Source organism: Neovison vison, chromosome 9, assembly GCF_020171115.1.
Source record: "Neovison vison isolate M4711 chromosome 9, ASM_NN_V1, whole genome shotgun sequence".
Lineage (NCBI taxonomy): Eukaryota > Metazoa > Chordata > Mammalia > Carnivora > Mustelidae > Neogale > Neogale vison.
Genome location: NC_058099.1, coordinates 35,478,213 through 36,021,379, shown reverse-complemented (window position 1 = coordinate 36,021,379; position 543,167 = coordinate 35,478,213). Strand labels below are relative to the sequence as shown.

Genomic DNA, 543,167 nt, shown 5'->3' with positions numbered 1-543,167 from the left:
ATCTAAAGCATCCCACCAATACTACTTCCAGAGTAATATTTATAAATAGCAAATTTGATGGGCGCCTGGGTGGCTCAGTGGGTTAAAGCCTCTGCCTTCGGCTCAAGTCCTGATCCCAGAGTCCTGGGATCCAGCCCTGTGGCCCGCTGACTCTGCTCAGCAAGGAGCCTGCTTCCCTTCCCCCCCACACTCTCTCTCTCTGCCTACTTGTGATCTCTGTCAAATAAATAAATAAACTCTTTAAATAAATAAATAGCAAACTTGATCATGTCAAACCCCGACTTTGTACCCCTTAGTGGCTTTCTGTGCCTTCTAGATAAAGTTAAAATTTGGACATTTTATTATTGGGCCCTCTCTAGCCTTGCCTTCTACTACTCCCCCACCTGTATTCACTCCAGCCATGCCACATCTGGTCTTCATGTCATCAAACATGTTATTCTCATATCCTAAAATGTTTTCCCTCACTCCCTTCTTCGTGTAGCAAAGTCCTAGGCACCCTTCAAAACAATAGTTGGAACTAGATAGAGGTGATGGTTGAAAACCATTATGAATGTACTAATGCCACTGAATTGTGTACTTTGAAATGGTGAATTATATGTTATGTGCATTTCCCCTCAATTTTTTAAAAAGATTTTTAAAAATCTATTTATTTGACAGAGATCTCAAGTAGGCAGAGAGGCAGGCAGAGGGAGAGAAGGGGAAGCAGGCTCCCTGCTGAGCAGAGAGCCCAATGTGGGACTCAATCCCAGGAACCTGAGATCATGACCTGAGCCAAAGACAGAGGCTTAACCCACTTAGCCACCCAGGGACCTGATTTTTCTTTTCTTTTTTTTTTTTTTTGAAAGATCAGGTTAGGCAGTCTCTTCCAAAAGCTTACCCGAATTCCCTCAGTGTGACTTATCTACCTTTCCTCTGTATTTACTTGCTTCCCTGTTAATAACTCTCTCAGTGACACTATCACAGGGCATTGGAATCATTGATATACTTGTCTATTCACAGCATATAATAGGACTTCAATAAATGTCTGTCAAAGAATGAACAAATGAAACATATGTGCTTCTCTGCCTGGTTTTCTTCTTTCCTGAACAGCATCACCACCCACTGACTCAAATCAGAAAACTAAAGTCTTTCTGGACTCCTCCCTTTCCTTCTTCTAATCCTGTCCATTCTTTTTTTTTTTTTTAAGATTTTATTTATTTATTTGACAGACAGAGATCACAAGTAGGCAGAGAGGCAGGTGGTGGGGGAGGGAAGCAGGCTCCCCGCTGAGCAGACAGCCCCATGTGGGGCTCCATTCCAGGACCCTGGGATCATGACTAGAGCTGAAGGCAGAGGCCCTAACCCACTGAGCCACCCAGGCGCCCCTCCTACTTTTCATTTGTCCTAAACTTGCCTCTTACCCTGTCCTTTTTTTTTTTTAGATTTTATTTTTATTTATTTATTTGAGAGAGAGAGAATTAGAGAGAGAACATGAGAAGGGAGAGGTCAGAGGGAGAAGCAGACTCCCTGCTGAGCAGGGAGCCGGAAGTAGGACTTGATCCTGGAACTCCAGGATCATGACCTAAGCTAAAGGCAGTCACCCCACAAGCTGAGCCACCCAGGAACCCCTTACCCTGTCCTTTCAAAATGAATCTTATCCTTTGGTATCTAGTGCTCAGTTATACTTTAGGGGTCTCTTTTTATGAAACATGGCCACTCATGGTCTGGTCTCCCTTATAAGGCATTTGTAAGAAAATAATTTGGACCTAAAGTATCCTCCAATGTTCCTGAACAATCAGCATCCTCTCCCAGTGGTTTATGTGCATCTTGGGAGATATGAGTCTCCATCTCTGCTGAGGATCCAAGATAGCACATGCCATATTGCACACTGAGGGGTGAGATGGCCATGCAAGACTTGGAGAAGGGGAGTGTGAAAAGCAACTTTTAATCACCTCACCCACCTTGAGAAAAGGTCCGGAGATTCAGACATTGATAAGGGATCTATGGAGAGAATTGCTAGGGGGCTTTGAGTCTACCCTCAGTTCAGTTCAAGTTGGGAGGGTTTTAAGTAAATTATTTGGAGAGACTGATATGATAAATGTGTTTGGGGGGTACAGAGAATGCACACCTAACTCATACCTGGAAAATCTAAAAAGCAGGAGCACAATCAGCTATCTGTTTTATGACAGAGCTAGAAGCGGTGGCTGCTGGTGGCCGCAGTGAGATTGGCCTATACTCCCTACACTGCGTTTTTCAGGACCAAGGGATGAATGGAAACTCCCCATAGACCACCTACTTATGGGCCATCTAACAGACCTAGTTAGCTAGTTTCTTTATTCTGCCAGAGAGAGCATCTGAAAAGCTGAGGAGATCTCAGCAGAAGGAAGCAATAGATCTGCTGTCAAATGCTTAGAGATTTCTGATTCAATAAAAGGTCACCAGAGGGTGGGATTGATTGCCTGTGAAGGGGCATGAGGTAAATTAGCTGTATCTAGATTTTGGAAGTGTTTACATGGGTGTATATATTTGTCAAAACTCATCAAACTGTACACTTAGTATCTGTGAATTTTATTGTATGTAAATTATACTTCAATAAAGTTGCTTTTTAATTCTTAGAGTTTTGGGTTTTTTTAAAAGATTCATGTATTTATTTTAGAGGGAGAGTTAAGTACGAGCAGGGGGATGGACAGAGGGAGAGAGGCAGACTACCCCCCTGATGTGGAGGGCAACGATCCCATGAACAGAAACCAATACTCTGACCCTCAACCAACTGAGCCACCCAGAAACCCCTAATTCTTTGAGATTTCTAAAGGAGTCATAAGTGACCAACTAGAGCTGAATTCACCCACGTTATAGTAACTAACGTTAAAGTAGGTATAGGAGAAATATCTCCACCCATAGAGAGGGTCTGTCTGAAGAACCTACAAAAGGGCTCCTTGAGAAAGAGTCAGTTTTAGACACCCGCCAAGCACTAAAACTAGTTTGTGGTAGCATTAGTCAAGGAAAAAACCTTCCTCATCTCTTCCCCCTCCACCCTGCTCAAACTCTGAAGAAGAAGGTTATCAAGTGGGGGAAGGGAGAAAAAACAGACATCTACTCTTCTTCACACCTTTTCCCAAGTAAACATGGGCATCTATATTAGGGCCAAGCTCAGAGACAGGAAAAAAATGTAATTTTAAAGTCTGAAGTTTAAAAAACTATTTCATCATCTGAACATTTTAATTATGAAAGTAAAACAAATTGGCAAGTACTGGTTGCTACCTGAAAAATGGCCAGAAAATTCATGAGTGGGTTTAAAGAGTGGAAGACAAAATAAAATCATTTTATAGTCATCCCTATCCCACAAATCCCATTCTTTCAAGGTTCCAGCTTCTCTCTCTCCCTGTCTCCCTCTCTCCTGCTCTCCCATTGTCTCTCTGATCACATTCATCCATCCATACAACAGATATTTCTTGAGCATCTGCCATAATCTGAGTACTGTTCTAGATGTGGAGATACAGTGAAAGCCAAAAATCAAGAAGGTAGTTCTACTGTCATGGATTTTACATTCTAGTAGGAGAGACAATAACAGACAAGATCATTCTTATAGGGGCACCTGGGTGGCTCAGTGGGTTAAAGCCTCTGCCTTCAGCTCAGGTCATGATCCCAGGGTCCTGGGATCTAGCCCCGTGTGGGGCTCTCTGCTCAGCAGGGAGCCTGCTTCCCTTCCTCTCTCTCTGCCTGCCTCTCTGCCTAATTGTGATCTCTGTCTGTCAAATAAACAAATAAGATCTTAAAAAAAAAAAAGATCATTTTGATAATAAGTACTATGAAGATACTTTAACAATGAGGGACTGTGGAGAGGAAGGGGGAAGCTACTTTATAATTTATAGTCAGAAAAGCCCTTTCTGTGAGGAAAGTAGCATGTGAAATGAGACCTAAATGACTAGAAGGATCTAGCCTTTCAGAAACCTGATGTAAAGGCCTTGTAGGCAAAGTAAATAGCTAGTTTAAAGTCCTAAAAGGAGCAAGCTTTGTGTGTATCAAAACGAAGCCAATGCAGACAAAACATGGTGAGCGAAGAGAAGGACATTTAGATAGATATGATGGGAAACAGCGGAGGACTTTAAAAAAGCCAGCTTGAAAGATTGCTCAGGCTATTCTATGGACAATAGGGGTTCAAAGTGACATCAGGAAGAGTAGGAGGCAATTGTAATTGTCTAGACATGGCATGGTGGTGTCTTGGACTAGGATAGAAGCACTGGAGAAATAAGTGGTTGAATAGAGGATATATTTTGAAGGTGGAATCAAAGGACTTCATGGTTTGGCTACCAAAGATGCAAACACTGGTTTATCCAATGATCCTGTGGATTTACTCAGTGGCTTCTTCTCTGATAATCAGGGTACTAAATTCATAGATTACTGACACTTCCCACACAGCTCCTGATGAAGGGGTAATTTAGGTGGTCATGCTTGGTGCCAGTTGACTCCACTACCCCTAGACACAACTGGCCAAGAGTGGATCTATAACACACTGTAGTTTCTGTCTCTCTAGAAATTAGAATTAGAACTCTGAGAAACTAAGTCAGTGATGAGGACAGAAGCTAAAAGGTCACATATTTTCAGGCAGCGGGGCCTCCATTTTAAGTCCTATTCTATAACCTAAATCTATCTTCTCTTTTCTAACCCCTCAGCCACTGTTCTAATTTAGAGTTTCTCACTTCTTGTCAGAATTACCAGAGTTTCCTAACTGGTCTCTTTACCTTCTTCTATTTCAATATCCACACTCCTACTAGAGTGAGATTTCTAAAGTGCAAGTCTGTTTGAGTATTGGTAATAATGCAGAATGTTTCTGCCCATGACAAAGCAAATGATTCCTGTTCCTGATGATGCAAATTAATTTTGCCTAGTAGAAAATACACATTTATGAAAGTCAAATATCTCATCTGAACCAGTTTTAGTATCTTACTGGCCCCCTCATTAATTAGTGAGTTTTAATATGTGTTTATGTTTGTATAAGACTCACAATTTTACCTTTTTAAAATTATTCCTTAACAGGGGCGCCTGGATGGCTCAGTAGGTTAAGCGTCTGCCTTCGACTCAGGTCATGATCTCAGGCTCTTTAGGATCAAGCCCCCATCTGGCTCTGCTCAGCAAGGAGCCTGCTTCCTCCTTCCTCTCTCTCTGCCTGCCTCTCTGCCTACTTCTGATCTCTCTCTCCATCAAATAAATAAATAAAATCTTTTAAAAAAATTATACCTTAACATAAATAACAGGAAGTAATCTATGTTTGCTGAAGACAAAAATGAGACTATATGAAAGGACAGAAAGATGTGCCATGAGCCCAAGGCAGGAATCAAGCTGACCTTCAGAAGAGAACCCACTGCTAGAAGGTCACCCAAGAACTTGGGGAGTAGTCTCTTCATGTCTAGACTTGGCTCCTCTCTTTGCAACAGATTGATCCTTCTCAGCAAACTGGCTTTCTTTGCTACTTAGGCCATTTAGCAAGTAAAAGATAGTCACAGCTCTCAGATTTCCATTGTAAGCCCAGCCATGAGTAAGGGTGTAGTTCTCCCCCAATTATAAGGAATAATAATCTCAGGGAAGAGATTCCAATTGGCCTATTTTGGGTTAAGTCCCTACCCTGGACCACTTTAACTGTCCAAGCTTTTCATTAATCTCCCTACTGGTAGACCTAGCCCTCTCCACTTCACCCCAGAATTTTATTTCTAAAATTCAAATGTGATTTGTCATTCCTCCCACTGCATAAAGCCCTTCAGTGTCTTTCCACTGCTTACAGGATAAGCCCCAACTGTTTAGTATATCATAGGAGGCTCTTCATCACATGCCTGACCATCTCTGCTGTGCTCTCTCCATGGTACCCCACATTTCAATCATATCAGTTATTTTGCCCCTCTGTTTCTTTGTACATCCTGATTCCCAACCCTTTACCTCTCACCCATTCTTCAAAACTCAGCTCACACCACTTCTGTGAAGCCTGAGGATGCATTACACAGCATGACATTTAGCTGCTTTCTTGACTTTGACCTAACAACTCTGAGTGGTACAGTCTTCGTCTCTAACTCTTCCATGGGGCATGGAAACCAGTGAACTTCTAGTAACTATCTACTGAATGACTGCCTGCCTTCCCCCTCCACCTCGCTTTGGGTGGAAGGAGACAGCAGAATTCCCAATGTCCCCATACATCCGGCCTGCCATGAGAAGAGCATGCGTTCTCTTGAAGAAAAAAATTTTCATGACACTTGTTAAAGATGATAAAGTAGACCTTAAGGGGATCACAATTGGTATGGGACCACTGCAGTGGGGTCTTATAGTGCTCTAGGGATTTAGCTCAACTCAAACACCCTCAAAGACAGTGGGGATTGATGGGGTTTTAGAATATGGTGAGGTTCGGTGGGCTGAGGTCCGGACCCAACGACCAAGAAAGAATTCCTGAGACGTCTTTGGTGCAAAATGGTGGTTCATTAAAGCAGGAGGACAGGACCTGTGGGCAGAAGGAGCTGCTGTCCCAGGATCTTGGGGAGGGGCTGATTATATACTCAGGGGTTGGGGGACATAAGGAAAAGGGAGGTTTCAAAAGAACTTTCATATGCTAAAGAGGACCTACCTACAAGATACCTACAAAATACCAGGGGTCTTGCCGCTATCAAGTTAAGATTGTTTTCCCCTCTAGCAAGGTATTAACATTTAGTTGGGAAATCTCTGAAGAATGTCACAAGTATCCCACCCAGAAGTTGGGGGGTGGGGGTAGGTTTCAAGGGGTCAACCTGTGCTTTGTCTTCAGCTAGCCCTCTGATCCCTCATCAGGGATTTCTAGCCAAGAAGCACGGTAGTGGGCAGTGGATGCAAAACTGCAGTCTTTAGTCTGCGCAGGCAGCTATAATGAAATACCACCTCATAAGCAACAGACATTTATTTCTCACAGTTCTGGAGGCTAGAAATCCAAGATCAGAGTACCAGTGAGTAGGGGGCAGGTGGGGCTGGGTAGGGAGAGATAGATAGGGGACTCTGTGATCAGGCTCACAGAAATCCCCAAAATGTGGAGTTTTAGGGAAACCAGAGATAAAGGAACAAACTGGACCACCTGCCCTAGGTGTGAGGGATGGGTGTCATTTTTTATGACAATCACCTGAGACCAACAAAGAATAACCAGACCCTAAAAAGGAAGTAAGCCATTTGAAGGTGTCATCACTAGTCCTTGCTCAATGGTGATATCAGTAGAATGTTTAAAGGATTTAAATTCTCCGGTTAGCTTTCTATAGAAAACCAACCCTGGCAACCCTGTTCGGACCTCTCTCACTCTTGAGAGCTTTTTCGGTATCTTCACTTAATAAAGTTCTATCCATTTACTCACTCTCCATTGTCGCAGAGATTCATTCTTCCACTCCTGGGACAAGAACCCAGCTCTGCCGCTTCATCAGCAAGGATGGGTGAGAGCTCCCTTCTGGGCAGCAGACTTCCCCTTGTAACCTCACCTGGAGAATTTGACTTGGGACCTCTGAGAGATCTTCCGTAAGAGCACTAATCCAATTCACATGAGCTCCAATCTCACTTCATAAAGTCCCCACCCACCTACTAATACCATAGCGTTTAGGAGTATTTCCATGTGTGGATTTCTAAAAGACACATTCAAACCACAGACAGTCTTAATAATTATTGCTAAAGGCAGGCCAAGGTGTTAAGATATGGAGGGTGGTCAGATACCAAAGGTGGGGGATTCTCACTAAATTAGGATTCTTGCTCAAATTGGATTCTCCAGGGAAGCCCAAGGTCAGGCCTAGTCCAGCAGGGAATTCAGAAGAGCCTAAGGTTTTGGTCAAAAGAGAGAATCTTTGTCAGTTCCGGGTTTTACCAGGACTTCTTAATCCTGGCGATGCATGGAATACTTTTAAAAATATTAAAACAATCTGAGGGGTCTGAAGTGGCGGGGGGGTGGGTGGGAGGTTGGGGTACCAGGTGGTGGGTATTATAGAGGGCACGGATTGCATGGAGCACTGGGTGTGGTGAAAAAATAACGAATACTGTTTTTCTAAAAATAAATAAATTAAAAAAAATACCCATATTAAAAAAAATTAAAAAAAAAATATTAAAGCCTGGGCGCCACCCAAGGACCACTACACTCCCACCCCAGAGATCCTGATTCAGCCCGTCTCTGCCAAGGTCAAGCCTTGGTTTTGTTGCTGTATTTCGAGTTTCTGTTTTCCCTAAGAGGTTCTGCTGGGGTGTCAGGGTTGAGAACTGCTGCTTTACGACAAGGTGGGACAGAAATATACCTATCTTTAATGCCGCTAGGCCGGCGCCTACGGTCCCTTGAGCTCTCGGTACCGCAGCCTCACTTGCGGGGCACCACCCCAAAGGGGCGGGGCAGGGGCCGCAGAAGGCGGGGCTGCGGCCGAAGCCTCGCCGCTCCAGTCGCCGGAAAGCACTGCGCGTGACTCGCGGCACCCATCGCAGTGAGCCGCTTGGGAGGTAGGCAAGCACGGCCGGCCCAGAGGACCGAACCAACGCGCCGTCCGGAGGGGCGGTTGGAGGGAAAGCCAGATTGGACCATCGGCTCCGCGGCTGCAGGGGGGGCCGGACATTACCAACCCGGCCGGAGAGAAGGGGGGCGCCGGCCTGTCCCAGCTGCAGCACGACCCCAGGAGGGCACGAGACGCGGCCGCCGGCGCCGCAGCCGCCGCCAGCACCCTCGCCGCCGGCACCGTAGGCTCACGCTGAGGCGAGAAACGAGGTAGGGACGCCTCTTTGGGGTTGGCGGGGTCCGGAAGACCCACTGCTCTCACGTTCCAAAGGATCCCTTAGGAGAAAGCCCTCCGTGCCCCCGCCCTTCCCCTCAGCCCGGCCGGTGGCCCTTCATCCCCACCCTCCTGGTCCGCTCCCACCCTCTGGACCGACCTCCTCCTGACCTTACAGCTCTACCATCCGCTGAACCCTCAAGCACCAAGGACCAAACATCCCTTTGGGCGTCACCTCAGATCCAGCCCAACCGTCTCCTCAGAGTGTCCCTGCGGTGACACCCCTCAGCTGACTCGCGCCCAGCTGTATCGTTGTATCCACATCTCCTTTGCGGGCCCTGGGAGAGCGCCGAGGCCCAGCAGCCAGCCCCGCGACCGTGGCGGGGGCTTCCGCACAGCCAGTCCCAGCCAGGCCGTCGGTGCCCTCCGCCCCTTTGGCCCCTGGTTCTGGAGTTGATATCTGCCTGAGCCAGGCTAAGATCTTTCTCTCGCTCTCACCTTAAGAAAACGTTTGGCCTGACATTTTGCCGGTTCCCCACCCATGCACTTACCTGCTGCAAAGGGCATGGTGATCCCGTGCCGGAGCTGGTTTGGGACTGTCAGGCTGGCATAGCAGACGCCAGGGGACTGGCCTGGGGGCAAAAACCATACAGTATTCTTTTGTATCCCCAGCGCCCCAGCACAGTACCTGACATGTTTGCACCCACTAATATTTGACGGGTGGATAAATGAATGAATGACCCCAGTGTAGAAGGTGTGAGGCAGAGTGCTTTGGTGGGAAAGGTGTCTCTAGTTAATATGGGGGGGGGGTATCTGAAGGGTTACTTGTGATGCTCATGTGGCAAGCCTACAATGGAGTATGTTCAGTCTTATAATTCACACATCTAACTTCATTCAGGTAGGATCTTCGGTGTATCAGCTGTTTTCCACTAATGTTCTAAAAAGGGGGCGGGGGTGCTGCAGAAATTCTTATTGGTAGGTGCCTTAGAGGCTGCCCAGATAATCTTGAAAGAGCTTTGCCCAAGTGACCTGCTCCTCTTGCCCTAGAGGCTAACTACTCCCTCTGGGGAAGAATTCTGGAGGTCAGCCACAGCCTTTAATGCTGACTCAGTGTAGCCAGTCAGCTGGTGTTCAGGACAGGTTGAGGAATGAAAGTCCTCATTGATTTTACTCTTTAGCTCCTGGAACCCCCACCCACACCCCTCAGAGACTGGAGTGGTAGACCTCCCAGGCAGGCCTACTGTGATAGATAGCAAAGATTCCTAAATACTGCTGTAGTATGATGATCAGGCCATATTGAGCCATTTATATCTCAGTAGACCAGAGTCAGAGAGGGATTACCACTATGTGAACAGTGTCAATAATAAATGAGAATGTGAACCTTTTTAAAGATGCGTTCTCAAAGAATAGCCTGAAATCTGTTTTTGTTGATTCTTAGGAGGATAACCTGAACAGATTCAGATTCCTGAAGGTGGGACAGGGTTCAAAGACCCTGTTTTAGCTCAGGTTCTGTGGGGAAGTAGGTGATACTGCAGTCATGAAACAATGGCTGGGAAGCTGTAGGCGCTGATAAGCTGACAAGTAGTTGCTTGACCAGTAGTGGCCTTCTTTTAACTGGGGTTCAGAGTATTAGTAAGTACAAATAATGATTGGAGTTTCTTAGGAGGCAGTGGTATGGCTTTGTGGAAGGAAGAGAGATCCCACCACTATTCCTGTATTCTGTTACCTGTGCCCCTCCTGCTATAAGTGCCATAGGATACTTAACCACCTTTGTTTCTCTTCCACTTTGAGCCAGGGCAAAATCTGATTTCCCCTGATTTTAAGTGCTGAAAGTCGCTTTTCCAGGCCAGGGCAGCCTAACGGGAAGCTGAGTATGTTCTCACCCATTTCTAGCTTTGATTTATCCTTCTTCACTTTTTTTTTTTTCCCTCCACCCTCTGATCTGTCTTTATAAAGTAAGTCCTGGACCATAGATACCCAAACCAGGGAGGGGCTCCTGAGATGGAGTCTACATGAGCATTGCATGTGGAGACCAATACGTTTTTTTGGTGGGGGAAGTGGGACCAATTTTTAAGGAGCTTTTTTTTTTTTTTAAGATTTTATTTATTCATTTGACAGAGATTACAAGTAGGCAGAGAGGCAGGCAGAGAGAGTGGAAGGGAAGCAGGCTCCCTGCTGAGCAGAGAGCCTGATGCGGGACTTGATCCCAGGACCCTGAGATCATGACCTGAGCCGAAGGCAGCGGCTTAACCCACTGAGCCACCCAGGCGCCCCTTAATGAGCTTTTTTACTTTAACCTGTCTAGACTCCCTTTCAAGTTGGACCTCAGGGAGCCCTGAACACTCTGGGTTATTTTACTGATTTTCTTTTCAACTTCTAGTATTTCATTGTGTTGCCAGATAAAATACAAGATGCCAAGTTAAATTTGAATTTCAGATGAACGATAGGGTGTCCTGTATTTTTGTTTGCTAAATCTGGCAACCCTAGTTCATGGGAAGGCTTATGCGTTCTAATTTTCTCTCTGCAAACTTAGGACAATAACTCACCCTTCTCTTCTGTTACTCATACACAATGACTGAGCACCCTAGTAAAAGTCACTTGACTGGAGTGGCTTATGACACATTAGGGTAAGGGCAAGCTCTGTGAAGGTAGTCTGATTGATCAGTGTTTGGGTTACCCAGAAAACACCCACTCAGACACTGGCATACAATATTATAGTACCTGTCAAAGAATCTGTCATGCAAAATGAACATATTTTGAGTGGCCAGATATCAACATAGCTCTGAGAGTGATGGCCAGGAATGGAGATGAGAGTGGGATGGGGGTGAGTAGATTCTAACAAAAAAGTACAACACGTAGCAGAACCTCCTGTACCACCTTCACTCTTTTTTTCCAACTGTGGTGACATATGTGTAACATAAAGTCTACCATTCTAACCATTCTTTTTTAAATCTTTTTTTATCGTAATTATACTTTTGAATAGCCATTTCCTATATCCCCCATTCCCTCACCCACCTCCATTCTGGTAACCATAAGTTTGTTCTCCCTAGTTAAGAGTCTGGGGGCTCCTGGGTGGTTCACTCAGTTAAGCATCCAACTCATATTTGGGCTCAGGTGGCGATGAGATTGAACCCTGTGTGAGGCCCCATGCTGGACATGGAGTAGGCTTAAGATTCTCTCTCTTCCGGGGCACCTGAGTGGCTCGGTGGGTTAAGGCCTCTGCCTTCGGCTCAGGTCATGATCTCAGGGTCCTGGAATCGAGCCCCACGTCGGGCTCTCTGCTCGGCACAGAGCCTGCTTCCCCCCCCCTCTGTCTGCCTCTCTGCCTACTTGTGATCTCTCTCTCTGTCAAATAAATAAATAAAATCTTTAAAAAAAAAAAAAGATTCTCTCTCTTCCTCTCCCTCTGCCCCTCCCCACTCTCTTAAAAAAAAAAAAAAGTCTGTTTCTTGGTTTGTCTCTCTTTCTTCCCCCTTTGCTTATTTGTTTCATTTCTTAACTTCCACATGTGATTGACATCATATGATATTTATCTTTCTCTGACTGATTTATTTTGCTTAGTGTTGTACTCTCTAACTCTATCCTTGTTGTAAATGACAAGATTTCATTCTTTTTTATGACTGAATAATATCCTGTAATATATATTTTCTGTATTTTACACACACACACACACACACATGCCCCATGTCTTCTTTGTCCATTCATCTATCGATGGACACTTATGCTGCTTCCATAGTTTGGCTACTGTAAATAATGCTGCAATAAACATAGGATTGCATGCATCCCTTCAAATTAGTGTTTTTGCTTTTTTCTGGGGGTGGGGGAGAATACCCAGTAGTACAATTACTGGATCATAGGGTAGTTCTATTTTTACTTTTTTGAGGAAACTCCATACTGTTTTCCTTAGTGGTTGCACCAGTTTGCATTCCCTCCAGGAGGGCAGAGGGGGTACCTTTTTCTCCACATCCTTGCCAACATTTGTTTCTTGTGTTGTTGATTTTAGCCATTCTGATGGGTGTGAGCAGTGTCTCATTGTAGTTTTGGTTTGCATTTCCCTGATGGTGAGTGATGTTGAGCATCTTTTCATGTGTCTTTTGGCCATCTGGATGTCTTCTTTGGAGAAATTTTAACCATTCTGAAGTGTACAGTTCAGTGGCATTCAGTATATTCACATTGTTATCCATACATCACCTCCATCCATCTCCAAAAGTTTTTCATCTTCTCAAACTGAAACTCCATACCTATTGAACAGTAACTCTCATTCCCTCTTCCCCAGAGCCCCTGTTAACTACCATTCTGCTTTCTTTCCTCTAAGAATTTGACTACTCTAGATTATTGTATGAATTTGACCACTGTAAGTTAAATCATATTTATCTGCAACTGGTTTATTTCATTTCACATAATGTCTTCAGGGTTCATCCATTTTGCAGCTCGTATCTGAATTTCCTTCCTTTTTAAGGAAAAGGCAGGGAGAGAGAAAGCACAAGGTGCGGGGGAGGCAGAGGGAAAAGCAGACTCCCCTGAGCTGGGAGCCCAGCATGGGGCTTGATCCCAAGACCTGGAGATCATAACCTGAGCCAAAGGCAGACTCTTAACTGTCTGAGCCACCCAGGTGCCCCATCTTTGCCCATTTTTTAATTGGGTTACATATCTTTTTATTATTGAGTTATGTGAGTTCTTCATATATTCTGGATAGAAGTCCCTTATCAGATATATGATAGACAAATATCTCCCCTTCTGTGGGTTGCCTTTTCACTCTGTTGATTGACCTTTGATGCACAAAGGTTTAAATTTTGGTGAAAACCAGTTTGTTTTTCTTTTTGTTGCCTGTGGTTTTGGTGCAATGTTGGCAATAAAAGATCATTGCCAAATTCAGTGTCATGAAGTTTTCCCCCTATGTTTTTTTCTAAGTTTTTTATAGTTTTATGTCTGTGGTTAAGTCTTTGATCCATTTTGAGTTAATTTTTGTATATAGTGTAAGACAAAAGCCCAGCTTTATTCTTTGCGCTCTGGATATCAGTTTTCCCAACACTGTTTATTGAAAAGACTGTCCTTTCCTCCATTGAATGAATAGTCTTGGCATTCTTGTCAAAAATCATCAACCAGATTTGCCAGAGTTTTTTTCTGGGCTCTGTATCCAATTCCATTGGTCTGTATTTCTGTATTTATACCAATACCACACTCTTTTGGTTACTGTAGCTTTTTAGAAAGTATTGAAATTAGGAAAGAGAAGCCTTCTGGCTTTATTCTTCCGTTTCAAGATTGTTTTGCTATTCAGGAACCCTTGAGATTACATATGAATTTTAGGATGGATTTCTTCATCGCTGCAAAAAATATTGTTAGGATTTTGAAAATGACTGCATTGAATCTGCAGGTTGCTTTGGGTAGTACTGACTTTTTTTTTAGTTAATGTGGAAAGAACACTTAAAAATATATTGTTGGCTATAGGTACATTGTTGTACTGCAGATCTCTAGAGCTTACTCATCTTGCTTGACTGGAACTTTATATCCATTGAACAGCAATTCCCCATTTCCCTGTCCTCCAGCCCCTGGCAACCACCATTTCACTCTTTGATTCATTAATTTGCCTATTGTAGATACCTCATATAAGTGACATCAGGAAGTGTTTTTCTTTCTGTGCTTAGCTTATTTCATTTAGCATAATGTCTATTTATGTTGTCACATATTGCAGGTTTTGACATCTTAACTATATTAAGTCTTAACAATCCATGAACACAGGTTATCTTTTCATTTATATGTGTTTTCATTTCATAGTTTTTAGTGTCCCAAGTCTTTTACCTCTTTGGTTAAGCTTATTCCTGAGTATTTTGTTCTTTTTGATGTTATTGTAAATGAAATTGTTCTCTTAATTTTCTTTTCATATTTTTCTTTGCTGGTGTATGGAAACACAACAGATTTTTATGTCCTGCAGCTCTGCTGGATTAATTTATTAGTTCTAACAATTTTGTGGGGTATTTTTAGGGTTTTTTACTTGTAAGATCAGGTCGTCTGCAAACAGAGACTCAGATGCCTTTAATTTCTTTTTCTTGCCTATTGACTAGAAAGGGGTTTGATAATTTGGTATGCAAGTCCTTAACACAAACAAAATTGCATTTTAGCCTAGTATATTAATTAGTGTTCATAGTGAATCATTAATAAAAAGTTGAAAAAAAAAGTTATAACCTATATATTGTATGTGAAACAAAGTATATAAATAAGAGTGTAGCTTTATTTTTTAAAGGATTTTATTTATTTGTTTGAGAGAGAGCGAGCGTGAGCGAGCGTGAGCTGGGGGAGGAGCAGAGCGAGAGGGACAAGGGGACTGCTCTGAGCATGGAACCTGATACAGGACTCCATTCGATGAGCCTGAGATGATCTGAGCTGAAATCAAGAGTCAGGCACTTAACCAACTGACCCACCCAGATGCCCCAGTAAAAGTGTACTTTCTTTTTTTTTAAGATTTCATTTCTTTTTTTTTTTTTTTAAGATTTTATTTATTTCTTAGAGTTAGCTAGAGAGAGGGAGAAACAGGCTTCCTGCTGAGCAGGGAGCCCGATTTGGGGGCTGGATCCCGGGACCCCCAGACCATGACCTGAGCTGAAGGCAGATGCCCAATGACTGAGCCATCCAAGTACCCCTAAAAGTGTACTTTTAAAGGAATTTACCAAGGGGCACCTGGGTGGCTTAGCTGTTAAGCCGCTGCCTTTGGCTCAGATCATGATTCTTGGGTCCTGGAATCTAGTCCAGACCAACATCAGGTTCCCTGTTCATGGAAAGTCTGCTTCTCCCTCTCCCACTCCCCCTGCTTGTATTCCCTCTCTCGCTCTCTGTCAAATAAATAAAATCTTTAAAAAGAAAAAAAGGGAATTTACCAAAATACCTAATATTTTTAAAAAATTTTGATGCTTCAGGAAGAAATCCTCTGTTCTCTAGAATTCTTTAATAGAATTTAATAGGTTTAATAGGATAGTCTTTTTTTTCTTCCAGTAAGTTAAGACATTGAGCTTTGAAATAGTCTGCTGTGTTTTTTATTTGTGTGAGGTCCTGTAGTCAAAGACAGTGTATTGATAACTGGATAGAGAGGAAAACAGGGCCAGCCAACTTCTGATTACACTTTAGTTATCTTAGGATCCAAAGTCTATACTTAACTTGCTTATCTTAGTATCCTAAAATCTATATTTAACTTGTTTATCTGTTTTTATACTTTTGTACTTTCTTTTCTTATACAGCTCTTTTTAAAAAGAAAATGTAGCCTTATATTTAGTGTACTCAGAGAGAAATGGAAAATTATTTTTATCCATGCTCAGGTAAAGAGAACAGGAGAGCAGAGTATTCCTAACATCAAAATAGATAGGGTTCAGGTGACCCTAAGGAAAAAAGCAAAAACTCGAGAAAGTTGGGGATCTACTGCTGATCCCATTCATTATGGAGTTCTCTTACAAAATATTATTTACTTGTTTTTTAAAGTGTTGTATTCTATTTAAGGATACAGGCACCTGGGTGGCTCAGTTGGTTAAGCCTCTGTCTTTGGTTCAGGTCATGATCTGGGGTCCTGGTATCAAGCCCCACTTCGGGCTTTCTGCTCAGTAGGGAGTCTACTCCCTCTCCCCACTGCTTGTGCATTCTCTCTCTTTCTCTCAAATAAATAATCTTTAAAAAAAAAAAAAGATACAGCTGCATAGCTAGAGTTTTTCTGTAAGGCTAATCTTTTCCTTTCAATATCCTCCAAAGCATAATGATTTCAACTTTTTTTTTTTAAGATTTTTTAAAATTTATTTATTCATGAGAGAGAGAGGAAGAGGCAGAGGGAGAAGCAGACTCCCTGCTGAGCAGGGAGCCTGATGTGGGGCTGGCCATCCAGGTGCCCCTGATTTAAACTTTTCTGTCTCACTTATTATATATTGCTGTATAACAAACCACCCCAAAACTTAGTGGCTTGAAACAGTGATTATGCCTCACAATTTGGTGAGTTGGCTAGGTGGGTTTTTTGCAGTTCCAAAAGAGGAGTTCTAGAAATGTTTATATATATATATTTGATATATATATAATTTTTTAATTTTTATTTTAAGTGGGCTCCACACCCAACATGGGGCATTAACTCAAGATCCTGGGATCAACAGTTACATACTCTACTAACTGAGCCAGCCAGGTGCCCCCAACTTTTTTTTTTTTTAACATACATACTTTTTAAAATTTTTATAGGAGCTCTAGATTTTTTTTTTTTTAAAGTAGGCTCCACACCCATCATGGAGCCTGGTGAAGGTGTTGAACTCACAACCCTGATATCAAGACCCAAGCCGAGATCAGGAGTTGGATGCCTAAGCAACTGAGCCACCCAGGCATCCCAGGAGTTCTAGAAATATTTTGTATAGGAGCACTACTGTAATGAAGTAAGTCTTTCAAAGTGACTACTTTGAAGCTTACCTCTTGGTTGTAAAAGAGCTAGTCTACTTCTTTAAAATATTATTCTCTTTTCTTTATACTTAAAGCTATAGTTAACTTCTTAGATAATGTAGTGTTTGTTTTGGTTTATAGGCTGGTTTATATAAAGTGTTTTGCTTGACATCAACACAGCAACCTACAACATCATTAGTTTATTCATCCCTAATGACAGTGATCAGAGAAGGGAGGCCTGGAAGCAGAACCACGTGCCTGATTATGCATTTGTGAGTCCTTTCTACCAACTAAGTGGTAGTAATAGATAATTAACAAAGGTCATTGATCTCATGAGAACAAAAGACAGCTATGGCTTTGTGTCAGTTGGGAAGATCTGTAGTAGAGAATCTCAAACTTCTTTTAGAGGGACTTCTTTGTTCAAGTTTATTCCACAAGAAAGTGGACACAAAAAGATAAAATCCAAGCTGTTTTGGCTGACAACAGGCAAGGAGTTGGGGAAATAGAGTCTAACCTAGTCGTCTCTCCCTCCTTTCCTCTTCATCTCCTTCATCTTCCTGTCTCACAGCCCCATGAGGGAGCTCTGTAAAGCACAGTTTGAAAGCCACTGACAAAGATGTTTCTCCTGCTGAGTCATGATTCCAAAGTAGAAAGAGGTTCACATAAATGATTGAATTTGAGATCCCGTCTTCAGTTGACTACCCACTAGTAGCCAGTCATGGTTTGAAAAAAATATAACTGAAATGTGTTTTGCAAAAATATAACCAAGTGAGTCCCAAATTCCTATGTAAAACTGATAGCCTTGGAACACCTGGGAAGCTAAGTCCGTTAAGTATCTGCCTTCAGGGGCCCCGGGAGGCTCAGTGGGTTAAAGCCTCTGCCTTCGGCTCAGGTCATGATCCCAGGGTCCTGGGATCGAGCCCCTCATCAGGCTCTCTGCTCAGCGAGGAACCTGCTTCCCCCCCCCCAAGCCTCTCTGCCTACTTGTGATCTCCGTCAAATAAATAAATAAAATCTTTAAAAAAAAAAAGGTATCTGCCTTCAGCTCAGGGGATCGTGTGCTCTCTCTCCCCCTTGCTTTCCCTCTCTCTCTTTCAAACAAATAAAATCTTTAAAAAAATTTGATAGTCTTAATTTAACAAACTTCATGGAACTAGGCATGAATTACAGATACCTTTTGCCCTTTCATCTAAGACCTGTGCTAATTTGTTGACCCTTTTTAGCCCAGAGCCAAGAAGAATTTTTCTACCCATACATTTGGTTTATAGTAAATAAAAGGTTTTGTGTTTAGACTATTTTATAATAATGTATATGCTTTAAAAATGTATACGTTCAACATTGGGGAGCTCTGTACCTCCTTCCTTTTGAGTACCCTCGGCCTCTTTGCCCAATTTCCTCTAGACATGTGCTTTTCAAACTTGAGGGTGCATAAAAATCACCTAGATCACCCCTGAAATTCTGATTCAATAAGTCTGGCTTGGAGCCCAAGTATTTGCCTTTCTTTTTCTTTTTCATTTTCTTTTCTTTTCTTGTTAAGATTTTATTTATTTGTCAGAGAGAGAGCATAAGCAGAGGGAGAAGCAGGCTCTCTGCTGAGCAAGGAGCCCAGTATAGGATTCCATCCCAGGACCCTGGGATCATGACCTGAGCCACCAGATGTCACAGTATTTACCTTTCTTTTTTTTTTTTTTTTAAGATTTATTTATTTATTTGACAGACAGAGATCACAAGTAGGCAGAGAGGCAGGCAGAGAGAGAGAGAGAGGAGGAAGCAGGCTCCCCACTGAGCAGAGAGCCCAATGCGGGGCTCGATCCCAGGACCCTGAGATCATGACCTGAGCTGAAGGCAGAGGCTTTAACCCACTGAGCCACCCAGGAACCCCAGTATTTACCTTTCTAATAAATTCCCAGATGAAGATGATCCTACTGCTCCAATGACCACACTTTGAGCAGGACTACTATTAGATCTACACTCTGATCTCCGCCTTTTAATCAGTGGTTTTCAGAGTTGATCAATATAAAAACTTTCATTAGAGGGTAGGAGGTGCAGGGGGAGAGCCCCATGTACAGGACCCAAGAATTGAAGGCAAAAGTGCCACTGTCTAAGAGTGTTATTTGGAGCATATCATTTCCACACTGGATTTTATTCCTTTAGAGATAAGGATTATAAATCTCTCACTCATTTAAGATTAAGGGATTGTGGAGAATCATTCTAAGGAAATGCTATTAGCTGCCCAGACTTTAACCTAGAAAATATTTAAACTTAAGTGTCTTTTTATGGAGAAAGGTGAAATGAAAGGTACTATGACATTTTCTCTTTGAAACTTAAAGCAAAATTTGGGTATTTTTGTTTAAAGATATTTTCTGGAAAATATTTTGCATTTTTTTCTTTTTTAATAATGGTGTTTCTTTTTTTTTTTTTAAAGATTTTATTTATTTATTTGACAGAGATCACAAGTAGGCAGAGAGGCAGGCAAAGAAAGAGAGGGAAGCAGGCTCCCTGCTGAGCAGAGAGTCCAATGTGGGGCTCGAACCTAGGACCCTGAGATCATGACCTGAGCTGAAGGCAGAGGCTTAACCCACTGAGCCACCCAGGGGCCCCATGTATTTTTTTTTTCTTATTATAGATGAATATGCTCACTGTGGATAATCTAAAAAATAAAGACAAGTATAAAATGAAAATATACTACTGAACAGTTCTGACAGCCACATTTTTTAAATTGAGATATAATTGACATACAACATTTGATTTAGTTTCAAGTATACAACATAATGATTCAATATTTCCATAAATTGCAAATGACCACCACAAAAAGTCTAGGTAACAACCATCACCATACATAATTAGAAAAATTTTTTTCTTGTGATGAGAACTTTTAAGATTTACTCTCTTAGCAACTTTTGAATATGCAGTATAGTATTAACGATAGTCTCCATGCTGTATATTATATCCCCAGGTCCTTTCTCTTATAACTGGAAATCTATACCTTTTTACTCCCTTACCCATTTCTCCCTCCCTCTGACAGTGACCAGTCTGTTCTCTGAATCTAAGAGCTTGGTTTTTTGTTTTGTTTATATTTTTCATGTAAATGAAATCATATGGTATTATCTTTCTCTGTTTGACTTATTTCACTAAGCATAGTGCCCTCGAGGTCCACCCATGTTGTCACAATTGGCAAGATTCCTTCTTTCTTAATGGCTGAATAAGAGGAACTCTCTACATTTGTTCTGACTGAAGTCTTTACCCTCACCCACAGAAATATTTCTTTTACTCCTTTAAGAATCTACTCATATGACATCCTTTCTGAAACCTTTCCTAATCACCCCTTGCAAACTTAGGTATGATTTCCACTGTGCTGCCATTGGCCTTGTCTGGGGCTCCATTATAACAGTTAACACCTAATGGTAAACTCTGAGTGCAGGAATAGTCTTTGAATCCAGGATCTCTCAAGATTTCTGAAAGATCCTGGTCTCATCCAGTTTTTGATTTTTTTTTTTTTTAAAGATTTTTATTTATTTATTTATTTGACAGACAGAGATCACAAGTAGGCAGAGGGGCAGGCAGAGAGGAGGGGAAGCAGGCTCCCTGCTGAACAGAGAGCCCGATGCGGGGCTCGATCCCAGGACCCTGGGATCACGACCTGAGCCAAAGGCAGAGGCTTTAACCCACTGAGCCACCCAGGCGCCCTCCAGTTTTTGATTTAAAAAAAAAAATGTTTTTAAGTAGTCTGTATACCCAACATGGGGCTCAAACTCACAACCTTGAGATCAAGAGTCACATGCTCTACCAAGTGAACCAGCCAGGTGCCCCTAGTTTTTGAAGTTCTTTGTATATTAAAAATGACAGGGGCACCTGGGTGGTTCTGTAGTTAAGTGTCCAACTCTTGGTCTCAGCTCAGATCTTGATCTTAGGGTCATGATTTCAAGCCTCACAAATTTTTTTTTAAAAATGACTGAAATCCAAAAGAGGATTATAATAATTTTGGCATATTTTAAATATTTATATAAACAAACTCTGTGTAGGATAAGAATCACATGATCATTTCAATAGATGCAGAAAAACCGTTTGACAACTTCATGATAAAAACACTTAACAGGGGCACCTGGGTGGCTCAGTGGGTTAAGCCTCTGCCTTCAGCTCAGGTCATGATCTCAGGGTCCTGGGATCAAGCCCCACCTCAAGCCCTGAGCAGGGAGCCTGCTTCCCCTTCTCTCCCTGCCTGCCTCTCTGCCTACTTGTGATCTCTGTCAAATAAATAAATAAAATCTTGAAAACAAAACAAACAAACAAACAAACAAAAAAAAAACACTCAACAAACCAGGAATAGAAGAGAACACCCTCAGGCTGATAAAGGGCATCTACAAAAAACCCCACACCAGCTTTGTACTTAATGGAAAAAGAAAACTAAAAGCTTTTTTTTTCTTCTTCTTTTTAAAAAGATTTTATGTATTTATTAGAGAAAGAATATGAGAGGGGAGAGGGTCAGAGGGAGAAGTAGACTCCCCACTGAGCAGGGAGCCCGATGCCATACTCAATCCTGAGACTCCAGGATCATGACATGAGCTCTGAAGTCAGTTGCTTAACCAACTGAGCCACCCAGGCACCTAACTAAAAGCTTTATGAGATCAGGAACAGGAGAAGGATATCTGTTCTTGCCATTTCAACATTATACTGGAGGTTTTAGCCAGCACATTTAAGGAAAAAAAAAAAAAAGAACTAAAAGGTATCCAGATTACAAAAGAAAAAGTAGAACTATTCTGTTAGCGAATGAAATGATCTTGTATATAGAAAGTCCTGAAGAATCCACAAAAAAACTATTTTAACTAATAAATGAGTTCAGTAAGACTATAGGATATAAAATCAATGGGTATAGGGTTTCTTTTTTTTTTTTTTTAAGATTTTATTTATTTATTTGATAGACAGAGATGACAAGTAGGCAGAGAGGCAGGCAGAGAGACAGGAGGAAGCAGGCTCTCCACGGAGCAGAGAGCCCGATGCGGGGCTCGATCCCAGGACCCTGGGATCATGACCTGAGCCGAAGGCAGAGGCTTTAACCCACTGAGCCGCCCAGGTATAGGGTTTCTTTTAGAGGTGATGAAAATACTGCAAAATTAGATTGTGGTGATGGTTGCACAACCCTGTAAATACACTAAACCCCACTGATTGTACATTTTAAAAATGTACAGTAAAGCTATTTTGCTTTATGTGTAAATACCTAATTTACACATAAAATTCATTTGTATATAAGGATAAAAGGCTAAGTTTGAGGCCCTGTGTGAATGTCAGACTTGAGCCAAAGATCTTTCTGTTCCCTAGGGACATATACTCATGTCCCAAACATAATGTCTGACAAATAATATAATATAAGCTCAATAAATATTTGTGTGATGAATGAATTATGGTAACTGAACTGACTTAAAGCCTAGTTCAGCAAATCTATATTCCTAAGGTTTTTTTGCTTTTACCAAAGATCCATGATATTAACATCCACAGAAATTCTAGCCTGGCCCCAGGATAAGTTTGGTTTTAGCCCTATAAAACAAGTTGTTGTTTTTTTTTAAGATTATATTTATTTATTTGACAGACAGAGATCACAAGTAGGCAGAGAGGCAGGCAGAAAGAGAAAGGGAAGCAGGCTTCCCGCTGAGCAGAGAACCTGATGGGGGCTCCATCCCAGGACCCTGGGACCATGACCTGAGCTGAAGGCAGAGGCTTTAACCCAGTGAGCCACTCAACTGCCCCTAAAACAAGTTTTAAAGAAGATAGAATGGTCAGTTAATACTGGTAGGCCAGATAAAGACCTTATAAAAAGAAGATCTATAAATCAAGCTGGCATTAGGTGAGGGGGAAGTAGGAATTTTTTAAAAATACTTAAAAACAAAAATAAAACAGTAATAATAAAATAAATTTAAACATGTAATCCTATCTGCCTATCTTTTCTGTTTACATGCATATATAAAGTTTGTAGGGATGTAATTATAACATAAAATTATTTTGTACTCTACTTTCTTTTAACTAACATTATTTCCTAAGCATTTTTCCATGTTGCTATTGAGGCCCTATAGTTTATGACATAGTGTATTCCATTCACTTGCTGCAGCATCCTCAGTGGTAGCCCTTTAATTTCATTCACATAACCATTCTCTTTTTTTTTTTTTTTAAGATTTTATTTATTTATCCAACAGACAGATCACAAGTAGGCAGAGAGGCAGGCAGAGAGAGAGAAAGGGAAGCAGGCTCCCTGCTGAGCAGAGAGCCCGATGCGGGGCTCGATCCCAGGACCCTGAGATTATGACCTGAGCCGAAGGCAGGGGCTTAACCCACCGAGCCAACCAGGCACCCCCATAACCATTCTCTTAAAAACATATTCATCTAGGGGTGCCTGGGTGGCTCATGATCTGCCTTCGGCTCAGATTATGATCTCGGGAGTCCTGGGATCGAGCCCCGTGTTGAGCCTGCTTCCCTTCTTCTCTCTCTGCCTGCCTCTCTGCCTACTTGTGATCTCTGTCTGTCAGATAAATAAATAAAATCTTTAAAATATATATATATATATATATATATATATATATATATATACACATCTAGGGCCGCCTGGGTGGCTCAGTCGTTAAGTGTCTGTTTTTGGCTCAGGTAATGATTCCAGATCGAGCCCCGCATCAGGCTCCCTGCTTGGCGGGAAGCCTGCTTCTCCCTCTCTTACTCCCTCTGCTTGTGTTCCCTCTCTCGCTATGTCTCTATCAAATAAATAAATAAAATATTTTTTAATATTTATTTATATATAATATATATATAAATATATATACATATGTATATATTTATTTATCTAGTAAAACCCTTACCCTGAAAGAACATAATCCTTCACCTTACTCTGTCATACTCAAACAGCCTCACATTGCCGGAGAAAATTGTACAACCCAGCAAATTTAATATCACCTTAAATTCATCATTACCAAACTTACAGTGACCAGCAATCTTACTAGATTTTTCTTTTTTTTTTTAAAGAAGAAAAAGAAAGAAAAAAATCAATTCTTCTCAGAAATTTGAAAGCATTGCTCCATTGCTTGCTAATTAGATTCCATTATTGTTCAGCTCAATGCCACTCTGATTCCTGATATTTGTATATAACTTTCCATGCCCAGTGTGGAGCCCAACATGGAGCTTGAACTCACGACCCCAAGATCAAGACCTGAGCTGAGATCAGGAGTTGGACATTTAACTGACTGAGCCATCCATGTGCCCCAGAAGAATTTATTTCTAGCCTAGGACTTTACGTACAACCAAATTGCCATCTGTGAAAGCTTTTGTGTATGTGTGGAAGTTTATATATTGTCAGATACTTATTTCCAAAATGTTCCTTCTGTGTATCATTTTTTAGGATGCTACTAAAGAATATGCTCCAGCAAAATAAGAGCGTAAACAAGAAAAAAAATATGGGATCTAGAACCTAGGGCAACTAATATAAGAGAGAGGCAAAGGAAATTCCTAGGATGCCGATAAAGGGAAGCCCAGTATGATAGTGGTGTCATAAACACAGAAAATAGTCCCTTCAGAATGCATCAGGAGAATAGAAAGTTCCAGGAGGGGGGCGCCTGGGTGTCTCAGTGGGTAAAGCCTCTGCCTAACCCTAACCCGAGACCTGGGATCGAGCCCCAAATCTTGCTCTCTGCTCAGCAGGAAGCCTGCTTCCCCCGCCCTCTCTCTGCCTACTTGTGATCTCTGTCCGTCAAATAAATAAAATTTAAAAAAAAAAAAAAAAGAAAGAAAGTTCCAGGAGGATCTTCTAGAGGAAAAAACAACAACAAAAACTGTATTTGACATGGGGAGGGATTTTTTGAGAGGGATTTTTACTGTTCTGCTAGACAGTTTGGGAAGAATTAGGGGCAAATGTATGGAAAACTAAACCAAAAGAGAGACAAGTATTATAAATTATATAGTAATAGTGAGGGTCCACAGGCTACCAAGTCACAGTAAACACTGGATATTAATCTAATTAGAAATTGTGAGGAAAGTGGGTGTGAAATTGCTAAGTTTTTGTCTTATACGAGGAAGTAAAAAGATAATGTTTACCGAGAAACTAAAGGAATGCCTGGGTGGCTCAGTCCTGAGCTCCTGCCTTTGGCTCAGGTCATGATTCCCAGGGTCCTGAGATCAAGTCCCGAGGCTCCTTGCTTGGTGGCGAGCCTGCTTGTCCCTCCCTGAAGCTTCCCCTGCTTGTGGTTGTTCTCTCTTTCTGTGAAAAATAAATAAAATCTTAAAAAAAAAAAAAAAGTTAAAACCAAGAAACTAAATAAGCACATTATTTATAAACATAGACATAAATGCCCACTGAGACAGCTGAAAGATTTGAAAGTAGTGGTCTCAAGAATGACACAGAGATGGGAAGGTTGGGGCTGAAGATTGTTATTTTTCATTATAAATGTGATAATACTATTTAGCTTTGTAAGCATGTGCATTTATCAGTTTTAATAAAATAAATACTAATTTTTTAGAAGTCCTTTGACCACACATCATTCTCTTGGTACTGTCCTATTTCTCTACTCTCTAATTCTTCACTGTAACAGCCAACCTTCATTGACCATCTATGCTATTGCCACTACTCCATTTTTCATTTTTGTAAAGAAATTTTATTTTATTTATTTATTTATTTGACATAGAGAGGGAGAGACACAGTGAGAACTGGAACACAAGCAGGGGGAGTGGGAAAGGGAGAAGCAGGCCTCCCACCGAGCAGGGAGCCCGATGCAGGGCTCCATCCCAGGACCCTGGAATCATGACCTGAGCTGAAGGAAGATGTTCAACAGCGGAGTTACCCAGGTACCTCTCTCTCTCTCTTTTTTTTTTTTTTTTTAAAGAGAATGCGTGCACAGGGTTTGGAGGGGGGTGGTAGGCAGAGGGAGAGGGAAAGAGAGAATCTCAAAAGCAGGCTCCATGCCCAGCACAGAGCCCAATATGGGTCTCAATCTCACAACCCTGAGATCAATACCTGACCCAAAATCAAGAGTCAGATGCTTAACTAACCAAGCCACCCAAGTAACCCCTCCATTTACTTTTGAACCCTCTTCTAACTTCATTTCCTACCACTCCTATGAAATGATTTATGTCAAGATCACCAGTGAACTCCAGGTTGTCAAATACAATGAACACTTTCAGCCACAGTGACTTCCTTTCAGTTTTTCTAAGATACCATCCATTTTGTTCCTTGGGGCCTTTCACACATGTCATTCCCTCCACCTGGAATTTTTTTCCCCCCACTTCTTAACCCTTTTAACTTCCTTTCAACTCACCTTTTAAGGATCACCTTAAACATCATTTCACCAGAGATGCCTTCCCTGACCTCTTCACCAGTGCCTTAATTAGTCTTAATCAAGTCCTCTTAATACTCTGTACTTCTTTTCATGAGATTTATCACACTTTGTAATTATATTTTTATTTGTGTGATTGTCTGTCTTCCTTTCTTAGCTTGTAAGCTCAGTGAGGGCAGGGGTAATATCTCTTGTTCACCATTGTATTCCTAGCAATAGTCTCAATTCCTGGCCCATGTAATCTTTATCCAAAGATTGAATATAGTCCTTGAAAATGGTTTTGAAGGAAGACCTAGAATTAGAGTAATAATTGTAGGAATTAGAAGAGAGGAAGGACCAGAAAGACGTTTAACACAGAAGCTATAGGGCTTAAGGAGAGTCACTTGGTGTACATGTCTAAAAATAATTAGATCTTTTAAGGAGACTCTTGTCAGCCCATGCACCATGTTCGGCTGACTCTGAGCAGTTCAGGTGGTCCAGGGCCTGAATTCACTGTGTTCACTGGTTAGGAAATTCTTGATTCACAGATAAGTTGCAAACTCACTCTAACCTTCTTTCTTTGTATTCCTTTGGGATGTTTCCTGGGACAGAACCACTTTACCACTTAGAAAATAAAGAATAGAGTCATAAAGAAAGGTTGAAGAATTTAGGATGGTATGCCTATTGAAAAGAAAAACGTGGGTATGAATGTGGCAAGGTTTCTGTTGTAAATTAGTAAATTGAACAGTAGAACTGTCTCGAAAAGGCAATAGGAGGTACTGGATTCAAGAAGAGATTCCTGGTTAACATTTATTATAGTTGCCATTTACCAAGCCCTTAGTAAATATCAGTCACTGTACAAGATACTTTCTGTATCTTCTTTCCTTTTTTAAATTTTATTTATTTATTTGACAGAGACATACCAAGAGAGGGAACACAATCAGGGGGAGTGGGAGAGGGAGAAGCAGGCTTCTCATTGAGCAGGAAGCCTGATGTAGGGCTCTATCCCAGGACCCTGGGATCATGACCTAAGCTGAAGGCCGGCCAATGCTTAACCACTGAGCCATCCAGGTGGCCCCTGTATCTTGTTTCTCAAGCCCACTGCCACCCTATAAGAGAGATATTCACATTTTATAGGGTGAAGAAACACAGGCTGAGGAGGATCCAATAACTTGCCCCTTGCTACAGAATTAGTTCTTAAGAATAGGATTACCTGCTGACATTTTAATAATTCTCTCTGTTGACCAGAAGGAAAAGAAATGAATGGCTTCTAGCTGGAAATCAAGGTTCTATTTCTTCACTGTAAATAGATAGTAACTTGTTAGCTGAAGTGAGTTCCTATGTTTAAATAAAAGTGTGTGAAGTAAACAGGGACTGAACTCCAACAAAATGAATGTCAGTAAAATGCCAGCAGATTATATTGATATATAATTGCAGATTATATTGATAGATTCTAGTGACACCTTCAAAGACTGGAATTTTCAGTTCAAATACAGATCATTTCAGTTGCCAAGTCAGTGTAAACTGATCCCTGATTAACAAATATGTTAATTGGCCTCCCTGCACAGAACTGGCTTTTATGCTATCTTTCCTTTGAATGTAGCATATTCCAGAGGCCTACTTTATAGTTTTTATGGTCATAGTTACTCAATTATTTGTTCAATCTCCCCAGGTGAACTATAAGCTCCAAGAAGGAAGGCACTGGGTCTGTTATGTTCACATATTGCAGCACTTCACAGGTATTCAGTCAGTGTTTATTGACTGATTCAATCCAGTCCTTGTGCAAGACTTTGGCATCTGAGGTTCTTCAAGCCAATAGCAAATTCCTCCATACATCTGCCTAAAGTAGGGAAGGAAGCCCTTCCAAAGCCCTGTTGGTGTGCTTCTAGGTCAGGCTATTAGATTTCCCAGACCCAGCCTCTTTTGAGTGAGCCCCAAAGACTTGATTCTATTTGGGCTATAATTTTGGCAGTGGGGCTTGTCCTTGTTCTGAGATTTTTAACTACAAACGGATCAGGCTATTTCCAGGAGAACTCAGTGGGCCCACACTTGAGGGGCAGTGGGAGTTCAGTTACTGCTTTCCTTGCTGGAACCTCCCTATCTCTGCCCAGAGATGTCTCCAGTATACGCTGGCCAGTCAGGAAATTCCAAACCCTTTTCCTGAAACTCTAAATAGCTTGAGGAATCTCTACAGCTGGAGTTGGAAAAGCTCCCAGCAGAGAGAGCTGGGTCTTACGTAACTTTATAGACTGCCCATTTTTAGGAAAAAACAAACTGTTCCTCAGCTAGTGTTGGACTCTCTGAGACACATCCTGCATTCCTTCCTAGATGCTCAGCAGCCCCACTGGGGGCAGCTCATAGAACAGAGTTGAAGACCAGTGAGGTTAAGTGGGGAGAGATGAAGAAAGAGGAGGGGGTGTGGTGTCGTTGTGGCTGGAACATACAGTTCTGGTTCTCTTGCTTCAGCTCCTGCTAGCAGTAGAGAGAGTGCCCAGCTGGGTGTGAGGGGAACTCCCGGAGAGGAATTATACCTAGGCATACTTGCCCTGCACATTCCAGAAGGCAGCCTGCCGCTATACTTGCTTGATCCTCTTAGTACCTCACACCCCAAAAAGATCTAGAACTAGTATGTAAATATGACTACCACTGTAATGACCAAATTCTGCTCTAGGAAAAAAATGTCTAGTTTAGTTTGGTGAACTCCTTAGTTAAAGTCAGTGAACACTTTAAGGCACATATAAGGCTCTATAGTAGGTTAAGTGACTACTGAGATGAGCAAGACAGTCTCTATCCTTAACTTGCAACCAAGGAGGAAAGAGGAAATGTATATGCTAGTTATAATACACTTCTTTGCTTTATAGTTCTTTTTACTTCATGTGATTCTTGTGTTCTTAACTCTTACAAAGGTAACCATCAAGTTTATGTCTACCTGTGAACTAACGTCCTAGGTAATTCAAGCTAAAGAAAAATACAAGAAAATTTCCCCTCTTCAGATGTGACCAGTTATTTTACCAAATTACTCATGAAAGAGGCAGGCACAAGTTTTAAGAATATTCTCATCTTAGTTGTTTTTATTTCCATAATTTTTTCAAGCTAATGTAAGGCATTTTAGAACTTTGAATATAACCTAAATCTTTCAAAATAAGATAGCTTTCTCAATGAATTGTAATTTGCCCTAGAACATGCCTGTAGTTTTTGCTTCTTCCCTGAAATAGGTATTAGGCATTTCATAAGTACTTGTTGATAAAAGTGTCTGTCCTCTTTTAGGCTGTAAATGGGTGGTCCTTCATGTCTCCTATGATGATATGGTCCAGGAGGCCCAGACCTTCCAGCCTATACGGATCCTAATTGGCCTAAAAGATTCATCAACCCATTTACTGCTAGAAAACTCAAACTACTGATAAAAAGAACTAAATGTGTATTTTTTTTAATTAAAATTGGCTTACACCATGAATTGTACCTTATAAATTACATTATTAAAAAACTAGATCATGCATAGGGGAAGGCAAGGAAAAATAAGACAAAATCAGAGAGGGAGACAAACCATAGGAGACTCTTAGCTATAGGAAACAAACTGAGGGTTGTAGAGGAGATGTCAGTGGGGTGATGGCGTAACTGGTTGATGGGCATTAAGGAGGGCACCAGATAGAATGAGCGCTGAGTATTATATAAAGCTGATGAATATGTATATAGTTTTGTCTCAATACTATTCTAAACAATGTTTTTTAATGCTTTGTAGTCTGTTCCATTATGGACTACCTCATAATTTAACCAATACACTAATGAAAGAGAATTTAGAATATCTTTTAAATTTTTGCTTCTATAAATGGTGCTTCAGTGAACATCCTTATGTATATATCTTCATGTACTTTTATCATGCTATTTCTTTTAGATTTATTTCCTAGAAGTAGACTAAAGAGAATACTTATTTCAAATTCTGTTACATGTTGCTTAGCTACCCTCTTTGAGAATTTCATTCATTCATTCAAAGGGAAGTAGAATTTTAGTTGGAAAACATTATACCCAGCTGAATATCAGTCTTCTATTAATTTGAAGGAGAGAGAATAGATGTTTTATTGGCAACTAACAACCTGGGGCTTGGGAAGGTGGGAACTACAGTTCAGCCAAATTGATTACAAGGTAATGTTGATTTTTACGCAAAGATACACATATACCACTATTGAAAAGTGATTTATTTGGCAACTAGGCAGAGATTTAACATAGTATGTTAGTTCAGATAAGGCCCCAGCTTAAATGTGAATATAGCTGTATTGATGTAACCTGAATCACTATCACACAAAATTGTCATGCTTGTAATTTTAAGTACCTTGTCATTCATTAATATTCAGACCTTAAGAAAGAACTGGCCAGGATCCCTGGCTGCCTTATTCAGAGGACCATGAGACTCTTGGTCTTGGGGTTGTAAGTTTAAGCCCCATATTGGGTATAGAGATTACTTAAAATATTTTAAGAAAAAGAAAAGAACAGACCAACAGATTGCTGCTTTTAGAACAAAATCTAAACAAGACCCAAATAAAAACATTTGCTGATTGTTGTTCTCCACCAAGGATATTAGTAGTGTATGACAGTGGAAAAAGCAAGGGCTTTGGAGTGAGTCTAACAAGAATTCCAAGCCCAACTCCCCTACTTCCTAGCTCTGTGATCTTGGATAAAGTTATCTCAACAAGAGCTTTAGTTTCCTCAACTGCAGAGAAGAGATAATAATAGCTACTTTGTTGGGGCACCTGGGTGGCTCAGTCTGTTAAGCATCCGCCTTTGGCTTAGGTCATGATCTCAGGGTCCTGGAGTTGACTGGGCTCCCTGCTCACAGGGAGCCTGCTTCTCCCTCTCCTCCCGGCTCATGCTTTCTCTCTTGCTCGCTGTCTCTCTGTCTCTCAAATAAGTAAATGAAATCTTTAGGAAAAAAATAAATAATAATAGCTACTTTTCAGGCTCATTGTGCAGATTAGATATAAGTATTAGTCTTTAGCTGTAAGTCATTTACTTCTTTCTAATCCATGGTTTGTGGAGAGGTAAAACTCCCAATATTCCTGACGCTATGTACACTGTTCTTAGGTTGCCTCTATAGCAGTTAGAGCCAGTTTTATAAAGTCTGTGTTTGTGGGCGCCTGGGTGGCTCAGTGGGTTAAGCCTCTGCCTTTGGTTCGGGTCATGATCTCAGGGTTTTGGGATGAGGCCTGCATCGGGCTCTCTGCTCAGCAGGAAGCCTGCTTCCTCCTCTCTCTCTGCCTGCCTCTCTGCCTACTTGTGACCTCTCTCTCTGTGTCAAATAAATAAATTTAAGAAATCTTGGGGGAAAAAAAAACCAAACACAAACCTATGTTTGTGATAGAGCATAGATTCACAGTCGGCCCTAAGTTGTTGCTCAAAATAAACTATTCCCTCCCTGCCACCATACCTCTCATCCATATTTACCATGCCCAAACTCTTCTGACTGTTAATAGTTTCCTTGCTGTCCACAACCATACCACATACAGAAGTAGAAGGGATGGGGAGAAGAGAGAGACTTGGGACCTGAGCCAATTCAAGTGTGGGTTTGGAACCTGGGAGCAGGGGGAAAACAAACAAACAAACGACAAAGGCCTTCCAGAGGCATGGTATAGTATTTTTTTTTCCAATTTATTTATTTTCAGAAAAACATTATTCATTATTTTTTCACCACACCCAGTGCTCCATGCAAGCCATGCCCTCTATAATACCCACCACCTGGTACCCCAATCTCCCACCCCCCCGCCACTTAAAACCCCTCAGATTGTTTTTCAGAGTCCATAGTCTCTCATGGTTCACCTCCCCTTCCAATTTACCCAAATTCCCTTCTCCTCTCTAATGCCCCTTGTCCTCCATGCTATTTGTTATGCTCCACAAATAAGTGAAACCATATGATAATTGACTCTCTCTGCTTGACTTATTTCACTCAGCAGTCCCGTCCATGTTGCTACAAAAGTTGGGTATTCATCCTTTCTGATGGAGGCATAATACTCCATAGTGTATATGGACCACATCTTCCTTATCCATTCATCTGTTGAAGGGCATCTTGGTTCTTTCCATAGTTTGGCGACCGTGGCCATTGCTGCTATAAACATTGGGGTACAGATGGCCCTTCTTTTCACGACATCTGTGTCTTTGGGGTAAATACCCAGAAGTGCAATTGCAGGGTCATAGGGAAGGCATGGTATAGTATTTTAAGCAGAAATAGAAAGATAAGACTGTAAGACTGTTTATGGCTTAGTCTGCACTCCAGAATGATAATGCAATATGCTAAATTCCACAGATGTTTTTTAAGTGCTTTATATGAGGGGAATTAGCCCGTCTGTTAGCTCCAATACAAATAACCCTAGAATTCTTCCTTCACATTCTTCAGTGGCTCCTTAGAGGGGAGTTGCCTCCGAAAGCCCCGCAGGAAGAAGAAAGCGGATCTCTAGGCAGGCCCAGCAGAGGCAGAATTCTAAGATCCAGACCTTGATTCGAGAGGCCTTTAAGGTCTAGAGTCAGCAAACTATGGCCCACGCCAGGGTGATTTAATAGTGGCCCACAAACTGAAAATGGTTTGTACATTTTAAAGAGTTGTTAAACACACACACACACACACACACACACACACAGCCCATGAAGCCTAAATATTTCCTCTTTGGCCCTTTACATATTTACCTATTGAGTGTGCTGTAAGGAGGGTGGGTCTGACAAGAGGCTGCAGGATATCAGAACATCTCTTTTGAATCGCAGTGTGGACACTTGCAGAAAAAGAGGTGTCAGCATCAGTGAATAATAGATTTCTGTTTCTCTTCTCCATGAACTCTGGAGACCTGGCAAACTAACCCCATAGTGAGGGATTGCTGGGCTAGAAAGAGTGAAGGCTTGTGTTGGGTGTAGAACACAGTGTTGCCTTTGTTCTAACAGAGCAGTGGAATACATCCTTTCATTAACGTTGCTTTCTCAGGCCTTTAGCTAAATCCAGTTGGTAAGTCCTGCTGCTAAATGCTGTATCAATAGGATACAAGCCTCAGATCAGTGGCCTGGGCTCAGGGGTTAGGGAGAATTAGATGTGTAGATGAAGCAAATTGTTGAGTGGAGGTGTTCTTTCTGCTTGCATGTTTTTACTTTCTTTGTTACACATTAGTGAAAAGTAATACCTTATGTCTAGGTAAGCAGATTTCTAACTATTTCAGCTGTTCCTCAAACCAGAAGGCCTGAGGAAAGGAACTGTACTTCCCAACACGACCCCCATGACCTAGAAGGAAAAACCTGAAAGGCCAGGGCTCCAGACCTATATGCATGAATGACAATTATATTTCTAGAATACTTTGGTGCTCGGGGCCCCTGAGTGGCTAGCGTCTGCCTTCGGCTCAAGTCATGATCCCAGGGTCCTAGGATTAAGCAGGCTCCCTGCTTAGCGGGAAGCCATTTTCTCCCTATCCCTTTGCTGTTCCCCCTGCTTGTGCTCGCTCGCTCTCTCTTTTTCTCTCTCTTTGTCAAATAAATAAAATCTTAAAAAAAAAAATCCTTTGGTCCAAAAAATTTACAGCATTCACATTTATTGCTACTTACTGTTTTAATTTTTCAAATATTTTTCCTTGCTACAACACTAGAAGATGAATACGGTTAGCTCCTTTACCTTTGAGAGGACTGGTACCCTGCCCCCAGATGACCAGAAAATCAGAAAAAGCCAAGAATGAAAGCAGTGTTCCTGTCCTTGGGCATCCTGCCACTATCCTAGGCATGGGTAGCTTTCAGATGGAACTGAGAGCAAATCCTATATCTCTAGTGATCAGATCTGGTTGTTTCTGAGGCTGCATTGTTGTTCTGATGACCAGGTAGATTAAGCCTTGAATAACAGGAAAAAAATGTATTGAATGAGTGGCTCACCAGCCTACCTTCTTGCCAGCACCCTGGCTCCTGAAGATAATGATTGTTGTGTCACTGATGATGATTATGAGTCAGACACAGGCAAGAAGATGATGGAGTCACTGTTACTGTGCACTTGACTGCTTGGCTGCTTTCTTTGCACTTCAGCATTCCTACCTGATGTGTGGTACATTTTTATCATTCCACAGCAGTCTGCTGTGCACATGGCCCCTTAGTAGGTTATTTACATCAGCTGTCCAGCTGTCAGCCTTTTCGCATCCCTGTCTGCCTAATAGGACAAGATGAAATCTGTGTTAGAAGCTGCCTTCCAGGGAGACAAGTGGGATAGCCACAGAGAGCCAGAGACTGTAGTCAAACTGCAAGGTCCCTGAGACCCCAATCTGTAGGCCTTGAGGGATAAAGAAGCCTTTAGGAAAGATGTTCTGGGCATTGGCTCCAGGCCAGAAAGATGAGGGCTGGTTTCTTGGTGCTTCTATCCTGTTGTGCCATGTGTAGGAAGAGCTCTGGCCAAATAAATTTTCAAGGGATTTGATTTACCTGCTAAAAAATCTACACAAATCAGTTAAAGACCAGCCTAACCATTCTTTGTTTCAGATATATTTTTCTTAAAATGTCAGCACTAATCTGGGACTTGTAACTGATAAGTCTGAGCTTCTGGTTAGTTGAGTCACAGTCTTTTCTTGATTTATTCAGATGGTTTGAGTGCAGCTAGTTTGTATTGTGTGTATATATGTACACCCTTCCAAAATGGTGTATTAGGTCCCTTGGATGGGGCCTACCTGGCTCCAGAGAATGCGATGAAGAACACTTCTCAGTCGAAGTCCTCCTAGTCCCAGAGATTTAGGACCAGACAGCTGGACATGGTAACAGTTCTGTTTGCTTCCTTTCCCCTTCCCTGTCTCTGTGGATTCTGAACTGTTTTCAACAAGGCTTGCTTCCCTCAGAATTCAGTTTAGCATCCTGGAGAAGCCTGAGGCCAGTCTTGTAGCAGGAAGCTGTCCTAGATTTGGGCAGTAACCAGTAGAACTTGATACTGACGCCAGAGTGTAAAAATAAACACCTCCTACAGTGCTGTCTTAATCCATTGGCATCAGAGTTGCTATTATTAACCCATAGGCCTCATAGGCAGCTGTGATGGGCAGACAACAGCCTGGACAGACCTATCTTGCCAGCTTGGGATCAGACTGTTTCTTTTCTACATCTACTGGGATCTGATCTGGGGCCCTTGGAGAAGCACCATCAGTCTGGGAGCATGCCCCACAACAGGTAATACTAGAGATGGATTAGTATCTTTGGTTTAGGAGAGTCTTGGGCTCCCAGGGCCAGCCTACCAGTCTAGAGTATAATCGGCACAGGCTGACTGATTCATTCCTAGCGCAGGGGAGGGAAAAAAGAAACATGACTCTTTCCATTTCCTTTGGATCTTTTTAAGAGATTTTGCCTACCAGTTCTCTGGACCTGGAGGCTTTAGGTTTTCTGGGAAATTGGGAAAGAAGAGAGGAAAAGATTCCAGTGATCATCTGCCAAAAATATAATAATAATGGTGACTGTGATTGAGCGCTTACCCTTTACATGCAGTATCTTATTTAATTCTACCTCAAGCCTTTGAACGAAGACACGACAATTTTACAAATGAGGAAGCTGAAGTTTAGTGAAGTTGAGTAACTTCCCAAAGTCCATAGCTAGCAACCAGTGAGTTACTAGTAACACCAAAATCCATGCTCTAAATCATTAGAGAACCTAGGTTCCTGAATACTCAGGATTCAGGCCACACCCTAGTCACCTGCTTTTAAAATTTAAGTATGCATCAATTACTCTCCTTTTAGTTTGTTTTTTTTTTTTAAGATTTTTATTTATTTATTTGACAGACAGAGAGGGGAAGCAGGCTACCCACCCAGGAGAGAGCCTGATGTGGGACTCGATCCCAGGACCCTGAGATCATGACCTGATGTGAAGGCAGAGATTTAACCCACTGAGCCACCCAGGCGCCCCTCTCCTTTTAGTCTTAAAACTAAAGCAAATACAGTATCTGATACACAGAAATGGTCTTTGCCACCACCTGCTAATGAGGCAGCCCCAGTGTTCTCACCAAGCATGGCGAACTGGACTCAGACTATTTTCTTTCTTTCTTTTTTTTTTTTTTTTTTTTTTTTTTTTTTAGATTTTATTTATTTATTTCACAGAGAGAGAGATCACAAGCAGAGAGAGAGGGAGAAGCAGGCTCCCCGCTGAGCAGAGAGCCCGATGCAGGACTTGATCTCCGGACCCCGAGATCATGATCTGAGCTGAAGGCAGAGGCTTAACCCACTGAGCCACCCAGGCACCCCTACACTCAGACTATTTTCTAAAGCCTGTCAGAAGATAAGTCAACTCTGGGAAAAGGATTTGACTCTGGCCGAGAATTCTCAGGGACTAGGCCCCCTCCACTAAGAAAAAACCCAGACTGGAGCCCAGTTCCCTAAGGCTTTGATGGCTTCTAGCGGTCACACTGAGGGAAGAGTGTGTTTAGATGATAATATTTCGTTGAAGGGCGGATAGACTTCTTTTTCTTCTTCTCTTATCTCCCCCACCCTGTCTCCACAAGTGGCTTGTGTAATTCAATCTAGATTCTTCTCATAGTCCACTGTGCACTTGTGGCCCTTTATTTACAGCTTTTGAAAGACTGACTGAACAGCAGCCTACCAGCCTGCGTGCCTCAGTCCACTGCCTTGGGGGAGGGGAAGCAGAGAGCACTCCGGCCTTGCTTCCTGGAGCCTAGGAGCCAAAAGGAACAGCCAAAATAAAAACAAGGGATTGATCACATTGGGCCTTTTTTGTCCTAGCTAATGTGCTCCTGCAGATCACACTTGAGAGCTTTCGTCCTAGCAGAGCATCCTAAGCCAGGCCTTTGACTCTCCATCTCTGGCACACTATGCCAGGTTTTGGTGGTTTTCTCCTCACTTGTGGCTCACCTACACCCAGCATTGGAAGGCTTAATCTTTCCCATCTTCATCTTCATTCCCTCAGTTGAAGAACTTGGTCTGTCAAGGTAGGAACTAAATCTTTCCTAATTCTCTATAGTCTTCTTTCTCCCTAATCTATATCTTCAGAAGGGAAAATTGGGATTTAGCAAATTCTCAATCTCTAGAGACTCCTAACTGTAGCAATGAGAAACCAGGCACCTGGAGGTATAGGTGTGTTTATTTTTGTTGAAAGGCAGGAGGGTGAGTGGAAGTACATCAATTATCACCCTGCATAGGAACCTTTCCTTGGGCCTCAAGTTTTAATTTGGCTTAGTTTGTAATTAAATATGAAAGGACCTTAAAAAGTCATGTGATTCAGCTTTGTGCCTCTAAACAGGTGCTATATGTTGAACTAATGAAGGAATCAAATAATTGACCTACTGGGGAAAGTTATACACTTGCTGGCTGGATGAGCAGAAGAGAAGATTTTTTTTTTTTTCTAGGTATAACCTCTTTTGAGTAAAGAGGGACTCTGGAACAAAGCTAGGTTTATTATTACCAAATTTTAATGGAATAAAGGAAAGCAACTCTTTATAGCTCAATGAGGGTTAGAGGCTTTTAGTTTATTCTTTTCCTGCATATAATTTCCAGTGCTGTAGTCTCCATTCATTGAATTGGGGCCTTGGGAGCTTCGGACACAGCTGAATCTGAAAGGTAAAAGGCTTGGGGCCTAATAGAGGTTCCACCCCTGGATGTTCTGCCAATGGTTTTGATTACACTTAAGGTGCCTGCATTTTTCCAGTCCATAAGTGAGGAGATAGACTTGGGGAAAAGAAGATCTACCCATACCAGGTAGTCCTAGGAAAGAGCCCATTCTATAGCCAGGCCTTTTCTATAGTGTTTATATTGGACTTTAGGGAGTGGACTTGGAGCTGAACCTTTCTGTAACATAATTTGAGAAGCTGAAAGCAAAACAAGCCCTGTGCTTGGAAAGAGGATTCTATATTAGGGAGTCCTGAGAAGGAAGCAGCTGGGTGTGTCTAGGACAACCCTGCAGGCCTTTTCCAGCACACTCCCAGCATGCTGGCTGGCCTCATTTGGAGTCCAAAATAACATAATACCAGTTCAGCTAGCCTCCTCAGCTAGCAGCAGCAACATGTAACCAGGAAGAAAGACAAATGAGCTCTGAGCATTGGCTGCTATTTCATTTGTGGAATCAGACTGCTGATGCCATAACCAGGTGCTCTCAGGCCTCCAACAGTCTGTTTATTCTTTCCTAGTAGCTCAGTGTGGACACCCACAGGAATCACTATCACACCAATTCTTAAATCTCTGAATTCTTTTGGTGGCATCTCTTACACATTTCAAAGAGAAGTACTTACCTTACAGCAAATTCAGTCTCCATCAAATCTCATGGCCTATAAAGACCTAGAAGCTTGGTAGGCATGGAGGGTAGTTATATAAAACTGATTTTCCTGAATTAATGCAGAAGTTCATTTCTGTACTCAGAAGTAAGACTGTTATTAATGCAGCTAATTGACGTTGTTTTCCAGGCCTATTTTATTTGGGAGCCATGAAGAAAGAGAGAAGAGATGGTCTCTGTCAGTTAATCATTTATTTCACATTCCATTTCCCTGGCCCAACAAAGCATGTTGATCAGTCTTGCCTTTGTCTTGAGGTTTTCAGAATTTCTTCCTCCAAGCCCTAGGGTCCCCCGGAAGTGCCTTTGGGGACCCCACAGTGGAGAGAGAGATTTGGAGTATATACAGCTTTAGGCCTCTCCTGCTTCAACCAGAGTAGCTCTGTTTCATGTATGAGGGCTGAAAAAGTTTGAAACCACTGCCATAACCCTTGTCTCACATACTGAAATGTCCTTCTTGCTTCTCTAGCCCTCTGGAGAGGCATGTTGACAATAATTTTAACAAAATTATAAGCCCCTCAAGTTGGGCTCTTAACATAATGCTTATACACAGTAGGATGTTTGTGGTTTGTTTGCTTGCTTGCTTCCTTAACTAACTCCCGAGATGGTATTAATTAATGGCCTTGGGATGCTTCTAGATCAGGGAGAAGTATACAGTAGTCATCGATAGTTTTACTTTCCGTGGTTTCAGTTAACCCATGCATGTTCAACCATGGTCCTTCTGGAAGCAGATGATCCTCCTCCTCCTGACAGTTGTCAAAGGGTCAGTAGCTGAAAGCACCATCACAGTGCCTGTGTCTTTCATCTCACTTCATCTTATCACAGAGGCATTTTACCATCTTCCATCAATACAAGAAGGGTAAGTGTAGCACAGTAAGATACATTGAGAGAGACCTTATTCACTTAACTTTTATTATAGGATATTAAAATTGTTCTATTTTATTATGGGTTATTGTTGTTAATCTCTTGATATGCCTGATTTACAAATTAAAATTCCATAGGTATGTATAAGGAAAAAGCATGATATATATAGGGTTTGGTGCTATGCACGGTTTCAGGCATTCACAAGGTGTCTTAGAACAGAACCCCTGCAGATAAAGGGGGACTACTATATAATATGTCATTAGTTTATTTGATTTGTTATGATTTGACCACTTCTGACCTTTCCTACTGGAATCAGTCATGCAATTTCTGGTGAAAACATGGCTAAAGTTGTTACCTAACATAAGTTTGTTTGTTGCTGGTGTAGAGGATAGCTGACGAGGTCACAAGCAAAAGTACTTCCTGTTGATTTCCAAAGAAGAGTGTCCTGAGGTAGGCAGAGTAATTATTGGGAAAGACTTGGGGCAGAGGTCTAGTAAGATCATGGTCTTATCTATTTTTAAATACTGCTTGCTTTCACTAAAAATTACCTGCCTAGATAGTTTCCAGAACTGTTCAGTGTCTTGACTGTGGAAAATGCAGATCTTTTTCTTTACTGAGGTGCATTTAGAACAACATCCAAGCTGCTTGTCTGCAGCCTCCAGTATACATCTAAATATCTTTTTGGGTTTGTTTGTTTGTTTTGCTTTATTTTGTTTATAATTAACATATGTTTTATGAAAGTCATATATACATTTAGTTTTTTAAAAAAACAGATAATAAAAAAGGACATTTAGTGGAAAGAGTGGCAAAACCCAAATAGTTTGCAAGTTTAGTTAATAGTAATGTGTTCAATGTTAATTTCTTTGTTTTAATAAATGTATGAGGATTATGTAAAATAGTAACAGGGAACTGGTTGAAGGACATACAGGAACTCTTTGAACAATCTTAGATACTTCAAAAATTATTTCAAAATAGTGAATTTGGGGGCACCTGGTGGCTCAGTCAGTTAAGCATCCAACTCTTCATTTCAGCTCAGGTCTTGATTGCAGGGTTGTGAGTTCAAGCCCCACGTTGAGCTCTCTGCTAGGCCTGGAGCCTACTATAAAAAATAAAAATTAAATAAAATAAATAGTTAATTTTCTAAAATTGAAAACTATTCCAAAATAAATAATTTTAAAGAGTTTATACACAGCAATAAAGGTCTTCACAATGAAAAAAAAAAAACAAATCATGCCAGATATGAGACAATCTGATCATCAAAATCAATACCAACAATAGGTTACAACCCATTCAATTTTTTTTTTTTTAAAGATTTTATTTATTTATTTGAGAGAGACAGTGAGAGAGAGCATGAGCGAGGAGAAGGTCAGAGAGCGAAGCAGACTCCCCATGGAGCTGGGAGCCTGATGTGGGACTCGATCCCGGGACTCCAGGATCACGCCCTGAGCCGAAGGCAGTCGCCCAACCAACTGCGCCACCCAGGCGTCCCCCCATTCAATTTTTTAAAAAGCCCAAGATTCTATACGATACCAAAGGGAGGGAGGGAGGGAAAGAGGGGAGAAAAGATGGAAGCGAGGGAAGGAGAGAGGGAGGAAAGAAAAAAAGAAATTTTTCTTGTATTAGAATGCCAACTAATAAATGTAGAAAGAGTAATAGCTGATTCAAGCAAAAATCATCAATGGATGTTAGCCTTTAAAAAAATTTTTTAAAAGATTTTATTTATTGAGAGGGAGAGAGAGACAGAAGGATCAGGGAGGGTAGTGTGCAGAGGGAGAGGGAGAAGCAGGCTTCCTGCTGAGCAGGGAACCAGACATATGGCTGATCCCAGGACCCTGAGATCATGACTTAAGCCAAAGGCAGATGCTTAACTGACCCACCCAGGTGCCCCAGATGCTAGCATTTTTTAAGAGCAGTACCAGTGCTTTACATTTCCATAAAACACTTACAGTTTATAGAGCACTTTCACACACTGTGTTTTGAGTAAGCTACTGTTCATATCTGTAGCTGGGGGTGTAATGTGTCTCCTTTAACCTTCACATTCTTTTTTTGCACCTTGTGACACCTGCCCTCCCCCCGCATTAAAATAGCCTGGGCAGGAATAGGAATGGTTAGTAGCCAGTGGTTATATTCATTTACGTTTTATTTTTACCACCCCTAGATCTCTGCTATTTGATTATCTTTGAGATTTTATCCTGTATTTAAAACATTTCACACGTAGACACATAGCTTGTATTCTGTATCTGACATTTTTAATACCTGAAGTGCTTGCAGTTTAAATCTGTTATTTGTTGTTTTCTCTGTTATTCATTCGTGGTGTTTTGCTTCCATGTATATTTGTGATCTTTTTTTTTTTTTAAAGATTTTATTTATTTATTTGACAGAGAGAGATCACAAGTAGGCAGAGAGGCAGGCAGAGAGAGAGAGAGGAGGAAGCAGGCTCTCCACTGAGCAGAGAGCCCGATGCGGGACTCGATCCCAGGACCCTGAGACCATGACCTGAGCCGAAGACGGAGGCTTAACCCACTGAGCCACCCAGGTGCCCCTGTTTGTGATCTTTGATATAAATTTTTGTTTGCTCTTTAATTTTGAGAATCCTATCTAGTTAAGGTGGGGTAGTTTCCTCCAGTGAAAATTTGTATCTGCTTCTTCCCCAGAATTGGGGGGAGGGGAACCACCAGCCCTGAATCACTTGGACATACTTCAAAGGTCTCAGCTTAATGTGGGAGTCTCAGGTTTGACCCCCCACCTTTATTGGTCCAGAGCTTGTCATTTTGAACACAATTAGAATGCTTTGGGAATTGGCCCACAAGGAACCCTGGCCCTCCTCCTTATTTACTCCATAGCTCGTGATTTTTTCCTCCTTTAAGGAGTAGCCTGGGAGATTTCTTCTATTTACTGTGAGCCCTGAAATGTTTTCAAAGTTATATGTTCTACTGGATCTAGGTTTTTTTTTCAGTAGAAAGGACTCCCTTAATACCTTGTTCACCATATTCAAGGAGAAGTCTCTTTGTATCTTTTGATATCATACGTTTTTTAATTAGCTTTTAAGCCTTTTTCTATACAGCCGCCATAAATACCAATCCTATTTGGATATTTAGGATATTTTTAATTTTTTGCTGCAGTGAACATCATTGTAGAAATGAAGGTAAATCAGGGGTTGAGGATATTGAGAAGAAGTATAACTTATTGTGGGCAAGGGTTCCAAATTCAAATGCTTTATAGGATCCTGGCAAATAATGCAGATGAATAAAACGAACCAATGAAGCTGCAAAAGACCATAAGGAGTGGTGGGAACATGTCAACCTGAAGGGCACATGCCTACCTTATGAAGGCAGCTGCTTCTCAACTCCAGTCAGTGGTTACCATCTAGAAATGAGAGCCTGGTATGGTCAGTTCACATTCTTCGAGCGAGACAAACTGGAAATCCACATCATGATGATGATGATGATGATGATGATGATGATGATGATTTTTTTTTTTTTTTAAGAAATCTCCAAAATGTTTATGGGGGCATTTTGACTGCAAGCCACATAAAACTTATTGACACAAAAGATCTGACTTTGCAGTGTATGTTCTAGGATCATAACGGAATAAATGGTAGGAAAATGCTTACTGAAGACACAGCTGCTTAGTCATCTTTCCATCCTCAGTATGAAAATTGAGAGATATGAGAGGTTAAGAGTTTAAGATCTTGGCATTGAGATTTTTTTTTAATAAGGCTCAGCCTTTTGTTTTTCAATCTATCTTCCTCCCTTCCCTCCCCTCCTGTCCTTTCTCCTCCCCTCAGCTCAAGGTTGCAGGGAGAGCCAAAGGAAATAGGAAGAGAGCATTCCAGATATCTTCCCAGTGGAAAGCCAAAACTCAGAATTCTTAATAAATTTGGCATGTGAGGGAACATGATTGAATAAGTAGGAAGGAACTTTGAATGTAGCATTAAGGAATTGGGATTATCCTGTAGGCAATAGGGAGCCTTGAAAACTTCTTAGTAATAAGGTGACATATTGAAGACAGTGCTTTGAGGAGGTTAATCTTGTGTTATCATATAGGATAGCTGGAAGGAAGAAGCCAGAATGAAAGCCATAAAACTAGTAGAAAGACTATATAATAATTCAGAGGAGAGATTAGTGCAGATCTGAATTAGAACAATAGGAGTAGGGGTGGGAACTTGAGAGGCAATATAATGAGTGGTTAAGAACACTGACTTTAGAATCAGACAGATCTGTATCTGAATCCCAGATCAGATATTTACTGTGTTACCTTGGGAAAATGATTTAACATCCCTGAGCCTCATTTCTCATCCATAAAATAGAAATAATAATACTTAGCTTAAAGAGTGGTTATATAGATTAATGAGATGATGTAAGTGCTTAGCATAATAGTTGAAATATAGTGGAAGTACAATTAATTATTAGATCCATGCCTAAAACACTGGAAAAAGGACTCAGCATGACTTGGTTGATTGTCTGAATATAAAGAGAGAGTCCAGATGACTCTTGGTGTTTTCAAGCTTGTGTTACTGATCAAAGAAAGCTGATTTAAAATAGAAAAATCAGGGGCACCTGGGTTTCTCAGTGGGTTAAGCCTCTGCCTTCGGCTCGGGTCATGATCTCAGGGTCCTGGGATCAAGCCCCGCATCGGGCTCTCTGCTCAGCAGGGAGCCTGCTAACCTCTCTCTCTCTGCCTGCCTCACTGCCTACTTGTGACCTTTGTCAAATAAGTAGATAATTAAAAAAAAAAATAGAAAAATCAGTTTGACTTTAGATATGTGGAATTTGAGGTAATGGTAAGAAGTGTATAGTAGGCTATTAGAGATTTGATTCTAGAAATTCTGGTAGAATGTAAGATTTAGAAATCAGCAGCATAATGGGAAGGGCCAAACACTTCTCAAGTTGGAAAGACTTCACCTCTGAGCCTTGCTATAAATCTACGTTTTTTTCCACTGTTATTTTTAAAATTTTACAATTTGAATAAAGTTAACTATAAATCTACATTTATATGTGTGACAGGTATTTTTTTATTTTTTTAATTTAAATTCAGTTAACTAACATATAATGTATTATTTATTTCAGAGGTAGAGGTCAGTGATTCATCAGTCTTATATAGTACCCAGTATTCATTACATCATGTGCCCTCCTTAATGTCCAACATCACTAGTTAACCCGTCCTCCCATCCACCACCCCTCCAGCAGCCCTCAGTTTTTCCTATGATTAAGAGTCTCTCTCTCTCTCTCTCTTGTTTTGTTTTTTAAGATTTTATTTATTTCTTTGACAAAGAGAGACACAACCAGAGAGGGAGCACAAGCAGAGAAAGTAGGAGAGGGAGAAGCAGGCTCCCCACTGAGCAGGAAGCCTGATGTGGGGCTCTCCTGGGATCATGACCTGAGCCAAAGGCAGACACTCGATTACTGAGCCACCCAGGCGCCACAGATTAGGAGTCTCTTATGGTTTGTCTCCCTCTCTGATTTCATCTTGTTTTATTTTTTCCTCTCTTCCCCTTTGATCCTCTGTTTTGTTTCTTAAATTCCACATATGAGTGAGATAGTATAATTGTCTTTCTCTGACTGACTTATTTTGCTTAGCATAATACCCTCTAGTTCCATCCAGATCATTGCAAATGGCAAGATTTCATAATTTTTTTAATGTCTGAGTATTCCATTATACACACACACACACACACACACACACACCATGTCTTTATCCATTCATCTGTCTGTGGACATCTGTCCTCTTTCCATATTTTGCCTATTATGGACATAGCTGCTATAAACATTGGAGGGCAGGTGCCCCTTTGGATCACAACATTTGTATCCATGGGGTAAATACCCAGTAGTGCAACTGCCGGGTTGTAGGGTAGTTCTATTTTCAACTTTTTGCAGAACCTCCATACTGTTTTCCAGAATGGCTCTACCAGCTTGCATTCCCACTAGTAAGATAAGACGGTTCCCCCTTGTTTACATCCTTGTCAACATCTGTAGTTTCCTGACTTGTTAATTTTATCCATTCTGACTTCTGTGAGGTTATATCTCATTGTGGTTTTGATTTGTATTTCCCTGATGCTGAGTGATGTTGAGCATTTTTTTCATGGGTCTGTTGGCCATTTGTATGTCTTCTTTGGAGAAATATCTGTTCATGTCTTCTGCCCATTTCTTGATTAGAGTTTAATAAGTTCTTTAGAGACTTTGGATACTAGCCCTTTATCTGATAAGTCATTTGCCAGTAATTTCTCCCATTCTGTCATGTGTCTTTGGTTTTGTTGACTGTTTCCTTTGCTGGACATAAGCTTTTTATCTTGATGAAATCTCAGTAGTTCATTTTTGCCTTTGTTCCCCTTGCCTTTGGAGAGGTGTCTAGCAAGAAGTTGCTGTTGCTGCCTTTGTTCTCCTCTAGGCTTTTGATGGATTCCTGTCTTACATTTAGGTCTTTAATCCATTTTTGAGTCTGTTTTTGTGTATGGCATAAAGAAATTCATTCTTCTGCATATGGCTGTCCAATATTCCCAACACCATTTGTTGAAGAGACTGCCTTTGTTCTATTGGATATTCTTTCCTGCTTTGTCAAAGATTAGTTGGCCATAGAGTTGAGGGTCCATTTTGGGGTTCTATATTCTGTTCCATTGATCTTTGTACATATTTTTGTGCCAGTACCATACTGTCTTAATGATTACAGCTTTGTAATAGACCTTGAAGTCTGGAATTGTGATGCCTCCAGCTTTGGTTTTCTTTTTCAACATTCCTTTGGTTATTTGGGATCTTTTCCAAATAAATTTTAGTTTGCTTGTTTCATCTCTGTGAAAAATGCTGGTGGTATTTTGATAGGGATGGAACTGAATGTATAGATTGACTTGGGTAGCATAGACATTTTAACAATATTTGTTCTTCCTATCCATGAGTTAGTTCTTTGTGTCCTCCTCACTTTCTTTCATTTATTTGTGTCTTCCTCAATTTCTTTCATAAGTGTTCTATAGTTTTCAGAGTACAGATCCTTTACCTTTTTGCTTAGGTTTATTCCTAGGTATCTTACGGTTTTTGGTGCAGTTGTAAATGGGATCAATTCTTTGATTTTTTTCTTTCTTCTGTCTCATTGCTGGTGTATAGAAATGCATCTGACTTCTCTGCATTTATTTTATATCCTGTGACTTTGCCAAATTCCTGTATCAGTTTTAGCAAAATTTTGGTGGTGTCTTTTAGATTTTCTACACAGAGTATCATGTCATCTGTGAAGCATTAAAATTTGACCTCTTTTTTGCCAATCTGGATGCCTTTTATTTCTTTTTCTTGTCTGATTGCTGAAGCTATGACTTCCAGTACTTGTTGAACAACAGTGGGAAGAGTCAACATCCTTGTCATTTTCCTGATCTTGGGGGAAAAGCTCTCAGTTTTTCCACATTGAGGATGACATTTGGTGTGGGTCTTTCCTATATGGCTTTTATGATATTGAGGTATGTTCCCTCTGTTCTTGCACAATGGAGAGTTTTTATCAGGAAAAACTGTATTATATGCTGTATTTTGTCAAATGCCTTTTCTGTGTCTATTGAGAGGATTATATGGTTCTTGTCCTTTCTTTTATTAATGTGGTATATCGCATTGATTGATGATTGATTGATTTGCAAATGTTGAACCACCCCTGCAGCCCAGGAATAAATCCCACTTGGTATGGTGAATAATCCTTTTAATGTATTATTGGATCCTATTAGCTAGTATCTTGGTAAGAATTTTTGCTTCTCTGTTTATCAGGGATATTGGTCTGTAGTTCTTCATTTTGGTGGGTCTTTGTCTGGTTTGGGGATCAAGGTAATGCTGGCCTCATAGGATGAGTTTGGAAGTTTTCTTTCCATTTCTATCTTCTGGAACAGTTTAAGAAGAATAGGTGTTAATAATTCTTCAAATGTTTGGTAGAATTCCCCTGGGAAGCCATCTGACCCTGGACTCCTGTATGTTGGGAGATTTTTGATTACTGATTCAATTTCTTTGCTAATTATGAGTCTGTTCAGCTTTTCTGCTTCCTCTTGTTTCAGTTTTGGTAGTGTATATGTCTCTAGGAATGCGTCCATTTTTTCCAGATTGCCTAAATTATTGGTATATAGTTGGTCATAATATGTTCTTAAAAAGGTTTGTATTTCTTCAATATTGGTTTTGATCTCTCCTCTTTCATTCTTTTCTTTTTAGTAAGTCTGGCAAGGGGTTTGTCAATCTTATTTATTCTTTCAAAGAACCAGCTCCTAGTTTTGTTGATATGCACAACTGTTCTTTGGCTTCTGTTTCATTGATATCTGCTCTAATCTTTATTATTTCTCTTCTTCTGCTGGGTTTAGGCTTTATTTGCTATTCTTTACCAGCTTCTTTAGGTTTAAGATTAGGTTGTGTACTTGAGACCTTTCTTGTTTCTTGAAAAAGGCTTGTATTGCTATATACTTCCATCCTAGGACTGTCTTTGCTGCATCCTAAAGGTTTTGAACAGTTGTATACTCATTTTCATTTGTTTCCATGAATTTTTAAAATTCTTCTTTAATTTCCTAGTTCACCTGTCCATTCTTTAGTAGGATGCTCTTTCACCTCCATGTATTTGAGACCTTTCCAGATTGATTGAGTTCCAGTTTCAAAGTATTGTGGTCTAAAAATGTGCAGGGAATAATCCCAATCTTTTGGTACTGGTTGATACTTGATTTGTGACCCAGTATGTGATCTATTCTGGAGAATGTTCCACGTGCACTTGAGAAGAATGTGTATTCTGTTGCTTTAGGATGGAATACTCTGAATATATCTGTGAAGTCCATCTGGCCCAGTTGTCATTCAAAGCCCTTGTTTCCTTGTTGATCTGCTTAGATGATCTGTCCATTGCAGTGAGTGTGGTATTAAAGTCCCTTCCTATTATTGTATTATTATCAATGCTTTTTTTATTAAACAATGAAGAAAGACTGATAAAAGAAGAGGCGCTAGGAAGTTTGGTGTTTTCAGAAGCCAAAGGGAGAAGAGGGTTTCAAAAGGAGAAGATAGCTAAGTATCAGAAAATTTAAGTAATGTAAGTTCAAAATTAAACTAGTTCAGATAGTCCAAGTATTATAAGAAGATAGACTTCTGGTGGTTAAGAAATGGTTAAGGAGAAGCTAAAGTTAATATAGTCTATTTTTAAAGAACTTTTGTGTTTTGTTTTTAAGATTTTATTTATTTATTTATTTGACACAGAGAGAGAGATCACAAGCAGGCAGAGAGGCAGACAGAGAGACGGGGGGAAGCAGGCTCCCAGCCAAGCAGAGAGCCTGATGCGGGGCTTGATCCCAGGATCTCGAGATCATGACCTGAGCCAAAGGCAGAGGCTTAACCCACTGAGCCACCCAGGTGCCCTGAACTTCTGTGTTTAAAAAAAAAAAAAAAAAGAAGAAAGAAAGAGGGAATTGTCTGAAGTCCTTGGGTTGACATGCCAGCAATACTGGAGGTGCCGCTTTCTGTACACCTGAAATTCCACCATCCCCACCCAGTTACAGAGACTTCAAAAACTTCTGTCTCTGTGGAGCTGACCAACACTATTCACTGGGCTGCTGCTTTTTGTTTTTAACAGTTTTATTGAGATATAATGGAGGTACATGTTTCATCATTTGAAGTATACAATTTAGTTGTTTTTAGCATATTCACAGAGTTGAGCAACAATCACCATAATCTAATTTTAGAACATTTGCATTATCCCACAAAGAAACCCCATACCTATTAATAATCAATCTCTATTTTCCCCTTCCCAAGTCCACTAACCTACTTTTTGTCTCCATTGATTTGCCTAATCTGGACATTTCATATAAATGCGGTCAAACCATGTGACCTTTTGTATTTGGCTTCTTTCATTTAGCATAATGTTTTCAAGGTTCATCTGTGTTATAGTGTGTTTGAGTATTTCATTCCTTTTTTTGTTGTGTTGAATAATACTCTATTTTATGAACATACTGCATTTTATTTATCCATCTATTGAAGGGCACTGAGGTTGTTTGCACTTTTTGGCTATCATGAATACTACTGTGAACATTCATATATACAAGCTTTTTTTTTTAAAGATTTTTATTTATTTGACTGAGAGAGAGATCACAAGTAGGCAGAGAGAGAAGGGGAAGCAGGCTCCCTGCTGAGCAGAGAGCCCCATTCGGGGCTCGATCCCAGGACCCTGAAATCATGACCTGAGCCGAAAGCAGAGCCTTAACCCACTGAGCCACCCAGGCATCCCCATATACAAGCTTCTGTGTGAATATATGTTTTCATTTCTTATCTAGTATAAGTATATATCTAGGAGTAGAATTTCTGGGTCATATGGTAACTCTATATTTAAGATTTCAAGGAACTTCCAGACTGTTTTCCAAAGTGATTACACCATTTTACAATCCTCCCAGCGATGTATGAGGGTTCTGATTTCTCTACATCATCAACACTTGTTATTATCTGTCTTTTAGATTTTAGCCATTCTAGTAGGGTGAAGTGGTATCTCATTTTAGTTTTGGCTTGCACTTCCCTGATAACAAATGATGTTGGGATTCTTCTAATGTGTTTGTTGACCATTTTTATGTCTTCTTTGAAGAAATATCTATTCAGATCCTTTGCCCATTTTTTAATTGAGTTATATGTCTTTTTATTCTTGAGTTGTGAGAGTTCTTCATATATTCTGGATAGAAATCCCTTATCAGAAATTTGATTTGCAAGTATTTTCTCTCATCCTGTGTTTTTGTTTTGTTTTGTTTTTCATTATCTTGATTATGTCCTTTGAAGATTTTTTTTTTTTTATTTGACAGAGAGAGATCACAAGCAGGCAGAGAGGCAGGCAGAGAGAGAGAGAGGAGGAAGCAGGCTCCCTGCCGAGCAGAGAGCCCGATGCGGGACTCGATCCCAGGACCCTGAGATCATGACCCGAGCCGAAGGCAGCGGCTTAACCCACTGAGCCACCCAGAAGCACAAAAGCTTTAAATTCTCACAAAGTCCACTTTATCTATGTTTTCTTTTGTCACTTGTACTTTTGGTATTGTGTCTAAGAATATATTGCCTAACTCAAGATTATGAAGAGTTATTCCTTTTTTAAGCTTTCTTTTTTTTTTTTTTAAGATTTTATTTATTCATTTGACAGAGATCACAAGTAGGCAGAGAGGCAGGCAGCGGGGGAAGGGGGAAGCAGGCTCCCCACTGAGCAGGGAACCCAATTCAGGGCTCGATCCCAGGACCCTGGGATCCTGACCTGAGCCGAAGGCAGAGGCTTTAACCTAAGCTTTCTTTTAATAGACAACCCCCGCAACGTGAATAGCAGGGTCTTCTAAGCCTTTTGAGTCAGATCTCAAGGCACATTTCTTTTACACTACTCTTGTCCAGCAAGATTTGGACTAACCACCTTGTATCTGCCAACCACTGTGCTAGGTTTGTGGGAAACAGAACAAAAATGATTCTGTCCTACACACTGGATATCGGGCGAAGATGAATTTAATTGGGGCACCTGGGTGGCTCAGTGGGTTAAAGCCTCTGCCTTCAGCTCAGGTTGTAATCTCAGGGTCCTGGGATCGAGCCCCGAATCAGGCTCTCTGGTCAGCAGGGAGCCTGCTTCCCCCTCTCTCTCTGACTGCCTCTCTGCCTACTTGTGATCTCTCTCTGCCAAATAAATAAATAAAATTTTTAAAAAAGATGACCTGAGCCGAAGGCAGCGGCTTAACCCACTGAGCCACCCAGGCGCCCCTAAAAAAGATGAATTTAACTTGGATTTTGCAGTCAAAAGAGACATTAAAGTAGATATGAAAAAAGAACATTAAACATATCAAAGGACAAATGATTTATTTAATAAAACTGTTCATGGACTGAGAGACTATGGACTCTGAAAAACAATCTGAGGGGTTTGAAGTGGTGGGGGGGTGGGAGGTTGGGGTACCAGGTGGTGGGTATTATAGAGGGCACAGCTTGCATGGAGCACTGGGTGTGGTGAAAAAATAATGAATACTGTTTTTCTGAAAATAAATAAATTGAAAAAAAAAAAATAATAGCATACTCAGGCCTCACCCCAGACCAATTAAATTATGTGGGGACTGGGCATCAATATTTTTTTAAGTTCCTCATGGGATTTTGATGTGCAGCATTGGTTGAGAACTTCTGGACTAGAAAAGGAGTTTTTTCCTAGGGCTTTTACCCAAGAGAACTAGCATATTGACTGTCTACCATGTGCAGGAGACTGGTTGATATTTATATGTATTTTTTGCTCATAACTTTGCTTTCCCTAACCCCATTACAGATCAATAAATAAATTCTTATTAAGGAACTTGCTTGAAATCATGCAGCTAAAAAATAAAAATTTGAGATTTCTTAAAATTGAAATTTTAACCTAAGTCTTAAGAACTCCAGAGCCAGTATTCTAGTGGAAAGATAGTAACAAGTAGGAGAATAAATGTGAACTAAAAACTACGCAAATTACATATTAATAAAGGCTTGGCAATAAATTTTTGAAACAAACAAAAAAAAACTGTTCATGGACTGATACTACTTTTTGATGAAGTTTGTATCAGTATACAATGAAATGAGAAAAATTATGACAATATGCTTTCTCTTATGCAATGATTATAGTTGATGTGAAGTTTTATTATTTTTTTTTAAATGGTGCTATGTGGCAGTGTAAGAAATTAGCAATCCCATATAGATCTACTGGTTTTTGTGGGATTCTTTTCTTGTCTGTAAAACCAACAACCTGTAGCCACAGGTTCAGAAGACAGGAAGATCATTTCTGGCAGTGAAGACTTGATGAAGGAACTGATTTGAGCCTTGTAGAATTTGGATAATTCTGAATACAGGCAACTATAATAGGTAGGAGAATGTGAATAAGGGTGGCAGAGTGGAAATGAGATTATGAAACAGATTTGAAGGACTACATGATGGGGTGTCAGAAGTAAGTTTGTGTAGAGAGAGAGTAGGTAGATAGCCAAGATGGAGGATCTTGAAAGCCAAAATGAGTTAGAACTTGATTCTCTGAGTCATGGGAAACCATTAAAAGGGGCAAGAGGAGTGACGTATTGAAGAAAGATGGTACTTTAAAGAGATGAATCTGGCGGTTGTGGAAGGTAAATTGCAAGTGAGAATACTAATTAGGAGCCAGTTGAAGTTTATAGTGTGACAAAATTTTTTTGTTGTTGCTAACCAGAAAATAATTTGATCTTTCATCAAAAGCACTACAGATTTTTAGGGGCACCTGGGTGGCTCAGTGGGTTAAGCCTCTGCCTTCAGCTCAGGTCATGATCCCAGGGTCCTGGGATCGAGCCCCACATTGGGCTCTCTGCTCAGTGGGGAACCTGCTTCCCTTCCTCTCTCTCTGCCTGCCTCTCTGCCTACTTGTGATCTGTCTGTCAAATAAATAAATAAATAAATAATCTTAAAAAGAAAAAAAAGCATAGCTTTTTAGCAATAGTGGGTAGAAAGTAGGTGATGATATGGTGAAATAAGCCAAGCATTGAAAATTTGAAAGCTACCAACATTTCCTAAATAGTGGCTCTCCAGTGTGATACATGGCTTAGCCTCACAGAAATTTCAGGGAACAAGATCCTGGACCTAGAAATCTTACAGTAAGAAGCTAGAAGTCCAAGCACTTGGTCATGGAGAAATGACTTTGTCCTACCCTAAAGCTGCTTATCCAGCCCACTTTGAGGTGTCTGTCTGGGGAGAGGGAAGTAAAGCTATACTTTAGAGATATTATAGGTTCTGTTCCAGATCACCGCGATAAAATGAATGTTGCAAAAAAGCAAGGGAAATGAATATTTTGGTTTCCCAGTGCATATGAAAGTTATGTTTTTACTATACTATAGTCTGCAATAGCATTATGTCTTTTAAAATGTACACACCTTAATTAAAAAATACTTTATTGCTGGGGCACCTGGGTGGCTCAGTTGGTTAAGCAACTGCCTTTGGCTCGGTCATGATTCTGGAGTCCTGGGATCAAGTCCTGCATTGGGCTCCCTGCTCATTGGGGAGTCTGCTTCTCCCTCTCACCTCTCCACTCTCGTGTTCTCTTGCTCTCTCTCATTCTCTCTCTCTCTCTCAAATAAATAAATAAAATCTTTTTAAAAAATACTTTATTGCTAAAAATGTCAGCCATCATCTGAAATTTCAGTAAGTTGGAATCTTTTTGCTGGTGGAAAGTCTTGCCCTCGATATTGAGGGCTGCTGACTGATCATGGTGATGGATACTGAAGGCTGGGGGGGCTGTGGAAGTTCTTAAACTAAGACAACTAAAGGGGCATCAGGGTGACTCAGTCCATTAAGCATCTGACTTTGGCTCAGGTTGTCATCTCAGGCTCCTGGCATCAAACCCCACATCAGGCTCCCTGGTTAGCTGTAGGAATCTGCTTGTCTCTCTGCCCACCCACCCCCAACTTGTGCTCTTGCGTGGGTGTTCTCTCTTTTCTCTCTCTCTCTCAAATAAATAAATAAAATCTTAAAAAAAAAAATAGGACAGTGAAGTTTACTGCACCAATTGACTCTTCCTTTCACAAGCAATTTCTCAGTAGCATTTGATGCTGTCTGATAGTGTTTTACCCACAGTAGAACCTCTTTTGAAATTGGAGTCCATTCTCTCAAACTTTGCCACTGCTTTATTAACTAAGTTTATGTAATTTCTAAATTCTTTTAGTGTCATTTCAGCAGAATTCACAACATCTCCACCAGGAGTAGTTTCCATCTCAAGAAACCACTTTCTTTGCTCATCGATAAGGAGCAACTCCTCATCTGTTAAAATTTTATCCTGAGATTATAGTAATTCAGACACATCTTTAGGCTCCACTTCTCATTCTAGTTCTCTTGCTATTTCCATCATATCTTCACTTACTTCCTTCACTAAAGTGTTGAACCTCCTCAAAGTCCTCCTTTAGGTTTGGAATCAGCTTCTTCCAAACTCCTGTTAAATGTTGATATTTTGACCTCTTCCTGTAAATTACCAGTGTTTTTAATGGCATCGGGAATGGTGAATCCTTTCCAGAAGCTTTTCAATTAACTTTGCCCAGATCAATCAAAGAAATCACCACCTATGGCAGTTTTAGCCTGATGAAATAAATTTCTTAAACAGTAAGACTTGAGGGTGCCTGGGTGGCTCAGTCAGTTAAGCATCTGCCTTTGGCTCAAGTCATGAACCCACGGAACTGGGATTGAGTTCCACATAGGGCTCCCTGCCCTGTGGGGGGACTGCTTCTCCCTCTGCCTCTCTTTTTCTTTCTCTCATGAAAAAATAAAATCTGCAATAAAATAAAATTTAAAATTTAAGAATTAAAAAATAAAATAAGGCTTGAAAGTTAAAATGACTCCTCAATCCATGGGCTGCAGGGTGGATATTTTGTTAGCAGGCTTGTACATCTCCATCAGAGCTCTTGGGTGACCAAGTGCCTGGTCAATGAGCGGTAATATTTCAAAAGGAATCTTTTTTCTGAGCAGGAGGTCTCAACAATAGGCTTAAAATTAAGTTCAGCAAGCCATGTTGTAAACAGATGTGCTGTCATCCAGACTTTTTTCCGTTTACAGAGCACAGGCAGAGCAGATTCAGCAGAATTCTTAAGGGCCTAGGATTTTCAGAATAGTATGTCAACCCGGTTTCAATCTAAAGTCACCAGCTAGCTGCCTTAGCCCTGAGCAAGAGAGTCAACCGGTCCTTTTACAGTTTGAAGCCAGGCATTGACTTCTTTCTCCTTTCTAACTCTGAAAGTTCTAGAAGGCATCTTCTTCCAGTAGAAGGCTATTTCGTCTTCATCAAAAACCCGTGGCTTAGTGGAGCCACCTTCATGAACGATCTTAGCTGGATCTTCCAGACCTTGCTGCAGCTTCTGCATCAGCACCTGCTGCCTCACCTCGCGCTTTGATGTTACAGAGACGGCTTCATTCCTTAAACCTCAGGAAGCAACCCCTGCTAGCTTCCAGCTTTCTCCTGAAGCTTCTTCACCTCTCCCAGCCATCACAGAACTGAAGAGTTAGGGCCTTGCTCTGGATGAGACTTTGGCTTAAGGGACTGTTGTGGCTGGTCTGATCTTGTATCCAGACCACTGAAACTTTCTCCATAGCAACAATAAGTCTCTTGCTTTCTAATGATTCATATGAAAAGTGCTACTCATGCTACAGCAGAGTAGCACTTTTAATTTCCTTCCAGAAATTTCTTTTGCATTTACAACTTAGATAAGCATTTGGCACAGTGACCTACCTTTTGGCCTATCTCAGCTTTCAAAACGCCTTCCTCACTAGCTTAATCATTTCTAGCTTTTAATTTAAAGTAAAAGTTGTACAACTCGGGACGCCTGGGTGGCACAGTTGGTTGGACGACTGCCTCCGGCTCAGGGCGTGATCCTGGAGTCCCGGGATCGAGTCCCACATCAGGCTCCCAGCTCCATGGGGAGTCTGCTTCACTCTCTGACCTTCTCCTCGCTCATGCTCTCTCTCACTGTCTCTCTCTCAAATAAATAAAATAAAATAAAAATCTTTAAAAAATAATTAAAAAAAAAAAGTTGTACAACTCTTCCTTTCACTTGAAAACCATGAAGCCATCTCAGGGTTTTTAATTGGCCTAATTCCAGTATTGTGTCTCAGGCTCAGGGAAGAGGGAGGCCCACAGGGAAGGGGAGATACAGGTGAGTAGCCAGTGAATAGAGCACTCAGAACACATACAACATTTATGAAGTTCGCTATCTTATATGGGTATGATTCATGGCACCCCAAAATAATTAACAACAGCTTTATATCAAGGATCACTGATCACAAGTCACCATAACAAATATAATAATAATGAAAAAGTTTGAAATACTGTGAGAATTCTAAAATATGACACGGCAACACAAATTGAGTAAATGATGTTAATGGCACCAAGAGCCTTGCTCCACAGAGTGTTGCCACAGACTTTCGATTTGTTTTAAAAAAAAAAATAGTAGTATTGAAAACATAGCAAAACAAAGTTCGGTAAAAGGAGGTATGCTTGTACAGTCTGCCACTTTCAGCTTCCCTGTGAGGATCACTAATGGTTAGTTTTAGGAAGCAGACTCCCTTTCTCCTTCTCTTCCTCACTCTTTCTGCTTTATAGGATCATGGTGCCATGTCCCCTCAAAAAGATCAAGGTTGCAGGTAGGTTTTGGGGTTCTCACCCGCTTCTATTCTCTCTACAACTCTGTACCTCCCAGCATATCGTCAGTGGCCTCATGGGTCTCACAGGGAATAGAAGAAGCAATAAGGGAGAGAAACTACATCTCTTCTGTATCCTGAGTGGTGGCTGCTGTGGTCCCGGCCAGTGGACACCAGGCTTCTTTCTAGGGACCTGAAATCCAAGGGCTTGGCTGTGGAATGCAGATACTGGTCAACACTGGGAGGAGACCTAGACAGGGCTAGTACTTGGGGGCCAAGCCCAGCTTGCAACTATCTCTGTGTTCAAGGGTGGCAGCAGGGAGTAGTGGCATGAAGTGGACAGTGTTGTTGCTTGCTATACAGTTGGCTCTGGCTGTGACTTCTCCACTGTTCACTGATCCCCACAGAACTGCCCCAGAACCCGAGGAAGGTGGAGCTTACAAGAAGTGAAGGGCTCTGTAGGTCTACAGGTAGAACTGAGATGTTTCTGTGGCTAAGGGGAGACCACTCCCTTTCCTTAGCCTTCCTTTCCCTAGGAAAAGAAGCTTCCTGGCCCCTCACCCTGGCCAAATGGATTCTGCCTCATCACAGGCCCAGCGGACCCCACTCGGCACATGTCCAAAAGCTAATGTAGGTGAAAGGGAAAGGTTCTATTCCGGCCACACTAACAGGCCCTCTGAAAATCCAGGGAACTGAATTGGACCCTTGTTAGGAAGGGGCCTGTTGCCAGCTTGGTCCTCAGTCTCATTACCACCCAGTGTATAGAAGAAGCCTGCTTGTAGCCCAGTCTCCCTTTTTTTCTGAGACAGACCTCATTTCTCTGAAGAGGCACACCCTAAATTGCCTAGTGCTAAGTCCAGCTGGGATCCACAAGGACTCTGCCTGCTGGTAGATTGATGACAGGTCCTTACAACCTCCCTTCAAGGTTCAGGAACCCCCTCCCAGACTGGCTGCCCCACCCTGAGGCTAGTCTGGAATCTTAGTGAAAGGAAAAAGCTGGAAAACAAGGAGTCATTCAGAGTGGGTTGAAGAGAGGCGGGAGAGGTTTCTGGCTAAGATCTAAAAGGAGAGGCATAAAGAAAGGAAGCTCTAAGCCTCTGCCCAGACTTTCCCTGAGACTCCTAAGGACAAGAGAGAAGCTAGGTAGGCCCGGCTCTCTCCCTAATTTTCTTCGCTGCCTTTAGAGTTCTCAGCCTTCCAGCACTGCCCGCCCTCTGTGGCTGACTCCTTTCCCTCCCCTCCCCACTCCCTGGCTAAAGGGCCCACAGGGACTGACAGGGAGGGAGGCTGAGTGGCTGTACTGTGGGCATGCCTGCTCCTTTCCCTTCCCCCTTCCCTTAGCAGCAACGTCACCGCAGCACCAGTGGCAGCGGCGGCAGCAGCAGTGAGGATCCTGGGGCTGGGATTGCGCAGGCTCCCTGCATTAGCAACGATGCCATTGTATTAGCAGAAATCAGATCTTAGGAAATCGGTTCAGTTCCCTCTGTGTGGTCCTGTGGAACAATGCCTCAGCTGGAACTGTCAAGGTAGAGCTTGGTTGGAGTGCAAAAGGAACAGAAGCCTCCGGGTACAGCTCAAGGCTCCTTACAGAGGTATGGCTCAGCAGAGCTGGGGGAGGGGCAGGGCAGAGACGCTAGGATAACCGATCAGCACATTTGGGCCCTGGTTTCTGAGGGTTGGCTTTGTCTTTCCGAAAGAGAGAGAGCGAGTGAGCGAGAAAGACGGGGAGAGCATGAGAGCAAACATTAGCTGAGCTCATCCTTGCATATATTTGTGCTGTGGTGCAGAGGCTTGGGCTAATGCTGTTTTGTCAAGAAGCAGATCCCCTCCTTCCTCTCTGGGCGTTTCTAATGAAGTACTATAGTGTGGGCCAGGGTGGAGGGGTTCAGATCTAAGAACAAAGGCTTAATGGGAGGAGACACCCCCAAACCTATTATAAGTTTATGATGGAGAAAATGCAGGGATTTGAGCAGCTTTCAAGAGGAGGGGCTGGGAAACATCCAGCCCATTCCTTTTCCTCCATACAAAAACATACATACCTATGGACACACATATCTTCTGGTACCATGGAAGCCAATAGGCTCTCGGTAAGGATGGAATAAGAAAGAATGTTGACCAAGAGGCTCCACAGTCTACTGGGGGCGTGCAGGGAGGTGGTCACTGTTATGCTGAGGGCACCTGACTTGTTACAATCGGTCTCCTTATACAGACCTAGATTCCTAACAGGAAGGGACCTGACCATAAACTGATACTCCCAAATGCACCCTCTACCTCTCCTCCCTCAGTCCTGCCACAGAGGGGACCCAGACAGGAAGAAGGTTATCCGTCCTACTGATGCTCCTCATGGGACCTAAGGTCAAGGTCAGATTATTAGAGATTAGCAACTGAGTACCACTGTCATCCCAGTCCTCCTTCAGAAGGCCAAAAAAAAGAGGGAAGGCGTTCAATGACTGGCAGAGAGATGCTGATGACCAAAAACAGAGGAAACCTTTCTTCTGGAGTGTAGAACATTTTCCTGCCCAGAGTTACCTTATTGCTGAGCAGGTAGAGTTCCTTAAATTCCCATTTCCATTCACCACCTTGGTGGATGATTCAAAAATATGCTAATAGGAGTCAGTAGTTCCACTTTGTGCAAATATGTGGTTGGGGAATACACTGGGAAGTTGTGGGAGGTTGTTAGTTCCCAGGAAGCATCTAGGAATGTGAACTACAGAACAGGAAAAGGGGGCCTTGGGACCTATGAAGGGGGCAGGGAGATGAGGACCAAGAGCTGCAATAGAAGGTGAATTGAAGACTGTTTAGTAACACTCATATTACTGGGGCAGTAATATTGAAAGGGACAATGAGTTTAGAGAATAGAGAAGTGGGTAAACACAAATTATGTAAGTGGAGGCTAGAGTGTGGGCCCATACAGGAAAGGTAGGAAGCAGCCTGGCAGGGTAAATGCCAAGACTTTAGGAAGAGGGTGTGGCCCTGATCATTTTCTTTGGGAGGGAGTTGTAGTAGAAAGAATTAAGAATTGGGCAGACCTGAGTTTGTGTCCCATCTCAGCTGTGTAATTATGAGCAGACTACTTAACTCTTGCTATGCTTCAGTTTTCTCATATGTAAAATGGAAGTGATCATGCCTACTTTAAAATATTAGAGTGGTGGGGCACCTGGGTGGCTAAGTTGGCTAAGCATCTGACTCTTGATTTCTCCTCAGGTTATGATCTCAGGGTCATTGAGTCCCACATCGGGTTCTGTGCCCAGCGGGGAGTCTGAGATTCTCTCTCTCCCTTTGCCCCTCCCCACCCATCCCTCTCCCCCTAAAATAAATAAATAAATCTTTAAAAAGTTATAGGGGAACTAGAGATGACATATGTAAATCACCTGGCATGCAAGAGATCAATGAATGATCACTAATAAATAGTATTGTTACGATAGGCCGGGAGACACCAATTTGGGATGGGAGCCAGGAAAAGGGCTCTCATGGAAAGCTTACCCTGGTTCTAGAGAGCTAGACTTCCTCACTTGATGCTGGCTGAACCCACCACTGTCTGTCTAGTAATCATAGCTAGAGGGCCCATCTTCTGAGAGCTTTCTTCCACTTTCTTCCTATTCTGGATTCTCTGTTCCTTCTGCATCTTCATCTTCCATGTCTCTCCACTTAATCAGGGTACAGAATGAGTCTGGAACCCCCATTGTTTTCTCTTTTACTTTATTAGAGCTCATGGGCCGCAGTATTAAACTTGTATTATTATAGAACAAGTTATTCCCAAGAAAGAAGTCTAAGAGGTAGTGCTCTGTGGTGTTTGAAATAAAGTCACATGTACAGTATACTCTCATTACATTCTTAACTGATCAAAAGGTAAGATTCCTGAGTCCTGTCTTAATCTGTCATTTATTCATTGAGTGATCTTGGACAAGTCCTTTTGTTTTCCTGATTGTTGCTTTCCTCATTTTTTAAAATGAAAGTGGCTCTGCCTACTTTGGTGAGTTGTTGTGAGGATCAGTGAGACAACATATTTGGGAGTGGGGGGCAGAGGCATGAGTACAAAATCGCATAGGATGTCTGCAGAACTTCACCTTAGTTGGCTGACCTAGAGTTGTCTGTGAAGGAACTCTTGGCAGGCATTTCCCTTGGTTGTGTGGAGATCAGGGAGGAATAAGACCTTCTCTAAGATACAAAAATATAAAATGAATCCACCAGTGATGTAGTTTTATAGCTAAAATAGGATTCAACACAACCTAAATATAAAAGCTAAAATTATACAGCTTTCAGGGGGGAAAAAAGGAAAAATTTTCTTCATGATCTTGGGATAGGCAAAGACATTTTAGATAAGACATGAAAAGCTTTAACCATAAAAGAAAAAAAAAAGATAAATGTGATTTTATATAATTAAAAACTTCCCATTAATTGAAAAGCAACATTAAGAAAACAAATGTAAGACAAGCTAAGAGAAAATATTCTCAAGATATGTCTGACGGGAGTGCCTAGGCGGCTCATTCCTTAGGCATCTGCCTTGGCTCAGGTCATGATCCTAGGATCCCTCGATCAAGTCTCACATCAGGTCCCTGCTGGCAGGAAGCCTGCTTGTCCCTCTCCCACTCCCCCTGCTTATGTTCCCTCTTTTACTGTCTCTGTCAAATAAATACATAAAATCTTAAAAAAAAAAAAAAAAGACCTATCTGACAAAAGAAATTTTAAAACTCCTGCAACTCAATTATAAAAAGATAAACAAGTCACGTTTATGAGTCCACAAATAACCAAGCACTTACCACGTTCTGAGCACTATGTATAGGTTCTGGGGACACGGAGTTGACTTTATTCCAGTTTCTAACCTCAGGGAATGAACTCTAGTTTGGGAGACGGACACATAAACAACATTGTAATACAGCTCTCTGTATCTTCCAGCCAAAGGTTCTTCATCATCTTCTGTATCCATTTATTCTCTCTCCCTGGTTTAGAGGGTCAGCCTTCTAGACTCTGTGTCATTATGTTTTTCTATTTTGAAGCATGTATGACTCAGTAATAGTTTTGTGAATCAAATCAAAAGTTCTTATGTGTGTACGTTTTATTTGTGAATGCTACTTGAAAATAGTGCTGGGGGCGGGGGATTGGTTGCTATTCACTGAAGATCAAATGATGGCTGTAGAGCCCATAGGTTTTCCTGAAAGTACTCCTATTCGTACAAGATAGTTTTCTATGCTTCTTTTAGTCTAGGCGTCATATGATAGCCTAGACTTTGGGGAAACTTAATACTCTATATAAGGGGAAGCTGCCCTCTCTAAGCCCTGAACCCACTGTATCTGTGTTGTTTAAAGAAAACAAAATGAGGCATCTGGGTGGTTCAGTTGGTTAAGCATCTGACTCTTGATTTCAGCTCAGGTCACGATCTCAGGGTTGTAAGATCAAGCACCATTGCCAGGTTCCGTGCTGGGTGTGGAGCCTGCTTGAGAGTCTCTCCCACACCTCTCCCCCCAAATCTAAAAGAGAGAGAGAAAACAAAACTGTTTAAATTATGTACATAATAGATATTTATTATATACAAATTAGAAAATACAGATGACTAGGATTTCTGGAGGGATGGTGGGTAGGGGGTTGAGGAAGTGGATGATGGGCATTAAAGAAGGCATATAATATAATAAGCACTCGGTATTATATGCTGGTGAATCACCGAACTCTGCCTTTGAAACTAATAATACACTACATGTTAATTAACTGAATTTAAATAAAAATTTAAAAAAGAAAATATAGATGAAACAGTAAAATTAAAAATAATCCGACATTGCTCGATGGAGTTAAGCACTATTAATATTTTGTTGTATATGCCTTCAAATTTTCTCTCATGCATATTGATACGGTCTGAATATTTGTGTCCCCTAAAATTCATATGTTGAATCCTAACCCTCAAAGGTAGTGGTAGTAGGAGATAGGGCCTTGGGAGGTGATAGCTCATGAGGACAAAGCCCTCATGAGTGGGATTAGTGCTCTTACAAAACAGGCTCCAAAGAGCTCCCTTGTCCCTTACACAATATAAGGATACAGCTAGAAGGTGCCAGCTATGAACAAGGAAGAGGGCAGAATGCAGCCTTTCTGGCACCTTGATCCTGGACTTCCCAGGCTCTAAGACTGTGAGAAATAAATTTCTCTGTTTATAAGCCACATAGCCTGAGATGTTTTGTCATAGCAGCCTGAACAGACTAAGACACGTAATAGACATGTATTTATTTACAAAAATGGTGTCATACTCTGCATGCTGTTTGTAATCTGCAGTTTTACTTAACATTTTCCCAAGTCAGTAATCATATTAACATATTATTTTAATGATACTCTGCTCTGTACTTTTTTCTGGATTGTTGTTACTGGAATTTTAGGTTGTTTGCAACTTTCTGTTATCCTTGTAGCATATATATTTGAACCCAAGTTTTATTGGTGAAGGAAGAAAAGAGATGGGGAGTAGTGAAGGGAATATTATCTCATGTACTTCATAGCTAAATTTCCTAAAAATCCTCTTTATTCCTCTCAACAAAATCCCATACTTGAAGGCCAGCTTTCTTTCTTTTGTCTTTCTCAGTTTGTCTCTGCAAATGCCTAATCCCCTCCATTGCTCAACACCCATTCCCTTCCTCATCTCCCCTTTCCTCTTCTCATAAATCCTAATATTTTTTCTATTTTTAAAAAATGTTTAAAATAAAAGCTTTGTTAAGGTATAATTCACATACCATAAAAATCTATAGATTTGATTTTACTGACAGACTTTCATAATTATCACCACTGTCTGATTTCAGAACATTTTCATCACCCCAGAAAGAACTTCCGTACCCATTAGAAGTCAATCCCCATTCCCCAGTCCCTGGCAACCACTAATCTATTTTCTGTTTCCCTGGATTTGCCTATTCTGGACATTTCGTATAAATGGAATCATACAACACCATACAAAGAAGCCTTTTATGACTGGCTTCTTTCACTTACCTTTTTGAGGTTCATTCAGATTGTAGCATTGATCACTACTTGATTCCTTTTATTGCTAAATAATATTCTATTGCATGCATATATCAAATTTTTTTAAAAGATTTTATTTATTTATTTGACAGAGAGAGACACAGCGAGAGAGGGAACACAAGTCGGGGGAGTGAGAGAGGAAGAAGCAGGCTTCCCACTGAGCAGGGAGCCCGATGTGGGGCTCAATCCCAGAACCCTAGGATCAAGCCCTGAGCCGAAGGCAGACGCTTAATGGCTGAGCCATCCAGGCGCCCCTATATCAAATTATTTTTTAACATCGGGGGTTTTTTGCAGCTTTATCTATCTATCTACACTGGGGCTCCTGGCTGGCTTAGTTGGTGGAGTGCACAACTCTTGATCTCAGGGTTGTTGGTTCTATCCCCACCTTGGGTCAAAAGATTACTTAAAAATAGAATCTTGGGCGCCTGGGTGGCTCAGTGGGTTAAGCTGCTGCCTTCGGCTCAGGTCATGATCTCAGGGTCCTGGGATCGAGTCCCACATCAGGCTCTCTGCTCAGCAGGGGGCCTGCTTCCCTTCCTCTCTCTCTGCCTGCTTCTCTGCCTACTTGTAATCTCTGTCTGTCAAATAAATAAATAAAATCTTTAAAAAAAAAATAGAATCTTAAAAAAAAAGAAAAGAAAAGAAACCAAATTTAAAAAATAAAGTACGGAAGCTCTACACCCAGTGTGGGGCTTGAAGTCTAGACCCTGAGATCAAGAATCACGTGTTTTACCAACTGAGCAAGCCAGGTGCCTCTGTTTCACATTATGTTTATCCATTCATCTGTTAATGGATAATGGCTTGCTACAACTTTTTTGGCTACTGTGAATGCTGCTGTGAATATTAATATGCAAACTTTTGTGTGAACATGTGTTTTCCTTTCTCTTGGATATATACACAGGAGTAGAATTGCTGGGTCATGTGGTAACTCTATGTTTAACATTTTAAGGAACTGTCAGACTGATTTTCCAAAGTGGCTGTACCATTTTACAATGCCTCAAACAAGGTTGAGTTTCCAATATCTCCACATCCTCACCAACATTTGTTACTATCCTTTATCTTAGAGGTGGTGGAGATGAAATGGTATCTATGTGGTTTTCATTTCTATAATGACTAATGATGTTGAGCATCTTTCCATGTGTTTATTGGCCATTTCTAAGTTTTCTGTGGAGAAATGTCTATTGAAGTTCTTTGTCCAGTTTTTAATTGGGTTATATGTCTATTGTTGAGTTATAAGAGTCCTTCATATATTTTGATCAGTAATCTCTTTGCAAATATTTTCTACCATTTTGTGGATTGTCTTTTCTTGATGGTATCCTCTGAAGCATGAAGGTTTTTAAATTTTATGAAGTCCACCTTATCTATCATATCTGAGAAACCATCACCCAATCCAAGATAACAAATATTATTTCCATGTTTTCTTGTAGAACTCAAACCTCATAGCTCAGTTTAGCCTCTCTGGTTTCTACTTTTCTCCAGATGAACTCATTACCCCCAATCAACTCCCAAAGGGTTGGAAGTCCAACAAAGAAGTCTTCCACTCAGAAAGTAAAGGTGGGGGGTGGCGGGGAGAAAGGATCAACACTCGCTTTTTATTATTGATGTAATTTAATTTATAAATTTTTAAAACTGTATTCCTCACATACGTATTGATCAGCCACTTGAATTTTTTCATTTATGTTTTGCCTGTTCATGTCCTTGAGCATGTGTGACTTACCCAGATCTTTTCTATACTCCACATGAAGAGCTGTGATCCTGTAATCTAAATGAGTTAAATTTTTAAAAATTGGTGTTAAGCATTCAACTAAATGACGGAAAACTTAGGCATTGAGGAATTAGATTCACAGTGGGTGGAAGGAAAATGACAGGAATAAAAAAGGAAGGAAGAGAAATGAATGAATTAGCAAAAAATAGATAGGAGGAGTCTAAGCAAGCAACGACTGTTAGGACTTGAACTTGGTAGCACAGGAGACTAGAATTTGAGGAAGCCATTTGGCCACAGTCCAGCCAGCAGACCAGAGAATCTCTGAATGGACTGTGTGTGCTTGGGACCAGGAGACTTTGAACAGGAGAGAACTTTACCTGTTAGAGGAAAAAGTGGGAAGAGAATACTTTCTAGGGGACCCTGATAGTGAAAGTTCTGGACTGAAACTGGGCAGAATTTGGGCACTTCAGAAGATCTGTATCCTGAGCCGGACAAGAGTGTATTATGCCTATGACGTTTGCTAGGCCTTCTGTGTGCCTGAGTGATACAAAAGTGATAGAAATAGACACCCATCCCCTCAGTGAGAAGGTTGGCTTCACCCATACTTGTAGTCACTCTAATGCCCAACTCGGTCTCTGTATTCAAGACGCTCCAGGACAGGGGTGCGTGGCTGGCTCAGTCAGTGGAGCATGTGACTCCTGATCTCAGGGTTGTGAGTGCCAGCCCCACATTCACTGCAGAGATTACTTAAAAATAAAATCTTGAGGGGTGCATGGGTGGCTCAGTCATTAAGTGTCTACCTTCAGCTCCAGTCATGATCCCAGGGCCTTGGGACAGAGCCCCTTGTCAGGATCCCTGCTCATCCGGAGGCCTGCTTCTCCCTCTCCCGCTCCCCACTGCTTGTGTTCCTCTCTCACTGTGTCTCTGTCAAATAAATAAATTAAATCTTTAAAAAAATAAAGTCTTGAAAAAGTAAAAAAAAGTAGAAGCTCCAGGACAGTAGGAGGGAAAGTGAGGATCGCTAGCCCACAGCCAGCAGAGAGGGACAAGCATTCTGGGGCTCAAAGGAGAAAATGAAGTGACATGGGGGCAAACCATACAGAATATTTAAAAAACAGTTTTCTTGCAAAATTAATAGCTTATTGCCATGAGTACATGATGTAGTTCGTATTCATGATTTTACCCCTGTCTGAGAGCTGGCAAACTGTAGCTGGGTTTATGGCATCTCTCTGTCCCCCTCAGGGCTGAGCATCCTAGATGATTTTTCTAAGTTAGGTACTATTCATGCTTTTTTTGTAGTTGGGACTTAATCATCATCGTTTATTGCTAAGAACATGTCTTTGAAAGAAAAGGAGAAATTACCGTTCTTGAGATCCCCAGACCTTCATAGGTGGCATGAAAAGGGGTTTGCCCTTTGTCACGAGTGGATGCATGGCCGATGTGGAATGGAGCAGGCACTCAGGAGCTGGACCTGTGCCATGTGGAAAGTCCGGCAGGGTGGCCTTACTCTGTCGGGCTGTGCTCTCAAGCTCCACCTTGACTCTGAGTCTTTTCTCCTCTTGGGCTCTTCTCCATCTGAAAATGCTATGGGGAAGGGCATGTCCCTGACTTCCAGGGAGGTGACATTAGGTTCCCTTTCTTTCCCTCTCTCTCCAGGTGCCAAGCTCTCCTGATGAAATGTGTTCTGCCCAACTGGGCTCCGGGGGCAGTGTCTGGTGCTGTTGATGCCCTTGTTCGAAATTTCCAGAATGGATAGTCCCCCAAAGCTGGCTGGAGAGACCCTCATCGTCCACCACATCCCGCTGGTGCACTGTCAGGTCCCAGACAGGCAGTGCTGTGGAGGGGCAAGTGGAGGTAGTGGGAGCACCAGATCCAATCCTTTCTGCCCCCCTGACCTGGGCATCACCCAGCCTGATCAAGACCTAGGACAAGCTGACTCGCTGCTATACAACAGTCTGCACTCTGCTGCAGGGGGATCCGCACGGCCTGCAGACAGCACGAAGAGTAGGGTTCGGGATGGCAGAGGCCCTGGGGCCCCTAAACGGCACAATCCTTTCCTGCTGCAGGAGGGTGCGGCTGAGCCAGGACTTAGTGATCTGTATGACGACAGCATTGGTGATAGTGCCACCCAGCAGTCCTTCCACCTGCATGGGGCTGGTCAGCCCACCTTCCATCTGTCCCCTTTCCAGCTGCCACCACCTGGCCCCAGAGTGGGCAGGCCATGGGGGGCAACACGTAGTCGGGCTGGAGTAGTGGAGGGACAGGAACAGGAGCCGGTGGCCACCTTGGAGAGCCAGCACTGCAGCCCTAGCCACTGCTGCCGGCCAGACCTGGAAGCAGAGACCATGGAGCTGGATGAGTGTGGGGGACCTGGGGGGAGTGGCAGTGGGGGTGGAGCCAGTGATACCTCTGGCTTTTCCTTCGATCAGGAATGGAAGCTCAGTTCAGATGAGTCCCCAAGGAACCCAGGATGCTCAGGCTCGGGGCCTCAGCACTGCCGCTGCAGTAGCACCTCCAGTCAGTCCGAGGCGGCTGACCAGTCCATGGGCTACGTGAGTGACTCCTCCTGCAACAGCTCAGACGGTGTGCTGGTCACCTTCAGCACCCTCTACAACAAGATGCATGGCAACTCCCGTGCCAATCTCAACTCCGCCCCACAGTCTTGCAGCAACTCTTCTTTCTGTAGCCACTCAGACCCTGGCGCCTTCTACCTGGACCTGCAGCCCTCCCCAGCTGAGTCGAAGATGTCTTGTGAGTCCCACCACCCTGACAGCGGAGGAAGGGAAGGGAGCTATGGCTGTCCTCATGCCTCCTCTCCTGAGCTCGATGCCAACTGCAACTCCTACCGCCCACACTGTGAGCCCTGCCCAGGTGTGGCTGACCTCACAGCCTGCTTCCAGAGCCAGGCCCGTCTTGTTGTGGCCACCCAGAATTACTATAAACTTGTCACCTGTGACCTCTCCTCCCAGTCATCTCCAAGCCCAGCTGGCTCTTCCATCACCAGCTGCTCTGAAGAACACACCAAGATAAGCCCTGCACCAGGCACTGGCACAGACCCTGGCCCTAGCCAGCCCTCTGAGTATTACCTATTCCAGAGGCCAGAAGTCCAGACAGAGGAACAAGGAGTGGTGGGTTCCTCGGTGGAAGCAGCAGCTCCTGTGGGCCCCGGTGTGATCGAGGGGCAAGTGTATACAAACACTTCACCCCCCAACCTTAGCACTGGACGCCAGCGCTCTCGGAGCTGTGATCGCAGCCTCGCGCGCAGCCCTCCTGTCCGCCTGGGCTCACTGGAACGCATGTTGAGTTGCCCAGTGCGCCTGAGTGAGGGTCCCGCGGCCCTCGCTGGGCCTGGCTCCCCACCTCGGCGAGTCACCTCCTTTGCTGAGCTCGCCAAGGGCCGGAAGAAAGCTGCAGGCTCTGGCTCCCCGCCACTTCGAGTGAGCATTGGGGACTCCTCCCAGGAGTTCTCACCCATCCCAGAAGCCCAACAAGATAGGGTGGGCCCACTGGACGAGGGCACTCGCTGTAGCCACAGCCTACCACCCATGCCCTCAGGGCCCAGCATGGACATAATTGGCCCAGAGTCCTGGTCCACCCAGGTCTGTCAGGGCCCCCAGTCCAGTGAGATGCCACCTGCTAGCCTCAGAGCTGCTGGGCAAGGACCTCTGGCCCAGCTGATGGATCCAGGGCCTGCTCTCTCAGGGAGCCCAGCCAACAGCCATACCCAGAAGGATGCAAGAGCTAGAGCTGACGGTAAGGAACCTAGAGGCTGGAGAATACCAGGATATGTATGCATGGCCTCCTCAGTGATAGGGCCCTAGCAACCACCTTATCCATAACCACTAAAGGCTCCTCAGACTAGATCCATCATCTTTCCAGTCCAGGTCATGTCCTACAGTTGTAATGGAGGGAAGGATAAAAAATAACACTGAAATGTCAGAGATTGATATATTGGGAAAGGAAGTATGCAGAAGATTGTGATAGTAAGCCTTGATGACTGGAAAGATGATGGTACATGGATAGGGACCACAGACACTGATGTAAAAGTGGATTTCCTGGATAAAGGAGAAAGTCCCAAGTTCAGTTTGGGACATTTAGGAATTTACAGTGCCTAAGAGATATGTCCCATAGGCAAACCACACTGGGTGTCAGTGAGGTTCGTTCTTTGGTCAGTGATTCTTGCTGCTCTTCAAAGAGCCTGAATCCAGACATTTCACCTTTAAGCATCCTGGGCCTGCTCTTTCCCTATTTATTTTATTACATTTAAATAGTTGTTATATAAATGCTCTGTGTTAAATGTTGGTGATAGAGAGATGTGAGGGATAGTCTCTAGCCTCAAGGAATTCTGACTATGGATGAAAACAGAAAAGGTAACATCATTAATACACAGAGATGGGGTGAGGTGCACGGCCTGGGTGGCTTAGTTGGTTAAGCAGCCAACTCTTGATGTCAGCTGAGGTCTCAATTTCCGAATCGTGAGTTCAAGCCCTGTGTTGGAGCCTACTTAAGAACAAAAACCAGAGATAAAGGTGTACAGTACTGGGCATCTCTAGACAGACTAAAATGTCAGAGAAAGACTGCTAACAGAATTTATATTTAAAGCCAGTCTAGAAAGAGGATGAGGAATAGGCTTTGTAGAGACTTGTGCGAGGAATATTCTGGGTTCATACAGTTGTCTGTGTGAAACCACAAAGGTGAAGAATAACTTGATGCTTACAAAAACTCTAAATAATTTGGTATAGCCAAATAATTTGGTAGGGTGTGGAGGGAACTGTTGAAGGATTTTAATCAGGGAAGTGGCATTTTGGTTGTTTTTAATAGCTTAATGGGATGGTCTTTGCATTTTAGAAAGATCACTGGTTGTTTGGGTGAAAGGTGGATTGGAAAAGATGCCCTGGGGATCAGGAGACCACCAAGATCAAAATCATCAGAATAATCGAGGTAGCTGAAGCTTCAAGTAGATGAGAACCCCCAGGGAGAATGTGTGGAGTTGTAAAGGGAATAAGGACAGAGAGCCCTGAGGATATAATGATTTAAGGGTGAGCAGAGCAACACTCAAACGTTCTGAGAAGAATTAGGAAGATCAGGGGAGAGTAAAGCCACAGGGACTAGAGGAGGTGAAAGTTTCAAAAAAGAGTTGGGTTCAACAAAGTTTTGAAGAGAAATTGCTAACATTAAGGCTGAAGAATCCTGAAAACAACATTTGAGAGTAGTGAGGGGGGAAGCAGATCTCAGAGGGTTTGGAAAAAGAGATAAAGCAGGGAAAGGGAGATAAAGGGGCATGTGCTATGCTGTGGGCTCGGTTAGGGTCCTTTGGCTTCTCGAAGGGAGTGGGTTAAAGAACCATTAATGGTGTCATCTCTGCTGTTGGGGAGATCATAGCCTGAGAAGACTTAACACTCTTAAAAAGACACAGAGAAGCTGCCTTTGGGGTGGAGGATGAAAGGAGAGGCCCTAAGGAGGAGGGGGTTCTCAAACAGCAGAGATTGGCCAGAGTCTCACTCCCTTCTTAGACTTCACTACCTGGTGGGTGCCACTCGGCCCAGGGGATGCTGTGGCTGGCATTCTGAAGGCAAGAACAGTCAGTCAGAGATGGGAGAGGCATTTTAAAGTGTTGTGTGTGTGGTTTTTTTTTTTAATCATTGGATAAGACTTTTCATATAGAGATGCTGTTCTGTTGCATAAGTCTCCAGTGACCTCCCATAGGGCTCCTCTCTCAATTCTGTATGGTTTGTTTTTTTTTAAATTAAAGAGTGAATGACAATTCAATGAATTCATGAATGACAAAAGAAGCTGAGATCTCTTTGACATCCTGAGCAGCAGAATCAAGATTCAAAAAGATCTTACCAAATCTGGAAAGAACAAAACAAAAAAGCAGGGGCTAATGTGAAGTTTGATAGGTAAGCTGGACTTGACTTGTGATATTTAATTGGTTGCACATTCAGAATGAGTCAGCAGTTTGGAAGGTCTTCCACACAGTTCAAATGACTGTCTTCACTGATAGACTCCAGAAGGGAGAAGCTGATAGTCCTCTATTCCTCTGAACAGTTAGCGCTCACCTACAAGTTCTGGGTACTTCATTTTAAGAAGGAACTGAAGGACTGTGGTTGTGTCACCTACAGAACAGCAAACTTGGGTGAATGTGGTCTCTGATTTTCTCAGGGGCTGTCCCACAGGAAAGCGAGAAACCTTAGTCTCTGTATTCCCTGGGGACAAAACTGAGACCCACTCCCCAGGTCAGACCCCTCCTTCTTCCCTTATCTCATTCCTCTGCCTCAAACCCAATCCTGGGGACCTGGGGAGGATTTTTTTTTTTTTAAGAGTAGAAATAAACAATCTAATTCAAACATACTTTATATAGCAGGCATAATAAAGCTACTGTTGGGAAGGCCTAATCTGAAAGCCAGGGTCAGTTTAGCCTTGAAATTTGATATTTAAATAAATGGAAAGGAAGGAGGCATTCCCAACAGGAAAGGCTGTGTACTTAAAGATGGGAATGGGGTGGGAAGAGCGGTGTCTATGGCAGTTGTGTGAGTTTGAGTGGAACAATCTAATTGGTGGCAAGTGTGGATACCTATTTGAGAAGATTAGACTTCATTCTGTGGGCAGTAGGGCCACAGGGGATAAAACTGGTATTTTATGAAGAAATCTGACTTATGTAAGAAGATCTGGTTGCAGCAAGACTAGCCTGAACCAAGGGTGACCGTGGGTATTCATTCATTTAACAAGTATTTATTCAGTACCTACTATATACTGGGCTCTAGTCTAGGCACTGGGGATACATCAATGAACAACTCAAAAACCCTGCTTTTTTGGAGATCTTATGAGGAGTAATAGATAATAAACAAATAAGATAATTTCTAATAGGGATAAAATGCTGAAAAGAAAATACAACAGGATAATGAGACAGAGGGTGACTTCCCAGAGGGACTGGGGTGGTCACCACTGAGGTGGTGATATTTGAACTGATGCCTGAATGATGAGATGATTTCGGGTAGAACCAGCAGGTGCAAAAGACCTTGAGATGTTAATTAACTTGGCATGTTTAAGGGCAGAAGGAAGTGTGGCTGGAGCATAGTAATAAGCAAGGGAGAATGACAAAGGTTGTTCTCTAAGCACCGATTGGAGATGACAGGAGGGTATATTTTGAATATATTCCCTGGGAGTGATTCTGAAACCCCTCCCTGTTGGGGTTGTGATCACTATCCCCTTAAGAATCAATGAAGTAAATAAATGGGAAAAGATGAGGGATACCATTTCCTGTGTAGTGCAGTGTGATAAAGAGAACATTAGCCCCTGTGTCAGACTCCGGCTTAGGCAGAATTCTAGCTCTGGCACTTCCTAGTTGTGTAACCTTGGACAAATGACTTAGTCTCTCTAAATTTCCAATACCCTGAGCTGTCAGATAAGGATATTAATTCCTGTCTCATAGATTTGTTGAGCCAGAGTTGTCTAGTGAGCCACACCCAGGGTTTCTGGCTTCGTGGAAGCTTGTAGCACCACCTTGTGTCAATTCAAATGTTTATAGTGTGTGCAGTGTTTTATTAGAAGCACAACTCACACAAAGACAGGCTGTGCAGTATCCTGGAGTTTTGTGTTTAGTTTGGAGCCCTGTGTGTTGAGAGACGCTGACCTGAAGATTGGCTGAAAGAACGAGAGAGGACCAGTGTTGGGGACCACAGCTCTGTGTAGAGGGAGCAAATGTGGATCCTGAGGCTCCAGTGCCAGGATCATGAAAGAGTGGGAATGGGGTGGATGGAGGTGACAGGAGGTTGATTCCAGCTGCAAATGAAGAAATGTTATGGTTAGATTTGCTTAAAAATGAAATGAGTCGGCTTTAGTGGAGACTGGTGATGAGCAAAAGCTTGAAGTAAATAACATCTTACCTTGAATATCTGTGATCCTTACTCCCAACTCTTTAGGCTTAGAAACAAGGAAATGGTTGTTCTGCCCTTGACAGAAATGGAAGTCATGAGAGGAAAGGTGATAGATGAACTTACTTAAAATAGCAAAATTTTGATGGGGAGGGGGGCAGATGGAGAGTCTTTTTCTTTTTAAGATTTTATTTATTTTAAAGTGAGCAAGGCAGGGGAGGGGCAGAGGAAGAAGGAGAGAGTGAGAGAGAATCTCCAGCAGACTCCCCACTGAGAGCAGAGCCCAGCATGGGGCTTGATCTCACTACCCATGAGATCATGACTCATGAGATCATGACCTGAGCCAAAACCAAGAGTCAGAGGCTTAACCAGCTGTGCCACCCAGGCACCCCAGAGGGAGAGAAAGAATCTTAAGTAGGTTCCAAGCCCAACACAGAGCCTGAGATCATAATCTGAGCCGAAATCAAGAGTCAGATGCTTAACTGACTAAGCCACCCAGACACGCTTAAAATAGTACATTTTAAGTGAAAGCAGAATCCTCAAGCAGAATAATCCAAAGATTAAGGGGAAGGTGGGGGCTAAAGCTATGGGTTCAGGAGTCTTCTGTATGAATGTCTGAACTTGAACAATGCAGGGGAGAAAACGTAAAGGGAGATCTAAGGATGGAGCCTTAAGATACACCCACCCTTGAAGTCAAGAGTACAGAAGAGTTCAGCATCGTAAAAAAATAGAAAAAGTTTTATAAAAGATGGGAGGAGCACTGTCACATTCCCAAACTTGGATTGCCCTTACCCTGCATTCAATTCCTACAACCCATCCTTCCTGCCCATCTCTTCCCCTCTCCCCTGTGAGCATTATCTCTCTGCTTCTTTGCTTCCTCTCCTGGGGGTCCTAGGGTCTGTCTCTCTGATTCTTCCTTCATCACTGTTGCCACAGGGGGTGGTGCGGACAGCCGACCAGTCCTTCGCTACAGCAAGGAGCAGAGGCCAACCACGCTGCCCATCCAGCCCTTCGTGTTCCAGCACCACTTCCCAAAGCAGTTGGCCAAGGCCCGTGCCCTCCATAGCCTTTCCCAGCTCTACGGCCTCTCTGGCTGCAGCCGTGCACAGCAGCCTGCCCCACTGGCTGCCCCCACTGCTCAAGTCCCAGCCTTAGCTCCCTCAGGGGAGTCACAGGCACCTGCCAACAGAGGTGCCAGAAAATCTGGGCCTGAGCCAGAAACCTCACGTCCATCACCCCTGGGTAGCTACTCCCCCATCCGCAGTGCTGGCCCCTTTGGGCCCAGCACCGACTCTTCTGCTTCCACCTCGTGCTCCCCTCCTCCAGAGCAGGCCACAACCACAGAAAGCCCACCCCCATGGAGCCGCTCCTGTCCTCCTGTTGCCCGGCCTGCCACCTCCCAGCAGCCACAGAAGGAGGATCAGAAGCTACTGACCTTGGCTGAGTACCGTCTCCATGGAACAGGAAGCTTGCCTCCTCTGGGCTCCTGGAGATCTAGCCTCAGTCGAGCAGAAAGCCTAGCCCGGGGAGGTGGTGAGGGCAGCATGGCCTCCAGGCCCAATAACGGTATGAGCTTTACCCTCCACCGCAAGCATTTCTACCCCGCCCCCAACACCACCACCCCCGCTGCCTTTGAATGCTTTCTTATTCTCCGACCTGGGGTCAGGGGTCAAAATGTTTATATCTCCTTCCCCAGCTTCTGTGAATAATATCCAAGCACTCCCAGCCCTCATTTTATATGGCCACACTGGGTGGATGTGAAATGTTGTCTCCTGCTAACTCTTGCCCGTCTCTTCCGCTCATCTGTTCTGCTTTCAGCCAACCACCTATCCCCTCAAGCACTCAAGTGGCGGGAATACAGGAGGAAGAACCCACTAGGGCCACCTGGATTGTCAGGGAGCCTAGACCGAAGGCCACAGGATGCTCGGCTGGCCCGAAGGAACCCCATCTTTGAGTTCCCTGGCTCCTTCAGTGCTGCTGGCCATCTGAACTGCCGGCTGAATGGTGTGTGGGCCAGGTCCCCAGGATGCGCAGGGCAGGCCCTAACGCAGCTGGGCAGGGCTGGGGAAGGGGGCAGTCCCACAGGAACATGTCCCAGAGAGTATGAGGCACAGAACGGAGCTACAACTCTTGGAAGGATGTTGCTTGAGATTGAGTTTTCTCTTCTTTCCAGGTCAAATAGTGAAGCCATTACCACTGACCTGCCCTGACTTCCAAGATCCCTTTTCCTTGACTGAGAAGCCTCCAGCTGAATTTTGTCTGTCCCCAGATGGCAACTCAGAGGCCATTTCCATTGACCTGCTTCAGAAAAAAGGTGAATATGACCCCCAGGTCAAGCCAGGAATTCTGTTGTCAGTACCTTTTTGTGCCTATTGCCCTACTGTCTAGTCCTCCAGAATATTTCCCTATTTAGATAGGGAAAGTGCTAGAAAGGAATCAGCACAGGAACTGGGGCAAGAGGCTGAAGTCTGTGCATTGTGTAAGGCAAGTGTGCATGAGTGCACAAGGATCATTTATCAGATGCTTAAGAATCAGGCTTTGGTCTCTTACCTCAGGGAGCTAAGGAGAGTGAGGGAGATTGCCGTATCATAAATGACCACGAGCTTTAATGGGAGTATAAGTACCACAGGGCCTAACAGGTTGGGTAGGCATGATGGTAACATCTACTAAGATATTCAGCAAATAAGGGACCACTAGACTAAGAGAGAGCTGTTTCAGTGAGATGATGGGGAAAGAATTGAGCATAATTGTGGGCTGAAGGGAAGCCTGTGGGAAGGGAGAAGGATGAAGCTGAAGTCCCCTGTAGAGGCAGAGTGGGGAGTTCAAAGCTGGGAAAAGGGAAGAACCTTGAGCAAGGTAGAGATTGAGGGGGGCAGGAAGGAAGATAGAACGTAGTTATGTCTTTTGAATGGATCGTGAAGTTGAATTGATGACCAGTGGCCTCTATTCTCCTGGTAAAGTCAAACCAAGAGTTTGAGAAGAGGGTAAAAATTTGGCAATGTGAGAGCATAGCAGACACACCGCAAGGCAGCGTGTCAAAGAGGTACCCTTGTCGGTCACTGTTGTGAGTGGCCCTGGACTTTCTCCAACAGCCACTAGCCTGGTTTCTTATAGCAAAGAAGATGGATAGTTAGTTTGATCCAGGACTGGAGCAAGAGGCTCTTGAAGATGCAATCACTGGGATGGGCCCACTGGCAGTGAAAACAGTACAAGGCTTGAGAACTGGGCAAAAACAGGAAGGGGCCGGGCCATGTGCAGGGACAGAGAGAGACAGTGGACGCCCCTCTCTGTCTCCATTGAGGGCTCAGTTTCAGCTGAGTTCCGAGGGACTTGCTTAGGAACCTGTCACATGGAGTTCTCACTTGCAGGGCTGGTGAAGGCGGTTAACACTGCCGTGGACCTCATCGTGGCCCATTTTGGCACAAGCCGGGATCCTGGGGTGAAGGTAGGCAAAAAACTGGCAAGCTGAGCTCTACCCTGCTGACCCTCACCCATTCTATGCTGCCGCCTTCTGCTCTCCTGCACCTAGAACTCAGAATCGGGTACTTTGGGCTGGGGACCACAAGAGAAGCACGCTGAGGCCTAAGAGAGTCAGAGAAGACCAAGGTCGGGCTTCAAACGATTCCTTCTTCTTCTCTACTGCATCCACAGGCAAAGCTGGGGAACAGTTCTGTGAGCCCCAATGTGGGCCACCTGGTTCTGAAGTACTTGTGCCCTGCAGTCCAGGCTGTGCTGGAGGATGGGCTCAAGGCCTTTGTGCTAGATGTCATCATTGGGCAACGCAAGAACATGCCATGGAGCGTGGTTGAGGCTTCCACACAGCTAGGTAAGTGCTGGGTGGCAAGATGACCCCAGGCGAAGATTCAGATTCAGGAGACTGGGAATGTGACTGCTAACTCTGGCTTCCCCTCAGGCCCGTCCACCAAGGTCCTGCATGGCCTCTACAACAAGGTCAGCCAGTTCCCAGAACTCACCAGTCACACCATGCGTTTCAACGCCTTCATTCTCGGCCTGCTGAAGTGAGTGTGTGGGGAAGCAAGAGCGGCAAACCACAGCCATCACCCCTGGGCTCTGCCACGTCTGTGGAACCAAATCCCTAGACTGAGAGAGGCAAGGGAATTTGCAGGCTCTGTGGCCAGGGCCCAGGCTCACTTTCTCCCAATCTAGCTTCAGCCTCTCTCAGTGTGTCCCTGGTTTCCCACCATACCCATAGCCCTCTGGCACTGCTCACCAAAATGGTCTTTTGCTTTTATAAATTCATAATCTGGATTATTTGGAAATTAATGTGGTTCTCTGGATATTGTAAACCTTGATCCACCCAATTCCAGCACTACTTCCAAATCCTGCCTGACCATAAGATGCCCTTGAGATCCACATTACAGTATCCTTGCTTCTCAAGTATGAGCCTGGGTCATCCCCTTTGGGATGTGTACCCTGTATTCTCAGTAGCTGCCCTGACTTTTGGGGTCCTAGGCAAGCCACATCCATTCTAGAGGGATGTCATTGACTTGTGAATCACATGTTCACCCCCCTCCCAACATCCCCCACTGACTTTCCAGAACTATTTTACATGAAATGAACTAGGTAACATCCCTGCCATAGAAGGGAAGTGTTCACCTATGCCTCTGCCCTGTGTTTGACCCCCTCTCTGTCTCCTTTGTACCTTATCATCTGGCTGTCTCCACAAAGATTCAACTCTGCCTATTTTCCTACAGCATCCGGTCCCTGGAGTTCTGGTTTAATCACCTCTATAACCACGAAGGTAATGCCCGGAACACTACTCTCTCTTGCAAACTCAACATAGGCCAGATCTCAGAGGCTCAGAAGAGGGAGACATGTCTCTTTACAGATGATGAAGATGGGGAGGGAGACCACCCAAGCGATCATCTTCAGAGCCTAGACTTCCAGCCCAGTCTCTCCCCAGCTTCTACTTGTGTTAGAGCCTTGGAGTCAGCAGAATACTCAGGAAATCTGGAGGTCGGGGTGGCCAGGAACCCCCACACCTCTCCTGTGAACTTGAGGCCGCCACTTAGGGTTGTAGAGGTCACGATCTGCACCAACTTCAGACGGCCTCTTTTGCGCTGGTGTCCACCCAAAGCCACAGTGCCTAGCCTGTGCAGCAGTATGCAGCAGCTCTGCCAGGGCCAATTCTGGAGGCACCACCCCCCCAGGCCAGGCTCTCCTTTTCTGTGGGACTCAGGCTCTCTCTCTTGCTCCCCTAGATATCATCCAGACCCACTACCAACCATGGGGCTTCCTGAGTGCAGCGCATACGGTGTGCCCCGGCCTCTTCGAGGAACTGCTGCTGCTACTGCAGCCCCTGGCCCTGCTGCCCTTCAGCCTCGACTTGCTATTCCAGCACCGGCTCCTGCAAAGTGGGCAGCAGCAGCGGCAACACAAGGAGCTGCTGCGGGTGTCCCAGGATCTGCTGCTGTCTGCACACTCGACATTGCAGTTGGCCCGGGCCAGGGGCCAAGAGGGGCCTGGAGACATGGACAGGGCAGTCCATGGGGAGCGGGTGAAGGGTGTGGGTGCCCCTGAAGGTGGAGAAGACGAGGAGGAAGAGGAGACAGAAGAGGTGGCAGAGGCAGCTGGGGGTTCAGGGCGTGGCAGGTGGGCCCGAGGTGGGCAGGCTGGCTGGTGGTATCAGCTCATGCAGAGTTCCCAGGTCTACATAGATGGCTCAACTGAGGGCTCTAGGTTCCCCCGTGGTGGCAGCAATAGCAGCAGTGAGAAAAAGAAAGGGGCTGGAGGCGGAGGACCACCCCCCCGAGAGGGAGTAGTTGAGGGGGCAGAGGCCTGCCCTGCCCCTGAGGAGACCCTTGGCCGGGACAGGGGCTGGCCCTTCTGGATGGGAAGCCCTCCCGATTCTGTGCTGGCTGAGCTGAGGCGTAGCCGGGAGAGGGAGGGGTCCACTGCCCCCCCAGCAGAAAATGAGGAAGGAGCCTCAGAGCCTTCACCCGGGGGCATCAAGTGGGGACACCTCTTTGGCTCCCGAAAGGCTCAGCGGGAGACCCGGCCCACAAACAGGTGAGAGGCAATCCAAGGTGTAGATGGAGGGATTTGGGGAGCCTATCTAAGCCAAAGCACAGATAGAGCTAGAGCCCCGGTTGCTCTCCCCTAGGCTACCGTCTGACTGGCTGAGCCTGGACAAGTCCATGTTCCAACTAGTGGCACAGACAGTGGGTGCCCGCCGAGAGCCAGAGCCCAAGGAGAGCCTGCAGGAGCCACACTCCCCAGTCTTGCCCTCCAAGCCTCCATGGTAAGCCCTGGAAGATAGGATTGGGGGGCTGGGTTTGGCTTTGGGTGGGGTTTCTCTGACCTCCATTTGTTGTTTCCCCAGCGAGGTGAAGGCACTGTGCCATCATCTGGCTACAGGCCCTGGACAGCTGAGCTTCCACAAGGGAGATATCCTACGGGTGCTGGGGCCAGCTGGAGGAGACTGGCTGCGCTGCAGCCGTGGCCCCGACACCGGCCTGGTGCCTCTGGCCTATGTGACCTTGACCCCAACTCCAAGTCCAACCCCGGGAAGCAGCCAAAACTGAGGCCCTGTGCATGCTGGTGGCCTCAGGGACCCTCATAACCCCTGACTCAGAGCCTGAGAGCCCTTCCCAAGCCCTCTGGCTTGGCCACAGAGAGTAGACTGAGAGCTGGGGGCCATACATCCCTGTGCTCAGTATTAATTACTCCCCATTAACTGTCCCAGTGACCTCATCCAGACCTCCACCCAGGAAAGGAGGGAAGGGATGCAGCACTGGGCTGCCAGGATTTCCCCAGCCCATCTGGGCCAGCCCTTCCATAGGTACAGATAAGCATGTCCCTGTGGAGGGAGGTGACCAGAGCCCATTTGCAGGGTTCCCTAGGCCAAGTAGTGAGGAGGAAAGGTGACAGTATTGGGGCCAGCTCCCTATGCCCCCAAATGTAAATAGGCTGTGGCCAGTGCCTGGTGGTCAGAAGAGGGAGGAGGAGCCCAGGCTTCTGTTTATGTATTTATTTATTTATTTATTACACCTATTAATAAAAAAGGTGCTCGGCCTCCAAACCATTTCTCTTTGTGCCTCCCCCCACCCTCGGGCCCACTTCTCTTCCTTCCAAAAGGATGACTGGGATAGGAAGACAGAGAAGAAAGACCTTGAAGTCCAGGTACCTACACCAGGAGCTGCTTCTGGAGGGTGGTGAGGCCCAGTGCATCATGGGTGAGATGCCCATATGTGTGCCCGAACTGGAACTTATACCCTGTATGGACAAGAGAGTCATGTCACTTGTAGTCAGTGGCATGGAGAGTCATTTATTCCTCAACCAGTTTCTAAGCCCTCTAAAATCCAGTCACAACTTCCCACTGTGAGCTATCTCCATTTCCTTCTTTGCCAAGTGAGAAAGCTAAAGTACATGATCCAAGGACCCCCCCCCAGTATCTATTCCAACTCTCCCAAGCCACTTCCACCCATTCCACACACACACACAAATATTCCAGTCCCCTCTGGGGCTATCCTTACCTGGCACATAGCCCCCATAATTAGGCAAAAGGCCCAGGTTCTGAGGGTAGGTCCTAGAAAGTGGAGGGAGAGGTTTGGGATCCTTCTGGGGTCTGCCCCCTGAATACATCTGTCCAAATTCCTGCAGCGCCCGGTTGGTGAGCACAGGAAAGCTGGAGCCGAAGAGGAAGCGGGCACGGGGCACGTAACCAGTGAAGCCTGGGGGGTGAGGATACTGAGTCAGGACCCTTTGGGGGCCTCCCCATGCCTTTAGTCATTACCCACTTCCTCTCACCTGGTATGAAGAACTTGCGAGGATCTTTGTCATCCATGGAATAGGGGGAAGCCTTGGGAGGAGAAGTCAGAGAAAAAATAAGGCTATCCAATTCAGCCCTCATGCTCCCAACAGAAGCTCCCTGGGAGGTGAAGCTGGCGGTTGAGTCCACATTCCCGGTGCCCATAGCCATGCTACTCGTGGCCACCCGTAGGTCCGACCTCACAAGAGGTCAGGCTCCCCACTCCTAAGCCCCTGGACCCCCTCTACCCCTCTTGGTCTCACTTGTTCCGCCTCTTGCTGCAGCTCTGGCTCCTTCTCTGCCTCCAGCTCTGACTTGGGCTTTGGCTCTTGGTCTTTCTTGGTGTCTTTTTTACCCTCAGCCTCCTTTGGCAGCTCTTGACTGCCTTGTCCCCCAGACCACTGAGTAAAATCATTTAGAGCCTCAGCCCAGACCCTGCTGCAGTTCTTGGCAAAGATGAACTGTGCCTGGGGCACAAAACCTGGGAGGAAGGGGGCAAGGAAGATTTTGATTAGTGTTTGGGGCACACATTCTGGGTTCAGGACATCTGTTCAGGCTATCCATACATACCTGTGTACCCAGGGATCATGCTGGAGCTGAGTCTTTCATGCCCACGCCTGACAGGCAGGCTTCCCCTGGGAACCTCAGGAGATGCCGGAGGCCGGATGGGAGGCAGAAGTGTGCGATGGGCAGGGGGCCAGGCTAGGCCAGGAGATCCTCGAAGTAGCTGACCGGTCATCTGCCCATAGGTCTGGCCCATGCTGAACCGAAGTAGTGGGCAGTGTCCAGTGTACCTGTAGCATAGGACTCACCTGCTCGCCTCTACACTCCCCCCTGCTCCACCACCCCAGATATACAGAGACCTCTGAAGCCCTGATTTCCTTTTTTTTTTTTCCCCTGGATTCAGCTCTATGTTTGTGTGAAGCAGGCATTTCTCCATCCTCTTTGGGTTTTCAACCCTTCCCCTCTGCTGTTACCCTGTTACCATGGAGAAGACAACACAGAGCTTCATGCCAGGCCCAGTTACCACTATCCCCTTGCTCTTCCTTTTCCATCCAGCACCGTAAATATCTCAGCCCTGGGCCTACCATACCAGTTTGTCTGTTGGCCCCCAAGGCCTAGGTGGCACAGCTCTCTTGTCCTTACATCCCTATTCCCAGAAGCAAGCAGGGGTGTGCTTTTAGGTAGAAGTCTTACCCTGGGATATAGTGAGGGTTCTTAGGGTTCAGCCCCGGTATGAAGGTGCTGGTCATAGCCGTGAGAATCCAGCTTTTGTTTCCCTTGGAGCTGAAGCTCCAGGCTGTGTGTACTGTGTCCAGGGCTGTGGGGCGGGGCCAGAGGCAGGAGGCGGTGCCAAGAGAGGAGAGAGGGGAGAGACACTAGTGAGGACTGCCAGGGCCAAGGCTAGCAGAACAGGAGAGCAGGGTAGCACTGGTTTGTCTACTCCAGAATAAATGCAGCCTATCACATAGGGGAAACTCTGAGTGTTGCCTCCCCGTTCCAGGTGGGAGGTGAGAGAACAAACACTGTTAGGTCCTTTCAGCTCTATCTTAAAGAGGGCCCGCCCTTCTTAAACCCCCTGCCTGAAGACACTGAGTGCTACTCTTTGTAGAGTGTTGACTCAAAGTGATGGAATTCCGGGGAAAGGAGGGTCTCTGAGGGGATCCCAGAGGGGAGGTGACAGGGAGAAAAAGGAACCTAGAGACCTCTAAGCAGTGACATTAAGTTGCTTTTCAATTGTTTCACTTTGACAGTTACTGAATACCCACCATCATCTGGATTATCATTTAACAAATATCATTATGCCCTGCTAGGCATATTTTGTAGTCAGAAAAGCCACGCTCCATGTGACTTCCAGCAAGTCATTTCCTGTCTCTGCACCTCTTACAAAATGCAGATACCAGGACTTACCCTGCTACTGTTGTGAGACTCAAATATATACAAATGTGTTTTGTACCAGCAAAGACTATGTAGTCTTTGTAGGATGGAGTTCATGTAGGATGGAGAGGAAAGACCATGGACCTGAGGTCAGGCTATCATGGGCTCCTACTAGCTTGTGGCCTCAAGCCAACCTTACCTCGTCTGAGCAAGCGACATAACTTCTGCGGAACGTGAATTCCGTAAACCCAAAGTGAAGGTTAAAATAACCTAACTTACCAGGATGCTGTTAAGGATAAAGTCAGTGTGGGAAAGAATATACCCCAGCACCTGGCACTCAGTTATTAAAACTTAACTTTCTTCTCTATTGTCTAATAATTTCTCTAAGTTTCTAAGACATGTGGGAGACCTGTGACTGGTTAGTAAATTCAGTGGATAAGGATTTTTCTACTGTGGGAGTTTAAGGAAAGGAAATATGATGGTAATGTTGGGTTTTAAGACTGGTGACAAATTAGAATTTGTTAAGAAACCAATTCAGAGGGTGCCTGGATGGCTCAGTTGGTAGGACATGTAACTCTTGTTCTCAGGGTTGTGAGTTCAAGCCCCACAGTGGCTGCAGAACTTACTTAAAAAAGAAAGGGAAAGGGAAGAGAAGGAAGGAAGGAAAGAATGAAGGAAAAGAACAGGGGAAAGAAAGAAAAGAAGGGAAGGAAAGGAAGGAGGGAGGGAGAGAGGAAGGAAGGAAGAAAGGAAGGAAAAAGAATTAATATCCTAAGAGCAGAGAAGTATGGACCAGAAAAGAGCTCTCAGAGAGGGGGGAACATGCCTGGAACTCAGCTCTGGGGCTGAGTCAGGGTCAGGCCAGTCTACCTTTCCAGGAGGTAGAGCCCCTGTTCTTCTCCCCACCCAAGTATGACACGTCCAGGCTGACCAAGCATGGGTCACTGACCTGTGGATTCCACAGGAGCACCAGCCCCAAGGAATATATTTCATGTTCCTCACTGTTCTGTTAAGGACAGCCTTGGTATGTGTCATTTAGAGCTATGGTTGTAGACTTGGCTCACTGTTAAGGAAATATGCTGGATGGGGATGGGACCTGCGGGGAGAAGCCAGAAAAACAGCAGTGTGGCAAGGTTAACAACCTGAACTTAAAAAAACACACACAAAACACAACCTGGACCTTTGGATTCTTAATAGACACTGCTGGTCGCACACTGAATACCCATTCTCTACCCCCATCTCCCTTCTTCCTAACAGAACTTTAACTTTGTTCTGTGGAGCAGCCAGGTGGTTCAAGGAAGGTTGAATCCAGCCCTGGGAATGAGTCTTGATTAGTCTAATCCCTTGATTCTGGTCCTATTCCCCTTGCCAGTGATCCGTGAGCACGGGTTTATGGCATTCTGGACAATAAAAAATCTGCCAGGATAAGAGAAAGTTATAAGAAAAATAAGTAACTTAAAATGCTCTTTAAAAAAAAAAAAAAAGCATGACAGGGATGCCTGTGTGGCTCGGTCAGTGAAGTGTATGACTCTTGATTTCGGCCCAGATCATGAGCTCAGGGTCAAGAGATCAAGCCCTGCATTGGGCTCCCATGTTCAGCACAGAGTCTGCTTAAGATTCTCTCTCCCTCTCCTCCTGCCCCTCACCCCCCTGAAATAAATAAATCTTTTTTTTTTTTTTAATGCACGACAAATTAAAGAGAGAGATGGACAAGGAGGAATGGTGTCCCTCCCTGCCTCTAGAATTTCTACAAACGTAATGACAGAACTTCAGTAGACATTATGAAACCTTGTGGGAAGCTAGGTTAACCTGGGAACAAAGCCTAATACAGCAAGGGTGGGTGGGAGAATAGAAAGGCCTAGGTCCTTGACGAGCTACTGAACTAACCAACCTTTTTATATGAAATAATTTCATTATTGTTAAAGCCAATTTAAGTTTTCTTTTACTTGGACAAGGCATCATAACATAAAAATAAAAACAACAAAAAGTAGTTCAAGTCCTAGCTTTCTTGGGGATGTGGACCTTGTCCAAATTCATCTTAACAAGCCTCAGTCTCTTATCCATAAAATGAAGACACTAATGTTACTACTTCATTGAATAGGACAAAAAGAGCAGGTCAAAACAGTAGCACAAGATGGTACGTAAAGAGCAATTACCCCCAGTGTCTAGCTGATGTTAAGTGCTAACTAAAGAGCCGTTCATAGTATTTGGTTGGAATGTGGTGGGAATGGGAGAAAGGAAAACTGCTGAGGACAGTAACAGAGGTTGGGAAACAGTAACAGAGGGGAAAGCATGTGACGCTAAGAAACTGGAAGGTTAGAATGTGAAGGTAGGGGTATAGAGTAGAAGGTAGGGGCTGGAACAAATTCTGCAGCACTGACCATGGCAGTTAGAATCTGTGTGAATTAATACAATTTAGGAAGCAAGTTACAGTGAGTCTTAGATTTGTGTTTATGAAGAAACAGTCCACTTCTCTTGGTGAATGGCCTGTTAACTATTGTTGTTTCCACCTGTGTAAACAGTATTTCTAAGTCCCTGAAGATCGGAAAGGTGTTCTAACCTGGGAAGGAAGTGAAAGAACTAGCTGAGGGGCCCACAGGACTGCTCACTGCCTCTGTGCCCCCTGATTCCAGGGGATAGTCATCATGGCAATACAACCCCAGTTTTGGGAGCAGCACAGCCAGTGCAGGCAGAAAGAAAGTTTCACTGGGATTACACCTACTCAAAAAATGAGGGTCCAGTTAGTAAAGCCACGTTAGTGCCCTGCCCTGTTCCACACAGCCTGTGAGGTCTCCAAAATAGCAGTCTATAACCCTGTCATTCTGCCTTCAATCCTGACCAGGAATTGTGTAAAATTTCATGTAAGTGCAAATATGAAATCATTATGTTGTACAGCTGAAATTAATATTATATGTCAACTATTATCCTTAATTTTTAAAATCACTTGGAATATTTATTTTTAAAAAAATTTTCTGGTGGATCCCAAATCAGTCATTTGATTTTAAGACAATACTGGGCAAGCATGAATCCCCTCAGTGGAGATGAATTAAAAGAAAATCACAGGGCCCTTGAAAAAAATTCCTCAGATCAAGAGACCACCAAAAGTAAAACAAGTAGATACAATGATTCAATAATTCCACTTCTGGGTATTTACCCAAAGAAAATGAAAATATTGATTCAAGAGGTATCTGTACCCCTATCTAGCCTTATTTACGATAGCCAAGATATGGAAACAACCTGTGTCCATTGATAGATGAATGCATAAATATGTGGTGTGTATATATATACACAATGGAATATTACTCAGCCATAAAAGAAGAATGAAATCTTGTCATTTGCAAAAAACCTAGGTGGACCTAGAGGTACTATGCTAAGTGAAGTAAGTCAGAATGAGAATGACAAATGCCACATGATTTCCCTTATATGTAGAATCTTAAAAAATGAGCAAACAGAAACAGATGCATAAAGAACAAAGTGATGGTTGACAGAGGGGAGGATTGAAATAGGCAAAAAGAAATACACAGAAAGGGAGAGTTGAAATAAAACTACATCAAAAGGAAAGCAAGATAATGTTGAGCATGAGTTTCAGATGCTTACCCCATAGGGAGTGAGACAAAATGGGAGGGGAGACCATACAGTTAGATGTATGTTACTATCAAGGTCTCAGTTTTTGTTTGGGATAGTGGCTTCATAAATGCTTATTATTAAACATTAATAATTAAAGCAGGACCAATGATGAGTCTATATCATAAACCAAGGATTATGATAACCCAAATCTGGGCATTGGACTTTAGAAACTGTTCATATATGGGCTCTGTGCTCGGCAGGGAGCCTGCTTCCCTTCCTCTCTCTCTGCCTACTTGTGATCTCTGTCAAATAAATAAATAAATCTTTAAAAAAAAGAAACTGGTTATATAGTCTAGTCCTGACTAGAGCATGGAACTAATAATGGTATAGGCTTGAGCAAATCAAGTCTTTGAGCCACATCTGTAAAATTAAAGAGATGCACTGGATGGTTAAGACTCTAATTCTGGGGTGCCTGGTTGGCTCAGTCAGTGGAACATGCAGTTCTTTTTTTTTTTTAAGATTTTATTTATTTATTTGACAGAGAGAGGGATCACAAATAGGCAGAGAGGCAGGCAGAGAGAGAGGAGGAAGCAGGCTCCCTGCTGAGCAGAGAGCCCGATGCGGGACTCGATCCCAGGACCCTGAGATCATGACCTGAGCCGAAGGCAGCGGCTTAACCCACTGAGCCACCCAGGCACCCCGGAACATGCAGTTCTTGATCTGAGGTTGTGAGTTTAAGCCCCATGTTGAGTGTGAATATTACTTAAAATCTTAAAAAAAAAGAAGACTCTTTCCAGTTCTAACTCCCTTCTCTATTTGCCAGTGCAAATGTTTAATGGGCTTAAAAAAACAAACACATTAAAAAAAAAATAAGAGAAACTTGGACATGCTTTCAGAGTCACTTCTAAATTCAACTATATTTGGGGGCGCCTGGGTGGCTCAGTGGGTTGGGCCGCTGCCTTCGGCTCGGGTCATGATCTCAGGGTCCTGGGATCGAACCCCGCATCAGGCTCTCTGCTCAGCGGGGAGCCTGCTTCCTCCTCTCTCTCTGCCTGCCTCTCTGCCTACATGTAATCTGTCTATCAAATAAATAAACAAAATATTTTTTTAAAAAATTAAATAAATAAATTCAACTATATTTGTAAAAGTTCCATACAGTTTCATTGATCTTTAAAATGTACATTTTTGGGACCCCTGGTGGTCAGTTAGTTAAGCAGCTGCCTTAGTCTCAGATCATGGTCCCAGGGTCCCAGGATCGAGTCCCATGTTGAGCTCTCTGCTCAGCAGGAGTCTGTTTCTCCCTCTTACTTCCTTTGTACTCTCTTTCTCAAATAAATAAATAGAATCTTTAAAAAAAAAAAGAAGAAGAAGAAGAATACTATGCGAAACTCCATGTAATCAAACCAGAGTCTCAGTGCAATTAATATTGTCTGGGAAAATATAAATCAAAATCAACCCAAATGATACAAAACATCCGAATGCAATAATAGCCACTGAAGAACTTGAAAAAGTGGTCAGATAGATGCCTCCCACCAAAAGACCCACATCACACTTAATTCACCAAATAAGTGTTAACTTAATTCAAGACCTGACATATTCAAGAACTAACAACCTCACACACATTATACGATGAAAGATTCTAAATAAAACATCAAACCAGGGATAGCAAATAGCAGGATGCTTGTCTGTTGTCTTCCAGTCTAATGGCAGTTTCCACTAAATGATCATGGCCTCATTCTGGGACTTCTCAAGGCTCTGTAAGACAGCATATCTTTGGGTTTTTTTTTTTTAAATTTAAAGATTTTATTTATTTATTTATTTGACAGACAGAGATCACAAGTAGGCAGAGAAGCAGGCAGGGAGAGAGGAGGAAGCAGGCTCCCTACTGAGCAGAGAGCCCGATTCGGGGCTCGATCCCAGAACCCTGGGATCATGACCTGAGCTGAAGGCAGAGGCTTTAACCCACTGTGCCACCCAGGCGCCCCCAGCATATCTTTTTTTAAAATATATTTTATTTATTTATTCAAGAGAGAGCACAAGCAGGGGGAGCTTCAAAGGAAGAGCCATATCAAGACAGCATACCTTGAGTGATTTCTGCCAAAGGCTCAGCATAAGGGATAACTGGCAAATGTTCTCTATTACCTCTGAATTGAGAGCCCAATACAGGCAGATACTTTGTCTATCTTGTTCACAGGTGTGTATCTAGCATGCAGCAGAGCTGTCTGGCACATAATATGAACTAAACAAAACCCACCAGTATTGTAAAGGAATAATACACGTTAAGATTAGTAGGTTTCGGGACGCCTGGGTGGCGCAGTTGGTTGGACGACTGCCTCCGGCTCAGGGCGTGATCCTGGAGTCCCGGGATCGAGTCCCACATCAGGCTCCCAGCTCCATGGGGAGTCTGCTTCGCTCTCTGACCTTCTCCTCACTCATTCTCTCTCTCACTGTCTCTCTCTCTCAAATAAATAAAATAAAATCTTTAAAAAAAAAAAAAGATTAGTAGGTTTCTAGGACTACAGCAATGATTGAACTATAAAATTCATCAATGTAGTTAAGATGAATTAACCAAAGGAGATAGCCATTTCATCACTCTAACAGGCCCTGGGGAAATCTTTTAGAAAATTAAATATCCATTTGTGATTTTTAAAAGGCTCTTTAGTAAACCAGGAACAGAAACATGAAAAAGAATATTTGAAATGAACAGCCAATATCAAAACTACATCAAAGAGAAAAGCCAAGGCCAAACAGATCTCATTCATTGTACCAAATCCAATTAACTAGTCACTTAGGGGAATGTTACTGTGAGGTTTCTGAAAAAGGGCCATGGCTTAGCAGAAAAAAGTGCTAAGGATTAGCTATGTTCATCATGGACATAAGATGAATGCCAGTGATTGAGCCCTGCATCGGGCTCTCTGCTCAGCAGGGAGCCTGCTTCTCCCTTCTCTCTCTCTGCCTGCCTCTCTGCCTACTTGTGATCTCTGACTGTCAAATAAATAAATAAAATCTTAAAAAAAAAAAAAAAAGATGAATGCCAGCATGTAGAGTTGATAGTCCTTCACTTAGGCGATCTTTTAAAAGTCAGAACCAAGACAAGACTAATCACTATTACCTTTATTATTCAATATTATTCTAGATAGTGTAGACAGTACATGAAACAAAAATAAGAACCATAAAATCTTAAAAAAAAAGAACCATAAATGTTGGAAAAGAAGAAAATAATTATCTACTTAGATAAGAAACCACTGAAAAACAATGAGAATAAGAGTAGTATAAGACAGCTTATTACATGAAAAGTAAATTCAAATATGAATAGTTTTACTAGCCAGCACCTACCAGTTACATGTCATGCAGGGGGACTTCAGAACATCTAAGTGATCCTCAGAGGATTACCCAAAGCAAATCAACTACATAAGCAAATCAACTGCATTAGGTAACTGTGTGTTTGCCTTTCAGTAATTTGACTAGATTGTGATCCCTAGAGCAACCACTAAGAAAGTAACTAAAATACTTAGACTAAACTAAAATTCTTAAACTAGAATGTTTAAGAAATTAGGAAAACTAGAATTATATGCTAAAAAATATTAGCTTAAACCAAAGATAGTAAAAGAGGAACAGAGGAACAAACACATCAAAAGGGACAAGAGACAATGAAAATGTATGTCCACACAAAAACCCATACATGAATGTTCATAGGAGCATCATTCATAACAGCCAAAAGGTGGAAATAACCCAAATGACAATTAGCTGATGAACAGATAAACACGGTACTTTCACACAATGGAATATTACTTGGCAATAAAAAAGAATGAAGTACTGATACATGCTAGCACATGCATGAAACTTGAAAACACTAGGCTCAGTGAAAGAAAGATACAAGAGCCCATATATTGCACCATTCCATATAGAAGTGTCCAGAAGAAGCAAATCTGCACAATGAGAAGTTTTAACTAATGGCTGCCTAGGCCTATGGGTGAAGGAGTCAGAGGGGGACATAGGGAGTGACTATCAATGCATATGAGATTTCTTCTTGGAATGATAAAAATACTCTAGAATTCATTGTGATGATTGTTGCAAAACTCAGTGAATAAAACAAAAACACTGAATTTTACACTTTAAATGGGTGAATTATATGGTATTTCAATTATATTTCAATATAAAACTAATAAAAAATTAAATTGTAAAATACCCCCCCAAAAAAAAACAAAAAAACACCCAAGTCTAATAATTAGAAGGAGGGGAGAAGGATAGGAAGGAGGAGGGGAAGAGGGGAAGAAGAAGAAAAAAACATCAAGATCAAGTTAGATTTATTCTATAAATGCAATTATTTAATTTTAGAAAATTAATTAATGTATTATATCATTGCATAGAAATCTTTTCTCCCTTCCTACCATCCCCACTCTAGACAGAGTATACTTTGGACTTGGTCATATGACTTGCTTTGGCCACTGGAATGTTGACAGACAAGTTAGGACCCAGAGACATGGAAGCAGTTGCAAAACCATACTTGTCCTCTTACCTTTCTTCTGTCACCATGAACATGCCTAGGCTATCCAGGTGGTCCCAGGAAGAGAAACAGGTGGCACACAGCAAAACACTCTAGCCAGTCCTAGTTTAGAATGCTGACCCCAGTCAACCCATGGATCTAGGAGAATTAGTAATTGTTATTTTATGCAACTGTTTTTTTTTTTAAAGATTTTATTTATTTATTTGACAGAGAGAGAGACAGCGAGAGAGGTAACACCAGCAGAGGGAGTGGGAAAGGGAGAAGCAGGTTTCCCACTGAGCAGGGATCCTGACATGGGGCTTGATCCCAGGACCCTGGGATGATGGCCCATGTCAAAGGCAGACATCCAACCAAATAGAGCCACCCAGGTGCCCCAGGTTTGTGTGTGTGTGTGTGTGTGTTTAAGATTTATTTATTGGGGCACCTGGGTGGCTTAGTTGGTTGAGTGTCTGACTCTTAATTTTGGCTCAAGTCATGATCTCAGGGCCCTGAGATTGAGCCCCTCATCAGGCTCTGCACTGAGCATGAAGCCTGCTTGAAATTCTCTCTCTCTCCCTCTACCCTTCACCCTGCTTGCACTTTCTTTCTCAAAAAAAAAAAAAAAAAGTTTCTCTTAAAGATTTATTTACTTATTTGAGAGAGAGAGAGAGTAAAAGCAGGGGGAAGAGCAGAGGGAGACGAGACAAACAGACTCCCTGCTGAGTGGGAAGTCTGTCACAGGGTGAAATCAAGATTTGGATACTTACCTGACTGAGCCACACAGATGCCCCTATGCCTCTGGATGTGATTAGTTACATGCCACTTTTGTGATAAGAACTAACAGGTAGGGGGTGCCTGGGTGGCTCAGTTGTTAAACATCTGCCTTCAGCTCAGGCCATGATCTCAGGGTACTGAGAAGGAGCCCTGCGCTGGGCTCCCTGCTCAGTGGTTAGCCTGCTTCTCCCTCTCCCACCCCTATCCCCGCTTTTGTTCCCTCTCTCACTGTCTCTCTCTGAATGTGTCAAATAAATAAATAAAAATCTTTAAAAAAAAAAAACAACAAAAAACAGGTATACATAGGTACAAAAAAACAGTAAAGATGAAACTTGATAGTGAAAAATCCAAAGCATTCTTTTAAAGACCAGGAACAAGATACAGGTGTCTACTGCCATTACTTCACTCAACAACTCAACATGACACCGAAGGTCTCAAGCAAAAGAACAGAAACCAAAGGTATAAATATTAGTAATTAATTAGTAAATTGGGTGGCTCAGTTGGTTGAGCATCTGCCTTTGGCTCAGGTCATGATCTCAGGATTCTGGGATTGAGCCCTGTATCAGGCTCCCCACTCAGTGGGGAGTCTGCTTGACCCTCTCCTTCTGCCCCTCCCTCAACTTGTGCACTCACTCTCTCTCTCTGTCTCAAATAAATAAAATCTTTAAAAAAAAAAAAAAGATACCAACTGGAGCTGATGAGTAAGCAACTGATTATAGGAGCTGAGTTTAGAGGAAAGGTGGGAGAGAAAATGGGAATTTTTAGCATATGAATAGTATTTAAAGCCATGTAGTTAATGGAATGACCTGCCACATAAGTGTGTAGAAAGAAGAGCAGATGTCCAGTGATGGAGCCCTGGGTATGTCACTGCTTAGAGATCAGGAAGATCTAGAAGACCAGCAAAAGAGACCTAGAAGAAAGAGCCAATAAAATATGAGGAGAATCAAGAAATGAAATGAAGAAAGTAATTCAAGATGTGATAATGGTATTTTGGTTACACAGAAATGACCTTAGGAGACGATTCTAATGAAGTGCCATGATGTCTATAAGTTATTTTCAAATGCTACAATAAGGGGCACCTGGGTGGCTCAGTGGGTTAAAGCCTTGGCCCTTCAGCTCGGGTCGTGATCCCAGGGTCCTGGGATCGAGCCCTGATCCTCCTCTTTCTCTGCCTGCCTCTCTGCCTACTTGTGATCTCTGTCTGTCAAGTAAATAAAATCTTTACAAAAATGCTACAATAAAAGTGTATTATATTCTGTCAGATCACACATCATATACCACATTAGAGACACACAAAGAGAATAAACAGCAAAATGTTAACAATTGTTGAGCCTAAATGAAGGTACACAGGTATTCACTGTACATTTCTTCAACTTTTCTTCATGTTTGAATTTTCAAAGAATAAAATTCTCTGAATAAAGAGATAGTAGAGGGGACTGTTTTGAGAAGAATACGTAATTGACTGTATTCACAAAACTGCTCTTCCTAGACCAAATAATCTTATATTCATAGTAGCCAAACTGTGGTCTCTAAATACCATTTCTAACTAAAAGCAACTATGAATCATTGAAAGAAATAGCTGATACCAGTTCTAGTTTAGGAGTGCACAAAATGAGCTTGGAACATTTTACCATATCAAATAGGAAGAAACCTTAAGGGTTGTGTCAAAAGGACTCACTCCCACTGACCAAAATGGGACAATTTAAAAATGATAAAAACAGGGCGCCTGGGTGGCTCAGTGGGTTAGGCCGCTGCCTTTGGCTCAGGTCATGATCTCAGGGTCCTGGGATCGAGTCCTGCATCGGGCTCTCTGCTCAGCGGGGAACCTGCTTCCTCCTCTCTCTATCTCTGCCTGCCTCTCTGCCTATTTGTGATCTCTCTCTGTCAAATAAATAAATAAAATCTTTAAAAAATGATAAAAACAACCAACAATTGAGACACATCATACTTACTTTAAACTGAGTTCACAGTGGTACTAAAAATCACAAAGGGGTATTAAAAAAAAAAAAACCCTCAGAGTGCCTGGGTGGCTCAGTCAATCAAGCATCCAACTCTTGATTTCGGCTCAGGTCCTAATCTCAGGGACGTGAGATTGAGCCCCACATGAGGCTCCACACTGAGCGTGGAGCCTGCTTAAGATTCTCTCTCCCCCTCCCTATGCCCCTGTCTGCTCATATGCTTTCTCTAAATAAAAAAATAAAAACCCTGACATTTAAAAAAAAAAAAAAACAACTTACTTTTTGAGGATGCAAGGGAACCAACTCACTAAAAGCTGGGAAAATAAAAAGGAAACAAGCATTTTTCTTGCCTTTCCTACATGAAATATGTCTCTGCATAACAAACAGGTATAGAAAAGTTTCTCTTTGTAGAGGAAGGAAGGAAGAGTAGAATGAGTATTGTTTTCTAACTCCTACATTCTCCCAGGGGAAAACTGGCAATGTCTCGAGACATTTTTGATGTCACAACTAGGGGAGCTGCTACTGGCATCCAGTGGGTAGAGGCCAGGGATGTCGCTAAACATCCTACAGTGCACAGACAGCCACCTAACAATAAAGGATTATCTGCCCCCAGGGCACCTGGGTGGCTCAGTTGGTTAAGTGGCTGACTTTGGCAGGTCATGATCCCAGGGTCCAGAGATCAAGCCCCCATATTGGGCTCCTTGCTCAGCAGGGAGCCTGCTTCTCCCTCTGCCTGCGGCTCCCCCACTTGTCGTTTCTCTCTAACAAATAAATAAATGAAATCTTTTAAAAAATAAAAATGAAAAGATTTAAGAGATGTATCAGCTGCGAAGTATGGACCTTATTTGGATTTTGATTCAAACAATTTTTTTAAACTAAACATAAGACACTGGGGTTAATAGATACTTGATATTAAGGAATTGGGGGGGTAGATGTAACATGGTACTGTGATTTTGTTTTAAAGAAGAATACTTATCTTTTAGAGGTAACATATTGAAATATTTATTGATGAAATGCTATATCAGAAATATACACCAAATAATTAGGTGAGGGGAGAGCACAGGGGTACAGAGTATATATGAAACAAGATTGGCCAAGAATTGATCACTGGAGAATCACTGGCACAAAAGGTACATAAAAGCAGGTACTTTCACTTCAGCCAGGTCATTTATGTCAACAACACAACTGAGGCAGGGGTAAGTGATTTATTTTTTTTAAGATTTTATTTATTTTAAAAAAAAGATTTTATTTATTCATTTGACAGACAGAGATCACAAGTAGGCAGAGAGGCAGGCAGAGAGAGAGGGGGAAGCAGGTTCCCTGCCAAGCAGAGAGCCTGATTCTGGACTCGATCCCAGGACTCTGGGATTGTTACCTGAGCTGAAGGTAGAGGTTTTAACCCACTGAGCCATCCAGGCGTGAGTGATTTAGTGCAAGGCTCTCCACAAATGGTCTTACAGAAGGTTCATTGTTCTATTCTCAACTTGTTCTTATTTTCATGTTTGACATTTTCCCATCATAAAAGTCTGAAAAACAAAAACAAAAGGATCTTCTAATAGCCTAACTTGAGCAATACTTAAAATTTATCTTAGCAGGGGGCGCCTGGGTGGCTCAGTGGGTTAAAGCCTCTGCCTTCGGCTCAGGTCATGATCCCAGGGTCCTGGGATCGAGTCCCACATCGGACTCTCTGCTCAGCAGGGATCCTGCTTCCTCCTCTCTCTGCCTGCCTCTCTGCCTACTTGTGATCTCTGTCTGCCAAATAAATAAATAAAATCTTAAGAAAAATTTATCTTAGCAGACCCCTCTACATTTAATACTATTCAATACATTTAATGCTATTCATTATTCCACTTTCCCTAAATTCCCCATTCCGTGGATTCCATAGCACCAGCCTCTCTAGATTCTCTTCCTATCTTTCACCTTGTTTCTTCTCAGTCTCCTTCATGAAATTCTCTTCATCTATCCACCATCTTTATATATATAAAATATATGTATATAATATATATCCATCTCTTCATCTATCCATTTTATATATATATATATATATAATTTATTTGAGAGAGAGAAAGCACACAAGTAGGCTGAGGGGCAGAGGGAGAGGGAAAAAAAAGACTCCCTGTTAAGCCTGATACAGGGCTCGATACCAAGACCCTGGGATCATGACCTAAGCTGAAAAGCAGACACCTGACTGAGCCACCCACCCTCCCTTTTAATGTTGGTGTTCCCCAGGATTCTTGCCAGCCCATTTCTCCTCTGTACACCCTAACTGGATGATGGCTTCTGCCTTCAAAGTTTCCTTTATCATCACCCCTTTCCTTATGGCAATCATCTGTCTTCCCCCACCCAACCTTTTTTCCTTCTGGGTTCTTTATCCCAGTTGATATCATACAGTCATCTAAGCTACAAACATAAAAATGGTCTTGGCCAGGGTGCCTGCCTGGCTGGCTCAGTTGGTTAAGCATCTGCCTTCCGCTCAGGTCACTGGGCTGGAGCCCCTGCATCAGGCTTCCCCCACCACCTCTGCCCACCCCTAACCGTATTCTCTCTCTCTCTCTCAAATAAAAAATTACAATCTTAAAAAAAAAAAAAAAAAAAGTACTGGCTGATGCTCCTTCTCTCCCCTGAACTGACTCTGGATACTAAATCAATCAGCAAGTTTTCCAATATTAGTTGACTGTTTCCTCCTCTCCTTCCCTATTATCCCTATCCTAGTTCAGTCTCTCATCCTCTCCTGACTCCAGCATTGGCAAGTCTCGTTGCTTCCATACAACAACCACAATGATCTTTCTAGAACAGGATCCCGGCTCCTCTGCTTAGAGTTATTACCACCAACAACAGTAACTTTCAAATTTAGATAAAGGATCAGATATAAGTGAATTAAATTATTATAATACTATTTTAACAAAGTGAAGCATAAAGTGCTAGTGTTTATAGATCTCAAACAGCTATAGAAACCAAACTTACAAATTAAGTAGTTGTGGATGCTAACATTAAGATAATGAATGAGTTTGTTTTGCTGAGACCGAATGGTCTCTGGAAGAATGAGTATGAGGCACAAAGCCCAGGCATGTTGTTCTCAAGACTGGCCTGGCTCCACGGGCTCTAGAAAGACCGTGAATCTTGCCCATTCTCTCTCCAAACCTGTGAGAAACCTTCAGTTGCACAGTGCATGGGCACAGCCTCTAGCCTTCTCTCCACCCTGGGGCACCGTTTGTAATCTAAGACTGGTTTTTTCTCTACTCAATAAAATTGGACAATTAAATAGAACTCGGCTCCAACTCTCATAAACAGGATTCTTGTCAGAAGGCGAGCACCCACACGGATGCGGACTGGGCTTGTATAAATTTCCTTTCCATCTTACCACAAAAATAGAAATGCAGTACTTGAGAATTTTTTAAAAGAATTCAGTCTTAAGTGAGAATTTTTTATAAGAATTCAGCCTTGCTCCCTCAAGCTCTATCCCAGCGCGTTTGGCTCCGGAAACTTGCAGCGCCCACTCCCGCCGCCCTCCATTCCGCCGCTAGGTGGCGAGCTGCTCAGTGCCGCCCATAATAGCTTGCCCGGTAGGCGTCCGTCCGATCCAGAGACGTCACTCATCCCTGGCGATAATTGGCTATTTCGCCAGCGGAGAACCGGAAGCGTTTGGGGACGGCTGTGCGCAGCGCGTGCGCATTCAGGGCCCAGCGCCCCCTTAAAAAAAAGAGACCAGCTGCAGCTTCTCCTCTAGCCTGAGGGGGCAGACCAGATTCCTACTTGGTGGAGAGCGGAACCTCCTGAGAGAGGTCACACAGATAAGGGCTGGGCCACACTGAGGGGAGGAGTCACGTTGAAAGGCGGGGTCACAATGACCCGTGGAGTCACTCCGAGAGGTGGGGTCTCATTGTGTGGGAGGAACAGACAGAAGGGTGTCGCACTGAGGGGTTCTGGCACACACTGACGGTGGCAGTATCGTATTGAGGAATGGTCCCTCTGAAGGGAGGGTCTCACTAAGGAGGAGAGGGGTCTCCGAAGGGAAGTCTCCCGGAGGGGCGGGTTTTTGCCGAGGGGGCGGAATCCCACGGAAGGCGGGGCTTCCGGGCAGGTGGAGGCTTCTCTGCAGAGAGATAGGGCCGTTTGGAGGAAAGAGTAAGAGGAAGGTTCAGGCTGGGTGGTCACCGGGCGGATACACCTTTCTTCTTTAGAACTTTATTCGAGGGAGGCGGGATGGAATAAGGAGGTGTGGGGCCACACCAGGCACGGGCGGGCCGCGGGCTCACTATATAGGCCTGAGGCATCACCACCGCCCGAGAAGGGGAAAGTGTCAGGGAATCCAGAGGTGTTGGGGTCGAGACCTGGGAAATGGGCAGGCTGGGCCAGAGCGGAGACCAGGCAGGTAGGCAGGTTGCTGGGCTACCTCCGATTGTGGCTGGCCGTGAAGGGTCTACTTTTCTGCCCTGCTGGCCGTCGGAGTCCAGGAATCCGGCGGCTTCCTGAGCCCGGCTTTCCTCAAACAGTGGCCTGAGGGTGGGAGGAGAGAAAGGACTCCCAGGGCAGCTAAAAGACGTTTGAGCTGCGCGTACGCACAATCAGCCCATAATTTCCTTCAGTTATTCAGCTCGGGCCTGAACTTATTTGGTCCCGACGTCCCGGACCCACACGCCTAGGGTGTCGCGGCCACCGGTTGGGGGTTGCGTACCTGAGGGGGCGTGGCCGCTGCCCGTGGGCCGGGCTGGAAGGAGTTAAGCGGAGGCCCGGCTCAGCCCCGCCCCCGGCAGGCCGCGGAGCCTGAGCCCCAGCGGCGAAGCGGAGCAGCGGTCGCCAGCCCGCCCGCCAGCCCGCCTCCGCCTGCGGGGAGCCCGCCCGCCTGCCCGCCGGCGCCCAGGAGAGCCACCGCCACAGCCCGGCCCAGGCCCAGGCCCAGGCCCTGCGCAGAGCGAAGCGGAGCGGCGTCTACCCGGGCCCTGAAAACCGGCGCGGCGGGGGCGGGCCCAAGACCTGCCGCGGATCTTCCATTCTCCAGGGCGGGAGCGGGAGCTCCGGCGTCCCGGATCGGGCTCGGCGCACGCCCATGGCAAGCGCGGCCTGCCCGGGCCCCGGGGACCCTGCCATGTGAGGCAGGCCCGGGCTGGGGGCCCGGCCATGGCCGGGGAACGGCCCCCACTGCGGGGCCCTGGGCCAGGGCCGGGAGAAGCGCCGGGGGAGGGGCCCCCGGGACCGGGGAGTACGGGTGGAGGCCCGGGCCGGGGCCGCCCCTCCTCCTACCGGGCTCTCCGCAGCGCCGTCTCCAGCCTGGCGCGCGTGGACGATTTCCACTGCGCGGAGAAGATCGGGGCCGGCTTCTTCTCTGAGGTCTACAAGGTAGGATCAGCAGAGAGGGCAGATGGGCGGGACCGAGCCTTAGACGCGAGGCTGGAGCTAAGGGGCCCAGACCCGGACGACCCGCGCGACCTGGCATATCTGCCCGGGACTCGCCAGCCTATGCCGCCCCCAGGTTAGGCACCGACAGTCAGGGCAAGTCATGGTGCTGAAAATGAACAGACTCCCCAGTAACAGGGGAAACACGCTACGGGAGGTGCAGCTGATGAACCGGCTCCGACACCCCAACATCCTAAGGTGAGAGGCCCCAGCCGCTAGCTGAGAAGCTTGCTGGGAGAAAAGGAAAGATCCCGCGGGAAAAGTGGGAACTGCAGAGGGGCCTGGACTCTTAAAGCCTACCCTCCTATCTTCTTCATCCTCTTCCAGGTTCATGGGGGTCTGTGTGCACCAGGGGCAGCTGCACGCTCTTACAGAGGTGAGGATGGGCCAGGAAAGAGGGGACCCCCACCATCACCAAGGGGAGTGAGTGTCAGCGCCCAGTGCATTTGCTAAGGAATAATGAAAGGCAGCAGGACCCCCTCCCATGAGAGGCTTCCCTGAACTTCCCTTTGGGCTAACCACAAATAAAATTCCTCCATTGGTCACATTTTCTATATGCGCTTTAACAAGTACTGTCCAGTAGAACTTTCTGCAGTGATGAAAATGTTCTGCAGCTACATGTGGCTAGGGAGCAGTAGAAATATGACCAGTAGAAATATGACTGAGGAACTAAATGTTTAATTTTATTTAAACTTAATAATTTAAATAGTTGCACATGTCTTGGAAGGACAGCCCTAGAACGTGAGTGGGAGACTCTAGAGCACAGACTTCCCCCTTCTGACCTTTGTGATCCTCCTTAGTGTCCCCTGGCCTATAAGTGGGAGACGTAGAGTACAGGCGGAAACCCTGACGTTGATTCCCCTTCTCCCCCTGTACCCCAGTATATGAATGGGGGGACCCTGGAACAGCTGCTCAGCTCCCCAGAACCCCTGTCCTGGCCAGTCAGGCTCCGCCTGGCTCTGGACATTGCCCGGGGCCTGCGGTACCTGCATGCCAAAGGTGTATTCCACCGAGACCTAACATCCAAGGTAGGCTGGCCAGGTGGGTGGAGGCATGAAAGGGGATTCAAGTGTGGATTGGAGTGTGGATAGTAGACATGTTAGGATGTCCAGAGTAGCAAGGCCCTGGAGAATGGGGACTGGGATGACGGGGAGCTCTGAGGGGCAGAGTACCATGCTATATTTGGAGTGATGATGTTTAAAGATTGGGGTGCACTGGAGAACCGAGATCAGAGGGGGTTGGAGTTACTCTGGAGTGACAGGGCTTTGGGGTATATATTGGGAGAACAGAAAACAGAAGGTGATGGGTGTGTGGGGATGCTGTATGTATATCAGAACTGTCTGATCCGACGGGAAGACCGAGGCTTCACGGCTGTTGTGGGTGACTTCGGGCTGGCTGAAAAGATTCCTGTGTATAGGTGAGGTGAATGCCCTTGTACCCCCCCCAAACTTTCTAGAAGGTCCCTATCTAAATGAAGCCCCCAGAGACATATCCTTTGGAGTGGGGAGGGGGCTGACCTCATCCCCTTTTGTTTAGGGGGGTTATCTGAGTGGGATGTCTCTGATCACTCTGCCCCTACCCCTGCAGGGAAGGGGCAAGAAAGGAGCCATTGGCTGTGGTAGGTTCACCTTACTGGATGGCTCCAGAGGTGTTGCGGGGTGAGCTGTATGATGAGAAGGTAAGACATCAATCCTTCAGATTCCAAGGCCTTCCAGAGACCCTTGCGATACTTTCATAGGGCCCCATCCCAAGTTCTTCAATAGCCATATTGAATATTTAGAGGAGACCCCCAAATCCTCCCTTGCCCCCTCATAGGGACCCCTCCAATTCATGAAACTATCCTGACTTCCCCCAAATTCTGACAAAATTCTGACATGAAAACCATCAGTTCCTCCCGTTGACATTCTCTCCTCCCCCCAGGCCGATGTCTTTGCCTTTGGTATTGTTCTCTGTGAGCTCATTGCACGAGTACCTGCGGACCCAGATTACCTACCCCGAACTGAGGTGAATAATGTCTCCAGTTTCGAAAAGGGGGAGCTCCAGACTGGGCAGCTTATAACTGAGGAGGGTTCCCTGGAGGTTAAGGTCCTGATTGGGGTTAGAAGGAGAACCCAAGGAAGGCTGACTTGAAGGCCCCTTCTCTCTGTCCCTGCAGGACTTTGGCCTGGATGTGCCTGCTTTCCGGACCCTGGTAGGGGATGACTGCCCACTGCCCTTCCTGCTCCTGGCCATCCACTGCTGCAGTGTAAGAGCCTCTCTCTCCCTGCCCACCACCCCCATCTATCAGCTGCAAGGCTTTCCTGCTCCAGGTGGTGGGAAGAAAATGTAGGGACTCTCTTTTGGAGCACTGAGTGAAGCTATCCCTGTCTCTACCCATCAGATGGAACCTAGCACTCGTGCTCCCTTCACTGAAATCACCCAGCATCTGGAATGGATCCTGGAGCAGCTGCCTGAGCCAGCCCCCCTCACCAGAGCTTCCCTGACACACAATCAGAGTAAGTGAGCATGACCTTGACACAGCTAAACTCTTTTTGCCTCTTCCTTAGAACTCAAGGGATTAAGACTAAATGTATTTATTAGTTGAGAAGGTTGGGGCGGGGGTTGTGAAAGGACATCTTAAATAAAATATTTTAAAATTCTAGAACCAAGAGAGGGGAAGAAGGAAAGGAGAGGTGAAGGAGAGCTAGAGGTGACATCTCCCCTTGTCTAAAATACCCAGTGGGACTCCCTTTTGTAAGCTGTAGTCCCACCAGCCTCCTGGTGAATAATGAGGCCTCAAGGAGCCATGATCAACGCTGAGAACAGTAACCACAGACTTCTCTGTCTACAGGGTCTGTTTCAAGAGGGGGTCCCTCTGCCACCCTTCCTAGGCCAGACCCTCGGCTTTCCCGAAGCCGATCAGACCTCTTCCTGCCCCCATCACCAGACTCACCCCCCAGCTGGGGGGACAATCTGACTCGAGTCAATCCCTTCTCACTCCGGGAAGACCTCCGGGGAGGCAAGATCAAGCTGTTGGACACACCTAGCAAGCCAGTTACCCCCCTGCCCCTTGTTCCACCATCACCACTGCCCTCCTCGCAGCTGCCCTTGGTGACCACTCCAGAGACCCTCATCCAGCCTGGGACACCTGCCCGTCGCTGCCGTTCGCTCCCATCATCCCCTGAGCTCCCCCGACGTATGGAGACAGCACTGCCAGGTCCTGGCCCTCCCAGTATGGGCCCCTCGTCTGAAGAAAGAATGGAGTGTGAGGGCAGTAGCCCTGAGCCAGAACCCCCAGGACCAGCTCCCCAGCTGCCCCTGGCCGTGGCCACAGACAACTTCATCAGCACTTGTTCCTCGGCCTCCCAGCCCTGGTCCCCTAGATCAGGACCTGCCCTTAACAACAACCCCCCAGCTGTGGTGGTGAACTCCCCACAAGGCTGGGCTGGGGAGCCGTGGAACCGGGCTCAGCATAGCCTGCCCCGGGCGGCAGCCCTGGAGCGGACAGAACCCTCGCCACCCCCTTCAGCTCCCCGGGAGTCTGATGAGGGGCTGCCCTGCCCTGGCTGCTGTCTTGGCCCTTTCAGCTTTGGCTTCCTGTCCATGTGCCCCCGCCCCACACCAGCTGTTGCCCGCTACCGCAACCTGAACTGTGAGGCGGGCAGTCTCCTCTGCCACCGAGGGCACCATGCCAAGCCTCCCACACCCGGCCTGCAGCTGCCCGGGGCGCGCTCTTAGCAGTGGGGCCTGTGGTCTCTGGCCTCCAGCTTTGGCCTTCAGGATGCCCTGTGAGGACAGAGCACACGTTGGACAGTGCCAGCCCTGACAGGGCTGACCGGCTGTTCTCCCCATGTAGGGGAACCTCAGCATGGACTCAAGGGACAGAACATTTCCTATCTAGCCCCTGGGCCTGCTCTCCCATGGGCGATCACTGAACCAGACAAAGCATTGCTGATACATGAGACTAACACGTGCAAATTATTTAAAAATATTTCAATAAAACTGCCTGGCTGGCTCCGGGCTGCCCCTATCCACTCAGCCCATGCGCCCTCCTCCACCCCCCTACAGTGCCACTATGAGAACTTCTTGGAGAGGCCAAAATCTCTTCTTGTGACTGCTTCGCCAGTTTCCCAGGAACAGTCCAGCTGCTGAGGCAGGATTTGAAGCAGGCAACAGGCTAGCTAGAAGTATTGGGCATGGATCAGCCCTTGGCTAGGCACTGCCCAGGCAGGGTGAGAGAATGCTAGAGGGAGATGATTTTAGGGCCTGCAAACTGCAGTTAGGGTGAGGGGTGCAGGCTTCTGTTGGCATGAGTACCTGTAAGAGTAAAGTACCAGTGAGGTCCGCAGTAGACTGTTGCTAAGAACATTTATCCAGCTCCTCCTACCTCCCTGGACAGCCGAACCCCCAGCTTCCCTTCAGTTCCAGAACTTTCCAGCTAAACACCCTCCTTCATAAGCAGACCAAGACCCTGAAGGCTATGGAGGTGACCATCGCTCTCAGGAATTAGTTTTAACCTCTGGCTTCTGAGCCCCTGCTCTGAGTTCCTCTCCCTCCCTGCTCCCCAACTCCCATGCCTCAGTGGGTGGTCATGCTTACCCGACTCAGGGCAAAAAGTGGTCCCTATCCGGGTGCTTGAAAGCTGTCATCTCACAGATGCAGGGAAGAAGAGAAGTACAGTCATGCTTCTGTGCTCTTGGCCAACTGCTTTGTACCTTATAACAGCTTGAGCTTTGACTATAATACCTAAAGATTGGTGAGGTAGAACTGGGACAAGGCCTGCCTCTCCTCTCCCACCCTGCCTTGGCTTCCCTTGCTCCCCTTGCCCTGCGTTAACCACAATGAAGTCTTAATTTGCCCTGCCTGCCTAAGGCCATGTTTGGGTATGGTTCAGGGACAGATGGCTACTCTAACTCAGAGGCTTTAGAACCAGAGGAGGAAAAAAGTCACCCAAAATATTAAAGTTGGAAACTCCATGGGGATCATAGGAGATAACTGCTTGTTTCAGGGTTCCTGGAGTTGATTTTCAAAGTTGCCCCACTGCTCCCTCCCTTACTATAGGGGTAACTATAGTGCCCCCAAGAGGCCCTGACTGAGAAAGTGCCATCTCAGTTTGGGTAGCCCTGTCAAGGGATGGGAAGTTGAATGCCGGGGTTCATGAGCTGTGAAGTCCTAGCTAAAGCCTCAGCTTCTCCCTCTGAGAGAAAAACAACATAAGTCCCAACCTAGTAACTTTAAAAAGTGCTTGGGACTGCCAGGTACTGGAAAGGCGCCAGAGAAGAAGGCTGTCCTAAAGAGTTTTAAGTAAAGGAAACAGACAAGTAGGCAATTACAATACTGACTTGTGAAAGAATTTTGGGAGCAGAACCTCCCAAAACTTTGGGAACAGGAGGAGAATCTCATTACTATGTCTATATGAAGGAGCTATGGGGTTGAGTATGCCCAGAAATCCTAACAGACTTACCCAGTGCCTCGTTTGCCATCGACATGCCACCTCTTAGCAAAGCTGTAATTAGCCCAAAATGAACCAGGTGGGCTAATTTGCATCAACATCTTACTTGCGCTGTTGTAGTTTGTAACCTGAGGGGAGAATCAGAGGAGAGGTATGTGGAGAATGATGAGAAATATTCCAGTGCGAGGGGCCAGGACGGGGGTGTGGTGTAGGGAGAGGGGAATGTGGGCCAATGAAAGAAAATGAGCACTATGGGGAGGTCTCGGCTTTGACAAGAGGACGTTTATGACTGGCACGAGACATCAGCTCCTTGGGGACCTGTCCCCGTGGCCTTCAAGTGCCACCTTGCAGATATAAGCTCGCCCTTCAGTTCACCCCCCAGCTGGTGAAGAATCTCTGCCAGCCTTTGAAAGAGGAGTCATTCCATGGACTGCTGTGGTCATAAGGAGTCAGTCCCAACAATCCAGCCCCCCAGATATGGGACCTCTGCCTGAGAGGCCATGAGAGACAAAGACGCTGTTAAGCAGCCCTGGAGAGTTGACCAGAAAGCTGAGATGAGAAGCAGGTTCAAGTAAAGATAGTTCATGAGCTTCAACTCTCGTGCCAACTCCGGCCAGTTGGTAGGGGCCGCCTGGAGCACTGTGCTGAGAAGCTGCCGGAAAAGGAACGCGTGCCCTGTGTGCACCGCCATTCCTGACCCGCTGACACATATCCCTTCGCCCAACAGTACCCACTACAGTCTGCGAATAAGGGGATGCTTACAAAATAAGAAAGGTCACTGAACGTGGCCAGGTCGGAGGACAGAGATTGACAGTAGTTTTGGCTCTCCCCCCAACTTCTCTCCATGTATGAGATGTAAAAGCAGCTCCTCTCATTCAGTATCCATCCCATGGGACAGCAGGAATCTATAAACCAGAAAGAATGTAACAGCATAGCCCAGACCCAGAAGGGAGATCTCCCCATTTGGGACAAAAGTGATGATTCCTCAGTCTGGTTGCTAACAGTGTCCCCCTTGGTCTAGTCCCAGCACCTTCACTGGCTTCTAGCCCTTCACCTTTGCAATCTGTCTTTGGCCTCCCCTGGTAATGCCATTCTTATGCATATTTAGTAAAAAGTCTTTAATATTCACAACAGCACTCCTTAACAGTCTGGGAGGTTTATTTTAATAGGGTGGTGGTACTAGTCCCAATTTCTGAATGATTGCAGTCTCCCCCCCCCCCCCCCCGACCTTACACTTTGGTTGACCTGACCTGGGCCCCCGTAAGTGTTCAATCAACCTCATAATCATTTTAATCGCTCCCTAAAGCATTCCTCGCTGCATATTCAAAACTTGCCCACACCATCCAAGCTGCTAGCCACCTCCTTCCCTCTCTCTCCACTTCCACAAGCAAAAACCTTGGTTCCTGTTCTGCTGAAATTGTCAAGACACTTGATGTGAACTCTCTCCGTTTCCCTCCCTTGCACCCCAAAAACTCTCTTCTCTGTTCCACTGTTCCTGGCTATCACTAAGCAATAAACATCCCTCTTTCTTTCACAACCCATACACCAATCTGTGCTCCTGATCCCAACCCACCTGTCTCTTTGCTTTGTTCCAGGAATCCTACCTGTGACACTCAAAGATCCTTCCTTCCTTCCCCAGCTCCCTCTCTTCCGTCTACATTGTCTCATGTCCTCACCCAGGTACCCTCTTGAGTTTCTGTCCTATGGCAACTAAAGGAATACAAAGTCAGTGTAGCCAAATGGAAGAGGGTGAGAGGCTAAGTGGCCTGCTGAAAGGTAGGCAGGGACCTTGGAAGCCAGGCTAAGGCTTTTAAAAAAAAAAAATTTCTATATTACAGGGAAGAGTAAGTCAATGTAGCTTTTTACATACAGAAGTTTTGTTCACTGGCTATATCCCAAGTGCTTGGACACAGTGCTTGGACATGTAGTATGTATGCAATGATTTTTTATGTAATTAATTAACTGGAATGGCATGATCAGATTTTGTTTTTAAAGAATTACCCTGGCTTCCACATGACAAGTGGATGGGTGGGAGAGGGAGAGAGATGTTTAGGAGAAATGACGCAGCAAGCTGTCACAGTGATCCTTGCAAAAAATGGGGGTGAGCAAAAATGTGAATGGATGTATAGGCTCAGTGGTGGAAAATGGAGTGGGGCGCCTGCTAAAAGTGGGAGAGAGGGTGGTAGGGTAAGGAGTTCTGCACTGCTGCCAGGCAGTACCGAGTATTGGGCTGAGGTTGAAACTAGACTTTTGGTGGCACCAAGCAGAATGATGGCATAATATGGCACACCGGGTGCGGAAGCGGGGGGGGGGCAGTTCATCCAGAGTTGAGATCTTGCCCCTCTGGTACACCAGAAGGACAACAGAACAAAAGAGTGACTGGCTGAAGTGATGGGCCCCAGAAGCCAAGAAGGGTAGAGAGAGAAGTGACAGCCAAGGCAAAGGGAGGAAAGGGGAGACAGTGAGTTGGAGGCATCAGTGAGGTTGAAGAAGTGTGGGGAAAAACTGGAGGAGGCAGCTGTGGTCGGATTGGTCTGGAACCAGCCTTCTAGCAGAAGAACAGTTCAGGTTGCTTGGGTTTAGGGTGCAGCTGAGGGGAATGGGTGGCAGCACTGCCTGGGACTGAGGGTCACAGGGAATGAGAAGGCTAAAGACACAAGGGCTGGGGGTGTCTATACATCAACTCACTATCTTAAGCCTTGGGGGAGTCTCTGGATGCCCCCTGAGCTAGACAGAGCCTAACCTGGACCGTAGGTAACCAGGCCCTGAACACTCTGGTTGCCTTGGGCCTGGTTCCCCACCCCGAACCTCAGCCTGCTTCTTGCATAGCCTCTCCCCTTTTCTGTGGCCCCCTCCCTCATCCCCACATACTGCCTGGGCTCCTGCCTTCAAAATAGATGAACTCTTCCCGCCAGCTCTCTCTCCAACCTTACCCCCACCCACCTCATTGTGAGTGCTGCCCACGCTTGAGAGCTTCAGCTGCCTCACCCCCCACCTGCCACGCTGCACCTCAGTAATCAGGATTTCTAACACTTGGGGAATCTCAGATGTGGTGAGAAATAATTAAAGCTATAGACCCTCTCTTTAGAAAAAAGTGCAAAAAAACAGTCCACATCCCAATTCAGGGGGTTCCCAGATAATTTGACATTGATATCAAGGGCAGAGACTTGGTTTGGTGCTTTGAACAGTGTGATCTGCATTGCCATCTGTCTCCCTCCTTCCTCCTATAGGATCTGCCTTAGAGCTGGGTGACTCGCCCTAAATCCAGAATGCAGCTTGATTCTCCTTTCTGTTGGCCACCACTCTCATTTACTATCCCTTTCCTCCACAACTCAATGGCTCCCGACAGAGAGACACCTGCCAGGAGTGTCTCCTCGCTTCAATCCATCCCTTACAGAGACCCTCCCAACTCTTGTCTCCCAAAGTGGATACCTTCTAAGGGGCACGTGAATAAGGGCTTCAGTTTGTCGCGCATGCTGCTCAGCCTCTGCTCCAAGGTCATCCTCTGCACCTCCTTACTTTGCAAGTCCTCCTTTGTCTTCTCCATCTCAGACTGGCAGGCCTGTAACTGCTCTTGGGTAGTCTGGCAAACCCTCTGTTTCTCCTGTAGTGCTTCCTTATTCTGGGCTACTTCCCTTCTGGACCCCTGCAGATCCTCCTCCTTCTTCCCCAGCTGGGTCATCGTTAGGTGGAGCTGCTGTCGCAGGCTGCTGTTAGTGGTTTCCAGAAGCCTGTTCGTTTGCTGCAGCTGCTGAGACACCTGCAGATCTGTTTGGCCATAATGAGAGATTTGGAGGTCATCTTCAGCCGTGCCCTGCCACCCTGAGACTTCAGCGTCCGTCCTTTTTCTGCTTCTTGCAAATTTTTGCAAAACGGGCTGAAATATAAGAGCTGACTGCCTAAAACTTTAGGAGGTACTGGATTAGGAAGACACAGCACTCTAAAATAGACCCGACTAGAAACTAGTTGAAAAGCTAAGGATATGCTGGTGGTGACTCTGGGCGCTGCCCAGGGAAAGGGCATTTGTTGGGGAGAGTAGAGAGTAGGGGAGAAAATGACTTGGGGTAAATGTGAAATGGGGGACAGCCATACTCACAGCGTACTCCCAGGCAGATGGCGGCCACCCCTAACAGCAGGCTGGTGAGCAGCAGGCCGAGAAAGAGGTACTGCATACAGGCTGCACGACCTTAGGGAGACAGTGGGACGAAGGACAGAGAGCCCCAGCAAAGTTTAGAGAATGAGGGGCTGGGTGGGTGGGGGATATTCATGGGAAAGAGCACCCCTCCGAGGATATGGTGCAGGTATGATGGGTTTTGTCGGTTAGTGAATTTCCGCAGGTAGCAGAAGGAAGATGTTCCAGAATAAGGGCTGGATCGTTTCTGGTAAGCATTGAGGGGCGCTACCTGGTAGGATGGGAGCTAAATCTCAGACGGCGACAGAGGACGGGGGTATGTGAATGGGACCACCGTAAAGGGGAAGGAGGGAGGATCTGGGTCAACCTGTGGGAATGATACATCTGGGTATGGGGGTCAAAGAGGCAGGGCAGGGTTCTCGGGGCTGCCCGCGCAGTCCAGAGTGCTGCTCCCCGGGCTCACTCTCGGTACCCGACACGCACACGCAGGGCCCAGCACCATGCCCTTGGGATCCCGCCAGCTCGCCCTCGGTGAACAGCCCGCGCGGCCGGGCGGGGTCGGCGCAGTCGTGGGGACGACCGTCCCGCGCGCCGAAGCACCAGCCGGGCCGCTGGGGGCGCACGCCGCAAGGAGGGCGAGGGACTCACCCGCGAGGAGCCTCCCGGCAGCCGGTGACGTCACGGAGCTCCAGGACGCAGTTGGCTGCTCGGGTTGGAGCCCTGAGGACCCACAGAGACTCCGGTTTCCAAGAAGGGAGGACCCGGGAAATTCCCTTTCTTTCCACCCTCTCCGCCTCCGCCCCTCCCTCTCCAGTCTGGCCCCAGATACCTTCTGCGACCTCCTGAGATGCTCTGGGACCCCCTTAGCACTCCCCGGAGTCCCGCATCTCCACCGGGACTCTTGTGTCTCTCCGGGTCTTACTACTTTTCCGGGTCTCCCTCCTGGGTCTCTCTTTAGGTTTTACTCAGCACCCCTAAACCTTCTCCCCAAAAGTGCCCTCATCCCTCTCTCCTACCCTCTTCTCTGTCCTGTAACTCCCCGCTTCCCACTCAAAATCGTCTCCCCACGGGGGCTGCCTTCATGTCTTCTCGCTGAGCCCTTGTCTCCGCACTGGGACTTCCACCTTGCCCCTGGGAGCTTTATTCTTACCTGACTCCCATTTATCCAGGGCTCATTCTTCTCTTTCCTAAGTAAGCATCCCCTCCTTTTCCAGGGATATTGTGTACGGCCCCTCCCCCGCTCAAGAATACCGTAGAGTCCCAGCTCAAGACACACACACACGCACCCCCCCACACACACCCCACCCCGTCAAACATATATCCTTTGGGGTCTCCATACCTGCTTTGTCCCCTACTCCAGAAGAAGCCAAGCTCAAGGGCCCACCTGAGACTGAGGGCACTTGCACATTCTCATAGGTGAGTTCCCCATCCTCATCAGTCTCTGGGTCTGGAAGAGGAGAGAAAAGGTGGAGGTGGGGGTGCGGCCATGAGGGAGCTTAGGGATGCAAAATCAAGGAGATTCCCCTTCCACCCTTACCCTGTCCTAACCGGCTGGAGACGCTCTTCTTCAGCGGAGCCTTCACAAACCGCAGGTCAGCATAGGTGATAGCCTCAGCCATTGCCCTGAGCACCTCTGCTCCCACCTGTCTCCTCCTTCTTCACCCTTGACACTCTTCCCTTGACACTCTCCCCTCTGTCCCTTCACACCCTTAGACTCTTTCTGTGACTGCACAGCTTAGTGCTTTGCCCTGTGACTTCCAGCTACAAAAGAGGAAGATGTCAGCAAGTGTCAGACTAATGGGTTCAGTGAAGCAGACTGCATCCCTGAGCCTCTGCTAAAGGGACAGGGGATGGGAAACTGAGGTCCGGAACATAGGGGTTGAGTCTGGAGATGTCACTAGATCACTACTCAGGCCTGTGCTCCCCCCTCATGCGTCCCAGATGCACTTGGGCTGTGCTGGGCTCTAAATGCATGTCTTCCTGATCATTTACTCTGGTTTTCCCTATGCTCTTCTCTGCCCCTGTTTCTCTGTCTACGGGCTTATCCATGTGTTGTCAGAGCTCTTCTGTGCCCAGCTGAACCCAGAGGATCTCCCACAGTGGAGCTCCATCCTCCTCATCATACTGGGGGGTCCTAATGAGGAGCCTTTGCTCCTCATCCTGGGGTTCCCAGCAGGTATGGGCTCTCTGCAGGTAAGGAGCCTTTGATTTAGTGGAGCTCTTTTCCCTGTCAGTTTGGAGACTTTCAGGGTAGACCCAGCTCCGCTCCTGCAGTAGTCCTGCAGACTTGCTGAGGGTCTCACACACAGGGAGGTTCTCACTCCAGAGCCCTTCCTGAGAATGTGGCAGTGCTTTGGAGGATGGATCTGGGACCACACTATTTCTCTTCTGCAAACTTCCCTAGATTCCCTCTCCACAGCCTTTCCCTGGCCTTGTCCACCCTTGTTCCCTCCTGATCACACCTTTGGACAATCATCCCCTTCCTCATCCCATCCTGTCCCCTGCTGGATACGGCATCCTATGTCCCAGCATCAGGGCTGGAGCCAGCAAACTGAGTCGGAGAGGCACAGGCTTGGGGATAAGCTAGGGCTGGGGGTAAGGATGAGGGGCAATCCCAAGCTTGTGCACTTTTGGAAAAGCCTGCAGTACTGAGAGCCTTATGCACCCTCATGGGGGGTCAGGTTGGGGGGCAGCTGAACAAAGGAATTGGGTGGGGATGAAGAAGGGCAGTGGCTTCTTAGAAGGGAGGCAAGGAAACAAAGCAGGGCTAGGTGTTGAGCGCACAGACTCTGGGCCTGAGGTTTTGATATTTTCTTGGTTTTGTTTTGTTTTTCTTTCCTCCCTAAAGTTTGTCCCTTAAAAAGCCTCAACATTGTCCCTTTGCACCCCGGCCCAAGGGAAAAGGGAGTGTTTGTGGGAGAAGACCAGGGACTGGGAGGCCCTCATGGGTGGTGAAGGCCTGGCTGATGGGAGGGAGGGAAACCGGCTGGAAGAGGAGGGTCGTTGAGCAGTGGTTCAGCGGTGCTGCCTAACATTATTTTACCAAGCTATGACCCTAGAAGGGCTTGCTTCTGCGGGTGCAAAAGGGCTGAGACAAGACAGGCTCTGTGGGAGGGAAAAAACCCACTTGCAGTAGGTGGCATCTGCCCCCGCAGAACCTCTTGACACGCTGCACCTGTGGGGAGGAAAAAGAAAGGGGGAAGAGGTGCTTACCGCACGCTGACAGCTGTAGTGTATGACTAGTGGTGTGTGGAGAGGTGTTGGACCCGGCTCTGTGGGTCTGCTGACAGCTCTGCCCAACAGCACCACGCAGCCCTCCCAGAGAAAGTGCCCGCCGAGGTAGGAAAGCACATTTGTCACCTGAAGAAGAGGCAGGTGTGTGCATGCATGTGAGTGTGCATGTGTGAACAGGCATCCTCAGATCTCCGTGGTCTGTTGGGGTGTCTGTGTGCAGTGAGCATCTGTGTCAAGGCCTGCTGGAAGGAGTAAGCTCAGAGGATTGGGCTGTGGGCTGAAGGGTGCCTGTGATGGCTGCTGTTTTTTTTTACCATGACAGGGAATGAGGAGCCATTTGCAGAAGTCTTAAAAGGTCATGGGGACAGATGAGGGAAATATTTCTTTTCTCAAGCTCACTTGTTCCTAAGGTGACCCTGCAGCTGTTAACCGTCTTTGCTTAATTAAAGTTTCCAACAAGCCGGTCCCCTCCCCCAGCCCCCCCATCAGGGCTTCCTCCAGAAAACAGACGGTGGTGGGAGTCGGTGGCTCCCTGGGGGCTTCTGGGGCCTGTGAGATGGAGTGGGAGCATATAGAGCAGCTGGGGGCAGGGGCCGGTGCGGGCTGTCAGGAGACTGGGTGTGGTGTCTGGGGGTAGGGGCCCCTTCTCCGTAGATCAGTTGCAGGAACATTTGCAGGAATTCAGTAAACTGTAGATAATGCCCTAGTTTTCTTTTTCTTTCTTTTTCTTTTTTTTGAAGATTTTATTTATTTGACAGACAGAGTTCACAAATGGGCAGAGGAGGAAGAAGAGGAGGAAGCAGTCTCCTTGCTGAGCAGAGAGCCCGATATGGGGCTGGATCCCAGGACCCTGGGATCATGACCTGAGCCGAAGGCAGAAGCTTTAACCCACTGAGCCACCCAGGCACCCCAATGCCCTAGTTTTCAAAACCAGTATACACAAGTGAACACAGCCTGGACACCAGGTAAAATGCCAAACCAAGTTTCCAGTATATGCTCAAAAAAAAAAAAAAAAAATCAATGGGTCTGCTGCCTAAACGGGCCCTTGGAGAGGCTTCAGGACACCAGGATGCCAGTGGAATGAGCTAGACTGCATTTCCACAATGGCATGGGTATGTTAAGAAGGCCGGGCCTGCATCTCTGTCCTCCTTAGCCCTTTTGGTGGTGGCTACACATCCCCTTATGATGCTCTGCTTTCCCTTCCAGTGCCTTCTTTTCAGACTAGGGTGTGAGGGTGGGATCCTTCTTCCCCATGTGTATCACATGTGGTCTTTGCAATACTGACCTTCACATTACTTTTCCAGACTGGCCATCATGAGGGTCTGGGTGGCTCAGACAGTTAAGCACCTGCCTTCACCTGAGGTCATGATCCCAGGGTCAGGGGGTCGAGTCTCAGGTTGGGCTCTTTGCTCAGAGGGAAGCCTGCTTCTTCCTCTGCCTGCTTGTACTCTCTCTCTCTGGCAAATAAATAAAATCTATTAAGAAAAAAATTTTTTAATGTAAATGTAATTAAGGACTTCCTGCATTTGTTAAATCATCCAAGATATGTTAAATAAGCATAATAGCAGGCACCTCTGTCTAAATGTTTATTTTAATGGAAGTGGTTTTAGTATTTCACCATCGAGAACAATATCTGCTGTTAGGTTTTAGTAGAAAGTCTTCATTATATTTCAGCAGTTTTCCTCTTTTTCATTTTTACTTAGAATTTTTTTTTTAAAGATTTTATTCATTTAAAAAAAAAAGATTTTATTCATTTGACAGACAGAGATCACAAGTAGGCAGAGAGGCAGGAGAGAGAAAGGAAGGGAAGCAGGCTCCCCGCTGAGCAGAGAGCCCGATGCGGGGCTCGATCCCAGAATCCTGGGATCATGACCCGAGCTGAAGGCAGAGGCTTTAACACACTGAGCCACCCAGGTGCCCCTTTACTTAGAATTTTTATTAGGAATTGAATTATATTATTCTGGTTCTAAATATTAAATATGGGAGCTTTTCTTCTTTTCCTGTAGTTTTGACTAGATTAAATGGCATGGAAATTATCATTATTGAAGAATAAATAAAACTTGGGTGCCTGGGTGGCTCAGTCCATTAAGCATCTGACTTTGACTCAGGTCATGATCTCAGGGTTCTGGGATCGAGCCCAGAGCCCCATTTTGGGCTCCATGCCTAGTGAAGAGTCTGCTTTTCCTTCTTCTGCCCCTCGCCCACTCATCTCTCTCTTTCTCTCTCCCTGCCCCATGAATTAAAAAAAAAAAAAAAAAGAATAGATAAAACTCAGCTCTGGTGTCCTTTGAATGCAATCTTTTCCAAAAGTAGCTCTATAGTCACCTTCTTATTCTAGTTTTTTCAAAGGTAGATTGAGCTATTCAAGCTTTCTTCTTTCTCTTGGTCCAGTTTTGGTCATTCACATTTTTTCCTGAAATGTATAGATGTATAAATTGTATAAATGTATAAATTTTCAAGTTAGTTGATGTGGAATTTTAGATTGCACCATTTTATAATTCTTTTTTTCTTTTTTGAAAGATTTTATTTGTTAGAGAGAGAAAAGCGTGCACTAGCAGGGGACTGGCAGACAGAGGGAGAAGCAGGCTTCCCGCTAAGCAAGGAGCCTAATGCAGGCTCCATCCCAGGACCCTGGGATCATGACCTGAGTTGAAGGCAGACACTTAATCGACTGAGCCACCTATGCATCCCACCTTTTATTGATTCTTTAGTTTTTTCTTCTGTCATGTTTTCTTCTCAGAACTAATCTTGTCTATTTTTGCTCTTTTTTCTCTTTCTTTGTGCTTATAAGAAGTTTACTTTATTAGCCTTTCTATTTTTTAATAATATTTTTAAAGATTTTTATTCATTCATTTTACAGAGAGATCGCAAGTAGGCAGAGAAGCAGGCGGGGGTGGGGGGGTGGGGGAGGTGAAGCAGGTTCCCTGCTGAGCAGAGAACCTGATGCGGGGCTGGATCCCAGGACCCTGGGACCATGACCTGAGCTGGAGGCAGAGGCTTTAACCCACTGAGCCACCCAGGTGCCCCAATTATTAACCCTTCTAAAGAAATTCTTTATATTCATGCTTTTTAGTATTTTTGTTTGTTCTCCATTTCATTCATGTCAGCTTTTGATATTTCCGGATTAATTTTGGTTTCTTGTTCTTTTTATAAGTTATTGAAATAAGTACCCCCTTTATTTTCTCTCTCTCTCTCTCTCTCTCTCTGTTTTTAAGCCTGCTGTCTTTATAGCATTTTGAGGATATATAGATACAGGGTAATTGAGAGAGTATCCAGTATTCACTATTTTTTCATTCATTGTTTACATTTTGTAAATACTATAATTTTGTACTTTTTTGAAGCCAGTTTTACTGTATTGTAACTTGCAGTAAGTTTTGTCAATTTTAAGCATACAGTCCTATGAGTTTTGACAGATGTATTCAGTCATGCAGCCTTCACCACAATCAAGGTACAGAAGATTCCCATCTCCCTAAAAGTTCCTTCCTACCCCTTCACAGGCAATCCTCACTCCTCTTCCAGTTAGTAACTTAAATTCCCATTTTGGATACCAGCATTACCAGTGCCTTCTGTTTATCTGTCTGGTATCCCTTTCCCATGTCTTTATTTTGAATCTTTCTTGATCACTTTGCTTTAAGTATCTTCCTTCTAAGTAATATTGACCAGAATTTGATTTCTAACAAAGTCTTAGAGTCTTTTTTTTTTTTTTAAGATTTTATTTATTTATTTGACAGGCAGAGATTACAAGGAGGCTGAGAGGCAGGCAGAGAGAGAGGAGGAAGCAGGCTCCCCGCTGAGCAGAGAGCCTGATGCAGGACTCCATCCCAGGACTCTGGGATCATGACCTGAACTGAAGGCAGCGGCTTTAACCCACTGAGCCACCCAGGCACCCCAGTCTTAGAGTCTTTTAATGGAAGAATTCAGTCCACTCATATTTCCTATACCAAGGGATAAATTTGATTTATTTCCATCTTACTTGTTTTTAAATGTGTAAACAGTGTTGGGAACTCTTCTTTACCTTTGCTGGACTGAGTGAATGGCTGTTCATCCCATTTTCTCCTTGTTAATTTGGAGTTTGTTGTTCTATTCATAGTTACCATCCCTTGCCCTGTTCTCTTAAATAGATGCACATGATTGTTCTAGTTCATGAATACAGAACAACTATTTCCATCGTACTCTACTTATCTTCTACTTCCTCTCCACCTCAGTAAGATACTGTCTTTAGACTACTTTTACTACCTTTCTACCTCCTCCTCCTTCTCCCTCAGATCCTAGAACACTCACCTTCACCTTATCCTCACTACCTGATTCCAGAGTTTTATTGAGATAATTTAGTCCTTATTAGAATTTCCCTTACAACATGTTCCTTCTGTTTCAAGGGTGTTTAGCATTTGAGTGATGTGTTATACATACGTAGAAATATAGATATAAATACATAGCTCATGGCTCGTTGCATCCCACTGATTTCTCTCCTCCTCCCTTGACCTTCCCCCATCTTGAAGTCTGTTCTGATTCATTTGTTGTCTCATTAGAGCCTTTTCTTTAAAATATTTCTCACATGAGATACTGAATGACTTTTGTAAATCTTCAACTACCTTTCTTTCTCCCTTTGCTAGGTCCCGGTCGCAGGCCTTTTCTTTCATTACCTCACATTCCTTTTCGCTGTTGTTTAACTTCCAGGGTTGCAAATAAGAAAAATGAACTTTCTTTCTGCCTGGAAATGTGTGTAACATTGTTCTCATTCTTTTTTTTTTTTTTTTTTTTTTAAGATTTTATTTATTTATTTGACAGACAAATCACAAGGAAGCAGAGAGGCAGGCAGAGAGAGAGAGAGAGAGGGAGAAGCAGGCTCCCTGCTGAGCAGAGAGCCCGATGTGGGGCCCGATCTCAGGACCCTGAGACCACGACCCGAGCTGAAGGCAGAGGCATTAACCCACTGAACCACCCAGGCGCCCCATGTTCTCATTCTTAGAGTTCAGGAATTTTCACCGGTATGGGGCTGTATATTTCTTCAGCTCAGGGACATTCCCTGTTAAATTATTTAATTATGACGTCTCCTCTCCTGTTCCTCTTCTCCTAGAACTCATAGAATTTGCAGGCTAAATCTCCTGGGACTGTTTCAGTCTCCCATCTTTCACCACATAATTTGCATCTCCATATTTTTGTCACATGTTTTGAGATATTTCATCTGTTTAATTTTCTGGACCTCTTTTTGGGGTTTTAGCAGTATCCGTCCTCTCCTTTGCTCTATGTTTGGAAGTTTTTAGCTCTGATATCACATTTTCTAGTTCAGGGAAATCTTTTGTGTTTGACCTTCACAAATATCTCCCCCAGGCTCTCATTCAGTCAGAGAGTCATTTGTTTCCTCCAGCAGGTCTCTCCCGCCCTCTGGTTTGTCTGCATTCTCCTGGCTTCAAAGGCTGAGAAATTCAATCCACCATTAGTTTTTTAGAGAGCTGGAGAGACTCAGCAAAGCCATTGATTGTTCCTGGGAAGCCAGCTGTTTCTGGGACTTGCTGCCTTCCTGAAGGTCCTTTTTCTTGGCTCTGAGACTGTTCTCCAGAAACTTGTCTGCAGGAAATTCACTCTGCCAGCAATTCAGCAGAGCGAATTTAAAGTTCATTCTCTGTAGCTGGGAGTTGTCAGAGGGGTTGTGGAAGGGAGAGCTTCACCAGGGTTTGCACGTACCTAGAATCCTCTTGCTCGAAGTATTCTTATTATTGACAGAATGATAATCACCATAAGACTTAAACACAGAACCCATTAATAGCAAGTGCCTCCGTGAACTACAACCAGAAGTAGGATTGGGGTGGGGGGATGGCCTTTTACTCCCCCCTGCCCCATTCTAGTATTTCTCAGCCTCAGCACTTTTAACTTTTGGGGACCAAAATTCTGTATGGTGAGTGGCTGACCTGTGTGTTGTGGGCCAGTCAGCAGCATCCCTGGTCTCTAACCCCTATAGATCAGTACCTTGGGGCACTCCCCAGCTGTGAAGACCAAACGTATCTCTGCACATTGCCAAATGTCTCCTGGGGGCCAAAGTCTCTTCTGGTGGAGAACCACTGGTGTCTACCTTTCAGTTCTTTCTTTTTTTTAACATGTACTCACACTATTCCTAAAATTAAACATTGAACTGAGGTCATGAGACAGAGGAGAAAATATCAAGCAGTTGTGAGGAAGCAGAAACCAGAAGTAGAGGATGAGGAAGCAAGTTAGCAAAGTAGGAAAAAACTGGGAATAAATTAAAGACACAGAAACTCTGTAAGAGTCATGGGACAGGAGGAGCAGAGTGGGAAGACCCACATACTCCTGTCACCAAGGTCCCCCGCAAGGCTATGATTTGAGATCTGAAATCCCCTTCACTTAACCAAGGCTAAGTGAGTGTATTCCTTACAAACAAAGCCCCATAGACTTGATGCCCAGTGAAGAGACGGACTGTCCACAGTTTCCTACCAGTACTTTATTTACCTCTTAGTATCACACTTGAAGAGAGACTCTGCTCAAGCAAAACAGTGGGAATGATGAGGAGCTGCAAATATCTCTAAAAGGAATTCTAGAAAGCTTTTTCCGGGAGGGAGGGAAAAAAAAAAAAAAGACTTAGGCCATCTATCAGGGCTATCATGTACAGGAGGGAGAAGGGCAATTATATGATTGCAGCTCAGGAGGCAGAATTGATGACAAAAGTAACAGGCAGATTTTGTCCCCCCCACTCCCCACCGAAAAGTTCTCTCAAAAACAAAGATTGGAAACAAGTGCTTGGTTAAGGGAGTAAGGTCCCTGGTCCTGGAAATGTTTAAGAAGTGGCTGGCAGGATGGCTCCTGCAGTGGGTATAAGTTTGGGCCAGATTTGCCTCCTCCCAGCTGTAGAATTCTAGAAATTTAAAAGCCTGGCAAGAGGCACACACCAATCAGAAATATTTGAGGGTCAAATGGCATTATAGTTCATTTAAATAAGTCAGCAGAGGATGGGCTGGTGGAGGAGTTGAGCAATAAGGGAAGATCTCAGAGTTTCAGCATCTTCTCCTGGCTCTGGTGTGCTGATCTTTCCCTCACAGAATGACTTAAGCAAAAAAGAGAATGCATTAGCTTACATAACCAAAAAGTTCAGGAGGCAGATATAGCTCTAGGCATGTCTGGATCCAAGGTTCCAAATGAAGTCATTACAACTTGGTCTCTTTCCATGTCCCAGCTCTGTTTCCCTCTTTACAGCCAAAACAAGCTTGGAAGTTTAGACTCATCTTTACAGAGTACAGAGCAAGGCCAAAGATGGGGGGTTCTTGGCTGGATGGCTTCATAGCCCCCCCACACCTAAAAAGTGATTCTTTTTTTTTTTTCTTTAAATATTTTACTTATTCATTTGACAGAGAGAGACACAGTGAGAGAGAAACACAAGCAGGGGAAGTGGGAGAAGGAGAAGGAGGCTTCCTGCCAAGCAGGGAGCCTGATGCAGGACTCGATTCCAGGACCCCGGAATCATGACCTGAGCCGAAGACAGACGCTTAATGACTGAGCCACCCAGGTGGCCCTACAAGTGATTCCTTAAGAACCTTCTATCATTGAACATTTGACCATCCCAGAGGCCCTTCCTCTTTGGGTCTTGGGCTTGTCCCCAGTCCTCCCAACTGAGATGACAGGAAGAGGGGGAAAACTGGGGCTCCAGACTCCAGAGGGCTCTCATGGCTTCCCCCCAATGATCTTCCCCTGGGAATATGCCAGGAACAAGGTACTCCTTTCTTTTTATTTATTTATTTATTTATTTATTTCCAAGATCACAAGTAGGCAGAGAGGCAGGCAGAGAGAGAGGAGTAAGCAGGCTCCCCACAGAGCAGAGAGCCCGATGTGGGGCTCGAGGACCCTGGGATCATGACTTGAGCCCTGGGATCATGACTTGAGCCCAAGGCATTCTCTTTAACACACTTGAGCCACCCAGGCGCCCTGGAACAGGGCATTCCTAGTGGCTGGATCTTACACCAGTCAGGGAAGGGAGACCACTAAGGAAAGCACCCCTGGAGCTACAGAAGGGAAGACAACTGCAAGGTGTTTGGGAAATGAGCTGACCAAAGGGGTCCCCGAAGATGTCTGAGGTGGAGCTGGCTGCCCCATTTTTTTTTTCTTAGACGCAGGGATCAACTAGGACGTTGCCACACACACAAACACACACACACAGTCCTGAGGGCCTCGGCCAGGGCACGAGCCTCGGAGACAGACGAGTAAGACAGAAAAATTAAAGGGTTGTAGAGAAGAGAGAAGGTAAAAGATCCGGGCTTCAGGGACCAGAAGGAAAATAACGTTCAAACCGCACCCAGCTCCAGATCTAGTGAGTCCCTACGTCCCGCGAACCGCGAAACGCCGTTCTAGGAGCCACAGGGTCCCAGCTCCGCGAAGGGTAGGGCTAAACTCGTGGGGCGGGTAAGATTAAGGGGGGTAAGGGTGGGGAACTGTCGGGACTATATTTCCCAGCATGCTGTGGACTGGGCAGTTTTACGCATGCGCAGAGGCCGTGGCAAGGCTGCGATGTGCCTGACGGGGGCGCTCCGGCTTTGGTCCGGAGATGGGCAGAGTGGATGTAAGGGGGAGTGTTAAGTCCTGCGATGGTGGTGTTTTGAGGCCTCGGCTGCAGTTTTCGGCTCGTCCCAGTGGGTTGGCGGGACCCCAAGCCCCTTCTCTTACAGAGCCTGTCTTTCACGTCCCCCAGGCCGCGGAATTGACTAGCAATCCTCTGAACCCCACATCCCGCTGCCAGTGGTTCCCCGCATCCGGTCCCGGCCCCCAAAGCCGCCTTCCCTCCCACACACAGCCTCAGCTGCCTGTTGCTACCGCGACCGGCGCCTCTGCTGGGGGAGGCCCAAGTTGAGGTCCACGGAGGCGGATCTGGCATTTGGGTTATTCTCTCTGTGTGTGTAGAGGGTCTGCCTTATTGGGACCACCAGGTAAGGCTCAGGAGCACAGTTCCCTACTCTGGTTTTCTCTGGGACTGTGAGTGGGAAGGAGAGATGTTTGGAAGTAGAAGCCTGGCTTCCGCTATCTTCTGGCCCTGAAACCTCAGAAAGGTCTATTAAGCCAGACTTACCTCTACAGAAGCCGTAGGGTGAAGTGGTGTAGACTTGAGGTTGTGGCTGGTGGCAGCACAATCATAGAGGCCATGGGGAGAGTGGGTCAGGAGCTGGGGAGCTTGCAACACCAGGTGATGGGAGTGGGGTGGCTCTGAGTGCAAATTCTAACGATGATCTAGCAGCAAGTACAGCTTGAGCTGGGCTCCAGCCTCCACCCCTAGCACTCTCCCTGGCAGTGTTGATGCCACTGACACTCTTGGTCCAGCAAGGCGCCCCCAGAAGTGCTCTGTACAGAGAGCAAAGCTCACAAACCCACCACATAGCGCCTGTTGCAGGTCTGAAGCCTCTAGATAAAAATCTAAACACTTTCTGAGAAGTTTTATTTGAAAACTTGGGGACATAACAGAGGCAGCAGGATGTGGGCTGGTATTCTCCAGCCAGTGTTCTCAGATAAGAAGCTAGGCTTGGGTTCCTCAGGTCGCTAGGTTCCAGGATCCCTCCAGACTATGGGGTCCCAAGGAAATACCCACCCTTCTCCTCTCAGGCGGTTACCCCCTCCACCACTGCCCATTTCCGGTATCTGAGGGGACACCGAACTATAGACTTTAAGGGAGCCAGAACAGAGAGGATCTGGTTAAAATCCACAAGGACAGGAAGTAAGTAACTCGGGAGCTTGGGGCCTTAGGGGAATAGATAGTTTCCTCCATCCCCAAGAAACCAGGGACCTACTCGTTCCCCTGAAGTGTCTCCCTCACTTAGAGGGGAAGTTTGGGAAACATTACCTCCTGTGACCAGACATTTACTACCTGTCTTTGGGGGGTGGTTGGGAAACAGTCATGGTGGGGCAGGGTAGCAGTAACCCCTGCAGCAGAGGAGGCTGGGGTGATGATCGTCCCACTCTGCCAGCTCCTCCGTCTCAGCTGGGTGCAGGCTGGCTGTTGGCATAGGCCTGGTCTGGGAAGGAAGCCCGCGCCCTGCGGGTCTGGGCACACACTGAGGCGTACAGCTCCGGCTCGGGGCCTGAGGCCTGGGGCTTTGGCTCAGAATCCAGCACCACCTCTGAGTACTTGATGGGGGTTCCGGGGCTGGGGAGATGGCCCTGAGAAGGCCGCAACTGCAGGCTGGTATAGCACATCACTTTCTCTGTAGCCTGGAGATGCAAGGCTGTTAGAAATTCACTGGACCCTTGGAGAAGCCCTCACTTCCTTCCCTCCCCCCTTCCTCAGCCACAACTGACTCACCATGACGGGGTCTCTAGGAGCTGGATCTTGCTGGTCTGGCCCCGGTTCTTGAGACAGCCGACCTGGGATAGGGAACAGTAGTAATCTGGTCGCTTCTTATTCTTCCTCCTGCCATCCCTCATCCCACCCACCCAGGACGTGCATGGCCTTGGTGCCCCTCCCCTTTGCCAGCTCCCTACCAGTCTGAAGATAAGGCAGGTTCCCATATAGGGGGACCTCTTCCACAGATCCTCCAGAGCTGCAAGACAGAGATGAAGGAAAAAAAAAAAAAAAAAAAAGACAGAGATGAAGGGATGAGGGGACATCTGGGTAAGAGGGAAATCTCAGTCACCTATCTCTGTTGTCCCTACTCACCGTCCCTGTCCCGGATGGCTTCTGTTCCGGCCACTAGTCCATCGGAACAAGTGTGCAGCCAGTGAGATGAGAAGCAGCAGCGTCACAGCCCCTAAGAGGGCCCACAATCCCCAGGCCTGAGTCACAGTGGGGATTCCTGTGGACGCCAGGGTATGGGGGCTGTTACTGCCCAGCCAAGCCCAGCCCAGCCCTCCAGGTCCCAGCAGGTGGGACAAGGGGCCATGTGACCCCTCCCCCTGCCCCTGCCCCGCCCAGCTCACCGGGCACTAGCAGTTCTGTGACTTCTGTGCTGTTGGCACCTCTGCTCATGACTGCTGACCTGGGAGCTGAGTCTGCAAGCCCTGCGCTGAGGGGGTCAGCCTGGCTTATGGCCTGATTGCTGCTGCAGGCCCCTTTACTCTCGTCCCTCCCCAGGCCTGGCCCCCACAGTTCATCCCCAATACTGCTGGTGGCAGAGTCACTGGTTTCCGGGGAGGAAGGGGGAGGGGAGGGATGAGCGAAAGAACAAAGACACCGCCCTGTGCCTGCACCTGCGCCACCCAGCATCTCCCAAGCTTCCGCCCCCACCCCTCGCAGCCCTATACCTTCTTTGGCCAGAGAAGAGAAGCAGGCCTGCAATTTCTGTGCCACTGTGCAGGTGAGCCCATGAAGACTCCCAGGAGACAACGTAGCATGGGGCAGGACCAACAAGACAAGGAAGCCAGGCCTTAGGACAGAGATTCCTCTCTGCCACAGAGTGTCTGCCTTTTCTCTCCCACCCTGAGACCCATGAGAGAGAATATATTCCTCACTGAGCATACTACCAAGAGGAATGAGACGGGGAGGCTTCCTAGTACCTAACATCCCATCACACCCTAAGGCTGAGTGTAGGAAATAAGATGACCATTGTCATTCTTATTATTACTGGTATAATAGTTTAGGGCATAGAGGAAACTTATATTCTCCCCCTCCCGACCCACTTTATCCAAACTGTCCCAAGAACTGTCAGTCTCAAAAGTTAGTTGAATCAGGGCGCCTGGGTGGCTCAGTGGGTTAAGCCGCTGCCTTCGGCTCAGGTCATGATCTCAGGGTCCTGGGATCGAGTCCCGCATCAGGCTCTCTGCTCAGCAGGGAGCCTGCTTCCTCCACTCTCTCTCTCTCTCTGACTGTCTCTCTGCCTACTTGTGATCTGTCTCTGTCAAATGAATAAAAAAAAAAAAATGTTAGTTGAATCAAAGAAACTGCTACCCCAGTACATCCTGGAAACTGAGCCATGTCTTCGCACTTGTTCCCTTCAGGAAGTGGAGCACATGTGATGCTCAATACAACCCAACCACGTGGGCTGCTATTGATGCAAAAGGATTTCAGGTTCCTTAGGCCAGAGGTCAGTGATACGTCTGGCAATAATGGGTTCAAATTCCCTAAAGGCAGCTATCAGTCAAGGGCCACTTATCATATTATACCTGGCCTGAACCACTTGTTTATGTTGACTATGCCAGCTGGCTTAGGGTCAGGTTTGGACGACACGGCTCTGCAACCAGGATCCCTCTAGATCAGTTAGACTACGGTAACTCCTGTGAGTGTGGGTCTCTCCTCCTGTCCCTGCCCCCTCCATTTCTGGGAGAACAAGAAGATACACTCCTAGGTCATTCATTTATTTAGCACACATACACCTCATTCGTTTGTCATCTGTGCCCATTGCTTGCTTATGTGCCAAGCTTTGGAGATAAAGATGTGAGTGGGAAATGGTTTCTTTCCTCAAAGGGCTCTTGATCTAATTAGGAAGATGACCCAATGTGTCCCAGACAATTAAAAGGCAACATGAAACACGGGAACTCTCCAGGTCTGCCTGAGGTCCTGGAGGTGAAAGGAAGGGCTGGGGGTGGGGGGTGATATGTGGTAACTGATAGGGAGACAGGCAGAAAGCTTTGGAATCTCTGACTTGCCTCTTACCTGATGAACTTACTTGACCTTCCTGAACCTTTGTTTCTTCATTCTTTGTTTTTTTAATTTTTTAAAATATTTATCTATTTGAGAGGGAAGGAGATAGTATGAGCAAGAGAAGTGAGCAGAGGGAGAGGGAGAAGCCGACTTCCATGGAGCCTGAACCGGTACTCATTCTCTCTTTTTTTTTTCTAAGATTTTATTCATTTGACAGACAGAGATCACAAGTAGGCAGAGAGGCAGGCAGAGGTGGGGGGGGCGGTGGGGAGCAGGCTCCCCGCTGAGCAGAGAGCCCCATGCGGAGCTTGATATGGGGCTCCATCCCAGGACCCTGGGATCATGACCCAAGCTGAAGGCAGAGGCTTTAACCCACTGAGCCACCCAGGCGCCCCAGGACTCATTCTTTAAGAGTTTAGTTAGGAGCTCCTGGGTGGCTCAGTCAGTTAAATGTCTGCCTTCAGCTCAACTCATGATCTGTGGGTCCTGGAATCCAGCTCGGGTCCGGCTCCTTGCTGAGCAGGGAGTCTGCTTCTCTTTGCCCACCCCACTGCTTGTGCTGTCTCTCGCTCTCAAATAAAGTATATATTTTTTAAAGATCTTAATTATACTTACTTGTTTGGTTGTATTTCATTCAACAAGGATTCATTGAGTGTCTGCCTGCGCTCGGTGCTGTGCTAAGCTGTAGGAATAAAATTGTAAAGAAAAGATATATGGCCTCTGCTCTCCTGCAATTTGCAGTCTGGTGGTATTTTCTTTTTATAATTAATTTTAATGGATTAATTGATTTTAATTAACTGATTTTAAAGAACCAAAATGGATTTTTTCCAGCTTCATTGAGATATAACTAACATATGATGGTGGCTGAAAGAAAGCACAATAGCTGCATTAATGAATAAATTCGAAGTTAAGGATTCTGAATGAAGGAAACACACCTGAGATCTGAAGGGTGTTTAGACGTTAACTGTACAGAAAGGAAATAGCAGTGGAAGGTGCTGAAGAGAGTTCTAATTACAAGGGCCTGGCTCGTAGCAGCTGCTCAAATTAAAATCACCGGTGGGTAGGCACAGTTCTTTTTTTTTTTTTTTTTTCCTCTCTCCCACAAGTAGGCAGAGAGGCGGGTAGAGGAGGGGGGTGGGCAGGCTCCCGGCTGAGCGGAGAGCCCCATGCGGGGTTTGATCCTACGACCCTGGAATCATGACCTGAGCCAAAGGCAGAGGCTTGAACCCACTGAGCCACCCAGGCGTGCCCAGTACGCCTAGTTCTAAGGACTTTCCTTGGATTATCCCACTTGATCATCATAACGACTCCGTAAGGTACAGATAGTGTATTATCATTATCTCCATTGCTCAGAGGGGAGACTGAGGCACAGAGCGAAATTAAGTAACTTGCCCAAAGTCATTTAGCTTTCGAGTAGCAGAGGCAGGTTCTAGGCCATCAGTCCATAGTCTACTGTGTGCTGTGCTACACAATGAATGGTGGCTATTAGAAACATTTGCCGATTGAAGAGGGTGGGGGTAGAGAAGGCCACTGTAGGAAGAGGGAACTGCAAAAAAAAAAAGAAACTCCAACCGATGTGACACATACAGCGCGTTAGGTCGGGTCATAGGAGAAAATGACTCAGGGGTGAATTAAACAAACCACGTGCCGGCTCCATCCTTGAGCCGCTAGCGGTACCCAGAACAGAGACCCTCCGCAGGAGAGGGCCTATTAGTCCCACTTCTAAAAGTCAGCCGCGCTGAGAATGAGCCCCGTGTGGTTGGTGCGCACAGACGCGCGCACTGCCTGCGTAACTAGAAATGCTGACGGACGACCGCCCCGCAGCACGCCGCTCAGCTCCGCCGCAGCCCACGGGATCGCTTCTTGGCGGACGTTATAGTGCAAAGCAGGGAAAGTCAACGTGCACGCGCACGCGGCACTCTCTGCCAAAGGGTCCGGGGACTTTCCCCTAGGCACGAATAAGGAACAAGTCCTCCGTCTGTAGCCTAGGAAACAGGCCTTCAGCACGAACTGCACGTAGTTTCCACGATCACTCTTTTAAGGTTCGGCATTCTAAGCCTTTTTTGCTTAGGGTGAATAGGTTGCGAGTATGAGAAATAAAATCCATTTTCCAGCATTATCTTATAAGATTGTAGGCTCCTAGAAGCATTCTGGCTAATAGAATTCCTAAATAGACAAGAAATGGATTCATTTGGGAAAGTTGGGCCTAGGTCCTATGCTAATAAGCGTGCCCCGCCCACACACTAAGTGGGCGTGACCTCCCAGCGTGTCCCGGTACGCGACCCTCGCACCGCCCCTCTTGCGCATGCGCAGCGGGACTCCCGGCCAACTCTGGCGCCTCCGGGGCCGTGGTTCTGTGGCCTGCAATGGCGAGGTCGGTCCCATTTGCGGGTTTGCTGGGGTTGCTACTTGTGTCTGCACTGCCCGGGGTCCTCGGAGACCGCCCCAGCCCCGACCTCCGGGCACACCCAGGTATCAGCGAGGGCTTCTGGAGGGAGGCTAAGGCTGCCCATGGGTCCCCAGGCCCGGGCTCTACTGACCCACCTCTGCCGTCCTCAGCAGGGGACCATGCCCAGGTTGGCCCTGAGGCCACAGAACCCCGGCGACGGTCGCCGCCCAAGGACCAACGAGAGCGGGCCCGGGCGGGAGCTCTACCTTTGGGGGCGCTGTACACCGCAGCTGTCGTGGCTTTTGTGCTGTACAAGTGTTTGCAGGTGCGGGACGACGAGGGGTGGGGATGCTCCGGGCCTGAATCTCCCCTGGGGGCGCTATGGTATCATGAACGAGACACTTCTTTCCGTCAGTTTGTAAAACGAAGACGGTAGTTCCTTGACTTTCCAACACTAGAGGGTTATTTTGAGCATCCAGCGAGGTAGCAGTTGTGAAGCGTTCTTGGTAAATTGTAAATAAATAATGACCACCACATTTAATTCTCCCAACAGTCCAATGAAGAGATTAAGTCATTTGCTCAAAGTCACACACAGCTGGTAGTAACTGGGATTTGAACCCAGCAAGTATGTGTCCATACTACGGAAGTGTGGCTGCTGGTAGGATTCTAGTCTTGGCACAAAGTGTTGGTTGCTGTAGCCACAATATGGAAGGCTCTAGTCTCATGTTCTCCTTAGAAAGGAGGCCCTGAAATGTAAAATGACAGTACATTTTAGTGTATGGAAATGGTTGGAATGGAAAATAATACCTTCCAAGGCTCTATCCTCAAGCCTGGCCTGATTACTTATTTGCATTAGGAAGTAGAAGGCTGAACCAACTTGGAGGGGATATGAAGTTAAAAGGGATAGCTAGTCATGATTCCAAATAGACTTGACAAGTTATAATGAGGGACCATCATGATGAAATTTAAAGAGAATCAATAATAAATTATATTTGTGGACCCAAGTACTATCTGGAAGAAACCTATAACTTAGCAGTTTATTAGTTGAATAATAAAGTTCAGTCGTGTGTTGTGAAACCCACTTCCCCAGGCAATGCTAGGAACAAGGTATTGCATCTCATCTTTTTTTTTTTTTTAATTTACTTGACAGAGATCACAAGTAGGCAGAGAGGCAGGCAGAGAGAGAGGAAGGAAAGCAAGCTCCTGCTGAGCAGAGAGCCCGATGCGGGGCTCGATCCCACCTGAGCCGAAAGCAGAGGCTTAACCCACTGAGCCACCCAGGCACCCCTGCATCTCATCTTCTGATCAGAACACTCGGGAGAATTTTATTCTCTTCAGGGAACTATTTCTAAGAACACTAGGTGCCCAGTAGAGCAACCAGAGAAAACCATATCAAATGAACAGCGACTGAGTAAAACTAGAGATACTAAACCAGAGAAGACATGGGGAAGGGGAGGGCGTAAAGACCACTGTCTTCAAATTCCTGAATGGCTATCGTGTTGAAAAGACATGGTTTTGGAAGGCAACATGGAAGGAAGATACATAAAGTTTTTGGTTTTGTGTATAAACTAACAACCAGAGCTTTATCAAACTGGAGAGAGATGCTCATTCCTGGGAGTGTTTCATTAGACTGAATGACCCCGTGTGGGGGCATACTGACATGTTGCTTCACGTCCCAGGTGAGGAGCTAGACTAGGTGTGATTATGATTCTCTAAAGTAAAATCTCCATGGCTTTCTCGACTTCAAAATTATCCTTCTCCTCTCATGGCTTTGGAGACGGAGGTGACGGAGAAGCTTGTTCCTGCAGGCTAGCCCTCTTTTTCTTCTATTTCATCAGGGGAAAGATGAGGCTGCAGTTCTCCAGGAGGAGGAAGGCAAGAAGGAATCATCACAGTCAGGTGGGTTTTGCACAAGCCTGTATTTGGTGGGGGATTACAGGACCACAGAAGATACAAATAACCATTGCTCTCCTTTTCTCCTTTACCCCCAGAGCAACAGCTGGCCCAGTTGACACAACAGCTAGCCCAGACAGAGCAACACCTGAACAATCTGATGGCCCAGCTGGACCCCCTTTTTGAGCGGTAAGAAGAGCAGTGACCCTGTGGCCAGGGGAGCTTTGTGATAGGTGGAAGAGGTGGCGGCAGATCGGCTAGCCTCTGAGTGGATATTTTTCTACAGTGTGACTACCCTGGCTGGAGCCCAGCAAGAGCTTCTGAATATGAAGCTTCAGACCATCCACCAGCTGTTACAAGACAGCAAGCCAAACAAGGGTGTGGACCTTCCAGAACCAGGTAAAGGGTTGGGTGGTGTGAGTCTTGTGGAGGTGGAGACAATCTCTGAGATAGGAATATCCCTGATCTTTCCCCTCACAGAGGCCAGCCTACCCTTTCCTGAGGATTTATGTATAGAGGAGGAGGAGGCGGAGGCTGGTGACAGTCAGGCCTGGGAGGAGCCCCTACACTGGAGCACAGAGACGAGAAACCTAGCTACTCCTTGGGAAGTGGAGCAGGGGCTAAGGAGAAGATGCAGCAAGGCTGTGGGAAGGGCTGCAGTCACAGCCCCTGCCGGCAAGGAGAAATGACAGCTGAAGGTTTAGTAAAACAAAGTCTGTGCTTGTGACTGGACACTCCTGTGTGCTTTTTCTATTCCAGCTGGTCCTACACACACCCATACTAGGTGCCCAAGAACAACTGGGCCTTCCTGAAAAGCTTCCCTTATTAGGATAAAAAGAGGCCACCTTCCAGTGTGAGAGCTGAGAGAGAGGGAGCTTCAGCTCTTTTCCTTATATTCCTGAGGCCACCAGCGGGGCAGCCTTCAGGGCACAAACACCTCTCTTTCCCTTATTGTAGAGCTGAGACAGAAAGGCCTTTCCAAAAAGGGGAAGAAGAAAAATATTTACTAAAATGCAGTGGGAAAATAAATTACGGAAACTGTATTCAACATAAAAACATCCACATTTACAAAGCTGCAGTCCTGATAAACAACCACCCAGGGATCCAGCACTGAGCTTAATCAGTCCTAAATCCCCTCATCTGCTTTGGAGGGGCTGGGTCAGCAGAACCTCACCAGGGTGGGACTTGGTTTCCTGATTCTCAAGGGCTGGTCAGATGAGCTGGAACGGCTTGGTCCCAAGCAAACCCGAAATGACCCTTCTCCAACCATGAAGTGTTGTGTGTGTTTTGTTTAGTTAGTACTGAAGATTTCTTTGTACTCCTCTGACTTTGACTGGTCTCTCAAGTAAACTGGGTTCTGGAATGAAGATTCTTCTAGTTCTTCTGGCTGCTGTGGAGAGAAGACGGTCAGTTCAGGCACTGCCATGAGCACTTCCTTCAGACAAAATCACCCATGGCCTTGGGGGTGGGGCAGCCCAGCAGGTGTCAGACGTGAGACAGGATTAGAACTGCTCACTCCCGGCCCATGGGCCTCATCACAGCACTCTTACCTGATGGCCAGAGTCAAACTGTGGTGCCAGTGCAGCAGCTCCTCCTGGTCTGTGCACATAAGCAGTAGCTTCTCATGGGGAAAGGACAGCTAGGGAGAAATCACCACTTAGTGCAGGGCTCAGAAAGGTCCAGGCTAAAGCTGAAGGCCTTGCTGTTTCCATGAAGGTAATTCAGGCTTGAGTTGAGAACTAGGGATGAACCCCAACCCCCCCCCCATCTCAATGCAGGTGGCTTAGTTCCTCTGAAGGGGGCCTAGGCCAAGGGGATAAATAGTACATAGGCATTCGAGGCCTGTTTTGAGCCTCTCCTACCGAACTAGGGCTCCCGCCCATAACTTACGCTGAGCAGTCCACCACAAGGGCCTCCTGAGTGGCCAAAGACTCTGTGGAGTTGACACTGGGCCATGGGGTAGAGGGCACGGCAGGCAAAGGTGCCACTCTGCAGCAGGTGCAGTGGGGGTCGAGGTTTGGCCATGAGGAGCACATCAGAGAAGAGGAAGAACATTCGGGGCCGGGGCTCCCCATGGGGAGGCACTACCAGTAGCCAGCCCTGGCGTAGGAACCAGCGACCTGGGGGGCGGTGGGAGAGCTGTTATTCTGGTGCAGCTCCAGGACCATGATCCATGGGAGCAGAAAGAAGGGGAGGCTAAGGAAATAGGGCATTTGTGCTGGCAATACATAAAAAGGGTCAGAAAAGGGGAGTTTGAGGATTGGAGATGGGGTGGGGCACAGAGAAGGGGAGCGTGCAGTACCTGAGGTAAGCCCCTTTGCCTGGCGGCCACTGAGCAAAGCCTGAACACGCCGGAGGTGCTGGTCATTCTTCTGTTTCTGACCAATGCTGTAGACTCTCTGGGCGGTTTCACTTATCAGCCGGGCAGCCCCTGGAACAACATCCCCCACCCCATTCCTGATACAGATTTGACTTTGGGTGACTGATGGTGAGGAAAGGCTATTCTGGAGGGGACTAGGGTGAGGGTCTAACCTCTGGGAGGGCAGGCAGGGCAACAGACACGTTGTGTACATGTCAGTGGAAGATAGGGACATACCAGACATTGTTAGAGGGCAGAACCAGAACAGGAGAGGCAGCCTCCTGCCTGTGTTTCAGAGGAGCAAGAACATACGTGTGAGCTGTTGCTGGTCAGGGCTGTTGGGACCTGTGTTTTCAGCCAAAGCCACAACAAGATTCTCATACCTGGAATTAGACAACTGGAAGTCCATGAGGGGAAGTAGAGTTGCGCAGAATTCCTTCTGCCTGACCTACAGATCGCTCCCGACACACACTTTAGTTGTAAGGCCAGGAAAGACCTGCTTTTTTTTTTTTTTTTAAATGCAATTTTATTTTATTTTATTTTTAAAGATTTTATTTATTTATTTGACAGAGAGAGATCACAAGTAGATGGAGAGGCAGGCAGAGAGAGAGAGATAGAGGAAAGCAGGCTCCCCGCTGAGCAGAGAGCCCGATGCGGGACTCGATCCCAGGACCCTGAGATCATGACCTGAGCCGAAGGCAGCGGCTTAACCCACTGAGCCACCCAGGCACCCCAGGAAAGACCTGCTTTTGATGGTTGCATCCCTTTCTTTCATCTGGGACTCAGAACCCCGGGCTCACCCCACATGGCCCTCTGCTTCCATCTTCCCACACTGAAGAGTCAGGAGCAAACTGACCATGATTTGGGAGTCTAGTTCCCAAGATTGATGAAAATTAATCCATCCAAGGAGGATGCTAAAGACAACCTGACTAGATGCTCTTAACATCCCCAGGAACAAAAATCTAAGGTAGGCGAACCTCTCACCTCAACAAACTCTTCCAGATACCTTGCTTCTATTACAGGCCCCCTCACTTCAGTGCAGACTTCCACATTCCTAGCTAAGGGCCTGAGCTGCAGACCCCAGCTACTCCAGTGGGTTCACATTTACTCTTGCAAGAGGTTTTTAAGAGCGGTTGGTCCCAGGAGAGAGGCAATGGGACAGAAGCCATAAACCCCACAAAGCTGAGAGCAGTGATCATACAGACCCAGAAAAGAGAGGTTGGCTGAATCCAGGGGAGTTTACTCACTGCTGGAGCCTCTGCAGAGGCAGAGGGAGCAGGTCCTGAAGATGAAGGCTCCCAAACTCAGGGCGGCCTTCCTGAAGTCGCACAAACCTCCGGAAATGCTTGTTTTTCTTTAGTTGCTCCTGGAGTGATAGGGAAAGGATTGGCAGCAGGGAGAGAAGCCACTCCTTATATTGTATTCATCTGTGTACACACACACACACACACACACCCCAGCCCTCTGTAAGCTGTGTGCTCCTGAGAGAAGCCCTACAGTGAACTTTGGAGAGATGGGGGACACCTACAGGGCTGTAGAAATGTAGGAACAGTATGAGTGAAGTTTGGAGTTCCAGAGGAAGAGGCAATGTATGGGGCAAGAGGGGAAGAACTTGATATTATCTTCCGGTTACCTGCAGGGTGGTCCGGGACCTCTCTGCGTTGGCAGCAAATTCGGTGTAGAGCTCCAGGTGGGGGCAGAAGTTTTCCAGCCCCTCTCCCCAGTGCCCTCCTTCGAGGTAGGGAAGCAGCTCTCTGCGTGGGTGAGGATAGTAAAAGTAATCCAACAACTACTCAGGCACCACCTCATTGAATTCTCATAACCTTGCCCTGGAGGTAGTGGTATTATCCCATTTTACAGATGGAAGGTGGGGCAGGGTAAGGCACTGGGCCAAGACCACAGGTGAGGCAACTGGCAGACTCCGTGTATGAACTTGGGTCTCCCCCGACTCCAAGCTTCGTGAACTGCCAGAGGCGAGTGCCCCCCCTTTCCCCTCGCCCCTTCTACTCACTGGCTGGCGCCGTAAATGAGCTCCCAGGGCCCAAAGAGGGCCTGACGCTCTGCAGGTCGCAGGGTGCCCTTGGCTTTCAGAATCCCCACGAAGTACTGCGGAAGGAGAGTACGGGTATATAATCTGCCGGAAGAGGAGGCTAATGCCAAGCCGCTGCTAGAAACTAGAATGCCTGAGCTCCCTAAATGCAGGCGGCCGGCCCAAGACCCACTATACCTCGCAGAGACCCTCCTATACCCTGGGGTCCCCGCCCCATACGGGAGGGCGTGCGCGGCCGCACCGTGGCCACCAGCCCCAGCTGTTCCTGGTAGCGCCGCTCGGTCTCCAGCAGCTCCCGGGCAGTGCAGGCGCGTTTCCGCTCCCAACGGGCACGCTGCTCTTGAACTGTGCACCGTCTGCTGGCGCCCCATCCCTCCATGCCAAGCTGAGGGGTCCGTTCTTCCGGCCGCGGCCCGCCAGACATTCAAATCCCAACCGCTCCCGGGGCGGGGCCAGAGAGAGGAGTGCGCCCCCTGGCGCCGGGAGGCTGCGCGCAGGACGGAGCATGCGCGGCGGCCCGCGGAAAGGCCTTGAGTCTCTGCGGTTAGGGCCTTGCCCTACCGCCAGGGCGGCGCTGCAGGTGCGAGAAGCCAGCTCAGGCAGCGCTGAGTGGGGCAGGTGGGTGGCCCTCCTCTGGAAGGGCGCTAAGTTGGGGCTGTAGTCTGGACCTTGGAAAGCAGACATCAGCGGGACCTCAGTGTCCTCTATCTGTAAAATTAGGAAGGAGGCAATAATTACCGTACATATTCTCTCCTGGGCCTGTGCCAGATCTGGGGTCCAGTCGTCCCCAGTGCTTTCACTACTAGGAAACCTCAGGGGTCAGAAGGTTTGAAATGTTTTGGCCCTTGGACAAAAGTTTATAGGTTTTAAGTTACTAACTCGTTTTTTCCTTTCATACTGATCCAAAACCTGACAGCCCATTAGCTCCTGATTAGCAAATGTCAGTAACTAAGGTGGTGGTCAGAATTGCTGTAATTCTGGTCAAAGGCGCAAGCTTGTAGTTGATTAGTCTGTGCTACCCCGTCAAAGATAAAATGGACCAGATTTTCCTTACTTCGTTAGGTCTTTCGAGAAATTGGCAGTAGCCCTAGAGGGTAAATTGGCAGAGCCATTTTGCCAGTATGTATGAGAAGTCTTAAAATGTGCTTACTCTTGGGGTGCCTGGGTGGCTCAGGTCCTGATCCCAGGGTCTTGGGATGGAGCCCCACATTGTGCTCTCTCCTCAGCAGGGAGCCTGCTTCCCTTCCTCTCTCTCTCTCTGCGTGCCTCTCTGCCTATTTGTGATCTCTGTCAGTCAAATAAATAAATAAATATCTTTTTTTTTAAAAATGTGCTTACTCTTATCACCTAGAAATTCCATTTTTAGGAATGCACCCTAAAGAAATAGATATGTGAACAAAAATATGTATACCAAAAAAAAAAATATATATATATATGTATACCAGAATGGGTGGTACAGTGTTGTTTGTAACCTTATAAAATTGGAAGCCTTCTAAATGTCCAGTGGTAGAGAATCGGCTAGGAAAATTATGGTACAGCTATTTGAAGGAATATGAAAGCATTACAAATGTAAAAAACCTATCAATATGGAAAAACAGGCAGAGTATATTGCCAAGACCAAAAAAACCAGGCTAACAAAGCTCTTTGTATAATATGATCCCATTTAGGTATAGCATATATAGGACTGGAAGGATAAGCAATTAAGAGATAGTTGTGGTTGTTATCTCTGGGTGATGGGATTGAAGTTAATGCACTCTACAAATATTTTTTTAAGCATCTAATCTGTGTCAGGCACTGGGTCGCTGAGGTTAAAGAGGTGAATGGGACAAATAAGATGATTTTTTAAAAGTCTCTTAATGTTTTTCTCCTTTTTGTAAGTTTTCTGCTGGAGCATGCAAGCATTACATTTTATTTATTTATTATTTTTTAAGATTTTATTTATTTATTTGACAGAGCACAGGTAGGGGGAGCAGCAGGCAGAGGGAGAGGGAGAATCAGGGGAGCCTGATGCAGGGCTTGATCCCAGGACCCTGGGATCATGACCTAAGGCAAAAGCAGATGCTTAAATGACTGAGCCACCCAGGTGCCCTGCATGGATTACTTTTTTTTTTTTTTTTAAGATTTTATTCATCTATTTGACAGACATAGATCACAAGCAGGCAGAGAGGCGGAAGCAGGCTCCCTGCTGAGCAGAGAGCCCGACGCAGGGCTCGATTCCAGGACCCTGAGACCATGACCTGAGCCGAAGGCAGAGGCCCAACCCACTGAGCCACCCAGGCACCCCCATGCATTACTTTTTAACCGGAAAAAAAATACTATTAAAGACCAAAATGTTAAGAAACTTTCAGACCCTGCATTCCTCCCACTGTGGAACCCTAGTTATTTGGAACCCAAGACAAAAACCAGAGTACTGTTAGGATTTTGAGGTCCCCTCTAGCTCACTGACATTCTAAGAATTCTAAGGAGAAATGCTGGACTTAGATCAGGGAAAAACAACTTGAAGGGTTGAATGGCGGAAAGAGAAAGTTTGGGTCAGACTGGACCTTGGACTCAAGGAAACTGATGATACCATATAGGTGAGGACTAGTTACACACTCTTCAGTGAATGTGGGGCAGTCCACACTAGGAGTTCATGGCAAGATGGGACAGATAATCCCACAGTAATCTATATCACTAGGAGTCTCTTCTGCAGCCATGGGATGAGCAGAAACATGGCCCTAAATGTCTGAAGGCACAGACCCTAATGACCAAAGACTTGGCCATAAACACCACAGAGAGGCCATGCACAGGCAGGTGGTGCCCCAGTCAGTTGGTCCTGAGTACACCATGTCCCAACCTGGGAAAGGTCCCAGAGTAAGACTCTGGGAGCTTGAACCGGTTTTAGAGTTTGGCAGTCTCCCAGCTGCAAAGGCATGATCCAGGGTCAGAGTCTATACTCCCCACCCAGACCAGAGACACAGTCACACACAGAAACAGAGCACTGAAGAAAGAGACAGCAGCGTGGAGAATGGCATTTGGAAAATTAAAAGGCTGAAACAGAGAGAGACCTGCACATAGACACAGATCTAGGCTCTGAAACATTGACTAAAAGCAGCTGAAATGGCAGAGAGGCAGGTGGATGTAGAGTGCTGCAGAGAAGTGTATCAGGAAATCTTGACAGAGACCAAAAAAGGAAACGATGGAAATATGAAGAACATTTGGAAAGAGGGAAAATGAAGTAAAGCTGGGATGGGTCTTGGAGAAAGATCTCCACACATACAGACTCCAGACCCCAGTAAGCATGGTGCTTCTGTCTACTGTGGCTGCCCATGACCTCTTCCACCTCAACTAGACTTGTCATTACTACATTATGTCTTGTCCAAGTCCATCCAATTTGGTACTAGCATGTACCCTCCATGTGTCAGTGTCTAACCAAGGTGCTGACATCACAGCCAACCCAGACAATAAGCTGACCTTCCACATTGCACACTGGATCAGATTTCCATGGATGGCTCTTAATTTGGCTCCAGAAATAGCAACCTGGATTGTTAGGCTGCCACCCTCCTTGGAGGACAGCAATTGTTCAGCTCTGTGCAAGTTTTGGTATACACTGTGACAGTTAATCTGACAAGGCAGATAATTTGGGGTGCTGTAAAAATGTGACCTCATGCTCTTGGAACAGTTGTGGTTTGGCAAACACAAGTCATCCGACAATGAACTCCCTGAGGGCAGGGAAGCCATCTTAGTTGATTTGGTTTTCCTCAAGTCCTGACAAGGTGATCTGCAGAGAGAAAAATGCTCCATAATGGTTGGTGAATAAAAGACTTAATCAAATACTGGACCCTGCCCTTATGGAACTCAATGCTATTAGAGCAGATAAAATGTCATAAATCACCATAATATAAGTTGGATGGTGGGCAAGGTTATTAGTAAGGGTAGGCAAAGAACTGTGGTGGTTCAGTGGCCCCAGAAATCCCTTCCTGTGGAAGAGAGTGGAGAAGGTGGCCTTTGAGCTGAGTCTTGAATCATAGGAGGGACTTAGTAGAGACAGTAAAACTATTTTACAGGGCAGTGGGTACAGAAGTACTGATTCATGACAGTGGAAGCTGCCTGGGCCTCTGCTGTGCCAGGCATTACCTCTTTATTATTATTATCATTATTATTATTTTTAAAGATTTTATTTATTCATTTGCAGAGAGATCACAAGTAGGCAGAGGCAGGTGAAGAGAGGGGGGAAGCAGGCTCCCTGCTGAGTAGAGAGCCCGATGCATGGCTCAATCCCAGGACCCTAAGATCGTGACCTGAGCTGAAGGCAGAGGGTTAACCTACTGAGCCACCCAGGCACCCCTATTTTTTTTTAATATTTTATTTATTTATTTGACAGAGATCACAGCAGGCAGAGAAGCAGGCAGAGAGAGAAAGGGAAGCAGGCTCCCCGCCAAGCAGAGAGCCCAATGCGGGGCTCGATCCCTGGACCCCAAGACCATGACCTCAGCCGAAGGCAGAGGCTTTAACCCACTGAGCCATCCAGGCGTCCCTATTTTTTTTTTTTTTAAGATTTTATTTGGAGGGGGTGGGAGGTGGGGTACCAGGTGGTGGGTATTATAGAGGGCATGGATTGCACAGAGCACTGGGTGTGTAATAATGAATACTGTTATGCTGCAAATAAGTAAATAAATAAATATATATATAAATAAATAAGATTTTATTTATTTATTTGACACAGAGAGATCACAAGTAGGCAGAGAGGCAGGCAGAGAGAGAGAGAGGAGGAAGCAGGCTCCCTGCCGAGCAGAGAGCCCAGTGTAGGACCTGATATCAGGGCCCTGAGATCATGACCTGAGCTGAAGGCAGAGGCTTTAACCCACTGAACCACCCAGGCGCCCTAGGCATTACCTTTTTAGATAAGAGATTAGTAGAGACCCCAGAGAAGAGGGAGGTAGAAGGAGCGCCCTGAAGCTAGGAACTAGTGCTCAACAGGATTAGAAATACTTCAACATGTTTCTCTAATGCATACAATCATACCGGCACATATCTATTGAATTTAGCCCCAGATAGGAACTTCTCGAGATGGCCTTAATCTCTTTTGGTTTGTTGAAGCTGTGGGGACCTTACTAGAATGCGAGCTACAGAACAGTAGAGGTGGGTTCTCTAGTTCAGTGCTGCATCCCTAGGGGAGGCTCAATGTTTCTCAAATGAACAGGCATACTGGGAACCCCAAGTCCATTCTTAGGGTCCTTTCAGTCTTCATCTCCTTGTACCTGCTCTCCCCCTCAAATCCATGCTCCACACCAGCACTCAGCACAACCTAATATGAGAATTGGATTCTGTCATTCTCCTGCACAAGATACTTGATGCCTTTCCTTTGCACAAAATACCATTCTCCCCATTGTTTTTAGCAATCGAATTGCTACTTCTCCAAAATCCAGATCAGATTTTGCCTACTTCTATATTACTTTCTAAGGCAGAATTAATCGCTCTCCACTGAATATTGTGCCCTCACTCACTAGACAGTGAGCTCCTTAGGGCAGGGATTGTGTCTTATTCATTTCTGTACATTTAGTCCATAGCCCAGTGCTGGACATAGTAGATGCTAAATAAATTTTGTTAAATATAAGAGTGAATGGTATTCCCAGCAGTGAGAACTAGATGAACAAAGGTGGTCAAAGGTCTGGGGGGGGAAAATGAATGTTTTAATTTGGCTGGAGTATGAGGGAGAATAGTAGGAGATAAAATGGAAAGGATTCTTGGGTAAGATTTTGAAGGACTTGAAAGTCAACTAGAGGAAGAAGATGGGCAGATGGAAGCTAATGAAGGTTTTTGAGCAGATGTATAATATGAAAAACCAATTTATTGTAAAGTCATCACAGTCCCTCTTCTACATATACTCAGTTTTGCATTTAAAGATTTTTTATTTACTTATTTGACAGAGACACACTAAGAGAGGGAACATAAGCAGAGCGAGTGGGAGAGGGAGAAGTGGGTTTCCCACCGAGCAGGGAGCCTGATGGGGGGCTCCATGCGGGGCTCAATCCCACGACCCTGCGATCATGACCTGAGAAGGCAGACACTTAAGGACTGAGTCACCCATGTGCCCCACTCAGTTTTCCATTTATACTCAGATTTGCCTCCCATCTACCTATCTGTCCTCCTGCTCCCAGGCTTCCCCAGCAGCTTGTCTTACCCCTTTATCTGCTCCCTGGCTAGGCCAGGGATATATACATGGGCTGCTTCCCCTCTCAGCCAGAGGCTGTGGGGCCCCCAACTCCCTGACTTTCCCCTTCTCTGCCTGGGCAGCAGGCCAGGGTTAGCTGAGGCTGGCTGGTGAGCAGCTAGGCGGTGCCAGGGGGAGCCTGTGTAGTGCCAGGTGGTGCCTTGGATTCCAGGCTAAGCCTGTGACCCCGATAACCTCCTGCCTGTGCACATACCTGCCCCTCGCACCACCCCCATTCAGGCTTTGGTATCGGGGAGGGGGCACAGGGCCAGGCAGACCCACAGGACTTTGGCTCCATCTCTACAAAAGGGCCCTCTGTGAGTCAGCCTGCTCCCCTCCAGGCTTGCTCCTCCCCCATCCAGCTCCTGTTTCCGATGCACGTACAGCCCGTACACACCGTGTCTGGGACACCCCACAGTCAGCCACATGGCTCCCCTGTGCCCCAGACCCTGGCTCCCTCTGTCGATCCCAGCCCTTTCTCCAGGCCCTGCCCTGCAACTGCTGCTTGCACTGCTGCTCCTGGTGCCTGCCCATGCCCAGAGCCTGTCCCGTATACAGGGGACGCCTGAGTTGGGAGGAGATTCATCTGGGGAAGATGATCAACTGGACGGGGAAAAGCTACCCAGTGAAGAGGACCTACCCAGAGAGGACCCACCCGGAGACGAGGACCTACTGGGAGAGCAGGACCCATCTGGAATGAAGACTGAACCAGGAAAAGAGGACTCTCTGAAGTTAGAGGATCTGCCTACTGTTGAGGCACCCAGGGACCCCCAAGGCTCCCAGAATAATGACTACAGGCACAACAAAGGTAAGCGGTCATCGGCCCTCCAAATCTAGACTCCAGGAGGTTTGTCCTTCCCACACTAAACCCCAGCCCAGGCAGGGATTATTCAGAGAAGGAATGGAGTCTGCCCTCTGACAGTAGTCTTTCCCATCCCCAGGGGATCTCATGCCACTAGACCCTTCCCCCTTTCAGAGCTAGAAGGGGATGAATGGGGAGACAAAAAGCACAGAGGGAGCAAGGTGAGCAGGAAGAGATGAGAAAGAAAAAAGGGGAGGTTGGAGAGGAGAAAGATGCAGAATGTGGAAAGAGAGAAGACAGGTGGAGAGAAGTAGGAATATGAGGGAAGAGAAGAGAAAGGATGGCAGGGGTGGTTGGGAAGCAGAGGAGGAGCCAGAGGGCTTGTAGAGATCACCTTATCTTCAGTCTACAGATGAAGAAAATGAGACCTGGGAAGAGGGAATAAGAAGTAGGGGAACCCGGTATTTTGATTCAGAAACCAGGAACCTTGGGAAGGGAGAAAGAGAAGAGGGTCTATTGATTTGGGCCTGGGGACTGAGGCCCCCACCTACTTTACAAAGACACCGGTTGCAAACTGGTATCTCTGAGACCAGTAGGATCTTTGGTCTACCAAGCTGTGGTGTTATATTTGGTTGCAATCCGTTGTGCTTTATATCTGGCCACGTTAGGTATTTTGGTTACCTGCTATGACCCTGTAAGACATCTGAGTTGGAGAACCCCTACTAGTAAGGGGGATCCATCTCTTTCTGGCCGCTGGGGAGGGACTGGGCTTGAAGATCGGCTTTTCATTCTTCTCATTGATGCAGGGGATGACCACAGTCATTGGCGCTATGGAGGTGAGACACCTACCCCCTGCACACCCAGCCTGGGCACCCTGCTCTGATCTGACCCCCCAGCCATCCCGAACTCTGATCTTGGGTGTCCCACCCACTGCATCCATGTCTGACAGTCCCCAACGCGCAGCCTGCTCCCTGTTTCTGTCCACATCCCTGATTTCTATTTCCCGCCCCATGCTTTCTCACTCCACCCCCTCCCTTTTTCTATCCCGCTTTCCTATTTCTGATCTTGTCACCAGACTGCCTGTCCACACTCTCTCACTCCAGGCGACCCGCCCTGGCCTCAGGTGTCCCCAGCCTGCGCAGGCCGCTTCCAATCGCCGGTAGATATCCACCCAGAGCTCGCCGCATTCTGCCGGGCTCTGCAACCCCCCGAACTCCTGGGCTTTGAGCTCCCGAAACTCCCAGAACTGCGCCTGCGCAACAATGGCCACACGGGTGAGGGAGGGGTCTCGCTGCGGAGTCTCGGGTAGGAGGCGGGGAAGGTATTTGCTGAACAGGGACCCGTCCAGAGCCGAAGGCCCACCAGGCGGGTGCTTGGGAGTTAGGCTGGCCCTTCCGGGTAGGCTGGTCCTCTCGGCTCACCTGCCTCTTCCCTCGCAGTGCAGCTGACTCTGCCGCCGGGGCTGGAGATGGCCCTGGGTCCCGGGCGGGAGTACCGGGCCCTGCAGTTGCATCTGCACTGGGGGGCTGCGGGTCGCCCGGGCTCGGAGCACACGGTTGACGGCCACCGTTTCCCAGCCGAGGTGAGCGCGCAGCGGAGAGGCGAAGGGGGGCGCTGGGCCGGGGGTCTTGCCCACTTCTACCCTGTTTCTCTCCAGATCCATGTGGTTCACCTCAGCACTGCATTTGCCAAAGTTGATGAAGCCTTGGGGCGTCCCGGGGGGCTGGCCGTGTTGGCCGCCTTTCTGCAGGTACCAGCCCTGGACACCCCTATCACCTGCTTCCCCACGCCCCAGGGCTCACTGTAGCTTGACCCCAGAGATCCCATCCTAGCACACTCACCCTGGCACCTGGCCGTCCTCATTCACTCATTAATTCATTCGACACGCCCTGTAAGCCGGGCGCTGAGCCACACAAAGGATTCCGAAAACCGTGGCTCCGCCTACAGCCGGTGGGGGAGGCTGATACAAAGGGCACAGACAGAGGAAAAGAGGTGGTCAGAGAAAGCTTCACAGAGGAGGTCAAACTTGAAGCCTTCAGTAGTGGAAAACAAAAGATGTTCCATGCAGAGCCAATAGTGTATGTGGAGTAAGAATATATCCACTCAGGGAATGGCTGTGGAACGGGGTGGGGGCGGGGGGAACGCCAGGAAGAGTAATTTATTGAATACTCCTGTGACCTATAATTTCCGTTTTGTGTAATGCAGTGAAGCCTAGAGAATTATTTAGTGACATCTTTGGACCTGTATGGATCCAGGCTACATACACAGTGATTAGAAGAGGCTAGTAAAATGGGTAGATGGTGAGATACCTTCTAGGCTCTGTCACTGCCTTACTGACTCTTTAACGCCAGCCTTAACAGCACAAAGTTCAGAGAAGTGCCTCTGAGATAGCATGTCCTTGCTCCAAAGACAAACACATGAATTATTCAGGTGAATGTAGAGGAAATGTGAATGCAAGGTTATTATGGTTTTCTGTGGGGAGACCATGTGTGTGTATGTGGATGTAGGATCAGTGAGACTGGAAAAGATAGTAGGACCCAGGTCACTGGAGGCTTCCTATCCTAGGAAAGTGACCCACCTTCTCCTCCAACTTACCATTGAAAATCAGTCCACCAAGCAGGTTAAATTCGTTTGCAAATAAAAGTAAATCCACTGAGTAGTAATACACAAGACTTTGTGTTCTCCCAGCATTCTCAGAGTATGGGAAGCCCACCTCACCTTCAGGCCTCCAGCCACGACCTTGGATACCTGTAAAATCCTGTCTTGAACTGTCATTTCCCAGGAGGGTCCAGAAGAAAACAGTGCCTATGAGCAGTTGCTGTCACATTTGGAAGAAATTACTGAGGAAGGTCAGTTTGTTGGTTTGGCCACTACCCTCAATACCCTTGTTCCTAAAGAACTGTCCTTGGGGAGGCTTAGGTGTGAGGATGGAGATGGGTTGGCTCCCACAGGCAGGGAACCAACGTGTGAACTGACTGTGAGCTTGACAATAATTACAAAGCTGAGCAGAGGCCCACAGGCTTTATGGCTAAAAACCAAAATAAACAGACAAAAACCTCACCCCACCCCCCCAAAAACCCAAAACTCCACAAAACCCCAAATCAAAACAAAAACCAAAAGAAGACACAAAACAAGCCCCCCCCAACAAAAGCATTTGGAACTTCAGAGGCTGAGTCCAGAGAGCTAAAATTTTTCTGAAAATTCTCTATTTCTCCTCCATAAGCATCAAATATTTTAAAGTTGTACTTTTGCTGGAAATCTTTGCCTTCTCAGTCACTCTAAGTTATTTTATTTTATTTTTTTAGAAGATTTTATTTATTTATTTGACAGAGAGAGAGAGATCCCAAGCAGGCAGAGAGGGAGGGAGAGAGAGAGGCAGAAGCAGGGCTCCCTGCTGAGCAGAGAGCCCAATTCGGGGCTCGATTCCAGGACCCTGAGATCATGACCTGGGCTGAAGGCAGAGGCTTAACCCACTGAGCCACCCAGGTGCCCCTCACTCTAAGTAATTTTAAACCTCACTTCTGGAACTTACATTTTACCAAACTGGAGGGAACTGTGCTTTTTTGAGTTTTGTGTCTGTTTTTTATGGTTTCAAATGTTTATATTTACAAGTTACTCTGCTCATTCCCTCCCCCCCCTTTTTAAAAAATTTTATTTATTTATTTGACACAGAAAGAGATCATAAGTAGGCAGAGAGGCAGGCAGAGGGGGTGGGGTGGGGTGGGGTGAGGTGGAAGCAGGCTCCCTGCTGAGCAGAGAGCCTGATTGGGGGGGGCGGGTTCTGACCCTGAGATTGTGTCCTGAGCCTAAAGCAGAGGCTTAACCCACTGAGCCCCACCCAGGCACCCCCTCATTTTTCCTTTTGATTCATTTTGGGTTTAAATCTGTAGTCCAGCATGTTATCATAGTATGCAGAATAAGAGTGAAGACTCAGGGAGGACGTTGGGAGCACTTCTTTCACTCTGTGAGGACCCACAGACTTTTTACCTTATTCTGAGTTAGGTCTTATGCTGAGTTATGGGAAGGGACATACTTAGTGAAGAAGTGGTCTCAGTAAGTTGCATCAGCTAGGCTTCTGGGAGGCGAAACTGTATCCCTATACTCCAAAGCTTCGGAGGGAAGCAGTCCAGGTGGGATTCTGGCACAGGTCCTCTCCACAGACTCAGAGACTTGGGTCCCTGGCCTGGATGTATCTGCGCTGCTGCCCTCTGACCTCAGCCGCTACTTCCGCTATGAGGGGTCTCTAACCACACCCCCCTGCGCCCAGGGGGTCATCTGGACTGTGTTCAACCAGACAGTGAGGCTGAGTGCGAAGCAGGTGGGGCTGGGGCATGGTGGTGACACGGGATGTGGGGGAAAGGGGTGTAGGGATGAGATCAAGGTGCATAAAGAGATGAAGCAGCTGGATGGGGGACGAGGGGGACAGAGAGGGTGAAGCCCTGAGTGCTGGCGGTGAGTAGGCCTGTGACCATTTCATTTTCTTGTCATGAGCCTACCCCCACAGCTGTCTCCTGACTTCCCTAGCTTCACACCCTCTCTGGCTCCCTGTGGGGACCCGATGACTCAAGGCTACAACTGAACTTCCGAGCAACGCAGCCTTTGAATGGGCGAATAATCGAGGCCTCCTTCCTCACTGAAACAGAGACCAGCCCCAGGACTGTTGAGCCAGGTGCAGCTTTGTGGTGACCCATAGTGCCATGTCCCCCCCCACCAATCCCAGATCCATCATCCTCCCATGTGTCTTCATTTGTGCCTGTGTCTGTCACTGGCAGTCACAGACCCTGGTTCTAATGTGTCCTTTTCCTCTTCAGTCCACCTGAATTCCTGCCTTGCTGCTGGTGAGTCTGTGCCCCATCTCTGGCCCCTGACCCGTTGGCATCATTCAGCCTCAGGAGCTAGGACCACCCCTACCCCTTCTCCTTTTCTGCAGAACAGACCTCCAACCCCAATTAGATAGAGTGTCAGATCAAGGGAGAGAGGATTCCGCTGTCCCCAGGGCAAAAGTTAATTAGCATGAAGCTACAGAAATCTCCTAGCATCCTCCTTCTCAAACAATCTCTTTTACTTTGCTTTTAGGTAAGAAAAAGAGGTGCTTATCTTATTCTTTCTTGTGTATCCAACCCCATTCCTTTGTGGGCCTCTTCTGGATTCTGACACTGAGGGCAGCTGGAGAACCTCGGGGGCAGGGTGGGGGATACACTGAAGCAGGCTGAGGGAATCCTACAGACTCCTTGTCACCCTGAGGCAGCCTCTCCTCTCCCTCCAGGTGACATCCTGGCGCTGGTTTTTGGCCTCCTCTTTGCAGTCACAAGCATCGCCTTCCTTGTGCAAATGAGAAGGCAGCAAAGGTACACCTGCCCACTTCCTGACACCCCTCTTCCTCAGGCCCACTTCCCTGGATGAGTCCAGAACAGTTTCATGCACATTGGGGTTTTCTGATTGGACTTTTGTGTTGTGTAGACTCCGAAGTGGGACCAAAGGGAATGTTAGCTACCACCCAGCAGAGGTCACGGAGACTGTTGCCTAGAGGCCTTGGAACTTGGAGCGGAGAAGCCAGCCAGAAGAATCTGAGGGGGAGCTGGAGACTTTGTCCTGTCCTACCCTTTATACCACTTTCTTTTTAAGGGCCAAATGTTTTTTAAAATAAATGTTAATAAAATATATGGAAGGCAGCTCTGTTCCCCAGATGAGGAGGATGGTGTATTTATTTCCTATTGCTGCCTTTAAAAATCACCACAAACTTAATGGTAATGCAAATTTATCCTCTTAAGTTCTGGAGGTCAGAAATCCACAATGAATCTTCTGGGCTAAAATCAAGGTGTCAGTAAGAGCTGGTTCCTTCTGGGCACTTTGAGGGGAGGTTTCCTTTTTCGGGTTCTAGAAGCCCAATATTCCTCGGCTTGGCGGTCCCTTCCTCTTGTCGCCCTAGCCTCTTGCTTCCATTGTCTTATCTCTTAACAACTGCCTTTGACCCTGCCTCCCTCTTGTAACAACCTTTGTGATTACATTGGGCCTACTTGGGTCACAGGATAATTTCCTAATTTCAAAATCTTTAGCTTAAACACAAAGTTCCTTTTCCCACATAAGGTAACCTTTCACAGGATCAGGGTGTGGACAGTTCGGTGGGGGGGTGGCATTACTGCCTAGCACAGATGTTTTCGGGAAGGTTGTAGAAATGACTGAGATAGAATGGCCTTGGGCACACACAGAGCAGTTTATGTGTCTGGGGGTAGGGCAGGCTTAGCCTCTAGGCTTAAAATCATGGTGAGGCTGTTGGGCTTTGACCCTGCTCAAGTAAAATCTGCGTAGCTTTGCTGCTTTTCCTTCAGACTGGCCGCTGCTGGAATGGCACAGGGCCACTGACTGTAGCTCCTTTGCCTATGGATAATAAGGGCTTGGATGTTCCCTCAGTCCAGAGGGGCTTCTCTGCTTCACTCAGCCTGTTCACAACCCTCCTCAGGGAACCCACTGCCCCCACCCCTTGGCTCCCTTGGTAAAGGAAGTCCTACTGTGGAGTATGGTCACTCGGGCCCTTCCACTCCACTGCTCCCCTTGGGCATCCTCTCAGCCTTTCTACTTTGGAAAACTACCACCACCATTGCTAACATCAAAGAAAGGTTTAAAGGGCCCCGTGATGCAGGTAACATCCATTTTATTGTGTTGGGGCGGCGACGGCAGCCCAGCTCGGGGCAGAGCAACCCTCACAGGTTGTTGAGTTCCAGCAGGGTCTGATCCAGAGTCTGGTGTATCTCCACGTTCTCTTCCTTGGCACTGGCCAAGGTCTCTGTGAGGGGAAGCAGCATGTGAGGAGGGGCAGGGAGACATGAGGGGAGATGGGGGATGAGGCAGACTTGGAATGGGATGAAGGCACAGGAAGACATAAGCATGAAGGAATCTGAGGATCCCGTGCCACGGGCAAATGGACGAATTGACCAAGAGAGAGACAGATGCCTCACTCAAGGCTTTGGGGTCGTGGGGGTGGGATGGGGAGGCCTGGGTCATAAACTACTTTACCTCCTTCTCTAGAGGGTTTACCAGAGTTGGAATCAGAAGGGAAGACAAAGACTGAGCCAGAAAGGGGAAGGCCAGACAGACAGGCTTGAGGCAGAAACCAGACCTGCAGTGAAAGCCCCATGTTGGGATGCAGGGTTTTCCCAATGGTCACCCCAGACCTTCACCACCTTCTGGCCCGCCCTTGGCACCTCCCCACCCATCTCCTCTCCAGTCCTTCCTTCATCCTGGAACCGCAGTGGCGTGCTCGGCACTAGTGACAGGGCTAGGTTGGCATAAGAACGTGTCTCTCAGAGGCAGCAGAGGGCTCACAGCGACTGACGGGATCATTTGTGCCAACGTGCAGCAGTTAAACAGTGACAGAGCGAGAGTGCCATGTGAAGGGGGTTCTGTGTGGGCCACAGTGTTCTGTGGGTGAGCTCAGTGTGGGGGTGGGGCTCACAAGATTGGGGTTGTCTATAAGAGCCAGGGTCTCTGAGGGGGTGAGGAAGTGCTCTCTGGAGGGCAGGAAAACAGCATGGAGACCAAGTTGAGTTTATTAAGCAGCAGAAAGAGGTAGAGGCTGGGTGGAGTGGGTGGATAGAAGGATGAAGCAAGTGCCAAGGTGGGCGGCAGGTGTGGTGGGGGCTCTCTGAGGCGGCGCCCAGCCTGGCTGTGTGATGCTGACCATTTTGCTCCTCCTGCCTGCCCCCTCCCCACAGAGAATGGAAAGAGGAGAGAGAAGGGGCTGAGGGGGCCACACTGGCGTGGGGCTCAGAGGGAGGTGATGTCGTTGAGTGCGTTGTCCAGTTCCTCGCTGATGGCCTTGTACTTCATCTTCTGTGCATAGACCTCGTCTGGGGTGGGGGTGGGGGTCCAGGGGAAGGGAGCCAGATGGGAGTGTGGGGAGAGGGAATGAAGGGAAAGAGGAAAGGAAGGAGAGAGGGTAATGGAAAGAGAGAACAAGAATCAGAGAGAGGTGGACAAAGATGGAGTAGGAGAAATAGGCCAGAGAACAGGCTGGACAGCCCTGAGGGCTCCCTCTTCCCCTCTCTGTATCCCTGTCTCTTTTTTCTCTGAAGGCCAAATCAGTCCTTCCCCTTGGAGCTCCTACCTCCCTCAGGGACATGGGGGCACAGTGCTTTGAATGAGTAGGAGTGCTTGCTTCAAGGGGAGGGTGCTAGGGCCAGAAAGGACAAAGGTCCTAAAGTTGGAGATAAAATTGAGGCTTGCCTGAGAAGGCTAGAAGCACGAGAAGTGGGAATTACGAAAGTGAAAGTATTATCGTAGAATAAAAAGAATATACAGTTTAGGTACAACATTCTTGCTACTACTGAGAAATAGCCACAGATTAGCAAATACCTGGATGTTCATTTTCATCAAATCTAGCTTAAAATAGTATTTTCCATTAACGTCATGAAAACTTAGATATTAAACCAAATCTCTCTATTTTTAATAAAGAGATCTTTGTGATATAGTGCTATTGTGTTGCACTTGGGGACAAACTGTCTAGGTCAGTGCTACTCAAAGTGTGGTCTGAGCACCAGCAGCATTGCCCCTACCAGGGCTCAAGTTCGAGAAGCACTGGAGTGGGCACACTGCACCCAGGTGCAGCTACTTGAATGGTGGGCACAGCCCTGGGAGCTGGTGGAGTCCTAGGTGGTCCAATACCAATTTATCTGGGACATGTAATAAGGGACAGACCGACTTAAACAGGTTTGGGAATTAGGGGAATATCCCTTTACCTTCCAGGTCATCGATGGTCTTCTCCAATTTTGCCACAGACCTCTCGGCAAACTCTGCTCGGGTCTCAGCCTGGGAGTAAAGGTAAGAAGGGGGAATGATAAAAATTAGACCCTCCCAGGTACTTTCACTTAAGTCAACCTCCTCTTCCATCCCTATTCCCAAAGTCCCTGCCACAGGCAGTCTCTGACGGGGATGGGGGCTTGAGGGAAGAATAGGGATGGGAAGGTCTCACCTCTTTTAGCTTCTCCTCCAGCAGTTTGATCTCCTCTTCATATTTATCTTCTTTGGTGGAATACTTTTAGGGACATACACATGCCATCAGGAGGTCGCCTCCACAAATCCTTCACTCCACTGAGCCCACAGGCTACTCCTGATCTTGTCTCCAGGGAACACCCAGCCCCTCCCTGCCTGAGCCTACCACCTCCCTCCCCTGCAGGACCCCATCCTCACTGCCCATCTACCCCCTTCTACCTTGTCCGCTTGGGCTTCCAGGGATTTCAAGTTGTTGGTAACAATTTTCAGCTCCTCCTCTAGGTCCCCACATTTACTGCAGGGGGTGTGTGGTGGGGGTGTGTGAGGGCACAGTGTGGGAGACAGTGGAGACCGCACAGTGAGGAAGGGGTGGAAGAGAGAAGAGAAGAGCAAAGTTGTGAGAGTGACAGCAGGCAGAGTTTGGAAGCCCCAGGCCCTTCCCAACCCCCAGCAGGTGAGAGAGCAGCCTGAGACTTGGGGGGGAAGGTGAGCTGAGAGAAGGCACCACTGCCCAGAAAGGTCCAGAGAGGTCACTACCTCCTCTTCTGAGGCCATCAGGGACTTGAGGGCCTGGTCCATGGTTCGGAGTTCCTCCTCCAGCTGCCTGGCGCGGCTGGGGGCAGCAGTTAGGGGTCAGAAGACAGGACCTGTCCCTATGGCCCCAAGCCTGGGAAACTGCCTCCCACGGTCCAGAGTACCCCAGAGCCACAGACCAGGCCAAGTTTCACTTGTTGCCCCAGGGTCTCCTTACCTCTCAGCCACCTCTGCTCTCTCTTCTGAGCGCTCCAGCTCTCCTTCCAGGATCACCAGCTTCCTGGCCACCTGCGGGAAGAGGGACAGAAGGCACACACCTCTGGTGAGTAGCTGGGAACATCTGTGGTTTGGGAGGGAGGAAGAAGTGGGGCAGGGCTGTCACCTCCTCATATTTGCGGTCGGAATCCTCAGCGATGTGCTTGGCCTCCTTCAGCTGCATCTCCTGCAGCTCCATCTTCTCCTCATCCTTCATGGCTCGGTTTTCGATGACCTTCATTCCTCTGAGGCGCAGGGTGTGGGGTGGAAGTGGGGTCAGGACCAGCAGAGACAGGCTGCCAGCCCCTGCCTGGCCCGCCCTCTGGGAGGCCCCCTGCCCACCTCTCGCTCTCATCAGCTGCCTTCTCAGCCTCCTCCAGCTTCTGCAGGGCTGTGGCCAGGCGCTCCTGCGCCCGGTCCAGCTCCTCCTCTACCAGCTGAATGCGGCGGTTCAGGGAGGCCACATCTGCCTCGGCCTGTGGGTCAAAGGCCAGAGGTCAGGGGGCTTTTTTTTTTTTTTTTTTTGCCTTGGATGAGGATCAGAGAGGTTCCAGAGGATGGTAAGATTCTTCTCAGAAAGAATCTGCTTCCTGACTTCTAGACTTTTAGTCTATTTTTTTCCCTCCCTGCTAACCATCTTTTATCCAGATTCTCTACTCCAGCCCAAAACATGCATTCCTTAACAAGCTCCACTCCTCTGCTTCAGGGACTCTTCTGGCACTGTGCATAGTTTCCTGATGGTTATCTGCAGGCCTTTCTGTACCCACTGAAAGCGCTCCATGCTCAGACCAGGTCTGAGCCCTCCAGACTCCTCCACAACAAAGCCGGGCCCAAGGGGGTGGGGAAAATCGAGCCAACCAGACAGCGCCGCTGCTAAAAAGAGCCAATCACAGAGTCAAGCTCAGTGATGTCACCAGCTGCCAGTCAGACTCCCAGTGAGGGGCTTGGTGTCTAGCCAGGCCTAGGGGAGACATCCGTGGCTCTAGCAAGGGGCTTCCGGACAGGCCCCTCCCCCTCCCCGCCCCGCCAGGAGGCACCTGGAGGCGGTGCTAGGGCAGTGTGAGTGACACATGTGCAGCCCCAGATCTGCAGTAGAAGTAGAACCACGGAGGTTTTGGGAATGGTCCACGGAAAATGATGATACCTTATGAAAATAAGAAGGCAGAGCAAGAAGGGCCTCCAATAAAGGAAAATGAGAGAAGCACTGCAGTTTGGTGTTAAGAGCAGGGGCTCTGAGTCAGCTACAGCTCACCCACTCTACACTTGTGTGACCTTGGGCAATTTATTTAGTCCCCCCAGGCCTCAGATTCCTCCTTTTTAAATTTTAAATCTGAGTTGACACAAGCAGTTCCTCTTCTGTAGGTTAATGCAGGTCTTCTTATAATCAAGACCACGTGGAAGGGCTTGTAAAACCAAACAGGCTTTCTAGCTCCATGCTAGGTGCACTGAAATGAGATTTCCAGGGCAGGAGCTTGGAAATCTCCCCCCCCCCCTTTCTTTTTTTTAAGCTTCCAAGTGATTTTGATGATAAGCCAAGTTTGGGAAATTGTAAAACAGTATGTGGAAAGCACTTGGGCACACTATCCGCAGAGTCTGCACTCCATAAATGTTAGGTTATCCTTGTCTCTCCCTCGGAGACAAAGACCTTGAGATTTAAGACAGGAAAGGAGAAAGGACCAGTGTAGGGGAAGAAGTGAAAGAGGGAAGGGATGGGTGGCAGCCCTGGGGGCAGAGCAGGTAGAAAGTAGGTCCTGGGTGGTATTGAACAGCAGGGGGAAACTCAGCACCATATAAAGTCATGGCTTGTCCTCCAGGTGCTTGAGGCCACCTAGAGTGACAAAAGCTCATCATGGGCAGAGGACCAGATGACTCAATGTGGAAGGATTCTGGGGACAGCAGTGGGGATTGGGAAGAATGACTCTGGGGGACCTTAGGGGTCTACTCTAGAGAAAGATGAGACTCTATAAAAGGAAAACTCTCTTTGTGATAGTGGGATGACAAATGGCTCTGAAAAGTCTGGGAAGTCCTGCGGTCCTCATCACAGGGCTGATAATTGCCATTTTCTACTTCTCAAGCTCTTCCCAGTTATAGATGCTGCTGTCCAACCACAGGACAGGCACTACTGTCCCCACTGGATAAATGTGAAGAGAGAAGGGAGAAACTGAGGCATTGTGTAAGTGAAGTGCTGTGTTCAAGGTCATACAATAAGTCCAGGTAGTGTTTGCTACTGAATCCTGGCACTGCTGCCCTGCATCCCCGGCTCTGTCCCTGTCCTCCCCTCCTCCCCTCCAGCCCCCACCCAGCTCCTTGGGTTTCCAGTCCTGCCTCCAGCTGCACTGGGCCTTAGTTATTTATAGAGCATCAGACACACAGGGCTGTCTTTTCGAGCAGCTGCAGGTCAGTTCCCTCCCAAGTGCCAGGGCTGGTGGAGAACCAAAACCAAGCCTGGAGGTCAGAGAAACCAACCTTGGTGGGGAGGTGTTGGGGAAAATGGATAATGGTCAACATAAACAGTAATGTCACCTCAGATCTCAAATGTTCAGACCTACTTTTGTCAATCCTACCATACCTCCAATCATAGACTCATTTTAATCCTGGATGGAAGGCAAGTGGAGAAACTGAGGCAGAGAATGGTACAAGTATCATAACCAAAGTCATTTGGATGGTCATTTGGCCATTCTTCAACCTCAAGGTGGGGGCTGGGAATGGCGGAAGGTAGAGAAGTCTGGTTAGGGGGATGTAGGGTGGACAGAGAAATATCAGAGTGAACAGGACTTGGTAAGGTGGCTGCCTTGGCATTTGTGGCCCTGTCCTTCGGTCCTGTGGCCTGGCATGGTCTCAAGGCTGACAGTTTAATGAGGGTAAATGAGGGGCCATTAGAACCTGAGCTGGGCCCCAGTGCACAGCAGGGCTGCTGGAGCCAGAGGTCAAGGCCAGGGAATTTCTAATGGCCCCCCAGGGGTGTAACTCAAGTCAGGCCCCATCTCTGGATTCCTCTCCCTCCTCCTCCTCAGTAGTACCTACACCCACACCCCACACCCTGCAAATGGAGCTACAACCTCTTCTCCACTTTCAGCTAGAGGATTAATTGAGGTAGATGGTAAATTCTTGTACCACCCCCCCCCCCCACGATGACTAACTGCTTGATCACTGTGCGTTCTAAGAGCTGGAACCAAATGGACTTACAAGGCTGCGTCTTCTGGGGGAAATGGTGTGTGATTTTGATTTACCCACTGCCTTAGATTTTGTGCAACCTTGCCTTCGCCTGGGTTTCTGAGAGGAAACTATTTCTGTCCTGGTGCTGGGGATGTCCAGGTCCCCTTCTCCCTTCATTCCTGTATCTGGGACCCCTCCCAGTGCACTCTCCCACCATACCCCAGGTACACACTCACATCGGTAGCTTTCTTCTCAGCCTGTTCCAGTTTCTCCTGGGCGTCCTTCACTGACTCAGAATACTTTTCCACCTCATCCTCTGTCCCCTTCAGCTTCTTCTGGAGGGCCTGCTGCTCCTCCTCCAGCTGGGAGGGAGAGGCCTTGGTTAGTTAGGCCGTGGCCCCAGGAAGGAGGCCTGGCTGTGGGTGAGGGGGCTACTAAAAGGTACTTAGAGGCTGTCAGGTAGGAAGCAGGAGAGCAGAGGAAGGACAGTGCAGCCAGCGGTGTTGAGAGGGACCTGATGGGGCTAGAGATAAAGCTCCCAGCCCCAGGAAGCTGGGCCCATCATTGCTCTGCAGGGCCAGGTGTGGAAATTGGAGACTGCAGCTGCCCAGGTATGGTGGGTGAGATTAAGTGTGGCTTTGGCTGGGTTCTTGATGGTAATGTATAAGTCCAGCCCCCACACTGGACGGGAAAGCCTGCCATCGCAGGCCTCAGGCTAGGGGGCACAGGGCAAGACCTACCCCTCCCTCGTTAGGGAGGAGGGCGCTGCGCTGGGTCCGGGGCCCCCACCTGCTTGCAGCGGTCCTCAGCCTGCTTTTTGTCGGCCTCGGCCTGCTCGGCACGGTCGATGGCATTCTCCTTGTCCAGCTTTAGCATCTGCATCTTCTTCTTGATCGCGTCCATGGCTGCGGTGGGGGGCGGGCCGGCCGGCGGGCAGTGTGGACTGAACGAACTGGGCTGGCTGCGCGGACTGGGCGCACGGGTGGCGGGCGAGGAGGACCAAGCGGGACTGGGATGTCCCAGCCGCGCGGGCGCCTAAAAGCCTGGGAGGGGCCGGGCGGAGCCGGGGGCCGGGACCCTCCCCCACCGCGGCCCAAACCTTGTAGGGGCAGAAGCTCAGCCGGGTGGGGGAGCGCGGCCGCCCCCTGCGCCCACCCCCCTCGGGACCGCCCTCCTCGAGGCTCCTCCCCTCCCCCACCCCCCCAGCCGTCGGAAGGTAAAGTAGCTGGTACAGTCTGCTGGAAAAACTCTGGTCTTGCGGAGGGGAGGGGGACCCTCGGGCTGGGGGCTCTTAAGTTCCTCTGAGTGACAGCCGGGCCCAGTAACAGCTGCGGTTGGGGCCCCTGGGGCTATTTCGGGGCGTGAGCTCACGGCAGCTGCGCGGGCGCAGGGACCCGCGTGCCCCTCTCAGCTGCAGCAGTCGCTGCCCTTAATTTAGAAGTTTCCTGTAAATCCCCCTGGATTAAATGTCTCTTGGGAGGCGGGGCTCCTCCGTGGTTCGAGTACCTCAGTTTACCCCGAGTCCCAGACTCTGGGTCAGCGTTTCTGACGTGGTAGTGACAGCGGTGAGTCTCACCAGGGACTTGGGGAAGCTGAGGCGGGAAGGGAGCCCAGGGTCCCGAGCCAGTGAGGTACGAGGCCGGGCCTGCTGCCCCCGAGGGCGGGCCTGACCTCTCTTCCCCTCGCTTCCCCTTCCAGCCCCTGCCCCTGAGGCAGCGCCCCTCCTACGGTGGCGGAACGGCTAGGTACCCAGCTGCGCGCCCCGCTCGCCCTGCCCCCCACGTGCCCCGCATATTTTCCGCGTGGCTCCCGCGGGGCCCGACCCGGCGCGCTCCCCGCCCCCACCCCCGGGACGCGGCCCTTCCGTCTCCTTTCCCTCCCCCGCCAGCTTTCCAATCGCCGCCGCTGCTCCGCGCGCCCTGCCTCCCTTCCTTCTCCTTGCGGACTCTGTTGTCTCCTCTTGCTGGTCAACTTTACGCCAAAATTTCTTTTCTGCCCTTTTTTGGGCTGTTTCCCCGTGGGGAGGCGGGGCCGGGCTGAGGCTGGGAAGGCGGGGGTCAAGGGGAAGAGTTCCTGAGCTCCCGGCGTCGGGAGTCGGGGGCGGGATGCCTCCTCTGGCTGAGGCCGCCACAGCGGGAGCCGCTCCCGCGTCGGGAAGCGTGAGCCCCGGGGTGCGGGGCTGTTTGTTTTCGTGCTTCCTCGGGCGGGGTGGGGGGAGAGGAAATGGAGAGCCGCTTCGGAGGAGGGGGAAGGGGAGTCCCGGCGGAGGAAACTGGGAGGGAGCGGTTCTCCTCGCTCCCCTGAGGCTGAGAGCGTTGGTGGGGGCGGGGGGGGGGGCGGCGGCCTGGCTTTTGCACGTGGGGGCGGGAGCCGTGGGAACCGAGGGCCCCGGGCCCGGGCCGCTGGGGACGGGGTGCGGAAATGTATTTAGATCTGCTCAGCTGTCTATATGCTATGCATGGAACAAACCTGACCTCGCAGTGTTCATTGCGACCATCCCCCTGTTTTCCCCAAACTCGTGGAAGACACCTCCACCCTCCCCAGTAGCCAGTGCTAAACCCTGGGGGTTACCAGTCGCTCCCCTGTCCCTCACTTTCCACAGCCACTTAATCCTGTGGATTCTACTTCCTACACATGATGTCTCTGGGGTTGTCTTGGACAGCTCCTTACAGTACCCCCTGCCTGTGTCTGCTGTGGTCTTCCTCCTGGGTCCCCAATTCATATGTTCTTTCAACAGAACCTTGACATTGTTACCAAAAGTCTTTTAAAAAGTTACTGCCAATAAGATACTAGAATACTCCCAAACCCCTCCCTCCTGCCGCTCTCTTTTATGGGTAAAAATCCACTTTTCTTAATATGGTATATGAAGTCCTGCGTTTTGGCCCCTGCCTACCTCCCTGCCTCATTTCCTTTCATTCCCAGACTCACCCCCAATACACAGACTTGTACTTCATGCTGCATTCGGACTGAACCACATGCAGGACCTGGAAATAACCATACTTCTCTTAAAGCTTCCACTTTTTATGCGTTCTGTTCCCTCTGTCTAGAATGCTCTTCTGTTGGCTGATTCTGATGGCCTTAAAAACTCAGATCAAATGATGGCTTTTCTGGGAAGCCTTCCTTGGTCACTGCACGTCTCATTCCCTTCACCTAATAGATTGGTATTCTTGGTGTAGGCTCCTATAATTCTCATAGTTCCTGTTAGAGTTGTTCTTGTACCTACCTATGTGTCTTCTTCAATGGCCTGTGAATCCCCTGGGAACAGGGACTTTTTCAACTCTGAATCCCCAGTGTGTAATACAGCATCAGGCATAAGAGTTGACACTTGATAAACTTCTGCTGGGTAAATTTTTTTATGCACACAAAAATATTAATACTGTCTGGATCTAAAGGAACTTATGATCTAGTGCAGTAGTTCTCAGACTTTTTTTCCAGCTAAACTTTTTGGTTTTAGAACCTCTTATATTCTTAAAAATTAAGAATAGGGTTTGAAGATCCGAAAACCTTTTGTTGAAGTGGATTATATCTATCAATACTTAACATATTAAAATGGAACCTGAGAGGCACCTGAGTGGCTCAGTCGGTTAAGCGACTGCCTTCAGCTCAGGTCATGATCCCAGGGTCCTGAGAGGACCGAGTCTGACATTGGGCTCTCTGCTCAGCAAGGAGCCTGTTTCTCCCTCTGCCTCTGCTGCTCCTTCTGCTTGTATTTTCTTTCTCTCTGTCACATAAATAAATAAAACCTTTAAAAATAAAAAAAAGGGAAACTGAGAAAAAATTTTTACAAATTAGTTAAAAACAATGGAAACCCATTATACATTAACCCTGTTAACATAAATGTTTTTATATTGATGTATAATTAACATATGATGTTATATTAATTACACGTGTACAACATATTAATTCAACAATTCTATACTGTCACCATAATGACTGTAGTCACCGTATGTTATTACAATATTACTGACTGCATTCACTACACTGTACTTTTCATCTCCATGACATTTATTGTATAACTGGAAGTTTGTACCTCTTTTTTTTTTTTTGGAAGTTTGTACCTCTTAATGCCCTGTATCTATTTCGTGTTTTGTCCATCCCCCCACCTTCCCTCTGGTAACCACCAGAATGGGGGGGTAGGGGTAGAGGGAGAAGGAGAAGCGGAAGCAGACTTGTTACTCAAGGATTTAGATTTAATAAAATTAATTTTTAAAAACTGCTTCATCAAGGACATTAAGTGAGGCTGGCATTTATTTTTTAAATTGCTAGTGCATGATGGTGAAGAATTACGACAATTATCCGTACAGTTTGTGCCAGTGCATTAGGTGCTGAGGCAGTTTTACCCACCATTGTTTCTGCACTGTCAGTACAAATGTTGAGCACTGTAAAGAAGGAAAATAATGTCTTAGTGTTATGAAAAGAATCGTGAACTTATGGACTCCTGAAATGGTCTTGGGCACCAGTAAGTGCCCAAGGACTACATTTTAAGAACTGCTGGTCTAATGGGTGTTCTAGGCTCTCCCCAGAAGGCTCCCTGAGGCATCTCGAGTAAGAGGTATGCGATTGGTCACAGTTCCTGAGAACACAGCAGGGAAGTGGCAGCAGGAGAAGCAGCTGTTCTGGGCTGATAGCTGGAGGGATTCAGACAGTCTGGACTACCACTTGTTGGGGAGGTTGTAGAAGGGATTTGAATGCTACGGTTCCCAACTCATGATGTTAGGACATTGAATCTGGGATGAGGGGGCCATAGTGGTATGCACTGGAGTTGCCAGGCCTCTGCGTCAGAGGTGATAATGCAGCTCTATTTTCCAGTGCTTAGCATGGGCATGGCTTAGCAAATATTGAATGAATTAATCATAGGGGACAGGAGCAATGGTAGGAAGTTGGCACCTTCCCTAATGGGCTGCTCTGGGGAGGACAAAGTAATTCCATCTACTTTAAACTTACTCTGATGGGATAGGAGTAGAAGATAGCTTTAATGTGAAATGGACCCAAGAATAGTAGTGGGTGATGTTTGTGTTTTACTTGGAAGGAGAGACAAGGAAATAATCTGGGCAACAGAGCTGGTTAAAGAATCATGCATGAGAATCATGACATGCCTGAGAGGACCGCCACCTGGTCCATGCCATGGGGGCAGGCGGGGGTAAACGTGGAAGGAAGTGGAAACATCTCCCTCCCTGACCACTTCCCTCCACCTAACTCCAGATTAGTAGGGCAACTGGAATGGGGCTACCAGTACCTGCCTGGCCATGAGGGGAGCTGGGCCCCCAGATGAGGTCTTACACCAGGGTCAAGCTTTTTCAGTTCTTTTTCTTCGAGTACTGTTCTAGGCAGGAGTAACAAGGCCTGGGAGGGCCTACAAGTGCCCTGTCAGCAGTGGAACCTACCTGATGCACCCTCAGGTTGGATTCTTTGCTTGTTAACAGCCTCGACCAGATCTGTGGTCATAGGTCTCTGAGACTCAGACACTTGTAACTTATAAGCTTATTCTTTTCCTCAAATCTGCTTTTTAAAACTTTGAATTTGATGGGGCACCTGGGTGGCTCAGTGGGTTAAGCCTCTGTCTTTGGCTCAGGTCATGGTCTCAGGGTCCTGGGATCAAGCCCCACATCAGGCTCTCTGCTCAGGGGGGAGCCTGCTTCCCCTTCTCTCTCTGCCTGCCTCTCTGCCTACTTGTGATTTCTGTTAAATAAATAAATAAAATCTTTAAAAAAAAAAAAACAAACTTTGAATTTGGGCAGGAACTGGATTTGTTCAAATACTTTCAGCAGTTATGAAGAACAGAGTGTCCCCGGTAGCCACAAAGAGCAGTGGCAGCTGCTGTCCCAGCCAAAGAATGACACTTGGTGAGGCATAGGCACTGGCCGGTGTGCTAGGGGACAACAGGAATAGGACTTCTCAGCTTCCGAACTATGGTGACTTTGGGGATCTGGGTACAAGCAGGAAGAAGGGGCTGCAGGGGGCAGAATGCCACAATGTATCCCCAGCCCATTTCTGAGCCTGATGAAATTGGTGATAGAACTGAATCGCATTCTTTCCTCCACACCCTCTTTCCCTGAGGGGACTCCCCCACCTCCTCATAAAGCCAGGCAGAGGTCGCAGGAAGAATCACCTTTATTGGAGCATGACCTTTTTGGGGCTTACAACCCCGTGGCCCCCAGGGTGGCTGGGGGTGGGGGCAGACAGTATCAAAAAAGGAGGAGGAGAGCCAAGGCTGTGGGGACTGGCTGGCAGCTGTTGGCAGGGTGGAGCGGGCAGGAGCCCTGGCAGGTTCAGACTGAGGTATAGCGGCGTTAATACTCTTGGAGCGTTAATACTCTAGGGAGGGGCAGGCACTTAGGGGGCCCTAAGGCATGAAGGCACTTGGAATCAGGGACGGGACAGGGGATGTGCAGCGGGACTGGGTAGACCAGGCCCGGGGTTTGGCAGGCACTTTGGGGAGTGCTGGGGTTGGGCGGGTGGGGCCCGACAGCCCAGAAGGCTTTGGTAGTGGCAGGCACAGTCTCTGGGCTGGGTCTGCATTAAACAGAAGCGGCTGCCCTAGTGCTCGTCCCGAAGCTCTGAAGGCAGGAACTTATACTGTTGTTGCCGAATCTGTGCCAGCTTCTTCCGCGCCTCTTCTAGCTCTCGTTCCTTCCGAAGCATCTCTTCCTGTGCGGCAATGATCTGAGGGATGGAGAGCAGGGGCTTGGTTTAGAAGTCTGTGCCTTAGGGTGCGGGGTCGCTGGGGCCCTGGCAGTGTCCTGTGGAGGGTCTAGGGCAAAGCTCACCTGGGCAATGCCCCCAACCATCTTCTCCTTCACCACCACTGTCTCATTCTCTTGGTCTTCAAAGGCTGCGGCCTTCTGTGCTGCTTTCACCAAGTTATCCGAGGCTCGCTTCACTGCATTGCCGGCAGCCTGTGCAGAGAGAAGGCAGCAGGAAGTCGGGAACTCAGCTGAGTGAGTCGCCCCACTCCCTCACAGAGCAGCACATGTTGGGGTAACAGTTTAAAGCAGCACAGCCCAAGGTACCATCAGATGGTCAGGGTTCCTCACCTGAAGTCGTTTCATTGCCTCCGAGTCCTGGTCGGCCTTGACCTTGCAGGCCACGAGGAGCTGGGCTGTGGAGGCGGCCACCTGCTTGGCTGAGGAGATGAGCTTCTCCTGGCTGGCGTGGCCTTGTACAGCCGCATTGGCGGCTTCACACAGATTGTTGGTGGCTGCAGCCACCATCCGGGCCTGAGGTGAGGGGGATTAGGTTAGAATATGCCTCTTGCCCTGGTCCTTCCCCTCTCCAGCCTTCTCAAGCCTCCCTAGCAGAGGGACCTAGTGGGTATTGTGTACTCACAGCAGAAATGAGGCCTTGGGACCACTGCCCATCATCCAGTGCATTGGCTGGAATGGCGCCCACCTGTGGAGGAAAGAGGAGGGCCTACTCAGACCCGTGCTCTCCAGGGTGTGTAAAAGCCCCCCATCAACTTGAGGATGGACAGCAAAGTGGCTGCTGGGCCCATTCTCCTTGGTGTCCAAGTACGTACCTTCCCTTGGGCCACCAGTTCCCTCTGGGCAGCTGACGCCGCCTTTACCAGGGCGCTGGTGGCTGCTGCGATGGACTTGGCCGCTTCTAGTATCTGCTCCTCAAAGTTTAGGGACTCATCTGCCTCCTACAACAGACAGACAAAGGTTGCAGAGAGAGATGCAAAGTGAAGGTGGGGACACTCTGCCAGTAGGAGGGGCAGGAAGAGGGACAGGGGTGGACTGACCTTGGGTTTGGCCCGAGGCTTCAGCTGCTCCAGCTTTTTGGCTGCAGCCTCAATGGCGGCCGCAGCTCCCAGGAGCTCATTCTCAGCGATGACTGTGGGGTCCTCTGGGTCCACCCATTCTGTTCCTAGTGGTGTGAAGGGAGGAAGAAAAGGGTTAAGGCAGAGCAGGGAGGTCAGGAGCACTGGGCAACGTGGTTAGTATCACGAGCCCCTGGCACCTGTGGGGACTGTGGGCAGAGGCCAGCTCAGAGCAGCCCAAGCAGGAGGCAGAGATCTCCTTATGACAAAGGGTGTCCTCCCCCCAACCCGCCTCTGGTCACTGCTTACCCTTCATGGCCTCTGCAGCCTGGATGAGCTCAGTGACTGAACCAGCCACACGCTTTGAGTGTCCTGTCAACTGCTGCTTCAGTTCTGGGCTTGGCTTCTGTAGAGTCTGGGGAAGAGGGGCCAGGGAGCAGGAAGCATCAGATCTTAGCTTCTACGAGGGCTAAGAAACCGCCCAACCATGACCCCCGCCCCCAGCCGGGATGGCTCACTACAGCCCTCAAACTCCAAGCCGCCCCACACCTCACACGTGGTGAAGACCATGGGGCGGTGTGTCACTCACCGGCTGACAAGGAGCAAGGAGAATGATGAAATGAGAAAGAAGAGACGACGAAGGTAGAGAAGGGGGCATTCAGGAGGGAAGAGAGGAGATAAGAGAAATGAAAAAGAAGTGAGCGGGAAAACCAAAGATGCTAAGAATGATGGGACCCCAGTGGAAGGGAGGCTTGGGAATGAGAACAGATTTGGGAAATAGAAAGTGGGGTGGGAAGATGTGAACGAACAAATCAAGAACTGGGTGAGAAGCACACAGGGAGAGGACCGTATTCAGGGAAGCTGGTGGGAAGCAGAACACGCCCGTCTTCCTTACCAGTAGCACGTGGTCCAGCAGCTCCAGGTAGCCGTTGGCACACTCCCGGCCATAGTGCAGGGCCCGAAGCCGCACATCAGGGGCCACTTCTGGGTGGTAAGCTGCTTCCTAACCCACAGAGTTAGCGTTAGGATCCCAAAGAGCTCCAGGCCCCCAGAGCCCCTGCCCTTTCTCCCCTCCCATGCTCTGCCCTAAAGCTGCCGCACTGCCTCAGACTTCCACCTTGCTATCGGGGTTTCTACCTTGCAAGCCCGAAGCATATCTGCGATAGCGCGACGACTCAGATTAGCTGTGGCAATGACGTCCTCCTGGCGACAGGAGTTGCCAGCCGCAACAGCCTTGGCTGTTGCCATGGTGATACCCTTGGTCATGCGAATAAAATCTTCTGGGGTGGAGGTCTTGGCAGGTGGCTCTGGGGAACAGAAGACCTGTTGGGGGTCGAACAAGAAGAAAAATTGTACAGTGAGTGAGACTTAAGACAGTGTAGCCCTCTACTTGTATAATCTGGTCCATTCATCCACGGAATTGATAACAGGCATTCACTGAGTACTTATTGTATATCAGGTCCTTGGAGGAGTTCACACATCATAGTTAATGTAAGACTGCTGAGTCAGGGGCGCCTGGGTGGCTCAGTGGGTTAAGCCGCTGCCTTCGGCTCAGGTCATGATCTCAGGGTCCTGGGATCGAGTCCCGCATTGGGCTCTCTGCTCAGCAGGGAGCCTGCTTCCCTCTCTCTCTCTCTGCCTGCCTCTCCATCTACTTGTGATTTCTCTCTGTCAAATAAATAAATAAAATCTTTAAAAAAAAAAAAAAAAAAAAAAAGACTGCTGAGTCATTTCTGACCGAAGTGACTGGGGAGAGTTTATTTGTTTGAAATTTAAGACGTATCTTTGAGCTGGGTTTTTATTCCTAAACTATAGAGAAGCCTTGAAGGGGATGAGTGGCAGAGGTGGGACAAGGGGCTGGGTCTTAAGAGACCTAGGTAACAGGCGGGCATTTTCGGTAGACAGGGGGCCACGAATAACCAGGATGTCAAGTGAGAGAGTATCAAGAAATGTTCTAGAATTATAGGGATGGTGGAGAAAAGGTTGTTGGGGCCTTGACTATCGGACCAAGAAACTTAGAATTTTACATAATAAGTAAAAAAAATATTTTGATGTACATGTTTATCCAGCAAATTATTACAAGTCAGCAGGTGGTAGATTCTGTGTGAGGTGCTAGGAGTGTAGTGAGGAATAAATGAGACAAGGCCCTTGTTCTCATGAAGTTTACACTATCGTTTTCAACAGACAGTAAACAGGTAAACAAGCAGAAAAATGAAAGACTAAGCGGGACTGTGAAGAAAAAAAGAGAGTTTTTTGCTGAGAAATAAAAATATGAGGTCCATAAATAAATAAAATTTCTCTTAAAAAAAAAAAAATAGGTATGCCTAGGTGGCTTGGTGGGTTAAGTGCCTGCCTTCAGCTCAGGTCACGATCCTTGGGTCTTGGGACTGAGTCCCGCATTGGGCTCCCTGCTCAGTGGAGAATATGCTTCTCCCTCTGCCTGCCACTCCCTCTGCTTGTGCTTTCCCTCTCTCTGGCAAATAAATAAATAAAACTTTTTAAAAAAAGAAAAAGAAAAATCAGATCCTTTCTCAGACAGGTGGCTGGGGAAGCCTCTCTGAGGAAAGGGCTTTTTTAGATTTTAAGATTTTATTTTTTTTAAAGTAATCTCTACACCCAAAGTGGGGCTCGAACTCACAGCCCTGAAATCGAGCGTTGCATGTTCCACCGATTGAGCCAGCCAGGCGCCTCTGAGGAGAGGACATTTAAGCTGCAGCCTGAAGGACTGGAAGAAGCCAGATATTCAAAAAGCTGGAGTAAAGCAAGTGCAAGGGCCTGCAACAGGAAGGGAGGGACAGAGTGCAGGGACTGGGGCTCTGCAAGGGGGAAGGGCAGGATGAGCAGATGGGGGAGGTTGGAAGGAGCTATCGGGCTTGGAAGGCAATGTTAAGGAGTGTGGATTTTGCCTTAGATGCCAGGACACTCACTAAAGGGTTTTAAACAGTTAAGTGACATAACTTGGTTTACATTCTAAGGCTCTTGTGTACAGAGAGCACATCAGAGGGGTGAGGGAGGGGGCGGAGCAGATGGAGGCTGTGGTGTAAATATACCGAAGGACTGGTGATGGTCTGGACAGGTGGAGGTGGTGGGGATGGGGAAAAGAGAAAATCAGAGCCACTGGGAGGGAGTGCTGACACGTCCTGGCAATGCGCTTAGATGTGAACAACGAGAAAAAAATGACCATTACAGCTATATTCCTGCCTTTAGGATCTGAGTTATTAAAATGTGCCACTGACTGAGAAGGGAAAGACGAGGGAATGATCAGGTTTGGGAGGCAAAAGTTAAGAGTTTCAGTTTGGGCATCGCCAAAGACCGTATCAGAAAGGTGAATTCAGAAATGAGCGAGATGCGAATGGCAGTGACCGAAGGCTAGCAGAGTCCCAAGCAGAAAACCCACAACAGTCACAGTGAGGGAGAGTGGGTGAGGATCCCAACCACGGTGCCCACAGGGGGACAGGAAAGGAGGGCGCTGGGAGGACAAGCAATGGCCCAGATCGGGGAACGAGACCAGGAAGTCGCAGGTGACTGAAGGGACTCTGCACAGCTGGAGGCGGCTACCACTGAAAGAGGAAGTGGCTTGCTGACCAGAAGTGGGGAGGCCTGGCATTCGGTGGTCCATCAGGCAGCGGACAATAACTAAACTCAGAACTGAAGTCAACTTGCTAGAGAATGCCCATGGAAGTGGTTAAACTTGCCAAAGTAGAGGACAGAGAAAGCAGGCGATCTGCACCAGTTTGGGCCAGCCTTGGCGCGTGCTAGGCCGAAGGTGGCTGGCTGACGCCACGGAAGATGTGCTGGAGAAGTGAGACAAAAGCTGCTGTCAGGAGACCGGAGGAAGAGAAAATTCCAGAGAGGCTTGTTCACCAAGTCAGATGATTTTGAAATGTCTGAAGAAGATGATGGCCAAGAAGAGGCCACTGAATGTGGCAGCTTGGAGGACCCAGGTGGCGGGGAAAGCAGGAGAGTGGGAGAAAGCAGGTGTCAGATGCTAACAACTGAGAAGTAGGCGAGGAGGGGACAGACACCAGCGCGGCTCACTTAAGAAGTGTGGCAAAAAAAAAAGGAAGTGTGGCAGTGCGCGAGGAGAATGAGTGTGACTGTTTACATGTCTGTGGAAATATGTGAAATACAGATTCACAGTGTGTCACAATCCCTCTCAGACCCAAGTCCCTGGTGCCCCAGACCCTCGCTCACCGCCAGCTCCTGTCGTATGTGTTCTGTGGTTGCCTCCAGGGCCCGTGTGCCTTTGGTGGCCTCATCTTCCACGGCTTTCACGGTCTTGAGCAGCGATGTCACATTGGTCACCATCACCTGTGGGCATCCGAGGTGTTGGGACAGGGGGTCATATTAAGGAAGTGGAGGCAGCACAGCCAGCTGCCCCCACTCCTGATGTTGCGCTCCTTCCCCTCTAACCTTGGCCGAGTTCTTGAGCTGCCACACAGCAGGGTCGTCCCCAACTTTGCCCGCTGCCGCCTTTGTTGCGCTGATGAGGTCTCCCAGGGCTTTGGCCACATCTTTCACTGCGTTGATCAGCACCACCTGCACGAGAGAGCAGAGGCTCCGATCCGTGGGAAGGAACGGGGGAACAGGTGGTGACTGGGTCTGGCCAGAAGTAGGGGCGTCAGGTGGATACCTGAGTCTCAGGGTCCTCGGCTCCCAAGCTGGCTGCGCCCAGCTTGACCACATCGGCGAGGCGGGTGATGGTGGCCACGGAGGACTGGGCAGCCTGTGCTAACTTCTCCTGGCTCCCGGCCGCGTTCTGCACCAGGACCTTGGTGTCTTCTACCAACACCTTTGCAGTCTTCAGAATGCCCTCCCTGAGGGAGGGCCCGGCTCAGTCAGCCCTTCACAGACCTCCCCTAGCTCCTCCAGCCTCTTCTGGCCCCACAACCCACCCTGCATCTGGGAGGCCCAGTTCCCTCCTCACCGGTGGTCAGCGAAAGTCTCGGCTCCCTCACGATTGAGGGTGCCAGCGGTAGCGAACATGATGGTGGTGTCGAGGTCAGCGATGATGCCGGACACTGCGCTGGCGGCCGTGATGCAGGCCTGTGTGCCCCGATTCCCGGCCTGGAGTGCAGCCAGCACGTGGGAGACCTGGGGGAGGAAAGGAACATGGTGACTCTAGTCAGTGCCTTATGGAAGGGGAAGGTTATTGGTGCTGGGGAGATGGGATGGAGGAGGGGGCTGGGAAGATAGGAAGAGGATGGGAAGGGTCACAGCGTTGGGGAACCAGGGCCCCAGTCCACAGTGATAAGCTCAGTCACCTTCTCAGAGACTCTCCGGGCACACTCTATGAGCTCCTTCTTAGTGTAGGCGTCGCTGGGGCTGCACTGCAGGGCGCCTGCCTTGGTAACCAGAGCGGCACAGCCATGCCCCAGCTCCTGCACACGGTGCTTGATGTGGGCACCTATCTGTGGGCGGATGGGAAAGGGAGAGGGGCTTTACAAAAAGCACTCAGGGACCTCCATTGTGCTTGGAGGAGTCACGAAGGACCTAGCAGAACATGCATCGTAGACTAAAAGGGCAGTGAGAAAAAGTGCCCAGCACGCAGATTTCCTGTTTCATATCCTTCAGGCAGGAGGTCACCTCCTACACATGGAAAATAATAGCATGTAGGCACCAACTGGTGAGGATTATGTTAAGCACAGTGAGGAGGTGGGGAAGAAGCACTTTATGCTGGGGTATTTGAATCAGAGGGCCACGGATTACAATTTGGCCTGGATGTGGAGGGGTATGAGGCTGGGGATTAGGTGTGGTAGTAAGATCCAATTACTTGCTTTCTTGGAAAGCCGGGAGCTTAGGGAAGGAAGAACTTCATGGGCCTGCAACAGGGAAGAACTAAGAGGAGATTACAGACCTGCAGAATCGCAGAGAAGCAGCCACAGTCCCAGAGGGATGTTGGCAGACCAGGAAATCTCTAGATTGTCGGCTGTCTCCTCTACCCCTGTGACTTTGATCCTGTCCCTACACGATCCCTGATCACTCTTTAGCAGAGTGGCCCTGAGGGGATGTTCCCCTTTCTTTAAGGCGGCTAGACAGAATAAGGGTGGGATGACTCCAGAGGCTGACCTGATGGGGACAAGGGGCCTGCCACTGGGATTTTCTACGAGGGGCAGGGGGCAGGCCTTCATGGCAGCTGCCCCCACGTTTACCTCTTCATTCTCAGCAGCCACAGCTGCAGGCTTGGCCTGGGAGGCCAGGCGGCCATAGTCACTGGTCAGCTGGTTAGCAAGAGGGCCAAGCTCTTCAGGGCTGGTGTTTGACTTGGTTACCTGGTGACAACAGAAGAAGTAAAGTTATGCCTACACTAAGCTCCCCGGGGGTAGCCTTGTTATACTCTCCCAAACTCACCATCTCTTGAACGGTGACAGCAATGGCCTTGGCTGTCCGCACCATAGTTGTCTGGTAATCCACAAAAGAACCTTCTGGTTCACCCATTGGTCCTTCGTCTAGCTGAGGGGTCGGATTAGGGAAGGAGAAAAGATTATCAGGGTCTCTGACACTGAGCTCAGGGGCCCTGGCTCAGGGGGCCTCTGACCACAGGCACCCCAGGACTCTAACCTGGTTGATGGCCTGGGTGATGGAGTCCACCATGCCGCCAACCACCCCAGCAGCGCTGGCTGCCTCGTTGAGGGTTGTCGTCAGGTCCTCTACAGCCTCTGTCATCATCTGCACAGCCTCCTCCAAGGCCTCCTGGGTGTGAGCCGCTTGCTGCGGGGACAGAGCAAGTGAGCAGAGGGGGCTGTGGTGTTCCTGCTTCTCTGACCTCTTCCTAGTAGCAGCCCATCCCTTCCACTCCTGGTACCTTGGGGTTCCCGCCAGCCTCCTTGGCTGTGTATAGCAACTGCAAGGCTGACTCGGCCAAGGTTTTAGTCTGGTCCAGGAGCGCCATCTGCTGCGGGTGGCTGAGGGTCTTGGAGGCAGCACCCACCGCAGCCAGGGTGAGCGGCTCAAAGTACTGGGCCATCTGGGACACCTGAGGCAAGGGGTTTGAGTGGAGGTCAGCTGCGCCAGGAACACTCGCTTGCCCTGCCCCGGAACTCCCCACTTGTCTCTCCGGGTACCTTGTGTCCCAGCTGGGAGGCTTCAGCTCGTGCAGCACTGGCCAGTGGCTCGATAAGGTGGGAGATCTCCTGCACTGCAGTGAGCATCTGAGTGTGCAAGGCCTGGGAGAGAAGCGAATTTGAGCCCTGACCGCGACCTGGAACAGGGTCTGCTACTTCTTTCCATACTGAACTCACCCCCCTGGGCACGGTCCTCCCAAACCCTTGACGTCTCTGTGAGGCACACTCCCGGAATCCCCCATCCTTCTCCAGTCTGCCATCTCTTCCCAGAGGCAAGCTTTCGTATAACCCATTTCCGCCTTACCTCTTGAGAGATTCCCTCCCGGGGAGCAAGCTGTTGGCTGACTGCAGCGAGGGAAGCCTGGTCTAGGTCCCGCAGACAGCTGTTCAGAGCTGCAATGGCTGTCTCGCACTCCAGCTGCCCTGGAGCCTTGTCCCTGTGGACACATCATAGGCTCCCACACCAAGAACAGTCCTTGAAAACAAGGCTAGTCTAGCTTTTCCCATATCCCCCAAATCTTGGACAACAGATCTCCTCCAACACTATCCCATCTAATTGCACTACCCATCCTCCCTGCCGTTCCGCTACTGTGTATGTTCCTGAGTCACGTTGGTTCTCTACCCCTGCAATACCTCATGCTTGTAATGAGCTTCTTGATGGAGTCTGAGACGGTCCGGGAGTGGCCAGCCAGCACTGACCAGCGTGGGGGGTCCCGGGGATTGACTGCGAGTGCCCGGGCTGTCTGGATTAGGCCCCCAGCACTCTCCAGCATTGTCTTGGCAGAGATCACAATGGGCTCCATGGCAGCCCGGCCCTGGGGGGAGAGGAGGCAGGGAGGGGAGTCTCAAGACTCCTGCAAAGATGAGGGGGCAGTCGGCCCATCGGTTCTCCCTTCACACCGCCTCACCTCAGGGCTGATCTGGGCAGGGATGCTGGAGAACTCAGGGTTGGATGCAAAGGCACTCAGATTGTCCACAGCCTCCAACAGAGGGGCTGTTGCTGCTCGGCACTGGGCACGGTTCTCTTCTGTGAAAGCTCCGTCAAGTGCCTGGAAGTAGGAGTGACAGGCCCTCAGGACTGACTGCAGGCAAAGGAGGCAAAGCCCAGCTCTCCTGGGCTGGGGGTGTGGGGAGAGGCTGGGGATGACCAGTATGGACACGAAAGGGCTTGGGCTCAGGCAGACGGGCTGTGGCCAAAGGCCTCAGGGACTGATGTAGGGACTAGGGGACAGGAGACGGGACAGGTCAGAGGGAGGCTGGGAATTTAAAAAACGGACAACCTTGATAGTCTTGACAAGATTGGCTGTGCTATTGGCCACCTCCTTGGCCGACTGTACAAACTGGCGCTTGGCAGTAGGATTGGCTGTTCGAGCAGAGGCCAGGCGGCAGCTGTTACACAACGCAGAGGTGTGTTTGGCCACGATGGTGGCTGCGGAGAGCACCTGTGGAGACAAGACATGTGGCAGAGCCACCCTGAGGGCAGGAAGGAAGTGTACACACCTAGGCGGGAGCCTACTGAGGGCTGGGGGAGGGAGAGCAAGACCTCTGGAAGTCTAATTAGGAAAGACAGAGTCACCTGAGAAGTGAAGATTTGGGAGACAGAGATACCCAAAGATGAACAGGGTGTTGGAAGGGGGAGATGGAAGACAGATACGCTGATGGAGAAGCTGCAGGAGGGTAAGGAAGAGAGTGAACTCAAACAGCTACAGAGAAGTTCTGAACTTAAAAGTAACTAAGAGTGACAAGAAACATGGCAGGAAAAGACAATCACCCCCAGAGAAGCTGTGTGTGGAAGGTCAGAGATGCACCCCCCTCATCTCCCACAACTCTCTCTTGGGCCAGTCCATCCTGGCCAGGCACCTTTTTACAGTCTTGCCCATAGTACCTGCTCCCTTAAGTTACCTGGGCCTGCGTACAGCCAGGCTCCCCCAGACTCTGACAGGCCATCTGAATTGCCTGGTTTGCACGGGCGAACTGCGTGGGCTCCACCAGTCCTTGCTGCCCAGCTTGGCTGTTGGGATCAGAGACCCCCACCAGATATGCAGCCTGGAGAGAGAGAGGGGTGAGGGTGGGGTGAGGAAGAAAGACTGTCTCTCAGTGGACAGCCTAGTGACAGTGGGGACAAAGGAGAGTAGGGGTAAGTTTGGTAGCCAGGGTCCTATGTGAGTGGTGGTATATTAACAAATAATAGTAACGCTACAAAAAAAGGAAAAAACCTCTCCTGCTTTGTTAAATGTGTTTGAACATTTCAGAAGGTTAAAAGAGTAAAAAAGAAAAAAAAGGAAAACCACATGGTAAGGGTTGGCTGCCAACGATTTTTTATGATTAGAAGACCATCAGAAGGTTTGATTTATACTTCAACGCGTGGTCACTCTGTTTGTTCCTCTTTATGCTTTTCCAGAAGTAAGTCACACCATATAGAACAGGCCACCCAACAGAACAGGGCAAAGGGAGGTGATGGAGACTGGGGGAGCAGGCCAGAAGGTTTTCAGGAAAACAGTCTGAGATGAACTCTCGAGCTGGTCTGCCTTAAGGGTTCATGTACTAAAAGCTAAATACTCACAGCTAACAGATTATTTTATATTTCATAATTGTATAAAAAGGCAAAGCTGAGTGGTGACTCAATTAACTGGAAATGTAGTCTCTGGTACTAGAGACTGTGAAAAAGGATGTGCATATGCTAATCAGCATATACCAAGAAAGCCAGGGCTGGACAAGGGCCCGTGACCGGAGGGTGTCATCGCAGCCCAAGGTACCAGGGGTTCGGGGGAACAGCGACCAGTACTACTGGTACTCTGTGGTTGCTGACAAACATCTCCACTGAGGAGGGGAAAGAAACTGTTTCCACAGAGCTTGTTTTGCATACATCACTTCTTGGTTATCTACAGGAGCGTCAGGCTGTTGAGGAGGTGGGGGAGGGAAAGCAGGGGAAGGTTCAGGGACCATCGCAGGGAATAACCTGTGCGGCTGCCTCGGTGAAGCCACAGAGGGCCTTGGAGGCTGTGGCGATGGCTTCCCCGAACTCTGGCAGGTTCCCGTTCTTGGCGTTTTGGGAGATGCCAGTCATGGCCTCACCCAGTACCTGAGGAACAGAGGCTGTCAGAAGAGTCTGCTCCTATCCTCAGAGGGGCAGAGGAGCCCCGGTTCACCCCATCTTCCTGCATTTACCTTTGAGTTCTCCATCACACTGTCTAGGCAGCCGAAGTAGGACATGTCATTGATGGGCTGGACTGGGTTCTCTAGGAGTTCCCGGACAGTCTGTACAGGGGGAGGACAAAATAGGACTCAAGACACCTCCTTCCCCGCCTAAATCCAGAATACCTTCCTCAGCCTCCACACCACTCAGCCTGCCAAGTGCCCACCTCCAGTTCCCGCAGGGCATTGTCGCACTCTTTCTGGCCTGGCGCCTGCTGGGTGCACATGGTGATGAGCTGGTTGATGCTGTCGGTCACCGCCCTGGGAGGAACAGGAAGTGGAGTGGATGCAGGCACAGGTCATCGTAGAGGACCCAATTTTGGGTCCTCTATGCATGTGAAGTGTCTATTTCTCTTCTGTGTGTAACTACTCCTAAGCTGGGGCTTCTCATGAAATGTTCCCCCCCACCCCCGCCCCAGTCTCTTCAACACTGCAGGGCTGGGCTTCCCAGCTCCTACTTACCGGGCAGCTGCAGCCAGCTGACTCTTGAGGTTGGGGGCAGCAGGGTCTGTGGACAGGGCCTTGGCAGCCAGAAGGAGTTTGCTTGAAGACATAGAGATACCCTTCAAGTTGGACACGACCTGGGCCCGGTCCTCCTGGCTCTGTTGAAGGTGAAAAGGTCAACACATTGTCCAGTCAGTCCTTTCTTATCTGTCTCTAAAGGGGCTCTTCTGTCCCAAACATTCAAATGTTGCTAGAGACTAGGGAGGGGCCGGGGGAGAGAGGAAGGAGGCAGGCAGAGGTCAGGACTGAGCGGTCACACAGGCACCGCTCGCCTAACCTGAGCCAGACCCTGTGCCTTTTCATACCGGGGCCTGTCCAGCCATCTCCACACCAGCTTCCAGGAAGGTGCTGAAGTCCTGTCCAAATCGACCCGAGGCTCGAGCCAGGTCCTGGGGGGTTCCCCGAGATGCCTGTACCAGTTCTGTGGCTGCCTGATTCAGCCCAGCAGCAGCCTCATTCAACCGGCTCTGAGCTTCTTGAAACGTCCCGGTGCTGGGGGGAAGCTGCAGGGTCAGAAGGTCAGGAAGTCAGAAGTGAGCATGGGGAACGATGCGAGGGAGAGTTTGGTCAAGGAGTGCTGGGAGGTGGGCACAGAGCCTGCGGGTACTGAAAGAGGGTAAATCTGGGAAGTCAAGGTCAAGGAGAGGTCTAGGGTTGGGAATTCTGCTCCTACGTGCCCCCACACCCTTGGTCTTCTTACTGAGTCACTCAGGAGTCGCTTGCTGGCGTCTCCCACTGCTCGCAGGGCATTGTCCACATCTCGCTGGCCAGGCAGGCAGCTGACACAGCGGTTCAGGGCCTGGGTCACTGCTTTAGCCACCTGAGGTGGAAAAGGAGACAGGTGTTGCCAAAATGGAAAAAATTTGGGAGAGCCCCTCCTCCACTCATGGGGACATGTCCTACTGCCTCCAAAAGTGAAGAGGAAAGGAAGGGGATGTGCAGCCAAAGGGGCGGAAGTTAAGGTGTGAAGTGATAGTGATCAAACTGTCTTGAACCCAGTGCTCAGTGAGGCCCCTGCCTCAGGCTGACTGAGACCCTCCTCCCAATACTGAGGGAAACGATGGAATCCAGACAGGAGTTGTCAAGAGCAGACCTGGGAAGGGGCCTATCAGTGTGGATGAGACTCAGCGCCAGTCAGGCTGGGCCATGGGGGAAGTGGCCTCTTCCCCAGACCTGACCTGGGCAAGCCGCTGCTGGCTCTCAGGGTCCCCGGGATGGCCGGCTGCCTTTTTTGCTTCCTCGATGAGGCTGCTGGCCTTGTCCAGAACGTCGCTGGCGGTGTCAAGCACAATGGCCTGCACTGCAGGATCTGATGTCAGGGCAGCTACACCCCGAGCGGCCTGGGCCAGGGATCGCAGCCCACCTGCCACGTCCCGAGCTGCGATCCCTGGGCAGATCAAGGGAAAAGGTGCCTTTACTGCCAGGCTTCAATCCCCACAGCTTCCTTGGTTAGCGCCATCCCTCCTTCAGCTCCTGTTCCCCTGCCCCTCCACATACCTGCATAATTCTCATTGCCCTGGGCGACCTCCCCCAGCAGCTGGGCAATCGCAGAGCTCACTGCTTTGGTGCTGTTACCCAGGTCCTGGGCACATTTCTCCATCTAGGGATGAGGTGGGAGACTCAGGGGCAGAAAGACCTGGGAAATGGGACCTTGAGAAGCTAGTTGGGATCAGCTGGCAGTTTATTCATTTTTTATTTTTTAAAGATTTTATTTATTTATTTGACAGAGAGAGACCAAGCAGGCAGAGAGGTAGGCAGAGAGAGAGAGGAGGAAGCAGGCTCCCTGCCAAGCAGAGAGCCCGATGCGGGACTCGATCGATCCCAGGACCCTGAGATCATGACCTGAGCAGAAAGCAGAGGCTTAACCCACTAAGCCACCCAGGCGCCCCCAGCTGGCAGTTTAAATGAAGGTTTTGGGTAGCTCTGGAGTGCAGGTGGGGAAAAAACCCTCAGCGTTTAATTAGAATGAGGGTTTTTTTTTTTTTTTTTAATAAGATTTTATTTATTTATTTGACAGAGAGAAAGAGTGAGAGAGCGTACACAAGCAGGGGGTGCAGCAGGCAGAGGGAGAAGCAGCTTTCCGCTGAGCAAGGAGCCCGATGTAGGGCTCGATCACAGGACCTTTGGATCATGACATGAGCCGAAGGCAGACGCTTAACTGACTGAGCCACCCAGGTACCCAAAAAGTATTAAGAATACTTACAGTCTCTCCGGGTAAGGGTTTAAGCTTGCCATCTCGAGCTGCTGCCTTCACTTCCTGCAGGTCTCTCTCTAGATTCTGTACCACACTTAGGGCAGAATCCATCTCCAGAGGTCCACAGGCTTCCTGAGCCTACAATGATAAGGGGTTTTGGATACAGGAGGTACTGCTGTGTCTCAGTGATACCCCAGGTTACACAATTACCCATTTTAGGTGGTTCTGCAGACTCCCCATCATCCCAAAACTCCATCCTCATTTTCTTTCTTTCTTTTTTTTAAAGATTTACTTATTTGAGAAAGAGAGCATACACATAGGCATGCACACATGGCAGGGAGGGAGAGAGGGATAGAGAAACTTAAGCAGACTTTGCCCTGAGCATGGAGCCTGACATGGGGCCTGATCTCATGAGCCTGAGATCATGATCTGAGCCAAAATCAAGAGTCACATGCTTAACTGACTGTGCCCTAGGCGCTCCTCCCCTCACTTTCCAAAGCCGCCAGCTCCCATACCTTCTGGGCAGCGGTGCGAAGTTCTGCCAAGGCGGTACCAAGATTTTTAGCACACTGACTCAGCTGCATGGCCGAAGCCTGGTCCTGGATTGTTGGCACTGATGCCTTCGCAGCGGCCACCATCTTCCCACCTGGCTGTTGGGGAACAGCAGGCAGATGAATGTACCATCTGCTTGGGTACACGGACTGATGCTGGTGAGGGCATTCGGACTGTTGTGGCTCCATCCAGGAAGGAGCCTATTGGCGGAGCTTTACACTGTAGGCGATCTTGGGGGCTCAGAGGGTGGGAAGGGTCTTGTCTGAGAGGAGGGAGAGGGTGCCTTGCCTGCAGAAAGCTCTGGCTTGCAGCAATGAGGGCCAGCTGAGCACTGGGACTGTCAGGTTGAGCCTGGCTCCCTCGGACGCCCTGCACCAGCAATGGAATTTGTTCTGCCACAGCCTGTGGGGGAAAACATCATGAGAGTTGCCTTGCCACAGACTGGGGGTGGGGAGGGGAGTCCCTCCTCCCACACCTCCTCACCTCCTCCCACTGAGTCTCACCTTGCAGCTCTGCACCAGCAGTGGCTGAGGACCGGCAGAGGCCTTGGGGGTGGAGCCTGCGTGCTGGGCTGCAGCGATGGTCTGTGTGGCTGAGGCCGCAGCCTGCTTGGCTGCGTGCTGTGAGGACAGAGTATTAGGACAAGGCCCAGGCAGTGCCCTACTCGGCCTCTGGCCCACCCTGGCTGTGCTAGCCCACGAGGAGATACTGCTCGAGTCTCTCTCTGTACGTTCCTCCCTCCCACTGTCATTCATTCCTCCCATGGCGCCCACACCCTTGCTCCACGTTCCCCTCCCAGCCTCACCTCTAGGCGCTGTACCAGCTTCTTCTTGATGGCATTCTGAGCAGCCGCGTTGGTTGCCATGCGCAGCCCCTCAGCCGCTTCCCGCAGCCGCTGCTGCTGCTCCTCACTGTCAGGGTGGGCAGCTGCTCCCTGAGAGAAGCGGAAAGACACTCCTCACTCACTGTCCCTGTGCACCCCAAATAAGCTCTGCTCGGACCCCTCCAGACTCAAACATTTTCCTCAAGTCATTTCTAACTCTCCGCGCTAAACGTAACTGCAGGTGAGATGAGCTGCTTCGGGTAGGCAAGAGGGAGGTGTAGGGGGGCCCTGGATTCCCTTTGGACCCTCTTTAGGTGGAACTATTGCTTCTGTCCCTCTTGGGGGAAGGAGCCATGTGTCTTTCCCTACTCCCCACAAGATGCCACTAGCAAATGGGGGTGAGGGGGGCTCTCTGGAATGGGGCAGGGACAAAATTTAGATCTGGGATCTCAAAAACCACATCAGGGGACCTGGTTACTCCTGCGAGCTGAAGAATGCCACAGCCCAGGGAGTGTGAGAGCTTCCTGGCTTCTTCCTGACAGTCTTCTGCACCCCGTGTCCGTGTCCCCCTGCCTTGCTGAGGACTGAATGCTTCTGTGCATTCCCAGGAGAGACCAGGAAGCGGGTAGCAAAGTAGGGGAAAGTAAGGACAGCAGACTTTGGACTTGGAGGAAGAAAAAGGGGCAGCGGCACGCTAGCTCGAAGCCTGGGCCGCCATCCACTGGATGCCTGGGGTGCTTTTACTTCTTGAGTGCTTCTCTTTGTTCTCATGTATTCCCTGCTTTTCCTGGGTCTCTTCCATCAGGAAAGGGTGACCCCTCTGGACCTTTCTACTTCCTTTCAGGTCTGTCAGGGATTGTGCACAGAAGGCTTTGTACCTTGGCAGCCTCCACCATCTTGGCTGTGGCATCAGCAAGGATCTTAGCAGCGCTTAATAGCTTTCGGGAATTCTCCAGGTCGCTCTCCCCCTCAGCATCGGCCTTGATGGCATTGACCAGGTCAGAGGTGGCTTGGGCTAGGATGCGGGCCTGTCGTACCATCTCACCTGAGAGGACAGGACACAGTCAGGTAAGGAAGCCTGAGACACTGCAAGGGTGCTAGGGATGGGAGGAAAGGGTGCAGACAAGGTAGACCGTGCTCTTGAGAATAGTTAAAGAGACACAAAGGTTCTCGAAGTGATTCCCCTGGAGTTACTGGGTTTTTTTGAGTTTAGGATCTTGGAGAAGGAGATTTCCTGGAGGGCTTTCGTGGGAAGGAAGATGGTCTATAATGGCTATTTTCAGCAAATAGTCTTGAGAAGATAAGATAGTTCTTGCGAAGGCTTTTAGGGTTGAACAGGTAGGGTGGAGTGGGGAAGGCTATCTCTTAATAATGCCACCTTCCAACTTCCCGCTGTGTTTGTAAACACTTCTGCATATTCTCTAAAAGCACTAAAGAAGGCAGAACAGGGATCATATTCCTGCTTTACAGATGAGAAACTGGAGGTTTCAGAGATACCGAACACCTAGCCTACTGTGCTGAGTCCTTAGGGGCAGGTGGCGGGTCTGCAAGGCAATGTCCACTGGGCTCAAGGAGCCTCATAGGGGTTTGTGGTCTTCCCAGGAGTGGTGTCCTTACCAGCATCACCCATGGAACTGAAGATGTTCTCGGTGACGGTGAGGATGGTGTCAGTGGCCTGGTCGTAACGGCCAGCAGGCCCAGCCCCTGTGGCATGGGCCTTCACGTGCTGCAGCAGCTCATTCAGGGCCTGGGTGACAGCGGTGGCCGCTGCTCCCACTCCCCGAAGCAGCTGCCCATCCTCTGTGGCTGCCTGCGAGGCGGACACACAGCCCTCTACGGCTTTGGCCACAAGGCGTCCGGCCTCCACCAGCTGCTCCTGGCAGACGGGTGAGCTGATCGTAGGCGCCACCACCTGGAGGCAAACCGCACGTGAGAGACGAAGGCCGTGGAAAGGAGTTGCGAGGTGGGGTGTTTGTGGTGTGTGCAGCAGTCACTGGGAGAGGTAAGGAGGAGCCGAAGAAGTGAAGCAAGAGGCTCTGGTGTGCGGCACCATCACCCCGCAGCACAGGCTAGTGCCACCTGTGGGACTCACCTTGGTACAGGCCACCAGCTGAGAGGTGGACAAGGCACACTGTGTTGCTGCAGCAATGACCTGGGTCTGGAGCCCGGAGTCCTCTGTCCGCTGGGCCACACTCTTGGCCTTGAGGACCAAGGCAGCTGCGGCACTTGCCACGGCCTTGGCTAGCTGCATTAGTACGTCCTGTGAGGAAACAGCTGTCAGCAGGCCTTGAGATCGGGCTTGGGATCCAGGGACCCTTCTCAGAGGCATAAGCTGTTTCATTATTCCCACTGACTCCAATCATAGGACAGTATATGCAGAAGCAACCAGAAGAAACCCCAAGCCCCTGCCTCGAGCACCCAGTAGGACAGAACCCCCACCTAGGAACAAACCTACACCAGGAGAAACAGAGCCTACACCAAAGGGAGAAATGCATGAGGCGGATACACTCGGATGGTGATGGGGAGGGAAGAGCAGCGGTGTTACAGTGGGATGGAGAGAGGTACCCCTTGGCATCCCTCCTACCCTCAGCTTCTTTCCTTCATTTCTTCTCAATCTTGGTTGGAAACTGTCACCCTGGATTACGAGACCCCGTACAGCCCTCCCTGATCCCATTTTTCTAAGCCCTGCCTTGGACATGCCTACCCATCTCCCATCATGTTCTGCTCCCCTAGGAGGTTGAGGGAGAGGTGCAGAGCGAGTGTATGCGGCTCAGAGAGGACAAAGCTGGGAAGGCCCAGGCCAGAGGCCGTTACCGTGGGGGTATCGTGGGGAGATCGAGCCCCAGCCCCTCTGGGTGCACATATCTGCATGGGAAATCCAGGATAACAAGTCAGCTGAGGAAACCGGCATGGGGTGGGGAAGGGGGCAGCTAGAGGAACGGTGTCCTTAGGGTGGCATGGAGGGGGTTTCAGCATGTTAAGCTGGGACAAGGGCTATATATGGGGAAGACAAGGAAAAGATGACAAGCGGCTACAAAATATCAATCAGCCAAGTGTGAACTAGTAGATTTAGTTTGGACTCAGGAATTCTGAATTCTCATCCCCTAAAAAAGGGACTGGAGGTTCCCAGTGTCATTCCCTGCAAAGAGAGGCTCAGACTGGCTCTGAGACGTTGATTTGTAGGAACAGGATTAGGAGCTAGACTCAGGGTCAGAGATTACCTCCAAGAAGCTTATGTTCTAGGGGTTGGGTAAGTCACTAACCTGGAAGTGGGGGTCAGTATCACTCTCCCCAATTTGCTGCAACAGCTCCCCACTGGCCTGGCCCACGTTCCCAGCTGCTTGCAGCAGGTTCTGACGGGGCTGTGGAAGAGTGGACACCAGTCAGAAGCTGCCCAATCCCTGCCCACATGCACCTGAGTCCTACAGGCCCATGGGTCCCCCAACTCTACCCCACAGCCTGGACTGCCCCCTTCTCCTTTGGGCTCTCTGCCCTGGTGCCAGCCCGTGGCCCCTGACCTCAGCACTGGCAGGCTGGGCACTGCGCAGCAGCTCAGACACTGCCCCGGCGAGGCCCTTGGCGGCCTGCAGCAGGGGCCGGCCACTGCCGCCCTCGTCCTCCAGCAGCGCCGCCAGCAGCTTCACGCCGCGGGACATCTCCGTGAGGTTGGAGGAGATGGTGGTGACCGCACAGCCCACCGCTGTGTAGTCTGTCTCTGCAGGGTCCCCTGAGGGAGGATGAGGGAGAGGAGCATGAGTGAGAGGCGGGCAGGCCAGACGAGGTGCACAGTCAGAGGCGTTAGTCATACACACATCCGGAGACAGACGTACACGCACACGGTGTCTTCCATGAGTCAAGGTGCGGTCCCACCCAGGGCCATCACACTTGTGCTCACACGCGTTCTTCCTCCCCCTCCCCACCACAAGGAGAGCCTGGCGCCCAGCTTACCTGCTGTCAGGTTCACCACAGAGGCAGTACCGGCCGTGATGGCATCTACCTGGGAGTGGATCTCGTGCTTTGATTCATCCATCTTGTTCTTACGCCAGGCCTTAGAGGCCTGCGAGGGAAAGACAGAGAAGCAAAGCTCAGGGTCTGCCCTGGTTTGGTCAACCCCGATCCCTCCAGGGAGTCCCAGCCTTAGCACCTCCAGCCGCTCCTTCCTCCCGTACTCACAGCATCCTGGCCCAGAGGGGGCAGAGTGTCAAAGTCATCCAGAGTGGCCTGGGCAGCCTGCACGGCCTGCATGCTGGAGTTGATGGTCCCAGTGAGCGCCTGCTGGGCTGATGTCTGCAACACAAGGGCAGGAGAAATGGAATGCTTAGAGGCAGAGAAGGTAAAGAACTCGAGGCTAGGGAAGGAATACAAGGATGTGGGGAAAGACTGCCTAGCTCCTGGCTAGGCCCCGCTGACGGTGGAGGAACGGCTTAGCCCTCTGTTGGCAGCATACTCTTACCAGAGGGGGCATGTGTCCTCGGTGCATCTGGCCACTGGTGATCTGCTGCTGGGCCGGTGGCATGCTGCCCACCTGGAAATTCTCAGGCCCAGAGGCTCCGGAGCGCATGATAGCGGGCAGGGCCACAGAGCCGTGCTCCACCTTCCCCACCCGGTTATACTGCTGCTGCAACACTGTCGACCTAGAAGGGGACACCCCGGGAAGCACTCAGAGGACTCTGTGCTCTTACCCCCTTCCCACCCAACTCTACTACCTTTGCAGGTCCTAGAGTCTAGTGGGGCAGGTGAGGTCTTAGGAGAGCCTGTGACTGGTTAAAGAACCGTCCTAGGGATTGCCCACCCCTCAGCAGTCGCTGGAGTCAGGCCCTGCCATCCCTGCCCCTGATGGATGGGATCAACCCAGCTCCCTTCGTACTTTTTGGGGGACACTGAGTCCTCCAGCATAGTAGACTCCTCATCTCCCTCCAGCCCAAAGTGATCCTTGCTTTTTTTCTGTAGGAAAGGGAAAGAAAAAGGAACAACAATTAAAGAAAAGAGAGGCAGGGAAAAGGTAGCTTCTTCTTTCCCCTAGTCAGCCTTTTTCCAGAACCTGGTGCCCCACTTTGAAAGGACTGGCTTGGAAGATAAGGAAAAGGCTGAGGTGGGCACCTTCTTAAGGATGATATCAATGTAGCCAGCGATGAGCTGTGCGATCTGCTCTCCTTCCGTCGTCTGTACTGAGTAGTAGCCATCTTGGTAGTCCCCGAAATCCTAGGGTGACAAGGTGGGGGCTTGGTGGGAGAGCCAGCATATACTCAGGATGGAAAAGGGTAGGATGGGAGCCCCACGGATGAGCTGGCGAGGGCTTTCCCTGCCAACAGCTCTCTGGGGAGAAGCCCACCCTTTAATTTCCTCTTTCTTTTCCTCCCTGGAGGGCAACACTTTATTTCTGAGAAGAGTCTTTGTGCTGCATAGTTCACATGCATGCCATCCATGAAATCTCTTTTCTCTCCCCTGATAATAAAATTGGGAAGACAAACATTTATCACTGACCACATCTGAGGGTTAGCACTAGTATCCAAAATGGAAAAATAGCCTTTAAGAAATTCTCATCCCCTCACTGGGGCACTTTATCAAGATGGTATCAGTTTCCATCCAGCACACGAAAATACAAAGCTGGGGGGGAAACTACTATATAGTTCCTGCTCAAAGAGAGGAGGCTTATCTTTTCTTTCTACCACCTTTTCCTTTCCTCTCCTCAAGTATTCTGCAAGCTCAGCTTGCTGGTGACAGTTCTGTCTTGTTGACTTTTTTTTTAAAAGATTGTATTTATTTATTTGACAGAGATCACAAGTAGGCAGAGAGGCAGGCGGGGGTCAGGGGAAGGCAGGCTCCCCGCCCAAGCAGAGAGCCCGATGCGGGGTTCGATCCCAGGACCCTGAGATCATGACCTGAGCTGAAGGCAGAGGCTTAACCCACTGAGCCACCCATGCGCGCCTGTCCTGCTGATTTTTTAGACAGTTTCACTGTAGCATCACTTATTCTCCAGGAAAGCTTCTCCTCTACTCTGATCTCCATGGTCTTGTAATCGTTACAAAATTCTCCTTTTCTGGAGTCACACACACTGCACTATCCCAAGGGAGGGGAGAGACCTCTGCAGCTACCCCTGCCTGGAAATTCCAAAGCGCCTTCCCCTCTGGGCTCCCAGACTCACCAGGGTGAAGCTCTTGGGAGAGGCAGCCCAGCGTTTGATGTTGGTGAGGCTCCATTCCTGGATCACCTCCTTGGTCTTCTCGTCCACTCGCATCACACACTCCTTAGTGATGCCCAGAAGCCTGGGCACCAGCTTGTTCTTTCCTTTCATCTTCTCCTGTGAGGCAGAGGTTGTCATTGGTACTGTGGCTACAGGCCATGGTGAGTGAACGAGGAGATCAGATCTGGATCACAAGGGGTTGCTGAGGAGCACAGGAAGAGCTGAACTGGGTATCTAGATGGAGCTGGGACAAGCTCCTCAAGGGAAAACACAGGATTGGGAGCCAAGTGGTGGCAGAGGGCTGACAACAGGGCAAGTTTTCACAAGGTCAGAGCAAGGCAGGGAACGGGACTTGTAGGGATGATAGAAAATGTGACCAAAGGCAGGGCCAGACTTTGAGGGGAAAGGAAAGAGCAGGACTGAGGAGGACAGTGAGAAGGGTCTGTAGCCCACCTTGACAAGAAAGAAGGAGACACCATATGTCTTGAGAGAACGGGCTAGCTTCACGTAGCGCACCTTGGCCTCGATCTCACTCATCTGTCCACAATTCTTGTGTGCCTGAGAGTAGGAAACGGGAAAAAACGTTTAGCAGAATGTGGGCGGACAGTGTTACAGACAAGGAGTTGTGACATTAACTACAATGAAAGCGTATTATGGGGGACACAGGAAAGGTTAGGGGGTGCAGGATATGAGAAATGAGAGGGTGACGGACTGGGGGGGCTGATGAAGAATACGCAGAAGCGGGAATTCAGGGGATACAGTTAAAGAACTTGCAGATGTTCTGGAAACAAACAGATAAGAAGTAGAAGGTCAAATAGATCGCTTTTTGGTTGAGTATTCAAGAAGTGGGGATAACACATTTGTACAAAGATATACTTTTCACAGTAATTTGAAGCATACTATCTCATTTGATTCTCCTATCAGTCCTACCCAGGAAAGGTACTGTCATCTCATGTTAGAGGCAAAGAAAAGAAAACAAGAATATTGAATTGAATTCCACAGCAAATGCAGTGATGGGGCCCAGGTCTTTGGCTTTCTCAGCACAGGAGAGGTGGAAGAGCAGCTTGGTGGGTGGAACCCGGGTGGGAGGAGACAAAGAAGGGGCAGGGTCCATTCAGTCAGTAGGATTAAGCAGCAAAGCTCCCAGGGCATCCCCAGCACTTTCCCCGACCCCCATTCACCTGGAAGATCTTACGCTCTCCCTTCTGCTTCACATACTCCTTGGGCAGGAAGTCCTTCAGGCTACACCAGAAAAGGGAGGGTCAGCATGTAGTGGACAGCATCAGGGATATGTGGGCCATGGACTGTAGGCCTGGGGGTGTGAGGAAATGTCTAGGACAGTGTTATCTTTGGGGAGAAGGAAGGCTCAAGGGAATAGAGTTGGGATTATTCATGAAGTCGAGAAGGCCTAGCATGAGCTCTTAAGTGCAGCCCATGTCTCTCCCTACAGGGAGAGGGACTGGGGAAACCTGAGTTGCAGGCTCCGTCCCTGAGGGAAAGAGGGTCTAGAGCACTCCAGCAGGGAACCAAGAGCAGAAGGAGTTCAGGAGAAGGATGACCATGCATGGAGGAAGCCAAGCAAGCCATGCTGCGCTCTCCACATCCTGAGGACTATTGGTGGATGAGACTCGTGAAGCTTTCTATGTTCCCTATGAGGAGAAATGTTCTGTTTTCCTCTGGCTGCTACAGTAAAATTCTTCAAATAATCTCAGAGAGGCTACATGCTTGCTTGAGAGGTGTGGGGCAGAGGCAGAGATTCTGGGTTACGTTCGTGTTCCACATGGGGCCAGCAAGGAGACAAACAGCTGACGGCAGCAAAAAAAGGGACCCGTGTGGGTCAAACTCTGGTGCATTGGAAGAACAGAGAGAGAAAGCCTGGGAGGGGGGCAGAGCTGTTGGGCCCAGTGAGTCCTGAGCCCTGACAGGGTGTGGGATGTGGGTCACTCACTCGAGGAAGCCAGCCTTGTGCTTCTGCTCATTGTGGGGCCCAAACTGGATCTGGCACTGGAAGCCAGCAAACTCACAGGCCTTGTCGAAGGAGACAGGGTGGGAGCCATTGAGGATGTCATCTCGTGCCTGGAGAACACAAGGCGATGGGTGTTGGGTGTGGGTGTGGGGATACCCCTCCCTGTGCTTCCACCGCCTCTCCCTACCTCCCCTACCCCAGGCAAATCCTCTCCACACCTGCACATAAAGAAGGTTCAGCTGTACGGGGTCCCGGGAGTCCACATTCTGGTCTGAGTAGAAGAACTTCCTCCGCAGCAGAAGCGTCTCGTGCTCCTCTACTCCCTGTTCCCTCAGCGTGCGGCCATGGTCCAGCCAGTTCACTGAGACACACACAGTCCCCTCAATGCCAAGCCCCTAGGGCACCTGCCTGGTCTGCTCTTTGCTCTTCATCTCCTACCTTCTCTCACCGAGAAGTTCCATGAGCGTAAGACTTTGTTTTATTACTGACGCAGCCTGCATCTCAAATGGCGCCTCGCAAAAGCAGATTCTCCATAACTAATCAATGAACAGCGCCCCCCCCACCACTCCCCCGACCCCGACCATTTCCAGGGCCCTCTTTTTTTGATTTCTGCTTACGCTCATCATCTGTGTGCAACTTCTGCTTTAGTTTCTCCATCTTCTTTTCATCTCGCAGCAGTGTCTTGTCCTTCCGTAAGGTCCCTGTCACCTCCTCCTTTTTCTCTTCCATTAGCTCTCGCACCAGCGAATATTCATCATGGTTGGTGATGCCTGGGGGAGGGGGAGGGGTTGGTGGCACCCCAGGCACCACATCTGTGTTCTCTAGCGGAGCGGAAGCCTCCATTCCTGTGCCCTCAGCACCCCCAAGACCCCTTACCAATGCGGGCACAGATGGTCATGAGCATGTCGGTGACAGTCTTAGAGTCATCCACCATGATAGTCTTCACGGTTCCGTCGAGCATACGGATTTTCAGGGGCCTCTGTTTCTTCCTGTACTCCATGGTGTCCTGGTGGGGCGGGAACAGGAGGAGGGGCCCCCTTGAAGCCAGAGGTATTACTTCCTTTCTCCTCCAGAGGAGAGGCAAGTAGATTACTAAAAGCAACACTACGGTGGCTCACTCAAAAAGCAGGTTATTTTGACTGCCTGGGATAGAAAGCCTGGAGAGGTTCAGGGACAACAGACATGGGTGCTGAAACAGGAGGTAGAGGAGGGGATGTTGATGGTCCTTGATGAAGGGATACTCACCCCATTTCGGAGCATGTAGTAATCCAAGGCTTTCCCGGCCTCCAGCCATATACCTTTTTTGGGGTCTTCATCTGACAGGAAGAGCCCAAAGTCGCTGGCTAAAAGAGAGGATGGGTCACCTCAGACTACGAGGACCCCAGTGTTGCTGAATGGCTGCATGGTTCCCTTACTATTTCCCCAGAGACTGAGGGCTTAAGGGGGAGAAAAGGAACCAGGGAGCACACGCTTGAGGGATGAGTAGCCTTGAGTTCATCCCTTAAAATCAAGAGCCCGGGGAAAAAGGAGGGATGGAAGACTCCCACCCCCGCCACCAGGGTACTCAAACTCACGAGGGCCAGCCAGGGCCTCTGGGATGCGCTCACGAATGATGCGACAGGCATCATACACCATGGTGGACGGCTCAAACTGCATCGTCTTCACCACGTTCCCAATGCTGATCTTCAGCGAAAGCGCAACCATGGTGGCAGCTTCTCCTCTCCAGCCTGTCTCTACCTGGCCCGTGGCATCAGCGCATTAGCACACATCCGCATTAGAGGACAGGAGGTCCCCCAGATGGAGCCCCAGGGAGGGGTGTTTTTGAAAGGGACCCACCAGAGCAAAGAGTAACGTGGTTATTTTGTTTTATTTAAACATTTTAAAGATGGAAAAATTATTTATACCAAAAAAACCAATCCTAACCTCCTAAGAGTGGTTAGGTATAAGTCTGGTCTGCAATGCAGTGTTCCCGGAAGACACCATCCTGTCCCTACCACTAGAATCTGTGCCTCCCTTCTGTGTGCCAAGCGTCTCTCTCTTGGCCCCTACCTTGCTCTTCTCCCAGCCTTGCCTCTGCCTTGTTTTCATCTTTTCTTAGTTTAGTCTTGTTCTCTCTTTGTCTCTCACTAGGTCTTACTGGCTTTTTCCTGTCTGGGATTTTCAGAGCTCTTCCCTGATTCATCATGTGACCTCCCCTCTGACAGCTTTAGCCTCCTTCTCTACGAAATGAGGACGTTATATTAGGTAATTCCCAAGAGATCCTGAAGCCTGCAAACACCGACTCCAGCTAGCTGGGCAGGGAGGCGAAACACCGGCAGCTTGCACCGTCTAACTGGAGAGGGAGGGTCCTTCCCAGGGAGCCTGGCCCTGCGTCTGGCTTTCCTGGCAGTCAAACTAGAATGATGATTCTCTAATCCAAATGGATCTCAGAAATTACCCAGTCACCTTCTCAGTTTTGCAGAATGGATATCAGACATGGTGGGGCAGGTTGGATAGTTTCAAGGCAGATCAGAGGAGGAGCTCAGTCTCTCTAACTTGGTCCTTGCTCCAAGTCACCAAGTGAATACCCAGTCCTCACGACAACTGGTCTCATGCTCTTCAGTCTTCGGTAAGCCCTTCTCAAGCTCTGCCCCCTGTCTTACTGCCTCCCTTGATGGTGTTTTCAGGGCACCTCGAGATATCAGTCCTACCCTGACCTCCCCCACCCTCCTTGGCACCTCTCAGCAGGCTGGAGGAACCCTTGCAGGTGGCAGGTGGCACCCAGGGGGACAAGAAGACAAGTCTGCCTGGCAGCTGATGATGTGACCCAGTTTGGTACAGGGATTGGTTCCTCTCAACTGAGAGAATGAGCAAATTCGGGCTGCTCATTCCCCTCCTGGCAAGCAGCAAACCCCAAGTGGGGAAACAGACAACTGGGGTTAGGTTAGAAACAGGTAGGAGTGCTGGGATACAGAAGCCAGAACCAGGGAAGTTGGGAAGGGATAGGTTTTTGGACGGTGAAGAGATTAGGAAGGATGAGGTGGAGACTGAAAAATCTAGAAACAGGAGACAGGTATATGTGGGAAAGGTGTGGAGCAGGGATCTGAGAGACCATTCTGACCTTATAAACAGTCCAGAGTCTCACAAGAAACCACAGCTTGCTATCTTTATTTCCAAACAAGCGAGGACCCTGCCAGTCTCCTCAGCTCTCTGCCCACCTCCCCCATTCCTCAGCTACCTCTCCCAGTAGCTTGACAGACCTGGCTGTGGGGCTGCTGGAGGGCTGGAGGGTCAGCGAAGTGGAGGAGTCGGAGGAGCTGAGGGCAGGACTGAAAGGACCCTCCACCCTAAGCTGAAATGGCACGTCTCCCCCACTTCCTCCGGACATATGGACACCCCCTTCTTCTTCAAGCACGGAAACCTCTGGTGAGACCCCGATAAGGGAGATGAGTCATGCCTACCCTTACTCCCAGGCTGGTCCTGAGTGGACACCCACATAGCTACAAGATGGTGAAGGAGGAAAAGGAATTGAGAAGTGAGAGGGTGATGAGGGCACAGAACAAGCCCCTTGGAAGTATGGGGAGAAGCCATCCAGTTCCTCCTCTGGCCTGAGAACTTTGCTCCCTTTCCCACCATGTTTTATGAAACAGCAACAATGCCCCCCCCCATCCCTCTCCCAGGGAACTCCTCCTCCCTCAAGACATTCCTGAGATGCATTCCAGAGGAGTTGGGCAATTGGGGGGGGTGGTGGAGGACAAGAGGTCAAATCCTAGCAAGGAATGGAATGTAAGTATACTGGGGGGGGGTAAAGAATTTGGGGCACATGGAAATACAGTCAGAACAGATACCCACAAAGGGGAGCTGCAGAAAGACAGGGAGCTACAGAAAGGGACAAGGGAGAAAGAAACCTGAAGACAAAGTCAGAATGTATGAGGGTTGGGGGGAGTAACCCTCAGTCTGTTACCAAATTTGGCCTCTGAGTCCGCAACCGCGGGGGGGGGGGGGGGGGGGGAGGGGGGTGGTGAAGGGGGGTGGTGGTTGTGGGTGAGACTGACATATCCGGCCTCAGGCTGCTAGAGGCTCATTTCGGGCTGGACTGGGCAGCTGACTGATCTCCCCTGACATAGCCCCTTACCACCTACACCTATCTATACATATCCATTCTCTCCAACTGCACCCCTGTCTATGCACAGAGCTCTTTACCACAAAGCTACTACGAATACTGTCTCCACATACACGTTATCTCAAACATGCAGTCCCTTACACAGACCCTATCACAACCACATTATCTTCCCATAAAGACCCTGTCCCACGCACACAGCTTCCCCACAAACACACCTCTGTCCGTAGGAGAACAACTTGCCCCAACATCTCTCTTCCCATTACACATTCTCCCTCCATTCATCCAACAAGCATTTCTGAGGGTCTGTTGTGAAAAAGGCCCTGAGCCAAACTCTCAGTGACTGGGAAGCAAGAAGAGCAAACCCTCGCCTTCGCTTTCAAGGGGCTCCTGGTTAGTTGAGTGAGTAAGCCAAATACAGAATTATAATACAGGGCAGGATGTGGTCAGAGTCAAGATGTGTGTGTTCAGGGGAGAGATCCCTTTAGGTTACAGAATAGGGACCGAAAAGTCTCTGTTTTAAGTGTCATCTGAAGTTAGGACTTTAAAATAAAGATAATAAAAATCGTAAGGATTACCTTTTATTGATGATATGTCAATTTCTTTGTATACATAATTTCATTTCATCTTTACAATAACCCGGCAAGATAAGTATCATTGTACCCATTTTTACAGATTAGAAAACTGAGCCGCAAAGATGTTAAATACTTATTCAAGAAACTTCTCCAAAGTCATACAGCTAATAAGTTGTGAAGCCAGGTTCCGAACCCATATCTCTGACTCCAAAGCCCAAGCTGTCTCCACTACGCCAGCCGGAGGTGAGTCAGGGGTAGCATTCCAGGCAGAAAGAAGAGCATAAGCAAAGGTGGAGGAGCAGGAAATCACGGAGGAGCATTCAGGGAAGTGAGCAGGTGGGCTGGCGGAAGCACAGGATACCTGCAAGGGAGCAGCGACGGGGAAGTCAGGTCAGAGTAGTCAGGTCAGGGTGGAAAGGCAGGGGAGGACTAGAGAGGAAGGAGTATTTTACATACTGGAGGGCACCATGAGGCCAAGGGAGGTTTTGAGCAGAAAAGGGACATAACCAGAACTAGATTCTGGAAAATAATTCTGGCAGTTACCTTGGAGATAGGTCAGAAAGACACTGCATTAGCACAAAGGAGAAGTGATGACAGTAGTTAGAAAGGTGGAGAGGAGGACGTTGCTCATTTGTAGTTTGAAGAGGTAGAACTGTCAGGACCTGATGACAGTTTGTCTTGTCAACCTTCAGGGACCAGGGCCCAAAGTCAGACTGAAGTCCCACAGCTTCTGTCATCAGTGGCCATTCAGTGGCTAGGGTGGCTTGAGTTTACTAAGGAATTGGGAAGGGGAGAACGCCAGGATTGGGCCGAGCTGGGTATATGAAGATGAGGCTCTGGGGCACAGGGGATGGGGATGGGGTTAGCACCAGTAGCGGCAGAAGGGATGCGGTTAGTGACTGTATCGAACTAGAAATGGGGAAGAAGGCTGGGGAAGACGGTGGTAGGAAAAATACATCTATGATCAGTCACCGAATCAGGCTAGGCGAAGGGAAAAAATAATTACAAGACAGGGAATGACAGAGTGAGGTCAGAGGTCAGATTAGGCTGCAGGAGACTGAGAAGAGATGGGGCTGTGGTCAATGCCTAAATAAGGCTAGGATGGTGGTGGGGGGAGAGCGATGGGATGGTGGCAGTATATAAGCAGAGTTGGTGGGGGTGGGGTGGGTCTGGGGCACAACCAGCAGCTGGGTCACACTGAGTAGGGGATAGTGCTGTGGTCAGTGGCAGGGTCAGGCTGGGAGTGAAATGGGGGTGTGGTCAGTGGCCTGGCTGGGCGTGGGATCAGCAAGACCCAGTTTCCTCTTTGGGTCTCATTTCCTCTTTTCTGTTTGGGGAGTGGGGGAAGGGGATCTACAACTGGACCAAGAAATTAAGAAGGCTTAGAGCCAGGGGCTGCACACAGCAGGGCCTGCAGGTACTTGACAGTTATGTTAGGCTTTGGGTAGGGTATTCAGCAGATGACCAGGAGGTGTGCGGGTGGGTAAGTGGGGAAAGTGTGGAAGAGTGCTTTAAGATGATGTGAAAGCTCAGATCTGGGAGGGCAAAATATGGTAGGAGGTGCACTATCAGGGACAGAAAGGGAGGCAGAACTGCAGCTGGGAACCACTGGCAAGAAGAACAAGTATGAAAGAAGTTACAGGTGAGGGGAGAACTCTGTATGCAGGATTGTGCTTGAGGAAAGGGGTATGCGGGGAGGATGTGAACTGCAGGGCCAGGGAGGAGAGCTGGAGAGAGGACTTAATAACCAGAGAAGGAGGGAACTGGGAGGCAGTAGGGCTGAACTTTCAGAGGATTCAGTCATTTCTTTCTCCCATGGCAACAATGTTTTCATGGTCAGCCTCCCCTTAATCACAGTCCCTTCTCCCTAAATAGTCCCCCACTTGTGACTAGGCCTTGTACATCTCCTGGGTTCCAGGCCTATTCCTACTTCCTATCTTGTAAGTAACAGTCCAGAAACCACTGTCCCTAAACTGTGGTGACCACAGCAAGAGCACTGGATTTAGACAGCAAAATAAAGAAGCTGGAATCCCAGATACCTGCAATTCTAGTGAAGTCCAGAACCCTAATGTGAAATTAGTTTACCATATCTCTGGGCTAGAGAACCACTGAAACTATGTAGCAATGAGACCTCCCCACAAAAGGAGTGCACCTACCTGCTACCAATCTCTTAAATTTTATCTATCAGAGGCCAACTATCCGAACCTCAACCATAACCCCCTCCTAAAACTAACCCTAATTCTTTTTTAAAAAAAGATTTTATTTATTAGAGAGGCAGGTCGGGGGTGGGGGTGGGTGGAGGACGAGAGCCTGATGTGGGGCTTGATCCCAGAACCCTGAGATCATGACAGGAACCAAAGGGAGAGGCTTAACCCACTAAGCCACCTACGTGCCCCTAAAACTAACCCTAATTCTTAACATTAACCCTGACCCTAGTTTGTTTCCTGTTTCCCAATACTGGCTTTGACATTCATCCCTTTCCTAACAGACACCGTACCCAATCCTTGATCAATAATATTGATCTAATTTTTACTTCCAGCACCAAATTCCCTGACCTTAACCTTAAATATTGATCTCTAAGCCTGAAACTCCTTTGTCACTTGGCTCCTGACCCATCCCTTTGGTATTTATCCCTAGTACCATGCTAATGTTCTCTAATCCCTAAAACTAGACTTCTAATTTAATTCCTGTGTTGACTCGGCCCTGAATCCCACCTTTCACTTACCTTGGCCAGAAAAAACCAAAAAACCAAAAACCAAAAACCCACCAAAAAACTCCACAATGACTTAATCCAGACTTCACCTACATAAAACAGACCTGACTCACGCCAGTCACTCTAAATTTCCAACTCCGGCTTTATAACTCCTTAAACTAACCTTGATTCCTAAACCCAACTATACCTAATCCCAAACTCACCCGAAGCTTTCCTACCCACATACCCGCTATCAGCTAACCTCAAACCCGATCCCCGCCCTGCGCCTCACTGCCACCCACATCTCGCCCTCCCCAAAACTATTCCAGACAGAGGACTGATCCCAGGAAGGGCCTGGCTCCCTTAAAACGCCCTACTTAACTCCGATCCCAAGCCGAGATACACTGGACTCTGACCTCTCCAACAGGACCCGAAGCAGGAGACGCAGGAGAGTCAGAGGGGGCCCCGCCCGCCCGCTCGCCCGCCCGCCAGCTTCCCGGGTCCGGCCTCGCGGCCCCACCCTGAGACTCCGGCTCGGCCGAGTCCGGCCTACCTGCGCTGCCCGGCTCGTGCCCCGCCCGCCGGCCCGCTAACCCGCTCGTTCTCCCGGTGGCAATCGGGCTCCGGCCTCGCCCTCCCTTCGACACTCTCTCGGGCACTTCCGTCCGCGGAACGTCCCCCACCCGCGGGCGGCGCCCTGGGCCCGCGCTCTATGGTTGCGGGGGCAGCAGGAAGCTGCTCTGGCCGCGGCACTCGATGCTCGGGAGCCGGCCTCAGACGGGCTGCCCCTCCCCGGCAGGAAGCAAGGGTGCGGCACAATCCGGAGCAAACGCTCGAACGGCGCCCGAGTTCCCTTTTAGTCTCTAACCCTTCCCTTTTTCAGCCCGGGGCCGAGGCAGAGCCCTCCCCTAGAATGCCCGCCCCTAGGGTGTGAGGAGGCCGCAGAGACGTCCCCTCTATTTGCGTCGCTCCCGGGACGTGGCGTGCAGCGGCTAAGCTACTTCCGCGTCAAAGGGAACTCCAAGTCCCGGAATGTCTCGGGGGTAGGAGCGTCACTTCCGTGGTGTTGGAAGTTGCGGAGGATCGAGTCTAGGGGGCTGGTGTGGTTTGAGAGCGACTGGTTCAGGGCAGCGAGTAGGTGGTAGGGTGAACTTCTGTGTTTCTGCCCATCCTTCCCGTTCATAACCGGGTATGGAACTGGCCTTGGACTTGGGTGACCAGGACCTGCTGGACTTCCTGCTAGAGGAAAGCGGAGATTTGGGGGCCGAACAGCCACTTTCCGAGGTGGGTGGGGCTGTGAGTCAGAGAGGCGAGGGGTTGCTGGGACCGCGTTCATGAGGCGGTGGGTAATAATAGGTCAGGGCTTGTTAATTTGAATCTTGTGCAGACGCTGAGTGAATGGGAGGCAGAGGATTTCCTGAGTTCCCTGCTGAGTCCCGCCGCATCGTTGAGCGACTTTAGCTCCTCTGATTCCTGTCTTGTTCTCCATGATCACACGTACTCTCTCTCACAGCAGCATGTCTCCATAGATCTAGGTGAGTCTCAAATAAGTGAGGTTTGGTGGGAGGAGAGACTTGTGGGCCTGGCTATTTATACTTTCCCTTTTGCAGATGGTGGGAACTATGGAAAAGAGGGGGCTCAGACGACTCCACTGCGTGTGGAGGAGCCTGCAGAGCAGGTAGTTGATTTATGGCGGGATTATTCCCACATTGCAGGGGGTGGGGGCGGATTCCCCTTTCCTTTCTGACCTCCCCTTACAACTCTGCTGCCCACCTCTCCTGGTAACCCCAGGAAATTGCTAGGCTGATACTGACAGATGAGGAGAAGAGGCTGTTGGAGAAGGAGGGGCTTACTCTGCATGGGACACTTCCTCTTACTAAGGTAAGACTCTCATTGGTGGGAGTGAAAGCTGGGGGGTGGCGCGGGGTTTGAGTCTCAAGCCCCCACTTCTGTTAATTTAATTACAGGACGGACTGAGTTTAGAAAACTTAGACCATTTGTTGCTAGTAGGAAATTGGAACATGTCATTAATAAGGTAGATGCAGAGGTAAATCCTGGTTTCGTGGGGTTTATACAAATTTTTGGTGTTCTCTTTAAGAAAGAAGAAATCATCAATGCAACCTTGGTATAGGGACCTGGAAAGGACTGTGCAAGCAAAGGGCCCCCTGATGCTTAGATTTCAGTGCCTCATCGAAATCCACCTATAGCTGAACGGTAGAATTAAGTTTTAGAATTCATCAAGGCTGGACTAATAGCAAGAATAATTATAAAATCCCAAGTTTTAAGTTTTAAAGTTTCAAGCAATGAGAGGCAGCTTTACAAGCACCGTATTGTGGTACTGTTGTGAAATCAACAGTACAGAAAAGTTGAGAGAATTTTAATTTCTTAAAAAGTATAAGGTGAGGTTATGCCGAAATTAAATAAAAAATAAATTTAAAAAAAGTATAAGATGAGTTAGCAGTTGGGGATGACTAAGAAAGTGAGGGGGGGGCGCCTGGATGGCTCATGGGGTTAAGGCCTCTGCCTTCGGCTCGGGTCATGATTCCAGGGTCCTGGGATCGAGCCCCGCATCAGGCTCTCTGCTCGGTGGTGAGCCTGCTTCCCTCCTCTCTCTGCCTGCCTCTCTGCCTACTTGTGATCTCTGTCTGTCAAATAAATAATAAATAAAATCTTTAAAAAAAGAAAAAAAAAAAGAAAGTGAGTGGGGTTCAAAGGCTGTATCAGTGGAGGTGTTGTCTCTAGAAGGGCAATGACCGTCTTACTATCCTTTATACTGGCCAGAAGAGCACATCTTAGTGTCTAGTTTTGAACCCAGATCTTTGACAGATATTAAGAGGATGCTGTCAGGGGTGCCTGAGTGGCTCAGTGGGTTAATGCCGCTGCCTTCAGCTCAGGTCATGATCTCAGGGTCCTGGGATCGAGCCCCGCATTGGGTTCTCTGCTCAGTGGGGTACCTGCTTCCTCCTCTCTCTCTGCCTGCCTCTCTGCCTACTTGGATCTCTGTCAAATAAATAAATAAAGTCTTTAAAAAACAAAAACAAAAAAAGAGGATGCTGTCCATCTCAAGGAGAGAAGATAAGGTGAGGAGTTGAAATTTATGCCCAGATTTTTAACTATGAAAAAATGTTAAGTGCCTTAAAATAAAGACTGTTCATTCTATATGGACTCAGAGATAGATACTATGTAAGTCCAATTGATAGAAATCATTTGTTGGCTCAGGATAAGGAAGATTTTTAAAAAAATTTATTTTAATAGATTGAGCTTGTGCGCACGAGCAGGGTGAGGTAGGGGGCACAGGGAGAGGGAGAGAGAATAAGAATCTCAAGCCAACTCCCTACTGAGTATGATCCCACCTGAGCTAAAATCAAGAGTCAGACTCCCAGGGGTGCCTGCGTGGCTCAGTGGGTTAAAGCCTCTGCCTTCAGCTCGGGTCATGATCCCAGGGCCCTGGGATCGAGTCCTGCATGGGTCTCTCTGCTTGGCAGAGAGCCTGCTTCCTCCTCTCTCTCTGCCTGCCTGTCTGCCTACTTGTGATCTCTGTCTGTCAAATAAATAAATAAATAAATAAAATCTTAAAAAAAAAAAAAAAAAAAAAGAGATCCCCAAGCAAATGAGCCATCCAGACGCCCCAAGGAGAGTGGTGTTGGTGTTGTTGGTGTTGTTTCTGTTGCTTTAATTCATAAAATTGTTTAAAATGGTCTGGCTCATGTGGGCGTTAACCTCTGGCCTTTAGAGGCGTTCAGGTCAGGGAAGCTGTAGAAGGGATTCCTGCATTAAGAAGAAGATTGAATTCAGTTGCAGTCCAACTCTTTGGTCCAGTGTTCTTCTGATGAGACTTCTTTTCTGTGTTCTCTTAGATGGAGGAACAAGTTCTGACACGAGTGCGGAGGAAAATTAGAAACAAAAAGTCTGCTCAAGAGAGCCGCAGGAAGAAGAAGGTGTATTTGGGAGGTTTAGAGAGCAGGTACAAGAGGGAGAGGGATGGGGGTGGGGGGTGAGGAGCAGAGGTAGCTGGAAGCACTGGGTTTTGAAGTGGGGACACAGGCCATATCCCCATATCCTATTATTTCCCCAGGGTCTTGAAATATACAGCCCAGAATCTGGAGCTACAGAACAAAGTACAGCTCCTAGAGGAACAGAATTTGTAAGTAACTCACTAACATTGTCCTTTCTCCTTCCCATTTTATGCCATCTCACTCTTTCCCCTGCTTCACACTAGGCAGCTCCCACATGCAGGGTCTGGTGCTTGGCCTTTAGGGGATCTGATTTCAAGAAGCTCATAGTAACGGGGAACAAATTCACAAGTAACTTAGTAATTTAAGTACTCAGAAAGAGAGAGGAGGGAGTAACAAAGACCCCATGGAACCCTCCTGCACTGTTGGTGGGAATGCAAGCTGGTGCTGCCACTCTGGAAAACAGTATGGAGGTTCCGCAAAAAGTTGAAAATAGAGCTACCCTATAACCCAGCAATTGCACTACTGGGTATTTATATCAAAGATACAAATGTAGTGAACCGAAGGGGCACGTGTACCCCAGTATTCATAGTAGCAATGTCCATAATAGCCAAACTATGGAAAGAGCCTAGTTGTCCTTCAACAGATGAATGGATAAAGAAGATATGGTATCTATGTGCAATGGAATATTATATAGCCATCAAAAACAAAAATCTTGCCGTTTGCCATGATGTGGATGGAACTAGAGAGTATTATGCTAAGAGAAATAAGTCAGTCAGAGAAAGACATTATCATATGATCTCACTGATCTGTGGAATTTGATGAGCAAGGCAGAGGCTCATGGGGGAAAATGAAACAAGATGAAACGAGAGAGACAAATCATAAGAGATTCTTAATCTCATGAAACAAAATGAGGGTTACTGGAGTAGAGGGGGGGTGGCTGGATAATGGACATTGGGGAGGGTATGTGCTATGGTGAGTGCTGTGAATTTCTAAGACAGATGAATCACAGACATGTACCCCTGAAACAAAGAATACATTATATGTTAATTTTTAAAAAACAACAAAAAAAGAAAAACCCCATGGGGCAAATGATGTTTGATGGTAGATAGGATCCTGGGGTGGGGATCAGGATAGGGAACACTCTAGGCAGAAAGAAAAAGGGCAAAAAAAAAAAAAAAAAAAAGAAAAAGAAAAGAAAGTGGTATAGCGCAGTCTGGCATGAACCTGAACGTAGGTGAGTTGAGTCAGAAAGAGAACATCGAATGCCTGGTAAGGATTGTGTAAATAGCTGAGTGGACAGTATAGAACCACTGAAGGTATTTGCAAAGGAGTTTAAATCAGGTCAGGACAGAAAGGTGTTTTAATGAGGAACTTCAAGCATTTTGTCCAGAGAGGAAGGATCCATTTAAAAATAGGGTAGGGACACCTGGGTGGCGCAGTTGGTTGGACGACTGCCTTCGGCTCAGGGCGTGATCCTGGAGTCCCGGGATCGAGTCCCACATCGGGCTCCCAGCTCCATGGGGAGTCTGCTTCGCTCTCTGCCCTTCTCCTCGCTCATGCTCTCTCTCACTGTCTGTCTCTCTCAAATAAATAAATAAAATCTTTAAAAAAAAAAAAATAAAAATAAAAATAGGGTAAAGGGCGCCTGGGTGGCTCAGTGGGTTAAGCCGCTGCCTTCGGCTCAGGTCATGATCTCAGGGTCCTGGGATCGAGGCCCGCATCGGGCTCTCTGCTCAGCAGGAAGCCTGCTTCCCTCTCTCTCTCTGCCTGCCTCTTTGCCTACTTGTGATTTCTCTCTGTCAAATAAATAAATAAAATCGCGCCTGGGTGGCTCAGTGGGTTGAGCCGCTGCCTTCGGCTCGGGTCATGATCTCAGGGTCCTGGGATCGAGTCCCGCATCGGGCTCTCTGCTCGGCGGGGAGCCTGCTTCCTCCTCTCTCTCTCTGCCTGCCTCTCTGCCTACTTGTGATCTCTCTCTGTCAAATAAATAAATAAAATCTTAAAAAAAAAAAAAATAAAAAAAATAAAAATAGGGTAAAAAACAAAAGAGATCATTCATTGCACAGATGGAGGGGCAGCCTTAACAAAATGGTTTCATTGTTTATCTCGGGTGCCAGGCCAGGGGCTGCTCACTGTCCCCCTTCTTCTTCCAGGTCCCTTCTGGACCAGCTGAAGAGACTTCAGGCCATGGTGGTTCAGATATCAAACAAAACGAGCAGTACCAGCACCTGTGTCTTGGTAAGGATGGTGGTGGAAGGAGAGATCCTTTTTCTCTGGTGGCAGGGACAGGGCTGCAACCTAGAACCCTCCATTTTTCCCCGTTCTCCAGGTTCTCCTTTTCTCCTTCTGTCTGATCATCGTACCTGCTATGTACTCCTCTGACACAAGGGGGAGCCTGCTGGCTGAGCGCGGAGGTGAGAGGCTTGGGAATACCATTCAGGAAGGGCTGGGGAAAGCCTGGCCAGTCCTTGAGGAGTCTTTGTTTCCATAGTGTTGTCCCGCCAGCTTCGTGCCCTCCCCAGTGAGGATCCCCGCCAGCTGGAGCTTCCTGCCCTGCAGTCAGAGGCACTGAAGGACAGCTCAGACCAGGAGCTCCAGGCTCCTGGCAACTCTTGCTGCCTGATCTTCCACATGCCTCAGACTCCTGGTGCTGAGTCTCCCCTGAAGCTACCACTTCCTGTCCCTTCCTCAGAGTCCCCCTGCCCAGGTCCCGTCCTTCCCCTGCATGCAAATTTCACAAGAGGTGGGGAATGGCACCCTCCTCATAGCCCCACATCTGTTATCTTACAGGGCAGATACTCAGGCTAGATGTGAATATGGGGGGCTAAGTCAGAGCCTGAGGTTCCTAGTCTGGGTCCACATGAAAGGGGTGGGAGAGGGCTAGCCTGAGCTCCTGTGTCCTGTGTCAGGAAGACTGAGAGTCCGAACACACCACACTTAACTGGCTTTCTGGGTCTTTTATTTGTACCCACGTAAATCTACCACCCCATGAATGGGCCCGGGGGAATCAAGTGACCTCCTTAAACATTTCATGCAGTGAGGGGATTGGGTGAGAGAAATAAATAAGTGATTCTGATGCTTGGGTCACCATCAGCCCCTCTTTACTGGCCCAACTGGGTGGGGAGAAGGGAAGGGGCATGATTGTCTTGGTGGCTCAGGGTTGCAGGAGACTTGGAGAGTAGGGGGAGTGATGAAGAGGAAAGGCCAGGCTGGAGGCTGGGCTCTTAGAGCCTCCCTCCCACAGTCAGAGGGCTTCCTTTGGTTTTGCCGTGGCTTCCTTTGGTCCGAGGTTAGGCCCTGTGCTTAGTCCTGTGCCCAGTCCTGTGCCCTGCTGGGCTCCTGGCTTGGAGGCCTTTTTATGCTGCTGCTGCTGCAGGGCCAGCTGCATGGCCCAGATACTCAGTGGCCGCATGTAGGCCAGAGAGCGGAACACCCGCTGTTGGCAATATGCTTCAGGGGTCTGGAAAGCTAGGCCCAGACGCTCCCACACAGTTCGGTAGCAGCCTTCAGCTGTCTGGAAGCCTTCCCAAGTGAGGCCCTGTAGGAAAGAGATGTCAGTCACTTTACTTGGCAATCCCTGAATAGCTAGTTCAGTTGCACAGATAGAGACAACAAGGCCTCTGCCCTTAGGGAGTTCCCAGCTAGTGGCAGAAATAAATCTGACCCACAGACAGAAGCCTGAAGGCAGAAAATGGAAGGCATGCCAGGGGAAAGGAGAAGCTTTCTAGGTGGGTAGGGCCCTACAGAAGTACATGATGGCTGAGGAAGTTTGCCAACCCAAGGTAGAGATGGTGGAGAGATGGAAAGGTGGTGCATTACCTCCTGGATCATGGTGGCTGCCAGCCCATAGACCACACCCACCCAGACTTCATCAGACTGGACACTGGATCTGTCAGGGACACCATGGGGCTGCATCCCATTCACAGCCCCCATGGCTCCTCCTGCAAAGGCCCGGACATTGAACTCGAAGATAGTCTGGAGAGCACAGACCACGTGTTGGGTAGGAAATACCTAAGGGGCAAAGGCAGAATTAGGGTTTCTTAGATATGCTTCCCACCTCCAGGAAAAACCCACCTTTCTGGCTCCTCCTGCTAGTCCTTCTCACCTCAGTGTCTCCTTCTCCTAGACCACTGGCCTTCAGGAACCACTGGCCAGCACACTGGTCAGACATGATGCTGCAAGACTGAGGCTGAGGGCTGCAGTCATAGTTGTAATAGCGGCCTGGGGTAGAGCAAGACAAGATAATGTTTCTTGTGTTCCCAGAGCTGCCTTAGGATTCCTTAGGGTCCTCCAACTCACCATTCCACAGCAGTCTCTCATAGGCTTCTTGGCCCCGTCTAAGGATGGAAGAAAACTTATCCTGGACGTCCTTTGCCCCACACAGAACAGCCATCTGGACCATCACAGCCACAGCTGCCAGCCAGAGTCCTCCACAGTAAGCACTGATCAGGGACATAGGTTTGGGGGTCAGACTGGCAGTTCTAGCCGCTCCCATGCAACATAACAAGCAATGAGTCATTCTTCCTTGAGCCTACAATTTCTGGTGCCCAGTTCCCCACCTTAGGCACCCTGGAAATCCCTACTCCCCGACCTGGGGCCTGTGGTGATCCATCCATCATAGGTCTGGTCTGCATAGCCTCCATTCTCAATGAGTCCATCTTGGTCCTTGTCAAACTTCATTTCAGATTCCATCACAGCCTAGAGAGGGACCAAGACACTGAAGACCTAGATGAACGCTAAAGAGAGACAACACTAGCCAGCTGGACTTTCCCCCAGACACCAGTCATGCCCTTGGCACGCTGGCCATGGCACATGCATGTCTTACCAGACACACAGGCCACATGTCTCTCAGGAAGTCCTGGTCGCCCGTCAGGTGGTAGTCTCGATAAACCTGCAGCACGAACTTCAGGTTTAGGTCCTTCCAGTCAGCGGTATCGTGGACCACATATGCATTGACTCGGAGCCATGGCTCGTCATCTGTGGGGAGGGAGGAAACCTGACCGATTTGCATTGAGGGGGTAGGGTAGAGAGTATAAAGGTTGAGAGAGGGATGCAAACTGTGGGGTGTAAGAACTTTTACCTGGGTCCCCAATATCATGGGGGATGACGTTCCTCCTTTTCACAGGTGCCATTACCCCACTCATCAGGTACTGTCGCCGTGTCAGGTCCTCCCTGAGAGTAGCCAGAGCTGGAGGAGCAGACACACAAGGTGGGGGCAGGGAACGGGCAGACTTGAAGTGGGACTCAGAACTGTTTATGACCCTAGAGGGGAACCAGTAAGCAGGATGCAGATACGTTGGGTAAAGAGAAGGGTGGAGACAATCTGGGGACCACAAAGATTCAGGGGTATGGCGGAGTAAGAGGGAAGAAGGGGCACAAAAGGGACCCTCACCCATGTCATACTGCAGGCTGAGCTCAAGTTTGGGCCAGAGCATGATGAGGGCAAAGGAAGCGTAAAAGTGGACGTCATATGTGTTGTACATGCGATATTCCTGGCCTGGAGAAAGGAGGGAGATACACTTGCCAGAATTCCTGCTTCCCCTTCAGTTCCCCTCCCTAGCTTGTGCTTGTGTTGGGGTTGGGGCACCAGCCTAGCCCACAGCTGCCACTTACTCTCTCATCCCAACCAGTCCCTTGGGGTAGGCAAAACCCACCATCCTCGCTTTTGGTATGGCATTAACTGGCCCATGGTTATGGCCTGCCATACTGTGGCCTACCAGCAGCTCGTACCTTCAAGGTAACCAAATCGACCATATTCCTGGAGGATGGGGCGGAGCTGACACATGCTCCCCACCAGCTCATCCGGAAGGGAGTCCTCGGGAACTTCCAGCCATACTGTGCCTCCATCAGCCAGGAAGTACAGTTCATTGAACAGCGCAGATTTGTACCAGGCAGGCAAGGATCTGAGGAGTCAGGAGGGAATGGTCTAATTTAGTAAAGTGTGGACCTCTCAGGAAGGGAAGGATTCTGGAGTTCTGCAGAGCTGGGGGCACCAAGTGAATTCCAGCCCAACTCTTCTGACTGTGGTGAGTGGAGACTGAACCAAGGAATCCCAACTGGAATGAGTGCCCGGGAGAAAAGCAAGAGATCAGCCCCACTGGCACCTGTCATCCAATACTGGGCTCTGCCAAGCTGAGATCTTCTCTTCCCAGTCTACATATCGGCACAGGGCATAGTGGCTAAGGGCGGGTGCTGCATTACCATCACGGCCAAAGAACCTTGTGTACCGCCTGGGATGGAAAGAAAGGGGAAAAATGAGAACTGGGGTTCTAGGTCAGAGCTCTGGCACCTTAGATCCCTGTACTCTCTTGGTCCCTTCACCTGTAGTAGACCTGGCCCTTAGCTCCAAACATGATTCTGGGCATATCCCAAGCCAGTGAGAACTCCAGGCGGCACTGGCCTCGAGGTGGCAGCTTGCCTGTAACACACACAGCCCCAGCGATGCCTACTCCTTTCTGCGAGGGGGTGCTTTGGCCTGAGAGAAGCACAAGAAAAATTGGCATAGGCACCCCCTTCAGTCCCAGGGATCCCTGATATGGGAAAATAAGGCCTATTTGTTACCAGGTCTCTCACCCCCTCCTCCCAAGACAGGGACAACCTCTCTTCCCACACCTCCCTATCAGATCCCCCCATCACCAGCGGGGGAGTCCAGCTGTCCATCTTGAAGTAGATCTTGCCACACCTGCTGCCCAGTGCTGTCAGGGTCAAAGGCTGTGATGTGGGTTACCGTGGTATCCGCCTGTTAAGGGGCCAAACACTCAGGGGAAGCTCCACAAGTACGCTGGCTTCGGGCTACCTCTCCAGTTCCCGCTGTAATTCCCACCTCCAAGTTCTACAGGCTTAAGGGCGGTAGTGAGGATGGGACTCAGGGATGGGGTGCACCAGGGCCAGGCTGAGGGGAAGGACATGGGGGTAAGGTCTAGAGTAGGCTGGAACGTACCGTGAGCCGCGCAGCCACGGCCATCGTGTAGGGATTTGGAGGAGTTGGATGATGCAGCAGCAGCCCCTGCACAGTCTCCCCATCACGCTCCAGACAGAAGGGCTCATTCCACAATCCCCCGGGGGCATCATCTCCAACCCCCAGACCATTCCGCATGGAGAACATGATGGACACATCTAGGGCTTCGTCCCCTTCATTTTCCACATCCCACACAAAGACTCCTACAGGCAGGCTGCTGTCCTGGGAGCAAAAGATCGTACTCAGACGGTCCAGTGTAGCTCCTCCTAGTCCCACTCCTCCACACCCACGACCTGGCTCAAATACTACCCCTGCCCCCAGGGGACTCTCTTTAGTTTCCACCTGCATCTCCCCATATTCCCAGGCAGGCTGTCTTACCACTGAGTGGAGGTCCTGGAAAACCAGCATGATGTCATGTTCCAGTCCCCTCTCTTTCACAGATTGTGGAATTTACAGCAGAGACAGATCTCAGGGAAGGGAGGGCAATGGAGGAAACACAGTGGGAGCCTCACCTGGTAGTCATGGGGCAAGATGGGTGTGATCTGGCGACAGGTGAGGGTGACATTCTGGCCAGGAAGCTGATAGACAGTCCAGGCTCGGGGATAGAGGGCGTGGTAGAATGCGAAGTACCCACACAGGCCCCAGTTCCAGCTGCGCAGGACACTTGGGCGCTCCACAGACAGGACTTGCTGGTACACAGTCTTCCCCTCCCGACGCAAGCAAACTGTGAACTAAACCAAGAAGGCAGATAGGCTGGGATGGGGTAACCACAGGCACCTCAAACTCATCTCCTCTCCCCTTTCTGAGCCTACGGGAGTTCTCATTGTGCCGCAGCCTCGCTCATCCACTCGGCCCCTCTCCCACACTGTGAGTCACCATCAGGTCCTACTTCCTCTCTCCGTGGCTTTCTTTCCCTTCTTCCTATGGTGGTCTTCGTGCCCTCACCATATCTGTGTTTATGCTCTGCCTCCCCCCATCTGGTCTCAGCGTGATCTTTCTTACAGAAGAATCAAGATATGCTAATCTGTATTTATGTTTCAGTGACTCCCCATGGCCCTCAGGCTAAAGTCTAAACTCTTCTACCTGGCTTTGAAGGTCCTTGATCTGGCCTGTTCCTGCCCATTATACTCATGACCTGTTCAAGCACTTATATTCTGATCATGTCAAATACTCACTGTTCCCTGAACACACTACATTTCCTCCTCGTGCCTTTGCTCCTGCTCATTCTCCATCTGGTGAAACCTTTCATCCTTCAAAGCCTAGGCCAAATGCCATCTCCAGCCTCAAGCAATGAGTCATTGCCCTGTATGTCCCCCTACCTCTCTAGTCTAGCATGTTATAATGTTTTTGTTTACATTCTGACTCTCTGACTGCTCTGTGGGTTCATTGAGGGCAAGGCCCTCTCCAATTCACTGAGGCCCCCCTCTCTACTATGCCTCCACCACCAGAGACAGGCACAGCTGGCATGTGTAGAGAGAAAATGGGTAAAGTCTAGAGCAGTGTCCCTTTTTTCTCAGTGTACTATCTATCCCTCTCATTTTGGTTCTTACATGGTCTCACAGTCTCCATTTTCTCAAAGTCCCATTCTAATAAAAATATAAGCTTCTGGAGCATAGGGTCTATGAGGGGTTAGTATCTCCTCCCTTGCTTGAAAATATGCCTTACATTTTTAATGTATGTATACTATAATTTTTTATGTTGTTGGAATGGCAGAGAATGGTTAAGACCATGGCCTTTTAAAAAGGGACACTGCTCTAGACACAGCTAGTTCTGAATCCCAGTGTACTTCCTTTTGCCAACCACATGACTTTGGGCGTCTTACTAAAATCTCTTTGGATCTCAAGTTTCCTCCTCTATAAAATGGGCATAATAATGGTACTTACTTTGTAGGACTGTCTTTAAATATTAAATATCGTACAAAATGCATAGCACAATCTCTAGCACATGTTAAGTATGCAATAATTACTTTAACTCTAGAGTCATGATTCTGGAAGGCACTTCCCCTCAGGATACCTAATGGATGAGCCAGAGAGGAAGCTTGGGGCACTGGGCAGGGCTGGTAAACCTGCACTAGGAAGGCCATTGTCATTAATTGGACTCAAGGTCGGCTAGTCATTTTTTTCTTTGAAGAGGAGCTGAAAGCTGGAGGCATCCCTCAGACAGGAAATGGGAACGTGGTGGACAGCTCCACCTCTGAGGGTGCTGGAGAGATGATGATGAAAGGCAGACCACATGACTCTGGCAACTGAACGCCCAGATGTGATGAACGAATAGAGTGAAGATTCTGAGAAGGGAAAAAGGCTAGAGAGTTATGCCTGGGAGAGGAGGGGCTTCCCAGGCTCTCAGGTCTCAGGTCTCTCTGGAGGGAGACCTTCAGAGGAGTGATCAGCAGCAGAGGAGCTGAGCTCAGGCTGAAGGCTGGCAAATCAGGGTGAATAGTGGGTATTCTGTACATCTTTATTCCCCACGCATTTATAGACTTTGGGGTTTGTTTTCCCTTCTGGTCCTACTAAATACTCTTTCAACCACGTTAAGTGATCTGGGAATTCCTTGCACCCTCTGTGGCTGGGTACTGGATTAGCTAGTGAAGCTGGGACAGTGAAGGACGTAAGAGACATTTATGTCTCTTGGAGGACACGGGGTGCTAGGGCTCTTTATGCTTTTAAGAAATGGGTCCTCTTGGAGTATCTTATTCCTAGTACATCCTAGCACAAGGCTGGGCACACGGAAAGCATCCTGAAAATACTTATTAGAGTGAACCATGTGCACATGTGCCCATCTAACTTCCACATCCTACACGGGCTAAGAGGTTCTTCCTGACCTGGGGTATTGTTCTGGACCTCTCCTCCACCTCCCGGTTCTTACTTGGTCAGCAATGACTGTCCGGTGCTGGTACATTCCAGGATTAAGCTGCCAACGACAGAACTGACCTCTCCAGCCTCGGGTGATAGTGCCTCCCCCGATGCCACCCAAAGGACAACCTAGAGGTAGAATCAGGATGGTTAGTGGGGCATGGCAGAGGAAAAGAAGCCCATTTCTTTCTAGATGATAAAGATGAGTTTTTCTGAAAACTACTGGAATATCATATCAATGCATTGTACACTTTAAACTTACAGGATGTTTTGTGTCAATTATAGCTCAGCAAAGCTGGGGAGAGAAAACCCCAGCGATGGGGTGGTACAACGTGCTTAAGTGGAAGCCTCTTTGCCTAGCTCTGCAGTAGCCCCAGAGGCTGGGCCCTCTCTGTGCAGAGTAGAGCTGGGATGAGGCTCACCATAGATCTGTCTCAGGGGTACACAATTGATGAGGTCAATGAAAGGTGTCTTCTTCTCCACCTGGGTCTTCCGGTACCACCACTGCAGGTACCTGAGGAGCAAGAGGCAGTGTGAGTGGAAGGGGCGGGAGGCGGTACCTCCTGGGCAGCAGTCACCTGCCTCTCTCTAGACACCCAGGTGTAACTTCCCATTAAATAGGTATGCAGAGGGGCCCCAGGGTGGCTCAGTCGTTAAGTGTCTACCTTAGACCTAGGTCATGATCCCAAGGTTCTGGAATCAAGTCCCACGTTGGGCTCCCTGCTCAGTGGAGAGCCTGCCTCTCCCTCTCCCTGCCACTCGCCCTGCCCGTGCTCACTCTTCCTCTTTCCGTCAAATAAATAAATGAAATCTTTAAAAATAAATAAATAAAAATATTTAGAATATATTTATTTATTTATTAAACGGGTCTGCAGAAGACCCATTCCCTTCACTTCCAAATCTCTCCTGCTCTCTATCTCTCCACAGTTCAAAGTCCTCTCATCTTCCCAGTCACCCCAGTTTACAGCAAGGAACTGTCTTTGTTTCTCCCCTTTGTTCCTCAGGAGCTTTCTGACCTTGCCTCACCTCTAATTCCACTACTACTGCTTGAGTTTAGCCCAGGAGCTTTTGTTTGAGGTGCTGAAAGGGCCAGTTTTGGTTTCCCAACCACACCCCCCCCCCCAATAGGCACAGCCTGCTCAGATAACTTTCTTCTTTTTTAAAATGACTGTTTGTCTTCCTGGTTGTAAAAGGTGAAAATCTGGGGGTGCCTGGGTCGCTCAGTGGGTTAAAGCCTCTGCCTTTGGCTTGGGTCATGATCCCAGGGTCCTGGGATCGAGGACCATATCGGGCTCTCTGTTCAGCAGGGAGCCTGCTTCCCACCCCCCACACCCTGCCTGCCTCTCTGCCTCCTTGTGATTTCTGTAAAATAAATAAATAAAATCTTTAAAAAAAAAAAAAAAGTGAAAATCTGTAGAATATACCAGATGAAAGGTCAAAAATTCCCACCCATAGACAACCAGTATTTACATTTTGGGGCGTATCATTTTAAGTCTTTTTTAAAAGTTTAGTGTTTAAACTGTAAGGTTTCTGAGTCTGTGCTTTTATAACGTCCTAGTAAAGCCTAAAAAAATCCCCACACTTTCCTGGTCTTGTCATAACTCCAACAGACAAATGATTCTGTTTGGGATTCAAGGCTCTGACATTTATTTCAGCCTAACTTCTAATCTCAAGCCCTATAAATCCTCATTCAGACTGGGTCCTCACTAAGCAACCCTTCCCCCACCAGACTCTCCCAATTCCACTGTCCTCCCTACCCACCTATTTTATACCCATCGTTCAAGCATATCACCTGTAACCATATAATTGGGGTAAGTAACTCCTCAGAGCCTCAGTTTCCACATCTACAAGATGACGTACCTCCTATCCTACCTACTTCATGGAATGGTTGAAAGAGCAAATGGTGTAACAAGTGGGAAAGCCACCAAGTGGAGTATGCGTGTCAGGTATGATCATGACCTTTACATACACTATCTGAACTCCCATCAGACACTGTCTTGTTATTTCTAAGCATTCCTCATGTAAGTCTGACATACTTTTACATACCATGGGGAAAGGGATACTGACAAAGACTAGTTGATTACCCGCAGCTTCAACCACAGGCAAGGCACATGGTCTGGAGCTGGTTAAGTATTTGCTGAATTTACCAATAATTATACAAGCACTGGGGCACTAGACAGATGAACACGAAGAGGAGCAAGGGGAGATGAAATGTGATTACAGAATAGGGAGGATACATTCTGGGAGTAGGGGAAGGAAGAGGGAAGGCATCAAGTCCTGCTGTTTTAGAGTAAACTGGACTTTGAAACTAGAGGCCAGAAAGAACTGGGGAAGAGAGGGGAGGGTGCAGCAGGCATTAGGGCAGCAAGGGAGAAATGCAAGACAGGGAGATACGCTGAACAAAGGAGAATCTTGCATAGAACAAGCACTCAATAAATACTTATGGGGGCGCCTGGGTGGCTCAGTGGGTTAAAGCCTCTGCCTTCGGCTCAGGTCATGATCTCAGGGTCCTGGGATCGAGTCCCGCATCGGGCTATCTGCTCAGCAGGGAGCCTGCTTCCTCCTCTCTCTCTCTGCCTGCCTCTCTGCCTACTTGTGATCCCTCTCTCTGTCAAATAAATAAATAAAATCTTAAAAAAAAAAATAAATACTTATGAACCAATGGAATCTAGCTAGAAGGGAGAGCAATCAAAATGGAGTTCTTCCCACAATGAGGCCAAGAGAATGCTGGCTTGCTGCAACGCCTGATTAAAGTACCCCCAGTCTGACTTCCTCTTAGGGTTCATGTCTCATTCCCTTAACTTGGCAGCTGGCCGTTCCTGACCTATTTGGCCTTCTCCATATGTCAGCCCCAATTTAAGAATTATCATTCAGAATTGTTCCTTGTCTCACTCCTGCTTTCTCCTCAATGCAGGACTACGTTCTGTTCTAAAAGACCTGCGTCGGTGACGTCCACCCTATCCTGCATGTGGAGCCAAGGTCCAGGGGGCTGAGCACAGTTTCAGGCTTCTGACTCAGCTCACACTGAGGGACCGAGGGGCTAGGATGCCTGCCTGTTCCTGATCTCAGTATCCCTGCCACATGCACCCCAGTGTGCTTCTCTCAGCACGCTAGCCCTCCATCTTTTTTAACCCAGAAGCTTTGGGGGTCAAAGTCAGTCTGAGTCAGTTTCTGAAGTAGCCTGGAGGGATGATTGTTCTCTGGTACAAGCCACCCACAGGATCTAGCAAAGGAGCCAGATACCCAGGCAGTGCCAGGTCCTTCCCACTGCTTGGAGCTGGGCTTAGGTAAATGGGCTACCCAGCCCAGCCCTACAGCACTGACAGAGAGGGAAGGACCCCCTAGTTTAGAGGCTGTTAGGGCTGAGTTTTCCAACCTTTATACTTCCATCGCCACCTGTGTTTACAGTGTGGGTTGACTCAGGATGACCTCAGGGTGATGCTTTCTGTCCTCATATCCACCTGTTCCTGTTAGTAGGTCGTGGCTCCTCATCACTAGCTTTTGAACTCAGAGGAGATCTGTAGGGATCTAAAGGAGTTCTACAGCTCAGGGTAAGCACTTGGGGTGTCTGTAACCCTTGGTGGAAAGGGCATTAATGCAGGCTCTGGAACACTGTATTACTGGGGTCACTTACAGCACTGCCTCTCTGGCCAGAGGTCTTTGCTTTTTCTATCAGGGATTGGCTATCCCAGAATAGAGTGAACAGCACCTCTCACACCCTCTCCTTGGGGTGAGAGCAGGCAGGCTGTAACCCACTCCCCGGAGCCAAAGCTTGAGGAAAGAAACGTAATGTGTGCCTAAATGAGGCAGATAGTACACCAGCAGCTCAGGGTAATCAGGGTAATCAGGGTCAAGAACTTCCCCCTCCTAAATAAAACAACATTGTGTCAGCACCGCAGCAGCCAGACTATCCTTTCTCACCTTGCCACAAAGTATAGCAAATACCAAAGGGCGGTCTTTGGATAAGAGGGAGTTTGTGAGAGGGAGCCTAAATGGGAAAGGCTGACTGCAGGTCCAGATGTTCCTATTCTTTCCTACTAGGAGGATAAGTTACTGGGAGGATGGGGGTTGCAGAAATGTGACCCAGTCTCACCCCCTAAAACCACGCTTAGAATATGTTGGGGGTTGGGGGGTCACCTGACTGGGACAAAGCACTCACCTGCTTTCTCACCCTTTCTCACCTCTGCTGGAAGGCTTGTGCTGGAACAAAGTGAAACCTAACATACTGTAGGCAATGAGATCTACTCACCGCAAGCCCATGCCCAGATGCTTTATCAAGTTGCTTAGGGAGACGTTGTTGGCATTAAAGGGTTTCCTCTTCTCTGCAAACTCATGAGCCAGGCAGATGCGCCAGCCAAAGGGAGGCACCTGGTAGCCGTTAGCTTTACCTTCATAGGATGCCATCAGTTGCCCAGAGTCCTCCGGACTGCTGCCGCCCGGCTCACTTTGGGGTCGATTGTCTTCAGGGCTCTGGAGGTCTGTAACCTGCCCAGCCTCAGTGCCTCCCGCATTTTCAGGGCAATAAACCTGTGGATCCCTTTTGGCACACCTCGTCTGCTCCGAGGCTGGGACTCCAGTTCCCATGTTCCCTGGATCCTGGGTCCGCACGACCTCGACGGTCCCTGGTCCCAAGTCTTTTGGTACAAAATACCTCGCCAGCCAAGTCCAGATGTGGGCAGTTGTGGTAGTTAGGTGTCGTCTCGGAGAGCCGGGCGCTGGGGAAAGCCGAGGTGAACTGGTGTCTCTGTGGAGCCTTGGAGCTGTTGTTGCAGCGGCGTTGGCGGCGACAGCAATGAAGCCGCCTCGGGCTCCCCCTCGGTCGTCTTTCTGGGTCCTGGGAGGGAAGGGTCGGGCCTCGTCGTCATTGGGCCGCGGTGATTAGCTTGCCCGACCAAAGAGCTATCGAGTCCGCGGAAAGGGGAGGAGCCCCGGGGGCCAGCCCGCAAGGAACCGCCCCCGGGACCGGCCTGGGAGCTCTCGGCAGCCTCAGCCTGGTCCCCCGGCCGTCGCGCCAGGCCCTTCCCTGGGTGGGACGCCGGGTCCCGCCGGTAGGTGTCTGGGACAGCGCCTGCGCCCAGGTGCCAGCCCGTGGGAAGGTGACCCAAGGCTGCAGGACGACCCGAGCCCCTTCCGGTTGGGCCGGTCGGGTGTTTCCGGCCGGAAGGCGCTCTGTCGGGAACGGGGGGCTGAAGGGAAGTCCCGCCTCTGTCGCGGAAGCCGCCACGCACTTGGCCGGGTTCTGAAGGGGCGGGCGGTTGAGGGCCTCGGTTTGCCGAGACCCCGTTTTCGACCGTGCGAGGTGTCCAGGCTAGGGGTACGAGGTGACGGGCAGGGCCTTGGGCTGGGACCTGGAATCTGGAGGGAGGGCGGCGGAGGCCGGTTTGGAGGTTCGGGTGTGGGTGGTAAGGGAACTAACTCGGCGCTAAGAGGGGCGGGGGTCTGGGGCCCCGAGCGAAGTCCTATCTTTACTGAGTCAGCTGCTACCCGTACTTCCCATCTACCTCCCGCATCCCAAATCCAGGTGCTTCTCCCAAACCCCGTGGCGGTGACTGCCGGTCTCCTCTGACCTCGGCCCCAGGCTCGCCGCAGACGCCCCTCCTTGCCATGGTACTGACCTCTGACACACACCCCCCTCGCCGTTTACCTCTAGTTCTCATTCCGGAGCTGCCATGATTGAAGTGGTAGCAGAGCTGAGCCGAGGTCCTGTGTTTCTGGCGGGGGAGGCGCTGGAGTGTGTAGTGACGGTCACCAACCCCCTGCCCCCCACGGCCACCTCTGCATCCAGGTAGGGATGCAGATACTGAAGAAGGTGGTTCTTCTGGGAGAAAACCTGTTATCTATAGTGCTAAGCCAGAGCTCAGGTTGTCGTGTAGCTACGCCACCACTTTCTTGCTCATTGTGTTCTCATTGTAGGAAGGGCTGTTTAACAGAAGATGGGATTGACAGAGCCCTACACACGCCCTTCCTTTCTTCTCCCCCATTCACACTTCTACCCATAGTATACTTCTCTTTGTCGATGGATTCTCTTTGGGGTTCTAGATTCCCTTACTCCTAGGACAGTCACCTGATGGTGTTGGTCTCCTCAGGGGGTTAAGGGAGCTTGGGAGTGTATTTGTGAGGTCAGGATCGCCCCTCTGATGCTTTCTTTTCCTCCTCCCATAGTGAGGCTCTGGCCTGGGCCAGTGCCCAAATCCACTGCCAGTTCCATGCCAGTGAGAGTCGAGTAGCACTACCTCCCCCTGACTCCAGTCAGCCAGATGTCCAGCCAGAGAGCCAGACTGTCTTTCTGCCACACCGAGGTTAGAGATGGGCATTTGCCTTTGGAAGGGGGCGGAGTCATTGCCACCTGAGAGTGAATTTGTTAAATTGTTCTAGTGGGTGCTTCTAGTCTTTGTCATATCGGAGATGTGGAGGAATGTATTTGTTAATGTTGGGGGTATAAGACTGATCCTATATTACAATAAGAAAAGAGGGGTAGCTTACTTTGGGCTGCCCTTTGTTGGCAGTGCTCGTGGCCCCCATTGCTGCACTAGCTTCATCCGTACTGGACAATGGGGTCATTAAATTGCAGGGTTTTTTTTGTTTTGTTTTGTTTTGTTTTAATCTCTTTTAGGTGAGAGAGGTCAGTGTATCCTTTCCACTCCACCAAAAATCCTTTTCTGTGATCTGAGGCTAGATCCCGGAGAGTCCAAATCATGTGAGTGTCTGCCTCCTCCCCACCCCTGGATTGCCTTCTAAGGCTCCTGGAGGGAGGACTTCTCTGGCTGCTTCTGGCTGCCCTGACTACTACTTCCCAACCAGACTCCTACAGTGAAGTGCTGCCCATAGAGGGACCACCCTCCTTTCGGGGTCAGTCAGTCAAGTATGTCTACAAACTGACCATTGGCTGCCAGCGTGTCAACTCACCCATCACTTTACTCAGGGTTCCTCTGAGGGTTCTTGTGCTGACGGGTAAGTAAGGATTTCTGGAGGAAATCCAGGGCTGGGGAAGAGCCTCACTAAAGCAGAAAAGATCTAAAGAGGGCTTGTGGGTGGGGAACTGGAGAAAGGCTTCCTGGTCTCCGTAAAGGTGCAAGGGGGTTGGGGAGGGAGGTTCTGGACAATAAGTTAAAGGGTACCTGGGGCATGGTTCCTGTTACCTTCAGCCTTCACAGGTTGGAGTCTAAAACCTAATCTCTACTGTCCATTCCCTCCTAGCAATATTTTCTGCTCATTCTCTCTGTAGGCCTTCAAGATGTTCGGTTTCCCCAGGATGAGGCCGTAGCCCCATCTAGTCCATTCCTGGAAGAGGATGAAGGTGGGAAGAAGGATTCATGGATAGCTGAGCTGGCTGGGGAGCGTCTCATGGCTGCCACATCCTGCCGCAGCCTCCGTGAGAATCCTTTCACAATTGCCACCCTCCCCACTAACCCTCCCATAGTATTACAGATTTTCCTAATTGCCCGTACTTCTAAGGACTCACTGATATCCCACATTATAACGAAAAGCCCCACCTTGGCCTCTGGCTCCCAGCCCTTGATACGCTCCAGTGTGGACTCCACACTTATAGTGTCCCATTCTCCCCAGATCTATACAATATCAGTGATGGCCGAGGAAAAGTTGGGACATTTGGCATCTTCAAATCTGTATACAGACTCGGCGAGGATGTGGTGGGGACCTTAAACTTAGGGGAAGGAACTGTAGCTTGTTTGCAGGTGAGAAGGAAAGGGGCTTTTGGGATGCTGGGCTTGGAGGGCTAGGGAGGAAGGAGAAGGGCCTGCATAAAGAGGGGTGGTATATAGAAGTGAAGAGTGTGGTCACCCAGGGTGAAAAAAGCTTGAGGTTAGGCTCAAGCCTCTCATCTAGAGTCTGCACTTCCCAGTGCCTGCTAGCACCCACTTCTCTTCTTGCCCCCAGTTTTCAGTAAGCTTACAGACTGAGGAACGTGTACAGCCCGAGTACCAGAGGCGCCGCAGGACGGGGGGTGTCCCCTCCGTGTCTCATGTGACTCATGCCCGGCACCAGGAGTCCTGCCTGCATACAACCAGAACCAGCTTCTCCCTCCCCATCCCTCTCAGCTCCACCCCAGGCTTCTGCACAGCCATTGGTGAGATCCTGACCGTTATCGGAGTGGGGAAGAGAGTAAAATGTCCTCTTTCTCTGGAGTGTCATGGGTCCTGATTCCTAACAAACTCCTGGCCATACCCACACCCAGCCTTTGACCCTTAACACTTTCTCTGACCTTCAGCCTATTTCCTAGATGCACTGACACTTAAACTTTTAAGAGCTTTGTGGGTGTTCTTCCTTCCCCTGCCCACTGTGACCCTGTGGCACATTGATCTCTGATGCTCTAGCATGTTTACGTCAAGCTCCGAAGTCCTGACTGTCCCATGCTATGGTTATTGGGTGCTTGACCTTGCTGTCCTGATTGTCACATTTCTGGTTAACAGATTTCTTTAGAGAAACCCTTGATCCTAGCCCTGTGGCTTTTCCTCCTCTTCCCAAATACTGCTTTTTTTTCTCATTCACTAACCACATCCTGCACTCGTTTTTACTCCTGGCTTCTAATGCCTCTGCCTTTATCTTTTTTTCCCACAGTGTCCCTGAAGTGGCGATTGCATTTTGAATTTGTAACATCACGAGAACCAGGTTTGGTGCTCCTACCTCCTTTGGAACAGCCTGAGCCTGTCACCTGGACAGGGCCTGAGCAAGTGCCCGTGGACACCTTCAGCTGGGACCTCCCCATCAAGGTGCTGCCCACAAGCCCTACCCTGGCCTCATATGCAGCCCCAGGCCCCAGCACCAGCACCATAACCATCTGAAGCTGGCTCACCGTGACACTATCTTTCTTCAGGATACAGAGAACTCAGCACCTGGACTCTAGTAGGGCCTGTTTTTCCCACGTGGGGTCCAATGGCACGGACAACGAGAGGCAGGCTTTCAGCTGTAGCATTAATTTATTTATTCAGAATAAATTGGCAGCTGCTAGTGGTTTCCCTGGAAGTGGCAGCAGCAGTGGGCAGTCAGCAGAAGGGTGATCAGTTGAGTTTAGCTGGAGTGGGGAGCAGGAGCCCCAGGAGCAGGGGTGTTAGCTGAGCCCCATTCTGGGTCGGGCCCTCCCCCTTTGCAGGGTAGCCGAGGGTCAGATTTTTGCACCAGGGAGAACTGGCAGGTTCCTGCCTCCTGACGTACCTCACAGCCTGCAGGGAAGTCGATGGGATGCTGAGACCTGGGGAACCAAAGGATGGGAAAGGAGTCAGCACAGTGAAGGACCACCTTTATCCCTGCCCCACACTTCTCTCTGCCAGCATTCCTCTCATATCTTTCCCATATCTTTAGTGCCCTCTTGGTCCCCCTAGCCAAGGTCTCACCTATCATATATGGATTTTTTCATTTCACAGCAGAAATACTTCCCCTCCAGACCCACCCCTACATCCCTCATTTTGTAGCTTGCAGCCTTATCTCTCAAATTCTTGTTGGTAACTTCAGGTTCAGCCTGCCTCGTACCTCTGTTCTGTTCATTCTCACATCACAGCAATCTGGTTACACCCTGGCCAGCCCTTAGTCACTCTAGTCAGAGCCATTCTCTCTGGCTGTCTTTGTTCACTCACGTGTCACAGCAGCCCACACCAACGGGATGCAGACAGGTACAATGGAAACAGTCCTTGCGGAGCCAAGACTCACCCAGGGTAAAATATTTCCCTTCATAGTGGCAGGGGGCTAGGGAAGAACAGGAAATGTTAGTGTGTTGGGGATTGGTGGTGGCCGACAGAATCGCTTGTGGTCTGGAATGGGAGAAAGTAAGTGCATATTGCCCCCATATTTAGTCTCTCCTGTTTCGAAGCTGGAGGGAGTCTGGGTATTCTGGTAGAGGATCATCTCTAAGCCCCCTCGCCCCAGCTCCCTCTGTCCTTGTCCTTTCCTAATGCCTCCCCCAGCTTTACCTTGAGCTTGAAAGTAGCACTTGCTGTGGACTCCTGGCTGCTGGAGGAGCAGAGAGATCACCAAGCAGATGATCCCCCAGCTTCCCAGGACCCCCTTCGCCTGTCCAGCCCAGAGCATCCTTAGGGTCATTCCTGTAGCACAGCCCTCGCGATCCCTTCTTGGCCTCTCTTCTGGTCTTGTCTCTGGATTTTCTTTGTTTTTCTCCTTCGGTCTTAGTTTCTGTCTTTCTCCCCTGGGCTTCTGTCTCACACCATCTCCGTGCCCTCTGCTCTCACAGGCTTGGGAATGTTTATAAAGTGAGGACCCTGGCCCCCTGCTGAGTAGAGCTGGAAAAGCTGTAATTCTGTTTCCTGAGGTGAGGGCATGAAAACAAGAGGTCCAGCTTTAACAAGCTGTGAGAGCTGATTCATGCCCAGGCACAGCTAGGGGGAGGGAGGTGGCCATGGAAGGGGCACTGGACTGGGCATTTCCCCAGCAAGGAGGTGGGAGGGGGGAGGGCCCCCAGGTGGTCCCCACATCTCTTCCCTGACCTGGAGAGAAGGAAGCATTCCACCCTGCCCCCAACTCACATACACACTCCAGGGGTGTGTGTGCTGGGATCCTTGCCTGGACCGGAGGGAGGCATTTCCTGGGGATGGCTAATCCTGTGCCCCAGCCAAACCAAGGAGCTGCAGTAGGGTGCAACAGCCAGAGGCTCCAGGAGAGTGAACAGGCACCTGGAGCGCAGAATATTTCTCTCAGACCCTATGGCAGAATCTCCCAGAAGTATCCTAGAGACATGGCTGCCCCTCAGAGATGGGGAGGCAGGTTTCTCTTCCATAAGCATCCTGAGGGTGCATTGTTCAGTACCTCCAAACACACAGTAGATACACGATCTTCCCATAGCTAGGGGTGGTACTTTCAAAGAGGAACGTCTTCAAATACCCAGGTGATATGAGTCACTCATTTCACAGAGGTATGCCGCTTTTCTCTTGTACATTATGGAATGAGAATTGAGGAATCCTCTGACATCCTCCTGCAGGTTCTAGAGACCCCCAAGGTGGGTGGTTAAGAGCATGGGTTATAGAATCAGACTAGTTGGATTCAGATCCTGATTCTACTTAAGACTGTGACCTTGGGCAAACTACTTCACCTCTCTAAAACCTGTTTCCTTATCTTGACATTGGGATAGTAATACTAACTCATAGGGTTGTTAAGAGGCTTTCAATGAGGTAATGCATGTAATGGTATTAGTACTGTCCCTGCCACATGGCTCCCAGAAAATAGTAGCTGCTGCGCTGGTGCTAAGAGTTCAGAGATTAAGGTATAGCTCTTTGTTTAAATCCTATTGAGAAGCTCTGCGTGGCTGAGGGCTTCTGTTAGGGGCTGTGGTCTCCTACCACAGACTTCTGCCCTTTTCGCGGTTGTGTTCCATGTCACCCTTACCACCTCCAGTTTGAGAAACAGTGTTGCAGATAAACCCGCTTTTCCTAACTCAGTCCCCTCACTTCTGCCCTGGGAAGAGGTGTCATTTTCTTGTCCTTCCAGCTAACTTGGGGGCTCCAGCTTTTCATGTTAGGATTCTGATCCATTGCTGCCCATCCCCACTCCTGTGAACTCTCAAGTTCTTCTTTCTGACCACTCCAGTGGGGGCCATCTCTTTGCTACTAATGGCCCCTCTCTCTCAGTCTGCCACACTCCAAAGACCCAATCTGAGTTATTCCCCTCCTACACCAATCACTTTGACATTCTATTTTTCCTTCTGAGTCTCCAGTCCCTTTTCCTGCAAGACTCCCATTCCCTGTCACCCAGCGGGTCAGATACGAATACTTCTGGCTGACCTTGTTAGAGGGCCGCCCTCTTCACCATTCAGAAACACAACTTCATCCATCCACCTCAGATTCCCTGTCTGTCCTCTTCCAAGTAGATAGCTTAAGTGGATGGAGATGCCAGTTGTACCACATGTTCACCCTTGTCAGGTCTGATACCTTTCTATTTCAGAGGAGTACTGAGAGAATCAAGACTCAGTGGTTGAAGCAGGGTGCTCTGACGTAGGCCAGACCGCAGTGGGAGGCATGGCCCTGGACTGCTCTCTTGGCTGGAGGAGATGGATGAGAAGGCCTTCTAGCACAAGAGCCCCAAGTCTTGTCAGTGGTCAATAGCTCTGCTGCTCCCTTTCTGGGGAAGGGGGACATGCTGACACCCTGGAAGTCCCGACCAGTCTTTTGCTTCTGCAACCTGGAACCAACCCAGTAGGGGGCAGACACGACTGGGAAGCTAGGAAGCTTGAAGGTGGTGATGATGCTGGAAGGCAAAGGGGGCCCAATGGGGATTGGTGTGTGAGGTAATGGGGACAGAAGTGAAAGCCGCCTGTAATGAAGAGAAGGTAGGCTTATGGGCAGGAGTAGGGGCTTCTGGAAAGAAAGGCTGGGGCTGAGCCAGGATCCCTCTCTCAGAAGTTGTGGGGCTGTGGGTGTCTGGAAGGTGTTGGTTGAACCCACTTGCATTCCAGCTGGTGGGTACGCTCAAGTGTGCGTTTCTGTAGCTGCGTGGGGCTGGAGGCCACGCTTGTGGTTGCTCCGTGTGTGTGCGCTTGTCTGTTGGGGATGTCAGTGTTTAGGGCCCAATTCTGTGATTCCTGGGGCAGCGGTGGTTGGGGGTGCCAGTTGCGGGGGGGTGGGGGGAGCGGCCGGGAGGCGTTGGTTGGCGCGCACTGCCTGCGAGCAGGGGGACAGAAAAAACATCCGCCGGAGGCCCAGCCGGGCAGCGCTCCAGCGGGGCCCGGCAGGTGCGCGCGGAGAGGAAGTGAGCGTATTCCGGCCGCTGGCCCTCCGGTGAGTCACTGCCGACCCCCGCTGCTTGCCGCCGGATAGGAGGGACCCGCCGCAGCGGGGAGATTTGGGTGGCTGGGGCCCCTGAGGGTGGCTGGGTTTGGGGGAGCCCCGGGAGGGTCATTGAAGCGCCGGGGAGTTAAGCGGGGATGGGTCCTGCGGGGTCCTCTATCAGACACTGAATACAGAGCCTTCGACTGAATGGAGGCTGGCCGGGAATGTCTGCTGGGAGTATCTCTTGGGGGCAGGGAGAAGGCCCCAGAGAGCTGGTGGTGGGGAGGAAAAGGGGCCCAGGGGCAAAACGGCAAGTGGGCGAGGTGGTGTGGCCCAGGGAGGGGCGGATTGCGGGGCGGGGGAGCGAGAGCGAGGTGTACTGGAGTGCTGGAGGAGCGCAGCGCCGGTGTAGGCCTTGGCGAGCCAGAACCTGTAAATTAAGGGGACTTCCACATCAGGTAGGAAGGTGGAAACGGCCAGACCGCAGAGGTACGGTCTGTCTAGAGGTCTGTGCACTCTGACAGTGGAGGCTAGGTTTTGGGGGTAGGGGACTTAGGGTTATGTAGGTACCATGTGGCTAGGTCATTAAAAGCTTTGAATGCTGGCGTGAGGAGTTGGGATTTGCCCTCGCAGGTAGAATCTATGGCCTTCCGAGCAGGAAGAGTAGTGAGTGACTTAAAGGTGAGGTTAAATGTGTCTAACATTACCACCTGCCATTCGGTCTTTGCCAAAGAATTAGGCGTTGATGTTCTAATTTTAATAGTCATTTAAAATCACATAACTGCATATATCAAGCTATTAAATGTTGACGTTTTAAAAAGAGTTAAAAAGTCGGATTCAGTGTTTTAACACCCACAGTGAGGCTATCAAGATTAGTTATATGGCATTGCCATGCTTTTGTGCCTTTGTCCCCCTCGCTGACTTGCGTGAATTCTGTGTTTCTAATACCTCAGTTCTGTATCAGCACAACACCTCTCATTTCCCCCTCCCTCATCTTATGGTCTTTGTTTTTAAGCTTATCTTTTCTCTGTGCAGCCCTATAACCTGTTCTGTGAATCCTGAACCAAGTAAAACATTTGTTGGGGGGTGGGCATTAGGCTACAGTATACAAAGACAAACAACTCGGTTTTACCATATATATTAGGTCACTTACTGTCTTCTGTGGACATGTGTAACTATGAAGTTTCTATATTTACCCTGTGACTGAAAAAGAGAAAGGTAAAGGTGTTTTATTCTCAGTAGCATTTCTTTAACAGCACTTAATTAGTCTGATTTCTAAAATCAACTCCACAGGGACGGAGCTCAGCGGGAAGCCTGCTTCTCCCTCTGCCTCTGTCTGCCACTCTGTCTGCTTGTGCTCTCTCTCTCTGACAAAAAATAAAATAAAATAATTTTTTAAAAAATGTAAAATCAACTCCACAATGGTATTTTGTACTTGTCTCAGAAACTGACACTAATTCTGTCATGATCTTTATTGTTTATTTTATTTTGGGCCAAAGGCAATTCTAAGGAGCAGGATCTTTATGATTTATTTTAAAGATCTTTAAATCCTACAGTTGCCTTTGGCCCCAGACAAGAAAATCTGGGTCAGTTAATTAAAAAAAAGAAAATAATTTCCTACTTTGGACCCTGTTGCTTTCTCCTCTGCTGTTTTAGTCCCAGCCCTACCTTATTCCCAGTGGCTTTTGCCTTCATTCCTTCTTTGCTCTGCTGGGCATCTTTAGAGGAAAACTTCACACCAACTTCCCCTACCATAAATTCTATCCCTTCCCTCAACTCTGCACTTCTCTTTGCCAACATACACCACTTCTTCTTCATTGATTTTTTTTTTTTTTTTTTTTAAAGCCTACAGCCCTTTCTGGCTCTTTCCCATCTTTAACACTCTTGTTGAAATCTTCTTTTTTTCCACCTTTCTCTTTGGTAAGACCTTAGATTTTTTTTTTTTTTTAAAGGTTGGATTTTACTTTTTCTGCATGATCTACTTCTGTCTTCCTTCCTCTCCTCTCACCTTTTTCTGATTCTGAACTGTTTGGAAAGCCTCTTATGCTTGCTTTCACCAAGCCTTCAACCTTCCCCTTATGATTAAGCTAGTCTTCCTCTAAGATGCTTATGTTTCCACTATTTTTTCTACAAAGATAAAAGTTTTCAAATTTATATCTACTTCTGTCTCTTCTTCCAGTATTTTGCGTTCAGAAGCATGACATGGTCAACCGTAGAGTCCTTTGGATGACTCCACTGAAGCTTTTATGTGCTAGCCACTGAAGGGTGAATTTCACAATTTTGGCGCCAGATTCCTTAGTGTTGACCAAGAAAGGATGTTACCACATGCGTGTGCATGAATTCTCTCATGTACACATAAACACTAAAATGCACAGATAATGTAATAAGTCAGTACATGTATATGAATATATATTCAGTACATTACATTATAATCAAGCCAAGTACATTTTGGGGTGGAGGATGAAGAGCTACCCAGATACACTGAGCCACCCAGGTACCCCTATTTTATTTTTTTTTAAGATTTAAAAAAATACATATTTTTTTAAATACAAATACATGACCCTTAAGTTCATAGCTAGGATAGAATGTTAAGAGACCTCATCCTCTGGCATTCTCTGTTGAGAAGGTTGAAAGAAGCTGTTCCTATGCAGATGAAGAGATCACATGAAGGAGACTGAGTTTCAGGAGTTGAGAGAAATGATAAGACCATGGGTGAACAGCAGAGGAATGGGATGAAGGGGCCAGAGTTCCAAGAACATTGAATTGCTATACTTAGCCTGGTGTTCTCTTTGGCAGAGTAGAAAAGATCCTCTGGTTCTAGTACTGATTTCAACTGCGGTCAAGTTTCCATTAATAACCCATACTGAAGTTTTCCCACCTTGTCTCTGAACCATTGGTACCATTCTTAACAAGTTCGTGTAATTTTTTTTCTCCTTACAAATTACTACATTCATGATAGCCTGTACCACCAGTAATTAATCCCTAACTAACCATCATTTATGTTTGACTAAATTCCCTGTCCACTTAAATGTTTTCATTGTTCCTGCCTGCTCTATAGTCTACTTGTGGCAGTAGTGACTTTTAAAATTCTATTTATGATTCTCACTTTTATCTTATATGTAAATTGCTCTTTTCTTAAAATTATAGATTCAAAACTAGATACTTAGAAGGCATCCAGTTCTTTGTTAGTTCTAAAAGATGATCAAGTTGGTCTTTGCTTGACTTCTACTGAACGAAATGGGTCACTTCCTTCTGTGGCCAGAGGCTGTCCCTTCTACTGTTATCTGGCTTTAGGTACTAGAGAGTTGTTAAACTGAAATCTGTCATGTGATGGCATCTCATTTCCCCCTTAATTCTGCTTTTTGAAACAACATGGGGAAACAAATCTACTTGTTTTTCAATGTGGCAGCTCTTTAAAGATTTGAAAGGGGTTCATTTTTTGTTAGCTATTTGTCTAAGCTTTTTTCTTTACTCTAGCACTGTCCAATAGAACTTTCTGTGGTGATGGAACTGTTCTCTGCCTGTCCTGCCTAATCCTTAGCCACTAGCCACATGTGGTTTTTGGGCACTTGAAATATAGCTAGTGTGACTGAGAAACGTAATTTTAAATTTTCGTTAATTTAAATTTAAATAGCCCCTTGAGGTGAATAACTTATGTTGGTACAGCTCTAAACTCTGGGAGTTAGTTTATTGTCATATGGCTGTCTTTTGGTTGCTCCAGAAATCTTATAGTCACTTCAAACATGGTAAAAATGTATGTAACTGGGCTCTTGATCTGCCTAAAGGCCAATCTTACATGTTGTCACAACTGAGAAAAAATGCAGACCCAATCCCCAAAGTAATGTCAGATTTTACCGAAGGTTCCTTAGAAGGGGTAGAAGATAAAGGCTATGTCTCATCTCTCGTACCCCAGAAGTAATGCTTTAAAAAAAAAAAAAATCCTCATTTAATTTCTCTTTCCCAAAGAGAAAGAGTCCTTAAAGTCCCTCTCCCTCAAGTTGCTACCAGATTTCTCTCTCATCTTTTCTCTTCTTTCCCCAAAACATCTTTTGTCCTTCTCTTTGAGTCTTACTTTTCTTTTCTTTTTTTTTTTTTTTTTTTTGAGCACCACCATCTTCTCCTTTGAGAAGAATTCTTAGGGGTGCCTGGGTGGCTCAGTCACGTGTCTGCCTTCGGCTCAGGTCATGATCCCAGGGACCTGGGCTTGAGGCCCAGATTGCCGTGGCTCCTTGCTCAGCAGGGAACCTGCTTCTTTCCTCCCTGCCACTCCCCTGCTTGTGCTTGTTTTCTCTTAAATAAATAAGTAAATAAGTAAATAAAATCTTAAAGAACAAAAAAAAAATTCTTAGATGTGCTCCTCTTTCTCCAACTTCCCTTCCCTTTCATTATTTTATTTTATTATTATTATTATTATTTAAGATTTTATTTATTTATTTGACAGGCAAAGATCACAAGTAGGCAGAAAGGCAGGCAGAGAGAGAGGGGGAAGCAGGCTCCCTGCTGAACAGAGAGCCCGATGCCGGGCTTGATCTCAGGACCCTGGGATCATGACCTGAGCCGAAGGCAGAAGCTTTAATCACTGAGCCACCCAGGTACCCCTATTTTACTTTTTTTTAAGATTTAAAAAAATACATATTTATTTGACACAGAAGCAAGCAAGAGAGAGACAGAGAGCAAGCACAAGCAGTGGGAATGGCAGATAGAGAAGAAGCAAGCTCCCCGCTGAGAAGGGATCCCAATGTGGGGCTCAATCCCCAGATTGAGATCATGACCTGGGATCATGACCTGAGCTGAAGAAGGCAGCTGCTTAAGCGACTGAGCCAGTCACCGCCCCCACACACCACCCCCCCGCTGTCATTATGTCTGCTTGATAAAATCAAAGAACTTTTAAAGGATCATCTTTCTTGGGGTGAAGGTGGAGGAGGAAATTAGGGCTAGAAGATCATAAAAAAAATTTTTTTTTCCTTTCTCACATAATTCCCAACCTCCTCCTAGGAGTCTTCTCATTTTCTTACCATTGTTTGAGAGTCTTTATTTAGTTTTCTTTTACAAAGGAATCTCTATTGTCTTTTTTCACTCCAGATCTGTGCTTGATGTATCCTAAAGCTCCTTCTTTATAGTTCCTTTATCCATTTTCCTTTCCTTTTCTTTTTTTGCTTATATTATTTTTAATAGGTTTCTCTTTACCAATCCTCTACATGTAGAGAGAGGCTGCATCCATTGAGGGAGTGGCGTTCATTGCTCACTGCTGTCACCCAGTGCCTTGTCCTTTCTTGATTTCCTTCTTGGCTCATCATTTTTGTCCATACTTACCTCCCATCATTGTCTGTTCTAATTTTTGTTGCTTTGTTTTTGTTTTTGAGTAGGCTCCATGCCCATTGTGGGGCTTGAACTCAGGACCCTGAGATCAAGAGTCACATGCTCTGCTGATTGAGCCAACCAGGTGCCCGTGTTGTCTGTTGTTCTAGTCTCCTTCTTACCCATATCTTTAATAACATTCCCTGTTTTTTTTTAAAAGTGATTTTTGGGGTCTCATTTTTTTTCCAGGGGGCTTCACATAATTTTCTGTACTATGATCAAAATTGTGTATGTAGCATTGATTTCTGTGGATTGGGAATGGTGGTGCCGAGGAACAGAATATCCTCCACCACGGCACTGGGGTTTGGGCTAGGTAAGACTTTATTGTTTGGGGCCAGTCCTATGACCTGTGAGATGTTTAGGAGCATCCCTGACCTCCACTGTGATAACCAAAAATGTCTTCAGGCATTGCCAAAATGTCCCCCTGGAAGGCAAAATCAGCAACCCTCTCCCCATGTTGAGAACTACTGTACTAGAATATGGGCTTTCTGAAATTGATAGGTGGCTATACTTTTTCTCTCCAACTGCTGATTTGTTTGCTTAGCCTGAATTTTCAAAAGTGTGGTCTTTGTCTTATTTGGTAGGCAGTGGCTTCTTAAAGTTGCAGGTTTCTGAGCTCCTTCTAGACCTGTTGAATCAGAAACATTGGAAATTAAATCTGGAAATGTGATTTTTATAAGACACTACACCCTCTTCTCCCCTAACCAGGTAATTCTTATGCCCTAGGCTTGACCCTCCTGTGGCATAACTGCTGCATTACCCACATTTTTTTTCCTGCAGATCTCGCTGGTGCTCCAGCTTTGCTTCCGCTCTTGGCCCCAAGATGCCAACACAAATAAGGAGGCCTCAGGTTACCAGGACAACTGGAGCACAGGAAACCGTAAAGGTTCTACGCTCCTACAGGCATCATGGACTGTGGCTGCGCTGGCTTGATTTCTCCTTAGGGGCTCAGTCATACTTTCTACTTCACGTCCTCAAATTCTCCAGACTGGCAGATGCTCAGGCCCAAGCGATAGACCCTGATTTTACAGATCTGGTGGTGGAATATGCAATGGGTGGCATGGAGAATGGTGAATGAAGCTTTCTTACTAACACTGATGATATTCTGTGTTGCCTTGGTGATAATTGAGTTTTATATGGTGAGAATTATATTCCCTTGCGAGTTGATGACATTACAGGTTTTGGAGTCAGAATGCTTAATTTATTTTTATTATTTGTAGTTGCCTCAGTGGACCTTGAGTCTTAGATCTTTTTGGATTCCTGGATAGATGTTTTCACAATTAGCTTTGGGTCAAAAGACTTAGCAATCTACTTCTGATAAACTGGGAGCAGCTAATATTAAGCAAGAAAAGAATAGTTACCAGATAATGAGTTTGAATTCTATTTACATTTCACCATAAAACTAGTCATTTGTTTTAAGGAAGATCATCTGGTTTGATTAAGTCTTTAAAGCCCTGAATAAATGAAAATCTGCTTGCACACCTAAGCACTTAGATGCTTAGAAAATGTTGAATCGATCTAGAACTAGAGCAGGCCACCTCCATGGAGCTTCTTGGTGGGTCGGAGCAAAAGAGAATAAAAGGTGATAAGGCAGCCTTTATAGCTCTTTTCAAAAAGCTGAAGGATTCTCCTATGGAGGAGGGGCTAGATTTACTTGCTTTAGGTCCAGAAATTAGAATAAGCACCTTTATTTCAGATGACAGTGATAGAGTGACAGACTTCTACTATTATTAGTTGGTGAACCTCGAATTGGAATGAACTGATTGTTAGGCAGTGAACTATTTGTGACTGTATTGTTTATATGGAGGTTAGATTACTGCTTGCACAAGATTTTGGATGAGAGTTGGGACATTAAATTGAGTTTGGCCTGGAAGGAAAAGCAGGCAAATTTATTGGAGGGCAATTTACCCTTTCTGTTATATGATTCTGTGGCAACTCTTAAAGTCATTACTGTTTTCCTAAGCACCTCTGCCAAGTTTACCCCCTTGAGTCATTGAATATTAGAGTTGGTAGTAGAATCTTTAGAAATTTCTCACATGTTGTTCCCTAGTCCTCTGGAGATCACTCAAGAATGCCTCAGAGGTGGCTGAGAGACATAAAATGAAGGCTAGCTGAGGCTCTGAGCTCTTTACCTATGCTCAGCCAGAACAATCTTGCCTTGTTTTTCCCCCAGAAAAAAAGGGTCCCATTGGGAGAAAAACTTGCAAAAGCCTAATATTCTAAGTTCTTCAAATTTCTGACAAAGAAACTGTGATATGGAGCAGGGAAGTGTCTTGCCAGAAGTCATACAGCTTGTAAATTTCAGAGTTGGAATTCAAATTGAACCCTTCTAATCCTAATCTTCCACACTACTAGCCCAACTTCTTGTAATTCAGTACAAGTTTCTCTTCATTTCTCTGGCCCCACTGTAATCCAGAATTTTATTTCTTCAGAACTGTCTTCTGTTAGCCCCTGAATTATTCTCCCTGCTCTCCAATCTCTTCTTCTTCTGGTCTATGTTATATACATGGTTGCCATGTTATTCTTCTTGAAACATTGTCTTTATCATGGGAATTCCCTGCTTAAGAACCTTCTCTAGGGACGCCTGGGTGGCGGAGTCTGTTAAGCATCTGCCTTCAACTCCAGTCATGATCCCAGGATCCTGGGATCGAGTCCTGCATCAGGCTTCCTGCTCGTCTGGGAGGGAACCTGTTTCTCCCTCTGGCTGCTGCTCCTCCTGCTTGTGCACTCTCTCTCTCTCTCTGACAAATAAGGAGGGAGAGTGAAGAACAGTGGGGGGCAGTGGAGGAAGGGGGGCACTTAAAATAATTATTTCTCCACTGAGGAGAGCCTCACAGGGAAGGGAAAGCTGAGGAAGCAGGCTTGGAGCTGACAGAGAAGGAACTACTTAACTGTCTTGCCAGATCCACTGCCAACCATTTCTTTACTTCTTGCATCACTCCGCTAAAGTGAAGTCCCAAGAGATTGTTTGATTGGCTAAGCTTGAATCAAGGGCCATCTATGGCTCTATCAGGATATAGAGAGAAAGGGTCTAGGAGAAGGAGCCCCACCCGCACCCTGAGAAAGTCCTTGGTTTCGGTGAAGGGAGGGAAAACTTTTGGTTTTCCTCTCCCAACAAAGATGTACGGAGAACAGGAGAGTTAATTGCCTGAAATGACGGCAGAGCAGTCTTAGGAAGGGGGCACGGATGGTGGGAACTAGAAAGGACAAATGTCCACTGAATTCATCACCCCTCCTCTCAATTCTTTCTTACACTTCCACCCTAGAACTTTCTTTACTTTTGGCTTAACCCAAGTCCTCAGGTGTAGTTTTAGCATTTACTTTGGAGACTAAGGTGCAGTGAGTTATGGGGATGAGAGAGAGAAGTGCAAGACAGCAGGTAGAAAGGGCAGTTGATGGGTTTTACTTTGTGTTCTGCCCTTCCTGTGTTTACATGAAAGCCTTTCCAGCATCCGGCCATTTAAAAAATGATGATAATAAACATTTGTAAGTCAAGTTACAAATAAAGACTATCCGTCTGGCTGCTTCTCTGATGGTGGAGCCATTCTTCCCCTGTGCCATAAAGAGGGTGGCCAGGGAGGCATTTCTGCTCATCTCGTGTGTGTGTGTGTGTGTGTGTGTGTGTTCCTGCTAACACATCAGATGATTCTCCATGTTCTTTGGAAGGTCCAGACTCCAGTCAGAGCATGTATTAGAAGTGTTTTGTTTTCCTACAGTGGGAATTCTTTACTTTTGAAGCATTAACTTCCTGATTAAAAAAAAAAATAGCTTTCTTTAACTGTTACCATTGCTTAGACCTGATTTTTAAAAAATTGACTTAGGTTAGGGGCGCCTGGGTAGCTCAGTTGTTTAAGTGTCTGACTCTTGGTTTTAGCTCAGGTCATGATCTTGAAGAAGTGGGATCGAGCCCCGTGTTGGGCTCTGCATTCAGTGCAGAGTCTGCTTCAGATTCTCTCCCCTTCCCTCACGCTCACTCTCAATCTCTCTCAAATAAGTAAATAAATAAATAAAATCCTTTTAAAAGATTGACTTGGTTGAGTTAATCACGAGAGGGTGTGCAAATTCACACTCTAACTTCTATGACTTGGGAAGCAAATTCCCTAATGCCTTCCATTTCCACTGGATAGAGAATCCATTCCTTTGGTATGTTGCAGAAGGCTGATGGATCAAGGATAATTCTATACTACCCACGGGCTGCTTAACTTCTGTAATGATTTGCTGGCCAGCCACTATAGGTAACAAAAAGACTTATATAACTCCTCAACTGTTGCAAAATAATTATTTTTTCAGCTTTATGGAAATATAATATACAAACAAGATGGTGTATATGTTTTAAGTGTACAATGTAGTGAGTTTTGACAATGCTTGCACCTATATAATCATCTTTCCAGGTTGTAGAAATTTCTATTACCCCCTACAAACACAAATTCTCTTGTTATTCTTTCTAGTTTCCCATCCCCCCATCCCAGATATTTGCTGATCAGATTTATATTATTGCAAAGGAGTGCCATCTATTGTAGAGCTTCATATAAATGGAATCATACAGTGTGTATCCTGTTCTTGGCTTCTCTAACTCAGCATTATGTTTTTCATATTCATTCATGTTTTTGTGTATATAAGTAGTCTATCCCTTTTTATTGCTAAGCTTTATTTCATTGTTGGATACGCCACAATTACTTCCCCAAAGATTAATGGTACTGAATTTATCCAATCATCTTCTGATGGACATTTATGTGGTTTTCCACTTTTTGGAAGCTGCTTGAACATTCACCTACTAGTCTTTTTGTAGACATATGTTTACATTGTTCTTGGATAAATACTTAGGAGTGAAATCTTAGATCTTGTGGTAAGTGAATGTTTATCCTAATGTAGGAGAAAAGTGCCAAACTGTTTTCCAAAATGCCTGTACATGTTACACTTCTCAGCATTGGTGAGAGTTCCGGTCACTCTGCATCCCCATCAGCACTCAGTATTGTCAGTTTTTAAAATCATTCTAGTAGGTGTATAGTGATATCTCACTGTGGCTTTAATTTGCATTTCCCCAGTGATTAATGGTACTGAGCGTCTTTTCATGTGCTTATTCACCAATATGTCTTATTGGGTGAGTGAAGAATTACACCCACCACAGAGCTGGGCCACAATTGCAGACTAAGCAGCAAAGACAAAAGAACGTTGCACTGGAGATCTGGGAACCCAGAGGACCACTTGCTCAAGGAGTCCAACTTCTTGCTGCTACAAAGTCCCTTTCCCCTCATACAACTAGATCCATTCCAGACAGAAAAGCAGGGGAGAGATGGCTCTCTAAGAGACTGAGCAACTTTGATTCAAGAGAGTCTAGCAGTCCTTACAGACTTTAAATGATCAAATCTGACCTTGTTAAACTGGTTGGGAACTTCTGAAGGATGTGGTATCAGCAACTGTGAAGATGTACAAGACCTTCATGTGAGTAAAGGGTACCAGTCAGCTCATCCACCAGCTTTGATAAGGTAAGGCAGGACTGAATGTGGAATGATGCAGGCCTGTGCGCTTGTGGCCAAGAGGGGCTGATTAGACCCATCTAGGTAGGCTAGGATAGATGCCAGAGGTGTCGGCTTGAGTTTCTCTATCTCCTTCTCCCCTACTCACACAAGTGCACTCACTCTCTCCAAAATGAATGTTTAAAGAAGTATCTATATTTATATGGTGACTTTAATGATTTTGAGGTGATCATGTGGAAGTAAGGGAACAGATCACAGAGCACCTTGAAATCCACGATAAGTTGTTTGTAATTCATCCCATAAAGGGGAGGCCAGTCTAGGGTTGTACACAGAAGAGTGAGTTGGCCAGTGCTACATTTTGGCTGTTTTATAGACAGACTAGAGAGGATCAACACTAGACTCTAGGAGACAAGTTAAAGGGCAGTTACATTGGTTCGGGTGAAAGATGGTGGTGGTTTTCCCTGTGTAGGGTAGAGCAGTGGAGAAGTGGATGGTTTTGAGAGAATATTTTGGAGGTCTATCCAGCAAGACTTAGATGTGGACAGTGAGGGAGATGAGAATTCAAGGATGACTTTGAGGTTTTGGCTTGAGCATGTAGGTGGATGATGGTGCCAGTTACCAGTAAGAGAACTTCAGGGTGTTAAGATACTTTGGGGGAAAATCATGTGTCTGATTTTGGACATTGGGTTTGAAGTGCTTGCAAGTCCATCAAGTGAAGAGATCCAGTAGACAATTGGATATATTAATGTAGAGCTGACCGAATCCATGCTTGGCATGTGGAGATAGTTATTGGAGTTATGCTTGGGTGTAGATAGAATTATTGAGAGTTGAGTGGAGAAAAAAGAAAATTTAGAATAAAGCCTCCAGGAATACCAATGAACCCAAGGGACAGGCAGTGAAGGAAAAGCCAGTAAGAGACTGAGAGAGAGCTGCCAGGTGGTTGGAAGAAACCTATGGTATGGTGGTGTCACAGAAGTTGTGCCATTACGGTCTATTGTAGAGAAATGTCAGAGTGTTTGGCTGGACTCCTGGTGCTGCTGAAGTTACCTGTAATATCTGATAGGGTGGGTGGGCTACAGAGGATCAGAGGAGTAGACCCAGAATTCACCGTCACGTTAAGTGTCTCCCTAATAACGTGGCGGCCTTCTGCCTGTCAAATCTGAAGCAACCTAAATTCCAGGAGGTAGCAGGGGATCAGAGGAAGGAGAAGGCTCCCACACAGCTGTATTACCTTCAAAGCTCCATCTTTAACCTGGTCAGGCTCAGCAGGATCCAGGGGAATCCCAGTCTATTGTCCTGAACCATCCCACAAATTTTGTTACAACCTTACCACTTCCCCAAAGCTGATCCTCACCCTCTTTTCCGTCTTTGCAATTCTGATTCTGGTGCCTAATTCATTTCCCATGGTTTTTGGTCTTTGTTTTGGTTACTTTCTGAGTAGTAACTTCCATATATACATACTGTTGTTTTTTTTTTTAAGATTTTATTTATTTGACAGACCGAGATCACAAGTAGGCGGAGAGGCAGGCAGAGAGAGAGGAGGAAGCAGCCTCCCCGCAGAGCAGAGAGCCCTATGCGGGGCTCCATCCCAGGACGCTGGGATCATGACCTGAGCCGAAGGCAGAGGCTTTAACCCACTGAGCCACCAAGGTACCCCTATACATACTGTTTTTTAATGATTTTTATTTATTTATTAGAGAGTGAGTGAGAGAGCAAGTGAGGGAGCATGAGCGTGAGCAAGGGGGGAGGGACAGGGAGAAGCATACTCCCTGCTGAGCTGAAAGCCTGATGGGTTGATCCAGCACTCTGGGATTGTGACCTGAGCCAAAGGCAGCCGCTTCACTGCCTGGAGCCCCACCATATATACATACTTCTAATAACCCCTCTGCATGGCTAGCAAGCCCCAGACGCTGCCTCTTTACCTACCACCCCAATAAGCACTTACCACAGAGTAGGGCCCAGGACTGTAGATATCCAGAGGTGTTAGTGGCTCGGACCCTTAGAAGTGTTGTTTTCTTCAACCATCTCCTTTTCTCCTATTTTGCTTGTCTGAAGCTTATTTATTAGATAGATGTTAAAGGCTGTTTCTACCCTTCAGTGAGTCTTGGCTTTTATTGCTATTCTGAGCTACTATCTGGGCCTAGTCTTGCTCATGGCTGTAAGGGTTTTGATGACCTTTCCTATGGAGTAATATTCTGTGGAGCTTTCTACCACGTGCTTGCTTTCCTGCTGGGATTAAGCAAAAATTAATAAAGTTCTATCTTTCTGTTCCAAAAGTCTTTTACACTCTTTGTTCTGTATATTGGGTCAGGAATGCCTATAGCCCTTAACTTATTTCAGGACCTATGAGTAATATACCATAGGTCTAAATAATACATTTGCATGCTCCCTGTAGCCTGCAGTTTCATACAGGAGAAACTTAAGTGCAGAAATCTGATTGGAGGGGCACCTGGGTGGTTCAGTTGTTAAGCATCTGCCTTTCAGCTCAGGTCATGATCCCACTGGGCTCCCGGCTCAGCAGGAAGCTGCTTCTCCCTCTGCCTGCCACTCCCTCTGCTTGTGTTCTCTCTCCCTGTCTCTCTCTCTGTGTTAAATAAATAAATAAAATCTTAAAAAAAAAAAAAAGAAATCTGATCGGAGTGGGAGAGAGGCAGTTAGAAAGTCTGTCTTGAAGCTGAGTCCACAAGAGTAATGTGATTGGCCGACTAGGACTGACTACCAGCAAAATAATAAAACAAAGATGTGATTAATAAAAAATATGTGCTTTCTTCATTTAAGTGAGTTTTATAAATGTAGAATCTAGAGCCTTAAAAAAATCTTCTATTGGTCAATAAACTCACTTACTTAGTTTATTCCTTCCCCCCAAAAGGTATACCATTACCTGAGAATTTCACATGTGCTTTGCTGACTTTTCTTCTATTTATGTATTTTTATTTGGTTTACTTTATGAAGAGGGGAAGGAATTTATTGCCACTGATGCCAACAACTTGTCCTCAGATCCTCCAAGCAATCTTTTCCTTGGTGAGTTGCATAAAATTCTAATCATTACTGTTGCACAATAATGGAATACCTTTTATATGTAGCAGTAACAGCACACATGCCCACACCCAGTGAAACAAGGTCATGTTCCACCAGAAATTATCTACGTTGAGGTGACAGGTGATGATGCCATGACTGCAGGTGAACTCACCAAGGAAATGAGCATGGAAAAAAGAATGCAGAAAGCTGAGGACCAGGGTAAGGGGGGAGGGGGTTGGGGGAAGCTCACAGTGCAGAGGAGGATGAGGACCTTTGCTCCAGTAAGAGATTAGTGGATACTGAGATGAGAGGGTAACTAGGCGAATGAGCTGTGTTGGAAGTCTTGAGGGTTTCAAGAACTAGGTGGTGGTTAACAATGGCAAATGCGATTGAAATATAAACAGAGGAACTTACTGTCATGTGTAAACCAGGAACATCTCTGTGTTCTTTCTTATCTAAATCATTTTTACGCTAGATTATTCAACAAGTATTTATTGAGCTGTACACTAAATGAAAATTTTACACTAGATTATTCAATAAGTATTTATTGAGCTGCACACTGTGTTGCAGTTATATGAAAGAAGCATCAAGTGTTTTAAATAAATATACTGGTAATTTATATATAAAAACTCCCATCAGTTTTATCTGGTATATTTGTTAAATGGAAACTACAGACCTATTTCAGTGAGATTAAAAAAAAAACCTTTCGGGGGCATCTGAGTGCGTCAGTCAGTTAAGTGTCTGACTCTTGATTTCCGCTGAGGTCATGATCTCAGGGTCATGCAATTGAGCCCCACGTTGCCCATGCTGGGCATTGAGCTTGCTTACGATTTTCTCTCTCCCTCTGCCCCAACTCTCTCTCTCCCTTAAGAAAAAAAAAAAAAAGTACTTTTCTTAAAATCTTTTGGTATCCTTTATCTCTGATGCCTTTTTTAAATTTATTTTTTTTTAAGATTTTATGTATTTATTTGACAGAGAGAAATCACAAGTAGATGTAGAGGCAGGCAGAGAGAGAGAGGGAAGCAGGCTCCCCGCTGAACAGAGAGCCCGATGCGGGACTCGATCCCAGGACCCTGAGATCATGACCTGAGCCGAAGGCAGCGGCTTAACCCACTGAGCCACCCAGGCGCCCCTCTCTGATGCCTTTTTAAAGAATCTCGTAATTTTTTCTTAAGTTATAAGAGTAATATATATCATTGAAAATGGAGTTACATAAGGGCACCTGAGTGACTCAGTCAGTAGAGCATGTGACTTTTGATCTTAGGGTAATGAGTTCAAGCCCCACACTGGCTGTGGAGCCTACTTTAAAAAAAAAGAAAAAAAAAAAAAAAGAAGGGGGCACCTGGGTGGCTGGGTCAGTTGGCATTGGAGTCTTGGTTTCAGCTTGGGTCATGATCTTGTGGTTGTGGGATTGAGCCCCAGGTCGGGCTCTGCACTCAGCATGGATACTGCTTTAGATTCTTTCTGCCTCTCCCTCTCCCTCCCACTCACTCACTCTCAAATAAATAAATAAACAAATCTTTTAAAATAAAATAAAATAAGAATGAAAGATTATCCTCATTATTGAAGTTGTACCAGATTGTTCTCCCACTGGCTATGTATGAGAGTACCATTTTCCTGCACACTTGCTAAAATTAGGTATTATTACTAGAAATCTTTTCTATAGGTAAAAATAAAGTAGTCCTTCATTGTTATTTCAATTTTTTAGCCACTATAAAAATATATATATATATATAGTATCCCAGTTGTGACACTTAATGGGTAGCCTTGGGCAATTGGTTAACATCTCTAACAATCTCAAGCTTCACTATAATAGTACCTGTCTTAGAGGATTGTTAGGCAGATTAAGTGAGGTACTAGATGTGAAGTTCATGGCCCAGTAGTTGGCATACAGCACAAAATAAGTATCAGCAATAATTATTGGTGAGACTGATTTTCTTGTGTGACTCTTAAGCTGCAAGGAGCATCAAAAGTGGAGTTGCAGGAACATTTTTTATTTTATTTTTAAAAATATTTTGGGGGTGCCTGGGTGGCTCAGTTGTTAAGCATCTGTCTTCGGCTCAGGTCATGATCCCAGGGTCCTAGGACTGAGCCCTGCATTGGGCACCCTGCTAGGCGGGAGGCCTGTTTCTCCCTCTCCCTCTGCCCCTGCTTGTGTTCCCTCTCCTGCTGTCTGTCTCATTCTCTGTCAAATAAATAATAAAATCTTAAAAATAAAATGAAATATTTTATTTTTATTTTAGAGAGAGAAAGAGCATGCAAATGGGAGAAGCAGAAGGAGAGGGTGAGGGGGATAACCTCCAGCAGACTCCACGCCAAAAGCAGAGCCCAGTGCAAGGCTTGATCCCCGGACCCTGAGATCGTGACCTGAGCCGAAAGCAAGAGTCAGCTGCTCAACTGACTGAGCCCCCCAGACCGCCCCTCAGGAACAGTTTTTAAAGATCTTTTTAGGAGAAATCATCTAGACTCTGAAGGATAGTGTTCTTCCTGTCAACAAATACAGTAAGTGCTAAGGGGAATCCAAAGATGAATAAAACATGTCTTCTGTTTTCGAGTAGCTTACTGCCTAGCAGGAGGAATGAAATATACCCATACTGTTCTATGAGGCCAGACATGAAAGCCTCCATGAAAGACAGGCAGATGAAACACTGTGAAGGTTCAAATAAGACAGTTCTCCACAGAAGGCAGCACTTGAACTGGACCTTGAAGTGTTAAACTTGAATATGCAAAATATGTGATGGGAGTCGGGAGGGTACTCTTGGCAGAAGGAATCACCTGAGGAAGAAGGCAAGTAAAGCTGGAGATGGTGATGCAGGCATTACCAAACCTCTGGTGCTAGCTAAAATCATGAAAGTGGGTCAATATGTAATTGCATAGTCACAGACTTGGACATGCAGAGATTTTAACTTTTGTTTTCAGAGCTGATGTCCCCCCCCCCAACACTGTGGAAACTAAGATTCATGATTTACAACTCCCAGTCCAATTCAAAGCTCCATCTCTGGGCTTTATGCCTGTTTCCTGCCTATTTGGTTCTCTCTGTCAGAACTTGTACACAGCCAGGTCCTTATAGGGGAGGCTTATACCCTTGTTATTGGTCTCATCTAGTTGTTTCCTCTCTGCAGTAGCTTGTCATGCCTTCCCCTCCCCCATGGTCGGTTCTAAGAAGATGATGGCCAGTGGTGTTTTTTTTTTTTTTTTTTTTTAGATTTTATTTATTTATTTGACAGATAGAGATCACAAGTAAGTAGAGAGGCAGGCAGAGAGGAGGAAGCAGGCTCCCTGCTGAGCAGAGAGCCCGAGGCGGGGCTCGATTCCAGAACCCCGGGATCATGACCTGAGCTGAAGGCAGAGGCTTTAACCCACTGAGCCACCCAGGTGCCCCCCAGTGGTGGTTTTGATAGATGGTGGTTTTGTTGGATGGTGCTTTAGCTTTTTCCATATATGGATAACCGTTTGGAAACACATCCACTGTAACCCTTATACCAGCAGGTGACCCCTGCACATCCTCTTGCTCTTTCACAGATCCTTTGTTGGCACACCAACTCCATCTGGGCCCATGTGAGCTTCAGAGTCCCTTTTCTCTACTCCTGGGCCCTCAGGCGATGCAGCCTCCAACCCCCTGCATGCCCATAGAAACATGTAATGCGCCATCCCTGAGAAGCTGACCACTGGAGCTGTGGACAAAGCAGGCTGCACGGACTCATCACTGGATGACCCAATGGGCAGACTAAGTGTGTGTGCCTAGGGTACCAGCCAAGCAGGGCTATCAGATAGATTTAGAGGATAAGATCTGATGTATTTTTTTTAAAAAAAGATTTTATTTATTTATTTGACAGAGATCACAAGTAGGCAGAGAGACAGGCAGAGAGAGAGGAAGGGAAGCAGGCTCCCGGCCAAGCAGAGAGCCCGATGCAGGGCAATCCCAGGATCCTGGGATCATGACCTGAGGTGAAGGCAGAGGCTTTAACCCACTGAGCCACCCAGGCACCCCGATCTGATGTATTTTTTTAAAATGTGAAAGTAATTACTTTGTTAAAAACCAATTTGTTATACTTCTTTACACTTAAGGATTGATTTTATTTGTTTTGGTGGGGGCATGGTGAGGGGGTGGAGTGCCATAATCTTTCAGTGTTTTGGGTTTCTAAGGTTTCTAAGGCCTTAATCTGGTCCTATGCAGATCCATTCTTTGACTCATCCCAGATTTTAAGGAGGGATTCAATTATGTCCTGGTCCTTTCAGCAGCCCTTTCCCCATATTACCCTGAGGATGGAAACCATAATGCTCATCTCTCTCTCTTCCCCAAACTTTTTTCTCTCCTGTGTTCTTTTGGGAGAAGAGGGAAATCAGTTCTTTCTCTGTGCTTCTCTGCATAACTCATCTGGACTCACACCAATAGCAGTTAATTTTGAATTTAGCAGATTTTGGAATCAGGGTCTCTGCTCTCCATACCAGTAAATTCATTTTTCATTTAGTTGTCACATTTAGGTTCCAGCCGGGAAAACAGAAGTCACTCTAAGTGTTTAAACCAGAGAGAATTTCATCCCGAGAATTAGCTATAAAAGTTAAAGAAGAGTTGAGAAGCCATTCAAGAGAAGGTGAGGCAACCCAGAGATTCCCAACAGCAGGAATCTAATGTCATCCCTAGGCAGAAGGAACAAGGGGAAGAGACCAGAGGCCAGGGTAAGTGAGAAGCTGGAAGCAGACATCCCACCACGGGGCTGGCTCCATCCCAAGACCCTGAGATCTTAACCTGGGCTGCCACCCAGGTGCCAGGTGCCCCCCTAGTTAGTATACTTCTTAAGTGTGGGTGAGGCAGGGAACTGTATGCTCACTTACCTTTGTATCTTCTGACAGCACCTCGACAAATATTTCTTCTACTGAACTGAACTTCACAGTTACTAAACTCTTGATCATGTGTCACCGACTGGCTCCTCTTTTCGAACTTTGCAATGAAGAGATGAAAAGTTGAAAACTTTTGTGCACTATTATAAAAACAAATAATCTCATTATTTTAAAACATTTCACCTTCCAGAATATGACCTCAACCTGCTGGTGGTGAGGTCTAGTTCATTTTTGGGTGGTAAATATCTCTGATAATTACCATAATAATTAACACGTATACAATGCAAGACAGTTTACAAAGTACATTTATGTTTGTTTTCCTTATAAGGGGGTTTTAGTCTGGGGATCCTGGAATCTGTTTATTTGATCCCTGCCAGGTTAATGTAAAGCTTAGAGTCGAAAGAGAAACATTAGGGTTCTTTTCTTCTTAACCTCACATGGGGACAACCTTCTATTCCCTTTTTGTTAGATAGTTTTGTTACTCAGTAGCCTATGAGAGAGGTTCTCAGCTGTCATTTGGCTGGAGAAGCTGGCATCGTGTTACCACTCCATTTTTCTCTCTCGGGGACCTAGCTGGTGTTTGAGGACGATGTCTGACTCATCTACTCCTGTGGAGGTCTTATAGTCATACGTATCACACTTGTTGTTTTTAGAGCCCTATTCTCATCCAACTGTCCATGTATGTACTTCTGTGTTTTAATAATCAGGCTCAGTCCTCAAGCAAGAGTCTAAATCAACTTTATGGTTTGTCTTGTCTGGTGTTTGGCCAAGATTGCTTTATGGAAAATCAGATTGTTTTCATGACTGCATTCTTGGGCCAGAGACACCCCAAAAATCTTAGCTTTGTTTTTATCACATTATACATGAAATTATCTGAATCATGTTTGGAGAGTTTTTAAAGTACCCATTTATTATAAAAACATTCTAGTCCTAACTCGAAGATCGGCTAATATCAGATTATACTTTTCCATAACACTTGATTTTTTTGCCCCAATTCATTGGTTTTCAGAAGAAGCCTCTCAGCTCTTGTCTTAGGGCATTCGGGCTACTGTAACAAACCACCACAGATGGAGTGGTTTATTTTTATTTATTTATTATTATTATTTTTAAAAATATTTATTTATTTGACAGACAGAGATCACAAGTAGGCAGAGAGGCAGGCAGAGAAAGGGGGAAGCAGGCTCCCCTCCGAGCAGAGAGCCTGACATGGGGCTTGATCCCAGGACCCTGAGATCATGACCTGAGTCGAAGGCAGAGGCTTTGACCCACTGAGCCACCCAGGTGCCCCAGACGGAGTGATTTATAAACAACAAATATTTATTTCTCACAGTTCTGGAGGCTGGGACGTCCAAGATCAAGGTGCCAGCAGATTCTGTGTCTGGTGAGGACCTGCTTCCTCATAGACAGTGGTCTTTTTATTGTGTCCTTACTTGGGTGAAGGAGCTTTTTGGCATCTATTTTATAAAGGCACTAATCCCACTCATGAGGACTCACTCTCATGACCTAATCACCTGCCAAAGGCCCCACTTCCTAATACCATCACCTTGGAGGTTAGGATTTCAACATAGGAATTTGGGAGGACACAAACATTTAATCTACAGCAGCTCTGATGTCACCATTCCACTATCTAATATTTTAAATATTCCTAGTGCAGCTGTGAGGAATACATCATGTGGATTTACCTATTTAAGGAAATGCCATCTTTCTTTTTGATGTCCCATTATCTTCCTTTAATATATTTAAAGTATCAAGTATGCTTTATCAATATTATATTTTTTATACTTTTTGGTTTATGGTTAATATTAATTTTCAACTAAAGTTTTTGAGTAATAATTGCACATGTTACAAAATTAAAGAAATACAAAATAATATATAATTTAAAAAATATGTCCCTTCTTGCCCCTTAGATACTCATTCCCCTTACAGAGGCAATCAGTGTTATTGATTTCTAGTCTAACAACTATTTTTTATTTTTTTAATTTTTAATTTTTTTAAAAGATTTTTTATTTATTCACTTGACAGATAGAGATCATAAGTAGGCAGAGAAGCAGGCAGAGAGGAGGAAGCAGAGAGCCCGATGCGGGGCTTGATCCCAGGACCCTGGGATTACAACCTGAGCCGAAGGCAGAGGCTTTAACCCACTGAGCCACCCAGGTGCCCCAACTATATTTTTAGGCATAATCAAATACCTGGTCCTTTTTCTGGAGTCCCTCAATTATTTGTTATATTTACTATACAGAAGGATGTATCATGGCATGATACTAAAAAATAAATTGAATAGTGTTAAGCAATCAGAATAGTTTGGATTAAATATTGCACTTAGAAAACTGGCATCTGACACAGACTGCCTCTGGGTATTTGTGTCCCTAAACTTCTGACCTTCTAGCATTTGCTCTACCTGCATAAATACCACTCCTTCCTCCTACATATACGATCAACTGTTACCTTCCTGCTTGCTTTCTCTTAGCCTAAAATTTGTTAATCTGGGGTCCTTTGGCCCCTTTGGATGCTTTAAGAGATCCTGGATCCTTGTGCCCCTGAAATGATATGCAGCATTTTATGGGTAATATGTATATGTGCCTTTTTTTTTAATTGAGGGGAAATTATCCATGGCTTTTTAAAAAAAGATTTTATTTATTTTTTAATAAATAAAACCCACTGAGTTTTATTTTATATTTATTTATTTTTATTTTAATTAATTTATTAATTGTTAATTAATAAATTAATAATTAATTAATTTTAGTAATATTGTTTATTCTATCATATATAAACATAAATATTTATTTTATATAAATATTTTATTAATGTTAATTATAATTAATAAAAATAAATAAATTTTAATTATTTTAATTTATGTATTATATTTATATTTATTTATTTTAATAAATGTAACCCACTGAGCCACCCAGGCACCCCTCTCCATGGCTTTTATCTGATGTTCTATCCACGGTCTGTGTCTGTCTTCTTTATTCTGCCCGAACCTTTTTTCCTTAAAGATTTTATTTATTTATTTATTTGAGAGAGAGAGAGAGAGAGAGAGAAAGAGAGAGAGCTAGAGAGCACAAGTGGGGGAGAAGGAGAAATAGGCAGAACAGGGAGCCTGACTCAGGACTCGATCCCAAGACCCTGGAATCTTGACCTGAGCAAAAGGCAGACACTTAACTGACTTAGCCATCTGGGTGCCCCATATTCTGCCTGAACTTTTAACTCCTGGTTCTTTCTGTCACTCAGAAGATGACCTTGCCTCCTCATTTAGGAATGCAGCTGAGCTGTTTATTTCATATACCCTTTCATTCATTTCAGCATATTGTAGCAGATATTGAGTTGAGTCCTTCCTTTTGCCCTGGAATTGGTGACTAGGTTCCAAAGATGTGGGACAAAGAAACACTAAGTAACACACATTCTAGAGAGAGTTGCTAGTAATTGGGGTCAGTCACTCTCTCCAACATTTATAAAGAAGGAGCAGAACTGACCCTGGAACCTCCAGCCACTAGCCCCACCCATTTCTCATTACCCCACCTCACTCCCAGTCTGCATAAGATGTAAGATGACTCAAGGGGGAAGGCATCATGACCCTAGCAGGGAATGCTGTCCCCTCCTTTAGCCCCCAAACCAAGCAAGAAACTATCAAAGAGAGTCTGTATGAAGGCGACCGATTTCTCATTTCCTGGTTGGACTGTTTGGACAGTGGATTTGTTCAGCTCTGCATTTATCTGAGAAGAGGAAAGGCAATTAGAGAGAAGTAGGGCAGGGAAGGGGGTTAGCAGTGGAATAACCTGTATTCCTTTTGTTCGGCTTAGCAAGGTTATTTGTGTTTCTTGTGGCCAAAGGGTCCCTGAGAAGGATAGCTGGGCTTCATCTATCTTGCTGGTAGCCCATACAAGAAGCTACCTGCTGGACGGAAGTTAGGAGTGTTAAGGGAAATGGCTTGGAACAGGATTGTCTACATTAGAGCACAGCTCAATGGAGAGTCCTCATGGGACTTTATAAAGAACTCAGACAAGCACCGTATGAGAGATCTGGCATTTTGATATCTGCCAAGCAACAGGCTCTAATGGCCTGTCATCCACGGCCAGGAGTGGTTTGCAATAACTGCCTCATTTAGTAAAGAGACGGTTACTTCATTCCTTTCTGCTCTCCTCCTGGTTCCCAACCCCTGAAGAGCTAGAACCTCCCTAGAGAACCTTCTAGAGAACTAGAAGCAGAAGAGGAGAAGCCATAGAAGGGACAATAGTCCCCTTTCTCTCTCTCTCTCTCTCTTTTTTTTAAAGATTTTATTTACTTATTTGTCAGAGAGAGAGAGAGAGAGCACAAGCAGGCAAAGCGGCAGGCAGAGGCAGAGAGAGAAGCAGGCTCCCTGCCAAGCAAGGAGCCCGATGCGGGACTCAATCCCAGGACCCTGGGATCATGACCTGAGCTGAAGGCAGAGGCTGAACCAACTGAGCCACCCAGGCATCCTAATAGTCCCCTTTCAACTTCAGGTTCCTTAAGCCGCAGCTTAAGCTTGGGTTGGAAGAGGGTAGATGAGTTCTCATTGGACCTGGGATGGGCTTTTAAACCAGTTGGATTGGATTGAGTTTTTATAGAACAGAAAGGGAACAGAGAGTTATAGAATCTGTCCATACTGGTGAGTGAGAAGGAGATATTTGTCATGGCACAGATTAAGACTGTGATAGGGTGGGAGTTTATGTTTATGCCCAGCTGAGTTCAGTGCTCAACAAAGAAGTTAAATTTATCACTAATTCCATCCTTGGATCCTGACCCATCTTTCCCTGCTGTCTCAGAAGAAATAACTCATTTTCTTGTAAAGTGAATTCCTTCAACTGTCCCCTTGTTTATTCATTGATAAAACATTGATATGACATCTAAAATGTATTGCTGATGTTGAGGTACAAAGATTAAACATGGCAGAATTTTTTCCCTCATGGAATTCATAGTCTAGCAGGGTAGGTAGAAAGTAGCTACCTACTTTAAAGGCGATGTAGTAAGGGTTAAGAAAGTGGCCTGAAAGGCCTCAAAGATGAGTGGCTAGTCAGAAGGCAAGGGAAGAGAAGACACTTCAGTCTGTTGGAAAAAAGATGGGCATGGAGTAGTGGCTCACTTAGGGAACAACAGAGAGTTCTGTATGTTTCGAAGGCTTTGTGGCTACAGAGGAGGCAGGAAAGAAAAGCTGGCACTCAGATCCTGATGGGCTAACGAGCTTGTTCTCTATCCTGGAGGCCAGCAGTTCTTAACAGCAGTAGTACTGCTCGTGGAGGGGTGTTTTGGACATTTGTGGGACATTTTTCATTGCTATAGTGATGGGAGGTGGGTGCTAGTGTCCCGTTAGTAGTTGAAGCCACAGATGCTAGACTTCAGTGTGAGAGCAAATCCATGTAACTGATAATATTGTTTTAAAGCAGGCATTTTCTACCTTTCTACCTCTACTTTTCTTCCTTTGCTACTAGGTCATGTATTCCGCAAGAGAAGGAATTTTATCTTGTCAGTCTTTGTACTTCAACACTGGCAGTACATTTTGGTTGTCAAAAGCTCTGGATTCTGCATGATTTAGATCTCCTGGGTTCTGTATGATTCTCAAATGTTCCACTGAACATTTGTGTAGGGTATTATATATAAATAAATTTGGTCTGTTATTACTTGCCCTAACACTGGTATTTAATCTAGGTTTGTTTGTTTGTTTAAATAGGATCGCTTCTGATCTCTTAAATCCTTATTTACTCGTTCTTTAAAATTAGGTGCATATATGTGAGTGCTTCCTTGAATCTTCTATCATAGTTCTGTCTAATCACTTATGTATTGAAATACCTACTATTTTACCACCAGTTACTGTCTTTTACTTCTGTTTTCTATTACAGCTAGGACATTTTATTGGTGTTTTGAAATTATGTATATAGATAGCTTATATTATCTCTGAATTTCATTTTAAGTTAGTAAGTTGCTGTTATTTAAAATATTTATTAGCAGAAGGGAGACTAACATCTTGATAGGATCAAGAGTCACTATGTAGCCATTGATTTTCAAAGTGTTGCTTTATTTTATCTTTTAAAGTAGAGTCATGCCCAACGTGGGACTTGAACTCATGACCCTGAGATCAAGAGTTGCATGCTCTTCAGACGGAGCCAGCCAGGTTCTCCTCATAGTGTTATTTTGAGCCACAGACCTTTAACATTTTTGCTCCTGAGCTCCCTAAAATAATAATAACCCTCTTACACAATTTTAAGTTGAAATCTCACATTTATAATCCAAGCTTACCTTTATGTATTGTTTTTTTTTAAAGATTTTATTTATTTATTTGACAGACAGAGATCACAAGCAGGCAGAGAGGAAGGCAGAGAGAGAGGAGGAAGCAGGCTCCCCGCTGAGCAGAGAGCCCGATGCGAGGCTCGATCCCAGGACCCTGAGATCATGACCTGAGCCGAAGGCCGAGGCTTTAACCCACTGAGCCACCCAGGCACCCCTACCTTTATGTATTGTTAATAGGAGATGGAAAACATTGATTATTTTTACAAGTTGGAATGAACTGAGGATTGACTATAATTGTAACAGATATCTCATGGCATTCAATAAAGTAGACTTTTAGCTATTTTATAAAGCACACTAAATACTAAATAAGTTATTTACCTGTTTACCTGTGTTTTTTATTTAATGAATTTTTTCATGACCTGCAGAATTTTCCAGTTACATTTTTTTGGTTGATTTGTTTTAAGTTAAGTTACTGGGGTATAATTTATATATAGTAAAATCCAATTATTTTAGTGTATTTCAGTTACTTTTAGGGCAAAATATATCACTAATGTATCCTTCTTTGGCTAATGAATTCCAGCCTGGGCTAAACATGACTTTTTAAAAAAAATTTATTTGACAGGGAGAGAGACACAAGCAGGGGGAGTTGGAGAGGGAGAAGCAGGCTTCCCACTGAGCAGAGAGCCCGATGAGGGGCTCAAACCCAGGACCCTGGGATCATGACTTGAGCCGAAGGCAGATGCTTAACGACTGACCCACCCAGGTGCCCCTGGAGAGACAGTCTTAAGCAAACTCTGCACTGAGTGTGGAGCCCAATGCAGGGCTTGATCTCAAGACTCTGACTGAGACCATGAACTGAGCTGAAACCAAGAGTCAGACACTTTAACCAACTGCACCACCCAGGCGCCCCTAAACCTGCCATTTCCAATGCTGTTTTACCTTTTACAGAATTATGTGTAGGGTGGGGAAAAGGCAGGAAGCCTATCAATTTAAGGCACCTTGATTCATCTTTCACAGTTTTCCTGGATCAATGTCTTCATTTATATATCCCTTTGCTTGGTGTCCCAGCAGTTTTGACTCCCTAGAACAACTCCTCATCCTTAGCTTTGGCATGAGCGAGGGACATGGCTTTCTTTCTTAAAGCAGGAGGTCTGTGCAAGCACAAGGTTGTTCTTTGGCAGTTCATTTAGGAAAGAGTAAATATGGAAGGCGAGGATCTGGAAGTGGATTCCTTGAAACCATCTTACATACATACATTTTGGATAATTCTCCCCAAGTGTGAAGGGGAGAGGTCCAGAGGCCTGGGGGCTCTGTGTGGAGAGCCACGAAGGGCAGGGGGCATGGGCATCTGCCATTGCTATTGCTTCTGGAACAGCTGGGCTTCATTTCTGTTTTACATTTAAATTTGTGGTTTGAAGGAAGGGTTTTGATACCAAAAATAACAGCTTGAAAAACACATCTTCCATGGGGAACCATTTAAGGATTTTGAGCAGGGAAGTGACATACTTGGGTTTTTGTTTTGAAAGGTCACTTTGGCATCGGAGCACATCGCGGAGGATGACTTGGAGGGAGGTGAGACTGGAGCCACGGAGAGTTGTCACAGATGCTGTTGAAACAGTCCTAAAGGAGAATTGGACCAGCTGACGACTCTGGGCTCCATCCCAGAGTGGGGGCATCCACGTCTGATGGAGCAGGGGCTTCAGGGTTTGCAGACCCCCAGCTCCTTCTCACATTTACATTTTTCACCTGACCTTTACCTGTGAGACCCCCCCACCTTAGCATAGTCTTTGCCTTCTTCCTCTTCATCCTATGGCTCTAGTCTGCCACCAAGTCCTGTTGTTTCTTCCTTCCTATTATAGCATATTTGTTTTTCTCTCTCCATTACTATTCCATCACCCTAGATCAGGCACTTAGCAGTTCATGCTTGGATTTCTCCAGGAGCCTCAGAATGGTCTTCCTGCTTTTAGTCTGTCTGCCAACCAATTCTACAAGGCCACAGCTAGCTACTCTTTTGGTTTTCATAACATATTGTAGCCATGTGAAAAGAGCACAGTTTTGTCAGATGCTGTTTCAGATTTCTCCTCCTCTTCCCAGTCTTTGGCTTCTCTAGGAAATTCTAAGTAGAGCAAAAGATTTAGAAAGTGATTAATACATTTCCATTCTCTAGAAGCTGTTGTGGTCATGTTTCCTTTGCCACTGCTTTTTTTTTTTTTAAAGATTTATTTATTCATGAGATAGAGAGAGAGTGAGTGGTGGGTGGAGGGAAAGAGGGAGAGGGAGTGAGACTGTAAAGCAGACTCCCCACAGAGCACGGAGCCTTACACAGGGCTCCATCCCAGGACTCTGAGATCTGGACCTGAGCTGAAACCAAGGGTTGGATGCTTAACTGACGGAGACACCCAGGCACCCCTCCTTTACTTACTTTATGTGACATATTTGTGGGGCAGGGAACATATGTCTCTTTTTCTCAGTGAAAGATTTTGTAAAGACAGTAGACTTTTAAGTGGAGTGGAGAAAGAAATATAACACAGAATATTATATCTGAAGCTTTATGTTATCCAGTGTTCCCAGTGGGAGCTAAGTAATTACTGGGGTTGGTAATAATGCTGAAGGATGGTATTAGGAACATAGGGAAGCAGTATATGTATCTGGGAAAACATGTCACGTGTGGAAGAACAACGGAAACCACTGGGAGTGCATAGAGGTGCAGGTCCAGGCTTTAATGGAGCAGATGGGTAAAAAATAGGGTTCACCTGGGGCATGAACTGATGTGAAGATAAACACACAGCTGCTCCTCCTGACGTTCTTAAACTCAAGAATCCTTAGAAAAACTATCCATGTGAAATGTCTTTTCACAAAACTCATGTTTCTGGCCCTCAGAGTATGGTATCAGTGCGACTTTCAGCATACATATCTAGACAGGTAAGTTCGAAGCTGGGATCTGATTTCTGATTTGAAAGTACTTTATTTAAAAAAACAATAATTTATTTATTTATTTTAAAAGATTTTGTTTATTTGATGGACAGAGATCACAAGTAGGCAGAGAAGCAGGCAGAGAGAGAGGAAGGGAAGCAGGCTCCCTGCTGAGCAGAGAGCCTGATGCAGGGCTCCATCCAAGGACCCTGGGATCATGACCTGAGCCGAAGGCAGAGACTTTAACCCATGGAGCCACCCATGCACCCTTGAAAGTACTTTAAATTCAAAATCTTTTTAACTTATAAAATAAAATGATGTGTGAATACAAAGTAAAAACCCTTGACCCTTTAAACAATAATAGCAGCTCTTGAAAGATATTGAATATTATGAGAAGGTGAACTGGACCCAAGATCTGAAGCCGTTTTGTGCACTGCTGTATAGAGCATGAGAGGAGTAAGGAGGTGTAGAGGAGTGGGCTACATGAGTGATAATGGAGTTTGACCTGTTTTCAGGATTCTCTTCCCTCACTGGGGCTAAAAGAAGCAATGTAGAATTTTTGTAAACCCTCTCTTTGCCTTCAATATGTTTCCCTGTGTTTCTCTTTTTACGCTGCCTCCTCCTCTCCCTTTATTGAAATGCTGCTTCGAAATATATCTTTTCTCCTTTATTTTATCCTGCTTTCCATGGCTGTTCTCTGCCCTCTGTTGGCAGGTTCCTTTAGACCTGTCCGTGTTGTGTGTAGGAGAAAATTCACATATAGTTAAAGGCCTTTTCTGCATATTAGGTCAGTCAAGCAGAGAGAAGACTTTAAGGTGTGTGGTTTCTGTTTTTCATTTTGTTTTGTTTTGTTTTGTTTTTGTTCTTGTTTTCCTGGAACCCTTCAAGTCTGGAGACATGGTCTGGAGGTGTGGTCTGGTGTGGAGCAAACCTCAAGGTCCAGAGTTAGCTGTGAAATCAGGTAATTTCTAACATTGTTCAGTACCGAACTGGGAGTCAGTTTGGGGCCTCAGGGCCTGCTGTGGAGAGGATTAGCATGAGACTAAATCCCATGGTGGCTCCAGAACTCAGCAAGGGTTTTGAGCTTCCTTTGGCCTGAGTGTGACTGGAGGTAGGATTTTTTTTTTTTTTTTTTTTTTCTGCTGTGGAACTGGGCACTTTGGAAACCAGAGCAGCTTTTAGCAGCTAGCTGATTTGATGCTTGGCAGTTTTGTAGTGGATGAGAAAAGAGGTGTTTGGGCTGGGCCCTATTCTAGAAGAAATTATAGGTGGTGTCTGCAAAGTAGTAGGAGGCCATACCAACCCTACGGAGAGAAAGGTGGAGCCTGGCTGGGTGCTGGTCAGGCTAGCAAGGTCTTTAGATTGCTTAGGTTTCCTATGGATTACAATGAGGTCACCAAATACAGCCAAAATCTTTTTGTCCACATCAATGAGAACAGTGATCACTTAGATAATGGGAATAAATAGACAACCAAAGTTCTCATTTACATAGTATTTTCAGCCTCTCCTCAAAGAGACTCTTAACTCAAATTAAGAGTTGTTCTTAATGTTCAGAATAATGACATATCATGTACTTGAACTTGTGTGGGAATCTGGGCAACAGTGGTGTTCGTCCTCACTAGGGTCTGCAGGTGTTCCAGAGAGACTTGTCTCTGTCTTTTGTGGTCTTTTATCCTAAAAACATGGCTTCGTACAGTAAGTTCATGAGTTAGCACAGTATCTGTACAGAGCCCCACCTTGAGAATATCTAAATGGAGTTTTACCTGGATTACGGTCTCTGCTATTAGAAGGCCATGTAGGATTGGAGGAGGAGTGGTTTCCTTTTCTGGGACTTAGTTTTCTGTTATTATTATTATTTTTTTTTATTTTTAGTAGGCGCTATGGCCACCCTGGGGCTTGAACTCACAATTCCAGGATCAAGAGTCACATGCTCTACCAACTGAGCCAACCTGGGCTCCTGGTTTTCAGAAATAAGGTTATTGAATGATATATTTACAAGGCTCCTCTTAGCCCTGAAATTTAGTGATTCTGGCAGAGATTGTGTCATTATAGATTTGCTTTTTTTATTAAACTGCATATCATTGCTTAAAACGTATCATTTGGTTGATGAGATCTGAAGTTAGAACAATGTTTTTTTCAGGTTGTCCCATCACCCTTTTGACTGTTTTGTCCTTCTCTTCCTTGCTCAGATAGGACAAAATTCCTTTTTATTCACAGTGTCGGGAGCTAGAATTGGAGTTGTCATCCCTCTGTGTTAAAGAAGTCCTAAAGCTTCCATTTCTACTGCACTTGGGCAAGTTGTTGCTGGGGGCTTGCCCTTGGTTTCTGCACCCCATGGATTCCAACTACACACTCCTCCAAGGTAAGGGCTACATTATTCAGCTTTTCTTGTACTCATCCCTACAGCTTATGCAAGTCAGCCAGTGTTCAATTAAAGAAATATCACACCTAAGAATAAAATGTCATTGTTCTTAATTTCCCCCTCAAAACCACTAGGTGTCGCCTTCATCTCGGAGAAACTAGGCCCCTCCTCTCCCCCTACACACCTACACCCCTCCCTTTACTCTTGGAGCTCTCAGCTTCTTGGCACTGTGATTTCTGGAGAAGAGGCTTGAAGCGGGGAGACAAGCTGTGGCTCTCAGAGAGGGGAAGAAAATGGATTTATATGCTTCTGCTTTATGACAATTTGAGAGACACTCCCCAAGGTCCCATAGCAGTTCCTCCCAGCAACCATGATATCATCCCTCATAAGCTGTTCTTGGGATCAGATTGGCATGCCAGATATAGGGTATCTGGGGAGAGCCTTCTAGGTTGGTGGCTTGGGAGCAGGGTGGAGCCCAAGGGGGATACATGGGCTTCCACTGTTGGTGGGGAATGTTTGGCTTAGTCAGTCTGTGAGCTGTTATCAGGTGCAAGCCTGGGCTGTGCAGGGAGACAAAAGAGGAGTGGCCGTTCTGGGGCTGGGTGCCTAGAGCAGATGGTGTGGTAGAGGCCTAGTGGGCTACAACGGGCCTCTGAGGACATGGGAGACTACAGAAGGGAGCATGGGGAAGGAAGAGGGAGGGTTGAGTTCTATGGAAGGAGACCCACCCAAGGGCTTTGTAAGGACTCAGGAAAAAAATCAGTCATCGGAGTCCATTGGTCCTGGAGGCACCATCTGCCAGGTAGCAGGCATGTCTTCATGGTGAAGGAGTGAGAGGTTCCTGGCAATGGGAAGGGTGCTATGGTTTACTAGGCGGAGGACTAGTAAGGATACCAAATATTTGGGGATTCCGGACTGCTTTCTTTCTTTTTTTTTTTTTTAAAGATTTTATTTATTTATTTGACAGAGAGAGATCACAAGTAGGCAGAGAGGCAGGCAGAGAGAGAGGAAGGGAAGCAGGCCCCCTGCTGAGCAGAGAGCCCGATGCGGGACTCGATCCCAGGACCCTGAGATCATGAACTGAGCTGAAGGCAGCGGCTTAACCCACTGAGCCACCTAGGCGCCCCTCCGGACTGCTTTCTGGATACTAGACTGTTGGAAGGACTCAGGGGAGTTGAGAGGGTACCCTAAGAACAGCGGGGTACACGTGTGGGGAGAAGTTCTGAGCTTGTGGCACCGTGCAAGATGGGGAGAGAGTGGCGGAGTGGGCCGGGGGCTTGGGGGAGACGGGGTAGGCCCTTAAAGTGAGAGGACGCCCAGGAACCTCGCCGGCCTAAGAGGCCCTTGTGTGGAGCCCCCGAGTTGTCACTGGGTGGGTAGGAGATCTGGGTTGTCCCTGGGCGTCAGGGAAGGGGGTGGGGGGAGACAGCAGGCGCCGGAGGGTGGGGCCGGAGGGGGAGGAGGAGGGGCCGCGGGGGAGGGGGCGGGGAAGGCGCGGGGCGGGGGCGGGCGGCCTGCCCAGGGAGTCACACTCGGCCGCCGCCGGCGCAGGGAGCGGAGACGGGCCCCGGCCGCGGCGACCTGACCTGGACAAGCGGCGCGCCTGGGGGCCCAGGCTGGGGGCGGGAGGAAGCGCCGGGCAGCGCCGGCCGCCGGGGCCCAGGAGGAGCGGAGCAGAGAGGAGCTGGGACACGGGCGGGGCCGCCGCAGCTCCGGATGGGACCAGCGCCCTGGGCCCGTTAGTCCAAGCTGGAGCTTCTGGAGAAGCCTTCACAGGGAGATTTACCCCTGCCTTTCCCTCTCCTCCGGCCCAGGCCTTGCTTCGCTCCCTGCCTGCCCATGGTCTCAGTCCTTCCGCGGCGCAGGCCCCCTCCCACCTTACCCCCTTGGTCCTCCTTTTCGCAGCTCTCAGCCCTCCCAGCCCCTTCAGCGGGGAGGTCCCCCAGGGCCTTTTCTTTGTACCAGCCTCCCCCCCACCCCCACCCCATCCCAGTCTCTGATCCCCTTTTCTTTCCCAGCTTTATCAGGTTCCTTCACCTCTCACGGTCCCCATCTCAGTCGCGGGCCCCCTTGGTCCCTCCCTGTTTGTGCGACTCTACTCAGCCCTTGCTCCTTGCCCCGGGCTGGTAGACCTACTCTTTGCCTCTATCTGTGGGGCTTCGTCCTATCTCCCCCTCTCCCATCCCCACCGCTTTCCGTATCCCAGCCTACCTAGCTTACCCCACTTCCCTTCTCGGCCACCTTCCCCAGGTTCCAGGCTGGGCTGTGCTCGTGCCTCCCCTCTAGGCCAGAGTGGCACCAGGTTCTGCGGGTGCTGGGGCTGCTGCTTTCTCCCTATGGCACTGCCATCACTCCTGCTATTGCTGGCGGCCCTGGCAGGTGGGGTGCGTCCTCCTGGGGCACGGAACCTGACACTGGCGGTGGTGCTGCCGGAACACAACCTGAGCTATGCCTGGGCCTGGCCACGGGTGGGTCCCGCAGTGGCACTAGCTATGGAGGCGCTGGGCCGGGCGCTGCCAGTGGACCTCCGGTTTGTCAGCTCCGAACTAGACGGCGCCTGCTCTGAGTACTTGGCACCACTGCGCGCGGTGGACCTCAAGCTGTACCACGACCCTGACCTTCTGCTGGGACCCGGTTGCGTGTATCCTGCTGCCTCTGTGGCCCGCTTTGCCTCACACTGGCGTCTTCCCCTGCTGACTGCGGGTGCTGTGGCCTCTGGTTTTGCAGCTAAGAATGAGCATTATCGTACCCTGGTGCGTACTGGCCCCTCTGCTCCCAAGCTGGGTGAGTTTGTAGTGACCTTACATGGGCACTTCAACTGGACGGCCCGTGCTGCCTTGCTGTATCTGGACGCCCGCACCGATGACCGGCCTCACTACTTCACCATCGAGGGCGTCTTTGAAGCCCTGCAGGGCAGCAACCTCAGTGTGCAGCACCAGGTGTATGCCCGAGAGCCGGGGGGGCCGGAGCAGGCCACCCACTTCATCCGGGCCAACGGGCGCAGTGAGTGTGGTCCAGGTCCAGGTCCAGGTCAGGGTGTGGGGGGAGGAGGGTCGCTGTAGCCCTGGAGCTCAGCACTGGGAGAAGGTGGATGGAGGTGGGCACTGAGGAGCTGGTGGCTGGGGTCAAGAAGCACGCGTGGACAGAGCACCTGTGAGAGGGTGGAGGCGTTCTATTAGGGGAGCTCGTGGACGGCACAGGCAGCTGTAAACCAGGGATAAGAGCTAAGGTGGAATGAGAAGTGAATCCTGTGTCAGGGAAGAATGTGGGATTGGGCGGAAATTGAATTTGGGGAGCAGTGTGAAATGAGTGCCCTGGAGTAGTGGATGTGTATCCATCTGTGAGCAGAAACTTCTTAGACTGGGGCACCAAGACCCCTTGGTGGCAGAAAAATAGTGAGGACTCCATAAATGAACTTTTGGGGTTCGGGAGATTTGTCTGGAAAAGACAGGGTAGCTGACACCGAGAGAAATTCTGAGCAATCAGTGCTTTTGAGCCTAGAGAACGGCAGGGCAGTGAGGAGGGTTGGGTGGGGGGCAACAGGCAGAGCTCTGGGAAGAGGAGGGGCTTAAAGCTGATAGCTCCCTTCCTCTGGGGTCTGGAGTCACACTCTGACCTCTGCCAGATGGTCCATAAGGCCCCAGGGTACTTATGAGATAGACTCCAAGGGGGAGGGTTGAGAGCATATGTTGGGTGGTTGATAGGTTAGGGCACTCGCTTTCTTGCTAAAGATGGAAATGCAGATGGTTCAGAGAGGGGGCTGTGTGGGGACTGGATCCTTTCTAAGAATTCCCCTCTGTCTTGTACCTGTTCTCAGTCGTGTATATCTGTGGCCCTCTGGAGATGCTGCATGAGATTCTTCTTCAGGCCCAGAGGGAGAACCTGACCAATGGGGATTATGTCTTCTTTTACCTGGATGTCTTTGGGGAGAGTCTCCGTGCTGGCCCCACACGCTCCACAGGCCGGCCCTGGCAAGACAATCGCACCCGGGAACAGGCCCAGGCCCTCAGAGAGGCCTTTCAGGTATCATTTGAGCCAGACTTGAAGGAGGGGGAAGAGGAGCTTCTTTGGACATTCTCTGTCTCTCATAAGACCTGCAGAAACCCCAAAATAGGGCTGGAATTATGAACTATAGGAGGGAAATGAACAGAGTCTTTTTTAGTTTCATATCATTCTTTCCTACTTCTCCACTTTTGTGGCTCTTTTTGGTGTTGGCACTACCTCCCAAGATCCCAGAACACTCCTAAGTCCCATACCGTATGAGAGAGAAGTTCTAGAAAAGACCTGGTTCCAGACCCTGAGAGGACTTCCAGCCTTTCTGGATAAGTGAGGCATGATTGTATACAGTTAGCTACAAGTCTGAGAAAGATGATGCTTGTGTGTCCCGGAACAGACACTAAGAACTTGAGGGGGTTTGAGGAGGGAGACTGAATGGGTTTAGGAAAGCCTCTTCATAAAGGAGTAAGAATCTATTATGACTTGGAAGATAGATGTCATCTTCCTAGTCTGAGTGGGAGAAAAGATGCAGCAGCCTGAACAAAGAGAAAAAGATAGGAATGGGCATTTTGGGGGGACCAAGAAGACACTGACCTGCCAAGAAAGAAGGTTGGCTTGAAGCAGATATAGGAAATAATGTTGCAGAGGTATAATCAAATTAAGGAGTGCCCTGAACCTAAGATTAAGATACTTGGACTTGAATGTGGGATCCTTGAGATTTTTTTTCAAAGAGAAATACAGAGACAGAATTCAGGTTGGGTTAGGAGAGGAGGAGGCTAGAGGCAGTAACATTGCCTATACTTACTTGGGTCTTGAATGGGGTGAAGTGATATGGGTTTGAACGACAGTGGCAGTAGTAGGAGTGGAAAGACATGAATTTACAAAATAATTTATGGGGAAAATTGACATGGCTCCATTTATTTCACTCCTCAAAACTTTTAACGACTGACTTTCTACACAATAAAATCCTGACATCATCACAACATTTCAGACTTTCTACAGTCTGTGTTCAGCTCAGTTTTTCTTTTCTCTCTTTTTTTTTTTTTAAAGATTTTATTTATTCATTTGACAGAGAGAGATCACAAGCAGGCAGAGTGGCAGACAGAGAGAGAGGAGGAAGCAGGCTCCCCGCGGAGCAGAAAGCCTGATATTGGGCTTGATCCCAGGACCCTGAGATCATGTCCCGAGGTGAAAGCAGAGGCTTTAACCCACTGAATCACCCAGGTGCCCCTAGCTCAGTTTTTCATTCTTGCCTCCTGGTATCCCTCTTGCCCAGTACTCCAACCAAACAGACCTCTCTCAGTTCCCTAGCCTCTGGGCCTCCGTGTCCTCTTCTTTGTGCTCTTTGCTCCTTTTTTCTGGAATGTACTTCCTTCCCTCATCCCAAATCTCTGCCTCTTCAAATCATACCCACAAACTGTTCCCTGATACTCTCACCAATTTTTCAATAATTTATATATATGTATTATTTATTTATTTATTCACATCCCTCCTTTTCCTGAAAAGGATTTGAGGGGGCCTATGGGGATTCTCTGAGTCTGAAATTCAGTAGATGTATACAAGGGCTGGACTTTGATGGTTGTCTTCCCCAATGAGTAAAGTTTTATGTGGCTGTCAGTATATACTTGGTTGTATCTGACTGTGAGTGACATGTCTGGGTCTGAGTCCATGACTGTCACACTTGAACATGGGCAGTGGCAGGATGGGTTTCATTTATGCTGTAACTTTTGCCCAAAAGAACCTTCTTACCTTTGTCTGTCTGAATAATATTTGTGTGTTCTCTAAGATTCAGATGAGTTATTTTCTCTTTGAGGAAACAATCCTTAATTTGGACTGAATTTCCTATTCTTGTGCTTAATTCTGTCTCCTGTAGAATTTACCGCATTGTTCAGTTGATGTTTAATTCACTCAAAGATTGACTCATTCTGTTAGTATCTACCAAGCCCCTATTATATCCCAGTCACTCTGCTAGGTACTGGTATACAGTGGAGAATGTAACAGATGTAGTCCTTGCCTGGAGCTTACATTTAATGGGATGGACAGACACTAAATAAGCAAATAAATACAAACTTAGAATGACTTGCAATGAATTTTACTTTAAAAACCCACAAAAAACAAAGATAAAACAAAACAAAGGCCTCTCATGTAAAGGGAATAACAAGGGAATTGTACCTTAGCTAGTGTAGTCGAGGAAGATTTCTTTTTTTTTTTTTTTAAATATTTTATTTTATTTATTTGACAGAGAGATCACAAGTAGGTAGAGAGGCAGGCAGAGAGAGAGAGAGAGAGAGGAGGAAGCAGGCTCCCTGCTGAGCAGAGAGCCCGATGCGGGACTCGATCCCAGGACCCTGAGATCATGACCTGAGCCAAAGGCAGCGGCTTAACCCACTGAGCCACCCAGGCGCCCTCGAGGAAGATTTCTATGTCTCCTATCAGAAGGACCAGGAGATCAAAACTATTTAAAACGCAATACTAAGATGTTTATTTGCCTCCTTACTCTTTTTTTTTTTAAAGATTTTATTTATTTATTTGTCAGACAGAGTGAGCATAGGCAGAGGCAGAGGGAGAAGCAGGCTTTCTGCTGAGCAAGGAGCCCGATATGGGACTCGATCCCAGGATGCTGGGATCACAACCTGAGCCGAAGGCAGCCGCCTAACCAACTGAGCCACCCAGGCGTCCCATGCCTCCTTACTCTTACCCCTCACAATTGTACAGTGGAGTTTTCCAGAGGGTACATGATGTGGGCTGCTCTTGTCAGCCTGGCAGCTGGAGAAGGTGTACTTGTGTATTCTTGTGTTTTAATTCCTAAAATGAAAATATTGATAGATGTGCCATATACTCAAAAGCTCTTTGCGGTCCTCAGTAACTTTTAGTTGTATAAAGGGGTCATGAAATCAAAAAGTGTGATAACAGCTAGTCTAGGAAACGAGAAGCCTAGAGAATTATCAAGCGCTTAAAAAGCATTAAAAACCTGTTATCAGCCTTTATTATTGAAATATAAATTGTGTTAAGCACAATCTTTTTGAGCTTTTTTACTGATTTTTTAACATTGTTAACAATATCCTACCCATCTATTTTTCTTTTATTCTTGAAATAGGTGTTACTGAGCAAATTTTTCCAACCCTATCTTCAGGCCCCTTCTCCTTTTAAATTTTACCTGAGTGGGGGAGAGTATTACAAGAATGTGATCAAGGACCCTAATGCTCCAGTAAGAATAATTACACTATGAAGCAAACACTAGTCTAATGTAATGAATACATACTAGAAACCAACTTTATTATTTCCTTCCTAGAATGAATTGATATAAAATAAATCATGTATAGCTGATTTATCTAGTATCTCCGTGTCCACATGTACTTTCAGTGACAGGAATGAACAAAACTGGTAGAAGTGAATAGATTTTAAGCTATCATTTCACAAAATGCATTGATCTGAATGAAGTCTTGCCCAGTTTCTCATCCAAGGCAAAGGCTGATTCTCAGTCACCGTGCGAGCCTGAGGTGTAGGCAGAGGCCAACCCGTCCATCAGCTAGGGAAGGGGCAGTGTGTAAGGGCACTGGGCGCCAAGTGGGCGTCCCAGTGAGAGACAGGGATGTGCTGACCCAAAGCTAGTGAGCTGTGGGCCCAGCTGAGATTGAGTGTGTCATTTGTGTAGCTGTGAAATGCGTGTGGGCATATGACTCAGTGTTTTCTCTGTGACACGTATGTATTACTTAGTGACGTATAGGACCACACCAGTATGAAGGACAGGCTGCTTAGGGCGGGTGTTCTGCACATGTTAAGTGAATGGACCCACAGCTTTTCACTGACAGAAATGTTGTCTCTAGGTATTTCCCTCGGGTGTCCTAGAACCCGAAATCTACTTAATTCACTGGGTGGAGGCACTGTGTCCAAGTGGCCTGGAGGAAAATATCAATACTTTACTGATCACATGAACAGTAATGAACACCTCAGAGAGGAGCTGCTGATCCGTGTTGTCCTTGATAGCGAGTGGGTGCCCAGAGAGGCTGGGGTGGAGCAGCTGTGAGGGCCGTGGCAGCCTGGCAGGGAGGGCTGCCTGGTGGTAGGGGCTTCAGGAGGATGAGGGTCAGGTCTGGGGGTTGGAGTTGATATCATCTATTTCCCAGGTTCCATCTTTCTAGAACTTTCATGGAGGAGTGCCACTCCCCTCTTCCCCGATGTGTTAAACACACACCACACATACATCGCACACTCAGGTGCACGCACAACTCAGAGCTTCATATCCTTTCGCCCTTCAGACTCACCTGTGTATATTGTGTATCATGAATATTTCACCGAGCTTCCCTGTCTTGCTTCCTCTCTTCCCCAATGCCTATCTTGAATCCTGTTCACTCTCTCCCATGTGCTGTTGGTACAGACAGTATTGGTGATCACTTACCGAGAACCCCCAAATCCCGAGTATCAGGAATTCCAGAATCGTCTGCTGATAAGAGCCCGGGAAGATTTTGGTGTGGAGCTGGCCCCCTCCCTGGTAAGTAGATCTTGCTTTCCTAAGATTTGGGCCAGGCTTTGAGGAAAGGCTCTTCTCCCTAACTCAGCCTTGGCCATGGAGCCAGCCCAATTTGGGGACCATCTGCTGTCATCCAGGGTTTTCCCTTCTGCTCTTCTGTGCAGTGAGGTAGGGATGGCATGTTAGGAATGAGAGGCGGGAAGGAAGCAAACCAGAGAAGAGAGAAGAGGTAGAAGGAGACCCCAGAGACAGGAAAGGGGGCTGGGGAGGGGCCTGGCTGGACATTTGGAGAGCCCTGCTGAAGTTACCACCCCTAGATGAACCTCATTGCTGGCTGCTTCTACGATGGGATCCTGCTGTACGCTGAGGTCCTGAATGAGACAATCCAGGAGGGAGGCACCCGGGAAGATGGACTTCGAATTGTGGAGAAGATGCAGGGACGAAGATATCATGGTAATGGAGAGGGTCAGGTGGAGGCCAGAGTGCTGTGGTCGGGCCAGGGAGCAGAGTAGGCAGAAGAAAATACAGATGCCAGGGGCAGAGAAAGAGTTAGGAGGGGTCAGAGAACATGGTGAAGGTGGCCATGTATTAAGAACATGGGCTGGGGTGCCTGGGTGGCTCAGCGGGTGATCCCAGCGTCCTGGGATCAAGCCTCGAATCGGGCTCTCTGCTCAGCGGGGAGCCTGCTTCCCTTCCTCTCTCTCTGCCTGCCTCTCTGCTTACTTGTGATCTCTATCTGTCAAATTAAATAGATAAATAAATAAATAAAAGAACATGGGCTGGGAGGGATCTGAGGTAATCAGAGGAATCAAGCACAGGAGAGAGGCCTAGGGTAGATCTCAGAGGAAGGGCTACTCTTTTCTGTCTTAGGTGTAACTGGACTGGTTGTTATGGACAAGAACAATGACCGAGAGACTGACTTTGTCCTGTGGGCCATGGGAGACCTGGATTCTGGGGACTTCCAGGTAATGGGGGGAGGAGGCAGGGTGGAGATTGTGGGCCCTGAATAGCCAGCTTTCAGGGGTTCAGTGGGGCAGAATCAAAGGTACTAGAGGCAGAGACTTGTTGGCTAGAGCTCTCTCCTGGGTGGGTGGTAGGCTGGGGAGAAAAGCAGCCAAAGCACTGGGGTCTCGGGGAGAGGCTGGTGGGAGCAAACCCGTGGGCCCAGTTTTCTCCTTCCTCACAGCCTGCAGCTCACTACTCAGGAGCTGAGAAGCAGATTTGGTGGACAGGACGGCCTATTCCCTGGGTGAAGGGGGCCCCCCCCCTGGATAATCCCCCCTGTGCCTTTGACTTGGACGACCCATCCTGTGATAAAAGTGGGTGTGTGCAGGGGCTGGGAGTCATCCTTCCTCCCCTTACTTCTATCCTTTCATCTCCTCTCCCTGACTCCCTTTACTTGTATACCCCCTCCTCACTCCTTTCCCTCAAGAAATCTGTCTGTACCCTGCACCCTGAGCACTACCCCTCCCCATCCACAACTCCACACAGTCTTTCTCAGGGTCCCTTCCCTCCTTCAGCTCCACTTTCAACACTGGCGATTGTGGCTCTGGGCACAGGAATCACCTTCATCATGTTTGGTGTTTCCAGCTTCCTCATCTTCCGGTGAGTTCTGAGCTTCCCACTGACCTGCCCCCTCCCTTCCGCTGCTCAGTCTTCTGGAGGTTAGGGGGACTCTTAGCTTGACGGTCACCTCTTAGGCCTAACACCTTCGTCTCTAGCCTTTTTTGTTGAGCTTTCAGCCTAGGTGTTGTTTTCCCCCTTTTGGTCCTAGACTGAGCGTCCTAATGAGGGGTTTTGCATGGGGTCTTCTAAGGGCACAGGTGAATTTTCCAGGAACGCTACCATTTTAAGAAAGAACTTTGACCTTCAGCCTCTGTGTTTTGCAATATCCCTGTGGGGTGGGGAACACAGCCTCCTGTGGCAGTCCTGCTCCAAGTGCCCCCTTGGGTATAACAGTGACAGCTCCCGGCGCTGCGGGGAAGCCCCTGCAACCGCACTGTTAGCCGATGGGATGGGAGGATCGGGCTTGCCAGTCAACTGAGGTGTGCAGTCCTTACAGAAAGCTGATGCTGGAGAAGGAGCTGGCTAGCATGTTGTGGCGCATTCGCTGGGAAGAACTGCAATTTGGCAATTCAGAACGATATCATAAAGGTGCAGGCAGTCGCCTCACACTGTCGCTGGTGAGCTCTGGTCTCAGCTGTCCCTCTGCTTCCCTCTGAGTGCCTGTTCTTTTGTACCCTGGACCTTTCCCAGCACATTGGCTTGTAACGATAGCCCCTGCACTGCCACCATCATCTAATGTTCCTTTCATCCTTCCGCCTCCATGTTGCCCTTGGCCCCAGCGGGGATCCAGTTACGGCTCGCTCATGACAGCCCATGGGAAATACCAGATCTTTGCCAACACCGGTCACTTCAAGGTGAACAGTCATCTGCTTGTTCTGGTCCCCACCATTTCATCCTGTCTCATCCCCATCTGTCACCTCATGCCATGAACCTCTGCCCCTCATAACCTTCCTTTCTATATCTAGCTGAGTTCCTGGATGTTCCCACAATTCTCCAGGATTTCCTACCTCCCAAGAACTCCTGATACTAACTTAACTTTTCCCCCTTTCACTCCCACCATCAGGGCAATGTTGTCGCTATCAAACATGTGAATAAGAAGCGCATTGAGCTGACCCGGCAGGTCCTGTTTGAGCTCAAACACGTATGTAATGGTGTATGGGTTAAGGGTGAGGGGTAAATAGGGATGGAGAAAAGAGGGGAGGGGGAAGAGAATAGTAAAATTGGGTAGGAAGGCAAGGGGCTTATTTATAAAGGATTTTAAGTTGTAGGTACAATTAAGAGAAAGGTCCTGTTCAATGTAGTGGTTTCTTTCTTTCTTTTTTTTTAAAAATATTTTATTTATTTATTTGACAGACAGAGATCACAAGCAGGCAGAGAAGCAGTCAGAGAGAGAGGAGGAAGCAGGCTCCCCGCTGAGCAGGGAGCCTGATGCAGGGCTCGATCTCAGGACCCTGAGATCATGACATGAGCCAAAGGCAGAGGCTTTAAGCCACTGAACCACCCAGGTGCCCCAAATGGTTTACTTCTGTATCTAATTTTTAATCTCTTTCAATTCTTTTTTCCTCTCCCACTTTTTGTTCTTGTTAGATGAGAGATGTTCAGTTCAACCATCTCACTCGCTTCATTGGTGCCTGCATTGATCCCCCCAACATTTGCATTGTGACCGAGTATTGTCCTCGGGGGAGTTTACAGGTAAGGGAAAGGTGGAGATTTTAGGGATGGGGGAGATAAGCACATGTTAGCTAGTGGGCCTAGGATAGTCACATAATCTGTTCTGTGTCACTACCAGGATATTCTGGAAAATGACAGCATCAACTTGGACTGGATGTTTCGTTATTCCCTCATTAATGACCTTGTTAAGGTGAGTCTTCCCTGCTCTTCCTTAAGAGTTCATCTGCTTTAGGGATGCCTGGGTGGCTCAGTTGGTTAAGCAGCTGCCTTCGGCTCAGGTCATGATCTCAGCATCCTGGGATCGAGTCCCACATTGGGCTCCTTGCTCAGCAGGGAGCCGGCTTCTCCCTCTGCCTCTGCCTGCCATTCTGTCTGCCTGTGCTCGCTCGCTCTCCCTCTCTCTCTCTGATAAATAAATAAATCTTTAAAAAAAAAGAGTTAATTTGCTTTAAAATATCTTTCTTTTTTAAGATTTTATTTATTTATTAGAAAGAGACAGAGTGCAAGAATGGGGCAGGGAAGGGCAGAGGGAGAAGGAGACTCCCCTCTGAGCAGGGAGCCCTATGTGGGGCTCCATCCCAGGACCCTGGGATCATGACCTGAGCTGAGGGCAGATGCCTAACTGACTGAGCCACCCGGTGCCCCTAAAATGCCTTTGTTTCTTGATTTTTGCTTTCAGTTTCTCCTTCTAGTCCTGTGAAAGTCCTGTTCTTTCCAGTTTCCCTTATTCTGATGATTGGGTAATAATGGGTAAAGGTCTGGAGTTTTTTTTTTTTTAATTTTTTTTTTTTTACTAACATATAAAGTATTATTAGCCCCAGGGGTACAGGTCTGTGAATCTCCAGGTTTATACACTTCACAGCAGTCACCATAGCACATGCCCTCCCCAATGTCCATAACCACCTCCCTCTCCCAACACCCATGCCCCCTGGCAACCCTCAGTTTGTCTTGTGAGATTAAGAGTCTCTTATGGTTTGTGTCCCTCCTGATCTCATCTTGTTTCATTTATTCTTTTCCTACCCCCCACGTTGTGTCTCTGTTCCCTCATATCAGGGAGATCATATGATAGTTGTCTTTCTCCGATTGACTTACTTTGCTAAGCATAATACCCTCTAGTTCCATCCACATTGTCGCAAATGGCAAGATTTCATTTCTTTTGATGACTGCATAGTATTCCATTGTATATATATACCACATCTTCTTTATCCATTCATCTGTTGATGGACATCTAGGTTCTTTCCATAATTTGGCTATTGTGGACATTGCTGCTATAAACATTAGGGTGCACATGCCCCTTTGGATCACTACATTTGTATCTTTAGGGTAAATACCCAGTAGTGCAATTGCTGGGTCATAGGGTAACTCTATTTTCAACTTTTTGAGGAAACTCCATGCTGTTTTCCAGAGTGGTTGCACCAGCTTGCATTCCTACCAACAGTGTAGGTGGTTTACTCTTTCTCCGCATCCTCACCAGCGTCTGTCATTTCCTGACTTGTTAATTTTAGCCATTCTGACTGGTGTGGGGTGGTATCTCATTGCGGTTTTGATTTGTATTTCCCTGATGCCGAGTAACGTGGAGCATTTTTTCATGTGTCTTTTGGCCATCTGGATGTCTTCAGGTCTGGAGTTTTTAATTGGGGGAGATTTATCTGCCACAAAAATTCCTGCACTTGTAAAGAATTTTTGTGATCCTGCCTTAGATATCTCAGATCGTGTGCCATCATCTTTTTTTAATTTTCAAACCTCCAAGAGTTTATATTAAGATTTCTTAGCAGGATAAAGATGAATGGGGTCTCCAAACATAATTCTCTCCTATTTTTTCTTATCATTTATTCTCTGACCAACTTGGGCATAGCTGCTCTTTTTTCCCCCCAAGAAAAACCAAAAGTAAAAAAAAAAAAAAAACAACACTAAAACTGTAGAGAAACGAAGGAACTTAAAACTAAGAGCTTAGGAACTTAAAAATAAAACTTCTCTCTGTAGAGAAATGACGGAACTTAAAACTAAGAGAAACGAAGGAAAATTATACCAAATCTTTGGTATCTTCCCATATATTAGTTTTTAGCTATTTTCAAATGACCCCAGTGGTTCATGGGTTTGCAAAGGTATGAATTTGAATCTTGCATGGGTTGGACAGGTGTTTATAGAGCAATTCCTGCAGCCAGTGAGCTAGCCTAGTGGATCACTTGTACCACACCTGAAGCTGGCTTTGGTCTTTCTGTTTAATTCTCATGAAATTACTTAAAAAAGTCTTTGTGTGTGAAAATTTGCCATCATGTGAGAGATAAAATATTAGGTAAAGTTGATGTGGTGGCTGACTGTGATGATAATATAAGAAAAACAGGACTCTTGAGGGAACTCATGATTTTTAAAAAATTAATATATAATGTATTATTTGTCCCAAAGGTACAGGTCTGTAAATCATCAGGCTTACACATTTCACAGCACTCACCATAGCACATACCCTCCCCAATGTCCATAACCCACCCACCCCATCCCTACACCCCCACCCCCCAGAAACCCTCAGTTTGTTTTGTGAGATTAAGAGTCTCTTATGGTGTGGAGAGAACTCATGATTTAGTGGAAAATTGGTTTAGAACAAAGCCAGAAGTCTAATCCTTTCTGTATTCACAAATTTGGTGACTCTCGAAGGTTTTGTTCCTATCAAAAGGAATAAAAGGAAGGCGTTCACAGACACTAGAGTTATGAATTGTGTAGGTCCAGGGCCAAATATTTAGACAGAGGTATTTTGGTTAGCATACAGAACACTGCCTTCTTTTTCTCTTCTACCTTACCTGACTTGGGATGGCTCCCAGGGTTTCATTTTGGGAAGCACCACTCTGCTTCTTAGGACCTGCCTTATAGTCCCTCATAAGCAAAAGTTTTTCTCTTCTGGCTTCTGTGTTGGCTTGGCAGCTGTCTCCCACTTTTGTTCGTCGTCCAGGGTTTTACTAATTGACTATTTTTTCCACTTTCTCTCTCTGGCCCAGCATTCTCTCTAGTAGACTGTTTTCCTCCTCCATCCTGACTTGCCTACCCAGACATGGCTGTATGTTAAAGTTTGCAAGTGGCTAGTTTTCCTCAATGCATCTAGGTACTTGGGATACCGGGGTGTCTAGCCATGTCTTCCTAAGTAGTGGCCATTTGAAGCCATCACGAGTGTCAGTCATATCATGCTTGGAGTTTATCTTCATAGTTCTGTTCACTACTCAGAAGACTGACTGCCCTTTCCAGGGCAATAACTGATAGCTCCCCTGTCCCTCCCCTTAAACATTTGACCTGTCCCTGGTGCTGTGGTGCCAATATACTGTTAATGGTACCAGGAAGGGATGACTCTCCTATTCTGCCCACTTCCGTTCATAGAAACTTACTGTAAAGAACACCTTCCAAAAGTAGCCTTTTGTTTTTATGGTCCCAAGCTCTTTAGACACCTAGTTAATGCCCATCTCATGGAGAAGGGGGTATCCTAAGCCGGATATAATCCAAACCCATGACTTGTTCTGTATCCTGCAGGGCATGGCCTTCCTCCATAACAGCATTATTGCATCCCATGGGAGTCTCAAGTCCTCCAACTGCGTGGTGGATAGTCGTTTTGTGCTCAAAATCACAGACTATGGCTTGGCCAGCTTCCGCTCAACTGCTGAACCCGATGACAGCCACGCCCTCTATGCCAGTGAGGCCCTTCCCCACAACCCACTTTTATATTTCTCCTCTGGCCTTGATCATTTCCACCTAGGGAGTGTGGGAGAAGATGGAATGACAGTAATATGGGGAGTATTATGGTGTTGGGGACACTTTTTTTGAGGACCTGGCCAACCTGTTCCCTCTTTTCAGAGAAGCTGTGGACTGCCCCAGAACTGTTGGGCGGGAACCCACTGCCAACCACGGGCATGCAGAAGGCTGACGTCTATAGCTTCGGGATCATCTTACAGGAGATAGCACTTCGCAGTGGCCCTTTCTACTTGGAGGGCCTGGACCTCAGCCCCAAAGGTGAGAGTCAATCTACTGCCCATAGACCCCTCTACCTAGGGGACCCTGTTCTTCATCCAAACCCTTTATCACCCTCAGAGATTGTCCAGAAGGTCCGAAATGGTCAGCGGCCATATTTCCGGCCAAGCATTGACCGGACCCAACTAAATGAAGAGCTGGTCTTGCTGATGGAGCGATGTTGGGCCCAGGAACCCGCTGAGCGGCCAGACTTTGGACAAATTAAGGGCTTCATTCGCCGCTTTAACAAGTGAGAGGGCACTAAGGGGCGTGGACTCCCCAGGGATAGAAGCCTCATCAGTTTTGGTGGCGGAGGTGGGGCTGGTGGGTAAAGAGGGTAGGTTGGGTAGGAAGTCCTGGGAGTCTTGAGAGAGTGGGAGCAGGTACCATATCCTGGCCTCCCCCCAGGGAGGGCGGCACGAGCATATTGGACAACCTGCTGTTGCGCATGGAGCAGTATGCCAATAACCTGGAGAAGCTGGTGGAGGAGCGCACACAGGCCTATCTGGAGGAGAAACGCAAGGCTGAGGCTCTGCTCTACCAAATTCTACCCCAGTGAGACTTTGGTCACCTTCCCAGATTTTCCTTTGGTATTCTGTGCTGTTGGGTTCTCCCTGCTCAAGCTCCTGAGAACTCACTTCCCAGCTCTTAGAACCCTGCTTTGTTTCATCCTGATGCAGTGAGACTTTCTGGCGATAGCCTGTGTGTTTTCATTCTGTCCCTGAATGAGATATGCTGCCTTCTTCCTGGCTTCCCACCCCTTCTTTTTAGGACACGGCTCTACCATGCCTTTGCTCTAGCAAGCGGATATAGAACAATCCCAACTTGAGACATTTAGCCCCCATCCCCAGGGGTCCCCTTCCAACCCCCACCACTTAAATACTTTACCTTGAGCTTGTCCCAGTCGCCTTCCTTCTTTTCTACCCGGCTTAGTTTTCACGTTATAATGCATCTCTGCTCTGCCATGCACTCATTTCCTCTCTCCTCCCATCCTCTCTCTCTGAGTTTGGCCCTTGCTTCCTAGTTCAGTGGCAGAGCAGTTAAAACGGGGAGAGACTGTACAGGCTGAGGCCTTTGACAGTGTTACCATCTACTTCAGTGACATTGTTGGCTTCACAGCTTTGTCAGCAGAGAGCACCCCCATGCAGGTGAGAACCAGGAGTAAGAAGTAGGGGGCGGGATAGGGATCTGGGGGAGCTTCGTTGGGGCATAGGAAGCCTTGATAGTAGGGGAGATTCTTTTGTTCTGGAGTTCCCATATTTTGTTAGGGCTTATGGGTTAAGAATTCTTAGAAAGTTACGCTCAAGTCTCAGGGACTCTACTTTCCCATCCTTGTTAGGTGGTGACACTTCTTAATGACCTGTATACCTGCTTTGATGCCATAATTGACAACTTTGACGTCTACAAGGTGAGAGCTGGGGCTACCCTCCTTTTTTTTTTTTAAGATTTTATTTATTTATTTGACAGAGAGAGAGCTCACAAGTAGGCAGAGAGGCAGGCAGAGAGAGAGGAGGAAGCAGGCTCCCTGCTGAGCAGAGATCCTGATGCGGGGCTCGATCCCAGGACCCTGGGATCATGACCTGAGCCAAAGGCAGAGGCTTTAACCCACTGAGCCACCCAGGCGCCCCATGGGCTACCCTCCTTTTGAGACCACCTTGAAAACCCAATCTCTCCAAACCCTACATGCCTTACCCTGCTCGATGGTCAGTTTGCCCTCCTGGCTCTCAACACCCTAATACTGGGGGCCCTTTGTAGACAAATGAGGCTCTGGCCCTCTTACTGTACCTTTCTGTCTGATTTCTTGTGAATCTTTAGGCTTCCCTAATCAGAACCATCACAGAATTTAGCCCCCATTTGCCACTTTTTGCCTAGGGTTATAAATACAGCCTATCCATCTTTTTCTCAATCTCTCCATCCCTTCTAGACATGGGAGAATCATATGGGATGTAGGTACAGAATGATTTATTAGGGTGAGGGACAGGCTACCTTGTAAAAAATTTTGTTAAGTCATTGAGTTGGCACAGAGCGAGCTTTATTATACTTCAGAGTAAAAACCATTGGGATTGAGGTGTTGATTTTGTAACTAATTGTGTGGCCTTGGGCAAGTAACTGGAAATCTCCTTGAGTGTCAGGAATTTTACCTATAAGTTAGGAATAATAGATTTATTGTGGAAAGTGTCTAACACTGCATAGTTAATACTGTTCCTGTCCCTTCCCTTTGGACTTACTCTACCATGTCTTTCATCCTGTAACGTAGAACTCCCATACACTCTTCACCCAGAATCACCAGTTATTTGTAATTTACCCCACTTGCCTTATTTTTAAAAAATCTGTATGTCTATATAATTATTTTCTGTATTATTTGAGAGTAAGTTGCAGGCATAGTGCCCCTTTATCCCTAAATGGTTCAGTGTCTAGTTCCTAAAAACAGGCCATTCTTTTGTGTACTTCAGTACAGTGAACAAAGCCAAGCGCAGCTTTCTTACCTTGCACAGTTCAGGCTGTCTGAGACCTATTTCAGTGGGCCTGCTTGCCCTTCTCACCAGCCTCTGTGCTCTTCAGGGCAGTCCTGTTTTCTTGCTTCCCATTTCCTGACAGCAGAACTTAAATGTCTTGTTGCAGAGCGGGTATCCATTCATTCAGCAAACACTTACTGAATGTTCGTCATGTATAGGGCTGGGATAGGAGGATTTAAAGATTCCCTGAAACTGAACCCACCCACCTCTACCTCTGCCAATTCTCACTTTCCAGTCAATGTGCTGGCCTCCCAGGCTGTTCGGTTGACTCATAGTGGTGTCCAGCTTATCTTCTTCTATGCTTCTCCATTCCCACTGATACACATAGAGGTGACATTTTAATCCCCATCTCAATCAGGTAGAAACGATTGGAGATGCCTACATGGTGGTGTCTGGCCTCCCAGGCCGAAACGGTCAGCGCCATGCCCCGGAAATTGCTCGTATGGCCCTAGCATTACTGGATGCTGTTTCTTCCTTCCGCATCCGCCACCGACCCCATGACCAGCTGAGGCTACGCATAGGGGTCCACACGGGTAAGGCTGACTCTCCCTCCAGTCCTTGTGTCTGCTTTTCCCAGCCTCTCCCAACCTGTTTCTTCTCCTAGGGCCCGTCTGTGCTGGGGTTGTTGGCCTGAAGATGCCCCGCTATTGTCTTTTTGGAGACACGGTGAACACTGCTTCCCGCATGGAGTCTAACGGTCAAGGTAAAACATCAGCCCTCAACCCCAGCCTTAGCCTCAATGTGTGTTGTCCTTTTCTTCTTTTCAGAGTTCCTCAAATCTCTCAATCTGAGAGACCACAGTTCCTGTCTGCCCCATCCTTGGACATATTTTGGTTCTAGTGCCTGTGCCCTGGGGAAGACTGAGAGCCTCCTGAGGGGTGGTCTGGTAAAGCGCTCTCCGATACCGCCAATTCTTCTATTGTCTTTTCTTTGATTCATCTCCCCACCATCCCCACATCCCATCCCACTCCAGCCCTGAAGATCCATGTCTCCTCTACCACCAAGGATGCCCTGGATGAGCTAGGATGCTTCCAGCTAGAGCTTCGGGGGGATGTGGAGATGAAGGTGATGGCAGGCCAGGGAGGGATCAGGGAAAGGGAGGATGAAAGCAATTATGGGACCAGGGGGGAAAGACAGAGATAGAGGAATCTGAATTATCTTCACTCCCCCACTTCCAGGGAAAAGGAAAGATGCGAACTTACTGGCTCCTAGGAGAGCGGAAAGGACCCACTGGACTCCTGTAGAACTTACTTCTTCCCAAGTCAGACCGTCTCCTGCTGCTGGTACCTGGGTGGGCAGTGGTCACCATCTTTCCACACATCAGAAATGGACATTGTCGTGTAAGATGGAAACCAACATGCACAAACCCTGCCTTATATGGAAGTTGTTGCTCTTTGCAGCTCAGCCTTGTACATATATACCTGCCTTGCTCTGGCCTGGTTCCTTTCTTCCTTACCTTCTGTAAATAACTGTATCTAAACCAGAATATTTTGGCCAAATATAAAACAACAAAAAATGTCATGATGTCAGAGTCTGGGTTAGGGGCAAGTCCAAGGAAAAGTTATGGGGTGTGAACATGGTAACGCGTGGACTCACTGAAATAGCCGTCTCAGGGTGAGAGAGAACTCTTTATGGAAAGCCCCTTCACCAAGTACAGACAGAATCACCTTCCTTCCCACCTCGCCAGTACAGACAGAAATGGATTCTATATTCCACACCCCTCTTCCCGCCTCAACTCTTAAATAGTAGTTCTACCCATTTCCCCACCGTGTGCTCCCTGACAGGCAAGGGAGGATATTTCTCCCAGTTGGTGGGAAGAATTCTCAGGTTCATAGGGCAAAGGCTGCCCCAGAGACAAAGGCACTGGTGTTGAGAAACTGCAGTTCTTCCGGAATGGTGTGTCCAGTGTCTTGATGTTACTGACACCCTAGGGGAGAGCCAGAATGAGGACAGATCCTGCTCTGCGCCAAGCCTGAACAGAACAGCCTCTTCCCCTCCTTCTTCTCCCCGACTCCCAACACCCTCAACACACCGGTAGCTGCGGTGCCCTCTGTATCCAAAAGGTTTCAGGCTGCTCCTGACGGTAGTCATGAGGCTGTAAGGGAGAAAACCTGAAAAGCTCTTGGTTTGAATCTTCCTCTCTTAACCTCTGCTACTTTCCCACAGCCCATTAGAAGCCAGCTGTACAAGTGGGATGAGATAAGCTCTCACCTTGGTTGGGGCAGGAGGCCCGGCGTGTACCAGCTCCTTTCGGTAGTCATGGTGTGTCACGGACTCGACCTCAGAGTGCTTCCCTGTGGGTTCCTGCTCTGCCTGCACCTCTTTACTATATAGTCCTGGGGGATGTCAGAGCCATTCTTTCCAGACTTTTTTCTTCCCCCATCCCCTTTACCCTTCTCCCAGCCTCTTACCAGATCTGATGGTGCAGGAGCATCTCCAGCATGGCTTCCCGCTTTCCTGTGGGAGGACAGGGAGTGGAGAGAGTGGGGGAGTCTGGTTAAGAAGCAGGCCCAGAAGAAACAAATGTGAGAAAAGGAAGGAAAGTCGTGGGGTTTTACCCTTCTACCCATCAGACAATCCATAGTCCTACTAGAAATTCTTTCCTCTCTCTTTTCTCTAATGGGCTCATGCCCATTCTCTCATGCTTCCCACCTCGAATTGGTTGATAGTAGTTTCGTGGGGGCTGGTACGAGTCTTTTTGGGTGGTGCTGAAGGACATGGGTGACTGTTGCTGTAGGGTCAGCAGTCCCTGGTGTCCATGTCGGAAGAAGAAACTCTCAGAGCCATCTTGCATGCTTGGGACTTGATCCAGGTGATTGGTGGCTCTCTGTGGGCCCCAAGGTGAGTGACCAAGATATCCTTTATGGTACCCACCCTCATCATAAACTACTGCCTCCCCCAGGAAACTGGGGGCAGTCTTCAGGAAAAGGCTGAAACCTTAATACCTCCTCCTCCCAGTTGTAGAGAAGGCAGTGTCCCCGTGGCAATGTTTCTTTGAGAACCATACACTTCTCTTCAAATTGGGGGGTCTTCCATTGCCCTCGTGCACCAGGTTCTGGGACTTGCAAACTTTTCCAGGGTTGTTTCTGAGGTTCCCAACAGCAGTAGTGATTCCAGCAGGAATAATTAGGGACCAGCTCTGCCCCAAGGTTTCTGAAGCTTGGGAGACTGCAGAGGCTGAGCTGAGGGTCATGGCCACGGTCTGGATTAGGTCCAGATTCAGTGGCAGGACCAGGGCCAGAATCAGAACCAGTCCCTTGACCAGAGTCACAGCCAGGGCCAGAGCCATGGCCAGGACCAGAACTGGAGCCAGTAACAGGGCCAGGACTAGAGCTACAGTCATTTGTAGTACAGGGATCCTGGGTGAAACGGGAAGCATAGACAGGCTCAAGGCCAAGTCTCCTCTGATCTATCTTGTGGGTAAAGCTGGTTCCAGTGCAGGGCTCCCCAGGAAGACTGTCAGAGGAGCGGTCAATGAGAACGCTCGGCTCAGAGTAGCGGACTCGGGTCTTCGTAGATAACGCATTGGTTTTGGCAGTGGAGGCAGCTGCAGCTGCAGTAGTTGCAGCTGCCAGGACCGACCTAGGACGGCCATCCAAAGGAAACGGTTCTGAAGAAGACCTGAGCCCTCCAGCTCCAGGCTGCACGTCCAAAGATCTAAAAGGAAGCAAATACGTCAAAAGCGCAGCCCAGTAAGTCGGCTGACCTTTCTTGTACCCTTACACCTGCAGCCAAAGCTGCCGCTCTCACCGAGTCCGGGATCCCTTGGTAGACTCGGTGGTCTCCATCTTCCCGCAGCACCTACCGGGTTGCCATAGAGACGGCAAATAATTCCAGGAGTCTGCGCAGAACTAGAGCAGGGCGGAAGTGTTGTGTGGGGGTGAAGGCAAATTCTCTGCGGGGCGGAAGTCTTCAACCTGCTGCTGTCTGGGAAGTTTGCATTCCATTCAGACTCCCTTCCGCCTCAGCCCAGCTTTTAAGGTTCCGCTGGCCTAGGGTCCTGCCTTTTACACTTAAGAGTGCTTCTTTTGAGGCTTTCTAAGGTGGTTCTTTGTGTTGGGGACAAGCACAGGGCTGGGGTATCAGACTAAAGCATACTTGGTGTGCTTGTGTAGGGGCAACAGTAGTTACCCCTTAGTTCATTCTCAAAAGTGGAGGTAGTCTTTTTAAAATGTTTAAGGCTGAAAATATATTAGACAACTCAAAAGCAAAATGATAAGACATGGGGATCAGTCAAAGGGTGGCAGCCTTTTTCGTGTGGTTACTTCTTCAGTAAAAGGCCCTCATGTTGAGGCCATCCTCCTCTCTTACCCCCTAGAACTTGGCTTGGCATCTGAATGAGGGCCAGGGTTGAGCAAGTCTCACCCTGGGTTTCAGTCTCTTCCTACTCACACAGGCTTATTCCTACTGCTACTTTTCTAGAAGCTTGACCCAGGTGGATCATTAGTCATGAGGACTCACAGACCTATAGGCAAATGCTTCTTTAACTACAGGATGGGCCTCCTTAATGTCTCTCAGTCCATAGTCGATAGAGATCATTATGTTTAATCAGCATTCTCCTATTTGTGGTATCTTTATATATTTAAGACAGTGATCCAAAATCGAGGGAGAGCAAGTTTATTAGCATCATATTCATTCCCCCCACTCTCCAAGCATCCAGGTCTGGGGTTCTTGGTCAGTTGGTAGTTTCAACCTGGAGGCCACTGGAGCTGTCGACCCCCAAGTACGTGAATGTGCAGATGATACACAGACTGTGCACCCAGCTTCCCATCATTGATCACTGAAATAGAGCATGGGGTTATGAAACATGGGAAAGGTCAAAGACTAAAGATCAGACTGAGGGACAGGTTTGAGAATTTATAGGTGAGGGGCTCAAGGGCCAAAAATCACTCACCAAGTCGGTATCCATCTCCCAGGCCCTCAGCCTTTGCTGTCTTCTTGGCCACAAGGAGAAGATGTCCTAGAAGCTACAGGGAAAGGGGAGGGAGACAGGTGGCTTCATTTACAGGGAGCAAAACCTCTAGCTGTTGTCCAGGGCTCCCCTGCCCCAAAGCCAAATGTTGGCTCTGCTCTTCCCACCTGCTGGTCCTCTTCTTCAGCCTGGCTAATCCGAGGAATGGGCTTCTTAGGAATGACAAGGAAGTGCACAGGAGCTTGAGGCGCCACATCACGGAATACAAGACACTGGGAGTAGTGACAGGCCAGAGGCCATCATGTTACTTTTTAACAGGCTGATGTATCTCACAAGTTCCTAAGGGGACGAACCCTAAAGGCACCCCACCTGCTGGTCCTCATATAGAATATCAGCTGGGAGGCTTCGATCCAGGATCCGGGAGAAGACTGTTGGGGCTGCTCCCTTAGGAGCTGTCTGCTGGGCCTTGGCCACTTCATTTCCATCAGTCACACCTGCAGCTCCTCGGACCTGAAGGTGGGTCAGACATACCCGAGGGAGGGAGCTGACAATACCTTTCCCATATAGTGAGTCAAGGCTGGCAGAGGCTGGGTTCTGTTAGTCATTAACTTCATCCTTCTAAGAACCTATTAGTGTTTCCCATCCAAAAGACAAGTTCCTGAATTTCAGAACATCAGCAGCAGAGAGTAGGGTTATAGTGCTGAGCTTGGTTAGATGAAGGCTATATTACAATGCAGGATTCAGCAGTGCAATTGATTCCTGTTGCTAATGTGTTTAGTAAATTTAGTTACTGTTCGGAGGAAAGGACACAGGATGAGAACTGGACACTTAGGTCCCAGTTCTTCTTTTACCACTGAATTACCTTAGATGAATCCCTCCTCTTGGCTTTAAATATAAAATAAAGGGAGTGGTTTGTATCATCTTTGAGACTACTGGAGCCCTTTCCATTTACCTTGTTACTAAGTTTCCACTTATTTCCATTACCGTTGCCTGATCTTTCAGTTGTGTTACCCGTTTTATTCAAGTTTGACACAAGCACGTCTTGGTGTCAGATCTGACCTCTGACTGTGAATTTTAACTTCAGTCCCTTAAATCAGTGAAGGGAAGAATTATGTGAACTCAGCCCCAGGGGATTGTGGGTAGGGAGGCCCCAGTTTCCCAGGGGCTCAGAGAAGGCTGAAGTCAGTGTTGTCACATTGTGGGAGAAAGAGGTGGGATGAACCTGACCCCTATGACAAGTGGAGAAGATGAGAGGTTAATACGTGTGCTCAGGCGGCCAGGGGCCTGACAGGGGCCTGACAGGGGCAGGAGACGGGCTCGGAGAAGACAAACCTCACTTCCTGCAGGGGGCGCCGAGGAGGCTGCCCGGAGCAGGCGTTCGGTCACCTGGGTTTCAGGTAGGCTTATAAGGCAGCAGCCAATCCACTGACCTTTCGCGACCTCGGCGCCCCAGCCGGTGCAGGGCGTCGGCCACCGCCGCCCACCAGCCCGACCTCACCGCACAGCCCCGGAGTTTGCACCACGGGAGGGGCGCCGTTCCTTGCCCGGCGTCCGGGCTCCGTTCCCGCGAGGCCGCAGGGCCGCGCGCGCCTCGGGAAGGAACGCCAACCCCGGGCCCGGAGAACGGCAGTGCCCGCGGGACGCCCTCTGCGCTCCCACGGTCGCTTCTCACCTGTGCCCCCCGCGGCCCCGCCACCGCCACCGCCCTGCGCGCCACGCACAGCCCAGCAGCCAGCGCCAGGGCGGCCGCCATCTTGCCCCTCAGTCGCCGAACCTTTCTCCCGGCCCCAGTACGCTGGCCCCGCCGCCAGCCCGAGGTGGGTCCGCCCGGGAGCCGGCGAGCGGCAGCCATTGGCTCCGCCGGCCGCTGCGAGCGAGCCCTACCATCCCATTGGTCGCGCTCCTGGGCCGCCTGCTGCCCTTTAGTCCAGAGGGTGGCGCCGTTCACTCCGCTGGCTCCGCCACTACCCCGGAGGCGGAATCTTTTCATCCCATTGGCTTCTTCTGCCAGCTGGAGGGCGAGTGTTCTACTCCATTGGCCTCGACTTCTGGTCAGAGTGAAGGTTCCTTTGTCATTGGGCGGCCAAGTAGTAGTTTCGCCAAGAGAGTATCTCACTCCATTGGAAGGTTTAGGAGACCAGGTGGGATTTTCCTCCAATTGGCTCTGCTGCACCACACTCGTGTGGCACCAAGTCCCCTAAGGTCGTAGACCCTCTCCCGGCATTGGCCAGGGAGAGGGCGGGTTCTGAGAAAGCTGGCGCTGGCTGGCTCCAGGAACCACCGCAACCCGTGGAGGCCAAGGCCAGGGAGGGGGGCGGGGCGGCGGCGCCTGGCGAGTGGGGCAGAAGGCTAACTGGGAAGGGGGTTCTATAACTGGTGGGATGGATACCCAGCTTCCTTCCTACAAGGGCATTTCAGCCCCTTGAGCATTTCAGATATTTTTTATTTTTTAAAGATTTTATTTATTTGACAGACAGAGATTACAGGTAGGCAGAGAGGCAGGCAGAGAGAGGAGAAAGCAGGCTCGCTGCTGAGCGGAGAGCCCGATGTGGGGCTCGATCCCAGGACCCTGGGATCATGACCTGAGCCGAAGACAGAGGCTTTAATCCACTGAGCCACCCAGGCGCCCCATTCAGAGATTTTTAAATGTACTCACCTAAGGGCAGTTTCTCCTTAGTTGATGTTCTTGTGTCCAAACACCAAGATTGAAGATTCTGCTGTTTGTTTTCAGGGCATTCACCCCCCCCCCCTTTTTTTTCCTTTCTTTTTAAACGGGGGGGGTGCGACGGGAGGGTCCTGTCTTTACCACACGACTAATAAGCAAAGGCATCGGTATCCAGTGTGCTTTCCTAATCAGAAATGGTTAGCCTTGCGCCTGGCATTTTCAGTTAGTCAGGTTTGAAGAACAAGGGAAAATGCGTCAGAGATATATTTTGTTTTGCCGGCATATATATATATATATATATATATATATATATATATATATATATATATGATTTTATTTATTTGAGAGAGAGACAGTGAGAAAGAGCATGAGCGAGTGCTGATATACTCACACAGTTAAGTTTTAGTATGATTTCAACACTTAGGACAAAAGCTACCACTGTATCTTTAGGTTTGTTTTTTTTTTTTAGCGCATGTCCTTGACATAGATAGGTGCTCAGTGATTGTGGAGTGAATAACAATTGGTGTTTCATTTGCTTTCATAATATGTAATATGTTAAAATATATATGTTTAAAACATTTAATATGTTTAACATGTTTTAAAATATTACATAATATGTAATGCCCCGACAATCAATTTTCCATATTATTAGTCTATGTAAATATACTTTGTAATGTCTGCCTATTATTTGTTTTTAAGATTTTACTTATTTATTTGAGAGAGAGAGAGAATGAGCGGTGGGATGGGGGCAGAGGGAGAAGACAGAAGCAGACTCCTTGCTGAGCAGGAAGCAGGATGCCTCAGCCCATTCAGGGCTCTGTCCCAGGATCTGGAGACCACCACCTGAGCCCAAGGTAGATGCCCAAGTGACTAAAGCCACAAAGGCACCCTCTGCATATTATTTATTTGAATGAGTTTTCACAGTAGTCATTCCTTTACTGCTGACTATTGAATTAGTTTTAGTGAATGGTCATTATGGCGCTAATTGCACATCACCAGACAAGAACAACTCTTTACTTCCAGAGATAGTAACCACATTTGCTATAGCCATATTATTGTTAGAAAGTCCTTTTATCCTCCAAAGGGCAGACATCTGACCCTGTACTTTCCCCTAGGAGTTCTAGCAGTCCAGATTGCCTCTTTTCCTTTGGAAGTATAGCTAGCTTCCCCAAATGTGGGGAAATGTAACCTGGCCTTTTCTGTGCCCTAAAGGTTACATGCAGTTCTCTGTGGTGCCTTTGAGAGCACAGCAGCCCATAGAGCTGCTTTGGAGAAGCTCAAGAGATAAGAGGAGCTGGGATCTAGGAAGGGGAAGGAAACTGGCCAGGCATGGTAGACGACAACAAAGCGCTTTGAAACTGGTTATTTCTTTGGGTTCTCAGGGAGAGCAGGTAGCACAGCGATTATTCTTTTACAGAGCCAGGAACTGAGGCCCAGAGAGGGCTTGCCTAGGATCACAGAGCCCATTAGAGCCAGAATCTCCTACTCCTTGTAAAAATAACTATGATTCACTGATTTTGGCCACAGTCACTGGTTTTGGCCCCTTGCCCACAGTTCTTTACTCCATTCTTTGTGATCCCTGGCAGATGCTCTCATATAAGAGCTGCAGCTCTCTGTAGGTTCTGACCAATGTCTCCTGTACTGATCCCCACTACTATATCAGCTACTGGGCCTCATTAGAGACTTCTGTTCCTTTGTTCTTTTTTTTCAGTTTGTCAGTTGCTTCTTGGCTTTACTTTCTCTCCGTTTGTGTGGTCAGTTCTCCCCACATTCCGAACCCTTCTTTTTGCTTTATTTTCCTGATCATCCTTCCTGACACCCTCCCATCATCAACTATCAATTTAACTCAATCTAACTATTGTGTTTCTCTTCCTCTTTAGGTTCCTGCTTCCAGCTGTACCTGAATCCTCAACTACCCACTGATTAGGATTTTCTGTGATTCCCCACATCAGCCTACCCATATCTCTCTCCTACTCCCCATTCCTACCCTTGCCTTCATGACCAGCAACTGACCTTGTCTCCTACTTCACAGGGGGAACTTCCACAAGATCCTGCTTCCTGCAGCTCAGTGAAGGCCCATCATTTTCCTTCTTCTTTCCTCTTGGTCTTAGGAGGTGGTGGTTCTCCTGTCCAGAGCAAATCCCTTCACCTCTGCCCTGATCTCCATCTCTGGGATGTCTCACCAGGCATCTCTTTCTCTCTTCTGTATCCTTCAAGATCTTCCTTTACTGGTTCCTCCCCTTTTTCCCTCCTAAAAATTGCTTCTTGACTCCACATCTCTCTCTGGATATTGTCTGACTTCTCTCCTGCTCTTTTCATCCAAGCTTCCTAAAGAAACTCTTTCAGACTTACTGGGTTTGGTTTCTGCCCCCACTGCATCACTGAAACTACATTATCTGAAGTGCCCAAAGACCTAATTGTAAAATCCAGTGGACATTTTTCAGTCTTTATTACTGGCGTCTCCAACTGCATCCAACACCAGTGTTCACTCTATTCTTCCAAAAAACCCCTCCCTCCTTGGCTTCCTTGAAGGCACTCTGTCCTTCTGATGCCAGAACTAGCAGCTCAAATGTGGTTTTGGTGGAAGAAGGTGGCTTGATCCAGCCTGTCTCCTTTGTGGTCCTCTCTCTTGCCTGCATTAGGTGCCAACTCTAAGATCCTAGGATCTATCTGCCCCATACAGAACCAGGCCAGATTCCAGTGGCTTCCCTTTTATTGATGATTTGAGCCAGGTTCAACGAGGCCTGCGCCAGGTGTTGATAGTGTCTGTGCCTGGAGGAGGGAAAAAGCAGAGGTGAAAGGGTCAGGTATGGGGGTCAGACATAGGATCAGGCCAGAGGCTGTGTGGGCCAGGAGGCCCCGGGGGTCTGCAGTGGGAGCCAGGACGGCCAGAGGGCCCCTGCTTCTGTAGAGCCTCAGAGTCAGAGTTGCTGACGATGGCTTCTTGGAAGGTAGGCATCTCTGCAAAAGGCATATAGTCTGCTCCTGGGGGTAGAAACCGGTGCAAGTATGGGGTGCAGCGGGTGAGAGGGTGAGGTAGTCCTGGAGGGGATGGTTGAGGGTGGGAGCACCTTCCTGCCCGGCCTTCTGACTAAGACCCCCACTGTTCTAGGTTGCCCCCTCACCATGAGGCCTCCCTCCTCGTCGCCGGGTCTCCTCAGTCTCAAAGAAAGTCTCGTGTTCCTCCCAGCGACGGTCACAGGCCGCACAGAGGAAATTAGACTCAAAGCAATTGCAGCAACAGCCTGGGGCAAGGAGGAAGCCAAGACAAGTATAGGGAATTGGGGTTTCCCCCTGGGCTGACAACATTCTCATCTCTTCCATACCAACCACAAACCCAGGTTTCTTCTACCAGTTCCCCTATCCTTATTCCCAAACTATTTGCATCCTACCCATGCCCACCCCTGTACTCCCCTCACCCTAGAAATTACCTTTCACCCTGCAGGGATGGGACCCAGTAGCTGTGTGCTCTTCATGGCTGTGTTTGCAGCGACATTGGGCCCTCCAGGCCTTGGGGTCAAAGGTAGCTCGTCTTTTGAGCCAGAACTCACCCACCTCCTCTGGGCGTGATGGGATAAAGCAGAACATGAGGCAGCGACATTGGCCCACATTGCAGGGCACGGATATGTCTAAGGGAATGGGGAGAAATGTCTAATGGGAATGGGGAATGGGGAACACCTAATAGGGCCAGGCCTTCCCATGCCAACTCTCCCCACACCCCATACCAACACACACACTTTTCTGTCATATGGCCAGAGTATAGTTATCCCTTCCCCTCACAGGGGCTGGTCAGTTCTCCCTACCTGAGATGATCTGGTGCTCTTTCAGCAAGTGTCCACAAAAGCATTTGGACTCATCTCCAATCCGGAAACAGTCCCATAGATAATGGGGGCAGCGCCAGCCAATGTAGAGACCTGAGTGTGGAGGGATTAACAAGGAAAAGTGAGAAGGAAAAATAGCGCAACCCCCCTGCCCAAGGCGTTCTCACCTCTCCCCCTAGGTGTATTCACCTCCACCCATGAAGTTCCCATCCCCACCCCTTTAGACTTTTTCCCACCAGGTTTTCTCAGTGTTCCACAAGGGTTTCAGTTCCTTTCCCACCCCAGGATCCACTTCATCTCTGTTAGCCTGTCAGAAATGACTGAAGACTGTCTTCAAGATTATAAATGAAATTTTGTTTGAAGATGAACATGAATCTCGCCAAGTTCTCTGTGACTGTGAAGATTCCCATCTCTTCCCCTTCCCACATTAAAGCCCAACTTTGTTTTGTTTCCTTGAAGTGTCTAAGGTGAGGGAAGGGAAGATGACTGACCAGGTGTAGAGGAGATGGTGAGGACTAGCACCTCAGAAGGCACCAGAGGCAGAGTAGGAGGAGTTTGGGCAGCTCTGGGACCAGGAGGAGGGCTTTCCTCACTTTTCAAGGTTCACACCTTCATATTTCCTCTTGTGTTCCTGGTGTTACGGAACTAATGCTGTCTGTGAACTTGAGAAGGTCTGTCTATGGTTCTCTAAGAATCAGGAGAAAGAGGTAGGTCTGAAGTCATGAGTGGTGAAGATCAAGAAATCGAAGCTTGTGAGGCTAAGAAGTATCCCTGAGAGCAGGCACCAGTGAGATGCCACAACCTTGAGAGCCTGGTTTCCACAGTGGGATCTGAAACTGGCTTCACAGATCGGCAGTACTACAAGGCAAGGGTGGAGCCATGTAAATGTGGGAAGAGAGCCAGAGAGTACATTCCACTCAGATTTTTTCACCCTTCAGGACACCTGAGAGTACTCCAATTTCTAGGCAAGAATCCTGGATGAGTCCTCATGGAATGGGACATTCAGCCATAGGACCCATTCCCATTTAAAGGCTATGGTGAAGTGTCACCTCCACTAAAAAGTTTTCCCTGACTTCCTCTTTCTGTCTAGGGGCCCATGTTTTTTGACTTTTCCTGCTACTCCTATCACAGTACAATTCATTGGAATAAATTTTTTCACTTATGTTTCTCTTAAACTAAGTTCTTCTAAGGAGAGGTCTGGCTTTTCATTTGCATCTCTTGTCCTAGCTTAGGGCCTGGCCTGAAATAGGTGCTCAGAGAGCACAAACTCCTTGACTGAGTAAATGAAGGAGGAAATTCCTTCAGAAGGGAAGAGAGACCCTGTATTACAGGCATATCCCTGAAGTTAGTGTCCTCTGGTCTTTGACTTTGGCCAGGGCCACAATTCACAATTCTGTGCCTAGTTGTCAGTCTAGGTTTTCTTGCCTTACCCATGGTCTTTCAGGGTCTAAAGCCTGTCCAGATGTGGCTTTTGGCTTTGCTACTTCTGTCTTGATACTGACAGCCCACAGTGCCAGCGCCCCATTACACCAGCAAGGCCTGGTCGAAGGGGCAGCGAATGGGCAGAGTCACAATGGAGGTGAGTGGGGGCCAGGATTCTACTAGAGGAATTCTGAATTCCATCCAGAGGCTGAGCAGATGAGGAGTGAAGGTGAAGGAGGGTCAGTTCCCATAGATTGAGGTCCTGCCTGGGGGCCTGGGAAAGTCAAGTCCAAGTACCGATATAGGAGTCAGTGTTCAGCTCTCAGATGAAGACTAGAGTTTAAACAGAGACTGGCGACTATACCTCAGACTCCATTATAGGTGTCCATGCTCTTAAAGTGGGACAATTGACATCAGGCCACTGTAGTCCAGAGTGGAACCTTCCTCTCTCTGCTCTGATTCCAAACACTCTTCCTGTTATAAGTGGACAAGGACTGGCAGGGGGAGGAGGCATTATCTGGGATGCCATTTTGACTCTGTACAAGGTGATTCTATGTAGTTGCACCTTAAGAATCTTTGCCCCAAGCATTTTCACTGCAGACATTTTCACTGCACGATAAATTGGCCATAGACAATTTTGCCACAAAAGATAAAATTACAAAAAAAAAAGATATTCATTTAAAAGGGCATAATGAAACATGGAAACTGAATATCAAAATTAAAAATGGCTTTATTGCAAAATGCAAAAAAAATTGAATTTAAAATCAATTTAAAATGTATAGGACAGATTCATGGCAATACCCGCAAATAACTGATTTTATTTTGTGGATCTTACCTAACCACTTGTCTTCAAAGTCTTACATTCATAGTATTACACGTTTTTGTTTTTTGGTTGTTTTTTGTTTTTGTTTTTTGGGTTTTTTTTTGGCATGTTGATTCATCAGTTTGTTTTTGTTTTTTTTGCTCACTGATTCATCACTTTTTCTTTTTTTGCTAAAATTTTCTCCTTCATTAAGAGGTATCAGTTTCCAAGTACTAGGATACATGTTTGTAACTGAGCTTCGTATTGTGTTCTGAAAGCTTTCTACACTGCTCTTTGTTCTCAACAGATTGTCACATGTCCATTGATAGACATTCCAAAGTTGTATGGGAAGTTGTGTGGGTTTAAAACTCTGTGTCACTGTGTAGACAATTATGAAGCCTGAGATTTATGTAATATAAAAATAAGAGAATTGTGTCAATGGAGAAGTGAAACCAAACTGTCAACCAGTTGATGAAACTAACAAACTGCCAAACCAAACTACCAACTAGTTATTTTTTTTATCTTTTATGGCAAATTGCCTTATGGTCACTATTTGTGGCAAAGGTGTCTATGGCACAGATGTTTACTCTGAAAATACCAGACAGGGACAATTGATTCCATGCTCATATAATCATATTTGCGAGATAACATCTCTTTTTGCTTAGAACATCTCCATACAACATACAGCTATCTTTACGTGAAGGATGTCTCCAGTCCAGACATATAGTCAGGTATCTCCAGACTTTTTCAACAGCATGTTCCACCAGCTCTTCAAGTGTGGTACAGCCAATTATTCCTTTCAAACCTGGCCCTCAAGCTTTGTCCTCTGTTCATCCAAACACATACTTATCATGCATCTTCTCTGTTTCACTAATGGCATCATCATCTAATCAGTATCTAAGCCAAAAACCTAGGCGTCATTCCAGGCATGTCCTTCTCTCTTATCCTATACATCCAAAGATCCAAAGGTCAGTTTTACCTTCTTAACATTTCTTGAACGTTCTATTTCTCTCCACCTCCACGCATCTACTTCTGACCTTTGGTTATTATTACCACTGCCCAATGTATTCTTCCTATGTGCAGTCTTATCTTTCTGAAGTCTACACTACTGCTGGAGCAGTATTTCAAAACCACAAATTTGCTCATATTATTGTCCCACTTAAAACCTTTTAGTAACTCTCAGTTGCCCTTAGGTTATAATCCCAACTCTTGAGATTTGCACAGAAATGCCTGTATACTTCTGCCCTTCCAGAGCTGAGCTCTGAGCTCTGTTCAACATTTCTTGCACTTTCCTACTGGCACCTTGCCCTCATATCCCACTTTTGACCTGTCCACCTCTTCTTACTCATCTTACAGATTTCAGCTGAGAAATCATCCCTTCCAAGACTTATTCCCTGAGCACCCAAGATTGGGTGCCCCCTTTTTTTCTGCTTATGAGGCACTGTGGACTGACCTCACTCATAGAAATTATTAGAATGAATTATAACTATCCTTTTACTTATTGGTGTCTCTCATTAGAGTACATATTTTGTTTTAAAGATTTATTTATTTGAGAGAGAGAGAGAGAGAAAGAGAAAGCATGAGAGCAGAGAAAGTCAGAAGGAGAAGCAGACTCCCCATGGAGTTGGGAGCCCGATGCGGGACTCAATCCCAGGACTCTAGAACCATGACCTGAGCTGAAGGCAGATGCTTAACCAACTGAGCCACCCAGGCGCCCCTAGAGTACACATTTTTTGAAGGATTTTGTTTTTGACATCCCACCAGCTACTGCTTCCACACCTGGCTCAATGCCTGGCACACAGCTGGTGCTCAGTAAATGCTGACTAAATGAAAGCTTACATTTGATCCTTCTCTACACAGCACACGTACTGATTCTCTAGGGACTCAAGATCCCCAATATTAGGAGGGAACCATAAATACCTTTTTCAGGATTGAATGACACTTAAATTACTAAATAAAGCTGCCTGTTTAAACAGGAAAATGAAGAAGTTCCATGTGGAGAAGTACAGCAGCCTTGAAAAATGAGGAGCAAGCAGGAGGTTCTGAGAATGACCTTGCATTTCCAGGAAGAATAAGGGTGACAGAAGATGTTAAAATAAGCAAACAAAGCCATTTCAATGCCTGAATTAAGACAGATGAGATCATTGTGACTTTCTTGGCCAGGGGTAGAGGGGGAAGGGTCCCAGCATGAGAATGAGGAGAGTAAATTGCACGAAGGAGTGAGAAGACATAGGATTGCCTTGTTGTCTTTATATCTTAGGCCCATCTAGTTTCAACATAACTCTCTTACTATCATAAGGGGAAAGGAAGTATGAAAGACAAAAATAAATGAACTCCTGTCTATTGAATTGTCTAGAAACCCCAGAATCTGCAGAGCAGGTCAGGATGGCCTTCATTCTGAAGGTATTTGCTATAGACATGAAGTTCAGCAACACAGGTATACATGCTCGCACCGGAGGGCATGGGTTTCCATCTGCACACCTTTTATATGCAGGCATACATAAGCACAGCGTGCCACTTATGGGGCTGGCAAGAGTACTGATTCTGGGCTGAGACTTGGAATCAATAGGGCTTGAAGATACCACTCTCCTCCTTGGTGAAGAGACTCACAGCTTTTGGGTACCTAGGTGATAATGGGTCTGGCATGCTGGGAGACAGCATTTTAGTGAAGTTCCACCAAGAGGACCAAGGCCTTTTGCCATGTCAGAGCCACAAGTCTCCTGGACTGCCTAGGGTCCTGGGCCATCTCTGCCTTAAGGTCTGTTTGGTCCAGGCTTTCAGAGCCCTAGATGTGGGTCTGGTATATGGCCATTCTTTTTTTTTTTATTCTTTTTAACAACTTTAGTTTAGCTTCCTGTCCCTCCCTGGGCTTTATATGAATATCCCTGCTTTTTTCTGTACCATGCTATCCACATTGGCCCACCTGGCTTCTCCCCTCCTAGATTAAAGTCAGTTAGCATTGCCATTTCCACAAGGGACAGCAATCCATTGATCAGGGCAGGTTTCCTGGTCCAGTTGGATTGGAGGATGGCCACGGCCTGTCACAGGCTTCTGAAGGGCTTTCTGGGCTCACCTGTCTGGATGGCACTCAGGGCTGCATTCTTCTCCCATTGGAAAAGATAGTTCATCTGAGCACCGAACTTCTCTCTGGGCCTTGCCTTAGCCACTTCCACCAGCTCTGTTTGCTTGGCAGGGACCACTGGGTGGGCTGTGTAATCTGGGAAGGGAGAAGCTGAGTAACCAAGGAGAAGTGTGGAGGCCCTAAAACTAAGAGAAGGGGCCAGGTTTAAGAGTAACCCAATCCCCTCCTCCTGGGGCAGGTATAAGACAGTGATGAGAATGGGGTAAAGTGCAGGCACAATTACGGCTAAATCCTTTCTTTGCCTTCTTCTTGCCCGGCTGTTGTCCTGGCTGAGCTGTGTGTGCACTGCTGTCAGTGGCCTCCACCTGCTTCTTGTCCTCTCCTTCCTCTTCCTCTTCCTTTGCAGATGTGTCCAGGTGGACCGGGGCTGAAGGGCTTGAAAGGGAGTGCTTTTGAAGGCTCTCATACTCAGAGATCTGGCTGGACTTCCTTCTCCACAAGACCTCATTGGGAGAATACTTAAAGAGGTCTTCCTCCAGAGTATCAGGGGAAGATACAGGAACATGGTCTTGTGATGAGGTATGAGAAAAAACATGTTTCTCTGGGTCCTTAAAGATGAGAGTCTCCAACAGGGTCTCAGGCATAGGGGTTTCCAAAGGGTTCTCAGAGTATCCTACAGGGGTCTCAGAGATAGAGGGCTCCAAAAGGGTTTCAGAGGTATAGGTCTCTAAAGGGGCCTGGGAAGTGGATGGAACCATAGGCGATTCAGAAGTGTGGACTTCTAAAGGGGTCTCAGAGATGGAAGTTTTCAAAGAGGTTTTGGAGGTGTGGGTCTCTACAGGGGCCTGGGAAGTGGATGGAATCATATGAGATTCAGAGGTGTGGGCCTCTAACGGGGTCTGAGAGATGGAAGGTTTCAAAGAGGTTTCAGAGGCATGGGTCTCTAAAAGGGCCTGGGAAGCAGGTGGCACCATATAAGATTCAGAGGTGTGGGGCTCCAAAAGGGTTTCAGCAGCAAGGGGCTCTAAGGGGGTCTCAGAGATGGAAGGCTCAAAGGGTGTTTCAGGGATAAGGGGCTCCTGTGATTCTTCGGCAGAGCGGTCCTTTGAAGAGGCGTGCTCCTCTGTATCCATGGTGCTATGAGGCTCTTCTGTGACCTTGTCTGCTTCCATCTAGTGGTAGAATAGGGTACAGCCTTCATTAGGTTGGGACTGGAGGGTCTGCAAGTCAGAGTACAGTGGGGGTTATGGAATTAGGATAAGGATTTCCGTGCACCTGAGATATAAGGGGGAAGCAAGATGAGCTTTGGTGCCAGGAGGTTCTTCTGTGTGCCTAGACCCCATATGACATGTGGCCACAGATTGTGAGGGAGCTGGAATTTAAAGAGAGAAAAAGTCTGAAACAGTCAGAATCCCATCAGTAGATGGTAGTAGAGGACCGTGACCCAGGAGGGAGACTGAACATAGCAACTTGACTAATCCAAGGCAGATCCGGGACCTTAGGACCATGGAGGTCAGGCAGTAGAGTTCTAGAGACTGGGATACCAAGCCAAAGTGGGGGTTTGCTCCTGAGTACAAGACAATGCCACGATGCATTAGGCAGGGCCCTGAGTGCAGTCTGGTTTTGTCTAGAGACCACATACACCCTCCCTTGATGATGTCACTCATGGTCAAGGCTTCAGCTACTTCTAGCTGGTATGTGGATGATTTCCTAAATCCATACTTCCAGCTCAGACCTCTTTTAATCCCTGTACTTAACACTCATACCCAACAGCTTGTGGGACATGGCTAAATGGATGTCTGACAGGGCATGAAAGCTGAACTATGGGAATTATTTTGGTCTTACCCTTTCCCCTCAAACCTCATCTACAAATAGGTACTAAGGACTGTATTTCCTATCTTCTAAATAATCCCAAAATCCACTCTCTCCTTTCTTTTCCCTCTGATTTTGTTCAAGTTCTCAGAATTTTCTACCTTGATTATGTAGTGACTTCACCCCTCTGCCTCCTCCAGCGTATTAATCCACTCAGCCATTTTTTCACTGATTTATGTAACTTCTGCTTTTATAAACAACTCAATCTTACACTTTCACCTGGGCACTGTGCTAAGCACTGGACTCAGTTGAAAGAACCTGGGAAGGAGATCTGGCTAACCAAAATGACAATACAGATGAGTTGGTGTTGTGCTGGGTAAGCTCAGGACGCTCTGGAGTGGGGTGTGACAAATTTGTCTTGGAAGAATGTCCAAAAGAAGTCAGTCCTCATTATTGACCCAAATGAGATCTTTCTAAAAACATAAACCTGACAATGGCATTCCTTTGCTTAAAAACACTCAATTGGGGGCGCCTGGGTGGCTCAGTGGGTTAAGCCTCTGCCTTTGGCTCAGGTTATGGTCTCAGGGTCCTGGGATTGAGCCCCAGGTTAGGCTCTCTGCTCAGCGGGGAGCCTGCCTCCTCCCCCACCTCCGCCTGCCTCTCTGCCTACTTGTGATCTCAAGTATTTGACAGACAGAGATCACAAGTAGGCAGAGAGGCAGGCAGAGAGTGAGAGGAGGAAGTAGGCTCCCCACTGAGCAGAGAGCCTGATGCGGGGCTCCATCCCAGGACCCTGGGATCATGACCTGAGCCGAAGGCAGAGGCTTTAACCCACTCAGCTACCCAGGCGCCCCAATAAATAAAACCTTTAAAGAAAAACAAAACAAAACACTCAATTGTCTCAGCCTAAGGATTAAGTTTAAATTTCTTGGCTCTGACATTCAAGGCCTGTCATTATTTGTAATAGAGCCTAAGGATTCCAGCCTTAGCCTTCTGTGGTTCCTACTTTCCCGCCATGCTCCAGAGATACTAAACACACCACTTAACATTCATTAGAGTCTTTCCAAAGGGGAAGTTTGGGACATTAAGTAGGGAGAGAGGTAGGGTGATAGGAATCTGACCAGGCATTCAGCAAGAGGAAAAAGATACTTGAGGGTGGAGAACCAGAGGATGGGAGGAGAAGAAGGAGAAAAAGAAGGGGAAGAGGGAATTGTGGGGAGTAAACCTGGCGGAGGGGGGGGGAGTGTAAGGATGAAAAATACAGAATGGGAGGGGGTTGGACTGAGTTGGAAAGGGGCAGAAGGTGTTAGGAGTGGAGTGGTATGAGAGTTTGGAAGAGGCGGCTTTGGAGAAACCACCTACCTCTGGGCTTTGGCTTGGCTGTTACAAGTCCTTCCTTAGGTCACAAACTCGTCTTAAGCTGGGAAGGGGAAATGTTAGCGAGGGGTGGATAGCTCTTGGATGAGACCCGCCTTGCAGTTGCTATGTAATGAGAAGCCTTGCCTTTAAGTCTACCACTTGGGGAGGGAAGTTGGACACCTGCAGAAATTTGCAAAGGAACTCTGGCCAGATCTGGGGGAGGGTGGGACGGGGAGGGATGAGGGGTTCCGGGGCCGATGAGGGAGGAGCTTGACTGAAACCTCTGGAACCCAGGCCGGGAGTGGAGGGATCCGTCACCAGGGCAACCGGAACGCCCAGGAGTCTCCGTGGCAACAGCACTGGTCTCCAGAGGAGGCTGCATTGGACCCGGAGGGGACGAGCCTAGAGGGTTCACTTCTTTTAAAGGGGTTTGCGGGATCTCTGTGAGAGCGTTTGGATAGTCTGCGGACATCTGTGCGGACGTCTGTAGGTGTCTGGGTTTGTAAGGTCTCTGTAGGGTTCCTGTGAGATGTCTGTGGTTCTATCAGTGGGGGCTGTGAGGATCTGAGGTTGGCAACCGGGCTCCGAGGCTAGGGTGAGAAAGGCAGGGGATCAAGGGGCTGGGGCGGAGTCTGTCCTCGGAGGCCCGCAGAATCAAGTTGGAGACCAATAGAATAGGGCAGGGGGTGGGCTTTACTGAGAAGAACCAATCGAGCTGATAGAGGGGCGGAGCGTCATAACTACGTCAGACAGAGGCCGCCGCCGCGGGGCCTGGTTATCGCCGGTCCAGCGCAGCCCGGAGTCGCCCAGGCCTGAACTCCTACCCAGGTCCCCGGCCTGGCCTCAGCCGGCCTGACCCCGGCCCCGGGCCCACGAGGACACCGAAAGCCACTCCCTGGGGGTGGGGAGCGGAGCCGTGGGTCAGCTCTGCGCGCGCCCCGCGCTGGCCAGTCCGGCCCCGCCCCCGCCCCGGGCCATGGCCCAGCCCTTGTCCCGGCCCCTCGTCCTATCCTCATCCAGCCCTTGGCCCCCAGCCCCGCCCTCGCCCCGCTTCCCAAATTGGCCCCTGCCCCGGCCTGGGTCCCAGCAAATGCCCAGATCCGAGTCTCAACCCAGGCCCCCCCTTCAGTCCAAGTCCCAGTCCCTGTGGCTGTCCTGGCCTCCAACCCCTCCTTTGCCCTTGTTCCACCTCCTGTCACAAATCCCAGCCCAACCCCTGTCCCAACCCAATTCCCAGTGTTTGCTTAAACCCGGGGCGCAAATCCTATCCTTGCCCCAGTCCCCATTACAGCCCCTCCTTCCATCCCATTCCCTGCCCTTGTTCAAGCCCCAGTGCCCAGCCCAGCCCAATCCATTATCTCAGCCTTTGCCCTCATCTCTGTGTTTACCCAAGTCTTTCCCACTACCCACCCCTTTCTCTCATACCCTGCCCCTCTCCCAGCCTCGACTCAGGTCTGGGCTCCAGCTGCCGCCAGCCTTATTGCTGCTGTTGCTGTTCTCTGTCCTTGGCCCAGGGGCTGGTGAGTGCAGAAGCAGGAAGATTGAGGCAGGGATGGGGTTCTGGCAGGGAGGGGTGGACTGGAGGGATTCAGGAGACTGGGACCTGGGCAACTAGATCACTGGGGAAGAAGTCGGAAGAAATAGGGAGGAGAGAGGTCTTATACAACTGAGAGAAACTGGGAGGGTAGGAAGAGAGGAAACTGTGGGCTTGAGGCTCAGCATGTGCCTAATAGTCCCCAGGACAGAGACCCCAAGGTTTTCTTTACTGGTGGCATCCTGACCCTGCTTTGACTCTTGCTTTTCCAAGAAGGAAAACTTGGAAGCTTCTTCTGCAAGGGAAGTTCGATGGGGGAGGCATGATCCTATATCAGAGAGCCTCTAGCTATTTAGCCTGAACTTTGAGATACTGAGCATGCATTGAAACAGGGTTAAGAAAACAGTTTTGAGAACAGCATTAGCAAACAGATGGACATGAGTTAGTTTTCTGCTTGTAATGAGTCTTATTCCAGATAAGTTTGATTTGCTTAGGAATAATTCCTGATACTATTATTTATTTATTTTTAAAGATTTTATTTATTTATTTGGCACAGAGACAGACAGATCACAAGTAGGTAGAGAGAGAAGGGGAAGCGGCTCCCTGCTGAGCAGAGAGCCCAATGTAGGACTCCATCCCAGGATTCTGAGGTCATGACTTGAGCCGAAGGCAGAGGCTTAACCCACTGAGCCACCCAAGTGCCCTCCTGATACTTTTAGAGCAGTCTTGAAATATAGAGGCCATTTTATAGATGGGGAAACTGAGGCTCAGTTATGGGGCAGTTTTCCCAAGGTCATACAGCTTGTAAATGGCAGTAGTGGGGCTAGAAAAAGTTTCCTAATTCCTGTTTCACACTAGTGTTTTGTTTTGTTTTCACTGCAACATATGCCTGATAGGAAAATAGACCCAGTTGAGAGAGGATGAAAGCACAACCTGTCCTGTCTTCTGTCTGCTCACACAGGTGCTTAATCCACAAACTCTTCCTCATTTGCCAATTGTCAGCCTAGGAGCACCATCCAGGGAGCAAGTGATTCAGAGAAGGGGAGGCCCAACTTCTTAATGGGTGGAAAGAGGGAGCAGGAGGGGGTCCTGGCTGTAGGAGATAGGCCATAAAGTTGGCTGCATCTTAAGGAGATGACTGTAGTCTTCATGGCCTCAGCCCCCAGTCCCCTCTGGCACTCTAGAAAGGCTGGAGATGTGCCTAAGGGAGTCTTTGGCAAAAAAATAACAGAGCAGCTGGGGTGGGAGTTGAGTTTCAGTGAGCTTTGGGGACCTAGTTCAGTGTATAAGCTTGAGGAGATTAGTACAGGCCAAAGGTCATGCCCCTGCAGAAGTGTCCAAGCTCTATATGTGTGTTCACTGGCATCTGGGTACCTATGTGTTTGTGTACGTGAGGGGGCTGGGGAAATGCTGGTCACGTGCAGTGTGTATGCATGCTTGTGGTTAGTATGTTCTGTGGCGTGCATATGAGGCCCTGAGTCCTCCGAGTACCTATGTGATTGCATGAGGGGGAGAATACGTGTTGTGGCCACACATATTCCTCTTCAGCTCTTCCTTCTCTTCTAGACAGATCACGAAGTGTCACCTTCCAAGTGCATTTCTATCTAAGAAATAGTGCTTGCTGCCTCCCACAACATCTAGGAGTAATCCATGTGCCTCTAGGCTGACTCTTAGAAGGAAGGGGCTATAGAGGGGCTCAGTGTTGATGACTGCTGCTGGCAAATTAGGCACTCAGTAGAGGTAGTAGCCAAACCAGTTTTTCAGTTTAGGTGAGGGAGAATCTACTATTGAGCCCAATTTGTAGCTTCCATCCCTACCAGCATGACTTTGTTCATGAGCCCATTGAGCAAGCATGGGCTGGCTAGGGGAGGAGGGTGGCTGACAGCCACAGAACTGTAGGAAGCTCAAAGATGTGGATTAAAAGATGATTGTCCAGAAGCAGGTTCAGGTGCTTTGGGGAGAATTGTAAGGAAGCTGGAAAAGAGCTCTGAAAAGGTTGTACTAAGGGCTGCCCTTCATGTTGTTAATAATCCCTGTCCTGGTGGTTGTGGCCTGGCCTGCAGAGGTGCTCTGTGAGCTGGTGGTGGAGAGGAGAGGCTGGCAGTGTCACAGGACCATCACAGCATATCAGAGCACATAGCATAGTGTTAGTAAATGCTTTTTGTTGGCTTCAGTCTCATTTCAGGAATGGAAGGTACCTCCTGGGTCTCCTGGTTTATCCCAATCCTTGGGTCTTTTCCTTGTGCTCTGTTGGCTATAGTTATGTAGCTCAGGTGTGCCTTGCCATCCCAGGAAGTGACCTTTTGTTTTACTTAGTGCTGTCACTAGCAGGACCAGCCTCTGCCTGTGTGTGTGTGTGCGCGTGCGCATGTGTGTTTCAGATGGTGGTGGAGAATCACCATAGGTTCATGGTGGAAGCATGGAACATCCAGGACAGGTTTGTCTGAGCTTGACTAGGGCTTTACTCATGCTTCCTCTGGGACACAGCTCTGTAGGCCATTGTGAAATGCCAAACCAAAGCTTGGAGTGAATGGGGCTGTGGACACTCCTCTAGCATTTGCCCTCGGAACTTCTAGGTTGCTCCCACCATGTCCAATTGCTGCTCACTCACTTTTCCCACCAGCCCATTCTGTGACCTCTGTAGCCCCTGGCCACTTTTCGGGTGGCTTAACCAGTTTCCCAGTTCTCCAGGCCTTGCCATGTTCCTTTGAATCACAGGGGTTTTTTGTAGTTGTACTTTTGTACTTTGTGCTTATCCATTATTTCCCAAAAGTCATTAGCTCTTTTCACCACCCGTTCTCTGAGGGTCTGCCCTGAGGGCCTGGCCAGTATTTCTTCTTAGCAATAGCGGTGGTCCATCCGATGACCCATCCCTAGTACCAGCTTTGGGGAGGAGAAGCTCTCCCCTAAATCCAGCAGAGGGTGCTCCAGAGCTCCACTTCCTTGTAAGCAATAGTAGCCAGGCCATTCAGCTCTTGGCTTCCGGCCTCCCGGTTATCGGAGCTCATTCCGAAAGGGGGCAGGTTTTCCTTGCTGACAGTTGAGACTGATCACGTGGTCTAAACTGGACTGACTAGTCCTTGGCTTTGAAGCCATGGCTTTGAAGCTGAGCATAGGCCAGTCTAGGGCCAATATTTACATACTTTAGGGCAGCTCCCTGCAGGGTGACCTTGAAGTTCAATAGCACCTTCCTTTCCAGTGTTCCCTCCTTCAGCAACCTCCCTTTCCCAGATGCCTCTTTCTCCATTATTTCAATACCTCATCTTGAAGTATAGCTCCCATTTCTGGAAGGCAGTTTGTCAGTCTAGGTATGCCCTGTGGGTATTTACTATTTGGCTAAAAACACTCCACCGCAGTTTCCCCTCTACCCTCTGCTCTGTCCTGAAGGCGTTCCAGGCTTCTCATCAGTCCTGGGGGCACCCTTCTGTGCTTCTCTAGGGCTGATCTAGATCAGAGCAGTCAGATTCTCCAGAACTTTGCCTGCCATCAGGGACACTCTTCTATGCCTCTGAGTTACTGGGTGGTTTTCACTGTCAACAGTAGTCCGAGTGCCCATGCATTTGCCTGGAGAGCTGCTGACACCAGACTTTTTTGCTCACCTTGGCTCTGCTGTGAACAACCATGATCAGGTACTTGTATTTTGACACTTCAATTGGAGATGATCCGTCCCCCCAAGCCCAAGTGTGAATATTTCCAGGTGGTTTGAGATTCCACTGAGTCACTGACTGACTGCATCACTGGGCCTCCCTCTGGGGAAACACCCTCTGGTTGCTCATTCTGAATCCTACAGGACATGATGACTCCCTCCTCTCCTGGGAGTTCTCATGGTGGCCTACAAGCGCCTGTTTTTGCCTCTGCCACCCAAGCAGGCCCCTTGCATCCTCACCACACTTTGCCCCCCTTGTCCCTCCTGCCCTGAGCCAGTATACAGACAGCTTTTGTGAAGCTTCTGAGGGTTTTTACTGCTCCTGGAACCACAGGGGAATAGAAAGGGAAAGAAAATAAACAAGGAAGTTACACAGTTCAGTGCTGACTCCCGAGCTCCACAGGTGGAGTTCTAGTCTGTTCAGTGGCCAAAGAGCCCATGTGTTCCTCCATCTGCCCCCCCACCAAACACATGCCATTCACACCTCTGTTTTGTTAAGCTTGCTAAGAAGAGAACAATGACTCTTCAGTGAGGGATGCTGTGGGGGTATATAAAGGGCCCTGGTTTAGGATGTAGTGAGATCTAGGTTTGAATCCTCAGTTTGGTCTAGGTTTGAGCCTCAGTTTCGTTATCTGTAAAAACAGGTCATTTTTCCCCAAGGTCATTATAAGGATTAAAACATGATGACTAGGCCACCATGAGTCTCAGCTCCTGGCTCAGGGGAGAATATTTGTTGAGTTGGTGCTATTGGTGAGGAAGACTGGTGTTTCTGTTGCTTAACGAAAGTACCCTGTGTTCAACCCTGCTCTTTTCTCTCTCGCCTACTCCCCAGGAGGCCTCTTCCTGACTGACTACTCCACCTGCTCACCCCGAAAGCTGAGTCCATTCCGCTCCTTTGCCAGCACTGAGCTCTTCCACTTCCATGTTCCCGAGGACACATTCCTGGCTGTTTGGAACCTCATCATCTTCAAGGAGCAAGGAGGAACGTTTGGGGACCACTGCCCAGACCAAAGTGTGACTGTGTGAGTGTCTGAGTTAACATTATGACACCCACCTCCAACCCTATAGCACTTTCCAAACTACAGTGTGACTATATGAGTATCTAAACTGATCTCCTGGCCCTGTCCCCTCACCCTTGTCCGGACTGAAGTGTGACTGAGTAAGGGACAAAACTTCTGTCTCCTGATTACTGTTTGACTGTGTGAGAGCCTGAGCTGATGTTTTACTCTTTATGCCCTGACTCCTGACCTGAACATGTTGCTGTATGTCTCAGTATGGGGAATTCACTTGTGTTATTGGCAATGAGTGACAGTTCTTTCTTTTCCCCATTTCCCGTCTCCCACCCCATTGCCTGTTGTCTTCCTCTTCTCATTCTGGTCCCCCAGGTATTTCCGGTCCGGGGCACCCCCTGTCATCAATCCCCTGCACACACACTTCCCAGGGGACACGGCTGTGCCTGGGGTTTTCTCCCTGACCCTCAGCTGGACACTGCCCAACCGCACCTCAGGCATCTTTAACGTCAGCAGCCCCTTACCTGGGGACTGGTTCTTGGCTGCCCACCTTCCCCAGGCCCATGGCCACATCTCTGTCAAGGTGGGTTGATGCTGCCCAGGGTAGGTGGGGGCCACAGTTGCTTCTCCATATCTGCTGAATCCCCCTCACAGGCCACCTGACATACCAGCCTTGTGCCAGGGTGGGCAACAGCATAAGGGTGGCTAGGGTGGCCCATGGCTAGAGGCCAGCAGTTTACCTGGTGGGCCAGAGGTCATGATCTTTTGGAGGCAATTTGGGAGCCTTAGGAGGACATAGTGGGTGCTGAAGGGAAAGTGCAGAGTCTGGAGTCAGTCACAGGCCCTGGCACTGTGGAGGAGTGTCCCTGTTAGAAGGTGTAAAGGTTATTCAAGGTGATCAGAAGCCAGCCAGGGACTGGTCATATGCTGCTGCACAAACCCAGGACTGGTCTTGTTCTACATCTTGATTGGTGATAGCCCTGCAGATTCTCATAGGCTCCAGCCCAGTTATTGGTCCATCTGGAAGAAAACATTCCTCTCCTATCATAATTTCAGCTCCCTACACCCTCTGGAAGGCCACAGGAGAACACTCGGGGACAGGGAAATCCTTTCCTGTTAAAAGGAGGCCTTGGGCAGCTGGTGTCCGTCCTGACTGTTGCTTCCCTTTTCTCCAAATGTCAGCTCTGATTTCATAGAACAGAGGTTTTTAAAGTGTACAGTGTAGGTTCAAAGGTCAGGATGCTTTTCCATTCTGGTTTGGAGGGGATAGAAATGCCACAGAGTTTTCCTGTCCCTCCCAGGAATGGGCTAGATTTCCTCCTTATAGTGAGAGGATCTATGGGTTTCTTACTCTTGTCCATTGGCAGGAAGGGAGGGTATGATAAGCTGGCCTTTGGCAGAATGGAGTGGCTACGTGTGTGGGGCCAGTGATAAGGGTGAAAGACTGAGCATAAGCAGAGCAAGGATTTAAAGAACAGGATGCTGAAGAACACAAACGCTAGTGGGACTTGGCCATTGATCATTGAAAAGGGCAGAAATTTCCAATCGGGGAAGATTTGACTCAGCTGTATCTCTCCAGGCTGAGTTCCCTGAGGACAGTGGCACTGTGACTGCACCAGACTCACCTCTCCTCCTCCTCCTATAGCGCAGTGTTCAGAGAAGGTGTTATGATGCTTTTGAATGAGCTGAGAATTATACAGGGACAGGTGCATTGGCACTGCTGTTGTCAGCGATGGGAACTGTGGCTGAGGTCGTGTCTTAAGGCCTCAGTGATGGGCCTATTTCTGCTGAAAGGGCTGTCCCAGCGAATTTCTTGTCAAGGCCTGGGAGCCCTGTGGATGACAGCATGTCGGGAACTCACCTAGAAATGTCTCTGGGTTCTAGGTAGGTCTTGACTCTCATCAGACCTAAGGGTTATTCTATTTCAAGGAATGCCTTAGGTCTTAGGCCAAATCCCAAAGAGCCCATTCCTGATTGTGACTTTGATCCTTGATTCTCTTTGCGAGAACTAATAGGAAAAATCTTTCTGAAGCCCTGCTCTCGTTATTTAAAAGCCCTTCTGGATGAGCAGGAGGAATTGGGTGCCTGGTTAGGAGAGGTCAGAACCAGCCTTGACATAACCATTTGCATCTAAATACAGCAAGTGGGGTCTGGAGACTTGGAACTGCAAGCTGGAGGGCTAGCCGGCGGCAGAACTCCTGAGGTATGGTGATATTAGAGATAAGGTGACACATTTATACCTTGCCCATGAATGACTGCAGACCTGGATATCATGAGAGATGTAGGTCTTTAGTTAAGGCATCTTCTAGAGACTTGGGGGTGAGGAGTGGGCAAGGATTATCCTTGTGTTTCCTCTAAGAATTTGATTATCTTTTGGAATCTTATATGGGCTCTAAGGATTCTTAAGTTCTCTGGTGAATTCCCTAGACTCCAGTCTGTGAGTTAATTGTCCAGAGCATTCCTCCAGGGCTCCATCTTCTTGACTTGCTTTTTCCTTATATTGTTGTCCTGACTTACTGTGAGTCTTGGCCTCGGGTGGGGACTGAAGAGTCCTGACCATAAGAAGGCAGCACTATTTCTAGGGCCCTCCCCAGGTTTGGGGATGAGCTCAGACCTCTCTTTAGACATTAGTCCTTGGACACCTGCTTTGTCCCAGACCTTGGATTGCATGCAAGGGACACAGATAAATAAGATGTGTATTAATGAGATACAGGAGATGTTTTAAGAGGACAAAGGAGAAAAGGCTAACTCAGTTTGGTAGTATGGTAGAGGTGGTTTTAAGAAACAGAAAGTGAGGTCTGATGTTGAAAAAGCAAGAGAGGGCATTCCAGGTGGTGGGAGTTAGCATGGGCTAATGTGCAGAACTGTGTTAGAGAACTGAAGTGGTTCGCTGTGGACTGATTGCTGGACTGGGTAAGGGAGCTGGAGGAATGAGCAGAGGCCAGATCGTGAAGGACCTAGAAATTTGAACTTTATCCTGAGAGTGATCAGGACTTTTAAGAGGTTGTTAAAGGGAAGTAACTTTTCTGGTCCAGGCCATTCTCCTGAGCTGTGGTCTTACACTTCTGTGAGCTCCTGTGTCTGTGCCACTCACTACCGTCCTAGCACCTGGCACAGAGCCTGGCATACAGTGGGGGTATGGCCAATTTTTACTGTTCTTTTGCTATCTTCTCAAATTCATAGTGTTCAAAACTGATCTCACTTCTTTCCTTTTCCTGTCCGCTTCTTCTGTCTTGACCCATGCTTTCCATTGCCTTGCCTTCCCTGTTTTGGAGCACATGTTCATTCTGTGGAGCCCAGTCTGCACTGACGGACTGGTCTTTGGACTATAGGTAACATCTGGCACCACATGGCTCATTAGGGGAAAGTTTTCCAAATGTCTGGAGCAGTGTTCTCCTCAAATGCTTCCTTTTTCCAGCTTCAAGATTTGAAAGTAAGTGAAAGCAGGTAAAATAATGAAAACAAGGATAACGAAGGCAAAGAAGCAGATAGTAGAGAAGAAAGGATTCGACTGAATCCATCAACCAGACCAAGTGTAACTCTGTATCTCGACTTGAAGAGATTAAAATCTGCTAACAGTGCTCATTCTGCTCTTCCTCCTCCTTCTAAATTATTATATTTGTGTCTCGAATAGGTAATATATGCACCTGGTACAACATTTGAAAGGTACAAAAGGCATACAGTGAAAAGTAAGTCTTCTTCCTTCACTCCTTCCAGTCCCCACTTCCTCTCTCCAGAGTTAAGTAGTAACTAGCTGTTGACTAGTTCCTTTTATTACTCTTTCCTTCTTGAAGTACTTTCTCCTCGTGGCCTTTATGACGTTATAGAACTGCGCTGATTTTCTCCTGCCCACCACTCCTTCTGTCTCCTTTCTTGGTGTCTCCCCTGCTTGGTGCGTTTTGTGGGGCCCCAGTGCCTGGTCCTGAGGCAGTTCCTTCTTTATTTCTCCATTCTCTTGCTAGATGTCTCCAGTTTTAAATACCACCTGTAAGTTTTATCTTTGAAGTGTATTCCATGAGTCCTAATTTCTTTGCATCTCAGACTTTATATTTAACTGCTTACTTGGTATCTCTGATTGGATGTCCAAGAAATGTCTCAGACTTGGCATATACAAATCAAAGCAGAACCCAAACAGAAAATATCTTTGACTCCCATTCTTCTCCCAGCCCAAGCCTCTTCTCTCTGGTCTTCTCAGTCAGTGGCACTGCCATTCACCATTTGCTTAAGCCCCAAATTTAGGTGGCATACTTGACTCTTCTTTTCCCTTTCTTTCTTTATAGCTAGTCTGTAAAGAAAAAGTCTTGTTGATTCTACTTCTAAAGTATGCTCTGATGCATCTGCTTCTCTCTTTTCATCCTGAGCGTACCTTTCCTGAGCTTTCTCCTGGGCTACCGCGGTAGCCTCGCACTCATCTCCCTGCTTGCACTCTTGCCCCCTGCAGTCTGACCAGCACTCTTGTGTGTTGATCAGTGCTGACTGACTGAGGGCCAGAGGCTGTTCTGGGTCCTGGGATATTCCTATAGGGAAGGGCAAGCGTCTTTGGGCATCTTAGTCTGTAAGCCCTATCCAGAGTCTGGCACTGGCCACCCTGCTGAGACCTTCCTCAAGAAACTCAGCCCAGCCATACTAGGGTTCAGTCAAAGGCCTTCCTCCCCAGCTTCTTTCAGACTTGTTCCCACCCTGCTTCTCACTTTGGCCCTCCTGGTTTCTCAAGTGTCCTTGCTTTGGTCCCCTTCCTTACATGACTGCTGGTGTTGGCTCAGTTTGGGCACTCTTACTTGGCTTATGCCTTGGCATCTCCTGAAGACCTGGCTTCTGGTGCCCTTCCTCTCACCCTATCACAGGGTGAAGGCTGCCGCATCTCTGCACCTTCCCTGCTCTCCACTGATTGGATGCTTCCCTCTCCAACAAGGGAGGAGCTTTGATGTGCACATTATATAGTTTAAGGAAGGAGCACATTTTAACCATTAAGGTCATGTCCACTAATCCTTCAGTTAAGCCAACAGCAAGAAAGATGTGGAACAAAGTGTTTCTTCCCCCTGGATTGTCCATCCAGCAAGGAAAGGGGTTACCCTCACCCTTGAGCTTGTTCACTGCAAGGTTATTATGGCAGTGACTGCTCCCATAGGAAGTGGGGTTGATGAGATGATGTGTGGTAGTATTTCTGATCCTTAGGGTTTGACACCAAAGATGAAGGACATCTGCTGTGGGTATCAGAGATGGAGGTCTTTTTTTTTTTTTTTTTTAAAGATTTTATTTATGTATTTGACAGCGAGAGAGGGAACATAAGCAGGGGGAGTGGGAGAGAGAGAGGGGCAGGCTTCCCATCAAGCAGGGAGCCCAAGGTTGGACTCGATCCCAGGACTCTGGGATCATGACCTGAACTGAAGGCAGACACTTAATGACTGAACCACCCAGGCACCCAGAGATGGAGGTCTTTGAGCAACTTAGGTAGGTTGAGTAGCTCTCTGAAAGGACCCTCTCTCTCTCTCTATATATATATATATAAATTTTAAAGATTTTATTTACTTATTTGACAGAGATCACAAGTAGGCAGAGAAGCAGGCAGAGAGAGAGGGGAGGAAGCAGGCTTCCCACTGAGCGGAGAGCCCAATGTGGATCCTGAGATCATGACCTGAGCGGAAGGCAGAGGCTTCACCCACTGAGCCCACCCAGGTGCCCTGAAAGGACCCTCTTTTTGTCACCCATTCTTTAACTCAACAGATTTTTTTTTCAAAAGATTTTATTTATTTATTTGACAGAGATCACAAGTAGTCAGAGAGGCAGGCAGAGAGAGAGGAGGAAGCAGGCTCCCTGCTGAGCAGAGAGCCCGATGCGGGGCTCTATCCCAGGACCCTGGGATCATGACCTGAGCCAAAGGCAGAGGCTTAACCTACTGAGCCACCCAGGCGCCCCTCAACAGATTTTTTTTTAGCACCTAGTATTTGCCAGGTAGTGTGCTAGGCATTGGGAATGCAGTGATGCAAAAGGCACAGAAGAATCCCAGGCAGAGGGTAGTGAGGTCTTCTGGCCTGGTATCATCAAGGCCTCCTTCCAGCCTTGGGGTGCTTTGCTAGAAATCAGTACCTTGGCTGGCTGTTCCACAGTATGGAACCCAATGTGATGTCAGAGCCTAGAACTTTTGTCAGAATGAGGTTTAGACATTTGTCTTGGTCAGAATAACCGCGTAAGTGAACAGTGGCCTCCATTGGGTCAGCATTGGGCCATTTGTCCAGAAGAACAGCAAAGCCTCACCAGGAGCCCTGTCCTCCTTTGACCTGCTGGGGTCAGAGGGCTTAGGTAGCTGCACATGCTGCAGAGGATGGGCCATAAGGGACTGTGCCCTTGGAGGGGCGAGGAAGCTCTACGTGCTGGGGTGGTGTGAACTGAGTCTAGAAGAGCCGCTTAGATGTGGCTGTCATGTCCAGTAATGGAAGAAACCCACCCTGATTCAGAAGGAGCAGTGGTACCTGTGGGTCCCCTGAGCAGTGGGAGGGGAGACAGAAAACACACTCTGGCTTCATAAACATCAGAGCTGCCCACAGCTGTGTTGATTCATTTGTTCATTCATTTATTCAGCAGACATTCGTCTGTGAAGCATACATTTTACATTAGGCTTCATGTCTGGAGGAGCAAAAATAAAACAAGACAAGGTTCCTGTTTGCAAATTGCTTACACTCTGGAGATGCCTAGGAGGTAGAGTGGCCCTTCCCTGGAGGTGTTAAAGCAGAGGCTGGACCAGCACTTGGAAGGGCTGAGTAGGGAATAAAGGAAATGAAAGATTCAGATTAGGAAGACTGGGTGGGTTTGGACTAGAGGCCTCAGGGAGCTTCTAACCCCAGAAGAGAGCCAGTGTTCTGAGTTCTTGAGGGCTTAGAGGGGAAATGGAGTGTTTTGAAATTACCCTGAGGGGCTGTCTAGGAATGCCCAGGAGGAGGGGTTGGATGGAAGAGGTGCAGGCCTGATTGTCAGGATGGTGGTGCTTTGAGCCCCCAAGCCTCAGCCAATGCGGAGGATCATAGCAGATCCTACGCACCTGGGAAAGACAGAGGTGGAGACCAGGCAGGAGGGACTCAGAGGTTAGAGGGACCTCAGTCCTAGTCCTGGGAGCTTTGTCCCCCACCCTTCAGCAGATTCTGTTGCCTCGCTTTAGTAGCACCCTCGCGGTCTCGCCTTCCACCACTCCTGCTTTTGTCTCAGGGTCTCCAGGACGAGTGTCAGTACCTTCTTCAGCCACAGCTGATTATCCGGCGTTTGCTGGACGTTGCTGTGCTGGTCCCTGGCCGTCCCTCAGAGCAAACCCTCTCGGCCCACAATCGCTCAGCACTGTACAAGTAAGTCGAATACTCCCCTGAACCTGACCCCTTCCCTCTTCTTTCCCTGACCTCAAAGAGGGAACAGTCAGCCTCTCTACCTGTTCCTACTGTTCCACTGGACAACCTGGGCTGCGGGGTCACCCAGAGCCCCCAGGGTGGGTTGGACCTTTGCTTCCCTCCCAGCAAGATGGGAGGAAGCAAAAAAAGCTTCTTGTTCTCCTGTTTCCCCATCCCTCCGTGCTACCTTCTTCCTAAGCATTTTCTTCATTCTGGTGTCCCTCTCACTTTCTCACCTGTCCTTTCTTACCCCAACCTCCCCTTTGCCCAGGGTCTTTGTGCCCAGCTTTACTTACAGGGTTTCAGCACAGCTGGTATGTGTGGGGAGCCGCGGGGCATTGGCCTGCCCCCTGATGATGCGCCTACGTCCTAAGGCCCCACCCCTGCACAACTCAAGCTCTTTGTCCTGTGGCGGTACCTCGGTGTGCCAGCTGGAGCTGGCACTGCCCCCCTGGGGGCACTGGGTCTACGTGCGTGTGGAGATCCCATCCCGGGGTCCTGGCAGAACTGTCCGGTTCCAGCTGTGTGTGCGGTTGCAAGGTCAGAAGCCCCACATCTGCCTTGGCCACTCAGCCTGTGCCAACATTGGTGGCTGGGAAGAGGCAGCCATGGTGGTAGTGTTCATTGACCCTCTGTGATGTACCTGTAATCTCCCCAACTCCCCAGGCTCCTTCACACTCCCTAAAGCCCTTCCACTTGGAGCTTCGATTCATTGGAAGGCCTTTGGATATTTTTTTGCATTTGTCTGGGGCTAACTAAGGGACCTCATTACTCCCCTTGATTTAATCTTGTTCAGTTTCCTGGGGGTAGGTGGGGGCATCTAAAACCTCTGGGATACTGTCCTTGCCAAAGCCCATGCAAATCCATGAGAGAGCCCATCATCTGTGTCTTCACTGCCCTTGGGGAGGGAGAGATGACCTTGACTCCCTCCACATGACATTACATTGGCAGTGACCACTAGGAACCCCCCGGGGCCCTATCTTGTGACCCTAGATGCCCCATACTTCCAAGGGACATTTGATTCTAATTCTCATCCCTCCCTACACTTTGCTAATTCCTATCTAATTCAGATCTGGTTTGTGGGGCTGTAGGTCTTGTGAGGGCAGCAGTCCCCAGCACTGATTTCCTTTGCCCACAGAGTGCCCACAGCCCAGCCTGTCCCGGGTCCTTGTCCCTGGAGCTGCCATGAACATGCCCCAGTCACTGGGCAACCAGCCACTGCCCCCAGAGCCACCTTCCCTGGGGGCCTCTGCAGAGGGGCCTGGGGCCACATCCCCACCAGAGCACTGCTGGCCGGTGCGCCCGACACTGCGCAATGAGCTGGACACCTTCTCCGTCCACTTCTACATCTTCTTCGGCCCCAGTGTGGCCCTGCCCCCTGAGCGCCCTGCAGTGTTTGCCCTGAGGCTGCTGCCAGTGTTGGACAGTGGAGGCGTCCTCAGCCTGGAGCTCCAGCTCAATGTGGTACTCTTGGTGGAAAGTGGGGTGGGGGGGGTGCCTTGGAGGGGAACTTGAAGGAGAAGATGTCAGGGATGTAGGGGTTCTTACTACCTTCTCAAAGCATATCTGGGTTGCTCTGGGCCCACTTTACAATTAGGGACAATGTCTCTGTCCAAGACTGATCAACAAACATACAAACATTCCTGAGTGTTGATTATACTACAGATAGGCTAGGTGAGCCAGGGCAACTCAGAGTGGGCTAAGTTATCGCAGTTTTATAGGCTAACCTTCTACTTCCCAAAGGCCTCTTTGGCAGGTGTTCACTTTTCTTGCATCTCCTGTGATGGGGAGTTCCCCACCACTTGAGGCCATGCAGTCCATATTTAGACAGCTCTGATTGCTAAAGACTGTCTTGACATTCCATGAAAATCTGCCTCCATGGATTTCTACCCACCAATCTTTGTTTTGCCCCAGAAGCTATATCCAGTAAATCTATCCTTGTCCTTTTTTTGTTTTAATTAATAGACTTAATTTTTTCAGAGCAGTTTTAAGCTTACAGAAAAATTGGGCACAAAGTATGGGGAGTCCCCATATCCCCCCTCTTTCCCTGCATAGTTTCCCCTATTATTTTACATCTTCATTGTGGTACAGTTGTTACATTCCTATCTTGTTTAGCAATCCTTCAGATGCCCCTCATCTCCTGAAAGCCGAACAACCTCAGCATCTTAGACGTCTCCTCCTCCTCTTCTGTCTCCTCTGGTCCTAGTGTCTCTGAGATAAGTGATCCAAAGGACTTTGACCAGGTTGGCATGTGGTTTTGTGCAGCCTGAGGTCAAGTTTCCTTTTTGAGCTACCACATCACACTGGGGGATTACGTGGGGTTGTGGTGAATTAGGATCTCAGAGTCTTTTCCTTCTTTCTTTTTATTTTCTCAAACCAGCTGTATACATTTACTTTTTTATTATAAAAGTAATAAGATCACAAGTCAAAGCTTTGGAAAGTTGAAGAAGACCTAAAACTGTTCATCTCTTCAGTCCTTTTTCACATTAAGTTCTGTGTTTGTCTACTTGTCACTAAGGAACACCATTTTGTGCCCTGAGCTTGTTCATGTGAACTGCTGCCAATTTCCACCTCGTATTTTTGCAGTGAAACTTCTAACTTGAGTGTAAGAATTTATGTCCATCTTTGAGCCACTGCCTAATACTAGCTTGGGATTTGGGTCTTACCTGCTTTGTGTAATTCACATGCTTGAAAAGCCAGCATTCTGTACCTCTTAGTTATTATTTTCAGCATTAAATAAGACCAAGCTTAGGGAAGAGCCCTGTGTCAGGCCATTAGTGACTGTCTTAGATTGCATCGATCCAGTAATTTATGTACTAGTCTCCAGCTCTGCGGAGAGGGGAACCATTTCCCTTCAGCCAACCTGAGACCTGGTCTATGGCTAGATGTGGCCTTTTGTAGAACATGGCTCAGAACTTTTTAGTCCTCCTGCTGGTAAGGACAGATCAGATTCTTAAACCCAAAGACATTCCTTATTTTCATACTTAAAATCTCTGTTACTCTTACTGCCTTTGGGCCATGACAGTGAGGTCTTGATTTGACCTTGAAACTGTATAGCCTGTTTCAGAGACCAGTACAACCCATACTTGTTCTTCCTCAGTTATCTTGAGAGTAGAGGCCCTAAACCCCTGCAGCCTCTCACCATGTCCTTCTGTATATTCATCTGCTTATATTACACCCATCTGCCATGACACTTGCTGCACACCTCAAACAACCCATTATATTTATTCTGAAAGATATATTGGCTCATCTACTCTGATTTTTCCCTCTGAGTATTTTTATTTTTTCCCTTGGAATCAAGAACTGAACATTTGGATCGGAGAACTACATACCTAGAGGACACCTCCCCAACTCCCACCCCCCAGCCTTGGCTTCCCACTAGTATGACTTTTATGGAATAATACTTTGGTATATTACCCTGGCTTGCACTGAGGGAAGTTAAAGCAAGTTGTATGAAATTCACACTTGTGGTTGAAGATAGGATGCATCACAGAATACGGTGCTTTTTTGATGAGAATTTTCCTGAGAACCACCCATTTGGATGCTATGCTTCTCTTGAGAATCTAATTAAATTTTATCTTATGGACTTGTAAGATAAAATCTGGTAACTCATTATGTTTCCTTTTTTGCTTTGGTTGCTTGGAAGTCAGCATCAAATATACGGCTTACATCTAGGGACAGACTTTATTTTTTTATCTTGATTTTTAAATTTCCTTCATGCATTTTTTATCTTATTATATGCATTTAATAAGCTACCTCAGATCCTTCCTGAATGAGGTGAGCTTACGGCATTCTGTTACTTTTATTCTTATAGACACTCCTTACATTTATTCCTACGGATATCTGGTTTCTTTAAATCCCAGACAGGTTGCTTCATCCCCCACCCCCACCACATTTTATTACCGCTGTTCAGTACCTAGGATCATTTCACCCAGGGAAGGGTACATTTCTTTACACTCCTCCTGCCTTTAGACCCAAGTGAAGATGATTGAAAACCTTACAGTTTCCTTTGTTCACAACTAGTTTCTACATCTAGCAACAGCCCCCCTCCTACTCCTTCTTATAAGCTAGATGGGACTGAAACAGGGTGTTCTTTCTTGTTTGAACAGAGTTTAAACAATTCTTCTCAAAGACAACTGGGCCTTGCATTTGCATCAGTCTTTGAAAGATATCTGCTGTGGAGAATCTGGTGTTCTCCAGTTTTTCTAAGAATGGGGATAAGAGAGGGAGAGAGGGAGAAAAGAGAGAGAAGGACAGAGAAAGAAAGGAAGAAAGAAAGGCCGGCAGGCGGGCTTTTGCGGTGGAGAGCACCTGCAGGAATGGGATGTCCAGTGAGCTCCTGGAAGGGTTTCTAGAAGAGAGGTTAACAGGTGTAGGAGTCTGGGGGTGGTGGGGTGATGGTAGGGTCTGGAGGGTGTGACCGCCTTGTCTTCATACCTGTCCTCCCCAGAGCTCCCTGCGCCAGGAAAACGTGACGGTGTTTGGATGCCTGACTCACGAGGTGCCCTTGAGCCTAGGGGATGCAGCGGTGACTTGTTCTAAAGGTGGGGGTGAGGAATGGGGAAAGCAGAAGAGTCTATAACTCTGGAGCTGGCGACAGTGGGGAATGGTATGGAGAAAGGATGGGCCAGGGAAGGGGTCAGGTGGGTGAAAGTTCTTTAGGTCTTGACCCCTTACAGACTCCTCTTCCCTCTTGCTGATACCCTCTCTTCTACCTTCTCCCCTAAGAGTCCCTGGCTGGCTTCCTGCTCTCCGTCAGTGCCACTTCCAGAGTGGCCAGGCTGCGAATCCCCTTCCCACAGACTGGAACCTGGTTCCTGACCCTGCGCTCCCTGTGCGGGGTGGGGCCTCGGTGAGCGGGGCGGGGCCGGGCGGGGCCGGGCTGGAAAGGAGCGGCTTTGGACCCTGCTGACAGCCCGGTGTGCGCAGGTACGTGCGGTGCCGGAACGCGACGGCGGAGGTGCGGCTGCGCACTTTCCTCTCCCCCTGCGTGGACGACTGCGGGCCCTACGGCCAGTGCAAGCTGTTGCGCACACATAACTACCTGTACGCGGCCTGCGAGTGCAAGGCCGGTGAGCGGGCTGGGCCGGCGAGGGACCGTGGGCGACGCTTCCTGGGTTGGGAGTTGGGGCTGGACGGGCGGCGGCACCTTAAATTGAGGATGGGTTTGGAGAGAATGGGAGGCTGGAGACTACCTTCCCTGGCAGTGTCGTAGGGTTGGCGAGAGGCCTCCAGCACGAGTGCCGAACCTGTGGCTGCCTTGGGCCCTCTTCCACCTTCTACCTTGTGCCCTCCCCACTCTTAGGCTGGAGGGGCTGGGGCTGCACCGACAGTGCGGATGCGCTCACCTATGGATTCCAGCTGCTGTCCACACTACTACTCTGCCTGAGCAACCTCATGTTTTTGCCACCTGTGGTCCTGGCCATTCGGAGTCGATATGTGCTGGAAGCTGCTGTCTACACCTTCACCATGTTCTTCTCCACGGTATGCGGTGCATCTGTGTCTTCACTGAGTCCTTATTCATGGTGATGGGTGGGGGTCTGCATTTCCACCGTGTTTTCCACGGGTTTGGGCATGTCTACACCTTCATTATATGAGGATGTCTCCCTCTTCACGGCATGGGTAGAATATGGTAATTTTTGTAAGGCACATCAGCATAAATGAACAGGGCTGTTTGTAACTTAAGATAACCAACAGCTGCTAGAAAGAGTGTGCGGTCTCCAGCTGTCTCATACACTGAGGGCCAGGGGGAGCTTTTCTGCAATATACTGGCTGTCCTACAGTATGGAATGGTGTCTACAGCTTCCCCTTTTCTCCTTGGTGTGGTGACAAGAGATCTGCACTTTCTCCCGAGTCTCTACAGAGTCTCCACTTTCATCTCCGGTGATGTGAGGGCTGGCTGTACTGTGCTCATGTTCTTCGTTATACGGGGCATTTCTGTATCTTTAGCTTGTTCTTTCTTATGGTATGAAAAGGTATCTCCCCATTCAGTCACCATGGCCCTCTTGATTTCTCATGGGAACTTTTGGAAGACAGGGAGGATCTCTATAACTGGGTAATTTATACAACATTCTGGCTCTTGGGATCCTAAAAAATTTCGTGGACTCAACTATATCCTGAGACGGCATGGAAAGTGGCAGCTTGATACCAAATTCCAGTGCAAAGAAACATATTTTGATGAAGTTTAATATAGTTTTAAATCCTTTGCCTCTCATTACAGAATGTTCACAGCCCCCCTCTGTGTTTTCCCATAATCAGAAAAGTTCATATTACTAGCAAGCTTCATAAATAGTAAATAAATCCATAAATAAGGAAAGGGTAGAGGAGTGAGTCTGCTAACGTGACTTAGCCCTCATGTAGATTCTCCCCCTGAGATGCTGCATCTAGGGATCTTTTCAGCTCCTCTCTGGGCTCTTGGCATCTCGTGACATACAGTGCCAGCCTCTGAGCTCTGCAAAAATCTTAGATGGATTCAGACTTTCCTCATGTCTTGGCAACAAGAATATCACAAAAACCAATATGTGCTTCCCTTTTGTTCGGCATTAATAGATCAGACATATGTCCAAATTACAAAAATCCTACTTATCATTTAGCAGAAAGTGGAAGGGGGAGGTGAATGTTCTGAAACTGAGGGGCATGTTGTAGGGTCCTCTGGGATGTACATGCACAGACGAAGAAGAGGAGGCTAGAACCATGCTATGTAGAGAGACCTTCCCCTCTTAAGCTGGGTGAGAAGAGCACACTCTAATTTTGGTTGGCTGTCCCTCTTTTTAGACCTGCTCTGATAGTGCCTCATTCTATTTTTACAGTAGACACTGTTTCTCTGTCTCTGTCTCTCTTTTTTTTAACAGCCAGATGCCCTTTATACTGTTGCTCACCAAATCCTCTAGCATCAGCTGTTCCACCAGCCCACTCTAGGCTGCATGAGGCTCTACTAGGACTCACAATCAGTAACAGTACCTAAGTGTATCAGGAGCCTGGAACATGTGGGGAGAGTGGGTTCATTCTCCTGCACTTTGCACAAGCATCCTGGGTGTTGGCTCTAGAGTGTTTAGTACCAGATGACTCCTTATATTCTGGATACAATGGCAAATCATCCTTGAAAGAAAAGGTCTCTTCCCCATTTGGAACACCAGGGGAGCCTACACTGGCTGACATCATATGCAGAACTTCCATTTAACTAGGATAATAAGCAGAGTGCCCTGCTGGCTCAGTCAGTAGAGCATGCGACTCTTGATTTCAGGCTTATGAATTCAAGCCCCATGTTAGGTGTGGAGCTTACTTAAAAAAGAAAAAAAAATAATAGGGTGAAAAATCAAGGAGATGATGCCAGCTCTGTGGTGTTGCCTGTAGTCTTGCTCTAACTCCTCTTCTTTTTCCACATGGGCCAAATGTGATGCTGGTCATCCAGGTTTCCTGGGCAGGTTCCCCATTGTTCTTCCTTCTCATTCTTTAGTTTGGACTTACGTCATTCCCCAGTAGTCTCCATTTAAGGACCCAGTGGTCAAATTGCAGGTCAAACTACCAGGGCATGGATAACTGTTTTTTCCCCTGTCTTCAAAGCCAGGACAGTCTATACGTGGGAGTAGTGCATCGATTCCTATCAAGGGCATGGGAGCAGACAGCAGGTTTGTTCAAGAGTTTAGAGTGTAAATTGAAAATGCAAAATATATTACATAACATGTAAAATATGTTAAAAATAGGTCACAAATCCAGCACTTTGTTTTGTGTATAGCCAGACCAGTTCAGATAATGGAAACAGCAAAATAACATCTAGTGTGTCAGACACTGCAAACTGAGTCCTCACAATACCATTAGAGTAATAGATAGGCACTTATATTATCATCATCATCATCCCTTTTTGCAGGTGAGGGCAGTTTAAGTACTTTGTCTGAGGTGTAACATGAGTGGTAGAACCAGAATTCTCATGCAGCCGGACTCTAGATGCCTTATGTGTAATCACTGAGCTGTATTGTCTCCTGGCACCATGGCAGAGAGGACGCATTGGTAAATTTCTAAACTGACGTCAGTTTCTCAGAAGTCCTGGAATATGTAGAGAAACTTACGACCTCATTTAATAGTTCTCACATTCTTCTTTAAAAATAGTTCTCAAATTCTTAAAAGGTAAGAAGAGCTGATCAAAAGCCCAAAAAATATAACCAAATGCAAGAAGTCATCAAGGGGAATACAGCAAACGCTGCAGTTGTATGGCTCTAGCCCAGACAGTTCACGCCGTGGATTCTTCCCAGTGCCAGTTGGAGCCTCACAATCCATTCCCACGAGCTGATGTTCGAAAGTCCCCGGGGCCCCTGGGGATTTTCTTGCTGATTGTTGATATCCTGCCTTCTGCTTATCTCTTCTGTTCCTCACACCTCACAAGTAATTCTTAGTGGCCCTTGGCAAAATCCCACCACTGTTTCCAAGAGGAAATGGAGGCAGATAATAAGGGAATAGCCATAAATTCCATTATATCCTGAGTGCAGATATTCCAGTCCCTGCATGGATTGAATGTATTTGCATCTCCAGTTTTACACTCTGTAGTGCCTGGATACTCCATTTTGAAGCACCAGATGAACTATATAGTTATGTTATAAAAATATGAAATCTCACAGAAAACATTTTAGGTTAATTTAAAAAAAAATTTACCTCATAAACTGTCCAAAGCTGAGGAAGGTGTCAGATTAGAATTATATTAACAGAAGCCAGTTTGTAATCTAAATTTCTTTTTTTAAACTTCCCAATCTTTCTATGTTATTTCTGTCATTTCTTTTTATTTCTGTTGACAGAAGAAATACCAGTGTAAAAATTAGCCCACAGTTTTCAGTGGATCAACAATATTGCAAGTTTCTTTCTTTGTTTCTGCATGGAGGAAAGTTTATTAGTGTAGGGATATTCTCTCATGAACATACGTGGCATAAAGTATAAGATGATGAGAGCTTACTGAGGACACACTGTGCGCCAAACATAGGAGACTATTCCAGACTTACAGAGTAGAGTTGCCCAGGTGACACCGTAACTAAGCCTTCAGTAGGCCATTCCAGTGTTTTGTTCAGCTGGTTGCTCTTAGGTGATGGACAGTAGGTTTATACCAGTGAACTCTGTGGTGGTGAGTGATTTGCTTTGCTTTGTTTACTCTAAGTTGTATCTCCTGGTTAAGGATGGTAATGAGTGGGATGCCATGGCAGTGGATGGTGGATTCTGCTCCATGAAAAAAAAAGCAAGTGGAAGCAGTGCAGGTAGAAGGGACAGATAGATACCCAGAATATATGATAACAAGATGCTGTCTTCTCCAGGTTGAGAAATTTCAGTGAAGTAAGCTGACACAGGTTGTTGGTAGGTTTCCCTAGTGAATTAAGCACCACGAAGGAGTCAGTGATAGACTTTACCAATGGTGTTTTTTTTTTTTTTTAAAGATTTTTATTTATTTATTTGACAGAGAGAAATCACAAGTAGATGGAGAGGCAGGCAGAGAGAGAGAGAGAGAGGGAAGCAGGCTCCCTGCTGAGCAGAGAGCCCGATGCGGGACTCGATCCCAGGACCCTGAGATCATGACCCGAGCCGAAGGCAGCGGCTTAACCCACTGAGCCACCCAGGCGCCCACCAATGGTCTTTTTAGACAGTGAGCGGTGACCATAGGCAGATCAGGATTGGTGAAGGGTACATCATCCTGTTCACCTCACATAGCAATTTTAACTTACTCTATTCCTGTAGGTCTTCTACGACCTTAAAAATCTCTCTGACCTTTTAGAATGCTTGGAGAATAATCAGTCAGTACTAGTGCAATGATTTCTCCCCAAACCTCTCTACTCCAGAGGCAATCTTTCCATTATCCCCTACTCTTTTTTTCATTGCACAGAAATTTCTTAGGAGGACAGTCAGCCTTCAGTTAATTATTCCCTTATATGTGTCTTCAATATTAGGTGATTTAGCTTTGCTTTTCTCTGATATACATCTTCTTTTATTTGAAATTGAAGGATTTATTACAAGCCCCTCTTCAAGATATGTTTGGGCATTTCCTTTTATATACTTGAGAGTCAGGCAGATGGAGCAAGCTTGGTGAAGGCCTGAAATGTAAAATTAGTATTTTAAAATAAAATCCAAATCAGAAAATAGTATTGGGTAATTTAGTAGCTGTAATACTTACAGCTGGTTTTAGAGGTAGAGAACAATCAATATCCAATAGCTAAAATAGCAAAGGACCAAAATAATCCGTTTGCTTAGGAACTAAACTCCCAATTAATCAGCACATACAAGAAAGAAAGAATTGAAAAAAATCGATCTTTTAGGTGTGTTCAGATACTAATTCAAATGCAGATGTGGACTTGGGTGGAACGGCTCTCAGTTTCCCAGTAAGAGCTTACTTTCTCAATTTAATAATATGTAAGAGGGAGCCTTGGTTGCTTAACTTGCAAGCCCTTTTAAAAGCTTGGAGTGCTCAAAACAAAGCAGTCTGTTCCTGAAGTGAAGGGACAGCATTCTTTACCCGCAAAGTGCAGGGAAAGACAGACAATAGGTACACAAGCTTAAGACTTTAAAATTTGAAGGAATTAAACCCAAGGTTTCCCAATGCCAATTAATATCCCTAAGTTTTCTTTTTCTTAACTCCTAGCTTCTCCCTGTTCTTAGATTATTCACCTTTTCCAAAGTTACAAATTTTGCAGTTTGAATTGACTGGACGAAAACTTCAACAGGTCAAAAGAGACTTAGCAATTTCTTTCTTATCCTTTGTCTCTAGAGACTGAACTTTTGAGTCTTATAGCTGGTCTTAGAGGTAGAGAGTAATTAATATCCAATAGCTACAATAGCAAAAGACCAAAATACTCCTTTTGCTTAGGAACTAAACTCCCAATTAATCAGCACGTACAAGAGAAAGAAAGAATTGCCTTCCCACTCTACTGTTGGCAGCTCTGCTCCTGGACTGGATTCTGCCAGTTTTCACAATAGACTTGCTTCAGTTTCCCACCTGCTTTTTCCTAAGGGGGATGCTGTTTGATTAAGGTTGGGGTGTCATGCTTTATGATTTGAATTCAGGATAGAATGCTCCTTTTCTCCGAACTCATCTCCACCTTCTCATTCTCAGCAGTAATGCATCCAAACAGGAGGCCAGGTTCTCCCATTTCCATCCTTCCCCGAGGTTATAGAGGCCACTGCTTCCAGAAGAGAATGCTCTGAATATTGCTCAGCCACTTCTTTCCTCAGCGGTGGGCCATATCTCCCTGCCCTCTACCCACAATCACAGATATGCCTCTGGAGGGCCAGGCTGCCTGTCTCACTGAGGTCTGTAAGTCCACCTCTCTTCTAGACTCAGAGCCCTTGTCACTTAGGGTTGCCTTTCCATAGAATGATGAAGAGATTGACCTGGGCTGAAAGTGGTACCTGAAGGGCCCCTTCTGTCAGAGATCAGGCCACTTCCAAGGCCACCTTTGGGTGGTACAACCCGTAGCCTCCTTGCCCCAGTTTCAGTTCAGCCTGGTGAACTTCATTTTAACCGTGGCAACTCTAGCAGCTTGTTTCTACTATCAAGAGGTGCCCTCAGCAGCCATGGTTCTCTGAGGACCTGGGTTAACATGCAGAGGACAGAGATCAAGCAGATTGAGTCAGTTTTTTGGTCCTGTAAAATCTACTGGAATGTCTCAAGGTCAACTCCAATGAGTAGATTTCCACCAAGTTTATATAGGCCAAAAACCTTTTCTCTCCCATTACAGCATTTTAATTTTCTTTTTTCATCACCACAACCGTCTGTTCTTTGTGACATGGAGAAGGGGCAATATCAGGTGATAGGAGAGTGAGCATGCCAGTGTGATGTTTATTACTGGTCTGGAGCTGTTTGTCCTCATAGTTTTTATCCAGCGTCTTGTCTTTGGGTGAGCTCATAGGGATACACGTTCCTGTCATCTTCGCACCAAAGATAATCTTAAAACCATACATGTTCTTAGTGTTTGGCATCAATGAAAAATCACATAAATTCTACACAGAAGTTCAGAGAAGGTGACAGCAAATGTTCTAAGGTAAAAAGAACTCAGATCATTTTTGGTTAGCCCCTTTTTACAAATAAGGGAACACAGGATGCCTGCAGCCATGATAGCTTTGTCCAGAGAGGCGGAGGGGTTGGGACCACAGACCAAGGGGGGCTGACTACAGACCTTGTTTTCTTAATTGGGGTGCCCAGTATAGTCTGATCTAATCACACCTGTGTCCCCTGTGCCCCCTTCGTAACTCCTCTTTACCACCTTTCCCACAGTAGAGGCTAGGCGGACACTGTCCCTTCCCTGATTTCTTCTCCATGGTGTAAAGTGTTGTGCTCTTCTCCATGGTCCAGGGTCTGCCTTTTCTCTTCCTTTCCCCCCCGTCCCTCCACCCATGACTTTGGGTGGGAGGGGATGAAGAGGGCCAGATAGTGTAAGGCCTAAGCCTAAGGATGAACCCTAACTCCTAGTCTGAGCTATCAGGGGAGACTGGGATATGCAGGGGAGGCTTAGGGTCTAGGGTGGCCAGAGACCAGTGTCTAGCCCCCTAGCTTGGGCCAGTGATGGGGATTATAGGTGGGACCCATGGTGAGCATGAGAAGAAGGGAAGGATAGGCCTTAGACTGACATACCTGGAATCCCCACCGGCCTGTGCTCTCCATAGTACATTCTAGAATTGGGAAGATTAGGAAGGTAAGGACAGGGTCAGGGCTGGCATATACATAACGGCTTGTGAGGCAGACCAGGCTTCCCTACCACGTTCTTCTCAGGAGCAGGGAGTCAGGCATTTCCCAGTTCTGCTCAGTCTGTGACCTCTGACCTCTGCTTTTCTGACAGCAGCACACCATCCTCGTGACTTCTTTCTCCTGCTTCACGGACCTAAACCGTTGCCCCAAGTTCTCTCAATGCCTGTCATTTCTTCCTCCAGTTTTACCATGCCTGTGACCAGCCAGGCATTGTGGTTTTCTGCATCATGGACTACGATGTGCTGCAGTTCTGTGATTTCCTGGGCTCCTTAATGTCCGTGTGGGTCACTGTCATTGCCATGGCGCGTTTACAGCCTGTGGTCAAGCAGGTCAGTCCAGAGTGGGCCCTGGGGGACAACTGTAGGCAAAGTTCACTTGAAACTCACTCCCAACCTCTCCCTGGGGGCATTGCCAAGTGCCTCCCGCCATCCCGGCCCAGCCCCTGGAGTCCTCTCTCTCCAGGTGCTGTATTTGCTGGGGGCTATGCTGCTGTCTATGGCTCTACAGCTTGACCGGCATGGACTCTGGAACCTGCTTGGACCCAGTCTCTTCGCCCTGGGCATCTTGGCCACAGCCTGGGTAAGGTTGGGAGGGCTTGGGGAGGGGGGCGTCCCAGAAGGACTTGGGTGCAGGGCCCTGAGGATCTGATCCCCAATTTAAGGTGGGCTTGGATCCTGTCATCATCACTGTGCTGTTCATGGTGCCCACTTCAGACTTGGCAGATGCCTTCGGGTCATGACGAGGGCTCTGGGAAGCCTGGGAATGACCAGCTCTGGCTTGGGTTCCAAGGCCTTGTATTCCTGAGTCCCACTTCTCTGCTTCCCCCAGACAGTACGCAGCGTCCGCCGCCGGCACTGCTACCCACCCACATGGCGCCGTTGGCTTTTCTACCTGTGTCCGGGCAGCCTGATTGCAGGCAGTGCTGTCCTACTCTATGCTTTTGTGGAGACCCGAGACAACTACTTCTACATTCACAGCATTTGGCATATGCTCATCGCTGGCAGCGTGGGCTTCTTGCTGCCCCCACGTGCCAAGACTGACCACCGGGTCCCATCTGGAGCTCGGGCCCGGGGCTGCGGTTACCAGCTGTGCATCAATGAGCAGGAGGAGCTGGGCCTTGTGGGTCCAGGTGGGGCCACTGTCAGCAGCATCTGTTCCAGCTGAGTGGGGCTTTGGGCCTGGCCTTTGGGGAGCATGAACCCTTCCTAGGGGCAGAGAGCCCTGGGAGTGTGGAACCCTCCCTGGATAAGAGACAGGTTGTATTTCTTGAGGACATAGAGTCTTTCTTAAGGACATGGAGCTCTTCTAGGGACCTGGCGAACTTCCTGAAGGCCTGGAGTCTTCCTGCATCCATGGAGCCCTTCTTAAGGATGGAGCCTGTGTAGGACCCTAGAGCCCCTCCGGACCGAGGAGTCCCTCCTAGGGGTGTGGAGTCCTTCCCAGGGATGTGGAGCCCTCCTAAGGATATGGATTCCTTCCCAGGGAGACAAAGCCCTCTCAGGATATGGCATCATTCCCGAGGAAATGGAGTCCATCTTGGGGACAACGAGTCTCCAAATCTGCCCAGCAGCTCAGCAACTCTGGTCTCAGGCTTCCTTCCCAAGGCGGCGTCTGGGCCATATCGTGCCATGCTGTGCTGTGCTGTGCCAGGCGGGGGATTGCAGGGCAGGTGGGGCTGGGGCCGGGGCCACTGGTATCCTGAGTTGATGCAGGTGGAGTCTGGTGTGTCTCCAATGAAGTATTTGCTGGTTCCATGCTGCCTTTTTTCCTTGGGCCAAGGGTGTGGGGAGGAGAGGGAAAGAGAGGGTCCAAAAAAGTGAGCAGGGTTGGTGGGAACCCAGCTGGAATGAGCTGCTGGAGCTTCTGCCGGAGCCTTTTGCTCCATCATGGCACACTGCAGCTGCTGGGAGTAGGGGTGTGTGTGTGTGTGTTTGTGTGTGTGCACGCGCGTGTGTGCGCGTGCGCACGCATGTTAGGGTGATTTAAATTAGTGAGACAGACCTCCCTTGTGGTGCCCACACCCAACAGGAAAGGAAGCTGAGGTTTCAGGAAATTGGACTAGCAGGTACAAATCACAAATGTGCGAGAAATATCACAAGAACATAACTTCTATTTTGAGCCCCATTTTGCCTGAGTGTCATCTTTTTTGCCTGAGAGATATCCTTTGTCAGTTTGGGAGTTCCTCTCTATAAGAGTCACAGCTGAGTCTTGAGGATCTTAAATAATGGGAAGACGTTGGGAGGTTGTTTTCTGGTCACTGGGGTCCACACTGGACCCATCGTGAGTTCCATCATTCCACCTGGTCCCCAGTTAGCAGTGTAGGCAGGCCATCCCAGAGCGCTTTTTCCCATCTGCATAACCATTGTCAGTGCTGAGGCCCTCCCTGACTTCCGTGCCACCCACAAAGACCTGTGAGGCTTGGATAGCCCAGACACACCTTGAAGCCATTTCTACTTTGGGGGCCTGCTCTGGGTTTTTACCTGACCAACAAGGCATGAGTTCCCCCATCTTTCAGATCCTACAAATCTGTCCGGATATTTGGCCTAGGGAATGTGGCTCAGGACCTCTTCCTTTTGGGACCCTTCTTTGCCAGTGCTCTTACTGCATCCCCTTCTCTCTCTTCCTTCTCCCTTAACTTAGAGCATTAATCTGGAGGTTGGGAAAACTCCCTTTTACTTAGGTTTTTCTCCTAGTTCTTGTCTATGCCTTCATTCTCTCCTGTGAAGACCTTAGAGCCTAGGTTTTTAAAGCTCAAAAACCAGGAAAAATCCCTTTGTTCTCTGCTTTCTGCAATTCTGTCTCTTCCTTGGGGCCCTGATTAGAGCAATGTGGCCAACTGAATGGTGAGTCAAGAGGTGTGGGCTTGATGTCTCTTCCTTGTATCAGAAATACTAGTCCTTCATATTAGGATATATAGAGTCAGGTCACTAGGATGCTTGAACCCAAATAGCTAGGATTCAGGACAGAGTCCTTCTGTGAAGAGGGACATAGAGCTGGGCCAGACCGCACCCTGCTAGGAGGGGTCAGAAGGGGGTTTTCTGGAAGAGGGGGGCAGATCTGAGTAAGAATTAAATAAATTTCTGTAATGCCAAGGTGTTGGGAGAGGGTTCTTTCTGGTCACCAGTGTCCATATTGTATTCCTCCACTCATTCCAAGTGGTCCCCAGTCAGTAAAGCACTTAGGACACAGTATAGGGCTTGGCCTGGTCTGTGATCTAGTACATGTTAGCTAAAGATCAAGAAGCATCTGGACATGAGAGGGAAGAGCAAGGGGGAGACAGAGGCAGAAAAGACTGATACTTGCTGAGGAACTGGGAATAGTTCAGGGGACCTGGATCCGGAGAGTGTGTGTGGGTGGAGAGGGGCTGAGGAAAGCAGCTGGTATGAGGTTGGATGGAGAGGTGGGGGTCTGGCTTTTATCCCATGGGAAATGAGGCATTGGTGGATCTAAGCAGGAGAGTGGCATGATTTGATTGGTATTTTGTTTTTTGGATTTTTTCAGATTGGCGTTTTGACAGCTAGTGCAGAGGGTAGATTTTGAAGGGCGTTTGTAGGACAAAAGTGACACAGCTGTTGCGGTATTTGAGAGAGAGGGAGAGTGAAGGCTTCTTGAGGAGGTACTGTGAGGAGAAAGGAGGGGACCCATTTAGGTCTTAGGCCATGGATTCTCTAGGACTTCATGACTGACTGGATGTGTGGGGCAGTGATGGTGAGAGAAGAGGGAGGCAAATATCTAGTGGCTCTTGGGTTTACTGTAGGATAGTGTGGCAGCCATTATTGCTGATGACTATTCACAGATTTCTCAGTCTCCCTGCTCCTTCCAGACACGTGGTGAGTGTGCTTCGTCTGCCCCTTGATGTTAGCTGTGGCACGTGCTTGCATTGGCGGACGAAGTGAAGGTGGAAGTGAAGCTCAAAGAGCCAGTGCAGGCTTTGTCACGGTGACCAGCAGTGTTCCAGATGGTAGCTGCTTATCCTGAGGCCCAGAGGGATGAAGATGATTGAGAGCCGACCCCAGCCACCAGTCAGCTGCTAAAGGACCTGCAGCGGGAGTGGGAGATAAACCCTTGTGGGTTTCAGCCACTGCAATTCCAAGTCTTCACCACGATGGACCTAGCCTGCCGTGCATGATAGAGGTGAAGAGCAACAGAGAGGGTGGGCCATTTTTCTGGAGAGCAGGCCTCCCCCGAGCAGGGCTAGGGCAGCAGCCTTCACCTCTGTGTTCCTCAGGCTGTAGATGATGGGGTTCAGTGAGGGCGTCACGACCCCATAGAACAGTGCAATAATCTTATCCAGGTCAGGGTCCTTGGCCTTGGGCTTGAAATACATGAAGGAGATGGTCCCATAGAAAACCACCACCACTGTGATGTGGGCAGAGCAGGTGGAGAAGGCTTTGCGCCGGCCTGCAGCAGAGGGCACCCTAAGGATGGTAGCAAGGATGACAACGTAGGACAGGCAGATGAGCAGGAGTGGGGCCAGCGTCAGGACCGCTGTGGCCACCACTAACATCAGTGCGTTGAGAGAGATGTCCCCACAGGCCAGTTTCAGCACTGCCAAGATCTCACAGAAGAAGTGGTTGATGATATTGTGACCACAGAAGGGGAGGCTCCAGGTGAGAAGGGACTGCAGCAGTGAGTTGGCAAAGCCTGTCCCCCAGCTCAGCACTGCCATCCACACACAAGTCTGCCCGTTCATGATCTCTGGGTACCTAAGTGGCTGGCAGATCGCCACGTAACGGTCATAGGCCATCACGGCCAGGAGCAGGCACTCTGTGGAACCCAGTGCCAGGGTCAGGTACATCTGCAGGGCACAGCCAGGGAAGGAGATGGTCCTCTGGGCTTCCAGGAAGTTGACCAGCATGAGAGGCACAAAGGAGGATGTGCCACAGATGTCCATGAGGGAGAGGTTGCTGAGAAAGAAGTACATGGGGCTGTGCAGGCGGGGGTCCAGCACGCTCAGCCCCATGAGGAGGGAGTTCCCCAGGACATTGACACTGTAGATGCCCAGGCAGAGCACAAACAGGACTGTCTCAAGGTTACGGTGCTCTTGGAGCCCCAGCAAGATGAATTCTGTCACAGCCGTCTGGTTTGTCATCTCCTTGTCCCTCCTTCCTGTCCAGACCACACGTGAGTCAGAAGAAGTTCTTGCTGGTCTGGAAACCAAGCAACCTGACCTTGGGCAGGTCATCTCTGCCCCTGCGATTTAGTTTCACCATCTGTGTAATGAGAGGGTTGGACTTCAGGACTGCAAGCTGGCCCTCTCAGCTCTGCAGCTCTGATGTGACTTACGGAAATGAGGACATTCTAGCCCCCTAGGCTGCTCCTCATTCTTCCTGTGGTGGGGGCAGGAGAGACAAGAGAGGAGGATTCATGTTTGGCACACTCCGTCATAATCTAGTGTTCTTGGCTGTTGAGGGAGGCATCTTTTCTAGGTTATGACTTCATATGGCTGAATTATGCTCATGGTATTTCAGATTCATTCATTTGCTGAATGTGCTTTGAATATTGATTCTGTGCTAGGTCTTGTTTAGGTGCTGGGGTACAACAGTAAGAAAAATAAGTGGACAGAAACACATCATACCTATCATAAGGCTGCCCCTTCTTCCCTGAATCAGGTGACATGAGCTCTTGCAGGCCCGTGGGTGAGGGATGAGTGGTCCCTTTGGTTCTTAAGGGTCAAACATTCTCACTCCACAGGATGTATAAGCCTGATGTGCAGTTATCTTTCTTTAAGGAATGATAGGCTATCATTTTTTCCCCGTTCCCTCATCTGCTGAATTTTTTAAATGATTTATTTATTTATTTTAGAGAGACAGAGCATGAGAAGGGGTGTGGGGGTGGGCAGAAGGAGAGAGTGACAAGCAGATCCCCGCTGAGCAGGGAGCCCAATTCGGGGCTTGATCCTAGGATCCTGAGATCATGACCTGAGGCTAAATAAAGAGTTAGACTCTTAGCTGACTGAGCCAACCAGGTGGGCTCTCATCTGTTGATTTTTTTTAACATTATTTTTTAAAAAGATTTTATTTATTTGACAGAGATCACAAGTATGCAGAGAGGGGGAAGCCAGCTCCCTGCTGAGCAGAGAGCCCGATGCAGGGCTTGATCCCAGGACCCTGGGATCATGACCTGAGCCGAAGGCAGAGGCTCCACTGAGCCACCTAGGCACCCCTAATCTGTTGATTTTTAAAAGAACATACAAGAACATGTATATTCCAGTGGTCATGCAAGCCAAGTGACTCCCTTCTTGGCCTCCATATTGCCTTGTGGGATAAATGATTTTGGCAGTGATGTTGCAGGAGGAGGGAAAACCAGGTTCTAATCTGGCAGGGGCGTTGTCAGTCAGTGACTAGTTCTAAAAAGGAGGGCAAGTGGGGGAGGGCCTCAGTTTTCTCCCAGATGGCTTCCATTGCTCTGCCTCCTGGGAAAATGCCAGTGTCAGGTATTCACGGGAGGGAGCCCTAATGTCCCCAAGGCACGGCAGTCTTGTTAGGCAGGAAGGCTGTCTTATGGCCCATGTGACCCCTGGTCTAAAGCAGAAATTGGAGCTGAGTATGAAATTTAACTACAGAAGGTACAGTCACCTCCTCACTCCTGGGCTGACTGAGAGAGCGATGCCCTGTGTCAACACTGGAGCCCCATCCTTCAGGGCTGGATTTGGCCCCTCATTCCTCCACCTCAGTGTATCTAGCATTTGTTAGGGGCTGGTGGCCTCACCCTCTGCTGAATAGACCTTGTCTTTTCCAGTGCTACATCTTGCCCAAGAAGTTCCCTTGTATTTTGTTTTGTTTTAAAGATTTATTTGCTTATTTTAGAGAGAGAAAGAGCAAGTGAGCAGGGGAGGGACAGAGGGAGAAAGAGAATCCTGAAGCGGACTCCCTGCTCAGCATGGAGCCCAACTAGAGGCTCGATCCCAGGACCCTGAGATCATGACCTGAGCTGAAATCAAGAGTCAGCAGCTTAACTGGCTGAGCCACACTGTGCCCCAAGAAGTTCCCTTTTAGAGGAGTGTCCTCCCTCCCTTCCCCTGTGGGGACTTCCTGCTCAGACCATGGTTCCATCTCTCCTCTCCCTCCGGCCTCTTGAGGGGTGACCTTCTCCTTTCTTGCACTCTCTTAGCCCTTCGCTGTCCCTCTGTGTTCTCCTGCCATGTGCTGTGCACTTGTCTCCTCTACTACACTTGAGAGCAGGACCTTGTCTCCTTCCTTCCCACACTGCCCACAGTGAATACTGCCAAGAGCAGTCACTCAACAGATACTCAAGCTTTGCATCCCAGAGTCAGTCCTATTAAACTGTGTGAGGTTGACTGTCACGTGGCTTCTCCGAGATTCAGCGTCCCTTTGAAAAATGGAAGTGCTGTGTAGCTCAGATGAGACATACCCACAAAGATGCTCGTGAGCTTCCCAGCACCACCTGTTGTCTGAGGATCCTGAGCAAAGACTGTATCTTCAGCCAGAGGGCTCCTGCTGGATCTGTGCTTGCCACCTCCCGACAAGAGCTCAAGCCTCTCTCATGACCCACTCCATCCCCAGAGCCTGTGCCACTTTCCCCTCCTCCAGCCGGAATCGGGGTGATTGTTAAGGGCATTTCTAGAGTGCACAGAGGCAGTGGATTAATCCGGGTCAGCACCTGACCTTAAATCTTATCTGCACGAAGAGCTAAGGTAAACATTTCTCTTGCTGAGGTTGGGCAAAACGAGAGAATTGCGTCAGTGTGGTGGTTCCTCCTTCATCCACTCATTAAACAAATAGCTGTGGGGCACTTCTGTGTGCCAGGCCTGTGCTGGGAGGTGGGGATACGGCAGAAGCAGATGTGGTTTCCGCCCTAACAGTTTACACTCATTCCGTCATGCTTGCTGACCTTGGACATGTCACTTCCTCTCTCTGGATGTTAAAACCTGAGGTTCTCTTTGAGAACCTGGGATGGAAGGACAAAGTAAAACTTGAAATCTGTAAAGAAGTTAAAAGGAAGTACCTTTTCTAGGTTATGACTTCATGTGTCTGGATTATACCCACAGCATTTTAGATGCAAGTATAAGGGTTTGGTCTTTATTGGGTGCGTTATTACAAAATTACCTATGTTAACCTCGAATTCTGACACCTAACATAAGGGTGTGTGGGGGGGGTCTCAAGCAGGTGAAAGGTCGGAAACCACCTGGCTTCTTGTTTCTCTTCCTTCCCTCCTCCATAACAGAAAGACCCAAGTAAGAATGGCAGAGGCATTTAAGGGCTTTTCAGAACAGGTGCTGGCCCGCCCACTTGCCTTGCCTCCCTTCCATCCCTGCACACCCTGCTCCAGCCTCACTAGACAATTCCCCAATAACGGACAAACCTGCACACTCCTGTCTCGTCCCTCTTCTCTTGCTCTTTCCTCAGCCTGGAGCAGCCTTTCTCTGCCACTCATCCTTCGAGGCTCGGATCTCACACCCCTCCTCTGCGTAGCCTACTCAGAGGGCTTCGTAGAACTGACCCTCCCAACAACACGACGCTCACAGCTATAAGCACAGGGTACTCGAATTTTGCCTTGTGTGGTAGTGTGCGGTCTCACAGACTGGGAGCTATTGTAATCAAAGCTCTGTGTCCGATCCATCACTGCTGCTCCCCAGTGCCAGCACCTGGTGGGTGCTGGAGATTGCCGTTGAGAGCCCGTGCTCTTCCGCTGCCCCAAATCCCTCATCCCAGATGTCCCGTCTTGAGAGCAGCTTCCCCACAAGCACACACACAGCAGCAGAGAAAGAGCTGTTGTGATTTCCGGAGAAGAGCCCTGGGGGTGCCGGGCTTCTCCCTGCTCTGTCTGAGGAGCTACTCAGAGAGGAGTGGGTCTCTCACAATTTAAGAGTCTGATTATTACACATTCATGGGAATTAGAGCCAGCTCGTGGAGAGACAGGCTTCTGGCCCCCAAGACACAGGTCTGCGTCAAGGAAATACCGTGCTTCCAGGTAACTGGCAGCTTTGACTCTGAGCCATGGGCACGGGAGGGGACGTCAGGGAGCAGCCGCCGTTCCGTGGGTGCATCAGTGACGATGAGCTAGGTTTTGCTGCAGTAACACACATAATCTTAGGGGCTTACCTTGACGACAGTTTTTTTCTCGTTCTCCATGTCCTTTGTAGCTTTTCAGGCGGCTCTGTTCCTTGCTGAGCTCCTCAGAGACCCTGGCTGAGGGAGGCCCCACCATCTGGACATCACCAGTTATGTCTGGAGAGGGACACACTAGGCATTCACACCAGCTGTCACATGCTCTTCCCCAGACGTGTCATGGGTCACCTCTGCCTGCACTTCACTGGCCCTGTGTGACCCTACCACATGCTAGGAGAAGGGAAACCTGAAATCTGTTGACTATCTGGGCACGAGGTGGTTTCCCAATACACTCGGAAAACCACTCTGGCATCTACCTGCCAGCATCTCACACGCGGTCATATCCTGCCAAATCAGGTTCACGGAGAGATAGGAAACTGAGTGTCTCTGAGAATAACTATTGAATTCCACACCCCGGTTTTAGAGCTCCTGAGAGGCAGGGTGATGCCATGAACCAGGACCGGGAGCCCTGTGACAGGAGCGAGGGATCCAGGTTTGATGGTAGCTTCTGTTCTGATTCTGCTGTATGACTTTGGTCAGATTTCTCCTGTGAATGGAACCACTCAATTCGGTGACATAGAGTACCCTGTCCCTTCTGAAACATTTCCTCACTCTGTCTAGCAACTTCCATCCCCAAGGTCTGACAGACCCAGGGTTACTTTGCAAGGTAAATATATCAATTTCACTGGCTGGCAAATCTAGTTTGAACCATTTAATATTTTATTTTAGGCTTCACAAATTATTTTAAAAGAAAGGGCATGGGCATAAAAGGACCGAAGCTTCTGTTGCAATTTCCCTGACATGCCTGGATCTAGGATTCCTGCTTGACCACTTCCTCACTGGATGGCAGAGGAGGTGAGTGAAGGCTTTGGAGTCCCACCCACCAGGGCTCAAGTCCCAGACCTGTCACTTGCTAGCAGTTATCTCAGCCTCACCTCCCTTACCTGTGGAGTGGAGATAAGCACAGTGTTTCCTTGTGAGGTTATTTTGAAGATCCAATGAGATGGGGCATGCAGAGCCCTTAGCACAGAGCCTGGCACATGGTAGGTAATCAGTACGTGGTAGCCAGTATCACTAGTATCATTATGTCTTCTTTCACAAGCAAGTACTCTGGTTTTCATATGTTCAAAAAAGATTTCATGAGAATAGCCCACATGCTGGACTATGGATCGTCCTTACCTCGTCATACCTGTGGCCCAGTGGCATGAGCACACGCAGGTGTGTAGGTGGAGCGGGCTGCCAGGTGTCCTGACCCAGGGCTTGGGAGAGCAGAGCCCGCAGGTGCTGAGCTCAGTACCAGCAGACACACTGGGCTGGGCTGGGCCAGGGCCAAAGCTCGAGGACCAGCCTCCTGGTCCCCTGCCACAGAGCTCTCTGCTCTATGCCCTGGGGAACCTCACAGTCCCTGCCCAATTTAAAGTTCAAACTGTGGAACTATACACGTTTGCAGGTTTGGCAGCTGTGGGGCCTAGAGACCCGGGATTCGTGTGCTTCCCTGGGAGCGCCTGGCTGTGGTGAAATAGGTACAGGAGAGACACCGGACAGACTCCGTTTGGGTCTTACTGCCATCCTACCCCTTGGATCCGAGACTGAAGTCTGTGGCCCCCTGTCCTAGGCATGGGTGTCTTGGTCTGTGAAAAGAGTGTCTCCATTCCAGAATGTTGTGAGGATCAGGACTCATGAAAGTTCCAGAAAGCGCATTGCTGTACAGAGTGTGAGGCCGTGAGCACTTGTGAGGGACATTGAGTTGGGTTCAGTCAGGTGCTTGGGTCTCTCCAGGTTTCCTCTCCTTCCTTTCCTAATAAAGAATAACAGCTGAAACAGTTGTAGAGACTACAACACAACCTTAAATAAAGCAGCAGCAGCTACAGATTTTCCCTGTATACTGTGATTTGTCCTCTGGAATCTTTATCAAGATCCCAGGTCAAAGTCAAACATTCGAAGACTGTTACCACTTGTTTTCTCCGTGCTCATAGAACAATGTTCTCTTGTCACCTGTGGATGCCTGGAACTCAATGCCATCCCATTGCATCTCTCATCTTTTCCTCTCTGTCTCGGGGCGGCAGTGCTGGCCACCTAAATAAGCCAGAAACCCAGGCTGCATGCCACAGGCCTCTCTCTCCATCTTCTAGCTCTGCAGTCATCTGTGCATCCCAAGTGTTTCTCAGCTGCCCTCTCTCTGGTTGCCCATTGGGTCAGGCTGCCCCTGACTTATTCCCATCCCTACCACAAGAGCCTGGAACGGGCAGCTGCTTGCTCACTTCTTGTCCCTCAGGCTGGAGGCCTCCTCATCAGTGCTGTATTCTGGAACCAGGTGATCTTCCATTTCTTAAAAATGCATCACCTTGGGGCACCTGGGTGGCTCAATGGGTTAAAGCCTCTGCCTTCAGCTCAGGTCATGATCTCCGGGTCCTGGAATTGAGCCCCGCATCGGGCTCTCTGCTTGGCGGGGAGCCTGCTTCCTCCTCTCTCTCTCCCTGCCTCTCTGCCTACTTGTGATCTCTGTCAAATAAAAAAAAAATGCATCACCTTATTTTTAAGTTCAAAGTCACTTTCATGTTATAAATATTGGAACTGTTGGAATTAAGAAAATAATCAGCTCTATCTGATCAATCCTATTTAACCCCACCATCCAGTGGAAACAACTCTTAATATTTTTTCATAGTTTCCCAGGATTTTTTTCATCTATACTAATTCATAAATCCATAACAAAAATACTTCAAAAAATAACATTTTTAACATAATAGTGAATGCAAAATTATGAATTCTGCTTTCTTCTATTAATTACATTGTGGGCATTTCTCATTATCAAATATTCTTCGGGAAAGAGGAATTTTTTTGAAGGCTACATCACATGCTGTCATTGGATACCACCGGGATTTATTATTTGTATATTCTTATTCATAAATCTTTGTTTCTAATGATCATATGAGACTAATTCTTAGAAGTAGATGGGTTAGCTCATAGAGCCTAACAATTTTTTAAGTCTTTTGATTCATACTTCCAAGTGACTTTTCAGGAAGTTTATATTAACTTATTCCCATCTCCATCAGCCACATACGATATTACTTCTTTACTGTACCTTCATTACCAACAGACGTTAAAAAAAATTCTTCCCCAATTTCATGGGTGGAAAATGGTATCTAATCAGTGATCTAACTAAAAGTAAATGTGATTGTAAACCCCAGTGCCCACGTGATAACATCCAAACTCCTGTCATGGCCTTAAAGCTGGTTATCTTGGCGGGCAACCTTCACCTGGCTTGGTCAGAGAGGGTTGAGTTTCAGGGAGTAGGCTGGGCTCTCTCCTACCAACATGGAAAGCAGAAAGAGGGACTGGAGGGGAACTGAGAGCTCTAGCAGGGACTGGGCTTCCCTGTGGCAGGGGGCAGGAGAGCTGGACTGCTTCTTGGAGGCCGAGGCCAGCATCTCCTCTTGTAGATGATGCCACTGAGGCCGGGGAATGGTGGGCAGGGAATGGAGATACTCTGTGAATCTGTTTCCATTTCTACTGTGTGCTCACTGAGTTGTCAGGAGGAAAGTGGGAAGAGGCTGAGCACCAGGAAGGGGCAGTTCTGGCAGGATCCCTGTGATGAGATAAGGAAGGGTAGAGCAAGTCTCCCCAAAGCCAGGTGAGGCCTGGATGCTGGACTGGGAGGCATGGCAATGGCCGCTGTTGCTGTTCCAGGCAGATGTTGGGAACACAGGCCCTGGGCTGTTCAGGGTGATCGGTACCCCAGGGCTGGACCGCTCTGGGGATCATGGACTCTGGGCCTCATCACTGCCTCTGCTGTCGCCTTCCAGGACACCAGGCCATGCCTGTCATCTTTGAACACTTGTCTCTGCTCTGCTCAGGTTTAGGAAGGACCTCAGGCTTTGCCGCTATCAGCCCTGCAACATTGTGTTCATGTATTTATTTACAAAACCTGTGAGGGGGCCTAGGGTTGGGCAGGGCTGGACTTTGGGACAGAGTAGATTCTGACTGTGTCTGCTCTTACAATAGCACCACAAGTGAAGCTGGAGGAGCTCAGTGAGGAGGCTTCCTGGGCAAGGTGGCCTTTGAGCTGGGCCTTGAGGGTCAAGCCGTGCTGGATGTGGCTGCCTCATGGAAAGAGCCAGAAGGAGCACGCAGCTGGGCAGGGCTGGGCAACATTGGGGCGCACACATGCTGTTTTGTGTGGCTGTAAGGAGGAGAAGGTGGGGCAAAAGGTTGGGGGTTAGTCAGGACTAGTAGGGCCAGCTTGTGAAGGCCTAGAATGCTCCGGGAAGAGCTACACTTTGTCCTGAGAGTAGGGGGAGCCGTTTGGGGGTTACAATCAGGAGAGGATGTGATCCCATTTGTTTTTCCCAGAGGTCCCTCTGGATGCCCCGGGGATGACAGAGTGGAAGGACCACTAGGAGTGTAGCCTTGAGGCTAGCCGGGAGCTGGTGCACAGGTGCGGGAAGCGATGTGGAGGGCCGGCCAGGGCGATGCCAGGGAAGGGGCTTTTCGAGCAAGTCTGTGGCAGCATCAGTGGGACTTGGTGCTGGCTTTCCAGGAGGAGGATTCCAGGCTCAGCCTTGTGCACCACCTGTCCTCACTGTGGGCCTGTGAAGGCCTCACCTACTAACCTGAAAATTCCAGGCCTCCCTCACTTGGACGTCCAGCTCCTACCCCACACTTTCCTGGCCGCCTCCTTCACTTCCTTGTTCCTCAGGCTGTAGATGACAGGGTTCAGCATGGGTGTGACCACAGCGTAGAGGACCGTGAAGACCTCATCGGAGATGCGGGCCTCCTTGCTCTTGGGTTTCATGTACACGAATATGACGGTGCCATAGAACAGCATCACCACAGCCAGGTGTGCCGAGCAGGTGGAGAAGGCTTTGCGGCGCCCAGCAGCTGAGGGCACGCTCAGGATGGTGGCCAGGATGAGGGCGTAGGACAGGCAGATGAAGGCCAGCGGGATAGGCAGCAGCAGGATGGCCCCCGCCAGCAGGAGGGCTTCACTGACTGAGGTGTCACTGCACGCCAGCTTCAGCACTGCCAGGATCTCACAGGTGAAGTGATTAATCACATGGTGGCCGCAGAAGGACAGCCTCATGGCAATGACTGTTTCAGTCACTGATTTGAAGAGACAGAGGACCCAGGCAGATCCGGCCAGTGACAAGCAGAGCTGAGGGCTCATGAGCACGGGGTACCTGAGGGGCTGGCAGATGGCCAGGTAGCGATCGTAGGCCATGATGGCAAGAAGCAGACACTCCGTGGAGCCTGTGGAGAGACTCAGACACATCTGGAGGGCGCAGCCAATAAAGGAGATGGTCTTCTGGGCCGACAGGAGATGAACCAGCATAAGGGGCACAAAAGTAGATGTGTAGCAGATGTCCAGGATGGAGAGGTTTCCCAGGAAGAAGTACATGGGTGTGTGCAGGCGGACGTCCAGGATGCTCACTGCCACAATGGCCGTGTTCCCCAGCAGGGTCACTAGGTACATGGTTGAGCACAGAGGGAAGAGCAGGTGCTCCAGGGCTGGGTAGCCAGAAAATCCTTTCAGGAAGAACTCAGAGATCTCTGTCCTGTTGTCCGGCTCCATATTGCTGTGCTCAAGGGGGCACACAGCTGGGATGGAGGGAAGGAGGATGCAGGGTCGGGGACAGCCCACAGGGCCTCTTTTGGGTGGGGATATGTTGCTAGGGCCTTTTCCAGTTCTTACACATGCTCCGTCCTTGAGTTCCAGCAATCCGTGCACCTCTGGGTGGCAGTTCATCCATGTGAGACGTGAGCGTTGCTCTTGATCAGCATTTCCCTGAGAGGGTGTTAGGGGGAATGTTAGTAGGCTATCTGAAAAATTAATTTGAGACAACACTAAATGAACTGAAAGTAAATAAAGCCCTTTACTTCAGGTCTTCAGATAGGCCAGTGTGATTTGTGACTTCCAAACGTGGTATAGGGCATGTAATCCCCAAACTTACTTGATCATGGGTCCTCTTTTTACATGAATCTGCAGCAGATAAATATTCTTTCCTTTTTTAAGGTTTATTTATTAGAGAGAGAGAGAGAGAGTGCACAAGAGGGGAGGGGCAAAGGAAGAGGGAGAGAGAGAATCTCCGGCAGACTTCCTGCTGAGCACAGCTGGACATGGGCTCGAGATCATGACCTATGCTGAAACCGAGAGTCACCCGGGCACCCCTATAGCAGATGAGTGTTCTATTAACATAGTTCGGGGAAAATCAGAGGTCCTCAAATCTTCATGTGTAGCAGAATCACCTGGAAAGTTTGTCACAACACAGGTTGCTGGGCTCCATCCCTAGAGCTTCTGACTCAGTCTGCGTGATGCTGCTTCTGCTCGGCATGGTGGCGCACCTGAGAATCCCTGGGCTAGATGGTTCCTGAGGGTCTTCCTGGCTTTTAGGAAGACTCTGAGCTGCCTTACACTCTTCCCGCTCTTGGGAATGCCCTTCTCCTTTATTTCTCAGCCTGCGGACATCTGGCTGTGTCTTTAGCTTAGCTCTGGTCTCCATGCATGAGGCATACACTGTGCCTCTCATTGGAGGGACGGCTGAACCTTGAGCCTGTCAGTGGGCTCATCCACCTGTCCCTCCACAGGGCCTGTTTGTCAGCTACTGTGTGCGGACTGACCTTCAGAATCTGCCTTCTTTGTGGGCTTTCGAGCTGCAATTTGTAGGACTAGCTGGCCTGGCCCCCCAACTCCTCTAATTTCTCCAGCCTGAGCCGGAGCTGCTTTGACCCCATGACTTTGTAGGGTATCAGCGTGGAAGGCTCCCTGAGAGGTGAACCTGTTGGATCTCACTGTGCAGCAAGGAAACAGATCGCATCATGGGTTCGTGGCAAGGTGAGTCTAGAATCCAGGCCTCACAGCTGTATGACACCCACATCATGCTCAGCAGATGTTTGTTTCTGTCAAGGGCCAAATGGTGGTGGTCCTTTTATCACACTGCGTGAACATCTTTCTCCCCTGTTCTCCCCTTAATCTTCCCACTGGGTAATGAGCATAAGTCAACTTTTCCTTAGTATTTCGGACACCTGCCATTGATGTCAATAAACCCATGGGACGTGCTGCCCAGACCTGGGTCTGGAGGGAGCACCTTTTCCTGGGGGTGCCTCACCTGCCTGAGACAGTTCCCTTTTACTTGTCGTGTGTTTGTCTGTTCCAGAATGAAGAGATTAAGTTCCTGCCACACACCTGGTACCATGCTAGGCATTAGGGGAACAAATGAGGATGTATGTGCGCCCAGGCCTCTAAATTCAAACCATTCCTAGGCAGAAATCCTCTCCAGTTTCCGTGCCTACCTCATCCTGCTTCTGTCTGCAGGCCTCTGGTGGTAAGATAAGAAGACTGTTTGTCCCATGGTCCCATGGACATACTTTTCTCCCCCCCCCACCTTTTTTTCTCTTTCTGTCAAGCCATGCTGGGGGTCACAAAAATCCTTCCTCATACAGAGTCTCTGGGTGTTACTGGGCCTACACCATCCAGCAAGGTACAGGCTAAGTGACCCCTGTGGACTCTTCCCTCCTGCATAGAACAAACATGGGGTCCAGAGTGCTGGGCCCACCGCAGGGGTGAAGGGCCCCTTCTGCAGAGGGAGAGCTCTGCTCTAGCCTTGGGACCTCAGGTAGAAGATCTTGTCTCTGCTTGGCTATGTCTAGAGATGTTGTGGGGTCAGGGGAGCGTGATCTGTAAGCTCCATCCAAGAAAGAGCTGGGAAACTTGAGACTGGGCTCCTGGAGGGGCACTTCTGTTTAACTGAGCGTCAATAGCCACAGACCAGCATCTGCCAGGGCTGTGGGTGGAGAGAGAGGGCATTTTGTGCAGCCCCACTAGTCAGGTCAGGCTACAGCTTCCCCTTCATGCTGTTCCACATACTATAATCTGTCCCCTAAAGTCCCTAGCAAACATGGGCAGCCATTGGCTTTCTATCTCAGTATACGCACACCCACATCATGTCCCCACATATGGCCCCTAGCTACGTGTTGTATGTGCAAACAACTCTCTGACCTCCATGTGCACACATATGTGGCTGTGTGAATATATGACACACACAGGCTCATGTGTGTCCCTGTACAGTCATCCATGTGAAGGTGTGCACGTGGGTAGCAGGCACTCTCACTTTCTTGTGCACTATCTCTCTCTCTCCCTCCCTCTCTCTCTCTCTCTCTCTCTCACACACACACACACACACACACCAATAGTGCAGACACTCTGACTTGTGGCCAGGGCTTCAGAGGACCAAGCAGGATGACTAGGATGAGTGGAGACCAAGCAGGGGCCCTGGAGGTACAGTAGAGAAGGAGCAGCCTTTGTGGGGGGGAACAAACTTTGGGCAGAACCAGGAGGAGAAAGAGACATCAGAGCGAGGACATGGTCACAGAACCACTAGCTCAATGTCTTGTCTGCTTTCCAGCCTGAGTGCTGAGTTGTGGGTCTCCCTGCTCTGTTGTCTCTCCTTCAGCTGGGGGTTGGAGGCCTGTAGGAAGAGAGGCCAAGAAGGGATGTGGCTGAATGCCGGGGAACTCTGGTTCCCAAAGCAGGGCTAGGAAGCTTTGTCTGCAGAGCCCATAATATCCTTTCTGCCTTCTCCTCACTCCTAGACATAGGTTACCTAAAAACCAGTGCAGATGTTATCTCTCCCAGGGAGCCTTCTTTTATTTCTCCCAGGCCAGCTTGAACCCTCTTCTTTGTGCACCATGGCCCTGTGTTGGCATTTCCAAAGTCGTCTGTTGCCTACCCTGACAGCCTGTAGGGGGGCCACCTCCTTCCCCTCCTCACCCAGGTTCTGAAGGCCAAGTTGAAGCCCCCAGCCTGGTCACAGTCAACTCTTTCCTGTCTTGCTGTGACTTCATGGGGCTCAGACAAATTGGGAACGAGCAGCTGGGTGACAATCATAAGCTGTTACTAATCTGGACAGTAACCTGGCAGAGCCGGAGGGTCTTGAAGCTCATGGAGACTACCCCTCTTTCCATATGGAAACTGAGACCCAGAGAGGAGAAGAGGCATGCCCAGCGTCATCACATACTGAGTTGGAGGGGGAAACCAAGGGTCCAGTAATTCCTTGGGGCTCCTGACTCCCAGCCAAGACCCCTTCCCCTGTCCCCACATCTCCTCTTTTTTACTTACCTTGAGGCTCTTTCTGATCCATGTTCCCTGTTTCCCTGAAGATAATTCAGAGACCAGGGGCCGCCTTTGGCTACAGCTCGGATAACACTGTTCAAAGAAGTGGGCCCCCCGGGATCCCTGGTGGTCAGGACACAAGGGTTTCACATTGACCCAGCTTCCCAAACTAAGAACACATGCCTAGATTTGTGCAGAATTCAGGGATGTGTTTGCAACTTGAAAGAATTAAGTGGAGCTTTTAGAATTGGGTGGAATTAGGCAAAGTACTCAGAATTCAGTGGATGTTCTCTAAAGGGTGTCAGGTTTGGTGGAATTAGGAGATGCTGGTGTGCTCAAGGCCACACAGGGTCCTCAGTAGCTTACTGTGGGTGGCTAGGGTCTCTCTGACCTGGGCAGCTCCCAGCTCCGTTGTGACCGACGGCCTCCCAGGCAGCACGCAGGCCAAATGGAGTAGGCACCTTTCAAAGCTCCCTATGTGCCAAGGGACTGTGCAATCCCCAAGGCAATTTAGAGGGAGAAGAGGAAAGGCGCCCAGCTTAGAAACTTTGGGGTGCTTCAGGGATGATGTCCCAAAGACCCAATTACACAGAGTCTCTTTGGAAATCTTAATTGGTGTGGAAAAGTTGGAGAAAGTGACTCAGGGTCAGGACCCACACTTACAGGTCAGCCCCCAGCCCGTGTGATGTGTGTGTGTGTGTGTGTGTTGTGTGTGTGTGTGTACAGAATGAGTCAAGGAGTGGATGGATGAATAATTAAATAAATGCATAAATGCTTCGCGGTGAATAAATTTAAAAAATAGTGAATGGGTGAGCACCCAAATGGTAGGCAGAGTTGCTTTCCAGGAGTTAGAGGTCCTGCCACCTTTCATGGGGATCTCAAGAAAATGCAAAATTTGGAAAGAGTGTAACGGGGAGGGAATTGGGTGAAGAGAGACAAAGAGAATCACAGAATATCAGGGCAAGGGAGTCCATATCTAACCTCCTGGTGCACCCTCATTGTTATGGACAGGACAACTGCTCTAGAGAGGTGAAGCGGCTGGCTCAGGGTCCCCTGGTTGCTCTATGATGTGATGGGTCTGCCCGTGAATGCAGCGTCCTCGCTCAGTGCAAAGCGGATCTGCCCAGGTCAGGTGGTGACAGGGTGCCTCTCACTGCGCCTGGCTCCTCTTCTCCACACTCCGGACAGATATCCTGACAGTGGCTCCTCGAGGTTCCTTCCAGTGCCTCTGTGGGCTCGAGGGCCTCGTTATCAAATATGGTCATTTTATTTTGGAACTGGATATTGTTATTGTTGTTTGATTTTTATTTAACTATTTTAAAATACAAGTGCTTTTATTAGCTTTTTATGTTCTTATACAAGTTACACATATAGAACGTATTTTTTTAAAAGATTTTATTTTATTTATTTGACAGAGATCACAAGTAGGGAGAGAGGCAGGCGGGTAGGGGGTGGTGGGGAAGCAGGCTCTTTGCTGAGTAGAGAGCCTGATGTAGGGCTCGATCCCAGGACCCTGGGACCATGACCTGAGCTGAAGGCAGACGCTTTAACCCACTGAGCCACCCAGGCTCAGTGGGTTAAAACCTTTGCCCCTAGAACGTACTTTTTATGTTCTAGGCACCCCTAGAACGTATTTTTTAAAAAATATGAAGAATATAGAAGTATATGGTATACAAGTCACACCCCCTTTTCATTGCTGCCTCTCCCCAACTCCCCAAAGGTAACCAGTGTTCTGGTTATATGTATGTCTATCTAGATACTTTTCTGGTCATTTACATATGCATATCTACACAGAAAGATTGATTTTTTTTAAAAAAATTATTTATTTATTTGACAGAGAGAGCACGCGAGTGAGCAATTAAAAGCAATTAAAAGCAACCTACCTGAGCTGAAGGCAGATGATTAATGACTGAGCCACCCAAGCTCCCCAGTTGATTTTGTAATCATATTAAATATGGCTTTTAAGCATGCTTTCTTGTTGCAGTCTTATTGACCATAAGTGATGTACAATTGCATATATTTAAATCATATAACTTGATGAATTTTAATGTAAGTGTACGGTCATGAAAACATCAACACAATCAAGACTGAGAATTTATCTGTTATCCCCAAAGTTTCCCCATGCCCTGGGGTAATCCATTCCCCTCTGCCCAAACCAGGCCACCTCAGATGTTTTCTGTGACTAGATTACTTGTATTTTCCAGAATTACATTTGTTGCAGCACTGTTTATCAATACTCATTTTTCATATATTTTTGGATCTCTTTCTAGACACGATGTTAGGTCTTAAATATATTTTTTTGTCTCATGCCACATTACAGTCCTCATGCCACATTCTTTTAATTACTGTAATTACTAGTGTCTTGATATCTGCTAGGTCAGATTCCCTCTTACTAGCCTTCTTTAATAGTGTCTTCATTATTCTAGCACATTTCCTTTTCCAAAAAAATTGTGCAGTCAGCTTGTCAAATTTCATGAAATCTCTTCTGGGATTTTGTCTTTAATTCATTGACAAATTTGAAAGGCAGAATTGTCATCATCTGGGTGGCTCAGTTGGTTAAGCAGCTGCCTTGGGCTCAGGTCATGATCCCAGCGTCCTGGGATCGAGTCCCGCGTCGGGCTCCTTGCTCGGCGGGGAGCCTGCTTCTCCCTCTGCCTCTGCCTGCCTCTCTGTCTGCCTGTGCTCGCTCTCTCCCCCTCTCTCTCTGACAAATAAATAAATAAAATCTTTAAAAAAAAAATCAAGTTTTCTCCTCCAGGAGCATGGTCTCTCCATCAATCCACATCTTTTACTAAATGTCCTGGTCACATAGCTCTTTTCCTTCTAATATGTTCGTGAAGTGATTTCCATCAATATATATTCTTCCCCAGTGTCAAATTTTCCATGTATCTGGAATATGCCCTTCTTCCTCTTAGTGTTTTATTCTTGTCATAGGTGCAAGATTGATTTGGGGGCTTCGATCTGATGGGTTCTAGCTCTAGGGCTCCACCTGGTGGACATCAGGCCATTCTTGATGACCTTTGGGGAGGTGAGAGGTGGTTGGAATTGCTATGAGGCCCTGAGTTCCAGGGCTCAGGCCTAGGGAGATCACTCTGGCAGCAGGATGACAGATTGAGGAATCTGGGGTACATAAAATCTGTGTGCCCCAGTTATGTGGCTGTGTGTCCTCTACAAGTTTCTAACTGCTAGGAGACCCTGAGGGAAGAGACCAAATCTGTATTAAAAGAATCTATTCTCTCAGAATCCATCAGTCGGTTCACTAATATATCTTTTTTTTTTTTTTAAAGATTTTATTTATTTATTTGAAAGAGAAATCAAAAGTAGGCAGAGAGGCAGACAGAGAGAGAAGGGGAAGCAGGCTCGCCGCTGAGCAGAGAGCCAGATACGGGGCTCGATCCCAGGACCCTGGGAACATGACCTGAGCTGAAGGCAGAGGCTTAACCTACTGAGCCACCCAGGCGCCCTTCACTAATATATCCTTTCTCTAAGCTTTATAATTATCTTTATGTCACTTCCAATGAGGCCAAAACCTCAAATATACTTTCACTTTTATGAATCTGGATGGCCTTTCATATCAATAAATTTATAAATCAGAAAACTGTATTTCATCTTTGGTCCAGAAAGTAAGATCTTGAACTCTTGGAGCTAGCCAAGTTTGGAGACTAAATATGTGTGTGGAGGTCTTATCAAAAAGTTGTAGAAAATAGAACTTGTACATATTTAAATAAAAATTAATTCTTAATTCTTAACAACACTGCAAAATCAGAGAGAGTGCTACCAGCAGACCAGAAATGTTGAGGAATTGCTGAGAAATGATAAGCAAATGAGACTGAATTGTTAGAGGAAACCACAGCCAACCAAAGCAAGGAAGAGGTTACTGCAATAAAGACAGTAGTGGTGTTGGGGGTTCTTGGCTCACAGGCAATGGTTATGAGGAGCAGGAGGAAGGGCCTCGGGGAACCATCAAGATGACTGGTAAGAGACTGTAACAGCAAGCAGGCAGGCCCAGGTAGTGGGCATGGGAGATATTTGCCCTCAAACTGAGTCAGTAATTGTCACCGCTTGAACCAGAGACACCCAGAGAAGTCCTGGGAGGAATGGGGAGCTGCCAAGCCCAGCTGAGATCCTCTCAGTAACTCCTTCAGCCCCTCCATCACCACTCCTGGAGGTGGTAAATGGAAACGGAATTCATAGACAAGGCAGTAGGGAATTGTAAATAAGAAGAGGAGCCTACCATGCGGCATTATACGGTATTTATCTTTTTTGTGACTGGCTTATTTCAATGAGCATAATCCCTTCAAAGTTCATCCATATTGTCGCCATTGCAGGATGCCTTCCTTATTTATTTATTTATTTATTTGACAGACAGAGATCACAAGTAGGCAGAGAGGCAGGCAGAGAGAGAGAGAGAGAGAGAGGGAAGCAGGCTCCCTGCTGAGCAGAGAGCCCGATGCGGGACTCGATCCCAGGACCCTGAGATCATGACCTGAGCCGAAGGCAGCGGCTTAACCCACTGAGCCACCCAGGCGCCCGGATGCCTTCCTTTTTAAAGACAGACTAACATTCCATTGTATGGACATACTGCATTTTGCTCATATATTCACTAGCTGATGGAAAGTTGGGTTGCTCCCATGTTTTAGCTGCTGTGAACAATGCTGTTATGCTAATGTTAACCCTGCTTTCAGTTTTTTGGGGTATGTACCCGAAGTGGAGTTGCTGGCTGGTATGGCATTTCTTTTTAAAAATTTCTTGAGGAACCTCCAAAATTTTGAGGAGCCTCCACTATTTTCTACAGTGGCAGTACTATTATTTTATACTCCCCATCAACAGTATGCAAGGGTATAACAGTATGCAATTTCTCCACATGCTTGCCAACACTCGCTAATTTCCATTTTTTTCCATAGTAGTAGCCGTCATAATAGGCATGAGGTGGTATCTCATTATGGATTTGATTTACGTTTTCCTAATGGTTCGTGATATTGAGCATCTTTTCATATGCTTATTGGCCATTAATATATCATCTTGGAGAAATGTCAGTACAAATCCTATGCCCATTTTAATTAATTAATTAAGGAATAACTTCTATTTTTTTTATTATGTTCAGTTAGCCAACATACAGTACATCATTAGTTTTTGATGTAAGTGTTCAACGATTCATTAGTTGTGTGTAACACCCAGTACTCATCACCACATGTGCCCTCCTTAATACCCATCACCCAGCTACCCCAACTCCCCTCCCCCTCCCTTCTGTAACCCTCAGTTTGTTTCCTGGAGTCCAGAGTCTCTCATGGTTTGTCTCCCTCTCTGATTTCTTCCCATTCAGTTTTCCCTTCCTTCCCCTATGGTCCTCTGCACTATTCCTTATATTCCGCATAGGAGTGAAACATTATGATAATTGTCTTTCTCTGCTTGACTTATTTCATTCAGCATAATCCCCTCCAGTTCCATCTCGGTTGATGCAAATGTCCATTTTTTCTGATCTTTTCTGATGCCTATGCCCATTTTTAAATTGTTTTGTTGTTGTTGTTGTTGTTGAGTTTTAGAAGGTCTCTAGAGATTCTGGATATTAATCCCTTATCATATATATGATTGGCAAATATTTCCTCCCACTTTGTAGGCTACCTTCATACTCTGTAGATAGTTTTTTTTTTTTTTGATACACAAAGTTTTAAAATTCTCATGGGGTCCAATTTGTCTAATTTTTTTTTTTTTGTTACCTATTTCCTTGGTGTCCTATTTAAGAAATTGTTGCCAAATACAATGTAATGAAACTTTTTTTTAAAAGGATTTTATTTATTTAACAGAGATCACAAGTAGGCAGAGAGAGGAGGGGGAAGCAGGCTCCCTGCTGAGCAGAGAGCCTGATGTGGGGCTCCATCCCAGGACCCTGAGATCATGACCGGAGCCAAAGGCAGAGGCTTTAACCCACTGAGCCACCCAGGTACCCCAACCCCAGTGCCATTTTTTGAAAAGACTATCCTTTCCTTACTGAGGATCTTGGCACCCTTGTCAGTAGTCATTTGATCATATGTGTGGGGGTTTATTACTGGGCTCTCTATTGTATTCTAATGGTCTATACATCTCTTTCTTTGCCAGTGCCATACTGTTTTGATTGCTGTAACTTTGTAGTGGGTTTTGGAATCAGGAAGTGTGAGTCTTCCAATTTTGTCTTCCTTTTCTTCTTTTTCAGGATTGTTTTGGCTACTTGCCATTTTTTTGTGATTCAATTGTATTTTAGGATGAGTTTTTCTATTTCTGTGAAACATGTCATTGGGATTTTCTTAGGGATTGCATTGAATCTGTAGGGCACTTTGGATAGTTTTGATATTTAAAGTATGTTAAGCCTTCCAATCCAGGAACATGGGAAGTGATTCTCTTTATGTCTGCTTGCATTTCTTTCAGCAATTTTTGTAGTTCTTTTTTTTTTCTTTTTTGTAGTTCTTATTGTACAAATCTTTCACTTCCTTGGTTAAGTAAATTCCTAAGCCTTTTATTCTTTATGATACTATTTTTAATTTTTAATTTTTCTTTTTTAAAGATTTTATTTATTTATTTGACAGAGAGAGGAGGATCACAAGTAGGCAGAGAGGCAGGCAGAGAGAGGGGGGGAAGCAGGCTCCCCACTGAGCAGAGAGCCCAATGTGGGGCTCTATCCCAGGACCCTGAGATCATGACCTGAGCTGAAGGCAGAGGCTTAACCTACTGAGACACCCAGGCGCCCCTTTATGATGCTATTGTAAATGGACTTGTTTTTGTGATTCTTTCTAGGTTGTTCTTGTATAGAAATCCAACTGATTTTTGTGTGTTGGCTTTTGTGTATAGTATCCTGCTATGTTGCTGAGTTCATTTATAGTGCTAATGGCTTTTTTTGTGGAGTCGTTAAGGTTTTCTAAATATAAGATTATATCTGCCAACAAAGATAATTTTACTTCTTTCTTTCCAATTAAGATGCCTTTATTTCCTTTTCTTTCCTAATTTCTCTGGCTAGAACTTCTAGTACTATGATGAAAGGGGGGCATCCTTGCCTTGTTTCTTATCTTAGAGGAAAAGCTGTCAGTCTTTTACAACTGAGCATGATGTTTGCTGTGGATTTTTTTCATATATGACTTTATTATGTTGAAGTAGTTTCCTTCTCTTTTTATTTTGTTGAGAGTTTTTACAATGAAAGGGTGTTGAATTTTGTCAAATGCTTCTCCTGAATCAATTGAGATGAACATGTTTTTTTATCCTTCATTTTGTTGACATGGTGTATTACATTTACTGATTTTTGTCTGTTGAACCATCCTTGCATTCCAGGAATAATTCTGCTTTGTTGTAGTATATAATCCTTTTAATGTAATGTTGAATTCAGTTTTTTTTTTTAGAATTTTTATTGAGGATTTTTGCATCTATGTTCGCCAGGGATATTGACTTGCAGTTTCTGTTTTTGTTTTTTCTCATGGCGGCTGTTTTGGATTTGGTATCAGGGTGATGCTAGCCTTATAAAATTATGAGTTTGCAAGTGTTCCCTCTTGTTCTGTTTTTTTGGGGGAGGATTTAAGAAGGATTGGTTTTAATTCTTCTTTTGGTGTTTGGTAGAATTCACCTGTGAAGCCATCTGGTCCTAGTCTGTCATTGGTAGGAGGTGTTTGGTTATTGATTCAATCTCTTTATTTATTATTGGTCTGTTCAGGCTTTTTATTTCTTCTTGATTAAGTTTTGGTAGATTGTGGGATTCTAAGAATTTATCCATTTCTTCTAAGAATTTAGAAGAAATTTCTTCTTTCTAATTTATCCATTCTTCTAAGAATCTATCCATTTCTAGATTATGCAATTTGTTGATATGTAATTGTTTATAGTAATTCTTATGTTATTTTTAATTTCTCTGTCTTTTGTTATAGTGTCTCCTCTTTCATTTCTGATTCTATTTATTTGAGTCTTTGCTCTTTTTTCTGTTAGTCTAGTTCAGGATTTACCAATTGTATATATTTTTAAAACCTACACTTGAGTGCTCGCTTCAGCAGCACATATACTAAAAACAAACAAACAAAAAAAAACCTATTCTTGATTTTGTTGATTTTTAAAAAATTGTTTCTCTTTTCCTTGTTTGATTTACATCTGGTCTAATCTTTATTATTTTCTTCTTTCTGCTAATCTTGGTTAATTTTTCTCAGTTTTTAAGCTTATTAAATTTAAGACTTTATTTTTTCTAATCATAAATGCTTTTTAAATTTCACTCCACATATTTTGATATGTACTATTTCTAAATCTGTCTTGTTCTAAATAATTTGTAATTTCTATTACTATTCCTTTTAATTATTATGGAAGTATATTTCTTAATTCCCAAACAAATGGAGGTTGTTGGATAAATCTTTAAATTTTAAAAATTTATCTCAACTTGATTTCTAATTTAACCTCATTGTATTCAAAGATTGTGGTCTGTATGATATCCATCCTTTACATTTGTTGAGGTTTGCTTTATGACCTATTTTCTGGTGATTTTTCATCAATAGTATCTGTGCATTTGAAATGAATGTGTCTTCTCTGCTGAGGGCAGTGATTCTATATATGTCCACTTTATCAAGTTCACAGTCAAATTTGTTCAAATCTAAATTCTTACTGATTGTTTGGTCTGCTTGACCTCTCAATAATGTAAGGATATGTGTTAGAATCCTTTTCCTTATTATGAATTTGCCAGTTTCTCCTTAGAGTTCTAGAAATTTTTGCTTTATATACTTTCATACTATGTTATTAGGAGCATACAACACTATAATTGGTATATCCTCCTGGTGAAAATGATCTTTTACATTTATATATGCATCCTCTTTATCTCTAGAAAGTTTTTTTGCCCTAAAATTTACTTTGTCTATTATTATACCAACTTTCTTTTGCTTATTTGCTTCACATATATTTTCTCTCTTTCTGCTTTCAATTTTTCTACATCTTTTAAAAAACTTTTGTGGTAAACAGCACATAGTTTAATTAAAAAAAAAAACCTGTGAGCAGGAAGGAAAAGGAATGAGTTCCAAGGAGCATCACTTCAAGTATCTAGTTGGCTGGAAGCCCATGATACCAGGCACTGAGACAGGGAGTTAATATCAAAATATCCCACTCCACCCCTATTCCTGACCCTAATCCCTAATCCCTCTCTTCTCCACAGGAATGTCATTCCATGAGTTACTCCCCTCCCTTGGGGATTCCCATGGAATACAGGGCTCCATCTTCTTGCATCTTTATTTTTTATATATTTATTTTATTTTATTTTTTTCAGTGTTCCAAGATTCATTGTTTATGTACCACATCCAGTGCTCCATGCAATATGTGCCCTCCTTAATACCTACCACCAGTCTCACCCATTCCCCACCCCCTCCCTTCCAAAACCCTCAGTTTGTTTTTCAGAGTCCATAGTCTCTCATGCTTTGTCTCCCCCTATGATTTACCCCAATTCAATTTTCCTTTCCTTCTCCTGATGTCCTCCATATTATTCCTTATGCTCCAAGGTGCCTCGTTTGCACAGTAGGTAGTGTGTCAGTCTCATATTTCTTATGCTCCATAAGTAAGAGAAACCAAATGATAATTTACTTTCTCTGCTTGACTTATTTCATTCACCATGATCTCCTCCAGTCCTGTCCATGTTGATACAAAAGTTGGGTATTCATCCCTTCTGATGGAAGCGTAATATTCCATTGTATATATGGACCATATCTTTTTTATCCATTCATCTGTTGAAGAGCATCTTGGCTCTTCCAGCAGTTTGGCGATTGTGGCCATTGCTGCTATGAACATTAGGGTACATGTGACCCTTCTTTTCACTCATCTGTATCTTTAAAATAAAACTTTCTTTGACATAATTTCCTCTTGCAGCTGCTGCCTCATCCCTCTTCTCCTCTTCACTGACAAGTTTCTCAAGAAGTTATTCTGGCCTATTCTACCATTCAGTTGTTCATTCCAGGTCCCTTAAGTTTCCTTGTCAAATGTGTCAGAAATTCCTCTTAATTCCATCTCAACAATATATTTTAAGCCTCTTCTACCTGCATTTCTCCCAGATACTGTTATGATGCAGGCACCTCTCGTTTCTTGCCTGCACCACTGGACCTTGTTCTAGGAAGGGATTTCTTTTTTTTTTTTTTTTTTTTTAAGATTTTATTTATTTTTTTTTGACAGACAGAGATCACAAGTAGGCAGAGGGGCAGGCAGAGGGGAGGGGGGAAAGCAGGTTCCCTGCTGAGCAGAGAGCCTAATGCGCTCTATCCCAGAACCCCGGAATCATGACCTGAGCCGAAGGCAGAGGCTTTAACCCACTGAGCCACCTAGGCGCCCCCAGAAAGGGATTTCTGATCCTCTCACAAGCTAGCAGTGATACTCACCTATCTCAGAGTCCTCACACCTTCTTCACATGGTGCTCAACTGAGGCCTTCTGGGGATCTGTGGAGCTTGAGGACTTGTCCTTAACTGCAGTTATGCTAGGACACCCATCCACACTCCTTATTTCCCATAGCTCCATCCCCTGAGGTCAGACCAAAGGGATGACTCATTTTCACTGGGAACCACCTCCAGAAGTGGGCTGTACTGTGGCATTTTAAAGCCTGATGCTGAAGAGTGGTGCCCTGAGCCCTGGGTACAGGCTCCCAGACGGTTAATTAGGCTGGGCTAAGTGAACGCTGCCTTTGGCAGTCTTCATAATCAGAAAAGTTTCCTGCTGGGACCCAAAGCCTTGGGTGTCCTTAACTGTCCCTTGGGACAGTTAAGGAGACATGGAATTGGGTTATGTGATTCAGTACCCAAGGGAGCTCCTTGTTCTTGCCTGCATAGAAATATTGGTGCTACCTCTGTATGGGTTGGTAAACAGGCCTCAGAGTCCTTATCCAGTGGGCAGAAACAGGTGTGTCATTCTTCTGGGTTTTTTTTCTATGTCTTCTTACTGGGTTTCTCAACAGGGACACTACTGGTGTTTTGGATAAGATAATTCTCCTCTAGTGGGACTGTCTTTAGTGTGGGATGCTTACCTTCCCTGACTCTTGCATGTGAAATGCTGACCCTCAATCCTGACCTCTTCAAACACTCCTACATATTTCTAAATGTGCAGAAAGATTCTGCCCTCTGTCTAATCAGAAAGGCACCACATGGACACTGACAAGCAAGGAAGCCACTGAGATTACCTAGATACTGAAATCCTATAGTGTTTCCAGGTCTGTCTTGGCTTGTCTCTCGGACCTAGACCTTTGGCTATCTGTGGCCATGACTGTGTTTGTCACCCCTGCCTCCCCCAGCACAGGAACTGATCCAGAGCAGGTGTGAATAAGCAAAAGAATAGGATCTGTGGTGACTCAGTGCTGTAGGTGACACTGTTCAGTAGAAATGCTCTACAGGGTGTGCATATAAGTTATATGTGTAGTACATGTTTAAAAAAAAACAAAAGCTGGTAAAAATTTATATAATATATTTTATTTAATCTAACATATAAAAATTATCATTTCAACCTGCGAATAGGATAAACATGATTTTAAAAAAGATTTTATTTATTTATTTGTCAGAGGGAAGGAGCACAAGCAAGGGGAGCAGCAGGTGGAGGGAAAAGCAGGCTCCCCAGTGAGCAAGGAAAAGCCCAATGTGAGACTCGATCCCGGGACCCTGGGATCATGACCTGAGCTGAAGGTAGACTTGAACTGACTGAGCCACCTACGCATCTGTAGGATAAAAATTATTAATGAGATATTTTATATTCTTTTATGTATGAGTTTTAAAAATCTGGAGTCTATATTACGTATACAGAAACCCTCAACTCAGATTAACCACATTTCATGGACTCAATCGCCATATGGGACAGCACTAGAAAACTCCATTCTCCTACTTTCCTGCCCACCTATTGCTTACTGCCCCCTGCCTACAACATTGTGTGTGTGTGGGGGGAGGGTTGGTGGTGGGTGTGTATGTGAAAAATTTTAAACGTACAGAAAGGCCAGAAAAATTGTAGTGTGAGTAGCCACATACTTAAAATCTGATTTTGACAATTGTCAGCAATTTACTGTTCGCATTATCACATATTAATTCATCTGTCCAACCATCTCATCTTTGGATTATTATCTACTTTTGTTGTTTAAGATTTTATTTATTCATTATTAAGATTTTATTTATTCAATATGTTGTTTAACATATTATTCATATGTTTAAGAGATCACAAGTAGTCAGAGAGGCAGGGAGAGAGGAGGAAGCAGGCTTCCTGCCAAGCAGAGAGCCCGACGCAGGGCTCGATCCCAGGACCCTGGGATCATGACCTGAGCCAAAGGCAAAGGCTTTAACCCACTGAGCCACCCAGGCACCCCTGATTATTATCTACGTTAAGAAAATGTTTCTTTTTGGTGGAGAATAGGTTGGAAAGCCACTCAGGAAACTATTATCTCTTTGAACATTGTTCTACACATCTAATCAGAATTTTTCAAATTTTTAAGGCAGAAGTCTTGAAAGACTCTGCCCTTTTTTTCCTCCTTTATTCTCCCAGAGTCTCTTTTTCGTCTCCTGTGGATTCTCAGAGACACAGCTCCTCTTTCGAAGGGAGGCCTCATGCCTCATTCAGTTCCCTCTCTCAGTCTAACACTGTGTTGGTGGTAGGCTTTGGGGCTAGACAGGCCTGGGCTCCATTCTGACTTGCCACTTCCTAGCTATGAGACTCATATGTATGTAACACAAGGATAATTGAGTTGTGGGAGGTTTGAGTGAGATCAATTTGTAAAGTGTAATTATTCTAGCAATTATTAAAATAGCAGGTTGGGGAGAAAAGGGAGAGAAGTTTATTGCTTATGAATGACCCTCTCTTTTGCAATGTGCTGGGGACTTCTGAACACTCAGGTCCCAGAATTTACCTGGTACATTGTAATCATTTCTATTTCTGTCTCCTGTCCAAGGTAGAAAGCTGCTGGAGGGCAAAGATTTGCATCTTTCTTCTCCCTAGCCTTAGCATGAAATGTAGGGCCAGGTTAAATAGATGTTAGTTAAATAAATGAAATTCTAAGTGTCACCGTTATCTTTTTTTTTTTTAAGATTTTATTTATTTATTTGACAGAGAGAGATCACAAGTAGGCAGAGAGGCAGGCAGTCACCGTTATCTTTTAATGGGGGTTTCAGAAAGTTGTAGAAACTTGAAAAGTCAGAAAGGAAGACAACTTTGACTGTACAGATTCAGTCTGTCACCAGTCCTTCCCTCATTGTGCATAAGGGGAAAGTGAGGCTCAAAAAAATTTACTGTGTTTACCTGCTATATGCGTGTCTAAATGCCCATGGGCATACCATCCAGGAGGGCTGGGGAAGAGCAGTCCCCTTGGGTTAATCAGCTCCCTCCCATTCCCAAGGACAGCCAATCTGATATACTTCTTACACTTTTTGGCATTTTTAAGCTGACACCAATCGAGTTTATGATTCTGGAGTCTGGCTGCTCTTTGGTGAAGGAGGTGAATGGCTTGGCTGGGATTCAGAGCTATCTATTTGGATCGGCATGTTTTCTGAATATTTATTTGTTAATTGAGAGAGAGCTAGTGAGCTGGAGAGCACAGAGGGGAGGGGCAAAGGGAGAAGGAGAGAGAAACTCAAGCAGACTCCATACTGAGCATAGAGCTGGGGGTGGGGTCAAGATCCTGAGATCAGACTTGAGTTGGTTGCTTAACTGATGGTACCACCCAGGCACCCCCTGAATATCTTTTCTAAAGCTGCTGTAACTTCTGTTGCTTTCATTAATATACAAATACGATGTTTATTTTTAAAATGTTAAAAATACAGATTGCCGAAATAAAAATCAATCACTGGTAACCCCACCACTCAGTGAGAAGCGCTGTTAATATCAGGTCGGGTAGCTCTCCAGCTCTTGTCTGTGCATACATTTAAGGTTGCAACTCGACCATTCCCAGCCCTAACTGCCTTGCATGTGTAAATGAGGTCACGTTTTTATGAATTCCCAGATTTTGTAGACTGTATTTTTTATCCACATAATGTCAGTGTCTACTGGTCTCTACCCCCATCTCTACCCCCATCCTCTAGGGGCTGCTTCACAGATTTTATACTTCACATCTCTTTCTTCTGTTTCTTTTCTCTTTTCCCTCATCACCTGGGGCCAGAAGAGACCAGGCTTCCCCTGGGTCTGGCTATCATGGGCCCCCTCTGCCTTAGAGCTTCAAACCCTTGCTACTCGGCTGTCATACATGCAAGTCGGGAGCTTTCTGTGCTGTGGGGGAGCTCTGGGGGCCAGGTCCTCAGCTTGCTTCTTGATCCGGTGTGTTGAAAGGGGGAGAAAAAGGAACTTTGAAAATGCTCTCAGGACATTGGCTTGACTTATAAGGAAGAGGCCTGCTCTGAATGTCAAAGATTGCATATTCATTCCTTTTCTTTGTATTTTTTCTGTAATAATTCAAATCTTTCCCCAGACAGGTGCTCTGGGCCTACAAGGAAGAAGCTCATGTATTTCTCTCCTGAGCAAAATATTGTCTCCCTTACCCCCTCCAGCCCCCACCATTAGTATTCTTGCTTAATTTATTCCTAGAGGTTTTATGTTTTTTGCTGCCAATTTCTGTAATGTTTTTACTTTGTTGTGTTTTTAAATTAATTATTACCATTATATAGGAAAGTCCCTGCTTTTTGTATTTGTATTTTTGTATTTTTAATTTTTATTTATTTATTTATTTATTTGACAGAGAGAGAGAGATATCACAAGTAGGCAGAGGGGCAGGCAGGCAGAGAGAGGGGGAAGCAGGCTCCCCACTGAGCAGAGAGCCCGACGTGGGGCTCGATCCCAGGACCCCGAGAACATGACCTGAGCCGAAGGCAGAGGCTAAACACACTGAGCCACCCAGGAACCCCTTTATTTTTTTTTATAAAGATTTTATTTACTTATTTGACAGAGAAAGAGAGACAGTGAGAGAGGGAACACAAGCAGGGGAAACAGGAGATGGAGAAGCAGGCTTCCCACCAAGCAGGGAGCCCAGCGTGAACCTTGATCCCAGGGCTCTGGGATCATGACCTGAGTTGAAGGCAGATGCTTAACAACTGAGCCACCCAGGCACCCCTATATTTTATTTTTAAATTATCTTTATTAAACCTCTTATTAGTGTGAATGGTTTTTAGCATAATTTCTTAAGGTTTCTAGACATGTAATTACATAGTAAATATTCTACTTTTTATTTTGTGTTCTTTTAAAAATGTGCTAAGTGGGGTGCCTGGGTGGCTCAGTGGGTTAAGCCTCTGCCTTTGGCTCAGGTCATGATCTCGGGGTCTTGGAATCGAGGCCTGCATCAGGTTCTCTGCTCAGTGGGGAGCCTGCTTCCCCTTCTCTCTCTGCCTGCCTCTGTGCCTACTTGTGATCTCTCTGTGTGTGTCAAATAAATAAATAAAATCTTAAAAAAAATGTGCTAAGTGAAATTGGTATGAGTGAGCTTTCTCACTTTTCCCTGGATTTCATGAGAACATCTCTGTTTTCTCACCATTAGTCATGATGTTGGCTAGTAGTTTGAAATATTTTTCTTTTTAAGCATGTGAAGAGAGTATCCTTCTAATACTGCACTTCTATTTTTTTGTTCATATATATGTACATATATACATATCAAGAATGAATAATGAATTTTATCAAATGCCTTTCTGCCACCTACTAAGGAGATTATGTGGTTTTATTCTTTTTACCTATTTATATAAATAATTATAACAATAGACTTCTTAAAAACATCAAGCCACTCTCACATTCCTAGAATAAACTATTTGTTTATGGAGCCTTAGTCTTTCAACATTCTGCTAGGGATATAAATATGTTATTTTTTAGAGTTTTGATATTTGCGGTGTTTTTATGTGATCGTCGTCAGGGTTGGTATCAGGGTTATGCTAGGTTTAGAAAGTAAATTAGAAAGTAGAAGTAAATTTTATAAAATAAAGGAAAGTTCCTATCTTGCTCTATTCTTTGAGACAGTTTGAACAGCTCCAGTTGTTTGTAGGATCATTTCTTAATCCTTTTACTTTTTTAGAATAGACTGTTTGTTTAGAGCAGTTTTAGATTCACAGCCAAATTGAGTTGCATGTACTCACATTTCCCATATCCATCCTGTCCCCACATGTGCATAGCCTCCCCCACTATCATCTGGCCCCACGGTGGCACATTTGTTGTGATTAATGAACCTCCATTGATATATCATAGGCAACCAAAGTACGTAGTTTACATTAGGCTTAACTCTTGTGTGGTCCATTGTAAGGGCTGTGACAAATGTGTAATAATCTGTATCCAACATGACGGTGTCCTGGGAAACTGCCTGAAAAATCCTCTGTGCCCCACCTCTGCATGCTCCTCTCGTCTCTGACTCCTGGCAATCACTGATTCTTTTGTCTCCATAGTTTTGCCTTTTCCAGAATATCATATGGTTGGAATCATACAGTATTTAGCTTTTTCAGATTGTATTCTTTCTCTTACCAAAATGTATTTAAGATTCCTCCATGTCTTTTAATGGCTTGACGGCTCATTTCTTCTTAGTGCTGAATAATATTCTTGTCTTAATGTACCCTGGTTTATTTATTCATTCTCCTACGAAAGGGCATCTTGGTTGCTTCTAAGTTTTGGCAATTAAGAATAAAGATGCTGTAAACATCTATGTGCAGGTTTTGTGTGAATGTAAGTTTTAAACTACTTTGTGTTAATACTAAGAAGTGTGATCACTAGGTAATATAGTAGAAGGTGTTTACTTTTTTAAGAAACTGCCAGGCTGTTTCTATATAGCTGTACCATCTGAATTCCTTTCTATATTTTTTTTACATAACATTTTTAAAGTCAAAATTTCAGCTGGGTAAACCAGACGGTCTACCCTGGCTACCCCCATCCCTGCAAATAGTTTGCCTAGTATGCAGTGTGACTTCTCATCTAAATACTCAATTCTTGCTCAGGAATTTTCTTTATTTCTTGAATGATTATTTCTCCATGGTCTCTGCTCTCTACTTTTAGAATGTCCATTATATAAGCATATTTGAGTTCCTGGGATCTTCCTCTCTCTCTATTCTTTTTTCCTCCAGACTCATGAGATAGGTTCTCAAAGTGGTCTTTCCTGATTTGATTTTTAATCTAAAAGCAAATTTCCTGCTTTGCATGGATTGACTTTTGAATCTTATTTAAATGGAATATAAATTTTGGGATTTTACTCTTTATCCATTTTTTAGATTCTAGTAACCCTGATAATAAGATGTAATTTTTCATATGTCTAGCAATTTCTCCCTATGTGTTCACTTTAAAGAGGAACCTAGATCTAGTTTTTTGGTATTGTAATTGAAATGTTCTATAAAAATTATGTAGCTAAAGTTCAAGCATGTTGGCTCCAGACAGTGGAGAAAGAAGAAGAAGAAAGCCGGGTTGTTTATGGTTTAGTGGGGGCAGGGGTGGTGTGGTGGTCTGCTCAGCCATGATTGGAGTAGGAAGAACTCCTGAGAAGAGGAGAAAAGTTTGCTGCTGTTCTGAGCAACTTCTTTTCAATATTTACTGAGACCATCCACATTAGGCAGAGGAATACTCCCTTCTCTAACTGGCATGAACACCCAGGTTAGGAACCTGCTGATCATTATCCCTACTTTTCTGTGCAAAACAAAAGATGGGCTGAGTATTGGCGTTTCCTCTGAGAGCAGACACTTGTGTTCCTAAAGTCACTCATCTTATTTTCTGCCTGTGCCCACTTCACTCTTATTCCTAGTCCTGGCTGTCTATCACAGGGCTTAGGGAGACTCTGCTGGGGCATACCTTCCACTACCTCCCAGAGACACCCTTCCTTAGTCAGTGCCTCCATCAGTATGGTTCCATTTGCACTATATCTTGTAGAAATTCCTTAAATTTTCTGGACAAGAATTTGTAAAAGAGAGGAGTTAAGTGCATGGGTTAAAATTATAATCTATAAAAGACCAGGAGACTGTAATTCTGGCAGATCAGAATACGAAACTGATTTTTACAGTTTCACCACTAGGTGGTGCCACCAATTACTGAAAACAAGGGTTGGATTGTGGGACAACCAAGGGCCACTTGTATTTAGTACAAACACAATTTTGTGAGCTTGTATGGAACATATGTGGACGAGTATGTGCGCACACAATTCTTGGTGCACGGGTTTACCCACAGAGCAGTTTACAAGGGCGCACAGGCATGCAAGTATAAGTCTTTGCGCCCTAGAATGTATGGGCATGAAGCTAAATGATAGGAACTCCAAATGGCTGACCTATCAGCTGCATGGTCCCAGCACGTCGGCCAGGAAGGCAGCCTGCGGAGTGTGCAGAAGACCAAACCCTATGGGAGAAATACAATCACAGTGGTACAGAACAGCTTTTCTGAAACAACCACACATTCCTCTAAAGTCTTCAGTCCTGCAAACCCTGTGTCCAGTCAGGCCACCAAGAAGGTCTCAGTCGCTTCTGCGGACCCAGAGGACTGTGCTCTCTCTACCTTCCCCCAGGTGCTCAAAGCATTTCATCAAATACCCACTCTGGGATCCTGTCTTCTGTCCAGCTGGGAAGTGACTGCACTCAAAAAAACAAATGCCATGTGTATGTGTGTGTGAGGGGGTGGAACGTTCAGTGTTATCCACTTCTGCCCATCCCTGTCCCTGTTAACTCTGTGGAAGTTCCCCAGCTGATCTCAGCTTCTCACTCTGGATGCCCCCATCACTCCAGGAATAGTTCTGTCTTTGTTACCTTCTGTACACAATAGCCCACAAAGCTGGGAAACCTGGAGCCAGTTGCCTCCCTTCTCTGTCCTCAGTTTCTCTAACTCTCATTGGGGGCTGGGTCTGAACGATTCCAACAGGCGCTCTGTGTTGACTAAAGCCCTGCATGTCTGCTATTTGCCGGGCTCTGCCCCCATCCCGTGGCTGGTGTGGAGTGGGAGTCTCCTTAGAGAAGAAGGAGAAAGTTCTGTTTGCATTCCTCCTTTTCTTTTTAGCAGACTTTCCTCCCCACCCCTTAATGGGCCTTGAGAGAAGGCAGCTGGGCTCCCAGGGCCCCAGAAGCCATAGGAGGGAGTTCTCACTTCGGCATCATTAAAAGTTTAAGTGGCTTTTCCTCTGAGGACAAAAACCCCTGGATTCATTAGAGCTGCTGCCCCCTGAGTCCAATTTTGTTGAAGACAGCATTTGGCGTTTTCATCCAGAGAAGGTTTTCACTAAGGGTTTGAGGCCTCCCCGAGAAAGCTCATGTCACTGAGGTCTGAGAGAGAAAGTCCCTGGAGGTCACCTCTTGCCATGGCACTTTTCCAGAGGAGGAACCAGGCTGGGTCAGGGGAAGGGTTTGCCTAAGGATCTGCAGAGGCTAGCTGCTGAAAACATTCCTCCAGGTGGCAGGGAGATGAGCGCGCACCAGAGAAGGACACAGAGGATGTGGGGCCTCACTGTGGAGGGCCCTGGGCATCTGTGGTCTGGTGGAGTGAGATGCAGAGCTGCATGTGCAGAGGAGCTTTGAGGATGAGAACATCTCTGAGCTGACAAGCCCACGGCAGAAGTGGCTTTTCAACAGTCGAGACTGGTGAACGGGTGCCGGGAGGCAGGATGGGGTCTGGCCTCTGTGAGCTCAGCAGCCTCCTTCCTGCCTCCTGAGCGTGGGCTAACACCCAGACGTGGCGGCAACGAGGACCTAGAGACAGGGTTCAACTTGCCCAATGATGCAAATCTGCCCGCAGTACCTCACTGAGCTCCTGAAGTACAGCACAATTCATTCCATAGGGCCTGTCCCTGTCCCGGAGGACTCAGGTAGCAGGACAGGGAGCCAGAGACTCTCAAAGGCTGAGGTCTCCCGGGGGCCACACTCCACTGCAGTAATATTGAAGGAAAACATGTGTCAGGGACTAGTAAGCACTTTGTAAATCTTAACCCCTTGAGTCCTTAGAAAACCCTGTGTATGCGGGAAAGTACTCTTACTGGCCATTTTGCAGATGAGGAAATCAAAGCACAGAGAAGTTAAGTAACTTGTGCACAGTCACAGAGCTAATGAGTTGTGTTGTTCCACAACCCACATTCTTACTCGCTATGTTGTCCTATCTAAGAGTGGCGGCTGCTGAGGCCAGGGAGGGAAGGGGGCTGGCCTGGTCATTTGGCCAGGTGGCAGAGATGGGGGGCCTGGACCTCTTGTCCCCAATCTCAGGGCTCTTCCTTCCACAGCCCTGCTTGATGCCTCCTCTGTTCCCACCCAGTGTCCCCATGGACCTCCCCAGAGTTAACAGTCGCTTGGCCTCACACTTGGCAGGCAGCTCCGGCCCAAAGAGGCTGCGCCCACATTCCCTGGCTGTTCTCCAGTCCGCGGGAGCCGAGACAACAAGGTCCCGGGACTGTGAAGGCAGAGCAGAGGCTGCCGAAGGGGAGGAAGCAGCAAGGAGCTGCCGAATGGAAGGACCGTCCAGCTTCCAGATGCTAGGCCTCGTGGGTTTGATCATTGGTGCTGCTGTGGCCATCCTCCTGCTGCTGCTGCTGGCCGCCTGCCTGTGCCGCGGACAGCAGGACCTCCGGGTGGATGTGGAGAGGAACCGACCGGCTGCCAGGAGAAACCGCGTCCGCTGGGCCCAGCCTTGCTTCTTCCCGCGCCAGGGCCACCTGGGACACCTTCGCCACTTCCATCATCCTGGCCACATGTCTCATACGCACCATGCGGGCCTCCACCACCACCACCACCAGCACCACGCCCACCACCACGCCCACCATGCCCACCGAGGCCGCCGCTGACACCTGTGAATGGCAGCCCAGGCCTGCCCTACCTACTGTCCCTGGGACTCTGGACTTGTGGGCCCCTGTGCTCCCCTGCAGAGGGGCGCCTCTCTGCAGGAAACGCTGGGGAGGGTGCCCCGCTCCTACTGGGCTGCTTCTGCATACTATGCCCCCGGGTACGATGAGGAGAGAACCGAGGGCCACTGGGGGTGGCCCTGCGCACACTGGAGGGTAACGGGGTGAGAGCAGGGGTCTCCTTTGGGGACAGATGTCGCCTGGTGCCTGTAACTCCCAGGGAATGTTGGTGCACGTGGACGCACAGAAGATGTTCAGGGCTTTCTGAAGGGCTGTCTTCCGACGTACTGGCCAGGGGTCTAGCTGGGAGGGGCCGGCAATGCCCTTGTATTTGGAGAGAAGGCAATATGAGGCTGCAAGGTCAATTCACTTATGCCTTGATGCAAGAAAATAAAACGCGCTAAGAAGCTTTCATGAAGAGGCTCCTGACTAACACAGGTGGGAGAGGGAGCAGCCAGGCGTGTGTCTGCACTGCCCTGGGACCTTCGTCTCTGACAAGAAGTGAATGCTTGACACAGGTGCCTTCTGCCTGGTGCTGGAGGGCCAGTTGTGCGCTGGGGGAACCTGGGCGGGACCTGTGGTGCTCCAAGGGTAGTAGGGAAAGAAAGCTCCAGACCCAGGCTCTGAGGGAGGATTTAGGGTTTGCATGTGGCCCCGCCCAGAGAGGGCTCTCTGTGTACCATGGGGGCTCTGGGCCTCTGTGGGACAGTCCAGGGGCTCAGGGAGAAGAGGGATGAGGCCCCAGGCTGGCCCCCAAAGGCTCCAGCGATCTTCCCAGCCCATCTCCAGGGCAGACTGAGCTCTGGGACCTGCAGAAGCCCCACTTTCCGGGCTGTGTTGAATTAAATATTTCCTTGGTAACTGGGTCAGGGTTTCTTATCCAAGCTTTGAGTCTCCAGCTCCCTGTGCCCATGGATGCCTGTGTATACCAGAGGGGTGGAGAGGTTCTTTAACTGGAGGAGGTGGTGCTAGGTGGCCTTGGGAGAGTGCTTGCCTCCTTGGGATCTCAGTTTCCTCATCCCTAAAATGGGATAGCAGAGACTCCTTCTTGCAAAAGCCTGGAGGCATGTTTCAAATATCCCATGAATAGCTGGCAGAATTCCACAGGGAGGAAGGAAATCTTGTTCTGAGGCCTTCAGCCTGTGCTTGGGTGGGAAGTGGAGGGAGGAGAGCCTTGGGGGCCAGGAGAGGTGGTGGGGAGGGGCTTGAGAATAGGCCAGAAAGTCCAGGGCCTGGTGACTCATTGGAATAGAACATCCTGTTTCTTTTCTATTTCCCAGTGGAGTCTCTGTGAGGGCTGGGGGGTGTGAGGGGGAAAGGGAGGCAGATTCACACTGACAGCCACACTAGATTTCTGGGCCACGGGTCAGTAGGTATTGCTGATTTTATCTCTGCCGTGTCCTTCAAATCCTCTTTCCCTCTTGCACTCCCGTGTTTGCCCTAGCTTGTCCCTCCAGCCTGGATTGCTGCCCCCCTCCAGCCCTGCCCTTTCTGAAGCGTCTGTGCATGGTCTGGGGATCTGCTGAAACCCCTCATCACCCTGGGGGACAGTCTGTGTGTCTCGGTTGTCTATTCAAAGCCCCCTGATCCGGTTCCTACCCCTTGCTCCTTTTGTCCTGTCCATGCTGCTCCATCATTGGCCCCAGGAAGCACTTCGTACCTCCCCCTCTCTGGGTCTTTTCTCAAGAAGAAGTTGTCACTCCCTCCCATAGGCTTCCAGTTTGCTTTTAGTATTTATTTTTCTAGTTCTGTTGGAATACGATCACATTTTCTTCCTTTCCCAAGATTTATGACAGGATTCAGGGGGCCCCTGCCCTCCTAGATCTGAGAAACGTTGAGGTCTCCCAGCCCCCAGCGCAGAACCAGCCAACACAACAGATGCTCAGGAAAAACTCTCAGAACGCTGTGCTCTCTGGAAAAGTAAATATGATTGGAATAACCACTGCCAGAAACTTGGGGCTTGTAGGGACACCAAGTATAGCAGTAGGGCCCCGAGAGGATTAAGCCTCTGAGCTTCTGGGGCCTTGCTGAGGGAGCTTGGGTTCCCACTCCATCCCGGGTGTTGGGGGGTTGGAGAAGGGGGAAACATTTAACAGAAGGACATGTGTGGCCTGCTGGCTTGAACATCCCCTCTCCCTCATCTCTCTGTGGATCCCCAAGACTCAGATGGCCTGCCTTTCCTCAGTGTGGCCTGGAGTCTCTGGGAGAGCTCTCTCCTTTCTGTTCTTGGATGTCTGCCATCGTGTTTGCCCTTGTTAATCTAAGGGAAAGTGTGGGATGTGGTCTATTTCTGATCAGTTGCTGATGGTGCATATGGGTGCGTATCTAAGTGATTGTTATAGTTATCTTGGAGAGTCCTATGGCATCTGGGGTCTACAGGCAGTGGCTGTATGTCACAGGATGACAACAGTCACAAGAAGAAGAGAATATACCCAGAAAAAACCCTTAGTACAAACATCTCTGAGCTGTGGGCAAACACGTATGGCTGTCTTGGTCTTTCCAGCTTGCCTGACTGTGCTGCTGCCACTTGTCACAGGACACAAGGCTGTGGGGGGATGGACGGAACAGGCACTGTGGTGAAGGCATCTACACTTCGTCCTTCTTTATGAGATTGCTCTTTTTGCCCTGGGCTTGAGGCGCCGTGTTGGTCATTCCACATGGCAGACTGCCTGTGTGACGTGAAACCCCGAGAGGCCCTTCAGAGCAGACCGCGCCTGTCCTCACAACACAAGCCAGGTCCCTCTCACTGTGCCACCAGCCTCCATTCAAATACTGAATGCCTGTTGTGAGAACAGACCAGAAGGCCTGTTTTACTGATGAATCAAGGAAGGGCCCCCAAATCTCAGAATCAGATAAGGAAACCCATACAAGGGGGAAGATAAGAGAGCTGAGCAATTGCCCTTTATTCCAGTTTAAAACTGCTGAAAAGCACACATCTACCATAGATGGCCTCCCACTTTTCTGCATCCACAAAGAACAGGCAAACCAGAAGTCAGAGAACAAATAACTCAGCTTGAAACCCGATTCCTCTAGTGCCTTTTACTTCCTGAATTGGTGAGTTGCTTTTGGTAATTCAGTCTGAAAAAACACACCACAGATTGGTTCATGTTTCCTTCTCTGCTCTGGTTGCCCCAGTTAATAGCAACAATTCGAGGTGTCCAGCTTCCTGCCACGGGCCCAGCTTGCCCAGCGCTGCTCACACAGAGGAAGAGCCCTGAGCTCTTCCTGGAAAAAGGAAGAGTGAGAGTTTGACAGGCTTCATGGAGTCCCAGTAGTCACTCATTCTGTGCTTAAGCGTCTCCCTAAAACTGGTACTAAAGAAAATTCACTGGGGCCTTGGACAGCTTGCAAAAGACCCAGGCTGTGTGACCTCAGGCTGGCCCTTTGCCCTCTCTGAGTCTTCGCACTCCGATCAGTAAAGCCGCAGAAAGAGGTGATTGCTCCGTGGCCCTGTGGTACCCTGGAAGAGCACTGAGCTAGGAGGGAAAGGAGGGAAGCCTCCCCTTCAGCCATTTGGTGTTCCTGTTATCCCTACGACTAATCAGCAGTAGGCTGCAGGCAGGTGGTTTAACTTCTGACTATTTGCATTTTGTCTGTGAAATGTAGACAATATCACTTGCCAACGTTGCTGGACCATTAAATGAGCTAATGCCTGGCTGTGTCTGGCACCCGGAAGCATTGTTTCTCTCTGTCCTATTGCTCATAGTTTGAGTAGAGCCTCCTTTCTGGAAGGGGGCTAGGGCAGGGCGTTAGCTGTAGAAGAGCTGCGAATGAGGGAGAGGACGCAGCTCTCCTGGCGGACTCAGCGGCGGGGCCGGACTCACCCTTCACCCGGAAGGGCTGAGTGGAGAACACAACTGCGACTGCGCAGGGCAGGACCGGCGTGGGTGTGCGTGGGGGTGGGCTGAGTGCAGTCACCGAGGGGGCCGGAGGTAGCTGTGCGGGTCCGGGGCCCACACAATCCACAATCGGAGGAAGGAATTCAGGAAGTGCTCACAGCTCGTCAGACATCCCGGAGCCTTGTCGGAAGCAGGACAAAGGCTGTAGCACCCAGGGATGAGTGTGCCGTGGGGTGGCCCGTGGGGTGGCCCCCGGGTCAGAAGGCCATGGCACCGCGTACAGCCAGCGCTGTCACTTGGGGAAGCCCGGGGTAAGTTGTCCTAGCACCTGAGTGTGGGCAGCAGGCCGAGTGAGCGGGGAGGACTGCGGGGAGGCCGTGCAGAAGAGGGCTTCTCGGGAACTGCGGGGCAAAGGAGCCCGGATGTTAGTCGTTCGAGCGGGTCAGGTCCTAGGGGGAGCGTAGCCCGCCCTCTCTAAACAGCCCTCTTCCAGTCCCATGTAGGAAGGGACTGCAGCCTCCGCCGAAGGCCCCGTGGCCCTCAAGGTGACCGTGCAGCCCTCTCACCCCGACCTTGCCCAGGGCTGACGTTGCCCTCCTCCCCACCTGCCTGCCTGCCTCCTGCCTGAGCCAGGAGCTCAGGAGGCGGCAGATAGGCCTACTCAAGGACGGGCCCAAGGTTCTTGCAGGGGAGGAGCCCAGGCTCATCCTGGAGCCCCAGGAGGGGGAGTATTTTGTTTTTTGTCTGAGCAGACAAACTCTCTTGAAATGGGTAGGCGGCACCGGAGGGCCGGGTCGGCAAGGTTCTTTCTGAGCAAAGTCTTCCGCTCCCTTTTGCTCAGCCCCTCCAAGTTCGGGGAGTCTTGAGCTCACATCTTTCAGGATTAGCTCTTCTTCCAGGAGCTGGCACTGGAGTTGACCGCGGCACTTGGGATCCTGGCCAAAGGCTTAGAGAACAGTAACAGAGACCCACTGAGGTCTGACTGGTGCAATGCGGAGCGCCCAACGGCCTAGTGGGGCCATGTTGCAGGGCCTCTGACCGGCATCTGCCTATGAGCCCACAAGGAGCGGGGCTGGAAGAGCTGGGTGCCTGCTACCACCCAGAACCCCCTGGTGCGGATGGGGAGCTAAGACTCTTAAGACACACCCCTGGTTGCTCAGCCGGTCAGCTGCTGCACGGCCATGGAAACAGCAGTGATTGGAGTGGTGGCGGTGCTGTTTGTGGTCACCGTAGCCATCACCTGCCTCCTGTGCTGTTTCAGCTGTGACTCGAGGGCCCAGGATCCTCAGGGGGTCCCTGGCCACAGCTTCACGGTGGCCACGTTTCGCCAGGAGGCTTCTCTCTTCACAGGCCCGGGTCGCCATGCCCAGCCTGCAGCGGCGGTAGGTGCCCGGGACTTCTGGACCTTCATGTGAGGCCTCTCAGTTCCTAGGATTTATTCTGCTGGTGGGTGAGACCCACTGACCCATTCACCCACCAGCAAGCCTTCCTGCTGTCCCACTGCTCCCAAGTCTGGCCTTCCTGGCCTTCCCTGCCTGTTGTATTCGTCAAACTCCCAGTGTCATCCCATCCCAGCTTGCTGTGCCCACCAGCCTGGTAGATCTGCAGGGCCAGGACCAGGTGGAATTCAACTCCGACCCCTGAGAATTCAGCTGGATCCTGCCCACAGGATGGGGCCTAGGGGAGGCCTGAAGAGTGAGTGACTGGGTCAGATTGCACGGGGGCCAGCTCTACGGACTAATGAGGGTATGACTGGAGTTTATCAGGAACAGAGGGCTAGTTCACTCAGGTTACCCCAGCATACTGGTGAAACTGGTTCTGTTGCCACCAGAAGAAAGAGTGCCCTCGAGTGGATATTTTTACATTTTTATATGCTCTGCTGAGGGAGTTGTTTGGTTCCTTGCCAGGGCACAACGCACAGAACTCAGCCCTGAGGCCTGTCCCCTGCCGATTGTCTGAAATTAGACCTGCAATTCTGCAACCAAAGGACTGCTTCCTTGGGAACGAACAATTTATTTTATAATTGAAAATGTATATCCTTATATAGGTTTCTCAAGAACCAGTGTTGAAAACTACAAAATGAAACAGAAGAGAAAAAAACATGGTCACAGAAAGTACAAGCTGTTTGATTAACAGGAAAGCCAGAAAGAAGACTTTGAAACATATTTTGAATGAGACTATATTACTGTCTTCTTATAGGTCACTTGTGCTCTTAGAGAATGTGAATGACTTGCGTCATTAGGAATGATAGAAAAATCATGAACTGAAAGATAATCCCAAATAAGTTAAAATGTTATGTTACATCAAAAGAACCTGTAACAAAGCTCTTGTTTTCATTACGAATAAAGAAATGTTCAGTTTTTATTAACAGAAAATCTGCTTTTTTTTTTTTTCCAGTACTGGGAAATAAATGCTGTGCTATATTTAGAGTGCAGTTTGAGGGGTGCAAACTTCTGGGTCTCCTGGCTCATATGTCTCCATTCAGCCCTGAATGGATGGCTCTCCTAGGACTCTTTGAGGGTGGCAAAACTGACCCTGATAAGGGTCTGGGCTCTAAGGTACCTAGACAGGCCATCTTGGCCACAGGAGGGACTCTCAGAGAGAGGCTTGGGGCTGCAGAGGTATAGTGGGGGAAAGGAGGCAGGGGGAGTGTCAGGCTGGCAGAGAGGGATGGAATAGGGGAATATGGGGAAGGGAGAGGCACAGCTCAGGAATAGGAGTTCTTGGGAGCTTATCTTGGTCACTCCGGACCCCAAACAGGGCCTTCGTAGATGCACGTGGAAAGGAACTGTTGCAGATTGCATTCCCCACAAATGAAAACTGAGACAAAGCTTGGGGTATAAGATGTTTATAGGAGTCAACATCTGTGAGGGGAGGGTGGAGAAAGCAGGACTAGATAGAGGAAAAAGTCAAATTATAATGCAGGCCCTTAATACACACCTTCTGCCTTTGCTCGGTCTCTGAGCGCTGCCCACCCCCATTCCTGTCCCCCAAGTTTTGACCTCGGCAAAGCAACTCTGTGGTTGAGGCTGACCCTGAAGTCCTTCCTTGAAGGGGTCCTGGGTGGTGCCTTTCTCAGAACTCAGCAGGGGCCTGTTCTCAGAGGTGCCCAGATATCAGAGGTAGGCGAGCATATCTAGACACAAAGAAATAACCTGGGCATGGAAGCTCCAGATGGGCAGAGATAGAAGTGCAGGGTGGGGTGAGCAAAGTCAGCTCTGGTCCAGGTCAGGTGCCTTTCAGCTGGACCCAAGTATCAGGACCCAGGCCTGGAGCTCTGTCCCTGTGCTGCATGGTCACAACCTCTCTGGGTCAGTGAAAGGAAGGTCTGCAGGCTGGAATCACGTGACTGAAAACAAAGAAATGGTGGGGAGCTTGACCTCACTCTTCAGGCAATGGGCAGTCTGTCAAGCCCTGAGTTTTCCTCACTTGTTCACTTGCTAATCCACCCACTTACCTACCATCCACCCATCCATCCATCCATCCATCCACTTACTTACCCATTCATCCATACATCCATCCACCCACCTGCTCCCATTTACCCACTTAACCATCAACCCATTCACCTACTCATCCACCCACCCACCTACCTATTCTCCCTCCCATCCATCCACTCATCCATTCTCCCTCCCATCCATCCATCTATCCATCCTTCCATCCACTCCATCTGCTCAATAAGTCTTCCTTCCTTCCTTACTCAAGCATTTGTTCATTCATTCTGTCACTTTTTCTCAGTGAATTTAGTCATTCATTTCTCAATGAATTTAGTCATTCACTTCTCTATTCAATACACACTGGCCGAGCACTGACTGTGTACCAGGTTCTGCCTAGGGAACATGGGAGTCAACCAGATACGGTCCCAGCACTTGGTGAACTCCTAATTTAGTGACATGGACAAGGCTGCAGATAACATACTCAGGTGTTCAAGGGAGGGGGAGGTGGGAGATCCAGGGGAAACTGGGAGGAGGTGGCTTTTGAGCTAGACCTGAAGAAAAGAGGGCACTTCAACAGGGAGAGTTTGGGAAAGGGTGTTCCAGAGGCAGCAGCTCAAATGGTGATTCATAGAACATGTGGGGGCAGGGAGTAGGCAGCTCAGTGGAAGGAAATGAGGCTGGACAACAGCCAGCTCCCAAGGGAAGCGCTTCTTGCCACATCTGGCCAGCATGTTTCTGGGCAATAGATGATGAAGGCAACAAAGAGGCAGCCTTGCTCCTTGCGCTGGGCAGGTAGTCTTTCCAAGCACACATATGTACACCTCCCCACCAACACTGCAATCTGCTGTTGCTACAAAGGAGCTAGAGAAAAGTTCTTTCATGACTCTGGGCAAGGCCAGCCGTGAGTGGAGCTGGGCTTAACGGTGTGGGAGAAGCTGTCCCAGAGATTAAGGAGCTTGAGAAGGGAAGGTAGGCAAGGCCAGCACCCTGGAGCAGGCTGACCTAAGGTGGGGGCTGAGGAGGAGCAGCTGAAGAAGGGGTAGGAAGGAGCACATGGGACAGAGAAGCAGGGAGTAGGGTTGCCAGATTTAGCAAATAAAAATGCAGGACATCTAGTTATTTTGATTTCAGATAGAAAAAACCAACCAACCAACCAACCAACCAACCAGTATTTAGTATAAGTATGTCCCATGCAATATTTGGGACATACTTATACTAAAACATTATTTGTTGTCTATCTGAGAGTCTATTTTAACTGGTGTTCTATATTTTATCTGGCAACCTTGCAAGGGAGAAAGTGGTTTTCAGAGAGGACAAGTCAGCTGGTTGAAAGCTTCGGGGGTGGGGGAGCTGGAGATGGTGAGCACAGAGCTGAGACCTTGGATTTTGCAAGAGAGTTGACAGTGACCTTGGTGAGAAAGTTTGAGTGGAGTGAAGGGAGTGGCCCTACAGTGGTGTGTTTAGGGTGCGTGCATGTGTGCAGGGGCAGTTGGATCAATGGGAGCTGAGGAAGGAGAGGTTATTGTTGAAGATAATTTGAAGGGAAAAGGAGCCATGTATTTTGGCCAGAATGGCACCACACTGAGGCAACGGTGATTATTATTTTTAGGAATAGGAGGGAGGTTGAACATGTGTTGAGCAAGGAGGATTAGAGAGGGAGACACTAACAGTACGGCAGCAAGGAAAAGACCCACAGAGGGCTCCCCAGGATGGGCCTGGAAGGCAGAATTCAGGAAGGGGGTCTGGGGGGTGGGGTCAGGCCCAGGTGGTGGTGTGTGGATGCAGCAATGGTGCTGGGAAAGATGTTCAGGGATGCGGATAACTGCTGTGTGTCTGCCTGTCTGGGGGAGAAGGGAGATGAGCATGTTACGCCAGATGGTCCATTGTCTCAGAGAAGCAGGAGCATCTGCTGAAAGATGGGTATGGGGTAGCTGGGATAGGATAGTGGGGAAGGATGACCCAGAGAAGAGACGAGCAGCTCCTATAATCATACTTCTCTTATGTGTGTGGAGTGTGTGGGTGCCAGAGCACGCATGCATGGGCTATGTGGTGTGAGAGTGAAGTGTGTGTGTGTGATGTGTGCGGCATGGGTGTGTATGTGTGTGAGGTGTGTGTTGTGTGTGTGGTGTGGTGTGTGGCAGCCCCAGTGCTCCTGCCCTTCTGCCCAGCGAAGCCCATTGTGTAGGGGCAGGCTGGTGGGGGGAGGGGAAGCTCTGGAACAGGCTGGCAGCAAGCACCTCTGTGTCCCAGGGGAGGAGGTGGCAGCGCAAGGACAGAGACACCAGAATGCCAGCAAAGCCAGGAGTGTTTATCTGGTGGCAGCAAGGGAAGGGGCTGCTCAAGGTCACCTGAGAAATCTGGGGTGGAGCCTCACTTGAACCCAGTTTCCAAATCCAGCGTTCTCTCTGTTCCTTCTACTGCTGTTACCTGTTCCTACTTACTCAATGTCTCCTATGCGCAGAGCTCCAGGCTTTCTACAGATCTTCTCAGTACTCACAGCCACCCCATCCCCTTTATTTTGTAGCTGAGGAACCTAGCTGCCCACTGCGAGGCACTTCGGACCCAATGTCTTATAGCACTGCTGGGGCAGGAACCCACAGGCACAAAGCTCAACTGTCCTTTTCATCCATAAATGGGGTTCGCCTCCGGCCACCTGTCAGCAGACCCATTTGCTATCTTTGGAATGAAGGGAAGGCCAGAGCACCTGGGGATCTAATTTGCCCTGGGTTTCCCCGGACAGAAGCTTTGTGCCGTGTCCTAAGGAGAGTGGGGGCCTGGCAAGGCACAATGACCCTTTTCTACTCCTTGGAACAAGTGGTTTCCTTTAAGGAAGGTAATTTTCTGGAAAACATGTTATTTAATGGCCCACTGACTCCAGAATCCAGCCTGTCCCAGAGAGGAACACCTCCCTGGTTGCAGGGTCAAGAATGTGGAGGAAAAGCCAGGCAGGGGTGAGCCCCTTCTGACAGCTGGGTTTAGAGGCTCTTCCAGCTCTGTGACTTCCTCTCGACAAAACAGGACAGAATCCTGTACCTCTGCAGGTGTGAAGCCGCAGGGAGGCTGTGGTGGGCTGGGTCAGGGCTGAGGTTCCATTCTTGTTCATCGGGGTGAGACTTCCTGGGCTGCTCTTTAGGACTGAGTATGGCAAAGACCCCTTTCTTCTTCAGAGTAAGAGATCCAGGGAAATCCACACGTGAACAGGGCTTCACTGTTGCTGTCCTTCACGAGCTTTACCACTGTAATACCCTCCAGCTGACCTCCCTGCCCTTACCCCACCACCGCCTGCCTGACTCCAGAAGGATTTTTCTCAGACATACATCTAAATTCCTTAGGAGTCTCCTATGTGGGCTCTGTTCTCAACGTCAGGCTCTTGGTGTCTGTGCTAGGCATGATAACGGTCTCCCAAATGTGTCCATATCCTAATCCCTAGGACCTGCAAATATGTCATATTACATCCAAAGGGGAATTACTCTTGCAGATGGAATCACAGCTGAAAACGTCAAATAAGGTTGTCCTGCATCATCCAGGTGGGCCCAACACAATCAAAAGGATCCTTAAATGTGGAAGAGGGAAGCAAGAGATGTCAGAGAAAGACTTGGCGAGAGAAGGGACCACCAGCCAAGGAATGCCAGCAGTCTCCAGAAGCTGGAAAGGAAAAAGCAAGGAAACAGATTCTCCCTGAGAGCCTGCAGGTAGGAAGCCAACACCTTTACTCGAGCCCCCTGTGTCCCAGTTTGGATTCTGACCTCCAGAACTGTAAGACAGTACGTTTGTTATTTACATAACAAATTTGTTATAATAATGTGTTGTTTTAAGCCACCGACTTTGGGGTTACAACAGCAAAGCACCCTTGGCTTAACCATCATTGCTCATCAAGACTAAGGCTAGAATTTGCTCCTCTAGGTAACCCCAGTCCTGGCTGAGTCAGGTGGCATCTGAAGATCAGAAGAAGGCAGTTGGGCTCAGGGGGTAGGAGAACCCTACAGACAGGGACGTGGAGATAGAAATCATGCTTTACAGATGCTGGGAATAGGCTAAGAGTAACAACGTGGGTTGTCGGGCTCTGTGTGTCAGGCAATGTGCATCTCCAGCCATCCCAATACACAGAAATACCCACACGTGTGTGCAAACATGTGTGTCCAGGGATGGTCTTACAGTATTACTGTTTTTTTTAGAGGATTATTTTGAAAGCGAGAACATTATAAAGACCAAAGTATCCATCAATAGAGAAACATGTGTGTCCCTATTGGAATTATTATTATTATTATTATTGTTATTACTATTTTTTAAAAGATTTTATTTATTTGACAGACTGAAATCACAAGTAGGCAGAGAGGCAGGAGGAGCGGGAGGGAGGAAGCAGGCTCCCTGCTGAGCAGAGAGCCCAATTCGGGGCTTGATCCCAGGACCCTGGGATCATACCTGAGCCAAAGGTAGAGGCTTTAACCCACTGAGCCACCCAGGCTCACCCCCTATTGGAATTATTATGTTATATCCACAAAGCTGAATAATAACCATTACAAAAATGTACTGACTTGGAAACTGCCCAGTACAAATAGAGAAAAAACAGCAAGTTACAGAATGGTCCCATGAAATGGGGTGGGGGAAGCAAATAAACACCCCTTCTCCCTAAGAAAACAAAAGCAAAAACAAAAAACTCCTAAATTACTCTTATGTGTATTTGTATACATATACACATGGAAAGTCTGGAAGGATATGATTACCACGGGGGCAAAGGTTTGCAGGGAGGAGGAAACTTACTTTTGACTTTGGTTACTTCTGCATTGTTTGAATTTATTTTAACAAGCATGTGTTGCTTTTTAGTACATGTAATGATATTTTTTTAAAAAAATGGTGCAAAGGTTAAGAAAAGCAAACTTTACTGCTACTGTTCAGAAAATAGCTGTTATTTGCAAAAAGAGCTCTCTGGGCTGAGGAATGCCAGAGCTGCCCTTGGCAGGAACATTCCGGACGCAGATGAACAAAACTGATTCCTGTTGCTGGGCGAGCTCAGCCAGGGAATGGGGACAGCATGAATCCTCATGGAAATGTGCAGTCATCCAGGCGCTCCTGTCCTTTTACAGATGTGATAGTTCTGAAGATCTGAAGTTCAGGGAAGGGAACTGACATCTTCCTCCACATCTTATGGTAGTTCCAGACTGAAATGCTACTTCCTGGCTTCCATTTAGCTGAACTTGCACACAATTCACACCCCCTTTTTTTTTTTTTTTAATATTTTATTTATTTATTTGACAGAGATCACAAGCAGGCAGAGAGGCAGGCAGAGAGAGAGGAAGGGAAGCAGGCTCCCTGCCGAGCAGAGAGCCCGATGCGGGACTCGATCCCAGGACCCTGAGATCATGACCTGAGCCGAAGGCAGAGGCTTTAACCCACTGAGCCACCCAGGCGCCCCCACACCCCCTTTTTTATAATTCATCACTTTCATGTGAGGAGTACAATTTTCTGTGTTCTGTCTGATCCCAACTAGGTGTAGAATGATTCCACTATAAATTCAAGGTCTTGTTTATTTCTTGAAGCTCTAGCTCTTAAAAAGTTCAGGCACTGGCAGAGAGTCTAGGAAAGTGGCCAGGATGGGTGGCCTCTGGAGTTCCAGTCTGATCTCCCCATTGGGCTCGTATTACAATGGTTGTATCAGGTGTGTGGACGTTCTTTATCGGTCTGGCACCTAACCCTCTACAGGGTGTCCCAAGTTTGCAAAGCTCTTCTGAGCATCATCTTAGCTGTCCCCCGCAACAAGCCAGGGGCCAGGTAGAGCAGCATTAGTTGAAATTTACAAGTGAGGAAACCAAGGCAGAGACTTGTAAGTGACAGGCCCCAAGTCACTCAGCAATTTGGTTGCAACTTTGGGGACAGAATCCCATCTCCCAATTCTTCTCTTTCAGCCAGAGTTTCCTTTTATATATTTTTTATCTCCTGTTTCCAAGGTGGGCTTTGTTTGATAGTAAAGATTGGCTGCTTTAAAAAGGTTGAAAATCAGTTATCCAGAGTAATGTTTCCAAATTTCCAACTGATACTAACATCAATAGCCGGGAACAACAAATTAGAATTTCTGGGAATTCTCAAGCTTCCTGACACTGTAAATCATTCCACATCTTTTTTTTTTTTTTTTTAAGATTTTATTTAAGGGCGCCTGGGTGGCTCAGCGGGTTAAGCCTCTGCCTTTGGCTCAGGTCATGATCTCAGGGTCCTGGGGTCAGGCTCTCTGTTCAGCAGGGAGTCTGCTTCCCCTTCTTTCTCTGCCTGCCTCTCTGCCTACTTGTGATCTCTCTCTCTGTCAAATAAATAAAATCTTTTTTTAAAATCTTTAAAAAAAATCTTTTAAATCTATAAAATCTTTTTTTAAAGAGAGAGGGAACAAAAGTAAGGGGAGAGGGAGAAACAGGCTTCCTGCTGAGTGGGAAGCCTGATGCAGGGCTCGATCTCAGGACCCCAGGATCATGACCTGAGCCAAAGGCAGATGCTTAATCACTGAGCCACCTAGGGGCCCCAATAAATCATTCCACAACTTTCATAATACTTTTATATACTTTAAAAATGAGAGACCATAACAATAAATTGAATAATTTTCTGATTATATGATACTAAAAGTTTCAGAAGTTTTCAGCAAATAATACAGTTTTATATTATTATCCTCATGAACCAATATACTGTGACAATATTATTTCAATAACATGAAAAATGATCTCTCCCTGATGCAGACTCTGGATATAGAAAATGATAAAAAGAAGGGAATGATAACACAAAATAAATGCCAAAGTAAACCACTTAAAAAATGGAAAGGGAACACCACAAATATTTGATATTTACAAGTTACGATTTACAAAATGAACTTTAAAAACACAAAGCATGAAATAGTCCACCTGGTAGTTTTAATAATTTCTTTGCAACAAGCGTTCGAGATGTAGAAAATGTTCTTTCATTTTGCACTCATGTTGGTTGACTTGAGAGCATGGCCCAAACATCTTCAAGTTGGACATTAGGGTACATGTTGCTTGTTTTAGACAAGTACATGTTGCTTGTTTGTTGTCTTGATTTAGACTCAGGCCATGATCTCAGGGTCATGGGATTGAACCCCATGTCAGGCTCCATGCTCAGTGCAGAATCTGCTTGGGTTTCCTAGGTACCCTGCATTTCCTTTTTTTTTTTTTTAAACATTTTATTTATTTACTAGAGAGAGAGACAGTGAGAGAGAGCATGAACGAGGAGAAGGTCAGAGGGAGAAGCAGACTCCCCGTGGAGCTGGGAGCCCGATGTGGGACATGATCCCCAGACTCGAGGATCATGACCTGAGCTGAAGATAGTTGCCCAACCAACTGAGCCACCCAGGCGCCCTGCATTTCCTTTTTTAATGACAATTTTGTCTGCTTGCCCTTGCATTTGTTTGAATTTGCTGTTGAATTCAATATTGCTCTTGCCAATTCAGATTTTCGTGCGGTTTCTGATTTCATGTTGGAGTGTTCTATGAAAGCAATCACGTTGTACTTTTTTGCATCTCTTTTATTGAATATTAACAAAGAACTATAGCCTATAGTGAATACTTGAACACCTGGAAATGCCAGCAATCATTATTGGAAGGTTTTCAAATAGTACTAACATTCAGACCTACTGGGGAAGGTTACTAATACCACAAAATCACTTGTTGAAATTGCCAAAGAAGGTCTTACTTTGCCTCAAAATTTGTTGTTGTTTTTTCTAACATCACTCCCAGGACTTGTACTAGTATCCTATGTGCATAAAATTACTAGTATTTATTTTATTTTTAAAAATGACCTACTGTTAGGAGCAGACCGGTCCCCCCCCTCCCCACCTCACACACACACTTGAAACCAGCGTGTGCTGGTAAACCAACTCTCTGGAGGAAAAAATAAAAGCCCTGATATGTAGCATTTGCCTGGTACCGAGGGGAGGTGCAAGTATTCCCAGTACGGTCAGTTTTGAGCTCCCAATGTGATGTCCCTGAGCACTGGGAAGAGATGCACACAGCTGCTCCCTGGGGCCTGTGCAAGCCTGTGCCAGCCCACCACGGCTCCTAACATGGCCACACTTGCCCACTTGTTGTGGGGAAGTCTGATGGGATCCCATTTGGAATCTGTCCACCTTAATTTTCCAGCGTATGCTTCAGTGTCCTCTATGTCTTCCAACTTGACCATCAGTAGATTTCTTTGAACTAGTGACATCTCTATGTTCACCGTTAAGGTTCTTTTGTTTGGTTGGTTTGTTTTTGTTTTTTTGTTTTTCTATCCTAAACATTTTTTCTTTTTTTTTTTCAAAGTAAAATATAAAATAATACAACAGTGCCCAAATTGCTCAAGTAAATTTTTTTTAAAAATTGAAGGAGAGGGGCACCTGGGTGGCTCAGTGGGTTAAAGCCTCTGCCTTTGGCTCAGGTCATGATCTCAGGGTCCTGGGATTGAGTCCCGCATCGGGCTCTCTGCTCGGCAGGGAGCCTGCTTCCTCCCTGTCTCTCTCTGCCTGCCTCTCTGCCTACTTGTGGTCACTCTCTGTCAAATAAATAAAATCTTTAAAAAAAAATTGGAGAGTTGACATTTTCATATTAGTTTCAGGAGTACAACATAGCGATTCCACAATTATCTACATTACAAAATGCTCACCACAATAAGCGTCATCACCATTGGTCACCACATAGTTATCGCGATATTATTGACTATATTGCCTGTGCTATATTTTTCATCCCCGTGGCTTATTCATTTTGTAACTGGAAGTTTGTACTCTGAATTCCCTTCACCTAGTTTTCCCACTCCCCGCTTGATTGTTAAGTTTTAATTTTCATGGGAGAAAACTTTCTCCAGGTTTCTAGACTTCCCAATGTACTTTAGTTAGGATTTGGGCTTTGGAAAAACAAGACATTTCTGAGAAATGCCAGGAAGGAATTCTTGCATGGAAACATCTTGAGAAGATCTGAGTTAAAAAATCCATTTGCTTGAATGATCATGATTCCACCAGATACATTTTTGCGTGCCCAGTTTTGTCCACTGGTCATTGATCTTATTTTAGGGGATTTTAACTGTGGAGTCCTATACAATTTGGTGTCAAGGTTAGTGATTTTCCAGAGAGGCTGGCCACAAGGGCTGGATCAGTAACCACTTGACCTTGTGTCTGACCCTGAGCACATGTCATACAAGTTGTTGTCCACATAGCTAGTTGTACCCCGATCTCAGTGTCCCCCTTCTTCCTTATTATTAGAAACAACACAGCCTCCATTGAATCTAGGAATGCCCAGCAGAAGTGTGGTGCATCCTCTGGGGAATGTCCTGAGGTAGAGAGAAAGTGTTCTGTACTTTGCCTTTTGGCTTTTCATCTGGCCAGAACGTGGCTGTAATGGCTGGAGTGACTCAAGTCACACTGGACCATAAACAGATCTTGGAATGGAACAACAAGGTAGAAGGAGTCTCGGTTTCTGATATGGTGGGGGCGCCATACCTCACCCACTTCTAGGCTTGTACACCAAAGAGAAATAAATCAGCTGGTCTAAACCGCTGATAAGGATGGGCTTTCTATCACTCGCCGCTGAAACAAGAGAAACCGCATACTCACCCATTTGTTTCCTATGGAAAGCACGGCGCACTCGCAAGAGACTAAGAAAGGTCAGTCATGGGGAGCAGCTGATGAAAAACCTCAGCCTTATTCAGTGACTCAGCGGGCGTCTTCTAGGAGATTTTACCTAAACATGTGGAGGACAGAATTTGTAATATAAGGGACCGTGGGTCCCACAGGGTGCTTGCAGTAGGTTTGTCAAGAAGGTTGGTACCTAAGAAAACTTCTGTACTGCTCTGAGCTGGTTAGCGTGGGAAAAGAAATTTTCAGACTTCTGATTTTTCACAGGATCTGTTCACAAATGTCTATAATCTTAACTTTGTAGCAACCAGAGCCCTGGGAGACATAGAATGTACTTTATTGCCCTTCAGGCTGAGTGTAAGTACGGACTGAAGACCTAGGGGGTTTAGACCAGGGAAGAGATTAGAGGAGGTGGGGATCTGAGAGCCGCTTTCACACATCAGAATAAAGAAGGACGTAGGAGACTCCCAAGCCCAAACCAGGACCCTTGGGTAGAGGCTGCCTAATCTGCCCCAAGTTACAGGGAAACCCATCTCGGTGCTGGAAAGAGGTGGTCCAGGAGAGTGCCTCTCCTGGTGGAGGGGATTTAAGCAGAGGCTGTTGCAGGAAAGAATCGTCAGCTGAGCAGAGTTCCCAAATACAAATTTCCACCTTTGTACCTGTCCGTAAAGCTTTTTAGGTCTCATTTTCCTATTGAGGAAAGAAAAGATTGCATGGTACATTTTTTTATAAAGCCAAATACTTCAAATATCAATTTGAAGTACAGTTCCTTTATTCTGAGATTATGTTCTTTCTATTTTGGGAGGTGTTAAAATGGTTTTTTATTGTTTTTAGATAGCAGGTGGTATTTGTTATTGTTGTTTAACATCCCAAGTCAACAAAATCCAATCTTGACAACTCCTTATAAGTATCTATAAACAAACAAACAAACAAACAAACAAACAAACAAACAAACAAACAAACAAACACAAAAATCCTTATATGTCTGTGAAATCTGGAAATCTGGTAACCACTGGCAAGATGAACCATAGATACAGCTTTCTCTGACTTGACCTTTCAAGGAGCTGTAGTTCATATAAGTGGCCACTAGGTGACACTCTTGTCTATTTCCAACAGCAGGACGGTTTCATGGCGCCAATACAGAGATCAGAAATGGGAGCCACTTGCTTTAAGGTAGATTAACTTTCACTGATAAAGTATTCACTTTTGCCACACGTAACTACTTTGGAATAAACACTAATTTTTTATGAGCATATGAAAACAAAACTAATTTTCAAACTTTTTTCTTAAAATTGAAATGATTCCTTTCCTAAATGCTCTAACTCTCCAATAATCTTGGCAATTTAGTGTGTTTACAACAAACCTTCTCTCGGTCAAGAGCCTTTGTGAGCATCTCAGACGGCTGCTGTCTTTACACGTGTGGCAGTATATCGTTTCCATTTTTACAGGAGCACACAGCCTCTAGCACGATGCCACACTGATACAATGGCACTAATCTCTGTTTGTCTAGTGGTTTGGGCTTTACAGTCCTTTTCGAATGGGAACTCAAGTTGCAGAGAATGACCTTTCCTTTGTCCTTCTTTGTAATAAGCTCAAATGAGTCTAATGCACATTTTTCATAGTGAAAACCTTCTACCTCATTTATTTATTCAACAAATAGTTATTTGAGCATGTCAGTCATTCTACTATGCTCCCTGCCAGATATTGTGTGTTAGCAATAGTCACAGCAGAGGAAGTCCATGCCCCCATGGAGTGAACATTCCAGTGGGGAGATAGTATCAAGCAAATGAAGAGATTGCTTGTTGGGTGGTAATGAGTGCGGTAGAGAAGAATAAAGGTGCAGGGGGGTGGGAGGTCGTCCATCTTGGGCATGTAGAAAGATGCCCTTTAGGCAGAGACCTGAGTAGGTGAAGGGCAGCACAGGGTGATGATGTGGCTGAAGCACGTGCCAAATCTCATAGCAAAAAGGAACTGGGAAGTTTGACGGCGAGAAAAGGGCTTAGAAGGATGTCAGCAGGAGGTGTGGGTGAAGAGGTGGGCAGGACACAGATTGTGTGGGAGTTGGAAATTTCCTTCCAAGTGCAACAGGATGCCACTGGAGGGTTTTGAGCTGGGAGGAAACATACTTTGAAACATGAGGAATGGTCTGCAGAGAAGCATGTGTACTGACAGAATGGGCTCAATTTCAGTACATTTTGAAGGAGGCAAATGGGACTCCCTGATGCATTGGATATAGAGGGGGAGAGAAGGAGTAAATGAAGATCCATAGGTTCTTGGCCTGAGTAAGTAGGCAGGTGGTGGTGCCCCCATTTATTTAGATGGGAAAAATGGGGAAGGAACAAATTGGAAGAAGGGCACTGAGAAACTGAGGGTTCTATTTTGGACTTATTTGATTTGAGGATTTATTATACATCCAGGTACAGATGTCAAGTAGGCAGGTGCTTATTCAATTGTAGACTTTGGAGGATGGGTTGGGGCTGGCAAAGTTGCTATGAGATCCGTTCTTGTGGACCTCAGCTGTCTGGAAGCTTTAGGTAACAACAGGGTCTGTTTTACTTACCGTGATGACACTTAGAAATTTGGCATGAACTCATATTTTTACTGCATTTCAAATGGAATATTTAGTAAATTCTACATCTACCGAAGCCGTCAGACATGAGACCAATATGTTTCAAAATGTACAAAGCATATTTGGAAAAGTTAAAGATTACAGTTTTCTATTAATTTTACTTAATGAAGTTAGAAATTACTTTGCTTCTGAATGACAGTAGCATCAACTTGAGAGAGAGTTCCCTGAGTTGCTGGTGAGAACATCATATCCAGACACCTGCCAAACCAGTAATCCTCTTCAGGGACTTAGTCCTGAGGAAATAATCAAGGAAGTGGATCAAGTTTTCTTAACGAAGATGTTCATTTCATCATTATTTACAAGAAAAATTAGGAAAAATAATTGTCCATCCATAAATGGCATAGTCAAGAACTGTGGTATATTCATAAAATGGAAGATTATTCACACTCAAAGGGTGTCAGCAAAGGGTTTTTAGTAGCATGGTAGGGATGGTTATGATATAAAATTAAATGAATGATAAGATTTAAATGTGTACATACAATATAATCTCAATCACATAGAGCATTTAAAACTTCCAACTTTTTAGAGTGGTTAGCCATGGGGGGATGAAATTCTGTTTTATACTGCTTTGACTTTTTTTTTTTTTTTAAGATTTTATTTGTTTACTTGACAGACAGAGATCACAAGCAGGCAGAGAGGCAGGCAGAGAGAGAGGAAGGGAAGTAGGCTCCCCGCTGAGCAGACAGCCGGACATAGGGCTCAATCCCAGGACCCTGGGATCATGACCTGAGCCAAAGGCAGAAGCTTTAACCCACTGAGCCACCCAGGTGCCCCTATACTGCTTTGATTTTGTCTGAACTTCCTACAATGGGCATGTGTTAATTTGTACTCTGCAAAAAAAAAATTAAAAAAAAATATATAATTTGGATTGAAAATAATGAAAAAGAAATGAGAAAATGGAAAGATCTAGCATCGGGGTGGGAATCAGAAGATAAGGATTTGGGTCCAGAGGGAAAAATTCATTTTTTATTTGACCTTAGGTTTCTTACTTGTAAAATATGGCTAGGAATCCAGCCTGTCTCTTTTTTGGAGTTGATGTGAAGATTTAGGATTTATATCAGCACAGGGTCGATCCCAGAAGCAATTCAGTTTGAAATGTGAAGGGCCTACACCAAGGCCTGAGGACAATGTCCTGTCTTCCCTCCTAGGGAAGAGTGAGTGGGAGAAGATAACTGAAGAGGAAGGAAAGTCCACAGGTGCAGTAACTCCTCTGGGCACCCTGTCCTGGCCCCTAGGAAGTGGGTCTTCCAGTGTCCACTGGATGTAGGCCCAATCCCGACTCATTCATGTCTTAGAACTTTGGTGGTAAAATGGGAGAGACCTCAGTGATCATCCAATAATAATACTTATTTTATGGTTGTATTTATTGAAAATTCACAATGTTGTATTTATTGAATATACACAATGTGTCAGGCACTGTGATTGGTGCCTTTTACTGATTTTGTTCATCTGTTCCACCCAACAAATAATTATTGGGCCCATTCTATGTGTCCTACCTAACTCCATTTTTATGTGGCAGGATTTCCCTACTCCTTACCCCTTTTGGCCCATCACACTCCCACACTCCCTTTTTGGCACGAGTGAGACACCACGCTGGGGGACAGAAGTTTAACTTTTGTGACACAAGTTGAAGCAAAAAAAAGAGACCATGACTTTTGTGGCATAATAATGTATACATGATATACTTAAGAGACAATCTGGGCTGCGGTAAAAACCTCAATATCTCATGGGTGCTTGACCTTGAGGCTATACTTCAGATCTTTTCTCTTCATGTTCATGCATTTCAAATTGTCTCTGGCTCCATCCAAGAGAAAACAAGATGGTACTCAGTGATCAGGGGACAAGGGAAGGCTCCAATGGGAGGGAATAGGGAGGTTAAAACACCACAGAACTTTAGGGGGAGAAAGTCTCCAGGGAAGTGGCTCCCAGGCAGACTGAGAGAGGGGCACCTACCTGGGCAGCAGCAAGGGTGGAGAACAAATGTCGCCATGACCTTTTTTGGCACAGAGGAGAGGCAACCTGAACAGGGCAGAGGAGCCATTCCTGATCTGTCCTCTACAATGGACACTGAAGATGTGACAACAGGTGACTTGAACCCAAGGAAAAGAACAGTGTAAATCCTGAGCAATAACTACTTGACTAATCCTCTGACTGCTGCTTTTTTCAGTTATGATCTTTGCTGCCTTGTCTTTCTGAAATTCAGGCTGTAATAAGGGGGTTACAGTTAAATGAAGAAATTGAGACTTGAAACAAAGCACAATGTGTGGATTGTTTAGATTCTTGTTCAAAGAAACTGTAAGAAAAAAGAAAAGAAAGAAAAGATTAGGGCATTAGGAGACAATTGGAAGTTCCAAATTTGGAAATGAGTAGATATTTGAGTATATTAAGAAAATTACTGACAGAATTTTATACATGGTAATGGTATTGCACATTATGTTTAAAATGTCATTACCTTTGAGAGATACACTATTTTTTTATAGGTGTAATGATAACAGTGTCTAGAAAATAAAGAAACTAGCTGAGCAGTTCCTGTAACAAAATACTGGCAATAATCATCCCCTGGGGGAGGAGACATCATAATAGAGGAGAGGCAGAGCAGGATTTTTAGCATCAACCCCAGGTAAAACTTTCCTCTCTTGTTGTTCTTATTGTTTTATCTTAAATTAGGGCTGCCAGATAAAACATAGCCCCAGTAAAATTTTAATTTCAGATAATCAATGGAAACCCTTTTTGATAAAAGTATATATACTTATACTAAAAAACATATCTTTTAAATGTATGTATTTTATGGGTGTATATATAATTATGAAAGTATTAATGATTTATCTGAAATTTGCATTGACTTGGGCATCTGCATAGTGATTTGTTAAATCTGGTACCCCCTCGTAAATACATGGACACTGCTTGTGAAACAGGACTTTGGACTTCTAGGCTCCTTAGTTTTCTTTCTTGGAAGATGGTTGAATTTTCTTTTCTTTATTCAACTCCTTGTTTTGTATGTCTATCTAATATTATAGCATTATATTTTAAGTAATCTCTACACCCAGTGTGGGGTTTGAACTCATGATCCAGAGATCAAGAGTTGCATGCTCTACCGACTGAGCAAGCCAGATGTCCTCTTATAGCATTGTATCTTAAAAATTGACCTACTTCACATTAGCACCAACGGAATATGAAAGCGTTTATTTCCCTTTGTTCTCATCAACATCAGATATCATCTGTCTTTTAAGTTTTGCTAATTTGCAGCACGAAAAGTTTGAGAATTGCCAGTTTAGAACACTTTTTAAATGAGACAGACTTTTCTTTGGTGATGCGTAGCATTCAGGGTTTTGTTTAAAATAATTTTAAATATTACTCTACACTGTGAAAATTTGCACCATGAAGTATAAGGACTTATAAGATATTAGCTGCTTTTTACATTCCAACAGTGGATTTCCTTAGCTTCTTCTAACAAAACTGAGCTTTTCTGTGCATGCTCAAGTCAACGCTCAAGAATTTCAAATTAACTTTAGCAAAAGCAAATATTTATATTTAAAAAGAAAATATTTGAACCCAGAACTCATTAAGATAAAAAATTTAATAAACTGAAGATGTCTTGTTCGTTGAAGCCCCTAAAGGAAACATCTAGGTCAGATAACATATATTGATTTAAATAGCATTCCCGTTAGCTTCATGTAACGGTATTTGTAATTATTGCAATAAGAGATTTAAAAAAACTAGTCTCTTTAATCTGCATTTCCACAAAAAGCTGTTGAAAGAAGACATTTCTGCTCAGTTGTTTTTTCCTTTGCTTAAAAAAAAAAAAAAAAAAAGAAAAGTGCCAGGAATCCCACCCCACCCTGCTGCTTGGTAACAGTCAATCATTTATTATTCCTGGATCAAACACAAGCATTCATGCCTATGAAAACATGTTGCAATGAACAGGATCTTGGTCTGTACTAAAAACAAAAAATGGCTAAAAAGAGACTTCAATTTATTTTCAAATTCTATGGCTAAATTCCTGTAATTCCTCACTGGTAAAAACATTGGCAAGCCACTACATTTTACTTAGATCGGATTTACTTCTTAGGTGTCTGCCCAGAGGTGTTATTGGGAGCTATTTGTGGCTAGCTTTTTAAGAGACAAGATGGGCCTCAAATGGAATGAATACAGACACTGATGTACAATGCACAAGGAAAGGCTGGAGAAAAAAATCAAATAATTTTTTAAAATAACTAAGCACAGCCCATTTTGACTTGAAAGTTTTAATATTTGGCAAACCACAAAGGTTATTTCTCAAAATGACCAAACTTATAGCTGAAACCTTTCCTTTTATTTTGTTATTAAAGCAGGAGTTATACACCTTATCAAAATTCTTTCTAATCAATAAATTCAATCAACTTCAAAAATACAATCACTGTAGATCCAGACATACTCAGTGGTCTTCCTTTCCTCGAGCCTCATCAGCCCTTAACCTAATTAAGCCTCTAGAAACTAATACATCCCCCCAAAGTACTCAGTCTCCCCCAAAGTGTTCAAACCCCTTCTCCCAAGCATTCCTTGTCATCCAGTCAACACTATGGTCCAGAAATCACCCATAAAACAAATGTCATTCTGGTAGAAACCATTAATATTTCAGTTTATACATTCTGATTATTTTCATTTGGGGGATGGATTCCTACATTGTACAGTACCACAGCAATAGTTTTTGAGAAAGATCAATGACCTGGGCCCAAGAACAGTTTTCCTCTGTCTTCTGTTGTCTTGTTCCTGTTGATGCAACTTCTTCTTTTTGAAAGCATGGGCCAAGAGACAGGTGATTGACTTTGAAATACAAGGAATGTGAGATGGGAGGTTGGGAGTAGAATTAGCCATTGTTCCTAGAGAAAACAATTTATGTGATTTTTTACTTAACAAAAAGGTGGTCTTCTTCAAAAGTGACTCTCTATACAGTCTAATCTCAGTTATCCTGGGGAAATAGATTTAGCTTGGCAGCATCATTATTATTCCCAAGGTATTTTCAGAACTATCATACTCTTTCCATTTTTGATGATGCTCTAGATACAGTTGGGTAAAGGTGGGTGGTTTTGGCATCAGAGGAAGTACTGGGACTGTTGGAGCTGGAGGGGAACTATCTAGAACTATCTTCATATGGCAGAAGGAAAGAGATTTGGTGCATTTCATATAGAGGCACTAAACCTAATTAGGAGTGAAGGTAGAAGCTACTGGAGGGTATAGTTAAGCATAATTCAAAGAAGAATTTGCAAAGGCTGAACGAAAAAGCCAGACTCCGGATGTATTGAATTCTTTGTCACTGGAAATGTCCAAGCAAATGCCAGTTGACTGGGGTCAGGGGCATTGAAGAGGAACAGCATGCATCCTGTGCATAGGGTTGAACAAGAAACCCCCACAAGCCTCTTCTAACAATGATATTGCATGGCTCCACTAAGTGGCTGAAGTTTGCTTGAATGGCCACTAGATGGCATTCGTGTATTTGCAAGAGCAAGATTGTTCCCTACTGGCGCAAAAAAGAAATCAAGAACAGGACTCACATAAGGATGTGAAATTTTATTAACAAAATATGTATCCTTATGCAACTCATTTTATTTAAAGATTTTATTATTTATTTGAGATAGAGAGATTGAGAGCGCATGAGTGGTGGTAGGGCCGAGGGAAAGAGAGAAGCAGGCTTTCCACTGAGCAGGGAGCCAGGCACAGGCTTGATTCCAGGACTCTGAGATCATGACCTGAGCAGAAGGCAGACGCTTAACCGGCTGAGCCATCCAGATGGCCCACAACTCATTTTTATTTATTTTTTTTTATTTTTATTTTTTTTAAAGGATTTTTTTTTTAAAGATTTTATTTTATTTATTTGAGAGAGAGAAACAGTGAGAGAGAATGAGCGAGGAGAAGGTCAGAGAGCGAAGCAGACTCCCCATGGAGCTGGGAGCCTGATGTGGGACTCGATCCCGGGACTCCAGGATCACGCCCTGAGCCGAAGGCAGTCGTCCAACCAACTACGCCACCCAGGCATCCCCACAACTCATTTTTAAATAAATATAAGAAAACATAACTATCATTGAAGCAAAACCTTCCACTACCAAGATCTAGTCTCAAAATTAGACTCACTTTCTAAATTCTCTTTTTAAATATGTGTGCCATATTCGAAGAATTTCATAGAACTTGACATAAAAATGCTTCTATTCACCTGCTAACACCTCTGAATCTCTTATTTACCTTGTGTGTCTATTGCTTTATATAGACACGGTGTCTTACTCTGTTCCACATGGCACACAGCATTGGGCAACATTCACGATACGACCAAAACTGGTTTCTAATAGTTCCACTGTGCTTGCCATTTACAAAGCTAATATCTTATCTAATTTGTGTAAAATCAAGTGGTTAGATGTTAAAATATGGAGAAATAGACTGAAAAATGTTAGGTAACCCACCAAAGGTCATAGGTAAGAAAAAGCTTCCCAGTTTTTATCCTACTGAGCTATGGAGGCTCAAGAAATGCTACCGAGTTTACATTTCTTAGACATTCACAGTGTACTGTAGCCTATTAAAGACTTTGAGAAGTCCTGGAAGAAAGAAATGTGTCATATGTTAGCCCAAATTCTTCAAATATATTCAGCCTCTGTCTGTCTATCTCTATCTCTATCATCTTTCTTTTTTCCAGAATGTGTTATGATCCAACCAAATACTAGCTTTTTTTGTGGTAATTGCTGTAAGTGATGAGCATCAAATTCAACTCTATACTCCTTCTTGCCATTAACTTACGAGTAGTGTTTCATAATGTGAAGTGCATTGAGAAAAAATAGCCTCAATTTTCTCACAGCTAAGAAGAAATGGGCTGTTCAGAATACCTTGTTCCCACCCAAAAGCTCTCTATGTGGAGAACTTGTCTTTGTCTCTTCTTATACTTCAGCCAAACTGTCTTCCAAAAACAGTCCAAAATGAAAATTCCCACTTCTTCCTTGTTCCTTTGACTCTCCTGGGGAATCCAAGAGGGATGGCAACAGTGCTGGGAGCACCCTCTCTCCTCTGTGCACTGGGTGTGTAGCTAGACACAGCACAGGCCATTCACCAAACTCGCTTTGATGATTCCTCTCTCCTTCGTTTTATTATGTGTTCAGAATGTCTTTGTGTATTCAATTAGAGATCTGCTGTGTGGCATCTGTCAAAACTCTCAGCTGTATGGCTAGAACTCACAAGATATACTCTGAAAAGTTAATCATTCTCTGAAAATGGACAGAAGGGCAAGAGAGGATTCCGGATCGCGTGACTTGTCTATCGGATGGCAGCTATAATGATGAGAAGTCCTTTATCCCATAGGGTGAGAACACAGAGGAGCCCTCCATCACTGGGCGAAACATTTCTGACCCACCAGGTTCCTCACAGCAGCCTTCACATCCTTGTTCCTGAGGCTGTAGATGATGGGGTTGAGCATGGGGGTTACCACCCCATAGAAGAGGGGGATGAGCTTGTCTGAAAGGTCTTGTTTGTCTGCCCCCAGGGGGTCCTTAGACTTGGGCTTCCCGTACATGAAAAATAAGGTCCCATAGAAGATGACCACCACAGTGAAGTGGGCAGAGCAGGTGGAGAAGGCCTTTCTCCTCCCCTCAGCTGAGGGGATCCTCAGGATGGTAACAATGATGAACACATAAGAGATGGAGATGAAGAGAACTGGGGCCCCCAGGAAGATCACGTTGGTCACCCCCATGCTGATCACATTGATGGAGATGTCAGCACAGGCCAACTTCAGGACAGCCAGGATTTCACAGGTGAAGTGGTTGATGACATTGTCCCCACAGAAAGGCAGCTGAATTGTCAAAGATGTGTGTACCACAGAAGCCGTACCACCAATAGCCCAGGAGCTGGCCGCCATGGGGACATAGGCAGCCTTGCTCATGACCACAGGGTACCTCAGGGGGTTACAGATGGCCACATAGCGATCAAATGCCATCATGCCCAGAAGCACACACTCTGTCCCTGCCATAGCAAAGGAAAGAAACATCTGCACGGCACAGGCTGAGAAGGAGATGGTTTTCCTGGGACTGAGGAAGCCATCCAGGAGTAGAGGGACTGAGGATGTCGTGTAGCAGATGTCCAGGAAGGAGAGGTTCCCCAGGAAGAAGTACATGGGTGTGTGCAGGCGGGAGTCAAGGATGGTCACCAGGATGAGGACCCCATTGCCCAGTAAGATCACCAGATACATCAGGAGGATGAGCACAAAGAACATTTTCTCCAGCTTTGGGTAGGCTGAGAGACCCAGGAGAATGAACCCCGCCACAGGAGAGGACCAGTTGGCTTTTTCCATGTGCAATCCCTTCTATCATCAGCCAAGGACAAACACAGCAAAGGCTTTCTTGAGAAAAGTCTCAGGCATCTGGTACACCATCACTCTGTGCTACAGAACAGGACAACATAGGTGCATAAGAGATAATGACTGAAAGAGACAATCGGTAGGAGTGTGATTACATCTTAGATGGGGGACGGTCAGGACTGGAAGAGGGCTTACAAATACTGCACTGAGGCCCAGAGAGGGGAAGTGACCTGTCCAAGTCTTCTGAGCAAGGTGGTGATAGAGAGAGGGGACCTGAGCCCAGCAGAGGTAATCCCCAGTCAAGGAGGCCTTTTCCTCTGCTTTATGATGAGCATGGGAAAATGCTGTAAGTTACTTCTTTTTGATGTAAATGCATAGAAATTTCATTTAATCTGGGCTTTCCTAGATTCTTAGGGGAATCCCCAAACTGATTCTATTCTTACAACTACAAAAATTTCAAGCCTTGTTAAACGTTGATTACATTTGGAAGGAACTTGTTAAAAAAGTGTTAATCCGGGGCACCTGGGTGGCTCAGTGCCTTACAGTCTCTGCCTTTAGCTCAGGTCATATTCAGGGTTCTTGGATGGATCTCTGCTCAACAGGGAGCCTGCTTCCCCCTCTTTCTCTGCCTGCCTCTTTGCCTACTTGTGATCTCTGTCAAAGAAATAAACAAAATCTAAAAAAAAAATTACTCCCCATCCAGACAGAATAAAGCCTAGGTCAATGTTCAGTCATAAGACGGATCCTTCCTTAGTTGGCCCACCTTCAGCAACAGACTTGCCTATTGTCAGAATTAGGATCTGTCTATTCTTTTTTTAAAGGTTTTATTTATTTACTTGATAGACAGAGAGCACAAGTAGGCAGAGAGGCAGGCAGAGAGAGATGAGGAAGCAGGCTCCCTGCTGAGCAGAGCCTGATTTGGGGCTCAATCCCAGAACCCTGGGATCATGACCTGAGCCAAAGGCAGAGGCTTTAACCCACTGAGCCACCCAGGCACCCTGGGATCTGCCTATTCTAATACATATTAAAGGCAGTATGTGGGGGAGGTTCCCTCACGGGGAAGAATTCATGAAGGCCACAGAAGGAGTAACTGGAGTGAGTGAACCCACACTATGGGATGACAGCCATGCAGCTTACTGACCAGTTAACTCAGTTCTTAATAACCGGGCAGACTGTAAGTTACCAGACAGCAGGATGTATGGCATTAACATCTAATCCCTGCTCATTAGAGTTTGGTGAGCTCTTAGCCAAGGGTGTCTAAGGAACGGTTTTTCTTTGTCCTTTTTTGTTTATACTGTATTCTTGTGTAATATTCTGGCTCTCTGCCTCCATTCTTGGGTTCCCTGCAAGCAGCTAGCTTATGGGAAGACTTGCATGCCTTTGGGTAGAGCAACAATTGCCAGACTGTGTATTCAGAATTCTCATTTGTAATATTTCTGTAGCTCTTTCTCAATTGCAGTGGTGTGTACACATGTGTATGTGTGTGTGTCATGAGTGTGTGTGTATGGGTGTGTAGGCATGGACAGAGGGTAGACGACGAGTAGTTAATATTGATGAACATCTATTCTGTGCCATATTCCTTGAAGCAAGCCTGGAGAAGACACTGTCATTCAGATGTCATAGGTAAACTTAAGCAAAGCTCAGAGGAGCCAAAGATTTGGTTCTTAAGATTGAACGCCATTGCTGGGCTTGGATCACAGGCCCCAATCTGGGTTCTTCCCACCAAATAGCTGCCGCACTGTCTTGCACAGATGTTGTAGAGTCTGTCTCTGCAGTACCAGCTCTGGGTGCTCTGTCTCATAGACCAGCCTGCTCTTGCTTCAGTCATGGCTGGAGTTTATGTGAGATACTCTGTCAGGCAGAGTGACTCCCACCCTGCACTGAGCCCAGAGCTGTGGGACCAGCCCTGCTGGTCCATATCCATGGATATGGATATTCTATGTAGCTTGAGCAAGTCCCCAGGCCTCGGTTTCCCCATGTGCATCACAAAAAGGCTGAACAGTTTTCCTTCCAGGGCATCCCAACTCTGTCATGGAGTGCCCAGCGCTGTCCTCACCAGGCAGGGAGCAGTCTTGGGTGAAGGTTACAGACCCTTCCTTGGGGTGAGTGTGTGTGTGTGTGTGTGTGTGTGTGTGTGTGTGTGTGTGTGTGAAGAGGTGATCTGAATGCTTGTTTTCCCATCAAGATATGGCCAGCAGGAAATAGTGCCGTGTCAGGCTTTGGAGGAGACTTAGGATGGAAGAGAACAGAGAGCTCTGACCCCTACAGCCCCAGGTGGACTGGAGTCAGCCTGTGAGAGCAGGAAAGGAAGGGGAAGCTCTTACCTTCGTGGCTGCATCCTACAGCTGTGACACCAGGATAGGGCTTGCTTGTGGCCTGATCCCTACTTATCTCTGGAGGCAGCAGGCAGCTGAGAAAAGGAATGCACTCCGGAGCCCCATGCATTGTCATGCCGCCTCTGTGGAGAGCAGCTTGTGTAGAAAAACAAAAAGCTGGGAAATGCACATAACTCAATATTTCAACCTCTGGAAGAAAATTGTGAAAGCTCAATGAAGTGGAAGGCCAGTATCTCTCAGTGGACGCCTTCATAACTGTGTGCCATTTCATCTAATGGAATATTAGACATTTAATTTACATTTATAATTTTTACACTAGCACATCGTTACACTTTAAAGATAAAAGTGAGAATGCAAAATCGTACATACCGTTTTGATCTCAGTTAGGTAAACAATATATGTGGATAAAAGTGATTGAAAATCAGTTGGGAAAGGGATTCTGCTTTGTAACTCTTCAATACTATCAGATTATGTAATAAATTACAGGCAGAAATTACTTTGTGTTCAGGCAAAAAAATTCTCAGTAAGGTAATCCCCCTTACCAATATTGTGCTTCCAAAATTTCAGTTCTGCCCTCCCCCCCAGCACCCCAGCTGTGGTTTGGAGCAGAAGATGGCGTTTCTGACCTGTGGTCATGAGGTCAAGGGTAGCCTTCTGTTGCATCTCAATGTCTAGGTCACTTACCTCACTGTGGCTCATCATGTGGCCATTTTTCATCTTGCACTGTCACAGGAAGAAAGGGAGTCCTGTATAATAAGACACTGTGAGAGAGAGACCACAGTCATATAACTTTATAATGTGATGTTGTTATAATTGTTGTATGATATTATTGGTTATTGTTAACCTCTCACTGTGTCAGATTTGTAAATTAAATGGTATCACAGGTGTGTGTATATAGGAAGTACTATCTGTGGTTTCAGGCATCCACTGGGGGTCTTGGGAGGCATCCCCATGAATAAGGGGTAGAAAGAAAGTGAGAACAGAACTAGTCACAGACTGGGAATCACAGACAGGATTGGTCCCAGTTTGCCTGTGTGCTCACCCTGTAACCCCATGAAAGGCTCAGTCTTCTGGGAAATCTCAGCAGGATGGGGTAGAAATCTGGCTGCCTTCTTGCCAGGACTCTGGGCTCCTCCCAGGGAGGATGGAACAGCAGTGTCAGGGCAGGGCTGGGTCAGTGGTGAGCTCTGTAGAGCAGGAGGGACTGCCTGGGCTTAGCCTCAGCTGCTCCTCCCTGCTCCAGCATCAGCTGCTCACAGCTGGCTGCAGCTGGAAGGTGTTTGGAGCAGAGGCAGGGGGAGGAGGAAAGTCCATCTTTGGAAAATGCTCTGCAAAAGTCATGGCCACCAAGCTTGTCCCTATCACAGCCCAGCACTACCCACCTGCATCCTGTTTGCAGCCACTTCTCCGAGTCTTCTGATCTCAGAGCCAATTCTCAGCTCTTCACTGTGCCCTGGGCCAGACCCTGGATCCCAGAGAAGGACCCCAGACACTCTCTTGCTGGAGTTCTTTCACCCCTGAGACCCTGTGTCTTCTCTTCTTTTTTCTCATACAGCCCTGTGGAAACTCTAGCCTCTGGTGGGGTTCCTCTCACATCCTTCCTCCTAGATGTGCAGGCTAACTGCGTGTCTCAGCTATAGACTCTTCATGGAGAGGACCTGTCATCCTGGTCTGAAATCCTGGCCTAGAAATCCCACAGGTACATCTTCCCCAGCAGTGAAAGGAGTCCTCAAGAAGCAGCTGTGAACTCCTACAGGGACCCTGTTAGTCCCAGAAGCAATTTAAAGTTTGGAATGTCAAATGTGCACAGGGTACAGGCCCTATACATACATACCTGGGCCCTCCAGGGACCATCTCCCTGTCCCAATTAGAGATAACGACTGGGACACGGTCACCTGGCGATGGAGAAGAGTGTATAGCAGATGCTGGTTTCCTCCTGAGCTTTCCCTGGGCTCCCAGAGAAGCCAGTGCTCCACTCAGAGTCAGAGTATGCTGTCCCCCTGCTGAGTCCTAGACATCTAGAATGGGGAGGCAGGACACATGTCTCACAACAGCTGTAGCAGAACTGGCTACACTGAGTGAGGTGCTCCCATGTGTCAGGCACTGTGACAGATACTTCACAAATCTTCATTTTAACATTTCCTCCACTTCCTCACCAGCACATGTTATTTCTTGCCATATTGATCTCGGCATTCTGACTTGTGTGAGGCGGTATCTCATTTTGGGTTTAATTTGCATTTCCCTATGATAGTGGTGTTTCTTTTAGCCCTCTGCAGATCATCTTTAGAGAAATGTCTATTCTGATCCTCTGTCCATTTTTTATCAGATTATTTGTTTTCTTGGTGTTGAGTTGTATGTTTTATTTATATTTTGGATATATCCAAATATATTGTTCACAATTATCTTCTCTCATTCAGTAGGTTGCCTTTTCGTTTAGGTGATGGTTTCTTTCACTGTGCAAAAGCTTTTTAGTTTGATGAAGTCCAAGAGTTTATTTTTGCCTTTGTTTTCCTTGTCTGAGGAGACCTATCCTGAAAAATGTTGTTGAGGCTGATGTGTAAGAGGCTGTTGCCTATGTCTTCTCTTAGGAGCTTTATGGCCAAGTCCTACCTGTTGGTCTTTACTCCACTTTTATTTCACATCTGTGTAAGACAATAGAACGTTTTATCTTCTTTTGCATATTGTTTTTATTCTTTTTTAATCGTTTTATTCAACACGATTTACTGAAGAGACTGTCCATTGTGTATTCTTGTCTCCTTTGTTATAGACTAATTGATATGATAAGCATGGGTTTATTTCTGGTGGTTATCCTGTTCCTCTGATCAATGTGTCTATTTTTGTATCAGCATCCAAGTATTTTGATTACTATAGTTTTGTAGTATAGCTTGAAAAGTGCCATTATGTCCCTAGCTTCTTATTCCAGGGAACAGAATTTAAAAGGTTAAACAATTTACCAAAGGCCACATCTTTTGTGAATGACAGAGCTGGATTTCAGTCTCAATACATCTGATTCTGTTTATCACCATTGATTTCCTCCTCCTCCTCAATTCATCTTCGTGATTATCATTCCATTAGGAGGTGTTCCTTGTACCCAAATCAAAATTTAAAAGGTGTAAACAAATATATAATAAAAATTAATTTCCTTTCTTGTCACATAATTATGCTCCTTCAAGGCAACCAATGTTAGCAATGTCCTTACGTTTTTTTTTTCCCAGAGATATTCTATGGATATTGTTGAGTGAGAAAAGCAAGATATTAAGACAGTGACAAATTTTACACAACAGTGCTCTTTCTTAATATCTTGATTTTCTCACTGAACAATATATCTTGGGTTTATGTATCTGGGAAAAAGATGTGTAATACTGCCTATTTTTAAAAAGTTTTAATTAATTTATTTACTTGAGAGAGACAGAGAGAAAGAGAGAGACCTGAGTAGGCAGAGGAAGAGGGAGAAGCAGATCTCCGCCTGAACAGGGAGCCCCATGGAAGGCTTCTTCCAGGACCCTGAGCTCATGAATTGAGCCCAAGGTATATGCTCAACCAACTGAGCCAGATAATATACTGTCTTGTTCTTTTAAATGGCAGAATATATTCCATTTAAGTTTGTGCCATCATTTAATTAATCAGTCTAATAGTGATGGACATTTAGATCTTCCAAACTTCTGCAATCTTATGCTGTTATAATTAATGCTACAACAAATTTCCTTATGAATTAATAATTTAGCACTTTGTAAAAATACACCTGTTTCTGTGCATTTGTAATTTTGTTAGGTATTGACAAATTTACACATTCCTGTCATTAGCATGTCTGAACATGTCTGTTTTCCACACTCTGCTAACATAGTAGTTTAGTCTCAAGAACTCTTTTTGGTCTTTGCCAATCTGAAAGATGAGAAGTGGTATCACATATTTAATACTTTAGGAATTTAACATGTGAAAAGTAGCACAGATATGTAAATGCATATGAAAGTACATCAAACTCATAGATTTAATTTAAAAACTAATAAAGTAACAATCTCTTAATTTAAGGAGTAGAACATTGCAAGTACCTTGGAAGCTCCCTGGATATTCCTGCCCAATCTATCCTCTCCTGCCAGAGAGAAACACATTGCTGATGAGTTTAATCATTTCCTTGCTTTTTTTGAGTTTTATTACCAATGTATACATCCTTAAACAGTGTAGTCTAGGCTTTCCTCTCTCTAAACTCAATATAGGGATGCCTGCGTGGCTTAGTTGGTTAAGCCTCTGCTTTTGGTTCAGGTCATGAACCCAGGGTCCTGGGATGGAGTCCCACATGGGTCTCCTGGCTCAGCAGGGAGCCTGCTTCTCCCTGTGCCTGCAGCTCCCCCTGCTTGTGATCCCGTTCTCTCTAACAAATAAATAAACAAAATCTTAAAAAAAAAACCCAAATCCTCAATGTCAGTTGAACCCTTATAGGTTTTTTTTTTTTTTTGTATGATTCCTTAGTCAATATTATGTTTGCTAGACCCATTAACATTTATGAGTATGGCTGAATTCATTAATTTGTATTGCTAAATTCCATTTTATGAATGTAGCACAGTTTATTTATACATTCTATGTTGACGGATCATTGGGTTGCCTCCTAGTTGAATGCTGCTATAAATGTTTTATATATTTCTCCTTGGCACAGGTATTTCCAACTGTTCTGTTTGCGTTTGTGTCCAACCCTTTCTCCAGTGATGTGTAATACATCACGTGTGTTATATATCAAATCTCCAAACATGCATGTGTCCATTTCTGGAATTTCTCTTCTTTTTAAAAATTATATTTTATTTAATTCAACTAATAACAGATACTGTATTATTAGTTTCAGAGGTAGAGTTCAGGGATTCACCAGTTGCGTATAATACCGAGCTCTCATTACATTATAAGGTGCCCTCCTTAATGCCCATCACCCAGTTACCCCATCCCTCCACCCACCTCCCCTTTTATAACCCTCAGTTTGTTTCCTGTAGGCAAGAGTCTCTTATGGTTTGTCTCCCTCTCTGTTTTTGTTTTATTTTATTTTTCCCTCCTTTCTTCTATGAGCCTGTGTTTTGTTTCTTAAAATCCACATGTAGTGAAGTCATAGGATAGTTGTCTTTCTCTGATTGACTGATTTCACTTAGGATAATACCCTCTAGTTCCAGCCATTTTATTGCAAATGGTAAGATTTCCTTTTTTGATAGTTGAGAAATATTTCATTGTATGTGGTGTATACATATCCATATACATATACATACATACATGTATGTGTGTGTATGTGTTGTGTATATGTATGTGTGTGTGTGTGTGTGTGTATACATATATATATCTTCTTTTCCACTCATCTATTGATGGATGTCTGGGTACTTTCCATAGTTTGGCTATCATGGACATTGCTGCTATAAATTGGGGTGCAGGTACCCCTTTGGATCACTACATTTGTATCTTTAGGGTAAACGGCCAGTTGTATGATTTGTGGGGTCGTAGGGTAGCTCTATTTTTATCTTTTTGAGGAAGTTCCATGCTGTTTTCCAGAGTGGCTGCACCAGCTTGCATTCCCACCAACAGGGTAGGGGGGTTCCCCTTTCTCCACATACTCACGAATATCTGTTGTTTCCTGACTTGTTAATTTTAGCCATTCTGACTGGTTGAGGTAGCATGTCACTGTCCTTTTGATCTGTATTTCCCTGATGCTGGGTGATGCTGAGCAGTTTTTCCGGTGTCTGTTGGCCATCTGGTTTTCTTCTTAGCAGAAATGTCTGTTCATGTCTTCTACCCATTTCTTGACTGGATTATTTGTTCTTTGGGTGTTGAGTTTGATAAGTTCTTTATAGATCTTGGATACTAGTCCTTGATGTAGTCCTTTATCTGAAAAGACATTTGCAAATACCTTCTCCCATTCTGTAGGTTGTCTGTTGGTTTGTCGACTGTTTCCTTTGATGTGCAAAAGCTTTTAATCTTGATGAAGTCTCAGTACATCACTTTTGCTTTAGTTTCCCTTGCCTTAGGAGACATGTCTAGCAAGAAGTCGCTGCGTCTGAGATTGAAGAGGTTGCTGCCTACGTGTTCTCTTCTAGGATTTTGGTGCATTCTTGTCTTACATTCGGATCTTTCATTCGTTTTGAGTATATTTTGTATATGGTGTAAGAAAATGGTCCAGTTTCATTCTTCTCCGTGTGGCTGTCCAGTTTCCCCAACACCATTTGTGGAACAGACTGTCTTTATTTCCGCTGGACGTTCCTTCCTGCTTTGTCAAAGATTAGTTGACAGTAGAATTGAGGGTCCATTTCTGGGTTCTCTATTCTGTTCCACTGATCTATGTGTCTGTTTCTGTGCCAGTAGCATACTGTCTTTAGGATTATAGCTTTGTAATAGAGCTTGAAGTCCAGAATTATGAGGCTACCAGCTTTGGTTTCCTTTTTCAACATTCCTCTGGCTCTTCGGGGTCTTTCCATACAAATTGTAGGATTATTTGTTCCAGCTCTGTGGAAAATGGTGATGGTATTTTGATGGGGATTGCACTGTATGTGTAAATTGGCCTGGGTAGCGTGGACATTTTAACAATATTTGTTCTTCCCATTTGTGAGCATGGAATGTTTTTCCATTTCTTTGTGTCTTCCTCAATTTCTTTCATGAGTGTTCTATAGTTTTCAGAGTACAGGTCCTTTTCCTCTTTGGTTAGGTTTATTCCTAGGTTTCTTAAGGTTTGGGGGGCAATTGTAAATGGGATTGATTCTTTGATTTCTCTTTCCTCTGTCTCATCGTTGCTGTATAGAAAAGCAACTGATTTCTGTGCACTGATTTTTATACCCTCCACTTTGCTTAATTCCTATATGAGACCTAGTAGTTTGTGGGTAGAGGCTTTCGGGTTTTCCACATCAAGTGTCTCGTCATCTGTGAATAGTGAGAGTTTGACGTCTTTGACTAAAAGCGTTTTATTCCTTTTTGTTGTCTGATTGCTGAGGCTGGGTATTCCAGCACTGTGTTGAACAGCAGTGGTGAGATTGGTCATCCCTGTCCTGTTCCTTAGGGGGAAAGCGTTCAGTTTTTTCCCATTGAAAATGATATTCCCTGTGGGCTTTTCATATATGGCTTTTATGATAATGATGTTCCCTCTATTCCTACACTGCAGAGAGTTTTAATCAAGAAAGGATGCTGTATTTTGTCAAATGTTTTTTGTGCATCAGTTGAGAGGATCATATGGTTCTTGTCCTTTCTGTTCTTAGTGCGATGTATGGTATCTCTGTTCTTTTCCATTGGTTTATTTGTCTGTTGCCGTGTTGATGTTATGCTGCCCCAATCAATATTGCTTTATAGTATACTTTGATATCTCGTAGGGTATGTCCCTTTATCCCCACCCAGTACATCTTCAAATGTCTCTGGGCTGTTTTTAGTCCTTTGTTCTTCTCTATACATTATGGAGCCAACTTCTTAAATTGTAGAATAGTTATTTTGGGGTTTTAAAATTGGCATTACATTGAATCTATAGATAAATTTGAGGAGAACTAATATCTCCATAGTGAATTTCCTGGCCCATGAATAGGAAACATTACTCTATTTTAGTATAATTTAAAAATATATATTAATATATTAAATTAATACTTATTAATTTTATATAAAATTATATAATAATACAATATATATCATAATTTAATATATATTAAACATATACTAAAGTTTATATTATATATAATTCTATACTAAAATTTATATTTAAATATCTAAACATGCATGCTTATATTATTTAAATATATAAACATGTACATTTATATTTCTTCACATGTTGTAAAATATTTCATAAACTGTTACTGGAATGTGGAAATGCAATATATTTTTTTGTACATTTATTTAGTGTTGAGGAACATTCTTTCCAATATATCTCAAAGGTATTTAGATTTTGTATATAGTAGGCAATAATAACACCAGTGAATAATGACAACTTTCGTCTTCCTTCAAATTTGATAGGCTTGTCTCTTTTCTTGCCCTACTGCCCTGTCTGGGACCTCCAGTTCAATGCTGGAAGTTTTTGTTTTTGTTTTGTTTTGTTTTGATCATGGCTTGGTCTTGTTTGAAATGCTCTGATTTCACCTATTTGGGTAATTACTTTCATCATCGGTTGTCTGTGACCACGTGGGATGTTTGATTTGGTCATGTCAGTAAAGACGTTCATTGGAGGCTGTAATCTCTTGAAGATTTTAGGGGTGATCCTAAGGTGAGATAAATGGTTATGAGTCATAATGAGGGCGGAAAGTAATCAGCACATATGCAGGGCTGTGAAAGCCTCCACTTGTCTGTGGTCTGTTCTAGACTCTTTGGTTACCTCCAAAAGCATGGACTGAGTTGAAGGCTGGTTTTCTTTGCTTCTGAGACCTTTAGATCAGGGAGCGTTCATGTTTGCCTCAGGGCTTGGACCTTCCCTCCCAACTAATAGTTGGGGCTGCTCTAAGGATGGGAAAGTGGGTGGAGAATGGCTCTTCCCACCTGCTGGCAAGGGGGAGAAGGGTTTTGAATGAGGGCACTTGGAGGATAGTTAAATGTCCTGAGGCTTGCATTCTGGACTTTTGCTTCTTCAAAATGAAAATATCTTATGACTTCTCCTATTAATATATGGTCATTATAAATATATGATACTCACATAGGCCTCTCATACTTCTTATATATTTTCCATAGGTATTGTAAAACTTTCCTAACTACAGTGAGTTTTATACAGCCCCTCTCGTGTACTGTCTTGTTCTTTCTTTTTTTTTTAAAGATTTTATTTATTTATTTGACAGAGAGAGATCACAAATAGGCAGAGAGGCAGGCAAAGAGAGAGAGGAGGAAGCAGGCTCCCCGCTGAGCAGAGAGCCCGATGCGGGACTCGATCCCAGGACCCTGAGATCATGACCTGAGCAGAAGGCAGTGGCTTAAACCACTGAGCCACCCAGGCGCCCCTGTCTTGTTATTTCTTGTAGTTTTGGCATTTGAGTAAATTTTTTTCAGTTAAACAACATTTGTGGTTTTTCCTTCTTTTCAATATTTATGTTCCTTGTTGTCCTCATTTCATCTAATTATCTAAACTGCAAAGTGATGTAGACATTGAAAGCTGGTGTCCTCATCCAAGTCGTAGACATGCTGCTTGCTGATGTTCTGATACTTTATTTCATGTCAGGGGGAGTTTTCTCTGTTGAAGTGTGCCACTTTTCTTTTTTTTTTGATTTTTAAGATTTTGTTTATTTATTTGACAGACAGAGATCACAAATAGACAGATAGAGAGAGAGAGAGGAGGAGGAAGCATGCTCTCTGCTGAGCAGAGAGCCCGATGTGGGGGTCGACCCAGGACTCTGGGATCATGACCCGAGTCGAAGGCAGAAGCTTTAACCCACTGAACCACCCAGGTGCCCCTGAAATGTGCTCCTTTTAAAAAGTCAGAAATCAATGTTAAGTTTTATCAAGTGACTTATCAACATCTGTTCATGAGATCACTTTTTCCTCTTGAATCTATTTATAAAATGGTTGCAATAGATCTCCTAATCTATGCTAATGTTAGAAACCTTGAAGTCCCTTAAAAAACTGGATATTATGTACCATGTATTTAATATGCATTGATTTAAATCTATTCAGGTTCAGTGTATGACTTTTTCATTTGATCAATTTTCTTTGCTCATTCATAATCCTCCTATTATTTCAAATGTCTTCATGCTAATACTTGTCTACTGGTATTTCTCTTAAGATTTCCACGAGCATACATTTTTTTCAATATTCCATTTATCTAAGAGAGAGAGCATGAGAGAGAGACGACAAGCAGAGTTGGGGCAGAGCGGGAGGGAGAAGCAAACTCTGAGTTGAGCTGTTGAGTGGTGAGCCAGAAACTTGATTCCATCTCAGGGCCATGGGATCATGACTTGAGCCAAAGGCATCTGCTAACTGACTGAACCCCCAGGTGCCCCTCAACAAGCACATTAATAATTTTTGTTATTTTAGTATCAATGCATTATACTCATATATTATAAGATTCCCTTTCCCACCACATCCTTCTTAAGATGAGACCTTCAATGGGATATAACTATACATCTTTTTCTAAGTTTCTAAGCTTAATAAAGTCATCTACAATTGTACCTAGAGTTACACCATTGCTTTGTTGTCACTGTTTACCTCGATGCATTTCCTCATAATTTCTTCATATATTTGTCTTAGCACATTTGGTATCAGGTGTTCATTAGACTTTTTAAAATTTTATTTTATTTTTTCAGTGTTCCAAGAGCCAATGTTTATGCATCACACCCATGCTCCATGAAATACGTGCCCTCCTTAATATCCCCCATCAGGCTCACCCAACCCCCCACGACCCACCCCTCCAAGACTTTGTTGGTCTTCAGACATTTAGACATCCTCTACTGTGTCTTACTTACCGTATAGGTCCCAGTCCCTCCATTATTTATTTGTAGCTATTTGTTGGGAGAACTTTATAAACAAAATCTTTTTGAATAAGGGATAATAGGGGTGTGTGCTGTCTGGATTTGCACGTGCCAACAATGTCTTTTCAAGTGTCATATTGGTGCAATGGTCAGGGTGTGTAGAATTCGGATTCTCAGTGCCTTTCCCTCAGCACTCTGTCAGCCTTGTTCCTCTGGCATCTACATTTAGGGCAGCAGAGAAGCAGGCCAGCAGCAGCCAGATTCTTGGTCCTTGTTGGGAAGTACAGTTTTATGCTGTGGAAAACTCATAGAATTCTTTTGGCATATATGAGAATTACAACTTACCTTTGGATGGACTGTATATAGGTAGGTCTTTTGGTACAATTCTTGCCTGGTGATTGATGAACATTTTATGAATCAACATGCAGAATTTCTGTTCAGTGAAATGTTTTTCTCCTCCTTTGTTATTTGTCTTTCATCTGTTCTGTTTTCTCCTCCTGAATTACTTAATGGATTACTGTGGTGTACCTTTAATGTCTCCTACCTGTTCTTAATTAGCCAACTTCTCTGTCTTGCTCTCTCTCTCTCTTCTTTTTTCTCTCTCAGCCTTGGAGAGAAACTTAGGTTCTTTTTATTTTAAAAGTTCAGTTTTAAGTATTGTTTTGTCTACTTTTAAATACTTTCTCCTGGATTTTATTTGACCGACAATGTCAATTTTTTCCCCAGGACAAATTTTTATCTCCTAGTCACCTTTTCTGCTCCTACCTTCTCTTTGATCAATGGCTTTTGTTTTTAGTGATCCAATGGCCTCCCAAATTCCACACAGAACCCACTGAGATTTTTCTTCACTGTCTTACCATCTTCCTGCAATAACTCTTTCCCAGGAAAGGCTGTTTGTTTTGAGGACTAGTTTATTTCCTCCCTATTGGGATAAAAGTTCATGTCAGCTCTCGGAGGCTTTCCATCCCGCTCATTCTTTTAACTGGACTTCTAGATTGCTCACTATTGGGAAGTGGCTTGGAATTTCTCACAAGTCAGGGGTTTATTCTTAGGTGTCTGCTAGTGAACATCACCTCCCTCTCCCTCTGACTGCCATGTAGGGTTGGGTATTCTTGGGCAGAAAAGCGATTGATGGTCATCAGTTGGTTGCATGCATGGCCTGGGTGTTTGACCCTTACATCAGTTTTGCCACCACCTATGCACTCTCCTCTGTGCTCCTGAGGTGTGAATGGTTTTCTGGTGGGGACCATGACTGAGGACAAGAACAGAGGTCAATTTTGGAGACACAGGAAGAGAACAATTCAAGAAACAGTTTTAGGAATTAATATGAAAATAAGGAGAAAGAAACAATGAGCACAGAGATAAATATTACTGTTGTTTAATATGGAGTAGGATATGTTGAAAGGTCCATGACTCAAGTACCCATCCAAACATGTTCAAAGAAAGAGGCCAGGGAGCAATTGAATTATAGATCTATAGCCTAGTGATTTTATAAGTTAAAATTAAAACTTGAAGAGTTATTTTCCCTGACATCAAATAGCTCAGTATTCATCCCAAGGATAGAGGAGTATAAGGGCTTGACCAATGATATATACTTGTGTAGAAGTGCTTCTAGAATGGGACAGAAAGTTCCTATTAAATGCTTCCTATTCACACAAAGCATTCTGTGTAATCGGGTATGACTATGTACCTTTGGCGAAATTGGCCCTTTATCTTATCCTCTGAGCCCCTCAGGTGAGAGAAACTAGGGAATAGAGATCTATCAGGACCCCTCCACCATCACTGGATGACGTGTTTGCGTAGGACAAGGTTCTTCACAGTGGCCTTCACATCCTTGTTCCTGAGGCTGTAGATGATGGGGTCATCTACATAGGGAGCACCTCCCCATAGAAGAGGGAGGTGAGCTTGTCTGAAACATCCTGCTTGTCTGCCCCCAGTGGGGTCCTTGGATTTTGGCCTTCCATACACAAAGAGCATAGTTCTGTAGAACCATGAGTGTGAAGTAGGCAGAGCAGGTAGAAAAGGCCTTTTTCCTTCTCTGAGCTGGGGGTATCCTCAGGTTGGTAGCAATCATAATCATATAGGAGATGAAAGTGTAGTGAGCTGAAATGCCCAGAAAGATCACATTGGCCAGTGCCATAGTGATCAATAACATTGATGAGATGTCAGTACAGACCAACTTCAGGACAGCCAGGATGTCACAGGTAAATTGGTTGATGAAGTTGTCCTCACAGGAGGGTAATCATGTCCCTAAAGATGTTTTCACCATGGCAGTCATGCTTCTGGCTGTCCAGGAGCTGACAGTCATGGGCACATAGGCAGCTTGTTCATCACCAGTAGGTACCTGAGGATGTTACAGATGGCCAGATAGAGATCAAATGCCATCATGCCCAGAAGTGCACACTCTGTGGCTCTCATGGCAAAGGAGATAACCATCTGCACACCTAGGCAGAGGAGGGGATGGTTTTCCTGCAGATTAGGAAGCTGTTGAGAATGAAGGGGCCTGAGGTGGTTGTGCAGTGGATCTACAAGAAGGAGTGTTTCCCAGGGAAGAAGTACATGATCATGTGCTCGTAGTAGTTAGACACAGTCCCCAGGATGAGGACTCCATTGCCCAGTAGGAGCACTAAATAGATCACGAAGTTATGCACAAAGAACATTTGGCATAGGAGGAAGGACTGGCGCTGTGTGGGCTGCAGAGGATTTAGGAGACCAGAATACCTTCACAAAGAAGAAGGAAAGAGATTGGGTACATCTCATGTAGAGGCACTAAACCTAATTAGGAGTGAAGGTAGAAGCTATTGGAGGGTAGAGTTAAGCATATTCGAGGAAGAGTTTGCAAGGGCTGAACGAAAAAGCTAGACTCTGGAAGTACTGAATTCTTTGTTACTGGAGATGTCCAAGAAATGACACTTGACTAGGGTCAGGGACATTGGAGAGGAACAGCACGCATCCTGTGCATAGGGTTGAACAAGAAAATCCCTGAAACCTCTTCTAACAATGATATTGCATGGCTCTACTAAGTGTCTGAAGTTTGCTTAAATGGCCACTAGATGGCATTTGTGTATTTGAAAGAGCAAGATTGTTCCCTCCTGGTGCAAAGTAGAAAGTAGTAACAGGACTAACATTAGAATCAGAAATTTTATTAAACAAACACTCATCCTTAGGCAATTCATTCTAAGAAATATAAGAAAATGTAAATATCACTTGATCAAGAACTCTAGGATGAGACAGAAAATGAAAGCATGTTGTTTGCCAGGACACTGTGGGTTTATATTGATGTATAACAAGTTGATTTGGAACACTGGAATTTCATTCTATTCTGTTGTGTTTTTTTTTTTTTGTAAAGGCAATTAAATAGTCCCAGGAAGGATCCTTCAGTTATATAAAAGTTTGTTTTATGAAAAAAAAAAACCAAAAAAAAAACTTCCAAAATCTGTTCTCAAAAAAGAATTCACTTTCCAAATTCTCTTTTTATGAAGTCAGCCATATTCAAAGAATTTCATAGAACTTGACATAAAAATGCTTCTATTTAACTGCTGACACCTCTGAATCTCTCATTTACCTTGTGTGTCTATTGCTCTATATAGGGACGGTGTCTTACTCTGTTCCACATGGCACACAGCACTGGGCAACATTCATGATATGACCAAAACTGGCATCTAATAATTCTATTGTGCTTACCATTTAGAAAGCAATTGTTTATAATAAGTAATTCGTGTGAAATTAAGTGGTTAGATGTTAAAATATGAAGAAATGGACTGTAAAAGGTTAGGCAACCCACCGAAGGTCATAGGTAAGGAAAAACTTCCCAGTTTTTATCCTGCTGAGCTATGGAGGCTCAGGAAATGTTACCAAGTTTATGTCTCTTGAACATTCACAGTGGACTGTGGCATATTATGCTTTGAGAAGTCCTGGACCAAAGAAAGGTGTTAAATGTTAGGCCCCCAAAGACTTCAAATATACTTAGCCTCTGTCTATCTGTCTGTCTATCTCTATCTCTGTCATCTTTCTTTTTTCTAGAATGTGAGTTATTAACCAAACAAATACTAGCTTTTTTTAATGGGAATTGCTGTAAGTGATGAGCATCAAATTCAACTCTATACCCTTTCTTGCCGTTAACTTACAAGTAGTGTTTCATAATGTGAAGTGCACTGAGAAAAAATAGCCTCAATTTTCTCATAGCTAAGAAGAAATGGGCTGTTCAGAATAGCTTGTTCCCACCCAAAAGCTCTCTATGTGGAGAACTTGTCTTTGTCTCTTCTTATACTTCAGCCAAACTGACTGTCTTCCAAAAACAGTCCAAAATGAAAATTCCCACTTCCTCCTTGTTCCTGTGACTCTCCTGGGGAATCCAAGAGGGATGGCAACAGTGCTGGGAGCGCCCTCTCTCCTCCATGCACTGGGTGTATAGCTAGACACAGTGCAGGCCATTCACCAAACTCGCTTTGATGATGCCTCTCTCCTTCGTTTTTATCATGTGTTCAGAATGTCTTTGTGTATTCAATTAGAGATCTGTTGTGTGGCATCTGTCAAAACTCTCAGCTGTATGGCTAGAACTCACAAGATGTACTCACAAGATGTTCAGTGTATACACTGAAAAGTTAAACGTTCTCTGAAAATGGACAGAAGGGCAAGAGAGGATTCTGGATCACGTGACTTGTCTATCAGATGGCAACTATAATGATGAGAAGTCCTTTATCCCATAGGGTGGGAACACAGAGGATCCCTCCATCACTGGGCGAAACATTTCTGACCCACCAGGTTCCTCATAGCAGCCTTCACATCCTTGTTCCTGAGGCTGTAGATGATGGGGTTGAGCATGGGGATCACCAACCCATAAAAGAGGGGGATGAGCTTGTCTGAAAGGTCCTGTTTGTCTGCCCCCAGGGAATCCTTAGACTTGGGCTTCCCGTACATGAAAAGTAAGGTCCCATAGAAGATGACCACCACAGTGAAGTGGGCAGAGCAGGTGGAGAAGGCCTTTCTCCTCCCCTCAGCTGAGGGGATCCTCAGGATGGTAACAATGATGAACACATAAGAGATGGAGATGAAGAGAACTGGGGCCCCCAGGAAGATCACGTTGGTCACCCCCATGCTGATCACATTGATGGAGATGTCAGCACAGGCCAACTTCAGGACAGCCAGGATTTCACAGGTGAAGTGGTTGATGACATTGTCCCCACAGAAAGGCAGCTGAATTGTCAAAGATGTGTGTACCACAGAAGCCGTACCACCAATAGCCCAGGAGCTGGCTGCCATGGGCACATAGGCAGCCTTGCTCATGACCACAGGGTACCTCAGGGGGTTACAGATGGCCACATAGCGATCAAATGCCATCATGCCCAGAAGCACACACTCTGTCCCTGCCATAGCAAAGGAGAGAAACATCTGCACGGCACAGGCTGAGAAGGAGATGGTTTTCCTAGGATTGAGGAAGCCATCTAGGAATAGAGGGACTGAGGAGGTTGTGTAGCAGATGTCCAGGAAGGAGAGGTTCCCCAGGAAGAAGTACATGGGTGTGTGCAGGCGGGAGTCAAGGACGGTCACGAGGATGAGGACCCCATTGCCCAGTAAGATCACCAGGTACATCAGGAGGATGAGCACAAAGAACATTTTTTCTAGTTTAGGGTGCGCTGAGAGGCCCAGAAGAATGAACCCCGCCACAGGGGAGGACCAATTGCCTTTTTCCATGTGCAATCCCTTCTGTCATTAGCCAAGGACAAACACAGCAAAGGCTTTCTTGAGAAAAGTCTCAGGCATCTGGTACATCATCACTGTGTGCTGCAGAACAGGACAACATAGGTGCATAAGAGATAATCGGTAGGAGTGTGGTTAGATCTTAGATGGGGGACGGTCAGGACTGGAAGAGGGCTTACAAATACTGCATTGAGGCCCAGAGAGGGGAAGTGACCCGTCCAAGTCTTTGGAGCAAGGTGGTGATAGAGGGGACCTGAGCCCAGCAGAGGTAATCCCGTGAAGGAGGGCTTTTCCTCTGCTCTATGATGAGCATGGGAAAATGCTGTAAATTACTTCTTTTTGATGTAAATGCATAGAAATTTCATTTAATCTGGGCTTTCCTAGATTCTTAGAGAGGGGAATCCCCAAACTGATCCTATTTATACAACTACAAAAATTTCAAGCCTTGTTAAACGTTGATTACATTTGGAAGGAACTTGTTAAAAAAGTGTTAATCCGGGGCACCTGGGTGGCTCAGTGCGTTACAGTCTCTGCCTTTAGCTCAGGTCATATTCAGGGTTCATGGATGGATCTCTGCTCAACAGGGAGCCTGCTTCCCCCTCTTTCTCTGCCTGTCTCTTTGCCTACTTGTGATCTCTGTCAAAGAAATAAATAAACAAAATCTAAAAAAAAAAAATTACTCCCCATCCAGACAGAATAAAGCCTAGGTCAATGTTCAGTCATAAGACGGATCCTTCCTTAGTTGGCCCACCTTCAGCAACAGATTTGCCTATTGTCAGAATTAGGATCTGTCTATTCTTTTTTTTTTTTTTTAAAAGGTTTTATTTATTTACTTGACAGAGAGCACAAGTAGGCAGAGAGGCAGGCAGAGAGAGATGAGGAAGCAGGCTCCCTGCTGAGCAGAGCCTGATTTGGGGCTCAATCCCAGAACCCTGGGATCATGACCTGAGCCAAAGGCAGAGGCTTTAACCCACTGAGCCACCCAGGCACCCTGGGATCTGCCTATTCTAATACATATTAAAGGCAGTATGTGGGGGAGGTTCCCTCACGGGGAAGAATTCATGAAGGCCACAGAAGGAGTAACTGGAGTGAGTGAACCCACACTATGGGATGACAGCCATGCAGCTTACTGACCAGTTAACTCAGTTCTTAATAACCGGGCAGACTGTAAGTTACCAGACAGCAGGATGTATGGCATTAACATCTAATCCCTGCTCATTAGAGTTTGGTGAGCTCTTAGCCAAGGGTGTCTAAGGAACGGTTTTTCTTTGTCCTTTTTTGTTTATACTGTATTCTTGTGTAATATTCTGGCTCTCTGCCTCCATTCTTGGGTTCCCTGCAAGCAGCTAGCTTATGGGAAGACTTGCATGCCTTTGGGTAGAGCAACAATTGCCAGACTGTGTATTCAGAATTCTCATTTGTAATATTTCTGTAGCTCTTTCTCAATTGCAGTGGTGTGTACACATGTGTATGTGTGTGTGTCATGAGTGTGTGTGTATGGGTGTGTAGGCATGGACAGAGGGTAGACGACGAGTAGTTAATATTGATGAACATCTATTCTGTGCCATATTCCTTGAAGCAAGCCTGGAGAAGACACTGTCATTCAGATGTCATAGGTAAACTTAAGCAAAGCTCAGAGGAGCCAAAGATTTGGTTCTTAAGATTGAACGCCATTGCTGGGCTTGGATCACAGGCCCCAATCTGGGTTCTTCCCACCAAATAGCTGCCGCACTGTCTTGCACAGATGTTGTAGAGTCTGTCTCTGCAGTACCAGCTCTGGGTGCTCTGTCTCATAGACCAGCCTGCTCTTGCTTCAGTCATGGCTGGAGTTTATGTGAGATACTCTGTCAGGCAGAGTGACTCCCACCCTGCACTGAGCCCAGAGCTGTGGGACCAGCCCTGCTGGTCCATATCCATGGATATGGATATTCTATGTAGCTTGAGCAAGTCCCCAGGCCTCGGTTTCCCCATGTGCATCACAAAAAGGCTGAACAGTTTTCCTTCCAGGGCATCCCAACTCTGTCATGGAGTGCCCAGCGCTGTCCTCACCAGGCAGGGAGCAGTCTTGGGTGAAGGTTACAGACCCTTCCTTGGGGTGAGTGTGTGTGTGTGTGTGTGTGTGTGTGTGTGTGTGTGTGTGTGTGAAGAGGTGATCTGAATGCTTGTTTTCCCATCAAGATATGGCCAGCAGGAAATAGTGCCGTGTCAGGCTTTGGAGGAGACTTAGGATGGAAGAGAACAGAGAGCTCTGACCCCTACAGCCCCAGGTGGACTGGAGTCAGCCTGTGAGAGCAGGAAAGGAAGGGGAAGCTCTTACCTTCGTGGCTGCATCCTACAGCTGTGACACCAGGATAGGGCTTGCTTGTGGCCTGATCCCTACTTATCTCTGGAGGCAGCAGGCAGCTGAGAAAAGGAATGCACTCCGGAGCCCCATGCATTGTCATGCCGCCTCTGTGGAGAGCAGCTTGTGTAGAAAAGCAAAAAGCTGGGAAATGCACATAACTCAATATTTCAACCTCTGGAAGAAAATTGTGAAAGCTCTCAGTATCTCTCAGTGGAAGCCTTCATAACTGTCTGCCAATAAATGCCTAATGGTGCCATTTCATCTAATGGAATATTAGACATTTAATTTACATTTATAATTTTTACACTAGCACATCGTTACACTTTAAAGATAAAAGTGAGAATGCAAAATCGTACATACCGTTTTGATCTCAGTTAGGTAAACAGTATATGTGGATAAAAGTGATTGAAAATCAGTTGGGAAAGGGATTCTGCTTTGTAACTCTTCAATACTATCAGATTATGTAATAAATTACAGGCAGAAATTACTTTGTGTTCAGGCAAAAAAATTCTCAGTAAGGTAATCCCCCTTACCAATATTGTGCTTCCAAAATTTCAGTTCTGCCCTCCCCCCCAGCACCCCAGCTGTGGTTTGGAGCAGAAGATAGCGTTTCTGACCTGTGGTCATGAGGTCAAGGGTAGCCTTCTGTTGCATCTCAATGTCTAGGTCACTTACCTCACTGTGGCTCATCATGTGGCCATTTTTCATCTTGCACTGTCACAGGAAGAAAGGGAGTCCAGTATAATAAGACACTGTGAGAGAGAGACCACAGTCATATAACTTTATAATGTGATGTTGTTATAATTGTTGTATGATATTATTGGTTATTGTTAACCTCTCACTGTGTCAGATTTGTAAATTAAATGGTATCACAGGTGTGTGTGTATAGGAAGTACTATCTGTGGCTTGAGGCATCCACTGGGGGTCTTGGGAGGTATCCCCATGAATAAGGGGTAGAAAGAAAGTGAGGAGAACAGAACTAGCCACAGACTGGGAATCACAGACAGGGATGGGTCCCAGCTCACCCTGTAACCCCATGAAAGGCTCAGTCTTCTGGGAAATCTCAGCAGGATGGGGTAGAAATCTGGCTGCCTTCTTGCCAGGACTCTGGGCTCCTCCCAGGGAGGATGGAACAGCAGTGTCAGGGCAGGGCTGGGTCAGTGGTGAGCTCTGTAGAGCAGGAGGGACTGCCTGGGCTTAGCCTCAGCTGCTCCTCCTTGCTCCAGCATCAGCTGTTCACAGCTGGCTGCAGCTGGAAGGTGTTTGGAGCAGAGGCAGGGGGAGGAGGAAAGTCCATCTTTGGAAAATGCTCTGCAAAAGTCATGGCCACCAAGCTTGTCCCTATCACAGCCCAGCACTACCCACCTGCATCCTGTTTGCAGCCACTTCTCCGAGTCTTCTGATCTCAGAGCCAATTCTCAGCTCTTCACTGTGCCCTGGGCCAGACCCTGGATCCCAGAGAAGGACCCCAGACACTCTCTTGCTGGAGTTCTTTCACCCCTGAGACCCTGTGTCTTCTCTTCTTTTTTCTCATACAGCCCTGTGGAAACTCTAGCCTCTGGTGGGGTTCCTCTCACATCCTTCCTCCTAGATGTGCAGGCTAACTGCGTGTCTCAGCTATAGACTCTTCATGGAGAGGACCTGTCATCCTGGTCTGAAATCCTGGCCCAGAAATCCCACAGGTACATCTTCCCCAGCAGTGAAAGGAGTCCTCAAGAAGCAGCTGTGAACTCCTACAGGGACCCTGTTAGTCCCAGAAGCAATTTAAAGTTTGGAATGTCAAATGTGCACAGGGTACAGGCCCTATACATACATACCTGGGCCCTCCAGGGACCATCTCCCTGTCCCAATTAGAGATAACGACTGGGACACGGTCAACTGGCGATGGAGAAGAGTGTATAGCAGATGCTGGTTTCCTCCTGAGCTTTCCCTGGGCTCCCAGAGAAGCCAGTGCTCCACTCAGAGTCAGAGTATGCTGTCCCCCTGCTGAGTCCTAGACAGCCAGAATGGGGAGGCAGGACACATGTCTCACAACAGCTGTAGCAGAACTGGCTACACTGAATGAGGTGCTCCCATGTGTCAGGCACTGTGACAGATACTTCACAAATCTTCATTTTAACATTTCCTCCACTTCCTCACCAGCACATGTTATTTCTTGCCATATTGATCTCGGCATTCTGACTTGCATGAGAGGGTATCTCATTTTGAGTTTAATTTGCATTTCCCTGATGATAGCGATGTTTCTTTTAGCCCTCTGTAGGTCATCTTTGGAGACATGTCTCTTCAGATCCTCTGCCCATTTTTTATCGATTATTTGTTTTCTTGGTGTTGAGTTGTATGTTTTATTTATATATTTTGGATACTATCCAAATACATTTTTCAAATTATCTTCTCTCATTCAGTAGGTTGCCTTTTCGTTTAGGTGATGGTTTCTTTCACTGTGCAAAAGCTTTTTAGTTTGATGAAGTCCAAGAGTTTATTTTTGCCTTTGTTTTCCTTGTCTGAGGAGACCTATCCTGAAAAATGTTGTTGAGGCTGATGTGCACGAGATTGTTGCCTGTGTTTTCTTTTAGGAATTTTATGGTCATGTCCTACCTGTTGGTCTTTACTCCACTTTTATTTCACATCTGTGTAAGACAGAAGAAAGTAGTTCAGTTTTTATTCTTTTGCATGTTGTTCTCCAGGTTTTTCAGTACGATTTACTGAAGAGACTGTCCATTGTGTATTCTTGTCTCCTTTGTTATAGACTAATTGATGAGATAAGCATGGGTTTATTTCTGGTGGTTATCCTGTTCCTCTGATCAATGTGTCTATTTTTGTATCAGCATCCAAGTGTTTTGATTACTATAGTTTTGTAGTATAGCTTGAAAGGTGCCATTATGTCCCTAGCTTCTTATTCCAGGGAACAGAATTTAAAAGGTTAAACAATTTACCAAAGGCCACATCTTTTGTGAATGACAGAGCTGGATTTCAGTCTCAATACATCTGATTCTGTTTATCACCATTGAATTCCTCCTCCTCCTCAATTCATCTTCGTGATTATCATTCCATTAGGAGGTGTTCCTTGTACCCAAATCAAAATTTAAAAGATATAAATGAATATATAATAATAATTAATTTCCTTTCTTGTCACATAATTATGTTCCCTCAAGGCAACCAATGTTAGCAATTTCCTTATGTTTTTTTTCACCAGATATATTCTATGGATATTGTTGAGTGAGAAAAACAAGATATTAAGACAGAACAAATTTTGCACAACAGTGCTCTTTTTTAAAAATTTATTTTCAGCATAACAGTATTCATTATTTTTGCACCACACCCAGTGCTCCATGCAATCCATTCCCTTTCTAATACCCACCACCTGGTTCCCCCAACCTCCCACCCCCCATGGCTTCAAACCCTTTAGATTGTTTTTCAGAGTCCTTCGTCTCTTATGGTTTCCCCTCCCCTTCCAATTTCCCTCAACTCCCCTCTCCTCTTTAACTCCCCTTGTCCTCCATGCTATTTGTTATGTTCCACAAACAAGTGAAACCATATTATAATTGACTCTCTGCTTGACTTATTTCACTCAGTACAATCTCTTCCCGTCCCATCCATGTTGCTACAAAAGTTGGGTATTCATCCTTTCTGATGGAGGCATAATACTCCGTAGTGTATATGGACCACATCTTCCTTATCCATTCGTCCGTTGAAGGGCATCTTTGTTCTTTCCACAGTTTGGTGACCATGGACATTGCTGCTATAAACATTGGGGTACAGATGGCCCTTCTTTTCATGACATCTGTATCTTAGGGGTAAATACCCAGTAGTGCAATTGCAGGGTCATAGGGAAGCTCAATTTTTAATTTCTTGAGGAATCTCCACACTGTTCTCCAAAGTGGCTGCACCAACTTGCATTCCCACCAACAGTGTAAGAGGGTTCCCCTTTCTCCACATCCCCTCCAACACATGTTGTTTCCTGTCTTGCTAATTTTGGTCATTCTAAGTGGTGTAAGGTGGTATCTCAATGTGGTTTTAATTTGAATCTCCCTGATGGCTAGTGATGATAAACATTTTTTTCATGTGTCTGATTTTTAATATCTTGATTTTCTCACTGAACAATATATCTTGGGTATATTTACCTGGGAAAAAGATGTGTAATACTGCCTATTTTTAAAAAGTATTTATTTATTTATTTATTTACTTGAGAGAGACAGAGAGAAAGAGAGAGACATTGAGTAGGGGGATGGGCAGAAGAAGAGGGAGAAGCCAACTCCTACTTGAACAGGGAGCCTCATTCAGAGCTTCTTCCCAGGACCCTGAGCTCATGATTTGAGCCCAATGTATATGCTCAACCAACTGAGCCAGACAATATACTGTCTTGTTCTTTTAAATGGCAGAATATATTCCATTTAAGTTTGTGCCATCATTTAATTAATTAATAGTGATGGACATTAGATCTTCCAAACTTCTGCAATCTTATGCTGTTATAATTAATGCTGCAACAAATTTCCTTATGAATTAATAATTTAGCATTTCATAAAAATACACCTGTTTCTGTACATTTCTAATTTTGTTAGGTATTGACAAATTTACACATTCCTGTCATTAGCATGTCTGAACATGTCTGTTTTCCACACTCTGCTAACATAGTAGTTTAGTCTCAAGAACTCTTTTTGGTCTTTGCCAATCTGAAAGATGAGAAGTGGTATCACATATTTAATACTTTAGGAATTTAACATGTGAAAAGTAGCACAGATATGTAAATGCATATGAAAGTACATCAAACTCATAGATTTAATTTAAAAACTAATAAAGTAACAATCTCTTAATTTAAGGAGTAGAACATTGCAAGTACCTTGGAAGCTCCCTGGATATTCCTGCCCAATCTATCCTCTCCTGCCAGAGAGAAACACATTGCTGATGAGTTTAATCATTTCCTTGCTTTTTTTGAGTTTTATTACCAATGTATACATCCTTAAACAGTGTAGTCTAGGCTTTCCTCTCTCTAAACTCAATATAGGGATGCCTGCGTGGCTTAGTTGGTTAAGCCTCTGCTTTTGGTTCAGGTCATGAACCCAGGGTCCTGGGATGGAGTCCCAAATGGGTCTTCTGGCTCAGCAGGGAGCCTGCTTCTCCCTGTGCCTGCAGCTCCCCCTGCTTGTATTCCCGTTCTAACAAAAAAATAAACAAAATCTTAAAAAAAAAAACACACACACAAATCCTCAATGTCAGTTGAACCTTTATAGGTTTTCTTTTTGTCTTGATTCCTTAGTCAATATTATGTTTGCTAGACTCATTAAAATTTACGAGTATGGCTGAATTCATTAATTTGTATTGCTAAATACCATTTTATGAATGTAGCACAGTTTATTTTTACATTCTATGTTGACGGATCATTGGGTTGCCTCCTAGTTGAATGCTGCTATAAATGTTTTATATATTTCTCCTTGGCACAGGTATTTCCAACTGTTCTGTTTGCGTTTGTGTCCAACCCTTTCTCCAGTGATGTGTAATACATCACGTGTGTTATATATCAAATCTCCAAACATGCATGTGTCCATTTCTGGAATTTCTCTTCTTTTTAAAAATTATATTTTATTTAATTCAACTAATAACAGATACTGTATTATTAGTTTCAGAGGTAGAGTTCAGGGATTCATCAGTTGCATATAATACCGAGCTCTCATTACATTATAAGGTGCCCTCCTTAATGCCCATCACCCAGTTACCCCATCCCTCCACCCACCTCCCCTTTTATAACCCTCAGTTTGTTTCCTGTAGGCAAGAGTCTCTTATGGTTTGTCTCCCTCTCTGTTTTTGTCTTATTTTATTTTTCCCTCCTTTCTTCTATGAGCCTGTGTTTTGTTTCTTAAAATCCACATGTGGTGAAGTCAGGATAGTTGTCTTTCTCTGAATGACTGATTTCACTTAGGATAATACCCTCTAGTTCCAGCCATATTATTGCAAATGGTAAGATTTCCTTTTTTGATAGCTGAGAAATATTCCATTGTATGTGGTGTATACATATACATACATACATGCATGTGTGTGTATGTGTTGTGTATATGTATGTGTATATGTGTGTGTGTGTGTATATATATATATATATATATATATATATATATATATATATATCTTCTTTTCCATTCATCTATTGATGGATGTCTGGGCACTTTCCATAGTTTGGCTATCATGGACATTGCTGCTATAAATTGGGGTGCAGATACCCCTTTGGATCACTACATTTGTATCTTTAGGATAAATACCCAGTAATGAGATTACTGGGTCATAGGGTAGCTCTATTTTTATCTTTTTGAGGAAGCTCCATGCTGTTTTCCAGAGTGGCTGCACCAGCTTGCATTCCCACCAACAGTGTAGAGGGGTTCCCCTTTCTCCACATCCTCACGAATATCTGTTGTTTCCTGACTTGTTAATTTTAGCCATTCTGACTGCTGTGAGGTAGCATGTCACTGTCCTTTTGATCTGTATTTCCCTGAGGCTGAGTGATATTGAGCAGATTTTCCAGTGTCTGTTGGCCATCTGGATGTCTTCTTAGCAGAAATGTCTGTTCGTGTCTTCTGCCCATTCTTGACTGGATTATTTGTTCTTTGGGTGTTGAGTTTGATAAGTTCTTTATAGTTCTTGGATACTAGCTCTTTATCTGAAAAGACATTTGCAAATACCTTCTCCCATTCTGTAGGTTGTCTGTTGGTTTGTCGACTGTTTCGTTTGCTGTGCAAAAGCTTTTAATCTTGATGAAGTCTCAGTACATTACTTTTGCTTTAGTTTCCCTTGCCTTAGGAGACATGTCTAGCAAGAAGTTGCTGCGTCTGAGATTTAAGAGTTTGCTGCCTGTGTGTTCTCTTCTAGGATTTTGGTGCATTCTTGTCTTACGTTCGGGTCTTTCATTCATTTTGAGTTTATTTTGTGTATGATGTAAGAAAATAGTTCAGTTTCATTCTTGTCCATGTGGCTGTCCAGTTTCCTCAACACCATTTGTGGAACAGACTGTCTTTATTTCCGCTGGACGTTCCTTCCTGCTTTGTCAAAGATTAGTTGACAGTAGAATTGAGGGTCCATTTCTGGGTTCTCTATTCTGTTCCACTGATCTATGTGTCTGTTTTTGTGCCAGTAGCGTACTGTCTTGAGGACTACAGCTTTGTAATAAGCTTGAAGTCCAGAATTATGAGGCTACCAACTTTGGTTTCCTTTTTCAACATTCCTCTGGCTCTTTGGGGTCTTTCCATACAAATGGTAGGATTATTTGTTCCAGCTCTGTGGAAAATGGTGATGGTATTTTGATGGGTATTGCACTGTATGTGTAAATTGGCCTGTGTAAAAATTTAACAATATTTGTTCTTCGCATACGTGAGCATGGAATGTTTTTCCATTTCTTTGTGTCTTCCTCAATTTCTTTCATGAGTGTTCTATAGTTTTCAGAGTACAGGTCCTTTTCCTCTTTGGTTAGGTTTATTCCTAGGTTTCTTAAGGTTTGGGGGGCAATTGTAAATGGGATTGATTCTTTGATTTCTCTTTCCTCTGTCTCATCGTTGCTGTATAGAAAAGCAACTGATTTCTGTGCACTGATTTTTATACTCTCCACTTTGCTTAATTCCTATATGAGACCTAGCAGTTTGTCGGTAGAGGCTTTTGGGTTTTCCACATTGAGTGTCTTCCACATTGAGTGTTCAGAGATGAGTGTTTTCCTCATCTCTGAAGAATGGGAGTTTGACTTCTTTGACTATTTGGAATCATTTTATTCCTTTTTGTTGTCTGATTGCTGAGGCTAAGAATTCTAGTACTTTGTTGAACAGCAATGGTGAGCGTGGTCATCCCTGTCCTGTTCCTGACCTTAGGGGGAAAGCTTTCAGTTTTTTCCAATTGAGAATGACGTTCTTGTGGGCTCTTCTTATATGGCTATAATGAGTTTGAGATATGTCCCCTCTATTCCTACACTGCAGAGAGTTTTAATCAAGAAAGGATGCTGTATTTTGTCAAATGTTTTTTGTGCATCAGTTGAGAGGATCATATGGTTCTTGTCCTTTCTGTTCTTAGTGCGATGTATGGTATCTCTGTTCTTTTCCATTGGTTTATTTGTCTGTTGCCGTGTTGATGTTATGCTGCCCCAATCAATATTGCTTTATAGTATACTTTGATATCTCGTAGGGTATGTCCCTTTATCCCCACCCAGTACATCTTCAAATGTCTCTGGGCTGTTTTTAGTCCTTTGTTCTTCTCTATACATTATGGAGACTACTTCTTAATTGTAGAATAATGATTTGGGGGTTTATAAATTGGCATTACATTGAATCTATAGATGAATTTGAGGAGAACTAATATCTCCATAGTAAATTTCCTGGCTCATGAATAGGAAACATTCCTCTATTTTAGTAACATTCAGAACACATATATTAATATATATTAAATTAATACATATGAAATTAATTTGTGTTAATTTAATATAACATTATATAACAATACAATATATACTTTAAATTATATTAAAATAAATATTAAATTTTATATTATATACAATCCTATATTAAAATTTATATTTAAATATCTAAACATGCATGCTTATCAGAGAGAGTCAACTATCATTTGGTTTCACTTATTTGTGGAGCATAACAAATATCATGGAGGACAAGGGGTGTTAGAGAGGAGAAGGGAGTTGGGGTAAATTGGAAGGGGAGGTGAATCATGAGAGACTATGGACTCTGAAAACCAATCTGAGGGGTTTGAAGTGGCGGGGGGGTGGGAGGTTGGGGTACCAGGTGGTGGGTATTACAGAGGGCACGGATTGCATGGAGCACTGGGTGTGGAGAAAAAATAATGAATAATTTCAGAAAAATAATTTTTCTGAAAATAAATAAATTAATTTAATTAAAAGAAAAAAATAAACATGCATGCTTATATTTAAATATATAAACATGTACATTTATATTTCTTCACATGTTTTAAAATATTTCATAACCTGCTGCTGGAATGTGGAAATGCCATAGATTTTTTGTAAATTGATTTAGTGTTGAGGAACACTCTTTTCACTATTTGTAATATATCTCAAAGGTATTAGGATTTTGTATCTAGTGGGCAATATTAACACCAGTGAGTAATGACAATTTTCGTCTTCCTTCAAATTTGATAGGCTTGTCTCTTTTCTTGCCCTACTGCCCTGTCTGGGACCTCCAGTTCAATGCTGAAAGTTTTGTTTTGTTTTCTTTTGGTCATGACTAGGTCTTGTTTGAAATGCTCTGATTTCACCTGTTTGGGTAATTACGTTCATCATCTGTTGTCTGTGACCACGTGGGATGTTTGATTTGGTCATGTCAGTAAAGACGTTCATTGGAGGCTGTAATCTCTTGAAGATTTTAGGGGTCATCCTAACGTGAGATAAATGGTTATGAGTTGTAATGAGGGCAGAAAGTAATCAGCACATAAGCACATGATTTTTAGTAATCAGCACATAAGCAGAGCTGTGAAATCCTCCATTTGTCAGTGGTCTGTTCTAGACTCTTTGGTTACCTCCAAAAGCATGGACTGAGTTGAAGGCTGGTTTTCTTTGCTTCTGAGACCTTTAGATCAGGGAGCGTTCATGTTTGCCTCAGGGCTTGGACCTTCCTTCCCAACTAATAGTTGGGGCTGCTCTAAGGATGAGAAAGTGGGTGGAGAATGGCTCTTCCCACCTGCTGGCAAGAGGGAGAAGGGCTTTGAATGAGGGCACTTGGAGGATAGTTAAGTGTCCTGAGGCTTACATTCTGGACTTTTGCTTCTTCAAAATGAAAATATCTTATGACTTCTCCTGTTAATATATGGTCATTGTAAATATATGATACTCACATAAACCTCTCATACTTCTTATATATTTTCCATAGGTATTACAGAACTTTTCTAACTGCAGTGAATTATATACAGCCCCTCTCGTGTACTGTCTTGTTATTTCTTGTAGTTTTGGCATTTGAGTAAATTTTTTTCAGTTAAACAACATTTGTGGTTTTTCCTTCTTTTCAATATTTATGTTCCTTGTTGTCCTCATCTCATCTAATTATCTAGACTGCAAAGTGATGTAGACATTGAAAGCTTGTGACCTCATCCAAGTTGTAGACATGCTGCTTGCTGATGTTCTGATACTTTATTTCATGTCCGGGGGAGTTTCCTCTATTGAAGTGTGCTACTTTTAAAAAGCCAGAAATCAATGTTAAGTTTTATTAGGTGACTTGCCAACATCTGTTGATGAGATCACTTTTTCCTCTTGAATCTATTAAAGAATGGTTGCGATAGATCTCCTAATCTATCCTATTGTTAGAAAACTTGAAGCCTCTTACAAAACTGGGTACTATGAATCATGTATTTAATATGCAATGATTTAAATCTATTCAGGTTCAGTGTATGAATTTTTCATTTGATGAAGTATCTTTGCTCATTCATTATCTTCTTATTCTTTCAAATATCTTCATGCTAATACTTGTCTACTGCTATTTCGCTTAAGATTCCCACAAGCATACATTTTTTTCAAGATTTCATTTATCTGAGAGAGCGAGCATGAGAGAGAGATGACAAGCAGAATTGGGGCAGAAAGAGAGGGAGAAGCAAACTCTGAGTGAGCTGTTAAGCAGGGAGCTGGAAACTTGGCTCCATCTCAGGATCATGGGATCATGACCTGAGCCAAAGACATCTGCTAACTGACTGAACCCCTAGGTGACCCTCAACAAGCACATTAATACTTTTGTTATTTTAGTATCAATGCATTATACTCATATATTATAAGATTCCCTTTCCCACCACATCCTTCTTAAGATGAGACCTTCAATGGGATATAACTATACATCTTTTTCTAAATTTCTCAGCTTAATAAAGTCATCTACAATTGTACCTAGAGTTTCACCATTGCTTTGTTGTCATGGTTTACCTCGACGCATTTCCTCATAATTTCTTCATATATTTGTCTTAGCACATTTGGTATCAGGTGTTCATAAGACTTTTTAAAATTTTATTTTTTCAGTGTTCCAAGAGCCAATGTTTATGCACCACACCCAGGGCTCCATGAAATACATGCTCTCCTTAATACCCCCCACCAGGCTCACCCAACCCCCCACGACCCACCCCTCCAAGACTTTGTTGGTCTTCAGACATTTAGACATCCTCTCCTGTGTCTTACTTAACGTATAGGTCCCAGTCCCTCCATTATTTATTTGTAACTATTTGTTGGGAGAACTTTGTAAACAAAATCTTTTTGAATAAGGGATAATAGGGGTGTAGCTGTCTGGGTTTGCACATGCCAACAATGTCTTTTCAAGTCTCATATACATGCAATGGTCAGGGTGTGTAGAGTTCAGATTCTCAGCGCCTTTCCCTCAGCACTCTGTCAGCCTTGTTTCTCTGGCATCTACATTTAGCAGCAGAGAAGCAGGACAGCGGCAGCCAGATTCTTGGTCTTTGTTGGGAAGCACAGTTTTATGCTGTGGAAAACTCTATAGAATTCTTTTGGCATATATGAGAATTACAACTTACCTTTGGATGGACTGTACATAGGTAGGTCTTTTGGTACAATTCTTGCCTGGTGATTGATGAACATTTTATGAATCAACATGCAGAATTTCTGCTCAGTGAAATGTTTTTCTCCTCCTTTGTTGTTTGTCTTTCATCTGTTCTGTTTCTTCTCCTGAATTACTTAGTGGATTCCCGTGATGTACCTTTTATGACTCTTACCTGTTTTTTAATAACAAATTCTGTCTCTTGCTCTCTCTCTTTTCTTTTTTCCCTCTCAGCCTCAGAGAGAAACTTAAGTTCTTTTTATTTTAAAAATTTAGTCAGCATAATCTCTTCCAGTCCCGTCCATGTTGCTACAAAAGTTGGGTATTCATCCTTTCTGATGGAGGCATAATACTCCATAGTGTATATGGACCACATCTTCCTTATCTTCCAGTCCCGTCCATGTTGCTACAAAAGTTGGGTATTCGTCCTTTCTGATGGAGGCATAATACTCCATAGTGTATATGGACCACATCTTCCTTATACATTCGTCCATTGAAGGGCATCTTTGTTCTTTCCACAGTTTGGCGACCGTGGCCATTGCTGCTATAAACATTGGGGTACAGATGGCCCTTCTTTTCATGACATCTGTATCTTAGGGGTAAATACCCAGTAGTGCAATTGCAGGGTCCTAGGGAAGCTCTATTTTTAATATCTTGAGGAATCTCCACACTGTTCTCCAAAGTGGCTGCACCAACTTGCATTCCCACCAACAGTGTAAGAGGGTTCCCCTTTCTCCACATCCCCTCCAACACATGTTGTTTCCTGTCTTGCTAATTTTGGTCATTCTAAGTGGTATAAGGTGGTATCTCAATGTGGTTTTAATTTGAATCTCCCTGATGGCTAGTGATGATGAACATTTTTTCATGTGTCTGATAGCCATTTGTATGTCTTCATTGGAGAAGTGTCTGTTCATATCTTCTGCCCATTTTTTTTCCAATTTATTTATTTTCAGAAAAACAGTATTCATTATTTTTTCACCACACCCAGTGCTCCATGCAAGCTGTGCCCTCTATAATACCCACCACCTGGTACCCCAACCTCCCACCCCCCACCACTTCAAACCCCTCAGATTGTTTTTCAGAGTCCATAGTCTCTCATGGTTCATCTCCCCTTCCAATTTACCCAAAAGCACATACCCTCCCCAATGTCCATAACCCTACCCCCCTTCTCCCAACCCCCCTCCCCCCAGCCCATTTTTTTTAATATGATTGTCTATTTTCTGTGTGTTGAGTTTGAGGAGTTCATTATAGATCCTGGATATCAACCTTTTGTCTGTACTGTCATTTGCAAATATCTTCTCCCATTCCGTGGTTTGCTTCTTTGTTTTGTTGACTATTTCCTTTGCTGTGCAGAAGCTTTTGATTTTGATGAAGTCCCAAAAGTTCATTTTCGCTTTTGTTTCCTTTGCCTTTGGAGACATATCTTGAAAGAAGTTGTTGTGGCTGATATCAAAGAGGTTTCTCCCTATGTTCTTCTCTAGGATTCTGATGGATTCCTGTCTCACATTGAGGTCTTTTATCCATTTTGAGTTGATCTTTGTGTACGGTGTAAGAGAATGGTTGAGTTTTATTCTTCTACATATAGCTGTCCAGTTTTCCCAGCACCATTTATTGAAGAGACTGTCTTTTTTCCACTGTATATTTTTTCCTGTTTTGTCGAAGATTATTTGACCATAGAGCTGAGGGTCCATATCTGGGCTCTCTACTCTGTTCCACTGGTCCATGTGTCTGTTTTTATGCCAGTACCATGCTGTCTTGGTGATCACAGCTTTGTAGTAAAGCTTGAAATCAGGTAACATGATGCGCCCAGTTTTATTTTTGTTTTTCAACATTTCCTTAGCGATTCGGGGTCTCTTCTGATTCCATACAAATTTTAGGATTATTTGCTTCAGCTCTTTGAAAAATACCAGTGGAATTTTGATCGGAGTAGCATTAAAAGTATAGATTGCTCTAGGCAGTATAGACATTTTAACAATGTTTATTCATCCGATCCAAGAGCATGGAATTGTCTTCCATCTTTTTGTGTCTTCTTCAATTTCTTTCATGAGTGTTCTGTAGTTCCTCGAGTACAGATCCTTTACCTCTTTGGTTAGGTTTATTCCCAGGTATCTTATGGTTCTTGGTGCTATAGTACATAGAGAGAGTCAATTATCATATGGCTTCACTTATTTGTGGAGCATAACAAATAGCATGGAGGACAAGGGGAGTTAGAGAGGAGAAGGGAGTTGAGGGAAATTGGAAGGGGAGGTGAACCATGAGAGACTATGGACTCTGAAAAACAATCTGAGGGTTTTGAAGGGGTGGGGGGTGGGAGGTTGGGGGAACCAGGTGGTGGGTATTGGAGAGGGCACGGATTGCATGGAGCACTGGGTGTGGTGCTAGAACAATGAATACTGTTATGCTGAAAATAAATTAACTACTAAAAAAAATTCAGTTTTAAGTATTTTGTGTACTTTTAAATACTTTCTTCTGGATTTTGTTTGACCGACAATGTCAATTTTTTCCCTAGGATAAATTTTTATCTCCCAGCCACTTTTTCTGCTCCTAGCTTCTCTTAGATCAATGGCTTTTGTTTTATTGATCCAACAGCCTCCCAAATTCCACGCAGAACCCACTGAGATTTTTCTTCACTGTCTCACCATCTTCCTGCAATAACTCTTTTCCAGGAAAGGCTGTTTGTTTTGAGGACTAGTTTATTTCCTCCCTATTGGGGTAAAAGTTCATGTCAGCTCTCGGAGGCTTTCTATCCTGCTCATTCTTTTTTTTTTTCAACTTTAAATTTTTTATTTTTTATAAATGTATAATATATTTTTATCCCCAGGGGTACGGGTCTGTGAATCGCCAGGTTTACACACTTCATAGCACTCACCAAAGCACATACCCTCCCTAATGTCCATAACCCCACCCTCCTTCTCCCAACCCCCTCCCCCCAGCAACCCTCAGTTTGTTTTGTGAGATTAAGAGTCACTATGGTTTGTCTCCCTCCCAATCCCATCTTGTTTCATCCATTCCTCTCCTACTCCCTTAAGCCCCCTTGTTGTATCACCACTTCCTCATATCAGGGAGATCATATGATAGTTGTCTTTCTCCCCTTGACTTATTTCGCTAAGCACGATACACTCTAGTTCCATCCACGTCATTGCAAATGGCAAGATTTCATTTCTTTTGATGGCTGCATAGTATTCCATTGTGTATATATACCACATCTGCTTTATCCACTCATCTGTTGATGGACATCTACTGGGTATTTACCCTAAAGATACAAATGTAGAGAACCAGGATCACTACAGGATGATCACAGGTAAAGTGGTTGATGAAGTTGTCCTCACAGGAGGGTAATCATGTCCCTAAAGATGTTTGCACCATGGCAGTCATGCTTCCAGTTGTCCAGGAGCCGCCAGTAATGGGCACATAGGCAGCTTGCTCATCACCAGTAGGTACCTGAGGAGGTTACAGATGGCCAGATAGAGATCAAATGCCATCATGCCCACACACACTCTGTGGCTCCCATGGCAAAGGAGATAACCATCTGCACACCTAGGCAGAGAAAGGGATGGTTTTCCTGCAGATTAGGAAGCTGTTGAGAATGAAAGAGCCTGAGGAGCTTGTGTAGCAGATCTACAAGAAGGAGTGTTTCCCAGGGAAGAATTACATGATCATGTGCTGGTAGGAGTTGGACACAGTCCCCAGGATGAGGACCCCATTGCCCAGCAGGAGTACTAAATAGATCACGAGGATATGCACAAAGAACATTTGGCATAGGAGGAAGGGCTGGCGCTGTGTGGTCTGCAGGGGATTTAGGAGACCAGAATACCTTCACAAAGAAGAAGGAAAGAGATTGGGTACATCTCATGTAGAGGCACTAAACCTAATTAGGAGTGAAGGTAGAAGCTACAGGAGGGTATAGTTAAGCATAAATCGAGGAAGAGTTTGCAAGGGCTGAACGAAAAAGCTAGACTCTGGAAGTGCTGAATTCTTTGTTACTGGAGATGTCCAAGAAATGCCATTTGACTGGGGTCAGGGACATTGGAGAGGAACAGCATACATCCTGTGCATAGGGTTGAACAAGAAAATCCCTGAAACCTCTTCTAACAATATTGCATGGCTCTATTAAGTGTCTGGAGTTTGCTTAAATGGCCACTAGATGGCATTTGTGTATTTGTAAGAGCAAGATTATTCCCTGCTGGTACAGAGTAGAAATTAGTGACAGGATTAACATTAGAATCAGAAATTTTATTAAACAAACACTAATCCTTAGACAATTCATTCCTAATAAATGTAAGAAAATGTAAATATCACTTGATCAAACACTTCCAAAATCTGTTCTCACAAAGGATTCACTTTCCAAATTCTCTTTTTAAATATGTGTTTCATATTCAAAGAATTTCATAGAACTTGCCATAAAGATGTTTCTGTTCACCTGCTAACACCTCTGAATCCCTCATTTACCTTGTGTGTCTATTGCTGTATGTAGGGACGGGGTCTTACTCTGTTCCACATGGCACACCGGACTGGGCAACATTCATGATATGACCCCAAACTGGTATCTAATAGTTCCATTGTTCTTATCATTTACAAAGCACTTATCTATAATAATTAATTCATGTAAAATCAAGTAGTTAGGTGTAAACTATGAAGAAATAGACTAATAGACCACCGAAGGTCACAGGTAAGAAAAATCTTCCCTGTTTTTATCCTGCTGAGCTATGGAGACTTAGGAAATGCTACCAAGTTTACATCTCTTGGCCATTCACAGTGTACTCTAGCATATTAAAGACTTTGAGAAATCCTGGGACAAAGAATCGTGTCAAATGTTAGCCCCCCAAAGTCTTCAAATATATTTAGGATCACTCTATCTGATTGGTCATCTATATTTCTATCATCTTTCTTTTTTCTAGAATGTGAGTTATTATCCAAACACATACTAGCTTTCAGGTGGGAATTGCTGTAAGTGATGAGCATCAAATTCAAACTCTATACTTCTTGTTGCCATTAAGTTCGTAGCAGTGTTTCATAATGTGAAGTGCATTTAAAAAAAATCTTTAATTTTCTCATAGCTAAAAAGAAATGGGGTGTTCCAGAATAGCTTGTTCCCACCCAAAAGCTCTCTATGTAAAGAACTTGTCTTTGTCTCTTCTTATACTTCAGCCAAACTGACTGTCTTCCAAAAACAGTCCAAAATGAAAATTCCCACTTCCTCCTTGTTCCTGTGACTCTTCCTGGGGGATCCAACAGGGATGGCAACAGCGCTGGGAGCGCCCTCTCTCCTCTATGCATGGCTGTGTAGCTATACACAGTGAGGCCATTCACCAAGCTTGCTCTGATGGCTGGCTCCTCTCTCCCTAGTTTTATCATGTGTTCAGAAAGTCTTTGTGTATTCAATTAGAGATCTGTTGTGTGGCATCTGTCAAAACTCTCAGCTGTATGGCTAGAGCTCACAAGATATACTCTGAAAAGTTAAACATTCTCTGAAAATGGACTGAAGGTCAAGAGAGGATTCTGGATTACATGACTTGTCTTTTCGAAGGCAGCTATAATGATCTGAAGTCCTTTATGTCATAGAGTGGGAACACAGAGGAGCCCTCCATCACTGGGCGAAACATTTCTGAGCCACCAGGTTCCTCACAGCAGCCTTCACATCCTTGTTCCTGAGACTGTAAATGATGGGGTTGAGCATGGGGGTCACCACCCCATAGAAGACGGGGATGAGCTTGTCTGAAAGGTCTTGTTTGTCTGCCCCCAGGGGGTCCTTAGACTTGGGCTTCCCGTACATGAAAACTAAGGTCCCATAGAAGATGACCACCACAGTGAAGTGGGCAGAGCAGGTAGAGAAGGCCTTTCTCCTCCCCTCAGCAGAGGGGATCCTCAGGATGGTAACAATGATGAACACGTAGGAGACAAAAATGAACAGAACTGGGACCCCCAGGAAGAACACATTGGTCACCCCCATGCTGATCACATTGATGGAGATGTCAGTACAGGCCAACTTTAGGACAGCCAGTAGCTCACAGGCAAGGTGGTTGATGACGTTGTTCCCACAGAAAGGCAGCTGAATTGTCAAGGTTGTGTGTACCACAGAAACTGTACAACCAATAGCCCAGGAGCTGACAGCCATGGGGACATAAGCAGCCTTGCTCATGACCACGGGATACCTAAGGGGGTTACAGATGGCCACATAGCGATCAAATGCCATCATGCCCAGAAGTACACACTCTGTGGCTCCCATGGCAAAGGAGAGAAACATCTGCACGGCACAGGCTGAGAAGGAGATGGTTTTCCTGGGTGTCAGGAAGCTGTCAAGAATGAGGGGGACTGCAGAGGTTGTGTAGCAGATGTCCAGGAAGGAGAGGTTCCCCAGGAAGAAGTACATGGGTGTGTGCAGGCGAGAGTCAAGGATGGTCACCAGGATGAGGACCCCGTTTCCCAGAAGAATGACCAGGTACATTAGGAGGATAAGCACAAAGAAAATTTTCTCCAGCTTAGGGTGGGCTGAGAGCCCCAGGATAATGAACCCTTCCACAGGGGAAGACCAATTGGCTTTTTCCATGTGCTATCCCTTCTGTCATCAGCCATGTACAAATGCAGCAAAGGAGGCTTTCTTGAGGAGGTCTTAGGCATCTGGTACACCATCACTTTGTGCTACAGAACAGGACAACATAAGTGCATAAGAGATAAATGACTGAAAGAGATGACAGTAGGTAGGATTGTGGTTAGATCTTAGATGCGGAATGGTGAGGGCTGGGAGAGGGCTTACAAATACTGCACTGAGGCCCAGAGAGGGGAAGTGACCTGTCCAAGTCTTCTGAACAAGGTGGTGATAGAGACAGGACCTGAGCCTAGCAGAGGTAATTCCTAGTCAAGGAGGGCTTTTCCCCTCTTTTTGATGAATATGGGAAAATGCTGTAAATTATTTCTATTTGATGTAAATGCATAGAAATTTCATTTAATCTGGGCTTTCCTAGAGTCTTAGAGAGAGAATTCCCAAGCTGATCCTATTCTTAAAACTACCAATATTTCAAGCCTCATTCAACTTTGATTACATTTGGAAGGAACTTGTTTAAAAGTGCTAATCTCCATCCAGACAGAATAAAGCCTAGGTAAAAGTTCAACCATACGAGGGATCCTTCCTTAGTCTGCCAACCCTCAGCAAAAGACTTAACTATTTTCAGAATTGGGATCTGCCTATTCTAATACATATTAAAGGCAATATGTGCGGGAGTTTCCCTCACGGGGAAGAATTCATGAAGGTCACAGAAGGAGTAACTGGAGTGAGTGAACCCAGACTATGGGATGACAGCCATGCAGCTTACTGACCAGTTAACTCAGTTCTTAATAACCGGGCAGCCTGTAAGTTATCAGACAGCGGGATGTATGGCATTAACATCTAATCCCAGCTCATTAGAGTATTGGTGAACTCTTAGCCAAGGGTGTCTACGGAATGGTTTTTCTTTGTCCTTTTTTGTTTATACTGTATTCTTGTGTAATATTCTGGCTTTCTGCCTCCACTCTTGGGTTCCCTGCAAGCACTTAGCTTATGGGAAGACTTGCATGCCTTTGGGTAGAGGATTTACAGACTCTCAGCTACCTTCGCCAGACTCTGTATTTGGAATTCTTATTTGTAATATTTCTATAGGTCTTTCTTTTAAAAAATTGTTTTTGAAGATTTTATTTATTTACTTGACAGAGAGAGAGATCAAAGTAGGCGGAGAGGCAGGCAGAGAGAGAGGCAGATGGAGGCCCCCTGCTGAGCAGAGAGTGGGGCTCAATCCTGGGACACTGAGATCATGACCTGAGCTGAAGGCATAGGCTTAAGCCACTGAGTCACCCAGGCACCCCGTTATAGCTCTTTCTTAATGGCAGTGGTACGTACACACATGTATATATTGTGTCGTGTGTGTGTGTGTGTGTGTGTGTGTGTGTGTGTAGGCATGGGCAGAGGGTAGTTGACGAGTGGTTAATATTAATGAACATCTATTTTCTGCCATATTCTTTGAAGCAAGTCACGGAGAAGACACTGTCATTCAGGTGTCATAGGTAAAGGTAAGCAAAGCTCAGAGGAGCCAAAGATTTGGTTCTTAAGATTGATCGGCAGAGCCAGAGTTGGATCATGGGCCTCAAATCTGGGTTCTTCCTACCAAATAGCTGTCACATTGTCTTGCAGATGTTGGAGAGAGTTTGTCTCTGCAGTACCAGCTCTGTGTACTTTCTGCTGTCTCATAGTCCAGCCTGCTCTTACTTCAGTCATGGTTGGAGTTTATGTGAGATACTCTGTCAGGCAGAGTGACTCCTGCCCTGGACTGACCCCAGACTTTGTCAACCTCGGCACTAGTGACCCTTGGGGCTGGAGAGTTCTTTGTTGTGTGGGGCTGTCTTGTGCATCAGAGGATGTTTAGGACCATCCCTGACCTCTGCCAACCTGCTGCCAATAGCACCTGCTCCTTGAGCTGTGACCACCAAATGTGTCTCCAGACACTGTCAAATGTTTCTGGAAGGGGAAGGAGGTACAAGTTGTGCCCTGCAGAGGGGCATTGCTCTAAGCTCTAAGCCAGGAGAGGTCTCCCCAACGATGCAACCATGGGTTTCATGGTATTTTCTGTGCAGGCTTAGGGCCCTTCCCCCATCCCTCAATTCAGCACGTGAGGTTATTCCCATTTGCTCAGTGCAGGCCCACTCTGGGTGCTCCGCCATGAACCTCTGCCCCAACTTATCTCCCATGCCTCCCAGTGGCTCTCCCAGCCCCTTTCATTTCCCATAAAAGGCAAAGGAAACACTGCAGTCGATGCCACAAGCAGGATTCAATAGTGATAAAGATATGCTGTGGCTGGAGATGTCAAGGAGAGTGGCTGCTGTTAGAGAAGCCACCCTGTCCACTCCCGTGAGCCAGAGCTGTGCACACAGAAGCTTCTTCCCATGAGCAGTGTGCTGTGGGCATGAGTGATGTGCAGGATTTGACCACGTGAGAGCTTCTGCCCTGGAAGTCCTTAGTGCCCACCATGTTAAAGTTGCTGAATGAAAGCTCGTACGATTGGAATGAACGGAACAGCTAGGAGGATCTTGCACACTTGAGGCCAGAGCTGGGGACCAGCTGGTCCATATCCAAGGATATGGATATTCCATGTAGCTAGAGCAAGTCCCAGGCCTCAGTTTTCCTATGTGCATCACAAAAAGTCTGAACCATTGCCTCCCAAGGCATCCCAATTCTGTCATGGAGTGCCCAGCACTCTCCTCACCAGGCAGGGACCAGTTTTGGGTGAAGGTGACAGCTTCTTCCTTTGGGTGAGTGAGTGAGTGAGTGTGTGTGTGTGTGTGTGTGTGTGAAGAGGTGATCTGAATGCTTGGTTTCCCATCAAGATATGGCCAGCAGGAAGTAGTGCCGAGTTGGTTTTGGAGGAGACTCAGGATGGAGGAAAACAGAGAGCCCTGACACCTACAGCCCCAGGTGGACTGGAGTCAGCCTGTGAGAGCAGGAAAGGAAGGGGAAGCTCTTACCTTCGTGGCTGCATCCTACAGGTGTGATACCTGGGTCTCATCACTTATTATCTCTGGAGCCATCAGACATCTGAGAAAAGGAAGGGAACAGTGGGTGGCTCAGTTGGGTAAGCAGCTACCTTCAGTTCAGGTCATGATCTCGGGATCCTGGGATTGAATCCCACATCAGGCTCCGTGTGTGGTGTGGAGTCAGCTAGACTCCCTCTCCCTCCTCCCCTCCCCACCACTCATGCTTTCTCTCTCTCTCTCTCTCTCTCTCTCTCTCAAATCAATAAATAAAATATTAAAAAAGAAAAGAAAATGAAGGGCACACAATGCTGTCCAGAGCCTCATGTATTGTCACACAGCCTCTCTGGATAGAAGATTGCATAGAAGAACAGAAACTAAAAAACTCATATAACTTAGCAATTTCTCCTCTGGGAACAATGAGAATGGAGGACCAGTGTCTCTCAAAAAAGACATTCACTACAGCCATAGTATGTATGAATACAGGAAACAGAATAACTGTCTACCAATAAATACCTGACAGTGCACTTCATATAATGGAATTTTAGACATTAAAGTTATATTTATAATTTTTACACAGCTGCATCATTACCCTTCAGTAATAAATGAGAGAATACAAAATTGTACACACTGGTTTGATCTCTATTAGGTAAACAACATATTTTATTAAGAGTGACTGAAAGAGGGGTACCTGGGTTGCTCAGTGGTTTCAGCTACTGCCTTCGGCACAGGTCATGATCTCAAGGTCCTGGGATCTAGACCTGCATCAGGTTCTCTGCTCAGTGGGGAGCCTGCTTCCCCCTTTCTCTCTGCCTGCCTCTCTGCCTACTTGTGATCTCTGTCTGTCAAATAAATAAATAAAATCTTAAAAAAAAAAGAGTGACTGAAAAGAAGTTACAGCAAAATCAATAGGGATTCCTCTTTGTACCTCTTCAATATTACCAGATTTTCTTTTTTTTTCTTTTTTTAACTTTTTAATTATTTTGAGAGAGAGAGAGAGGGAGAGAGAGAGAGAGAGAGAAAGAGAGCAGCTGTGGGAGCGGGTTGGGGAACGGAGGGGCAGGTGGATTTCAAGCAGACTCCTTACTGTGCTCAGAACCTGAAGCAGGCTCAGTCACATAACTGTGAGATCATGAGCTAAGCTAATATCAAGAGCAGGAAGCTTAACCACCAGAGTCACCCAGGTGCCATGATATTATCAAATTTTCATTTTTTAAAAAAGATTTTATTTATTTATTTGACACAGAGAGAGATCACAAGTAGGCAGAGAGAGATGAGGGGGAAGCAGGCTCCCCGCTGAGCAGAGAGCCCAATGTGGGGCTTGATCTGAGGACCCTGAGATCATGACCTGAGCCGAAGGCAGAGGCTTAATCCACTGAGCCACCCAGGTCCCCCATCATCAAATTTTCTAATACAATGGGTAGAAATTTGTATTCAGGGAAAAACATTCTCGATATGATAACGTCACTCACTCACATTTTGCTTTCCAAAGCTTCAGTTCCCACCCTGCCATCACCTCTAACTATGGTTTAGAGCAAAAGATAGCATTTCTGATCTGTATTCACAAGGTCAAGAGTAGCCTTATGTTGCATCTCACTGTCTAGGTCACTTACCTCACTGTGGCTCATCATGTGGCCATTTTTCATCTTGCATTGTCACAGGAAGAAAGGGAGTCCAGTATAATAAGATACTGTGAGAGAGAGAGACCACATTCATATAACTTTATTATGTGATGTTGTTATAATTGTTGTATGTTATTATCGGTCATTGTTAACCTCTCACTGTGTCAGATTTATAAATTAAACTTTATCATAGGTACATGTATATAGGAGGAATGGGATACATAGAGTTCAGTACTATCTGTGGTTTGAGGCATCCACTGGGGGTCTTGGGAGGTATCCCCATGAATGGGGTAGAAAGAAAGTGAGGAGAACAGAACTAGCCACAGACTGGGCATCACAGACAGGGATGGGTCCCAGCTTGCCTGTGTGCTCACCCTGTGACCCCATAAAAGGCTCAGTCTTCTGGGAAATCTCAGCAGGATGGGGTAGAAATCTGGCTTGCCAGGACTCTGGGCTCCTCCCAGGGAGGATGGAACAGCAGTGTCAGGGCAGGGCTGGGTCAGTGGTGAGCTCTGTAGAGCAGGAGGGACTGCCTGGGCTTACCCTCAGCTGTTCCTCCCTGCTCCAGCATTAGCGGCTCACAGCTGGCTGCAGCTGGAAGGTGCTTGGAGCAGAGGCAGGGGGAGGAGGAAAGCCCATTTTGGAAAATGTTCCACCAGCCCTGTCCCCACACAGCCCAGCGCTCCCCACCTGCATCTTGCTTGTAGCCATTTCTCTTAGTCTCCTGATCCTGGAGCCAATTCTCAGTTTCTCATTGTGCCCTGGGCCAGACCCTGGATCCCAGAGAAGGACCCCAGATAATCTCCTGCTGGAGTTCTTTCACCTCTGAGACCCTGTATCTTCTTTTTCCCCATACAGCCCTGTGGAAACTTTAGCCTCTGGTGGGGTTTCTCTAACATCCTTCCTCCTAGATGTGCAGGCTAACTGCGTGTCTCAGCTATAGACTCTTCATGGGGAGGACCTGTCATCCTGGTCTGAAGCCCAGAAATCCCACAGGCACATCTTTCCCAGCAGTGAAAGGAGTCCTCAAGAAGCAGCTGTGAACTCCTACAGGGACTCTGTTAGTCCCAGAAGCAATTTAAAGTTTGGAATGTCAAATGTGCACAGGGTACAGGCCCTATACATACCTGGGTCCTCCAGGGACCATCTCCCTGTCCTAATTAGAGATAACGACTGAGATACGGTCACCTGGAGATGGAGAAGAGTGTATAGCAGATGCTGGTTTCCTCCTGAGCTTTCCCTGGGCTCCCAGAGAAGCCAGTGCTCCATTCAGAGTCAGAGTATGTTGTCCCCCTGCTGAGTCCTAGACATCCAGAATGGGGAGGCAGGACACATGTCTCACAACAGCAGTAGCAGAACTGGCTACACGGTGTGAGGTGCTCCCATGTGCCAGGCACTGTGACAGACACTTCACAAACCTTCGTTTTAACATTTCCTCCACTTCCTCACCAGCACATGTTATTTCTTGTCATTTTGATTCTCGGCATTGTCTCACTGATGTGAGGTGGTATCTCATTGTGGGTTTATTTGAATTTCCCTGATGATAGTGATATTTGAGCATTGTTTCATGTTTCTCTTAGCCCTCTGTAGGTCATCTTGGTAGAAATATCTATTTCAACAGTGTAAGAGGGTTCCCCTTTCTCCACATCCTCTCCAACACATGTTGTTTCCTGTCTTGCTAATTTTGGCCATTCTAACTGGTGTAAGGTGATATCTCAATGTAGTTTTGATTTGAATCTCCCTGATGGCTAGTGATGATGAACATTTTTTCATGTGTCAAGCGAAGATGAACTTTTGGGACTTCATCAAAATCAAAAGCTTCTGCACAGCAAAGGAAACAGTCAAGAAAACAAAGAGGCAACCCACGGAATGGGAGAAGATATTTGCAAATGACAGTACAGACAAAAGGTTGATATCCAGGATCTATAATGAACTCCTCAAACTCAACACACACAAAATAGACAATCATATCAAAAAATGGGCAGAAGATATGGACAAACACTTCTCCAATAAAGACATACAAATGGTTATCAGACACAGTTATGCTGAAAATAAATAAATAAAAAAAAGAAATATCTATTTCAGATCCTCTGCCCTTTTTTAAAAAATCAGATTATTTGTTTTCTTGGTTTTGAGTTGTATGCATTATTTATATACATTTTGGATTATATCCAATATATTGTTTGCAAGTATCTTCTCCCATTCATTAGGTTGCCTTTTCGTTTAGCTGATTACTTCCTTCACTTTGCAAAAGCTTTTTAGTTTGATGAAGTCCAAAAGCTTTTTAGTTTTATTTTTGCCTTTGTTTTCCTTGTCTGAGGAGACATATCCTGAAAAATGTTGTTGAAGCTGATGAGCAAGAGATTGTTGCCTATGTTTTCTTTTAGGAGCTTTATGGTCAGGCCCTGCCTGTTGGTCTCCGCTCCACTTTTATTTCACATCTGTGTAAAACAAAAGAAAGTAGTCCAGTTTTTATTCTTTTACATGTAGTTCTCCAGTTTTTCAATACCATTTATTGAAGAGACTATCCATTGTATATTCTTGCCTCCTTTGCTGTAAATTGATGAGATAAGCATGTGTTTATTTCTGGGTGTTTCATCCTTTTTCTCTGATCTATGTGTCTATTTTTGTGTCAGCATCAACCCATTTTGATTAGTAGTAATCAACCACATTTCAAGCTGTAGTAAAACTTAAAATGTGGTATTGTGTCCCTAGTGTCTTATTCCTGGGAACAGACTTTAAAAGGTAAACAATTTACCAAAGACCCCATCTTTTGTGAATGGCAGAGCTGGATTTCAGTCTCAATACATCTGATTCTGTTTATCACCATTGATTTCATCCTCCTCTTCGATTCATCATCATGATTATCATCCCATTAGGAGGTGTTCCTTGTACCCAAATCAAAATTTAAAAGATATAAATGAATATAGAGTAAAAACTAAGTGCCCATCTTGTCACACAATTATGTTCCCTCGAGTCAACCAATGTTAGCAATGTCCTTATGTTTTTTTTTTCCCAGAGATATCTATGGATATTGAGTGACAAAAGAGATATTAAGACAGTGACAAACTTTGCACAGCTGTGCTCTTTTTTAATATCTCAATTTTCTCACCAAACAATATATCTTGGGTATATATGTCTGGAAAACATGTGTAATTCTGCCTCGTTAAAAAAATATTTTATTTAAAAATGGCAGAGAAGTAGCAGGCTGAGGTGTCATCAGGTAGCAGGAAATCAGCTAGATAGCTTATCAAACCATTCCAAACACCTACAAATCCAACAGGAATTTGAAGAGAAGAAGAGCAGCAATTCTAGAAACAGAAAATCAACCACTTTCTGAAAGGTAGGACCTGTGGAGAAGTGAATCCAAAGCGCTTGGAAGATAGACCACGGGGGCAGGGCCGGCTCCCAGCAAGCAGTGGAGCAACAGAGCACAAAATCGGAACTTTTAAAAGTCAGCTCCACTGAGGGACATCACTACATCACTCCAGCGGCTAAGCTGCGATGAAGCCCACACAGGGACAGCATGGTCTCAGGTCCCGCGGGATCACAGAAGGATCAGGGGTGTCTGAGTGTTACAGAGCTCGCAGGTATTAGAGTAGGGAAGTTGGCTGCAGAGATGGAGCCGAGGAGTGAGCTCTCAACTTGGGGTTACCTTAAGTTGTGATCCATGGCACAGGGACCCCTCAAGATCCAGGGAGACACCCCCCCCTCGGAAGAGCGCAGGGATCTGTGGGGTTTGGAGACTCCAGATGGGGCTGTGTGCCAGAGAGAGAGAGATGCTTGGTCACAGGCTGGGTGAGCTCAGAGCGTAGCCAAAGGACAGGGAGACGGGAGTGACTGAATGCTTTTCTCCAAGGGTGCACTGAGGAGTGGTGCCTCAAGCTCTTGGCTCCTCCGGGCCAGGATTGGGAGGCTGCCATTTTCATTCCAGTCCTCCCGAGCTCTATGGAAAACATTCGGGGAACAAAAGCTCCCAAAAGGGAACCGGAGTGGATTACTTAGCCTGGCCGGTGATAAGGGTGGGGCAATTCTGCCTCGGGTAAAGACACTTGAGAATAACTACAACAGGTCCGTCCCCCAGAAGATCAGCAAAAAATCCAACCAAGACCAAGTTCAAGGAGAACCACGTATCAAGGAGAACAGCGGAATTCCAGAGAAGGAGAAAGCAGAGTGGAATTCATGGCTTTCTACCCATGATTCTTTAGTCTTGCAAAGTTAATTTTTTTTTTCTTGTGCTAAATTTTTTTTTAAGTTTTACTCTTTTAAAAAAATATTTTTATTTATTCATTTGATAGAGATCTCAAGTAGGCAGAGAGACATGCAGAGAGAAAGAGGAAGGGAAGCAGGCCTCCTGCCGAGCAGAGAGCCAGATTCGGGGCTCGATCCCAGGACCCTGGGATCAGGACCTGAGCCAAAGGCAGAGGCTTTAACCCACTGAGCCACCCAGGCGCCCCTTACTCTTTCCTCTTTTAACATTTTTAAACTAGTTTATCTTAACAATAACTTCCATTAAAAAAATCTTTTTTGAACCTTCATTATTATAGTCATATTTTATTCTTCATTGTACCTAACTTTATTTTTTGTATACACATAGGGTTTTTTCTTCTAAAAAAATTTGTGATACAACTTCTTCTAATAGATCAAAATATACCCAAAATCTAGCACAGGGCTTTGTTCTAGTCTCCAGCCTGAGCAAATTTTTTTCATCTTTATAGTCATATTCCATCCATTCTTCCTGTTTACCCTTATATATGTTTTTCATTCTTTAGAATTTTGGGAGGTAGTTTCTTCTAAGAGACCAAAATACTCCCAAAATTAAGTGGGTGACCCTGTTCTATTCACCAGTATAATATATATTTTTTATTTTTTATATTTTTTCTTTATTTTTTTTTCTTAAAAATTTTTTTTCCTGAACTTCTTTTTACCTCTTGCTTCCCCCCATGATTTGGGGACTCTTCTGATTTGGTTAAAGCACATTTTCCTGGGTTCTTTGCCACCCTTTTAGTATTTTATTCGCTCCTTCATATATTCTTATCTGGATAAAATGACAAGGCTGGAAAACTCACCACAAAAAAAGAACAAGAGGCAGTACCAAAGGCTAGGGACCTAATCAATATGGACATTGGTAATATGTCAGATCTAGAGTTCAGAATGACGATTCTCAAGGTGCTAGCCGGGTTCAAAAAAGGCATGAAAAATATTAGAGAAACCCTGTATGGAGAAATAAAAGCCCTTTCTGGAGAAATAAAAGAACTAAAATCTAATGAAGTTGAAATAAAAAACTATTAATGAAGTGCAATAAAAAATGGAGGCTCTTACTGCTTCCATTAGGATAAATGAGGCAGAAGAGAGAATTAGTGATATAGAAGACCAAATGACAGAGAATGAAGAAGCTGAGCAAAGAAGAGACAAACAACTACTGGACCATGAGGGGTGAATTCAAGAGATAAGTGATACCATAAGATGAAACAACATTAGAATAATTGGGATTCCAGAAGAAGAAGAAACAGAGAGGGGAACAGAAGGTATATTGGAGAGAATTATTGTAGACAATTTCCCTAATATGACAAAGGGAACAAGCATCAAAATCCAGGAGGCACAGAGAATGTGTAAATTCATCAATACCTATCAAAATTGCAAATGTAGAGGAACAGGTGCATTATTACTAAGTACCAAATTATTAATTGACAAGGAAATCTGTTGTAGCATTGATTTTAATAGCATAAGATTGCAAAAGTTTGGAAGATCTGAATGTTTATCACTATTAGACTGGTAATTAAATGATGGCACAAACTTAAATGAAACATATGCAGCCATTCAAAAGAACAAGGTAGTATATTGTCTGGCTCAGCCATTTAAAAGAACAAGGCAGCATATGACTTGGGCTCAGATCATGAGCTCAGGGTCCTGGGAACAAGTCCTGATTGGGGCTCCCTGTTTAGGGGTCTGCTTCTCTCTCTCCCTCTGCCCATCTCCCCACTCAAGGTCTGTCTGTCTGTCTTTCTCTCTCTCTCAAATGAATAAATAAAATATTTTATTAACATATAATGTATTATTAACCCCAGTGGTACAGATCTGTGAATCACCAGGTTTACACTTCACAGCATTCACCATAGCACATACCTTCCCCAATGTCCATAACCCCACCATTCTCTCCCTACACCCCTCCCCTTGGCAACCCTCTTTTGTTTGTGAGATTAAATAAGAGTCTCTTATGGTTTGTTTCCCTCCTGATCCCATCTTGTTTCATATATTCTTTTCCTACCACTGAAACCCCCCACGGTACATCTCCACTTCCTCATATCAGGGAGATCATATGATAGTTGCGATAGTTGTCTTTCTCCAATTGACTTATTTCATTAAGCATAATACCCTCTAGTTCCATCCACATCATTGAAAATGGGAAGATTTCATTTCTTTTGATGGCTGCATAAGATTCCATGATATATATATATATATGTCATATATATATATATGTCACCTCTTCTTTATCCATTCATCTGTTGTTGGACATCTAGGTTCTTACCATAGTTGGCTATTGTGGACACTGCTGCTATAAACATTCGGGTGCATGTGCCCCTTTGGATCACTACGTTTGTATCTTTAGGGTAAATACCCAGTAGTGCAATTGCTGGGTCATAGGGCAGTTCTATTTTCAACATTTTGAGGAACCTCCATGCTGTTTTCCAGAGTGGTTGCACCAGCTTGCATTCCCACCAACAGTGTAGGAGGGTTCCCCTTTCTCTGCATCCTCGCCAGCATCTGTCATTTCCTGACTTGTTCATGTTAGCCATTCTGACTTGTGTGAGGTGGTATCTCATTGTGGTTTTGATTTGTATATCCCTGATGCCGAGTGATGTGGAGCACTTTTTCATGTGTCTGTTGGACATCTGGATGTCTTCTTCATAGAAATGTATGCTCATGTCTTCTGCCCATTTCTTGGTTGGATTATTTGTTCTTTGGGTGTTGAGTTTAATAAGTTCTTTATAGATTTTGGATACTAGCCCTTTATCTGATATGTCATTTGTGAATATCTTCTCCCATTTTGTTAGTTGGCTTTTGGTTTTGTTGACTGTTTCCTTTGCTGTGCAAAAGCTTTTGATCTTGATGAAGTCCCAATAGTTCATTTTTGCTGTTGCTTCCCTTGCCTTTGGCAATGTTCCTAGGAAGAAGTTGCTGTGGCTGAGTTCAAAGAGGTTGTGAGCCTGTGTTCTCCTCAAGGATTTTGATGGATTCCTTTCTCAGATTGAGGTCTTTCATCCATTTTGAGTCTATTTTCATGTGTGGTGTAAGGAAATGGTCTGGTTTCATTCATCTGCATGTGGCTGTCCAATTTTCCCAACACCATTTGTTGAAGATACTGTCTTTTTTCCATTGGACATTCTTTCCTGCTTTGTCAAAGATTATTTGACTATAGAGTTAAGGGTCTGTTTCTGGGTTCTCTATTCTGTTCCATTGATCTATGTGTCCGTTTTTGTGCCAGTAGCATCCTATCTTGATGATGACAGCTTTGTAATAGAGCTTGACATCTAGAATTGTGATGCCACCAACTTTGGCTTTCTTTTTCAACATTCTTCTGGCTATTTGGGGTCTCTTCTTGTTCATACAAATTTTAGGATTATTTGTTCCAATTCTTTGAAAAAAATGGATGGCATTAAATGTGTGGATTGCTTTAGGTAGCATGGACATTTTCACAATATTTGTTTTTCCAATCCATGAGCATGGAACACTTTCCCATTTCTTTGTGTCTTCTTCTTTGTGTCTTCTTTGTATTTATAGAATACTATAAAGTATTCTTCGTGAATACTTTATAGTTTTCTGAGTATAGATTCTTTGCCTCTTTGGTTAGTTTTATTCCTAGGTATCTTATGGGTTTGGGTGCAATTGTAAATGGGATTGAATCCTTAATTTCTCTTTCTTCTGTCTTGTTGTTGGTGTAAAGAAATGCAACTGATTTCTGTGCACTGATTTTATATCCTGACACTTTACTGAATTCCTGTACAAGTTCTAGCAGTTTTGGAGTGGAGTCTTTTGGGTTTTCCACATATAGTATCATATCATCTGCAAAGAGTGATAGATTGACTTCTTGTTTGCCAATTTGGATGCCTTTAATTTCTTTTTGTCATCTGATTGCTGGGGTTAGGACTTCTCATTGTATGATGAATAGCAGTGGTGATAATGGACATCCCTGCCGTGTTCCTGACCTTAGCCAAAAAGCTCTCAGTTTTTCTCCATTGAGAATGATATTTGCAGTGGGTTTTTCATAGATGGCTTTGATGATATTGAGGTATGTACCCTCTATCCCTACACTGTGAAGAGTTTTGATCAAGAAAGGATGCTGTACTTTGTCAAATGCTTTTTCAGCATCTATTGAGAGTATTATATGGTTCTTGTTCTTTCTTTTTTTTTTAAGATTTTATTTTATTTATTTGAGAGAGAGAGAGAGAGTGAAAGAGAGCACGAGCGAGGAGAAGGTCAGAGAGCGAAGCAGACTCCCCATGGAGCTGGGAGCCTGATGTGGGACTCGATCCCGGGACTCCAGGATCACGCCCTGAGCTGAAGGCAGTCATCCAACCAACTGCGCCACCCAGGCGTCCCTTGTTCTTTCTTTTATTAATGTATTGTATCACATTGATTGATTTGTGGATGTTGAACCAAACTTGCAGCCTTGGAATAAATCCCACTTGGTCATGGTGAGTAATTCTTTTAATGTACTGTTGGATCCTATTGGCTAGTGTTTTGGTGAGAATTTTCGCATCTGTCTCCATCAAGGATATTGGTTTGTAATTCTCCTTTTTGATGGGATCCTTGTCTGGTTTTGGGATCAAGGTAGTGCTGGCCTCATAAAATGAGTTTGGAAGTTTTCCTCCCATTTCTACTTTTTGGAACAGTTTCAGGAGAATAGGAATTAATTCTCCTTTAAATGTTTGGTAGAATTCCCCTGGGAAGCCATCTGGCCCTGGGCTCTTGTTTGTTGGGAGATTTTTTTTTCTTTTTCTTTTTAAAATTTATTTTATTATTATTTTTTATTTTTAGTATAACAGTATTGATTGTTTTTGCACCACACCCAGTGCTCCATACAATCCGTGCCCTCTCTAATACCCACCACCTGGTTCCCCCAACCTCCCACACCCCACCCCTTCAAACCCCTCAGATTGTTTTTCAGAGTCCATAGTCTCTCATGGTTCACCTCCCCTTCCAATTTCCCCCAACTCCCGAGATTTTTGAGGACTGCTTCAATCTCCTTACTGGTTATGGGTCTGTTCAGGTTTTCTGTTTCTTTCTGGTTCAGTTGTGGTAGTTTATATGTCTCCAGGAATGCATCAATTTCTTCCAGATTGTCAAATTTGCTGGCGTATTTTTGCTCATAAAAGGTTCTTATAATTGTTCATATTTCTTTGGTGTTGGTTGTGATCTCCCTCTTTCATTCATGATTTACTTATTTGGGTCCTTTCTCTCTCTCTCTCTCTCTCTCTCTTTTTTGATAAGTCTGGCCTGGGGTTTATCAATTCTTATTAATTCTTTCCAAGAACCAGCTCCTAGTTTCATTGATTAGTTCTACTGTTCTTTTGGTTTCTAGTTCATTGATTTCTGGTTTAATCTTTATTATTCTTCTCCTGCTGGGTTCAGGCTTTCTTTGCTGTTCTTTCTCCAGCTCCTTTATGTGTGGGGTTAGGTTGTGTATTTGAGACCTTTCTTGTTTCTTGAGAAAGGCTTGTATCGCTATATACTTTCCTCTCAAGACTGCCTTTGTTGTGTCCCACAGATTTGAACCGTTGTTTTCATTATCACTTGTTTCTATGAGTTTCTTCAATTCTTCTTTAATTTTCTGGTTGACCCATTCTTTCTTTAGTAGGATGCTCTTTAGCCTCCATGTATTTGAGTTCTTTCCAACTTTCCTCTTGTGATTGAGTTCTAGTTTCAAAGCATTGTGGTCTGAAAATATGTAGGGAATGATCCCAAACTTTTGATATTGGTTGAGACCCGATTTGTGACCCTCGGCGTGATCTATTCTGGAGAATGTTCCATGTGCACTAGAGAAGAATGTGTATTCTTCTGTTCTGTTGCTTTGGGATGGAATGTTCTGAATATATCTGTGATGTCCATCTGGTCCAGTGTGTCATTTAAAGCCTTTATTTTCTTGTTAATCTTTTGCATAGATGATCTGTCCTTTTCAGTGAGGGCAGTGTTAAAGTCCTCTACTATTACTGTATTATAGTCGATGTGTTTCTTTGATTTTGTTATTAATTGGTTTATATAGTTGGCTGCTCCCATGTTAGGGGCAAAAATATTTAAAATTGTTAGATCTTTTTGTTGGACAGACTCTTAAGTATAGTATATTGTCCTTCCTCATCTCTTATTATAGTCTTTGTCTTAAAATATAATTCATGTGATATAAGGATTGCCACCCCAGCTTTCTTTTGATGTCCATTTTAAATTGTTTTCCACCCCCTCACTTTAAATCTGGAGGTCCCGTGTCTTTTGATTGGGGCATTTAGCCCATTTACATTCAAGGTAACTATTGAAAGATATTAATTTAGTGCCATTGTACTACCTGTAAGGTGACTGTTACTGTATATTGTTTCTGTTACTTTCTGGTCTATTTCTTTTATGCTCTCTCTTTGCTTAGAGAACCCTTTTCATTATTTCCTGTAGGGCTGGTTTAGTGTTTGCAAATTCTTAGAAGCTTTTTATCTCTCCTTATATTTTCAACGACAGCCTAGCTGGGTATAGTATTCTTGGCTGCATGTTTTTCTCATTTAGTGCTCTGAGTATATCATGCCAGTCCTTTCTGGCCTGCAGGTGTCTGTGAATAAGTCTGTTTCCAATCTAATATTTCTACTGTTGTATGTTACAGACCTCTTGTCCTGAGCTGCTTTCGGGATTTTCTCATTGTCTCTAAGACTTGTAAGTTTTACTATTAGATGATGGGGTGTGGACCTATTTTTACTGATTTTGAGGGATGTTCTCTGTGCCTCCTGGATTTTGATGCTTGTTCCCTTTGCCATAATAGGGAAATTCCCTACTATAATTTGCTCCAATATACCTTCTGCCCCCTCTCTTTCTTCTTCTTCTGGGATCCCAATTATTCTAGTATTATTTTTCTTATAGTATCACTTATCTATTAAATTCTCCCTTCGTGGTCCCCTAGTTGTTTGTCTCTCTTTTGTTCAGCTTCATTATTCTCTATCAATTAGTCTTCTGTATCACCAATTCTCTCTTCTGCGTCATTTATCCTAGTGGTAAGAAACTCCATTTTTTATTGCACCCCCATTAATAGCTTTTTTAAAATTTCAACTTGGTTAGATTTTAGTTCTTTTATTTCTCCAGAAAGGGATTTTATTTCTCCAGAAAGGGATTTTCTAGTGTCTTCCATGCTTTTTTTTCCAGCACAGCAGGCACCTTGATAATCATCATTCTGAATTCTAATTCTCACATATTACTAATGTCCATATTGATTAGGTCCCTATGCTTTTGATACTGCCTCTTGTTCCTTTTTTTGTGTGATGATTTTTCTGCCTTGTCATTTTATACAGATATGAATAGATTAATGAGAGAACAAAATACTAAAAGGTTGGCAAAGACCCCAGAGAAATATATGCTAACCAAATCAGAAGAGACCTGAAACCTGGGGGAGAAGAAAGGGGGAAAAATAAAAAATAAAAAATATATATATTAGGTGAATTGAACAGAGCCACCCACTTGATTTTTTGTGTATTCTGTTCTCTTAGAAGAAACTACATCCCAAAATTTTAAAGAAAGAAAAAAATACACACACACACACACACACACACACACAAAATAGGGGTAAACACAATGAAGGGATGGAATATGATAGTAAAGATGAAAATTTAAAAAGATTTTAAAAAAGGAATTGATAAGTTAGTTGGAAAAAGAAATAAAAGAGGAGAGAGTATGATCAGTCTGGAGATTTGAACAAAGCAATGCACTAGATTTAGGGTATGTTTTGATCTCTAGAAGAAATTGTATCTCAAAATTTTAAAGAAAACCCTATTTGTATACCAAAAATAAGGTTAAATACAATGAAGGGATAAAATATGACTCTAATAATGAAAATTTTAAAAGATTTTTTATTTTTATTATTTTTTTAAGATTTTATTTATTTATTTGACAGAGAGAGGGAGAGAGATCACAAGTAGACAGAGAGGCAGGCAGAGAGAGAGAGGGGGAAACAGGCTCTCTGCAGAGCAGGGAGCCTGATGTGGGGCTCGATCCCACGACCCTGAGATCATGACCTGAGCTGAAGGCAGAGACTTAACCCACTGAGCCACACAGGCACCCCTAAAAAGATTTTTTAAAAGATATTGATAAGATAAAATAGTTAAATGTTAAAAGAGGAAAGAGGAAAAGTTAAAAAAAATAGAGTAAGAAAAAAATAAAATTAAAAAAATTTAACTTTGGAAGACTAAAGGATCATGGGGTAAAAGCCTTGAATTCTATGTGTTGTTTTCCCTTAGCTTTGGAGTTCTGCAGTTTTCACTGATTGGTGAACTTGGTCTTGGCTGGATATTCTTGCTGATCTTATGGGGGAGGGGCCAGTTGCAGTGATTCTCAAATGTCTTTGCCCAAGGCAAAGGTCCTTGTCAGGGACCAGGCTAAGTAATCTGCTCAGGTTTGCTCTCAGGAGCTTTTGTTTCCTGAATGCTTCTGTAGAGTTTTAGAGGACAGGAGTGAAAATGGCGGCCTCCAAATCTCCAGCCCCGCAGGAGCCGAGAGCTTGGGGCCCCACTCCTCTGTGCGCCCTCAGATAACAGCAGCCAATCATTCCTATCTCCTTGGTCTCCAGCCACAGTCCAAGTTCACCTGGTTTGTGACTGAGTGTTTCTATCTCTGGTGCATGGCCCCATTTGGAGTCTCCAAACCCAGCAGATTCCTGCTGCACACTCCCCTGCTGCTCTTCCTCAGGGTGAAGGAAGGGGTGTCTCCAGATCTACCACTTGTGGGGTCCCTGCTTGAAGAGTAGTGGCCTGACTGTGCTTTGGATCACAGGAATAGGCTTTCAGCCTATTTCAGCTCCGTTTCTGCAGCTGGCCTCCCCACATCAATACTTGGCAGCTCTGCCACACTCAGATACCCCTGATCTTTCTGTGACCCACGGGACCTGAGAGCACACTGTCCCTATGAGGACTCCACCCCTGCTTAGCCTCTGGAGCGACATCCCTCAGTGATGCAGACTTCTACAAGTTCTGATTTTGTGCTCCACTGCTCTACCGCTTGCCAACAGCTGGCCTCTCCCCCTGCAGCCTATCTTCATGTTGCTTTGGATTTTCTTCTCCACACATCCTACCTTCCAGAAAGTGGTCAATTTTCTGTTCTTAGAATTTCTGCTTTTCTTCTCTTCTATCTCCTGTTGAGTTTGTAGGTGTTTGGAATGGTTTGATAACTATCTAGCTAAATTCTGGGGACCTAATGATATTTCAGTCTCCTACTCCTCTGCCATCTTACTTCCTTGAAATTAAGATTTCTTTTTTTGATGGCTGAGTAATACTCCATTGTGTGTATGTGCTGTGTGTATACACACACAGCACACACACACACACACACATATATTCTTTTTTCCCTTTTTTTGTTTTATTTTATTAACATCTAATGTATTATTTGCTTCAGGGGTACAGGTCTGTGAAGTTCAGTTTTACACAATTCACAGCACTCACCATAGAACATACCCTTCCCAATTTCGATAACCCAGTCAACCCACCCCTCTCACCCCCTCCCCTCCAGCAACCCTCAGTTTTTTTCCTGAGATTAAGAGTCCCTTATGGTTTGTCTCCCTCACTGGGCCCATCTTGTTTCATTTTTTTCCCTCCCTTCCTCCCAAAGATCCCCAGCCCTGCCTTTCAAATTCCTCATATTGGAGAGATCATGCGATAATTGTCTTTCTCTGATTGACTTATTTCATTTAGCATAATACCCTTCAGTTACATCACAGTATTACAATGGTAATATTTCGTATTTTTTTTTAATGGCAACATAGTATTCCGTTGTATATATATACCACATCATCTTTATCTATTAATCTGTTGATGGATATCTAGGTTCTTTCCATAGTTTGGCTATTGTGGGCATTGCTACTATAAACATTTGGGTGCACATGCCCCTTTGGATTACCACATTTGTATCTTTAGGGTAAATACTCAGTAGTGTGATTGCTGGGTTGTAGGGTAGCTCTATTTTCAACTTTTGGAGGAACATCCATACTGTTTTCCAGAGTGGCTGCACCAGCTTGCATTCCCACCAACAGTGTAGGAGGGTTCCCTTTTCTCTGCATCCTCGCCAGCATCTGTCATTTCCTGACTTGTTCATGTTAGCCATTCTGACTGGTGTGAGGTGGTATCTCATTGTGGTTTTGATTTGCATATCCCTGATGCCAACTGATGTTGAGCAGTTTTTCTGGTGTCTGTTGGTCATTTGATTGTCTTCAAAGTACAAAGTAGAAGTTAGGAACAGGACTGACATAAGGATGTGAAATTTTATTAACCAAATAGGCATCCTTAGGCAATTCATTCTTTTTTTTTTTTTAAATATTTTATTTATTTATTTGATACAGAGAGAGAGAGAGAAAGAGAACAGCAGGGGGGGCAGTAGGCAAAGGTACAGGGAGAAGCAGGCTCACCTGAGCAGGGAGCCCAACACATGCTCTATCCCAGGACTCTGGGATCATGGCCTGAGCTGAATGCAGCTGCTTAACTGATGGAACCATCCAGGAACTCCCTTAAGCAATGCATTCTTAATAAATATATGAAAATGTAAATATCACTCGAAGCAAAACCTTCCAACTTCCAAGATCTAGTCTCAAAATTAGACTCACTTTCTAAATTCTCTTTAGAAAAAAGTCTGCCATATTCAAAGAACTTCATAGAACTTGCCATAAAAACTTGCTTCTATTCATCTGCTAACACCTCTGAATCTCTCAATTACCTTGTTTGTCTATTGCTCTATATAGGGACGATGTCTTACTCTGATCCACATGGCACGCAGCACTGGGCAGCATTCATGATGCGACCAGTACTGGTATCTAATAGTTCCATTGTGCTTACCATTTACAAAGCACTTGTTTATAATAAGTAATTCGTGTTAAATCAAGTGGTTAGATGTTAAAATATGATGAAATAGACTGAAAAAGTTTAGGCAACCAACCGAAACTCATATGTAAGAAAAAGCTTCCCTGTTTTTATCCTGCTGAGCTATGGAGGCTCAGGAAATGCTACCGAGTTTACATCTCTTGGACATTCAATGTGTACTGTAGCATATTAAAGACTTTGTGAAGTCCTGAAATAAAGAAATGTGTCAAATATTAGCCCCCAAAGTCTTCAAATATATTTAGCCCCTATCTATCTGTCTATATCTCTCTCTATCATCTTTCTTTTTTCCAGAATGTGAGTTATTATCCAACCAAATACTAGCATTTCTAGTGGGGATATCTCTAAGTGATGAGCATCAAATTCAAACTCTATACTCCTTCTTGCCATTAACTTCCTAGCAGTGTTTCATAATGTGAAGTACAGAGAGAAAAAATGGCCTCAATTTTCTCATAGCTAAAAAGAAATTGAGTGTTCCAGATTAGCTTGTTCCCACCCAAAAGCCCTCTAGGTGGAGAACTTGTCTTTGTCTCTTCTTATACTTCAGCCAAACTGACTGTCTTCTAAAAACAGTCCAAAATGAAAATTCCCACTTCCTCCTTGTTCCTGTGACTCTTCCTGGGGAATCCAAGAGGGATGGCAACAGTGCTGGGAGCGCCCTCTCTCTTCTGTGCACTGGCTTTGTAGCTCAGACACAGTGCAGGCCATTCATGAAGCTCACTCTGATGGCTGGCTCCTCTCACCTTGGTTTTATCATGTGTTCAGAATGTCTTTGTGTATTCAATTAGAGATCTGTTGTGTGGCATCTGTCAAAACTCTCAGCTGTATGGCTAGAACTCACAAGATATATTCTGAAAAGTTAAATGTTCTCTGAAAATGGATAGAAGGTCAAGAGAGGATTCTGGATCACGTGACTTGTCTTTTGAATGGCAGCTATAATGATCAGAAGTTCTTTATCCCATAGAGTGGGATAAAGGACAGAGGAGCCCTCCATCACTGGGTGAAACATTTCTGAGAGACCAGGTTCCTCATAGCAGCCTTCACATCCTTGTTCCTGAGGCTGTAGATGATGGGATTGAGCATGGGGGTCACCACCCCATAGAAAAGGGGGATGAGTTTGTCTGAAAGGTCTTGTTTTTCTGCCCCCAGGGGATCCTTAGACTTGGGCTTCCCGTACATGAAAAATAAGGTCCCATAGAAGATGACCACCACAGTAAAGTGGGCAGAGCAGGTGGAGAAGGCCTTTCTCCTCCCCTCAGCTGAGGGGATCCTCAGGATGGTAACAATGATGAACACATAGGAGACAAAAATGAGCAGAACTGGGACCCCCAGGAAGACCACATTGGTCACCCCCATGCTGATTACATTGATGGAGATGTCAGTACAGGCCAACTTTAGGACAGCTAGTAGCTCACAGGCAAGGTGGTTGATGACATTGTTCCCACAGAAAGGCAGCTGAATTATCAAAGACGTGTGTACCACAGAAGCTGTACCACCAATAGCCCAGGAGCTGACAGCCATGGGGACATAGGCAGCCTTGCTCATGACCACGGGATACCTAAGGGGGTTACAGATGGCCACATAGCGATCAAATGCCATCATGCCCAGAAGCACACACTCTGTGGCTCCCATGGCAAAGGAGAGAAACATCTGCACGGCACAGGCTGAGAAGGAGATGGTTTTCCTGGGAGTCAGGAAGCCGTCCAAGGCTAGAGGGATGGAAGAGGTTGTGTAGCAGATGTCCAGGAAGGAGAGGTTCCCCAGGAAGAAGTACATGGGTGTGTGCAGGCGGGAGTCAAAGATGGTCACCAGGATGAGGACCCCATTGCCCAGCAAGATGACCAGGTACATTAGGAGGATGAGCACAAAGAACATTTTCTCCAGCTTTGGGTAGGCTGAGAGGCCCATGATAATGAAACCTGTCACAGGGGAAGACCAATTGGCTTTTTCCATGTGCTATGCCTTCTGTCATCAGCCAAGGACAAAAGTAGCACAGGAGGCTTTCTTGAGAAAAGTCTCAGGCATCTTGTACACCATCACTCTGTGCTACAGAATAGGAGAACATATGTGCATAAGAGATAAATGAGTGAAAGAGACAGTAGGTAGGAGTGTGGTTAGATCTTAGATGGGGGACAGTCAGGGCTGGAATAGAGCTTACAAATACTGCACTAAGGCCCAGAGAGGGGAAGTGACCTGTCCAAGTCTTCTGAGCAAGGTGGTGATAGAGACGGGACCTGAGCCCAGCAGAGCTAATACCCTGTCATGGAGGGCATTCTGCTCTATGATGAGCATGGGAAAATGCTGTAAGTTACTTCTTTTTGATTTAAATGCATAGAAATTTCCCTTAATCTGGGCTTTCTTAGATGGTTAGAGAGGAGAATCCCCAAGCTGATCGTGTTCTTGCAACTACCAAAGTTTAGCCTCTTTCAATATGATTACATTTGGAAGAACCTGTTTAAAAGTGCTAATCCCCATCCAGGCAGAATAAGCCTAGGTACAAGTTCAACCATTTGAGGGGTCCTTCCTTAGTCTGCCCACCTTTAGCAATAGTCTTGACTATTGTCAGAATTGGGATCTGCCAATTCTAATTCATATTAAAAGCAGTATGTGGGAGAGGTTCCCTCATGGGGAAGAATTTATGAAGGCCACAGAAGGAGTAACTGGAGTGAGTGAACCCAGACTATGGGATGACAGCCATGCAGCTTACTGACCAGTTAACTCAGTTCTTAATAACCGGGCAGACTGTAAGTTATCAGACAGCAGGATGTATGGCATTAACATCTAACCCCAGCTCATTAGAGTTTGGTGAACTTTTAGCCAAAGGTGTCTAAGGAATGGTTTTTCTTTGTCCTTTTATGTTTATACTGTATTCTTGTGTAATATTCTGGCTCTGCCTCCATTCTTGGGTTCCCTGCAAGCAGCTAGCTTATGGGAAGACTTACATGCCTTTGGGTAGAGGATTTACAGACTCTCAGCAACAATTACCAGACCCTGTATTCAGAATTCTTATTTGTAATATTTCTATAGGTTTTTCTTAATTGCAGTGGTGTGTACACATGTATATGTGTGTGTGTCATGATTGTGTGTGTGTGTGTGTGTGTGTGTGTGTAAACCTGTGTGTGTGCGCTTGGTCAGAGGGTAGACAATGTCGTTAATATTAATGAACATGTATTCTGTGCCATATTCTTTGAAGCAAGCCATGGAGAAGACAGTGTCATTCAGGTGTCATAAATAAAAGTAAGCAAAGCTCAGAGGCGCCAAAGATATGGTTCTTAAGATTGAATGGCAGAGCCCAAGTTGGATCATGGGCCCCAAATCTGAGTTCTTCCCACCAAATAGCTGTTGTACTGTCTTACACAGATGTTGGACAGAGTCTGTCTCTGCGGTACCAGCTCTGTGTGCTCTCTGCTGTGTCTCATAGCCCAGTCTGCTCTTGCTTCAGTCATGGTTGGAGTTTATGTGAGATACACTGCCAGGTGGGTGACTCCCGCCCTGGACTATTTACCCCAGACTTTATCAGCCTCAGCACTAGTGACACTTGGGGCTGGAGAGTTCCTTGTTGTGTGGGGCTGTCCTGTGCATCGGAGGATGTTTAGGACCATCCCTGACCTCTGCCAACCTGCTGCCTATAGCACCTGTTCCTTGAGCTGTGACCACCAAGTGTGTCTCCAGACACTGTCAAATATTTCTGGGAGAAGGAGGTACAAGTTGTGCCCTGCAGAGGAGCATTGCTCTGAGCCAGGAGAGGTCTCCCACATGACGCAACCATGGGTTTCATGGTATTTTCTGTGCAGGCTTAGGGCCCTTCCCCCATCCCTCAATTCAGCACGTGAGGGTGCTCCCGTCTGTTCAGTGCGGTTCCACTCTGGGTGCTCCGCCATGAACCTCTGCCCCAACTTATCTCCCATGCCTCCCAGTGGCTCTCCCTGCCCCTTCCTTTTCCCAAGAAAGGCAAAGGAAACACTGCAGTCCATACCACAAGCAGGATTCAACAGTGATAAATATATGCTGTGGCTGGAGAGGTCAAGGAGAGTGGTTTCTGTTAGAGAAGCCATCCTGTCCACTCCTGTGAGCCAGAGCTGTGCACACAGAAGCTTCTTCCCATGAGCAGTGTGCTGTGAGCATGAGTGATGCGCAGATTTGACCCATGTGAGGGCTTCAGCCCTGGAAGTCCTTAGTGCCCACCATGTTAAAGTTGCTGAACGACAGGTAGTTCAATTGAAATGACCAGAATCTTTGTTTTGTTGACTGTTTCCTTTGCTGTGCAGAAGCTTTTGATCTTGATGAAGTCCCAAAAGTTCATCTTCGCTTTTGTTTCCTTTACCTTGGAGACATATCTTGAATGTGTCTGATATGGAAGAGGTTACTGCCTATTTCTCCTCTAGGATTCTGATGGATTCCTGTCTCACGTTGAGGTCTTTTATCTATTTTGAGTTTATCTTTGTGTACAGTGTAAGAGAATGGTCGAGTTTCATTCTTCTACATATATCTGCCCAGTTTTCCCAGCACCATTTATTGAAGAGACTGTCTTTTTTCCACTGTATATATTTTCCTGTTTTGTCGAAGATTATTTGACCATAGAGTTGAGGGTCCATATCTGGGCTCTCTACTCTGTTCCACTGGTCTATGTGTCTGTTTTAATGCCAGTACCATGCTGTCTTGGTGATCACAGCTTTGTAGTAAAGCTTGAAATCAGGTAACGTGATGCCTCCCATTTTATTTTTGTTTTTCAACATTTCCTTAGCGATTCGGGGTCTCTTCTGATTCCATACAAATTTTAGGATTATTTGCTTCAGCTCTTTGAAAAATACCAGTGTAATTTTGATCGGAGTAGCATTAAAAGTATAGATTGCTCTAGGCAGTATAGACATTTTAACAATGTTTATTCTTCTGATCCAAGAGCATGTAATGGTTAGGAGGATCTTGCACACTGAGCCCAGATATGTGGGACCTGCCCCTGCCTGGGACATAGATATCCGTGTAGCTTGAGCAAGTTCCAGGCCTCGATTTTCCTATGTGCATCATGAAAACTCTCCCAGGGCATCCCAACTCTGTCATGGAGTGCCCAGCGCTGTCCTCACCAGGCAGGGAACAGTCTTGGGTGAAGGTTACAGACCCTTCCTTTGGGTGAGTGTGTGTGTGTGTGTGTGTGTGTGTGTGAAAATGTGATCTGAATGCTTGGTTTCCCATCAAGATATGGCCAGCAGGAAATAGTGCCATGTCAGGCTTTGGAGGAGACTCAGGATGGAGGAAAACAGAGAGCTCTGACACCTATACAGCCCCAGATGGACTGGATTCAGCCCGTGAGAACAGGAAAGGAAGGAAATCTCTTACCTTTGTGGCTATATTATAGGTGTGACACCTGGGTCTGGTCACTACTCACCTCTGGAGCCATCAGGCATCTGAGAAAAGGGAACAGAGGCTCCCGGTGACACAGTTGGATAAGCAGCTACCTTCAGTTCAGGTCATGATCTTGGGATGCTGGGATCGAGTCTCACATTGGGCTCCCTACATGGTGGGGAATCAGCTTGTGTCCCTCTCCCTCTTCCCCTCCCCACCACTTATGCTCTCTCTCTCTCAAATCAATAAATAAAATATTAAAAAACAACAAAAAGACAAGGGGCGTTAGAGAGGAGTAGGGAATTTGGGTAAATTGGAAGGGGAGGTGAACCATGAGAGACTATGGACTCTGAAAAACAATCTGAGGGGTTTGAAGTGGCGGGGGGGGGGTGGGAGGTTGGGGTACCAGGTGGTGGGTATTATAGAGGGCACAGCTTGCATGGAGCACTGGGTGTGGTGAAAAAATAATGAATAATGTTTTTCTGAAAATAAATAAATTGAAAACAAAACAAAACAAAAAAACAAAAAAAGAAGCAAACAATGCTGTCCAGAGCCTCATGCATCATCAAACAACCTCTTTGGAGAGCAGGTTACATAGAAGAACAGAAACTTTAAAAACCTATATAACACAACAATTCCACCTTTAAGCTTTTAGAAAAATTTCTAAAGGAACAATGAGAATGGAAGGCCAGTGTCTCTCAATAAAGACATTCATCACAGCCATATTATGAATGAACACAGGAAACAAAATAACTGTCTACGAATAAATACCTAATGGTGCACTTCATCTAATGGAATATTAGACATTAAAGTTATATTTATAATTTTTTACACAGCTGCATCATTACACTTCAGTAATAAATGAGAGAATACAAAACAGTACACAGTGGTTTGATCTCAATTAGGTTAACAATATATTTGATTAAGAGTGATTGAAAAGAAGTTCTAGCAAAATCAACAGGGATTCCTCTTTGTACCTCTTCAATATTACCAGATTTTCTTTTTTTTTTAAAACTTTTTAATTACTTTGAGAGAGAGCGAGAGAGCAGTTGTGTGAGTAGGTTGGGGAACAGGGGCAGGTGGATTTCAAGTAGACTCCTTACTGAGCTCAGAAACCAAAGCAGGTTCGTCACACTATCATGAGATCATGAGCTAAGCTAATATCAAAGCAGGAAGCTTAACCACAGGAGACACCCAGGTGCTCCAATATTAACAAATTTTCTAACACAATGCATAGAAATTACTTTGTATTCAGGGAAAAACATTCTCGATATGATAACGTCCCTCATTCACATTTTACTTTCCAAAGCTTCACTTCATGCCCTGCCATCACCTCTAACTATGGTTTGTAGCAGAAGATAGCATTTCTGACATGTGCTCACAAAGGCAAGAGGAGCCTTTTTTTGCATCTCAATGTCTAGGTCACTTACCTCACTGTGGCTCATCATGTGGCCATTTTTCATCTTGCATTGTCACAGGAAGAAAGGGAGTACAGAATAATAAGATACTGTGAAATAGAGACCACATTCATATAACTATATTGTGGGATGTTGTTATAATTATTGTATGTTATTATTGGTTATTGTTAACTCCTCACTATGTCAGATATATAAATTAAACTGTATCACAGGTACGTGTATATAGGAAGAAACAGGATACATAGAGTTCAGTACTATCTGTGGTTTGAGGCATCCACTGGAGGTCCTGGGAGGCATCCCCATGAATAAGGGGTAGAAATAAAGTGAGGAGAACAGAACTAGCCACAGACTGGGCATCACAGACAGGGGTGGGTCCCAGCTTGCCTGTGTGCTCACCCTCTGACCCCATGAAAGGCTCAGTCTTCTGGGAAATCTCAGCAGGATGGGGTGGAAATCAGGCTACCTTCTTCCCAGGACTCTGGGCTCCTCCCAGGGAGGATGGAACAGCAGTGTCAGGGCAGGGCTGGGTCAGTGGTGAGCTCTGTAGAGCAGGAGGGAATGCCTGGGCTTACCCTCAGCTGTTCCTCCCTGTTCCAGCATCAGCTGCTCACAGCTGGCTGTAGCTGGAAGGTGCTTGGAGCAGAGGCAGGGGGAGGAGGAAAGCCCATTTTTGGAAAATGCTCTGCAAAAGTCATGGCCGCCAGCCCTGTCCCCACCACAGCCCAGTGCTCCCCACCTGCATCTTGCTTGTAGCCATTTCTCTTAGTCTCCTGATCCTGGAGCCAATTCTCAGTTTCTCATTGTGCCCTGGGCCAGACCCTGGATCCCAGAGAAGGACCCCAGATACTCTCCTGCTGGAGTTCTTTCACCTCTGAGACCCTGTATCTTCTTTTCCCCCGTACAGCCCTGTGGAAACTTTAGCCTCTGGTGGGGTTTCTCTAACATCCTTCCTCCTAGATGTGCAGGCTAACTGCGTGTCTCAGCTATAGACTCTTCATGGGGAGGACCTGTCATCCTGGTCTGAAGCCCAGAAATCCCACAGGCACATCTTTCCCAGCAGTGAAAGGAGTCCTCAAGAAGCAGCTGTGAACTCCTACAGGGACCCTGTTAGTCCCAGAAGCAATTTAAAGTTTGGAATGTCAAATGTGCACAGGGTACAGGCCCTATACATACCTGGGTCCTCCAGGGACCATCTCCCTGTCCTAATTAGAGATAACGACTGAGATACGGTCACCTGGAGATGGAGAAGAGTGTATAGCAGATGCTGGTTTCCTCCTGAGCTTTCCCTGGGCTCCCAGAGAAGCCAGTGCTCCATTCAGAGTCAGAGTATGTTGTCCCCTTGCTGAGTCTTAGACATCCAGAATGGAGAGGCAGGACACATGTCTCACAACAACAGCAATAGTACTGACTACATTGAGTGAGGTGCTCCCATGTGCCAGGCACTGTGACAGACACTTCACAAACCTTCATTTTAACATTTCCTCCACTTCCTCACCAGCACACTTTATTTCTTGCCATATTGATTCTCGGCATTCTGACTTGTGTGAGGTGGTATCTCACTGTTGGTTTAATTTGCATTTCCCTGATGATAGTGATATTGAGCATTGTTTCATGTTTCTTTTAGCCCTCTGCAGGTCATCTTTGGAGAAATGTCTATTCAGATCCTCCGCCCATTTTTTTTTATCAGATTATTTGTTTCTTGGTGTTGAGTTGTACGTTTTATTTATATATTTTGGTTACTATTCAAATATATTGTTCGCAATTATCTTCTCTCATTCAGTAGGTTGCCTTTTCATTTAGCTGTTGGTTTCTTTCACTGTGCAAAAGCTCTTTAGCTCAATGAAGTCCGAGAGTTTATTTTTGCCTTTGTTTTCCTTGTCTGAGGAGACCTATCCTGAATAATGTTGTTGAGGTTGATGTGTAAGAGGTTGTTGCCTGTGTTTTCTTTTAGGTGTTTTATGATCAGGTCCTACCTGTAGGTCTCTACTCCACATTTATTTCACATCTGTGTAAGACAAAAGAAAGTAGTCCTGTTTTTATTCTTTTGCATGTAGTTCTCCAGTTTTTTCAACACGATTTACTGAAGAGACTGTCTATTGTGTATTCTTTTCTCCTTTGTTATGGACCAATTGATGAGATAAGCATGGGTTTATTTCTGGTAGTTATCTCTGGTGGTTATCCTCTGACATGTGTCTATTTTTGTATCAGCATCCAAGTGTTTTGATTAATATAGCTTTGTAGTATAGCTAGAAATGTGCTATTATGTCCCTAGCTTCTTATTCCAGGGAACAGAATTTAAAAGGTTAAACAATTTACCAAAGGCCACATCTTTTGTGGATGACAGAGCTGGTTTCAGTCTCAATACATCTGATTCTGTTTATCACCATTGATTTCCTCCTCCTCCTCAATTCATCTTCGTGAGTATCATCTCATTAGGAGGTGTTCCTTGTACCTGAATCAAAATTTAAAAGGTGTGAACGAATATAGAATAAAAATTAATCTTTTTTCTTGTCACATTATTATGTTCCCTCGAGGCAACTAATGTTAGCAATGTCCTTGTGCCTTCCCCCCGCCAGAGATATTCTATGGATATTGTTGAGTGAGAAAAGCAAGCTATTAAGACAGTGACAAGTTTTGCACAACAGTGCTCTTTTTTAATGTCCTGATTTTCTCACTGAACAATATATCTTGAGTATATTTATCTGCAAAATAGATGTGTAATACTGCCTCTTTTTTTTCTGTTTTCTTTTTTTTAAATTTCTTTTGAGCGTAACAGTATTCATTGCACCACACCCAGTGCTCTATGCAATCCGTGCCCTCTCTAATACTGCCTCTTTTAAAAAAGTATTTATTTATTTATTTGAGAAGGAGATAGAGAGAGAGATAGAGAGAAAGAGAGAGAGACACCTTGGGTGGGGGATGGACAGAGGAAGAGGGAGAAGACTCCTGCCTGAATAGGGAGCTCCATTCACAGATTCTTCCCAGGACTCTGAGCTCATGATTTGAGCCCAAGGTATATGTTCAACCAACTGAGCCAGACAATATGCTGTCTTGTTCTTTTAAATGGCTGCATATATTCCATTTACTTTTGTGCCATCATTTAATTAACCAGTGTAATAGTGATGGACATTTAGATCTTCCAAAGTTTTACGATCTTATGCTGTTACAATCAATGCTACAACAAATTTCCTTATGAATTTATAATTTAGCACATCTTAAAAATATTCCGGTTTCTATACATTTGTAATTTTGTTAGGTATTGGCAAATTTGCACATTCCTGTCATTAGCATGTCTGAGCATGTTTGTTTTCCACACTCTGCTAACATAGTATTTTAGTCTCAAGGGGGATCCAGGTGGTGGGTATTGGAGAGGGCACGGATTACATGGAGCACGGGTTGTGGTGCAAAAATAATGACTACTGTTACACTGAAAAAATAAAAAATTTAAAAAAACTTGCCTTAAAAAAAAAAGAACTCTTTTTGGTCTTTGCAATCTGAAAGATGAGAAATGGTATCACATATTTAATACTTTAGGAATTTAACATGTGAAAAGTAGCACATATATGTAAATACATATGAAAGTACATCAAACTCATAGATTTAATTTAAAGACTAATAAAGTAACAATCTCCTAATTTAAGGAGTAGAACATTGCCAGTACCTTGGAAGCTTCCTGGATATTCCTGCCCAATATATCTTCTCCCTCTCCTTCCAGAGAGAACCACATTGCTGATGAGTTTAATCATTTCCTTGCTTTTCTTGAGTTTTATGACCAACATCCTTAAACAGTATAGTCTAGGCTTTCCTCTCTCTCAATATAGGAACACCGGGTGGCTCAGTTGGTTAAGCATCTGCTTTTGGCTCAGGTCATGAACCCAGGGTTCTGGGATGGAGTCCCACATGGATCTTCTGGCTCAGCAGGGAGCCTGCTTCTACCTGTGCCTGCAGCTCCCCCTGCTTGTGTTCCTGCTCTCTCTAACAAATAAATTTAAAAAATCTTGAAAAAATGTTCATCATCACTAGCCATCAGGGAGATTCAAATTAAGACGACATTGAGATACCACCTTACACCAGTGAGAATGGCCAAAATTAGCAAGACAGGAAACAACATGTGTGGGAGAGGATGTGGAGAAAGGGGAACCCTCTTACACTGTTGGTGGGAATGCAATTTGGTACAGCCACTTTGGAGAACAGTGTGGACATTCCTCAAGAAATTAAAAATAGAGCTTCCCTATGACCCTGCAATTGCACTCCTGGGTATTTACCCCAAAGATACAGATGTAGTTGCCGCTTCCAGTCCGCGATGGGAGAAGAATTAGGCACAAACAAGTCAGCTGCAAGAGATTGGGAGCAAGGGACAACAGTCGAAAAGACTGTTGCCACGAGCAACTCCGCAGTCTCGCTTTTTTTTTAATTTATTTTTTATTTTCAGCATAACAGTATTCATTATTTTTGCACCACACCCAGTGCTCCACGCAATCCGTGCCCTCTATAATACCCACCACCTGGTACCCCGACCTCCCACCCCACACCCCTTCAAAACCCTGAGAGACTATGGACTCTGAAAAACAGTCTCACTTTTATTAGATAGAAACAATAGCCAACAGAAGGACCAATGAAGGTCAAACGTTAGTCACGTCTTGCGGACAATCAAGGAGGAAGATAAAGTTTTTTTAAAAAATAATGAATACTGTTTTTCTGAAAATAAATAAATTGGGGAAAAAAATAAAAATAAAATATATACATTTACAAAAAAAATTAAATTTATTTATTTTCAGCATGATAGTATTCATTATTTTTTCACCACACCCAGTGCTCCACACAATCTGTGCCCTCTATAATACCCACCACCTGGTACCCCATCCTCCCACCCCCCCCGCCACTTCAAACCCCTCAGATTGTTTTTCAGAGTCCATAGTCTCTCATGATTCACCTCCCCTTCCAATTTCCCCCACCTCCCTTCTCCTCTCTAACTCCCCATGTCCTCCATGCTATTTGTTATGCTCCACAAATAAGTAAAACCATATGATAATTGACTCTCTCTGCTTGACTTATTTCACTCAGCATAATCTCTTCCAGTCCCGTCCATGTTGCTACAAAAGTTGGGTATTCATCCTTTCTGATGGAGGCATAATACACCATAGTGTATATGGACCACATTTTCCTTATCCATTCGTCCGTTGAAGGGCATCTTGGTTCTTTCCACAGTTTGGTGACCGTGGCCATTGCTGCTATAAACATTGGGGTACAGATGGCCCTTCTTTTCATGACATCTGTATCTTTGGGGTAAATACCCAGGAGTGCAATTGCAGGGTCATAGGGAAGCTCTATTTTTATTTCTTGAGGAATCTCCACACTGTTCTCCAAAGAGGCTGCACCAACCTGCATTCCCACCAATAGTGTAAGAGGGTTCCCCTTTCTCCACATCTCCTCCAACACATGTTGTTTCCTGTCTTGTTAATTTTGGCCATTCTAACTGGTGTAAGGTGATATCTCAATGTGGTTTTAATTTGAATCTCCCTGATGGTTAGTGATGATGAACATTTTTTCATGTGTCTGATAGCCATTTGTATTTCTTCATTGGAGAAGTGTCTGTTCATATCTTCTGCCTATTTTTTTTGACATGATTATCTGTTCTGTGTGTGTTGAGTTTGAGGAGTTCATTATAGATCCTGGATATCAACCTTTTGTCTGTACTGTCATTTTCAAATATCTTCTCCCATTCCTTGGGTTGCCTCTTTGTTTTTTGACTGTTTCCTTTGCTGTGCAGAAACTTTTGATTTTGATGAAGTCCCAAAGTTTATTTTCACTTTTGTTTCCTTTGCCTTTGGAGACATATCTTGAAAGAAGTTGCTGTGGCTGATATCAAAGAGATTATTGCCTATGTTCTCCTCTAAGATTCTGATGGATTCCTGTCTCACGTTGAGGTCTTTTATCCATTTTGAGTTTATCTTTGTGTATGGTGTAAGAGAATTGTCGAGTTTCATTCTTCTACATATAGCTGTCCAGTTTTCAATAAATGGTGCTGGGAAAACTGGACAGCTATATGTAGAAGAATAATGCTAGAGGAGAACATAGGCAGTAATCCCTTCGATGTCAGCCACAGCAACTTCTTTCAAGATCTGTCTCCAAAGGCAGAGGATAAAGTTTTATAGTTAAACAAGCACATTGAAAGGACTCATCTTGTTTCATGGATTCTTCTCCTACCCACTTAAGCCCCCATGTTGCATCAGCACTTCCTCATATCAGGGAGATCATATGATAGTTGTCTTTCTCCGCTTGACTTATTTCGCTAAGCATGATACGTTCTAGAGGGGATAGGGAGGGAGACAAACCATAAGTGACTCTTAATCTCACGAAACAAACTGTGGGTTTCTGGGGGGAGGGGGGTTGGGAGAAGGGGGGTAGGGTTATGGACATTGGGGAGGGTATGTGCTTTTGGGTAAATTGGAAGGGGAGGTGAACCATAAGAGAATATGGACTCTGAAAAACAATCTGAGGGGTTTGAAGTGGCGGGGGGGTGTGGGAGGTTGGGGTACCAGGTGGTGGGTATTATAGAGGGCACGGCTTGCATGGAGCACTGGGTGTGGTGAAAAAATAATGAATACTGTTTTTCTGAAAATAAATAAATTGGAAAAAAAAAAAGAAGAAAGGACTCATCTAACTAACAACAGGCACTTCTGGGAAGAGAAAGGAGCAATAACGGAAAAGGGAAGCAGGCGATTTTCGTTCTACCCTGAGCTGACTGGGCATTCCCGGGTGCTCGGCTTCCCTGAAGCAGGCTGTGCTCTGCCCTGGGCCGGCTGGGCGTTCCTGGCTGCCCGGCCTCTGTGAAGGGGCGGCCTTCCACCCTGAGCGAGCCGGGCATCCCCAGATGCCCAGCTTCACAGTCGTATATCGTCCTTCTCCCCAAAGACCTGTTGCCAGTATATGTATTTCTTAAGGCCATATCTAAATGTGCTTGGCAACCAGTAAAATCCTCCAGGGGTTACAGTTTAAGTAACAAATTGTTCCGAGGGGCAGCAGCATGTAGTGAAAAGAAGGGCCATCTGTACCCCAATGTTCATAGCAGCAATGGCCACAGTCGCCAAACTGTGGAAAGAACCAAGATGCCCTTCAACAGACGAATGGGTAAGAAAGATGTGGTCCATATACACTATGGAGTATTATGCCTTTCCATATAAATTTTAGGATTATTTGTTCCAGCTCTGTGGAAAACGGTGATGGTACTTTGATGGGGATTGCACTGTATGTGTAGATTGCCCTGGGTAGCATGGACACTATAACAATAATTGTTCTTCTCATTCATGAACATGGAATATTTTTCCATTTCTTTGTGTCTTCCTCAGTTTCCTTCATGAGTGCTCTATAGTTTTCAGAGTAGAGATCCTTTGCCTCTTTGGTTAGGTTTATTCCAAGTTTCTTAAGGTTTTGGGGGGCAATTGTAAATGGGATTGATTCTTTGATTTCTCTTTTCTCTGTCTCATTGTTACTGTATAGAAAAGCAACTGATTTCTGTGCACTGATTTTTATACCCTCCACTTTGCTGAATTCCTATATGAGACTTAGCAATTTGTGGGTAGTCTATTGGGTTTTCCACATCGAGTGTCACATCATCTGTGAAGAGTGAGAGTTGACTTCTTTGACTGGAAGCATTTTATTCCTTTTTGTTGTCTGATTGCTGAGGCTGGGTATTCTAGCACTGAATTGAACAGCTGTGGTGAGAGTGGTCATCCCTGTCCTGTTCCTGACCTTAGGGGGAAAGCTCTCAGGTTTTCCCCATTGAGAATGATATTCTCTGTGGGCTCTTTGTATGTGGCTTTTATGAGATTGAGGTATGTTCCTTCCTATTCCTATACTGTGGAGAGTTTTAATCAAGAAAGGAGGCTGTATTTTGTCAAATTTTTTTTGTGCATCAGTTGAGAAGATCATATGGTAGTCGTCCTTTCTCTTCTTAGTGTGATGCATGGGATCTATTCTTTTCCATTGATTTATTTGTCTGTTGCCATGTTGATGTTATGCTGCCCCAATCAATATTGCTTTCTAGTATACTTTGATATCTTGTAGAGGATGTCCCTTTATCCCCACCCAGTACATCTTCAAATGTGTCTGGGCTGTTTTTAGTCCTTTGTTCTTCTCTATACATTATGGAGCCAACTTCTAAAATTGTAGAATAATGATTTTGGCGGTTTAAAAATTTGCATTACATTGAATCTATAGATGAATAATATTTGAGGAGAACTAATATATATTAAAATATATATTAAAGTTTATATTATATATAATTCTATTTTAAAAGTTGTATTTAAATACCTAAACATCCATGCTTATATTTATATATATAAATATGTACATTTATATTTCTTTGTATGTTTTAAAATATTTCATAACCTGTTCCTGGAATTTGGAAATGCAGTAGATTTTTTTTGTGCATTGATTTAGTGTTGAGGAACACTCTTTTCAATATTTGTAATGTATCTCAAAGTTATTTAGATTTTGTATATAGTAGGCAATAATAACACCGGTGAGTAATGACAATTTTCATCTTCCTTCAAAATTGATAGGCTTGTCTCTTTTCTTGCCCTACTGCCCTGTCTGGGACCTCCAGTTCAATGCTGAAAGTTTTGTTTTGTTTTGATCATGACTAGGTCTTGTTTGAAATGCTCTGATTTTGCCTATTTGGGTAATTACTTTCATCATCTGTTGTCTGTGACCCCATGGGATGTTTGATTTGGTCATGTCAATAAACACGTTAATTGGAGGCTGTAATCTCTTGAAGATTTTAGGGGTCATCCTAACGTGAGATAAATGGTTATGAGTCGTAATGAGGCGGGAAGTAATCAGCATATAAGCAGAGTTGTGAAAGCCTCCATTTGTCAGTGGTCTGTTCTAGACTCTTTGGTTACCTCCAAAAGCATGGACTGAGTTGAAGGCAGGTTTTCTTTGCTTCTGAGACCTTTAGATCAGGGAGCGTTCCATGTTTGCCTCAGGGCTTGGACCATCCCTCCCAACTAAGGGTTGGGGCTGCTCTAAGGATGGGAAAATGGGTGGAGAATGGCTCTTCCCACCTGCTGGTAAGAGGGAGAAGGGCTTTGAATGAGGGCACTTGGAGGATAGTTAAATGTCCTGAGGCTTACATTCTGGACTTTTGCTTCTTCAAAATGAAAATGTCTCATGACTTCTCCTGTTAATATATGGTCATTGTAAATATATGATACTCATATAGGCCTCTCATACTTCTTATATATTTTCCATAGGTATTGTAAAACTTTTCTAACTGCAGTGAATTATATACAGCCCCTCTCGTTTACTGTCTTGTTATTTCTTGTAGTTTTGGCATTTGAGTAAATTTTTTTCAGTTAAACAACATTTGTGGTTTTTCCTTCTTTTCAATATTTATGTTCCTTGTTGTCCTCATCTCATCTAATTATCTAGACTGCAAAGTGATGTAGACATTGAAAGCTGGTGACTTCATCCAAGTTGTAGACATGCTGCTTGCTGATGTTCTGATACTTAATTTCATGTTAGGGGCAGTTTCCTGTATTGAAGTGTGCCACTTTTTTAAAAAAAAACATTTTAAAGCTTGTTGATTTTATTTATATATCTATTTATTTTTAATAATTTTTAATTTTTAATAAACATATATTGTATTATTAGCCCCAAGGGTACAGGTCTGTGAATTGCCAGGTTTACATACTTCACAGCACTCACCATAGCACATACCCTCCCGAAGTGTGCTACTTTTAAAAAGCCAGAAATCAATGTTAAGTTTTATGAAGTGACTTGTCAACATCTGTTGATAAGATTATTTTTCCTCTTGGGCGCACCTGGGTGGCTCAGTGGGTTAAAGCCTCTGCCTTCAGCTCAGGTCATGGTCTCAGGGTCCTGGGATCAAGCCCCACATTGGGCTCTCTGCTCAGTGGGGAGCCTGCTTCCTCCTCTCTCTCTGCCTCTCTCTCTGACTACTTGTGACCTCTCTGTCTCTGTCTAATAAATCTTAAAAAAAGATTATTTTTCCTCTTGAATCTATTAATAAAATTGTTTCAATAGATCTCCTAATCTATCCTAATGTTAGAAACCTTGAAGCCCCTTACAAAACTGGGTACTATGTATCATGTATTTAATATTCAATGATTTAAATCTATTCATGTTCAGTGTATGACTTTGATTTGATCAAGTTTCTTTGCTCATTCATCGTCCTCTTATTCTTTCAAACGTCTTCATGCTAGTACTTGTCTACTGGTATTTCTCTTAAGATTTCCACGAGCATATATTATTTTCAAGATTTCATTTATATGAGAGGGAGAGGACAAGCAGAGTTGGAGAAGAGGGAGAGGGAGAAGCAAACTCTAAGTTGAGCTGTTGAGCAGGGAGCTGGAAACTTGGCTCCATCTCAGGACCATGGGGTCATGACCTGAGCCAAAAGCGTCTGCTAACTGACTGAACCCCCAGGCACCCCTCAACAAACACATTAATACTTTTGTTATTTTAGTATCAATGCTTTATACTCATATATTATAAGATACCCTTTCCTGCCACATCCTTCATAAGATGAAACCTTCAGTGGGATATAACTATACATCTTTTTCTAAAATTCTCAGCTTAATAAAGTCATCTAGAATTGTAACTAGAGTTACACCATTGCTTTGTTTTCACTGTTTACCTTGATGCATTTCCTAAAAATTTCTTCATATATTGTCTTTGCACATTTGGTATCAAGTGTTCATTAGACTTTTTTAAAATTTAATTTTATTTTTTCTGTGTTCCAAGATCCATTATTTATGTACCACACCCAGTGCTTCATGAAATACATGCCCTCCTTAATACCCCCGACTAGGCTCACCCAATACCCCCCGACCCACCCATCCAAGACTTTGTCAGTCTTCAGATATTTAACCATCCTCTACTGTGTCTTACATACTGTATAGATTCCAGTCCTTTCATTATTTATTCTTAACAATTTGTTGGGAAAACTTTATAAACAAAATCTTTTTGAGTAAGGCATTATAGGGGTGTGTGCTGTCTGGGTTTACATGTGCCAACAATGTCTTTTCAAGTGTCATATAGATGCAAGGGTCAGGGTGTGTAGATTTCAGATTCTCAGTCCCTTTCCCTCAGCACTCTCTCAGCCTTGTTCCACTTGCATCTACATTTAGGGCAGCAGAGAAGCAGGCCAGCAGCAGCCAGATTCTTGGTCCTTGCTGGGAAGTACAGTTTTGCGCTGTGGAAAACTCTATAGAATTCTTTTGGCATATATGAAAATCACAACTTATCTTTGGATTGACTGTTTATAGGTAGTTCTTCTGGTACAATTCTTACCTGGTGATTGATTTTTGAATCAACATGCAGAATTTCTGTTCAGGGTAATGGTTTTCTCCTCCTTTGTTATTTGTCTTTCATCTATTCTGTTTTCTCCTCCTGAGTTACTTAATGGATTCCCATGGTGTACATTTTATGCCTGTTACCTGTTCTTAAATAACCAACTTCTCTCTTTTGCTCTCTCTCTCTCTCTTCTTCTTTCCCTCTTAGCCTCAGAGAGAAACTCAAGTTCCTTTTATTTTAAAAATTCAGTTTTAGTATTGTTTTGTGTACTTTTAAATACTTTCTCCTGGATTTTATTTAATTGACAATGTCAATTTTTCCCCTAGGACAAATTTTTATCTCCCAGTCACCTTTTCTGCTCCTAGCTTCTCATTGATTGATGGCTTTTGTTTTTATTGATCCAATAGCCTCCCAAATTCCACACAGAACCCACTGAGATTTTTCTTAACTGTCTCACCATCTTCCTGCAATAACTCTTTCCAGGAAAGCCTGTTTGTTTTGATGACTAGTTTATTTCCTCCCTGTTGGGATAAAAGTTCATGTCAGCTCTCGGAGGCTTTCTATCCCGCTCATTCTTTTAACTGGGCTTCTCACTATTGGGAAGTTGCTTGGAATTTCTCACCAGTCATGGGGGTTATTCTTAGATATCTGCTGGTGTACCTCACCTTCCTCTCCCTCTGACTGCCATGTAGGGTTGAGTATTCTTGGGGAGAAAAGCAATTGATGGTCACCAGTTGGCTGCATGCATGGTTGAGCCAGGTCAGGAAGTTAAGAGAATTCATTTGATTTTCCTAAATACATCTCAGTTTCCACATCACTCTGATGAGCTCTGGGAGGTCTCAGCTATCCAGGGACAGGAGCAAGGGGGTGAATAACATCCTCAACAAGGAGAAAGGAAAAAGGCCTGGGTGTTTGACCCTTACATCAGTTTTGCCACCACCTACGCACTCTCCTCTGTGCCCCCTAGGTGTGAATAGTTTTCTGGTGGGGATCATGGTGGAGGACAGGAAAAGAGGTCAATTTTGAAGACACAGGAAGAGGACAATTCAAAAAACAATTTTAGGAATTAATATGAAAATAGGGAGAAAGAGACAATGAGCACAGAGATAAATATTACTCTTGTTTAATATGGAGTAGGATATGTTGAAAGGTCCATGAATCAAGGACCCATCCAAACATGATAAAGAAAGAGGCCAGGGAGCAATTGAATTACAGATCTATAGCCTAGAGCTTTTTGTAAGTTAAAATTAAAACTTGAAGAGTTATTTTCCCTGGACATCAAGTAGCTCAGTATTCGTCCCAAGGATAGATGAGTATAAGGCTTGACCAATATACTTGGTATATACTTGTGTAGAAGTGCTTCTAGAATGGGACAGAAACGTCTCATTAAATGCTTCCTTATTCACACAAAGCATTCTGTGCAATCAGATTTGCCTATGCACCTTTGAGAAAATTGGCCCTTTATCTTATCCTCTGAGCCCCTCAGGTGAGAGAAACTAGGGAATAGAGATCTATCAGGACCCCTCCACCATCACTGGATGACATGTTTGCTTAGGACCAGGTTCTTCACAGTGGCCTTCACATCCTTATTCCCGAGGCTGTAGATGATGGGGTTGAGCATAGGGGTCACCACCCCATAGAAGAGGGAGGTGAGTTTGTCTGAAACATCCTGCTTGTCTGCCTCCAGTGGGGTCCTTGGATTTGGGCTTTCCATACGCAAAGAGTAAAGTTCTGTAGAAGATGACCATGAATGTGAGGTAGGCAGAGCAGGTAGAAAAGGCCTTTTTCCTTCTCTGAGCTGGGGGTATCTTCAGGTTGGTAGCAATGATAATCACATAGGAGATGAAAGTGTAGTGAGCTGAAATGCCCAGAAAGATCACATTGGCCACTATCAATAGTGATCAATCACATTGATAAGATGTCAGTACAGACCAACTTCAGGACAGCCAGGATCTCACAGGTAAAGTGGTTGATGAAGTTGTCCTCACAGGAGGGTAATCATGTCACTAAAGATGTTTGTACCATGGCATTCATGCTTCCAGATGTCCAGTAGTCACCAGCAATGGGCACATAGCCAATTTACTCATCACTACTAGGTATCTGAGGAGGTTACATATGGCCAGATAGAGATCAAATGCCATCATGTCCAGAAGCACATACTCTGTAGCTCCCAGATTCTAACTGCATCTGCACAGCCTAGGCAGAGAATGGGATGGTTTTCCTGCAGATTAGGAAGCTGTTGAGAATGAGGGGCGTGGAGGAGCTTGTGTAGCAGATTTACAAGAAGGAGGGTTTCCCAGGGAAGAAGTACATGACCATGTGCTGGTATGAGGTAGACACAGTCCCCAGGATGAGGACCCCATTGCCCAGCAGGAGCACTAAATAGATCACAAGGATATGCACAAAGAACATTTGGCTTGGGAGGAAGGGCTGGCCCTGTGTGGGCTGTAGGGGATTTAGGAGATCAGAATACCTTCACAAAGAAGAAGGAAAGAGATTGGGTACATCTCACGTAGAGGCACTAAACCTAATTAGGAGTGAAGGTAGAAGCTACTGGAGGGTATAGTTAAGCATAAATCGAGGAAGAGTTTGCAAGGGCTGAACAAAAAAGCTAGACTCTGGAAGTACTGAATTCTTTGTTACTGGAGTTGTCCAAGCAAATGCCATTTGACTGGGATCAGGGACATTGGAGAGGAACAGCATACATCCTGTGCATAGCGTTGAACAAGAAAACCCCCCAAACCTCTTCTAACAATGATATTGCATGGTATACTAAGCATCTGAAGTTTGCTTAAATGGCCACTAGAAGGCATTTGTGTATTTGCAAGAGCAAGGTTATTCCCTACTGGTGCAAAGTAGAAAGTAGTATGAGGACTAACATTAGAATCAGAAATTTTATTAAACAAACACTAATCCTTAGGCAATTCATTCCTAATAAATGTAAGAAAATGTAAATATCACTTGAATAAAAAACTTCCAAGATTTGTTCTCAAAAAAGTATTCACTTTCTAAATTCTCTTTTTATATAAGTCTGCCATATTCAAATAATTTCATAGAACTTGCCATAAAAATGTTTCTATTCACCTGCTAACACCTCTGAATCTTTCATTTACCTTGTGTGTCTATTGCTCTATATAGGGACAGTGTCTTACTCTATTCCACATGGCACACAGGACTGGACAACATTCATGATATGACCAAAACTGGTTTCTGATAGTTCCATTGTGCTTACCATTTACAAAGCAGTTATCTATAATAAGTAATTCATGTAAAATCAAGGGGCGAGGTGTAAAATATGAAGAAATAGACTGAAATAGGCTAAGCAACCCAGCGAAGGTCATAGGTAAGAAAAACCTTCCCAGTTTTTATCCTGCTGAACTACAGAGGCTCAGGAAATGCTACCAAGTTTACATCTCTTGGACATTCACAGTGTACTCTAGCATATTAAAGACTTTGAGAAGTCCTGGAACAAAGAGATGTATCAAATATTAGCCCCCAAATATTTAGCCTCTATCTGTCTATCTATATCTGTATCATCTTTCTTTTTTCTAGAATGTGAGTTATTATCCAATCAGATACTAGCTTTTCTAGTGGGAATTGCTATAAGTGATGAGCATCAAATTCAAACTCTATACTCTTTCTTGCCATTAACTTCCTAACGGTGTTTCATAATGTGAAGTGCATTGAGAAAAAATAGCCTCAATTTTCTCATAGCTAAGAAGAAATGGGGTGTTCCAGAATAGCTTGTTCCCATCCAAAAGCCTTATAGATGGAGAACTTGTCTTTGTCTCTTCTTATACTTCAGCCAAACTGACTCTCTTTCAAAAACAGTCCAAAATGAAAATTCCCACTTCCTCCTTGTTCCTGTGACTCTGCTGGGGAATCCAAGAGGGATGGCAACAGTGCTGGGAGTGCCCTCTCTCCTCTGTGCACAGACTGTGTAGCTCAGATACAGTGTAGGCCATTCACCAAGCTCGGTCTAATGGCTGGCTCCTCTCTCCTTGGTTTTATCATGTGTTCAGAATGTCTTGTGTATTCAATTAGAGATCTGTTGTGTGGCATCTGTCAAAACTCTCAGCTGTATGGCTAAAACTCAGAAGATATACTCTGAAAAGTTAAACATTCTCTGAAAATGGACAGAAGGGCAAGAGAGGACTCTGGATCACGTGATTTGTCTTTCAGATGGCAGCTATAATGATCAGAGATCCTTTATTCTATAGGGTGGGAACACAGTCCTCCACTACTGGGCAAAACATTTCTGAGGCACCAGGTTCCTCACAGCAGCCTTCACATCCTTGTTCCTGAGGCTGTAGATGATAGGGTTGAGCATGGGGGTCACTACCCCATAGAAAAGGGGGATGAGCTTGTCTGAAAGGTCCTCCTTGTCATTCCCTAGGGGGTCCTTAGACTTGGGCTTCCCATACATGAAAAATAAGGTCCCATAGAAGATGACCACCACAGTGAAGTGGGCAGAGCAGGTGGAGAAGGCCTTTCTCCTCCCCTCAGCAGAGGGGATCCTCAGGATGGTAACAATGATGAACGCATAAGAGATGGAGATGAACAGAACTGGGACTCCCAGTAACACAACATTGGTCACCCCCATGCTGATTACATTGATGGAGATGTCAGCACAGGACAACTTTAGGACAGCCAGTAGCTCACAGGCAAGGTGGTTGATGACGTTGTTCTCACAGAAAGGCAGCTGAATTATCAAAGACGTGTGTACCACAGAAGCTGTACCACCAACAGCCCAGGAGCTGACAGCCATGGGGACATAGGCAGCCTTGCTCATGACCACGGGATACCTAAGGGGGTTACAGATGGCCACGTAGCGATCAAATGCCATCATGCCCAGAAGCACACACTCTGTGGCACCCATGGCAAAGGAGAGAAACATCTGCACGGCACAGGCTGAGAAGGAGATGGTTTTCCTGGGAGTCAGGAAGCTGTCAAGAATCAGGGGGACTGCAGTGGTTGTGTAGCAGATGTCCAGGAAGGAGAGGTTCGCCAGGAAGAAGTACATGGGTGTGTGCAGGCGGGAGTCAAGGACGGTCACCAGGATGAGGACCCCGTTTCCCAGCAGGATGACCAGGTACATCAGCAGGATGAGCACAAAGAATATTTTCTCCAGCTTTGGGTAGTCTGAGAGCCCCAGGATTATGAACCCTGCCACAGGGGAGGACCAGTTGGCTTTTTCCATGTGCTATGCCTTCTGTCATCAGCCAAGGACAAATGCAGCACAGGAGGCTTTCTTGAGAAAAGTCTCAGGCATCTTGTACACCATCACTCTGTGCTACAGAACAGGACAACATAGGTGCGTAAGAGATAAATGACTGAAAGGGACAGTAGGTAGGAGTGGGGTTAGATCTTAGATGGGGGACGGTCAGGGCTGGAAGAGGGCTTACAAATACTGCATTGAGGCCCAGAGAGGTGCAGTGACCTGTCCAAGTCTTCTGAGCAAAGTGGTGATAGAGAGACAGGATCTGAGCCCAGCAGAGCTAATCCTCAGTCAAGGAGGGCTTTTCCTCTTCTTTTGATGAGCATGGGAAAATGCTGTAAATTATTTGTATTTGATGTAAATGAATAGAAATTTCATTTAATCTGGGCTTTCCTAGATTCATAGGGAGGAGAATCCCCAAGCTGATCCTATTCTTACAACTACCAAAATTTCAAGCCTCATTAAACATTGACTACATTTGGAAGGAACTTGTTTAAAAGTGCTAATCCCCATGGAGACAGAATAGAGCCTAGGTAAAAGTTCAACCATATGAGGGATCCTTCCTTAGTCTGCCAACCCTCAGCAAAAGACTGGACTATTGTCAGAATGGGGATCTGCCTATTCTGAGACATATTAAAGGCATATGTGGGGGAGGTTCCCTCATGGGGAAGAATTCATGAAGGCCACAGAAGGAGTAATTGGAGTGAGTGAACCCACACTATGGGATGACAGCCATGCAGCTTACTGACCAGTTAACTCAGTTCTTAATAACCGGGCAGACTGTAAGTTATCAGACAGCGGGATGTATGGCATTAACATCTAATCCCAGCTCATCAGAGTATTGGTGACATTCTTAGTCAGGGGTGACTAAGGGATGTTTTTTTCTTTTTCCCTTTTATGCTTATACTGTATTCTTCTGTAATATTCTGGCTTTCTTGCCTCCATTCTTGGGTTCCCTACAAGCAGCTAGCTTATGTGAACACTTCCATGCCTTCAGGTAGAGGATTTACAGACTCTGAGCTACAATTGCCAGAATTCTCATTTGTAATATTTCTATAGGTTTTTCTTAACTGCAGTGGTGTGTACATGCAGGTGTGTGTATGTGTCATGAGTGTGTGTGTGTTTGTGTGTGTGTGTGTGTAGGTGTGGGCAGAGGGTATATGATGAGTAGTTAATATTAATGAACATCTATTCTGTGCTATATTCTTTGAAAAACATCCACAGAGAAGACAGTGTCATTCAGGTGTTATAGGTAAAAGTAAGCTGGGCGCCTGGGTGGCTCAGTAGGTTAAGCCTCTGCCTTCGGCTCAGGTCATGATCTCAGGGTCCTGGGATCGAGCCCCGCATTGGGCTCTCTGCTCAGTGGGGAGCCTGCTTCCTCCTCTCTCTCAGCCTGCCTCTCTGTCTACTTGGGATCTCTCTCTCTGTCAAATAAAAAAATAAAAAAAATTTAAAAAAAAAGAAGTAAGCGAAGCTCAAAGGAGCCAAAGATTTGCTTCTTAAGTTTGAATGCCATTGCCGGGGTTGGATCACAGTCCCCAAATCTGGGTTCTTCCCACCAAATAACTGCCATACTGTCTTGCACAGATGTTGGAGAGTCTGTCTCTGCAGTACCAGCTCTGTGTGCTCTCTGCTCTGTCTCAAAGCCCAGCACGCTCTTGCTTCAGTTATGGTTGGAATTTATGTGAGATACTCTGTTAGGCGGAGTGACTCCCGCCCTGGACTGACCCCAGACTTTGTCAGCCTCGGCACTAGTGACACTTGGGGCTGGAGAGTTCCTTGTTGGGTGGGGCTGTCCTGTGCATGTCCTGTGATGTTTAGGACCATCCCTGACCTCTGCCCACCTGCTGCCAATAGCACCTATTCTTGAGCTGTGACCACCAAACGTGTCTCCAGACAGGCCAAATATTTCCAGAAGGGGAAGGAGGTACAAGTTGTGCCCTGCAGAGGAGCATTGCTCTAAGCTCTAAGCCAGGAGAGGTCTCCCCCATGATGCAACCATGGGTTTCATGTTATTTTCTGTGCAGGCTTAGGGCCCTTCCCCCATCCCTCAATTCAGCACGTGAGGGTGCTCTCGTCTGCTCATGCAGGCCCACTCTGGGTGCTCTGCCATGAACCTCTGCCCCAACTTATCTCCCATGCCTCCCAGTGGCTCTCCCTGCCCCTTCCTTTCCCCATAAAAGGCAAAAGGCAAACTCAACCCACACGAAACAGACAAACACATCAAAAAATGGGCAGAAGATATGAACAGACACTTCTCCAATCAAGACATACAAATGGCTATCAGACACATGAAAAAATGCTCATCATCATTAGCCCTCAGGGAGATTCAAATTAAAACCACATGGAGATATCACCTTACACCAGTTAGAATGGCCAAAATTAACAAAACAGGAAACAACATGTGTTGGAGAGGATGTGGAGAAAGGGGAACCCTCTTACACTGTTGGTGGGAATGCAAGTTGGTGCAGCCTCTTTGGAGAACAGTGTGGAGATTCCTCAAGAAATTAAAAATAGAGCTTCCCTATGACCCTGCAATTGCACTCCTGGGTATTTACCCCAAAGATACAGATGTCGTGAAAAGAAGGGCCATCTGTACCCCAATGTTTATAGCAGCAATGGCCACAGTCGCCAAACTATGGAAAGAACCAAGATGCCCACAGTCGCCAAACTATGGAAAGAACCAAAATGCCCTTCAACGGATGAATGGATAAGGAAGATGTGGTCCATATACACTATGGAGTATTATGCCTCCATCAGAAAGGATGAATACCCAACTTTTGTAGCAACATGGACGGGACTGGAAGAGATTATGCTGAGTGAAATAAGTCAAGCAGAGAGAGTCAATTATCATATGGTTTCACTTATTTGTGGAGCATAACCAATAGCATGGAGGACAAGGGGCATTAGAGAGGAGTAGGGAATTTGGGTAAATTGGAAGGGGAGGTGAACCATGAGAGACTATGGACTCTGAAAAACAGTCTGAGGGGTTTGAAGTGGCAGGGGGGGGGTGGGAGGTAGGGGTACCAGGTGGTGGGTATTATAGAGGGCACGGCTTGCATGGAGCACTGGGTGTGGTGAAAAAATAATGAATAATGTTTTTCTGAAAATAAATAAATTGGAAAAAAAAGAATATTTACAATTTAAAAAAAAAAGAAAAAGAAAAAGTAAAAAAAAAAAAAAGGCAAAGGAAACACTGCAGTCGATGCCACAAGCAAGATTCAATAGTGACAAAGATATGCTGTGGCTGGAGAGGCCAAGGAGAGTGGCTTCTGTTAGAGAAGCCATCCTGTCCACTCCCGTGAGCCAGAGCTATGCACACAGAAGCTTCTTCCCAAGAGCACTGTGCTGTGGGCATGAGTGATGCACAGGATTCTCACCCACGTGAGAGCTTCTGCCCCGGAAGTCCTTAGTGCCTGTCATGTCAAAGTTGCTGAACGAAAGCTAGTTCAATTGGAATGAACGGAACAGCTAGAAGGATCTTGCACACTGAACTCAGAGCTGTAGGACCTGTCCCTCCCAGGGACATAAATATTCTGTGTAACTTGAGCAAGCCTCAGGCCTCAGTTTCCCCATGTGTGTCATGAAAACGCTCCCAGGGCATCCCAACTCTGTCATGGAGTGCCCAACGCTGTCCTCACCAGGCAGAGAACAGTCTTGGGTGTAAGGTGACAGCTTATTCCTTTGTGTGTGTGTGTGCTGTGTGTTTGTTTGTGTATGTGTGTGTGAGTGAAGAGGTGATTTGAATCCTTGGTTTCCTATCAAGATATGGCCAGCAGGAAATAGTGCCGTGTGAGGTTTTGGAGGAGACTCAGGAATGAAGAAAACAGAGAGCTCTGACACAGTCCCAGGTGGACTGGAGTCAGCCTGTGAGAGCCAGGAAAGGAAGGGAAGCTCTTACCTTCCTGGCTGCATCCTACAGGTGTGACACCTGGGTCTTGTCACTAATTATTTCTGGAACCATCAGGCATCTGAGAAAAGGAAGGGAACAGTGGGTGGCTCAGTTGGGTAAGCAGCTACCTTCAGTTCAGGTCGTGATCTTCAGGTCCTGGGAGAGGACATCATCAGGCTCCGTGTGTGGTGTGGAGTCGGCCCGTCTCCCCATCCCTCTTCCAACTCCCCACCACTCATGCTCTCTCTCTTTCCTTCAAATCAATAAATAAAATATTTAAAAAAAGAAGGGAACACAATGCTGTCCAGAGCCTCATGCATTGTCAATCAGCCTCCCTGGAGAGCAGTTTGCATAGAAGAACAGAAACTTATAAAATCTGTATAACTCAGCAATTCCACCTCTAAGCTTTTAGAAAAAATTCTAAAGGAACAATGAGAATGGAGGGCCAGTGTCTCTCAATAAAGACATTCATCACAGCCATATTATGAATGAATACAGGAAATAAAATAACTGTCTACCAATAAATACCTGACAGTGTACTTCATAAAATGGAATTTTAGACATTAAAGTTATATTTATAATTTTCACACAGCTGCATCATTACACTTCAGTAATAAATGAGAGAATACAAAATTGTACATACTGGTTTGATCTCAATTAGGTAAATAATATATTTGATTAAGAGTGACTGAAAAGAGGGATACCTGGGTGGCCCAGTGGTTTCAGCCACTGCCTTCGGCTCAGGTGATGATCTCAGGGTCCTGGGGTCGAGCCCTGCATTGGGTTCTCTGCTCGGTGGGGAGCCTGCTTCCCACTTTCTCTCTCCCTGCCTCTCTGCCTACTTGTGGTATGTGTCTCTGTTGAATACATAAATAAAATCTTTTAAAAAAGAGCGACTGAAATAAGTTATAGCAAAATCAATATGGATTCCTCTTTGTACCTCTTCAATATTACCAGATTTTCTTTTTTTTCTTTTTAACTTTTTGATAATTTGAGAGAGAAAGAGCACTTGTGGGAGTGGGTTGGGAACAGAGGGGCAGGTGGATTTCAAGCAGACTCCTTACTGAGCTCAGAACCCGAAGCAGGCTCATCACACAATCATGAGATCATGAGCTAAGCTAATACCAAGAGCAGGAAGCTTAACAACTGGACTCACCCAGGTACCCCAATATTATCAAATTTCCTAATATAATGGCTAGAAATTACTTTGTATGCAGGGGAAAACATTCTCAATATGATAACGTCTCTCCCTCACATTTTGCTTTCCAAAGCTTCACTTCCCGCCCTGCCATCACCTCTAACTATGGTTTGGAGCAGAAGATAGCATTTCTGACCTGTGGTCACAAGGTCAAGGGTAGCCTTATGTTGCATTTCACTGTCTAGGTCACTTACCTCACTGTGGCTCATCATGTGGCCATTTTATCATCTTGCATTTTCACAGGAAGAAAGGGAGTCCAGTATAATAAGATACTGTGAGAGAGAGACCACATTCACATAACTTTATTATGAGATGTTGTTATAATTATTGTATGTTATTATTGGTTATTGTTAATCTCTCACTGTGTCAGATTTGTAAATTAAACTGTATCACAGGTACGTGTATATAGGAAGAAATAGGATACATAGAGTTCAGTACTACCTGTGGTTTGAGGCATTCACTGGGGGTCTTGGGAAGTATCCCCATGAATAAGGGGTAGAAATAAAGTGAGGAGAACAGAACTAGCCACAGACTGGACATCACAGATAGGATGGGTCCCAGCTTGCCTGTCTGCTCTCCCTGTGACCCCGTGAAAGGCTCAGTCTTCTGGGAAATCTCAGCAGGATGGGGTGGAAATCAGGTTACCTTCTTCCCAGGACTCTGGGCTCCTCCCAGGGAGGATGGAACAGCAGTGTCAGGGCAGGGCTGGGTCAGTGGTGAGCTCTGTAGAGCAGGAGGGACTGCCTGGGCTTAGCCTCAGCTGTTCCTCCCTGCTCCAGCATCAGCTGTTCACAGCCGGCAGCAGCTGGAAGGTGCTTGGAGCAGAGGCAGGGGGAGGAGGAAAGCCCATTTTTGGAAAATGTTCTGCAAAAGTCATGCCCACCAGCCCTGTCCCCACCAGAGCCAGTGCCTCTCATCTGCATCCTGCTTGCAGTCACTTCTCCAAGTCTCCTGATTTGAGACCCAATTCTCAGCTTCTCCCTGTGCGCTCACCAGACCCTGGATGCCAGACACTCCTGTGGTGGACTTCTTTCACCTCTGAGACCCTGTGTCGTCTTCTTCCCCTACATCCCTGTGGAAACTCTAGCCTCTGGTGGGGTTTCTCTCACATCCTTCCTCCTAGATGTGCAGGCTAACTGGGTGTCTCAGCTACAGTCTCTTCATGGAGAGGACCTGTCATCCTGGTCTGAAGCCCAGAAATCCCACAGGTACATCTTCCCCAGAAGTGAAACAAGTTCTCAAGAAGCAGCTGTGAACTCCTACAGGGACCCTGTTGGTCCCAGAAGCAATTTAAAGTTTGGAATGTCAAATGTGCACAGGGTACAGGCCCTGTACATACGTGGAGTCTCCAGGGACCATCTCCCTGTCCCAATTAGAGATAACGACTGGGACATGGTCACCTGGAGATGGAGAAGAGTGTATAGCAGGTGGTGGTTTCCTCCTGAACTTTCTCTGGGCTCCCAGAGAAGCTGGTACTTGATTCAGAGCCAGAGTATGTTGTCCTTGAGTATCCTGAGTATCCTGAGTCCTTGACATCCAGAATGGGGAGGCAGGACACATGTCTCACAACAGCAGTAGCAGAACTGGCTACACTGAGTGAGGTGCTCCCATGTGCCAGGCACTGTGACAGATACTTCACAAATCTTCATTTTAACATTTCCTCCACTTCCTCACCAGCACGTGTTATTTCTTGCCTTATTGATTCTCGGCATTCTGACTTGTGTGAGGTGGTATCTCATTTTGGGTTTAATTTACATTTCCCTGATGATAGTGATATTGAGCATCATTTCGTGTTTCCTTTAGCCCTCTGTAGGTCATCTTTGGAGAAATGTCTATTCAGATCCTCTGACCATTTTTTATCAGATTATTTGTTTTCTTGGTGTTGATTTGTATGCATTATTTATATATTTTGTATAGTATGCAAATATATTCTTTGCAAGTATCTTCTCTCATTCAGTAAGTTGTCTTTTCGTTTAGCTGATGATTTTCTTCACTTTGAAAAGCTTTTTAGTTCAATACGGTCCAAGAGTTTATTTTTGCCTTTGTTTTCCTAGTCTGAGGAGACATATCCTGAAAAATGTTGTTGAAACTGATGGACAAGTGATTGTTGCCTATGTTTTCTTTTAGGAGATTTACGGTCAGGTCTTAACCTTTTGGTTTCTGCTCCACTTTTATGTCACATTTGTGACATAAGATATAAGATATAAGAAAGTAGTCCAGTTTTTATTCTTTTGCATGTAGTTCTCCAGTTTTTTCAACACCATTCATTGTGTATTTTTGCCTCCTTTGTTGTAAATTGATGAGATAAGCATGGGTTTATTTCTGGTTGTGTTATCCTGTTTCTCTGATCTATGTGCCTTTTTTTGTGTCAGCATCACACTGTTTTGATTACTATAGCTTTGTAGTATAGCTTGAAATGTTCTATTATGTTCCTAGTTTCTTATTCCAGGGAACAGACTTTAAAAGGTAATCAATTTACCAAGGACCCCATCTTTTGTGAATGGCAGAGCTGGATTTCAGTCTCAATACATCTGATTCTGTTTATCACCATTGATTTCATCAATTCATCATCATGATTAGCACCCCATTAGGAGGTGTTCTTTGTACCTGAATCAAAATTTAAATGATATAAATGAATATAGAGTAAAAATTAAGCTCCTATCTTATCACATACCATTGTTCCCTCAAGGCAACCAATGTTAGCAATGTCCTTATGCTTTTTTCCCCCAGAGATATTCTATGGATATTGCTGAGTGAGAAAAGCAAGATGTTAAGACAGTGACAAACATTGCACAGCCGTGCTCTTTTTAAATATCTTGATTTTCTCACCGAACAAAATATCTTGGGTATATGTATCTGGAAAAAATGCGTAATTCTGCCTTTAAAAAAATATTTTATTTATTCATTTGAGAGATAGAGGGAGAGAGAGACACACACAGAACTTGAGTGGGGAGATGGGCAGAAGGAGAGAGAGAAGCACACTCCCCATGAACAGGGAGCCCCATTCGGGGCTTGTTCCCAGAATCCTGAGCTCATGATTTGAGCCCAAGTCATACACTGCTTTATTCTTCTAAATGACTGGGCCAGACAATATACTACCTTATTCTTTTGAATGGCTGCATATGTTCCAATTAATTTTGTGCCATCATTTAATTACCAGTCTAATAGTGATAGACATTTAGATCTTCTAAACTTTTGCAATCTTATGCTATTACAATCAATGCTACAACAGAGATCCTTGTGAATTCATAATTTGGCACTTAGTAAAAATATACCTGTTCCTGTATATTTGCAATTTTGATAGGTATTGACAAATTCACACATTCCTGTCATTAGCATATGAACATGTCTGTTTTCCAGACTCTGCTAACGTAGTATTTTAGTCTGTCAGTAACTCTTTTTGGTCTTTGCCAATCTGAAAGATGAGAAGTGATATTGTGTTGTAGTATTTAATACTTTAGGAATTTAACATGTGAAAAGTAACAGATATGCAAATGTGTATGAAAGTACATTAAACTCATAGATTTAATTGAAAGACTAATAAAGCAATAATCTCCTAATTTAAGGAGAACATTGCCAGTACTTTGGAAGCTCCCTGGGTATTTCTTCCCAATCTATCCTCTCCCTCTCCTCACAGAGATAACCACATTCCAGATGAGTTTTAATCATTTCCTTGTTTGTTTGTTTTTTTTAATTTTATGGCCTAATATACATCCTGAAACAGTACAGTTTAGGCTTTCCTCTTTATAAACTCAATGTAGGGACACCTGGGTGGCTCAGTTGGTTAAGCATCTGCTTTTGGCTCAGGTCATGATCCCAGGGTCCTGGAATCGAGTCCTACATCGGTCTCCTTGCTCAGAAGGGAGCCTGCTTCTCCCTGTGCCTGAAGCTCCCCCTGCTTGTGTTCCTGTTCTCTCTGACAAATAAATAAATAAAATCTTTAAAACTGGGCATTTTGGAGGGGAGCGGGATGGGAGGTTGGGTGAGCCTCGTGGTGGGTATTATGGAGGACACGTATTACATGGAGCACTGGGTGTGGTGCATAAACAATGAATTCTGTTACACTGAAAAGAAATTTTAAAAAATATATTATTAATAAAGAATTTTAAAGTCTTTTAAAAATAAGAAGCAAATAAACAAATAAAAAGCCCTCAATATAAATTCAATCTTTGTAGGTTTTCTTTTTGACTTGATTCTTTAGTCAATATTACTTTTTTTGCTAGACTCATTAATATTTAGGAGTATGACTAAATTCATTAATTTGTATTGCTAAATTCCATTATATGAATGTAGCACGGTTTATTTATACATTCCACATTGATGGATGATTGGGTTGCCTCCTAGTTGAATGCTGCTATAAATATTTTATACATTTCTCCTTGGTACATGTATTTCCAACTGTCCTGTTTGCATTTATGACCCATCCTCTCTCCAGTGATGTGTAATACATCACATGTGTTATATATCAAATCTCCAAACATGCATGTGCACATTTCTGGGAACTCTCTTCTTTTTTTTTGTTATATTTCATTTAAATTCAATTAATAACAGATAGTATATTATTAGTTTCAGAGGTAGAGCCCAGGGATTCATCAGCGGCATATAACACCCAGTGCTCATTACATTAGGTGCCCTCCTCAATACCCATCACCCAGTTACCCCATCCCTCCACCCACCTCCTTTCCTATAACCCTCAGTTTGCTTCCTGTTGTTAAGAGTCTCTTATAGTTTGTCTCCCTCTCTGATTTTGTCCTATTTTTTACCCCTTCTTTCTTCTATGTGCCTCTGTTTTGTTTCTTAAAATCCACATGTGGGGCGCCTGGGTGGCTCAGTGGGTTAAGCCACTGCCTTCGGCTCAGGTCATGATCTCAGGGTCCTGGGATCGAGTCCCGCGTCGGGCTCTCTGCTCAGTGGGGAGCCTGCTTCCTCCTCTCTCTCTCTCTGCCTGCCTCTCTGCCTACTTGTGATCTCTCTCTGTCAAATAAATAAATAAAATCTTTAAAAAAAAATCCACATGTGGTGAAGTCATAAGATAATTGTCTTTCTCTGATTGACTTATTTTGCTTAGCATAATACCATCTAGTTCCATCCACGTTATTGCAAATGGCAAGATTTCATTTCTTTTTGTGGCTGCATAATATTCCATTGTATATATGTACCACATCATCTTTATCTATTAATCTCTTGATGGACTTCTAGGTTCTTTCCATAGTTTGGCTATTTTGGACATTGCTACTATAAACATTCAGGTGCATATGCCCCTTTGGATCACTACATTTGTATCTTTAGGGTAAATACCCAGTAGTGTGATTGCTGGGTTGTAGGGTAGCTCTATTTTCAACTTTTTGAGGAACATCCATACTGTTTTCCAGAGTGGCTGCACCAGCTTGTATTCCCACCAACAGTGTAGGAGGGTTTCCCTTTCTCTGCAACCTCACGAACATCTGTCATTTCCTGACTTGTTAATTTTAGCCATTCTGACTGGTGTGGAAGCATGTCACTGTCATTTTGATCTGTATTTCCCTGATGCTGAGTGGTGGTGAGCAGTTTTTCTGGTGTCTGTTGGCCATTTGGTTGTCTTCTTTGCAGAAATGTCTGTTCATGTCTTCTACTCATTTCTTGACTGGATTATTTGTTCTTTGGGTGTTGAGTTTGATAAGTTCTTTATAGATCTTGGATACTAGCCCTTTATCTGAAAAGACATTTGCAAATGCCTTCTCCCATTCTGTAGGTTGTATGTTGGTTTGTCGGCTGTTTCCTTTGCTGTGAAAAAGCTTTTTAATCTTGCTGAAGTCTCAGTACTTCACTTTTGCTTTTGTTTCCCTTGCCTTAGGAGACTTGTCTAGCAAGAAGTTGCTGCATCCAAGGTCGAAGAGGTTGCTGGGTGTGTTCTCCTCTAGGATTTTGACGCATTCTTGTCTTACATTCAGGTCTTTCATTCATTTTGAGTTTATTTTGTGTATGGTCCAGTTTCATTCTTCTCCATGTGGCTGTCCAGTTTCCCCAACACCATTTGTTGAACAGACTGTCTTTATTTCCACTGGATGTTCTTTCCTGCTTTGTCGAAGATTAGTTGATGGTAGAATTGAGGGTCCATTTCTGGATTCTCTATTCTGCTTCACTGACACATATATCTGTTTTTGTGCCAGTAGCATACTGTCTTGAGGATTACAGCTTTGTAGTAGATCTTGCAGTCCATAATTAATGGGCTACCAGCTTTGGTTTTCTTTTTCAACATTCCTCTGGCTATTCAGTGTCTTTCCATACAAATTTTAGGATTATTTGTTCCAGCTCTGTGGAAAATGGTGATGGTATTTTGATGGGGACTGCACTATACGTGTAGATTGCTCTGGGTAGCATGGACATTTTAACAATATTTCTTCTTTCTATTTGTGAGCATGGAATGTTTTTTCCATTTCTTTGTATCTTCCTCCATTTATTTCATGAGTGTTCTATAGTTTTCAGAGTACAGATCCTTACCCTCTTTGGTTAGGTTTATTCCTAGGTTTCTTAAGGTTTGGGGGGGCAATCATAAATGGGATTGATTCTTTGATTTCTCTTTCCTCTGTCTCATCATTACTGTATAGAAAAGCAACTGATTTCTGTGCACTGATTTTTATACTCTCCACTTTGCTGAATTCCTATATGAAACTTAGCAACTTGTGGGTAGAGTCTTTTGGGTTTTTGACATCAAGTGTCAAGTCATCTGTGAACAGTGAGAGTTTGACTTCTTCTTTGACTGTTTGGAAACCTTTACTCCTTTTTGTTGTCTGATTGCTGAAGCTAAGAGTTCTAGCACTGAGTTGAATAGCAATGGTGAGAGTGGTCATCCCTGTCCTGTTCCTGACCTTAGGGGGAATGCTCTCAGTTTTTTCCCATTGAGAATGATATTCTCTGTGGGATCTTCATATATGGCTTTTTTTGTTGTTGTTGTTACTCACTTTTTTTCCCAATTTATTTATTTTCAGAAAAACATTATTCATTATTTTTTCACCACACCCAGTGCTCCATGCAAGCCGTGCCCTCTATAATACCCACCACCTGGTACCCCAACCTCCCACCCCCCCGCCACTTCAAACCCCTCAAATTGTTTTTCAGAGTCCATAGTCTCTCATGGTTCACCTCCCCTTCCAATTTACCCAAATTCCCTTCTCCTCTCTAATGCCCCTTGTCCTCCATGCTATTTGTTATGCTCCACAAATAAGTGAAACCATATGATAATTGACTCTCTCTGCTTGACTTATTTCACTCAGCATATATGGCTTTTATGAGAATGATGTTCCCTCTATTCCTACACTGTAGAGAGTTTTAACCAAGAAAGGATGCTGTATTTTGTCAAGTGCTTTTTGTGCATCAGTTGAGAGGATCATATGGTTCTTGTCCTTTCTCTTCTTAGTATGATGTATGGGATCTCTGTTCTTTTCCATTGGTTTATTTGTCTGTTGCCGTGTTAATGTTATGTTGCCCCAATCAATATTGTTTTATAGTATACTTTTATACCTTGTAGGGTATGTCCCTTTATCCCCACCCAATACATCTTCAAATGTGTCTGGGCTGTTTTTAGTCCTTTGTTCTTCTCTATACATTATGGAGCCAACTTCTTAAATTGTAGAATAATGATTTGGGGGTTTATAAATTGGCATTACATTGAATCTATAGATGAATTTGAGGAGAACTAATATCTCCATAGTGAATTTCCGGGCCTATGAATAGGAAACATTCCTCTATATTAGTATCATTCAAAACATGTTATAATTTTTGTTTTTCAACATTTCCTTAGCGATTCGGGGTCTATTCTGATTCCATACAAATTTTTGGATTATTTGCTCCAGCTCTTTGAAGAATACCGGTGGAATTTTGATCAGAATGGCATTAGAAGTATAGATTGCTCTAGGCAGTATAGACATTTTAACAATGTTTATTCTTCCGATCCAAGAGCATGGAATGGTCTTCCATCTATTTGTGTCTTCTTCAATTTCTTCCATGAGTGTTCTGTAGTTCCTTGAGTACAGATTCTTTACCTCTTTGGTTAGGTTTCTTCCCAGGTACCTTATGGTTCTTGGTGCTATACTAAATGGAATCGATTCTCTAATTTCCCTTTCTGTATTTTCATTGTTAGTGTATAAGAAAGCAACTGATTTCTGCACATTGACTTTGTATCCTGCCACGTTGCTGAATTGCTGTATGGGTTCTAGTAGTTTGGGGGTGGAGTCTTTTGGGTTTTCCATATAAAGAATCATGTCATCTGCAAAGAGAGAGAGTTTGACTTCTTCATTACCAGTTTGGATACCTTTTATTTCTCTCTGTTGTCTGATTGCTGTTGCTAGGACTTCTAATACTATGTTGAACCAGAGTGGTGAAAGTGGGCATCCTTGTCTTGTTCCTGATCTCAACGGGAAGGCTGCAAGCTTTTTCCCATTGAGGATGATATTTGCTGTGGGTCTTTCATAGATAGATTTGATGAAGTTCAGGAATGTTCCCTCTATCCCTATACTTTGAAGCGTTTTAATCAGGAACGGATGCTGGATTTTGTCAAATGCTTTTTCTGCATCAATTGAGAGGACCATGTGGTTCTTCTCTCTTCTCTTATTAATTTGTTCTATCACATTGATTGATTTGCGAATGTTGAACCATCCTTGTAGCCCAGGGATGAATCCCACCTGATCATGGTGGATAATCTTTTTAATGTGCTGTTGGATCCTGTTGGCTAGGATCTGGTTGAGAATCTTAGCATCCATATTCATCAGTGATATTGGTCTGAAGTTCTCCTTTTTGGTAGGGTCTTTGCCTGGTTTGGGGATCAGGGTGATGCTGGCTTCATAGAAAGAGTCTGGAAGTTTTCCTTCTGCTTCAATTTTTCAAAACAGCTTCAGGAGAATAGGTGTTACTTCTTCTTTGAAAGTTTGGTAGAATTCCCCAGGTAATCCAACGGGTCCTGGGCTCTTGTTTTTTGGGAGGCTTTTGATCATTGCTTCAATCTTGTTACTAGATATCGGTCTATTCAGGTTGTCGATTTCTTCCTGGTTCAATTTTGGGAGTTTATAGTTTTCCAGAAATGCATCCATTTTATCTAGGTTGCTAAGCTTATTGGTATATAACTGTTGAAAATAACTTCTGATGATTGTTTCTACTTCCTTGGTGTTAGCTGTGATCTCTCCCTTTTCATTCATAATTTTATTAATTTGGCCTTTCTCTCTTTTCTTTTGCATTAGTGTGGCCAGTGGCTTATCGATCTTATTGATTCTTTCAAAAAACCAGCTTCTAGTTTCATTGATATGTTCTACTGTATCTCTGATTTCTACCTCATTGATCTCAGCTCTAATCTTTTTTTTAAATTTTTATTTATTATTTTTTTCCAATTTATTTATTTTCAGAAAAACATTATTCATTATTTTTTCACCACACCCAGTGCTCCATGCAAGCCGTGCCCTCTATAATACCCACCACCTGGTACCCCAACCTCCCACCCCCCCGCCACTTCAAACCCCTCAGACTGTTTTTCAGAGTCCATAGTCTCTCATGGTTCACCTCCCCTTCCAATTTCCCCCACCTCCCTTCTCCTCTCTAACTCCCCATGTCCTCCATGCTATTGGTTATGCTCCACAAATAAGTGAAACCATATAATAATTGACTCTCTCTGCTTGACTTATTTCACTCAGCATAATCTCTTCCAGTCCCGTCCATGTTGCTACAAAAGTTGGGTATTCATCCTTTCTGATGGAGGCATAATACACCATAGTGTATATGGACCACATCTTCCTTATCCATTCATCCGTTGAAGGGCACCTTGGTTCTTTCCATAGTTTGGCGACTGTGGCCATTGCTGCTATAAACATTGGGGTACAGATGGCCCTTCTTTTCACGACATCTGTGTCTTTGGGGTAAATACCCAGGAGTGCAATTGCAAGGGTCATAGGGAAGCTCTATTTTTAATTTCTTGAGGAATCTCCACACTGTTCTCCAAAGAGGCTGCACCAACTTGCATTCCCACCAACAGTGTAAGAGGGTTCCCCTTTCTCCACATCCTCTCCAACACATGTTGTTTCCTGTTTTGTTAATTTTGGCCATTCTAACTGGTGTAAGGTGATATCTCCATGTGGTTTTAATTTGAATCTCCCTGAGGGCTAATGATGATGAGCATTTTTTCATGTGTCTGATAGCCATTTGTATGTCTTGATTGGAGAAGTGTCTGTTCATATCTTCTGCCCATTTTTTGATGTGTTTGTCTGTTTCGTGTGGGTTGAGTTTGAGGAGTTCTTTATAGATCCTGGATATCAACCTTTTGTCTGTACTGTCATTTGCAAATATCTTCTCCCATTCCGTGGGTTGCCTCTTTGTTTTTTTGACTGTTTCCTTTGCTATGCAGAAGCTTTTGATTTTGATGAAGTCCCAGAAGTTTATTTTCACTTTTGTTTCCTTTGCCTTTGGAGACATATCTTGAAAGAAGTTGCTGTGGCTGATATCAAAGAGATTATTGCCTATGTTCTCCTCTAAGATTCTGATGGATTCCTGTCTCACGTTGAGGTCTTTTATCCATTTTGAGTTGATCTTTGTGTACGGTGTAAGAGAATGGTCGAGTTTCATTCTTCTACATATAGCTGTCCAGTTTTCCCAGCACCATTTATTGAAGAGACTGTCTTTTTTCCACTGTATATTTTTTCCTGTTTTGTCGAAGATTAATTGACCATAGAGTTGAGGGTCCATATCTGGTCTCTCTACTCTGTTCCACTGGTCTATGTGTCTGTTTTTATGCCAGTACCATGCTGTCTTGGTGATCACAGCTTTGTAATAAAGCTTGAAATCAGGTAAGGTGATGCCGCCAGCTTTATTTTTGTTTTTCAACATTTCCTTAGCGATTCGGGGTCTATTCTGATTCCATACAAATTTTTGGGTTATTTGCTCCAGCTCTTTGAAGAATGCCGGTGGAATTTTGATCGGAATGGCATTAAAAGTATAGATTGCTCTAGGCAGTATAGACATTTTAACAATGTTTGTTCTTCCGATCCAAGAGCATGGAATGGTCTTCCATCTATTTGTGTCTTCTTCAATTTCTTCCATGAGTGTTCTGTAGTTCCTTGAGTACAGATTCTTTACCTCTTTGGTTAGGTTTCTTCCCAGGTACCTTATGGTTCTTGGTGCTATACTAAATGGAATCGATTCTCTAATTTCCCTTTCTGTATTTTCATTGTTAGTGTATAAGAAAGCAACTGATTTCTGCACATTGACTTTGTATCCTGCCACGTTGCTGAATTGCTGTATGGGTTCTAGTAGTTTGGGGGTGGAGTCTTTTGGGTTTTCCATATAAAGAATCATGTCATCTGCAAAGAGAGAGAGTTTGACTTCTTCATTACCAGTTTGGATACCTTTTATTTCTCTCTGTTGTCTGATTGCTGTTGCTAGGACTTCTAATACTATGTTGAACCAGAGTGGTGAAAGTGGGCATCCTTGTCTTGTTCCTGATCTCAACGGGAAGGCTGCAAGCTTTTTCCCATTGAGGATGATATTTGCTGTGGGTCTTTCATAGATAGATTTGATGAAGTTCAGGAATGTTCCCTCTATCCCTATACTTTGAAGCGTTTTAATCAGGAACGGATGCTGGATTTTGTCAAATGCTTTTTCTGCATCAATTGAGAGGACCATGTGGTTCTTCTCTCTTCTCTTATTAATTTGTTCTATCACATTGATTGATTTGCGAATGTTGAACCATCCTTGTAGCCCAGGGATGAATCCCACCTGATCATGGTGGATAATCTTTTTAATGTGCTGTTGGATCCTGTTGGCTAGGATCTGGTTGAGAATCTTAGCATCCATATTCATCAGTGATATTGGTCTGAAGTTCTCCTTTTTGGTAGGGTCTTTGCCTGGTTTGGGGATCAGGGTGATGCTGGCTTCATAGAAAGAGTCTGGAAGTTTTCCTTCTGCTTCAATTTTTCAAAACAGCTTCAGGAGAATAGGTGTTACTTCTTCTTTGAAAGTTTGGTAGAATTCCCCAGGTAATCCAACGGGTCCTGGGCTCTTGTTTTTTGGGAGGCTTTTGATCATTGCTTCAATCTTGTTACTAGATATCGGTCTATTCAGGTTGTCGATTTCTTCCTGGTTCAATTTTGGGAGTTTATAGTTTTCCAGAAATGCATCCATTTTATCTAGGTTGCTAAGCTTATTGGTATATAACTGTTGAAAATAACTTCTGATGATTGTTTCTACTTCCTTGGTGTTAGCTGTGATCTCTCCCTTTTCATTCATAATTTTATTAATTTGGCCTTTCTCTCTTTTCTTTTGCATTAGTGTGGCCAGTGGCTTATCGATCTTATTGATTCTTTCAAAAAACCAGCTTCTAGTTTCATTGATACGTTCTACTGTATCTCTGGTTTCTCCCTCATTGATCTCAGCTCTAATCTTGATGATTTCCCTTCTTATGTGTAGAGTTGGTTTGATTTGTTGTTGATCCTCCAGTTCTTTAAGGTGTAGAGACAGCTGGTGTGTTCTGGATTTTTCGATTTTTTTGAGCGAGGCTTGGATGGCTATATATTTTCCCCTTAGGACCGCCTTTGCTGTATCCCATAGGTTTTGGACCGAAGTGTCTTCATTCTCATTGGTTTCCATGAATTGTTTCAGTTCTTCTTTGATCTCCTGGTTGATCCAAGCATTCTTAAGCAAGGTGGTCTTTAGCTTCCAGGTGTTTGAGTTCCTTCTGAACTTTTCCTTGTGATTGAGCTCCAGTTTCAAAGCATTGTGATCTGAGAATATGCAGGGAATAATCTCAGTCTTTTGGTATCGGTTGAGTCCTGATTTGTGACCCAGTATGTGGTCTATTCTGGAGAAGGTTCCGTGTGCACTTGAGAAGAATGAGTATTCTATTGTTTTAGGGTGGAATGTTCTGTATATATCTATGAGGTCCATCTGGTCCAATATGTCATTCAATGCTCTTGTTTCTTTATTGATTTTCTGCTTCGATGATCTGTCTAATTCTGAAAGAGGCGTGTTAAGATCTCCTACGATTAGTGTATTCATATCAATATGACTCTTTATCTTGATTAACAGTTTTCTTAAGTAATTGGCTGCTCCCATATTGGGAGCATAGATATTTACAATTGTTAGATCATCTTGGTGGATAGTCCCTTTAAGGATTATGTAGTGTTTTTCTGTATCTCTGACTACAGTCTTTAGTTTGAAGTCTAATTTATCTGATATGAGAATCGCTACCCCAGACTTCTTTTGAGTCCATTGGCATGAAAGATGCTTCTCCACCCCTTCACTTTCAGTCTGCGTGTATCTTTAGGTTCAAAATGGGTCTCTTGTAGACAGCATATGGATGGGTCCTGTCGTTTTATCCAATCTGCAACCCTGTGCCATTTTATGGGTGCATTTAGGCCATTCACATTGAGAGTGATTATTGATAGATACGTTTTTATTGACATCGAGTTACCTTTGAAGTCTTTCTTTCTGTAGACTGTCTCCGTATTTCTGTTCAATGCTATTCTTGGGATTTTTCCTCTTTTATAGAACCCCCCCCCTTAATATTTCCTGCAGTGTCGGCTTGGTGGTTGCATAGTCTTTTAAGCCTTGCCGGTCTTGGAAACTCTTTATCTCTCCATCCATTTTGAATGTCAGTCTTGCTGGATAAAGTATTCTTGGCTGCATGTTCTTCTCATTTAGTGCCCTGAATATATCTTGCCAGCCTCTTCTGGGTTGCCAGGTCTCTGTGGACAGGTCTGACGTTATTCTGATGGGCTTCCCTCTGTAAGTAAGGAGCCTCTTTGCCCTGGCGGCTTTCAAGAGATTATACCTACAATTATAATTCCTCAATTTGACTATCAGGTATCGTGATGTTTTTTTGGAGTGTATAATCTTGGGTGGAGACCGTTCAGCCTCTAGTACATGAACGCTGGTTTCATTCACGAGATTCGGAAAATTTTCATGAAGGACTTGTTCCACGATATCTTCTAGACTTCTTTCTTTCTCCTCCCCTTCAGGAATTCCAATAATTCTGACGTTGGAACGCTTCATGGCATCATTTATTTCCCTGATTCTGCTTTCGTGGGATCTAAGCTGTTTGTTCCAGGCTTCCTCCTGATCCTTTCTCTCTATCTGTTTGTCTTCCAGATCACTAATTCTATCTTCTGTCTCAGTTACCCTAGCTTTGAGAGAGTTTAGATTGGATTGGAACTCATTGAGAGCATTGTGGACCTCCTCCCTGGTAGCTTTAAGCTCCGCCCTAACATTGTGAACATCCTGTCTGGTCGCTTTCAGTTCGGCCCTAATCAATTCTGTTTGGTCATCCATGGCTTTCTCCAACCTAGCTATTGCCTGGATAATTGTTAGCCTGAATTCTCTTTCCGACATATTGTCTATGTTGATAGCTGTTAGCTCTGTTGCAGAAGGTCCATCCTCTGTATTTTTCTTCTGTTGGGCATTCCTCCTCCTAGTCATTTTGGTGGGAGAAGACTGAACAGATGTAGCTGGATGTATCAACTCTGGTGCAGTCAAGGTGCACCCTGGAACACTTCTGAGCAATCAGGATTCCCCACCCAAACGAGAGACAAAAGAAAAGAAAAAGGAAAAGAAGAAAAAGAAAGAGAAAAAGAAAAAAAAGAGAGAGAGAGAGAGACAGGAAAGAAAGGGAAGATGAAAGAGAAGCTTCAGCCCAGATGGGCCCCAGGTAAGATTTATGAAGTAGACAAACAAAAAGAGATAAAAAGACTGATACAATTATATGGCAAGAGAAAGAAAAAAATATATATATATGCAAATAAAGAAAGAACCTCGTCAAAAAGAACCACAAGTGTAAAATTTATATGCTATCAGGACAAACTCAAAAAACACAGAAACACTGGTGGAAGAAGATGGGAGAGTTCTTATAAATTCTCAGTGTGTGTGAGGAAGGTTGTTTTGATTCTTCCTGGATGTATCTTGATATCTTTGTTAAAGGACTCAACTTTCCTAAGATAAAGGGGATTAAAAATTGGTTTACCTATAGGGGTAGTATTGATTGGGGAAAGGGGATTACTTTGAAGTTAACTCTATATGAATATTAGAGGATAAAAATAAAAAGGAATATACTAGACTAAACTAAACTAAAATTTAAAAAAAAAGGAATTGAAAAAATAAAAATGCAAAAGAAAAACATAGGTGTATATATCAAAAAGTTCAGGTTAGAAAGGTATTATGGAATTTGATGTACTGTACAGCTCGCTGTGATGGTAAATAGGTTAAAAAATTACCTATGTGTAAAAAAAATATATATATATATATATATATGAACCGGAATAGTGGAAACGAGTGAATAATACAAGTTTTCCTATGAAGTAGTGGTGGTTCTCTTGTAGTCCTTTTTTTTTTTCTTTCTTGGTTGGTTTTCTGGGGGAGGGGCCTGCCACGTGGGTTGTCAGTCAATGATGTTTCCTGAGTTGAGTCCCCCCGCCCCCCTCAAGGGGGTGGGCTCTGGGGAAACTGGTTTTTTTCAGGCTTTTGTTCTCTGGCGGTTTTTTTGCTTGTTCACTTTTTTCCCTCTCACCTTGACCGCCTTTGATGGTTTTTGTAGTATTAGAAGAAATCAAATCGCACCCTGATCTCCGTCTCAGAGAGAAGCCTCAGTCTGGGTGCAGAAGCTGAATAAATTCCCCCTTGGCCGCTGGCAGCGCAGGTTCCAAGTTGCAGACCCTGGGGGCGCAGGATCTTTTGCTCGTCCCCAAAGCCAAGGCAGTGGCGGCTGTCTGGGAGCTCCCGACCGCCAGAGAGGTTCCAAGCAGCGATCGCACACTGAGATTTTGCCGCCGGCCCGGGCTGGGAGTGCCCGGCTTGCGCGCACCTCTTTTCAGAGGCGGCTGTGGGTCGGCGCGCGTCTGGGGCACTGAGAACGGGTCGCTGGTCTGTAAGCCGCAGGCTGGGCTCCTGCGCGCCTCTGTCCGGGGAATAGTTTCGCGCCGCGCGCCTTAGGCTTTGAAACAATGGCGCGGGTCAAGGAGCGTCCGCTGGGCCTCAGTAACCCAGGGGAGCTCGAGTGACTTGCACGTGTATCTCAAGCTTTGTGGTAGGGCTAGCGCGCGTTCTGCAGACCGGTGCAGCTCCCATCCCCTCACAGGAGCCGGAACCCACACGCTCTGGGGCACGCTGGCGGCTTAGGGACCAGGAGCTGGTTTCTCCGCCGCACTCTCTCTGCCTCCGCGCCCGGGAGGCCGTCTGGGACCGGGGACTTAAGCCCCTGTCCCTAGCCGCCCCGATTCCCACAATTTCCCCCCGCAATCCTTTGCTCTTTTGGAGTGCTTTCAACCAGTCTCCAAGTTAATGCTGGTCCCCAGACGCAGGGCACTCTCGCTCGTATTGGGGTATTACTTTCCCACCGGTCACCACTGGTGGCTCCCTCCCCCTTTTGTTTATCTTCCGATATCAGTCCGCAGTTCCAATTCCGCTTTACCTGCTCACTGGCGTCTTCTGCCCCTGTAGAGATCCAGACGTGTGTAATTCTGATCTCAGGCTGATTTCATGGGTGATCGGAGTTCTTTGGTAGGTAATCATCTCACTTTGGGGTACCAGCTGAAAAGACGCCTCTTCCTACTACCCCGCCATCTTGTCCCCCCTCTCAGCTCTAATCTTGATTATTTACCTTCTTATGAGTGGAGTTGGTTTGATTTGTTGTTGATTCTCCAGTTCTTTAAGGTGTAGAGAAAACTGCTGTGTTCTGGATTTTTCAGGGTTTTTTTTGTTTTTTGTTTTTTGTTTTGAGGGAGGCTTGGATGGCTATGTATTTTCCCCTTAGGACCGCCTTTGATCTATCCCATAGGTTTTGGACCGAAGTGTCTTCATTCTCATTGGTTTCCATGAATTGTTTCAGTTCTTCTTTGATCTCCTGGTTGATCCAAGCATTCTTAAGCAAGGTGGTCTTTAGCTTCCAGGTGTTTGAGTTTATAGCAGCAATGGCCACAGTCGTCCAACTGTGGAAAGAACCAAGATGCCCTTTAGCAGACGAATGGATAAGGAAAATGTGGTCCATATACACTATAAAGTATTATGCATCCATCAGAAAGGATGAATACCCAACTTTTGTATCAACTTGGATGGGACTCGAAGAGATTATGCTGAGTGAAATAAGTCAAGCAGAGAGAGTCAATTATTATATGGTTTCACTTATTTGTGGAGCATAACAAATAGCATGGAGGACATGGGGAGGTAGAGAGGAGAAGGGAGTTGAGGGAAATTGGAAGGGGAGGTGAACCATGAGAGACTATGGACTCTGAAAAACAATCTCAGGGGTTTGAAGTGGCGGGGGTTGGGATGTTGGGGTACCAGGTGGTGGGTATTATAGAGGGCACGGATTGCATGAAGCACTGGGTGTGGTGAAAAATAATGAATACTGTTATGCTGAAAATAAATTTAAAAAAATTAAATTTAAAAATTTAAAATAAATTTTAAAAAATACTGTTATGCTAAAAATAAATTTAATTAACAGTTCTATGCCTAAACGTCTTGGAAATCTTTTGCAAGAGATACCCCTGTGTGATGATGTTTATATATATATTTCTTTACTTTCAAAAATCTGATTTTCTGAATCAAAAAGAAGTGTATTCACGTTAGATGTAGAATGTTTAACTTTGCATTGATCTCTCTCAAAACACCTTCCTGATATTGTTAACAGTGCTTGGAACTGTAAAATGTCAACATCCAATACCATACTTTAAAGAAAGAAGTTTAAATGTCATATTTATTTCAAAGGAACACTTCTCAAAGGTCAAGGCATTGGCAATTCTAAATACAAAGCTGTGATTACCAAGACAGCAGGGTACTGGAACAAAAACAGACACATAGACCAGTGGAACTGAGTAGAGAGCCCAGACATGGACCTTCAACTCTGTGGTCAAATAATCTTTGACAAAGTAGGAAAAAATATGTAGTGAAAAAAAGATAGTCTCTTCAATAAATGGTGCTGGGAAAATTGGACAGCTATGTACAGAAGAATGAAACTTGACCATTCTCTTACACCATACACTAAGATAAACTCAAAATGGATGAAAGACCTCAATGTGAGACAGGAATCCATCAACATCCTAGAGGAGAACATAGGCAGTAACTTTTTGACATCGGCCACAGCCACTTCTTCCAAGACATGTCTCCAAATGCAAAGGAAACAAAAGTGAAAATGAACTTCTGGGACTTCATGAAGATAAAAAGCTTCTGCACAGCAAAGGAAACAGTCAACAAAACAAAGAGGCAACCCACGGAATGGGAGAAGACATTCACAAATGACACTACAGACAAGGGACTGATATCCAAGATCTAGAAAGAACTTCTCAAACTCAACACCAAATAACAGACAATCAAGTCAAAAAATGGGCAGAAGAAATGAACAGACACTTGTCCAATGAAGACACATAAATGGCTAACAGACATGAAAAATGTTCATCATCACTAGCCATCAGGGAAATCCAAATCAAAACCCATTGAGAGGGACGCCTGGGTGGCTCAGTTGGTTGAGCGGCTGCCTTCGGCTCAGGTCATGATCCCAGCATCCTGGGATCGAGTCCCATATTGGGCTCCTTGCTTGGCAGGGAGCCTGCTTCTCCCTCTACCTTTGCCTGTCTCTCTGTCTGCCTGTGCTTGCTCTCGCTTCTCTTTCTATGACAAATAAATAAATAAAATCTTAAAAAAAAAAAACAAAAAACCCCATTGAGATACTATCTTACAGCAGTTAGAATGGCAAAAATTGACAAGGCAAGAAACAACAAATGTTGGAAAGGGTGTGGAGAAAGGGGAACCCTCTTACACTCTTGGTGGGAATGCAAGTTGGTGCAGCCACTTTGGGGAACCATGTGGAGATTCCTCAAAAAATAAAAAATAGAGCTACCCTATGATCTGGCAATTGCTCTACTGGGTATTTACCTCAAAGATACAGAAGTAGTGAAAAGAAGGGCCTTATGTACTCCAATGTTCATAGCAGCAATGTCCACAATAGCCAAATTGTGGAAAGAGACGAGATGCCCTCAACAGATGAATGGATAAAGAAGATGTGGTCCATATATACAATGGAATATTACTCAGCCACCAGAAAGGATGAATACCCAACTTTTGTGTCAACATTGATGGGGCTGGAGGAGATTATGCTGAGTGAAATAAGCGAAGCCAAGAAAATCAATTATGGTTTCACTTACTTGTGGAACATAAGGAATAATAATAACATGGAGGACATTAGGAGAAGGAAAGGAAAAGTGAAGGAGAGGAAATCAGAGAGGGAGACTCACTGAGAAACAGGATTTTAGAGGGACTCTCTGAAAAACAGGATTTTAGAGGGGAGGGGACCAAGGGGATGGGTGACCCTGTTGTTAGGTATTAAGGAGGGCAAGTATTGCATGGAGCATTGGGTGTTACATGTAAACAATTAATTTTGGAGCACTACATCAAAGCTATGCATGGTGACTAATGTAACTTAAAAAATACCATATGATCTCCCTGATATGAGGGAGTGGTGATACAACATGGGGGCTTAAGTGGGTAGGAGAAGAATCCATGAAACAAGATGGGATAGGGAGGGAGACAAACCATAAGTGGACTCTTAATCTCACGAAACAAACTGTGGGTTGCTGGGGGGGAGGGGGGTTGGGAGAAGGGGGGGTAGGGTTATGGACATTGGGGAGGGTATGTGCTTTTGGGTAAATTGGAAGGGGAGATGAACCATGAGAGACTATGGACTCTGAAAAACAATCTGAGGGGTTTGAAGTGGCGGGGGGGGGGGGTGGGAGGTTGGGGTACCAGGTGGTGGGTATTATAGAGGGCACAGCTTGCATGGAGCATTGGGTGTGGTGAAAAAATAATACTGTTTTTCTGAAAATAAATAAATTGGAAAAAAATATAAGCAAATAATATATTAATAAAAATACATATATTTTAAAATTTATAGTTAAATATATAAGTATGAATGCATATATTTAAATACACAAATATGTGCATTTACATTTCTTGGTGTGTTTTAGATTATTACATAATCTGTTGCTGGAATGTGGAAACACAATAGATTTTTTGGTAGATTGATTTAGTGTTGAGGAACACTCTTTTCAATATTTGTAATATATCTCAAAGGTATTCAGATTATGTAAATAGAAGGTAATGATAACACCAGGGAATAATTACAACTTTTGTTTTCCTTCAAAATTGGTAGGCTTGTCTCTTTTCTTGCCCAACAGTCCTGTCTGGAATCTCCAGTTCAATGCTGAAGGTTTTGTTTTGTTTTGATCATGACAGGGTCTTGTTTGAAATGCTCTGATTTGGGCACCTGGGTGGCTCAGTGGGTTAAGCCTCTGCCTTTGGCTCAGGTCATGATCTCAAAGTCCTGAGATAGAGGCCTGTATCAGGCTCCCTGCTCAGCGGGGAGACTGCTTCCACCTCTCTGCCTACTTGTGATCTCTCTTTCTCTGTCAAATAAATAAATAAAATCTTAAAAAAATTAAAAAGCATAACAAAGAGCATGGAGGACATGGAGAGTTAGAGAGGAGAAGGGAGTTGGGGGAAATTGGAAGGGGAGGTGAACCATGAGAGACTATGGACTCTGAAAAACAATGAGGGGTTTGAAGTGGCAGGGGGGTGGGAGGTTGGGATACCAGGTGGTGGGTATTATAGAGGGCACGGATTGCATGGAGCACTGGGTATGGTGAAAAAATAATGAATACTGTTATGCTGAAAATAAATAAAAAATTTAAAAAATTAAAAACAAATGTTCTGATTTCACCTATTTGGGTCATTACCTTCATCATCTGTTGTCTGTGACCACCTGGGATGTTTGATTTGGTCATGTCAGTAAATACGTTCATTGGAGGCTGTAATCTCTTGAAGATTTTAAGGGCCATCCTAAAGTGAGATAAATGGTTATGAGTCGTAATCAGGCAGGAAGTAATCAGCATATAAGCAGAGCTGTGAAAGCCTCCATTTGTCAGTGGTCTGTTCTAGACTCTTTGGTTACCTCCAAAAGCATGGACTGCGTTGAAGGCTGGTTTTCTTTGCTTCTGAGACCTTTAGATCAGGGAGCGTTCATGTTTGCCTCAGGGATTGGACCATCCCTCTCAACTAAGAAGATGGACCTGCTATAGGGATGGGAAAGTGGGTAGGGAATGTCTCTTCCCAACCTGCTGGCAAGAGGGAGAAGGGCTTTGAATGAGGGCACTTAGAGGACAACTAATGTCCTGAGGCTTACGTTCAGTGCTTTTCCTTCTTCAAAATGAAAATATCTTATTACTTCTCCTGTTAATATATGATCACTCTATCACTATATGACATTCTTAAAGGCCTCTCATACTTCTTATATATTTTCCTTAGGTATTGTAAAATTTTTCTAACTGTGGTGAATTATATACAACCCCTCTTGTGTACTGTCTTAATATTGCTTGCAGTTTTGGCATTTAGTAAATTTTCTTTAGCTAAACAACATTTGTGGATAGTATTCTTTTTTCCTTCTTTTCAATATTTATGTTCCTTGTTTTCCTCATCTTATCTAATTATCTAGACTGCAAAATGATGTAGACATTGAAAGGTGGCGACCTCATCCAAGTCGTAGACATACTGCTTGCTGATGTTCTGATACTTCCTTTCACGTTAGGGGTAGTTTCTTCTATTGAAGTGTGCTACTTTTAAGAAGTCAGAAATCTATGTTCAGTTTTATCAAGTGACTTCTCAACATCTGTTCATCAGATCACTTTTTCTTCTTGAATCTATTAACAAAATGGTTGCAATAGATCTCCTAATGTATCCTAATGTTAGAAAACTTGAAGCCCCTTAAAAAACTGGGTCCTATGTGTGATGTGTTTAATATGCAATGGTTTAAAACTACTGAGGTTCAGTAAGTGACTTTTTTTCATGTGATCAAGTTTCTCTGCTCATTCATCATCATCTTATTCTTTTAAATGTCTTTACGCTAATACTTGTCTACTGTTACTTTCTCTTAAAATTTTCACAAGCATATATATATATATATGCTTTTATATATATAAAAGATTCCATTTATCAGAGAGAAAGAGAAAGGGGGAGAGAGAAAACAAGTGGGGGAGGACAGAAGGAGAGGGAAAAGACTCCACACTGAGTAGCTGAGCAGAGTCTGACATGGCTCCATCCAAGGGACCTGGGGTCATGACCTGAGCCGAAGGCAGCTACTAACTGACTGAGGCACCCAAAAGCCCCTAACAAGCATATGAATACTTTTGTTATTTCAGTGTCAATGCAGTGAATTATATTCACACGATCCCCCTTCCTTCCATATCCTTCACAAGATCAGACCTTCAATGTGTTGTAACTATACTTCTTTTTCTAAATTTCTCAGTTTAATTAAGTCATCTAAAATTGTAACTGGAGTTATATACCATTGCTTTGTTGTCACTGTTTACCCTGATGCATTTCCTAATAATTCCTTCATATATTTGTCTTTGCACATTTGGTATTAAGCGTTTATTAGACTTTATCAGTCTTCAGACATTTGACCATTCCCCACTGTGTCTTATATACCATATCTGTCCCAGTCCTTCCATTATGTATTTTTAGTTGTTTTTTGGGAAAACTTTATAAATAAAATTTCTTTTTGAGAAAGGAATTATAGGGGTGTGTGCTCTCTGTGTTTGCATGTGCCAATATTTCAACTCTCGTATTGGTACAATGGTCAGGGTAGGAGAATTCCGGACTTGCAGCCCGCTATGTACTAGAGCTATTTGAAAGTCAAAAATAAAACTCAAAGTTATCTTTCCTGGACATCAAGTAGTTCAGTATGCACCTGAGAGATAGACAACTCCAAGGCTTGGCCAATAGTATATACTTTTGTCCAAGTGCTTCTAGAATGGGACAGAAATATCCCATTAAATGTCTCCTGTTCACTTAAAGCCTTCTGTGTAATCAGATTTGCCTATGCACCTTTGATGAAAGTGGCCCTTTATCTTATCCTCAGAGACCCTCTTGACAGAAACTAGGCAACAAAGATCTATCAGGAGCCCCCACTATCACTGGATGACATGTTTGCATAGGACCAGGTTCTTCACAGAGGACTTCACGTCCTTGTTCCTGAGGCTGTGTATGATGGGGTTGAGCATAGGGGTCACCATCCCACAGAAGAGGGATGTAAGCTTGTCTGAAATTCCTGCTTGTCTGCTCCTAGGGAGTCCTTGGACTCGGGCTTTCCGTACATGAAGAGGATGGTCCCATAGAAGATGACCATGACTGTGAAGTGAGCAGAACAGGTGAAGACTTTTTTCCTCCCCTCAATTGATGGGATCCTCAGGATGGTAGCAATGATAAACACATAGGAGACAAAAATAAATAGAACTGGAATGCCCAGAAAGATCTCACTGGCCACTGCCATATTGATTGCTTTGATGGAGATGTCAGGCCAACCTCAGAATAGCCAGGATCTCACAGATAAAGTGGTTGATGACATTGTCCCCACAGAAGGGTAGTCGCATCACTAAGGATATTTGCATCATGGCAATCGTGCTTCCAGCTGCCCAGGAGCCATGGGCACAAGGCAGCCTTGCTCATGACCACAGGGTATCTAAGGGGGATACAGATGGCCACATAGCGATCAAATGCCATCATGCCCAGAAGCACATACTCTGCCTCCTATGGCAAAGGAGAGAAGCATCTGCTTATCACAGGCTGAAAAGGAGATGGTTTTCCTGGGTCTTGGGAAGATGTCAAGAATCTGGGGGACTGAGAAGGTTGTGTAGCAGATGTCTAGGATTGAGGGTTTCTCCAGGAAGAAGCACATGAACGTGTGCTAGTAGGTGGTAGGCACAGTCACCATGATGATGACCCCATTGCCCAGCAGGATCACTACATACATTGAGAGAATGAGCACAAAGAACATTTGGCATAGGAGGAAATACTGGGTCTGTTGGCCAGAAGGGGCTCAGGGACCAGAACTATCTTCATATACCAGAAGGAGGAGATTTGGAGCATCTTCTGGTGAGGCACTAAGCTTTAGGAGTGAAGGTAGACACTATTGGAAGGTAGAGTTAAGCATAATTCGAGGAAGAATTTGCTAGGACTAAGTGAAAAATCTAGAATCTGATGTATTGAATTGTCTGTCACTGGAGATATCCAAGCAAATGTGCACTGCCTAGGGTCAGGGACATTGGAGAGGAACAGCATGCATCCTGTGCATAGGGTTGAACAAGAAAACCTCCTGAATCCTCTTCTAACAATGATATTGCAAGGCTTCAGTAAGTGTCAGAAGTTTGCTTAAATGGCCACTAGATGCCAATTGTGTATTTGCAATAGCAAGATTGTTTCCCTACCGGTACAAAGTAGAAGTTAGGAATAGGACTAACATAAGGATGTGAAATTTTATTAACTGAATAGGCATCCTTAGGCAATTCATTCTTTCTTGTTTTAAAATTTTATTAATTTATTTGAGAGAGAGAGAGAGAGAACACCAAGGGGAGCAGCAGGCAGAGGTACAGGGAGAAGCAGGCTCACCTGAGCAGGGAGCCCAACACATGCTCTATCCCAGGACTCTGGGACCCTGACCTGAGCTGAAGGCAGCTGCTTAACCGATGGAACCACCCAGGCACTCCCTTAGGCAATGCATTCTTAATAAACATATGAAAATGTAAATATCACTTGAAGCAAAACCAACTTCCAAGATCGAGTATCAAAATTGGACTCACTTTCTAAATTCTCTTTAGAAAAAAAGTCTGCCATATTCAAAGAACTTCATAGAACTTGCCATAAAAACTTGCTTCTATTCGTCTGCTAACACCTCTGAATCTCTCATTTACCTTGTGTGTCTATTGCTCTATATAGGGACGGGGTCTTACTCTGTTCCACATGGCACACAGCACTGGGCAGCATTCATGATACGACCAATACTTGTATCTAATAGTTCCATTGTGCTTACCATTTACAAAGCACTTGTTTATAATAAGTAATTCGTGTGAAATCAAGTGGTTAGATGTTAAAATATGATGAAATAGAATGAAAATGGTTAGGCAACCAACTGAAGCTCATAGATAAGAAAAAGCTTCCCTGTTTTTATCCTGCTATGAAGGCTCAGGAAATGTTACCAAGTTTACATCTCTTGGACGTTCAATGTATACTTTAGCATATTAAAGACTTTGTGAAGTCCTGAAACAAAGAAACATGTCAAATATTAGCTTCCAAAGTCTTCAAATATATTTAGCCTCTGTCTATCTATCTGTCAATATCCCTATCATCTTTCTTTTTTCTGGAATGTGGGTTACCCTCCAACCAAATACTAGTTTTTCTAGTGGGAATTGTTGTAAGTGGTGAGCATCAAATTCAGACTCTATACTCTTTCTTGCCATTAACTTCCTAGCAGTGTTTCATAATGTGAAGTGTATTGAGAAAAAATAGCCTCAATTATCCCATAGCTAAGAAGAAATGGGGTGTTCCAGAATAGCTTGTTCCCATCCAAAAACTCTCTATCTGGAGAACTTACCTTTGTCTCTTCTTATACTTCAGCCAAACTGAATCTATTTAAAAAATGGTCCAAAATGAAAATTTCCACTTCCTCCTCATTCCTGTAACTCTGTGTGGGAATCCAAGAGGGATGGCAACAGTGCTGGGAGTACCTTCTCTCCTCTGTGCATTGACTGACTGTGTAGCTCAGACATAGTGCAGGCCTTTAACCAAACTCACTCTGATAGTTCCTCTCTCCTTGGTTTTATCATGTGTTCAGAATGTCCTTGTGTATTCAATTAAAGATCCATTGTGTGACATCTGTTAAAACTCTCAGCTCTATGGCTAAAACTCAGACGATACACTCCAAAAAGTTAAACATTCTTTGAAAATAAACAGAAGGGCAAGAGAGGATTCTGGATTGCATGACTTGTCTTTTCGAAGGCAGCTATAATGATCAGAGGTCCTTTATCCCATAGAGTGGGAACACAGAGGAGCTCTCCATCACTGGGTGAAACATTTCTGAGCCACCAGGTTCTTCACAGCAGCCTTCACATCCTTGTTCCTGAGACTGTAGATGATGGGGTTGAGCATGGGGGTCACCACCCCATAGAAAAGGGGGATGAGCTTGTCTGAAAGGTCTTCTTTGTCATTCCCTAGGGTATCCTTAGACTTGGGCTTTGTATACATGAAAAATAAGGTCCCATAGAAGATGACCACCACAGTGAAGTGGGCAGAGCATGTGGAGAAGGCCTTTCTCCTCCCCTCAGCTGAGGGGATCCTCAGGATGGTAGCAATGATGAACACATAGGAGACAAAAATGAAGAGAACTGGGACCACCAGGAAGATCACATTGGCCACCCCCATGCTGATCACATTGATGGAGATGTCAGTACAGGCCAACTTTAGGACAGCTAGTAGCTCACAGGCAAGGTGGTTGATGACGTTGTTCCCACAGAAAGGCAGTTGAATTGTCAAAGATGTGTGTACCACAGAAGCCGTACAACCAATAGCCCAGGAGCTGACAGCCATGGGGACATAGGCAGCCTTGCTCATGACCACAGGGTACCTGAGGGGGTTACAGATGGCCACATAGCGATCAAATGCCATCATGCCCAGAAGCACACACTCTGTGGCACCCATGGCAAAGGAGAGAAACATCTGCACGGCACAGGCTGAGAAGGAGATGGTTTTCCTGGGAGTCAGGAAGCTGTCGAGAACAAGGGGGACTGAGGAGGTTGTGTAGCAAATGTCCAGGAGGGAGAGGTTCGCCAGGAAGAAGTACATGGGTGTGTGCAGGTGGGAGTCAAGGACGGTCACCAAGATGAGGACCCCGTTTCCCAGCAGGATGACCAGGTACATCAGCAGGATGAGCACAAAGAATATTTTCTCCAGCTTTGGGTAGGCTGAGAGCCCCAGGATTATGAACCCTGCCACAGGGGAGGACCAGTTGGCTTTTTCCATGTGCTATGCCTTCTGTCATCAGCCAAGGACAAATGCAGCACAGGAGGCTTTCTTGAGAAAAGTCTCAGGCATCTTGTACACCATCACTCTGTGCTAGAGAACAGGACAACATATATGCATAAGAGATAAATGAGTGAAAGTGACGGTAGGTAGGATTGTGGTTAGATCTTAGATGGGGGACGGTCAGGGCTGGAAGAGGACTTACAAATACTGCATTGAGGCCCAGAGAGGGGAAGTGACCTGTCCAAGTCTTCCGAGCAAGGTGGTGATAGAGACAGGACCTGAGCCCATCAGAGCTAATCCCCAGTCAAGGAGGGCTTTTCCTCTTCTTTTGATGAGCATGGGAAAATGCTGTAAATTATTTGTATTTGATGTAAATGAATAGAAATTTCATTTAATCTGGGCTTTCTTTGATTCATAGAGAGGAGAATCCCCAAGCTGACCCTATTCTTACAACTCCCAAAATTTCAAGCCTTGTTAAACATTGATTACCTTTGGAAGAACCTTTTTTAAAGTGCTAATCCCCACCCAGGCAGAATAAATCCTAGGTAAAATTTCAACCGCCTGAGGGATCCTTCCTTAGTTTGCTCACCCTCAGCAACAGACTTGCCTATTGTCAGAATTGGGATCTGCCTATTCTAATACATATTAAAGGCAATATGTGAGGGAGGTTCCCTTGTGGGGAAGAATTCATGAAGGCCACAGAAGGAGTAATTGGAGTGAGTGAACCCACACTATGGGATGACAGCCAAGCAGCTTATTGACCAGTTAACTCAGTTCTTGATAAAAAAAAGCTTCGGTTCCTGCCCTGCCACCACCTCTAACTATGGTTTGCAGCAGAAGATAATATTTCTGACCTGTGGTCACAAGGTCAAGAGTAGCCTTATGTTGCATATCACTGTCTAGGTCACTTACCTCACTGTGGCTCATCATGTGGCCATTTTATCATCTTGCATTGTCACAGGATGAAAGGGAGTCCGGTATAATAAGATACTGTGAGGGAGAGACCACATTCACGTAACTTTATTATGAGATGTTGTTATAATTATTGTATGTTATTACCGGTTATTGTTAACCTCTCACTGTGTCAGATTTGTAAATTAAACTGTATCATAGGTATATGTATGTAGGAAGTGAAGGGATACATAGAGTTCAGTACTACCTGTTTGAGGCATCCACTGGGCGTCTTGGGAGGTATCCCCATGAATAGGGGGTAGAAAGAAAGTGAGGAGAATAGAACTAGCCACAGGCTGGGCATCACAGACAGGATGGGTCCCAGCTTGCCTGTCTGCTGACCTCTGACCCCATGAAAGGGTCAGTCTTCTGGGAAATCTCAGCAGTATGGGGTAGAAATCAGGCTTCCTTCTTGCCAGGACTCTGGGCTCCTCCCAGGGAGGATGGAACAGCAGTGTCTGGGCAGGGCTTCATCAGTGGTGAGCTCTGTAGAGCAGGAGGGACCGCCTGGGCTTAGCCTCAGCTGTTCCTCCCTGTTCCAGCATCAGTGGCTCACAGCTGGTTGCAGCTGGAAGGTGCTTGGAGCAGAAGTAGAGGGAGGAGGAAAGTCCATTTTCGGAAAATGCTCTGCAAAAGTCATGGCCACCAAGCTTGTCCCCACCACAGCCCAGCGCTCCCCACCTGCATCCTGCTTGTAGCCATTTCTCGAGTCTCCTGATCCCAGAGCCAATTCTCAATTTCTCACTGTGCCCTGGGCCAGACCCTGGATCCCAGAGAAGGACCACAGACACTCTCCGGCTGGGCTTCTTTCACCTCTGAGATCCTGTGTCTTCTTTTTCCCCATACAGCCCTGTGGAAACTCTAGCCTCTGGTGGGGTTCCTCTCACATCCTTCCTCCTAGATGTGCAGGCTAACTGCGTGTCTCAGCTATAGACTCTTCATGGAGAGAACCTGTCATCCTGGTCTGAAGCCCAGAAATCCCATGGGTACATCTTCCCCAGCAGTGAAAGGAGTCTTCAAGAAGTAGCTGTGAACTCCTACAGGGACCTTGTTGGTCCCAAAAGCAATTTAAAGTTTGGAATGTCAAATGTGCACAGGGTACAGGCCCTATACATACATACCTGGGGCCTCCAGGGACCATCTCCCTGTCCCAGTTAGAGATAATGACTGGGACACGGTCACCTAGAGATGGAGAAGGCTGTATAGCAGATGCTGGTTTCCTCCTGAGCTTTCTCTGGGCTCCCAGAGAAGCCAGTGCTCCATTCAGGGCCAGAGTATGTTGTCCCCCTGCTGAGTCCTTGACATCCAGAATGGCGAGGCAGGACACATGTCTCACAACAGCAGCAGCAGAACTGGCTACACTGAGTGAGGTGCTCCCATGTGCCAGGCACTGTGACAGACACTTCACAAACCTTCATTTCAACATTTCCTCCACTTCCTCACCACCATACTTTATTTCTTGCCATATTGATTCTCAGCATTCTGAGTTGTGTGAGGTGGTATCTCACTGTCGGTTTAATTTAATTTGAGCATTGTTTCATGTTTTCTTTAGCCCTCTGTAGGTCATCTTTGGAGACATATCTATTCAGATCCTCTGCCCATTTTTTATCAGATTATTTTCTTGGTGTTGAGTTGTATTTTTTATGTATATATTTTGGGTAGTATCTAAATAAATTGTTTACAAGTATCTTCTCCCATTGAGCAGATCGCCTTTTTGCTTAGCTGATGATTTCCTTCACTGTGCAAAAGCTTTTTAGTTCGATGATGTCCAAGAGGACTTTTCTGAGGAAGATTATCCTGAAAAATATTGTTGCAAGAGATTGTTGTGCAAGAATGTGTGCAAGAGATTGTTGTTGCCTAGGTTTTCTTTTAGGAGTTTTATGGTCAGGTCTTGTCATTAATCAATTTTTATTTCACATTTGTATGATATAAGAAAATAGTACTGTTTCATTCTTTTGCATGTAGTTCTCCAGTTTTCTCAACAGCATTTATTGAAAAGACTGTCTTTTCCTCATTTTGTGTTCTTGTGTCCTTTGTTGTAGATTAATTGATGAGATCAGCATCAGTTCACTTCTGGGTGTGTTATGCTATTCCTCCAATCAATGTGTCTATTTTTGTATCAGCATCAAACTCTTTTGATTACTATAGCTTTGTATTGATTTTGTCCTCCTTCTTGATCTCATCATCATGATTGTCACCCCATTAATAGGTTTTACTTGTACCTGAAAGAAAATGTAAAAGGTATAGAAGGATATAGAATCAGAATTAGGCCTTTATCTTGTCACCTAGTTAAGTACCCTTGAGGCAACCAATGTTAGCAATGTCCTAATGGTTTTTTCTCCCAGAGATATTCTATGGATATTGTTCAGTTAGAAAAGCAAGATAATGAGACAAATTTTGCACAACAATGCACCACTCTAATACCTTGATTTTCTTTTTTTAAAATAAATTTTAGAATTAGTTTGTCTGTATTTCTTTTAATTTTTATTTAAGATTTTATTTATTTATTTGAGAGAGAGAGAGAGAGAGAATAAGAGAGAGAGAGAGAGCATGAGAAGGAGGAGGGTCAGAGGGAGAAGCACATTCCCTGTCGAGCAGGGAGTCCAATGCAGGACTCGATCCTGGTACTCCGGGATCATGACCTGAACCAAAGGCAGTCGCCCAACCAAATGAGCCACCTTGATTTTCTCACAGAACAATATACCTTGGGTGTATCTGAAAAAAATGTGTAATACTGCCTCATTCTTTGAAACCACTGAATTTATTCCATTGTAAGAATGTGCCATCATTTAATTAACCAGTCAAGTATTGATGGACATTTAGATCTTCTAGTCTTTTCCAACCTTATTCTGTTATAATCAATGGTACAAAATATTCATAATTTTGCATGTGGTAAAAATATACCTGTTTACACACATTTGTAATTTTGAGAAGTATTGCCAAATTTACATATTGCTATATTCAGCGTATAAGCATAGGTGTTTTCCACACTCTGATAACATACTATTTTAGTCTCTCAGGAGCTCTTTTTGCTATTTTTCAATCTGAAAGATGACAGATGACATCACATTGTAGTATTTAATGCTTTAGGAATTTAAAATAATTTAAAATGTGAAAATAGCACACGTATGTAAATGCATATGAAAGCTCATTAAACACATATTGTTAATTTAAAGAATAATAAAGTAATAATCTTCTAATTTAAAAGCTAAAACACTGCTAATACCTTGAAAGCTCCCTGGCTACTTCCTCAACCATCCTTTCCTTCTCTTTCCAGAGATAACCACATTCCTGATTTAATTTGTTTTCCTGAATTTTATTACTTTGTACACATTCTTAAATGCTAAAGTTCAGGCTTTCATTTTTCTAAACTCAATATACATGGTGCCTGGGTAGCTCACTCGGTTGTCTCTATGCCTTAGGGCTCCTTGGGTGATCCTGGGGTCCTGGGATCCAGAGACTCGTCAGGCTCCTTGCTTGGTGGGAGTCTGCTTCTCCCTCTCTCTCCTCCCCGCTTCTCCCACTCTCTCCCTCTCTCTGATAAAAAAAAATTTAAACTCAATATAAATTGAACCCTTATAGGTATTCTTTTTAATTTGTTTCTTCAGACAATATTATGTTTGTGAGGTTTACTCATGTTTATGAGTATAGCTAAATTCATTAATTTGTATTGCTAAATTCCATTTTACGAATATAACACAGCTTATTTATACATTCCATTTTGATGGATCATTGGGTTGCCTCCTAGTTGAATGCTGCTATAAATATTTTACACATTTCTCCTTGGTACATGTATTTCCAATTGTCCTGTTTGCATTTATGACCCATCCTCTCTCCAGTGATGTGTAATACATCACATTTGTTATATATCAAATCTTCAAACATGCCTGTGTCCATTTCTGGGATCTCTATTCTTTTCCATTCATTTATTTGTCTGTTCATGTATCAATGCTAAGTTGCTCCAATCACTATTGCTTTATCGTATACTTTGATATCTTTTTTTTTCAATTTATTTATTTTTAGAAAAACTATTCATTATTTTGATATCTTATAGGGTAAATCCTTTTATCCTAATCCAGTACATCTTCAAATGTATCATGGCAGTTTTTAGTCTTTTGTTCTCTAAAATTATGGAACCAACTTCTTAAATTGTATAGTTATTATTTTGGAGATTTAAAAATTGATATTACATTGAAGCTATAGGTCAGTTAGTGGAGAACTAATATCTCCATAACAAATTTTCTGACCTATGAATGGGAATTTTTCTCTATTTTACTATTATTCAAAACATGTTATTTTTTTTTTAAAGATTTTTTATTTATTTATTCGAGAGAGAGAGACAGTGAGAGAGAGCATGAGCGAGGAGAAGGTCAGAGAGCGAAGCAGACTCCCCATGGAGCTGGGAGACCGATGTGGGACTCGATCCCGGGACTCCAGGATCACGCCCTGAGCCGAAGGCAGTCGTCCAACCAACTGAGCCACCCAGGCGTCCCCAAAACATGTTATAATTAAAAATTTTACACATGATGGTCATGGAGATCTTTTGCCAGATTTACCCCTGTATGATGATATTTATATTTTAATACAGATGTATTAAAAATTTATATTTAAATATATGAATATGCATGATTATATTTAAATATATAATATGTATGCTTATGTTTCTTGGATTTTAAAAATATTTCATAACCTGTTGCTGGAATATGAAAATACAATAGATTTTTTTGTACGTTGATTTAGTGTTGAGGAACACTTATAAATATTTTTTTAAATATTTATACCTCTAAGTTATTTTAGATTTTGCTTATAGGCAATAATAACACCAGTAAACAATGACACCTTTCATCTTCCTTCAAAATTGATAGACTTTTCTCTTTTCTTGCCCTACTGCACTGGATAGGACCTCCAGTTTAACACTGAAAGGTTTGTTTTGTTTTGTTCACTTATTTGTGGAGCATAACAAATAGCATGGAGGACATGTTTTGTTTTGTTTTAATCATGAATGGGTGTTGTTTTTTTCAAATGCTTTTCCTGCTTCACTTGATATACTCACGTAGTTTTCCTTACTTAGCCTCTTAATATGATAGATTGCATTGACTGATCTTCGACTACTGAAACAGCCTATCATTCTTGGGTGACGAGACTCTCCTTGCTGCTAGAGAGCAGGAGATTCAGCTTGCCACTAGGGCTCTGCTGATTCCATCCTGGCTGGCAAGGGCAGGGGTACATTTTTACTATTGCCAGGTCCTCAGCTGACATCATGGGAAGAGTGACCTCACTGCCATAGGCATAAGTCCAGACTCTCCTTTAGACCCTCTCTGATACCACCCGGGGTGGGGGGGGGCCAAGAAGGGACACCTCATTACACAAGGTAGAGGATGAAAGTCCAGACTTCCAACATGGTCTCCACCAACACCTGCAGTGGGGATTTGTTACTGTCCAGTGGAGACAAAAGTCCCACCTCTCTGCTCAGCTTCTTCTGATGCCACATTAGATTTAGGATATTTGCATCAGTGTTCTTAGACAGTACATGCCTGAAAAGAGTTTATTGCTTTTTTTTGTTTTGTTTCAAAAAGAGCTTGGGATTTGACTAAGACTGGTTTGCACTTTCTTGTATGTCCACTGAGAATGATCTACTATGTAAGATTAATGTAGGATTGGAGATGGAAAATGTAGTGGTCAGCAGGAGAGGGAGACCAGACAAAGATGATTTTACTTTGGGCTTTGCTATTGTCAGGATTCCCTAGGCTTCTAGCTAGAGAACTTACTCCAACCAGCTTATTCTCACAATGCACTGTAATGTTCATGCAACTGAGAAGTTCAAAGGTGGATTCAGTCCCAGGCCCAGCCGGATTTAGGGACTCAACATGTCATTAGGACCTTGAGTTTCTTCATCTGTTTGTTTTCTCTATTTGTCTTTTCCTGGCTATATTTTACACTCTAGTGGACAGACTTCCTCACATGGGAGGGAAGAGAGTTGTCAGCAGCGTGATTCAGTTTCTTCTATTGGAGTCTCCAAATGCGAACCGAGCCCTGGCCAACACCTTGACTGCAGCACTGTGTGGGACTTGGTTGAACTCTTGACTTACAGAAACTGCAAGATTATAAGTGTGTGCTATTTGAAGCTCCTAATTTGGTGGTGATCTGCTATGCAGCATAGAAAGCTAATATGGGACCTTTTCTCTGCTTGCTCCAATTACAAATGTCCTAGGGAATGGCTCTGCTTAGTTTGCCTTAGGTTACGTGCCTTCCATTAGACTGACTGCTGTGCCAAGAGTTGGTGTACTATGATTGGTAGCTGCATTAAGTGACATAAGAGTGAGAGGGAGCAGTTGGGGGCAAAACTTTGCTCCCAAAACAATAGGTGTGCAGGAGACAGCTGACTTCTGTGATGGCATTCTTAGGGAGTCCAGCTGTGACTTTTGACTACTTATCGCAGACGTTGCAAATTGGCAACCTCTAGCCAAATCTGACTATGGAACACATTTTTGTTTGGCCCTTATAATACTTATCTTGATACTAGAGGTAAACAAGGAACCTGCAGCTGGGGCAGATGCTCTACATCCCTTCCCCTACTCCTGCATCCCTTCCTGGCAGCAGCTGACTGGAATCCAGGACGGTTATCTGCTGGAAGAGACCATCAGCTCCTGCTTCACACCTGGTCCTCTTCTATAGTCCAGCATCTGAAATGCTCCCATTTCACCTATTGAGGTGATTACGTTCTTGACTTATTTTCTGAGACCATCTGGGATGTTTGATTTGGTCATGTCAGTAAACACGTTGCACTTGAAGGTTTTAGGGGTGATCCTAACCTGAGATAAATGGTTATGAGTTGTAGTGAGGCGGGAAGTAATCAGCACATAAGCAGAGCTGTGAAAGCCTCCATTTGTCCGTGGTCTGTTCTAGACTCTTTGGTTACCTCCAAAAGCATGGACTGAGTTGAAGGCTGGTTTTCTTTGCTTCTGAGACCTTTAGATCAGGGAGCGTTCATGTTTAGCCTCAGGGCTTGGACCTTCCCTCCCAACTAATAGTTGGGGCTGCTCTAAGGATGGGAAAGTGGGTGGAGAATGGCTCTTCCCACCTGCTGGCAAGAGGGAGAAGGGTTTTGAATGAGGGCACTTGGAGGATAGTTAAATGTCCTGAGGCTTGCATCTGGACTTTTGCTTCTTCAAAATGAAAATGTCTCATGACTTCTCCTGTTAATATATGGTCATTGTAAATATATGATATTCACATAGGCCTCTCATACTTCTTATATATTTTCCATAGGTATTATAAAACTTTTCTAACTGCAGTGAGTTATATACAACCTCTCTCATATATTGTGTTATTATTTCTTATAGTTTTGGCATGTGAGTAAAATTTCTTCAGTTAAACAACATTTCTGGTTCTTCTTTATTTTCAATATTTATGTTCCTTGTTTTCCTCATCTCATCTAATTATCTAGACCGCAAAATGATGTAGACATTGCTTGCTGATGTTTTGATACTTCCTTTCATGTTAGGAGTAGTGTCCTCTAATGAAGTGTGCTACTTTTAAAAAGTCAGAAATCACTGTTAAGTTATGTCAAGTGACTTGTCAACATCTGTTGATGAGATCACTTTTTCCTCTTGAATCTATTAATAAAATGGTTGCAATAGATCTAATTTATCCTAATGTTAGAAACCTTGAAGCCCCCTTACAAAACTGGATACTATGTACCATGTATTATTTTAAAAGACTATATTTGTTTATTTGACACACACAGAGAGAGAGAGATCACAAGTAGGCAGAGAAGCGGGCAGAGGGGGAGGGGGAGGCAGGCTCCCTGCTGAGCAGAAAGCCCTATGCAGGGCTTGATCCCAGGACCCTGAGATCATGACCTGAGCTGAAGGCAGAGGCTTCACCCACTGAGCCACCCAGGTACCCTATGTACCATGTACTTAATATGCAATGACTTAAATCTATTCAGGTTCAGTGTATGACTTTTTCATTTGATCAAGTTTCTTTGCTCATTCATTGTCCTCTTATTCTTTCAAATGTCTTCATGTTAATACTTGTCTACTGGTATTTCTCTTAAGATTTCCACAAGCATATATATTTTTCAAGATTTCATTTATCTGAGAGAGAAAGAATGAGAGAGAGAGGACAAGCAGAATTGGGGCAGAGGGAGAGGGAGAAGCAAACTCTGTGTTGTGCTGTTGAGCGGGGAGCCAAAAACTTGGCTCCATCTCAGGACCATGGGATCATGACCTGAGCCAAAGGCATCTGCTAACTGACTGAGCCACCCAGGCACCTTTTTAAACAAGCATAGTAATACTTTTGTTATTTCAGTATCAACACATTATACTCATATATTATACTTGTAAGATTCCCTTTCTCGCCACATCCTTCATAAGATGAGATCTTCAATGGGCTATAACTATGCATCTTTTTCTAAATTTCTGAGCTTAATAGTCATCTAGAATTGTAACTAGAGTTACACCATTGCTTTGTTGTCACTGTTTACCTCAATGCACTTCCTAGTAATTTCTTCATATATTTGTCTTTGCACATTTGGTATGAAGTGTTCATTAGACTTTATCATTCTTCAGACATTTGACCATTCTCCATTGTGTCTTACAAACCATATCTGTCCCAGTCCTTCCATTATTTATTTTTAACTATTTGTTGGGAGAACATTATAAACAAAATTTCTTTTTGAGAAGGGAATTATAGGGGTGTGTGCTGTCTGTATTTGCACGTGCCAACAATGTCTTTTCAAGTGTCATATTGGTGCAATGGTCAGGGTATATAGAATTCTGATTCTCAGCCCCTTTCCCTCAGCACTCTATCAGTCTTGTTCCACTGGCATCTACATTTAGGGCAGCAGGGAAGCAGGCCAGCGGCAGCCAGATTCTTGGTCCTTGTTGGGAAGTATGGTTTTAAGCTGTGGAAACTCTATAGAATTATTTTGGCATATATGAGAATCACAACTTATCCTTGGATTGACTGTACATAAGTTGGTCTTTTGCTACAATTCTTACCCGATGATTGATGAACGTTTTATGAATAATTATACAGAATTTCTGTTGAGTGAAATGTTTTTCTCCTCCTTTATTATTTGTTTGTCATCTGTTCTGTTTTCTCCTCCTGAATTACATAATGGATCCCCGTGGTCTACCTTTTATGTCTCTCACCTGTTCTTGAATAACCAACTTCTCTCTCTTGCTCTCTCTCTCTCTCTCTTCTTGTTTCCCTCTCAGCCTTAGAGAGAAACTTAAGTTCTTTTTTTTTCTTTCTTTCTTTCTTTTTAATTTATTTTCAGCATAACAGTATTCATTATTTTTGCACCACACCCAGTGCTCCATGCAATCCGTGCCCTCTATAATACCCACCACCTGGTACCCCAACCTCCCACCCCCCGCCACTTCAAACCCCTCAGATTGTTTTTCAGAGTCCATAGTCTCTCATGGTTCACCTCCCTTCCAATTTCCCCCAACTCCCTTCTCCCCTCTAACTCCCCATGTCCTCCATGCTATTTGTTATGCTCCACAAATAAGTAAAACCATATGATAATTAACTCTCTCTGCTTGACTTATTTCACTCAGCATAATCTCTTCCAGTCCCGCCCATGTTGCTACAAAAGTTGGGTATTCATTTTTTCTGATGGAGGCATAATACTCCATAGTGTATATGGACCACATTTTCCTTATCCATTTGTTCGTTGAAGGGCATCTTGGTTCTTTCCATAGTTTGGCGACCGTGGCCATTGCTGCTATAAACATTGGGGTACAGATGGCCCTTCTTTTCACGACATCTGTATCTTTGGGGTAAATACCCAGGAGTACAATTGCAGGGTCATAGGGAAGTTCTATTTTTAATTTCTTGAGGAATCTCCACACTGTTCTCCAAAGAGGCTGCACCAACTTGCATTCTCACCAATAATGTAAGAGGGTTCCCCTTTCTCCACATCCCCTCCAACACATGTTGTTTCCTGTCTTGTTAATTTTGACCATTCTAACTGATGTAAGGTGATATCTCAATGTGGTTTTAATTTGAATCTCCCTGATGGCTAGTGATGATGAACATTTTTTCATGTGTCTGATAGCCATTTGTATGTCTTCATTGGAGAAGTGTCTGTTCATATCTTCTGCCCATTTTTTGATATGATTGTCTGTTTTGTGTGTGTTGAGTTTGAGTTCATTATAGATCCTGGATATCAACCGTTTGTCTGTACTGTCATTTGCAAATATCTTCTCCCATTAAGTTTTTTTTAATTTAAAAATTAATTTTTAAGCATTGTTTAATCTACTTTTAAATACTTTCTACATGAAGCACTGGGTGTGGCACATAAACAATGAATCCTGGAACACTAAAAAAATAAAATAAAATTTAAAGAAAAGATAAAGTATAAAACAAAAAAATACTTTCTACTGGGTTTTATTTGATCAACAATTTCAGTTTTATCCCATAAGACAAATTTTTATCTCCTAGTCACCTTTTCTCCTCCTAGCTTCTCTTTCATAGACTGCTTTTGTTTTATTGATGAGATTGCCTCCAGAATTCCACACAGGATACCATTGAGGCTTTTCTTTAGTGTCTCACCATCTTTCTGCAATAGCTTCTTTCCAGGAAAGACTGTTTGTTTTGATGACTAGTTTATTTCCTCCCTATTGGTTTAAAAGTTCATGTCAGCTCTTGGAGGTTTTCTATTCCGCCCATTCTTTTAACTGGACTTGTAGATTGCTCACTATTGGGAAGTAGCTTGGAATTCCTCACCAGGCATGGGGGTGATTCTTAGATGTCTTCTGGTGTACCCTCACCTTCCTCTCCCTCTGACTGCCATGTACGGTTGGGTATTCTAGGGCAGAAAAGCAACTAATGGTCACCAGTTGGCTGCATACATGGTCAAGCCAGGTCAGGAAGTTAAGAGAATTCATATGATTCTCCTAAATACATCTCAGGTTCCACATCACTCTGATGAGTTCTGGGAGACCTCAGCTATCCAGGGACAGAAGCAAGGGGGTGAATAACACCCTCGACAACGGGAAAGGAAAAAGGCCTGGGTCTTTGACCCTTACATCAGTTTTGCCACCACTTACGCACTCTCTTCTGCGCTCCCAAGGTATGAATGGTTTTCTGGTGGGTACCATGACTGAGGACAGGAAGAGGTCAATTTTGGAAACACAGGAAGAGAACAATTCAAGAAACAGTTTTAGGAATTAATATGAAAATAGGGAGAAAGAAACAATGAGCACAGAGATAAAAATATTACTATTGTTTAATATGAGATAGGATATGTTGAAAGGTCCATGAATTAAGGACCCATCCAAACATGTTCAAAGAAAGAGGTCAGGGAGCAAGTGAATTACAGATATATGCCCAGAGCATTTTGTAAGTTAAAAATAAAACTTGAAGGGTACCTGGATGGCTCAGTGGGTTAAAGTCTTTACCTTTGGCTCAGGTCATAATCCCAGGATCCTGGGATCGAGCTCTGCATCGGGCTCTCTGCTCAACAGGGGACCTGCTTCCCCCCACCCCCTGCCTGCCTCTTTGCCTACTTGTGATCTCTGTCAAATAAATAAACAAAATCTTTTTTAAAAATTTAACTTGAAAAAAAAATTTAACTTGAAGAGTTATTTTTCCTGTACATCAATTTGTTCAATATGCATCCCAAAGATAGATGACTATAATGAGGAATGTGGTATATACTTCTGTGGAAGTGCTTCTAGAATGGGACAGAAACGTCCCATTAAATGCTTCCTATTCACACAAATTGTTCTGTGTAATCAGATTTGCCTATGCACCTTTGATGAAATTAGCCCATTAACTTATCCTCTGAGCTCCTCAGGTGAGAGAAACTAGGGAATAGAGATCTATCAGGACCCCTTTACCATCACTGGATGACATGTTTGCGTAGGACCAGGTTCTTCACAGCGGCCTTCACATCCTTATTCCTGAGGCTGTAGATGATGGGATTGAGCATGGGGGTCACCACCCCATAGAAGAGGGAGGTGAGCTTGTCTGAAATATCCTGCTTGTCTGCCCCCAGGGGATCCTTGGATTTGGGTTTCCCATACATGAAGAGGATGGTCCCATAGAAGATGACCACGACTGTGAAGTGGGCAGAACAGGTGGAGAAGGCCTTTTTCCTCCCCTCAGTTGATGGGATCCTCAGGATGGTAGCAATGATAAACACATAGGAGACAAAAATGAACAGAACTGGAATGCCCAGAAAGATCACATTGGCCACTGTCATACTAATCACATTGATGGAGATGTCAGCACAGGCCAACTTAAGGACAGCCAGGATCTCGCAGGTAAAATGGTTGATGACATTGTTCCCACAGAAGGGCAGTCGCATAGCTAAGGATGTTTGCACCATGGCAGTCATGCTTCCAGCTGTCCAGCAGCCGACAGCCATGGGCACACAGGCAGCCTTGCTCATGACCACGGGGTATCTAAGGGGGTTACAGATGGCCACATAGCGATCAAATGCCATCATGCCCAGAAGCACACACTCTGTGGCTCCCATGGCAAAGGAGAGAAACATCTGTGTGACACAGGCTGAGAAGGAGATGGTTTTCCTGGGGGTCAGGAAGCTGTCGAGAATGAGGGGGACTGAGGAGGTTGTGTAGCAGATGTCCAGAAAGGAGAGGTTCCCCAGGAAGAAGTACATGGGTGTGTGCAAGCGGGAGTCAAGGGCAGTCACCAGGATGAGGATCCCATTGCCCAGCAGGATGACCAGGTACATCAGGAGGATGAGCACAAAGAACATTTTCTCCAGCTTGGGGTGGGCTGAAAGCCCGAGGAGGATGAACCCCACCACAGGAGATGTTGAATTGGACCTGTCCATGTATATCTTCCCTGTAATCTGCCGGAACTCAGAAAGCAACTTCAGGATTCTCGGATAGGTAAAATGGCCAGAAAGCCATTGAGTATATTTTCATTGCTAAGCAGCTGGAGAATGGCCCTGGCAATGCCAGGGGCTCTTTACATTGTCCTAATTAAATGCAGAGAAATTGGTCAAAATCTTCTTTGTGATATTGGCCACCTATAGAGGTGTTTGACATTTCACAAAATTAGATTTAATCTTCCTAATCACATTTAAAATTAACATCACACATTTACCTCAGCTTATACCATGTGTGGCTGATTCATTTTAATCAATGTTGTAGGAATTGTTATACTCCATTTGTATGAATTTTTTTTCTTTTGAGGCATAAGACTGGTGGAAGTAACCGATCTTAATCTCAATTCCTGATCATTCCCTTCTCTATGTAACTTTGGATATGACTTCCCTCCTTTTTTATAGTTCTCTCTCGCTGTCCAATGAATGAATATCCATGCATTCATTCATTCCTTCACTCACCTTCCAAACTCCTTGGAGTACTTACCAAAAGAACTTTCACCAATCATTCAATGTATGGGGATTATCAAGTCCCCTTTCCTCTCTGGGCTCTGTTTCCCTAATACTCATTTTGGAATGGATTGTATTTAGAGATATTCTATCCAGGGACTAAATGATCTTGTGAATTTCTCATTCCTGGACTTTCTGTTCTGTCACTGAAATATACTTCTCTCCTTCTTTCCTGTTCACCCCATGCCACATAGTCATAAGGAATGAAGCCGGGAACTGGTCTGGGCTCACAAAGCTTACATATTCTTTTACAAGTTCTCTCTTACCTTTTCTATACATAGGGTAATGAATAAAACAACTTGTCTGAGGTCCAGCCAATCTGATCTGAAACTAGCAGCCAGAGGAGTTAGCCCCTAAAATGGATGAAAGCTAAATTTTCTGTTCTTTGCTCTGTGTTTGGGTAAAATCCACAAAGGACATGCATTGCCTATATGAAGCCAGTTAAATTCCACCCTGCTGTTGGGACTATTCCAGTCCCTGAAGTGATTTAAAGTTTTGAAAGTGAAGTGACAAATTTTAGAAACTTTATACATCTGGGATTATGTCCCTAAGATCCAATTATTTTGAAGTCCTTCCAGAAATACTTTCTTCCCCCTCCCTCCCTTTATACCCATCCTGTAGAGCTATTGGAAAGCATTAGAGAGGAAGGGTCATTGTGGTTCTACCAGGATTAACATAAATCCCCAGTCAATGAGAAGAGTCCATGGCAAGTCTAGGAAAATGTGAAACTCACTGCACAGGACAAATCCTTATAGCTCAGTATCCCCAGAATTTCCAAATTCAGGATGTTGGGCTTGGAAAGAGGCAAGTGACCTAGAAATTTTCTTCTTGTCTCTGTTCCTCCATAGAGATTCTGAGTTCCTATCATATGCCAGGCCTTTATAAGGCACTGGGAGAGTCATAAATGAATCTGGTTTTAGCTCTTGCCATGAGAGTTTCAAGGTATAGCAGCTGTGGGCTTGAAAAAAAAGCCATTTGATTACAGAGGTGATGTCCTATTATTTGAAGTCTTTCTTATGCTCCTTTGTTTTATCCTTTCCAGAGAATAAACTTTTTGTTGGGGTGGTTAAGGACACTTGGCCAACGTCATGGGTTGAGTGAGGGGCTGTGGGGACTCTCTTTCTTTTACATTTTTTGCCTAATCCTCCTGGCTTTAGCAGTACCCCTTTACCCCAGGACCTAGAGGGACCTGGTACAGTGGCTCAGTGCTTGAGATCTGTTTGTAGCACAGTACTCTTCCCATTTCTGGCTCAGGATTTGGCTCTGTGAGATCTGCCTTAGAAATGACCACTAATCCATCACTTTCCAGCCTTCAAATTGTTATCACTCTAATGTTCCCCTTCTTCTTAACCTTGCAGTTTTTCATTAAAAAAAAAGAAAAGAAAAGAAAGAAACAAAACAAACAAACAAAAAAACCTGTAGTTTTTCTGTCTCAGGAGGGAGCAAAATTAGGTACATGTGTTCAGTCCTCCTATATGCCTCAGTCCTGATTCTGTGCAGTTACTAACATCCTCTGTTATTTTCTTATATGTGTTAGTCATTGTTTTTGCCAGTTTCTATCCACTAGAATGGAAGTTTCATAGAGGCAAGGACTTTTTCCTACATTGTTTATAAATGTATCCTAAGTATAAAAACTGGACCTGGTTTATGGTAGGCACTCAATGAAGAGTTGTTCAATAAATTAATAAATTAATTTGTGACCTATTCCAGTTTTCTTCTTTGCTCCATGGTAGCTCTCCTTTTTATATTTTTACTTTTATCCCATCTTTTTACATTTTTATTTTGTAAACATTTTATAATGTATATAACATATTGGTCCAGTAGAACATTTATACATTTTATAAATAAATAATAGAGAGTGTATTAAGAGACAGTGTAATAAGAGACAGTGAGATAGTGTAAACTGTAAGGAAGCATGACTTTAAACCTAGGGGACCATTGATCCTAGATACCTAGCTTCTGATTATGGCTGCAGCCCTTCAGTTATGTCGCAAACCTCTCTTTTCTAAGTGGCTCTTAAATACTGGAAACATCTACTTTTAGAAAAAATAAGCTCACAAAAGACCTCAACGTGAGGCAGGAATCCATCAGAATCGTAGAGAAGAACATAGAAGAGGTTTGATGTTGAACCTCTTCGACATTGGCTACAGCAACTTCTTTCAAGACATGTCTGCAAAGGCAAAGGAAACAAAAGTGAAAATGAACTTTTGGGACTTCATCAAGATCAAAAGCTTCTGAACAGCAGAGGAAACAGTCAACAAAACAAAGAAGCAACCCACAGAATGGGAGAAGATACTCTCAAATGACAGTACAAAGGGCTGATATCCAAAATCTATAAAGAACTCCTCAAACTCAACACACACTCAACAGGACAAATAATCACGTCAAAAAATGGACAGAAGACATAAACGGACACTTCTCCAAAGAAGACATACAAATGGCTAACAGACACATGAAAAAATGTTCATCATCATTAGCCATCAGGGAGATTCAAATCAAAATCACATTGAGATACCATCTTACACCAGTTAGAATGACCAAAATTAGCAAGACAGTAAATAACATGTGTTGGAGAGGATGTGGAAAAAGGGGAACCCTCTTACATTGTTGGTGGGAGTGCAAGTTGGTGCAGTCACTTTGGAAAACAGTGTGGAGATTCCTCAAGAAATTAAAACTAGAGCTTCCTTATGACCCTGCAATTGCACTATTGTGTATTTACCCCAAAGATGCAGATGTAGTGAAAAGAAGGGCCTTCTGTACCCCAATGTTCATGGCAGCAATGGCCACATTTGCCAAACTGTGGAAAGAACCAAGATGCCCCTTCAATGGACAAATGGATAAAGAAGATATGGTCCATATATACAATGGAGTATTATGCCTCCATCAGAAAGGATGAATACGGGACGCCTGGGTGGCTCAGTTGGTTGGACGACTGCCTTCGGCTCAGGGCGTGATCCTGGAGTCCCGGGATCGAGTCCCACATCAGGCTCCCAGCTCCATGGGGAGTCTGCTTCGCTCTCTGACCTTCTCCTCGCTCATGCTCTCTCTCACTGTCTCTCTCTCTCAAATAAATAAATAAAATCTTTAAAAAAAAAAAAAAGAAAGGATGAATACCCAACTTTTGTATCAACATGGACAGGACTGGAAGAGATTATGCTGAGTGAAATAAGTCAAGCAGAGAATCAGTTATCATATGGTTTTGCTTGTGGAGCATAAGGAATAACACAGAGGACATGGGGAGATGGAGAGGAGAAGTAAGTTGGGGGAAATTGGAGGGGGAGATGAACCATGAGAGACTGTGGACTCTGAGAAACTAACTGAGGGTTTTGGAGGGAAGGGGGATGGGGGGTTGGGTGAGCCTGGTGGTGGGTTTTTATGGAGAGGACATATTATATGGAGCACTGGGTGGTGCATAAACAATGAATTCTGGAACACTGAAAAGAAATAAAAAAGAAAAAAAAGGAAGGTCACAGAACACAGGACTTTTGGCCCTATTCAAAAAATAATTGCTATCTTACTTGTCTGCAACATGTACCTCTCGTTGTTGGAGGCCATCCATAGTGAACAGGGGTGGGTGACTGCACCTGTTTTGGAAAGTCACCTCTGAGCTTCGAGAAGCCTTGAGGATCTGGTTTGGAGTCTCTCTCTCTCTCTCTCTCTCTCCTCACCTTGGGTTTCTCTTGCAACTCTTCCACAGCCTGTCACCCCTCAGTACTCCACTCATGGGCTTGGGTCTCCTGTGGAAAGCTCAGGAACAAGTGAGAGGGCCCACACCATTGCCTCAGCTGTTATGATTGGCCCCAATACTGCCAATCATAGGAATGGCAGTATTGGCACATAGGAATGAGGACACATATCACTGTGACAACCTGACTCACTTCTATTCTTTACAGGAGCTATACCCACATTAGCTCTTAACATGTTTTTATGCTGATGTAACTGTTGCTTGGTGGACTGGGGATACCTCGAGCTCCAAGGCTTGACACAGCCCATCCAAAAAATATTGCTGGGGGCTCTTGGTCTCATCATGAGAAAGAATTCAAGGATAGACACAACACAGCAGATGATCAGTACAAACAGGAGAGTTTATTAAGTCTTATTATTAACTCTCTAGATGAGAGAGCAGGTGGGTTCAAGGGAATGCTGCACCCATGGAGGCTTGGATTTCAATCTTTAATAAACAGTTGTTAATAAAGGGGCAGAATAATCATTACTCAGAAGGTGGAAATTTTCTTCAAAGCAGGTGGTCTCCTCCAGGAATGTAGGTTATGTGCCTTTTTTTCCTTATTTGGTCAAGGTTTTCTGTCATGGCTCCCTTAGAGAGAAGACTTTGTCAGCCATCTTGGGCCGGTCTGGGTTAATCTGGTTTCCTGTTGTTTTGTCTTGGAGTGCTGCCAGGATAGACCCCTGACTTTAGTTAGTTGTGACTTCCTCTTTGCTAGCTTCCAGGCATCCTGTCAGAACCTAACTAACTACCTCTAACAACTTTGAGCCCTCTCCATACTTTCCTGGAATGAGATTGTACATGGAAAGAGATAACCTTAATCAATAGGTTAAGTAAAAATTCTTTAGAAATTATAGATATGAATTTTATATATGTATAAATAATTTATACTTACATGTTTCCTCTTTCTACTGAAAGATCTAGAGACTATGATACACTCATTAGCACCTTGGCACCCAGATTGTGGTTTCTAAATACCAGTCCCCACTAAAGAAAACAAAAACTCCTTAGAGAAAATGATTATTTCCATGTCTTGAAAGGAACAGTGAATGTTGAGCCTATAATATCTTGACATACCAGAAAGAAAAGAACCCATCAAAGAAACTAGGGTCAGGGCACCTGGGTGGCTCAGTGGGTTAAAGCCTCTGCCTCTGGCTCAGGTCATGATCCCAGGGTCCTGGGATCAAGTCCCGCATTGGGCTCTCTGCTCAGAAGGAAGTCTGACTTAAATTTTTCCGTAAAATGAAAGAGAAATTCTCCATATCTTGGGTGATATGTTGTACAGTTCTCTTTGAGCGTTTGATTTGTCATTTCTCTGCAGACCAGTTTTCTCCTTCTTGCAAGGCACATGGCTACATTAATCCTGCATTTATGTGGTCCCTCAGTTCAAGAGCCCTATGCCAACTAACAAGTGTCTCTATATCCGCATTCATACTCCTTGGAGAGAAAATATGATTAGCTCTGTTTTGGTCAATAGTCCAATCACCTGTGCGCAGGGGAAAGGGTACTACCTTCTCATCAGTTCCTAAGGAGGAAACATCTTGCCTCTGGCAGAACTTTCTAGCTAGTTTGCTACAGGGTCCAGATATGCCAAGCTTAGAATCACCCTGGGATCATTAAGCAGGATGTGTTGTGACCTAATCCCCCAGGTGAATTGCCTTCACTCTCTACCTATCTCAGGGTGCCACAAAAATTCCATTATTCTCTATGTGGTTCTTGGTAAAAAATGGGAATGGGAAACACTGAACTAAGGAGGTGGTAGGCAGATTTCAGAGAAGTTAACTACAATATAAAACAAACTTCAAGGTAAGTTGATAAATAGGGGAACTGGAACCTAATCAGAATCTGGTTTCAAAGCTTCTTATGCTAACATAAGTATTGTACATGATTTTTATGAGGATTTCCAGTGTTCTTGGACTCTGAAAAGACAATATATGCATCATGTGAACAGTGGAATTTGCATGATGTCACAGTTTGAATTTGACAGGAGGCAGACTGGTGTGGAGATTGTGGTGTATAATGTTTATTAGGGAGTGCTCTTGGGATCAACACTGGAAGGGAGGATGAGAAAGCAGGAATGGGCAGAGGCAGGAGTTGGCCTATCATGTAGTCTCAACAAAGGCCACAGTTAACCCCATGGGGAACTCTGGCAGTAGGGTCAGCCTTCAGAAGCATCCTGAGTAGGGGCAATATGTTTATATCTCTTCATCAGTCAATCACTGGATATGGGCTACCCTAAGGAAGGGGGCATGATTTGGGGGAATCAGATCTCTTCAGCTAAGAGCACTCTTTAGCTAATTCCTGATTTAAAAAATGACAATTGAAAGCTTTCTGAGGGTAGCGCTTTCATCAGCTGAAGGAGTCCTATAGAGAGTCCTATAGAAAGATCTGGGTGGAAATTAGTTACAGTTCTCTAAGTCAAAACTAGTAAAATGAAGTATGTTGAAAGGAATTTTGCCCTGCAAGTATGTTTCATTTTTCAGTCAGTTCTTGACTTATAAAGGGTGGGATTGATCCTGAATCAATGTCATCCTCTCTGTAGTGAGCTAAGAAAGACATAGTTGGACTCTGTGCTCAACAGGGAAAGGAAAATTCACACCAGAGTGGGACAGAAAATACTGGGTTTGAAATGGTGAGACAGGAATAGACAGAGAGACTATTTAAGGGCCCACACAGGCAGTGTCCCATGACCATGTTTCTGCCCAGTGTGGACAGGAAGGTGCTGTAGGGCTGAAGGGGGTAGCTGGCCATGTCTCAGACAGGAGAAGCCTAGGACACCCAAGCAAGACAAGCAGGGAGCATTTGTTTTCATCAGGAAATTTTGATTCTCAGGAAAATATAGACCTCCAGTTACCTCAAGGAAAAAGAGACATTCAGAGTTCAGTCCCTCATAGAATCCTTGTCACTTTTTGGGTCTCTAGTGACTGAGATCCTCACACATTACACTTCTGGACCCCTTCCCAGGTGTTCAGTGAACCGGTTCTGCCATTTGGTTTTATCATTTAACTACTCTGCAGTCAGCCACCTTGCCCCATCTTCTTCTGGTCCCATGGTACTTCTGCTCTGCTCTCCCCCATAGATCCATCCTCTAACTCTCCAGACTATAGGGCCAGACTGTGTACCTAATATGTAAGACTTACTGAGAGCAGGAAAATGAAGCTTAAACCCAGATACCGGCTATGAGTGCTCCTGGGCTAAGATCTTCCACATGCATTTGTAGGATCTGGCTTACTTGCCCTCAAAGGAAATACTCTACATGGAATCTACATGATCCCAATTCCTCTGACTCTCAGAGGAAGGAAAGGGCCAACTTCATTCTCATCTCCAGTCTCAGACCTGCCGCTAAGAAAAACAACATTGAAAGATCTGCCATTTTATCTCCAATGCAGACAGTTTTTGGTATTGTTGTGTCATGAGGTTTTGCCCCACACTGCCTTTCATGCCTTCTTTGCACAGAAGGCTCTTGGATCTTCATGTAACTCAAAACCATAAGTGACTCTTAATCTCACGAAACAAACTGTGGATTGCTGGGGGGAGGGGGCTTGGGAGAAGGGGGTTAGGGTTATGGACATTGGGGAGGGTATGTGCTTTTGGGTAAATTGGAAGGGGAGGTGAACGATGAGAGAATATGGACTCTGAAAAACAATCTGAGGGGTTTGACGTGGCGGGGGGGTGGGAGGTTGGGTATTATAGAGGGCACAGCTTGCATGGAGCACTGGGTGTGGTGAAAAAATAATGAATACTGTTTTTCTGAAAATAAATAAATTGGAAAAAAAAAGAACACTAAGCTGTTTTTCCCAAAACAGTGAAACAACTGCTCACAAGGGTGAATTCAGATGTGCCCGGAAGGGAACCAGAAAATCACTACTTGTTTTTTTAGTAGATCACCCATTTGATCCCCTCAAGTCCCACCCTCCCAGGTTTTAAGTTTCATCATTTTTACAACTTGGGTCCAGTAATAGCCAAAGTTCTCCATTATGTATGTAATTCTATTTTCTGGTGATCATTCTTCACATATCTCTTCTATGGGGATACATTCTTTGGAGATTCATGGATGTGAGAGCCAAGAGCACAGAACTACAGGGATATTTGTCCTCCAGATATCACTGGGTAAAGAATTTCTGACTCACCAGGTCCCTCACAGCAGCCTTTACATCCTTGTTCCTCAGGCTGTAGATGATGGGGTTGAGCATGGGGGTCACCACCCCATAGAAGAGGGAGGTGAGCTTGTCTGAAACATCCTGCTTGTCTGCCCCCAAGGGGTCCTTGGATTTGGGCTTCCCATACATGAAGAGGATGGTCCCATAGAAGACGACCACCACTGCAAAATGGGCAGAGCAGGTGGAGAAGGCCTTTTTCCTCCCCTCAGCTGAGGGGATCCTCAAGATGGTGGCGAGGATGAAGATATAAGAGACAAAGATGAACAGAACTGGGACCCCCAGAAAAATCACATTTGTCACTCCCATACTAATCACATTGATGGAGATGTCAGCACAGGCCAACTTAAGGACAGCCAGGATCTCGCAGGTAAAATGGTTGATGATGTTGTTCCCACAGAAGGGAAGCCTCATTGCAAGGGATGTTTGAACCATAGAGGCAGCACTTCCAGCTGCCCAGGAGCCAGCTGCCATGGGCACATAGGCAGCCTTGCTCATGACCATGGGGTATCTAAGGGGGTTACAGATGGCCACATAGCGATCAAATGCCATCATGCCCAGAAGCACACACTCTGTGGCCCCCATGGCAAAGGAGAGAAACATCTGCATGACACAGGCTGAGAAGGAGACGGTTTTCCTGGGGGTCAGGAAGCTGTCGAGAATGAGGGGGACTGAGGAGGTTGTGTAGCAGATGTCCAGAAAGGAGAGGTTCCCCAGGAAGAAGTACATGGGCGTGTGCAGGCGGGAGTCAAGGGCAGTCACCAGGATGAGGATCCCATTGCCCAGCAGGATGACCAGGTACATCAGGAGGATGAGCACAAAGAACGTTTTCTCCAGCTTTGGGTGGGCTGAGAGGCCCAGGAGAATAAATTCAGTCACAGAGACAGTTTGGTTGGCATTTTCCATGACATGTCTCCTCTTTCAACAGAGGAAACCGCTCAGAGATCCAAACTCAATATTCTTTGCCTTGCTTAGGTCCAGGGCATCTGGTCTGGAGTTCTGGTTAGGCTGAGTGATTAGGAAATAGTCTTGAAAGTCCACAGTTTCTATTTCTTCCAAGAAAAAGAAGCAATAAAATCAGAAATTACTTTGGAGCCATAGGACTTCAAATTTGTAATATTTAAAATGATGATTCTGATAATTTAATACATTTGATCAGGGATATGACATATAACAGAATCATTTTTACGGTTCTATGTCCATATGGCAATTCATCTCATTCAACTTCAATCAGAAAAGTGACTTTATGTTTCCTTCATGTTCTCCAACTTCGTGCCAGTTACTAGTGAAATGATCAGTTGTGACTGCATATTTTCTTTCTTCTCTCCAGATAATTCTAAGAGAAAACATACTCCTGTTGTTCCCAAGATTTCCTTTCTCATGGGTCTCACCTGCTCCAGGGCTTTCCATCCATCTGTATTTCCATCCATCCATCTATCCACCCATCCATTCTTCCAATAGTGTCTGACCATCCTTCCACTAAAATATTTGTTGATCACCTAGTAGGTGGGGATGACAGTTCCTATGAGAAACAGGGGTGCCCCATAGACCAGACTTAAGTATACTCACAACTTAGCAGGAAAGGGAAGCAGAAGGATTCAAGAGAGGCTAAAATATCTGAAAGGGCATCCAGGGTATTGATGGGACTAGAGTTATGGAAGGCTCCTTTGATGATATGGAATCCAGCTGGGCTTTCAAGGACAAAAAGAGACTGGGCATGCAGAGGTGGAAAGGGAGGTAGTGTGTGTTTGGTGTGAGGGGGTCTCTAGAGTAACTTCATGCTCTGGAAATGCTGGTATGCCCCAAATACCTTGAACCTGATGTTCCACAAAAATAGAGGACTGGCTCTAAAAATGCACAGGGGATCACAGCTTCTGGAAATCTAGTTCTCTTAGATAACTAAAGCAGTGCTTTTTTTCTTATTTTACTGGTTCACCCTCCCTCTGGATGAGCACCCTTATAGGAATCAATGAACATTAGTAGTCCTTGAGCCTTTCGACTCAGCTGCTAGGTATGTCACCTGGGTGACATAGTATTCTAGTATTCTGTCACTGATTATGCTCCCCAAGTAATCTAGTCCAACCCTCTCTCCCATTCTAGGTCATTTTCTGCACTGCACTGATGCATGGCTTTCAGTTTCAGTTTGGTATCTTTTAAAAACAAAGAGCTCACTGTATTCCCAAACAGCATACTGCATTATTTGCAGAGTGCTAGCGTATTAGAAAACGTTTCTTCACATTGAACCAAGCAGGGGGCTTTCTAAGAGTTCCTTACTCATATGATGATAGTCAGCTTCCTTCTGGAACTGCTTGAATCTGTGGAAAGTGATCAGGTATGTAAGGCAAAGATTTAGGCTGTATTCTTTTTAACCTTTTAACCTGCTGTGTAGACTTCTGTACTTCCTTCCCTCTCTTACATCCTCAGCTTACCCTATTCTGTATTGGGATTATAAGAGATCAAGGATGTTCAAACTATCTAGGAAAGATAATTACTTTTTTTTAGGAAGGAACTTTCATTTTATTAAATTTAGAACCCTCAAACATAAAGCAGAGCTGCTCTTGTTGAAGTGGGGAAGGAGGGTTGGGAAAGTCTGGGCTACTCAGCCAGTGAGGCTCCTTCAGGGCACTGCAGGCAATTTAAATGGCGCCCTCTGGAGCCTAACTCTGGGACAACTCAAGCCTTTCCATGGCTACTATGTGAATGATGCTCCCTGGAGTTATACAAGAAGGAGCTCTGAAACCATGGGCCCATCTCATTTCTGAGGATGTCTCTAAAGTTAGATGACTCCATTAAATGAGACTGAAAAGTTTCATAGGCTTCTTCATAGGTTTTTCTTATGCAGGAAAAAGTGGTTTGTGTTGCCCTCGGTCTTTGTGACTACTGAAATTGCTTTACTCTTCCCTTGTCAAGTCGCAACCCCTTTGAAAAATCAAGTCAGAGGCTGGAAATTTTACTGTGCTAATAAAAGGTTGAGGATCACTCTGATAAGGACTCTCACTTACCTTTATCAGAACCTACTGAGAGGGGTGCCTGGGTGGTTCAGTCATTAAGTGCCTGCCTTTGGCTCAGGTGATTGAGTCCTGCATTGGGCACCTCACTCAGGGGGAAGCCTGTTTCTCCCTCTCCCACTCCTCCTGCTTGTATACCCTCTCTTGCTGTGTCTCTCTCTGTCAAATAAATAAATAAAATCTTTAAAAAAAAAAAAAAAGGAACCTCCTGGGAAAGTGTCCCTACAGTTTGGGAATAGTGCATGGGCCAGAAATAACAACAATAGTTTGAAAGGCCCAGGCTGAGATGCCCACCTCTGATTTAAAGAAGGGGTGAAAAACAGTTCTTCCCACCTGTCTTGATAGTGTATTGTAGGCAAAATCTCCAAAGGAACAACCAGAAGGCAACTTGAAATCAGTGCAGTAATTGGGACTGTTGTGCTCCCTGACGTGATTAAAAGTTTGGAAATGCAATCATACAAAGTAAGAAAACTTTTTATACTTCTGGGACAAAATCCCCAGGATCTAATCATGCTGAAAACACTCTGAGAAGTCTTCTTTTTCTCTTTCCTTCATTCTTGCTGGAACTTTCCATTCTTAATCCACTGAAGGACATCAAGGGAAGTTTTTCCATGTCCTGCTTGAATTTCTACAAACTTCAAAATGCTTAATATTCTTGAGAAGAGGATCCAGAGAGATATGAATTATTTACAAGAATTCTATCTTCATGGTATTACAGAACCAGCAACTGTGGGCACAGTGCTTCTAATTCAAGTGCTCAAGGCATGGCTGTGGACACTTGGGGGGAACGTCCATCTAGAGCCCTGAGGAGACTTTAAGGAGCAGGAGATTTCTGGCCAGGACTTGAACATTGGGGGAGAATTTACACACGAAGAGATAGGAAAGAGGTGGGGGAAAGGGAAAACTATCCTGGCGACAGACCTTGGCAGGTCTTTGGCTTGAGTATTTCTTCAATAGCCTTAACAAGTCATGTGTTTGAAAAGCATCATGGAACAGGAGGTATAGAAAAAGCCCAGGGAAGATATTCTATGCTTGTGGAACCTGGAATGTGGTTGCAGCCTTTGGAATTCCCTTTGCTGATTCTTGCCTACTGTTATTCATGGCCTTGTGTGATCCCTTTCTCTTTAGTGGTTTGCTCCTGACCAAAAGGCTACACTGTCTTTCTGGGTTTGATGAAACAAACTGTCATATTGGAGAGCTCTGTGTGGCAAGGAACTGAGGGAAGTCTCTGGCCAACAGGCAGTGTAGAACTGAGGTCCTCAGACCAAATACCTTCAAGTTACATGGCCAACCACCATGTAAATGGGCTTAGAAATAAAGCTCTTCTCTCAACGCCAAGTGAAACCTCCAGAACAGATCCCAGCCCTAGCCAACATCTTGACTGCAGTCTTGTGAAAGACCCTGAAGCAGAAGACCCAGCTAATCTGTGTTCATATTTTTGACCTACAGAACTCTTCTAAGCTACTAAGTTTTGAAATAATTTGTTTTGCAATAATAAGTAACTGATTCATGGAGTATGGTTATGAGCTATGAGGAAGCAGCTAGGAAAAGAAAGAGGTGACATATCTAGGAAAACATTGTTCACTGAATGGGACCCTTCTACTTTCCCAAAATTCTGTCTCACTGCCAGAGGACATTGGTGGTCAGAAGGATTTTCCTCATTCTGGACCAAAGCTTGCTTATCTCCCTGCAGCTCTCTCTGGGTCCTTGCACAGGACATGGTTCCTTCTTCTTGTGTATCAGCCTTTCAAAAATAAGAAGTCTTCAATCCCCTCAGATTGTTTTTCAGAGTCCATAGTCTTGTGGCGGGTGGGTGGGAGGTTGAGGTACCAGGTGGTGGGTATTATAGAGGGCACGGATTGCATGGAGCACTGGGTGTGGTGAAAAAATAATGAATACTGTTATGCTGAAAATAAGTAAAAAATAAATTAAAAAAAATAAAAATAAAAATAAAGAAGTCAATAAGTCATTGTAGACATGCTCATTTACACTGAAGATGTGAGCTGGAACTAAGCACAACATTCCTTCCACAATAATTTTACAAGGAACTCACACTAACTAAACAGTAACAACAAATATATGATGAAATCATGACCAAGAACCATCCTGAGAAACCAGTCCCTAGCATCAGACCAGAAGGAAGAAGGAATCTTGGGCCCTCAAATGAGCTGCATATGAGAGGGACTTTTCACTATGATTTAGAGCAAAGAAACGGTGACAAATACAATAACAAGCTCCTAAAAGAGTACACCTTCCTATTGTGTTGAAGCTGCTAGGAAGTCCATTAGACCAATTTGTGCCTTGCCAATACCAGTCATTATAACTAGTCCATACATTTAGGCAGACTGATAGAAAGTTGTTCATTTTGGGGGGGGGTAAAATTTACTTACAGTGAAGTGTAGACATCTTAAGCAGATCATCCAGTGAGTTTTGACAGATGTGCACACCCATGCAACCCAAATCCAGTCCAGTTAGAGAATATTTCCAACACTGCAGTAGGCTTCTTATGAAGCTTCCCAGTCCATCCCCAATACCACCCGAGAGCAATCTCCATTGTTCTGGTATGTTTCACCTTTTTAGAAACATCATATAAATAGAATCATGCAGTAAGTATTCTTTTGTTGAAGACTTTATTCAGAATGATGTTTCTGAGATTCATCCATGTTGTTAAATGATTCAGTGATTTGTCCTTTTTTATTACTGAGTAGTATCCTATTAATATGACCATCCCAGTTTGTTTATCTTTCCTCCTTATTGATGAGCATCTGGGCTGTTTCCAGTTTGGGCTGTTAAGAATAGTCATTTTTAACAGTCTCATACAGTGGGGTGCCCTGGGTGGCTCAGTCAATTAAGCATCTGATTCTTGATCTCAGCTCAGGTCTTGATCTCAGGGTTGTGAATTTGAGCCCCAAATTGGGCCCCATACTGGGAATGGAGCCATTTACAAAAACAAACCAACCATTCTCATATAAGTCTTATTTTTTTAAAATTTAAATTCAAGTCAATTAATATATAGTGTAGTATTGGTTTCAGGAGTAGAATTTAGAGATTCATCGCATACCTAGGGTTCATCCCGAGTGCCCTCTTTATTTTATTATTTTTTAATTATGTTCACTTAATACATCATTAGTTTTTGATGTAGAGTTCAATGACTCATTAGTTACATATAACCCCCAGTGCTCATCACAACATGTGCCCTCCTTAATACCTGTCATGCGGTTACCCCATCCCCCCACCCCCTCCATTCTGTAACCCTCAGTTTGTTTCCCAGAGTCCAGAGTCTCTTATGGTTTGTCTCCCTCTCTGATTTCTTCCCATTCAGTTTTCCCTCCATTTGCCTGTGTTCCTTCGCGCTATTCCTTATGCCCCACATGTGAGTAAAACTATGTGATAATTGTCTTTCTCTGCTTGACTTATTTCACTTAGCATAATCCCCGCCAATTCCATCCATATCAATGCAAATGGTGATGGCTGAGTAATCTTCCATTGTAGATATACATGTATATCCCCTCCACATCTTCTTTATCCATTCATCTGTTGAAGGACATCTTGGCTCCTTCCACAGTTTGGCTATTGTGGACATTGCTGCTATGAACATTGGGGTACATATGCTCCTTCTTTTCACTACGTCTGTATCTTTGAAATAAATACCTAGTAGTACAATTGCTGGGTTGTAGGGTAGCTCTATTTTTAACAACTTGAAGAACCTCCATACTGTTTTCCAGAGTGACAAGTGCCCTCTTTAATACCCATCACCCATTTAGCCCATCCTCCCACCCACCGCCCCTCCAGCAACCCTCAGTTTGTTTCCTAGAGTTCAGTATCTCTTATGGTTTGCCTTCCTCTCAATTTTCATCTTATTTTCTTTCCTTCCCTTCCCCTGTGTTCATCTGTTTTGTTTCTTAAATTCCACATATGAATGAAATCATATGACATTTGTCTTTTTCTGACTGATTTATTTCACTTAGCATCATATCCTCTAGATCCATCAACATCATTGCAAATGACAAGACTTCATTCTTCTTGATAGCTGAGTAATGTTCCTTTGTGTATATATATATATACCATATCTTCCATTCATCTATTGATGGACATCTGGACTCTTCCCCTATTTTGGCTATTATGGACATTGTTGCTATAAACATTGGGGCGCTTTGCCCCCTTTGAATTGCTATGTTTGTATCGTTCAGATAAATACCAAGTAGTGCAATTGCTGGGTCATAGGGCAGCTCTTTTCCAAACTTTTTGAGCTATCTCCAAACTGTTTTCCAGAGTGGTTGTACTATGTTGCATTCCCACCAACACTATAACATGGTTTCCCTTTCCTTGCATCCTTGCCAACATCTGTTGCTTCCTGAGTTGTTGATTTCAGATATTCTGACTGGTATGAGGTGGTATTTCATTTTGGTTTTGATTTGTATTTCCTTGATGCTGAGTGATGTTAAGCAGTTTTTCATGTGTTTGTTGGCCATTTGTATGTCTTCCTTGGAGAAATGTCTGTTTGTGTCATCTGCCCACTTCTTGACTGGATTATTTGGTTTTGGGGTATTGAGTTTGAGAAGTTCTTCAGAGAGTTCAGATACTAGCCCTTTATTTGATAAGACATTTGCAAATACCTTCTCTCTGTAGGTTGCTTTTCAGTTTTGTTGACTGCTGTGCAAAGCTTTTTTATCTTGATGAAGTCCCAATAGTTCATTTTTGCTTTTGTTTCCCTTGGCTTTGGAGATGTGTCTGGCAAGAAATTGCCGCAGCCAAGGTCAAAGAGGTTGCTGGGTGTGTTCTCCTCTGGGATTTTGATGTATTCCTGTCTCACATTTAGGTCTTTCATCCATTTTGAGTTTATTTTTATTGCCCAACCTGATAGTCTCTGTATTTTAATCAGTATGTTTAATCGATTAATGTAATAATTGATTAGTTGGATTTAGATTTATTCTTTTCTTTTTTATTTCATTTTTAAAGTTATTATTATTATGGTATATGTTTACTATTGTTTTATTGTTTTCTATTTATCTCATCAATTTTTTCCCTCTGTTTTTCCTTTCCTTCAATCTCTTGGGTTAATTGAGTCATTCTTAGAATGAATTCAATTTTAATTTATCTATTGGCTTTTTGGCTGTATCTCTTTGCCTTATTTTTCAGTGGCTGCTTTAGAGATTACTGCATTCATCTGAATCTTTTAGCTGTCTCAAAATTATTACTCAAATAAGAATATATAAATCAATCAGGAAAACAAATTAATAAATCAATCCCAGTGACAGACTACTTCTACCAGAATATTCTAGGTACTTGCTATTCAAGGTGTAGTCTAAGACTAGTAGTGAATCACTTGGGATTGTGTTAGAACTGCAGACTCTCTAGTCCCACTCCAGATTTACTAAACCATAATATGCATTTTAACAGAATCCCCAGATGATTCACATGCACATTAAAGTTTAAGAAGGACTGTCCTCAGTAATTAATTGCCATGCTGCAGTAACACAGTGCAAATATTAGACACATGAGGCTCCCTATTTGATGACATCTATCACTTCTTGGAATCCACCATACCATGATTGTCTTCAGTCAACTTGCATAGTTTTGTTTGCTCCTGTTGTGAGTACTATCCCCGGATGACCACAACCACACAACCAATCTTCTGTTGTATTATCAGTTCCTTGGCTTTCTGGGTTATTCCGAAATCTGATGCTTACCAAGCCCCTCTAAAATGGAAAACACACAATGCTTTTGCTCCATGCAATGCCACACTTATTTTATTTTATTTTTTTGTGAAGTGTTGTCTTCTATCTCCATAGCTGTGTTGTGCTGACAATGGAATAACTTCTGGACTGAAATGATAGCTCTCTCAAAAGCCAGACAACCTGATTCCGAATTTCTTGAGATATGGCCCTACTGTTGGATACATAGCAGTCATAGATAGGTTGAGTTTCCCAGGTAATAGACTCAGGAATTCAACACATGCATTTTGTTTATTTTTTTAATTTTTTTTATTTATTTGACACAGAGAGAGAGCACAAGCAGGCTGAGAGGTGGGGGGGGCGGGGCAGGTTCCCTGCTGAGCAGAAAGTCCAATGTGGGGCTCAATCCCAGGACCCTGAGATCCTGACCTAAGCTGAATGCAGAGGCTCAACCCATTGAGCCACCCAGGCACCCCTCAACACATGTATTTAAGTGGGACACAGACATTTAGTCCATAGCAGCCCTCATTGTGTAAAAGCAGCCCTATCTTCTCCTGATGACTAGGATCAGTTATATAAAATTAGGATAACTCCTTTCCTTGCTGGCTGGTCTCTTGGCATAAGAAGTTCAACATGACTCGGGGATAGCTACAGCTTTAAGTTTAGTAGAAAAAACAAAATGGAAAGTTCTTATAGAAATTTGTCCTTATATTTATGGTCAATTGGCTTTCAAAAAGGGGTGAAGGCAATTGAGGGGGGCAGAAGGGGAGGTAGTCTTTTCAGCAAATGCTCTGAAACAATTGAATAGTCATATGTAAAAAATAAATAAGACACCTATTTCACACCGTGCAAAAAGTTACCTCAAAATAGATCACAGACCTAAATGTAAAACTTAACAATTATACAACTTCTAGAAGAAAACATGAGAGAAAATCTTTGTGACCTTGGGTTAAGTAAAGGTTTCTTAATAAGACACCAAAATTTATTTTTAAAAATTGATTACTGTACTACAAAATTTAAAACTTTTGTTTTTCAAATGACACCATAAAAATGAAAAGACAAAGTTGGGTGAGCCTGGTGGTGGGTGTTATGGAGGCACGTCTTGCATGGAGCACTGGGTGTGGTGCATAAACAATTAATTCTGATACACTGAAAATAAATTTAAAAAATAAAAAATTATAAAAAAAGAAAAGACAAAAAGGACTGAAAATATTCACAAATTATATATATGATAAAGGACTTATGTCCAGATTACATAAAAAACTCATACATAGGACTAGGGGTGCCTGGGTGGCTCACATGGGTAAGTTCCCAACTCTTGATTTCAGCTCAGGTCATGATCTCAGGGTCCTGGGATTGAGACCTGCATCAGGCTCCATTCTAAGTGGGAAGTGTGCTTGAGGATTCTCTTTCTTCCTCTCCCTCTGCCCCTTCCCTCTACCCCACTCACATGCTCTCTCTCTCAAACAAATATTAAAAAAAAAAAAACTCCTACATATGACTCAATAATAAAAAGACAAATAGCCCAATTTAAAGTACCTTCACCAAAAAGGTATGTGAATGACTAATAAACACATGAAAATATGCCAACATTACTGCCCATCAGGGAAATACAAATTAAGACTACACTGAGATACTACTGCACATCCATTACAAGAGCTACATTGAAAAGACTTTTAACACCAAGTGTTGGTAAGGACAGAGAGAAACTGGACATGTCATACATTGTGGTAATTTAAAATGATACAGCCACTTTGGAAAATAGTTTAACAATTTCTTAGAATTAAACACATTTGTACCATATGACCCACCAATTCCAAACAAAATTGTGTACTTGAACATTCATAGTAGCGTCATTATTCATGAGGGCCAAAAACTGGAAAAATCCAAATGTCCATCAATGACTAGATATACACAATGTGGTAGATCCATAGAATACTTGTTTGTACAAAAAGAGACTATTGATATGTGTTATAACTGGATGAGTCTCAAAAACATGCTAAATGAAAGATGCCAGACACAAAATCTACATATTGTATGACTCCAATTATCTAAATTTCTAGAAAAGGCAAATCTTTCTAGAAATGAGTTGGTTAGTAGGTACCTGGGGCTGGAGTTGGGGACTGAGTACAAATGGGCACAAGAGACGTTTTTGAAATGATATAAATGTTCTAAAATTTGTTTGTAGTGATAATTGCACGACTGTATAGATTGATCAAAAAATCACTGAACTGTGTAAGTGCTGTGTAGCACTCAGTTAAGTGCTACAAATATCTTGAAATATCATATTTCAAGTAGTAATTGATGACAATCAATTACTATGAAGCCTTTTCTTTGTCCCCTGGTGGAAGCAACCCTCCATTAGGAACTAGGATCCTTAGACCTATAAAGCCCGGCATTACAGTGACTGAAAGCTCAAATTCCCCCAGGAGGTCATTGGAGGTGATGTAACCAGAGCTATTCTTGCTACCACTCTTGATTCCTGGACGGTATATTTTTCCTGTTGGGAAAACAGTACCATAAAACAGTCATTGATTTAGGGTTCATACTGCATTCTGGAGGGTTGCATCCCATTCTTGAAGAGTATTCTCTCTAAGCTGGTGCCTTAGCTGTGCTTTCAAAAGACCATTAAGTCGTTCCCTTGGGCCAGCTACTTCTGGATGGTGCAGTATATGGAAGGATCAGTGGATCCCATAATCATGATCTCACAGCTTATACCAACTTTGCTAAGTGAATCTTGGCCCAAAGAGATATTATGCAGGATCCTTTGTCATTAAATCAGATCCTCTCTGAGTTTTCACATGGTGATGTTGGCTGATGCCCTACAGAGAGGAAAGGTAACCCATACTCAGAAGAGATGTTTATTTTATTTTATTTTATTTTATCTTTAAAGATTTTATTTATTTATTTGACAGACAGAGTTCACAAGGAGGCAGAGAGGCAGGCAAAGAGAGACGGGGAAGCAGACTCCCTGCTGAGCAGAGAATCCGATGTGGGGCTCGATCTCAGGATCCTGAGATCATGACCTGAGCTGAAGGCAGAGGCTTAACCCACTGAGCCACCCAGGCACCCCAAGGTATTAATTTTAATCAAGGTGAATCATTGCCCTTTCAGAATGGAAATGACCTAATGCAATCAGCTTACCACCAAGTGGCTGACTAGTCTCTTCAAATGAAGGTTGGTCACTGTCGCTGGCAGTTTGAACAGTCTACTGCTGCAGTAGCCACATCAGCCTTTGTGAATGAGACCCTGCTGTTTAGCAAATAGCCTCCCGCCATCATGGCTGCTCAATTCATTGTGCCAATGGCAGGAGTTGGATGACATCAGCTCCTTAAGAGCCTGTGTTCTGTTTGGTTGTTGAACCTATTGGGGAAGAAAGAGGCTCTGAAGATGCTCCTAGCAATGAACAGCTAAAGAGGTGAGAGAAACCTCAGCTTCAAACACTGAAATACTGCTGTAAGACAGAGTGGGACTCTCCCACCAGAGAATAGAACTAGAGATCCAAGGAAATTCTCAGGTGGGCGTCACCTCAGATTTAGTACTCCCACTTCATTGTATGGAAGAACATACTGGAAATTCTTCCAGAGCATACATTCTTGGTCTCTCGGCTCCATGTGGGAGGGCAGGGATTTGAACCCAGAACTTCTGAACATGTTCCAAATTTACAGGTGATAGGATCCACAAAGGGAAAAGCCACTGTAGCAGGAAGGTAGTAATTGATGACAAGAAGCATTACATATGGAGCTAACAACAACTGTTTTAAAACTGAGTTCTAGAAGATTTCTGCTGTGGCTTGTAGCTGGCGCTCTTTGCACAAGGCACACTATAGAGACTATCTGCTTTATACAAGGTGGTAATCATATTAGATAAAACTTTTGTTGCTCTCTTTCAAAGAAAGTAATTTAATCTAGATTAGGGAAGATGGAATCTAGTGCAAAGATAGAGGAGTGTTCTTTAGAAGCAAAAGTGTAGGAATATGGATCAGGCCTATGAAAAATTGGAAACCAAGAACTGGGGACATATGAGGATGCCCTCATCATCTTTGCTCTTTGGCTGTTCTTTTTTATTTTTTACTCTTTGCAAACTTGTTTTCTCTTTACCACCCCAGTACACGTGGGCAAACACAATTACCTCAAAACTCCTAAGTGTGTGTGTTATGGATCCAGTGACCCACTCCCTGGTTATCAACAACAATCCCCAAAACCTTGCAGGAAGAATCTGGTTGGCTTAGGCAGGGTCAGTGTCACACAGCACAAACATGAGTACCTCATCTATGTGGATAAGGAAGAGGGGTGACCGGGAAAAATGCCCAGAGAAATGGGATTGTTGGCTCATAAGTTAGAAAGCCAAACAAAAATGTGCTATAAAAATAAATTAGAATTGATTCAGTTAAGTGTGGAATTGAACTCTCTCTTCAAATGTCATAAGGCTTCCACAGAGGAGTTATTTAACATATTTCAGTAATAATAATAATGTTCATTTATCAATTTGGAAGATATTCTTTGCTAGCCTTTGTGCATTTTATATTTTTGCATGTGTGTATGCATATGCTTTATTTTAAGTTAATCCTCACAATAACTCCATGGGGTTGGCTTAATTATCTCCATTTTGCAAATTAGAAAACTACAAGTCTACAAGATTAAGTCACCTTTTTTTTGTTTTGTTTTGTTTTAATGTACCTGAAATTAACACAGGCAGAGGCACCTCCCCATCAGTCAGGCTCCAAAATCCAACTGGTGCCTGTGTCCAGTCCAAATCCTGAAGAAAGAGAGGAAACTGAGTTTGACCACTGGGGTCTGGATGATTGCAAACATTTTCCAGGGAAATAAAGGAACTCAGAATATAAACTTCGCAGTGTAGTAATAATGAACTAGAGAGTTTTAGAAATTTTATTCTTGGCCTACAATATCTGGAGTTTGATTGGTGTTGACACAAAGTTCCCCTTCATAAGTTTGGGTAGGAATAGATGTGCTTTATGTACAGTAAAAGAAGATGGAGGTTCCCAAAATTGGTTCTAAGATATTAAGCAGGAAATAATCAAACAGCAAACACTCTGGGCTCCTTGCAGGGTGAAATAGTGTCATTTGGGATGTCTTGGTGTTGGTGATTTTCCAAAATGGCAGGTTGGTTTTCATTTTGGACACCAATGAAGAAGTGACTTTTCCTCACTGCCACCCACCTTCCCCATTGCACAGTAGAGCAGAAACAACATAATGGCACATATAACATGCAGCTGGCCTGCACAGGAACAAGAAAAGTATGTTTTTCCTTTGAAATTTTAATTTTTACTTGTTTTTTCATAATAAAAATAAAACTTAATAGTCACTTATTCTAATTTCTAGGTGATTTAGCACAACCCCTTCTTTATTCTAAAGACTTGATGTTCCTTTATCAGTCATTCGGGAAAGCCCCATCCTGATGTGCATCTTTTGGGCAGTTTTATGATGGAACTGATGTGTAGGACTATCAAACAAATCCATACATATGAAGTAGCCATTTCCTAGGGCATCTGTGTGCACAGAATCACAGGATATGCTGCTTCCTTCTACTCACCGGGCAAAGCATTTCTGATTCACCAGGGTCTTCACAGCAGTCTTCACATCCTTGTTTCTGAGGCTGTAGATGATGGGGTTGAGCATGGGGGTCAGCACCCCATAGAAGAGGGAGATGAGCTTGTCTGAAACATCCTGCTTGTCTGCCCCCAGGGGGTCCTTAGATTTGGGCTTTGCATACATGAAAAGAATAGTCCCATAGAAGATGACCACCACAGTGAGGTGGGCAGAGCAGGTAGAGAAGGCCTTTCTCCTCCCCTCAGCTGAGGGGATCTTTAGGATGGTGGTGAGGATGAAGATGTAGGAGACAAAGATGAACAGAACTGGGATCCCCAGGAAGATCACATTGGCCACTGCCATACTGATCACATTGATGGAGATGTCAGCACAGGCCAACTTCAGGACAGCCAGGATCTCACAGGTGAAGTGGTTGATGACATTGTCCCCACAGAAGGGCAATTGTACTGCAAGGGAGATCTGCACCAAGGAATTGACTCCACCAGCCACCCAGGAGCTGGCCGCCATGGGCACATAGGCAGCCTTGCTCATGACCATGGGGTATCTGAGGGGGTTACAGATGGCCACATAGCGATCAAATGCCATCATGCCCAGAAGCACACACTCTGTGGCCCCCATGGCAAAGGAAAGAAACATCTGCCCAGTGCAGGCTGAGAAGGAAATGGTTTTCCTGGGAGTGAGGAAGCCATCCAGGACTAGAGGGATGGAAGAGGTCGTGTAGCAGATGTCCAGGAAAGAGAGGTTCCCCAGGAAGAAGTACATGGGTGTGTGTAGGCGGGAGTCAAGGGCAGTCACCAGGATGAGGACCCCATTGCCCAGCAGGATCACCAGGTACATGGACAGGATGAGCACAAAGAATGTTTTCTCAAGCTTTGGCTGATCTGAGAGCCCCAGCAAGACAAATCCTGCCAAAACAGATTTGTTGGCCACTTCCATTCTAAATTCTCTCTTCTACCCTCAGGAAAACTGAGGACAGCAAACACATGTTTATAGGGATCAATATGTGGGGATAACAATGAGGTCCTTCTAGAATCTATTAATTAAATTTACCTTTTGTCATGCCAGTGTATAATATCAGCAGCAAAGTTCTAAAAATCATTGTCCACTGAAATACCTTAAAAGTTGGGATATATCAAATCAAAAGCAGAAAGAGCAGGCCCTGGAAGCCTAACCAAACTGCAATATATGGCAAAACTGTAGCCAAATCAATAGTACTGACACACTTGAAGGAAGGATCTCTATGGGAACACACAAGAGGAACCCTGAGGGTGTGCTGCACACATGGGTCCAGGGCACTGACTAACTCTTCTCACCAGCCCTGCCTGCCCACAATTGCCCCTGCAGTGTTCTTGGGGGCTTCAGGCTGTCACACTCAGTGATGCTAACCCCTGGCATCACTCCCCTGGCTCTAATTCTGTGTTTGTATAGTAATTTTGTAACTATCATTTTGGCTCCATGTGGAGTCCTACATGGAGAGATGGTGATGGGCAGAGGTCAGGAACATTAAGACCTGCCTACCATTTATATTTGTTACTTTATGTCAGGTTTATACTTCATTTCTTGTGAGTTTGGCTGGTGCTCTCCCTTCATTGCACTGTCAGTAGGCAAAATCCTGTTAATAGTTCATTCAGATCCCAATGGAAGCACTTCCACATTCCCCCTCTGTAACCATGGCCTTTGTCCACAGCATTGCAATTCTGCACCAGCCCCCAGGGCTGGGGAGCAGGTGTAAAATCCAAGAACAAATGTCCCTCATGCCTCCCAGTGTGAGCATTTGTGACTTTGTGAGCAGGCTCTATGCTTTTGTGGCTGTTCTGTAGTCTACAAATCCCCACTCAAACCCCTCCATACCTGCGTTGACCATTAAAGGCACGGCAACACAACAGTAATGCTTTCTACCCCACAGAAAAGCAGACCATTCTATCCAGCCTTGCAGAGGGGTCACTCCAAAGAGACATTGTACATATGATGTACTCCAGTTGCGGAGACCAGTAAACCCAATACATTAGAGGAAACCTTGGCCTTGGCTTCTCATGTTAAACAGGAGGAAACGGAAGCTCATGAGTGCTCCCCTGTTGTGCCAGAGCAGATCTACTGAGGAGTGAAGGACCCATTATGAAATGCTGGTCATCTTTGCTTTCCCTAGGATACTCAGGAAAAATAGAGATGCCACACCTTTCTCTAAGATGTTTGCCTTATAACAGAGCTTGGGGTGGGGGACAGGGCGGGGGGTCCCTGAGCTTCCCACATTGCCTCTGTGACTTTACACTATTTCTGTTAGTCTGAAGATATCCTCAAGCAATTATCAGAGGAAATTAACTGTGAGAATTGGGAACATTTGAAAAAAAGAGAGATCTGTTTTCAAAGACATGAGTTCTATTGGCTGGAGAATCTCAGACTTGGCAGGAATGTTGCAATGTAACTGGGTTTGCCTCTTTCCCCTCAATTGTATGAACATCTGTGAAATGCAATTTTCCCATTTCTGCTTTGAATACCTTGAGCTATGTTGTATCATTCCTCTGTCAGACAGCCTTGACTGTTAGAAGGTTTTCCCTCACATCAAGCACAGCTTTCTTCTTCTAAGGTTATCCCCACACTGTACCACCTGCCCCATCCCTACACTGGCCTATACTCCCAGGACATGCCTGCTTCCTTCCCTTATCAAAGCCTTTCACAGACATGGGAGCTGTGACCAGGTCCCCACTCTCAACCATGTTTTTCCTCTCCCACCTACTTGAAGAAGTTCTGGCCAAAGAGAGGGCTCAGCTTAGATCCAGTATGGAGTTGGAGATGAGGCCATGGTGGGGTTGGGAGCTTACCTGGACAGAAGGTTTCATGGTAGAGAGGATGCTGGAAGGCTTCTGGCCTTACAGGTGATTGCTTCAATTGCCCACCATGACCACCCCCGTCTAGCTCTATCTGTTGAGGCTGGGCCTGGAAACCTGCCAGTTCTGTTTAGCTGTCTTGGAGCTAAGTTGTTCCTTCAAATTTCACAGCAAGGTGAAGAACATTCAGGGTTGGCCATAGGCTAAGGAGCTCTCACTGTTCCCTTTCCTGGCCTTCTCCATGCCCAGTGAGATAATAGCCGGAAGGACATCTTGAGTTGCTGTTTCCCAGTGGTCCTGGCAGCCATGTCCAGCCTGCATGCTTGGGGCAGACACACTTTGTTCTCTGCCGCTTGCCCTCTCTCCATAGGTTCTGTCATGGAGCCATGCAGCAATTAAGAGTTCTGGTTGTTTGGGGCCAGTTTTAATCCCAGAAGCAATTTAAAGTTTGGTGAAGGCCTCATAGGAGTTTAGGGCCTGTGTCCTATGAACCCAATTAGAGAAGTCATAGACAACACTGTAAATCTCAACTCTCACTACAAAGAGAGGTTCCTTAGATTAGAAAATTCCCATCCTCTCCTTGCCAACCTTCCCAGAAATAGAGGAGATGACTAAGGTCTGACTGTGCTTTTACCACAATGGTATCTGTTAAAGGAGTCTTGTACTTGTCTTTGCAAGGCTAAGAGTCCCAACAAGAGGTGGAAGGTATGCCCAGGCCCTGGCAGACACACTGGGCATATTCATGCTTCAGGAGCTGACCCTTGCTGCTGTCCCTTGGCACCCATCCAGAGCTGACCAGCTCTAACCCTTAACCTCAAAGACAGGAAGCAACAGAAATGTACCACAGGTCAGCTCCAGGCACTAGAAAGAGGACAGAAATGACAAGGGTGGCACCTCTGATTTCCAGAAATGTCCCAGTGACAGCTACAGTCTGAGAGATGATTGCCTGGTGCCCCTAAGCTATATGGGAGCCCAGAGCAGGCAAGAGTCAGAGGAAGGAGGTCAGGGCAGTTTAGGTCCCCACTAAGAAGCAACTCTTTCTGTGTCCTGCCATGCTATAGCAATGTGGGGAACAAGGATTACGGATTGCAGCAGAGGACATGAGGGCAGAAGAGAGCTCTGGGCTTGGTGAGAGAACAACCAAGTTTAGCTTTAGAAGCTTCTCTGAAGTCACAGGCCAGGCAGGGAACTAGGTAACTAGCATTTTGCTAAGAGTTTTTGTTTAGTTAGAGATCTTTAGTGATGGGGAACCGAAAATCCTTCAGGTAAACTCAGTTGGGGTCCAGGAGGTGAGAGTCAGGCAGTGTGGAGCTTGGCCATGCCTGCTCAACAGGGCCTGAGGACAGGAATCTTCCCTTAGAAGTTGATGAGGGGGAAGGCAGGGAGGAGGAGCCTTGGATTGAAGCCTAATCTCTATCAAAAGCAACTGACAAAGACCTGCCTTATCTGCAGGGTGGGTTTGCTAATAAGAGACTCTGGGTACTAACGCTCCCTCCGTAAGAAGAAGATGGAAGTTGGTATCAGAGTTTGATGTATGTCCCCATCACCCATGTGGACATGGTGGTTCATGTTACCACAGGGGAAATGCACAAAGATTTCATTATAAGGCATGGGTTCAGCCCCTTTCCACCAATGCTGTTGTCATTTTCATGAAGACTGAGGAGAAGCAGCCCTGGAGACCCCTTGCTAGTCATCTCTATAACCCAAAGACCACCACCAGCTTCAGGCTAGGAACTGGCATGTTGGGATTTTCTCTTAGGAAAAAGTTTAACTCCTCCAAGCCCTCACTTAGACCATCTATAGAAATCTCCAAGCCACACGCCACATGTCTCCGAGCTCAAGGAGTAGAGGGGGATAAGAGAATGTTGAAAGGTAGTTGGGGAGAGACATCTGTGTGTTTCCTTTAGCACCTGTATGCTAAGTACATGTTTAGGCACTGAAGACAAATCTATCTGGAACTTTTGGGTCCATCTCAAGACTCCCCCACCCTCTGCCTGGACACTCTTACTTTAGGATGTCCCATCCCAGATGATGTCAAAATGCACCTGAATCACACTTGAAGTATAATTTTGTAGTATATTTGTAATGATTTTTCTACTTTTGTTATTAAAATTATTTGGCTTACAAGTGATTCAATTTATGATTCTACGATTTCTCAACAAAAAGCATAAAAACTCTGGAGAGTGAAAGTAACTAACTACAGATTGTTCTAAAATAATGGGTCGCCTGGGTGGCACAGTTGTGTAAGCATCTGACTCTTGGTTTTGGCTCAGGTCCTGATCTCGGGGTCATGAGATCGAGCCCCGCCTTGGGCTCTGGGCTCAGCATGGACTCTGCTTGGGATTCTCCCTCTCTCTCTGCCCCTCCCCAACCCTGTGCATGCTTGCTCTGTGTGTGTGTGTGTGTGTGTGTGTGTGTGTGTGTCTCAAATAAATAAAATAAATCTTTAAAATATGATTCATGAATATAAGCATTTATCCATTACTGAAGTTGACATAATGTTCTCTTTTTTAGGAATGCAAATAAATAATTATTAAGGTTTTTTTAAGGGTTTTGTGTTTGTTATGTAGTTAAGAGCCAACATGTTTTCGAGACTTCGAGTATCTTTGTACTTGGAGAACACCCCACAGACCTGACTACCACACCCTCATGTGCAGGAGGTAAGACAGCCCTGCCGACTTGGCTCAGGAGTAAACACACTTGTACAATAAGTACAAATTAATATCCATTTATAGGAATTTAACTTAGCAAATCGTTTTTAGGGAATAATTTTTTTTCCTTGAACAAAAGGAATTCACCCAGTTTCTGTCCGTGGGAGCCAGGGTACAAGAGACACCTGAGAAGGATGTAGGCCATCACACACACAGCTCACAAGCCAGTGCTGAGATTTGGCAATTGTTCTCTGTCGCAGGTAAGCTTTCCCAAAAAGCTGACCCTGATGGGGAGACTTTCACGCAGGAGAGAGCTCTTAAGATCAACACCTATGGGGTGAAGATGAAAGAAGCAGGAGTGAGTTCAGAGGGCCAACTTGAACTGCCCATAACTCTCAAGGGCCAAGGGCGAACCAGCGCAGGAACTCCCAACTGCATGCAGTCAGCCACCAACACTCCCAACAGCCGAGGTAAGAGGAGTTTCAGCCCTAGGTGGGGTAGGGGTAGTTTTGGGGTGATACACCGCTTCCAGCATCCACTACACACCTGTAACCAATACTTCTCAAGGTTAATGTGCATATGAGTCCCTGGAGGGATCTTGTTAACTGTAGGTCTGGAATATGCTTGTCTAAAAATCTCCAGCTGATACTGACACTGCTGGCCCATGGACCACACTGTAAGCAGCATGGCTCTGAACTCCCGTTGCCCCTCACCTAGTATTAATTTGCACTGAATTTCTCAAGTGATCAGAGTGTGTGGGTCACAACGTATCCCACCATCACTGGGTGACGTGCTTCTGAGCCACCAGGTTCCTCACAGCGGTCTTCACGTCCTTGTTCCTCAGACTGTAGATGATGGGGTTGAGCATGGGGGTCAGAAGCCCATAGAAGAGGGAGATGAGCTTGTCTGAAACATCCTGCTTGTCTGCCCCCAGGGGGTCCTTAGATTTGGGCTTTGCATACATGAAAAGAATAGTCCCATAGAAGATGACCACCACAGTGAGGTGGGCAGAGCAGGTAGAGAAGGCCTTTCTCCTCCCCTCAGCTGAGGGGATCTTTAGGATGGTGGTGAGGATGAAGATGTAGGAGACAAAGATGAACAGAACTGGGACCCCCAGGAAGATCACATTGGCCACTGCCATACTGATCACATTGATGGAGATGTCAGCACAGGCCAACTTCAGGACAGCCAGGATCTCACAGATGAAGTGGTTGATGACATTGTCCCCACAGAAGGGCAATTGTACTGCAAGGGAGATCTGCACCAAGGAATTGACTCCACCAGCCACCCAGGAGCTGGCCGCCATGGGCACATAGGTGGCCTTCCTCATGACCACGGGGTACCTGAGGGGGTTACAGATGGCCACATAGCGATCAAATGCCATCATGCCCAGAAGCACACACTCTGTGGCTCCCATGGCAAAGGAGAGAAACATCTGCCCAGTGCAGGCTGAGAAGGAAATGGTTTTCCTGGGAGTGAGGAAGCCATCCAGGACTAGAGGGACTGAGGAGGTTGTGTAGCAGATGTCCAGGAAGGAGAGGTTCCCCAGGAAGAAGTACATGGGTGTGTGTAGGCGGGAGTCAAGGGCAGTCACCAGGATGAGGACCCCATTGCCCAGCAGGATCACCAGGTACATGGACAGGATGAGCACAAAGAACGTTTTCTCTAGTTTTGGATGGGCAGAGAGGCCAAGCAAAACAAATTCTGTCACAGCAGACTGGTTGGATGCTTCCATTTCAAATACTCTCCTGTATCCCTGAAAGTACGGAAGGCAGAAATACGTGTTGGTTTTCTGATGGCTTGCTTGAGTCACTACATGGGGATCACAGGGGTGCCTGGGTGGCTCAATGGGTTAAAGCCTCTGCCTTCATCTCAGGTCAGGGTCTCAGGATCCTGGAATCAAGCCCTGCATCAGGCTCTCTGCTCAGCAGGGAGTCTGCTTCCCCTCTCTCTCTCTGCCTGTCTCTCTGCCTACTTGTGATCTTTGTCTGTCAAATAAATAAATAAAATCTTAAAAAATATATATATACTACATGGGGATCACAATATGAGGTCCCTAAAATTGTAAATAAATTTAACTTGTGGGATTCAACTAAAAGACCAAGTTATCTAAAGTTAGTCTGTGTATCAGTCAAAAGCATGAAATGCAGAATGTGGAAATCCAGAGAAGCTTAATAAAATAAAAGACATTTTTGTCTAGTCAATGACATTAATATACCTCAAGCAAAAATTACATGTCTGCATATGCTGTGTGTCTTCCACACTTTACAGAAAAGCAGGAGCCTCTGAGTAACTCTGTCTCTGTCATATAATTGGGACCTCAGACTAGCTCAGCTCAGTGACACCAGCCATTGATGTCATGTGGCCCATTCCTATGGATCTAGTTCTCTCCTTGCCCAGCAAGTTTCTATTATAAGTGGACTTCCAGGGGCGCCTGGGTGGCCCAGTGGGTTAAGCCTCTGCCTTCGGCTCAGGTCATGGTCTCAGGGTCCTGGGATCGAGCCCCACATCAGGCTCTCTGCTCATCAGCAGATGCTTCCCTTCCTCTCTCTCTCTGCCTGCCTTTCTGCCTACTTGTGATCTCTGTCTGTCAAATAAATAAATAAATAAAATCTTAAAAAAAAAAATAAGTGGACTTCCAACACAGTCTTATAGGAAGAGAATATATAGGAAGAGAATATATGGCTTGAAAACATAAGGTTACTTTAATAGTTTTCTTACACAGTATCTGGTTTACACTTCAGTATTTTGTGAATGTAGTTAGTGTAAATCACTTCATCTGATCTTAACCCTCTTCTCTGGAAAATCTGACCAAATTGAATTTCTGGAGCCTACCACTTGCAGCTCCCACCAAAGACTCCAGAAACCTGACCTGCAGCACAGGCCTTGTGTGTCGCCTCCTGTGACTGCAGCTGACCTGTCTGCACCTCTGCTTCTCTGGAACTTGGGCCCAAGGAATGAAATCTTACCTGATGGTCAGAGCCCATTCATAACTCTCACCCTTAGAGTCAGTTGAGTGGGGCTTGAGTCACATGCCTTCCAGTGCCACATAGATACTTTGCAGACATTGTCACAGGTACTTCTACTCAGCTGCCTAGAACATCCAAGCCACAGTGTAGATCATCACAATTTTACTGCCAAAGAGATTAGGAACACCAGATGTCATCAGGGCCTGTAGCAGGGGACCCAAAACAGCATGGATACACGTTCTTAACATGGGCACATTGTCACCTACTGTCTGACTTCCAGGTGTCTCTAAATGACCCCAGGTATAGAAGGGTCCAAAGTGCAGCCACAAGTCACAGTCCATAGAAGCTACAGCTACTCACGGTGCCTTTGCCTGACCTTGATGCTCAGTGAGACAAGGAGACAAAGGCTGACTCTCAAGGTTGAGACTCAGCCAGGAGCCTCAGCCCAAAGGAGACTGTACCCTGTGTGGGCTGGCAAGCCATGCCTGGCTATTGGACCCAGCACCCTCTTCCTTGAACTCCACACTTTCTCCAGAGGGCCCCATGATGGCTCTCTCAGGAATTAAGGCTGGGTTGCTTTGGGGCCAGGCCTTATCCCAGAAGCAATTTAAAGTTTAGTGAGAGGCTCAGAATTTAGACTTCATTCTCGTAGACCCAATTAGGCATTATTGTGAAATCTACCCAACGCCCCCCTCTCACTCCAAGGAAATCTCAGCTTAGAACCTCCTCTGGCCAGGTAATCAGAGTTCCACTGGGTTTAGATCACAAAAAATGGGCCCAAGATGGCTCTGTCATTGCCCTCAGAGAGCCTGGAAGGAAGAAGAGCTGGGTCTCAGTGATTCAAATATTCCCAGGGAACTTTGAGCCAGGCAGATTCCCTGCCATCCAGGCACCTCCGCCCCTCCACTCAGTGACCCAGTGTTCATTCTCTTTCTCTCTCCCCTTCCCTCTCCCTCTCTCTCTCTCCCCCTACCCACCCCTGTCCCTCTCACCAACCTGCCCACCGTTCTGAACAACTGCCCTGAACATGTCATATGTGCCAAGCCTTGTGCCAAGTACCAAAGAGTAGAGATGGGGGACATGATGACCAGGAATGGGTCTTTGTCTTCAGAGAAGCCGGCAGAGTAGAAATATCTAGAGAGCAGGCATGACTGAGAAAGCCACAAAGCTGTCCAGGAGGCTGTGCTCAGGAGGACTATGCAGAACTCGCCTAGGACAAAAATAGCAGGGACGGGGGCAAGAGGGCACGGGGAGACATGCAGGAGGAAAAACTGATAGGATTTAGAGGTTAGTCTGGGAGGGATACAGGCAAGACAGGAGTCGACAGTGGCTAAAATCGCAGATGCTGGGAAGCAGCTGGTGACGTGGAGGAGAGCCTGCCTGGCTGGTCGGGATAGCTGCAGCACCATTTCTGATATTTCAGTCATCTGAATTTTCACACATCTTGTGTGCCCCACTCATTGATTACTAGTAATAAAGATAGGACTGAAAAACAGTTTCTGTGAGGAGTTTATGGCCTATTGGATTTGTTATATTTGAGATGATGGTGAAATGTTGATATTAATAAAAGTTGCCACTAATTTATAACTGTTTCCTAGATCTTGTCTCACCTAATGCTCCTCAAGATCTCTTGAGGTAAATCTGAGGGATACCTGTATATGAGCAGTGGAGGGACCCTCCATCACTGGGCTCCAGCCTGGGATTCATGGTGTCTAACATCTTTGGCTTCTGGGAGCCTGTCCCTCCCTCACTCTTGGTTTTCTCAGGCCAAGGGGTTGTTATAGGGCTCATGCAGGTGGGCCTTGTCATTAGACAGGCACCCAGTGTCAATATAATCTGGCCCCCCTAAGGCAGAGCTCTGGGTCCCCTGCCTCTAGGACTCTACCACACAGAAGACTCAACCACTCTGGCCCTACTCCTAATCGGCCCCTTCTCTTTTCCCTCTCACTCATCTTCAGCTTACCATGGCTCTGGGTTTTTAAGCCTAACTGTCTATTTACTGTGGTTTCTCCTTCCTCTCCTTCCTTCCTTCCACCAGCTGCTGACTATATCCTGGTGTTTGAGTTCAAGCTCCTGAGAGACAGATCTAAAGGGTTTGGTTAGTCATCATCTAGTAAGGCTGCCAGAGAGCTCGCAGGTTAACTGCCCCTAGAACAGGAGTCCACTGGTCTAGTCAGGTGAGTCCTGTGGTCTGTGTGCTTCATGGTACAAAGCATGGAAACAATTTGAGGGGCAGGAGAACATGGGCATACCCAGTAAGTGAGGCTTGCTGGAACAAAGCAGTGAATCAGGCAAGTATTACTGAGATAGTCCAGCATTCAGACTTCGGAAATTATACCCTTGTGTCTCCACTGAGTGCTTGCTGTGTGAGTAGTCTCCTTTCCATGAAGAAACAAAGCCTTGACCCTCTCACCTACCATGGAGACAACTTCACCCTCCTGCCTCTTCCCTTTTCCCTCTTCAAGGAAGTTCTGTTTCCCTAACCTTATAGAACCTGATTCCAGTCCTGGTTTTATCTCGAAATGGTGGTGGTTCTTTTCGCACAGAGAATGTGCTAGAATGATTCCTGAAAGACTCTCAAAGCGTTTTTGAGAAAGGTTAAAAAGTTTTGACCAGGGATCTGGTCACAGGCCTTGTGAATTCCATGGGATGTTATGTCCACATTTGTCCCCAGGAAGCCACAATAAGCAGATACCTCCCTACAAAATACGGGAGTTGCTGGGGTTCAGAGCACCCCTTCAGTCAGCTCCACTCATCTTTGGCAAACTCACATTCACACACACCCAAACACATGGAATAAGGATGTTTTTGGCACATAAAGCTTTGTTTTGGCCAATTAAAACCCAAATATTCCCTGGCTGGTCTGCAGGCAGAGAGAAGAAATAAAGACAGACATTTTCAGCAATACTTCTAATCTCAGTGCCCTGAGATCCCACACACAGGGTTTGTAAGAAATCTAGCTCAGTGCTCCTCAAGTGTAACTACAGGCAGCTTTAGCATCACGTGGGAACTTGTAAATAATGCAGATCCCTGAGCACCTCCCTGGACCTACAGAATCAGTCTGGTGGTGGGTCCACCTCTATCCGTGTGTGTGTGTGTGTGTGTGTGTGTGTACATGTTTGTCTAATCTCTGTATTAGCAAGTCCTCTGGATGATTCTGATGCATGCTAATGTCTGAGAAGCACTGGTCCATCTAGATGTTTCCTAGAATTGGAATCTAGTTATTCTTTGGGAGGAATCTAAGAGGAGGAGGGTATTTTTTGTGAATGATCCAAGCAGCTGCCTAGAATCCCTCTGCTCTGGAGTCAGCTGTTCTTTCAGGCTTGTTTGCCCCTAGCTCCTGGCCCTTGACCATCCATACCCCTGTGGACCTCCTCTGGGTCACTGTTCTCGGGGTCTTTCTATCCTTGGGTCCACTTTGTCTGAGAGTCCTCACCATAGAGTAAGTGGCACCTTAGCAGCCCAGAGGTGAAGGGGGGAATCCCATAGATACTCTGACTTTGCATTTCAGGGGGCTGCTGGTCATCTCTTAGGGGGGTACAGTAGCAATTGTATCCAGAGAGGCAGAGAAGGGCCAGCAACCCCAGGCCTCCAGCCACTCTAGATGTTTAGTCAGTGAGTCTCCATTCATGAACACACTGTGCACTAGAATGAATTCATCTTGTCTCCTAAAACTAGCAACCCAGTTAGTGTTTTCTACTTCAGTCCTGTCCCCAGCATCCACCCATCATCTGAGCAGGAAATAGTGACTCTACCTTCTTTCCTGCCTACTACACGCAACCAAACTCTAGGATTGTATTTTGCATCCACCGAACATTTCCTGAACCTCTCTCTTCACTACCCCTTCATCCCTTCCCAGTTGACGTCCTTATCTTCACTTGCCTTTTAGTGTTTCTCTGTCTTTTTAGTTCTGTCCTCCTGCCCCCAATCTTCCCCCATACAGTGTCCAGAAGGATCAACCTCAGATGGAAATTTGACCACAGCAGACCTTTACTTAAACTCCCTAAATGCCTCTGGAGCCCTTACAGAAGTGTATCTCCTCAGGATGCCCCCGAAGACCAGCTAGAGTCCAGTCCCGCCTCCCTCCCCATCAGCAGCACCTGCCCAGAACACTCCGGCCATATTCCACACTGCTGACTGCACCATCTCTCCTGCACCTGCTCTTCTGTGTCTTTGCTTATGCAGCTGCTGCTTCTGGGATGATTCCCACTCCCCGTTGTCAGGTCAGTTGTCACTCATGCCCTCCAGCGGTGTGCTGGTCAAGTTCGACAACAGGACCTCCAGGTCAAAAAGCCCTGATCTGGAGCATTTGCTGATTTCTGTGGTATAAACACTGCCACGATGGCCAATTTCAAGAACCAACGAAGTCACTGAATGGGAATTAGGCAGGGATGTACACAAGTGGTGAGGCAGCTTCAACACATGAAAGACTTTGGATCATTTTCCCCCAACCCCACCACCCGCCAGGAGGTCTGACCCCTGCCTCCCTCTGGGCTCTCCCAGCACCTGGGCATTCTCTTCTCCCTCTCCTGCACGTCCTCCCTTGGTCATTTCTCTTCGTGTTCCTCTCTTGCCACTAGAGGGCGCAATCGAGAAGGTGGTCCCTCAGCACATCCCTGCCTTCCGGGCATTACACACCCAGTGATTGCTGGCTGTACCCATTGTCTGGACCCACCCCGGCTCTTGGCCACAGTCTGTCCCTGACTTCCGAGAGGTTTCAGAGCACGTGCACAAATGACAGGTTGCTGAAAGGAAGTGATTTGAATAGATGCTGGGTGAGGATTGAGGAAGAAAGCAGCAGGTTGCTTCAAGGGCCTAATTCAACAAGTTGAAATTTAGAGGAAAAGTCTAAGTCTTCCACTCAGGGGACACTTAAGTGGCTCAGTCAGTTAAGTGTCTGTCTTCGTCTCAGGTCATTGTCTCTGGGCCCTGAGACTAAGCCCCACATCAGGGGCTCTCTGCTCAGTGGGGAGTCTGCTTCTCCTTCTGCCCCCCACCGTGCTCCCACATGCTCTCTCCTTCCCTCTTTCTCTAATAAATAAACACAATCTTTAAAATAAAATAAAAAAAAAAAGGAAAAGAAAAAGAAAAAGTCCACTCAGACTCCTAAGAGCCACTGCCTAAGCACTGAGTTGGGAGGATGGGCTTGGGCATAGCACAGGAGAAAAAGACTTGGGAATCAGAGTGAGTCCTGGAATCACTGCCCAGCAGGCTGTTGGACCCTCTTAACAGAATTGTGATGTTTAGAGAGAAGAAGGGAGAAGGGGCGGGAAGGAAAAAGCAAGCAGGCAGCAAACTTCCTCCAGGGCCTTCAGCGTAATTGGATCTTGGGGATGATCTCCCAGAAGGATACGAAGTTTCTAAACTGAGTACCACTCACTTTCCAAACTTTAAATGACTTCAGGGACTAAAATGGTCCCGAAAAACACACTAGAATTTAAATTATCTTCTAAAGGTGATGGCCAGTCCTTTGGAGATTGTGCCTTGAGCACGGGAGGCAGGTGGAGGGGAGAGGACGGGCTGGACCCCTCTCCATCCTTGTCACATGTTCTGAGCCCTCACCCTGGCGCTTCAGACCCAGTGTTGCTATTTCTGATCTGTGGCCTCTTCCCAGCCCTCAGGAAACAGATGGATCACTTCTGTTCTCCATGTTTCTGATCCAGGTAAGTGCAGGTTTCGATCATATCCGGATTTTCATTAGCAAGCTATATTTCTGTCATCAGGCTTGATTGTAATGGAGTAGAAGCGCAGGAAGGGGAGAAGCCCTGGCATCGGTGTTGTGTTACTCTCCCAGAGTCATATAGACCCAGCAAACTGCAAGATCATCTGGACTCATCCCACTTCATACAGAGGGGACAGGGCTCGCCTAGGACCACACAACTCGTAGTCTTTTGCACACATGCACTTGTCCCTTCTTGATTAAAACCATGGAGCGGGTGGGAGGCTCTATTTTTTTGGTAGTTAAGAATCCAAAGTTCAGTAATAATAATGAGCTGTGTTTCTAGATCTGGTGATGATGGCATAAAGGGAATATTTTCTTCACATGATCCACATTCTTGGGAGAGGATGGGCCAGCTCAGGCTGGGACCGATTTACTGCCCCAACACGTACGTCACAAGTAACAGTGTGTCCTGGGTACAGAAGCCAGCCCCAATCTGGGGGCCATTCTCCGGACTGCGCGGCCAA

At 45.6% G+C, this 543,167-nt stretch overlaps 33 protein-coding genes and 3 pseudogenes across 63 annotated transcripts; 10 read left to right on the top strand and 26 right to left on the bottom strand.

The window, feature by feature from the left end:
* Positions 1-57,953: 57,953 nt before the first annotated feature.
* Positions 57,954-80,185, top strand: RUSC2 (RUN and SH3 domain containing 2). Its single transcript, XM_044265424.1, has 12 exons — positions 57,954-58,169; positions 66,926-69,022; positions 74,080-74,709; positions 74,962-75,147; positions 75,317-75,457; positions 76,512-76,588; positions 76,795-76,969; positions 77,057-77,162; positions 77,859-77,905; positions 78,366-79,173; positions 79,268-79,405; positions 79,487-80,185. Exons 2-12 carry the CDS (start codon positions 66,994-66,996, stop codon positions 79,686-79,688), a joined length of 4,539 nt encoding a protein of 1,512 aa, XP_044121359.1. The 5' UTR covers positions 57,954-58,169; positions 66,926-66,993; the 3' UTR covers positions 79,689-80,185.
* A 60-nt stretch (positions 80,186-80,245) lies between these two features.
* Positions 80,246-82,277, bottom strand: FAM166B (family with sequence similarity 166 member B). Of its 2 annotated transcripts, none has more exons than XM_044265426.1 (6): positions 82,112-82,277; positions 81,485-81,708; positions 81,178-81,395; positions 80,914-80,965; positions 80,640-80,837; positions 80,246-80,379 (listed from the first exon to the last, which is right to left on the bottom strand). In XM_044265426.1, the coding sequence occupies exons 1-6, from the start codon at positions 82,165-82,167 to the stop codon at positions 80,291-80,293; spliced, it is 837 nt and encodes a 278-aa protein (XP_044121361.1). In that variant the 5' UTR covers positions 82,168-82,277; the 3' UTR covers positions 80,246-80,290. The 2 variants fall into 2 exon arrangements, with proteins under 2 accessions (XP_044121361.1, XP_044121362.1); XM_044265427.1 differs by having other exon boundaries at positions 80,640-80,776; positions 80,921-80,965; positions 81,146-81,395; positions 82,112-82,180.
* Positions 82,278-98,422: 16,145 nt separating this feature from the next.
* Positions 98,423-102,980, top strand: TESK1 (testis associated actin remodelling kinase 1). Its single transcript, XM_044265420.1, has 10 exons — positions 98,423-98,914; positions 99,048-99,169; positions 99,299-99,347; positions 99,853-99,999; positions 100,306-100,388; positions 100,559-100,649; positions 100,892-100,975; positions 101,127-101,216; positions 101,352-101,466; positions 101,802-102,980. Exons 1-10 carry the CDS (start codon positions 98,696-98,698, stop codon positions 102,686-102,688), a joined length of 1,887 nt encoding a protein of 628 aa, XP_044121355.1. The 5' UTR covers positions 98,423-98,695; the 3' UTR covers positions 102,689-102,980.
* CD72 (CD72 molecule) lies at positions 102,929-110,279 on the bottom strand. 3 transcript variants are annotated; one of them, XM_044265421.1, is made up of 9 exons: positions 110,072-110,279; positions 109,874-109,981; positions 109,183-109,254; positions 108,499-108,588; positions 107,835-108,170; positions 105,165-105,307; positions 104,415-104,530; positions 103,550-103,696; positions 103,158-103,267 (listed from the first exon to the last, which is right to left on the bottom strand). In XM_044265421.1, exons 1-8 carry the CDS (start codon positions 110,151-110,153, stop codon positions 103,555-103,557), a joined length of 1,089 nt encoding a protein of 362 aa, XP_044121356.1. In that variant the 5' UTR covers positions 110,154-110,279; the 3' UTR covers positions 103,158-103,267; positions 103,550-103,554. The 3 variants fall into 3 exon arrangements, with proteins under 3 accessions (XP_044121358.1, XP_044121356.1, XP_044121357.1); XM_044265423.1 differs by lacking the exons at positions 103,158-103,267; positions 103,550-103,696 and adding an exon at positions 102,929-103,131; XM_044265422.1 differs by lacking the exon at positions 109,183-109,254.
* A 10,613-nt stretch (positions 110,280-120,892) lies between these two features.
* Positions 120,893-122,636, bottom strand: SIT1 (signaling threshold regulating transmembrane adaptor 1). Its single transcript, XM_044264293.1, is given in 5 exon segments — positions 120,893-121,968; positions 122,060-122,121; positions 122,239-122,297; positions 122,414-122,589; positions 122,592-122,636. Coding segments are annotated over 5 exon segments (576 nt in total). The 3' UTR covers positions 120,893-121,734.
* A 4,015-nt stretch (positions 122,637-126,651) lies between these two features.
* CCDC107 (coiled-coil domain containing 107) lies at positions 126,652-129,347 on the top strand. 4 transcript variants are annotated; one of them, XM_044265419.1, is made up of 6 exons: positions 126,652-126,805; positions 126,896-127,047; positions 128,561-128,621; positions 128,714-128,804; positions 128,902-129,014; positions 129,096-129,347. In XM_044265419.1, exons 1-6 carry the CDS (start codon positions 126,700-126,702, stop codon positions 129,302-129,304), a joined length of 732 nt encoding a protein of 243 aa, XP_044121354.1. In that variant the 5' UTR covers positions 126,652-126,699; the 3' UTR covers positions 129,305-129,347. The 4 variants fall into 4 exon arrangements, with proteins under 4 accessions (XP_044121354.1, XP_044121353.1, XP_044121352.1 ...); XM_044265418.1 differs by having other exon boundaries at positions 126,893-127,047; XM_044265417.1 differs by having other exon boundaries at positions 128,902-129,347.
* A 257-nt stretch (positions 129,348-129,604) lies between these two features.
* On the bottom strand, positions 129,605-133,440 carry ARHGEF39 (Rho guanine nucleotide exchange factor 39). 3 transcript variants are annotated; one of them, XM_044265410.1, is made up of 9 exons: positions 133,266-133,440; positions 132,986-133,080; positions 132,608-132,728; positions 132,222-132,340; positions 131,287-131,357; positions 130,918-131,046; positions 130,506-130,735; positions 130,166-130,254; positions 129,605-130,005 (listed from the first exon to the last, which is right to left on the bottom strand). In XM_044265410.1, exons 1-9 carry the CDS (start codon positions 133,401-133,403, stop codon positions 129,990-129,992), a joined length of 1,008 nt encoding a protein of 335 aa, XP_044121345.1. In that variant the 5' UTR covers positions 133,404-133,440; the 3' UTR covers positions 129,605-129,989. The 3 variants fall into 3 exon arrangements, with proteins under 3 accessions (XP_044121345.1, XP_044121343.1, XP_044121344.1); XM_044265408.1 differs by having other exon boundaries at positions 132,986-133,440; XM_044265409.1 differs by having other exon boundaries at positions 129,605-130,002; positions 132,986-133,440.
* A 6,165-nt stretch (positions 133,441-139,605) lies between these two features.
* CA9 (carbonic anhydrase 9) lies at positions 139,606-145,691 on the top strand. Its single transcript, XM_044265406.1, has 11 exons — positions 139,606-140,025; positions 140,826-140,855; positions 141,123-141,293; positions 141,459-141,601; positions 141,677-141,769; positions 142,802-142,868; positions 144,180-144,337; positions 144,544-144,688; positions 144,831-144,857; positions 145,286-145,367; positions 145,480-145,691. The coding sequence occupies exons 1-11, from the start codon at positions 139,644-139,646 to the stop codon at positions 145,544-145,546; spliced, it is 1,365 nt and encodes a 454-aa protein (XP_044121341.1). The 5' UTR covers positions 139,606-139,643; the 3' UTR covers positions 145,547-145,691.
* A 963-nt stretch (positions 145,692-146,654) lies between these two features.
* TPM2 (tropomyosin 2) lies at positions 146,655-153,867 on the bottom strand. Of its 4 annotated transcripts, none has more exons than XM_044265411.1 (9): positions 153,742-153,867; positions 153,189-153,314; positions 150,139-150,272; positions 149,924-150,041; positions 149,759-149,829; positions 149,545-149,620; positions 148,988-149,050; positions 148,755-148,824; positions 146,655-146,803 (listed from the first exon to the last, which is right to left on the bottom strand). In XM_044265411.1, exons 1-9 carry the CDS (start codon positions 153,853-153,855, stop codon positions 146,721-146,723), a joined length of 855 nt encoding a protein of 284 aa, XP_044121346.1. In that variant the 5' UTR covers positions 153,856-153,867; the 3' UTR covers positions 146,655-146,720. The 4 variants fall into 4 exon arrangements, with proteins under 4 accessions (XP_044121346.1, XP_044121348.1, XP_044121347.1 ...); XM_044265413.1 differs by lacking the exon at positions 149,545-149,620 and adding an exon at positions 149,227-149,302; XM_044265412.1 differs by lacking the exon at positions 146,655-146,803 and adding an exon at positions 147,212-147,866.
* A 5,178-nt stretch (positions 153,868-159,045) lies between these two features.
* TLN1 (talin 1) lies at positions 159,046-191,493 on the bottom strand. Of its 2 annotated transcripts, XM_044265387.1 has the most exons (58): positions 191,113-191,493; positions 184,768-184,930; positions 184,439-184,536; positions 184,070-184,199; positions 183,811-183,963; positions 183,412-183,554; positions 183,176-183,303; positions 182,409-182,469; positions 181,681-181,785; positions 181,189-181,344; positions 180,144-180,245; positions 179,911-179,987; positions 179,497-179,677; positions 179,217-179,330; positions 178,992-179,100; positions 178,562-178,770; positions 178,307-178,405; positions 177,858-177,908; positions 177,136-177,303; positions 176,661-176,955; positions 175,922-176,088; positions 175,026-175,154; positions 174,724-174,840; positions 174,509-174,622; positions 174,184-174,318; positions 173,678-173,806; positions 172,972-173,074; positions 172,653-172,861; positions 172,175-172,294; positions 171,780-171,977; positions 171,433-171,572; positions 171,138-171,231; positions 170,944-171,033; positions 170,735-170,857; positions 169,678-169,821; positions 169,056-169,217; positions 168,684-168,824; positions 168,409-168,590; positions 168,080-168,212; positions 167,776-167,877; positions 167,517-167,687; positions 167,273-167,422; positions 167,063-167,164; positions 166,864-166,983; positions 165,976-166,122; positions 165,639-165,805; positions 165,345-165,528; positions 165,125-165,250; positions 164,906-165,022; positions 161,849-162,034; positions 161,607-161,714; positions 161,021-161,126; positions 160,694-160,818; positions 160,469-160,594; positions 160,279-160,341; positions 159,987-160,169; positions 159,720-159,848; positions 159,046-159,615 (listed from the first exon to the last, which is right to left on the bottom strand). In XM_044265387.1, the coding sequence occupies exons 2-58, from the start codon at positions 184,895-184,897 to the stop codon at positions 159,490-159,492; spliced, it is 7,677 nt and encodes a 2,558-aa protein (XP_044121322.1). In that variant the 5' UTR covers positions 184,898-184,930; positions 191,113-191,493; the 3' UTR covers positions 159,046-159,489. The 2 variants fall into 2 exon arrangements, with proteins under 2 accessions (XP_044121322.1, XP_044121323.1); XM_044265388.1 differs by lacking the exon at positions 177,858-177,908.
* Positions 191,494-191,615: 122 nt separating this feature from the next.
* On the top strand, positions 191,616-197,591 carry CREB3 (cAMP responsive element binding protein 3). 2 transcript variants are annotated; one of them, XM_044265404.1, is made up of 9 exons: positions 191,616-191,843; positions 191,947-192,094; positions 192,170-192,237; positions 192,351-192,440; positions 194,417-194,523; positions 194,635-194,703; positions 196,669-196,753; positions 196,845-196,929; positions 197,007-197,591. In XM_044265404.1, the coding sequence occupies exons 1-9, from the start codon at positions 191,751-191,753 to the stop codon at positions 197,321-197,323; spliced, it is 1,062 nt and encodes a 353-aa protein (XP_044121339.1). In that variant the 5' UTR covers positions 191,616-191,750; the 3' UTR covers positions 197,324-197,591. The 2 variants fall into 2 exon arrangements, with proteins under 2 accessions (XP_044121339.1, XP_044121338.1); XM_044265403.1 differs by having other exon boundaries at positions 191,947-192,237.
* On the bottom strand, positions 197,458-209,203 carry GBA2 (glucosylceramidase beta 2). The gene is made up of 17 exons (XM_044265399.1): positions 208,575-209,203; positions 204,748-204,839; positions 204,339-204,454; positions 201,986-202,204; positions 201,456-201,695; positions 201,152-201,254; positions 200,837-200,990; positions 200,620-200,745; positions 200,246-200,418; positions 199,908-200,012; positions 199,596-199,703; positions 199,341-199,492; positions 199,107-199,213; positions 198,815-198,957; positions 198,621-198,736; positions 198,335-198,526; positions 197,458-198,053 (listed from the first exon to the last, which is right to left on the bottom strand). The coding sequence occupies exons 1-17, from the start codon at positions 208,907-208,909 to the stop codon at positions 197,760-197,762; spliced, it is 2,775 nt and encodes a 924-aa protein (XP_044121334.1). The 5' UTR covers positions 208,910-209,203; the 3' UTR covers positions 197,458-197,759.
* Positions 209,204-209,294: 91 nt separating this feature from the next.
* Positions 209,295-213,298, top strand: RGP1 (RGP1 homolog, RAB6A GEF complex partner 1). Of its 2 annotated transcripts, none has more exons than XM_044265402.1 (9): positions 209,295-209,373; positions 209,976-210,110; positions 210,488-210,624; positions 210,939-211,022; positions 211,127-211,276; positions 211,551-211,697; positions 211,892-212,019; positions 212,222-212,411; positions 212,903-213,298. In XM_044265402.1, the coding sequence occupies exons 2-9, from the start codon at positions 209,995-209,997 to the stop codon at positions 213,124-213,126; spliced, it is 1,176 nt and encodes a 391-aa protein (XP_044121337.1). In that variant the 5' UTR covers positions 209,295-209,373; positions 209,976-209,994; the 3' UTR covers positions 213,127-213,298. The 2 variants fall into 2 exon arrangements, with proteins under 2 accessions (XP_044121337.1, XP_044121336.1); XM_044265401.1 differs by lacking the exon at positions 209,295-209,373 and adding an exon at positions 209,524-209,639.
* A 54-nt stretch (positions 213,299-213,352) lies between these two features.
* LOC122917482 (microseminoprotein, prostate associated) lies at positions 213,353-214,387 on the bottom strand. Its single transcript, XM_044265405.1, has 3 exons — positions 214,249-214,387; positions 213,916-214,024; positions 213,353-213,533 (listed from the first exon to the last, which is right to left on the bottom strand). Exons 1-3 carry the CDS (start codon positions 214,376-214,378, stop codon positions 213,353-213,355), a joined length of 420 nt encoding a protein of 139 aa, XP_044121340.1. The 5' UTR covers positions 214,379-214,387.
* On the top strand, positions 213,381-266,994 carry NPR2 (natriuretic peptide receptor 2). Of its 9 annotated transcripts, none has more exons than XM_044265394.1 (26): positions 213,381-216,614; positions 243,518-243,563; positions 245,793-245,865; positions 247,122-247,266; positions 249,994-250,269; positions 251,084-251,289; positions 255,641-255,754; positions 256,051-256,186; positions 256,604-256,698; positions 256,920-257,052; positions 257,254-257,338; positions 257,787-257,916; positions 258,079-258,153; positions 258,363-258,440; positions 258,887-258,991; positions 259,089-259,160; positions 262,484-262,643; positions 262,805-262,960; positions 263,039-263,207; positions 263,366-263,512; positions 263,982-264,105; positions 264,297-264,365; positions 265,832-266,006; positions 266,078-266,176; positions 266,447-266,538; positions 266,652-266,994. In XM_044265394.1, exons 4-26 carry the CDS (start codon positions 247,239-247,241, stop codon positions 266,715-266,717), a joined length of 2,790 nt encoding a protein of 929 aa, XP_044121329.1. In that variant the 5' UTR covers positions 213,381-216,614; positions 243,518-243,563; positions 245,793-245,865; positions 247,122-247,238; the 3' UTR covers positions 266,718-266,994. The 9 variants fall into 9 exon arrangements, with proteins under 9 accessions (XP_044121329.1, XP_044121328.1, XP_044121330.1 ...); XM_044265393.1 differs by having other exon boundaries at positions 213,381-217,062; XM_044265396.1 differs by lacking the exon at positions 213,381-216,614 and adding an exon at positions 233,300-233,408.
* Positions 266,995-267,082: 88 nt separating this feature from the next.
* Positions 267,083-269,311, bottom strand: SPAG8 (sperm associated antigen 8). Its single transcript, XM_044265400.1, has 7 exons — positions 269,224-269,311; positions 268,419-269,130; positions 268,126-268,300; positions 267,885-267,930; positions 267,685-267,799; positions 267,506-267,568; positions 267,083-267,400 (listed from the first exon to the last, which is right to left on the bottom strand). The coding sequence occupies exons 1-7, from the start codon at positions 269,259-269,261 to the stop codon at positions 267,212-267,214; spliced, it is 1,338 nt and encodes a 445-aa protein (XP_044121335.1). The 5' UTR covers positions 269,262-269,311; the 3' UTR covers positions 267,083-267,211.
* A 763-nt stretch (positions 269,312-270,074) lies between these two features.
* Positions 270,075-272,293, bottom strand: HINT2 (histidine triad nucleotide binding protein 2). Of its 2 annotated transcripts, none has more exons than XM_044265386.1 (5): positions 272,270-272,293; positions 270,755-270,895; positions 270,553-270,657; positions 270,368-270,440; positions 270,075-270,253 (listed from the first exon to the last, which is right to left on the bottom strand). In XM_044265386.1, the coding sequence occupies exons 1-5, from the start codon at positions 272,270-272,272 to the stop codon at positions 270,162-270,164; spliced, it is 414 nt and encodes a 137-aa protein (XP_044121321.1). In that variant the 5' UTR covers positions 272,273-272,293; the 3' UTR covers positions 270,075-270,161. The 2 variants fall into 2 exon arrangements, with proteins under 2 accessions (XP_044121321.1, XP_044121320.1); XM_044265385.1 differs by lacking the exon at positions 272,270-272,293 and adding an exon at positions 272,058-272,170.
* On the top strand, positions 271,697-313,747 carry TMEM8B (transmembrane protein 8B). 5 transcript variants are annotated; one of them, XM_044265379.1, is made up of 14 exons: positions 286,107-286,268; positions 286,790-286,868; positions 291,361-291,550; positions 291,914-292,121; positions 298,739-298,872; positions 299,111-299,451; positions 300,050-300,375; positions 303,362-303,455; positions 303,640-303,763; positions 303,841-303,983; positions 304,217-304,395; positions 311,806-311,952; positions 312,086-312,202; positions 312,452-313,747. In XM_044265379.1, exons 6-14 carry the CDS (start codon positions 299,265-299,267, stop codon positions 312,785-312,787), a joined length of 1,653 nt encoding a protein of 550 aa, XP_044121314.1. In that variant the 5' UTR covers positions 286,107-286,268; positions 286,790-286,868; positions 291,361-291,550; positions 291,914-292,121; positions 298,739-298,872; positions 299,111-299,264; the 3' UTR covers positions 312,788-313,747. The 5 variants fall into 5 exon arrangements, with proteins under 5 accessions (XP_044121315.1, XP_044121314.1, XP_044121312.1 ...); XM_044265380.1 differs by lacking the exons at positions 286,107-286,268; positions 286,790-286,868 and adding an exon at positions 271,697-271,782; XM_044265377.1 differs by lacking the exon at positions 286,107-286,268 and having other exon boundaries at positions 286,306-286,868; positions 299,183-299,451.
* FAM221B (family with sequence similarity 221 member B) lies at positions 275,760-283,349 on the bottom strand. Its single transcript, XM_044265381.1, has 7 exons — positions 283,264-283,349; positions 282,488-283,029; positions 282,169-282,309; positions 276,854-276,964; positions 276,482-276,679; positions 276,176-276,295; positions 275,760-275,822 (listed from the first exon to the last, which is right to left on the bottom strand). The coding sequence occupies exons 1-7, from the start codon at positions 283,347-283,349 to the stop codon at positions 275,785-275,787; spliced, it is 1,236 nt and encodes a 411-aa protein (XP_044121316.1). The 3' UTR covers positions 275,760-275,784.
* On the bottom strand, positions 308,496-316,818 carry LOC122917473 (olfactory receptor 13C7-like). 2 transcript variants are annotated; one of them, XM_044265383.1, is made up of 2 exons: positions 315,825-316,715; positions 308,496-308,840 (listed from the first exon to the last, which is right to left on the bottom strand). In XM_044265383.1, the coding sequence occupies exons 1-2, from the start codon at positions 316,713-316,715 to the stop codon at positions 308,802-308,804; spliced, it is 930 nt and encodes a 309-aa protein (XP_044121318.1). In that variant the 3' UTR covers positions 308,496-308,801. The 2 variants fall into 2 exon arrangements, with proteins under 2 accessions (XP_044121318.1, XP_044121317.1); XM_044265382.1 differs by lacking the exon at positions 308,496-308,840 and having other exon boundaries at positions 315,735-316,818.
* Positions 316,819-325,324: 8,506 nt separating this feature from the next.
* On the bottom strand, positions 325,325-326,263 carry LOC122916907 (olfactory receptor 13J1). The gene has a single exon (XM_044264292.1). The coding sequence runs from the start codon at positions 326,261-326,263 to the stop codon at positions 325,325-325,327; it is 939 nt and encodes a 312-aa protein (XP_044120227.1).
* Positions 326,264-350,039: 23,776 nt separating this feature from the next.
* On the top strand, positions 350,040-350,947 carry HRCT1 (histidine rich carboxyl terminus 1). The gene has a single exon (XM_044264291.1). The coding sequence runs from the start codon at positions 350,143-350,145 to the stop codon at positions 350,476-350,478; it is 336 nt and encodes a 111-aa protein (XP_044120226.1). The 5' UTR covers positions 350,040-350,142; the 3' UTR covers positions 350,479-350,947.
* A 2,893-nt stretch (positions 350,948-353,840) lies between these two features.
* Positions 353,841-356,749, top strand: SPAAR (small regulatory polypeptide of amino acid response). Of its 2 annotated transcripts, none has more exons than XM_044265374.1 (2): positions 353,841-354,685; positions 355,274-356,749. In XM_044265374.1, exon 2 carries the CDS (start codon positions 355,556-355,558, stop codon positions 355,787-355,789), a length of 234 nt encoding a protein of 77 aa, XP_044121309.1. In that variant the 5' UTR covers positions 353,841-354,685; positions 355,274-355,555; the 3' UTR covers positions 355,790-356,749. The 2 variants fall into 2 exon arrangements, with proteins under 2 accessions (XP_044121309.1, XP_044121308.1); XM_044265373.1 differs by having other exon boundaries at positions 355,216-356,749.
* A 20,627-nt stretch (positions 356,750-377,376) lies between these two features.
* Positions 377,377-385,400, bottom strand: LOC122916905 (olfactory receptor 2S2). The gene is made up of 3 exons (XM_044264290.1): positions 385,366-385,400; positions 381,349-381,357; positions 377,377-378,340 (listed from the first exon to the last, which is right to left on the bottom strand). The coding sequence occupies exons 1-3, from the start codon at positions 385,389-385,391 to the stop codon at positions 377,377-377,379; spliced, it is 999 nt and encodes a 332-aa protein (XP_044120225.1). The 5' UTR covers positions 385,392-385,400.
* A 7,439-nt stretch (positions 385,401-392,839) lies between these two features.
* LOC122916718 lies at positions 392,840-393,720 on the bottom strand (annotated as a pseudogene).
* A 2,074-nt stretch (positions 393,721-395,794) lies between these two features.
* On the bottom strand, positions 395,795-404,613 carry LOC122916904 (olfactory receptor 2S2-like). Its single transcript, XM_044264288.1, has 3 exons — positions 404,579-404,613; positions 399,766-399,774; positions 395,795-396,758 (listed from the first exon to the last, which is right to left on the bottom strand). Exons 1-3 carry the CDS (start codon positions 404,602-404,604, stop codon positions 395,795-395,797), a joined length of 999 nt encoding a protein of 332 aa, XP_044120223.1. The 5' UTR covers positions 404,605-404,613.
* An 11,591-nt stretch (positions 404,614-416,204) lies between these two features.
* Positions 416,205-417,164, bottom strand: LOC122916903 (olfactory receptor 13C7-like). Its single transcript, XM_044264287.1, has one exon. It carries the CDS (start codon positions 417,162-417,164, stop codon positions 416,205-416,207), a length of 960 nt encoding a protein of 319 aa, XP_044120222.1.
* A 20,667-nt stretch (positions 417,165-437,831) lies between these two features.
* Positions 437,832-438,791, bottom strand: LOC122916902 (olfactory receptor 2S2-like). Its single transcript, XM_044264286.1, has one exon. The coding sequence runs from the start codon at positions 438,789-438,791 to the stop codon at positions 437,832-437,834; it is 960 nt and encodes a 319-aa protein (XP_044120221.1).
* Positions 438,792-456,449: 17,658 nt separating this feature from the next.
* LOC122916900 lies at positions 456,450-457,330 on the bottom strand (annotated as a pseudogene).
* A 1,828-nt stretch (positions 457,331-459,158) lies between these two features.
* LOC122916899 (olfactory receptor 2S2-like) lies at positions 459,159-460,118 on the bottom strand. The gene has a single exon (XM_044264285.1). It carries the CDS (start codon positions 460,116-460,118, stop codon positions 459,159-459,161), a length of 960 nt encoding a protein of 319 aa, XP_044120220.1.
* Positions 460,119-488,187: 28,069 nt separating this feature from the next.
* On the bottom strand, positions 488,188-489,092 carry LOC122916717 (annotated as a pseudogene).
* Positions 489,093-490,350: 1,258 nt separating this feature from the next.
* Positions 490,351-492,067, bottom strand: LOC122917468 (olfactory receptor 2S2-like). Of its 2 annotated transcripts, XM_044265371.1 has the most exons (2): positions 491,132-492,067; positions 490,351-490,365 (listed from the first exon to the last, which is right to left on the bottom strand). In XM_044265371.1, the coding sequence occupies exons 1-2, from the start codon at positions 492,065-492,067 to the stop codon at positions 490,351-490,353; spliced, it is 951 nt and encodes a 316-aa protein (XP_044121306.1). The 2 variants fall into 2 exon arrangements, with proteins under 2 accessions (XP_044121306.1, XP_044121305.1); XM_044265370.1 differs by lacking the exon at positions 490,351-490,365 and having other exon boundaries at positions 491,108-492,067.
* A 12,811-nt stretch (positions 492,068-504,878) lies between these two features.
* On the bottom strand, positions 504,879-505,838 carry LOC122917469 (olfactory receptor 13C7-like). The gene has a single exon (XM_044265372.1). It carries the CDS (start codon positions 505,836-505,838, stop codon positions 504,879-504,881), a length of 960 nt encoding a protein of 319 aa, XP_044121307.1.
* Positions 505,839-514,229: 8,391 nt separating this feature from the next.
* Positions 514,230-515,189, bottom strand: LOC122916898 (olfactory receptor 13C7). Its single transcript, XM_044264284.1, has one exon. It carries the CDS (start codon positions 515,187-515,189, stop codon positions 514,230-514,232), a length of 960 nt encoding a protein of 319 aa, XP_044120219.1.
* Positions 515,190-528,515: 13,326 nt separating this feature from the next.
* Positions 528,516-529,472, bottom strand: LOC122916897 (olfactory receptor 13C7-like). Its single transcript, XM_044264283.1, has one exon. The coding sequence runs from the start codon at positions 529,470-529,472 to the stop codon at positions 528,516-528,518; it is 957 nt and encodes a 318-aa protein (XP_044120218.1).
* Positions 529,473-534,790: 5,318 nt separating this feature from the next.
* On the bottom strand, positions 534,791-535,747 carry LOC122916896 (olfactory receptor 13C7-like). The gene has a single exon (XM_044264282.1). The coding sequence runs from the start codon at positions 535,745-535,747 to the stop codon at positions 534,791-534,793; it is 957 nt and encodes a 318-aa protein (XP_044120217.1).
* Between the last annotated feature and the right edge of the window lie 7,420 nt (positions 535,748-543,167).

Coding starts and splice junctions, on each gene's coding strand:
- RUSC2 (XM_044265424.1), top strand. CDS start 66,994: ATGCCCTTGTTCGAAATTTCCAGAATGGATAGTCCCCCAAAGCTGGCT. Junction 77,163..77,858: donor TTCATTCTCGGCCTGCTGAA/GTGAGTGTGTGG, acceptor ATTTTCCTACAG/CATCCGGTCCCTGGAGTTCT. Junction 79,174..79,267: donor GAGACCCGGCCCACAAACAG/GTGAGAGGCAAT, acceptor GCTCTCCCCTAG/GCTACCGTCTGACTGGCTGA.
- FAM166B (XM_044265426.1), bottom strand. CDS start 82,167: ATGACCAGCACCTTCATACCGGGGCTGAACCCTAAGAACCCTCACTAT. Junction 80,966..81,177: donor TGCAGCAAGAGGCGGAACAA/GTGAGACCAAGA, acceptor TCTCCTCCCAAG/GCTTCCCCCTATTCCATGGA. Junction 80,380..80,639: donor TTATGGGGGCTATGTGCCAG/GTAAGGATAGCC, acceptor TTGTCCATACAG/GGTATAAGTTCCAGTTCGGG.
- TESK1 (XM_044265420.1), top strand. CDS start 98,696: ATGGCCGGGGAACGGCCCCCACTGCGGGGCCCTGGGCCAGGGCCGGGA. Junction 100,000..100,305: donor ACCGAGACCTAACATCCAAG/GTAGGCTGGCCA, acceptor TATGTATATCAG/AACTGTCTGATCCGACGGGA. Junction 100,389..100,558: donor GAAAAGATTCCTGTGTATAG/GTGAGGTGAATG, acceptor CTACCCCTGCAG/GGAAGGGGCAAGAAAGGAGC.
- CD72 (XM_044265421.1), bottom strand. CDS start 110,153: ATGGCTGAGGCTATCACCTATGCTGACCTGCGGTTTGTGAAGGCTCCG. Junction 109,255..109,873: donor TGGAGTAGGGGACAAAGCAG/GTATGGAGACCC, acceptor GTGGGTCCTCAG/GGCTCCAACCCGAGCAGCCA. Junction 104,531..105,164: donor TCAGTGACCTTTCTTATTTT/GTAAGCATCCCC, acceptor TTCTCCCCTCAG/GTTACAAACTACAACAGCGC.
- CCDC107 (XM_044265415.1), top strand. CDS start 126,700: ATGGCGAGGTCGGTCCCATTTGCGGGTTTGCTGGGGTTGCTACTTGTG. Junction 127,048..128,560: donor TGCTGTACAAGTGTTTGCAG/GTGCGGGACGAC, acceptor CTATTTCATCAG/GGGAAAGATGAGGCTGCAGT. Junction 128,805..128,901: donor CTGGACCCCCTTTTTGAGCG/GTAAGAAGAGCA, acceptor ATTTTTCTACAG/TGTGACTACCCTGGCTGGAG.
- ARHGEF39 (XM_044265408.1), bottom strand. CDS start 133,395: ATGGGGCGCCAGCAGACGGTGCACAGTTCAAGAGCAGCGTGCCCGTTG. Junction 131,358..132,221: donor CCTCTGCAGAGGCTCCAGCA/GTGAGTAAACTC, acceptor GTCTAATTCCAG/GTATGAGAATCTTGTTGTGG. Junction 130,736..130,917: donor GGCAAAGGGGCTTACCTCAG/GTACTGCACGCT, acceptor ACCGCCCCCCAG/GTCGCTGGTTCCTACGCCAG.
- CA9 (XM_044265406.1), top strand. CDS start 139,644: ATGGCTCCCCTGTGCCCCAGACCCTGGCTCCCTCTGTCGATCCCAGCC. Junction 141,294..141,458: donor GCGCAACAATGGCCACACGG/GTGAGGGAGGGG, acceptor CTTCCCTCGCAG/TGCAGCTGACTCTGCCGCCG. Junction 141,602..141,676: donor GCCACCGTTTCCCAGCCGAG/GTGAGCGCGCAG, acceptor GTTTCTCTCCAG/ATCCATGTGGTTCACCTCAG.
- TPM2 (XM_044265411.1), bottom strand. CDS start 153,855: ATGGACGCGATCAAGAAGAAGATGCAGATGCTAAAGCTGGACAAGGAG. Junction 150,273..153,188: donor CTGAGAAGAAAGCTACCGAT/GTGAGTGTGTAC, acceptor TTTGACCCACAG/GCCGAGGCAGATGTGGCCTC. Junction 148,825..148,987: donor TGGAGGAGAAGCTAAAAGAG/GTGAGACCTTCC, acceptor CTTTACTCCCAG/GCTGAGACCCGAGCAGAGTT.
- TLN1 (XM_044265387.1), bottom strand. CDS start 184,897: ATGGTTGCGCTTTCGCTGAAGATCAGCATTGGGAACGTGGTGAAGACG. Junction 184,537..184,767: donor AGAGGCCCTGGCTGGCCCTC/GTGAGTTTGAGT, acceptor CCTCTCTTTTAG/CCAGCGACTTTGGGCTCTTC. Junction 172,295..172,652: donor GCCAGCAGCGGCTTGCCCAG/GTCAGGTCTGGG, acceptor TTTCCACCTCAG/GTGGCTAAAGCAGTGACCCA.
- CREB3 (XM_044265403.1), top strand. CDS start 191,751: ATGGAACTGGCCTTGGACTTGGGTGACCAGGACCTGCTGGACTTCCTG. Junction 194,704..196,668: donor CTCCTAGAGGAACAGAATTT/GTAAGTAACTCA, acceptor TTCTTCTTCCAG/GTCCCTTCTGGACCAGCTGA. Junction 196,754..196,844: donor GTACCAGCACCTGTGTCTTG/GTAAGGATGGTG, acceptor CCCGTTCTCCAG/GTTCTCCTTTTCTCCTTCTG.
- GBA2 (XM_044265399.1), bottom strand. CDS start 208,909: ATGGGAACTGGAGTCCCAGCCTCGGAGCAGACGAGGTGTGCCAAAAGG. Junction 201,696..201,985: donor TCTTGCCCCATGACTACCAG/GTGAGGCTCCCA, acceptor TTTTGCTCCCAG/GACAGCAGCCTGCCTGTAGG. Junction 200,013..200,245: donor TCGATTTGGTTACCTTGAAG/GTACGAGCTGCT, acceptor TCCTTTCTCCAG/GCCAGGAATATCGCATGTAC.
- RGP1 (XM_044265402.1), top strand. CDS start 209,995: ATGATTGAAGTGGTAGCAGAGCTGAGCCGAGGTCCTGTGTTTCTGGCG. Junction 210,625..210,938: donor TGTCTTTCTGCCACACCGAG/GTTAGAGATGGG, acceptor AATCTCTTTTAG/GTGAGAGAGGTCAGTGTATC. Junction 211,023..211,126: donor TCCCGGAGAGTCCAAATCAT/GTGAGTGTCTGC, acceptor CTTCCCAACCAG/ACTCCTACAGTGAAGTGCTG.
- LOC122917482 (XM_044265405.1), bottom strand. CDS start 214,378: ATGACCCTAAGGATGCTCTGGGCTGGACAGGCGAAGGGGGTCCTGGGA. Junction 214,025..214,248: donor GTGCTACTTTCAAGCTCAAG/GTAAAGCTGGGG, acceptor GTTCTTCCCTAG/CCCCCTGCCACTATGAAGGG. Junction 213,534..213,915: donor GGTGTGGGCTGCTGTGACAC/GTGAGTGAACAA, acceptor TTGGTTCCCCAG/GTCTCAGCATCCCATCGACT.
- NPR2 (XM_044265389.1), top strand. CDS start 249,603: ATGGCACTGCCATCACTCCTGCTATTGCTGGCGGCCCTGGCAGGTGGG. Junction 250,270..251,083: donor CATCCGGGCCAACGGGCGCA/GTGAGTGTGGTC, acceptor ACCTGTTCTCAG/TCGTGTATATCTGTGGCCCT. Junction 251,290..255,640: donor CCCTCAGAGAGGCCTTTCAG/GTATCATTTGAG, acceptor CTGTTGGTACAG/ACAGTATTGGTGATCACTTA.
- SPAG8 (XM_044265400.1), bottom strand. CDS start 269,261: ATGGAGACCACCGAGTCTACCAAGGGATCCCGGACTCG. Junction 268,301..268,418: donor TCTACAACTGGGAGGAGGAG/GTATTAAGGTTT, acceptor TGGGGCCCACAG/AGAGCCACCAATCACCTGGA. Junction 267,569..267,684: donor GGCCTCCTGCCCCAACCAAG/GTGAGAGCTTAT, acceptor TCTCCCTTACAG/CCTCATGACTACCGTCAGGA.
- HINT2 (XM_044265385.1), bottom strand. CDS start 272,138: ATGGCGGCCGCCCTGGCGCTGGCTGCTGGGCTGTGCGTGGCGCGCAGG. Junction 270,896..272,057: donor CGGGGCCGCGGGGGGCACAG/GTGAGAAGCGAC, acceptor ACCCACCTTCAG/GTCCGAGGAGCTGCAGGTGT. Junction 270,441..270,552: donor CTGAAGAAGAGGACCAGCAG/GTGGGAAGAGCA, acceptor CTTTCCCTGTAG/CTTCTAGGACATCTTCTCCT.
- FAM221B (XM_044265381.1), bottom strand. CDS start 283,349: ATGGAAGCAGACAAGGTCACAGAAGAGCCTCATAGCACCATGGATACA. Junction 276,965..282,168: donor CCTGAGTGCCATCCAGACAG/GTGAGCCCAGAA, acceptor CTCCACACTCAG/GTCTCTACATTGGCTGGCGC. Junction 276,296..276,481: donor CCATCCCTGCAGGGTGAAAG/GTAATTTCTAGG, acceptor TCCTTGCCCCAG/GCTGTTGCTGCAATTGCTTT.
- TMEM8B (XM_044265376.1), top strand. CDS start 286,325: ATGGCCCAGCCCTTGTCCCGGCCCCTCGTCCTATCCTCATCCAGCCCT. Junction 291,551..291,913: donor CCAGACCAAAGTGTGACTGT/GTGAGTGTCTGA, acceptor CTGGTCCCCCAG/GTATTTCCGGTCCGGGGCAC. Junction 292,122..298,738: donor ATGGCCACATCTCTGTCAAG/GTGGGTTGATGC, acceptor CTTTTGTCTCAG/GGTCTCCAGGACGAGTGTCA.
- LOC122917473 (XM_044265382.1), bottom strand. CDS start 316,808: ATGACCTGCCCAAGGTCAGGTTGCTTGGTTTCCAGACCAGCAAGAACT.
- LOC122916907 (XM_044264292.1), bottom strand. CDS start 326,263: ATGGAGCCGGACAACAGGACAGAGATCTCTGAGTTCTTCCTGAAAGGA.
- HRCT1 (XM_044264291.1), top strand. CDS start 350,143: ATGGAAGGACCGTCCAGCTTCCAGATGCTAGGCCTCGTGGGTTTGATC.
- SPAAR (XM_044265374.1), top strand. CDS start 355,556: ATGGAAACAGCAGTGATTGGAGTGGTGGCGGTGCTGTTTGTGGTCACC.
- LOC122916905 (XM_044264290.1), bottom strand. CDS start 385,391: ATGTATTACACATCACTGGAGAAAGG.
- LOC122916904 (XM_044264288.1), bottom strand. CDS start 404,604: ATGTATTACACATCACTGGAGAAAGG.
- LOC122916903 (XM_044264287.1), bottom strand. CDS start 417,164: ATGGAAAAAGCCAATTGGTCTTCCCCTGTGGAAGGGTTCATTATCCTG.
- LOC122916902 (XM_044264286.1), bottom strand. CDS start 438,791: ATGGAAAAAGCCAATTGGTCTTCCCCTGTGACAGGTTTCATTATCATG.
- LOC122916899 (XM_044264285.1), bottom strand. CDS start 460,118: ATGGAAAAAGCCAACTGGTCCTCCCCTGTGGCAGGGTTCATAATCCTG.
- LOC122917468 (XM_044265370.1), bottom strand. CDS start 492,067: ATGGAAAAAGCCAACTGGTCCTCCCCTGTGGCAGGGTTCATAATCCTG.
- LOC122917469 (XM_044265372.1), bottom strand. CDS start 505,838: ATGGACAGGTCCAATTCAACATCTCCTGTGGTGGGGTTCATCCTCCTC.
- LOC122916898 (XM_044264284.1), bottom strand. CDS start 515,189: ATGGAAAATGCCAACCAAACTGTCTCTGTGACTGAATTTATTCTCCTG.
- LOC122916897 (XM_044264283.1), bottom strand. CDS start 529,472: ATGGAAGTGGCCAACAAATCTGTTTTGGCAGGATTTGTCTTGCTGGGG.
- LOC122916896 (XM_044264282.1), bottom strand. CDS start 535,747: ATGGAAGCATCCAACCAGTCTGCTGTGACAGAATTTGTTTTGCTTGGC.